Raw genomic sequence first — 498,963 nt, forward strand, 5'->3', positions numbered from 1 at the left:
TAATCGAAATCTCCCAACCAAAAAAAAAGTCCAGAAGATGGTTTTACTGGTGAATTTTACTAAGCATTTAAAGAGGAATTTACACCAATCCTTCTCAAACTCTTCCAAAAATAGAAGAGGGAACACTCCCAAACTCAGTTTGTGAACCAGCATTATCCTGATACCAAAGACACTATGAAAAAGAAAACTAAAGGCCAATATCCCTGATTAATATAGATGCAAAAGTTCTCAATAAAATACTAGAAAACCAAATTCAGCAGCACATTAAAAGGCTCATTAACGGGGATCCCTGGGTGGCTCAGTGGTTTGGTGCCTGCTTTTGACCCAGGGCATGATCCTAGAGTCCCAGGATGGAGTCCCACATCAGGCTCCCTGTATGGAGCCTGCTTCTCCCTCTGCCTGTGTCTCTGCCTCTCTCTCTCTCTCTCTCTCTCTCTCTCTCTCTCTGTCTCTCATGAATAGATAAATCTTAAAAATCTTTAAAAAGGGGGATCCCTGAGTGGCTCAGTGGTTTGGCGCCTGCCTTTGGTCCAGGGCATGATCCTGGAGTCCCAGATTGAGTACCTCATTGGGCTCCCAGCATGGAGCCTGCTTCTCCCTCTGCCTGTGTCTGTGCCCTTCTCTCTCTCTATGTCTGTCATGAATAAATAAATAAAATTTTAAAAAATCTTAAAAAGAAAGGCTCATTAACCATGATCAACTGAGATTTATCCCAGAGACACAAGGATGGCTCAACATAGGCAGATCAATAAATCTGATATATCACATTAACAGAATAAAATGAAAAAATCATGATTGCATTAATAGGTACAGAAAAAGCATTTGAAAAAATTCAACATTTGTTCATGATAAAAATTCTTGCATTAGTTATAGAAGGAATGTACCTCGACTTAATAAGGGCTATACATGACAAGTCCACAACTAACAAACAACATATTCAGTGGTGAAATATTGAAAGTTTTTCATCTAAAATCAGGAATAAGACAAGGGTGCCGAATCTCACCATTCTTATTCAAGTCCAACCAGAGTAATTAGGCAAAAAGGAAAAATAAAATAAGATAAAATACATCAGAAATGGAAAGGAAGAAGTAAAATTGTCTCTATTAGCAGATGACGTGAATTAATACATATAAAAATCTTAAAAACTTCACCAAAACAATTGTTAGATCTATGCAACAAATTTGGTGAAGTTGCAAGATACAAAATTAACATCAAAAAGCAGTAAAATTTCTCTACACTAGCAACCAATTATCTGAAAAAGAAATGTTTAAAAGTGATCTTATTTACAATAGTATCAAAAATAATAAAATAATTAGGCAAAATTTAATCAAGGAGTTGAAAGATCTTTACACTAAAAACTACAAAATGTTGAGAAAAGAAATCAAAGATGACACAAATAAATGAAGAAGTATCCCATATTCATGGATTGGAAGAATCAATATTGTTAAAATATCCATACTACTCAAAGCCATCTATTGATTCAATGCAATTACTATTAAGATTCCAATGGCAGTTTTTACAGAAGTAGAAGAAACAATTCTAAAATTTATGTGGAATCACAAAAAACTCCAAAGCAATCCTAAGAAAGAAGAAGAGGGAGAGGCATCACACTTCCTGATTTTAAGCTATATTAGCTATAGCAATAAAAACTATGGTACTTTTTATTCATTTATTTTTAAAGATTTTATTTATTTATCCATGAGAGACACAGATAGAGAGAGAGGCAGAGACACAGGCAGAGGGAGAAGCAGACTCCATGCAGGGAGCCCGATGTGGGACTCGATCCTGGGTCTCCAGGATCACAACCTGGGCTGAAGGCAGGCGCTCAACCGCTGAGCCACCCAAGCTGCCCAAAACTATGGTACTGACATAAGAACAGACATATAAATAAATAGAACAGAATTGAAAGCCCATAAATAAACCCACGCATTCACAATCAACTAGTATTTGACAAGAGGAAAAGGCAGTGTCTTCAATAAATAGTGCTGGGGAAATTGGATATTCACATGCAAAAGAATGAAACCAGATCTTTATCTTACACCAGTTATAAAAGTTAACTTGAAATAGATTAAAGACTTATAAGTAAGACCTGAAATTATAAAACTACAAAAGAAAATGGAAAAAGGCTCCTTGACATGGGTATTGGCAATGAGTTTTAGATATGACCTGTAAAACACAAGCAACAAAATAAAAAATTAAAAAGTGGAATTATGGCTAAAATGCTTTGCACAGCAAAGGAAATGATTAACAAAACTGAAAAGTCAGCCTATGGAATAGGAGAAAGTATTTGTAAATCTAATATCTAATAAGGGATTAATATGCAAAATATATAAAGAATTCATACAACTCAATAGTAAAAAAATAAAAATAAACAATCCAATTTAAAAAATAGGCAAAAGACCTGAGTACATATTTTTCCAAAGAATATATACAAAGGGCCAACAGGTACATGAAAATGTGCTCAATGTCACTAATTATGAAATCAAATCAAAACGGAAATCTGATCACTGTGAGCTATTACTTCGTATCTATTAGAATCATTAACATCAAAAAGATGAGAAATAATGCTAGAGAGGAGCTTGAGAAAAGGTGACCCTTGTTTACTCTTTTTGGGATTATAAATTGGTACAGCCATTATGAAAAACAGTATGGAAATTCCTCAAGACAATAAAGACAGGACTACCATATGAACCAGCAATTCCACTTCTTGGCATTTATCTGAAAGAAACGAAATCACTATGTCAAGAGATATCTGCACCTCCATGTTCATTACCACATTATTCACAATATGATATCTCTGTGATATCATGTAATAGTTGTACTACACACACACAATAGAATATTATTCAACCATAAAATATAAGGAAATCCTGAGATTTGTGACAATATGGATGGACCATGAGGGCATAATGCTAAGTGAAATAAGACAAAAAAAAAAAACAAATATTGATAATCTCAGTTATAAATGGAATCTAAAAAAACTAAACTCATAGAAAAAGAGTGGAGATTGGCCGGTAGAGAAGGCAAAAGGTGGTGAGAAATTGGCAATCAAAGGGTAAAAATTTCCAGTTACAAGATGAATAAGTTCTAGGGGTGTAATGTACAGCATGATGACAACAGTTAACAATACTGTAGTATATACCTGAAGTTAGTAAGAAATTTAATCTTGAAATCATTTTACCACATGTGCAAACAAACAAACAAAAAGATAACTAAACAAACAAAAAGATAACTAAATGAAGTGGATGTGTTAACAAACTTTATTGTAGTAATCACTTCTCAATATTATACATATATCAAATCATCACATTGTATACCTTAAACTTACACAATGCTATATGTCAATTATGTCTCCATAAAGCTGGGAGTTAAAAAAATAAAAAATAAAATGAATCCAAAATTTAAAATCCTGTCACAAAGAAAATTCTAAGCTTTCCTGGTGAAATCTGACTTATTACTAATATAATATAAAACTATTCATAGACTAGAAAAAGAATAAACACTCTTCAACTCCTTTTATGAGAATGATCTACTAGTATATTACAGGAAAGCAATATTATAAGAGGTTTTACTCATGAACATAGATGTTTAAGGGACTAAAAAATATAGCAAACTGAATCCAGCAATATAGGCAGAACACTAACATTATAACCAACTTAGTCTTATTCTAGGGAAGTAGGGTTGGTTTAGTATTAGAAAAATCAATGTACTTTATCCCATTAAGAAACAAAAGGGAAAGTCAATGATAATTTCTAAAGATATGCAAGGCAAGTAATAATATTCAATAGCCATTCATTATTTTAAAAAACAAAACAAAACTTCACAATCTAGAAAGAAGGAAATTTCTTTATTACATAATAGGCTATCTAAACTCTTACCTATAACAAACATTTTTCTTAATGATAAAATGGAAGATTTCCTTTTGGAACCAGAAAAAAAAAGACAAATATACCTACTATCACCATTTCATTCAACATTTTATTAGCGGTCCTAACTACTGCAGAAAAGCAAGGAAAAGGAAGAAAATGTATAAAAATGAATAGGAAAGGAAAAAGAAACTCATTATTCACAGGTGACAATAGTATAGATAGAAAATTACAAAAAATAGGGCAGCCCCTGTGGCGCAGCGGTTTGGCCCCGCCTGCAGCCTGGGGTGTGATCCTGGAGACCTGGGATCAAGTCCCACATCGGGCTCCCTGCATAGAGCCTGCTTCTCCCTCTGCCTGTGTCTCTGCCTCTCTCTCTGTGTCAATAAATAAATAAAATCTTTAAAAAAATTACAAAGAATAAATGGATAAATCATTATAATTAATAATTTCTTTCTCAAGATCACTGTACACAGCATCAATCTACAAAAATCAATCATGTTTTTATATCCTTGCAATAACCAATTGGAAAATAAAATTTAATACTTCTTACAATAAAATAAAAATATCGAATACTTAGAAATAAGTCAAATGAAATATATATAAGACAAAACTAAATAAACCTAAATAAATAAGTAGACAAATCATGTTCATGAATTAGAAAGTTCAATATGGTAAAGATGTCAGTTTCCCCAAATTGATCAATAGTCCGATGTAGTTTCTTTTTTTTTTTCAAGTTTTTATTTAAATTCCAGTTAGTTAATGCACAGTGTAACATTAGTTTCAGGTATGCAATATAGTAATTCAGCACTCCTTTAAGAGACCCAGTGCTCAGCACAAGTGCACTTCTTAATCCCCACCACCTATTTATGAATCCTAGGAAAATTTTTTGTGGAACTTGACAATATGACCCTGAAAGGTATAAAAAATTCAAAATACCAAAGGCAAACAAGACAATTTCAACAATATGGAAAAACTTGTTCTACAGATGTGAAGACATATAATTCAAAGGTATAATAATTAAGAGTGTGGCACAAGAATAGACAAACAGGAAAGAGAACCCACAAACATATATTCTTGTTTTATGACAAAGGAAAACTTCAGAACAGTAGAGGAAATACTGATTTTTTCAATAAATAGTGGTGATATAGGCAAAATTAAACTACAATGCCTACAAATGTGTTGAAAAGTAGTAAAAATATAAAGAAAAGGTAGTACATGATTACCACAGAAATCAGAATAATGATTATGTTTAATGGAGAAGAAAAGTTTGTGAGTGTTTATGAGTGGGGGACCATGGGTCCTTCCAAGAGGCTATTAATATTCCATATTTTAACCTAGATATTACTAGAGTGTTCACTTTATAATTTTATTAAGCTGAACATGTAGATTTAAGAAAAGTCCTAAAACATGGATGGAATGGTAGCAGACCTAGAAGAACAAATCTTAAACTGGCAGCAGAGAAGTGCTCTCTCTCTCTTGCACTCTGTCCGTCTCGTCTCTCTCTCTCTCAGAGAGATCTTTTCTTCTCAGAGAGACAAATCTTCTAGATCTTCTAGAAAGATCCTGTACAAAGAAGCAAGAGCAAAAAGGACTTCAGATTTTAGTAGCACAAGAAGCTAGAAGACAACGGATTAATGTTTTCAGTATTCTAAGTCAATGTTATTTCCAACCTAGAATTCTATATTCAGTTGTCTTAGTTTATTTGGGTTGCTATAATAGAATACCAAAGACTGGGTCACCCGGGTGACTGTGGTTGAGAGTCGGCCTTTGGTACAGGTCGCGATCCCAGGATCCTGGGATCGAGTCCCCCATCCGGCTCCCTGCAGGGAGCCTGCTTCTCCCTCTGCCTGTGTCTCTGCCTCCCTCTCTCTCTGTGTCTATCATGAATGGAAAAATAAAATCTAAAGAATAAGAAAACAGGGACGCCTGGGTGGCTCAGGGATTGAGCGTCTGCCTTTGGCTCAGGGCGTGATCCTGGAGTCCCAGGATCCAGTGACGCATCAGGCTTCCTGCATGGAGCCTGTTTCTCCCTCTGCTTATGTCTCTGCCTTTCTCTCTCTCTCTCGAATAAATATATAACATTTTTTTAAAAAGAATTTAAAAAATAAAACAAACGAACAAAAAACAAAGACTGAGTAGCTTATAAACAACTGAACTCTATTTCTTAGTTATGGAGTTGGGAAGTCCAAAGTTAAGATGCAGACATAAACAGTGTCTGATGAAAGCCTGCTTCCTGTTTCATAAACTGATCTTTCACTGTGCTTCACAAGATGGAAAGAGCAAAGGAGCTCAACTCTCTGGTGCCTCTTCTATAAGGTAGCTAATGCCATTCAAGTGGCTTCACCCACATGACTGGATCACCTCCCAGAGACCCCACCTCCAAATACCATTGCACTGGGAGTTAGTTTTCATCATATGAATTTTAGGAGGACACAGACATTAAGTCTATAGCACTGGCCAAACTATCAATCAAATATGAGTATAGATGGAGGCCACTTTTAAACATGTAAGATCTCAAATAAAACTACTATGAAATTTTAGCAATAAACTGGAGCATATGCTCTGCTAAAAAAAGAGATTAGGTTAAGAAAAAAAGGCAACATAGAATCCAGAAAACTCAGGACCTGATACAAGAGAGATAAAAGCCATCCCCAACCTGACTGTGAAGGAGGATCCCCAGATGATCACTGTGAGCAGGAGCAAGAAAAGAAACAATATAGACTGGAGGGGGTTAGCAGGAGCAAATCCTGGAAAAGACAGGCTATTTGAAGTGTTTAACCATAAGAAGAGGAAATTTACACATCTAGGATAACATTTGGGGATAACTTATTGTTTTGTATGTGAAATCTAAGGGGAAAAATATGAGACAGTTGCAAAAAGCATCGTGGAGGTAGGAGTTAAAGAATAGGCTCTGAAACCAGACTTAGTTCAAATACTGGCTCTGGAATATATACCTTAGCTTTCTTAAATATAAAACAGATCATAATAATGTATCTACCTCATAACATTGTATTAAGGAATATATGGATCGTCTATGGAAATGTCTAAGAGCAGTGTCTATCACAACTTAAGTGTTCAATACATGTGAATAATTATAGTATACTCCATGGCTCAGCTACATAAAAATAAAAAATTCAATATTCAATAAACTGAAAATACAGTAATACTGAGGTGGGTAGAAAGATGAATATGTGTTTGTAGAAAGTGGGGAGTGTATATGTAGAGGGGAAGATATGCTCAATATCTATTATTTGATAATGCCTAAAAGTGAAAAATGAAAAAGTAGTAATAGAAGCAGACTATTCTAGAGGTACAAATAAGAATACTAGAATTAGCTTAAAAACTTAAAAGTGGCTTCCTCTGAAAGGAAGAATAGCACCATTACTTTTCACAAGTCATTTAACTTTTTAAACTCTGCATATGAAAAACAGATTTTAAAAGATTAAAATCAGACTTACAACAAACCAAAAAAGTCATCTGTATGTAATACCGGAAAGCTATTTACAAAGCAGTTCATTTCTATGAGAGCGGAGACAGCTTTGCCTTGCCATCTCTGGAGACAAGCACATAGTGAAAACCCACGTACTTCCAGGGATAGCAATTAAGCTCTTTCAATGGATGTTCCTTGAGCATGTCATTTTGGAAAACATCTGACCCTAACTGTCAGCCTTCTTCTGCATTTAGCAAGACTTCCCCTGGCTCTCTATGTCACTGTAACAGGTGAATAAGAAAAAAGCATTTCTTCTGCCTGTGGACACTTGTTTATAATGGCATTCAAGGTCCTGGAGCTAGGCTGACAGATGCTCTTCCAGAAGGTTAATGAGATAAAGGTTCCTCCAGCTGGCCCTTAAGCAGAGATTACACCTGAGGGGAAGATAAGCCGATTATTCCAGAAACAGACATTGCTTCGTGTTCTTCATAAATTAGTACCCTTATAAGGTAAACCAAGAAGGTTATTCTCACTCAGCTGGCATCAATATTTAATTATTTTTCATATTTCTGTCATTTTTTAAATGAGATTTGGGACTGCTCTGTGATTGTTACCAGAATTACCAATGCACAAAAGCCAGAATGTATTTGGAAACTAGAAGGGCTATTTTTATTTTTTGGATTTTTCTCCAAGTTCAAGGAACCAAAGGTAAGTTATTTAAATATTTGATTATTTTTAAAATTTGCTTATCTAAAATCTATTTGCAGAAGTGAACATTCAAAATCAACAAAGTTGCCACTGTGTCTCAGAGGGCTAGTATATGGTAGGCCCTGAATTATATTGATTAATTGATCGGATGATTGTCAGAAATAGTTTTCACTCAATTGGATACTTATTTGCTACATAATTTTAAATGCAATTTCTGTTAACAAAATAGAGATGAATGCATCCTTTTTGCTTTTATGAATCATTGAATAGAAATTCATATTATTAATATCAGTAACAATAGTGGATTCATGAAACCATTCCATTTATCTCTTTAAAATGACAAATGAAATCTAAAAATTGAAGCTAATATTTTTGAAACCAACATTTTAAGCTATTTATGATCAGACAAAAAGCTAATTTTTTAAAAAGATTTTATTTAATCATGAGAGAGAGAGAGAGAGGCAGAGACATAGGCAGAGGGAGAAGCAGGATCCTTGCAGGAAGCCCAATGTGGGTACTGGATCCCCAGACTCAGGGATCACCCCTGAGCCAAAGGCAGACGCTCAACCACTGAGTCACCCAGGCGTTCCCCACCTTCTCATACTTAAATCATGAGTTACTTTTCCTTAAAAAAATAGCAAGTGGGGGGATCCCTGGGTGGCTCAGCGGTTTGGTGCCTGCCTTTGACCCAGGGCGCAATCCTGGAGTCCCGGGATCAAGTCCCACGTCCGGCTCCCTGCATGGAGCCTGCTTCCCCTCTGTCCGTGTCTCTGCCTGTGTATTCATGAATAAATAAATAAAATCTTAAAAAAAAATAGCGAGTGGGTTTTGTCTTCAGAGTTCATGATGGTGACAAACTCAGAAGTTGTGTGCACAAAAGAATGAGGAAGTAAATGTTCATGTGGCAAATTTTCAAATATATTTAAAATTAAAGCAAGCAACTAAATATGCATATTTAAGAAAAATAATGTATTTTTTATTTTTTAATAATGCATTTTTTGAAGAAAGCTTCACTTCCTTTTTTTTTTTTTTTTTAAGAATAAACCCAGTCATTATAACATATTCAGGCTTTTTAAAGCATTTGAAATCAATAATGTTTGGTTCTTCTGTAAGGATGACATAACTTCAGATAACTAACATTTTAATTGAAGTATTGGTTTGAAAATGTCCAGAAAAAGTAAAACAAAGAGTTGTTACACCTGTAACTGATGGAATCAGTTATTTTATATGTAACTTTTTAGTGGTTGCATTTAGAGGGAGGAAAAAAAACTTCTAGAAGAGATTATATAAAAACTCCTTTTAAGTTTTTCAACAGGCAAGTGATAGTGAGTGAAGCAAAAGTTTACTTACCTTTACTTTCAATTGTCAGTTATATATAATGTTTAAATATATAAAAAACATTTTAATTAGGAACAAATCATGGGATTCCAGTGTATTTTTAATTTAATCTGCTGGAGCAAACCTATTGTCTATCTCACAAACTTGACCAGGCAAATCAGTTTTGGGTTTGTTGTTGTTTAAATAATTGTGTTAACTTATTTAACTATTTTTGCTATTTTCATACATTCTATATCAACCATTACAATTACAAATAGCATAATCACTTACAGAAAGTTTAATTAAGTAAGCTCACCAAAAACCATAATTTGTTATATGCCAATTTCTACGAAACAAAGTACGATTAACTGTGTAATAAAACATCCTAATATTTTACTCTTGGGAACTTTTTATTCTGTTAGAATCTCAGGTCTGCAAATTTCCATTAATCTCCAATTACTGAGATCTACATTAATTAGAGTTTATGTACTTCAGCCCGACTGGTTTCCCGTTTGTGACTAATTAACCATCGTGAATGTATTTACATAGAAAAAGGTTTGGGGAGTGAGAATAAGAGTTCAATTTAATACAATTAGCTATATAAGCATAACAACTGAGTGCTCAAATTCAGGAGTTTCTTTTTTAAAAATTATAGATTATTTTAAAAATCAAAAAAGATGTGAAAACAATTGCATTTCCATCCAAACACAACCTATGCTAGCACCTTCATATGTTTCCTCGGTCTTTTTTTTAATGTATGCTTATTTAATTTTTACATGATTCCGCTTCTGCACAATTTTATATCAGGCTTTTTGCACTTGTGTTACATTATATGAATTTCTACTTTGCAATCTAGTTTTGGCAAGTATCATTTTTTGGCTACATAATGTTCATTTCAGTTGATATGTCACAATTTGCTTTACATAATAATCAACAAAAGAGAAATAGTTGTTCCTAATTATATTGTTATTATGAATAACATTGCAATGAACATCCTTATGTACAGCCTATCTTAGTATTTAAGATTCTTAGCATAAGTTCACAAATGTCAAATTATTGGGTCAAAGCAACATAAACAGTCTTATAGTATTTGATTATATTTGCCAAATTGCTTCTCAAAAGTTTTCCTATGCCTTAAGGTGACTTTTCCCAATTCAATTCCACAGTGTGTACCGGCTACCCAAAACTGTACTAGACATAGAATATTAAGAGACTCAAAGACATGCCAATATTTTAAAAGTTTTCCTTCATGCTTTGCAATTCTGAATGTAGTTTTTCCTTTGATACATGAAAGTAAAACAGTTTTGGTTTCAAAATATTTATTAAATAAAATTGTTTACACAACAGGACAGTTCTATAATTTCGAAGAACAATCACTTCATCAAGACACCAAGGCTCTTCTCATATTCATAATGGGGAGGTCAGCTGCTTCTGATGTGCACAGCACTGCTTTATGCTTTTACTTTTTCATTTCACATAAATAATTTCATCTAATTGCTAATGACATTCCAATGTGAAAGAGAAGAGAAGAGAAAAAAAAAATCTACCCTTGGCAAGTCCTAAAATGGAAATCTTGTTTATCAGAGTGTGTGCCTTTTGCATTACATTTGGTTATATACTAAATGAAACCTTTAAATCAAAGTCACCAAGGTATGGTAATTATTTTTGTAGCTGTGAAATGTCAGAAAATTTGCATTTGAAGACACTCTACTTCTTGCTAAGCCTTTACTACTGGGATATGTTCTCATTTCATGAAATTACCCAGGAAGATATTTTCCCTCACTGTGGCTCCATTAGCAGAAAACATGGATTCATTTTTAGACCTGAGATAGCTGCCCAATGACAGTCACATTAACTTTGCAGCTCCTGTGCTTTGTTCATCTCTGCTATCGTCTCTGGACACTGTAATTCAAAAGGTTCAAGGCAGACTTTTTGTTCAATTATATTTGAGAAGATGGCCTTATAATCGAAACTGTGTAAATTGAAGACATTTTGTGTTCAACTGAGCAAACTCTGGCAGCACACCTGAAACCATTTGTTAGATTAAATACTTACTTTAAAAATAAAAAGCAATTTCTGCCTTGTGGCCCCTCTATGCTTTTATCGATGATCACACTAAAGGACCATTATATGTGTGAACTAATTAGGCAGCGCTGACATGACCTACTGCTTTCTTGGCCACTTCTATCAATCATGAGTGGGCAGCCACCTTAAATATTGACTGTATTTGCACGCTAGCAATCTCTGGAAATTCAGATCCTAAATACCTTTGTGACCACAATCATATTCACAGCAGATTTTGTGCTGTTTTAAAATAATCCTTCTAAAGCAACAAAGTTTTTTTTCCACAGTGCTGTCTAGGTTTATATTATAATTCAGCATATATATGGTAATGACCATAGTAAAAATTCTGACATCATTACTATATTGTGAAGGATCAGACTCCAAGGTGACTGAGATCTCCATCCATACTGCCTCTTCTTCCTTCAGGGTATGAAAGACGCCCACAGTTGTGGGAAGGAATCGGTTATACCAATCTTGGGAATACCACAGAGCAATCTATTGAAGGAAAGTTCCTGACCACGATGTGAATTTTAGCCTTCCAAAGGGGACAGTTTTTAGCAACCGTTGGGTCTGAGCTCACTGAGAGTAAGAGACAATATCACTGGGATCTCAATCTCACAAATCAAGAGCACCAAGTTAAATGGAACCATTTTAATAAGGAAGGGAGGTGCTCTGGACCAAGGCAACCTGCATGCCAAAACTTATCCTACAATAAGTTGATATAGTTGACTGGCATAGCCATGGTAATGAGAATTCATATATGGAAATGCCACTGTCATGTGTTGACTACAGCATGCATCGCTATAATTATTTACTGAGAATGTACTCTCATTCCGCGCATCTCTTCTGGCCATAGTGAATGTGGGAAGAATATGAAGGAGCTACAGAACAGTGATAAATGCTTCTAAGTACATGGTTGCATTCAGCAGATATTCTCCCATTGGCATTCAGTCATTCTTGAGGAAACAGTGTCTTTCTGTGTGCCTTTATAAAGTCATCTTAATTCATTCCAACTTGGTTCTCTTCATTAAGCCATGTTTAGTCCCCTCACTCACTGCAACCAGCATAGATTTTCATAATTGCTCCCCCAGGAGAAAGATTAAAGGAAACTACACCAAAAGAAATTTTGTGAGGATAATTCAGGACCTTGAAACTAATGAAGAGTTTCCACTTCAGAAATATTTTCACTTTATATAGAAATAACATATGTAAGGCCAATTTGTCTGTCTTAAGATTCCTGCTTTTTATGAAGAAACAAAAGTTACATTTAATTAAGCCCAACTACAAAACCCTGGGGCACTATTACCAACCCATTGTAGTCAGTTCAGACCTGATCAAAACACTTTGTAGATAGCAATCATATTAACAATCCTTTAGCTTAAATATCTTATTTTTTATGAAAGCTCAAGCAAATTTTAATTAACCTTCTTAAGATTTCAGTGGCTGGTAGACAATCTGCACATATCTGTTCAGGAACCCAGGGCAGAGAATACCAAGGAACACCCCTAAAATCATTTGGGATGAGAAGATTAGAACAAAAACTGGGATTTGAGCTGTATCCAGTGCTATCTTACACCTGCTTAGTCTATTAAACAGTCCAATATAATATGATGAGTGAAATTAATATGCCTTTTACTATTAATTCAGAAACCAGCATTCCTCTGCTAACAACACCGGATCATTGCTGGTTCTGGGCCATTTCTGTTGCATGACTATCTGCATGACTGAATGCAGGAGAGATTATAAGCCATATCATTCAGCTTTACCCTAAAAATGAAGGCATAATTTTAGGGGTTATATTACTCATTTTAAGAAAAAAGTGTCACATTTTTAACTACTTAATGAAATAGAGTCATTTATTTATAGTATACTTTCAAATGCCCACCATTAAAGTCTAAGTTTAGTAGTAAGTGGTTTATTTATGATTATATTATGTATTTAAAGGCAGAACTTGGCCTAATAGATGTGATTTGACACATTCAGAAAGTCTCTTCTGAAACCAAAGTCACTTTCCCATCAAAGCTCTGAAATTTAACCTCCAGGTTTATAATACTTTCAGACTCTAAAGATCAACAATTCTGAAATATCCCTTTGTAATAACTTCTCTTCCTTCCTTCTATGGTATCTGAGTTTTAGTCTCATCAAAATATGCCAGTCCCTCTGCCTCTCCCAGTTCCTCCACCTGTACAGTCCATCAAGGCTTCAGTGTCCTACACACTAATCCTAGGTGCTGGAGGCCACTCTTGAGCCCTTCTCAACACCTGTCATGATAGTACAATATAAACGTTACTCCTTGAACTTCTGCCCCATTTGTTTGGTTAATCCCATTCTGGGTAAATTTAGCTTTCACTTTTTCCACTCTCATTTCTAAGCTGCCAAGCGTTATTAGAGAATCCAAAATAAACAAAGTGCTTATGTGAAACAAATTCATGCACCATAACCTTAATTGGGCCTTCCAAACTATTCCATAGTCTTACTCATCTCTAATTCCCTGACTTAATTCCCTAGTCCAATTTCCAAACCTTCTCTTTCTCCTCAAGCCAGCAGCCTGATTCTCCCTCATTCATACAATGGCACAGTTGAGAGAAAGGCTTTAATGTTTTTTTTTTTATTATTTATGATAGTCACACACAGAGAGAGAGAGGCAGAGACACAGGCAGAGGGAGAAGCAGGTTCCATGCACCGGGAGCCCGACATGGGATTCGATCCCGGGTCTCCAGGGTCGCACCCTGGGCCAAAGGCAGGCGCCAAACCGCTGCGCCAACCAGGGATCCCCGAGAGAAAGGCTTTAAGGCTTTCATAGGACTGCATTCCACACAGAACACAGTTGTACAGAAAAGCTCTGTCACTTACTAGTTATGTGACCTTGGCAAATTGCTCAATCATATATTTATCTCCAATTTATGGGTTCTTATGTATAAAATGGGAATAATAGTATCAGTGTCTTCATATGATATGATGGAGATAAGTAAAATAGCACTTATGAAGCTTAAAAATGACTTGATAAATGCTAGGTAGTAAGAGGACTACGATGACTTCCATTTCTGTTACCACTTCCTCTTACACACTGAGAAGATTGAAGTCCTCTGATTTCATTTGACATCTCTTTTTTCTACTTCAAACTTTCTCTCAATCTTTATCCAAACCTTTCTCATTTTCCATTGTTTCAGGGAAAATAAAAATATTTCATATTTTTGCTAATGTTATTTCTATCTACCTATAACTTTAACTCCATTTACAACCAATTCTGCAACCTTACCCTGACAGTCTCCTTTTTCATGGATTTAATTTTCCCAGTCTAGAAAATTTAATGAAACATTTCTCAACATTGGTAAAAACACCAATGTTGGGGCTCCAGCTTTGAAGATTCTGATTTAATTTGTCTGGGTGTGACCCAAGCTAGAATAATTGCTAGAGCTATCCAGGCAATTCTATTGTGCAGCCAGGTTTCAGAAGCATGATTTATTGCCCTTTTGGAAAGATGTAATATATAGTTCATTATATTATGGGCTGCCAGGGGGTTTGTCTTATTCTTCCACTCTTTAGTAAATATTTTATCTCAAATATATTTGTAGTTGCAAGGAGTGGTCTCATTTTGTAATAGGGTTAATAGAGTGTTTTGTTTATTTTAGGATTTTGTTTATTTTTTCATGAGAAACAGAGAGGCAGAGACATAGGCAGAGGGAGAAGCAAGCTCCTTGCGGGGACACTGATGCAGGACTCAGTCCCAGGACCCCAAAATTGTGACCTGAGTCAAATGCAGATGCTCAACCACGGAGCCACCCAGGTGCCCCTGGTAGAGTGTTTGGTTGTTTCATTTTTTTTTAACCATTCTAAAAAATGAGGGCATTGATGGGTTACAGGAATATGTATTTTTAAAAAGCTGCATGGAACATTCAAATGCACACTGTTAAAAATCAACTAAATGCTTCATGAGGGCAAGGACCATGTCCATCTTCTTCTCAGTCATATCATAAGCACCCACCCCCTTTTGTAGCATAAACCACTCTGCTTCTGTCCATTTCAGGCTGTCATTTTCTACCTCTCAAGAGTTGGGAATTTTGGTATCATGTAAGACAACCTCCTCTTCATATCTAAATTGTCACCAGATCCTATCAAATGGTATGCTGATAAATGTTTAGCAACAATCTCTTCAAGAGGTAAAAATGTTTATTCATAGTGTTTGTCAGTATTCATACTGTAACTAAACACTCCTACCACAGTCGATTTCAGTCCACCAACATGAAAACATCTAACGTGAATGTGCACAGTCGGCTTTTAGGTGCCTGGAGCTCATGCAAGCAAGCCTGCTTCACTCAGCTCACCACAGCATTAACAGTTTTAGCTCACAGTGCTTCTTTAGTCTAGCTTTGGCCTTTTCATCCTCATTGCCTGGGACAATGGATGACTTTCTCCTCTCTCAGGTGCCGACCTCTGACTTCTCCATTTCCTCAACCCATAAGCCTAGTCAGTCAGTGACAAACCCTGTCAATAATTATCTCAGAACTGTCTCCCTATTTCTCAAGCTTTAACTAGCTTTGTTATTCATTGTTTACCACATTCTCTGCTTGGGGATAAATATTAAAGAACAAAATTTCCAAAGCTCCCTCTGTGCCTTCAGAATCAAGACCACTAATTTCACTTGAGAGTCCTTGTGATCTGGCCTCCTTCCTTTCTAGCTGCACTTGTAGAAATTGCTTGAGTCCTGCTGCCATGGGCTAGATACATTGCTCTCTGGAGATCTCCTTACTTGGGAAATACACATCAAGAGTGTACAAAACATATCTGTGATGCTTACAGAAAAATAATAAAATTCTCATCTCCCAGATTAAATAATAACCATTGATGGTATCTTAGGAGTTCCCTGTCTGTTCTTTCAGGGTCTCTGCCCCTGTGCCAAAGGTAGCCACTGTCATGAATTTTGTGTTAATCACGTCATTACCTGTCATTAGTGTTTCCAGTTATAGGTGTATTCTCTAAATAATACATGTCTTGGTTTTGTTTGTGATTTTTATGTAAATAATATCATGCTGTATGTGTTCTCCTAAGACTTAGTTCTTTGGCTCAATAGTCTGGTTTTAAGATTCATCCACATTGTTGCATTTAGCAGACCCTGAGACAAAAAGTTACCTGTTACTTTTCATCAGAGAGTGCATTTTCAGGGTGGGACTCTGGTAGTAAATGAAAAAGAGTTGGTAAGAGATCTCAAAAGTTTGCCTCAAAGGACATTAAATTCTCTGCACTTTCCTGCACTCTAGATATATGCACATCTATGGACAGTGGGTGGGTCCTGATGCTTCACACACCTCAGCAGCAGCAGAAAACCCTGGGGCAGGAGGAAAAAGACACCATGAAACAGCTATGAGACCAAGAGCTGTAGACTGTGTCTCCTGCAGTGGGCCAAAGGTTATGAAGAGCTGAAGAGCTGGTTTGAGAGAGTGGTGAGGCTAAGAGGGGCTGAGATGGTACAGGAGAGGCATCTGTGACACATTATTGCCTGGTATAGATACACACCTTGTAGTCATTGTTCTGTACATGGACTCTGCTGGTCCACTCTAATATGTGTCCCCTCATGCTCATAGAAGGCAGGAGTCTCTCCAGAGCCTAGGACTCTCATTCCCTGTCTCTCTTTCTCTTCTAAGCAGGAAAGAGATTGCTGTGTCAGGAGGTATGTGTGTTTTCAATTTTACCAGATGACACCAAATTATTTTCCTAAATGTTTGTGCCATTTTGAGTGAGAATTTCTTTTGTACCAAATCCTCAAACACACTTCATATCAATATTGCTTGACTTTTTTTTCTTTTTCCCAGTCTTTGGGGACCAAGGATGTGGTAGTGAAATAGTACCTCATTGTGGTTTTATTTTGCATTTCCTTCATTAATAATGAGTTTTAAGTATTTCTTCATATATTTTTCCTTTTCTTGAAAATTCTTAAAGAATTTTGCCCATTTTTTCATTGGGATGTACATCTTTTCTTACTGATTTAGAGCAGTCCTTTAAAAGTTGTGAATATCAGTCCTTCTGTAGTTATGTGGCTTTCAGGTATCTTTTTCCAGTTTGTAGCTTGTCTTCTTTCTTAATGGTGACCTCTCATGAGAAGATATTCTTCATTTTAATGTAGATGAATTTGTGATCCTTTAACTTCATGGTTTGTGAAGATTTTCTGTCTCCTTAAAAACCTTCCCTGGGATCCCTGGGTGGCGCAGCGTTTTGGCGCCTGCCTTTGGACCAGGGCGCGATCCTGGAGACCTGGGATCGAATCCCACATCGGGCTGCCAGTGCATGGAGCCTGCTTTTCCCTCTGCCTATGTCTCTGCCTCTCTCTCTCTCTCTGTGTGACTATCATAAATAAATAAAAATTAAAAAAAAACCTTCCCTAGCTTAAAGTCATGAAAATATTCTCCTATATTGTCTTATACAAGTTGTAAAGTTTTGCTTTTCATACTTAAGCCACTAAAATTGATTGTGCATATGTATGTGTGTGTGAGAGATATGAAGTAGGAAGACAATGTCTTTTTTTTACATGGATAATTAATTGTTTTAGCCCCATTCTCTGGATAGTTTCTGCTTTTCTCTCTGCTCTGTGATATCCCTCCTGTCATGAACATAGTTTTTGTCCATTTTATTATCCCTGAGCCAATAACACATTGCTTTAATTATTACAAACTTAAAATAATCTTGATTTAACCATATTTCCCTGGCTTTGTTCTCTTTCTACAGGAATATCTAAACTATTCTTGACCCTCCACTCTTCCATAACAGATTCTAAAACTAGCTCACCAAGTTCTACAAAACACTTTATTAAGGAGATTGAAATTGTGTTGAATCTATAGATCACTATGAAGAGAATTGATACCTTTATAATGTTAAATCTTCCTATCCAAGAGCATGAAATATCTCTCCTTTTATTACTACCTTACAATAAAGTTGCGTGATTTCTTTATTAAGGGCTTACATATCTTGGACTTATCCCTAGCTACTTTATATTAATTGTTATCATGTAAATGGCATGGTTTTATATCCCTTAGCTTTGCTGAACTATTTTAATTCTGAAAATTCACTAGCAATTCTTTGGAGTTAAAAATTTTTTAACTTAAATAGTTAAAAATGTTTCATCCATGAATAAAGAAAATTTGAGTTTTTCTTTTTGGGTCTTTGTATCTTTTATTGTTTTATATTTTCTTACTATCCCCAATGGGCCACCTAGTAAATTAAAGACAAATAGTGATTGCACATATACTTACCTTGTTATTGATCTTGGAAGGAGGACTTTCATGCTTTACCATTAGGTATGATGTTTGTTTTACCTTTTGCATTTGTTTTCTTTATGTAATTGCCCTATATATAGTTGCTTTCTATTCCTAAGAGTTTCAACCATTAATAAATATAGATATTTATTCTGTACTTCTTCTATATCTATTCAGATTACCAGCTGTTTTGTTCTCTCTTAATTCATTAATGTAATAAATTACCTTAATCAATTTTCAAATACTAAATCAATGCTACATTTCTGAGATGATAAATCCAACTTGACCATGACCTTTTTTCACACACTACTGGATTCCATTTGCTAATATTTTATTTCATACTATTTATTAATAAGTAAGATTGGACCATTATTTTTATCTCATACTTTTCTTTGCAAGCTTTGTAAGACTTCGTATGAAAATGAAGTTTGTTTGTTTTTTTTCCCTATGTCTGATAGAATTCACAGGTAAAACTAGAGAATGATATTTATGGAAAAATATTTGATAACTGACTCAACTTCTTTAAATATTTGATAACTGACTCAACTTCTTTAATATTTGATAACTGACTCAACTTCTTTAAAATATTTGATAACTGACTCAACTTCTTTAAACCTTCTTTAAAGGTTTCCTATCTCTTTTTATATTAGTTTTGGTACATTGTATATTTGCAGAAATTTATCCACTTCATATAGAATTTTAAATTTTTGGCAAAACATTATTCATAATATCCTCTTGTTATGTTTTTCACATCTATAGAAAATATAATGATGTCCTCCTTTTTCAATCCTGATAAGATTATGTCTTTTCCTTACTTTATTAATCTTGGTTTTTTGTGTTTTTTATTAGCATTTTCAAAGAAAAAATTTTGACTTTTATTTTTTTCTTCTCTTCATGCTATAATCTTTTACTTTTTTAAATCTTTTCTTTTCGTATTTTCTTTGAGTTAACTTTGTATTCGTTTGCTAACTTCCTGAGATGGATGTTTAGCTCACTAACATTTAACTTTTTTCTTTCTTCTGAAGTAAACATTCTCATGAGATAAATTTGCCCAGCAAATACTAATGTTGCCATACCCCACAAGTTTTATTATGTAGTACTTTTATCATTTGATAAAAATATTTTTAATATACAGTATTATCTCTCTATTAATGTATGGGGTTTTTTATAAGGATTTTTTTTTTTTTTAGTTTCCAAATATATGGAGATTTTCCAGCTTTTTTTTTTTATATTATTAAAGATTTTATTTATTTACTCATGAGAGACACAGAGAGAGAGAGAGAGAGAGAGAAAGAGAAAAGCAGGCTCCATGCAGGGACCCCAATGCGGGACTCGATCCCAGGACTCCAGAATCACGCCCTGGGCTGAAAGCAGGCGTTAAACCACTAAGCCACCCAGGGATCCCTTCCAGCTGTTTTTTCAAACTAATTCTTAGCTTACTTCTCCATTTGTCTGAGAACATAATGTACATGAATTATAGTTCAATATATATAGTCAATATTTGTGTATGTTCTCCCTGTGCTTGAAAAGAAGGTATATTTTATATTATAAATATATAATATATAATACGTACTATATTTTATAATAAAGGTCAAGTTTAATCATGTTTTCCATCTTCTAAATTCTTATTGAATTTATCTGCTTTTTCTATCAATTACCAAGAAAGATCCTAAAAATCCACCCGCTATTATTGTTGATTTTACTTTCATTATTATTCTGTCAACTTTTGCTTTATATATTTTGAGTTTATAATATTAAGTGCATAAAATTGTAACTTGTTACCTCTTTCTGATGACTTTATACTTATATCATTATGATATTACAGTCTTCTTTTTTGTAATACCTTCTGGCAAATAAGAAACTTTGTCCACTGGTGTGCTGGAACTGACTTATACAACTTACAGGAGCCACTTGCACACATCTCTTCACAAGTTAGTGCTTGGTAATGTCATATCAGTGGCCTGAAATCAGCCATGGGGGAATAGGAACACGTGGAAATTGGAAAATGCTACAAATCAAGCCTTCTTACCTACCCCCAAGCTCCGTTTGTTTTTGTTTTTGTTTTTGTTTTTGTTTTTTAAGATTTTATTTATTTATTCATGAGAGACACAGAGAAAGAGGCGAAGACACAGGCAGAGGGAGAAGCAGGCTCCATTCAGGAAGCCCAATGTGAGACTCGATCCCGGAACTCCAGGATCACGCCCTGAGCTGAAGGCAGATGCTCAACCATGGAGCCACCCAGGCGTCCCCAAGAGCCATTATTAAACATTTACCAGCATAGCTCTGACTTCATTTGATATTAATATTGCTACACCAACTTTCCTTTGGTTAGTGTTTACAGATATAAATTTTTTCCATCCTTTTCATTTCAACTTCTTTGTATCTTTCCATTTAGATGTGTCTCTGAAAACAGCATATGATGGTTTTTTTTTGTTGTTAAGATTTTATTTATTTATTTATGAGAGACACACAGAGAGAGAGAGAGAGATGCAGAGACACAGGAAGAGGGAGAAGCAGGCCCCATGCACGGAGCCTGATGTGGGACTCGATCCTGAGACTCCAGGATCACACTCTTGGCTGAAGGCAGGCACTCAACCGCGGAGCCACCCAGGGATCCCCGGGATTTTTATTTTAAATGCAGTCTGACAATCCTCTGTCTTTTAACAGGAGCACTTTGTCTGTTTGCATTTAGTGCGTTCCAAATATTACATGGAACATACTTACACTAAAAAAAATTATTAGTTGTTTATCTGAAATTCAAATTTGCCTGGGTGTTCTATATTTTATTTGCTAAGTCAGGTAATTCTATTCCTATCCTGTTCCTAACCTTAAACCTCAGAACAGAATGGTACCAGATCATAATAACTGCTAACAATGTGCCAGGCCTTCTACAAAACCCATGACAAGGCAGTCCTGGTGGCTCAGCGGTTTAGCGTCGCCTTCAGCCCAGGGCCTGATTCTGGAGACCGAGGATCGAGTCCCCCGTCGGGCTCCCTGCGTGGAGCCTGCTTCTCCCTCTGTCTGTGTCTCTGCACGCCCCCCCATGAATAAATAAATAAAATCTTAAAAAAAAAAAACCATGACATTTTGTCATTTAGTCTTCAAAACAAAACAAAACTATATAACATGCAAGGATTAATCCAAGACTATGGTGTTGAAATTACTGTTATACCTTTTTTAGGTTAGAAATCTAACACATATAGAGATTATCTGCCCAAGTTCAGCAAATGACTCAGAAAGGCAAGACTATCTTACTGCAATTTCAGTCCCACAGGTATTCAAAACGAAGTCCATCTTTCTTTTCTACATGAACGGTGATGGGTCCTTGTGCATCAGAAAATTAACAGGCAGAGATTTATAACTATTTCTATTTAATCTGCTCCAATTCTGATCTTCTTGAGTAGTTAAAATATTTTTTGTGGAAATATCTGCATCAGTGCTATACATGAAATTCTCTCTACTCAGAATTCCCACATACTCTAAGATCAGGTTTGCATGAAAGCTCTAAAAAAAGGAAATTTGACTTTCATGGTTTGCAATATCAGAATCACAAGCAGCAGTGAGACTTAGAAAATAGAGATGCTGAGCTAAATTAGAGCTAATTCTGATATGAGTTCTTTAGACATCATCAGAATCTAATGAGATACCTATGTTCCAAGTATATTGCATTCTTGGGATCACAGGGAGAAAGATATCCCATAGTCCAGCAACTTAGCACTTTGGAACCAGAAGGAAAGTGAATATTTGGCACATTATCATTTAATGTGTCCCATAAGCAAATCCACATTCTTGTCCCATGATATTTTCTTAGTGCATCCCCAGCTTCTGAAGTTTTCTTCCTCCTGAAATTTGGGGAATTTTTTTCCATAGGCTCTGTAGTAGGTCTCTATGAATACTGCCACTTGTCTTCTTCACCAACTTCAAAGCAGATCATGGACTCATCATGGATTGTCTCTGGCTGATGAATTACCTGGTCCTACTCAAGTATAACCATCTATTTTCCATGCCATTCAACATCTGTGTCATGCTACATTCAAAAAAATGCTCTAAACTACACTCTCCCATACATGTGTGAAGTACAATTGCAACTGGTCATCCAACATATCAGATTGACTGGTAATATTCCATTTGGATTTTCTTACCAATAGCCTGTGTGTTTATTTAAACTCTGGAAGGACTTCTGAAACTTATGGAGATGGTGCCAAATAAGTATCCATGATGTGTTAAAAACTGGGAAGCAGAAGAAAGGAAAAAGTTAATAGTATTTAAGTTAATGTAAAGATGAAATTATTAAAAGCAACTAAATGGAGTTGGTCCCACTTGTACATGGAGCAGGTAGCTGCCTACCCAGAGTGATTTGAGAGGTACTAAAAATCCAGGTGCTAGAGAAAAATTGGGTTTCTTTTTAGTTCCTAAAAATAAGCTTCCGCTAGGCTGGCCAGCAACTTGAACCTATTTAGGAGAGAAAGGATTCTGCTAATTTTGCTTATGTAATCCTAAACATTTTAAACTTTCCTGCTAAAATTCTGAAGTAAATGTAGCACTCCATGAAGAAGTAATGTGTTGATCCTGTAGTTTACCATAATCTGTGACCCCACAACATTTACCTTGAGAACACTTGAGAGTTGAGGGTCTTCCTGTGGTTCTGGAATTACAGTATGAACAGTGCCCTGGAAACTGGCTGTAGCTGTGCATGGACCTCAGCCAGCGTCCATTGTGAAGCAATGCCAAATCTTAGATGAAGGCAGCCATGTGAGACCCTCACACCACCCTAAGACTAGTACTTCTGTTGTGTTTCTCTCCTCTCCCAGGACAGAGAAGACTGTCATCTTTGACACTCCTCCCCTTCTCAATATGCCTTCCTCTCTCTCCCCACAAAGTGGGAGAGGGGAGAGTTAACACTCTCTCTAGTATTTCTGTTTCAAATGCAGTTGAGGACAAGGATCTCTGCCTCTGCATTCTTGACACTTACCAGACCTGAAAACCTCATGACTCCACCTGCTCAGAGGTCACCTCCTCTGGACACAAAAGAGACAACCCCCTTTCTCTTGCTTACTTCTGTCTTCAACTTCAGTTCTGTTCCCACCCACTCACCAAACCGCATGAGTCCTCAACAAGAAATGCAATTTTCCACCTCAACAAAATTTCTCAGTATCTCACCTATAGGTTTAGATTTTTTTCTATGCAGCCAGGTAAAAGGGGGGCTCAATACTTAATTATGCAAAGAGAGAATAAAAAGCAGGAATTAGCAACTCTTATTCCTTGTAATGACTTTCCAAGGTCCTAACCCTTTTTGTTCTGACATATCAAGTATAATGCCTAAACCTTATTTTGCGATGAGGAAAAAAAAAAAAAAGACAATGCAACTGCTCTAATTCTTTGAGACAAGGGACCACTGATTCTCGTTCTCATAGAGTGAGATGTTGCTGAACAACCCAGTTTGGGAAGTAAACAAGACTGAATGGCATCCAAGTTTCAAAAGCTTCAGAGAGAAAACCCACATGTCATTGACAGTCAGCCTATATGCTGACTACTGAAGGAGTTTATTCACTTCATATTTCATTAAAGAAAATCAGTAGATGCTTCCTTAATTTCTATGATTGTCTTCTTTATCATTTATTTCAACACATTTTCACTAGGGCTAGCATTGTAGAAATTTAATGGGAACACATGCAGGAAGAAAGGTAGGAAAACAAGGTCTAGAAGCTTATGTTTCTCACTTGATTGTGTAGAAAATAATCTTAAAATCCATGCAATTTTCTGGAAAAACATTAAACAAGGTATTCAGTATATCCACATAAGTTTTGAGGTATATGTTAAGCACAATGTACATTTAGTTGCCCTTGCTCTTTGGAAAAATTTCTCAGGTGTGTAATTGAGTGTTTCTACTAAGATGGGAGGTGGACAGGGATATAATGGATCACAAAGAAGCTGAGCATTTGTGTAAAGTCCACAAACCCTTGCTCAGTTTTGGTAAGGTCAGGAAGCTTGTGCAAGATTAAATTATTATTTTTGAAATTTTCCAGTCATTGATTTGGTCCTGAAATGTTATCTACTCTCTCTCTGTGGAATTCTGTTCTCCAAATGGAGATTTTTATTCTATAGGAATTCCAGTAACTTTTGTCTCTGCTTCTGTTAATTCATTCATTAAGGCATTGCAGCCATTTCCCTTAGGAAACATAATGGGTTTGCTAAGTGCTTATACCAGTGACTGTGGCTTTGATAACAATGCTGCCAGAAAAGCCCCATTCTCCTTTTCCTGTTGTCTGTTTTATCATCACAATATATATACATTAATCCTATATTTTAAGCCTGCAGGGTTAGATAGCTGGAAAATATCTCTCTAGAAGTGAATTTGGTGAAGAGTGGTCCAAACAGGTTGGTAAGGATCCACGTGAATATATAAACAAGAAAGAGACTGATTCATGGGCAAAGCTGAGCCTTGGAATGGAAACTTCAAGAGCAGCCTATACCTGCTGGCCAACTTTAGTATAGGAAGGAAAAAAATTGATATGACAGGGAAATGATAGCTTCCAGGATACCAGTCAACATCAAGACCACATGGTCACCAGTCTAGAATCTACAGTGGAAGAGATGCTTTTGATGGAAGGGCTAGCCTTCACATTAGCTAGTAGATAAGTATAAGCAATCTAATTTTAAAACAATAAAAGAAGAGTCAAAAGCCCATTATTTCAGCCCATTATGCCACTCTACCATTGGACAGATTTGACTTTTCCTTAGAATGAAGTCATGTTTTAATTTAGTATTTGAATCCAGTGTTTCTTTCATTAATTTCCTTTTCTTTATATGTGGAAATTTCCAAACTTGTCATAGCTATACTGTATTGCAGGATTTGGGTTAGCTCAAGGATAGAGTAAGTAAAGAAAAGAAAAAAAAAAAGACCCTCTCCAATTTAACCTTCCGTGTCGAACACTTTTCTTAGCCTGCCCATGAACATATTGTATTGCTTCCTGCCCACTTAAATATTTTCTGCCACACCTTTCATGAGAGCCTCTTAGCCTTTTGGGAGTCCATTCCACCATGGCTCTCTGAGCCCTTCTTCAAATTATCTGTTTTGCTGAAAAATCACCCTCACCATCATGATCTCCATCAACATGTCAGTACTCAGCACGTACAATTCTAAACTCAAAGAGGTGATAGCAGCAGTTTATTTTCCAAGTTTTCAGTATGTATTACATGTTAGATGGCGACACCTTCTGGTGAAGTGACACATTATCATGTTGAATATACCAAGCTCTACGAGCACATTGCAAACCTCAAAATAAAAAAGAATGCAAAAGAAGAAGAAGAAGAAGAAGAAGAAGAAGAAGAAGAAGAAGAAGAAGAAGAAGAAGAAAAAGAAGAGAATGAAGGTGGGAAATGTTGATAGATTTGAGTGTGGTATTAGGGGAATTCTCACCCATATAGGACCTCGCTTTTCTTTTAAGATAAGTGGCGAAGCCAGATCTTTCAAAGAGGTTTGCTATGTGAGTGGAAAAAAGGGGTCAATAGCTAGAGGGAAAGTGGTATCAAGAGAATCCTTTAAATAGAAGAGAAAAGTAAGAGCATACTTGTAGGCTACTAGGAATAATCCAGCATAAAGTGGGGAAATAATGATGTTGGCAAATGACAGAAGAGTTTCTGGAAGAATGTCCTCAAGGGGTTAAAAAAAAAAAAGTGAGATCCAGTACATAAGTAAAGGAATTGACCTTGAATAGGAGCAGATCACTCATCAAGTAGTCACAAGAGGCAATGCAGAGTATCTGAACACAGATGCAGTCAGTGAGCAGATGCAGTGCTGAACACTGATAAAGTTCTCTTCTTACTCCTTTTGTTCTCAATAAAATGTGGAACAAGGTCATCAGCTGAAAGTGAGAATTGGCAAGAATGCGAGAAATCTGAGAAAAGTTGTATGTAGTTCTTCTGAAAAGAGTAAACTCAATGAATCAAGGAAACTTAGTGTGATACTAGTAAGGATCATACATTTAAAGTGGATCCAAATGGTTATTTTTTTCCCATCCATTTTCAGCTACAAGGTGCAAACGAGGAGTAGGAAGAAGGCTGAATTTAACATGGTTATGGTTTTACTCTCAATTATAATAATTGATGGACAAGGGAAGTGAGGACTTGTTATCCTAAAGAGCCAGGCAATATTAATATTCTTTCCTGTTGATACCCATGGTTTTAATTGATTCCATTTATTATTTATTTATTTATTCTTGGATAAATTGAAAGTATCTCAGGATGCTAACTTTACTAAAATATACTTTATGCATAACCTATCTCCTTTCTGTTCTTTTGGTTTTCAGTCACAAAGGAATTTTTGTCTTTTCACTTAGGATATTATCTTTAATAAAATGACTGTATCCAAAGCCTCTGTTATTAGACCTGTAGCTGAGAGAAGAAATTTAAAAGGGAGGTTGTAATAATGTAGGTGGATAGGACATAGGAAACTAATTTTTATGGCCTAATTTTTTTAAATGAATCTAACTCATATGTATATTGTAAAAGACTCATTAACTAGCTCCACAGGAATTTTTCATCAATTCACTTGATGAATCTGTACTGCATACGTGTCATGTACAAAACACTGTACTAGGTAAGCACCAAGGTGAATTGAAAAGAGGACAAGATCATAATACTAAGGTATTTGAAGTCTAAAAGTCTAGGTTTTGCAAATACAAGGGTATTTGCAGCCTAAAGAGGAAAACATATTTATAGCAAATTATTCTTCAAACAAGCACAACAGGGGCACATGGGTGGCTCAATCAGTTGAGTATCTGCCTTTGGCTCAGGTCATGATCCCCAGGTCCTGGAATGGAGCTCCCCATGGAGCTCCCCACAGGGAGCCTGCTTCTTCCTCTCCCTCTGCCATTCCCCCTGCTTGTGCACTCATGCTCTCTCTCTCTCTCTCTCTCTGTCAAATAAAGAAATAAAATCTTAAAAAAAAAAAAAAACAAGCACAACAACACAATTCTATGACATTTGTACATCCAGTTTAGCACTATATACCATCCTGGGCTGAACCACAGTAGACACTTAAGGAACACTGGTGAATCAGTAAATCAGTAAAGACATGAACCACACTGAAGCAACACACAGGATCAATGAATGAATTCTGACCATGGGGTCTGAGAAAGCTTAGTGGAGAAAGAAAGCTTAGAAACTGGCCAGTGAAAGAAGGAAAAGTACAGCCCTCTAATATGAAGGAACAGACAAGCATGAGCTGAGCACTAAAGCAAGGAAGTACAGGAAGACATCGGAGATACACGTAGTCTTGTCTGAGGACTCAGAAGTATCCTGAAAGAGTATGTAAAGAAGGAAGAGTGATACCAGGAAGTGAACTGCCTGGACTGTTGGATAAAGGAGTTTTTACTGAACACTTACCCTGTTTTAAGTGCTGCCCAAATGTAACTCATTTACTAAGATCACAGAAACCCTGTAGGAGAAGTACTATCATTCACCATTTTACAGGGGAGGAAACTCAAGCACGATAGGTCAAGTACTTCCAAGTTGTATGGCTGGTAATTCACAGAGCCACAGCCCTGTGCCCACTGGTGCTATTAAAACATTTTGAATAGTTGAGCAACATATGATTTCTGTTGCTACCACATTTTTCTTTCACAAATAATGAACATATTTAAATTAAATTTAGAAAGTAAGCAATGAATGTTAGCTGTCTCTCATCTATATTTAGAAGTTCTGAATATGCAAATGTATAGATTGCTATTTTTTTCTTTTCTTCATTCAACGATATGACTGTTTCCCAAAACTATTGACTTACAATTGTTTTCCTGGTGATTAATCTATAATATAGTACAATTGCATTAATTTTGGTTCTAATTCATATTATATTTAATTAACTTTTTCTAATATTCTTATACTCTAGAAAAGAGGGTTTTTCTGTTTGTTTGTTTGTTTGTTTGTAATCACTTTGCCTTTCTTTCTCTTTGTAACTTTGAACTTTACCCAGAAATAATTATTGATAGCAGCCAATTCAACATAATACAGGTTACACAAGTATTTTCTCCTCAAAAGATTTTCTAATCTTCTATTAAATATGCTCCTTTCTTATAGCAGGTCATTCAACTATCAATTCATTCTCATTAAACTTTCATCTACTCTTTCCAAAACTTATATAAAATAAAATATAAAACCATGAAAATGCATCCAGAGAATCAAAGCTAGTTCAATTTCGACATTACTATTTATGCAGCATGGAGGCTAGCATCTAATGCGATCTAATTGCTTTACCAAACAGTGCTTTCATTAGCTACAATAAATATCAGCTCTTTTTACCTCATTGAAATCTGCAACATTCCATTTTCAATTCTTTAAATTTGGGGTTTATTTTATTTGAAATCCTTGAGAAAGACAGACTTTTTAGGTGTGGCTTGTTCTATAAATACTTTCGGACGCTTAGTCCCTATTCTCAGAGACTTTACCTACCTCTTTTCTAGTGATGACTTGAAGTCAAGACCCAGGCAAAAGATTCTGTTCCATGCCCAAGTGATGGTATCCACATTCCCCTGTGGTTGTCTCTATGTAACTTAGAGGAACAGAGGCTGAGGTGTCTGATACTCATGTGAAAAAGGACACCAGAGAAAGATGGAAGATGGTTAACCTAAAGTAGAGAAATGCCTAATATAGAGGAAATATGAGGAAATGTCAACTTGATCTTTGCCCTTCTAGAGGGCAGAAATAGGACGAATATTGGAAGCTACTAGAAGATAATTTTCTGCTCAAAGAAAAAATTACTTAAGCAGAGATTTCAAAAACGGAACAAAGTACTTCCTGGATGAGGCAGAGAACCATTTGTAGAATATTTGCCATGGGTGTCCCTCAGCAAGAAGATATTAAAAGTTCAGTGACCATATAATTCATTTTCCAAACAGGAAACATTTGAGAATGAAGGGATAGCTGCAATAAACCAGGATATCCCAAGCAAACCAAGTCGTACTTCAACCTAATTCACCTCCAGTTATGTGCACTTGACATGTGGAGAATAGGGAAAATTGGAACTAGTAAGGAAAAGATAACAGGTCATGGGATTCTGGGACACATAGCAAATCTGTAACTTTTTCACCCCCTTCTATTCCTATCCTGAAAGAATGAAGTACAAAGATGCAGATTAAGTAGATCTATGTGAGCAAGCCTGGATATGAGTGTTAAGACCCAGAAGAATCCAAGTAGGATCAATTCCAGGACAGGGCACTCTTTCCAGAACCAAGGTGGAGTAAATACTATTCCCAAAGCAAGTTATTCAGAGAATTCTACTAGAGCATAACATTTAAAAATAAGAACAGGATAAACACCAAAAGGTGGAATATTGTGGGGGGTGACGAAGTGGAGAGCAGGACCAGCACTGCAACAGGCACTGTGAGAAGAATGGAGGTGCAGGATGTATAAGGAGCACAGTTTCCCAAAGGTCTGTGCTTACCATACTGGATGGGCATAGAATTATCAAATGATGAACATTTTTTTCTTCCATTCTTAGTGGCAATTAAGATGTAATTACAAAAACTTTTTCTGTGACTTATACTGAAATCTATGATTGTTTGAAAGGTTATTAAAAATTAACATTCCTAAGCTAAAATTCCCATTTTACTAGCTGCAGTGACACTAATGGCTGTACAGATAGCTTCTATCCCTTTCTTGTACTTGCCAATGTTCAGTGGACACCTTCCAGTCTACCATGCAGCTAGCCTAACTCAGGGAATATTGACCACCTCCAGAGTTAGAACGGGCCACTCAGAGAAATTCCAGTCCCCTGCTCTCTAATCACTCAATTCAAGCTAGATGCATTGGTATATCCCTTGGTAACTGGTATTGGTCCAGGCACATGGCATAAGACAGCCATACTTTAGGGAAAGGTTATTTTTCAAAATGTTCAAGGGCAAGCAAGTTAACTTGGTGGAAACCAGCCTATAGATAGAGTCACCCCGTGAGGGAACTGAACAAAGAGAATGAGAGAATGGCAGAAAGGCAGAGTTAGAGCTCTCTTTTCATCAGGCATTCCTTACTGTTAGCTTTCCTTTCTTTGTGATAAACTTCCTTATTGTTTAAACCATTTTGAGATGGGTTGTCTTGACTCTTCACCTGAAAGTGTCCTTACAGATCCATAAAACAGTGGTTTCCCAAACCTGCATGCATATTAGAATCACCTACAGACCTTCAAAAGTTGCTGATGCCTACGTTCTGCTCAGAGATTATGATTTATTGGTTTGGTATGTGGCTTGGTGAGAAAATTAATCCATATGCTCCCTTTCATCCTGGAGATTCCTGAGAATTTATCACTGTCCAAGATTGACAGAGTACTCTAAGACTCCTCAAAATGACAGAGAATATGTATTCTCACAGAACTCAGTACACCCCCTGTAATGAAGGAGGGACTTTTATGCTTTGTGGCAAAATTTGAGTTGCTTCACGGCTACCCTGCTTGAATTTCTGCATGATTCCCTTGTCTCTGCCAGAAGATTAGTGTTTGAGGCCCTTCTTTAATAAGTCTAGACCTAACCCTAACAAATACAGTAGTGCCAGCAGGATGAAATGTCTTAGGAAGTTAAATCCTCTGCCAACCTGATCTCTTCATACTCCCCTTCATCTTTCCTCTCACCTCCCTACGTAAAATATACTGCTTGCTCTGTAAAGTCGACTGAAAGTAACATGTCCTTGACCCAACTCACTTTCAACCAGACTGCCACACTCTGAGCCCCACCATACAGAAATCCTAGGCCTGCCACTAATAGACAGGAAGGTTGTTTTGTTGCATTTTCCCCCCTAGGTTTTTAAAAGCACTCCACTTCCTCATCCAAAGTGCACCTCTGGGTACCACAATATGCTATCATTCCCCACTTGAATTATAATGTCTATCAAAAGAGCCATCTCTCGGGAGGCTTGAGTGCTAAGTGGGGAGTGATTTTTAGAGATGTGTGGGAAATGGTTTCAATATTTGGCAGTTCCTAAAGGCAAGATGATTTGAGATGTTGGTGATTTAAAAAATACACTTGATCAGCTCATTATGCTATTCCCCTATTTCTGAAAATGGCTTGTCACTGAAATTTGGCAGTTGCACCGAAGTAGAACTTAAATAAACTAGAGAATTATAACTTCTGGTTAATTCATTTATCATATGTTTCACATATATCGATGTATATATTCACCAGGAAATCAATCTTTCTTTTACAGATCTCTCCATTAAAATATACCATTCTGAAACTAAAGACATAGACAATGCCCCAAGAATCGAAACAACCGAAAGTACTCCAAAAATGTATAAAGTGTCAACCATGAAACGAATATTCGATTTGGCCAAGCATCGAACAAAAAGGTCAACATTTTTCCCAACTGGGGTTAAAGTCTGTCCACAGGAATCCATGAAACAGATTTTAGCCAGTCTTCAAGCTTATTATAGATTGAGAGGTAAGGAAAGAAATGGAACCTGTTTAGCCTCTCATTCTTTTTATCCTTTCCCTTTCACTCATCCATACAATGTCTTTAGCCCCAAACTTTCAGAGTCTTTCATTTAGTCGCAGGAGTTATAAAAATCAGGCAATTAACCTAACAGTAATGAGTAGTAAACTTTCAAAACTATGGTAGATATTTGCTTTTACATTTAAAATAATGTCTTCTGCAACATAGAACTATTAAGGCATTTAACAAGTCACCAGAAGGACTGGTACCTGGGTATTATCTCTTTGTTTTATTTTTGCCAAAACCCAATATTGGATTTTAATATTATTATTATGAAGTAAGAAGCACAGAATGATTACAATGTCAGAAAACTGAGCAAGTTGATTTATGACTTAAGATTTCATTTTTCAAAAGCAACATTACAATCCATATCCTCTTTCCCTTCTTGTTAAGTTTAAATTGTTTATTGCTGATCCAGCAAAAAGTTCTGAAGTTTGGAAACCTGGAGGCACATCCAAGTGCAGAAGAGTCACAAATTAACAATGATTTACCAAGATATAATGCAGGGATGTTAACAGGAGTTACAACACAATTACTGTGATTTCCAGGAGAGTTACAGTACAGTTTTTACCCCAAGACAGCCTAACAGGATTCTTGTGACTTTCTCAGAAATCATTATGGAATTAAATCACACCACAGTTATCAGTGGCTATCTTTGTAATTCACTTACTGCAGATGAAAAAGTAGCTATGGCTGCTTCTTTAAATGAAAAAACAAAACAAAACAAAACACAAAACAATCTTTAGTAGATATTATTAAATCTCCCAGTTTGTTCCAAATAATGCAAAATATCTTATCTAGCTGAAGCCTAAACTCAATTCATTTTACATGTGAAAGTTGAGGGGGTTTGCTGAGGCCCATCTTCATCACATGAGATATTTATTTCCATTCCAAAAAGCACAGTCAACCTGCTCTATTTGATACCCATTAACTAGAATGTGCTGGTTCAATTCTAGCCTGTGATATATTGCAAATTATGACAATAGAGAACGCATTTCATGATACTAACATTCTGAAGTTCTTGAGTATTTACATCTGTAAAATGTACAAAGGTTGCATAAGTCTGGAGAGTTTTTGCTAGATTTTGGAGACGAGAGTCTCAAAAATATCAGGCCTTATGTTCCTCATATGTCTCATTTTATGTGGAAGAGACATTTGCTTTCTGACAGAAGCCACACCCACAGAAAAATGACAAGTACTGGATCACAGTCAGAAGGAGAACTCTAATTATAGAAAATCAAGTACACTATATTATTATTCTGAGTTCCTAGCATAGCACTTCTGCATGGCAGTTTCTGACTAAATGCTTGTTGATGGGTACAGGAGTCAAAGAGGCCACTGGGAATGCAAAGAGAAGACAATAATGTGTAAATTATTCATTTTGAATGTGCCTACACATTGATCAGATAATGACACTGGTAAATTTCATGTTGTTTGTTCATGAATGGAAGTGAAATATATAGCATATGCATCACATTGAATGTGAATATAACTGCTATTCTCATATAACTTCTAACCCTTTATGACATTCACAAATAGGATTCATCACAGGTGTTTATAAAATAGACTATTGCTGAACCAAGTTTTTAACTCTGAATTTTATTTTTTATTCTTGATTAGGTTTGTCTTTTTCATTCTTGCTTTCCTAGATGAAACAAACCACTGTTTTTCTCCCCACAGCAACAACAGTCCATTATTTTTATGCCTGCCCCTGGGTGATATGAAATTTTACTATTCATCAGCATGGGTTTCTTAAGTCTAACAAATTGGTTCACAAAGAAACAAGAAATAAGACTAGATACAAAGTGGTGCTCCTTTGACAGAGTAACACACTTGCTGTTTTTGTTACTGCTTTTGCAAAATTATCTTTTGACATCTTTCAAACTTAGGAGAGAAAGCTTCCGCATTCATCAAATCAAATGGAATATTGATATATTTATTTTTCCAATGCTTAAAGCAGCACAAATGAAAATGTTCTGAACTTCATAGTAGAATCGTAAATATGCTTATCCCAAAGCACAAATGAAAGACAGGCAAGTTTGTTTCTGGCAGTCTCCCAGGGGAACCCTGTGTTCCTACTCAAGCAAACTCCTCTCAAACATCCCACCCTTCTCTGTATCTCCCTCCCCCTTTCCCCCTTCTTCTTTTGCTCCTTCTCTCTCCTTCCACCTCTCTCCCAACCTCATCAAAAGCTTGATCTTTCTTTCACATTAATATATGCCTTAGAGAAAGATTAAGATAGAGGGAATCCTAGTTCTTGGTTCTCCATGTGTTATCCAAGACCAGCATCGTCACCAGCATCTGGCTAATTGTTAGAAATGCAGACCTACTTTCACCCCCACCATATCTATTTCCAGAATCTGTATTTTAATAAGACTCCAGGTAATCCATTTACACGCTATAGTTCTAGAATATCTAGCCAACACCTCCATTATACAGTTTAAAAAGTGAGGTGACATGATCAGCCAGGGCCAGCATTAGTGGCAGAGCATGGTTAAAACACAGCATTCTGACTCTTACTCCATTGTGTTATCTCTCCATCTAATGTGTGCCCAACCTTGGGCAAAAATACCCCCATTTTTACATACCATTGGTCTAACCTAATCCTTACAAATGTGAATAACTATCCCAGGACCAGCCTTGCCTCCTTGATGCATGTTCCCAAGGGTTCTTTCCACATCACCAAAGAGCCTACAGTGAAGCATTCAATAGAAAGATTGAGACTCTGGTCAGATTTCAGGCACTGGCCAGCAAATGTGGGAAGACTGAAGAGGCAAGGTTCTGGATGTCCCTAGAATCCCTGTGGAAATCTTTCCTGGTAGATTTAGGGAAGGATGGTGCAGGAAGTTAAATAAGAGGTAAGTTAAAAGGATAGAAAAATCCAGCTTTCAGAAGTTTTCAGACTCCTTCCAGCCATGAGATCCTTTGATGCTTTAACTTTCAAGGGTTCTTTTGATGTCCTCTTGGTAAGGATGGGAGAACTCTCCTAGTGGGGCATGAGCTGGTGCTCCCTGTTCTCCCAACTGCGGAAAGATGCTGCGCTTCCTGCTTTGTGCTAAGCTTCCAGGAGGCCAGAAAAATGACATCAGAGCAGTCCCCAAAAGAATTTGCCCCTCAAAAAAGTCTTAAGAAAAGCTACTTGTCCCTGTTTCATTTTAAACATTTTAATCCCTATAAACAACAATGCCCCAGAAAAATAATTCTTTTTGTCAGTTTCTTTTTTTTTAAATTTTATTTATTTATTCATGAGAGACACAGAGGGAGAGGCAGAGACACAGGCAGAGAAAGAAGCAGGTTCCATGCAAGAAGCCCACCGTGGGACTTGATGCCAGAACTGCAGGATCATGCTCTGGGCAGAAGCCAGAGGCACTAAACCACTGAGCCACCCAGGCGTCCCTTTTTTATCAGTTTCAAGATTTTAGTTAAATTCTAGTTAGCTAACATGTGGTGTAATATTAGTTTCAGGAATAGAATTTAGTGATTTATCACTTACATATAATACTCAATGCTCAACACCAGTGCCCTCCTTAATACCCATCACCCATTTAACCCATCCCTCTACACACCTCCCTCCAGCATCCCTTTGTTCTTTATAGCTAATGAGTTTGTTTTATGGTTAGCCTCTCTTTTTTTTCTCCCTATGTTCATGTGTTTCATTTCTTAACTCCTACGTATGAGTGAAATCGTATGGTATTTATCTTTTTCTGACTGACATTTCACTTAGCATAACATACTCTAGCTCGAACCACTTCATTGCAAATAGCAAGATTTCATTCTTTTTAATGGCTGGGTAATATTCCTCTGTGTGTGTGTGTGTGTGTGTGTGTGTGTATCACATTTTCTTTATCCATTCATCGGTCAATAGATATTTGGGCTCTCTCCATAGTTAGGATATTATTGATAATGTTGTTATAAACATCAGGGTGCATGTACCCCCTCAATTCTGTATTTTTGTATCCTTTGGGTGAATACTTAGTAGTGCAACTGTGGATCCATCCTAGGGTAGTTCTATTTTTAACTCTCTGAGGAATCTCCATACTACCTTCTAGCATGGCTGCACCAGTTTGCATTCCCACCAATAGTGCAAGAGGATTCCCCTTTCTCCCCATCCTCACCAACACCTATTGTTTCTCGTGTTATTCTTTTTAGCCATTCTGACATGTGTGAGGTAATATCTCATTGTAATTTTGATTTGCATTTCCCTGATGATGAGGGATGTTGAGCATCTTTTCATGTGCCTACTAGTCATCTGTTGTCTTCTTTGGAAAAATGTCTATTCATGTCATCTGACCCTTTTTAAATTGGATATTTATTTCTTGTGTGTTGAGTTTTATAAGTTCTTTATATATTCTGGATACTAACCCTTCAAATATCTTCTCCCATCCTATAGGTTGCCTTTTAGTTTTATTGATTGTTTCCTTTACTATGCAGAAGCTTTTTATCTTGATGAAGTTCCAATAACTCCTTTTATGCTTCTGTTTCCCTTACCTCAGGAGACATAGTGACTAAGAAGCTGCTCTAGCTAATGTCAAAGAGGTTACTGCTTGTGTTCTCCTCTAGGATTTTGATGGTTTTCTGTCTCACATTTAGGTCTTTCATTCATTTTGAATTTAATTTTGTGTATGGTGTAAGGAAGTGGTCCAGTTTCATCGTTTTGCACATTGCTGTCCAGTTATCTCTGCACCATTTGTTGAAGACACTGTCTTTTTTTCTACTGGTATTCTTTCCTACTTGGTTGGAGGTTAGTTGATCATATAATGTGGGTTTATCTCTGAGTTTTCTACTCAGTTCCATTGATCTATGTGTCTGTTTTTGTGCCAGTACCATACTGTATTGATCACTACAGCTTTATAATATAACTTGAAGTCTGGAATTGTGATGCTTCCAGCTTTGCTTTTCTTTGTCAAGATTGCTTTGACTATTTGGGGTTTCTTGTGGGTCCACACAAATTTTAAGATTGTTTGTTCTAGCTGTATGAAAAATACCATTGATATTTTGATAGGAATTGCAATAAATGTGTAAATTGCTTTGGGTAGTATAGATATTTTAATAATCTTTGCTATCCCAATACATGAACATGGAATATTTTTCCATGTCTTTGTATCATCTTCAATTCCTTTCATTAGCACTTTATAGTTTTCAGAATACAGATCTTTAACCTCTTTATCTAGGTTTATTTCTGGATATCACGGATTTTAGTACAATTATATCAGATCAATTCCTTGCTTTCTCTTTCTGCTGCTGCATTAGAAATATACAAGAGATTTCTGTACATTGATTTTGTATCCTGGGACTTTATTGAATTCATGTATCTAACAATTTTTGGTAGGGACTTTTGGGCTTTCTACATAGAGTATCATATCATCTGCAAATAGTGAAAATTTGTATTTTTCCTTGCCTATTTGGATGTCTTTTTATTTGTTGTTGTTGTTGTTGTTGTTGTTGTCTGACACCATGCCTTTCAGTTCTGTATTAAATAACAATGGTAAGAACAGATAACTCTGTCTTATTCCTGATCATAGAGGAAAAGCTCTGTTTTTCCAGATTAAGGTTGATATTAGCTGTGGGTCTTTTGTATAAAGCCTTTATGATGTTGAGGTATGTTCCCTCTATCCCTAGTTAAGGGTTTTTATCAAGAATAGATGCTTACTTTGTCAAATGCTTTTTCTGCATCTATTGAAAGGATCATATGGTTCTTATCTTTTCTTTTATTAACATGGTGTATCACTTAATTGATTTTCCAATATTGAAGCACCTTTGCAACCCAGAAATAAATCCCACTTGCTCGTGGTGAAAGATTCTTTTAATGTACTGTTGGGTGTGATTTGCTAGTATTTTGTTGAGAATATTTTTATCCATCTTAATCTGGGATATTGGCCTATAGTTCTCTTTTCTAGTGTGGTCTCTGTCTGGTTTTGCAATCAACATAATAATGCTGGCCTCATAGAGTGAGTTTGGAAGTATTCCTTCCATTTCTATTTTTTTGGAACAGTTTGAAAAGAATAAGTATTAATTCTTCCTTAAATGTTTGGTAGAATTCCCCTGGGAAGCCATCTGGCCCTGGCCTTTTGTTGGGAGATTTTTGATTACTGATTCAACTCCTTTGCTAGTTATTGGTCTGTTCAAGTTTTCTATTCCTTCCTGTTTTAGTTTTGGTAGTTTATATGCTTCTAGGAATTGATACATTTCTTCCAGATTGCCCAACTTATTGGCAGATAATTTTTCATAATGGTTTCTTATAATAGTTTGTATTTCTGTGGTGTTGGCTGTGATCTCTCCTTTCTGGGAAATAATTCCTTAAGTAGCTTCAGACATTTGTGCTTCAGGGAGAAAGTTCTCTCAGAGCCTTTGTGAAAAGGAGATTTTAATGGGGATGAGGGTGTTCTGTGTCTCTGAAGTAGGAGAAAGGGCAGCAGAAAAAGAAGCAGAGCTCAGAAGATGCAGGCACCAAAAACAAGCCTTAAATTGGACTGAAATAAAAGGAAGACTTAACCTGAGACCAAAAGAAACATGCCGTGGGGTACATTGAACTAGTAATTAGAAGAATTATCACATTATGTTCTCTCAGATGTTTCACACAGATATTATCAGTGAAAGTCACCAACACTAAGATCTCAAAGGCAACTCTAGTTGATTTTGTATACATGATGCAAATGCTGTATCTCTGACACTTAAATGTTTTTTGAACTAAATTAGCAAGTGCATTGGAGAGAGAAAGTCAAAATAACATCCCAAAGAGTGTGGAGTAGGTAGATGAGAAGGATAGCAAGGGCAACTGGTTTGCTTGGGCTGGACACACAACTCTTAAGATCTGGACAAACCGGGGATCCCTGGGTGGCGCAGCGGTTTAGCGCCTGCCTTCCGCCCAGGGCGCGATCCTGGGGACCCGGGATCGAATCCCACGTCGGGCTCCCGGTGCATGGAGCCTGCTTCTCCCTCTGCCTATGTCTCTGCCTCTCTCTCTCTGTGACTATCATAAATAAATAAAAATTAAAAAAAAAAAAAAGATCCGGACAAACCTCAAGATACTCAACTGTCATTTCCTTCTTGTGTTGTATGTAGACCCTTGAGTACAGATGAAGATCAAAAGATTGCATGAGTGTTGGTATTGGGAAAGGCATTACAACCCTCTGATCCTTGCCTGGCAGGAGAAAGATAACATTCACAAAAGTGAGCTCTCCTGGTGAGGTTATTCACTCGTTCCCCAGGTGTGCTGACCCCTGTTACTTTCCTTGGTGTGGAAAACTTGATGGCACATTTGAGGTGCAGGAGACTGCACCCACTCCTGGCTTTGTGCATTCTGGTGAGGTGGCTGCAGGTAGATAACCTGAGCTTTTTTGGTCTGGAATTCTCTTTGCCTCTTAAAAACAAAGTTAAGAGAAATCCAGACATATAAAAAATGGGGAATGAAGGAAGATAAAGCATAGGAGTAAGTCTCCAAACTGGTCTTCTCTCACCTGCTCCTTCCCCCAGCACCTTCTCTCAGCAGGTAGGTAGAGTTTCTTTAGAAATTCAGATGATGTCAGCTTCTGTCCCAAAGCCTCCAATTGCTCCCCATTCCTCCTGAGGTAAAAATCAACATATTATAATTGTTTATAGCAGATATCATCTAACTTTTTTCCTCACTTAATCCTCTAATTTTTAAGGTATGTACCCCTTTGCATGCTTTTCAATTAATATCTAAAGTTTTTCATTATAAGTATAAATGATTGGGTAATATGTAACTTTTGGTAAGTTGTAAATATTGATATTGAAAATAAAACAAAAATTAGAGCATTTGTATGTCTCCAGTAGAATCTACCATAGCTACTCAATAGTTACATATCAAATACTCCACAAGTACATGTCTCCAGTAGAATCTACCATAGCTACTCAATAGTTACTATCAAATACTCCACAAGTACATATCTTCACGTACTCTTCTCAACAGTAGGAAATGCCACAGGGATCCTTTTTCTCCATACACCCACATTTCCACTCCACTTCTCACTTCATAGCCCTATCTTTTTTTAAAAGATATTATTTATTTATTCATAAGACACAGAGAGAGGGAGAGAGAGAAAGAGAGAGGCAGAGACAGAGACACAGGCACAGGCAGAAGGAGAAGCAGGCTCCAGGCAAGGATCCTAGGTCTCCAGGATCACGCTCTGGGCTGAAGGTGGCGCTAAACCACTGAGACACCTGGGCTGCCCTCACGGCCCTACCTTGATGTAATTTATTTCATGATTGAAAGTCTGCTATTGGGATCCCTGGGTGGCGCAGCGGTTCGGTGTCTGCCTTTGGCCCAGGGCGCGATCCTGGAGACCCAGGATCGAATCCCACGTTGGGCTCCCGGTGCATGGAGCCTGCTTCTCCCTCTGCCTGTGTCTCTGCCTCTCTCTCTCTCTGTGACTATCATAAATAAATAATAATAAAAAAATTTTAAAAAAAAGTCTGCTATTGGTTATTCTTACATACTTCTTAGTAACAAAAATACATATATAAATTTGATTTATAGATTTTATGTATTTACTGTTACTGTAGGCTTTATGTGTACAAAGAAATTTTTTCTAGGTCCAGTTGCATTTATAATTACTTTTAATATATAACTGATTAAAACAGATAGATACAAATTTAACAAAAAACTTAAGTAAATTTATATTAACAGATATAAGATCAGATATTGATACCCCGGTTTTGTGGGTACTAATGTTTATACATACAAAATTAGGAACGAGACTTTGGAAGAGTCCAGTTTAAATGAACGGCCTGTAGCTTAAGTGTCATTAGCTTCAGCCTCTGGATGGATGGAGTTGCTTTGGTGTCATTCCTGATATTAGTTCATGTACCATTACCTATTATTCATATTATATATTGCCACAATGAGACAGGATTTAGGATCAATTTTATCCCTAAGCATCTCACTTAAATACTGAGAAAACTTGTTATGTAAATAAATGGAAACAGATGGGAGTTTTGTTATAGTAATATCTTTATGCTTTAAGTTGCTTTGGCATTATATGCTAATAATCACTCATGATCTGTCATTATTTTTAATGCTGTCACCTGTCAACTCCATTAGGACTTCTTCTAATATGTTGAAAACAACAAATCAGAAAGCACCCTGTTGCAAAAACACATGTTACCCCTCAACTGAGTTCACTTGCTTTCTTAACCTCCACACTGCTATTTCACATCATCCCATTGTGTGGCAACCTAAAGGCACTGTGCCACAGTAAGATTAGGAAAAGGATGAATGGGGAAAGGATGCTGGCCAAAGGGAAAGGAGAAAAGGAAAGGTGTGTGCTCAGGCAGGCTGACTTTAGAAAAGCATGATAGGAAAAATGAGACCTAGATATTGATTCTCTTTAAATTGTCTATGTGCCTATTTATCCTTTGGAAAGTCTTTAAATATAGCCAGGCACCTATGCCCCAGTATGAAGATTATTGGTCCACAAAGCCCTACACAGTCCCTGTTCCCCTCATCTTTCTGTCTTTATCCTCTTTTACTCTCATCCTTTCTGTGGTCACACTGACCTCTTTGCTGTTCCTTCAATGTTCAGAGCATTCTCCAGCCTTGAGTATGGAGAAGGCTCCATTCTGCTTAAAAGTCACCTTTATAGTGAGGCCTTCCTCAACTGCCCTATTTTAAACTGCACACACACACACACACACACACTCAATCTCTCTCTCTCTCTCTCTCTCATATTCCTTATCTTCCTTCTTTTATTTTTCTCTATAACATATACAGGGATTCAATATATATATATATATATATATATATATATATATATATATATATATATATATATATATATCTGTTAAATGAATTAATTTCTGTGGGCTGTAAATTAGCATGCCCACATAAGCCATAAAAGAGCTCTCCATGGTCTGAAATGATGCTTAGGCTGGGAAACAGGGATTGTCTTAGGATGTGACCATTTTCTGTTCCTAATGGTGCTGCATTGTAGTGTGTCAGGAAGTAGTGTGGGAAGCATATCGGATCTTTCTGGATCGCATCCCTGACCCAGGGGAATACCAGGACTGGGTCAGCATCTGCCAGCAGGAGACTTTCTGCCTTTTCGACATTGGAAAAAATTTCAGCAACTCCCAGGAGCACCTTGATCTTCTTCAGCAGGTGAGTCTAAATGCTGTACATTTAGAACACTGCCCAAATAGCTCCAAGGCCTCCAGTCCCTGCCCCTTTCAAATTTGTTTCCACTGCATAAGGATTAGTTGAAGAAATGCTTAGAAATAACTGATAAGGCCTACAAGAATTTTATTTTTGCAAAATAGCATTGTACAGGCTGATTGAAGTGAAGTTAAAGGGAAAAGAGGATGAAAATAGACTTTACCTCTTCAGCTGACATTTTACCCTGGTAAAATTACTTTTTATCTTTCTGCAGAGACTAAAACAGAGACACTTCCCTGAGAGGTAAGTACCCAAAATAGAGTGCAGCATGCACTTGACTTTTGAAAGATCATATAATGGAGTGAGACTGAGCTATTGTGCCTTTAGGATATTATGTCAGCACTGAGATCTGTGTAGGTTATTCTGACAGACAAATTATGCATATATTGTGCTAAAGATAAATGAGTATATAAAGGGATCATGGATAGACCCTAACGATTGAGATAGATGTTAGCACTATGTTTGCAGATAAAATGGATTCATTTCTATGTGTTAAGTATCTAATGTGTATTTTCACTTATAAGATATAGAACAATTAAAATAGTTTGACTTTAGAATTTATGATAAACTATTCATTATGTCAGGAAAATACTAATACAATCAGAAAGTAACATGCATTTTGAACTCTCATTTGGTATTCTGTAAAGCATTAGTATTTCTCAAACCAAATTACCGAAGCACTGGGTTATACTCTCAACAAGAACTGAATATCAAATAAGAATCAAAATGAGAAAAAGGCAAGGAAAAGTACATTAGATAAAATGATTAAAGAACATAAACAAACTCTAAACAGAAATTATATACATTTATAGCATTTAGAAATCTAAATCTGAAGATAATACTAAGAGAGACACAAATTTGGCTCTATGAATTACTGACAAGTCTTTATAATGCTTTTCACATTTATTCCTTCATTTCTATTCCCTTTGCCAAGAACCTCTTCCAGGACCTTACTAATTTACCCTGTGAAAAATGTCAAATATGATCTCCCTAATGGATTTCCCTGCCTCTAACCTCTTTCCCTCCTTAACTTGCATAACTGCTGCTGGATTAATAAGTCTGAAAAGTTCCTTTTCTTACATTGAGCCCTGTTCAATGACTTTCAAAAGATTCCCACATCTTCCTTTTACCCTTCTGAATATCCTCTGCTCACTAGTCCCCTCATGCTCTTGTGTGCAGAAGGCTGAGTGGTAAGGATAAAACCACTCATATCCTTTGCCCTGACTCCCAGATAGGGCCAGCTGGTGGGGAGCACGAGATCAGAGACAGAGGATAGGATGAGGTGAGTAAATTTATCACCTCCCCTCACAACCAACTTGCAAAGTCTTTGAGGGCTGTTGTCATCCTTCAGTTTGATCTCAGCTCCTGTCAGTCAGCCTTCCCACAGATCCTTCTCTGTCTCGGGTTCATGGTAAGTGCCCTATTCTCTCACCTCTCCTAAACAAAGGGTGGTTTGAAGATCCCACTATTACCCACCCCTGAATACTGTACTCAGCCTTGTGGTTGCTCTTTTACCCTTCCCACAACTTAATAAGTATCCCCCTTTTTTTAAGATTTCATTTATTTATTCATGAGAGACAGAAAGAGGCAGAGACACAGGCAGAGGGAGAAACAGGCTCCCTATGGGGAGCCTAATGCAGGACTCGATCTTGGGACACCAGGATCACACCTTGAGCCAAAGAGAGATGCTCAACCACTGAGCCACCCAGATGCCCCAGTAATCCCTTTTTTTAAACTTTGTTCAAATTACCCCACAATGAGTGAGCCATCTGTGTCCTGCCAGGACCTTCACTGAGGCAGAGGCCAAACTAATCAACTGAGGCCTTTCACCCCCTGACCTTGCCAAATTTGCCTCCATTACCCATGATACACTGTGGCCACCATGCCATTCCTTACAGCACACCAACCAAACCCTACTCATCTGGACTCTGACCCCTAACCTTTCCATCTTGCCCAGAAGAACCTGCTTTTCCATGTTACCTATCCAAAGCCTACTCTCCTTGAAGCTCCTAGTGGAGTCCCACCTGGATCCCATTACGTCTTCACACCTGTTTGAGCCTGCAGCAATATCTTCCTGCTTTGAACTTTGTACTTTTTGGCACTTAGATTTTTATTTAACACTGCTTTATGCTATTTTCCTGTAAGAATTTAAACTCCTCAAGAGCAGGAACTGTTTTATATCTCTCTACCCACCACCACAGACCTGAGCAAAGTCCTCATATATTTTGTTAATTAATACTTCTACTGAACCACTCTTTAGAAATTTTTAAAAATTGTTACCAGAAGAAATAATGTAACTGAGGAAAATCTTAGTACTAGAGTATTAACTTTGTTCACATGACACAGAGATATTCACTTTTCTGATTTAACTATAGGATGATACTCCTCCATTTCAAAAAAAAAAAAAAGTAAAGCAGAGGCCATCCATCCAAGAAAAAAATCCAACAGAATGTACCAAGATTTGATGGAAAAACATTAAAAATTACAGGAAACAGCTACCCAAGACAGAAAGAGAAAGAAATAGAATCATTCCACCCACTCCTGTGTCTACCAACATTGCTAGAAAGAATTCCTAAGGAGCAAGAGACAAACATTTTACATTAACTATGATTACTGAGTTGCGAAGGAAGGAAGGAAGGAAGGAAGGAAGGAAGGAAGGAAGGAAGGAAGGAAAGCAGGCAGGCCTGTTATTTCAAACATTTCTAGAAAGACAAAACAGAAAATATTCTCACCTTAGTAGCCCATAAATCTGCCACTTTCAAATGACTTAAAAATAAAAGCCAGTGAAAGAACTCAGTGTCCCAGCTTCCCAAATTATAACTTCTGAGTGATGGTCTAGATTGCCATTATAGTGGCAGAATCACACCCAGTAGCAAAGGATGAAGAAATAGCATCTGAAACAGTGTCCTGCACAAAGTGTCCTATTGACTTGTAACCAATACCATAGCCAGCACTTTAATAACTATTCCTCTTGGTTGTGTTCTTTTCTTACAGCAAAGTGAAACAAAAAATACCAAAAGTTATGATAGAAAGAAAAGAGATCTTACTATAAACAAAGTTTCTCTAAAGTGAAAAAAAGGAAAATTATTTAAATCACAAAAGCTGTAATGTTTGATATGAGAGCTCTATAAATATGATATCCATAAAAACTATTTCTTAAGCATATAGCATAAAACTAGCAGAAACAAACAAGTATACCTAATTCCAAAACACTCTGTATTTATATTTAGTCTGTGTGCACCAATACAGTCCTCCATGTTTACATCTCTTCTGATTGGTCAAAGTCCATGCTAGGCCAACGAATAACATTTTGTATACTCCCTCTATTAGGACTTTGGCAAAATTTTGTATGTTAGAAATACATATAAATACATATGTGGATAGTCCCACTGTTTATAGCCAATCTAGATGACTCTACAGCACAGAGACTCTACAGACTCTACACTGCAGAGGGATGATGGTCTTCCCATCATCATGAGTCACAGAAAATTGGATCAAATATATTGATCAGGGCAGCCCCGTGGCGCAGCAGTTTAGCGCCACCTGCAGCCCAGGGTGTGATCCTTGAGACTCGGGATTGAGCCAGGGCAGGCTCCCTTCATGGAGCCCGCTTCTCCCTCTGCTTGTGTCTCTGCCTCTCTCTCTCTCTCTCTCTCAATCTCTCTCTCTCAAATAAATAAATAAATAAATAAATAATCTTTTAAAAAGAAAAACTCATCTGATTTAAATATATATATGTCAACTATGACTATATTGTACTAACACAGACACAAGCTCTAAGACCTAATAGCTTATAGTAACAAATCTTTCAGTGAGCTTCAAAAGATATCACTACTGCTACTCCTTTCTACATAAAGCTTGACAGAATGGGCCAACATTGTATGCAGACAACTATAACTATACCCTTGGATTTGCCCTTAGATATCTTTCAGACTGCCACTGCATGGCACTGCAAACCTACCCATAACTGTAGCAGGCAATGGTTGTGTCCAAAATAGGGATTTAATATACCTGCATTATCCAGAAATCTCCCTCTATCCTATTACTATAACCACCAGAGTTACTTTAGTAAATAAAATTAAGGACTCTCTGGATTTGCAGGTTTGAGGATTCAAGAGTTTAGCAAGAACATTCAGCCGTAGATCATGTCATGCAATTATCTTTGATGTCGAGGACATGAGTACAAGCACAATGGGACTATGAAACATCAAACCCCAAAGACCAGTTTTGCTTACAATGAAAATGCTCCCCAGGACTACATGAAAGATGCTTATGGAAAACCCTGGAATCAAACATAACTATTTTCAGGGGTTGTTTGAATTTTTCTTTAATGAAAGTACATTTAAAGTTTACTTCTATAATGAAAAAATAGGAAAACCTAGTTTTAAAGGATTTCTCTCTAACTTTTAAGTCTATTGGGTATAGGAAAAGTAAATGCATTTCCCTTATAGTTATCAAGCTCCTTTTTTACCACCTCTTCTTTTTTTTTCTGCAGTGGTGATAGAAAAGATGAAAAATCTACAGAGGAGACATTAGGAGAGCCTGATGAGACCCCTGTGTTTTCTACAGGTAAGCTTAGATCTCCTCATTTACCTGCTCCTGAACCTTAATTCAAATGATCATGGAAGTATATTATTTAAAAAGCAATCCTTAATTGAAGTTGACAAGATTTATAATATACTTTCTCAAAACTCCCTGATATTTCTAGCTTTATAAAATAATTTAAATGCATTGTATAAAACTTGGAAAATCTAGAAAAGAATAAACGTAAAACCAAATCACTCATTACCCTACAATTTGGAGACAATCATTACCAATATGTTCAAACAAGTTAATTCAAGATAAATATCTGTCTGGCATCCTTTATGTAGTCACAAATGGAAAAATTAACTGGATCACACTGGCAAAACCATTTAACTGTAACATATCTAGAATTATACCAAACTAGGATAGCACCTAGAAGAATGGAGAATTCAATTAGGATCAAAAGTATGAGTTATATTTTCCCAAGAACATATTTATGTGACATTTTTTAAAAATGAGGGAAGAGAGAAAGACCCCCCACATCTGTAAACTCCAGAATGACAGAAAAAGTATATGAAATTTTGACCTTGTTCTAATGTAAACCTCTCCAATCTCATTTTTGTGCCTGTGATGTTTTTCATTTCCACAGATGTTGTCAGTGTCTCTCTTGGACCCTTCCCTCTCACTCTCGATGACACACTCCTCAATGACACCAAGATGCCTACAATAGTAAGGAGTTCTGAGAGTCAATCTAGCTTTTCCCATGCCTGTTATTATTTTATTAGTAACACAAGAAAAGAGAATGGGTGAACTGGTGCTGCATTTTTTATCATTCCAATTAAGAGTCAGTGACTTCATCCTATTCAGTATTCTTTCTTCTCCTAGGGACTGAGGAAAAAAAAATAGATTGAAAGCTAGAATAAGGTGGAAAGAATTGCAAGAAGCAACTTAATTATAAACTCCAGGAAGGCAGGGGCACCTTTTCCCCCAGTACCTAACAGAACCTCGTATACAGCAGGTATTCACCAAATGCTAGAATAAATGAATGAATAAGCCTATCAATCAATCAGTCAAGTTCCTTCTCCACCAAAGTGTAATCTCATGATGACAGTAAGGGAAGAAGTATTGCTTTCAGTCATGGCCAGCGTGAATAGGTCAGACAAATATCAAAATGACTGAAATCCTGTGTGTCAAATGGGTGAAAATAAAAACAGTGTTCTCAAGGCAAAGAGGAGCACTGACCACACTGCTCTCTTTGTGTGAAAAGGCATGAAAGAGGAGAGGATATGTTACAGAATTTAATAGTGGTTATCCAAGAAAGGGGCCATTTTAACCACTCCAAAATCTTTGAGCCAAACACTTGTTGCTGAAGCCAGGAATCTCTGTTCCCTCTACTCTGGAGTGACAAGATTGTGGCAGCAGAAGTGGGAAGCAAATTCACAAGGGGGCAGGGGTATAGGGGTGACACATCAGAGCCTGAATCTCCTCTTACACTGCCACTGCAACCAGACCTAACTTCCCTGTGCTGACTTCACTAGCCTTTCCTCTCCTGAGAACCTCCCCTAGGTGATGAGGGCAAGAAGTTCAGTCTCACCAGCTCTGCATGAAAATTCGGGGATGAGAACCCTGCTGGCCATTCTATCTGGCCTATAGGCCAGATAGCTGTGGATTTGCTGGAACTATTGCTATGAACAAAGAATTAAAATGTTCCATTTTTCTCAAAATTACTATTCCATGAACAAAGTGCTGTTGGAAAAAATTATTGAGATTAAACTTATTCACTATAAAATTTCAAAGATGACTTCAGTTCACCTTCTCTTTTCTCATATTACTTATATCCCATATTCTTCAAAATCTAATATAGGCCCCCCCTTCTGCAGTAAATATCCCCTGAACATCTCATTCCATATTCATCACATTCTCCTCTTAACCTTTTTACCACCTGCACCCATCACTTTTGTTCAGCAAATGTTTTACTAAAATCCTCTGATGTGCCAGGCATTGGGATATGTGCCAAAGATCCTAAGACACACTTCCTGCCTTCAATATTTGTGTTATTGTATAATGCAAATAAATACAACAAAATAATTTAAATGCTGTACTTGAAGATGGCAAATGTATAGAATGGAACAAAATGGTAGGCCAGGACAAGTTGCAAAGGATGTAACCTCTAGTCATGAATGTTCACAAAGAGTTTTGTGCATAAGTGGCCACGTTTTTTTTAAACTTTGGGAGATTTAATGAATAATACTGGATTCAGGAGATTACATGTGGGTTGACAAGATTAGCACATAAAAAGACTCTAGGTGAATATGGCATAGGTATTAAATGAAAAATTCAAATATTATTCATTGCTACAAGACATTAGAGGAGGCAAAGATTTCTACCCTAAATGATCAGAGGAAATATTATTTTAAATGAACCATCAAATATTAGTAGGAAGTAAAAAAAAGTGTGTGTGTGTGTGTGTGTATGTGTGTGTGTGTGTGTCCCCATATGTTTTAGTGCTGGAGGTCAGCATGGGGAGCAGTGAGGTGAGTCTCCAGTCAGGAGACTAGCACAAGCAATGTGCTATCTCATCAACAATGAACAAGCTATCTGGTAGTCAATGCAGGGAGAAATGACACAGACTAAAATTGTTCAAACAGCAACAATTCCATTTAGAATTGCACCAAAAATAATAAGATATCTAGGAATAAACCCAAAGAGGTGAAAAACCTGTACTCTGAAAACTATAAAACACTGACGAAAGAAACTGAATATGACACAAAGACATAGAAGGGCATTCCATGCTCATGTGTTGGAAAAATTAATACTCTTAAAACATCTATACTACCTGAAGCAATTTACACATTTAGTGCAACCCCTATCAAAATAGCATTTTTCACAGAGCTGGAACAAACTATCTTAAAATTTGTGTGGACCCACAAAAAAAACCCAGATAGTCAAAGCAATCTTGACAAAGAAAAGCAAAGCTGGAGGCATCACAATTCCAGACTTCAAGTTATATTACAAAGCTGTAGTAATCAATACAGTATGGTAACTGGCACAAAAATAAACATGTAGATCAATGGAACTGAATAGAAAACCCAGAGATACACCCACACTATATAGTCAACTAATCTTCATCAAAACAGGAGAGAATATCCAATGGGAAAAGGACAGTCTCTTCACAAATAGTGTTGGGAAAACTGGACAGCAGCATGCAAAAGAAAGAAATTGGACCATTTTCTTACACCATACATAAAAATAAATTTAAAGTGGATGAAAGACCTAAATGTGAGACAAGATACTATAAAAATCCTAAAAGGGAATACAGACAGTAACCTCTTTAACATCAGCCTTAACAACTTATTTCTAGATATGTCTCCTAAGGCAAAGGAAATAAAAGCAAAAATAAACTATTGGGACTACATCAAAATAAAAGACTTCTACACAGCGAAGAAAATAATCAATAAAACTAAAAGGCAGCCTATGGGATGGGAGAAGATATTTGTAAATGGTATATATGATAAAGGGTTAGTATCCCAAATATGCAAAGAACTTATAAAAAGTCAACACCCCAAAAACAAATAATCCAATTTAAAAAGGGTCAGAGGATATGAATAAACATTTTTTCCAAAGAAGACATACAGATTGCCAGGAAACACATGAAACAATGTTCATCATCGCTTACCATCAGACAAATGCAAAACAAAACTATAATGAGATGTCACCTCACACCTGTCAGAATGGCTAAAATCAACAACATAAGAAATAACAGGTGTTGGCAAGGATGTGGAGAAAAAGGAACCCTCTTTGCACCATTGGTGGGAATGCAAACTAGTGCAGCCACTCTGTAGAACAGTATGGAGGTTCGTCAAAAAATTGACAATAGAGCTAACCTATGATCCAGTAATTACACCACTGGGAATTTACCCAAATAATACACAAACACTAATTCATAGGGATACAGGTACCCCTATGTTTACAGCAGCATTATTTACAATAGCCAAAATATGGAAACAGCCCAAATATCTATCAGCTGATGAATGGATGTGGTATGTATATACAATGGAATATTATTTAGCCATAAAAAGAATGAAATCTTGCCATTTGCAAGGATGTGGATGGAGCTGGAGAGCATAATACTAAGTGATAAGAAGTCAGTCAGAGAAAGGAAAATACCATATGATTTCATTTCCATGTGGAATTTAAGACACAAAACAAATCAGAAAAGGGAAAAAGAAAGAAAGAGAGAAACCAAGAAACAGACTGTTATCTATAGAGAACAAATTGAGGGTTATCAGGGAGGAAGTGGTGGGGGGGAATGGGTGAAATAGGTGATGGGGATGAAGAAGGGCACTTGTCATGATGAGCGCTGGCTATTGTATGGAAGTGTTGACTCATTATATTCTATACCTGAAACTAATATAACACTGTATGTTAGCCAACTGTAATTAAAATAAAAACTTTTTTAAGAATATGATTTTATACCTGGGCCTACTCAGAAGTTTAATAACAAAAAGAAAAAAATTTAATAAAAAATAAATAAAATTGTTCAGATTAGAGTCAGATTGTGGAGAGCCTTGTGTGTCAGGAAAAAAGTTTGGATTTTTATCCCGTAGGTAATAGAGTATTACTGAGGATATTTTTCTTTTCACTTCCCATAGGTCCTAGCATTGTTCTATACCCTTACAGATGCTTAATGTGTGTTATCTCAATGAATGAATGAATGAATGAATGGAGAAAGAAAGAAAGAAAGAAAGAAAGAAAGAAAGAAAGAAAGAAAGAAAGAAAGAAAGAAAGAAAAGGAAGGAAGGAAGGAAGGAAGGAAGGAAGGAAGGAAGGAAGGAAGAAAGAAAGAAAGAAAGAAAGAAAGAAAGAAAGAGAAAGAAAGAAAGAAAGAAAGAAAGAAAGAAAGAAAGAAAGAAAGAAAGAAAGAAAGAAAGAAAGAAATCTTTTTGTTAAACAAACATCAGTAGTTTGGCAAGTGTGAATCTACATCCTCCATGTGCCCAATTAAAGTTAGAGGCTGTGCTGCTGTCCACTGCCCATGGAAGAGAGGAGTTTGTGATAAGAAATGAGGAGAAACTACATGAGATTTGTCCCGCATGTCATTTTCTATTGGTTGGTCTCTTCTTTCTGCTTCCACAGCTCTATTTTCACTAATAAGAGAATATGTACATTACCAAAGATATTCAATTTTCTACAGACATGGGTTTTACTCTTTTAAGAAAGCTGTTCAGATTTCATGATTATCTGGGTACCCAATAACGAAAATTTGTCAAACCTCAAGTTTGAAACCCAGCTCTAGGCTTGCTCTGTACCCAGGGAGCCCGGGTGAATTCAGAGTGGTGAGACACTCCTTCCTGTTCACAGTCCAGAGGGCAAAAAGGATGACCCCTGGCCCTTGTGATCAGAGGTCAAATCCAGATCCTCAGAAAAGTGCTTCTCTTTTAAGCCACATGCTACCAAAGGTGGCCCAAATATGCCATTCCTTTTGAGAGATATTTCAAACCATCTCTTGACCTGTCAGTGCTTGCTAACTAGCTTCAATGTGAAGTTTAAGTACAAATGGTCTCATTAAACCAGTCTAGGCTCTTATCTTAAAAAGAATATATTAAGTAATATCTCAGCATCCTTACTGTTATTTTGTATAATCTGGTCCTCATCAAAGAGTATTCATAAAGTTACACAAGAATGTGGTACAATCCCAGTGATGCTCTGGCAATATATATGAATTATATGTGTGTGTATATATATGTGTGTGTGTAAATGCTTTCATGGAAAGCACATAGTCATAAAACTACAGTGTTTTCAAGGATCCTAAATAGTTAACTCATTGGCGCTTTGGTACTTTGTCAATAAAATTCAGAGGACACTTCTAGTTAAAAGGATTTTAATTCTAAAAGCACTTGAGCTTTCATAATCTACTTCTTGAGACAATAGCAATATATATTATTTAATATTACCATATGCTTTTGGTTTATGCTAATAGATGATCCTTTATTTTTTTAATTTAGGAAAGTAAAGTAGAATCCACTAAGATATCTGAGGGCCCATTGGAGCAGAAGGTAGAGCTGAGCATCACTCTGACAAACCAGAGGTTTAAGGCAGAGCTCACTGACTCACAGTCCCCATATTATCAGGAGCTAGCAGAAAAGTCTCAACTCCAGGTAAGTGAACCCACCCCACACAACCACAGCCTAAGTCATGAATCAGAATCTGAGAGCCAGCAGCTAAACTCTTTGAGCTGATAGTTCCAACTTTTTATAATTAAGCATTAATTTTTAACCATTAGAAAGATATAAAAAACTGTAATAGGTCCAAAATGTTAGAGCACCTGGATCTCTAGAAAAGTATTTTTATTCCAGCTTCTCTATCTTAAAAGTCACTTACATTTAGGGCTTCTTTAAATATTAGTAGGTTTTTAAATCTCCTTTACCTGAAAGTCATTAAGCACATAGTCTATACGTCTAAAGTGTTCATGTAAGCACCAACCAAGGAATATGCTGGGTTTTTTTTTAATATGCTGGTTTGAAATATTTTTTTAACCTGTATTAGTCTCACATAATATTTCCACTTTTGCAGTTTGATGCAATTTGAAGCCATGATATTTTTCATGGGTGATAGTGAAAGGCAGTTATGTTGTCCATGCCAGCCACTAAACTTAGGAGCTGCCCCAAGATGTCTTTTCTGTCTATGACCATCATCACCTCTGCCTGCCTCTTCATTTCCTGCAGGATGAATCCAAACTACTGTGCTGACAGGTCGCATTTCTAGGCTGTGCTAAGAGTCCTGCCTTCCTTTCCAGCCTCATCTTAACACTAGCTCCTCCCCCTCCTTTGCACAGAGGTACAAACTGCTTACAAATCTCTTCTCACCTTTAGCTTTTCCATAAGCTATCTGCAATGGGTTTCATTTTACCAACTCATTCAGGGGAAGTCCTCTCTACCCATCCTGGGTTCAGTATCAATCCTCTGAGCTAACATACAGTGCCCGTTGCTGTCACAACATTTATCACCCTGTTTTGAGATTATTTGCTTACATGTCCATGGCCTTTGTTGTCTCCTTTCCCCCATCTTCACCCAACATCTTCATTACCTCCAGGTTCTGGGTGTTTCCTTGAGGACAGGAAGGGTTTCTTTATCTCTGAAGACTTAGCTCCTAATATGGAGTTTGGGGTGCAGTTAACTACTCAGGAGTTGTAGAAATGCAACCGAAAATAGATGCATTCACAAGACAACATAACCATGAACTTTATTTATGGCTATCCCAAGCATCTCACACAGCATGGCCAGGGAACCCATAAGCCCCTACTTCTCATATGTGGAGAATTCTTTTTTTTTTTAATAATAAATTTATTTTTTTATTGGTGTTCAATTTGCCAACATACAGAATAATACCCAGTGCTCATCCCGTCAAGCACCCACCTCAGTGCCCGCCACCCAGTCACCCCCAACCCCCATCCTCCTCCCCTTCCACCACCCTAGTTCATTTTCCAGAGTTAGGAGTCTTCCATGTTCTGTCTCCCTTTCTGATATTTCCCACTTATTTTTTCTCCTTTCCCCTTTATTCCCTTTCTATGTGGAAAATTCAATGCTTACCTCCTCTCAACTGGAAAGAAGATGAATAAGCAAAAACTTTAAACCTCCAACCTCTTCCTGCACCAGTTTTCAGTAAATAAAATGCACAGAATCATTTCTGCAAACTTGATAAGAGAAAGTATCAATATGGGGTGTTTATGAATCAGAGCAGTACTTAGACATGATTATTAGATAGAATGAATTAAAGAATAGTCTGTTAACATTCTATTTGTTCTTTGATCTTGTCAGAAAAATTCCTAGTATAGTCAGAATATCTTCAAAATTGGATAGTTAGCCAAGATTCAAACCCAAACGGCCTGGCACCAAAATCCCTGTTCATATCCATGATGCTATACTTCCTATTTTTCCTGAATAAATATATATGAGGCACAGATTTTTGTATCATCATCAAATAAACATGCCCATTCTACACTCTGAAAACTGTATTAGCCAAAAGGCTAGGTGTTACTTGGTCTTGTTCAGGAGCCCCACCACATTAGTCCTGCTAGTTCCTCTGCATGGTCACTGGCTTCTCTGAAATGGAGCCCCTCTGCTTAGAGCATCTGTTCCCTTTCCAGGTTCCTGAGCAATCCAGACTACCTAGCAGCCTGCCAACACATAACTTACCAGCTCCACCACAGCCCATACTTGCATTAGCACAGCCATTCAGGCCTAATCAGGAATTAATGGACAGTGCTTTGCAGTAATTTAATTTCCACAATAAACCTAATGAGCAATTTAATACAAATGTCAAAAGGAATGCTTAGTTGTTGTGTGAATGCTTTCTCCTGTGCAAACATTCATAAGAACTCAACACGGGTGCCTTTTTATAGCCCCGTTAACATACATTCCAGCAAGATCAGGGAGGCCCCTGTGCATTTAGTATTATTAATAAGGTTAACTGGGCACTTAATTAGCAATTTAGTGGTTAGCACTCCATGATTGGAAGGTCCCCAGAAGATTATTTAGCAGAATTAACTGAAGGCCTTTGTCATCTCCTCCCTAGATGCCTTCTGCACCCTCCTAAGCAGAGCTGACTCTTAATCAATCACAGGCAGGTTCACAGAGAGGACATGGACAATAAGCAAAATTCCCCTCCACCAGAGCCAGTGCTGTGGAGCACTCCTGGAGGGGAAGATAGCTCTCCTTGGAGATGTACTCTGCTACCCATGCTATAGCTGTGGGCTTCTATGGAAGTCTGTGCTTGATTGATTATTTTCATCCGTATAACAGCAACTCTGATATCCTGGACAAGAAAGAGGAACAAGTCAGGGTCTGAAACTTCCGCTTTAGAAACTGCTGCTCACACTAAAACAGGTGTTGTTACTGGAATGGCATGACAAATGCCTTGTGGCCCCAAAGCTATTTGTCACAGGAGGCCAGAAAAGACATGAAGCACGCACACAGCTCCTTCCTTCCTGTTGTCATAATAAAGACCAGCTTCACATAACCTAAACTCCTAGCTCTCGTCTGTTAAGCCTGTGGTGGGAGTGGTAGTGGAGGCACAGAAACTCATTACTCAGGCTCCCTGCACCTGACCCCAATGGGGGCCCTCATCCTGTCCTTCCTTTCATTGAGTCTTTCAAAAACAAGTGATTGAAGGCTTGCTCTGCTTTTGTCAGCCTCCATGGTATGTGACCAAAGAGGAAGTAAAAGAAAATTGGGCTATCAAGGATATAGTAATCCAATAGGAGAGATAGAGACTAAGTAAATCAATAATGCAATATCATCAACTCTTTGCCCATTGTGTGTCAGGCACTTATTAGTTATTTCTTATAGGAGCCTTACAAAATAAGTACTGTTATCCCTTTTTTTGTCCAAGGAGATCAGATTCAGAGAGTCTAAGCAATAAACTCAAGATCTTACAGCTAGAAAGTAGCAGAACCAATATTTAAACTCAAGCCTACACAGCTATCTCATCACCTGAAAGCTGGGGGGGTGGGGGGCAACCTTCATCACTGTAGTTACTACATGCTCAGGGAATGAAAACTATTTTTAACATTGGTGCAAGAAAATATGATTTAGGAGGTAAAGCAGTCTGCTAGAAAAAGAAATCGATGACGCATTTCAAAGCCCAGTGTAAGTGATTTGGAGATTATCTGTGCATCACTGCCCTAGTCCTTGGTATAGATAATGTAGAGTCAGCAGTAATTTTAGATACAGTGACAATGCAGTGGCATGTTGATGAGTTTAGAGAATGAAGAGCGGCACTCAAGGCAATTAAACAAAATTTGCTGAGTCCCTAGTATGTGGATGATGATCCACTAGGTATTGGGAGAGAGAGAGATGAAGATGAATAAATAAGACATGGTCCATGAGCCCAAGGAGGATAATCTCAGTGAGGGGAGACATCATGTAGCTCATAGGCTGTTTTATGGGGCATACTGTAACAAGTTCTAGGGAGGTCTAGGGAGAAGAAATAATTGAGCCTGACTTCAGAGCTCTACAGATGCTTTTCAATAGAAAATGTGTTTGAACTGGCTGGCTTTGGAAGATGTAAGAGTGGGCAGTCAAAAATCAAAAGGTAGAAGTTGCATCTTGGGCTAAAGGGGAAAAAAGTCATAGAAGTCTGGAGGAAATACATGTTGTATCTGAGGAGAGATAGACATTTAGTGTGACTAGAGGATACAATATTGCCCAAGGGGGTAATGATAGCAGGAAGAGCAAATGATAAAGTACTTGGGGAATGGAGGAGGTAGATTGTGGAGGGTCTTAAAAGAATTCTTATTAAAGAACTGGGCCTTCTTCAATAGGCAGTGGAGCCCATCAAGGGATTTTTAGAACAACAGATATGGAAGGATTAAAATGGGAAATAAAAATGTAGTCACAGAATGGCACTGAGAAGTCACTTAGAAAGTGATCCTTAAGATGGAAGAAGAGCCATTGAAAAAAAAAAGCCACACTGTGGAAGAGAAACAGAAAATGCCACTGGATTTGGAGAGAGCCAAGAGGCAACAGCCTGGAGAAAACCCTCCCTCCTGGGCGAATCCGAGGCAGAAGCCATACTATAGTGGGTCAGGAGTAATTAAGTATAGCAATTGTAAAATATTCTAATAATATGCCTCATTAGCAAGGTCAAACTAATTAAGAAAATTTATTGTAAAGTCCGAATAAATCTACAAGTGAATCTAACCATTAGAGTCTGCTTGTACCATTTTATCTAGATACAACAGCCATTTTTATTTTAGTAACATCTTTAACATTATATTTTCCAAATAATTTAATTCAACTCAGAAAATGTAATAGTTATTCTGTCTATAAATAAAAATACTGTAGCCAAAAAAGTTTCTTCCAAGTGCCACCTTAAAGTTATTTCATACTCTATGTAAAGTAACCATTAAAGCAGATCAGAATTACCCAATTGCAGCTTTTCTTTTTCTTTCTTTCTTTTTTTTTTTTTTTTTAAAGAGAGTAAGAGTAAGAGAGTGTGGGAAGGGGCAGAGGGAGAGAGAGAAAATCTTAAGCAGGTTCGATGCCCAGCATATGGAGCCAATGGAGGGCTCCATCCCCTGACCCTGAGGTTATAATGTGAGCAGAAATCAAGAGTCAGATGTTTAACCAACTGAGCCACCCACGCACCCCTCCCCCACCAATTGCAGCTTTTAAATAAATACCAAAACACTTTCCTCTGGGTTTCAGAAATAACTAACAACAAAGAGTTTGGCCTCAATAGTTGCTTCAATTTTCCATTTACATGTTTTTCCCCAAACTCATCAAAAGTGTTTAGGCTTTTTCAGTTACGTAAGATCTGACCCAGTAGATCCAAAGAGTGTTTCATAAACTTCTTTCTTTTTGCAGATGCAAAAGGTATTTAAGAAACTTCCAGGATTCAAAGAAATCCATGTGCTAGGATTTAGGTAAGTAAGAGAATCGGACTCTTCTCAATTTTTAAATTACTTTCTCCCTATCCGCTTTTAAAAGCAGTGTCATGAGGATTATAAGGTTCCTTTCCCCCTAGTTGTTTAGCCCTGCCAATCCTGAAAACTGAATACATTTCAGATAAAGGAATTGTCTAATTAGAACATGACTCTACGTGATTTTTTAAGGGATAACACAGGAGGTGTATTCCTTCCTCCCTTTGGAGTAAGAAATACTACTCTCTGCAGAGAACTCCTCTACTGTCCTTGGCAATGTTATTAACAAACCTCTTAGGAGAACACCTCAGTAGTGACAGGTCAAAAAAAGTAGCAATTAAGTTACCTTGGTGTCTGATTGCTTGATTCCCTGTTGAATGCTAAATATCATCATCGTTTAAACAAATCAGGCAGACCCTGGAGACTCAGGTGAAACTAATAAAAAAATAGTACCTTTGGGGATAAGGAAGTTGAAGGGGTATAAAGGGACAGAGGTGGAAGCAACACTTCCCAAAATATTCCTTTTATTATCATTTTGACAGATGAACTGTGCAAAATGCATTACTGTGCAAAAATTATTAAATTATAATTTTAAATAAAGGGAATGAAATCAAAGAATGGTGCCATGCTAAAACAGGGTTCAGTTATCTTCCCATGGCTTTCCTACAGGCAGGCCTATATCCACTAGCATCTCAACACTCTAATCTGGGGGGGTTCATGATTTTTGGCAAGCTTTGCATTTTCTAAGTTCTCATTCAAAACATCTACAGGCCGGGTCATAATATGATGTTTTTTTTAATGTACCACAGGGAATCTGTCAGCCTTGGCTTGCCTAAATGAGAGCCCCTGCCCCAGGGGGGATTTGTAAAGTGGGTAGAAAAGGCCTCCCTCAAAGGACTATCTGGCCCCTCCATTGTTGTCTGAAATCTAGAGGGTGCCCAGAGCAAGTTTCCATGCTCACGAAGAATCGCTTCTGGGCAAGCTCCATGGTTTTTTTCTTTCCAAAGCTATCAGGCCCCTCTGATTTGTCTGACTCTAGAGAAAGAAAATATTGAAAAGTGAAAGTTATAAAAGATGAAACCCTTAATATGTACCACAGCAGACTCATTTTTCTTTATTTCAAGATGCTGTTCCACAATATTCCATGTGAAATCAGATGGATTAGAAAGAAATAAAAGGTGATAGTAGAATATTCTGCATAGATGGCAAGGTCTTCTAGACAAACCACTGCAGCTAAAGAGCAGATGTTTAATTTAAAGCTGAAGGAAATGATAGGAACAGTCCTCTTGGTGAATGTTCAAATTGTTCATTATGCCCTCCCTTCAAATAAATGAAAAACTAATAATAAAAAAATCTATTTTAGAAGAAAACAAAATGCTAGGATGATGAGATTTTGCAAGGTAAAAATAGTGTATCCCCTGAAGCTGCATCTTTTCCATGTGTTTATCTCTATAAGACTTTATTCTTATTTCTACCAAAGATGCTTATAAAATAAATTTGACCATATATTCTCCATGATTTCCATCATGGAATGAATATTTAGTCAACCAGAAAATATTTTGACCCTGAATACTATAAGCAATATGCTTATGAGTGTGGCAAGCTTTTAATCATAACTAACAATTCTCAGAATATTGTAAAGTAAACTTAGTATGAAGGAAATCACTTTCTTGTGGAGCCAGACCCCTTAAAAACCTATGAGTCTCCTGATAATGTCTTTATGTCAGCTCATTGGTATGAAACCTGATCTACAATTTAATAAGTACGTTTTTCATCAGTGACCTCATTTGATTCTCCCAACACAACTGGAAGTTGTGAGAATTTCTATTATTAATACAATTATAAGTATAAACAGAAAAATATCTACTTTAAATATACTTTATCTTTTAAAACAAATATGGGAAACTATTAACAATCATTTAATCTGGTTAGAGGGTATACTCTTTCAAAGACTGATTCACACAAAGTCCACAGCACCTTTATTTGGAATAGCCAAGGACTGGAAACAACCCAAATGTCCATCTACAGAGCAATAGATAACACAAATTGTAGAATATTGTTACTGTAGTCTACTACTTAGCAGAGGAAGGAACTATTAGAATACACAACAATATAGGTTCATTGCAAAATAACTAGGTTGAGTGAAAGAAACCAGAAGAAAAAGACCATATTATGACTCCATTTATATGTAACTCTGGAACACACAAACTAATCTATAATAACAGAAAACAGACCAGTAGTTGCTTGGGGAGGGTGAGACAGAATGGATAGGAGAGAAGGATTTCAAAGAGTCATGAGTAAACCTTTGGGAGGAATTAATTCTATTGTGGTAATGGTTTCACAGGTGTATGGTGTCAAACTTATCAAATTGTACACCATCAACATGTGCAGTTTGTTTCATGACAATTATATTACAATGCAATAATTTTTTTTAAAGAGCAGGACTAGGGTCTTAGCTCAGGGTGCCCTGCCTCTCTCCAAACTACAAGCTGCTGCTGAAAGAAGCAGGAGGCAGGCCCTAAATGAATGTGTAGTTGGTACAGAAAGAAGTCCCTCCCAGACAGCAGCCCAGTTAGATAGTCATACATTCTCCCCTGCTTCTACAGAAGGAAAGCAGTAGCAAAGTTTATTTCAGTCTTATTTTATCAAGGGATGAAATTTAAATAAATTCATACGCCAGGCAGAAAGAGCAACACAAATCCCATCACATGTGTAGAATGTCTTTGTCAACAAATATCATCTGAAATGTAAAACAAGAAAACTGAATATAGTTATAATATATAAAACTGAATATAGTTATAAACTAAATTCATATATATGTCCAGAGGAGTCCAAATTATATCTGTCAGCTTGATGACCAAATGGCCTCCAAATGGTGGCATAGCAAATGGGCCCATTATGTTGAAGTCAAGCATAGCAAATGGGCCCAGGCTTGAAGTCAAGCAGGACAGGGCTTGAATCCTGGTTCTGCACCTTCCAACCAAAAACTTCCCCTCTGTGTGTGTGTGTGTGTACCATTTTCTGTAAAATGGGGACGACCCTGTTGTTGAAAAGATTAAATTAGGATGCATATAAACTGCCTGGTGAGGACCACCCACTCAGTAAACAGGTGTTTATTTTTCTTGCAACCTGTTCTATGATGAATTGCACCATTCCCTCAAGGCTTACTGATTAAAGAAATTTGAAAAATAATCAGTCAACAAAACACCAGCTCCAGCATCCAGTCTCAGATAAATTACCTTCAGGATTAAATTAATCATTTAATGCTATTCAGAGGGAGAGAAATTCATTTATAAAATACTTTCTTAAAAAACTTCCTGGCACCAGCACCACCCAAAGTGTAAGATGTATAGGATATATATGCCTCCTCTTTGGGAAGAATATGAAGAAATCAAAGAGTTTAACAAAGAGAGCCAAAAGTACATACAACCTTTGAACTAAGTCTGAACCCTAATCAGAAATATCATATAATTCTGTTTATTCCTGAGTTTCATATGGCTCTCAAAATTCCCATTCAAATTCTGATGGCAGTTAATGTATTTCCTTCAAAGCTCTGGGCAAACATGGGAAACAATGGGAAAAAAATCTCTCTCTTTCTCTCTCTCTCTCTCTATTTCTCTCCCCTCCCCCTTTCTCTCTGGTATGTGAAATGATTTAGTAAATGTCTTAATAAATTTCATAAAAATTCTCTCTCCCTTGCATGTTCCCATTGCATATGATGAAATGAAGACCAAAGAAAAGAAGAGAGGGGTAATTTGGACTTTTCTAATGTTTTGACATGTAGTACCTCCCCCCCCCCGAAATTTATATGCTGATATTTTACAAATAATCTTTACATATAAAGTCTAAGATAAGCCAATGTATTTTATTGGTGTCTTTCTTAAATAAGAGGAATTGATCAGTTATTCTGCAGTACAAAAAAATTCTTAAGTCAAAATCACTACGTGAGATAAGTAGGTAAACAATGATTTAATCAAAGTGTATTCTGCAAAACTCAAAATCTAATTAGAAAACCAAAAACATATTTCTGTGAAGCAAGCATGTTTTAACAACTTCTTAAATTCCATTTGTGATAGGAAATTGTCTGTCAGAATGCACACTTGTATAAGCAGCCAACTTTAGTCTGGAATAAGGCAGAGAAACTAATTTGCTCCTTAATTCCAAGGTCAGTTTGAATTGGGACAGAGCCCACTATACCTTGGAGAGCTCAGTAATAAGAATCCAGCTTTGGCTTCTATAATTGACTAGTGAAATAATGAACTGTAGACTCTGACTGATTATGTGGCCCAGAGAACTGCCAAGAGTACACGTTATCAGTTCCGTGGCCTTTAAAACTCTTTTGCATCCCTTTGTGTGGATTTATGGCATAAACTAAAAGGTGAACCTGATCCTAGAAAAAAGAGTTTTAGAGAATCCTATTTCATTCTTATATGCAAAAAGGCATTTAATCAATAAATATGATAATAAATATGGCTAATCATATACTACTTCCCTTTTTTTCTCATACCTTTCTTCTAAGATGTTACCTTAAAAGCAGCTTGAGGGAAAAATTATGTTTGATTTACAATTTTGTTTTTTAATTAAAAAATATGTCTTGAGGGCAACCCCAGTGGCTTAGCGGTTTAGTGCTGCCTTCAGCATGATCCTGGAGACCTGGAATTGAGTCCCACGTCAGGCTACCTGCACAGAGCCTGCTTCTCCCTCTGCCTCTCTCTCTCTCTCTCTTTAACATATAAATAAAATCTTTTAAAAATACGTCTTGAAAGAAGTAGAAGAGAAATAACCTTAAGAATCAAAGCTTTGACTTGGTTACAATATGTACATACTACTGTCCCACTGCTGTATCCTATGCTGCTATTTCATAGACCTTCCTAAAGAAGGCTATTTGTAGATAAAAGGACGATTCATCCTTCTTGCTGATTGGAACTTCATGACTTTACTTATAAGGCCACCAAAAACACTGGTGAATAATAGCATCTCTTGAAAATTAATGCTTTTTCATAAAGAATAAAGTAAAAAAATCTGTGATCACTTGATTCAGTTAGTATCCAGTCTTCAAGCTGGACTTAACCTTCATCCTGACATTCTATCTAACAACTAAAATATACATCAATTCAAATTTCAAATTTCTGATAAACATTTAAACGAGTTGTAAAGTGGGGTATTCTTTAAGTGCCCATCAGGAAAGAGGATGAAGCTGTCTGGAATCTTTGTAGCACCATTATGACTGTCCTTATAAAGCATGTAACAATGGGTTTGGATGGTATGTGTCCTCTGCTGTCTATAGTTCAAGCTCCGTAGAGACACGAGTTATGGCCATCTTTACGAGAGACAGTGCAGAAGTAAAAAGCCCTGCAAGTGACCACCTGTCTTTTGATTCCAACAAAATTGAGAGTGAAGGAGTCCCTCAAGGAATGATGGAGGAGGACAAGCAACCAGAAATCTATCTCACAGCTTTAGACCTCAAAAAGCTGATCAGCAGAGCACTAGAGGAAGACAAATCCTTGGATGTGGAAACAATTCAGTTCACTGATGGTCAGTTGGTAATTTCATAATTCTGGTGTTACCCTCATTCTGACAATGACGTTAGGAAGTGTGAATGTCCCATGGTCACCGTCATTTCAACTTGGGCCTTATAGAGTCAATCATTTCTGTGACAGGCACATCATGAATAGTGTCAGTTCTCTTTCCTCACTCCAACCTGTGTCTCATTTGATGAGCCATTGGTTGATACTTCACATCAAGAATAGGTCTAGGAGAAGCCGAGAGTTTCAGTTCAGCAGTTCAACTACAGTCATCCAGTGGAGTCCAGATGGAAAGAAGCACCCATGAACAGTCCTTTTGCATTGGTATAACCCAAACAGATTCCCTCACCTAGCAAATTGGTTAAGTCCCAGAAGGAAAGAGATGGCACATTCAAATTAGGACAACATGAGGAGAGTTTGATAAAGGAACTGTTTATAAAGTTTTTCCTAATACACAAAAGAATACAGAAGTTCCCTGGTGCCAGAAACAGGAAGGCCTCATTACTACTTCTAGGCATGAAGGGTTTGCCTAATGATCTAAGCCTTTCCAAGTGGGCAAAAAGGCATTGATATAGTCTATATAAGTCAACCTCCCAGAGCAGAGAATAGCAGGGAGAGGAGAGGGAGAGTGGATCTAAGAAAGTCAACAAGATCATCAGGCACACCCAAGATTCTCAGAGGTGGTACCTGGAGGGACCTATGAGCCTAGCACTTATTATGCCCAGCATTCTTGGCATGATAGATGGACACTAGAAATGCCATTTTAGTATGATGTGGCATGAAACTGGTATTCTCTGCCAGTTCTATTTCTCTATTTTAGATAGTCAAACTCAACACTGGTAAACATCTGGGACCACATGCAAAGCAAGGGAATCTCCTAGGCAAGAGAAGGTAAGCTTCAGATTCATCTTAGAGACCATCTGGTACTCCGGTTTGTCTCTGTTCAACCTTCTGGGATATTCTGAGAATCAGGTTTCAAGGTAGAAATAGGATTCTGCAAATGGTCCTTGGTTCCAGTGCTTATTCTAGCTATTTCTTTTTGTTAGCTTCATTATAACTTCATCCCCACTGGCCTAACCAATCAACTTGCCTGCCTGATCCAAATCTATACAATAAAATTAAACACTTTAAAATTCCACTTTAGTGACTATTCTTATCGCATAAATATACAAGATGTACCCCTTGCATCTGTCCTTTAATATATTATTCACATCAATGACCATTAGTTTATGTGATGCTCATTTCTTAATGATTTGCTATACAAGTCCTTAAAAACTGATTATAACCACACTTTTCAACCTTGACTATTTTAGTGCCCCAACCACAAAAGAAAAAAATAAAAAGAAAGAAATACTCAAACCTTGTGATTTTTCACCTGCAGAATTTTGGGGGTTATTACCAGGCTCCGATCCTGACTTCCACTCAGTGCTGCCTACACTTCTTACTGATAACACAAAGGTAAGTGAGTTTGCTGTTCTTTTGTTCTTCAAATAGGAACAAAGCCTCAAAATCTTCCATCAAAAAAACTTTTTAAAATCCGCTTAAAGACTGAACAGAACAAAATCTTCTTTGCAATGCTAATTATATTTTTTCTGTTTTTTACAAGCAGCACTTTGTTGCCCCCTTCCAATTTCTGTATTAATAAAATATAATACAACTTACATTTCAAATATTGTATAACTCAAAGTTTTCTTCAATGTTAGATCTTTGTTTTAGTTAGTGTCAGGATTTTCTATTTTGATAAAACAAACACATGTGCATGAACTGGAAAGAATACTTAAAGCAGAATATATAATATTGACTTTCAGAAATAAATATAAACATAAGCATGATAGACAATTCAAAGTATTTCAGTTATTAGTTAATCCTCCCAGGCAGACTCAGTTAGCCAAGAAGTCAACTGATCATATTTTACCACTGTATCACTGCATGTTTTCCTTTCAGGAAAAATTTCTATATCAGAACCTGTGTCAGAATCCATAGTAAATTCAAGTCAACTACAAGATGATTTGACTAAATTTAAATGAAAGAAATACAAAGCATAGCCATTCTGATGTACAGGGAAATGTCACTTCTCAACATCTGTCTTTCTCAATTCATTCTTCAGGACGCTACTTTGAGTCCAGAACTTCCTCTTGGTCAATCCAGGTTTGAGACATTGGACAAAACAGGACACATTATACCTGGTGAGTTTTTTATCACAAAGTCTGTGTTAGTTCTTTGTGTTCCTCTTTGAGGAATCCATCTATGACACTACCTCAAAGACTAGTGGTAAAGTCATCCTCAACTCAGAAGAAGGTTTCCTCATACCAGCATTTCCAACTGAAGAACAATCCATTGAACCACCCTCTTCTGAAGAGGAGGACACTCTGTGCCCTTCCTTTGGCTCTAGGCCTTAGGCCCACAGAGAGCACTGACTTCCCTTTCCTGATGGATCTGGTGAAGAAGCTGAAACCAAAACAGTACCAACTGCTGCCCACACAGAACAGTCATCTCTACAAGCCTTCAAAACTGAGAGACCATCAGGACAAGGTAAGTCATAAGGCCCACGTCCACAACAAGGGACTATGGCAACACAGTATTAGGTCCTTACGGTCAATATGTGTGTTCTGTTTGCCACGTACAGGCTGACCATTCATGCCATCTGTTTTGCTACATATGTTTCTTTAGTGACAATTAGCTCATGTGTAATTGAAAAATAAGGATGTCAGTAAACATTGGTTCACTGTTGAATTTCCAAAACTGTTCATTTCTGAAGCAGTAGAGTTCAACTTTATCACAGTTAAAAAGGAATTGTTAGCAATTTATGAAGACTTTAAGAAAAAAAATGAAATTCTGCAGCAGTCTTTTTTTAGTGCAAGAAGGAGCTAATTTAGTGGCTTCATGAACCCCTATGCTTTCCACTTTATACAGCTCTCTGGTGAAATTATACATAAAAATGTCTTTAAGGAAACATGAACCCTAGGATATAAGGCTGATAAGAATGAACTGTGATTCTAAGTGCAAATAACAGAGGAAATTTGTTATAGCTGACTTTTTAATTTTTTAATTCTTTTTAAAGTTTATTTTTTTTAATTCAAGTATAATTAACATATAGCTTTATATTCAACAATTCTATACATTTCTTAGTGCTCATCAAGATAAGTATACTCTTGGGATGCCTGGGTGGCTCAGCGGTTGAGCATCTGTCTTTGACCCAGGGTGTGATCCTGGGATCTGGGATCGAGTCCCCGCATCAGGCTCCTTGCCCCTGCTTCTCCCTCGGCCTATGTCTCTGCCTCTCTCTCTCTCACTGTGTCTCTCATGAATAAATAAATACAATTTTTTTAAAAAGATAAGTGTACTCTTAATCATGCCCCCATGTACCTCCCATCTAGTAACCAACAGTTTTTCTTCTGTGTTTAAGAATCTGGTGTTTTGTTTGTCTTTTTTCCTTATTCATTTGTTGTTTCTTAGATTCTACATAAGAGTTAAATCATATAGTATTTGTCTTTCTCTGATTTATTTCACTTAGCCTTATATACTCTAGGTCCACCTATGTTATTGCAAATGGCAGGATTTCATTCTTTTTATGACTAATATTAATATGACTATATATGTATATATATACATATATATACACACACATCAGATATACACATATATCTTCTTTTTTTTAAGGTTTTATTTATTTATTCATGAGAGATACAGAGAGAGAGAGAGGCAGAGGGAAAAGAGAGAGAGAGAGAGAGAGAGAGAGAGAGAGAGGCAGAGGGAAAAGCAGGCTCCATGCAGGGAGCCTGACATGAGACTTGATCCCAGGTCTCCAGGATCAGGCCCTGGGCTGAAGGCGGTGCTAAACTGCTGAGCCACCCGGGGTTCCCTATGCCATATCTTCTTTACCCATTCATCTATTGATGGACACTTGATGGACACTTGCTTCTATATCTTGGCTATTGTAAATAATGCAATAAACATGGGAGCGTATATATCATTTCAAATTACTGTTTTCATTTTCTTTGGGTAAATACACAGTAGTGGAATTACTGGATCATATGATAATTCTATTTTTACTTTTTTGAGGAAACTATTGTTTTCTACAGTAGCTGCACTGACTTGCATTCCCATAAGCAGTGCACAGGATTACTTTTTTCCACATCCTTGCCAACACTTGTTATTTCTTATGTTTTTTATTTTAGCTATCCATTCTGACAGGTAGAATGGCTAAAGTATCTATCTCATGGTGGTTTTAATTTACATTTCCCTCATGATTAATGATATTGAGCTAACAATATGTCTGTTGGCTAACTATATGTCTTCTTTGGAAAAATACCTATTCACATCTCTGCCAATTTTTTAAATTGGATTATTTGGTGTTGAGTTGTGTAAGTTCTTTATATATGTTGGATATTGATCCCCTACTGAATACATTGTTTGCAAATATCTTCTTTCACTCAGTAGGTTGCTTTTTTGTTTTATTGATGGCTTAAAAAGGAAGTTTAAAATGGAGGACACCCTCTGTGCCCTTCCCTTTTGTTTAATTGATGGTTTCCTTCATTGAGCAAAAGCTTTTTATTTTGGTATAGTGCCAATAGTTTAATTTTGCTTTTGAAAAGCAAAATTAAAATTAAATTTAAAAATTAAAATTAATTAAAATTTAAAAATTAAAATTAATTTACTTTTAATTTTGCTCTAGAAAAACATTTCTAGAGCTGTTGCCAAAGAAATTACAGTATTATGGTTGATGTTTTTAATAGAATTGTTACTATTTTAGTTAGGTTTCTCTTTACAAAATTCTATGGGTTTTGAATGTTCTACCTTGGTCCTATTTTCCTCATAAATTCTGTGTGCAATTAGTATTCAATCTTGTGGAATACAAGTTTTTTTCTCAAATATATATATGACATGAGAGCAGAACCACCTATAAAGATTATATATGGCTTACATGATTACCAGTGAATAAATGTGAACTGCATGATATAATTATCTACTTCTGTACTGCAAACCATCCCTGAAGTTTGTGGCTTAAAACAGCAATCATTTATTTTGCCCATAAGTCTGAAATTTGGGTAAGGGTTAGTGAGGACAGCTCTTCTCTGCCCCATGTTGTATGACCTAGAGTATTTTTTTTCCAATTGATTCACTCACATGGCTGGCAAATTAGTACTCAACCACAACTATTGGCTGGTGGAGGGGTGGGTGGCTCATTTCTTTTCTATATAGGTCTCTTTAACAGGGCTACTTGGGCATCCTTAAAGCATGGCAGCATGGGTTTAAAGAGTCAGTATTGCAAGAGCTGGAAGGTGGAAGCTGCCAATCCTAACAGCTCAGAAATACTTCTTCACATTCTAATGGCTAGACAGCCATAGAGCTTATCTTAATTCAAGAAGAGGGGACATAGACTTTTTCTCTTTATAGGAGAAATATCAAAAATTTTATAGCTATTTATAATCCATGACTATCCACATCAACCACTATCTTGACTTTCAGATTATTTAAACATTGGTTGTAAGGGTGCCTGGGTGGTTCAGTTGAGTTAAGGGTCTGAGTCTTGATTTTGGCTCAGCCTATGATCTCAGGGACCCAGGATCAAGACCCATGTTGGACTCTACACTCAGTGGGGAGTCTGCTTGAGAATTTCTCTCCCTCTCTCTTTACCCCTCCCCCTGCACTCACTCTCTTACTAAAATAAATAAATCTTCCAAAAAATTAGAAATAAAAAGATTAAAGTTGTATAAAACAAAACAAACCTTTATAGTAAAATGGTTGATAGTAAAAGCTCGCTGGATTCCTTTCTTTCATTATGATATCATAAAGCCTTATTAAAGTCAGCATTTCAAGTAGATTAATAAAAATGATACTACCTGTAGGATGACTGTGCTATTGTATTTTCAAAATTTCTTTACTATTCTCATTATATTTATACATTCCTTCCACTCGAGATTATACTTTAGAAGACTAAAGCTGGAAGGAATCTTAGACATAATCTAGTTAAGCTACTGTGCTTCATGGTTAAGAAAAATCAAGGCTAGAAATGTGAAGTGTCTTGTTCCAAGGTCACACCACAGCTGGTTGCAAAACCAGGACCATCTGTCAAGTGTCTTCCACACATTAAATTATGTTTGGCATAACTACCCCATCATTAAAAAAAAAAAATTCCCTCAAACTTGCTTTGCCTTTTACCACAGCTTCTTTAATCTCCATTTTGCTACACTGTAATTTTTTTTAAGTTTTACAAAGGTTTCACCTCTAACTGTACATTTATAAGGACGCGATTCCACAAAAATCACAAATGGCTTCCTAATTAATCAATTTATCAGTCTCATTTCCATCTTTATTTTACTTGATCTTTCTGGCAAGGGCTCCTGTCGATCACTCCCTTCTTGAAACCCCTTCTTCATTTGGCTTCCACAAAATGACTTCTTGATTTTCCTCATATTTCCTGACTCCTCCTCTTCAGTCTCCCGCACTAGGGCTTATTGTTAGATTTTTTTACAATTTGCTTGTTAAAATCCTACCTCATTCAAAAAAAAGATTTATGATGATGTACAGACATATAGGAAATACAATAAGTTTTTATTTTAAAGAATTGAAAAAAATGGAAGAAAAGACAAAGCAAAAAAAAAAAAAAAAAGTCAGACGACTCCTGGAATAATAAAACAATTTTGGAACTAGGTAGAGGTGGTGTTTGTACAACACTGTGAATTTACTAATTCACAATTACTGAATCATTCACTTAAAACTTTGTTATGTTGTACCTCAATAATTTTGTAAAATCAGATGACTCTGTAGGGGAAATTGTATACAAAATTCCCCTACAAAATTGTAGGGAAATTGTATACAAAAGTTCTTTAAGTTTGCTTTGGGTGGCTCATGAATTTACCTCTGAATTTCTTAGCACTTCCTTCACTGGTGAGACATAATGAATGGCAAAGCCCAGTTCATTACAGCATTTTTGTGAGGGGCTAGGTTCTAACAGTCTGCCTTAATTCAAAGATTGATTTTTAGAGTATCTAAAGGGATGAATGTGCTGCATAACTTTTAGTCAATGCTCCATAAATAAAAATTATATCTCATAACTCAGCTTTTGATTAGTATTGATCAAGAAGCACTGCATTTGCTGACATGGGCCTAGAGTTCAAATATTCTATGTTGCCAATTAAAGACAGACTCATATGCTTTCATAATCAGCCTAGCTGGGGAGAGAAATGTCATGTCTTAATGAAAAATGAAGAAGGGTTCCTAACTAAGAAGTATCCTAATAAAAAGGTATTCCACTTATATACATGGAAAGGGGGGGAGGTGAGTGCAGAACATAAGCATTCTAGACAAGACCAAAGCTTCCCTCCCTCATAAGATAGTTCTGGGTCTCTCCCATGCACAGGTAAAATGACAACCAGGATTCCAAGGTTCCTACACCATGGTATTACTGAGATAAATTTAGCCTGGAAAATTGTTAAGGTTAGTGTCACCAAACACCCACCAAGCCATTAAAATCTCAATAAAGCACTCATAGAAATCTCTCAGTTTAAGCAGTTTGACTTGGTAGTTAATCCCTTGAGATAAAGTACTTGCAAAATATGCCTCTAGAACACTAAATGAATTGGTATCTTGTATAAAATTCTAAAATCTATTATTAACATCTTGGGGAGGTAGTTGATCCTAAGCCACTTTTTCTTACAGAGTCAATTAACTATTAAGATCACTCTTATTTCATAAAATGAGTCATAAAGTATAGGAAAAGCTCAACATCCTGTCTTCCTCATAACATGCATCCGACCTGTTCAAAATTTTATTAATTTTTTTGTAGTTTGGTTTGGTTTGATTTGTTTTAGGTGTGTGTAAGCAGCAATGTATTTTTTATTTTCACTCATTAGAATGATCATCTGATCTATCAAAAGAAAAGCTCTTTAGTGTTCTCCTCCCAAATTACAAACATTTTCATTTACTGGACATTCCATTTAAATTGTAAGCCAGATCTCTTGATGAATTGCAACATTTTTAATGGTGAAAAAGCAAACTTCAGGCAGAGCTATTCTGCTATTGGACATTTTTTTGTCATTTATTCCCCTGTATTAGTCAGGGTTCTCCAGAGAAACATAACCAAAAAGATATTTGTATCTATTTCTGATTTTTTTTTAGAGAGGGAGGGAGAGAGTGGGAGAGCAAGAGAAATAGAGGAAGAGGAGTAGAAGGAGAGGGAGAGAGATTCCCAAGCAAGCTCCACACCCCAGCACAGAGCCTGATGCAGAGTTCGATCCCACAACCCTGAGATCACCACCTGAGCAGAAATCAAGAATTAGATACTTAACTGACTGGGCTACCCAGGCACCCCTCTGTATATCTGATTTAATATTAAGAATTAAAAAAAAATTAAAAAAAATAATAATATTAGGAATTAGCTCGTGTTGTTATGGAGGCTGAGAAGTCCCAAGATGTACCTTTAGCTAGCTGGAGACCCAGGAGAGCCAATGGTGTAAAAATTCCAGTCTAAGTCCAAAGGCAAGAAAACCAATGCCCCAGCTCAAACACAGTAAAGCAGAGAGAGAGAATTCTCCCTTACTTAGCCTTTTGTTCTATTCAAGCTTCCAACTGTTAGATGAGGCCCATATTAGGGAGGACAATTTCCATATACTCTTCAAATGTTAATTGCATCCAGAAATTCCCCCACAGACTCACACAGAATAATATTAAACCAAATATCTGGGCACCCCATGGCCCAATCAAGTTGACACATAGCATTAGCCATCATGTTCCATCTAGGTAATACATTAAAATTACCACACATTTCCAAATTTTCTTAGTCTCACCTCAGCATTTGACTCCACTGAAAGGAATCAGTGAGATGAGCTAAACTGAATGAACTCAATAGAGAACATGGCTGTTAATGTTCTACAAGGTTAAGGATTCAGTCTGTCTCCGTTTTTTGCAATATTGTCAGTGTCCAGCCAGATGCTTGGCACATACTAGGCAAGCAATTAATATATGTTGAGTAATTGAAGGAGTAAGGAATGAATTTGTATTGTAATACCTCCATGAAAGTCAAAGTTGATATTATTTCCCTTTTTGCTCTACCTGCTAAGAAGCTCAGAGAGAGCCAATTTAATGATCCAGAAATAGTAGTCTGCTGTCTATTCTGGTCATACCACTCACCACTGCCAAAATATGCCATCCATATTCATGCTTCTGTGACTTTACACAAATTATTTTCTCTCATGCCTATCAATCCCTGTAATATCCCTCCATTCTTTTAGCCTGATGACCTCCTACTCATGCCTTACGTTCCAGCTAACATGCCACCTCCTCAGAGCTCCCTGAAAAGATTCATAATTACCATTTGTTTCCTGACTCCATAACAAAAAAGTATTTATACTGCCATCAAACATTTACCACTCAGTACCGAAATTATTAATATGCATGTCTGGTATCCCTTCAAGACTGAATTTCTAAAATGAAGAACATGCTTAAAAAGGAAATAAAAAAAAACCTCCTGCACTGAACACAATGTTTGTCACATGATTGGGGTTTCATAATTATTTGTTATTATTGTCAACTTTAATGAGTCTATCACTTTTTAAGTCTCAGACTAAAAACGCCTGGAAGGTACACCCTACCTTGTGTCACTCCTGACATAGCAAGAGACAACCTCACATGTAAGGTGATATAAAGTGCTACTCCTCACTGGTAAATACCTTTATCCAGATAAGAGTGCTGAAGAACTTTAGTCAGCTCCACTATATATGATGTATCAACTACCACACTGATTAATGTGCAGGCATGAAGTGAAGGAAATATGCAATCAGCCACTTCTCCTAGTCAAAAACTTTTCATATCCTAACTCTTAACCATGAAGGCCTGGCAAAGATGTTCTTTAAGTTGCCCCACTTTAGGATGAAAGGACAATAGTTAGACTTGGAAAGATTTCTAAGAAAAACTCAGCTGAACTTTAAACTACCGTGGTCAACATTTTTCCTTTCCTTCTTTGTATTTCCAAATTGAGGATCAAACAGTAAGTTTCCCCAGTAGGACTATGTTGCTGATAAAAATTGTTCAGAGATCTATGAGGAAAATATCATCTGAAGGAAGGAAGGAATGGCCATTTGCCTAAGGCTTGCAATTACACTTGGTCCGTAGATACAATCTTCACAATGCCCTGAGAAAGATTAAAAGTGAATTGAAGTCCTTCCAACTCTCTAATTTAGTAATTCTAGATTTTACCCAGATGTCAAGTGAGATAGTACGGGAAATTCAGCACCCTGCCCCAAATTTCAGCAATTCCCAAGAAACTTTGTTTTCTCACTCTCTGCCCCTTATGGAATTGATATTACTCTACTTCCCTGCTGCACCATGGGAAGCCCTATTCTCTCAAAACTCCCTTGAGTGATCATTCTTTCTCTGGACTTTTCCCAATTCCCTCCCCAAGTTATGATCCTATTTTTTATGCAAAATAGTGGTCTGTTTAATCTAACATTTTACTGAACTGAGACCATATTTCTAAGATAAATTCTTCCAATCCTTCAAGAGCAGGAGCAGGTAGAGGCAGTTGCCATTAGAAATTGCATCTTTTCCTTCCTCCCGCCCTCACAGTCTTTCCCTTGAACACACGTATGTATTCAGAGGATGCTAGATACCAAGCAATTTGCAGTAACTCTTGGCAACTTCATCTCACCTTAGTGCCGCCATTGCTTCTTTGTTCTTCCTCCCTCAGGGGAACTCTCTTTTTCCTCCATATCACTTAAGTCTACTCTCTGGTTTTATCTCAGTTGACACTAGTACACATTGATTTTTTTTTTTCCCCAAGAGCTCCATAAAGGTTCTCTGCACATCTTTAGATGAGAGACCAGTCCATCACAGGTGAATTGCAGTGCCCCTGTAAGACACAGAGCCAAGCAAATCCTTCAAGTGCTAGTATATCACAGAGTAAAAAAAGATTTCAGCAAGTTCACTTAGTTAGTAGTGGCTCCCTGGGATGCTGTGCATATTTTATTCATTCAACAAATGTTTATCTTGTGCTCATTAGTTATAGGGGATAAAATAGTAGCTAAAGCATACACTCTGTGGCTGTCATGGTTTGAGTCTCCCACAAAAAAGATCCTGAGATGAGGATTTGATTATAAGGAGGTGTTTTAGAGATGATCCCAGGAAACCTAATAAAGGAATAGGGAACCAAAACAGGAAAGGGAAGGAAACCAATATAGCCAATTAGCTTCATGACCACTGGAGCTCAACTGTGGTGTGCTGGTGAATGTTTAATAACCAATCTAAAACAAAAAACAACAAAGTGTGATACATATGTGTACAAAAGTTTATTATAAAATTTGGCTGATACAAAGGATATGTAGTGCACAATATATAATATATATATTCTTTATTATCAATTCTATATAGCCAATTGATTTTCCTAAGGAAACAATATTTAAACTGAGATCTGAATGACAAGAAGACAAAAACAAAAATTGGGCAGGGACAGTAAAGAATGTTTTGGGCAGAGGGGGGTAGGGGAAGCTGGAAGTAGCATGGCATATTGGAGGAAAGTGAAAAAAGTCAATGTAGCTACAGCATAAGGAGTCAGAAAGAGAAAACAGTGAAGTTCTAGAAACTTTTATAAGCCCTGTTAATAATCATTAAAGGGTTTTAAGCAAAGGAATGACACATCAAATTTGAATTTAAATAGATTTTACTGCATTGTAGAAAATTGGCTGGAGGTGAAAAAATGCAAGCAATCAATTAGAAGAGTCTTAACAACAATCTGGGCTAGAAATGTTGATAGCTTGGACTTGAATGATAGAAGGGGAAATGAACAAAAGTGAATTGATTGAGTGGTATTTAAGAGGTAAAAATCATTATGAAGAATTCTGAAGCCATGAATAGATTCAGCAAGAAAGCCTGATCTGATTAATGAGGAATGTCTGTTATAGGCTTGTCAGTGGGAAGTAGTAATATACGAGACTACAGTGCCTGTAATAGGCTAGTGAACTGGCTTTGGCCTTGCCTCTTAGACGTCCAAATACTTCCTTCCTGTTACCATTTTATGGTCATCTAACAAGTAAGCACAGCCTTGGAGATGCCAGCCCTTTTGGTTCTCAGATCCTTGACATGCTCACTTTTACCACTTCCATCCATTTTTGTTATCTTCGATTTACATAATGAGGAAGATTGATAAGTATCCATTATTTGCAATGCTTTTTGATTGATCGGTCCAGTATTTTACAGAGAAAAGTAGAGGCCGAGAAATCTAAGAAACTGTGTTGCGCAAGTAAGTAAATGTAACAATTCATAGGGATTAAGGAATTCTGTTTATGACCTGCTTTAGGAAACTATTTCCAAGAGTACTTTAAATCTATACAGCTAGTAGCACCTATGAGGACTTGATCCTTCTATAATACATCCCAATATTGAGGTTCCATTCTAACAACCCACTCGTTTTTGTTTTTATTTTTTTAATTTTTTTTTAAGATTTTATTAATTTATTCATGGGAGACATAGAGAGAAAGAGGCAGAGATACAGGCAGAGGGAGAAGCAGGCTCTACGCAGGGAGCCTGACATGGGACTCTATCCCGGGACTCCAGGATCAGGCCCTGGGCTGAAGGCAGCACTAAACCGCTGAGCCACCTGGACTGCCCTGTTTGTTTTTTAATTTCAGTTTTTGGTATCTGTCATATTTTTCACTTTTGGTTTAGCATCTGCACTCTCTTCCCTTCTCATTTCTTGGAGTGGCTACTAGCAAAACTGTTGTATATGTATTTTGGGACTCTCTCTCCTCCCTCTGTGCTTTCACTCTCTCTCTCTCTCTCTCTTTCTCTCTCTGAAATAAATCTTTAAAAAAAATCTTAAATACCTATCACCCATTATTACATGTAGACAATAGAGAAAGTTTTCAGAAAGAAAGGTAAAACAAAAGGAAGAAAGAGATTAAAGTAATATTGCATGGGGAAAATATTGGAAGTAATACATTGCCATCAATAAAGCAACCCGATCTTTAGGATAAGAATGCAATGTTCTGCAATGCTTCCAAGGCCTAGAGTGAGGGATAAATTAAAATTTCATATTGGGAAACTGTTATTTACAGCAATATCAGAACTTCACCATGGTTGTTCAAACAAGCAGAGAGAACAGCTCTAAAAAGGAAAATTAAGTACACACTAGACTACAGTACACTTTCCATCTATTTTCTTTATTCAAGAACTACACATATTAAATATGTATTTTACTCAGTGTAGCTACACTGTCAGCACCTCACCAGTGCCAGAAAACCAGCAGCCAGCAGCTCTTGGCTCAGTAAGAAGTGTGCCCAGAAAGCACAACAGCCTCCTCACAGATTACCTGGACACCATCTTTGTTCTGTTTCCTTTCAAACTTGGTGACACAGAAACAATGAGAACAAATGTGTTGAACTCTAGTCGTAGATCATACCTCAGTGAAAGACAGCCCTAACAACAAGGTGAATGTCTCTGTGTGAATAAGCCCTTAAATGAATATCAAAATTCATCCATTATAACAACTTTAACAGAAACCTTAATTTAAGGATGCCTGGGTGGCTCTGTGGTCAAGCATCTGACTCTTGATTTCAGCTCAGGTCATGATCTCAGGGTCCTAAGATCAAGTCCCACACTGGGCTCCACTCTCAGTGGAGAGTCTGCTTGGGACTCTTTCTCTCCTCCCTCTGTGCTCTCTCTCTCTTTCTCTTTCTCTCTCTCTCTCTCTCTCTCTCTCAAATAAATCTTAAAAAGAATCTTAAAAACCTATCACTCATTATTACATGTAGACAATAGAGAAAGTTTTCAGAAAGAAAGGTAAGACAAAGGAAGAAACAGATTAAAGTAATATTGCATGGGGAAAATATTGGAAGTAATACATTGCCATCAATAATACAACCCGATCTTTAGGATAAGAATGCAACTTTCTGCAATGCTTCCAAGGCCTAGAGTTAGGGATAAGCTAAAATTTCATATTGGGAAACTGTTATTTACAGCAATATCAGAATTTCACCATATTTGTTCAACAAGCAGAGAGAAAAGCTCTAAAAAAAGAAAATTAAGTACACACTAGACTACAGTACACTTTCTATTTTCTTTATTCGAGAACTACACATATGAAATAGGAAGAATGTAAGATTTTATGTATAAAATAGAAAGAGTACTTAAAATTTTTTTCTAGACTGAGCATATATGTATAACTGTCTTAGGTCATAGAAAAAGAAAACCAGTGAGAAGCGGGGGCATCTCCTACGCGTGGAGCTATAAGTGGCCCCAAAGGGAGTGTAGGACTTTGCCAAAGAAAAGGAAGAGGATCCTCCAGGTAGAATAAGTTTCTTGAGAAAAAAAAGCAAAGGCTGGAGTATGATTCAGAGAATACAGAGAAATAAGTAGATAAAGGAGATATATATATATATATATATATATATATATATATATACAGGGCTTTAAAAGTCAGAAAAAAAGTTTCCTCTCAGTTTTCAGGAAATAAAAGGAAATGATGAAAATGAGGCTTAGGAAAGTTAGCCTGGCCACAGCTTGGTGGATGAAAATAGGAGAGTGAGGGATTTTGTCCCATATCTGTTGTAAATGTTGGGGCCCAAGGATGAGGATAGAAGCAGAGGAAGAGGGGATGAAACAAGAGATATAAAAGATTTTATTTTAAAAAATGAAATAAAGTTTAAATATAAAATAATACAACCAGGACTACTTTTTCTTTAATTTATATTCAATTTAATTAACATATGGTGTATTATTAGTTAAAGAAGTAGAATTTAGTGATATATCAGTTTGCATATAACACTCAGAGCTCATTACATCATGTACACTCAATGTCCATCACCTCGTTACCCCATCTCCCTGGCCACTTCCCCTCCAGCAAACCTCAGTTTGCTTCCTATAGTTAAGAGTCTCTTATGGTTTGTCGCCCACTCTGTTTTCATCTTACTTTTCCTTCCCTTCCCCTATGTTTATCTGTTTTGTTTCTTAAATTCCACATATGAGTGAAATCATATGGTATTTGTCTTTCTCTGACTTATAATACCCTCTAGTTCCATCCATGTCATTGCAAATGGCAAGATTTCATTCTTTTTTTAAAGATTCTTATTTTATTTATGTATTTGATAGAGAGAGTGCACATGAGTGGGAGGAAGAGGTAAAGGGGCAGAAGGAGAGAGAGAAGCAGACTAGACTCCCTGCTGAACAGAAAACCTGATGCCAGGCTCAATCCCAGGACCCTGAGATCATGATCTGAGCCAAAGGCAGACACTTAACTATCTGAGCACCTAGGCACCCCAATATTTCATTCTTTGTGATGGCTGACTAATATTCCATTGTATATAAATATCACATCTTCCTTATCCATTCATCTGTCGATGGACATCTGGGCTCTTTCTATAGTTGGGCTATTGTGGACATTGCTGCTATGAACATTGGGGTGCAGGTGCCTTCAAATCACTATGTTTGCATCCTTTGGATAAATGCCTAATAATGCGATTGCTGAGTTGTAGAATAGCTCTATTTTTAACTTTTTGAGGAACCTCCATACTGTCTTCAAGAGTGACTGCACCAGTTTGCATTCCTACCAAGAGCATAGGGGGTTTCCCTTTCTCCACATCCTCACCAACATCTATTGGTTTCTTGAGTTCTTAATTTTAGCCATTCTGACTAGCGTGAGATATTATCGCATTGTGGTTTTGATCTGGATTTCCCTGATGCTGAGTGATGTTGAGAATTTTTTCATGTGTCTGTTGGTCATTAATATACCTTCTTTGGAGAAATGTCTGTTCAGGTCTTCTGCCCATTTTTTGACAGAATTCTTTGTTTTCTGGGTGTTGAGTTTGATAAATTCTTAATAGATTTTGGATACTAGTCTTCTATCTGATAAGACATTTGCAAATATCTTCTCCCATTCTGTAGGTTGCCTTTTTGTTTTGTTGACTGTTTCCTTTGCTTTTTGTTTTGCAAAAGCTTTTTATCTTGATGAAGTCCCAATAGTTCATATTTTTCTTTTTGTCCCCCTTGCCTTTGAAGACATATCTAGGAAGAAGTTGCTACAGCCAAGGTCAAAGAGGTTACTACCTGTGTTCTCCTCTGGGATTTTGATGGATTCCTGTCTCACATTTAGGTTTTTCATCCATTTTGGATTTATTTTTGTGTATGGTGTAAGAAAGTGATCCAGTTTCAATCTTCTTCATGTAGCTATCCAACTTTCCCAACACCATTTGTTGAAGAGACTATCTTTTTTCCATTGGATATTCTTTCTTGCTTTGTCAAAGATTAGTTGACCATAGAGTTAAGGGTCCATTTATGGGTTCTCTATTCTCTTCCAATGATATTTGTGTCTGTTTTTGTGCCAGTACCTTACTGTCTTGATGATTACAGCTTTGCAATAGAGCTTGAAGTCTGGAATTGTGATGCCGCCAGCTTTGGTTTCCTTTTGCAACATCCCTTTGACTATTTGGGGTCTTTTCTGGTTCCATTCAAATTTTAAGACAGTTTGTTCCAGCTCTGTGAAAATGCTGATGGTTTTTTGATAAGGTTTGCATTGAATATGTAGATTGCTTGGGTAACATAGACATTTTAACAATATTTATTCTTCCAATCCATGAGCATGGAGTGTTTTTCCATTTCTTTGTGTCTTCCTCAATTTCTTTTATAAGTGTTCTGTAGTTTCAGAGTAAAGATCCTTTACCTGTTTGGTTAGGTTTATCCCAGGTCTGTGATGATTTTTAGTGCAATTGCAAGGGATAGATTCCTTGATTCCTCTTTCTTCTCATTGTTAATGTATAGAAATACAACTGATTTCAGTGCATTGATTTTATATCCTGTGACTTTGCTGAATTCCTATATCAGTTCTAATAATTTTTGGGTAGAGTCTTTTGGGTTTTCTACATAGAGTACTCATCTGCAAAGAGTGAGAGTTTGACTTCTTTGCTGATTTGGATGCCTTTTATTTCTTTTTGTTGTCTGATTGCTGAGGCTAGGACTTCCAGTACTATGTTGAATAGCAGTAGCGAGTATAGATATCCCTGTCATGTTCCTGACCTTAGGGGAAAAGCTCTCAGTTTTTCTAAACCAGAGACTATTTTAGATAATAATGGATGGAGAAGGATGGGTTGAAGTGTCTGGATAATCATTGGGTTGAACACCTCTATGATCATCCATGTTGTAGACAAGATACCAAATTTCTTCCTACCCTAGAAGTTGAAGCTTAACAGAACACAAGAACAATATATTCTCTCTGTGTCCATCTTTCTTCTCCCTCCTTCCCTCCTTCTCTTTCTCTCTTTGAAAAATCAGTACAAGTCAGACAATAGGAGTTTTCTAATATATATTAGGAAGCCCCACTTAAGTGATTAGAATTTTACATAGAGGTAAATTGAATTTTACATAAGGTAAATTAAATGTTCAGTATATATATTAGTCAGGGTTCTCCAGAGAAACAGAACCAAAAGGTGTGTGTGTATGTGAAGAGAGGGGGTGGGAGAGAGAGAGAGAGAAAGGAGTCAGAGACTGAGATTTATTTCAAGGAATTGATTTATGAATTGTGGAGGCTGGCAAGTCTAAGTCTGCAAAATAGATGGGCAAGCTAGAGACTCAAGGAAAAAGTCTGCTCACAGAGTTTCCATTTCCTCTGGGAAGGATAAGATTTTTTCTTTGTTTTTTGGGCTTCTTTATTAAGGCTTTCAACTGGTTAGATGAAGCCCACACAAAATATAGAGGAAAATCTGCTTTACAGAGATTTTGAAATGTTAATTTCATCTAAAAAAATACCTTCACAGAAACATCTAGAATAATGTTTGACCAAATATTTGGATACCATGCCTAGCCAACTTGACACATAAAATTAACCTTTACAGTATGTCTAAGCTCTCCATAGTAGGTAAAAAAAAAAACAGAGAGTGCTTTATCCATTAGATCAGCAGGAAAAAATCCAAAGCCAGAGCTAGAACAAGAAGAATCAGGTCATAATCAGACTATTCATCTGGTACAAAATAAAAACAGGGCCACCTGATGGAACGGCCTTAATCACAACATAAAAGATATATGTCATTAGTGATAATAGATAGTTAATATCTGTGGAATTGGAAGGAACCCATGGTAGAAGAAGGAACAAGAAATATACACCCAATAATAGAATGAGACTAGAGAGAAAGTTGTCCAGAAGAAAGCCATGATAAGAGAGATACAGGGTGACAAGTCTAGATGGACAAAGTGGCATCTAATCAATTCCATAGTCATCCATTCCCACCATTTATCACTTTACAGCTTACTAGGATACGATGCATTCATAGCTATAAGGATCTCTGTCTCAGGATCCCCTTATCTTGACTCACACGAGGTTATAGAATTAGAGAAGGAATGCAAGTGATTCTGTCCCTCTTTTATCCACTTTTACAGAGACTATGAAGCACAGGTCATGCAAATGATTTGAGGCCAGAGAGTAACCAGGAGCAGACTAGGTCACTTTAGAGACTATGGGGAAAGAATGTCACCTTGGGTCCTATTGTGGAGAATCATAGGTTTATAATATGATCAGCATAGCATAGAAACTCCCATGAATAGTTTCTTTTAAATTTTAAGTTTTTTTTAATATTTTCTTTATTTATTGGAGAGGGAAAGAGGGAGAGAGAGAGAGAAGGAGGAGAACAGAGGGAGAGGGAGAAGCTGATGTCCCATTAAGCAGGGAGCCCAACACATGGCTCCATCCCAGGACCTCAAGATCATGAGCTGAGCTGAAGCCAGACACTCAATCAACTGAGCCAATCAAGCAGGCGCCCAGATTTAGTTTTTAATTTTTCAGAAGATGAAACTGTTTCTCTAAAATGTTAGTAGATTACAAGTTACATGCAGTGGTCAGTTTATAGGAGGGGAGTCTACACAGATAACTGGGCAAACTTTTGTAATTGTCAGGCAGTTCTGCTCAAAGTGACAGGTCCTATCCTCCACCTGGCCTTAGCAATGTAAATGTCAGGAAATTAATCTCAGAAAAAAATTAACATCTTTTGACCACTGAGTAAATAAAAAAAATAAGAGGATTTTGAGTTTCTTTTACCTCTATTTTTCTAGCTTGGCAATGATTGAAGTAGAAAAACAACAACTCTCCGATGCTGGTTGGCAAGTTCTTTGTATTGTCAGGTTAAGTAGAATCCTTGCCAGAGTGTGCACATTAGATTTATGCTTTTTGTAATGTTGAAACAAGTGCTAATCCACAAGAATTTTAATAAAATGCTTACTAAATATCATCCAAGGTCAGCATTTACAAAACTTACCAAACTTTATTTATAGGGATGGAACAAATTAAAGCATTTGCAGAAAGATAAATAAATATGTCTATTTGTATTTATCTATCTGTTGTTTTGAATAAGAATACGTTTAGAGTTTAGGGAAATTTATCTCTAGATTCTCCATCGAAACCTTCATTCTGTAGGATGACAAATTTCCTGTTGATCAGAGTCTTTACATGAGAGTTTACCCTAATTTTCATAGGTCTTTCAGTTGCATATTTGTGACATTCTTGAATGATCTTTCAGGAAATTTCTTCAACTTGGAAAGTCAGAGTGACTCAAAGGTATTAAGCAAATGATGTGTGCCACTTTTTGTTTTAATCTTTTGAATGTTAAATTTAAAAAGTAGTAGTTGAGGCACTTGGATGGCTCAGTTGGTTAAGGGTCTGCCTTTGGCTCAGGCCATGATCTCAGGATCCTGAGATCGAGCCCAGTATCTGGATCTCTGCTCACTGAGGAGCCTGCTTCTCCCTCTCCCTCTCCCCACTGGTCGTGCACATACATGCACTTGCGCTCTCTCTCTCTCTGTCAAATAAGTAAACAAAATATTTTTAAAATATATTTAAAAAGCTGTAGTTGGACACGATGCTTTGTAATCTTCAAGATATAGAGCAAGAAATATTACAGCTGGGAGACCTGGGCAGTGGAGAGGACAAGGAGGGACCAGAAGAAGGAAAATGAGATAGGAAGAATACAACTGAAATAGCTAAAAGGGCCTTTTAAGTGTTGGTAATACTTGTTTTAACTATAGGACCTGGAGAGCAGCAAGAGAGAAGCTGAATAAGGGGAGAGATCTTGGGAATATAACAGTAGGGGGATGTGCTGGGCAGGAAGGATAAAGCATCAATCCTGGGGATGCAGGGGCCCCCGGGAAGGGAAGCTGACTTGCAGCTGGAGCGTGTCCTTGGAAGAAAGAATTCAAGAAAGCAATGCTTGATCAAGAATCAGGAGTTGGGGACACCTGAGTGGCTCAGTAGTGTAGCGTCTGCCTTTGGCTCAGGGCGTGTTCCTGGAGTCCCGGGATTGAGTCCCACACATCATGCTTCCTGCATGGACCCTGCTTCTCCCTCTACCTATGTCTCTGCCTCTCTCTTTCTGTGTCTTTCATGAATAAATAAATAAAAATCTTAAAAAAAAGAGAGAATCAGAGGAGAGTGCCTCCTCATTCAGGGAAAAGGAGAAAAGCAGAACTAAATCAAGGAAACAGACTCACTTGTAAGATGGACAGACACACTGATCCTGTGCTGTGTACCTGTAACTTGCTTGCTTATAAACTTTACTAGTGATTCCAGCTTTGCTCTAAGAAGCTGAGTGTTGGAATGACTGTCCATGGAAGTGAGAGTAAGAATATTGAACCAGACTGAAGTCCAGAAAGAAGAGACCCTACCCATCTTTCTGGGGGATCACAGAGGTGGTAAGATGAGTAGGAGGCCTTTGCTGAGGGCCTGGCTGCATTTTGTCCAGGTGAACCTTTTCACTCAACACCTCTCCCAATGAGAGTGTTTCTTCTTTGGCAAAAGGGAAGTTTGGCATAACTACAGAAACCCAGGAGTACTGTGATACCTGGGTTCTAACTGCCGTAATATTCATTACGGAAAATGGAACCTTGGCTTGGCATGACTGATGGAAGAGTTCCCTGAATTCTTAGCTAAAAAAAGAAAGAGAAAAAATGATTTTGAAAAATATTTTGGAGATTTAATTATACATTAAAAGTCTCATTTCTGGAGCAATTTAATAATCTATTGCTTCATCATTAACAAAAGATATGAAACCCTCTTGTTTTCATGAGAATCATCTGGGGTTTTGTAGGTTTGTGAGCTTGTTTTGTTTTTAAGTTTGCAGCCTTCACACACAAACTAATGAATTCCTTGACTCATTTCTCCTCAGAGAAGCTTCATTTTCTCTCCTCATTGCTCACATTGTTTGCTTCCTCTTACAAAGCACAGGATGGACAAGAGATCCAGTGTGACATCGTATGCAGTTTGTAGCAATATCCCTGTAATACTATCTTTTAGCCCTCATTATTACATCTACTTTACTTGGTGATACCAAGTTGTATTACAAGTGTCATTGTCTGGTACTCGGAGGCCATTTTTCCAATTTCCAATTTTCTCAGCAAACTCATGATCTACAATAAAGATTCTTTATTTTTTTTAAGTGCCTACTTAAGCACACCCTGGGACGCAGTCTGTGGGCGCAGCGAGGGGTGCACCTTGCTGGAGCCCAGAAGCGAGTGGAGTGTTACTAATTCATCCCCGTGCCAGGGTCACGGAGGGGCTGTGGCTGTGAGGTTCCTTGTTATGAAGTTAGCCACAGTTAATGGGTTTTCTTAGACCCTGTGTATATTTTATTGGGGCCAGGATGGGGAGGGAGTGGGCATTCATTATGCACGTGTGGCTGAAAGTTGCCCAGACGCTCATTCATCTAGGCAACCCCTCAGCCTGCATTTATTATTAATAATAATAGCTACCATTTAGCGCCTTCCCTTGCAGCCCAGGTGCCGCATGAAAGCACTTTACCTTTGGTATCTGATTCAGGCCTCACAGCTTCCCCGTAAGGAAAAAAAAAAAAAAAAAAAAAAAAAAAAAAAAAAAAAAAAAAAAAAAAAAAAAATGGCATGGGGTGCCTAGTGCGGAGCCCAATGGAGGCCTTGAACTCACAACCTTAATATCAGACCTGAGCCGAGATCGAGAGCCAGATGCTTAACCAACTGAGCCACCCAGGCATCCCTACAATAAAGTATCTTTATGCAGATTTCCATATAGATCCCTGTCTTCAGTGGCCTTACCACCAATTCAAAGCCCATTTTCTCAGGATTTGATGGACTCCTTTTTTCCTCAGACCTTATTATAGTAATTATTAAGACCTCCAGTCTATCCTGAAATATCAGGACTCTTTAGAATCCTGTTGCATGAATTCCTGAATGACTTGTCTGATCTTTTCTCTTTCTTCTTCCTCTCAACCTAATCTCAACACCCATTCTGTGCATGTATAAAGTATAAGATCCAAGCAGGACTGATCTGAGAGACAGTGAGCAAGACACTAGTCTCAGGCACAAAATTTCAAGGAAAGCAAAAAAAAAAAAAATCTATAATCAAGATCATATTCAAAAGCAAGATTTCAAAAACTCAGAATAAATGCAAAAAAGCCATGAACAAAATATCAAAATTTTAAATAAAGATAAACCATTACTTATTTTACAACCTTGCATTGTTGAATGACATGAAGTCATTTCTGGTCTGCCCATAGTTTCTGCCTGCATGACCCCCTTGTGTACTCCTCCAGGCAGGTTTTCAAGGCTTGACCTGGTTATAAACAGATTGCAACAACATGGAGCTTCACAAATAGTCTGCTTTGGGATTGTAGTGCTTTCATTAACTTTGTCTATTTGATTAAAATATTAGAGGATATTTTGATAAGTGTATACAGGGGTGCCCATTTTTCCTTTTGCCTTAAGATCCTATAGGCTCTGCACACATGAAATTAAATCTTGCTAAAACCATGTTCTACAAGCAGAACTGCTCTCCAAGCTTTGCCCAGCATCCTGGTGCCAGATAATGGAGTGGTAGGGTTAATGATTCAGATAATGATATAATGGTTCAGATAATGATATAAACAATATAAACAGGGGCATTTATAAGAATGATGAAGAATTTGTTGTAAATCACTTAAGCATTATTTTGGATGAGAAATGTATTAATTTTTCCATGCATTCATTGAAATATAAATACTCTGCGGTAGAGTTCTGGAATCAGCTTTCTATTTTCCCTTTGCTGATGACTCAGTCCGTCTATTTAAGATTATAATCTCTGATCTAGTCTCACCTGGAAAATGTTGGCTACACAATGCATATTACCTGGACTGGCCAGGTGATTCTGTTGCTCCTTATCTCCTCACCCAGCATTGTGTCCCGGGCCCCTTTGCTCTCTGCCCACTGAATCCCCCTGCCAAAGCCAGAATTTCAAAATCCTTTTTTGTGGGAAGTGCCCCTTCTTTAGTTGACCCATAGCAGTCAGAATCTAACTAGAAAAAAAAAAAACAGAAACTACTTCAGGCATGAGGTTGCCGATTTTAAAGGTAAAAACAGTCGAACATTAGCAGTATGTAATGGTTCAAACTATTATTTATAAGAAAGGGACTTTAATATGGGGAATTTGTTACTCAGATAGAAGAGAAGCTGAGAAACAAACAAGAGAGGTTACCCAGAGATTAGGAAGAGGAGGCACTGCTACTGCCCCTAGCCTAAAGAGATAAAAGCAGCAGGTGTTTATTACCAGAATCTAGGAGCCAGTTTATCTGGGGGAAGCTGGTAGCCTGGAGTGCCTAATCCAGTGGGAGCTGAAGACACAGAGGAGAGACTGTTGTTGCCAGAACAGTAACTTGTGGCACACAGGGAGAAGAAATAGCCCCCACTTTTTCCTATCCCTACCTGCCAGTGCTCATATTAACCAAATCTATCCAGAAACTAGGTGGTACAGAGGACTCTGAAATATAGCATGTATAAGGATTAGTGCCCTAGTCCCACTTTCCTGAAACCAAGGAGAGGAAAGAGCAAGGAATGATTGAGGGAAACCCAGCCCAGGATGAGCTCAGAGCCCAATTCATAAGGTGTCCCATTATCAAGTAGCAATGTGGCATTTGGAGTTACATCATAAAACATTGTTCACGCAGCATCAACCATGAGCCCTTGCTATCCACTCATTCCACTTCCAATATTGTGGGAACCACAAATACACAGGTCATTGTACTTCAGAATTATCTCCTTATTATTTGAATTAATAAAAAGGAGGCTGTCTCACTTGTATTAAGTAATTTTAAAGTTGCTACAGAATTTCTTATTTTCCCATGGAAATATCTTCTTGTGTGCCCAAATCTATCAGTTTCAATAAATCAATAAACAGTATAGTCACCTAGGATAGTTCCCATTTAGTGCTGACATCTAGGTATGGTTGTCCATTTTAGCTGCCCTTGAATTGAAGCAGTCTCTATCTTTCTACAGTAACTCTCAACCATTATCTTGTCTTCCTCTGCCTGAGACAGTCTGCAGATAAATGGATATATGGATGAGGGTGGGGGTGGATGGGTAATAGAAAATGGATGGATGTTAATGATAATGATAATATCCTTGGATTTTAAATAAGATGTTCCCACCATTTTTTTTTTTTTTTTTAGTGGCAATGAGACTCAAAGAGTGCTATGGTTGGTTGATTCAGAGTCATAGGTGCAAACTGTAAACCTCATTAATGTAATTTTTTAATGTAATATTTTATCTCCTAACCATAGTTAAAATGTTAAAAGTAGAAGAAGATGATTTGCTTAGAAAGATAGTAATGATTCAGGCATTCTTCACTGCAGAAGGAGAGTTTGAATACATTTTCTTTATTCAGATAATAAATAATAAGCTGTTGCCAGAATTATTCAGATTTTCTCTTAATGCTCACATTCCGTATGCATTCAGCCTTTGCCGGATGCTATAAATTCTCCCCACCATCACCACCTGCAATGTCCTATGGAGTTGAATTTTTTAATGAGTTAATGTTAATATGTGATTAGGCTATGATTTCTTCAAGCACAGTTCATTACTCTTAATAAATCTTGTGAGTTCTTCAAAATCTGTTGTAAAATGAAAGCATATGAAATACCTACCATATTTTAGGTGTAATTGTCAATACCAAGAACATGAAATTAACAAAATGCACTAACGGCAGTTCAAGTGCTTTTTGTAGATCACTTGGGGATGAATAATGGTTAGAAATTTGACTTTTAAATAACTCCAACTGGAACTATTAAAGTATTTTTTTAAATGTTCATGCTTCTAAACTATCTTTTAAAAAACAGAAATTTAGAACCAGTCTCTTTCGTTCTTCCCTTCTTTGCATGTAATGATTTCCTCTAGCTAGTAGGATGAACTCTAAGAATATCCTCAAAGTATGTATTTACAGGACCAAATTACAAAATGTATTGAGGCAGGAAGTGAATGCTCTAAGTAGCTGAAATGCAAGTATCTTCTGCAGCCATAACTTGGCCCAAACTATGAATAACGATCATAACTAGTTCTCTTCCAATGGGAGATTTATATTCCATTAAGAAATAAGCAAAAACAGGTGTTAGCCAGCTTGAATTGACAACATCCTGGAAATTCAAACATGTGTTTTAACATGTATTTGCTTTTTAACAACTTCTATAAATATACTGCACGAAATGTCATTTTTTTTCCAAAATGGCATTCGTTGATATAAAAAGCATTTTAAATGTCAAATGGAAGAACATTTCTAAAGGAACTTCAGTGCGATCACATTATGAATTTCTTATTCTTCAGAGTACAAAGCTACTGCCTAAAGATGAATTTCTTTGTCTATAATTAAATTAATTCTAAAGAAGAATTCCCCTCTTGCAGACTTCGCAGATTTTGGTATTAAGTGTAAATGTTCATGTAGCTCTTCCTGACTCAAGTCTTTGAGGCACCTGTGAATCAAGCAAATATAAGGCTTGAGGGCAGAAGAACGGTGTTGTCTGACAGCCTCCTCAGGAGCAGATCTGGGCTGGGCTTGGGTCTCTGTAAATATTCCCATAATAACCTATAGAACCTTTCCTTTACCAGCGTTCTGAAACATTTCCATAGATCAGAATCCCCTGGAAGGCTTGTTGAGACATAGATTGCTGGGCTCTTCCCCCAGAGTTTCTGATTCTGTAGGATTGGGTTGGAGCAAACTTTCCTTTCTAACACTCTCTGGGGACTCATGCTGCTGGGGGTGATGGGCACACTTGGAGAACTACTGCTCCACCGTGACAGCAACCCCTATGACTGACATTTGGACTTTAACATTTTCAAAGCTCTTTCATGTCTTTTTTATTTTTTTATTTTTTGAGAGAGAGAGAGAGAGAGAGTTCATGAGAGAGAGTGGGGTAGGGGCAGAGGGACAGGGAGAGAGAGAATATTAAGCAGGCTCCAGATCCATCAGGGAGCCTGATTTTAGGCTTGATTTCACAATCCTGAGATCATGACCTGAGCCAAAAATCAAGAGTCAGACACTGAACCAACTCAGCCACCTAGTTGACCCTTCATGTATTTTTATTTAATTCACTTCTGAATCATCCCATAAGATGTACAGGATAGCTAATTCTCTCATTTAATTGATTATAAATGAAAAACACTGAACCTTTTCCTCCTCTGTCTCACTGAATACAACAACTACCAATGAAAGTGCCCAAGCTGGAAACCCATAATCACCCAAGACTCTCCTCTCTCTCCACCCACACCCAGCCCTTGCCCTTTCTTAAGGGTACCCCTGCTCTCTTCCTTTCCTGTGTGTTTGGGTATATTAATTTCTTTTCCTGGTATGCCTTGATACTCATGTAAATTTTTCTGGAAAAAAGATTTCATAAGATTTGATACGTAATATTAAATCAGGATAAGTTAGTCTTTTACACATATCTATTTTATCTTCTTTTTAGTATTCATCAACCTAATTTCTCCTTCAAATTTGTTCATTTTGTGGTATGTCTTTTTAAAAATTCACCATTCCATAAGAGTATGATTGTGTCTGAAACTATCATGCTTGAAACCCATGAGGTATGTCTGGTGAGACCTCCTCTTCAGGTAGAAACCTGAGGAGCTAAGCCCTCAATAGAGTGTGGACTCAGATTCCCATTTCTCATACTTGCTTCAAAATGTTTTTTCTTATCATAAGTAATTTAACTCTTCATTCAGTCTTTGAATTTTTCCACTTGGCTCATTAATTTCAGCACTAGCCTCATCAGAGCCTGGGGATTGACAGGGTAAACTACTCTTCTAAGAAAAATTTTATTGCTAATAAATTCAATTACTCTTTTATTATTAAATTTTCTAAGAATATAAACGGGGCAGTGGGTGCCTGGGTGGCTCGGTTGGTTAAGCCTCTGCCTTCAGCTCAGGTCATGATCCCAGGGTCCTGGGATCAAGCCCCACGTCAGGCTCCCTGCTCAGCAAGGAGCCTGCTTCTCCCTTTCCTGCTCCCCCTGCTTGTACTCTCTCTCTCTCTCTCTCTCTCTCTCTCTCTCTCTCACACACACACACACACACACACACAAATAAACAAATAAATAAATCTTTTTTAAAATTACTTTTAAAAAATTTTAAAGAACATTACAAGGATTTTTGCTACCTTGCCAGACTCACAAGTATTAAAGTGTACTGACATAATTTTCCTTAACTTGAAATTTCTACAGTCTGTGTTTTCATCACAAAAAGGTTTCTGTGGACTCCTTACTTAAGGATTTCACAAATCTCAGCTTCTGGACTCTCTCTAACCAAAATGAAAAAGGGTTGGTGACATTGTCAGTAGACTACCTCTCCCAGAACTTTGAGACAGTCATACCATCTGGAAAAAGGTGGCTTAAGTGGTTTAGAGAATCTTTATTGAAGAGTAAAAAGCTTATCTCTTGTTTTATATCATATGTCAGTAAACCATTGTGCCCCTGATTTGGCAGGGTCATTGTCCTGTGCTGTAAATAGCATGTAATTCACAAAGGTTCAGCAGCACCACTTCATGGGATGTCCCCACCCCTTGCCCATCCAACTCCTCAACACATATGTTACATCTAGCACCTTAGTGTGATATATCACACACACGCACACACACACACACACACACACCACGGGTATATTGCCCCATTGCCAGCCGTATTAAGTACTCATCACTAATACTGTATTAAGAATTTATTCTTTCTTTAACTCATTTTTTATCTGTTTAGTGAGAATGATAGCACCTTAAAACTTGTCTGAGATCTTAAGTACAATAACATACATACATAAAAGGTGATCAATAAATTAAAGCTATTACCATATTTTTAGCTACTATAAGCACTGAGACAGGGAATATATTTATCTTGTTCATTGCTATTGCCCCAATGTCTTAGAAAGTACTGGCAGATGGTAGATATTCAGTGATTTTTGATGAATAAATGCAAGTACACATACATGAATGCATAAAGCCCTGGCAAAGAGGAAAACATCAACAACTTTTAGAATTTTTTGTGGAAATAAAATGGATATGTTAGGAAAATTGAATTTTAATGCTATGTCATAAATTAATTTTGAGTAGGTCTTTTACATTTTCTCAGCCTCAGATTCTTTGTCTGTAGAGAAAAACTTCATTTCTCAAAGGAGTGTTAACTAATGACCTAAAGAATGAGCCCAGAGGGAGCTCCTGGGCGGCTCAGTCGTTTAAGCACCTGCCATCCACTCAAGTCATGATCTCAGGGTCCTGGGATCTATCCCTGCATGGAGCCCCGCAAAGAGTCCCACATGGGGCTTTGTGCTAAATAGGGAGTCTGCTTCTCCCTCTCCTCTTGCTCATGCTCTCTTTCACTCTCTCTCAAGTAAAATCTTTTTAAAAAAGGAATGAGCCCAGAGACAAGAAAGCAAAATAAAATATGTCAGAAATGAAAGAGTGTATTGGGACTCATTAAAAGGAAGATGGAGAAAGAAAAAAAAATTGCCCAATCTTGGATACAAAGACTCCCTGCTGCAGCTGACTAGTTGCACTGCATGGGAATGTAAGAGTCAAGGGGAGGAGAGAAGGGAGAGTCCAGAAAAAGGTCAAAGAAAGGTTTGTATTTATTATTTAAGTAACTGATTTTAAATTAAATAATAGGAAAAGTTTTGGTTTGGTATGGAAAATAAAGTACAGATTTGTATGCAATGTAATTACCTTTTATAATATTTACTAAAGCTTTTGAGGATCATTTTGAATAAAATATGTGAAAAAATATTGAAGGTATAAAATGTCAGATAGCAATAAAATTACTTGGTATTTTGTAGCTAAACCATCATAATAACTGAGTGCCCCATGAAGTCACTCAAAACATTGAGATTTGGAAAATTTGGAGTTCCTGCTTAAAAAAGTACTCTCCAACTCTTCCCATTCAAAAAAAAAAAAAAAGCTAAGAAAACCATGAGAAAGAATGGAAAATCACAGCACTTTGAAGTTGTTATTAGCATTGCTGGGTAGGTCTTTAGTCCACCTTAATTATTTATGGAATAAAGTGAGCTTTATGCTTAAGTGCATAAGTGAAATTTATGCTTAAGTCTTTGACAATAATCTTATTTTGCCAATTTTCAAACCATTAGGAAAATTTTAAAAAGATATTAGTTAAACCAATGTATAATCTTCTTTTATATTATGGGATTTTTCTATTATACTGTAAATTAAAAGATTACACAATCTTATTAATACCATAGGAGTTCTAGCCATTATTTATTATTGTATGTTGATTACCATAAAGTCACAATTTGCCTTTGATATGCCAAGAAAGTTTTAGCAGTTTCATTTTTTCTTTTTTTAAGTAAGCTCTACACCCAGCATGGGGCTTGAACTCATGTCCTTAAGATCAAAAGTCACATGCTCTATTAACTGAGCCAGCCAGACACCCCTTACCAAGATTTTTTTTTTAATATGACTTCCTCAAATTTACTGGTTCTAGGTCTTGATTGCACATTAGAATGCTCTGAAAAGTTTTTCCAACATACCAATGTAAGGGCCCTCTCTTAAAGGTCTAATTTAATTCCTTTACAAAGGGCCCCAGATATTGATAAAGTTCTTAAAACTTTCCAGGACTGTAATATATTCTCAGGACAGGAAATCTGTCTTTAGATTCATGTTCTCCAAATTGAATTCCATTAACTGCCTTTGGCAAATGTTAAAGAATAATTTTTTTAGGGGCTCCTGGGTGTCTCAGTCAATTGAGCACATTTCAGCTCAAGTCATGATCTTGAGGTCCTGATTTCAGCTCAAGTCATGATCTTGAGGTCCTGAGATGAAACCCTGCATTGGGCTCCACACTCAGCAAAGAGTCTAGTCTGCTTGTCTCCCTCTCCCTCTGCCCCTCCCCTGCTCTCTCTCTCTCTCTCTCTCTCTCCCTCTTTCTCTCTCCCCTGAACAATCTTAAAAAAAAGAAGAAATTTTTAAAGGGGTAAAATCAATACTCTCACTCAAATATAAAGTGAACACATTGTCAAAGATTTTACTTAACTCATTAGTTAATGAGGGAACAAATAAGGTGTTTCAACTGGTTCAAAGAAGAATCCAAAAAAAAAGACAAACTATAAGCCAGAGATCAGCAAACTTACAGTCCTGTGAGCCAAATCCAGCCTACTACTTGTTTCTGTACAGCCTGCAAGAAAAGCATGGTTTTCATATTTCCAAATGGTTGGAAAATATCAAAAGAATTGTAATATTTTATGACATGTGAAAATTACATGAAATTCCATTTCACCACACACAGACAGCCATGCCTACTGGTTTACTGGTTTAGCTCTATAACAGCATAGTTCAATAGTCGCAATAGAGACCACAGGACCTATACAGCCTACAATATTTACTATTTGGCTCTTTTCAGAAAAAATTTGCCAACCCATGATATAGGCAATCAAGAATTCTGGCACAAATTTGCAAATTGGCACAAAACTTGTCAAATCCACCCAGCAGTAAAATACAATGTTTAGAATCATCTCTTCAATAGAAGAGAAACCATTGGCATCTCCATCCAAACAAAAATTTGCCTGCATCTCTGAAGACTAGAATTATTTGCATTACCATTAGTTATCTATAGCTTATAGAGTTATCAAACAGCTCAAGGACCACAAAAAGCACAGAACCCTCTAAAACTGTATAACCTTCAAAGGTCTGCTAGATGATGCTTGGTATTTTCTTGACAAGACACCTAATAATCTTTTAAACTCATTTCACAATCATTCACAATTTTTCCCAGCATGAACTAAACTACATTAACTTTTTTTTAGGGCATCAGAGATATACTCTGAACAGAATTCATTTTGTATGGATCTGCTTAGAGCATGGCCAGACCCTGTTTCATAATGTATCTTCTCTGCTTCAGGAAGTTGGCACACACCAGGGACCGACCATCACTAACTGACCTCTGGTTGCCAGCTTCTCATTCACAGATCAAACATGAGTCATGATTGGGCTTGTGCAAAGTGCTCTATTCAAGATGCTCCCAAATGAAAGACCCAGGCTCTACCTTCAGGGAACATACCTTACTGGCACAAGCATTTCCAAGCTAATAGAGATACTCCATTTTAAGTCTGATTCACTTGTATTTTTTTTTTTAAGATTTTATTTATTTATTCATGAGAGACAGAGAGAGAGAGGCAGAGAGAGGCAGAGGGAGAAGCAGGCTCCATGCAGGGAGCACATGTGGGACTCGATCCCGGGTCTCCAGGATCACGCCCCAGGCTGAAGGTGGCACTAAATCTCTGAGCCACCTGGGCTGCCCTCACTTGTGATTTTATAGCTTCCTACCTTCTCAAAAGAAAATGCAGCATCCCTTGAAAATTCCAATCCATACTGCATTTCTTTCACTGACTAGTAGAAAAACAACTGTGCATAAAAACCAAGTCTCTGATCATCCTTTAAAATGTATGCTTAAAATAAATAAATAAATAAATAAATAAATAGTGTATGCTTGACTTTTAAATCAACTTTATTTTCATTTAAACTATTGAATATTAAAAAAAAAACTATTGAATATTTATTGCAATTAAGAAAATCCTCATTAGGGGATCCCTGGGTGGCGCAGCGGTTTGGCGCCTGCCTTTGGCCCAGGGCGCGATCCTGGAGACCCGGGATCGAATCCCACATCAGGCTCCCGGCGCATGGAGCCTGCTTCTCCCTCTGCCTGTGTCTCTGCCTCTCTCTCTTTCTCTCTGTATGACTATCATAAATAAATAAAATTTAAAAAAAAAAAAAAAAAAAAGAAAATCCTCATTAAACATACCTTCAGTATTTTTATGATATTCTTTTGAAAGTTTTTTGCAAAGTAAATAGTTTTTCAAATTTGCATTGAAATATTTGCCTTATTTTTTAAAATAACACTTACTTTGATCTTAGCAATTCACAATCAAAATTGTTTAAGGTCATTCTCTGAAGAGACTCTCTCCTGAAGCCAGACTGGCATCTCCCAAGTACACCAGTTTGTTTTCTGCAAGTGAGCACAGCTTATGGTTTGAAGAATTGCACTAGCTAAATTTTGCTTTCTTATATCATATTTGGCTTTGCTCCTCACCACATCCCTAAAGCCAAGTGAGTAGATCTTCTTACCAGCTTCATTTCACAAACACAGATCCCTTTTATGCCTCCCAAAACACTCTGAGTGTCCTCTTTCACAGCACTCGGCATATTTGTGATTAGATAGTTAATGCTTGAAGATTGAATGCTCCCTGAAGACAAGGGCTGGGTCTGTTGTGTTCATCACCCGGCATCAGCAGTATAGGAAGATGGGTTCTGGAGTCTATGTATCTCCAAACCCCAGCTCAACCACTTACAGCCCTGGGCAAGTTATTTAACTTCTATCTGTACCTGAGTTTCCATCTATGCAATGGTCATGAGTCCTTATTTTATGGGGTTCTTGTGAAGATTTAATTAATGCTTAGAACTGTGCCTGATATGTACCAACTAATAAAAAAAATAAGAGCCATTATTATGACCTAGCAAAATGCCTGGCACATATCAATATGCAATAAACATTTGTTAAATGAATTCAGTTAAATAAATTGGGTTAAATGTTAAATGTTAAATGAGTTGAGTGAACTAAAAGTGAATGGGAATCAAATATTCAAACATTCCAAGTCCAGGGCATTTTTACTCTTCTTCCATGCTTTCTTGAATATACAGAAAACTTAACTTTAGAGAACAAGATTCCAGGAAATTATCAAACAATGATTCCACTGATTGTCTATAAAAAAAGATCATCGGATTAACTGAAAATTTTTTCCTGGGTTTGCTGCTCCAGTCCTTGGCTTAAAGCCAACATAACTTTAAAATAATCATAAAATATCACTAGCAATTAATTTAAATCACCCTTTTATAATAGAACATAGTAGATGTTCAATAACTCAGGAATGATTGGTTTAGGGAATCAATGAAGAATGCATATATACATATAATTTGTAAAGTTAGAGCTTATTAGAACAGTGTGTAAAACAAATTATACCAAATAATTAAGGACACAATTTTATTCACACTGATACAGTAGGGAGAACATTCATTAATGAGGAATGTCTCAAAGAAAAGTATGGATGGGGTTGTTGTTGACACACATGTTACATAAGTTTCATGTGCACAAAAAAAAAAAAGTTTCATGTGCACAACTCAGGGATTTGACAAGTTTATACATTATGCTGTGTTCACCACAAGCTTGGCTACCATCTGTCCTGTTACATCCCTATTACAGTATCATTGACTATATTCCTTATGTTGTGCCTTTTATTCCCATGACTTATTCATTCCATGGCTGGAAGCCTATATCTACCCCTTTCCTTCACTCATTTTGCCCAACACCCCACCAACCACCCCTCTGGCAACCATCAGTTTGTTCTCTGTATTTATTTATAGGTTTGTTTCTGCTTTTTCTTCGTGTATTCATTTATTTTGGTTTTTAGGTTCCACATAAGAGTCAAATAATACCATATTTGTCTTTCTCAGTCTACCTTATTTCATTTAGTATAATACCTTATAGGTCCATCCCTATTGTCTCAGGGTGAGTAGAGTTTTATAGAGGCAGGTAAACCAGGGGGTCATCTGTGAGCCTTATAGGAGTCATGGGAAAAAGTAGACAAGTCTTACCTAAATCCTATGAGAAAAAGTGATTCTTTGTAGTTAGCCCTCTCCCAGAACAAAAGGTGGTGGGGAGGTTTCAGAAAGCAAGCGGGTTGAGGTGAAGGTTTCTTAACCATTGCAGTTTTCTGGTAAAACTCAGGTTAAAGTTCAGCATTGTCAGCAGTAATTATCATGGGGGCAGTATACCACAGGCTCCCTGCCTGGAGCCTGCTTCTCCCTCTGCCTGTGTCTCTGCCTGTGTGTGTGTGTGTGTGTGTGTGTGTGTGTGTGTGTGTGTGTGTCTCATGAATAAATAAATAAAGTCTTTTTAAAAAAGGTAAAATCATGACTCTTACACATTTATAAAATGAACATGTGTCAAAGATTGTGCCTAACAAATTAACTATTGGGGAAACAAGATGCTATCACCAGTTTGAAAGAGAGTTCAAACAACACATGATCAGCAATTAAAAATGAGGATAGTTCAAATCTGGATGCCTTCTCCAAAAAAACAAAAAAGTGAGGAAATAAATTTACCAGCATATGCAAATTGATGAATATCCACAGGGAAATAAGCAATTTTATTTCACTTGATGAAAAGCCTTTGCCTTTCTATGGACAATAATTTGCATTACTATGGGCATCCTACAACTAACAGATTGCAAAGCAATAGAAGGTGCAAGCCCCTATAAATCAAATAACCTGGAAGTTACACTTAAATAAGACACTTACATGGTTCACATTTTTTCCTGACACTTTTTTCACATGATTTGCAAAGTGTATTTTGCAAAATTTTAATTTAACCTAGGAATGCAACTAATACGTAAATTAAAGGGAGATTGTATTTTGTTTTGTTTGAACTTTACTAAGTGTCAACCATCATTTCAGAAAATCACTTCTCTTATGACAGCGGTGATCATAGTATTTATGTTGCCAGTACAACAGCTAAATCAGTCTATTTTGTAGCTATGGAATCCAGAGTGATATTTATAGATATTTACATATAAGTACAGGCTTCTAACTACTTTATTGTGTCTTATGGGTGTTGTAACGCCTTTTGAAATTCACATTACAGTATAATAAATTATTTTCTGTTTATTTCTCCTTTCTGTCACAGTTTGAACAATGCATTGACTTTTTTGGAAGTATGTGTAGCTAGGTTTTATTCTTGATTAAGGTCACTTCAGGGTCATAAAGGTGGCATTACAAAGTATTTGTTAGAAAAAGGAGGTATTGCATTGATTGTTTTGGAACACCTGGAATGGAGGTTGCCTATTGCGACCTAGATTAGGTAAATGAAATTCAGAATGGCAAAACCAATCTTAGAAACCATGTTTCTGAATATATAATCCTTTTTCTGTCCTTTCTACTCATTCTTCCCCTCTACATACCATAAATACAAACCCATACCCTGTTCTAAAACTATCAGTAAGTTGGTATCTAATGTCCCCAGTGCAGATCAGAATACTGATATAATCTTTCTGCCTATCTTATGTAAATTATGATACATTTCTGTAAAATAAGAAAGGCATGTTTCAAAATAATTATTCTAAACCAAAAGCAAGATTCTTTGTGGTATTCCAATAAAAGCCAGAGTCAGAATTGGCAGACCTAAAATTCTGCAATTCTGGATCTTTAAGGGGTGTATTGGTTACCTATTGTTGCATTACTCTACAACTGAGTGGCTGAAAGCAACAAGAAGCATTTATTATCTCTCCCAGTTTCTGTAGGTCAGAAATCAAGAAGTGACTTAGTTGGGTAGCTCAGGGTGAGGGTCTCTCCTGAGGTTGCAGTCAATATATCAACCAAGGTTACAGACTCTCTACAGACCTCTAGAGACTTGGCAGGGGCTGATGGATCTACTTCCAAGGTGACTTTCTCACATAGCTGGCAAATTAGCTACAGGGAGACTTCAGTTCTTCTTCATATGGGCCTCTCCACATGGCTGCTTGAGTGTCCTCACCACATGGCAGCTGATTCCCTCCATGATAATTGACTCAAGAGAGAAAGGTAGAAGAAAAACATCTTTTATGACCTAGCCTCATAATCATATATCATTGTAATATTGTGATTTACAGGAAATATATATTTAGTCATTCAGATAATCAAAACATTTCTCATATATATATTTAGTCTTCATCCACAGTCCCTGGCTCGCAGCTCCCAAATCTTTGGACTATCCTGAGTGATAAGAGCAATGGGAGTTTTTCTTGTTGTAGTATTTCGCCTCTTGTCCCCAGTTCTTAAAATCACTTCAAAGACATAAAGGTAAAATGGGTATCTTGTTGATTCCTATCAAGCCCTTTTCACCACAATTAGGTTTATGTAGATGAGTTGATTTTTGGAAAGTACCTAAGGATGGGGGCTTGTTGCCAAGGAAAACAATCATGAATATAAGGATGAAAATTTCAGTCCCAGTCCCTGATTCCTGGGAAGCAAGAAGGTCTGGGCATTGAATCAATCACCAGTGGTCAATGATTTAATCAATCATGCTTATGTAATGAAGCCTCCATAAAAAAACAAAAAGAGAGGGTTTGGAGAGCTTACGGGTCCGGGAGCCAGAAAGCTTCCACATGCCATCATGCTAGGCTCCACACTCCACAAAGACAGAAGCTCCTTTGTTTGGGATGTAGCCCTATGTATCTCTTCATGTGGCTCTTGATTTATAAGAGCCTTTGTAATAAACTGGTAATTTAGTGAATAAGTAGGTTTCCTGAGTTCTGTGAGCCACTGTAGGAAATTAAACCTAGGGAGGGGTTTTGGAACCTCCAATATGTAGCCAGTGGGTCAGAAGCACAGGTAACAATCTGAGCTTACAAATGGCATCTGAAATGGAGGACAGTCTTGTGGCTGAGCCCTTAACATGTGGAAGCTGGTACTATTTCCAGGTAGACGGTATCAGAATTGAGTTGAATTGTCGTACACCCAGCTGACATCAGAGAATTGGTTGATGGTGTGGGGAAACTCCCTTCTCATTGAAATTGGGTAACAGAACCTTTTAATCACTTCCTCCATAGTAAGTATTCAGTAGAATTCAGTTCTATGCATATAGGAGAGACTATACAGGGATATGAATAAAATAAAGTGAGGGTCATCAATGACCATATTAGAGGCTGCCTACTGCCTACCATGTAATATTTTGTGCTCTTTCCACATTCCCAAATTCACATTTTATTTTATCTGAATCTTTATTATTTTCTTAGATATATATGAAGTTATTAATAGAGAGGAAAATATTGATTATTTCACTTTGCAAGCCAGAGGTAGAAAAACACAACCTCTTCAATAATCTTGGAATAAATAATTCAAAAGCCATTCAGAATTGAATTATGGGCATGCTGTTAAAAGCTACAGCATCACTGCATGTCATATCCATATAACAATTACTTCATTTGTCCCAAAATGTTTATTTCCTCAGAGCAGACAATCAAAAATTTCATTAAGGCCATTAACAAATGAGGAAAAGACATAGATGAGCTCCTTTTCCAAATGCATCCTCACAATTTCCTCATATATGGCCGATTTTAAATTGAAAGTTATTAGAGATATGTTACAGAGAAGAGAGAAAGTAATCAGACATGTTGCAGTTCTGAGGTCTGTAGTTTTATATTACATAAGGCAGAGTTTAAGTATAATAAGATTTCTCGGATTCAGCATTTTTTTAAGATTTTATTTATTTATTCATGAGAGACACAGAGAGAGAGAGAGAGAGCGAGTTAGAGACACAGGCAGAGAAAGAAGCAGGCTCCATGCAGGGGGCCTGATGTGGGACTTGATCCCGGGACTCCAGGATCACGCCCTGGGCTGAAGGCAGGCGCTCAACCACTGAGTCACCCAGGCATCCCAAATTCAGCATTTTTTTAAGTGAAGGTAAAGTGTAATAAATTTTTAAAAAAGAGTACTTTTGTTGATAATTTGGAAAGAGGAATGCATCATGCTAGAATACATAAACATGCATATTTCATTCTAATGATGACCACTGATTGAGGGGACACTCATCTTTGTAGCCTTGGGCTACCTCTCTTTAATTACCTAGTTAAATCATTTGAGAAGCCATAATCAGACACATACTTCAAGACTCCAATAATTCACATCAAGAAGCAAATGCAGAGTGTATAATCAGTTGGGAAAACATAAAATGGCTTAAAGTAAATGGAGAATTTTTTTTTAATATCCCTGTATGCTACCTAGAACATAACAGATGCCAAATAAATTTTAGTTTCCTCCTATCCCATCCTCAATCCTACCTCCCAAGATTCTAAGACTAGATTTTGAGGCATAACCTCACAGAAATATCTAACTAAAATAGTAAAAAAATGCAATGAAGTTCCCCAGGGTTTACAAATTAAGATTCTTACCAGCTTCAGTTTTAATCCAGATGCTATTTAACTTTATTAATGTTAATATTATTTAATGTAAATTAATATTATTTAACACTATTGCTAATAATTTAATGACAATAAAGAATTGATAGTAAAATATTTTGCTTCTTTGGTGGCTCTGCTTAAGACTTTTACTTAAAATACAGATACATTTGAAATTTCACATTTATCCCAGATAACCATGAAGCTATGTTTTCAATCTATGGTTTACAAAATATATCTATGAGAAAAACAATAAGTGTATATTTATGTTGAATGACTAAACAATAGGGTTTTTTTTTTAATAGTAATTACCAGGGGCGCTGAGTGGCTCAGTTGATTAAGCATCAGATTCTTGATTTTGGCTCAGGACATGATCCAAGCTCATGCAATCAATTCCCAGGTTGAGCTCCAGGCTGAGCATGGAGCCTGTTTAAGATTCTCTCTCTGATGGGTGGACGGATAGGGTAATTGGGTGATGGGCATTAAGGAGTGCACTTGATGTAATGAGTTCTGGGTGTTACACGCAATGGATGAATCACTAAATCCTACCCTAAAACTAATAATTCACTATATATTAACTAAATGGAACTTAAATTTTAAAAAAATTTTAAATAAAAATTAAAAATAAAGTTTTTAAAAAAGATTCTTCCTCTGCCTCCAACCCTCACATGTGTGTGTGCTCTCTCAAAAAAATAAATTAAATTAAATTAAATTAAATTAAATGTTAAAGGATAAGAAAATTACCCAAAAAAGTAAGTGAAATAACAATGTTAAAATTTTGCTACTGAGAAATAATTAAAGGATACCTATCATTTCAGATATCACTCAATATAATTAAAAAGATAAAAGGGTAGATAAAAGTACTTTTTCAAAGATGGAATTTTTCTGCAATGTCATTCTAATAAAATGGACTGCATTTAATTTTACTTGACTTTAATAGGAGAAAAAGAAGTTGAAATGACATGCAAGAAATTGCTGAATTGCAGATAAGTGTTTCCTTACCTCATGACATATTCATTCTTAAGAGATCCCTAAAGGAAGATTACCTAAAATATTAATCTGGAGTTATTATCATTTACACTATTTGTATCAATACTAGGCAGTATTTTTCGGTGTACTGCTATGAAAGATAAATTTACCAAAACACTCATAGTCCAGCCATCTTCATTCCCCCACATCACAAGTTTTGGTAGTTAGGTGAGTATTTTACAATTGTCACATTTCATAAGTTTAGAATTGGTTCTGCAATCACACCTCTTATGGCTCCTTAGGCAGATTTCCATATTTAAGTGAATTTAAACCTCACTCTCACACCTTCTACAGCTTCTACATTTCTGAGTTGTCTATTTTATCTTTGAGTTGGCTGGAAGATATAATGAGATAATTGTTTTAAGAGGGCTCACGGGTGCAAAAGTTCCTAAGGGCTTAACTATTAAAAGGAAAACTATTTCTCCATTCACAATACTTTTAACCTCAAATGTGCGGAGCGGTTATTCAACATCAACCAATTCTCCAACTCTTCAGACATCACATGGCTGTCAAACAATTCAGTATGACACTAACCACTCTGCTCAGAGTTGGTACAAACCCCACAGGGTAAGGGCTCAGCTCCACAAGACTGCCCCCCACTTCAGATGCCAGTTGCAAGTCCCAGGCTATCACTTATCACTTCTGATCAGCCAGCTATAAATATCTTTCAGTGGATGAATGATTAAAGAATTTGTGATATAAAGGTAGATAGATCTATAGATATATGCAGTGGATTATTATTCAGCTTTTAAAAACGAGCTTCTGCCACTTACAACAACATGGGCAAACCTGGAGGACATTGTGCTAAGTGAAATAAGCCACACACAAAAAGAAAAAAACTGCATGATCTCACTTGTATGCGGAATCTTAAAAATTCAAATACCTAGACACAGAGAGCACAATGGTAGTTACCAGGAGCCAGGAGGTGGGGGAAATGGGAAGATGTTTATCAAAGGATATAAAGATGCAGCTATATAGGAACCCACCAGGAATCACCTCACTAGAACAAAAGATACTCCTATCACCCAGGAAATTATAAGGGACTTAGGTGTTCTGTGTTAGGAACTGGAGGCAGAGACCAAATATAGATTTCTTATTATATCACAACTACTTACTAGCTGTAACTTTAGAATGTAAAGGACAACTTGACTTTTGGCGTTTCTTACTCTGCCATTTTACCAATGTCACTCTTTTATTCCTTAGAACTACATTTAAATATACAATTATCCCAAAATAAAGCACTTAATTTTTTTAAGTCAAGTCACATTAAAGTGTTCTGACAAATTAAGCATTTTCCCTGTCTCTCACACCTCCCCACTGTGTAGTCCCACTTACCAAAACTAGTCTCTTACCTCAATTAGCTATTTCTTCTGGTATTTACTCTTCCTATAATTTTAAATAATATGTATCTTTTGAGTCATCAGTTTTATATATCATTTATTGTCTTTCTATTATTGTAAATAAATGTTAAGTTTCCCACAAAACCATTCTTCTGCTTCCACCTAATCTTCTCAAAGATGATAACTATAATTAAATCAATATTCAGCATTTACATTATATATTCACAACTGACCTGTTTGCTCTGTTTCCTTTCTGTTTTCTTAGAGTTGATGTTTTCTTTGATTTTTTTTATTTCCTTAGTTTTCTTTGTATTTAATGTCAACTATTCCCTAACTTTCCAATGAATTTTCCAACATATTTTTCCTCATCAGGTAACTTATCACTTACAATTTTCAGAGACCCTCTTCTCTTTCTTTCTAGATTGCTACTCTCTAAGCCTTTCAACAGCTGTCACCTGGGACTCTCCTTTGCTATCATCTTTAGAATTTCCTTGGCCTTCCTACTGGGTTGGATTCCCTGGTCCCTAGATCTCAGGCTTTCTCTCTCTAGGTTTACTCTCTTATATTGTAGAGCACGTTTTCCAGCAGTTTTGTCAAGGTAAATAATTTGCCACAATGGAGAGGGTTTGATTATACAAGTATTCCATATACTTGTCTCTTGAGACATCGGTGGTACCTATCTCCCCGTTAGACCCCATTATTACCACCTTTCAGAGAATTTCCCTAAGTTTTTTTCAGTATCCCATTTCTTTCTACTTGGCTTACCATCATTTTATGTGAAAACATCTTAGGAAAGGGTGCCTAGGAGGGGTTTTTTGAGACTTCGAGTATTTGAAAATATCTTTGGTCACCCTCACAGTTGATGGATAGTATAGAACTCCATTCTAGCCATGCTGCCCTCCCAGCCAGCTGTTACTGAAACATTAAAGACACCCTTTTTCCTTTGGCTTTCTCATTTGCATTTACTGCATGGCTAAACTCTCTTACCCCTTCAGGTCCTGCTCAAATATTATATTCCCAGTGACCACTCTATATAAATTGCCAACCCAACATTCTCACACCATTTCCCACTTAACTTTATTTCTATAGCACTTACCACAACTTGGTATACTATACATTTCCCATTGTTTGTTTACTTTCTGTCTTCCTCCACTAGACAATAAGTTCCTCGAGGCCAGAACTTTTGTCTGTTTTGTTCACTGATGTATTCCAGTACCTGGAACAATGCCTGGCACATAGCAGACTATCAATATCTATCTGTTGAATGAATGTATAATAAATACTTATTTCCTATCCCTATACTATGCCAAAAAGGAAGGAAATAATTTTCTTGTTATGATAAATAAGAATGGATTTGTTTGATATAGAATTAAGAATTTGTTGAGACACTTGGATGGCTCAGTCATGGTCCCAGGTCATGATCCCAGGATCCTGGGATCGAGCTCCACGGTGGCCAGTGCTCTGCTCAGCAGGGAATCTGCTTCTCCCACTCTTCCTGCCTGCTTCTCCCCTTGCTTGTACCTTCTGTCTCTCCCTCATTCTCTCTCTCTCTTTCTCTCTCTCTCTCTCCCCCATCAAAGAAATAAATAAAATCTTAAAAAAAGAAAGTGCTGTTGATGCCACTTGAATATCTAAAAGAGATTGTGGAATCTCTTTTTAGATTTTTAAACATAAAATAGATGGCCACTCGATGTTTATAGCATGTGTATCTTTTCCTAGAAGCATTTAAAATATTCTTTCAACTGTACTTGTCCCTCACACCTTGCTCATCATCTGCTTTGCCTTCCTTTGGCTACTAGTAGGACTCCTGGCTACCCTCAGTGTGCCCATCTTCACCCATTACCTGCATCTCTCACTGTGGGTTTCTGCTAAACCTGAGTTCGTATATTTTGGTTTGGACCATTTTATCTGTGGCCTTTACTTTTGGACAGGTCTGCTGCCCAGAAAATGACCAAACTAGCCATTTCCTCTACACCCAGCAGCTGAAATTCTAACCAGCACCCCCACCAGGCACACTGACATAAAAACACAGGAACACCCTCACAGGAACTATACATGCACTGTAGCATAACAGCCAAATGTCAAGTTATTTTCAGTCTACTTATGTTGCATACCTCATGATAAAATAAATAGCCTTGGCTTTTAGTGCTTGACTTCTCTGTTGCAGTGTGAAAAACTTAATGTTGAAATGGCCTGTGTCATTGCCGTGTCTAATTTTTATTTAAGAATCAAATGAAAACATAGTTGTTTAAAACCCATTTATAAGTGGTTATGAGGTTTGACAATATTTTTATTTCAAAAGAATTAGCCATAGCCTTAATAGTTTCAATCTCAAGCTAAGAGAGAATAGAGGGAGTCTTATACAACCGCACTTAAATAGGACTGCCAGATTCGGCAAAGAGAAATACAAGATCCCCAGCTAAATTTTAATTTCAGATAAACAACAAATAATTTTTTTAGTGTATTTTCCAATGAGAATCCTGTACTTTATCTAGCAACCCTACATTTAAATAGCCAACTGTTCTATCAAGTGAAAGAACTTGCTTAGGTTTATTTTGAATGTAAAAGATTACTGTTAAGATGTTACAAAGGGAAGGGATTAGAAATTCACTTGTATTGGTTGATGACATTAAGGCAGCAGACTATTTTAATCTGGCTTAAGTCTATCTAGTAACAAAAGCGTGAGTAATAAGATACTGGCCCAGGAACAGAATGAAGATATCTGTCATTGGGCTTTTTTCTAGACCCTTATCATCTAGAGGAGCAGAAAGACCACATCATAGCAACACAAGTTCATATGCATTTCCCCATGACACAAAGAAGTCAAATCAAATCACTGATAGTATTTGTAGCCTTTCATTTATTCGTCCCAGATCTTTCTATGGATGTCATAGCTCAGGCTGCTGCAACAAAGGAAACTGAGGGACTTATACAAGAATTTATTTTTCACAGTTTTGGAGGCTGGGAACCTCAAGATCAGGCTGCCAGCTGATCTGGTTCCTGGTGAGGTACTCCTTTCTGCTTTGCGGAAGGCTGCCTTCTTGCCATAGCCTCATGTAACAGAGAGAGATCATCTCTTTGTGTCTCCTTTTATAAGAGCATTAATTGCATTCTTGATGGACCCACCCTCATGACCTAATTACCTCCCAAAGACCCACCTCCAAATACTGTCACATTGAAGATTAGGGCTTCAAATATACATTTGGGGGAGATACAAACATCAGTCTATGGCAATGAAAGCTTGAATAAAACTACAGGTGTATATCCAGAGAGATCCTGGATGTTAGAAATCATCATTTCTGACAATTGAATAAGTATTGGCAAACATGCCTAGGCATTCTCCCTAGGTGAGAGAAAAGAGGGTACTTTTCTGAAATCTGGGTACAGTTCACCAACAGGCAGGTTTTATTTTAAGAAACTAATAAAAGTAATATGATTCCACCTTTCAGAGCTGTTTATCACTTGGAGTTTCAGTTTGGGTGATTGCACTCTAGTAAATTAGCTGAGAGTCCAAAGATTATATCTGCATCCAGACAGTCCATTCATCATGCTTAGCATTTGGATTTCAACACAGCTTTCCCACATATTTGCCAAAATGCCACTGAAGTAATCACAGAAAGCTCCTTGTTTTGATCTACCTAATGCCTTAAATATTGTCAGTGGCTCTGGATTTAGGTTTATTGGAATATTTTAATAACCCACCAATCTCTTTATCTGAAAGTTTCATATAGCCACTTTCTTAGTTCATAAATACGTACTGATTTTAATTTTGCACCAAAAAGAGGATAGATTTTAGTAGATCAATGTGTTCCTACCCAAGGAAGAAATGCAAAGTACTGGTAGAAATTACCAAGGTATACTCATGTAAAAGTGAAAAAAACAACAAAACTTTAAATGCTATCAATTTAACAATCTGTATGGCCAACATAAAGCTCAATTTTATGTATCACCTACATCTTTACCTTCTCCAAACTATTTTGCAAATCAGCAAGTCAGATTATCTAATTTTGGAAAAGCATAATTTAAATTTTAAGTGGTAAAGCTACCAAAATGAAATAACTTGGATCCAAAAATCAAATGCATAAGATGCATGCTTGCATGATTGGAAGGTGAATAAAATTTCTGGACCCACACTGCATAGCTAATTGGTTAAGAGTTCCAGATGGTAATGTGGGATCCAAATCTATTCTAATGCCATCTGTGTTTTGGCACCACCTGGTGACCTAGTCAGTTTTTACCAGCTGGTCCCTAGGTGTGTTGTTTCTGGCTAAGCAGAAATTTTAGGTTACTGGTGGTCTTTTAGGCTCCTATATCTGGAACTATTTAGCCCTGAATTAAATGAGTACAGAAATCCACCCTCTCTCTCCCCAGGTTTGGACACAGGGCTGCCTATTCTTTCTATACGAATTCCTTCTTTAAAAATATGACATTAAAAAAATCAATGCAATTAAGTTAAGTCTAACTTTGGATTTCCTTTTTTGCTTTCCATTCTTTGGGGGAAATGCTTGAACATAATGAATTGGACTCAGAAGCTTTTTCCACAGACAGTTCTTGGTCTCCACCTGCTAAGGCCTCTGCTTCGCTATCAGACACTCTACCTTTCTTCACTGCATCAAGCATCTTCTCTCTGACTGGTCAAAGTGCCACAGACATAATGCCCGTTGACCAGACAGTACTAATCCCAGGACGAACCATCCCCTCGAATGACTATTCTTCCATCAGCCAATCAGCTCTGGAAATTTCACGTTCAACTGCATCTTTAGGCAGCCAAGATATAGTGAGAGACTTAGACATAATGGATCTAACTAACACTCCTGCCTCCTCTGAGGTACCAAGACTGAGTGGGTATGTTTCTACCCCAGGTCTTTTCTTGGAGAACACCACTCCTACTCCAGCTTTACAGTACCTCACCACTAGCTCTATGACCACTGCCACCAAGGGCCAAGAACTGGTCGTGTTCTTCAGTCTGCGAGTCGCTAACATGCCCTTCTCCAACAACTTGTTCAACAAGAGCTCTCTAGAGTACCAAGCTCTGGAACAGCAATTCACACAGCTGGTGAGTAAGCACTGCTTCCATTTCCCTGCATGTCCTTTCTTTTGTTGTTGTTCCTTTATAGTATAATTACTGGCTGTCTTGAGCAATGAATGTTGGAAGAGAAAAGCCTCTGACACAGCTATTACTGAAGGCATTCAGCTAAAGTATGGGGATGGAATCAGATCCAATAAGCAAGTTAAATTCTGCGGTGGACACTTCCGGCAGACACTACCACCCAGCCTCATGAGATCTTTTCCTTAAGATCTTTTCATTATACTTCTTCCTAATTTAGTTTTCCAAGGAATAATACATAGCCACTCAAGTACTGAACGTGGAATTTAAAAGGAATATGAGCAAACTTTTCCAAAGTTATAATGCCACAGGCTGTTTTCTTGCCATCACATGGAAGGATTCAAAACCAGAAAGTCACAAACAAGGTCAAGTATACAATGCAAAAATTATAGAATTTCTGAAAATAACAGAAAAATATTTGTAAGCTTCATGTAAGTCAAATCATTATGCAAATTAAAACCACATCTTCAAGTGAGCTTTATTTTTTTAATATTTTATTTATTTATTCATGATAGACACAGAGAGAGAGGCAGAAACACAGGCAGAGGGAGCAGCAGGCTCCATGCAGGGAGCCCAATGTGGGACTCAATCCCTTGACTCCGGGATCATGCCCTGAGCCAAAGGCAGAGGCTCAATCAACTGAGTAAGCTTTAAAGGAAGACTTTGTTCAGTCTCCCTACCCCACCCCCAGCCCAATGAGATGAGGAGTAGATATGGGGACAATCTCAGGGAACAGAGTCCCAGTGTACCTAACTCAGGTGTATTAATTAGGGTATGTGCTAAGCTTCCATAATGAAGAGATCAAAAATATAGTAACTTAAGTATTGTAACAAATGGTAGCTACACTTGTGGTGAGCATAGGGTAACATATAGACTTGTTGAATCACTGTGTTGTACACCTGAAACTAATATAACAAGCCTGTCAACTATATTAAAAAAAAAAAAAAAAGAATACAGTAACTTAAATAAGATACAAGTTGGGATGCCTGGGTGGGCTCAGCAGTTGAGCGCCTGCCTTTGGCTCAGAACATGATCCTGGAGTTCCAGGATAGAGTCTCACATCAGGCTCCTTGCATGGAGCCTGCTCCTCCTCCCTCTGCCTATGTTTCTCTCTCTCTCTCTCTCTCTCTCTCTCTCTCTCTCTCTGCCTCTTGTGATTAAATAAATCTTTTTTTTTTTAATAATAAGATACAAGTTTATTTCTCTTTAATTTGAAGGGTAGGGCAATTCTGCTCTACAGTGTCATCCAGGGACTCGCATTTCCTCTGTCTTATAACCCTGACAATCCCAGTGGTGTTTCTTCATTTACACAAAGCTGAGACACTGGTAAATCCCTGTTTCCACTTGTGAGAAGCGGAATGATAGACAAGCAGTTTCCTAAGAAAGTGATACCAAAGTTGCCTGCGTATCTTCCACTCACATTTTATTGATGGCAACTAGCACATGGCCACACCTTGCTGCAAGGGAAGCTGAGAAATGTGGTTTCTAGGGAGGCAACCTCTTTCCTGTGAAGAAGAAAATGGATTTGGGAGAAGGAGGCCACTAGTCATCTGCATACTAGATAGAGACAGGGAATTCCCACCAGAAACCAATGCGGTGCTAACACATAAAAATGAGCTCAGTTAATGTAAATAGGAGAATACTGAGAATAGCCTGAAAAAAAGAAGTTCCACACTTGGTATAAAATTTCATTTTATTTTTACAATAACCTATGGGAGGGGTGAATGGCTACTGGAATGTGGGCAAGGTTAGAGTCAAAATTCTGGTGGGGCAGAAAACAGGGATAAGAAAAAGTAGATCTAGGCTAAGCCTGGGAGATTTTAGCTTGCATGTGTGTACTCTCTGTGTTTGTAGGCATCAGCTCATTAAAGAGGGGATTAGCTTTCAGGGCCAAGGACAAGGCAGACACTGCTGAGTTTCAGACATTTCTGAAAAGTGATCTCAGGGGTGGCTGTGGCTCACAATAAGCAGGTGTGGGAATTGGAAGCACATTTCCCTTGGGCATACTTTTGAGATTATTAAATCACAATTTGGCAAAGGTCCTTAGGGAACCACTTTTTCTTCTTCCTCACAGTTCAGATAAGGGCACTAAGGTACAATACAATGGATAAGTGGTTTGATGAAGGTCACTCAACTAGCTGGGGACAGTTCCAGGACTGACACCAAGTCTTCTGACTGCCAGTGCCCTGCTGTTTCCACTACACCGCATATGCATTGACCATGAAACATGTCCTGCATAGACAGACAAGCTGATGTGTAAGCTGTTATTTCAATAGGTCATTCCAATTGGTTGCTTCCAAATAGATTTCCCATTTATACAGGCATAGGTCAATCAGCTCCTGGGCTCAGTTTGGAACATATTTTTATTTGCTTGGATCTTTTTTTTTTTTTTTTTTTTTTTTTTTTTTTAATAACTGAACCTGGCATTCCTGCTTTGCTGATAACATTGGCCTAGATTTTTAAAAATCCTCTGTTCTCCCAATCCATCATGAAGAAAATCACTGCCCATCCATCTCAATACACATAGAGAGGTGAAAATATGGGGCATAATCACTGCAAATAAATCATTAAATAGTCATGTTCTGGTCTCACATTAAATCCAAACATAAAAATAAAAACAATCAAAAAGGAACTGAAATGTATGCCTCAGATAATGAGAAGTGAATATAAATGGAATTAGCAGTCACTGAGAACTTAGAACACAGTTAAGGGTAAACCGTCTTTCATTTTGCAGCTGGTTCCATATCTGCGCTCCAATCTCACGGGATTTAAGCAACTTGAAATACTTAACTTCAGAAATGGGAGTGTGATCGTGAATAGCAAAATGAGGTTTGCTAAGTCAGTACCATATAACCTCACCAAGGCTGTGAAGGGGGTCTTGGAGGATTTTCGTTCTGCTGCAGCCCAACAGCTTGACCTGGAGATAGACAGCTACTCTCTCGACATTGAAACAGGTAAAATAATCCAACCAAGAAAATTGTGGGAGTTTTTTTGTTTTTGTTTGTTTGGTTAGCAAACTGTTCAACTTTGAGACCACAAAAATCAAATTAAAATCACACTTGTTAAATAACAATCTATTGGAAGCTAATAGATTCTAATAAGGTGTTATTAGAAAGGTAGTGTCCTAAAACATACAAGTTAAGGTTTTCCTACATCAAAAAAGCAGAGAAGCACACCTCATGCTTCACAATCTGGGAGTTTTAATTTCCCCCTTAGGACACAACTTTTGCTGTGCCTTAAGAGATTGTTTTTGTTACCGGTTTTGTTTTTGTTTTTTTGTTTTGTTTTGTTTTGTTTTTTAACATTTCCCACAGCCAAACTAATTTGCATTCTGTTAGAAGTCAGAAGCACTTTCTTAGCAAACTGCAACAACCTGGAGGGTTTCTACCTAAGAAAATTTCCCGTCATAGTTAACTATCAGAAGTGCCTCCTAATAACCTAATTCAGGATGAAACTGAAACAGCATCCTGAGGAAAGAAAAATAATCATTAGACCAAAATCCAAGCTTCAAAAAAAGGCACTGCACCACCACCAATGAAAGAAGAAAATAATATCTTACCATTTGTACACTATAGATCAGCCTCCGTGTGCAGGTTAAAACAGAGAAGTGTTGATGTGAAGAACTCTTATAAAAGATAATGGGGGTTACATCATTTGCTTCAACATGGATGGAACTGGAGGGTATTATGCTGAGTGAAATAAGTCAATTGGAGAAGGACAGACATTATACGGTCTCATTCATTTGGGGAATATAAAAAAATAGTGAAAGGGAATGGAGAGAAAATGAGTGAAAGTATCAGTGAGGTTGTCAAAACATGAGAGACACCTAACTCTGGGAAACAAACAAGGGGTAGTGGAAAGGGAGGTGAGCGGGGGGTGGGGGTGACTGGGTGATGGGCACTGAGGGGGGCACTTGGCCGGATGAGCACTGGGTCTTAGGCTATATGTTAGCAAATTGAATTCCAATAAAATATATATATAAAAGATGATGGAGGTTAGCCCAAATCTATATAATAGAAAGCAAATATCCATTCTTATAATAAAAGATACTGGGTGTACCATTGTAACCAGCTATGCCCAAATTAGGAACTGTTGCCGTCATTACTTTCAAAATTCTGTTTTCTAAACAATCAAAGGAAGATTTTTAAATCTCCTAGAGTGCGGAGGGGCAAGGTTCCAAATCCAAACTAGAAGGCCAATGGGACCTTCTAGTCAGGTTAAAACAAAGCTTCCTAATTGGCCATGAATTAGTGAAGTGAATCTTTAACATCCTCTCAGGCTTTTTTCTAACAATGAAGGCAGAAGGAAAAAGCCTTGGGCAAAATGCAAAGAGGCTCAGTTGGGAGACACATTTCTTTGACAGAGCAGAACTTTGAGCAACTTTAAGAAAATCGCCTCAGTAAACAGGATCATTAAAAAGACATCACCCTTAGGCACTAAGTCTGGGAGTGCTTTCCTCAAAACAGGAGCAGCTTAGAAAGCCCTGAGGACCCCGTAAGAAATCAAAGACCTTCTAAATGCTAGTAAGATACTGCCTCTTCCCCTGAAAACCACCACCTCAGAATGGAGGAGGAACCAGTAGGTGTCTGCCAGTTAGGATCAGGAGACCAATTTCTTTAGACAATTGAAAGCAATGAACAGGGATGAGTACAAGAAAACTTGGAAAGCATGACAGACATGAGGGTCCAATCGTCTTCTCCCTCCTTCCCTCCTTCGGAGAACTGATAGTCTGCTTAGAGACCCATCCAATAGCATGAAAAGGTCAGTGTTAGGGAGCCAAGTTGAAGCAGGGGAGAACTGAGGTGTGCTGCTGTGGAGATGGGTTTCTTCACTGGCGCCTTAGAAAGAGAGCAGGTTGCTGGTGACGCATTGTCTGGGATACAGAGGGACACCGGGAGTGGTGTTGGAAGAAAACAGCATAGCAATGACCTTGGAGAGCCATGGTCCTGAATGTGAATCCTGTGCACTAATGGCAGCACTCAATTTCCACAGCTGAAGATGGAGACAGTAAACACTCGTGAGGATTAACAGAAAGAATTTGCAACACCCAGCATAACATCAGACATGTTGTTAACTAATGAATACTGGTAGTTAATATTGTAACATTGTCATTATTAGGTTGATTAGTGATTTGAGATCTGCATAGGGTACCAGTGAGAACTATAAAAAGTACCCTGACGAGGAGCTTGTGTGGAGGTTGCAACTGGAATTATGCTTATTTCCTGTGACCAGTTCGGCTATGTAGCTTTTCCTCTAAGAAACCAAAAGCAGTAGAAATGAGATGCTGTTACTTTTGGTTTCAGTCACTATTCAAGCCAGATTTATACCAAGCTATCCCAGATAGCTTAAGATTGCCAGGTGTACTGTGGGGGTACATGGACAATTTATTCTTTTAATGGTAGAACAACAGGGGAGGCCGAAGCACATGGGACAGCCTGGGAAATTACTTTATGCTATTTCTTACTAGGTACTTAAAAGAATGAGAAAAATCTGAATTTCTGATACATTAGAAATTCACAGAATAACGGATGGATGGATGGATGGAAGAGGTCTGCCAAGAAACGGCTATAGCCATTGGCCTATAGCCAACTAGGACATAAGTAAAGCCTGAACTGAAGGATTTGAGGACAGCAGAATTAGCCAAATAAGGATTTTATAAAAACTAACAATAAATAACAATATAATTTTATGAATTCCTCTTTCTGTATATATCATAGTGGATAAATCCAAAACCTAACAGGACTCGTATTTACTGCGAAAGACCACTGTGCCAACTTACCCCCAAAAGCATTCCTTCCAATCAACAGGGAGGTGGAGAAGGAAGAAGGTATGAACAGGCAGGGAGGGACAGGCAAGGAGTAGAGGTGAGCTCCTTGCTGCCCCCCTAGAAATCCTGGTTTAGTTACTTCACCAAAGGCAAAAGGTAGACTGGCCCAAGTAACCAGCAAGTGGTTGATTATCAGATCTTTACCATTTTCTACATGCCTAATCCAAAACAATAAGCATTCATCCACCATTATATAACACATTAATATATGAAAGTCGGTCTCTGCCCAAAAGAACTTGCAGGATGGCCAAAGAGGAATACTTTAGAATGATCAGACCTGTGCCTTTTTCATTCAAAAAGCCTTTGTAAAGAGCACTTTCTGATGTGCCACATTCAGCTGCAAATTTCTGAGTTTGGGAATCACCGAGGCATAATGAAGAAAGCACTGAATTTTCCTTTAAATCCCATTTCACTGAGGCCTAGTGACTAAAGAAAAGAGAATTTAGGGCTAGAGATTAATGTAGAGAATTCTAGTCCCTCTGGGCTAGTCGTGGGCAGTGAGACAGCCTGTAGTGGTTGGTGGTAGCCAGGGCTGAGCAGCCACAAAGACTACCAGTACCATAAAAATAAATAAAAAATAATAAAAGTATTCAATGACACTTGGCAAGATGGCAAAGAAGACTTTATTCAAAGGAGGACCATCTCTGATGGGTGTAGGGACCACATATACACCATATATATGTGTATATATACACATATATACCTAAAAAGCTATAATCAAGTCTACTAAATACAATAATCAGGATATGAACAGAAATACTATGACGCACCAAAAGAGCAATTAATTCTGGAGGCCAGAAGATGATGTCATGTCAGGCCTCGTGGGCAGATGGCGCTGTTGAGTGCGTGATATCCTGGGGAATCCACGTGGTGAGCCCCAGAAGAGAAAGGTGGGGCTGGGCTCCTCCAGCAAGGCCAGGAGGAAGATGCAGACACTTCTGGAAGTTTCAGAGTACTCCAGTTACCTCACTGTGATAACAGCTTTAGACGCGAAGTAGGGAGCTCAGCCTGGAAGGGAAAGCCCTGCTGAGCTAGTGCATTTAAAGCCACATTGTCTAAAAGCCCCTCTTCTATCTATTTGCACCTAGTTTGGTGTCCTATTTTTTTCTTTTCTTCTTTTCTTTTTTATGACTATGGTCTTTTGCAGTTTAAACTTCAATAAAATTTTGTAAAACTCAAAGTCTTCAAACTAAGTACTAAACAGTCCTCAAAGTATTCTCAAAATTACAAAATAAAAACATAAGTTCGGGGCACTTGAGTGACTCAGTTGGTTAAGTGACTGACTCTTGATTTTGGCTCAGGTCATGATCTCAGGGTAGTGAGGTTAGCCCTGTGTTGGGCTCCACGCTGAGGGAGCCTGCTTAAGATTCTCTCTCCCTCTCCCTCTGCCCTTCCCCTCCCCCCCTTCTCTCTCTCTCTTAAGGAAAAAAATTATATATATATGAGATATATATATAATATATATATCTCATATATATGTACAGTTTATCATTCATAAAATATTGCAAATTTTGAAACATGTAGTAAAAATATACACGTAATTACAAAAGCTACATAGGTTAATTCATTTAAGTTTTTAAAGCAAAAATCAATAACCTATCTTAAGGATATAAAAATACTCCACAAATGTTTGGGAAAACCAGTTTTAAAAAAAATGGACGTTCAATGAACTCACTGCTAGCCTATGAAGTAGGTGCCTAGAGGCCAGAGGCCAGAGGCCAGTGCTGAAAATATACATTTGGGAAACCTCAGTTGAAACCAGAGAACGGGTGAAAAAGTGGCCCAGGGCAAGGTAGGGCAGGAGAAAAAGGAGAACCCTCTGAGAAACCCCAACACAAAATGCGGAGTAGAAGGTCTGTCATTGAAAGGAGCCAGAGATGATGTTGCAGAAGTGTGAAGAGAGGAGAGCAGGAGAGACAGTCAGCTATTTCAGCAGCTGTGAGCAAACTGTGGGTGGAGATCTTGTAAGTCGACAGGTCAGAGGTCACTAGAACCCTTCAGAAAAGCAATCCAGCAGAGTGGCAAGAGCGAGGTTTTAGTGAGGCTGGGATGAAGTAGAAAACGAGGACGTGCCCATGGCCTGTCCCCCTCCTGTCTTACAACTTAGAGATGGGCTCCTACCCCCCCCACCCACACACACACACAGACTGGGAGATAGGGGGCTCTGTCTTCTTTGATGATTGCATTTCAAAGGAATGGCTCCTAGGTCCTTGTGGAAGACAGCCTTGAGTTGCAATACTGACAAGAAGCTGTAAAGAAGATGAATCTCAAAGGAGCAGAGATTCAATCTACAATTACCGTTAGTAGTTAGTAGTAAACTAAGAAAAGGGAAGTCAGAGTCTAGAGTTACTCAAGCTGGGGGAAGGTTAAGGCAGTCTTGGTCAGAGGATTTAGCATTTCTTTTCTATGCCCTGCTTTGATTATATTTACACGCAATGCCCAGAAGACCAATTATTTAGTTCCATTTGCAAAATAAAATCCAATCAGGTCTTTTTCATTTATTTTCTGTTGGCCTAACATCAGAGTGGAAATGTAGTTACTATAGAAATGCTGGGGGGGGGGGGGATATTATTCCATTGTAACTTTTAGACTAAAGAGGAGAAGAGAAATTTTGAAACTTCTCATGAGATTTCTAGGTGAGTATCATTCCACATTGAGATCAGCATCTGAATTCCTGGATGTGTCTCTAGATGAGGGCAAGTAATGGGTTAGGCCAAATAACATCTGCAGAGGTACAGACCCATGAGAGAAGTGACACAGTGTTATTACCACGTGTGGTTTGCCATTCAGCTTTTGAAAACAACCTGAATAAATGAATCTATGATATAGAAAGTATAAACCGATGTTAGGACTATCTGTGATTTATCAACTGAAAAATCGAATAAATCACAGCTTGCTCAGTATTCCGCTAGCATCCCTGGCAACTAGAGCCGTCTTTCATTTAGGCTGCTATGAAAATTCTTTAGAAGCATGTAGGGCTTTTATGCCAGTTAGCCATGCAGGTTGAAGATTCCAAAAATGCAAAACACATACTTATTCTAACTTATTCTCTCCTTGAATTCCTAAGAAGTCCCCTCAAAAATGGGCAGATTTCAAGGCTGGTAAATGGTAAACTTTGAAATTAATTACAGTCTGGCATCCAGGATTCCTCCAGTCAAAGCAAACTCATTTTCTCTGGAAAGTTGCATAATCTGAAAGACTCTCATTTAGTTGCCGGCTTTAAAAAGGTGGCAGATGTCACTTATCACAATAGTGACAATAAAAACAGTAACAGCAACTATTAATAGACACTTTTTAATCTTAATAAATAACTATGCAAAGTGATAGGATGTCTCCCCATTACACAGCTGGAGAAACTGCGTTTCAGAGAAGTGTAAGTAATTTACCATTTACTAGTCACCACGGGCTGTGACTGGAACTTGGTGACAGTTCTGCGTGCTTTCTTCAAGTTGGCCTACTGCCTCTTTATCTTAGAGGGTCTTACGGACCCTCCTACCAGGTATATGCAGGTTGTTTATTTAGAAAAAGTGACAACACACTTAAGTTTAATTTATCCTAAATGAATTGTTAGATTTCACATTTCACCAAGTGAAATTGCCTATATTTTGTTATATTCTCAGAATTCCCCCCCCAAAAAAGAGAAAGAAAAGATAAGAAAAAGAAAAAAGTTCACTTTCAGAAATAAAGGTCCCAAATTTCCTGATATCCCCTTTACATGTACTATTGGCTCTGCTAGGAGTGTCCCTTCTGAACTGAGGCAGCCACAGGAATCTCCTTCCAGGAGACTCTCCCAGCTTCTGCCCCCACCCCATGTCCTGTCTCTAGCCCCATCTCCAGTTTTTACACTGCTGCTGCCCTGTGCTTTCTAGGATGTTATCACTGGGGATTTTCTGTTAACACCTGCTTCCATGAGGGGACCCCAATATTGGCTGGACCACAAGGTCCCTTTAGCCTCTCTAGAGTTTCAGCACATGCTCTCATCCCACACATGAGCCACTGCATGGAGCTTCCTTATTATGCTCCTGGAATCCTTCCTGGAACTCTTGAATGAAAACCATGCACAGAAGCCTGGGCTTCAGCCCAGCAGCAGGGCTACTTCCCACAGCTGCTCTCAGAGCTCTCCTGCCATCAGCTGACCCAGGGACACTCGGCCCTAATGCCAGTGCACCTGAAACACCTCAGTATAGTAGACATAAATAATAACCAAGAGTTCTTGAGTCTCTCATCTTGGGCATGATGTGTAAGGGCAGCCACACATCCATTCATATAAGAAAGAGTTTCTGAGAGCCTACTATGAACAGTGTATAGTTGTTGTTCTTGAGAATGCTGGATAATTAAGATAAAACCCAAAGTTTTTCATATTACATATCCCTTTAAACCAGAAAGAATCCTCACTAGTAACTTACTCAGTTCCACAAATGTGTGTTAAACTCCAACCACATGCATGGTGCTCTAATGTGTGCTATTTATCATTGAATGATTGATTATTCTCACCCTAATCCTGCCCTTCAGCTATAAGCCATAGCAAAACATGTTTTGGCCAATAATAAAACAATGAAATATTAAATTAAATATAGATTTTTTTTTAAAGTTCTTTTGATCACTGAATTCCAGCAATAGTTCTGGAGGTATGCCAGCATGGCCAGCAAATGCTCCCAGCGGTCTTGTTCCAGTAGGACACCTAGAATGGGAGATTTATATTTGAGCTTCAGGGACATGAGTACATTAGTGACCATCTGGTTTAAATAACCCATTTTATAGTAGGGTCAAGTGAGACTAAAGATGCTAAGCCACTTTCCCAAGGCCACAGACAGTTGCTGGGATTGCTCCTCCACCCAGAGCACTTTCCTGGGGCGCTTCAACACTGAAGGCAGGGATAAGCAAACTCACTCCCTCTGCTGTTGCAGCAAATCCGCAGAATGGTCACAGGATTTGGGGTAATAAACCGGATGGGCCTGTGTGGAAGGTGAGGTCCCTGCATTTTGGCTCAAAGGAACCCTCAGGGAATAGCCGTATTTATTTATACAAACTACCAAGCGCTGAGCACCAAACACTGTATTACAGTAACAGTCACATCTTGAGAAGGAAATAAGACTACCAGTGCTGCATTAAGACTTTTGTGGACTCTAGACCTTTCGTGAGTATTAATAAAATTAATAAAAATATTAACATTAATTAATTTTAAAAATACTTAAAATTAGGGGCACCTGGGTGGTGCAGTCAGTTCTGAGGGTTTCTCTTGATTTCCTCCTAGGTCATGATCCCAGCTGTGAGATCAAGACCTTCATTGGGCTCGGGGCTCAACACAGAATCTGTTGAGATTCTCTCTCCCTTGAGTTGCAATACTGACAAGAAGCTGTAAAGAAGATGAACGTCTCAAAGGAGCAGAGATTCAATCTACAATTACCGTTAGTAGTTAGTAGTAAACTAAGAAAAGGGAAGTCAGAGTCTAGAGTTACTCAAGCTGGGGGAAGGTTAAGGCAGTCTTGGTCAGAGGATTTAGCATTTCTTTTCTATGCCCTGCTTTGATTATATTTACACGCAATGCCCAGAAGACCAATTATTTAGTTCCATTTGCAAAATAAAATCCAATCAGGTCTTTTTCATTTATTTTCTGTTGGCCTAACATCAGAGTGGAAATGTAGTTACTATAGAAATGCTGGGGGGGGGGGGGGATATTATTCCATTGTAACTTTTAGACTAAAGAGGAGAAGAGAAATTTTGAAACTTCTCATGAGATTTCTAGGTGAGTATCATTCCACATTGAGATCAGCATCTGAATTCCTGGATGTGTCTCTAGATGAGGGCAAGTAATGGGTTAGGCCAAATAACATCTGCAGAGGTACAGACCCATGAGAGAAGTGACACAGTGTTATTACCACGTGTGGTTTGCCATTCAGCTTTTGAAAACAACCTGAATAAATGAATCTATGATATAGAAAGTATAAACCGATGTTAGGACTATCTGTGATTTATCAACTGAAAAATCGAATAAATCACAGCTTGCTCAGTATTCCGCTAGCATCCCTGGCAACTAGAGCCGTCTTTCATTTAGGCTGCTATGAAAATTCTTTAGAAGCATGTAGGGCTTTTATGCCAGTTAGCCATGCAGGTTGAAGATTCCAAAAATGCAAAACACATACTTATTCTAACTTATTCTCTCCTTGAATTCCTAAGAAGTCCCCTCAAAAATGGGCAGATTTCAAGGCTGGTAAATGGTAAACTTTGAAATTAATTACAGTCTGGCATCCAGGATTCCTCCAGTCAAAGCAAACTCATTTTCTCTGGAAAGTTGCATAATCTGAAAGACTCTCATTTAGTTGCCGGCTTTAAAAAGGTGGCAGATGTCACTTATCACAATAGTGACAATAAAAACAGTAACAGCAACTATTAATAGACACTTTTTAATCTTAATAAATAACTATGCAAAGTGATAGGATGTCTCCCCATTACACAGCTGGAGAAACTGCGTTTCAGAGAAGTGTAAGTAATTTACCATTTACTAGTCACCACGGGCTGTGACTGGAACTTGGTGACAGTTCTGCGTGCTTTCTTCAAGTTGGCCTACTGCCTCTTTATCTTAGAGGGTCTTACGGACCCTCCTACCAGGTATATGCAGGTTGTTTATTTAGAAAAAGTGACAACACACTTAAGTTTAATTTATCCTAAATGAATTGTTAGATTTCACATTTCACCAAGTGAAATTGCCTATATTTTGTTATATTCTCAGAATTCCCCCCCCAAAAAAGAGAAAGAAAAGATAAGAAAAAGAAAAAAGTTCACTTTCAGAAATAAAGGTCCCAAATTTCCTGATATCCCCTTTACATGTACTATTGGCTCTGCTAGGAGTGTCCCTTCTGAACTGAGGCAGCCACAGGAATCTCCTTCCAGGAGACTCTCCCAGCTTCTGCCCCCACCCCATGTCCTGTCTCTAGCCCCATCTCCAGTTTTTACACTGCTGCTGCCCTGTGCTTTCTAGGATGTTATCACTGGGGATTTTCTGTTAACACCTGCTTCCATGAGGGGACCCCAATATTGGCTGGACCACAAGGTCCCTTTAGCCTCTCTAGAGTTTCAGCACATGCTCTCATCCCACACATGAGCCACTGCATGGAGCTTCCTTATTATGCTCCTGGAATCCTTCCTGGAACTCTTGAATGAAAACCATGCACAGAAGCCTGGGCTTCAGCCCAGCAGCAGGGCTACTTCCCACAGCTGCTCTCAGAGCTCTCCTGCCATCAGCTGACCCAGGGACACTCGGCCCTAATGCCAGTGCACCTGAAACACCTCAGTATAGTAGACATAAATAATAACCAAGAGTTCTTGAGTCTCTCATCTTGGGCATGATGTGTAAGGGCAGCCACACATCCATTCATATAAGAAAGAGTTTCTGAGAGCCTACTATGAACAGTGTATAGTTGTTGTTCTTGAGAATGCTGGATAATTAAGATAAAACCCAAAGTTTTTCATATTACATATCCCTTTAAACCAGAAAGAATCCTCACTAGTAACTTACTCAGTTCCACAAATGTGTGTTAAACTCCAACCACATGCATGGTGCTCTAATGTGTGCTATTTATCATTGAATGATTGATTATTCTCACCCTAATCCTGCCCTTCAGCTATAAGCCATAGCAAAACATGTTTTGGCCAATAATAAAACAATGAAATATTAAATTAAATATAGATTTTTTTTTAAAGTTCTTTTGATCACTGAATTCCAGCAATAGTTCTGGAGGTATGCCAGCATGGCCAGCAAATGCTCCCAGCGGTCTTGTTCCAGTAGGACACCTAGAATGGGAGATTTATATTTGAGCTTCAGGGACATGAGTACATTAGTGACCATCTGGTTTAAATAACCCATTTTATAGTAGGGTCAAGTGAGACTAAAGATGCTAAGCCACTTTCCCAAGGCCACAGACAGTTGCTGGGATTGCTCCTCCACCCAGAGCACTTTCCTGGGGCGCTTCAACACTGAAGGCAGGGATAAGCAAACTCACTCCCTCTGCTGTTGCAGCAAATCCGCAGAATGGTCACAGGATTTGGGGTAATAAACCGGATGGGCCTGTGTGGAAGGTGAGGTCCCTGCATTTTGGCTCAAAGGAACCCTCAGGGAATAGCCGTATTTATTTATACAAACTACCAAGCGCTGAGCACCAAACACTGTATTACAGTAACAGTCACATCTTGAGAAGGAAATAAGACTACCAGTGCTGCATTAAGACTTTGTGGACTCTAGACCTTTCGTGAGTATTAATAAAATTAATAAAAATATTAACATTAATTAATTTAAAAATACTTAAAATTAGGGGCACCTGGGTGGTGCAGTCAGTTCTGAGGGTTTCTCTTGATTTCCTCCTAGGTCATGATCCCAGCTGTGAGATCAAGACCTTCATTGGGCTCGGGGCTCAACACAGAATCTGTTGAGATTCTCTCTCCCTCTGACTCTTGGTCACGATCTGTCTAAAATACATTTTTAAAATCTTTAAAATAAGTAAATATGAACAAAAATACTTAAAATGATATCTTATGACCGTGTTGGTATAGAGATGAATATCCAGTGTGGATTATATTGGGTTTTTTTGTTTCTTTTGTTTTGATTTTAAAGCCTTTAAAACATGTACTTGAGCACTGAAGAGGAAGGCGGGCTCAGGCCGGCGCGCCCTGCACCCTGCAGATCACGAGACTGGGATGAGTGGATTTGTCATTCTCGGCCGCGCGGGGCAAAGGTCCCCTCCTGCTCGGCAGCGAAACCGGGCCCGCAAAGCCTTAGCTATGAGTTGGGACAGGAGGGAGAGACGGCGCTGCAGCTGCCCCCCCTCCCTCCGCCCTTCCTGCCCCTCCCCCCTCCCCCCCGCTCCAGCGGCAGGTGCGCGCACGCGGCGTGCAGGTGTGAGGCTTGGGCGCGGAGGGCCCGCCCGCCTCGGAAGCCCGGGGCCCTAGCTCGGCCTTTGGGGGACGGGATGAGAGGATTCGGGGGTCCCACCACCGTCCCCCAGCCCGACGTGTCGCTGCAGTCTAGCAGCCGTCCGCTGGAGCTCCTCCCGCCAGGGCGCGCGCCTTCCAGACTCCCCCCCCACCCCCAGCGCTCCGCAGAGGAGCATTTGGGGCGCTCAGCCTTGGTCGCTTAAATCGCTCCCCGCTCCTTTGCTACCGAGCGCCGTCTAGCGCCATCCAGCCCCATCCAGCGCCGTCTAGCCCCATCTAGCGCCATCCAGCGCCGTCTAGCGCCATCCAGCCCCATCCAGCGCCGTCTAGCCCCATCCAGCGCCGACTAGCGCCATCTAGCGCCATCCAGCCCCATCCAGCGCCGTCTAGCCCCGTCTAGCGCCGTCTAGCGCCATCCAGCCCCATCCAGCGCCGTCTAGCCCCATCTAGCGCCATCCAGCGCCGTCTAGCGCCATCCAGCCCCATCCAGCGCCGTCTAGCCCCATCCAGCGCCGACTAGCGCCATCTAGCGCCATCCAGCCCCATCCAGCGCCGTCTAGCCCCGTCTAGCGCCGTCTAGCGCCATCCAGCCCCATCCAGCGCCGTCTAGCCCCATCTAGCCCCATCCAGCGCCGTCTAGCGCCATCCAGCCCCATCCAGCGCCGTCTAGCCCCATCCAGCGCCGACTAGCGCCATCTAGCGCCATCCAGCCCCATCCAGCGCCGTCTAGCGCCGTCTAGCGCCATCTAGCGAACGCGAGGTTCCATCACACCGCAGTGGGCGCTGGGGGCAGGGGCGGCGGCTCTCAGCCCCGGCCAGGCCCGGGCAGCCCGAGTTTCAGCCACGTTCAGCTGAAATCCTGCCTCGGGACAGGACCCTATCGAAGGAGATGCTTGACTTCCTGTCCCACACGTGAGTGTTGCCACAGGGCAAGAGAAGGGCGTATTGAACTTATGAGGAATGGTAAAGAACATGGATCAATACACAGCCCCAAGGTTGTGGGGCGAGTCCGCAGTGCGTGGCAAAGGGGTGGCGTGGGATGCACTGGAGTTGGTGACATGAAGACCCCAGCCCCTCCAAGAGGCCTGACAGACTGGGAGAGTCTTTATCAGACCTGACGAGTATGACAGGAAGCTTTGAAAACGACAGTCTTGGGCCATCAGGGACTTTTGAAGTTATAAACTGCTTGGTGACCAACACCACAGTCTTTTTAATGTTAACTGTAAAATGCATCAAAGGGTTCCCTGCAGGGAAGGGACGTTTATTTAAATGGCTTTTAAATGGTTTTTATCACAAGAGCTAAGAGACATCCTGCCCCAGCCAGTTGGGAATACTTTTCAGAACCTTTGGCCTACAGATGAAAGACATTCTATAAGCAAATCAGAGGAGAAACTGATACATAGAATGTGCTTACACTGGAAATCTCAGAATGATACAAGTATTTCCAAGCCCCAGTGGCAGCTCACTTTCTTCAAGCCATGGTCACTTGAGTAACAGGAACAAATGTGGAGCTGCTGTAGTGTCAGACTGTACTTTCTGTAAGGAAATATTCAGCCTAATGAAGGAGCTTTGGCAACCAGTGGTTTTGAGCTTTGGTTTAGTTAAGAGCTGTTGTTCAAAGGAAAGCATTTGTGGAAGTCTGATACGTAAACGAGTGAGAGTGAAGATGCTGGCATGTTTGGGCCTCCCCCTGCCCCACACACCATCCTGTCCTTGTCAACCCCTTGGAGTCCTAAGGTGTCTCCTGGAAACCCCATATTTGAAAACCACTAGAATGATGTCAAAAGCTGAACATTGTAAGCAGACATGTGGATGCTAATCTGGGGTTAATACTTCCTAGCTAAGATGGACTTCAGTTTTCTCACTTACAAAAATGAGGTCAGTGATACTGATTCTGGAAGTTTGTTGTGAATAGTAATGAAGACATGTTTGAAGTGCCCAGCACACTGCCAAACACAAAATGGCCCTCAATAAATGTGAGCTTACTGTTTGTATTAATAATTATCATTGCACTCCTGGTGAAGCTAGACGTTCAGGATCATGATCCCCAGGGCTGTGTCAGGGACAAGGCCTGAAATGGAAAGACATTAATGCTTCGACTACCTCCAGAATCCACATGGGAAGCTAGGGACAAGGCCAGGACCTCTTGGTGCCAGGCTGGACTTGGAACTTTCCCACTGGCTGCAAACTAGCAGCTCCTGATACTGCGCAGCACACTGAGGCCAAGTGCCCTGGACTGCCTCTACACGGAGATTTGTCTAATTTGCTGCATAGAAGTGCTCCCTAAGTAAGTTCAGGACAGAAATTTAATTCATTTTGCCAGCAAGCAATTATAGTAAGACCAGAGGCGACCCTAAACGATAATAGGTGTTTGGTGGGTGTGGTACAGGCTCATGAAGAAACCTCTCCCTAGTTCCAACCATAAAAATAATGTATTTTGCCAGGAAGCCAAGGCAATTATAGGCCAACTAGTCTATGCACCAGCCATTCACGAGGGCTTCACTTCGTCATATCCACACACAACTGGATGATGACTTGAAAATATTCTTCTAGAAAATGGCGTCCAGTTGTTCTCTTCCTAATCAACTATTGTTTTCAAATCTTTTTGTCTTCCCTCTTTCCAAGTTACAGTCTATGTTCAGAACACAGCATTTCAGGTTGTTGCTACATAATGTTTACACTGTCAGGATGACCCAACCAAGAGCAGAAAGTGGGAAGTTTAGACTGATTTTGTGCAAACTCTGTTTTGTGCAAAGCCCTGGGGATGTGTTAAGGAGGAGGCTACTAGTCAAATGGCCTACAGCAAATCATGAAGGAGTCCATCATTCTAAAGAGAAATGTCTTTGGCATGTGACTAAGAAAGAAAGTGATAACAGTATAGGCAAAGTTTCGCTTCAGAAATTGTTATGAAACTGTCATCCATCGAACAGCCTCTTCTCTTCTGGGGCACCTCCTCCCCACCATCAGCCCACATGCAGTTCTTCTCAAGTCCGAAGTTGTAGGTGTGTCCCTCCAAGATTGGCACATAAGTAGAGGGCCATCAACACACCGAGGGAATGTATTTTTCAGCTATAATAATGAAAGCAGTAGGGGCTGGTTCACAAATTAAATTTCTAAATAAGATTCCTTCTATTAACGATTCTCATGAACTGCAGTTGCCTTTCATGCCCGGTCCCACAGCTCCCCCTCCTGGCTCTTTCCTTCCCTGGTACTTCCGTGCACACAGGTGACCGGCTCACAAGCCTTGAGCTTGGCAGCACTCAACCTGAGTCTCAGCTTCCTCATCTGCAAAGTGAGCAGATTTGTGAGAAGGTTCTAAAATACCTCTCAGCTCTAACATTCTAAAATGTAAAATCTTGGGGGACCTGAGTGGCTCAGTGGTTGAGCAGCTGCCTTCGGTTCCTGGGGTTGTCCTGGGATGAGTCCCACAGTGGACTCCCCACAGGGAGCCTACCTCTCTCTTTGTGTCTCTCATAAATAAATAAATAAAATCTTTTTCAAAAATAAAAAAATACATAAAATGTAAAGTCTTATATAAAAGGATAAAACAAAAAAACTAAAGCAATTAGTTGGGCTGAAATTCTTAGTGCTGAAGATTTTGAAGGGCCACATTGATATTTGTTGAATCAATGAATGTTGTCTTCATACCAGGAAAGTACACACAGCAAACAAAAACTGAGCTCGCTGATTTGAAGTCTCCTACTTCTCTGTAGACAGGTTCTGGATAAATAACATGGGGAGAGCCAGTTATCTATAAACTAGGTGCATTTGTTCTTCAAATATGTCTGATCCAGGGCTCCCAGATGTGGATACACATTTATTTATTTCTCCAGTGTTGCCTTATTGTGTTCCGTTCAGCTTTCCTGGTGCCTAGACGATGCCTGGCTGGGCCGAAGGAAATAATAGTAAAACAGTAATTTTTTTTTTAATTTTTTAACATGAAACTCATTTGGTTATCACACATTTACTGTAAATCTTCAGAGGGGTAGGATCTGTGCATTCCATCAGCTTCCTTAGTTAATACCATTCCCCACTGGAGAGAGGGAAATGACCCTCCCAACTACTCCCCCTGATTTCCATGATCAAGACTACAAGTCTTGAGTGTAAAGTTGCTGACAGCTGTTATTCATTATACCAGGCCCTGGATATGAATCACCTGGGTTGTCAGGGTAAATTTGACAGTGACAAGGATCCCATAACATGGCCAGCTTTAGGAACTTTCAAGCAGAAGAAGCCAGTTCGCTTTAGTCAGGCCTGCTTGTCCATAAGGGATCCTCAAGCTGCAGAGAAATATAACTTCACCTAAATTCTCACCCAATATTGCAGGCCCCCTGTGTGACCCTACACATATTTGTGGGCAGTGAATTTGGCCTAGCAGCTGACTATGTTCTCCACTTGAAGATTCACAATAGGCCTTAGCTTATTAATGACCCTAAGAAATTTATTTTTTTTAAGATTTTATTATTTATTTGTGAGAGTCAAGGAGAGAGAGGCAGAGAGACATAACAAGCAGGCTCCCAGTGGGGAGCCGGATATGGGACTCGATCCCAGGACCCAGGGATCACGACCTGAGCTGAAGGTCAGATGCTCAACCACTGAGCCACCCAGTGCCCAAGCCTAGGAAATTCAAAAATAAAAAGAGAAGGGGGTGAGTTTGGAGAGAAGAGGGAGAAAGAGAAATGAGGGAAAGAGAAAGAAACCTGTTACATTTATTTCACCCCGGATTTGGAGAAAAAAATTGTTTTCTTTATTTAGCCACCAATCTCTTCTTATTATAAAACCTATTAAGTCCTGCTGAATTAGAGTTCTGCCAATGTTCCCACTTGGGAAATACGGGACCAGATGATCACTCGAAATCATCCTAATTCTGATGATTCTATTTACATATCTTCTAAAGCACAATTCTGATGATATCCTTCCCTTGCCCAGAAATCCTCCACGGCTTCCATTTGACTAGAGAGTCCAAATTCCTTAGCATGGCATTCAAGACCTACGAGAATTTGGCCTTATCTTTCCAGTCTTGATTCCCTTCCTTCCTGTCCATGAGTGTCTGCTGCCTCCAAAGTATGCTTCCCTGACTCATATCTGTTGTTTTCCCACCTCTGCCTCTGTTCAGGCTGCTGGGATCAGTTGGGATGCCTTTCATAGTCTTTGCATGTCCAAATGCAACTCACTTGAAATAACTGAAGCAGTGATCTCTTCCCTAACTTATATTTATGGCTCATATTTAGACCTCATTTTTAGAGCTCTTATACTAGACAATGTACTGGGCTTTTCACATAGAAACATCTGTATGTATTTCTTACCCACCCCTAGGCTTCTTGGAAGAACAGCTTTACGCATGGCTACCTGTGCCCTAGCTCCTTGCACATAATAGGTTCTTATTGAAAGAATAATCTGAGGGATAAATGACTGCTGTGATTCAAAAGGAAACCCTTTCGGGGCAGAAGGAGCAGTGGTCTGAGAACTGAGAGGCCTGTTCTGGTTCTGCCATCAGCATGTGGGTACCCAGGTCATTCACTTCTCTGCCTGAGAGCTCCATGTGCTCACCTCTATAAAAATGGGAAAGCTAGCAGGGGCCACAGGCCTCCCAGAGCTAAATATTCTGAGATTCTCTTGATTTTCTAATCTACTTTACAAAAAATCTGTGACAATGCTACAGAATTTAGAGTATAAGAGAACAGTCAAGACGACAACAACAACCAAAACAGGGCAGCCCCAGTGGCACAGCGGTTTAGCGCTGCCTGCAGCCCAGGGTGTGATCCTGGAGACCTGGGATCGAGTCCCATGTTGGGCTCCCTGCATGGAGCCTGCTTCTCCCTCTGCCTGTGTCTCTGCCTCTCTCTTTCTGAATAAATAAATAAGTAAATATTAAAAAAACAACCAAAACAGAGACTAGATATCTATTTGAACTTTAATAGGGAGAAAAACGATTAACCCGAAGGAAAGATCTCGAACATTAGGACCCAGGAGATCAGCAAAGGACTAAGAGAAAAGAAATTGTCCCACATTAACTACTTAACTACTTTATAAGGTATACCTGACTTTAATATGTACTTTCACGGCTCATCTCTGCAGAAAATGCTCACCGTAAAAACCTAACAAATTGGAGATCCCTGGGTAACTCAACGGTCTGGTGCCTGCCTTCAGCCCAGGGCCTGATCCTGAAGACACGGAATCGAGTCTCACATCAGGCTCCCTGCATGGAGCCTGCTTCTCCCTCTGCCTGTGTCTCTGCCTCTCTCTCTCTCTCTCTCTCTCTCTCTCTGTCTCTCTCAATCTGCCTCTCATGAATAAATAAATAAAATCTTTAAAAAAAAACCCTAACAAATAAAAAATCTTAATTCTCTCATACGGTGGTTATCAAAATGTGCTCTCTCAATGTATCAGCATCATCTAGGACCTCCTCAGAAATGCAGGCTCTCAGTCCCCATCCCAAACCCTTTGCCTCAGAAACTGAGGCTGAGACCAGGAATCTGTGTTTTAACGAGGCCTCTCATTGATTCTACTGCACAGCCAAGTTTGTGTATGATTATATTTAGAGTAGATATGTTATCACCTATGCTTATAAACTCAAAGATACAGAAATGTGCATTTCACTTTTCCCTCCACTCTGTTCTCACTATTGTGTAACCCACTCCAAAACGGAGTGATGGCAAATATATTTGGTCTCTTAACTTTTGGTTTCTGCCCATTCCACTGCTCAGGCATCCATGAGTTCATTAAAATCTGCCCCATCTCTTACAGCTGATCAAGCAGATCCCTGCAAATTCCTGGCCTGTGGTGAATTTGCCCAGTGTGTAAAAAATGAATGGACCAAGGAAGCAGAATGTCGCTGCAGACCAGGGTATGAGGACCAGGGGCACCTGGACCACCCGGCCCCGGGCATCTGTGCACCCATAGAGGACTGTGAGGTCATCCAGGGTAAGGGAGCTCCGTGCAGGTAGGTCGAGCACAGTAACTGTATATACCCCCAAATTTGTTATTCTTGATTTTGAGAAGCCTATCATCAGAATGAATGCCTACATTCCTTGAAACCCATGGTTCTCGATCTCCAGTGATCATCAAAATCTCTCAGAGGAGGACTCATTAAAACACATGGCCGGGCCCTGCCAAGCTCTTTTTTGATGCAGTAGGTCTGGGTACGGCCCAGGGAAGGCTACTGCTGTTGGCCCAGGGACCACACTTTGAGACCACTGTTCCAAACCGTTCAACAGTATTTAATTAACACCAATAAGGGAAGAAAAAAGAATGTGTGTCAGCTCTAAGGAATAATACCATATGGTCGACTACGTTAATTGGTGTTGAGGAGTGTGTGTGTGTGTGTGTGTGTGTGTGTGTAATATTTGTTTTTTTCCCTATTTGTAAATACAGCTCTCATTAAAAGAAATTTGGAAAATATAATTATGAGAAAGGAAAATCATATGATATTCATATTAACTGTTATTATCTTTTGATGTACATGTTTATACAGAAAGTTTACATAGAATGTTCTAAAGCAAAATGGAATCAGACTGAGTTCTGTATACTCAGCTTTTTTATAGAACATTCCCTCATGTCATTACATATTTTCTGTACCATCATTTTTAATGATTACATAGTAATCTATTCTATAGATATAATATGTTTCATCAATCCTTTATTTCCAACAGAAAAGGTTAAGAGAAGCTCTTAAGAGGGAAAAAGAGGCAAGATATAATTGGCCTTCTATTCATGAGCCAGATTTTAGGGTGTAGATGGTGTTATGAACAATCAGGAAACACAAAGGCTCCTAATTCTTTTCGAAGTCCTGTGACACCCAGATAAAGTCCACACTGTGCACTCTGCCCTTAGAGAGCTTCATTGTGAGCCCGTCTCACCTTTCCCGGTCAACATTTTCCAATCACACACCTGAACATTTCCTCAGTGGTGATCACCTTAGACCCTTATCTTTAGTAGATCATCCTGGGTTGTTTTTACTGTCCTTTCCCTCATTCTAGTGGCCACAGCCTCTAATTTCCCACCAGGGAGCTCATGACCATCTGCCTACTCACTCAATCAACAAGAAACTAGAGAAAGGTACCATTCTTTTTTTTTTTTTAAATACAGTTTTTTATTGTTTGAACTCAAATCACCACCCAGCGCTTTAAAGCCTACCCTAAGTCGCACCTACAATTTAAACGGTTATAGCACAAGCAAACTGCTAATTCGGCAGGTTAGTGCCAGCAGAGACCCTCCCTCCCCCAAAATAATGAGAAGACAACGCGCTAGAAAAGTTAAAGCACACCATTCCATGTTAAATAGTTAACACTACCCCTCCAACAAGCCACAAATGCTAGATAGATAACTCAGTACGGTTAACTAAGGGGCCCTTGGCAGCTGCATTCTCTTCCAGTGAAGTAAAAGCTTAATTCATGCCTTGTTCCAGAACACAGAAAGAAGAGCAGCTGCCCTTGCTAAGATTAAATAGCTGTATCTTCCTAAGAAAGCCATGTCTTGACTGTGTGGATTCCTCTCTTGGCATAATTATCCCTTAAAGACTTCTTGGAATCATCTGCTAGTTTCGATGAACCGGTTTATCATGGAAGCTTGATTTCACCTAGGAACGCCTTACCTTCTGGCTTGTATGAGGCTTTGTTGAAGAACTGGATATTAAGATGAGCTGTCGATCCTGGAGACCCGGGATCGAATCCCACATCAGGCTCCCGGTGCATGGAGCCTGTTTCTCCCTCTGCCTATGTCTCTGCCTCTCTCTCTGTCTCTCTGTGACTATCATAAATAAATAAAAATTTAAAAAAAAAAAATTTGGCTTAGCAATTTACTAATCAGGTCACCTTGGACCAATTACTTCTCAAAATCTCAATTCCCTCATTGAATAATGAGACTAATAAAATCCATCTATTGTGTTACTGCAAGCGGTATATGAAATTATGTTTAAAAAGCATCTTTGCAAAGAACATGAAGCACAGAGTATCCATTCAAGTGAGTGAGGGCTATGATAATGTTGCCAACGTTCTCCAAGTTAATCTCAACAGGATTCAATATGGAATTTCACATTCTGGTTTTAAATTTCCTCTGAAAATGAAAATGTACAACAGAACATCTTGAAGTACAATGATGGAGAGATTGCTCTGTAGAATAGTAATACATTAAATAATATTTAGAACACTAAGGCAGACAATAAATACACAGAATAAATATATATAAACCCCAAACAGACCTTTATATTTAGAGAATTTATTTTAACAAGCATTTCAAATCAGTTAGGAAAGCATGGACTTGTCAATAATGATTAGACTACAATTGGCTTCCATTTAGGAAAAAATAAAATTAGTTTTTTACTATAGACAAATCAATTCCATATCAAAGATTGAAACCTAAAATCAAAACTTTAAAAGTAGGAGGAAAACTATTTTTAAAACCATTTCTATAATCCTCAACTAAAAAATGACTTCCCTAATTAAGACACCAACCCAGATGACAGTGAGAGGATTTCCCCAGAAAAAAAGTCACCATAAATAAAATTAACATATTAACAAGGTGGGAGAAAAATATTTATAACCTATCTTATATCATAAAGGTTGAACAGCCATAATAATAACAGCTCCTACACATCAGTAAAAGACAAACATGCTAATATTAAAATGGGCAAAGAATACAGAAGTGCAATTCATGGAAAAAATCCAGATGACCAGGAAAACATAGGAAAAGATGTGCTCAGTCTCAATATAATTAGGGAAATCCAAAAGCAATAAAGAGATAACATTTGTTATTCATGAGTTTGGTAAAAAAAAATATCAAAAATATCCAGTGTGGGTAACATCAGAGAAAACTAGTTTTTTTTTTTTTAATTTAAGTTCAGTTAATTAACATATAATGTATGGTTTCAGAGGTAGGGTTCAGTGATTCATCATTCTTACATAATATCCAGTGCTCATTATATCAGCTGTGCTCCTTAATGCCCATCACCCAGTTACCCCATCCTGCACTCCACCCCCTCCAGCTACCCTCAGTTTGTTTCCTATGATTAAGAGTCTCTTATGGTTTGTCTTCCTCTCTGATGTTATCTTGTTTTATTTTTTCTTTCTTCCCCTATGATCCTCTGTTTTGTTTCTTAAATTCCGCATATGAGTGAGAACATATGATAATTGTCTTTCTCTGATCGATTTATTTAGCTTAGCATTCTATCCTCTAGCTCCATCCATGTCACTGCAAATGGCAAGATTTTGCTTGTATACGTATACCACATCTTTTTAACCCATTCATCTGTCAGTGGAGATCTAGGCTCTTTCCATTGTTTGGATACTGTGGACATTGCTGCTAAAAACATGGGGGTGCAGGTGCCCCTTCATATCACTACATTTTATCTCTGGGGTAAATACCCAGTAGTGCAATTCCTGGGTTACCTCTATTTTCAACTTTTTGAGGAACTTCAAAAAACCCTACTGCTTTCTGAGTGGCCACAGCATTCTGACCCACGATGTACAAGGGTTTCTCCTTTCTCCACATCCTCACCAACATCTGTTGTTTCCCAACTTGTTAATTTTAGCCATTCTGACTGGTGTGATTTGATTTACATTTCCCTGATGCTGAGTGATATGGAGCATTTTTTCATGTGTCTATTGGCCATTTGTATGTCTTCTTTGGAGAAATGTCTGTTCATGTCTTATCCTCATTTCTTTTTTTTTTTTAAGATTTTATTTATTTATTCATTAGAGAGAGAGAGAGAGAGAGAGAGAGAGAGAGAGAGGCAGAGACACAGGCAGAGGGAGAAGCAGATCCCATGCAGGGAGCCTGATGTGAGACTCGATCCTGGGACTCCAGGATCACGCCCGGGGATGAAGGCAGGTGCTAAACCGCTGCGCCACCCAGGGATCCCCAATTCTGCTCATTTCTTGATTGGATTTTTTTCTCTGGGTGTTGAGTTTGATAAATTCTTGGTAGATTTTGGAGACTAGCCCTTTATCTGATAAGACATTTGCAAATATCTTCTCCATTTCTGTCAGCTGTCCTTTTGTCGATTGTTTCCTTTGCTGTGCAGAAGGTTTTTATTTTGATGAACTCCCAATAGCTCATTTTTGCCTTTGTTTCCCTTGCCTTTAGAGACATGTCTAGTAAGAAGTTGCTGCAGGCAAGGTCACACAGGTTGCTGCTTGTGTTCTTCTCTAGGATTTTGATGGATTCCTGTCTTACATTTAGGTTTTTCATCCATTTTGAGTATATTTTTGCATATGGTATGAGGAAATGGTCCAGTTTCATTTCTCTGCATGTGGCTGTCTAATTTACCCAACACCATTTGTTGAACAGACTGTCTTTTTTCCACTGGATGTTCTTTCCTGCTTTGTTGAAGATTAGCTGACCTTAGGGTTGAGGGTCCATTTTTGGGTTCTCTATTCTGTTCCATTGACCTGTGTGTCTGTTTTTGTGCCAGCACCATACTGTCTTGATGATTACAACTTTGTAATAGAGCTTGAAGTCCAGAATTGTGATGCCACCAGCTTGGATTTTCTTTTGCAACAGTCTTTTGGCTATTTGGAGTCTTTTCTGGTTCCATATAAATTTTAGGATTATCTGTTCCAGCTCTGTGAGAAAAGTTGATGGCATTTTGATAGGGATTGCATTGAATGTATAGATTGCTCTAGGTAGCATGGACATATTAACAAGATTTGTTCTTCCAATCCATGAGCATGGAATGTTTTTCCATTTCTTTGTGTCTTCCTCAATTTCTCTCATGGGTGTTCTGTAGTTTTCTGAGTACAGATCCTTTGCCTTTTTGATGAGGTTTATTCCTAGGTCTCTGATGGGTTTTGGTGCAATTATAAATGAGATTGGCTCCTTAATTTCTCTTTCTTCTGTCTCATTCATTAGTTTATAGAAGTGCAACTGATTTCTGTGCATTGATTTTATATCCTGCCACGTTGCTGAATTCCTGTATGAATTCTAGCAATTTTGAGGTGGAGTCTGTTGGGCTTCCAACGTAGAGTGTCATGTCATCTGTGAGGACTGAGAGTTTGACATCTTTGCTGATTCAGATGCCTTTTATTTCTTTTAGTCGTATGATTGCTCAGGCTAGGACTTCTAGTACTATGTTCAACAACAGTGGTGATAGTGGACATCTCTGCCGTGTTCCTGACCTTAGGGGAAAAGCTCTCAGTTTTTCCCCATTGAGAATGATATTCACTGTGGGCTTTCCATATATGGCTTTTATGCTATTGAGGTATGTTCTCTCTATCCCTACACTGTGAAGTGTTTTAATCAAGAAAGGTTGCTGTCCCTTGTTAAATGCTTTTTCTGCATCAGTTGAGAGGATCCTTTGGTTCTTGTCCTTTCTTTTATTAATATAGTGTATCACATTGATTGATTTGCAGATGTTGAATCACCCTTGCAGCTCAGGAATAAATCCCATGTGGTCGTGGCGAATAATCCTTTTAATGTACTGTTGGATCCTGTGGGTTAGTATTTTGGTGAGAATTTTTGCATCCATGTTCATCAGGGATATTGGTCTGTAATTATCCTTTGTGGTGGAGTCTTTGTCTGCTTTTAAGATCAAGGTAATGCTAGCCTCCAAGGAGTTTGGAAATTTTCTTTCCATTTCTATTTTTTGAAACAGCTCCAGAAGAATAGGTATTACTTTTTCTTTAAATGTTTGGTAGAATTCCTCTGGGAAGCCATCCAGCCCTGAACTCTTGTTTGTTGGGAGATTTTTGATTGCTACTTCAATTTACTTGCTGGTTATGAGTCTGTTCAGGTTTTCTATTTCTTCCTGTTTCAGTTATGGTAGTTTATACCTTTCTAGGAATGCATCCATTTCTTCCAGATTGCCTAATTTGTTGGCATATAGTTGCTCATAATGTGTTCTTATAACTGTTTGTGTTTCTTCGGTGTTGGTTGTGATCTCTCCTTCTATCCATCATTGTTGGTGGATGTGTAAATTGGAAAAACCTTTTTTCAAGAAATATTTGTTAGTATTGATAAAATTTTAAATTTGATTCAAATACTCTACTTTTAGACAATTATTCCTAGAAAAATAGTTGCATTTGTGCAGTAAGATACATTTACAAAATGTTCACCACATCATGCTTTGACTGGACATCTCATTTATGGAGAAATAGTTAAGTTATAGTGTGGTATATGAGTCACTATGGAACATAACAGTTAAAAGCAATAATATAGCTCTACTGGAGCTGCCATAGAAATAAGACATTTTAATTAAATGAGAAAGTAAGTTGCAGGATAATATATCCTGTTTATATAATAATTTAATATTAAAACTATGTACTTATAAGTATATTAGATTCAACGATATGGCATTACCATTTTTTCAGTAACCAATCATCAAATATTGACAATTTTGAATGATTCAAATATGTAAGGAAAAGCATAGGAAATATGTGGAATGACAGATACACTCAACTACTATTCCAGTTAACCATAGAAAGGACAAGAATTGCTCAATGTTAAACCCTGATCTTTCCCCATGAGGACAAATGCCTTGCTCCCAGGAGCTGCCTCAGACAGACTCTAGGCAGAGGAATAACCAAAGGACAGTGGTGCTGAGGACCCCGCCCCCTGAATCCCTGCCACCTCCTCCTTTGCCTCAAGATGCCATCATTTATGTGTCTCTGACAGTTTACTTACGTGAGGATCAGATAACAGTTTAAGACCTTATCAACCATCGATGAAGACAGTGATTAAGACTGGAGGCTTTAGAGTTAGAACAAGTTAAAATTCAAGCAATACCCTAAATAGTTGCAACCAGAACAACTTTAAGACTCAAATTTCTTGCCTATATAATGGGGATGATAGGAATACATTCATGGGTTTAGATGAGGAACAAATCAGATAGTGCTCTTCAGGGTAAACTACTCTGCTGCTAGCATTATTGGAGCTGTTTGATATCAAAGGGCAGCCCTGTAAGGAAAAAACTGAGAGTCCGTACTGGCATTTAAACCTAAGCTCGGGATCCCTGGGTGGCGCAGCGGTTTGGCGCCTGCCTTTGGCCCAGGGCGCGATCCTGGAGACCCGGGATCGAATCCCACGTCGGGCTCCCGGTGCATGGAGCCTGCTTCTCCCTCCGCCTGTGTCTCTGCCTCTCTCTCTCTCTGTGTGACTATCATAAATAAATAAAAATTAAAAAAAATTAAAAAAAAAAAAAACCTAAGCTCATGGGATGCCTGAGTGGCTCAGCGGTTTGGCATCTGCCTTCGGCTCAGGGCGTGATCCTGGAGTCCCAGGATCGAGTGCCACGTTGGGCTCCCTGCATGGAGCCTGCTTCTCCCTCTGCCTGTGTCTCTGCCTCTCTCTCTCTGTGTCTCTCATGAATAAGTAAATAAAATCTTCAAAAAAAAAAAAAAAAAAAAAAAAAAAACCTAAACTCAGAAGCAAATCAGCTGATGACACTGAAGTGTTGTCACAACAAAAGCAGGATTCTCTAAAGCTTTGTAAACTGGGCTGTGTTTTTGTCATTCTACCTGAAAGTGAAGAAAGAGATGGGAAAACTATATCGAAGGCAAATGCCTTACTGATGAGTCCATTGATACACAATGAATATTTCCATTTGTTTTCTTTGTCATTCTACTGCCAAGTCATCATTCATTCTATTTTTACTTTTTGGTTTTCCTTCTATTCTTTTCCTCAGTTCAGTGTTTACGAGTATACCCCATACAGTTTTCATTTCCTTAAATTTTGATTGTCCTATATACATAGGTTCGGTTATATTAGGGACTTGGTAAAAATTCTTCCAAGAGTAAACAAAATTTTCCTTTTCAGAGGTCCCTTTTTTAGCTTAATGAGTTTGGCTTTTATTAATTACAATTATCATTATACATATGCAGAAAATGCAAATCTAGATCTAATAGAGTAAATTATTTATGAATTTTCCTCCTCACTCTAAAAATTTTCACTCTGTCCTTTAATTTAATAGGCCTAATGTGTCCTTCATGATGTTTTTTATGAAATGAAAATTATTTCCAAAAAAGAAAAAAAAGAAAATTATTTCCAAACATAGGAGCCAGATAAAAGAAATGATGATGCAAAGTGGCATCTATGAGGAGGTTTTAATGTCTACATTAAGTACTTGTCTTAACTACGATCCCAGATTTACTAACTTGCTAAACCTCAGGCAGGAGAAGGATCCATTTTTTATCTTTAGTCATTGTTCCTGACTCCCTTCTGAGCACTTTCTCCACTGGATAGGGAAGGGTTGGGGGTGGGAGGAAACTAAGCAGGGAGGGGTTAGAGTAATATAATCCAATCCAATTTTTAAAATTTCATCGGATTAATGGTTGAAGCAATCACTTTAGGCAACTCTGTTCCCTTGGAATCAAAGGCTCAAAATCCTTTCCCTTCCCTTCCTTTCTCCAAGGTGGTATCTAAATGTATGGGGGTTGGGGGCAGAGGGCTCTTCTTGCCTCACCAGGCCCTTTGGAAAATTTCTATCTTCCTAGTTTCCTCATCTGTGATCTAGTCTGACCCCAGGCACCAGCCCATGCTTTAGGATTTTCAGATCCTCCAAATTACCCAGCCAGGGTAAGTGGGAGCTAAAAATGCTCCCTTAGCTGGTGGTAAACGGGAACAATGAAGTCTTCTCCAACTACACCTCCAGGAGACGCTCTTCCTTCCTTCCTATAGTGATACCGTCTCTCCAGCTTTCCCTGGAATTATAATGGACAGCATGTCGGGAGAAAGAAAATAGTTTACTGATAAGGGAACAGAATGTATTCCCAATATTATGTCCATTTTATAACGGAAAGAGGGAAAAAGCAAGGTGCAAAATGTGTATACACTATCATCAGAAATGATATAATATGTATATTAAAAAGTCTTGAATTATAAATGTCAAATTTTAAAATAACTTTTATTTTTAAATTGTATGAACAAATGTCCTTGCACAGTTGTTTTTCAGCAACCACGACTCACAGCTTGACTTTAAAAATAAGGCAAAAAATAACTCCACTTTTGCAAGGTGAAGTTATCACTCATCTTTCCCATGAGCTTTGCTCAATCCTTCTGACACCACTGCCTAAGAAACAGTAAGCCAACTGGAAGGCAAAACTCAGGAGTGGATGCAGAAGGCATAGTTCTCTAGCTGTAATGGAAGGCCCCTGCAAAAACAGGCTATCCATTTTCATTGTCATAGTAATTTTAAAGCCAAAATAGTAGAAGGTTAGAGTGGTTATTAATATTGATAAGCCCAGGAAATAGGATACTATGTTTTTGCTTTCTTTTGTAGGTCACCAGGTCACTCTAGAAATCAAGCATACAAAACTCGTGTTAAAAAGTTCCAACAGCAGCAAAATAACAAGGTAAAATAATACTTTTATATGTTGGTTTTAATGACTGAATTTTAAAGAAAATTTAAAATATTTCTAAGTCTGACTCTTGTTTTTTTGTTTTTTTTTTAATTAATTTTTATTGGTGTTCAATTTACCAACATACAGAAAAACACCCAGTGCTCATCCCGTCAAGTGTCCACATCAGTGCCCGTCACCCATTCCCCTCCAACACCCGCCCTCCTCCTCCCTTCCACCACCCCTAGTTCGTTTCCCCGAGTTAGGAGTCTTTATGTTCTGTCTCCCTTCCTGATATTTCCCTTGTTTTAAATAGAGATAAGTAAGAGCACTTTCCATTTATTCACCTAGCTTTTTAATTTAGTATTGTAAGCAGGGGGTGAGAGGCAGATGCATTTCTTAGTGCAAGGAAGATAGAGACAAGGCTTGCATTAACTGATGTATAGGGCAGCCTTGGTGGCACAGCAGTTTAGCGCTGCCTGCAGCCTAGGGCGTGATCCTGGAGACCTGGGATTGAGTCCCACGTTGGGCTTCCTGAATGGAGCCTGCTTCTCCCTCTGTCTGTATCTCTGCCCCCTCCTCTCTCTCTCTCTGAATAAATAAATAAATCTTTAAAAAAAAAAACTTAAGTGTATAAACAGAACAATAAAATAACAGAAATGATCCAAGTATTTTATTCACTTTTTCTAATAAAAGCATATGTGCAATTTAGCAACTGCATTGCAACAGGTAGAAATTTTCATAATAATTTATATTCCTGGAACTGAATAATTTTATGCATATTCTTATAAAATATCTTCTTTTGATTTCAAATAATGAGCTAAAGCAAAAATATGTAGAAAAATCTATAGGAGAAACATGATTTGTGAACAGTGAGTAAATTGAAAAATTCCTAAAGGTTCATCCTCAGATAAATGTTCCTTCCAGTGTCCTAGGTATCCCTTTCAAATTATTCATCCAACTTATTTTGCTAAAATAATTTTCTTACAAAGGGAAATAACCTATCTATAACCAGGTTAAATTAGATAGTTTTTAAAAATAACTTTTGAGAAAATATCTTGAACAACTTTTAGTCTAAAATTTAAAACTTCAAAAAAACTTACCACCTCTGATGGTAAAAGTGAGTGATAATCAACCAGTGCCCACTCTACCTGAGATCTAGAGTTGGGTGGAAATGAACGCATCAAAGCTTGTACCTGAAACAAGTTATTACCATCAATATATAATCAAGGATACTGAGGCAACCACACCAAAGACTCAATTTCATGTTATCTAGGTGCACACTGGGAATAACGTGTACTATTTTGATTTCCTGAAGTAAAGGAAATTGGAAAGACAGAAAAAATTCAGTCTTAGAGCCAAAAAATGACAATGAAACATCAGATCTGATATTAACAAAATGTCCGGGAGGATGGAAATACCAAATAAATCCTAAAGTACTAGGTAAAATTAAGGACCACATTTCTTAATTTATTTTAATTTTTATTTATTTATTTATTATAGTCACACAGAGAGAGAGAGAGGCAGAGACACAGGCAGAGGGAGAAGCAGGCTCCATGCACTGGGAGCCTGACGTGGGATTCGATCCCGGGTCTCCAGGATCGCGCCCTGGGCCAAAGGCAGGCGCCAAACCGCTGCGCCACCCAGGGATCCCAAGGACCACATTTCAAACAAGGAAGCAGCATAGAATAATCACGTCGGCTACGGTTGGGAATGTGGTGACTGGTCATGAACTGTTTGTCCCCTCTGCTTCAAGAGATGGTTCAGCCTGAGAATCTAAATGGGTTTAAAAAGAGATGGAATATATTCCTACTACATTATAAAGGTAGGAATATGTTGGAGGGCATCTCCAAACCTTTCCAAGAGGACACCCTAAACAGCATGCATATTCTTTCTAACACCAGCAGAAGTGACACTGGAGTGAAATACAGATTTGACCTCAGGTGGCATTTCTTAAGCTCTTAAAACTATTTCTCTTCCAGATAATCAGGAAAAGAAATTCTGAATTACTGACCGGAGGATATGAAGAATTTAACTATCAAGATGGGGAAGGAAATTAAATATTAAAAATGTACAGATTGTAATTTAATCTGTCTCAAGAGAAATGGCTTGCTTTCTCAAGGAAAATTGTATCCACTCTTAAAGTCCTGAAAATATAGGCAGGCATATTCACCAGTCGTTGGAATCCAGGCATAGAGTCAACATTGAGAACCAATACACACCATGTTTCAAATAGAGAAGAATTGTGTACTTGATGACTAGCACATTCTGCAGAAAAATATGCTTATTATCAAAATCCAAAACACAATCAGTAAAACATATTTCAGCTACTCCTGACCCATAGTCAAAGTGAGAGCAAACCAGGTTTGCTTCCAGCTGCCCTTAAAATATTGCTCACAGATCATTTACAAGTGCAGCTTACTTATTGTTTGGGGGAGGTTGAACAATATAGAAGGGACCAAAGCTGTCTTCATGGGTTACATTGTCCATAAAAGATGACTACTTGTACAAGGAGACGCAGGTCTCTCTGAATCTGAATCATGAATGTATCCAGTATGTAAACACTGGTGGAGGTGTATTTGCTCCACACTTCAATGTCTGTAACACACACACACACACACACACACACACACACACATCCCTTCAATTCTTCAGGCACACTAGTTTTGGAAATTAGTATTTGCACAGATCATTTTATTGCCAATAATTTCTGAATTCTTCTTTTTTTTAAAAAAAAAAGGAACTGGGGTTCACATATACATACCATGGGAAATCTAACTTTTCTTGTGACCAGTCACATAAAGCTAGTATATATTAAGACCAGGCCCTATATTGGGGAGAAAAAGTGACTTTGTACTTTGTAACATAACCAACTCCTGTTTTCCATCACACATGAACTATGCCTTCCTATAATTTAATAATGTCATTGAATACTCGACACTAACTTTCCTATGTGCATGGGTAGATTGGTATCAAGGTAATCTGTTTTAGCCAGTTTTTAATGTGCTACTTAAAGAAAAATGATCTATTTCAAATGTTCCACTATTAAAATATTTGCTGCAGAACATTAATTTCAATAAAATATAAGCACCATATTCATAGATTTATAATAAAATGGATGTGTTTTACTAGCTAGTCCCTGGATTTTCTTTATGGATTATGATAAATGATTTTCATGCTACCAAAAGATAAAATATTCAACATTGATAGCAATATTTTAGCAGTAAAACTTCAAGAATAAAAACAAATATTTCCTAATAATAGATACAATCTTTTGGGAAGTGGTATTTCTCCCCCTAGTTACAAACCCTTGATAACCCACTCCTTTGGCCTCAGAAATACATAGCATTCATCCTATTCCCACCCCAATCCTATCCCAGAGTAAGGAATTGTGATATAGGATAAGGACTTCAAATTGTGATATGTTGATCAAGTGCCACAAAGCAAAGAATGGTGGCAGGAGATATACCTATTCACTTCCATGTCCCTGGAACACAGAGGAAAACATGCTTGTTAAGAAGCATGATAAGCCAACCAAAAACATATGAGAACAATTCCATCAAGACAGAAAATGAGGAGCACCTGGGTGGCTCAGTTGGTTAAGAGCTTGCCTTTGGCTCAGGTCATGATCCCAGTGTCCTGGGATCAGGGCCCATGTCAGGCTCCCTGCTCAGTAAAGGAGTCTGTTTCTCCCTCTCCCTCTGCCTCTCTCCCTGCTCATGCTCTCTCTCAAGTAAATAAAAACTAAAAAAAAAAAAAAAAGTGTCAGAGAGAAAATGAGGGGCATCTGGGTGGCTCAGTAGGTTAAGCATCCGACTTCAGCTCAGGTCATGATCTCAGGGTGCTGGGATCCAGCCCTGTGATAGGCTCCACAACCCGCAGGATGTCTGCTTGTTCCTCTGCCCCTCCTCCCACTCCTGGTTGCATGCTCTCTCTCTCTCTCAAATAAATAAAAACATTTTTAACAAATAAATAAGAGAAAATGAAAATCCATGATCACATCTTCATAACATGCCCTCCATCCTCTACATTTCAGTTGTGCTCTAACAAGAGTAGGGAATGTAGTTTTTTTTTTTTTCTTTTAAGGTTTTATTTATTTACTCATGAGAGAGAAAGAGAGGCAAAGACACAGGCAGAGGGAGAAGCAGGCTCCATGCAGGGAGCCCGATGTGGGACTCGATCCTGGGACTCCACGATCATGCCCTGGGCTGAAGGGAGATGCTCAGCCACTTGCTGAGCCACCCAGGTGTCCCGGGAATGAAGTTTTTGATGGGTAAAGAGAAGTATGTAAACACTCAATCCTCGGTTAGAAAGGCCGCCCTTTGAAGCCCGAGCCTCTCACTCATTGGATTACCCACATTTTGAATTGGTCTTTCCCAACCAGCTGGAGAAGAGTCGTTGACCTGCACTCTCAGAAGACCCACCTGCATCATGGTAGGTTCCAGATGCGGGCATGAAGTAGCTTCTAGAGACTGCCTATATTCCAAATGTCAGCAAGAGCTCTTCCTTGAATCCCCAATTTTTACATCCCATCATCTCATCAACAGATTGGTAAAGGCCTGGGGGAAAGGCAGCCAAGGTGTGGGTTCTCTACAATCTAGTCAGTGTGAGTAGTCGCAGGTCACACATGGTCCTACTTGTTCCCTGGATGGAAAACCCGTAACAGTTTGGGGCCAAAACTCAAGGACGTTCTGGTGACCTGAGTTCCCCTGGCTCTTCTGCCAGCCAACTTGCACAGGGTTTCCAGCCCTGGTGACTGGGTAAGGCTCGGGACCCCAGACTCTGCAACTTACTCCATCTGAAACCTGGAACAAGTGCCGTGTTTACAGCTGTTTTGTTTGTAACACCCTGTAACTGTATGAAAAGCACAAGATGCAAGAGGAAATTCTACACAGACAGCATTTATTATTTCTGTTTCCAGTACATCAGTGTTTTAAGAAAGAATCAAATATACATTTTTTAAGGAAATGAGGAAAAATTAAGTATCAGTTGCAATTACACGGATTTTCAAAAGTGAAAAGGAAATGGCCAATTAGTAAGCCTATTTGAGGTCTGAAGGGGAGATGCTGCATAGATACAAAGTAAAGATTCTTTCTGTAATGCACATTTTTTCCTGATTATCTTTTGAAAAATTTCTGGAAAAGTATGACAACCAAACTTACTTCATATATTAAATTAGTGATGGAGAAGTCTACCTATTGGGTAGACTCTACCTTTCAAAGTCTCTCCAGCTTTATCCCTTCATGAGGCTGATGCGCAGAATGTCTCCTTACTGCTGGCCCTCTCCAGTGTGGCACTGCCATTTCTACATGCTAAGAATTTATATACCAGTTCTCTCTTCATCCAAGTATTAATAACCATAGTTTCTGCTTCTCTATTACATTCAATTCATTCTAAAACTCAGCTAAGATCTCGGAGTGCTTTGTCACCTAAAACATATCAGTGTTCTTCAACCTGGGGATGTAGAGTCTTCAGGGGCAGACTGATTTCTCTTCCACCATTGCTTTTCTTCTTCCTTATTGTTAACATTTGATCCCCTCAACTTATCCTTGTTCTCATTTTTAGAGATCTTCTATCCTCCCCTCCCTTGTTAGTTTTATTTCTTCTCAGAGAACTAAAAACTCTCAATACTTGTTATTTCTGGTAATGATATATAGTGAAAATGTCACATCTTCTGAAGGTGTGGAATGACAAAATCAACAGGGAGCTACTCAAAAACATTTGCTTGATTCTTTTTGCTCCACATGACTGGAACAAAAGCATTTATAATTTCTTTTATGGTCTAGAACTAAATTATTTGACCCCTCTTGATCTCTTTTACCTCGTCTATAAAAGGAGGCAGACCTACCACTAATATTGGATTATTGACTGGCTGATTCATTCAATAATATTTATTCTACTTATCCAAGTATTCAAGGTACTTCATGTAAAGAAACCAAAGATCTATATATCTGGATCCCCTGAGAACCATAGTAATAACCTGTGAATGAAATTTCTAAAAAATTTTTTTACTCCAATAAAGTTCTACAATTAATCTTCATTATTCTTGCCTATAAATTTCTGTTTTCTAGCTAAGCTGCCACAAAGACCATCTATCTTCCATGTAAGGTTGTATTTTCTTACAAAAATGTTCACTGTGTTATAGAAAAGAATGACATATTAAAAAGTCATTATAAGAAGCAGAATGTGAGTTACAATAGAATATCTCTTGTGTGGGCTTGTCCTAGATGCATTATTTCATTTTTCCTCACATAATCCTTTGAGAAGGTGCCATCTACTCAACTTTACAACTAAGAAAATTCATTGTTCTCTTGACCTATGTGTATTAGAGAAACATTCCTGCTCTCAGAGTATACCCACAGCTCACAATACATACCTCAAATATGTTAGTGGAATTAGGAATTATACTATAATTAAATGGAATGTGAAACATTTTTCCTTCTCATTTTTAATATTTTATGTATGTCTACTTTTGCAAAGTATGCACTAAGGAAGGAACATGTATTGAGTAAGACAAGCATTAAGAAAAGATTAGTTCTTAATATACAGCATGGTTTAAATTTAAAATTTTAAATCTTAATTAAGATGACATTAAAGTAGGAATTTACTTTTGATTCCTACAGTTTTCACATAATGTTTATGGGTGTGATTGCAAATACTGTAAAGTGGCTATCAACATCTTTTAGAACACCATTTCTGCTATTTTCCTTAAAGGCTGGTAGGGTCCCAAATTTTTCCAGCAAAGGGGCTTCTGTGTGTGTGTGTGTGTGTGTGTGTGTGTGCGCGCGCGCACACGCACACATCTTTTGTATGTAGGTTATCATAAGTCTATCTGAATTAGGGCAATTCTCCTGGTACCCAAAATTAACTCAGGAGACTACTTTAAATAGATAATAAGTTCTAGGACAGCTCTGTGACATAATTAGCAACAAAATGGCTTAAAACTATAATTTTATTACCGACTAAAGACTTACAAAGATGGTTTGCTGTGATAAATGTCTTACAAATTCTTCAAAACATTAAGTTCTCTCATTATAATAATCTTAACCTGTCTGATGAGCTTTCTGTCTAGAGCTTACATGTATCTGGGAGATATGTAAGACTCCTTCTGAAAGCAGCACTAATGGGACAACTTACTAAAAATCAATTTGGTTATTAAATTGTCTTCAAGGACTTTACTTGCTACTAGTTAAGTTTATCATTCACTATCCTACCAAATAAAAACACCAATTAAAGGCGAGTGATGAGAAGAGAGAATAGGTCATTTATTTTCAGTAACCAGACCTTCTGTCAACCAATCACAGGGACCAAATGACCCAGGAGTGGGTGATTTTCTGCAGTAATACAGCCTTCAAAAGATAATCACATTCACATTCTCAATAGCACAGACAGGACCACTTAATTTCTTTAACAGGAGACAATCATTTGCATAGTATCATAATAAATATTTCTGTACTAAGACACATATTATGAGAGAAGCAACTCTGAAAACTGTGGCTCACAAGCACTAATCTAATCAGCTGGGAAATATTTTCCTAACTGAGGTACTCTTTCTAGAAAAAAAAAATCACTAGAAATCCATTTCAAAGGTTAAGGTATTTAAAAATCAAGGAGAAAAAGTGCAAAGAATAATTTTATTTTTCTAATTTTATTCTAAAATACAAACAAGACTCATTAAGATTATGCCAACATAACTCCTTGATGTATCTTTATCTCCAAATTTCTAATATGAAGTCATAAATATTAGGCTTGAAACTGCTGACATTTGATCAAAACTAACACCACACAAAGGAAAAAATTAAATTATCAGTTACATGAAATAAGGAATTATTAAGTACTGGACTTTTGAATCACAAAGCTTATAAAACAGCTCTACAATTACCAAACTCTCGAGACCAAAAAAGATACTAGGAACTTTTTAAAAACAAAGATGGTTTGCAGCAAAACACTAGCTTAAATCATATGAAACAACTTGGACAAGATTCTGATACAAAAATCACAATTGAGATGAAGTTGAAAGAATATCTGAATTCAGTCCAGTTAAGCCACAGTGCCACCAAAAACCCTTTTCCTTTTCTAAGCGAAACAAGGTATCTCAAAACTTTGAAGCATTTAAATGCTTTGAGAATTTCCTTTATTTGTCCATTGAATAGAAAAAAAATATTTTCCATAGTGACACAATGTGATAGAAAAGAAAAATTAATCCATGCAAGATACTGTAAGTACCTTCTTTATCACAGAGTACATCACATGCATTCAGGCCCTTTCTGGAATTCTAGAAGTTCAGGTAAATTGTTTTACTCAAATTAAGACACTGCAAAGGAAGGGGGGGGATTAAAATTTCCACCTTCAATGCAAATTTCCATTAATTTCTGAAAAAGTAACGTATACAGTTTTTCAGATCAAAAAAAATCAGTGCCTTGATTATTTTAAGTGCCTTAATTTTTGTAAGAAAATTTAAGCTAAGGTTTCATTATTCCAGTTATATGATTCTGTGCCTCCTTCCAAAGTTAGTATTTTGAGTTTTTTTTTTAAAAAAAATCTCTTTTCCTAAAGAACAATTATGATAGACTTCAAGGTAGTCTGTTGGCAAAGAATGAGAAATGTCAGAATCTGTCCAAGTGTTAACAAGTATTAGAATGAGAAGGAATTGAACAGCTGGATCCAGTTACAGCTGGATACAGGAAAATAATTTTCAGGCCCCAAATTCACTACCATAATTTACCTTAAATTAACAAAAAGCCATGATTACTAAAATCTGTTCCCTTTGTAGAAGCAGTTCTAACATGATCACAGAAACATTAAATCTCTGGGGCACAGACCCTCCTTGCTACCACGGCAAGGGCTCCCAGCTGTCAGCTAAGGTGCAACATCTACTTTAGCAGATTCTGCAGCATGGCCGTTGCATACGTGGGCCTAGCCTGTTTGCTCTCAATTGCATTCTGGAGATACTGGATGCCTCCACAGCGTTCCCAAATTTCTTCAAACTGTCTTGGCAAAATCTCAGCACCACGCTTTCGAGTCAGGCCCGTCTCTTCAAGATTCAGCTCACACATCTCCATGTCATCCTTACCTGCACAGGGGAGGCATCAGAGAATAAACCATCTCTCTTTTCAGAAGGACTTACTCTAAACTTTACTCCTGAAATAGTTCTCAGTTCTCATAGATATAAAAACTTTTAAACCTTTCTTTTCCTCCTCTGTGACAGAAATCTGCTTAATAAATTCACCAGAAGCAACTTAAATTTGTCCTCCACCAAGGACCCTTTCAGAAAGTATTAACACCACAGCTGATTAAACAAGTTATCAGCCTTAATAAAAAAATGCTACATTTCTTTAAACAATTATAAATTAACTGATATAATTAAATACCAATGAAAAGGTTCTTAGGACACAGGCAAGTTTCTATGTGCTCTCTATGAGGACATAATTAATCCAAGCGATTTCACATCATAAATAAATTAATCCTCAATTAACTGGAAGTGTGATTTAACTGCAAAATTCCATCCCTCAAACCTGATATTTAATGAATTATTACATTATATGTTAGACAGTTTCATTCAAAGGGTTTATAATCCTTTTTTGCTTTATAAGGTTTTTTCATGTGAATCATACACACCAGCCACAAGAAGGATGGGTGGCTTGTCAGGATGGAGTTCCATTTGCCGGGCAATCCATGGTCCATCAAAATGGGCATACCACCAGCCTTTTTTCTTATTCTGCGGGTCTTTGTACTGGTCGGCAGGGCGGATGAATGGGATGCGGAAGAAGCGCTGCTGCCGGTTCATTTCCATCTCCTGCTGCCTGGCAGGAAGCTGAGACGCTGGGTTCTGCTGAGCTATTACAAAGAGCAAGGAAAGTTACACCAGCAGCCCAGGGGATAATGAAAACAGCCTTTAATCCTAAAAAGCACTACACATTTTTTTTTAAAGAAGAAGAGGGTTCCTAATATTAGTAACTTTAAAACAAAATATAAATATTAATTGCTTATAACTGAATAAAACTTAGAATGTAATCTTAGAATTTTCTTACCCTAAAGATGTTCCTTAACATTGTACACACACACACACACACACACACACACACACACACACACATTCCACAACACCAGCAATAATAACAAACAAGCCCAAGGAAATTCCCACAAATGACTGTATCAGTAACCTAAAATTCACATGGCAGGAAAGCAAACTAATATTATTTGTTAGGATTTATGTTATCTCCAAAGAGTTCAGAATCAAAGGCCACAGAATAATTTTTATGAGACTGTTTATGATAAAACAGATAAATGGTAATTTCACAAATGTGAAGAATTCTAGCTGTCAATTTAATCACTATTTCCTCAGAGAAGTGGAAGACAAAAGTTTGCTCTTTTGCCAACTGATTTTGGAATTTAAAATGACCAGAACAGGTATATTACTAATAATATTTAGACAACTTCATGACAACAAAAAACTGTAACCAGTAAAAGCATGAACTTTCCCTCAGAGTTATTTACTTACTCTGAAATCAGATTTCTCTTGGAATAAAATCTACTGAGATAAGTGGGGAGTATATAATATTTGGTTCTCTTTGTTACAGAAAAGAAAAACCCTTGCTTTTCTGCTAGTACTAGACATTGCACTCATCAATTTTCCCCCTTGCTCAATTTTCATTTCATAAACATATAGGTTTTTCTTTTATCTGCAGATAAAAATATTTCTCTGGGGCAATAACTTTATAGCTTCAGCAGCATAATTCTGGAAAGTCTGTTTAGTATGATTTTTACTCACAACTTTATTTATTTATTTATTTATTTATTTATTTATTTATTTAATTTTATTTTATTTTATTTTATTATTATTTTTTTTTACTCACAACTTTAAAAGTAGGACCAACCATCTACTGCAGCTCAATTAAGAATCTCACTGAAATGCTTAAGTATGATAATGAAAAATTACAGAATATGTGTAAGTCAAGAATAGCCACATGGCTTTTGTAAGAATTTCCAAATACTGAAAGGATGAAAATACTCTTACGCTACTTTTTACACCGATAGTAAAAGCTTTATAGCAGCTGAATTTATTTCTGTGCAAACCAGAGAAGCAAAAAGCAGTTAGCAAAGCTATATATGCCCATGAAAGAATGAAACAGAGGACCAGTTTTGTTAGTGACTTTAAAAAGCCGCATCACCTTTAGCATCACCTTTTAAAGCATGTTAACAGAGATGAGCTTCGTTATTCTTTTGTTCCTGTAGTCCCTCCAAACTACTTACAGTTTAGTGTTTCCATTTCAAGTTTTAAAAATTACCTACTTGAAGAAAATACAGTAGCCCCAAATTAAGGAATTTTAAAAGGATAAGAAAGAAAAACCCTTCCTTCCATCCTAAGCGGTAACTTAGAATACCCACTTGATCAGGGAACTTAACTACTATACTGATAGACACTTGTAAAATTAACCTGTTTTTTTCTTTTAAAAGACTGTCTCCTGTACCTTAATATATTGGGTAAACTTAAGAAGCCCAAGGGAAAGTCTTTGATAGCTTTTTATTCACTCACATGAGAACTAAAATTGTACTAAAGGGGAATTAACTTCACAAATATTCATCTGGAAAAGCACAAAGATACAGATGTTGAAAGTTTTAAACTAATAAATGACTATTTCTTTCACATCCTATTGTGTCATCTTTATGTTGTGAAATAAATTTTAAATATGGCTCTATAAATTAGTAGAAGCACTTGAAAAAAATCAGGTCCAACAAGTTGGCAAACAAATATGGCATTATATCCAAATCATTATTGCTCAACTGCAGAATAAATTTACTGCATACTCAGATGACTCAAAGTTTTTAAATTATCAAAAATGTGCATCATAAGATGCTATCTATACAAGTAACAGAATAATCTCCTCCTATTAGGAGGCATCCCATTAAAACTGTGTAATAGATTATCACACAAAAGTCAGATCTCTGGATACAAATGTTTACACTATAACAGTGTTTGAAACCAGCACCTGAAGTTAGTCTTTATTCTAAAAGATCAGCTGCTTGTTAAGTTTTGCTACAATGAGAATTGTGTATATTTACAGAATAAAGTGCCAGTTATTTTTTAAACAGAAGTAATTTTATAAAACAGATTAATTTTATTCTGTATATATATTTTGGATTGATCCAAATGAAAGCATCATCTCAAATAAATAGCTTAGTACCGAAAACCAACATAATGTACTACAATTCCACTTAAAAATTGTAGCAAAACAATGTTTAATAGAAGTTAGTATTTTATAAAGTATTTATAACCCATCGTCCAGTTAGCTCATAAGTTACCACCCATTGACTTACGTGAATTGTTCAAAAATGGTGCAAAATCTGTGAATAAATATTTTACATTGAAGAAAAGATAAAAATGGCAAAACTGTTAAATGAGCATTCTTGTAATTTATAAAGCCTTCCCATCAATTGAGGTGGTGACTAACAAGTAAATATCCTGTCCACAACCAAATACTCTCAGAATTATCTACAACCAGATGCTGCTTTCTGATTTAAAAAAAAAAGAGAGAGAGAAAGAAAAAAGGGAAGAAAAAGAAAAAGAAAAAAGCTATTTTGATTATATTTTAGGAAATTCTGCTTGATGGACATATAAAGAGGACCTAAATTTAAAAATTATATTTTGTTTATAATTCTGGGACACAATAATATTCAAACAAAAGTCCAACATGATGACTCAGTCATAGACATTCTAGTACCTTCAAAGCATTACTAAAATTTCTGTAGAAATAAAAAAAACCTTCTACATTTATCAAAAGAATATATGCCTTAGAGAAAAAGCACTGCCGTGTTTACATATACTCAGTATATTTTACTTTTTCTTCAAACTGTCTAAATCTTAAATTCATGCAATTTTTATTTTAGGAACTATGAAATAAAACTACTCTCCAACGTCAGTTTTAAGCAACTAAATATTGCAAATCATTACTAAGTAGCTTGCCACTGCTCCAATAATTATTTCTGGAAATCTCTTTCTGTAGTAAATGTGATGAGAGCGTGCTCACCCAGGAGAGAACAGAGGAGGAGGGTCTGAGATTCTCCACGTTCAGTTACAAGACTTCACCATGATTTGTCAACGTACTACTCTTAAGTAATATCTAGTTATATTTTTGTTAATTATAAGTTGTTATTTTAATTTTCTCAATAAGGAATTCTAATCTTTCTAAATATTAAACTAAAGAGTATTTCCTTTTAAAGGTTTATTAGCTGTTCCATTAGGAAACTATCTTAGTACAGAATTTTCTCAACTGACTGTTAAGCATCTCGATGCACTTCAACTTCTCTCTTAACTGTACTTCTCTGTCAGAATGTGTTTTACATGAGAAAAAAAATGAGAACAATGAGTACCTTTCAGAGCAGAAGTTATTATTTTATCTGAAAATGGTCCATTATCAAATTCTTTGAAGGCTACACATACATACATACATACGTGTGGAGTTTACTCACATAAAATTCCCAAATATGTTCTTGGGAAATCTTCTTAATTTACTCTTTTATTCTTCCAAATAGTATATTATGAATGGAAACAGTATAAAAACAAAGTAAGCAAGGTACACCATGTATCATTTGCCTCTTTGGGGGCAAAGCTGGATGAGTACAGTACCAAACTTTGGTTTAAAAACACAAGAATTGGGATGCCTGGGTGGCTCAGGGGTTAAGCATCTGCCTTTGGCCCAGGATATGATCCTGGGATCTGAGATCGAGTCCCGCATTGGGCTCTTTGCAGGGAACCTGCTTCTCCCTCAGCCTATGTCTCTGCCTCTCTCTCTGCCTCTGTGTCTCTCATGAATAAATAAATAAAATCTTTAAAAAACACACACACACACAAGAAATATTTGTGTATTCATTAAAAATGTATGTGCCATAAATTAAAACATTACTTTTCTTATTTTAAAAAGAAGTGTAATCATTCAGGTGTATAAATTTTGGGGGAAAAAAATCATGATGAAAGCCTATCAGCTAAAGGCCATAATTAGGACATTACAGCTAAATAGGTTATAGCTTGAAGGTATAGCCCATTGCCATTTTTACAAAACAAAGATAACTGGTTAGAAACTTGATACAGTGAACTGCTAATGCAATCATCCTATTATCTTCAATTCCCAGGGATAAATTTATAAGCTGGAGAAGAGAGTGGTGTTCACAAGAATATCGATGATTAGAGGGCCTTCCGCTTGTTGTTTCTTAGTTCTGAGTGATCTCTCATTGCCCTTTCAGAGCATTATATTCTGACTAATGATACTCCGTGAGCAATCACTAGAAGGAACAGCTCTCTTATTAATAGTATTTCCTTTACTTAATCTATTTTTTTTTACTTAATCTATTCTTTTTACTTAATCTATTCTTTACAACAATTTGGAAATACTAAAATTCTACCATTTAATTGACTTTAATCAAACATTGCTTTTACTTGCTAGGAAGACAGTGAGGGAGAGCTCATTTTCTATGACAACTTAGGGTCATGTGTTGCTAAGCTATACTATCAGTGCTGGGAATACTATCAGTGCTTTTGCAATAAAGACATTAAAAACATGTCACCTTGACATTGACCACAATTAAGCTAATAAATTGTGCCAGTCTGAAAGTAGTAAATTGAACAAATGAAATTCCAATATTTGCTTTTAAGACTGAAATTACAACTCATGTATCACAAGTATTCTCAATTAATGTTAAAGTTAGTACATACTTTTACTAGGTTAGGTCTATTCTTCTGTACTTTCCAATTTCAAGTATATAACTCTGTCTTTTGCATAACAAAGTAACAATTTATTTTTGGAATCTCAACCAAAAAATCAAATCCTGATATAGGCAAAACTGGTCTAAACGAAGGTACTACTTCTCACTCTTATATTTTGACAGTATTGTAAAATAATGTTTGCAGCAATTGTTCTTATTTCACTGTATTCTTTACATTTCCACATGTAATCATTCTATATGTGTATGTATGTATATGTGGAAAAAATACATATTTACAACATTACTGAGCAACTTCTTTAGTATAGACAAAAGTATTCTTATCTCCAGAATTTATCTTAACAAATTCAAATATTTAATAATACGACTTAAAGACATAATAATAGAAGTAATGCTATGAAAGATAAGCCACTGTGGTTGTATTAGCCTCAGTGGATCACAGCTGCATAGTAAGAGAAAATTTGTATTATATATTTTATCCAAAATGTCTTACGTATAGTTACATACATTATATACAGATACTCTGGAACATTTAAAAGTACAGATTTGTTTTTACCATAATCAGTAACAGACTTTGGAGCACGCTGCTCTGTTTCAGTATTTCTCTTCTTATTCTTGGATTTCCACGCATGATACACTTTTAGTCTCCTGTGAAATTCTTCTCTGCAAGCTGCCAGGAGCTCAATATCTGTGGATTATATAGAAAGAGCCCCCCACCCAAAGAAGGAATTAGCATCCTAATTTAATTGTCTAACATAATTATTCTGTGGCATAAACTTATATATTTATACATATAATACATTGTTTTTAAATTAATAGTACAAAATCAAAAGTAAGCACATTATTGATAAAGATGAGAATTTTATGGTACTATTATCTTTTACATTTACAGAGAATTTTCTTATGCACTGCTACTGTATCATTTGCTTCACACAAGAATCCTGGGCTAAACAGGTCTTTTATAGGTGAACCTCAATCAGAGAGGTTAAGTCACACTTGTCGAAGGTCAGAGGCCACAAAAATAGAGTAAGAAGTCACTATGCTAATATGCAAACTAGATTTACATCCAACAGATTTTTTTATTTGTAATTATGCAGATAAACTCAGTGAGGAGAGAGAGAACATAGGAAGTTCTGTACAATCACGGCATGTTAGTTCCTAGGCACAGCAGCCTAAACTCAAACAACTATGATTTAAACAAGAATACAGGGATCCCTGGGTGGCGCAGCGGTTTGGCGCCTGCCTTTGGCCCAGGGCGCGATCCTGGAGACCCGGGATCGAATCCCACATCAGGCTCCCAGTGCATGGAGCCTGCTTCTCCCTCTGCCTGTGTCTCTGCCTCTCTCTCTCTCTCTCTCTCTCTCTCTCTCTCTCTGTGACTATCATAAATAAATAAAATTTAAAAAAAAAAAAAAACCAAGAATACAATTATATGGAATCATCTGGATATAGTATTTTCCTATTCTGCTGGGAAAAAATAGCTTAAAAAAAAAGGACTGCATTGCCATTTTTTACTTTGCATACATAGGTCAAGATTCTGATATACAAGTATTTAACTATTATGAATAACATTAGAAGAGTCAGTCATTAGCATAGCCTAAATCGTAATTTTTCTATGCTTTTCCTCTCAGACCTAGATAAGAGACAAGCAAAATGAATTTAATAAGTATGCCTGTCCTTTAGGTTTGTGAGTAAACTAGGTCTTTATTTCAAGGTGAGAATAACAAAGAGAATGGCTTAATTTATATGCCAAAAAAGAAGAAAATTATACCCCAATCTAGGTATTGCTTTATTACCTGTCAGCCACAGAGCCTTCCCATTTTTCATCTTCTCAATACACTTACCACAAGAAGTATTGATGGTATCACGTAGTTCTGCATATTTCCATTTACTCAGATCATATTTCTTGGTACCAGCAGCTGCCTTGGTAGCTTGTACAGCAGGACCTCTGTAATTATTACATATTTTTGCATGTTTAAACTAGAAAAATGAATGAAATGTTGACTAAAGGGGCAAGAAAGTGAATCTCAGTTTGAGACATGGAAATAACTATTAGAAAAACAAAATAATTTTGTATCTTTGATAGATAAGATTAAGAATGGTATACTATATGTAGGATTCCTAGGTAAATTAAAATTATCCAGTGTGTCATTTAATAACCATATTATGTTTTCAATCAGAATTTCTGATTCTAATACCCTGGTGCCATGGACTAACCCCAGACACCAGTTTAAATATTCTAACTAATGGGTAAATGGATACCTAAAGTTAAAAAAATACATTTATATATATTCCTCAAAATCAAAAAGGAAATCCTCTTGACTTCTTGAAAAATCATTAGAAGCATGTTAATGATTTATGAGCCATAAGGTCACATAGAGCAATCACCCTTAGGCTACTGGAAGCTACAAGATGGCCAAGGCCCAGCCAAAGCTACTGGCTTAGAACCTCCCTGGGCATCTGGATGTCTGCAAGGTCCACGAGTGAGTAGCCAAACTGCAATCCACTGCCTGAGTCATTAAAGATGGGCTAAAAGAGCTGCTGGAGTCTGGAAAGCCCTGTGACTTTTTGCATCGCTATTAAACAGAATACTTAGGAAAGTTCTGTACGGAGATAAAGCCACACTCTCATATTCAGTAATATGACAACTAGTAAATTATGGAAGCAGCCCAAGTATCCATCAATAGATGAATGGATAAAGAAGATACGGTGTGTGTGTGTGTGTGTGTGTGTGTGTGTGTGTGGGCGCGTGCGCGCGCAATGGAATATTATTTGGCCATAAAAAAGAATGAAATCTTGCCATTTGTAACAACATGGATGGAGCTAGAGGATAGAATGCTAAGTGACATAAGTCAGAGAAACACAAATGCCATATGATTTCACTCATATGAGAAATTTAAGAAACAAAAGAGCAAAGGGAAAAAAAGAAACATAACCAAAAAACAGACTTTTAACAATAGAGAACAAACTGATGGTTACCAGAGAAGAGATGGGTGGGGGGATGGGGGAAATAGGTGATGGAGATTAAAGAGTACACTTATGGGAAAGAAAAACAAAATAAAATAAAAATGAGTAGACAATACTCTGAGCAGGAAATAAAGATCATGCCCAAGGTCACACACTGCTAATAACAGGTAGCATCTGAGATTGAAACCCAAAGTGTTCTGACTTTAAAAGTCTTGGTCTTAGGACTCTACCTTCCTTCATTTGCTATATTCATTCCACAAACATTAATGAGTGCCCTCTTAGCTACCCCTCACTTGTGCTTGGAGCTACCAACATAGAGCTGTGTAAGCTAAAAATAATAATAATAATAATTAAATGAAGTTTTAGGTCATGAGGCAGATAACAGATTTCAAAGGGCACAAGTATAGCAGGAATGCTGGAATGAGGAAAGAAGAAAGAAAAAATATATATAATATAAAATAATAAATTAAAAAATAAGTTGAGATAAATTCCACTTTTTCGTAGCAGTATTACCCAGGGATTACAACTTGTTTCTATATATATAACTTGGAATAATTATTCAGAAAATATGGAAACAACTTTTCTATAATAATATTATAGTCAGCAAAAGATGACTCCTGTCACACAGCAGTCAGAATAAGCTGCAAGTAAGATCAATGTAGCAAAGAAAGAATTTAAACACATCACATTTCAAGATATAAAAAGAAAGATGGCACAAATATGGAAAGAACTAAATTTTAAAGAACTAAAATATTGCTTCTCAGGTATCACACAAGGAATTTTACCTTTATCATCCACTACTTAGAAAATATTTCCTATTAAAGAGGGATGATCAAGGTGTAATACCTGAAAATGAGGTCATATTTTCTCATTATTTCACATTCTGAAAGATAACAGGAATCTTGGCAGTCAAGACACAGATATTTAATGAGAAATGATGTTGTGAAAATATGTATACTTCTTCCTGAAATAAAGGCAATTATTCCTCCATATTAAGCTTAGCAGTGAGAAAAATAAGGCACTTTTTGCCTCTTTAAAAGGTCTATTTATGCTTTCATTGTAGAGAATAAAAAATAGCACACTTCACTCTATATACTTAACAACAGTTAGACATGATGATTGTTAGTAACATATAAGCCTGGCTAAAGAACAACGTGTGGCCAGTTAGTTCTTTCTGTATTTTTATGGTTCAAATCTGTTTTAAATTTACTGCAGAATCTATCCTTTTCATAAGCTGTGTGACTGGCAATTTTCCATGTGGCTTTTTCCTCTTAATTGCTTTGCTCAGAAAGAGCCAGCTGTGTGTCAGCAAGGTCTCTCTATTACCTTTAGCAATAAATTATGTTTTAACATTTATTCATATATTCTTTTTTCTCTTCTACATCCCTAAACTACCATTCAGTAAACTAACAAAAAATTCTCTTTTCTTCCTAGCTCCTCCAAGAGTCTTTTCTAGGAGAGCAGCTGAAAATTATTATGGGTTTTTATTGTTATTTTCTTTTGAAAGAGAGTGAATTTACATAATATACAGTTTCATAGACTGTCAGAATATATATGAAGTGCCAATATACATAAGGTGTATTTTGATACTTTAAAAAAATAACACTGCATTCAAATCATTATTGCTTAAAATATGGTTTAATATTACTAACTTTTCACTCATATTACATCAAACAAACTACATCTACTAAAAAACATATTCAGCAACCTAAATACACAAATGTAACATTTAAATGCTTTTCCCTCATCTCTGGAATTATTAAAATAGTAAAATAAAGATGTAATTACTGATTATTTAGGTCTGTTATAAAGAATCATGTAAATGATATACTAGGTAGTAGAAAAGCTGACTTCTGATTTTAAAAAATATATTAATTTTAATACTTCGAATTAACTCTAACTTCCAATTGACAGTGAAAAGGTTACTGATTCATATCCACTTGTAAAGGACCAGATCCTGCTAGGAAGTCATATTCTCTGGTGGCTCAATTTTTACATCAGTGGTTTTTAAACCATGTGCTATGGGGAGGCGGCCCTCAGAAGCCACACTCTTTCTCTACTTCCCCTTAAGCTAGGAACTAGGCATAAAGGTTCCCAGCTGGCAAGGGGGTCAGGGAGGGGGTGGGGGGGAAAGGTAGAGGGGCAACACCACCTCCATGGTGAGTTTCAAAACATTCATTTTGTTTGAAAGGAAAGCTTCCACTACTGAGACAGAGTTGGCGAGGGCCAGTGATAAACATGGCAATACTACTAACAAGGAACAGTCTCATCCAAAATACCAATGGTCTCAAAAAAAAAAAAAAAAAAAAAAAAAGACAAAATACCAATGGTCTCTCCACTGAAGAGCACCAACTTAGAACATTGTTTTTTATCTTTTTCTGTTAGGGTGGTATAGGGTGAAGTGACATTTCTTGCACAGAAAATTTACATGGAAAGAATAGACTATTCATATAACAGGTTCTGGTCCAAATAATGAACAGTGACTTAAAAATATGATTTTGAGGTGACACTTATTTCCCCAAATTCCACTGCACTAACCTACTCAGAAATTCTGACATTTCTCTCTCCATTTGTTCCCTATAAGAAAAATGATAATACAGTACAGTCATATAAAAGACAATTTAAGTTACCTACAGAATCTAAAAGCATAATTAGAAATACATGTTTTCAATAGGATTATTGATTCACACTATCATTTTACTTTGTAAAAGTTTCTAATAATATATTATTCAACATGGTATATAACCATAAAATACAGCAAATGTTTGTTTAAATACAGTTAAGGTTGTTTGAACTCCATTTTGCAGTAGGAACTTTAGATAAAACCTCATGAGAGACATGCTTCTGTGGTATTTTTTATTTGTAGAATATAATTAACATGTTCTAAATGCATACTGGAAACTTGGCAGGATATAGATTCTATAGAGGGAGTTTGCACTGAGGTTGCTTAGTAAATATTAATTTGATGGCGTAACAGTGGTAAACCAAGCTAATCTATATTATAGTGTCAGAGTTTAAATAAGAGTCTAATATATTCAAACTCTAAAATTCTGAATCAAAGCATGCTTTAAAAAATATAAAAGAATTCAAATGCATCAAGTATGTGTTAAACATCAGAAGTGTGGGACACCTGGGTGGCTCAGTGGTTGAGCGTCTGCCTTTGGCCCGGGGCATGATCCTGGAGTCTCGGGATCGAGTCCCACATCGGGCTCCCTGCATGGAGCCTGCTTCTCCCTCTGCCTGTGTCTCTGCCTCTCTCTGTGTGTGTCTCTCATGAATAAATAAATAAAATCTTAAAAAAAAAAAACCAGAAGTGTCCTCTCTAAGGATAAACATTTCCAAGAGGCAAAAGTTACTTTTCTTTTATTATTCAGGGGAGTGTAACTTTTCTCAATATTCATTTAATTCTGTGAAATGTAATAGATATTTCATCATGTCATCAACAATTCATTAATTTCATTATTTTCTTTTCCTGTTCTTTTTTCCTTTGCAATTAATCATTTTCTCATGGCTCATTCTATTATCGGACTCTGGTAACCTCAAAGTCTTACAAATCAGCAAAAATTGTAAGAAAAGAAAATGGGTATGTTTGCATTAGGGTGCAGTTTCCTGGATGCCTGTCAGAAACTGGGACCTTGATGATAAAGGAACAAAGGACTCCTGTAATTCTCTTTCCTTGTAATGAACATTGACTCAGATTAGGGGCTGAGAAAAATCTACCCAAGCAAGCACAGTCAGAGAAAAAGTCATCTTTCAAAACCGGTGACTGATGATAATAAATGGAAAGTTAAAAACACAAATATGTATAAAAATACCTACTGAGCAATACATTTGTCAATCTCCATTTAGGCTAGTCAGAATTTTCTTTCAAACTCCATACAATTTTGACAAATATTTTTAAAATTCTATTATCACCCTGCCTCAAGATTTTTTTTTAAGACTTATTTATTTATTTGAGAGAGACACTGTGTGTGCATGTGTGTGAGTGGGGAGAGGGGATGAGGGGGAAAGAGAGAGAGTCTCAAGTAGACTCCCCACTGAGCATGGGGCTGATCTCAGGACCCTGAGATCATGACCTGATCAAGAGTTGGATAGTTAACTGACTGAGCCACCCAGGTGCATCTACCTACATTATCATCCTATCTCAAGGTTTCCATCTTAGCGTCCAAGAGCATCTGCTTCTACCATCTTTTTCTTCTAAACCTTCCTCCATTCTTTTTCCCACAGCTTTTAAAGAGAATTCATACCCTTTTTTTTTTCTTTTAAATTTATTTATTTATGATAGTCACACACACAGAGAGAGAGAGAGAGGTAGAAACATAGGCAGAGGGAGAAGCAGGCTCCATGCACTGGGAGCCCGATGTGGGATTCGATCCCGGGTCTCCAGGATTGCGCCCTGGGCCAAAGGCAGGCACCAAACCGCTGCACCACCCAGGGATCCCCATACCCTTTTTTTAAAGAGAATTCATACCCTTCTTTTAAAGAGAATTCATACCTCTTTACTACATGGTCTATTGATTATATAGAGATTTCCCTGTCTGCTGCAACACTACCCTGGAAGGCAATCTCTAATGACTCAGCATCTCACTTGACCCTATGATACTGCTCTAGGAGCTGCATCAAAGAGACTAGACAGAAATGGTTCCTGCACCCAGTTGCTTTTTTCCTTCTAACTTTCCCAAACTATATACAAATATTCACAATTTTACTTTATATGCACTAGTTGCAGGGCGTATTTAACTCAAGCTCAAATGGTAACTAAAGAGCTGCTTTTCTAATGGAAGGAAATAGCACCCAGAGATGTTTTTAAAAATTTTGGTACCCTGTGGTAACAAGGTTGTGGTGAGAGTACACTACTGGTATCTGAGGAGGTGAGGGGTCAGGGGTGCCAAATGTCCTGCACAAGGAACAAGTGCCTGGAATCCCATGTGATATTAACATGTCCACCAGATAGAGGTGAAACACACACACACACACACACACACACACACACACACAGTTTTACATGTAAACAGACTTCTACATGTAAAGAACCTTTTTGGGGGGCATGGTTTTAATATTCACAGAGTTTTTCCAGAAATGCAACTACTGCAGGAAAATCTGCTTAGAACTTTCCAACATACTGGGGTGCCTGAGTGGCTCAGATGGTTAAGCATCTGCCTTTGGCTCACGTCATAATCTCCAGGTGGGATCGAGCCCCATATCAAGCCCTACATCGAGCCCTACATCGGGTTCCCAGCTCAGTGGGGAGACTACTTCTCCTTCTCTCTCTCTCTGCCTCTCCCCATGCTTGTGCTCCCTCTGTCTCTCTCTCAAATGAATTAAAAAAAAAAATCTTAAAAAAAATAATATGACTAAAAAAAAAAAACCTTACAAAGTACTGTTCACAATTTCACGGCATTCAATTAACCAATATAGCATTCTTACATCAATTTGCACTTATAGCTGTCATATTTATGGTGATACTATGTATGAATGGAAAATATGAGTATTTGATATTTTCCTATAGTTGTGAACAAGCACTTTCATATTAAAATAAATACTGTTTTATTATAAATAATATGCCCTTTCATTTCTCTTTTACACATAATGTTTGGAGAGAATTATTTATGCAGGTTACATGACTTATAAAACAACTGTCACTGGTATTAGGGTCTGACAAAGTTGAGAATCAACATTATAAAGGTTACAGTAGGGGTCATAAAGTGTTAAAATTTAGATTTTATATATATATATTCCAAAATTTTATATGTAGTATATACATAAAATATGTGTAAAAAAACCCACAAAAATTTGTTTTAATGAGGAAACCATTTCTCCTAAAAAGTAACCACAATCTGTTAAGGGAAAAAAAGGGTTATATGACTAAATCAAATTTTTAAAAGAGAAATGACATACGGTGTCATTATGGGTCTTGCTCCAACGATTCTGTGAAAAATAATATATTTTAGTTAATCTCGTTAAGCAATTCTGAATCATGAAAAACTGGATTGTACCAAATTTGTGTTTCAATACTCTACACACTGACTTAAAAAAAAAACATATTTATTTAATCTGAGATCACTCAAAATTTTAATGTTTAAAATTTTCCTTAAAAATTATGAGAAAGTATAAATTAAAGACATTCAATGAAAATTAAAGAGCAAATATATACCTAGATTAGAAAATTCATACACTGTGAAGTGTGCTTGTTAACAGAATCTCAATATTATTTCATAATTTTAGGTAATGTGAAATCACTTTGCATCAAGGATCATATGTGAATTAATTAAGATCACATTTTAAAACATATTACATATGTAGAAAACAATTCTTACTTAGAAGTTACTGGACGGGAATCCGAGCTGAAAAAGTAACTTGGAAATTGTTTAATACAGCAAAATCCATTTACATGTATTTTTAAATGCATCACAGAACCCCAGAATGACATTTTCATGCTATATATTAGAATAGTATTACTTAAGAGAGTTCTTACTCATAAATTTGTCAGAAATAATTCAGTGCTAACAAAGGTAAAATAAACATTCAAAAACATTTATTTGTGGGCCATGGAGTAAAATGAAATGATCACATATGGAAAATATGTATAGAACATCATCCATAATGAAGTGTTATTAATGCTTGTAGTACAGAGTATAAAATAACCAGGAGGTTCTAAAGAACAGAAACTCATGAGGACATGAGGGGTCAAGGAAAGCTTTCCTGGAAAGGGCTGCCAAAAAGGACTTAAAGGGCATTTAATAGAGAAGGAGACAACAACCTAGGAGCTATCTCACAGGAACACTAAAGCTAACTCTTTTGCCTTTCAATCATATCTCCTAATTACTTAGTAGTGGTACCATTACATAGTTAATTCTGCTTAAATTAAATCACAGGTAACTTTTCATTTATGTTAAAGGTACTGAATGATCCACTCTTTCTCTGAGAGACCACTCACTCTTGGAAAAAGTGCATCTTTCTGAAGATGGGAAGGAATGCACATATGAGTCTGTATCTTATACATATTATGTGGAATGGCTCTGGATATAGTTTAATATTTCAAATGCTTACACCTAAAGCTTGGCTGGTCATGAATACCAATACCGACTCCAATAATGGGTCTCTTAGAAATTGAACTTCAGCCATGATGAAGCCACTTCGGGTCAACTGCAGTGCTTCCTCACACACATTAGGGAGAGCAGCTGTAAGAGCTTGGTTCATTGAGGAGACTGGCGCAGTTACTAATCAGTTATACACAAAGGCTCCCAGACATTCCAACATAACACAGGTAGAAGGAACACAAGAGCAACTAAGCTGAGTCTGCAGTTAAAAGAATCACAGCCCAGAGAAAATACTTTTTCAATTACAGTGAAATGTTAATAAAAAGCTAAAATATTGGACTCAAACCCAAGAGCTTACAAGTAATGCTCTCCAACCTGTCTTGCCTTTAGCCAGGTGCCAGAGTGTAAAGAAAAAATATCCTTAAGGTACACCCTGGCCGTAGGAAAAGGCCTATACTTTGATAGGCCTATTCGGTTTATTTAAATATAATATACTTTCATATACAGTTCAGACCCCAGAGCTCCCCAATGTAATCACTTCCTAGAAAAAGCATGAAGGCAACTTAACATACCCTCTTCCATCCCTTTGTTTTAGCTAAATAAAATCTAATCACTGCCTTGCCATTTCAACCAAGTTTTTTCCTTTCACAAGGAAATAGCAACACCTAGTGGTTGCATTTTAATTACAGTTTGCTATAAACAGTGCTCTGACCTTCTGGAAAGCATGGTTACATAAATCTATGTGCCTCTCAATATCTATAAACATATATACCTGCATGCAAAGCAACCTCACAAACTAGTTTTGCTGTTTTTACAAATAAATAATCAAAATAATGAATGTTTCTACATTCCACACTTTTAAAAATGAATGTTATGTGAGGACCTTCCTGGGACTTTTAACAAGCACATCTATACTTCTTCACACTCCAATAAAATTCAGTATTAAGAGATAATTTGGAAACATTTCAATGTGATAAGCCTTCCTTCTTGGAAAGGGAACTCTATTGTGAAATATGGGATGTGTGTGTGTGTGTGTGTGTGTGTGTGTGTGTGTGTGTAAAACTCTTCCCCATTCCAAGTGTTAGGGCATATGATATATTTAAAAAAAAAACTGCATTAGGAAAAGATTAAATCTCAACCTCAAGTATATTAATTGGATTATAATATATTCACTGATTTCTATGCCAGTATTTAATGGCAAGTATTTAGAAATTAGATGTCTACTTTTTATACAATACTCCTTGACAATTTCAGAGTAAAAGCTGAGATGTTTCATGAACAGATATATCATTTTTATTTTTCATTGGTTCAACAATTTGATGAAATCATGGTTTCATTTGCTTGGGTATAAAAGTTGAAACAAATAATTTTTAAATGATTTTAATTAAAATAGATCAGGGCCTAAAGAATGTGATTTTTCTCCTAGTCCCTTTACACGGAAACAAGAAGCAGAGAGGGAAAGAAAGCAGAGGTGCCATGCCCCACCCAGTGGCCCTGTACCTCCGGAGGGCCAGGTCACCCTGGGCCTCGTCAGTGATGAGCTCAGCTTCACTCTGGGCAATCCTCAGGGCCAGCTCCCGGTCCCGGCGCTCCTGCTCCAGAACAGCCTGCTGCTGGGATTCCTCCTCCCGCTGTCGGGCCAGCTGCTCCTCCACTTCAGCCTATCAAGGACAGAAAGCTATCTCAGTAAGCTCTCTCTACTTGTTTACTTGATCATTACTACCTAAAATTGCTCCATACAAGTTCTTTACTGAGGAATACATATTGTTTAACCAGAAATCTCTCCAGTCTCCCTTTTCTTCTATATTTTGGTAATGCTTCCCTCCTCTTTCCTAAATCCAAGAGAAGGCAGAGGAACCATAGTTCCACCATTCTATCACCATGAGTATCTCAAATAATTGCATGAGAACCCTAGGTATATCACATTGACCAACATGTAGACAGCAGATGTCAGGAATTTAAAGGCTGATTGTGCTGAGGATGAATTATGAAAGCCAAAACAAACAGAAACACAAATATGTGATGAGTTATTCTCAGATATGGACTTTAGAAAAAATGGAGGTAGGGGGACTGTCTTAACCCTAACTTACTGATACTAGTATCTACAAAGTTGTAAAGTTATAATTATGTTTTAAGTGAATATTCATTTGACCTTCCCCCAATTATAATAATAACAAATATTTTTTGAATGGGGCTAAATGCTTTAAATATAAGTTAACTCATTTAATGTTAACAACTATTATTTATCCTCAATCCACAGAAAAAAAACCATGGCCCACAGTCACTCATTATCACTTGTGCAATGTCACAATTTCTATCAGTGATAGACCCTAGATCTGAACTCACTTACCTAGATCCAAAGTCCCTCCCCACAACCACTTCAGAGAAAGCCCTTTGTCTCTAAGGTAAACCAAAGACCGTTTATCTAACAAATCAAGGTTTTGTTTGCAACTTCTTTTGTCTTTATAATTTTGTAGATTCTGATAGAAATTCTGTCTGTCTAATAATTATATACCTGAATACGTTTTTCGTCATCTTCCCTTTTCTTTCTCTCTTCTTCTTCTTGTTTTCTCTTTGCTTCCATCTCAAGTTTCCTATAACAAAAAAGAGGAAACTCCTCAAAAACTTAATAGAAAATAAGAAATCCATCGAAAACAATCGAACTATTAAAAAACAGAGGTTACAGAATGGGGACTGAAATTAACCTCCTGGCTATATGCATCATCAGCTTACCTTGAAAACAAAGTCTAACTCTACTGACAGTAATTCTTCTGAAATAAATAAAAACAAATACAATTATATTCTATAACCTTTAAATCTGTAGATTAACTTGGTTATAAAGCCTACCTGCAAGGTCTTGATCACATGTGCCTCACTCTCCTCCTTCTCCAATTAAACAACTCTTACACATTCCTTCTGTCTGCCCCATGGTGGCAACCTTGCAAAAAGCTGTCAGTTTTAAAACTGCAGAAAAGTAGAAGTGCCTTTTTTCTTGCTTATAAGTCAAAGCTTTAAAAATAAGTTAAGAAATCCTCAGATATAAAAGCCTTAAGAAAATTCAGATTATAGTTAAAATCACTGTTATTATAACATGAACTTTTCTCTATTTTTAAACTTATTCTAAAATTATTGTTATAAGGACTAGAACTTTTAAAAATAATATTCATTAATCAGCATCAACACCAAGAATTCACTATTCTGTTAGTTTCTAATTCAAAACAATATAAATTCCTTACATCCGCCTTTCCTCCTCTTCTTTTCTTCGACGTCGTTCATCTTCTTCACGTCTTTTTCTTTCTTTTTCCATTTCTTCTTGAATACGCTTCAGCCTTTCTGCTTCCTCTTCCTGCTGTTTTTTTTTCTGTAATGCACTGAGAAGTTCCTCTGAGCTTTTAACTAGTGCATCATACTCTCTCTGTATTTGTTCTCTCGTCATCATAGTAGACTTAAAAACAAAATAATAAACATGTACTTAAAAATTATCTCTTCTGTCTCACCAATGGAAATATACTGAACACTACTGAATTACATTTAAAAATGGTTAAGATGGTAAATTTAATGTCACAGGCTTTTACCACACAAAAAGACCTGCACACACACACACACACACACACACACACACACACACACAAAGACTGGAAAAGTCGGTAAGCAGTAAAGCCATTATCTTTGTTATACTTTTTGTACATTAAATAATGTTCTTAAAAATATTCATCTCTGCAAACAAATACGTGAATCTATTTCCTATTAATCAAGTAATCAAATATCTAAGGGTGTACTGTAGAGGAAGTAACATACTATAGTTGAAAATTGTTTTAAGGAATGATTTGTTAATTTTGCTTTTGTTTCCTCTTTTTTAATAATAATGTTCAAAATACTACTTAGGGAATATTTAAGAAATTACTAAATATACTAAAATTATTGGATGATTTTCCAAAGTAACCCTTCAAAAAATGTGGCTGGGGGGGCGCCCAGGTGGCTTAGTCAGTTAGTTAAGCAGCTGCCTTTGGCTCAGGTCATGATCCCAGGGTCCTGGGATTGAGCCCAGCATCAGGCTCCCTGCTCAGCAGAGGGTCTGTTTCTCCCTCTTCCTCTGGCCCTCCCCATGGCTGGTGTGTTCTCCCCCCTCCCCCCACCCCCGCCATGTGCTCTTTCTCAAATAAATGATCTTTAAAAAAAAAAAAAAAGTAGAGGCTCAAAATCAAATTGTGAGGAGGACCACACAAACATAAGCATCTTTAAAAAGATTGGAAGGTGACTGCACAGCATTCTAATAGCTAAATCTGTTATTGTCAGGGCTTATGGGGTTTTTCGTGGTCTCCAAATTTTCCATAATATTACTTACTTTTATAATTTGAAAATTAGTTTCTAAAGGTAAAAAAAGAAAAAGAAACAAAATAACTTGCATTACTCCTGCCTCAATAATGACTATATAAAAGCTTACTAGCAGACTTTTTAGTTACTATTTTGGGTAGGGAGGAAGGAGTTTCCTAACAACAGATGAAACTGCATAACAATTATCTTTTTAGTTTTTGGCTATAAAAATTTTCAAACACAGAGCTGAGAGAACAATATAATGTGCATCACTTGCTATCACTGAGACTCAACATTTGCAACATTTTGTATTTTTTTAAAAAGGAGTTTTTTCTATATAATTCAATACCAATAACATAGTATATTCAGTTATTTTAAAAAGTCAGTCATTTGGATTAAAATTACATACCTTAATTTTGGCCATCAAAGCATCAATAGAAATTTCAAGGTCCTTGACCTGTTTATTCATCTCTAGTTTTCCATCCTTCAATGCACTTACTACTTCATTAAATTTATCAAGTCGTTTTTTCAGTGTGCCCACCTTAACCAGGCCATCAATGCTGTAAGATAATACTTCATCAGAGTATAAATTCACCACTTAATGCTATGCACTGATTTTTCATCTTAATAAAATGCTAAACATATTGCTAATAGGATATTTCACTTCTGTTTTCAACTATCCAGGATTCTCTTTTTTAGAGCTCTTGTTGAAAAGAGGTAAAAAAAAAAAAAACTAATAATCAAATATGACTATGAATGATACTGATGCCTATCAGTAATATATTAGCCTTCCACATTTATATTGAAAATTTTGAGAATTCAAATTATAAAAGAACTTAAAAGAGTTATGTAATCCCTTTGAAAAGGTTTAAGGATTAACAGTTATTCAGGACTGAATAACTTTTTAGTTTAAAAAGTCTAAATTAATAAGACTCAAAAATAAAGATGAAATTTACAGTGGAACAATATAATTCTTATAGATAAACTTGAGAATTACAGTGAAAACATTAATGAGATGTTTTTAAAAACATGAATTTGACATTTACCAAGAAACTCAAATCACCAAAATAATTGGAATAAAAGAGCTTCTTTTAGCCATTTATTTCAACCTTTTTATAGTGTTTACATTTTCATAAGCTACTTCAAATCCTCTTGCAGCATGGAACAAGTAATAAAATAATGCAGTAATTAGTTAATTAATTTCAAGTACATAATATAAAATCACAGACTAGTATGTCTTTTCACAAAAAATATGAAAAAAGAGAAAACTCTGAGAGTATCCAAACTGCTCTTCATTATGACTTTCTAGCCATTTTACATTAGGGTGAATAAGTTTAGCAGGATTCTTTAGGCACTATTCGTCTTACCGAGGTTTGTGTCTCCTTTTGCAAAGCCACATTCGAATAGTTTTTTGCATTTTAATGCAGGCTTCAGCTCGATATTTTATTTTGTTTTTCACTAAGTGAAGGAGAAAAATAAAATGATTGAAAATTATTTGGTTTAAATCAGGCATATAATATTCTTAAAAAGCACTGATTTCCACAAAGCAATTTTCAAGAAACGTGAAATTGTGATGAACCTATTATACCAGATAACAAAATCAGGAAGTTTAACATTTTTTTTAATTCCTTATACTTCTTAAAAAATAAAAAGTACATCATGTGTGTGGCTAGATTTACATTTTAAAAGTGTTATTTCCTTATTATGTCTCACTATTGCTACCCAAACTGTAGTAGGAAATACTGATCTATTAGATGTGTTAAAAATCTGTCTGAAAAAAGGATTCACTTGTCAAATGGATTTAGGAAAAGCTAAATGCTATGGAGCTTCACAATGAACATACGGGGTGAAGCCTCTGAGAGCCCTGCAGTAAAGGATCTATTTAACTTCAGTTACCCAGAACATTCTACACTAATCTGACCTTGAAACACCTTTTTTCAGGGCTTCCCTATTAATATCCTGCAAAGATCCTGTCTGGTTACTGAGTTCACCACTGCACAACACAATCCGTAAACAAATGGTATAGCAGAGATAATTTAAATGTAATGTGTTTTCCATCATAATGCAATGTATAAAGCTGAAAGCACTAAACTATAGTGACAAATGTGTTTACATTTTACTTGTAAAATGATGGGAAAAAAGAGCTTTTGTTATCTTTTTTTCTTATAGTTTTCTTTTTATCTATATTCACAATTGTCTAACAAAAGACCTCAATAATAATCTTTGTCTGCATGGTTCCTTTTAGTTAAGTCAAAGGGATTTTATTTTTCTATCAATAAGGTACACCTTACTTAATCCTTTTTGTGGACCTAGCATTAGCAAGTGGGGAGGTGGGAGGGGCAACTACAAATTTAATCAAGTTACTGCCAATAATTCTTTTTTTTTTTAATTTTTTTTAATTTTTATTTATTTATGATAGTCATACAGAGAGAGAGAGAGGCAGAGACACAGGCAGAGGGAGAAGCAGGCTCCATGCACCAGGAGCCTGATGTGGGATTCGATCCCGGGTCTCCAGGATCGCGCCCTGGGCCAAAGGCAGGCGCCAAACCGCTGCGCCACCCAGGGATCCCATACTGCCAATAATTCTATACAATTAAATATTTGTCACAGACCCTCAGGTAACCCAGAAACATTCTGCTCCCAGTGCTTGTTTTCAGCAGAGATAAGCAGTTGCTATGATCTAGCAGAGACAAAGTAGTGGCTCGGGCCAGCGTGTCAGAGAGATGAGAGTCTAAAAGAGCAGTGGCAGAAGAGGCTAGAAAGGGAAGCTGAAACCCCATTTCACGGGGCCTTGAAAGACATTCTAAGACTCTGCCCTATTTTAAAGGAAAGCCTTAATAAAAGGCTTTTAGTTTAGAGAGAAACTCTGCAAAGTGAACTCTCAGGTAGCCAAGAAAACCCAGTTGGGGAGCTACTGAAGTTATTATGTGAGTAGGCAAGGGGGCTACAGTAAGACCCTGGCAATAAAAATAAAAAGGAAACAATCAACTGTATTTGGAGCAGGAATCAGGAGGATTTGTTCACCCACAAGACTTCAGGGACAAGAAAGCAGAGACAACTACAATCTTGAAATTTCTGGTGTGTGTACTGGTAATGCCAAGCAGACAGAAAAAGGAAAGTTCTGGCTTAAGTCTGAGAGATTGGGGGTTGATTCGGAGGGAGACGAATCAAGACCATGAGTTTTGTTTCTGCTGGTTCAGGACATGATGGAATTTATTCTCCTGTAATACATCTGAATAGGAAGGTAAGTAACATATACAAGAAATATTTTTAAAATATTTACCATGTACACTACTTGCAGGTTTTACATGGAGCCAGGGACACAGCTTGAATAAGCAAAGTGGTCCCTAGGGCCCAGCACTCACAACTTTATAACATTCCACAAACCAATTCGTTTTCAAAATAATTACACATTTTGATGTGAAAGAAAACACCTACATTTGATGACTGAGAGTGAGCACCACTGAACTTTCTTCCAGCGACTGCAGATAAGCCAGTGATTGACTCTTTTAACCAATTCTGCTAAATGATCAGGGTCAGACTTCATAATCTGATCAAATTCTGCAAACTAGGAAATGAAATAATTTAGTAACAGTGTCAAAAAATAAATGTGTTTAAACATAAAGTGAGATACAAAATAATTAGAAGTCCAAAACCTAACTTCCTAGAAATGATCACAAAACAATTATACACACAAGTCTCAGGAGGGTATACAGCAACTTTAAATGTATCTGGCTATATTTCGCTGCCTTTCTCTCCTTCAGCATTGTTTTTTTGGAAGGGTAAGAGGGGCTTACTCATTGCTAGTTAGCAGATTCAACAATAAGAGTAGAAAAAAATCTTAAATGACAATTACAGATGGTTGGCAAAAAGGTTTTACTGAGAAAGGAATGATAAAACAGCTTGTACTTTCAACATATTCTGATTAATTTTTCTTGGGGCAAGTAAGACCAAGTGCTTTCTCAAACTGTTAATTCTAAAATTCTTATTATAGCCCCTAAATAAGAGAAATGTTGAACTTATGATAAATATGTATGATTACAGCTAAGCTAACTATGAATATGTTTTTTTCTTTTATATAGGAAATGGCATGGGTGCAATAAAAATATTTATAGGGAAGTATTACATAGATCTTTATCTCATGGACAAAAATGTGAAATCAGATTTATTTATTATCATTAATCTAGCCTTCAAGGCACTAGAGATATTTATTAATAATATTACTAAGTCAAACAAGTATACTTGGCTATCATATAATAACAGCTGTGTTTAAAATTATGAGGATGCTATTATTCAATCAATATTAATAAAGTTAAGAATGGTGAAAAGATTACAGATTGTGAATAGCATTTAGTTGTTTGTTTCGTACCTATTTGTTATGAAATGCTCTATAAGTCAAGTCTTGTAATTTAGTACAAAAATCTATAGATACAAAAACTATGGATTAGCCTAAAATTATATTTATATATAAAAGTATAAAAAAAAAAAGCATACATTCATTCACTCTGATTCATTTATACTCTCATAATGTATTTATACATTTCATTCTTCTTGAAAGAAGTCAGTACAAACTTCAGTCCAATTTCCTATACTTTATACATCTATTGTAATCCAATAGAACTTGTTCTTGTTACAAAGACTCAAAAGTACTGTGGAATTTTGAATTACTGAAGACTAAATATGTTTTAGAAAATTCTTCAATTAAGTATTTTCTGGTAGGGGCACCTGGCTGTCTCAGTCAGTAGAGTATGTGACTCTTGATTTCAGGGCTTTAATTACAAGTCCCACATAGGGCATGGAGTCTACTTAAAAAAATAAATCAATTAAATAAAATAAATTTGAAAAAATAAGTATTTTCTGGTTAATCTTTATTTAAGCAAAAAAATCCAATTAAACAATGCTCTGATTCCAGTACTTCTGAATGTGAAATAAAAGCTGTAAAACTTATACAAAAATCTTACACACTGTAATCCTCTCACAAATAATATACACAGACGCACATACTACTAGTGATCATATAACTCACGAATAATACAAATCACTAAACACTTAAAAATATGCACTGACTCCAACTATCCATATCCATCATGTGAAAGTTTAAAATAAAAATGTATTTACCTTGCCAGGTCTAAAAAATACTTTTGTTAATCCAAACTTGTAGTCAATTTCGTTTAAGCCCAAAGCTTTAAAAAGAGCCTGAAAAATAAAAGTTCAAAAGTTAAATGCCAAATAGTAATTAGAAAGATAGTTCATAGCTAAGAAATTTCAATTTAGGTAGTATTTGTACCTTACAAAACAGTCTTGGATCTAATCTTGCAAGTTTATCTGGCATATACTTTTTATACATGTTGTAGAGTTCATGAAAGGAAGCTCGTGATGGGAAACCACCCTGCATTAAGTCCAAAACAGACACCATACCTAGATTCATAAACAAACACAAATTATTGCCAATCTCTGTAGAGAAGCCCAAAATTAACTTATGAATGATCAAACAATTTTACAAATTAATATTTAGAAAGGGGCAATTTATAGGAATCTTCAACAATGAAATATTACATAGGGAATATCATATTCATATTCAATATCTACCAATTTACCCCCCACGTAAAACTATCGCAGAAAATTTCATCAAAAAATCAGCTGGACTAACCATTTTCTAGAGATAAACTACTGGTCCCTAGAAAGCTCAAATTTAGTTTGTACCTTTTCCTGCTAGAAACCTCTGTCACAATCAATAGCATATGAGTATGAGATTAATGCCCTGCATTAAGCCACTTTCCAAGTCCTGAGGGTAATTTTAGAAAAAAATTCCTGATAGAGTCTCCAAAAAGTAGTTGAAAACATTCCCAAGTTCTCACCTGTGCTTCACAAAGCAAAAGAAAAAGAAAGAGTTCACTATTTTACTATAAAGATGCCCTTTCACTCACCTCTCAAATAAACTCGTCTATTGGGGTAAAGAGTCTATAGGATGAATATCTATTTTCAGTATAACTCTAGTAGCTGATAATCTGAACCTTGAGTCAATAGGAACCTTTCATGTCAGGAAAAGCGTAAAGTGGTCAGGGTAAGGTTCAACCACAGTAGATAATGCCAGGACTTTTATTTATAAAAGGACCTGGGGGCGGTGCCTGGGTGGTTCATCTGGTTAAGCATCTACCTTAGCTCAAGTCATGATCCCAGAGTCCCAGGATCCAGCCCCACAAGCCACGTGCGTTGAGCTCCCTGCTCAGTGGGGAGTCTCCTGCTCCCTCTCCCTCTGCTCCTCCCCTTGTTTCTTCTCTCACTCACTCTCTCTCAAACTTAAAAAAAAAAAAATCTAAAAAGACCTGGGTTTCACTTCCTGGGACTTTCAAATCAATGGAAATTGATTAAGATTGAGATTACGGAAATTAAGATTATTCAACAAAAAGTGTTAGGACAAACAGCCAGCCATTTAGAAAACAAACCTAACACTGGATTCCTACCTCACTCTGTATACCAAAATAAATTCCTAGCAGTCAAAATTTAAATTAGCAAAATGAAACTACAAAACATTTTTTAAGAAGTGGATTTTTATTTTAAAATTAATCTTATAGGAAAGATATCTTTTCTAGGTAGATTGAATTTTAACCTATGAGACTGACAAAGGTATCAAACATCAATAGTACTCAGAGTTGATGACAGTGTAAGAAAATATACACATACACCACTGATGGGGAAAGTAAACCAGTGCAAGAGCTTTGGATGGCAATTTGGAAACATTTATGCCCTTGACTCAGTACTTTCTACTTCTATGAATCTATCCTACAACTCATCACACATGTGGACAAAGATATGCATAGAGAATGCACACATGGCCACTGGGTTACTGTAATAGAAAAAAAAAGAGAAATAAATATCAATTAATTAAATTATGTTACAATCATATGGTAGTATATAATGTATTCATTAAAAATAGGGCAGAGCTTTATTTAATCAGTATAAAAAATATACCCAAAACAGAATTAAGTGGTTACCCCCTGAGAAATAAGACTCCTTTTTGCTTACATTATTCTCTACTATTTGATTTTTGGTAGAGTCAACTATATAACTATTGTAATTTGTAATACTAATTAATAAACCACATAAAGGCAATCACTCCTATGGAAAGGAAGATCTAAAACTAATTCTAATTAGTTCCTGGCTCTGCTTGGAGAAATAAAAATTTGTTTTGTACTGTAACAATTCTTGTCCATTTATATCGAATAAACAAGTATCGTTGGGAACGTACACATCTGCAATCTTTAAGTCTCTTGGCTTGCCATGTAGCTGAAGACAACATATGAACTGGCTCACAAAAGTTCATTAAGAATTTCATGAAACTTAACAAATTGCCAAGCCTGGAGCTGCATTTCTCAGGATTTGAAGCTAATTTACTCTACAGAGCTTTCAACACTTAAAAAAAATAAGTAAGGGGATCCCTGAGTGGCTCAGCAGTTTAGCACCTGCCTTTGGCCCAGGGCGTGGTCCTGGAGTCCCAGGGATGGAGTCCCACATCGGGCTCCTGGCATGGAGCCTGCTTCTCTCTCTGCCTCTCTCTATATATCTATGTCTATCATGAATAATAATATTAATAATAATAATAAATAAAAATCACCAAAAACAAGCACTCTTCTTCTAGAAATTTCCATAACCCGGTTCCTCCTCTGGGAGTCTAGATGGCAAGGGGTTTGTTGGTACAGTCCAGCTGGTTATACTCAGAACCCTTTTTGCTACCACAGACGGGTAGCACAACCCCAAGGTTACAGAGGAAGAACATCTGCCTGAACTCTTACCTTCCCCTACTTTGCCCTGGTATTGGCTGATCAGAAGATAGTAATTTTAGTAAAAGATGTCCTAGATGAATTAATTCTCCTTAGTTTGAAAAAAATAATGAAAATGGAAAGGCAATATAGAATTTAAATCTTAAATGCCTTTATTTTATAAAGCATCATAAATATTTGTATTCCTACCAGTTATTGGTATTTTTTTCTTTTTCTCATTACCTGGCCACACAACTAGAACCAATTCTATACCATTTTATTATTATTATCACTTTTAAAAAAATCAAACTACTACAAATTGGTGTCATCTATTAAATTGCCAATATAACTTAATGTATAGAAATATACTGCTTAACTGAAAGAGAAATCCTAGCTAAAGCATCTGTAACACCACACTCTACCAATTTAAGAGTATATATAGCTAAATTTAAACATGCTTGACTTGTCAGGATACTAGATGCTAATTTAGAAAATAAATGATTTATTATATCAGGCTAAACAAAGCCTATAGAGAAATTTAAATGAGAAAAAAAGTCATATTCAAATTAAAAACTATCTAAAGAAAATATTACAAAAATACATCCATACTGGGGTGTCTGGGTGGTGCAGTCCATTAACAATCTGACTCCTGGTTTTGGCTTAGGTTGTGATCTCAGAGTCCTGACATCCAGCCCCATGCTGGGCTCTGTGCTCAGTGAGAATCAGCAGCTTAAGATTCTTTTTCCCCCTCCCTCCACTCCTCACGCTCATATTCTCTCAAATAAATTAATTAGTTTAAAAAAAAATACACCCATACTATATGTATGAATACAGGAGACATGAAATAACTTTCCGGAATTTGTTAAAATTATTCACAAGTAAGTCTTCATATGTGCTAGACCAAGCATTTCACTTAACAAATATTTACTGAATCTAGTATAAGCTCTGCACTGCTAGGAAGCTGGGATAAATGTACAAGCCAAAATGAACACTGTTTCTACCCTCAAGGGATTTTCTAGATTACAGAAAAAATTAAATAATTATATATAAAATTTATGACTACAATAAAGGTGCTCAGCTCCTTTATTCAGACCCCCTTCCTGCTAGAGATATCAAGGAAGGCTTTCACAAAGAAAGGACAATCAAGTGTAGACACAACAGATGAAGACAAGGGAAAGGCAAGAGCTTCTCAATCAGAGGAAGCAGCATGTGCACAAGCCCTGTGACAGGAGGGAACATGGAACATTTAAGGGACCAAACAAACGCCAGCATGGCTGAAACGCAGAGAACAGAGAGAGTGGAAAGAGATGGAGCTAGAAACACATGGGCTAGACCTTATGGGACCTCATAAGCCAGGAGGATTTTGCTCTTTTCCCCTAATAATAATCAGAAGCCATTACAGTATGTTAAGCAGTCAAAAAGACATGATCAGACTTGAGTTATAAAGCAATAATTCCAGATGTATGTGAAGAACAGATGGAAGAGATGCCAGAAGAATACTTGGAAAGCTATAGCAAAAATCCAGGTGAAAGCTTAGATTAGGGAGTACTAGGACTTCACTGTATGCTAACAGAACAGATCTTAAATACTCTCATCACAAAAAAGAGTTAGTAACTATGTGATCTGATGAGACAGTTTAATGCTATGCTGATAATCATTTTACAATATATAATTGTATCAAGTCAACATTTTGTACACTCTTAACTTACATAATGTTATAGGTCAATTACATTTTGATAAATCTAGGGCAGAAAGAAGACTCACATCACATCAGAGGGACTTGGGGAGACTTAGAGAATATGAAACTATGTGTCCAATATGGCACCTACTACCAATCTGTAGTAGTTGCAATCTGTGATCTGTAGTTGCACTAACCACATGTGGGTAAGTTTTAAAAAATTAAAATTAAATAAAATTTAAAAATCAGTATCTAAGTTGTGCTAGCCACATTTCAAGTGCTCAACTGCCACAGTATCTACCATGTTGCATAACACAGATATAGAATATTTCCATCAACATGGGAAGCTATGTCAGATAGCACTGGTTAAGAGTGAGAAAGAAACTAGGCCTAACCCAAAGCCTGAAAAACTCTAACAAATAATACCCAGTAGTAGAAGAAGAGGACCTTGCAGAAGAGTCAGGAGTTACCAGAGAATTGAAAAGCAGGGACATGTGCTGATTTAGGAGCTAAGGAAAGGCTACATGAGGGGGACTGGTCAAGTCAAATGCTGCCGTGATATCCACTAAGAGAAGGGATACAAAATGAACATCGCATTTAGGATCAGGGAAATCACCAGTGACCCTATCAAGAATTATTTTGTTGGACTGATCAAGGTAGAAGCTGAATTCTCTTGGGTTAAAGAGTGAGCAGAGGGCAGGAAACAGAGAAAGCAAGAATAGACTATTCTTGGACAGAAAGGGAAAAACTACAGGACAAAACATGAGGTGTGATATAAGGAAGTAGCTAGAAGGGAATGTGGGTCAGAGGTTTGAATTAAGTTGAGGTCTCTGTACATTTAAATGGTAATAAGAGAGACAATCTCAAACAGAATGATTCAATATACATAATCAATGCTGAAGATTCATGAGAAGGTAGGAAGAGATGATTCCAAAGAACCATAGTGGCAACTAAGAAGAGAGGCCCGTCTGCTTTCTTAATAGAAGGGAAGGTTACATAGGTAGACAGAAGTGTCTGGTAGCAAATAGGTGAAGCTTTCCATCTTCTAGTAAAGAGGAGAGGCTGTCTGTTGGCAAAGACTCAGAGATTTGAGGAGAGCAGGGAGAGTATGCCCAAAGCTTATATAATTGTAATTTTTTTTTAAGTACAAAATTACAAATTACAAAAGAATACAAAAGTAGGTACATGGTTTTCAAAGGAGCCCACCTAAGTTAGGGACCCTGAAACTTAAGTGACCCTAGCTTTATAATAAATCTGACTTTGAGAGGAACAATATAAGGAATGAGAAAGACAAGAGAGTTTAAGGAAGCATCTCAAGACTGAGATGGCTCAAAGACAAGGAGAAGACTGATGCCTTGGGCATAAGTAGGGGTAGCATGGGTAGGGATGGCAGACGGACATGCAGTAGAGGAAAAACAGTGCCTGGTGCCTAAGACTTCTGTGACCAAGCAAAGTGAGAACAAGGCTGGTGAGAGGTGGAGAGCGGTAGTTTAACATCTGCACAGAAGTTCTGCAGCAGCCGAGGGCACTGTGTTTTCATTTTTTTATAAGTGGTGGAGTGAGAGCAAGGACACCAAAACCTACCTCTTGCCCCAGCTACGTGGGGCATGAGAAATGAACTGCTGTCAGACTGAGAAGGCCATCGGAAGGGAACCTACTTAAGGGAGATCTATATTTGCAGTTAAAGAGTTATTATAAATTTTACTTGCAATGCTGTAAAACTGTTTAATTTCACGATAAACTATACCCCAGTATAGCTCAAATAATTTGTTAGCCATGCTTTTCTTATAATTAAAAGAATTTGAAAGTAAAAATCTTATTGCACTTAAAAACAATCAAGGTAACTGTGATCGTTTGAAAACACTGTACATATTAAAGTGTATCAAGCTAAGACTCCTAACACACATGGATATAAATTGTAAAAACATGAAAATACCTGAACATTGAAGCTGAGACAGAATTTGGGCACCTTCAAAGTGGTGGCTTGTCATCTTTAAATTAGGTTTGATACAACGAATAAAGCTTGCACCCTAGGAGAATAAAGGCACTTTTTTAAAGACAATGCACATAGCATTCTTGCTTTTCTGTTTCTATGAATACCAATAACTTTCAAACATGTTACCATTAATATCTGAACCTCTTTTAAAATAATCATTAAAGAATTTAAAACTTAGAGACTTTTAAAATTTCAAGCTTGGAATGAATTTTTGCACTATATACTATTAGAAAAATACTGGGGTGCCTCAGTTACAAGTCAGCTGGACATCCGACTCTTAGTTTTGGCTCAGTTTGTGGTCTTAGGGGTCATGGGAGTGAGCCCCACAACAGGCTAAAATGAAAGGAAGGAAAGAAGGAAGAGAGGAATGGAAGGGAGGGAGGGAGGGGAAGGAAAGAAAGAATGAAGGAAGTAAAAGAAGGAAAAGAAAGATACATTTTAGATTTGAGTGCCAAAAATTGTTACTGTAAAAAGAAATGTCTTTCATCGTAAAATATTTTAACATTTGAATACATTTTGGAGACTTATATATGAGTTTATTCTACACTTGTGTATTTATATGTCATATTTCTGTGATAAGAAAATTGTCCTGTAACAAGAGATAAAAATAAAATTATGCCTCTTCAAATTTAGCTCAAAGTGGGGGGAAAAAATTCAACCTTTTTCATTATTCTACTTCAAAAATATATAGTAGATCCTGAAGCTGTACCACTGCACATTCTAAAATTCTGTTTATTAAATGGTATTTTTAGAAGCTTTTAAAGGCAACATAACCTGATAACTGGAATCAGTTATCAGGTTATGTTGAATGAGGCAGAAAGAATATGGATATGTACACAATGAGACTGTTGAGTATTAAAGCAAATAGACCAGACATCCAAATTACTGTTTCTTTACAAAGTAGTTCCCTTAGAAAACTGAATAGTTATTTCAATAACAATCCTCACTGCAAACACCTTCAGAACACTTTTTAGAAATACCTTCTTATAAATCACAGAAGTACTCTCATCATCTTACAGTAGCACTATATTTGGGTGATAAAAATTCAAACACCCTCCCCATCAGATTTGATCTTTAAAGATGTGTGGTTCTTAAGAGATAAATATTTGCAAACAATGAGGGTATTTGCAAGAATTTCTTAATGGTTCCAAAAGCAAGTCTAACAGTAAGCAATAACATCATGGACAGAATAAATATTTGGCTTTCCAAAATGACTACTTGGTAAGGAAGAATAGCTGGTTAGTTCAGTAGATCTGTTTAAAAAATGTCTCACCTTGGAATCACGCCTCATTTACATAACCCACATATCAAACTTTTTTCTCTCGTAAATTTTCCATTAAAAACCAGAGTGAACTGAGACATCTGGGTTGCACAGTCCGTTAGGCGTCTGACTCTTGGTTTTGGCTCAGGTCACGATCGCAGGGTCAGGATATAAGAGCCCTGTATCAAGCTCTGCACTCAGCTCAGAGTCTACTTAAGGCTCTCTCTCTCCCTCTCCCTCTGCCCTTCCCCTTGCCCTCCCCTCTTTCAAAAAAATTTTTAAAAATCTTTAAAAATAAAAAACAGAGTAAACCACTAAAAATGTCTAGTTAAAAAAAAAAGGACTCTAAGAAATATTGCCTCTCTAACAGGGCATAAAGATATTATGTGTATTTTTTCAACCTCAATATTGCCATGTTGGAGAATGTTACTATTAGAATAATAAAATGAAAATTAACTACATGCATTATCTTTAATCCTAAAAAATACATTTTCTTCTCCACATAATTATTTTCATTTTTTGAAACTATAAGATAATCTTAACAAGATTGAGAGAATTCTGTATATTTATAAAATAATGACTTCACATATATATTTGACTTTTCTTCAGAAGAAGCCTAACTAAAATGACAACTACTTTAAAAATTGATTTTTTAAAATTAATTTCTAATTATTCTAGGCTTACTGTGCTTATTTGAGTAATTACTAATGATAATTTAATAGGACCATTTAAAAACTCTGGATTTTTTAAAATGAGGGAATTTAAAATTAATTTCTAATTATTCTAGGCTTACTGTGCTTATTTGAGTAATTACTAATGATAATTTAAGAGGACCATTTAAAAACTCTGGATTTTTTTTCTAAGGGTACTCACAGTACTCCGAAGTTTATCCAGAAGCAGATTTAATTGTGTCTGTAGACGAAAGTAAATCACTTTATTACTTCAAAAAGCAAAAGTACACAGTGTTATAAGTTAATATTAGCTCTCCAACATTAGCATAAAATAACATGCAGTAACATCAACATACAACACAGTACAATTTAACAACTGATAAATTCTTTGACAGTAACATGCAAAATTGGCTAATATAATGCTAAGGACAATAACATGTGACTTACACAAACTTATATAATTAAAAGATTGAAAATTAGCAATGCTAAAAAATGCACACACACACTTGCAGGTGGGATGGAGGAGGAAAAAATATACAGGCAACAAAGGAAATAAAATACTAGGGATGCATTCCATAAGAGATTAACAAAGCAATACTTAAATATGTAGCAACTTAGGTGTAGTTTCTTATCATATTCCACTGAAGGATACACACTAATGGTATATATTAGAAATGTTTTATTTAACACTTATCATACATAAAATTGTCCTGCCTAGCTGTAGATACCCTCTTTGTTATTTTAAAATATTTTATTTATTTAAAATATTTCATGTTTTAATTATTTTTAAAAGCTTGGACAATTTTCTCAAAAACAACTTGATAAACATAAAGTACTATATTTTCCTCTTTCTAATAATATTAAGTGATAATAATTTATGCTGGTTTAATAATGCATTAAAATCATGTTTTGCTTAAAAAAATGTTTTGCTTTACTTGTCTGCAAAATAAATTATGTAAAGTTCTTATATCATTTTTAAACTAAGATGCTTATTTTACTACTTACAGAAAGATAAATTAAGATATTTATTCTTAAATTAACATACTGGATCAATCATAGCTATATTTAATAATAACAATATAATAGGTAGATTGTACTGAATGCTTTCAATGAGTCAGGTACTGATCAAAACTTTTCACAAGCATTATCATGTTTAATTTGCACAACAATTCTAATTAAGGATGTATTATTAGCCTGATTTTTCAGGTAAAAGCAGTAAGGTCCAGCAAGATTAAATTACTTGCCTAAGATCATAGAACTAGTAATGATAAAGCCAAGATTCCAACACAGGCCTAATAAACTTCACTCTCTTACCCATGATACTACAATATAATTCAGGTATCATAGGCTTAAATTATAAAAATGGAGTGACTTCCTACTGTATTAAAAAAATACAGTAATACCCCATTTATCTGGTTGACTGAGTTCTGACAACCTTTACTGATCTGGATCACCAAATAAAGGAAAATCAAGTATGAGAGCCACTAATCTGAAAAGAAAACTGTCACCAAGTCCATGCCTCTTAATCCGTAGAGTGAGCACAGGGTTCTCCAAAAAAATGGAGAGAGAGTAATTCAGAAGAGTAGAAGCAGCAAAAATAAACTTGGGAGAAGAGGGAAGAATGCTAATTATCAAGGAAGTAAAGACCATAAGGCATAAGGATAAACAGTTTTATGAAACTCAGTCTTTATTTGTATTTTTACTATAAAGCATATAAATATTTAAGTACATAATAACAGAGTAAGAGTTCCATCAAAAAGGAATATTTTTCTAAAAAACTAACAGTAAAAGGGCTATGTTTCAATAACCTAAAAATGTTCCTTTTCAATAGAGAACTTCTGGCTCTTAGAGAGGATGGATAACTGAAGTCTTACAATAAATACTAGCCTCTTTTATTGCTTCACATAACTTGAATTTAACAAGCTATTCAACTATATTTTAAGTTAAGAATTATTACTTCATTTCAAAGTCTCTCATAAAACATTTTTGAAATTTTATTAATAATATCACTCAATTATAGTTTTTAGCAGTTTAATATGCAAAATATATTCTACTGCATAGAAGTAATATTTCAAGTCAACATAATACTTTACTAATACTTTAATTAAAAGAATTTTAAGAATGTTTGTTTTTTTATATTGTCCAAAATTTCAATTATGTTCTTACCAGCAATACTACTATAAATACTGCAGTACAAAAATAATAATAGCCATTTCATTTAGGCTAATATACTATTTTAAACTAATCTGCTATCATATATCTACTCAGGTATTTCAGAGTATCAAAATAAGAGGAAAAACTCTTGCTCAAAAGAACTAAGAACTCATAATTAATGAATGTAACTTTCAACAAAGTTAAAGACTTTTTATTCAATTACCTCAAAAGTATAAGCTTTCTCTTATATTTACTTTAAAAAAAACCTAGCTTTATAAACATGATTTTATCAAGTTAATTATTTAGAGCCCATTTCAATCCACAAGGGATTTCAGGAGACTTGTACTGTTATTATTATTATTATAGTATTCTCATGCTTAAATAGTTTCTAATTACATCATTTTTTAATACTTAAAATATACATAATGAAAGGCATATGCAGAGTTTTCTTGTAAATTCAGCAATACTTTGTGGAAATGTATAAAAGAGAAATTTTATGTCCTTGTTCTACTTATTATAATTTTTTATTCATTAAACTTACGATACAAAAGTTTGTAAATTTTCTTTTTCTATGCTAAATACTCAACAATAGAACCAATTTCTAAGACACATTATGTGACAATTCCTTGTCAGATCTCAAAGAATAAATTTCTGATCCAAAATTAATAAAATAAATGAGATGTTCTTCAATGTTAAATAAGCAGTATGAAGGGTTTGTCACACAGAGCACTTATCTTTTATAAAGTTATTCAAAGCTTTAATCACATTTTAGTGTAATGTGTACACCCATAAAGCATAGTGAGAGAAAGCACATTGAAAATAAATTAAAAACTGAATCATTAACTTGAGACGGGCTCTTTTTAACATGGCAGCCACATTCTATAAATAAGAGTCCACAAAGGTGATCATTTACCTGAAGCCCCTCGCTGTGCCTGCTTTTCCTCTCTCAACTCAACTAGTTCTCTCTAGCCATCCCGAGCTGGACTACTCCAGCTAAAACAAAACTGTTGAATGAGGAAGGAAACAGAAAACACATGGGAAAGAGAAGGTTTGAAGGTCAACCAAACAGTAAGCAGAAGCAAGAACATTAGGAGAAGCAGGTATGAATCAGGTATGTTAAGCAACAAGAAAGAACAGACTCATAAAATTTTAAGATTTTCTGTATGTTCAATTATTAAACTTATTTTAGGTTATTTTGTATGTAAATATCAATAACGCAGGGTCTGCTCTTGCATTTCACGTATGGGATTTCTGACAGTGATCTACATTATCCTCTGTAAAGTATAAAACAATATATTTTACTTTAAATGCAACAAAGACAAACTTTCAAGTAATATATTTAACACAAATACCTTAAACTTGTTTCCCACACTGATGAAACTAAGTTTTCCTGCTTTTTGTTTAGTATCTTTATTGTTATTTGTGGATGATTCAAATAATTCTCGTATAAATTTATCCCTGGATTCACATATTAAGGATTCAAGAGACATATGTAAAGCATCATTATTTTTTTCCACAAATTGAGTCTGAAAAATAAAGCAAACAGAAATGATTCAGTCCATCCTGTGCTAATATCTCTTGATGCAGCTGTGTTCAACTGAATTTTCCGAGATGACAGAACTGTTCTATATCTGCACTGTCCAACACAGTTGCCATCAATGTAGACATGGAACACAGGAAGTGTAGCCACGTCCAGAAGAATTTTAAATTTTATTAAATTTAAATGGAAATAACCAGGTGTGGCTAGGGGTTAATATTTTATACAGTGCAGCTTTAATTACAAATGGTTTTCTCTTGGTAAAAGTCATACTCACTGTTTCATAGCACACTGCCCCTGCAAAATGCCTAATAATGAAGCCTTCATCATCTCTGATGTTCCTATGAACTGCCAACTTAGATTTTCTGGGTATCTGAAAAGAGAACATATATCAGTTATTAAATTATCAAAAACAAGGATGCCTGGGTGGCTCAGCGGTTGAGTGTCTGCCTTCAGCTCAGGCTGTGGTCCTGGAATCCCAGGATCGAGTCCTGCATCAGGCTCCCTGCATACAGCCTGCTTCTTCCTCTGCCTGTGTCTCTGCCTCTCTCTCTCTATGTCCATCATGAATAAATAAATTTTTAGACATAAATAAATTATCAAAAACAGATTACATAATTTCCTTTAGATAATATTTGGGATGTGAAATACTTAAAATTATAAAGGAAATTTTCACACTTTACACACTTTACACAATTATACTGTCTTCGAAACCTCTAATAAGCTTTAAACTACCAATGAAATCCAGCAAGTATTTGGTTATAATCTCTTAAAAAAGAAGAAAGGACTAAGACAAAAACAACCTTATAAGTATGCAAAACAATTGGCACTTTAAAAGTTAATTGTCTATGTATAAAGTAGTAGTTCTTGACCTTGATTGGCAATTACTTGGAGAACTTTTAAATCTCCTAAAGCCCATACCATTTACATCAGGTGATCCGTAGGTACAGCCAAGATTGAAAAGCACTGTTCTAAAACACACCTGAAATCAGTATAGGACCTTTACCACTTTTATAGCTATACATCCTAACATGTTTATACAATGAGCCTGAATCTATCTGAAGGATACTGAATCATTTTAGGGTTCTACTATCAATTATAATACCTCATATTTAAGTTTCCAAAACGTCTTCACATAAGAGTATATATATATATCAGATCCTCAAAATAAACTAAGGATAAGAAAGACAATCTCATTTAAAAATTAAAAAAAAACTAAAACTTTAAGAGCCTTACCAGGCTTTTTCTAGGTGAAAGAGCTAGGAGACCACAGAGCCTCTTCTCTGTGAGGTGACACACCAGCATGAGTCAAAATGAGGGCCTGAAGTCAAAATGCCCAGCCTGACTCCCAACTCCACCACTTCCTCAGAACATTACACATGACCAGTTACTTAACCTATGTATGACTCCTCATCTCTAGCATGAGGATGGGGATACAAACAGGATCCACCTCAGAGATTGTGAGAATTATAAAATAATTTAAGTAAAACCCTTAGATCAGTGACTGGTACATACTAAATGTTCAATAAATAGTTATCATTATTTTTATTTCCAAAGATATAAAAGTAATGGCTTATAAAAAATAGAATTTACTATCTTGCTCTTGTTCTCTTTTGAGACAAGCAGCCAAAGTCCATTCTTGATGCTTCACCTTGCTGTCCCTATAGTTATATGTACTTTATCACTCAAGGGTGTCTGAGATCCTGGTCACAATTCTGTTGACTAGCAATCAGCACTTTTTGTAAAGATAACCATGCATCAGGCTTTTCATAACAAAGACCAGTGAACAGTGTATAAATAGGACTGGGTATATATCTTCAATTATAGTAAAAGTTTTGTTGAGGATACATATTGTTTTATTTCTATCTCCACTGGAGAGAAACAGGCTCCCCATTATAAGAAATATTTAAGGAGGGCAGCCTGGATGGCTCAGCAGTTTAGTGCTGCCTTCAGCCTAGGGCATGATCCTGGAGACCTGAGATCAAGTCCCATGTTGGGCTCCCTGCATGGGAGCCTGCTTCTCCCTGTGCCTGTGTCTCTGCCTCTCTCTGTGTGTCTCATGAATAAATAAAATCTTTAAAAAAAAAAAAAAAAAGAAATATCTAATGATACAAAAGAACTCCAAGTTACTAGGACAGGTAGATTAGATTCAGTCCCTAGAGAAGGTTATGACAATTACATCAGCTTTTCAAGTAAATGCATCAAACTACCCAACACTCTTGATTTAATGATATACGGAAACAATACTTGTCTTCATTCACTTCAGCTCCTGGATCTATCAAAGCCGTGTTACACTAGGTTACAATCTCAAAATAATAAACAGGATAGGGTGCATTCGCAACTCTAAGCAACTTCTCTTTCCTTCTTTTCCTGCCTTTCTTTCTTTGTTGTTCTCTGTAAGACAAGGCAGCACCTACCTTCCTGGATGAAATTAACATCCATATTTCTCTGTGCTAATCAGTTCTTATTGAGCAAAAAGATGGAGCTGTCCTTGTATTACCTCAAATAATGGTAGCTGAGTGTAAAGATAAACACAGAATTAAGTGAACAAAGGAAACACTCCAACAACCACAGGGGCTAGCTCACGCAGAAGAGCCCTACTGTTCACTACTGCAAGAATTCAAGCACAGCTCTATTACCCAACAGCAGTTCGGGAAACTAGGTCTTTTTACCCTTTTCAGGGTACCTAGGTGGCCCGGTCAGTTGAGTGGATGACTCTTGGTTTTGGCTTGGGTCATGAGATTGAGCCTGTGTTGGGCTCCCTGCTTAGCACAGAGTTGGCTTGAGATTCTCTCTCTCCCTCTCCTTCTACTCCTCCCCCTGCACATGTGCTTTTCCTCTCTTCCTAAAATAAATAAATAAAATCTTTTAAAAAGGGGAAAAAATAAGTAAATGTTTATTTATTTATATTGCTCTCTGTGTCTGTTTTCCCTTTAGCTAATAATTCTTCTACTGCTTCAGTTTCTATGTCCCTGAGTATATTTTCCATTCAAAACTCCCTAGGAAAAAACATTAAAATAAATTGGCCATTATCTAATATGGATTGCTTACACCAGTCGGACCCTAACCCATGAACTTTATTCCTAGTCTTACAAACATGGAGGCTGGTGGTTGCTTGTGATTCTAGATGCTAACCCCTGGAACATGATTCAAGATCACATGATAGCAAAGCAACTGGTGGCCACTTTGCTAAAAGGAAGAACATAAAAACAGCAGGTATACCTTTTTGTACAGTTCAGATAGATGAGATGTATTTTCCATCCAGCTAAAAGGGCCTTCATTAGATAGATCATTGTCATCCAAAATATACATGTATAAATTAAGTGCCTATCTATAGAAGATGCTGTGCTGGATAAATTATAGTTGTTCTCAGCCCCACATAACTTGTTATTCTAATTATTTAATATATAATATCTAGTACATCTTTCTACAGGCTTCTCTTCCCACCACAAAGTCTCAATTTTGGAATAGTAAACTCACAGTGAGTCGGAAATGTTCTTTGTGCTTCTGGTGAACTGCAGATGTAAAGTGTTGATCACTTGGCTGGGGAAGGCGATTTTCTTCATCTAAAATATCCAGTATCCCCACTAATTTTGCTTCAATTAAATCTATTCCAAAAACATCAAAATGTGATAGGGTAAAAACATATTAAAGATATGTGAACAATTTCCTGATCACACATTTAAAGGACTGCTCAGAAGTGATGTAACAGATGATTATATAAGTATCTTCACAGGCTACAGAAAGCAGATGGATTTCATTTCAAATGTGGCAATTTATCAGAAAATAACATCATACACAGATTTCCCCCACTATGGTAAAGTTTGCTTTATGCCACTTTGCTTTTACAAAAGATTTACATTAGTACCTGTCCTTCACTAGCTGAAAGAAATCCAAAGAGAATTTTCATGTTTACAAAATGGTAATTGCTTCTCCAATTTACACCACTTTGGCTTATGAAAGGTTTCATATAAATGCTCTAACTTTCAGATAGCAGGGAAAACTATTGACTATAGGTTTTAGAAAAACAATTCCATAAACATATGATTAATGTAATAACCATCCTATTTGTAAGCTTGGATGAGAGGCCAAAGAACCAAAAATTCTTCCTCTCCATATGATATCTACATTCAAAATGAAGTAAAATTACATAAGCTTTTGCATACAGAGTTTTTGCATACAGAGCATATAGAGCTTTTAAAAGTGCTTTTCAATACTGATTCAAATGTTTTCCAGCAAAACTTCAGTAACAGCACATTTTTATGCTCCTTCCATTCATGTTGTTTGAATTTCCTGCTTGTACAACTATAAAATACAAAGTGCTTAAAAATAGTATATAAAACTATTAAGTGGAACAGACTCCAAAAGTTATAGGACATATGGAGAGAAAATTCTAACTGCATTGTTCTGAGTGATGCTTTTTAGGCAACTGGTGATGGTGAAGGATGGGGCAGCTGAATTAAGCTATAAATGAATATTTTGATAGACATAGAAGGATATGAAATTGGGCTGAAAGAAAACAGAAGGGGAGGAGTTCCAGCAAAGATATCAAATCACAAAATCAAAGGCAAAGAGATCTGAGAAAGGCCGTAATATAATTGAAATGCTCAGTGAGCCAGCTAAAATTGAACATGCTTTGGAAAGTTGTACCAATGTAAAGCATTATTATTATTATTATTATTATTATTATTATTATACTATGTTCTCCAAATCTGGCATATGAGTTACTGACTCAATTGTCAAATGGAGTTTTCAAAACAAAGTCTTCCCAAGAGTTAATTTTAGGTGTCCTTACTGATAAAAATAGACAAGAATAACAGAGACCCTGTTCTCCTGGCTGCACAGCATGTTCTGGATATGACACATGAAACCTGTGAAGCCAACCTACGACAGGCCAGAGGGTTGTTGCCAATACAGGGAACTACAGAAGAGCAGAGTCAAATACTGAAAAACCTCACTTGGAGCCTGGCTAACGTATGGACTTCCTCAGGTGAGATCATTTATCCCTTTACTACTTAAGCAATTTAGTTCCCTCTTAACTTACTCACATATAGACTGTTTAAGAATGAAAATATCCATCACAGTAAACAGAAGACATTTTAGGAAAACTTACAACATAGCTGAATTTGATGCCTTGGTAGAAAAAACAAAACAAAACAAACAAACAAAAAAAACAACTTCCTGGCAGTATTAGAGAAGTAAAACCTCTCTCAAATACCAGAGCTTTAAGTCCCATAATCGGTAGTATCAATCACATGGCATAGAAAAATTACTAGTAAAAGCATTTACTCTACCTTCCCATATTTCCCAAAAGTGGAATAAAAAAAACACATACCTATACAGTCCTGATTATCCACATAATGCACTTCATTAACACCTAGACCTTCTTTTTGATACAGTTCTTGTTCCTAAAATGAAATAATCATAAGAATGGAAATCTTTATGATATGAGATGGCTTGTTTTGTGCCATCTGATCATAACATTTATTGAGTAGTCCAGAGTACAAAGGCTCATATTGACTAGTTCAGGAGCTAAGGAGACTTACAAAACATTAGGGAAGAAAAATCCCTGCCCCTAAAGCAATGTAAAGTCAGATGTGGAAATGTTCCTGCCTGCAGATAAGCACACTGTTCTTTAAATATGCAGAGCTATACACACATACAGAGATCTGTTTATAGCCATTCAAACTCAAGGAAAGGTCATGGCTTTGAAATCTTTAGCAATTTCAAAGTCAAACTTATTAGTAGAATAGACCATGAGTCAGCAAACTTTTTCTGTGAGGGGCCAGATGGTAAATATTTTTAGCTGTGGGCCATATTGTCTTTGTCAAAACTACTCAATTAAGTCACTGCAGCACAAAAGCAGCCATAGATGATGCTAAATGAAGAAGCATGGCTGTATTCCAATAAAAATTCATTTGCAAATAGGCAGCCTGCTGGATTTGTCCCAAAGGCCATAGTCTACCAATCCCCAGAAAACAGAAGAATGAAAGAACTTGCTGTGTTAAGTTTTAAAAGTTTAAAGAACAGATAAACTAGCCCCTTTGACATGAAATTTCTCTCTTCTATATATCCTCAATAGTCCTAAACCACTGTCCAAAGTCAGAAGAGATTTTTAACATGTACAGCCAGGTGCTAAAATAAAAGAAACAGCAATTAACTGCAAATGGGCTCGAGTAGCCACACACTGTAACATACAAGGAATATAACACTGGGAAAAATAAAGTGTCATTTGAAAGAAAAAATTTACAAATTAAAGTTGAATTCCTAGATGTAAGTCTGGCACCTTCTTAAAATTAAAGAAAAAAAAAGATTTTATCAAAGATGAATGAACAATGCAATGAGCTTAGGTTGACATGTATTTTAATCTTTTTTCCCAAATGTTTAAATATTTCCTCCCACAAGATATACTAGAAAAGGTTTCTATCATTTTAGAAGTCAGTGTCCCTTTAAGACCCAATCTGAATTTGAAATCCAAACATTTATTTTAAAGAATTGTTCTAGGGGATCCCTGGGTGGCTCAGCAGTTTAGCACCTGCCTTCGGCCCAGGGCATGATCCTGGAGTCCCAGGATCCAGTCCTGCATCAGGTTCCCTGCGTGGAGCCTGCTTCTCCCTCTGCCTGTGTCTCTGCCTCTCTCTCTCTCTCTGTGTGTCTCTCATGAATAAATAAATAAAATATTAAAAAAGAATTGTTCTAAAAATAAACATATAGTAAGATACTGTCTCCTTGTCATGTTTCTAGATAAAAATAAAGCTTGCTGGGCTGGCATGGAAGGGAAGAATTAGGGCATGTTAAATGAGAAACACATATGTACCACTTAAAATAGTAACAGAAGAATTAATGTGGCTGGATAAAATATTTTCAGAGTGATTATCTGAACTGATAAGTATTTGATTTACCTGTTCATTTATGCCAGAATTGGCTTAAATATAGTATCCAAATAAAAAAGTATAAAAGGGAATGTGCTGGGAAACCCATAAAAACAAAAATATAATAAAATGTGAAAAGATTAATGGAATGGGAATAGGAAAGAATATTTCACATTTAAAGTCCAGATACAGTGTAGAACAGAACTTGGAAAACAGCAGTACCAATATGAGGAGAACACAGTATTGTGGGCCAGCAGCTGGAAGGTGAGTTCAGACCTGCAATAGTCACTAAATTGCTCTGATAATCAGTTTCTTCATTTGTAAAATAAAAGGCCGAACTAGACCATTTCTGAGTTCCCTGTAACTCTACTACCTACATTCAATAAAACATACCTCAAATAGCTCAAAGGAAGAAAGCCAAAGGTATTAGTAGGAAAATATTGGAGAATTCAAATACAAGGTAAGAATGGTGAATGTAATCACAAATCAAGTGATCCAAATCTACCATTACTTATTCTGTACTCTAAAGAATTATGAAATATCTTTCCTCGACTTGGGATTGTGAGTGTCAACCATGCCCACAGATATTTACTAGGCGTAGTGACAGTAAGTACTTTCCTAGACCAGAGAGATCAGTGTCCAGCCATAGGTATCCCATTCACAGGCAACTGGGCAGTATACACAGTAACCTGGCAGAAAAGCACTGGCCAGAGGCACTCTGGTCAATTGCCACACTGAATCCCCTGATTTGGTGTTTTCCTGCAACACAGAAAGGGTGAACAGGTAGCAGAGTGGGCAAAAGCAGAGAGACAGAGGAAGGATAGGAGATGTCAATGTCACGGATAAAAGTAGAAAGTTGTTTGGCAGTGGCAGAAGCAAAGGCAACAAACTCAGAAAAAGAAACAAGCAAAATTACAAGTCTAGCAAAAGTCACTAATAAGAAGCAACAGATGTTCACTTCTCAGGAGGTGCCTATTAGAGTTTGTATTGGGTCCCTAAGCATCAAGTGTACAATTAACACTTCTGAAGTGCCTGAGCAACATCTAGGCCACTGGGGGCCTGTCCTATGCATCTTTGATCCCCTGAGCCACCTTACATTATACTCCATCAATCAGGGTAACTGCAGCATGTCTCTGTTCCTTGAAATTAAAATAGCTTAATACAGTTCTTAAATTTAAATTGTAATGGCAATTACCTCCTTCAGAATCCTTTCATTAAAAAATTGTTGAAGTTTTTCATTGCAATAGTTGATGCAAAATTGTTCAAAACTGTTATGTTCAAAGTACTCTGAAAACAAAACCAAAATCAAAAGTCATCATCAGATAAAGTTCACATTATAAATTTATAATTAGGATAAAATTTTATTATATCAATGCTTAATTTAAAATTAAGTAAAAAAAAATACATATAATTGTTGAAAACTCCCCAGATGCTCTTATTTCAAGACAAATTTTGTTAGGTATTTAAGTATTGAAAATACTGTATTTTACTCCACAAAAATGATGTGTATTAAATGAGATAAATGTCATAGAGTAAAATATACAAAATGTAAGCCACTTACAACATGATTTTCTTAAGCATAGGTGTTAAAAGCTATCTACATTAACTAAAGAACAAAAATGGCTTAAAATACAAGTGCTTAAAAAAAAAATACAATTGCTTTAGGGCCGCCCCCCGCCCGCCATGGCTCAGTGGTTTAGCACCGCCTTCAACCCAGGGCGGGATCCTGGAGACCGGGGATTGAGTCCCACGTCATTCCCTGCATGGAGCCTGCTTCTCCCTCTGCCTGTGTCTCCGCCTCTTTAAAAAAATTACAAGTGCTTTAGATATGTTTCTGTGTAATCTGTAAAATGATAGCTATAAAAAGTATTATGAATTTTAACTCATTTAAAAATGAATAGACTGTATTACATTATCTCTAAGATACCTGCACCTCTAAAATGTTATGATTCTGTATATGTGCCTATCACAATAAAACTGGTGCAGACCATGAAACAAATGTCTGAAGATTTTGAAATCCTAAGTCAATGAGGAGTGTTTTTCTACCTTTGAACAAAAGCTGATAATTATAAGTTTTAAAATATGTATCACATCAAAGGCAAAACTCTACCCCTCCCCAAAAGTAAATACTCATACTTTTCTTTGGCAAAAGCAAACAAACTGCACAGAAGGAAAACACCAGTCTTACAAAGCCAGAAGGAACACCTACAGTGATAAAGTCCAATATAAAACATATTTACTCTGAGATTTTTACAAGATAGTCATTCAAAACAAAATGGCACTCAGATGCTAGTGATTCATTTCTAATTGCATAGCCCTGTGGTTGTTCTCAAATATTTATCTTAAATATAAATTAACATATAATATCTTGAATACACATATTATCTACTTTATGTACTATATTATATACTTATATCTTTAATATAGATATTTTTTCATTTGGTGGAAATTCACTGGAAACAGCTATCTGCTGACAATACTAATAATGAATTTCTACACATAGCAAAGAGTTTTGCTTATTTGCTACGTCAGCTTGTACCCTGCACTACACTATAGTCAGTGGTTTTAATGACTTAATTCTCTTTATTAGTAGCTCTCAAGACTTTACCTTTATTCACTTGCATTTGTTTAGGAGTACAGAAACATCTAACAATAATGGTTTCAATCAACATATTTGTTTTTTTTTCTCTTTTGGTGACGGAGCAGCACAGGAAAAGGGGGAGAGAGAGAATCTTGAGCAGGCTCCACGCCTAATGCAGAGCCCAAAGCAGGGCTTGATCTCATGACCCTGAGATCATTACTTGAGCCAAAATCAGGAGTCAGACATTTAACCGACTGAGCCACCCAGGTGCTCCTCAATCAACATGTTTTAATTTTAGCATTAGTGTGACCAAAATCTATAAGCTTTTCCCTTTTTGAAGCATCAACCTCCTATTTAAATCATATTATGAAATGAAATTTAAATATGGACATATAACTGAAAGTACATCAAGTGAAAGGTATTACAAGGGGAAAAGTAGCTTTTTTATTCTAAATATATCTGAAAAATTGAACTGAAAATACCAAGTACAATTTCACAAACAACTATACTTACCGAAACCAGCAATATCTAGGACTCCAATAAAATAAGATGATGTTTCAAAAGGAAAACACTGGTTTACTCTGTTTACCACATGATCAAAAAGATGGCTATAGACAGTCTTTGCCAAGGCATCACGAGCATTGTTTGCTTGCTCCACTTTCAAGGGTACCCTATAAAAGAAGACTATACCAATGAAAATTCTTTATAGTAATAAATGTGAAAATAACATCAGATACCCCAGATAAAAGTATATCTATCTAAACACATTCACTGTGAAGAACAAAATAAATAGCTACAAAAGGTCATTTGTGAATAGGCACAAATAAATGGGGCTAAGAAGCATACTAAAAGAACTAAAGAAATTACACATAGATAAAAAATGTTTTATTGAGTAAAAGAAGTTTGGCTCAAAAAACGGTTTAATCTTAATTTATGCTTTATTATACGTGCTGAAAATATAAAAAATTATTCAAAGTAATAATAATAATAAAATTACTTTTAATAATAAAAGGAAGACTCCTTTTGACTTTCTTTAAATGCAAAAGAAACTGCTTAATTCAAGATAACTTTAAAGTATGGTATCTTGTTTAACACTGTTTAGGAAGAAATGTTTACAATCTTAAAATCTGGACTGTCCAATTCTACTATTCATTATAAGTAATTACATGGTGTATCAGTTCCAGATGTTGCAGATACAGACACACAGCCCTTTTCCTAAAGAAAATTATAGTGTGATGAAGAAACTTCCATAAAACTGAATTTTCAAACACCGTGCTAAATGCTATCATAAAGGTAAGTATGTGGCATTATGGGAGCACCAGGAAAAAATGTCAAATTTGAAGTAAACTTAAAAGTCTTTCAGGTTAGACTGACACTGAATACCCTTTAAAACTGGTTTTCCAACTTATACTTCCTACAACAGAACCCGTTCTTAAATCAATCTTTTGTGAGCACTCCATACACATAACACTTAAAACAACTACTTTAGAACAAAGGGGAAATGAAGGAAATGCTACCTGAAGATCACACATCTATGCTTTTACTGGACTTCCTCTGAGCACCAGAAATATCTCCAAGGAAAAGCAACTGTATGGCAGTACTACACATTCTCTTTGCTAAGGTTTACTTTATAATAACTTGGAATTAGTTTAGCAAAGAATCAGGCTAAACGTACCTTGCTTATGCTTCCCAAAGTTTAAGAGTTTACCAAATTTTTTGAGTGGCTAGAAGTTTGTTTTTAAATCCTTCTTGGCTTAATTTGTTGAAATTTTTCCTAAAATATGTCACTAGAGCTCATGAACTGCCATATTAGGCAAGGGACAGAAGGGATAGAGGATCTGACTTTTTCCCCCACAAGTTTAAATATTTCCTCCCCACAAGATATACTAGAAAAGGTTTCTATCATTTTAGAAGTCAGTGTCCCTTTAAGACCCAATCTGAAATTGAAATCCAAACATTTATTTTAAAGAATTGTTCTAGGGGATCCCTGGGTGGCTCAGCAGTTTAGCACCTGCCTTCGGCCCAGGGCATGATCCTGGAGTCCCAGGATCCAGTCCTGCATCAGGTTCCCTGCGTGGAGCCTGCTTCTCCCTCTGCCTGTGTCTCTGCCTCTCTCTCTCTCTCTGTGTGTCTCTCATGAATAAATAAATAAAATATTAAAAAAGAATTGTTCTAAAATAAACATATAGTAAGATACTGTCTCCTTGTCATGTTTCTAGATAAAAATAAAGCTTGCTGGGCTGGCATGGAAGGGAAGAATTAGGGCATGTTAAATGAGAAACACATATGTACCACTTAAAATAGTAACAGAAGAATTAATGTGGCTGGATAAAATATTTTCAGAGTGATTATCTGAACTGATAAGTATTTGATTTACCTGTTCATTTATGCCAGAATTGGCTTAAATATAGTATCCAAATAAAAAAGTATAAAAGGGAATGTGCTGGGAAACCCATAAAAACAAAAATATAATAAAATGTGAAAAGATTAATGGAATGGGAATAGGAAAGAATATTTCACATTTAAAGTCCAGATACAGTGTAGAACAGAACTTGGAAAACAGCAGTACCAATATGAGGAGAACACAGTATTGTGGGCCAGCAGCTGGAAGGTGAGTTCAGACCTGCAATAGTCACTAAATTGCTCTGATAATCAGTTTCTTCATTTGTAAAATAAAAGGCCGAACTAGACCATTTCTGAGTTCCCTGTAACTCTACTACCTACATTCAATAAAACATACCTCAAATAGCTCAAAGGAAGAAAGCCAAAGGTATTAGTAGGAAAATATTGGAGAATTCAAATACAAGGTAAGAATGGTGAATGTAATCACAAATCAAGTGATCCAAATCTACCATTACTTATTCTGTACTCTAAAGAATTATGAAATATCTTTCCTCGACTTGGGATTGTGAGTGTCAACCATGCCCACAGATATTTACTAGGCGTAGTGACAGTAAGTACTTTCCTAGACCAGAGAGATCAGTGTCCAGCCATAGGTATCCCATTCACAGGCAACTGGGCAGTATACACAGTAACCTGGCAGAAAAGCACTGGCCAGAGGCACTCTGGTCAATTGCCACACTGAATCCCCTGATTTGGTGTTTTCCTGCAACACAGAAAGGGTGAACAGGTAGCAGAGTGGGCAAAAGCAGAGAGACAGAGGAAGGATAGGAGATGTCAATGTCACGGATAAAAGTAGAAAGTTGTTTGGCAGTGGCAGAAGCAAAGGCAACAAACTCAGAAAAAGAAACAAGCAAAATTACAAGTCTAGCAAAAGTCACTAATAAGAAGCAACAGATGTTCACTTCTCAGGAGGTGCCTATTAGAGTTTGTATTGGGTCCCTAAGCATCAAGTGTACAATTAACACTTCTGAAGTGCCTGAGCAACATCTAGGCCACTGGGGGCCTGTCCTATGCATCTTTGATCCCCTGAGCCACCTTACATTATACTCCATCAATCAGGGTAACTGCAGCATGTCTCTGTTCCTTGAAATTAAAATAGCTTAATACAGTTCTTAAATTTAAATTGTAATGGCAATTACCTCCTTCAGAATCCTTTCATTAAAAAATTGTTGAAGTTTTTCATTGCAATAGTTGATGCAAAATTGTTCAAAACTGTTATGTTCAAAGTACTCTGAAAACAAAACCAAAATCAAAAGTCATCATCAGATAAAGTTCACATTATAAATTTATAATTAGGATAAAATTTTATTATATCAATGCTTAATTTAAAATTAAGTAAAAAAAAATACATATAATTGTTGAAAACTCCCCAGATGCTCTTATTTCAAGACAAATTTTGTTAGGTATTTAAGTATTGAAAATACTGTATTTTACTCCACAAAAATGATGTGTATTAAATGAGATAAATGTCATAGAGTAAAATATACAAAATGTAAGCCACTTACAACATGATTTTCTTAAGCATAGGTGTTAAAAGCTATCTACATTAACTAAAGAACAAAAATGGCTTAAAATACAAGTGCTTAAAAAAAAAATACAATTGCTTTAGGGCCGCCCCCCGCCCGCCATGGCTCAGTGGTTTAGCACCGCCTTCAACCCAGGGCGGGATCCTGGAGACCGGGGATTGAGTCCCACGTCATTCCCTGCATGGAGCCTGCTTCTCCCTCTGCCTGTGTCTCCGCCTCTTTAAAAAAATTACAAGTGCTTTAGATATGTTTCTGTGTAATCTGTAAAATGATAGCTATAAAAAGTATTATGAATTTTAACTCATTTAAAAATGAATAGACTGTATTACATTATCTCTAAGATACCTGCACCTCTAAAATGTTATGATTCTGTATATGTGCCTATCACAATAAAACTGGTGCAGACCATGAAACAAATGTCTGAAGATTTTGAAATCCTAAGTCAATGAGGAGTGTTTTTCTACCTTTGAACAAAAGCTGATAATTATAAGTTTTAAAATATGTATCACATCAAAGGCAAAACTCTACCCCTCCCCAAAAGTAAATACTCATACTTTTCTTTGGCAAAAGCAAACAAACTGCACAGAAGGAAAACACCAGTCTTACAAAGCCAGAAGGAACACCTACAGTGATAAAGTCCAATATAAAACATATTTACTCTGAGATTTTTACAAGATAGTCATTCAAAACAAAATGGCACTCAGATGCTAGTGATTCATTTCTAATTGCATAGCCCTGTGGTTGTTCTCAAATATTTATCTTAAATATAAATTAACATATAATATCTTGAATACACATATTATCTACTTTATGTACTATATTATATACTTATATCTTTAATATAGATATTTTTTCATTTGGTGGAAATTCACTGGAAACAGCTATCTGCTGACAATACTAATAATGAATTTCTACACATAGCAAAGAGTTTTGCTTATTTGCTACGTCAGCTTGTACCCTGCACTACACTATAGTCAGTGGTTTTAATGACTTAATTCTCTTTATTAGTAGCTCTCAAGACTTTACCTTTATTCACTTGCATTTGTTTAGGAGTACAGAAACATCTAACAATAATGGTTTCAATCAACATATTTGTTTTTTTTTCTCTTTTGGTGACGGAGCAGCACAGGAAAAGGGGGAGAGAGAGAATCTTGAGCAGGCTCCACGCCTAATGCAGAGCCCAAAGCAGGGCTTGATCTCATGACCCTGAGATCATTACTTGAGCCAAAATCAGGAGTCAGACATTTAACCGACTGAGCCACCCAGGTGCTCCTCAATCAACATGTTTTAATTTTAGCATTAGTGTGACCAAAATCTATAAGCTTTTCCCTTTTTGAAGCATCAACCTCCTATTTAAATCATATTATGAAATGAAATTTAAATATGGACATATAACTGAAAGTACATCAAGTGAAAGGTATTACAAGGGGAAAAGTAGCTTTTTTATTCTAAATATATCTGAAAAATTGAACTGAAAATACCAAGTACAATTTCACAAACAACTATACTTACCGAAACCAGCAATATCTAGGACTCCAATAAAATAAGATGATGTTTCAAAAGGAAAACACTGGTTTACTCTGTTTACCACATGATCAAAAAGATGGCTATAGACAGTCTTTGCCAAGGCATCACGAGCATTGTTTGCTTGCTCCACTTTCAAGGGTACCCTATAAAAGAAGACTATACCAATGAAAATTCTTTATAGTAATAAATGTGAAAATAACATCAGATACCCCAGATAAAAGTATATCTATCTAAACACATTCACTGTGAAGAACAAAATAAATAGCTACAAAAGGTCATTTGTGAATAGGCACAAATAAATGGGGCTAAGAAGCATACTAAAAGAACTAAAGAAATTACACATAGATAAAAAATGTTTTATTGAGTAAAAGAAGTTTGGCTCAAAAAACGGTTTAATCTTAATTTATGCTTTATTATACGTGCTGAAAATATAAAAAATTATTCAAAGTAATAATAATAATAAAATTACTTTTAATAATAAAAGGAAGACTCCTTTTGACTTTCTTTAAATGCAAAAGAAACTGCTTAATTCAAGATAACTTTAAAGTATGGTATCTTGTTTAACACTGTTTAGGAAGAAATGTTTACAATCTTAAAATCTGGACTGTCCAATTCTACTATTCATTATAAGTAATTACATGGTGTATCAGTTCCAGATGTTGCAGATACAGACACACAGCCCTTTTCCTAAAGAAAATTATAGTGTGATGAAGAAACTTCCATAAAACTGAATTTTCAAACACCGTGCTAAATGCTATCATAAAGGTAAGTATGTGGCATTATGGGAGCACCAGGAAAAAATGTCAAATTTGAAGTAAACTTAAAAGTCTTTCAGGTTAGACTGACACTGAATACCCTTTAAAACTGGTTTTCCAACTTATACTTCCTACAACAGAACCCGTTCTTAAATCAATCTTTTGTGAGCACTCCATACACATAACACTTAAAACAACTACTTTAGAACAAAGGGGAAATGAAGGAAATGCTACCTGAAGATCACACATCTATGCTTTTACTGGACTTCCTCTGAGCACCAGAAATATCTCCAAGGAAAAGCAACTGTATGGCAGTACTACACATTCTCTTTGCTAAGGTTTACTTTATAATAACTTGGAATTAGTTTAGCAAAGAATCAGGCTAAACGTACCTTGCTTATGCTTCCCAAAGTTTAAGAGTTTACCAAATTTTTTGAGTGGCTAGAAGTTTGTTTTTAAATCCTTCTTGGCTTAATTTGTTGAAATTTTTCCTAAAATATGTCACTAGAGCTCATGAACTGCCATATTAGGCAAGGGACAGAAGGGATAGAGGATCTGACTTTTTCCCCCACAAATGAAGATCTAACAGTGCCTCAGAATGATGGCTGAATAGCAATTTTATAGTATAAAAAACAAATGCCTCAAACATAGGATATTGAGCCAAAAGTGTACAGAGACCCAAATACAACCTAGAAGCTCTTGGTTACAGATTTAAGAAATCTTGGCAATTTCCTATAAATGAAGAATCTGGGAGGCAAGGGGAAATTCCATTTTCTGAGTGCTTTACTAAGGTGAGTTTTACTTAGTAAGTTTTAGAACAAGCCATTTGTAAAGAAAATCACTTTTAAAGTAAAATGATCTGTTGCCTTCTGAAACCAAATGGTGATGGTTGCACAACCTTGCAAATATACTAAAATATTCTAACCTATACACTTTAAAAAAGTGAATTATATCTCAAAAAAAACAACCTTGAAAAATTTTTAAAAACTTGTTGCCTTGGGGGCAGTCCAGGTGGCTCAGCAGTTTAGTGCCCCCTTCAGCCCAGGGTCTGATCCTGGAGACCCAGGATCAAGTCCCATGTCGGGCTCCCTGCTTGGAGCCTGCTTCTCCCTCTGCCTGTGTCTCTGCCTCTCTCTCTCTCTCTCTCATGAATAAATAAATAAAATCTTAAAAAAAAAAAAAAGACTTGTTGTCTTGGGACGCCTGGGTGGCTCAGCAGTTGAGCGTCTACCTTTGGCTCACAGTGTGATCCCGGAGTTCCGGGATTGGGTCCCACATCAGGCTCCCTGAAAGGAGCCTGCTTCTCCCTCTGCCTATGTCTCTGCCTTCTCTCTGTGTCTCTCATGAATAAATGAATAAAATCTTTAAAAAAAATAATAAAACTTGTTGCCTAAAACAAATATTAACATAATCAACTCATATTTTTCTAGTTGTACAAAAGTAAACCTCTCTTACTTTATAAACTATAAATCTGTACCATGCAGCATATTTGTAAGGAACCACTTTAAGAGCTGTGGAAGTCAGCATTTATTTATATAGTAGATTACTGCAAGGAACTGCACAGAATTCTTATCTTTCGAGTACATGTTTTAAAACATTATAATGAAAAGAATGAATCATACATGAAAATCAACTTTAAATCTCAGTGTTCTCAAAGATTTTTCCTTGACAAACCACAAGGCAAGATTTTTAGAGCAAGGAGTTAAGGAACTTACTTTATAACTGTTCCTTTGGTGCCCCCTGCTGTTGTTAGCATGACTCTTGTAGTTAAACTTACACGAAGATCATCTTGATCCAAACCCAGTAATTCTGCACAATATTCCAATGCCTGAGTAGATTTATTCTTCAAATTACAACCACCTAATGAAAATGCATTTAGATTTGAAGTTATCAGACATTATATAAATCAGATCCTCATGATCCATTTCTTAGAAGTTTACTTCACTTACATAAATTTATGGAATAGACAAGGCTAACTTGTGACTTTTAATTTCACCTCACTTTTTCACCACCCTTGTCAGACGCTCATACTGCCAAGGTCAATGGAAGATCCTCTCTCGAGGCAGTCCATGATATAATCCTTCAGCCCATCAATATCAACTTGCCACTGTTTCATTTTTTATGACCCAGCAAGCAAAATATATGGATAGATTATAATCCCTGTAAATCCCTAGAGAAATACAGTACCTTATTAAAATTCATATGATTCCTGAAAACTTTAAGGAATAATTTTAATAGCAAATGTTGCCACTTTAGTAGATCAATGTGGCTGTCTGTCAACGTATGAGGTTTTATGTCTGTGTGTGTAGTGCATCTGTGTGTACCTGTGCATGCATATGCAGGTGTTCATGTTGCTTGGGAAAGAGGAAGAGGGTGAGGAGATAACTGCTATTCCCTGTACATTATATCCATAGATTTCTAGTTATGGAGGATTTTTTAAAAAATATTATATATATATAATATATATATATATAACATATATTTTTAATTTATATATATATATGTATTATATAGAAAGACACTATATTTCAGTGCTTTAGCCTCTGGGCTAATTAAGACTCATTAGCTGTGTGACCAAACAAGTCATTTATTCTTTCTGTGCTCAGTTTCTTCATCCATTTAGAGGATACTAACGGTACTTAACCTTACCTGATAAGGCTGTTACTGAGATTAATGAGATAATATAAGGTGAAGTTCTTGAAACAGTACCTGGTACATAGTAAGCACTATATAAAGGTTAACTATTATTATTTGTATTATTACTACTAATATTTTAAAAGTGAACATTTTACTTTTTAAGGTTCAATGTTTATAAATAATTCAACTCAAATCTAATTTCAAAACTACAAAAAAATGTGTGAAAATCATAGTAAAAAAAATAAGTTGACCATGAAAAATAAGTAAACTAATTAACAGACTGGTCTCAGGAGAAACAAACCATGAGATTCCATAAGAACAAGGGGATGTCAGGATAACTCATTTGGGGAAAAAAACAGTTTTTTCAGCAAATGGCACTGAGACAACCAGATATCCTCATGCAAAATAATGAGGCTGGACCCCTGCTTTACATCATAAATAAAAATTAACTAAAAAATAATCAAAGACCTAAATTATTATCTATAACTAGGGAAGTCTTAGAAGAATACACAGACATAAATCTTCATGATCTCAGAGCAGTTGTTTCCTAGATATGGTACCAAGAGCACAAGCAACACAAGAAAATATTAGACTTCATCAAAATGAAAAACTTCTGTGTTTCAGAGAACACTACCCAAAAACTTAAAAGACAAGCCACAGATTGAAAGACAATATTTGCAAATTATATACCTGATAAGGAACTTGTATTTAGAACATATTTTTTTAAATTTGACAACAAAAAGGCAACCCAATTAATGGGTAAGGGATTTGAACAGACATTTTTCCAAAAAAGAAATACAAACGGTCAATAAAGACATGAAAAAATGTTCAAACTCATGGGCCTTCAGAAAAACACAAAAGCCACAATGAGGTAAAACACTTCACACATACTACTATAGCTATAATCCTGCAGACAGCATCAGTGAGGACGTGGAGGAACAGGAATCCTCATACAGTGTTGATAAGAATGTGAAATGAATACAGCTACCTTGAAAAACAATCTGACAGTTCTTCAGAAGGTTAAACATAGAGTTACCATATGACAGCAATTCCACTCTTAGGCATATATTCAAGAGAAGTAAAAAACATATGCCCATTTAAAAAAAAATGGAAGAATGTTTACAGCAGTATCATTCATAATAGCCCAAGGCAGTAACAACCCAAATGTTCATCAAATGGCAAATGGATAAAAAATGTGATATACATATAAAAAAAAGTGATATATCTACAGAATGGAACATTATTCAACAATAAAAAGAAATGAAGTACTGAGGAAGCTACAAGGATGAACCATGAAAACATTATGCTAGAGAAAGAAGCCAGTCACAAAAGGCCACATATTGTATGATTCTATTTCTACGAAATTCCCATACCAGGCAAATTTATAAAGTAAGTAGATTAGTGGCTGCCTAAGGCTGAGGGATTTGGGAAAGAAGGAGAGGTGAACGCTGAAGTGATGAAAATGTTCTCAAAACTAACTTCAAGGATAATGCTGAAGTGCACAACTTCGAGTATATTAAAAACCAAAGAATTATTTTAAGGGGGTGAATTGAACAGTCTATGAACTATACGTCAATAAAGCTGTTACCAAAGAAAAAGAACAAGGGGACAAGAATACTTAGAAGTATACTGAACCTTTAATTCTAGGAAAATAAGCTAACTACTGATTTCTAGTTTCTACACACACACAGATTATCTAAGTTATATAGCTCTCACTAAACTGATTAACCAATAATTCATTAATATATTTAAACATCTTTATTTTTAACTGTTTTGCGAAGTTTCTCACACACTTTCAGGCTAACCTAAGAAGATATTTATTTTAAAGGTTTTAAAAAGGCAAAACTGTAAAATAATCAAAGGTTTTCATGTCACTCCCCTTCCAAAAAAAGAACTTCTCTGAACATTCTTTAAATTTGTTGTTAAAATAGCATTTACCTCTGTTTTGCAGAATTTTAAAAACATAGGAAAGTCCCAAAAGGCATATTTTGCATATGCTATCATGTAAAAACTTTTCAGTTTTTATAAGAATCTTCTAAACATTTATAAGAGAATAAATTTTCTGATAAAATAATTACATAAATATCCACAGCTTTTTCAAACTGCAAGGACATGCCAAAATTGAGCTCTCTAGGGGGAAAAAAACAATTCTAACTAGAAAGAAACCATTTGGATCTACAGGAAGGGTCACAGAAAAGATAAATAATAAAATGTAAGCCTTAATTAAAATAAAAATAACCTATTTTATTTTTTAAAGATTTATTTATTTATTTGAGAGAGAAAAAGAATGAGCATTGGGGATGGGCTGAGGGAGAAAGAGAGAGAAAGCGACTCCCCGCTGAGCAGGAAGCCCACATGGGACTCAATCCGGGGCCTGGAGATCATGACCTGAGCAGAAGGCAGAAACTTAACTGACAGAGTCACCCTGGGCCCCAAAATAACCTAGTTTATTAATTTTCTTGATTTATTGCCTCTTTCTAATCCTCTCTGCTTTCTGCTCATCTTCCTTTCAACAGAGGATTTTTGAGAAGAAAAATAAAAGATAATATAAATATGTGCTATTTGCCTTTTGAGTGTTTAAATGCTTTTCAACTAACTGGATCATATCACATTTACGATCCTCTGTATACATCTGCATAGTCTACCACAGGGTAATAAATGAGGTGTGAAAATACCAACTATCACTTCTAACAATATTTCCAAACTGTGCCTTAATCTAAACTTTTTTGTGTTACTTGGAACTCCCACTTACTCCCTTAGTATAACAATACTACATTAACAAATGAGATGTATTCTAATTTTCAAAATAAGAATTTTAAATCCCTCAAAAAAACTAAAACTTTAATGCACGCTAAGAACATGTCTGATTTTGCTTTTTTACATCCAAAACTAGAATTAATCTGTATTTTTATTTTACTTATTCATTAAAAACACAGTGATTATTATGTGCTGGACATAAGTACTGACATCATTTAATATTTAATCCATTTATTACTCTATATAACATGAGGCAAAGAATATTATTATCCCCAGTTTACAGATGAGGAAACTAGGGACACAGAGAGGTGAAGTTCATGGCCCAATACCACACAAGCAGGTAATACGCTGGTGATAAATACTCTGGCTCAAGAGCATGTACTCTTAAACACTACACTGTGCTGCATCTGATGTAACTGACTTTATGGAATCACAGGATACTAAATCTGAAAGTCAGTAAGACTGACTATTTCAGTCTGCTCATCTACAGATCAGGACTCTCAGGGAGGCTCAGTGACTGAGGGCAACTTGGGACAATGATCAGAAGAACCTGAGTTAGTCAGTCATGGGTAGAACTCAACTCTCTCACATCTATAACTTCATTAATAAATGTATTACTTCTGCACAGGTTCCACTTCCATAAAATGCAGATAATATCCCCTACCTCATTATTTTTATAAAGTTTAGATTATATTGTTTATGATGAAACACTGTTGTAAGGAGTCTTGCACGCAGCAGATATTTTTTAAATGTTCTTTTTTCTTCCTCTTGTGCTCCTTCTTTATATGCATACATATATACTATTGCTAGGCACTATCCTTTAAAAGCACTTCTCATGGACTGTTTCTTCATTATCTTACAAATGAAAAAAACAAGGGTCAGAGAGCTTCTGGGATCTAACACTAGAGCCCCTGCTATTGACTACTATATTAAATGGTGCTTTCGATTTTTTTAACTCATTCGTGTTATAAAATATTTTAATAATGTATTTATGCAGGAGTCACATTCTTTTTCTCTTAAGTGTCAGGTTTTTAAGTTTTGCTGGCCATATGGTTTCTGTCACAGCTACTAAACTCTGCTGCTATAGCACAAAAGCTGGCACAGATAGACATAAATAAATGGGTGTGGCTTCGTTCCAACAATACATTATTTACAAAACAGGCAGCTGGTCAAATTTGGCCAAGGGCTACAGTTTTCCAACCCCTGTAATTCATGGATCAAACTTAAGATTATATAAAAGTTACTATCATGCAGGCATTAAATGTTCTTTTCAATGTGCATAAACTAGAACCTATTTTTTCCAAATAATAAAGCATATGAGCTTGTACATATTCAACTGCCCTAATTAACTGATCCAAGTTTATACCAATAAACCAGAAAAATGTCAAAATACCTTAATAGACAGTAGAGAATTATTCTGTGTACATACTGTAAAAGTTGAAAATTTTAACTAAATGTGACCCGGATAATCACAGTTACTTATGCCTCATAAAATGAATTATTCCCCAACAGTATTATTGATTTGTTCAAAAGAGAGCTCATAGTCACTAATAATGCAGCATCCTTCATTTCCAAGACGTACCATGTAACACAATATGTTCTAGAAATTTCAGGGTTTTCAAAACCTGCACACAAACAGATTAAATTTACATATGACAAAGAAATGACAGAACTTCTAATTTTATTCCTCTTTAAAACAAAACAACCAGGTGGCTCAGCGGTTTAGTGCCGCCTTCAGCCCAAGGCCTGATCCTGAAGACCCGGGATCGAGTCCCACGTCGGGTTCCCTGCATGGAGCCTGCTTCTCCCTCTGCCTGTGTCTCTGCCTCTCTCTCTCTCTCTGTGTCTCTCATGAATACATAAATGAAACCTTTAAAAAAAATAAAAAATAAAAATAAAACAAAACAACCACAAACGAACCTGAAGTGTTGCCGGCTTCCTCAAAATCAATATTTCCAAGATGCAGAACACCAGCTACTACCCGGAACAGATCAAGCTTTTCTTCATCATCCAAACCAATCTTTTTCATGGCTGTGCACATTCTAATAAAATCTCCATGGTCATCTAACAGAGGATCTTTCAAGGAACCTGCCTTAAGATACTACAAAACAAGAAGACCTCAATTAATTGCTCTTTATCATTATTTACATTAAAACCACTCTGCAAAGTCTATTAATGCACTATATAACATGCAAAAATAAAATACGTCAATGGGAAAGCTTTACTATTCTAACAACTCAAAAACTAAATGACTGAGCAAAATATACACAGGATCTTTCTGTATTACTTCTTTCAACTGTCTGTGACTCTACAATTACCTCAATAAAAATCAGTCAAAAATTGAATGAGATTTTTCCAATTAAATCACAATTTTAATTCCAATGCATTATAATGCTGGATAAAAATATAAATTGAGTGAAAAAGAAAGGAATATAAGTGGTTGAAAGGAATCAACATGAATCCACAGGTCAAAAAGAACTAAGGTAAAAAACTATAATAAAAATTCAAATCTAACATTTAGCATCATACTCCTTTAGGTTAACTACCATCAATTATATGAATATTCAGTAGTAATAAATAATGGACAAATTAATCCCAAATTTCATGGCCAGAAAATTGTTTTTTAAATCTTCCTGTATAAACGTATATGAGGTAAAGTATATTAGTAAGCATTGTGCTTACTCTAAGAATTTATGCAATGGTTCACATTTCAGAAAAAAATAAAGAGAAAATTTGTTTTCTCTCCTAAAAGAATTTACATCTGAAGTATTCATTTGTTAGAACCTATTAAAAAGCTCAGAAAAAGGATTAAGGAAGTTAGGCCTGCAGAAACCTTATAAGGAGAAAAATAAAGGTTACTGGACACAGAAAGATTGGACTAGGAATTTTCCAGAACTTGATAATGAATAGGTAAAATTAAACATTAGGTAACAGCATCAGAATTAACTGTCCATTAAATTAACTGGTCATTAAAGTCCCAAAAAAAGAGATTTTTTTTCCTCCCAGTTGCCAATTGCTTCCCAGCTAAAGTTGTGATTATCTTCCACAAAATTCTTTAAAATGTTTAATTATGCCTGGGTGAAATTTCTGGAAAATGTCTAGATAAAGAAATTTTATTCTTAAAAGAAGCAAAGGAGAAGATCACATGCAGCCAAAGTTAACAGAAAACACTGAACATGCAGAATTTTTAGTCTTGTAAATGAATGGTTACTTCATTTAAAAAGTTTCTAATCAAATGTTAAGAATATATTGCTATTATGGCAGACTAAAAATACTGCATTCTCCTAAAAATTACACACAGCTTAGGACACTCAAATGGAATTAGGCAAAGGATTCTAATTAGTCAAAATGATCACCTCATCCTCCTGATAAAGAAGACATAAAAAGTAATTTAAACATATTAATCCATTATTCACATATAATTTTATATATATACTCAGTAATATGAATAGCTCACAAAGTATGCTGATTTTAGAATGGCAAAGAGCACATTTTATTCTCACCAGAATACAAAAAGTACATGTTACTCTTTGGAGAGTAAAATCCAGTTTTCTTCCCTTTTTACTTAGTTTTTCCCATGTCAAAGATCAAATTTAGATATATGTCTTTTTCCTTGAGGACATCTGCACTATCCTACTAGGTAATGTTTCCATTACCTTAGAGGAAGGAATACAATTTCTATATTCTGACAATGTATTATAAAAATAAAAGTTATCATGACAAAGATACCATAATAAATACTGAAGTTACTTCTTAAAGTGCAACCATGAATGTCATATAAACTAAAGTTTACAATTTATAATTCAGACATTTATGTCTAAAATAATAAATATCAGGGCACCTGGATAGCTCAGCTGGTTGAGCTTCTGACTCTTGATTTCGGTTCAGGTCATGATGTTAGGGTTGTGAGACTGAGTCCCACGTCAGACTCTGTGCTCTGCAGGGAGTCTGCTTAAGATTTTTTTTTCTCTCTCTCCCCTCCCTCTACTCTATACACATGCACTCTCTCACTCTCAAATAAATAAAATCTTTTAAAAATAAATAAAAATAAAATGATAAATGTCAACTTAAAAATTAACTATTCAATTGGCTGAGAATTCAAAATAATGGGAATTTTTATTTGCTTTCTGTTCTTTTCTAGGAACATATTAGAGACATAATTCATCTCACCATTTGAAAGGAGTCAAAAGCATCTGATTCACACATTAAAAGGCGAGCATAATAAAAACTGTACAATACTCAATATAAATCTTTAAACAAAATTAACAAAGACAAAATGAGAAAAAAAAAAAACAAAAAGACAAAATGAGCTAGTCCCTATCATTAATCCTGACTCAGTATTTCATAATTTAACCTCCTTCAGTAGATACAACTTAATACTATTACTTGAACATTACATATTAAAGTTTATAAGAGTTATAGATTTTTAGAATAAGGATTTGATGTTTTTAAAATAATAGTACAATAATACCTAATTACCCTTACAAATATAATAATTTAGTAAGACCTATATGTAAAACTTTCCCTGTTTCTGTATATTACAGAAATATAATGTTTTAAAGAGAAATACAACACATGAGCATCAGTTCACAAGAATGCTTACACTATTTAATGTCTACTTCAGAGCTAAGTCTTAAAGTGGAAAATAAGTTATAAAGGACACATTTTATACTTAATCCCAAGTGGGTCATGTAAGAGTAAGTTTCAGAAATGTTAGCAAAGGATAATTCTTAGGCAATTTTAATAGCCTCACATGGGGGAAAAAGAACAGGAAGAGAGCAGTGCATTGAGGCCTAAGCAAGAAGAATCAAAACTTGTGGCTTCTACAGATAGATATCAACAGAGGCATAAAATACTACACTGTTAAGAGAGACTTGGATGAGCACTTCTTTTTAAAGTATAAGCCAAAAAGTATGAAATATTATTTGGGCTCCAAAATAAAAAAATATATCTTTCAGTATTTTTTTTGTATTAAAGATTTTAATTAAAAAAAATAATCTACTATACCTCAGGAGTTTTTCGGTTCTGTAAAATCTGTTTGTCAGTTTCTTTGTTAGCAAAGTATCTAGTGCAGCCTCGGTTTAAATACTAGGAAAAAGATATATAAATATAACAAATATGATCTACAGGAAAACAGCACAAAAGAAAACACAACTTATCAAACAGTGGTAACCAAAAAGAATTTTTAAATATAACTTGAATATCATTTAATCTCTCAATTACAACTGACACTTCTATATATTATAAACATTTTACTTCTACTAATCAAACCAAGGATATTGAAAAATCCGGATTCCTGAAAGTAGATTTTAAATTAACTAACATAAAAACCAATACCATAAAACTTTCCTATTTTTAAAAGGCAAGAATTTTAAATCTCAATATCAAATATCTTCTTAAAAATATAGTTCATAAGTACTACAAATAATAATGAAAATCACCTTCTTACTAAATATGTAGAGTGTCAAATAAGAACTCACACATTGTGGTTTAATATTTCAAGTAATATTTTTAATGCTGAATAACAGAATAATATCCCTGAGTTTCTTAATTTCTGATTTTTAAAATCAGTTCTTCAAAACATGCCTTTCATATTTACTGATAGTTAACACTGACCATACATGAATTATAATACTTGCTTTATGAACCTTCATAGGTATTCAAATAACAATTTCAACTTTAATCTCAATGATTTACTTTGCTGCCCAGAAGCCCACTAAAGACTAAGCACTTTTAAAACATAGAACCTGGGAAGTAGTTGAGAAGAAAACAATTTATTAATCTCAAAGAGATTTTCTACCCACATTTGGGGAGTGGGGGTAGTCAGGAAAGAAGTACACAAGAAACAAGATGGAAAATGTTTTTAAACATTTCAGTATTTCTTAAATCAGGTCACTATGATTCCACTATACCACGGTCATGAATTTCAAGATTAAACATGTATCACACAGATACTGTGAAAAAATGTCTACTACATTTTTAATGATTTGGGGATAAATTAATATTTTAGATGATCAATACATTTATCTGTGTCCCTCCATTATAATGAAATATTAAGAACAGATAAAACCAGAAAATGATCTACAATGAAAAAAAGTGATATACAATGAGCTATTCTTTCTACCTTAGAATCTTTAGGAAAAAAATAGAAGAGGTAAGAAAATATTGGTAAGCAATTGCAACTATTTCAAAAAAGAACTCTTTTATTTTAATGAGAGAATGGTAGCTTAATTGCATAGAGTCAAAACAAATGTTTTCTTTGCTATGAAGGGTTTTATCCCCCCAACCCCAATTGTTTTATTGAATATTTGGCTTTTGGATAGCTAAATTTAGTATAAAAACCTACTACCTGTTTTTTCCAACTTTTCTGTAACTAGAAAAAACTAACTATTCTTGTATCCATTTCATTCTATCCAAGCTTTATTTCTATTCAAGGATCTTTGCATAACTACAACAAATGCTTCCATAAAACATATGCAAAAATATTTGAGTATTTGAATAATACAATCTTTTAAACCTTTTATTTTCTAAAATACATGAGTAGTTAATAGAAATATTTCCAAACACAGGTATCTCTACAATTCTTTACATACTATATTTTAGATAGAGTAGTTACAAAAAAATTTTGGGAAGTGTTCAACACTATTCTGAAATTCTTTGTCTTTATGACCTTACCTATGAGTTATAACTGGAGCCCCTGACTAAATTACAGAAAAACCTGATGAAATTACCAACACAATTTTCAAGTCACTTTAAGGCAGAATCATTTAAGGGAAAGTACATAGAGGTATGCATGCATGAAAGCAAGACTGCAGATGTATTTGGGTGAACATACTGTACTTCTAGTGTCCTTCTTATCCAGAGAGGAAATCATGCCTCCCAGTTCACACTGCAGAGGCAGGAAACTTTCTGACCTAATAAAGAATTTCAGAAAGGCAGCCTGGGTGGCTCAGCGGTTTAGCACCGCCTTCAGCCCAGGGTCTGATCTTGGAGACTCAGGATCCAGTCTCACACATCAGGCTCCCTGCATGGAGCCTGCTTCTCCCTCTGCCTGTGTCTCTGCCTCTCTGTCTCTCTGTGTCTCTCATGAATAAATAAATGAAATCTTAATTAAAAAAAAAAAAACGTTCAGTAGCTGCCTTTCTTGGATGCCTGCCATTGTGCCAGGAAAGGTTATACACTGTAAAACACACAAAATATATGCTCCCAAGCCTCCAAACAAAAAGAAATGCTAAATTAAGGATAGTTGCATTACTCTATCATTAACTCAGTGGCAACAAAGCCACATCATCATTAAATTTTATATGATTCATTGTAACTTATACTTCTTTTCTAAAAATCATTGTAGAGAAATACCTCTTCTACTTTCATGAAGATAATGTGGGCAACTAAAAATTCCAATTAATTTGATGAGTTCTAGAGAAGGTGAGACATTGTAGAAGGATATAAACAGATGCCGTTATAAAGCATTTTAACACAGAAATTTTAAATTTTCCAAATACATATTAAAAGAACTGACTGAAGTAGCAATAAAAGCCAAATTACGGGGATCCCTGGGTGGCTCAGCAGTTTAGCGCCTGCGTTTGGCCCAGGGCATCATCCTGGAGTCGCGGGATCAAGTCCCACATCGGGCTCCCTGCATGGAGCCTGTTTCTCCCTCTGCCTGTGTCTCTGCACCTCTCTCTCTCTCTGTCTCTCTCTCTCTCTCTCTCTCTATGTCCCTCATTGATAAGTAAATAAAATCTTTAAAAAAAAAAAGCCAAATTACAAATACACACAGAGAACAATAATTAAATATATGTGTCATGATTCTCATGTGGAAGATTCCTACCCAAATATGATTATCAGAATCACCTGGAGAACTTTACTCAAGCTGCATTCCTTACCCATTCCCGTAATTCTCACGTATTCCTCACAGGGACACTGTTTCTTAGCTGCAAATTTATAAACGATGCTAACCATCCCCGGTCACCACTTCTTGAAATTCTTGAACTGGCTTGTGATTCTTGGCACTACTGATTTTCCTTGTACTTCTCACACAATTCCACCTGTGCTTTCTTTCTTGGGCAACTCTTCAACACTCATATTCTTCAAATTCCAGAGTCTGGATCCTGGCACGTGCTTTTCAATATTACACAATCTCTCTGGACAATCTCACCTACTCATTGTCACAGTTTTAACTCTTACCAGAGTACTGACATCTCCCAAACGTATCACTACAGCACAAAAAATAATCTTCAGCTTAGTATACCCAACTCAACTGTCTTCTTTTTAAATGATTTTTTAAAAGATTTTATTTATTTATTCCTGAGAGACACAGAAAGAGAGAGAGAGGCAGAGACACAGGCAGAGGGAGAAGCAGGCTACATGCAGGGAGCCTGACGTGGGACTCGATCCCAGGTCTCCAGGATCATGCCCTAGACTGAAGGTGGTGCTAAACCGCTGAGCCACCCGGGCCGCCCTCAACTGTCTTCTAATCCTCTCCCCTAAAATGATCTGTAGATTCCAAAACTAAACTCATCCTATATGCCACAAATCTTCCATCTGGCCCTAGTATGGTATTTACACCCACCTAGTTATCCTACTCAAATTTGGAAAATTATTCCAAACTACTCTTCCCTAACAATACTCAGTCTCCAAGTTCTATCAATTTTATCTCCTAGTATTTTGGACATCCCATCCTCGGGAACCAAATTCAAGCACTAAGTAATTTACTTCTACTATAGCCACAGGTTTCCAACCAGTTTACCCATAGTTGCATTTTCTACCCATTTCCTACCTTACCTGCTTAAAGACACCTTCCATTTTAAAGCCAGAGGTAAATATAGACCTGATATCCAACTTTCTACTTAAATCTCTTCAATAGCTCCTTATTAACTACAGAAGACCAAACTTTCTAGCCTCACTACCACCACTTCCTGCCTTACTCTATAAGCTGTTTCTTGTCTTTGTTCATCTTTTTCCATCTACTAAGAATACTCTGTAGTATTCAAGTGTTTACTTCTTCCTCTAGTTAACACTTGAAAATCATTCAGGATTCTAATCAAACATCAGTTGTTCCTTGAAGTTTTTCCAAATTCCCCAGCATTCTATGTATATCTCTCTCTAATCATTCAACCTATCAGTCAGACTATATGTGTTTGTGCATCTGTGTGTGTGTATGTGTTTCCCACCAGATTCTAAGTTGCTCATGAGCAGGAACTGTTCATCTTTTTCACCCACGCACAATGCCTGGTACCCAATGGGCAAGCAATAAATATTTACTGTTGAATTAAGGAAGACAATCATGGGTCCATTATTAATTCAGAGGTGAAAACTTTTTTTAACAAATAAGTCAAAAATAACTTTAAAGCCAGCATTACAGATTATAAATTTCTTAAGGAGTTTAAATTGATAAGTGGTTTCCCATATATCCCTTTTTCTTTCCCATTATATATCTCCTCATATAGTGTTATAAATTTAGCAGTAAATCTCAATAGAAACCTATGTTCTATCACGTTACATGGATTTAACCTAAGTTACATACAACTAGGTATCAGAATCCATCAAAATAAGTTTTAGAATTGGAAGCAATTCAATTTGCAAAAATTGTATATAATTTCTTTTCATCCAACCTACCCGAAAATGATCTGGGGAGCTCAAATGAAGTTTTTCCCTAATATCTTCAGAAGCACCAGCACACAACCTATAAAAGATATGATAATTCCTTTCCTCTTTGCCTTGAACACAGATTCTAGATTTCTCTAGAAGATAATGTGAAACAAATCCTCCAACAACTGAACTCTGAAAAACAAAACAGAGAAAATACAGGTTTGTATTTAAGGTCTGAAAGCATACCCTACCCAATGCTGAATTATTTTTCTAATAAACATTTGTCTATATCAAAAAGGTTGTAATATTTATCAAGGAAAATAGCAGATAACTAAATAAATGTAAGCTTACAATATTTACAAAGGTTATACTAAATACATATATTCTCCCAGTTAACTAAAGTAACAGAGAAAAACTCAAATGGATTTACCAAAAGTTCAAGTACAGCACCAATTCTAACAAGACCCTTGTGTTTTTCTTTCTTTTTTGAAGTAGGCTCCATGCCCAGGTAGGAGCCCAACTCAGCATTTGAACTCATGACCCTGAGATCAAGATGTGAACCCAGATCAAGAGTTGACACTTAATCAACTAAGCGACCCAGGCACCTCAAGACCCTTGTGTTTTTCACAAACACTTTCCAAACATCCCCAAACTCACTCTCACTTACCTTTTCATTGAAATGTATTTCTACGAATTTTCCAAATCTACTGCTATTATTGTTCCGAACAGTCTTTGCATTTCCAAAGGCTTCTAAAAGAGGGTTAGCTATTGAAAAAGAAATAAAAATATTTCATCAACAAATAGTATGAAGGAAAATTATGAAACAATATGTATAGTATGTTTCCTTATTAATAGAGATAGAAAAAATATTTTCATAAATATTACCATGAAGGAATTCACAGATAATGTCAAATCTCTCAAATATTTATTGACTACCATTATATTCAGACCCTATTAAAGTACAGAAGATGGGAAAATTACTCAAATTATGTAAATTATGAGTATTGCCCTACCCAAATTTGGAAACTTATTCCAAACTACTCTTCCTTTACCATATGTAAATGATATGGAAAAGACTAAATTTTAAAAAGTCATTAGGTTACAAAATTTAGAAGTCAACTTTAAAAATTACTCCCTAAAAATTATAATGTTTTCACAAGTACATCAGCCATAAAGGAATAGTGATTAGAGAACAGTAAACCCCTGGTGAACAAAATACAAGTCAGAAGTTATTAGTTGACTTACTTTCCTAAAACATTTTATATATTAATAAAACCTCCAGATTTAACATTTTTCCATGTACATTCAACAAAATCTAACATATAAGCTTACAGAATGACTAAAAAAGATCCTCAGAACAATAGTTTTTAGAATCCCAGCCTACAAGAGACTCATTTTAAACTCAAAGACACCTACAGATTGAAAGTGAAGAGGTGGAGAAACATTTAACACACAAATGGACATTAAAAGAAAGAGAAGCAATACCTATATTGAACAAACTAGACTTTTTTTTTTTTTAAGATTTATTTATTTGAAAGAGAGAGAGAGAGTACAAGCAGGGGCAGGGGCAAAGAAAGAGGGAGAAGCAGGCTCTCTGCTGAGCAGGAAGCTAGACTCAGGGCTTGATCCCAGGACCCGGGGATCATGACCTGAGCTAAAGGCAGACTCTTAAATGACTGAGCCACCCAGGCATCCTTCAAACTAGACTTTTTTCTTCTTGTATTGTTTTTATCCTGCTTTGGTGACAAGAGGGTACTGGCCTCATGGAATGATTTTGAATGTGCTCTATTCCATTATTTGTCAGATTTTGATAAAGACTGTCACTAATTTTTTTTAATGTTTTGGTAGAATTTACCAATAAAGCCAATGTGGTCTTGGGCTTTTCTGTGCCAGGAGATTTTTGATTCCTAACTCAATATCCATTCTTATTATTGGTCTAAGAAGATGTCCTATTTTTTGGATTCAAGATTCATGATTCAATTGTAGTAACTTGTACATTTTTAGGAATTATCTGTTTTTTTTCTAAGATATCTGTTAGTCTATCACTGTTTAATCTGTTACCACACTATGTATTTCTGTGGCTATCTCTTATATTATTTTCTTTTCCATTTCTCATTTTGGTTTTCAAGTCTTCTCCTTTTTTTCCTAATGCAGTTAAAGCACTACCAGCTTTATTTTTTGGAAAAACTGGTCATTACTTTCAATGTTATGTTATTGTTTATCGTCTCTATATTATTTCGGATTTTTCTTTGTTGTTTCCTTCCTCTACTAAATTTCAGCAATCAGATAAGTTTCTTCTTTTTCTAGGTCCTTGTGGTGTAATGTTCTTCATTTGAACTTTTTCTCTTAATACAAGAATTTATAGCATAAATTTCACTCTAACATCTGCTTTTGCTACATCCCACAGATTTTGGAATATTGTGCTTTCTTTTTCTTTTGAGACATACTTTGATTTACCATTTGATTTCTTATTTGCTCTACTGTTTGTGCAATAGTGTACTGCTTAATATTTATGTATTAAATATATAATATTTACATTGTAGATTTTCCAGCTTTGTTTTATTGTTAATTTTTTTATTGTTAGTTTTGCACCACTGTGGTTAGAGAATATACTTGGTATAATTTCAGTCCTCTTAAATTTGTAATATTTGTCATGTCTCTTTCTATGTGATTTAGATTCTTCTGGGAATTCTTCTGTTTGTACCTAAGGAAAATGTGTATTCTATTTTTCTTGGATAGAATGTTTTATGTATATCTTTTAGAACCATGTATCCTGAAGTATGCTTTAATAAAAAATGTTCTTGGGACGCCTGGGTGGCTCAGTGGTTTGGCACCTGCCTTCGGCCCAGAGCATGATCCTGGAGTCCCAGGATCGAGTCCCACATCGGGGTTCTGCATGGAGCCTGCTTCTCCCTCTGCCTGCGTCTCTGCCTCTCTCCCTGTCTCTCGTGAATAATAAAATCTTTAAAAGAAATAAAAAATAAAAAATGTTCTTATTGAAAAAAATAGTAACTTTAATTGAGGGTACTCATTTAAAATAAACCATATCAGGCTCTCTGCTCCTCCCCGTTCCACAGACAGCCGCATCTTCTGGTGCAATGCTAGCTGCGTCCCTGAGACACGATGGTGAAGATCAGACTGAACAGATTTGGCCGTATTGGGAACCTCATCACCAGGGCTGCTTTTAACTCTGGCAAAGTGGATATTGTTGCCATCAAGGACCCCTTCATTGACCTCAACTACATGGTGTACATGGTCCAGTATGATTCTACCCACGACAAATTCCACGGCACAGTCAAGGCTGAGAATGGGAAACTTGTCATCAATGGGAAGTCCATCTCCATCTTCCAGGAGTGAGATCCCACCAACATCAAATGGGGTGATGCTGGTGCTGAGTATATTGTGGAGCCCACTAGAGTCTTCATCCCCATGGAAAAGGCTGGGGCTCACTTGAAGGGCGGGGCCAAGAGGGTCATCATCTCTGCTCCTTCTGCTGATGCCCCCACATTTGTGATGGGCATGAACCATGAGAACAACTTCCTCAAGATTGTCAGCAATGCCTCCTGAACCACCAACTGCTTGGCTCCTCTGGCCAACGTCATCCATGACTACTTCGGCATCATGGAAGGCCTCATGACCACCGTCCATGCCATCACTGCCACCCAGAACACTGTGGACGGCCCCTCTGGGCAGCTGTGGTGTGACTGCCAAGGGGCTGCCCAGAACATCATCCCTGCTTCCACTGGCGCCGCCAAGGCTGTGGGCAAGGTCATCCCTGAGCCGAATGGGAAGCTCACTGGCATGGCCTTCCATGTCCCCACCCCCAACGTGTCAGCTGTGAATCTGACATGCCCCCTGGAGAAAGCTGCCAAATGTGACGACATCAAGAAGGTGGTGAAGCAGGCACTGGAAGGCCCCCTCAAGGGCATCCTGGGCTACACTGAGAACCAGGTTGTCTCCTGTGACTTCAACAGTGACAGCCACTCTTCCACCTTCAACACTGGGGCTGGCATTGCCCTCAATGACCACTTCATCAAGCTCACTTCCTGGTATGACAATGAATTCTACAGCAACCGGGTGGTGGACCTCATGGTCCACATGGCCTCCAAGGAGTAAGAGCCTCCTGGACCACCAGCCCCAGCAAGAACAAGAGAAAGAGAGAGGCCCTCAGCTGCTGGGGAGTCCCTGCCCCAACTTAATCCCCCAACATACTGAGAATCTCCTGACCTCCAGTTTACATCCCAGACCCAGGAAGGGAAGGGGCTTGGGGAGCCCTACCTTGTCATGTACCATCAATAAAGTATACTGTACCCAGCTAAAAATAAATAAATAAATAAATAAATAAATAAATAAATAAATAAATAAATAAATAAAATAAAGGAAATAAAATAAAATAAAATAAACCATATCAGAGGGGAGGTAGATAGGAGAGAGAGAGGTAAAATAAGTGAAGGGAATTAAGAGTACATTTATGATGAGCACTGAGTAATGATGTACAAAATTACTGAATCACTATATTGTACACCTGAAACTAATATAATACTGTATGTTAATTATAGTGGAATTAAAATAACTTAATAACATTTTTTTAAAATTTTTTTAAATTTATTTTTTATTGGTGTTCAATTTACCAACATACAGAATAACCCCCAGTGCCCGTCAACCATTCACTCCCATCCCCCGCCCTCCTCCCCTTCTACCACCCCTAGTTCGTTTCCCAGAGTTAGGAGTCTTTATGTTCTGTCTCCCTTTCTGATATTTCCCACACATTTCCTCTCCCTTCCCTTATATTCCCTTTCACTATTATTTATATTCCCCAAATGAATGAGAACATATAATATTTGTCCTTCTCCGATTGACTTACTTCACTCAGCAATAAAAATATTTTTAAATGTAAATAAAACTCCCAATGAATAAATGTAAAATTTTAATTTTTTTAATCTTATAATCACTTAAACATACTACATGACTGAAAAAGGTTTATTAGAGTCTACTGTTTGTTTTGTAGGCTCTATACCCAATATGGAGCCCAATGCAGGGCTTGAACTCATGACCCTGAGATTAAGACCCAAGCTGAGATCAAGAGTTAATCACAACCAACTAAGCCACCCAGGCACCTCTATTAAGAGTCTATTCTTGGGGCACCTGGGTGGCTCAGTGGTTGAGCATCTGCCTTTGACTCAGGTCATGATCTTGGGGCCCGGGGATCAAGTTCCACATCACGCTCCCCACAGGGAGCCTGCTTCTCCCTCTGCCTATGTCTCTGTCTCTCTGTCTCTTTCACGAATAAATAAAATCTTTTTAAAAAAAATCTATTCTTATACTCACCAGTCTTTACTACAAACATCCAAGGTTAGTATCAATCTTACATATTCTCCATCTGCAACCTCATAAATTGCTTCCCAATGTTTATTACTAAAATTTTTCTCATGAAATCATTTAAAGTTCATCTCTCTTGTTCTATACACAGTAGAAAGCTTAACAAGTATCCAAACCCTTTCAAAAATCACTCTCCAGTTATTTCACTTGCCAAAAAATGTAAGAAAATATTAAAACTGAAAGAAATGTTTGCATGTATACCTAATCTTTCAGATGGGCAAGAAAACTGAGGCCCAACAAAGTCAACTGCCTTGTGGAAAGCCACATGACTGGTACTGGCCAAAGGGGGACTCAATTACAAGTCTCCCCAACTCCTTATCAGTCTACTACTTTTTGCCAAAATACTTAAATGTTAAGTAAAATATCCAAAATTAGTATAACAGTCTATCAGAAAATTACAGTCATGCTACTGATATACTCATTCTAAAACCAACAACCAATCTTCAATTAAAGACAGCATCAAATGATAATTCTATTTTCTGCTGGTTAACATCTACCATCCTCCAGTAAGGAGCTGTGGAAACATTTGGAATAATAGTTTCCAACTTTTCTCAACTACAGCACACTAAATATATACAAACCACATTCCCTCAGAAGAACCCAGGTTTACAGCCAGTTCGCAAGTGAGTTTGCACCTCAAGTAAACAAATCAGAATACTAATTAGTATTCTATTGAATTAACCCGTAATTTGTTCTTGTTAATTTACTTATTCAATTTTTTTTAAAGAGTAGCTTCTATCTTTTTTTTTTAATTTTTATTTATTATTTATGATAGTCACACAGAGAGAGAGAGAGAGGCAGAGATACAGGCAGAGGGAGAAACAGGCTCCATGCACCGGGAGCCCAACGTGGGATTGGACGGGTCTCCAGGATTGCACCCTGGGCCAAAGGCAGGCGCCAAACCGCTGCACCACCCAGGGATCCCTACTTATTCAATTTTAAAGGGTGATTTCTTCATTAAAGTGAGGTACTTTACTGTGAATAAAGCATTACTTAAGAGATCTTCATACCTGGGTGTGTTACAATACCATAGTGAGAAATGTAAGTAAATTTATAAAATTATTTAATCAAGAAACACAAAAAACTTTATTGATGTAAACTTTAAAAATGTTTATTAGAGTTTTTATGTTCATCTACATGTATATTTCACATAATTGTGAAAAATGTACATAGTATTTGCTAGTTATGATTTAGCAAAATACAGACACACAAAAGGCCCTTAATAAATTTTTTGTTTAAATGAAATTTTTCTTTAAAATAGTATGAGTGTTAAAATATGCTCTTAGTATAGCACATAGCTAAGATGCCTGAGTTAATTATACTCCACTTCCACAGTTGATGAGCTATACACTCTTCAGCAAGCCACTTAAAGTCTTTTTACCTCAGTTTTTAATCTCTAAAGTAGGCATAAAATAGTACCTACCTCATTCTGTAGGGATTTAAATTAAGAACAGATTTCCAGCAAATCAGACAATGCATAATACATCTCACATATGTTAATTTCATCATCATTATTAAAATCCTTACTGAGTGCCTCATACTGGAAAGTGAGGAAGAAAGAAGGAAAAAGAGTATCCACATAAGCTTAAAACATCTCAAAAAAACTAGAAGGAGACTGACATGACTAATGTATAAGGATTCAAAAGAACAATGACTCCATTTGAAAGAGGAGGCAAAGGCCAGACCACAAGTAGCACTGTTAGCGATGTTACAGATTTTCAGCTTTCTCTTGAGAGCAATATGAAGCCATTAAAAGACTGAAAGCAAAAGAGATCATCCCAACTTCCACACAGAGAACAAATTACAGGTAAACAAGAATATAAGTGGGGAGACCAGAGAGGAATCTACGATGCAGGAGAGTGGTATAGATTCAACCATGGTGGCTGACTAGACCAGCAGTATCCAGATGGGATATGAGAAAACTTTCTAAGGGGTATGCAAGCATTGACCTTAAAGAAATCAATTTACAGACTCCTGCCTTCCAATTGTACTAATTCACTAAAATTTCCCCAAAAAAGCATTTTAATTCCAAATAACCCTCTTCCTCTCTCCTTTACAAAAAACAAGGTCAATAAAGCAAATTAAGAGTCCAGAATGCTTCCTATATTTCTTTCATTCATCCTAGAGAAATTTATGGGGCATATCTCATGTATCAGACACTATTCCAGGAGATTGTAATATATAAAAATCGCTACCCTCTTAGCACTTAACATGGAGTGAGAGGAAAAACAATAGACATTTAAAAATCTCAGACGTTATATCTGAATAAAGATCTGGAGGAGATGGAAGAGTCTTCTGGATCTCTGGGAGAGCATTCCAGATCACTTAGAGGATTCTCATAAGTTAATTTCAGTATGTATCTAACAATAAAAAATAAGAATTTTAAAAATTAACAATACCTTCAACAATTCTATCATCAATATCTTGACCTGTTCCATAGGATTCAGTCAGATATCTGTTTAAAATATAGGATAAAAAATTTACATGACAATAATATTGTACACATTACAGTTATAACTTTAATATTATTTAATACATGAAAATTTAAACCTGGATCATCACTGAAACTATTCATTTAAAATTTACAAATTTATATATTTTTTTGAGATTTATTTATTTGAGAGAGAGAAAAAGAGAAAATGTAAGCAGGGGAGGGACAGAGGGAAAGGAAGAGAAAGAATCCTCAAGAAGACTCCCTGCTGAGCATGGAGCCTGATGCCAAGTGGCAAAGAGAATCTTAAACAGGCTCCATGCTCAGTGAGGAGCCTGACTTGGGGCTCGATCTCACAACCCTGAGCTGATCCAAACCTGAGCTGAAATCAAGAGCTGGGTGCTTAACCAACTGAGCCCCCCAGGTGCCCATTACAGTTTTTTAAACATTTAAAATTCTATTTGGATTACCTTGAACAGCTAAATCAGCATCATTTTAAAAACTGTTTTTCGAAATACTCTGACTTTAACCAACTATTTGGTTTTAAATATGCCACACATTTCACACAGGAATATGTATCTTCTACCTAAGATTCCAAAGTCTTCTGTGATAGGATATTAATTCAATCTTTATGGTTAGAGCAAATAAAGTAATCTGCCACTGAACAATAGGAAGTCACCACTCTTTGTGTTGTTTCAGCTAAAGATTAAACATGATGGAACAACTATTTTCCTGGAACATTTCAAAACAAAAAGTAATCTTTGACTTACAATTTAAGTGTGTATTATAAGTTTACAGTTTCTAAGTTATTCATTTTTAAAGATGTATATAAACCACAGACTCAACATATGACTCTTACATACAAAAGAAAAAGACACTGAATTGCTTAGAATTCCCGGAGTATTAGGAAGTACTCATAAATAAATAAAAAAAAAATTTAAAAAAAAAAAAAAAAAAGGGGGATCCCTGGGTGGCGCAGCGGTTTGGCGCCTGCCTTTGGCCCAGGGCGCGATCCTGGAGACCCGGGATCGAGTCCCACATCGGGCTCCCGGTGCATGGAGCCTGCTTCTCCCTCCGCCTGTGTCTCTGCCTCTCTCTCTCTCTCTGTGACTATCATAAATAAATAAAAAAAAAATTTAAAAAAAAAAAAAAAAAAAAAAAGGAAGTACTCATTTAACCAAAATTGCATATACATAATAGACAATAACAAACTTCTAAATTATTTCATACAAATAACTGAATAGTATACATCTGCATAAAAAAATAGCAAATTTTCAAGGGACCCAGCAGCAATTAATTGATTAAGACTGTAATACAAGGGATCCCTGGGTGGCGCAGCGGTTTAGTGCCTGCCTTTGGCCCAGGGCGAGATCCTGGAGACCCGGGATCGAATCCCACGTCGGGCTCCCGGTGCATGGAGCCTGCTTCTCCCTCTGCCTATGTCTCTGCCTCTCTCTCTCTCTCTCTGTTTGTGTGACTATCATAAATTTAAAAAAAAAAAAAAAGACTGTAATACAGTGGGAATAACACTGGTGAGAATTCAGAATGCACTGGTCCTAGCAGTAGCTTCGACACTAGATTTAACATCCCTAAGTATATAAACTGTAGGAACTAAACTAATGAGTTCTATGGTTCCTTCCATATTTGTAATGCAATGATTCTAAACAATGTGTAGAGTTTAATTTGATGGCAACAAAGGGGATACACTGAGAAGAGGGTTATGGGGAGACAGAAATAAAAAAGCTGTCATAAGCTTAAGGTAAAAAAAAAATGGTGTCAACCACACTAATAGCAGGAATACTGAGAAGAGGATGTAAAGGTTGAATTTTGAAGGATCATTTCTAGATTTCCCTTTGCATAACCAGCATGGGTCTCCTTTAGGATCCCCATAAGAGCATGTCAGAGCTAGTTTTCAATAATCTATGGCTTAGCTACCACATAAGGTGTCTGTTTTTAAAAGGGATAGAACCTACCATTTCAAACTATGTCATAAAGTTTACAAGAGGCACCTGGCTGGCTCAGTCAGTAGAGCATGCAACTCTTGATCTCAGGGTTGTGAGTCCAAGTCTCATGTTGGATGTAGATCTTATTTAAAATAAAATCTTTAGGGGCACACCTGGGTGGCTTAGTCAATTAATCTGACTCTTGATTTTTAGCCCAGTCATGATCTCAGGGTGTGAGATCAAGCCCTGCATCAGGATCTATGCTGGGTGTAGAGCCTGCTTAAGATTCTCTCTCCTTTTGCCCCTCCCCACCTCTCCCTCTCTAAAAGAATAATAACAATAAATTTAAAAATAAAACCATTTTAAAAATACAATAAAGTATGCAAAAGTATACAAAAGTCAACCTGTTCAACCAAAGAGGTATTTGTATCTCTTTGTTAATAACATGTTCATAGCAGCACTATTCCCAACAGCCAAGATCTGGAAGCAACCAAAGTGCCCACTGATGAATGAATGGGTAAACAAAATGTGGTATATATACATAATGGAATATTATTCAGCCTTAAAAAGGAAATTGTGACACATGATACAACATGGATAAAACTTAAGGATATTATGCTAAGTGAGATAAGCAGTCACAGAAAGACAATTACTGTATGATTTACTATATGAGGTATCTAGAATAGTCAAAATTACAGAAGCAGAAAGCAAAAGGATAGTTGCCAGAGGCTGGGACAAGAGAAAATGGAGTTGTTTAACACAGAATTTCAGTTTTGTGAGATAAAAAGTTCTGGAGATTGGCTGAAAAAACTATTAATATACTTAATACTACTGAACTGTACACTGAGAAATGCTTAAACTGGTAAGTGTTATTTTATATATTTTTTACCAAAAAAAGAAAAGAATCAACCTGTTCAAAATATTCCAGGTTAGCTAAAAACTCCTCACCTTAGAACAAATTTTGTATTTTCTGTTTTGCCAGCTCCTGATTCTCCAGATACGATGATAGACTGACTCATCTTGAGTACCTTCATATCTCGAAAAGCCTTATCAGCTACGGTCAAAGTAACACATTAATGATAAATGGTGTACTAAATACAAATTTACTAAATGATACAAATGATAGTTGTTTTAATCAAAAAGCACCTGCTCTCAAAGAAATTATAAATGTGTATTTACAATTAGTAACATTTTAAAATAAAATCACTCCAAGTGTTCAAAACACCTCTAGAAGTTTTATTTTAAATGTCCTATCTTATTACTCTGACAGCTAAGTAATATGAAATTCCAATAAACAACTCTTATATTTGTACTAGAGTATCTTCATATTATGACCTATGGCTCAATTCTTCCTAATTCCAGAGCAGATCTTAAACAAAAAAAAAAAAAAAGCTCAGTACACATAACTAATGAAGGCCCCAGAGAAAAGTAAGCAACAGCTACCAATTAAGAAATCTGGAAACCAAAAATTCTGCTGGAGGAAAAAATTCATAATTGCAAAATCAGTGTAGTAGTATTACAAAGACAAGTTGAGCACAATTTAATTGTGGAAGTGGTCTCATATTAAAACAATTTTAATTCAAAATTAGGTCTAACCAATTTAATCCTAGAAGACTATTTCCCATTTCAGACATGTGCTACCCATACAAATGGGTAGAAGGCTTTGCAAATGGCTTTTACTCTATTGGACCAAATGGAGACTACATGCAAGAATGTACCTATCCTTCTGACCAGGGGCTACAACAGGGAGAAAATTTATCAGTAATCTGTTCTACTGACTTTCATAATATCATTCTAGACATTTTCTTAGCAGTAAACAACTAAAAATAAAAGTCAGAGTATTTACATTTTAAATAAGTGATTTCTCTCCAGAGATGAGCTGGGTCATATTCAGGTTCAAAGAATTTTGTGCCATTTTGCTAGCTGACAGAAAACATACTAATGCTCATTAGAGCATCTCAGAACCGAAAGTCAATCTGCTATTGCACTGGATTTGGCCGATATATTCACTCTGCCTAGTATATAAGTCAGCCAAATTGGGAAGTGAAGCCTGGTTTGGTCAAAACGTAGGCAAGAAAAGAAAGCGCAAGGAGAAACAGACTGCCCTAAGAACTACTACCAAAATATGTCGTCATTTAACTTCTGGCTATGTTTGGATCCAGAGGGTTATGGTGGGGGTGTCTGTGTCAAAACACACATCTCTGTGTTCCTCAAAGCTAAAGTCCTTCAAGATGAGAGAAAAGCTGAGAGAGGCAAAGACCCCTGTCTTTCCACAGATTCCCTAGAGATATGAAGCATATACCATTTCCAATTCTTAACATTTATAAAGCCCTGATGCAAGTAAAGGCAGGGAAGATGTCTGCTCTTACAGCTCATATCTAGCCCTAGTAAAACACTCACAAGTGATGACCTGGATAACAATGGAAGGCCTGGGCCTCAAAGCTATGAAGGAGGACACTTTTAAGATGAAACTGATCCTGTCAAGGAGTCAAAAAGAACCATTAGGTCAGCTTTTATTACATCCTACTTTCAACTGGGTAGACATACTTAAAAGAACACAGACAAATTTAACATTTCCTACTTTCAACTGGGTAAACATAATTAAAAGAACACAGACAAATTTAAAAAAAATAATGACATACATTATTATACCCCGTCCTGTGTAAGATACACAACCCTAAATAATGGTGATACATTCAATATGTATAAAGGTCCACCAAAATACATATTCAACTCATGGTATCTTTTATTAATCCAAAAGAAAAACAGTAAATTTGTACAGTATAAGGGGAAAAAAAAAACAATGAAATTACTTACCAATTGCAAAGACATGTGGTGGCATTGTTCCAAGGGATTTTCCTTGATATGACTTTATTGTTTCTGAACTATATATTTTAGGTATGTCAAAGTAGGGGTTCACTGCAATCAGAATGTTGGCGACATATGTCTAAACAGAAAAAGCATAAACATAAAACTTTCCAATTACTATTTTCATTTAAAACCAAACAAGGCGGGCAGCCCCAGTGGCGCAGCGGTTTAGCACTGCCTGCAGCCCAGGGCATGATCCTGGAGACCCTGGATCGAGTCCCATGTCAGGCTCTCTGCATGGAGCCTGCTTCTTCCTCTGCCTGTGTCTCTGCCTCTCTCTCTCTCTCTCTCTCTCTCTCTCTCTCTCTCTCTCTGCATCTCTATGAATAAATAAAATCTTTTTAAAAAATGGCTTAAAAAATAATAATAAAATAAAACCAAACAAGGCTCCCAGGAGAAAGAAAATACAGCAAATAGACACCTTTAATTCTGTATATAAATTAGGACTTCCAAATCTGTATTTCTAGCCCTAAACGTACCTTCTACAGGACCCATATTTCTCTCTTTTTTAAAAAATATTTTATTTATTTATTCATGAGAGATACAGAGAGAGAGAGAGGCAGAGACACAGGCAGAGGGAGAAGCAGGCTCCATGCAGGGAGCCCAACATGGGACTCAATCCCAGATCTCCAGGATCATACCCCAGGCTGAAGGCAGCACTAAACCGCTAAGCCACTGGGGCTGCCCCTCTCTAACTCTTAATATTTTCATCTTCTCATCTATACACATCTCAAATTTAGAACACCCAAAATTATCTTTCTTGTACCCTTTTTGCCTCAAAGAGAACATTCTCCACCCATATGCTCCTCCCCTTCTCCAGGTTCATGGCATTACCACCAAGCCACCACAGACAGTGAGACAGAGGCTGAGTCTAAGCCTCTAATTCAATCAGCCTTCTTCTGTTGACTCTACTTAAGAAATCTACTCTCCAACTTCTATTCCTACAGCTTGAGTCTTGGTCTTTATATTCCTCACTTGGACTTACTTTATTTACACCGCTACCAAAGAGCTTAATAAAGCTCATAGGATGCTTAGGCCAATCTCTATCACTGAAAGGCAAGGATTAATGTAGTGCTCTAGTGACCACTTGGTCCCAGATTTTGAAAAACAACATATGCTTACCATTGCCTAGAATACTGACAGGCTTAATGAGCAACTTAAGATTGCTTTTAACTCTGGAATTTAACTGTGGCTCTAAAAGACCAGAAAAATGCACCAATAGGATTTATAAAATTCCTTGTGGGTAGAAAAAGAGTTGCGGTTTAGCAATTAGTTGTGGTTTACTGGCCGAACTAGTGCAGACAGAACCATACTTTTCTCTTTTCTGCTTCTAGTCGTAGAAGGGAAATGATGCGGAAACCCTGAACTCTCAGACTACTAATCTAAAATTCAATGAATGTTCTCAAACATGTTTACAGCAGTGGTGTAAAAAATTTTTCATTTCCAGGTGATAATCTTTCCTTGGGAGATTTTAGTAACCAATAAAAATGTTAAATGTGAGTCAGCTATTGTTCTACTCAAATTCTTTTTTCTTTCTTTTTTTTTTTTTTTTTTTTTTTTTGGTTCTACTCAAATTCTAAGGAAGAACAGTGATAATTCTGGTTGATGAGAAATAGAAAAAAATCAAATTTAAACTCTTATTCCAAACTGCTTCCATTCTTCCAAACGTTATAGTAATAATTACTATTAGTCACATATTACTGATTTTTAATGGTTTTATAACTAAAAGACATAATTGACTAGGAAAAAAATATACCAATCATGGCCTCAGATAACTTTGAAAAAACTAGTTTTCCAAAAAGAAGATGATGATTCCAAAGAGCCACTATCTAACAGCTCATGTGCCCAACTGCATACATATCTTAAGAAAAGAAAGGTCAAAAAAGCTAGGAATAACCCTAAAATACTCCAGGAAGATATAGACATTATACATGAAAAACAAAAACTTAAATTTCATAAATGGATAATTTTTTTCTATCAATCATGCAATTTAGAAGACTTGTACATCAACTAAATGTGGAAAAAAGACAATTTTTTTGGAAACATAACTAATATGCATTTAAAACCTTCAGTTATTAATGGTCACAGTCAGCAATCACTGCAACACAGGAAACTTAGCAAAAGACCAATATATCCCAAATAAAAATAAAGTATCTCAGTTCCTAAAAAGTATAATCTTTCCTGTAATAGTAAAAATTTTCCAAACTTCTAGAAAAAATATTAAAACAATTAAAATTTTCTCAAATAAATACGACTGTTCTATCACCAAGTAATATAAGACATGTACAGAAAAAATCGTGACCATTTCTACTTGAAAGTTGATGCTTCCTGGTTAGATCCAAATCAACTTTTAATGACTTATTACAAGTTCAACTGTTTTAACGAATTTTAAAAATCTGTATTATTTCGGTAACTAACACAGCATTTAGCATACATCAGATGCCCAGTATTAGTCTGCTGAGTGAATTTTGCTTCTAAATATATTTCTAATCAAAAACTGCCATATATCAACCGAAATATATTCTCTGTTAAGTCACTTTTGAAAAAAATCAAAGAAGAAAGTGAAGACTAATATTGTATACAATTAAAAGACAGCAAGTAAACTCTTATGAAAAAAGACTAGTTCTATTTCCCAGCTGTCACTATTTGGACAGATGGCAAAGACTAAAGGTAATTTAGTCAGAATTAAGTGAGTATAATTAGGCAAATTGATAGTGATATAAAAGATTAAGACTGCTATTTGATCTGGGAAGAGTCAAAGAAGCCATGTGTTTTCTTCTTTCAAAAATAATGGAGTCCTATCTTTATAACAGGAGAACTACAGTGGGTAATTTATCTCCAGCCAACAAAGGAATCTACAACTAGGCCATATATTAGAATAAAACCTCATACATGCCCAATGAATAATTATAATTAAAACATACTAGCCAAGTATCCATCTGACCATTGTGGTATAAACCCTAACTGACATTAAAAGGACTTTCTTTCATTTTTTAATATTCTGATTTTTTTAAGCAAGTTATCTAGAATTTAATGAAATACTGCAACTATGTAGGCTCTATTTCCAGTGTTCTGGAAATTTTCTCAGATAACTGCTTTCTATTTTAATTGACATTTCTTTGTCATCAAAGTTTTTATTTCAATATATATTCTTTATAAGTAACCTTAATTTTTTTGCAGAACAATGTGGAAAGTGAATTAACTGAAATATCTGTAGACATATACCAAAGACAAGAAATCAAAATCCCAAATAACTAGTGTTTTTTGAAACAATCCAATTGGACATTTTTAAGTCAGAAAGATATTAGATGATGCTCTAAATTCATTATTTCATTCCACAAATATTTATTAAGTGTTTACTAGGTACCATGCATGTTCTAAGCTCTGGAGTTAGAGCAGTAAACTAGAAAAGAATCCTTATCTTCAGGGAGGTCACACTCTATTCAAGAGGCTAAGATCAAATAAGATTTCCTGTTAAAAATTTCAAGCTTCACAAAGTCAAAAAGCAGCATGTAAAGCAATTATTCCACAAAAACCTAAGTCATATATAAAATACTTACATAAATTCTATCTTTACTGTATCGAACTTTGATATTATGAAGAAGAGTGGCTTCATTTAAATACATTAGTGAACCTGAAACATAAAATTTGCAAATCACTAAATATTTGAAGAAGAAAAGTAAAATAAAACAATACTACTATCTTAATCTGAATCACTTTGATCCAAGCTAAAATCCACCTGCTAGGTTAGATTTAATTCCATCTTTTAAAATTTTGGTACATGTAAAACCTCAAAAGCCAATTTAAAATATACCCAGTTTACATTTGTGTTACAGTGATATTTTTAAACAACAAATTTCCAAACAGGTGAGTATATCTAACGAGTACCAGGTGAGTACACATTAATGAAAGCTGGTTGAAAAACAATACAATTCAAGTGGAAAGTAGTATTTCAGAGAGCATTGATTTTAATATACTTTCAATACAACAAAGTGATTATACTAATCAAATCAGATGCTCAGAATTTTACAGAAAAAGCAAAGAAAATTTGTGCTACTTTTTTTTTTTTTTTTTTTGGTTCTGAATGCTGTTCAGAAAAATATCCCATGAGACAAATTCTCTAGCAATTCTGGAAAGAAACTCTACATTTTTTTTTCTCAATCTCCTACACCTAATAATAGCTACCATTTGAAAGACTGTTAGAGGTCAGGCACTGCACCACATAATTTAAATATATCATCTCTAAACATGCAACATACACATTATCACTCTCATTTTACAGATGCAGAAGCTCTAAGAGGAGAGATAAATTGTCTACAGGTACACAGCTTCCTAACAGCACAGTCAGAATCTGAACTCAGATTCTCCCCGAGTCCCTGGCTCTCTCATTACTCCACTATTCCCCATTGTCCTACTCATGTATGAGGACCTTACAGGAATACTCAAAGGTGAACTCCAAAAGAAAAATCAACAAGGACAGAATACATTCCTTTCTCTTTTTTTTTCCTTAAGATTTTAAGAAATCTCTATACCCAATGTGGGGCTCAGAGCCACAACCCCGAGATCAAGAAATGCATGCTCTACTGACTAAACCAGCCAGGTTTTTTCTTTAAATGGAGAGTTTTTAATGTCAGATTATCATTAATGATACTCAAGCAACTGGACAGGATCCTTTAAATACTGCCAAATACGGGAGCAAGGATAGCTCAGTTGGTTGTGTCCAACTCTTGACTTCAGCTCAGGTCATGATCCCAGGGTCCTGAGATTGAGCCCCATGTGGAGTCCCACATTGGGTTACATGCTCAGCAGGGAGTCTGCTTCTCTCCCTCTCTCTTTCCCTCTGTCCCTGCTCCTGTTTGTGCGTTCTCTCTCTAAAATAAATAAATCCTTAAAAAATATATTGCCAAATAAAAAATGAAACTGCTTAACCTTGAAAATGTTATAAACCTTGAAAATAAACATGGCCTGGTCAACTGGATAGTTTTTTCCACCAAATATGCTAAGATAAAATACAATGTTCTAAAATCAATTTTGCAATTAGTACTTATACTTTTGTTACATGTTTGTTTCCTTTAAACAGTGATATTAAATGGGTCCTCCTGACTCAATTTCCAAATTACAGAACTACATATACAACTACAAAAGTGATCTGATTCTAGATGAGCTTCAAAATAACTCTCTCAAAACTGTTAACAAGAGATATTTAATATTTAGTTCAGGCCTCATAGTAAATTATAACCATTGCCCACATTTACACAACTGAGATAACACTAAAAGGACATTCAAGAGATTCTTTCACCAAACTGCAAATGTGAAACAATAATGAATTCAGGTCTTTTGAGCTCCTCCATTCACATGAACTTTGTATCAAAAGGCTACATTTCTTCTGAACCAGTGTAGTATACCTAGTAATATAACCACTAGTTTATTTTTTGGAAGGAAAGTTTCCTTTTCTGTCCTGAGAACTATTTTTTAACCTGATACTTACAATTATCTTCCACATCTTTTTTGCTGTCTTCTTCTGCAGGGAACACTTGGTTTATGAGAGCCAAAAATGTCTAACAAACAAAACAAAAGCTCATTAAACTAGAAGCTTATAAATAGTAAGAAAAATAAAGGAGCTTAATTGGCTGCATACCCTGGAATACTGGCAAAAGTATGCTCTTCATTAAAATACAATATAAGATCCTTCTGTTTAATAAGTCACTAACCCAAAAAGAGAATAATAACTTTACTCAAATATTACCCACTTTTATTTACATGAACATGAAATCAATAATGGAAATCAATTAAAAACATCCTATGCTCTAATGCCTTAGAATGAGACCAAATAAGAAGTATGTTAATATTAAATTTACATGGTATGTTCTTTAACAACTTTTTTTAAAATAACATTTTTAATGTTTGCATTAAAAGCAATTTTATTGTTTAAAAAAAAAGATAACATTGAATCAGATATACCAACAGAACAGATTAGTACTTAATGCTACTCTTTCAGTAAAACATATTAGACCCAAATTCCTGTATAGAAATGTATCGGGGGGATCCCTGGGTGGCTCAGCGGTTTGGAGCCTGCCTTCGGCCCAGGGCATGATCCTGGAGTCCTAGGATCGAGTCCCACATCGGGCTCCCTGCATGGAGCCTGCTTCTCCCTCTGTCTGTGTCTCTGTCTCTCTCTCTGTCTCTTGTGAATAAAAATAAATAAAATCTTCTAAAAAAATTTTAAAAAGAAGGAATGTATCAGAAATATAAACAGTATCCAAAACTATCTGGTCCATAATATTATAGATATCAATGAATAAGTCTGTATTTATTATGTTACTTAAATGCTATGGCAGAAACTCTAGAATTAAGATAGTATCTTGCAAGAGAGAATAAGTGATCTCAAATTACAAGCTAAAGGGTGTTAAATTTTATTCATGTCATTCTAACAGTTGCCTATGAATTTATACTTCTCAAACAATTACAATTACTTTTACTTTTGTGGGTGAAGTTTACATCCATTCCAAATAAAACTCTAAGGAAAAATGTTCAATTATTTTAAAATAATATCTATAGATCTACATATGTATATATATGCAAGAGTATAAAATAAGACTACTGCTATAGTTTTCAGAGTAAAATCCAAGCTGCTGGTACTACTTTAATTCAAAGTCACACACAAATTAGAAAACTGTTATGCTTAAAAACTCTGGAAGTTAATTATTTAGAACCCAGCCCAAATGTCCTTAATGTTATAAATGTGCAGAGGTTTATAATGTCACAGACGTCAGCCTTCTTTCACAGCTATGGCAAAGGGGGTAAGGACTCCCCAGACCTCAGGTTTGGGTTTTATCTTGTTAAGAGCCATGTCAAATATAAGAGGCTCCAGAAAGTCAAAAAATGGGGTAGCAGAAGACAACAAATTCCTAAAATGGGAAGATTAGGAGCAGGAGTAAAAGGCCAGTAATGAATCCTAAAAGACATTTTCTATCCCTCCTTCATCCCACAATTATCATCAGCCCTCATCATTCTCTCCCCTTTACTGCCTACTCAGTGGGAAAGAAAACTTGTTTCATTAAAGCAATTGTTTTCTCTTAGAGGGAGGATGTTTTTTCTCCTATCAAGAGAAGATCACATAACAAAGCACACATTGATCACCAGCAGTAAACATCTACTACACATCAAACATAGGACATCAAGCTCCAATGACAAAATGGACAAATAAAAGTCTCTGCATTTGAGAAGATTACAGACTAGCAGGGAGGGAGAGAGAAATGTAAACAAGTATCTCTGATAAAATATTACAGGAAGCTAAGAATTTTTACCACTCCTCCAAAAAAGTAATCAACAGTAAATTCTACTACATGGGAGGAGGAGGAAGAGATTGGGTATCTGTGGAAAAATTGATAAAGGAGGTGACCTCAATCAGTCTTAAGAGATAAATAGTATTTGCTAAACAAAAAGCTATGGAGAGTGGCAAATGGAACACTGTGAGCAAGGAACACTGTGAACAAAGCACCCAAAACCACCTGGCTCATGGTGAGGGCTTGATAAATACTGGAGAGGAAGAATGGTAGAAAAGGAGAAACAGACACATGAGAATAAGCATATGGTAGGAGTATGAGGAGGAGGAGATTGTTTATTGATAAAAGATAAGACTAGCAAAATAGGAAAAGAAAATGTAGACCCCTAAAATGCCATATATTTAGGGCTGTAGCCTGAAGTCCAGTCTGCTGCAAATATGGAACATGAAATCCATTTAAGGCTCAAGACTGCATTTTTAACAGCATAAAAGATAAAATAGAATGCATCACATGAGGTAAGGATGTTTCATTTATGAATATACATACACACAATGCACATACTTGTTAAAATATATAATCTATTTTTATAAATACACAAATACAATACACATATCAAATGCAATATAAAATCCATTTCTTACTATTGGTCATAATCAAAAAAATTTTTAAACCATTACTATCATCAAAGACATGTTCCTCACTAGAGCTCATAATTCCTTCTTCCACACTTCTACTATATCAGCAAACAGATCTACTTGACTTGTCCATCACTTTATGCACTTAATTCCTTAATATTTAAAAGATGATCTCTCTAACATGAATTACCTTAGCAAAACTGCTACTCTTATGGATCTTCTCAACTACATGGTTATTATGATGTTATAATTTATTAAGACCCTGATCAGACAGTGGGAGAAAAATTAAAATTAGAAGCAATTCCTGAGAACTTAACTTCCAAAACATTTTTATGGAAAGAAGTTTCTTAGTTTACAGAATTACCTACAAATCCATGAAGTTTTCATAACTCCACAAGTTAAATCTGAAGTGTTTTTATTGCTTCTATGTATGTACCTGATTAATACTAATAAGGCATAGTTGAAAGCACATTAAATATTTAAAATATGAAAAAGCATACACTCATAAATCAAGCTTCCTCTATGCCTGAATTGAATTATTTTGTCACCTGTGGATATAACAAATTATATTCAACAGAATATACCTAGAAAATAATACTTTTAATTTCACTGCAGCCTTCTGATTTACCGTGCCTATAAATTATGCTACACAAAAATGAAAAAAAACTTTGAAGGATAATGAAAGGCTCACTATATTTTTATCATCCCTAAATATGCTACTTTGGCATATTGATTATTTTGAATTAAATGCTCTTGAGAAACAGCAGGTACAAGAAAGCCATTCTCATCCTCCATTTATCCCTGAAATCAGGAGATAAAATTCCTATGTGAAAAGTGCCCTCCCTGTACCAGGAAGAAAGAAGACATTCTTATCACCAGAGAAAGGCAATCAAGGCCAAGAGAAATCTATACAAACTCTGTCATACTAATCTTATCTTCCTAATTATTTCACTACAATGTACTGACTCTAACCCAAACCCCTCCATCTTATCAATTCTTCACAAATTTATTATTTCTTTGTCAAAAAGGTATAAAAGCTTTCTGCTCGGGTAACTTCTTCAGAACTTCATTCTCTTGTGAAGGCTCCCATGTACACACACACACAAAAATGTAATAAAAATGGTATGCTCTTCTGTGAATCTGTCTTGTATCAGTTTTATTCTTAAATCCAGCCAGAGACCTGAAAGGACAGAGGAAAATTTTCCCTCCCCTATAACTTTAAATATATGAAAATAATTGAGCTTATTTCTTAATTATGTCATTCTTTGAACATGTACAGCATTGTAAGTACAAATAGGTACTTGTTAATAAGAGGAAAAACTAGAAACAGTTTGTGTTTTGTTTCCTGAGAGTATCTTTAATTGGCCTCCTCTAGCACAGCATGTTATATATTATGCATTTAGGTTCCTGGGTTGTTTACAGTAACAGAATAGTTTTCTCTGTGAAAAGACCTCATGAGAGATCCACCTTGTTTTTCTAAGGTTCCCAGAAGGATGGCAGTCATATGGCATTAGTTAACCATGTATCAGTAGAATATAAATTATTCACGAACATTCTCAGAGTCTAAGTAAACAGAAATGACATCAACAAATTTAATTTAGTCAGAAGATCTGCTTAACAGGAGTATTTATTAAATTGAAAACTGTTAAGTTCTCCCACAAAAACAGACCTTATAGTCTCCATAAAGACTCAAAGAAACTCCTGATCACATTTCCCCCAAGCTCCTATTTTGCAATACTGTCTAGTCTAAGCATAAAAAGAAATAGATGCTATGCGTACAAAATTAAAGTATGCTTTTATGTTTTAAAAACTATTATAAAAAAACCTATCATTATAATGAAAACAATAATATAATAGTATAATAATAATAGATTGGTTTGTTAGACTTAAGTATTTTTTTAAAAAGACTTAATTATCTTTATTTAATAGAAATATATTTATTCCAACCCTATGCTAATAAACTTAATAAAAAGCTTAAAAATCATCTAGATGCTTAAGTAAAAAGCAAAATTTGATAAAATAATCCCATTCACTTTTCATATTTTTGTTTTATAACATGTTGACTACATCACAAATATATTAATTTTAACAATACAGTATAAGGAATAAAAATGTTAGTGTTCATACTTTATCATATAACTACTTCCTAAGAATGAGATAACAGAAGGCTCACTAGATTTCTGTCTAATTTTATGATAAGGACACCATTTTTTCCCTAGGATACAACATACTTAAACAATAAATAACTCACTAGGAAACTAAGATTCACTTACCAGAAAATTGCTTTCCCTTATACTGTGCTAGGAATATCTATTCCATTAAGAAGGGAGACATTTATAGAAAAAAATTAAATTTTGAAATCTTTCTGAGAAACTCACCTTGCCTTTTTGGTTCAAGGGTTCAATTGTTAAGCTGTCAGGGCCAATATCTACAATATTGCCCATTTGAAATCCATCTGTAGGGTGTGGCGCCCAAACTGGTTTCCCATCCTCCATTTTTGAAGGGAGTGCCCACTATCTCCTGTTTTCAAAGGAACAAATAAAATAACATTAATAACTTTGGAAATAAAAAATAAATAACATCGTTTTAGAAAGCTAACATGTAAATGGCAATTCAGAGAAACACATATATGCCCCTGCAATAAGTATCTCCACTTCCTTTCATCTTGCTACACCCTGACCCTTTTATCAACCTTCAGATAAGTACCAAGCAGACTATATACCTTCAGGTAACACCTGCTCTGCTACAGCCTTTCTTCAACTGTGATTGCAGTGGAGTACTACACTTTGAGCAATACAGAAATAGGGAGAAACAGTTATAGTTTTTACTTATTGCCCCAATGTTACTGATAACAACACTTCCTTTTACTATATAAAGTATTCTGGATCACACCACAAATTAAACAATTGTCCAAGGAATAGATATTATTGTGTGGAGTTAACTAAGTGTTTAAAAAAAGTCATCTTAGACCTGAAGGGATAAAAACAAGAGATGTGAAAGATTACTCCCCCACCCCCAGGAAACTTTCCCTGACAATCTGAGACTACAGAGATGTCTTATTCATGTGACTCCCTATATGCACCTTCACAGAACCATTTAGCTTATTGTTTTTGTTTATTTTTTAACTGAAGTAAAACTTAAACACAATGAAATGTACAAATCCTATATACAAGTTGGTGAGTTTCAACAAATAGATATAGCCATTTAACAAACACCACAATCAATATATAGAACATTTCCATCACCCCTGGAAGTTCCTTTATGGTCAATCTCTAACTCCCATAGGTATCTAATGTTCTGGTTTATCTCATCATAGATTCATTTTTGCCTTTTCTTGAACTTCATATAAATGAAATCTTACAGCGTTTATGTGTGGCTTCTTTCACTCAACAAAATATTTTTGATATTCAATCATGTTGTTGTATATACTAGCCCACTGGCCAATTATACAATTGTTTACCTATTGTCCTACTAATGGACACTGGCATTGTTTACAGTTTTTGCCTATTATGAATTCTAATTTTTCAAGTGTTCTTATTAAGCTTCTTTCATGCTTGGCATGGTCATATCTAACATTTATAATTCATCCCAAAGGGTTCATGACAAAATATTTAATTTTCATGAGCTTGGATTCTATGAGACTACTGTGAAATGGTGAATTGGCTTGTGAGTGATCCCAGATGTTCTTGTTTCAGTATCTCAGTGGGAACTTATTTTTCATTACTTATCTATACTTAAAGAGTTCCCATATGGATGCTCTCAGGTCTATTTTCTTATGAAAGGATGTGTGGTATACAGTTCAATCAAAAAGCTGCTAACTTGGGATGCCTGGGTGGCTCAGCAGTTTAGCACCTGACTTCCACCCAGGGTGTGACCCTGGAGTCCTGGGATCAAGTCCACATCGGGCTCCCTGCATGGAGCCTACTTCTCCCTCTGCCTGTGTCTCTGCCTCTCATGAATAAATAAATAAAATAAATAAAATCTTTTAAAAAAAAAGAAGGTTCTAACTATTGGCAATGTGCTTGTTGGTTAGTCTTTTATGTCACGACTATACAGTGGGATTAGGATTTGCTTTCCCCAAACAGCAAGAGCTGTTAGGTTTACATGCAATTCCAAGTTAAGAAACTAAATTAATATTCTCCATAGAAGTGAATCTGTTAACACTGCTTTAGACTTACCACATCTATATCTCAACACTTTATCTAAATAATTCTATCTAGTTCCATGGCTTTAAGTACCATCTTTAGGTGACTGATGTCCAAACTTATTGCACTAGCCCAGAATATATCACTCAGTTGAGTTCCCAGATGTTTATGTGCCTACTGGACATGTTCCCATGGGTATATTCAAAAGATATAACATTGTTATTATTATATTATTACCCTGATCCATCACCCCAGCCTGTTCTTCCCTATATCAGTAAAGGCACCAACAATATCAATTCAAATCAGACATGGAGTTATCCTCAATTCTTCCAACTCCCTGCAAATTCATATCACTCCCCTAAACCTATCAGCTCTACTTCTAACGGGAATCTCATTTTCACCCACTTCTCTATATTGCTTCTGCCATCCTAGTTAAAACCAACATGGCCTTTTACCAGGACTTCTCTAATTAACTTAGGCCGTCTGCTGCTGCTACCCTTACCAATCTGCATGGATCACCAGAAATCCTACTGAAAGATAAATCTGATCATGTTATCCCTTTTCCATCAGGGCATGATCCAGTCCCTTCTGTGTTCCCAAGGCCCAACACAGAGCAGGCAACTGAATATTCACTGAGTGAGTGAATGAATTGTGTACACAGTTTGGGAAGAGTAAAAAGAAATGGTGAGGGCAGCCTGGGTGGCTCAGTGGTTTAGCACCCTCTTCAGCCCAGGGCCTGATCCTGGAGACCCAGGATCAAGTCCCACGTTGGGCTCCCTGCATGGAGCCTGCTTCTCCCTCTGCCTGTGTCTCAAATAAATAAATAAAATCAAGAAGAAAGAAAGAAAGAAGGAAGGAAGGAAGGAAGGAAGGAAGGAAGGAAGGAAGAAGAAAAAAAGAAAAGAAAGAAAAGAAAAGAAAAGAAAAGAAAAGAAAAGAAAAGAAAAGAAAAAAAAGAAAAGAAAAGAAAAGAAATGGTGAGCTAGAAAGAGTTGAAAGATCTTAAAAACCTAAGCTTGAAACTAAGCTCCACCACTGTCTGACTAGCTCTTAAGCAAGTTACTTAATCTCTCTGATCATTATCTTTATCCTTATGCATTAAATGATATCACTTACCTTACAGAATTGCTATGAGGATTAAGTGACATAAAATTGAGATCATCATCCTAATGGTACTCAATAGGTACTATTCATACTGCTCCCACTTATTTTCTGTTGTTTGAAGCCACCAGTAAATTTAACAAAAAATATCTTATTATACTTCTAAATAGAAATTACAGAAGAGTCATGAAATATCATTTAGGAATAATTAAATATCTGAAAAAAAATCACAGCAAAGAAAATCCTCAAAGTCTTTTAAAAAATGGCAAATTTCCTTGAACTATTCAAACTGCATTCCCATTCTGAACCATTTGCCGCAACTTAAGACAACAGATTTAAAGGCATGCATCTAATTTTGCCCCTTCATCAAATCCCTAAATCTAAACAAAGTGATTCTTTAAAAAGAAATTAGTCCACAACGATGGGAAAAAACAAAAAGGAGCCAATAGCAACAGTATTTTGGAAGCTGGAAAGCAAATGGGTGAGAGGCAACTGACTCAGCAAATCTGAGAGAGGTTACTCTCAAGTCAGGAATAGGGAAAGAATGAAAGACAACCCAAATTATACCACTGAATCTCAAAAAGACATAATAACTATACTGCAAAGATACTTCTAGAAACAAGAGTGAAAAGAGAGAGTCTAACATCAGAAAGACTAGGTAAAAGTTGTTTAAGAAAGAGATTTCCTGGGGCACCTGGGTAGCTCAGTCAGTTAAGCATCTGCCTCCACTTAGGTCATGATCTCAGGCTCCTGGGATTGATCCCTGGGTCAGGCTCCCTGCTCAGTGGGCAGTCTGCTTCTCCCTCTCCCTTGATATCTAATCAAGTTTTTCATCCCCTACCTTTGATGTATAAATCCCTGAACTGCTTTCAAGAGTCTCCTATCCTCGCAGTTTCCTCTTAGTTATTTATAACCATTGACCTCCTCACTCTGGTTATTGGCTATAATCCCCAGCTGTCTTTGCTGTATTCAAAGTTGAGCCCCATCTCTCCCCCCTATTGTAATACCCTTTGTTATAGATTTAATGTATCTGCTATGGACTTAATTTTGTTGTTCCCTCTACAAAATTTGTATTTTTTTTAATATGTGAACACTAACTCCCAATATGACTATATTTGGAGACAGAGCTCTTAGGAGGTAATTAGGTTAGTGACATCATAAGTATGAGATCCTGATCCAATACAACTGGTGGTCTTATAAAAAGAGGAAAAGAGATCTTAGATCGCTCATCTCCACCAATGGCCGTGTGAATGTACAGCCAGGTAGTGGCCACCTAAAAGCCAAAAACAGAGTCCTCACTGGAACGCAACCATGCTGGTACCCTGATCTTAGACTTCCAAGCCCCTAAAACTGTGAGAACATAAATATCTGTTGTTTAGGATAGCCAATCTACGGCATTTTGTTATGGCAGACCAAACAAATACAAATGCAAGTATACACCTACTGCAATAATTTTGAATGGTCTTTCTTGTCATTTTAACAAGTGCTGAAATAATTTTCTTTTAATGATATAATAGCAGAAATGACATATTAACTAGACAGTATAAAAAGTATAAATTTGAGGTGATTTTTCAGAAAACCAAGAAGAAAGGAGGAGATAAGAGATAAGAAAATGAGACTAATAAAAAGATTAAGTGTCATAATACCAGGAACAACAGACATCCTGCCACCCTCAAAAAATAGAAGGGAGAAAAACTAAAATGTCCAAAGAAAAGTCACCAGAACTGAAAGTCATGATTTTCTAGAGTCTAGCCAAAATGCTCATTAAGTCTTCAGTACAATAACTGGGGGAAAAAAACCACACACACAAAATGACACTACATCAAATATCACACACCAGAAGTAAAGAGAAGATGCTACATATATCTGATAAATCAGAAGAAAAAAACATGGGTCATATCCATGGATCATGAATCAAAATGACTTCAGCAACATGAAGCAGGAAGTTGACAAAGTAATTGTCAAAGGAAAATAATTTCCGATTTAGAGCCCTGTACTTAGGCAAACAACCAGCCCAAACTGGAGCAGTATGACCCAAAAGACGCCACAATGAGCACTATTATCAAAGACATCCACTGACCTTGGACCTCATGAAGGTGACCTAGATTCTTATCTGAACTTGTCTTATTCTAACTCTATACTGACAATGTACTTGTGCCTAAAGAAATTATGGACACCTAATACCCTCCCCTATTAAAGTAAATATTATTTTCTACCTAGTGCATGGTTTATATTAGAATAAACCTCTTTTTAAAATAAGGTTTCACTTAATTGTTAGAATCAATCCTAAATACTTTTAACAAATTATCCTTCAATAATGAAGTCCTATTTATTCATCCCACAAAAGACAAAACTTTTTAGACATGTTACTATCTGTTCTCAGAAAACCATGCAATCAGAAAAAACCCATGCAATCAACATTCACACTTACTAAAAAGCACGTTTGCTTATGAAGAGTACTTAAAAAGACACTGCAAAGGAAATTTTATTTTTATTTTTTTTTAAAGGTTTGGTTTTTTTAAGATTTTATTTATTCATGATAGTCACACAGAGAGACAGAGAGGCAGAGACACAGGCAGAGGGAGAAGCAGGCTCCATGCAGGGAGCCTGACGTGGGAGTCGATCCCGGGTCTCCAGGATCGGGCCCCGGGCCAAAGGCAGGCGCCAAACCGCTGCGCCACCCAGGGATCCCTGCAAAAAAAATCTTAAAAGGACATCTCAAATCCCAGTTCTATTATACTGGAAACCTTAAACACATTAAAGTTCAATTACATATATGTATCATTGGAGTTAGGTCAGCATATCTGAAATTCCTTATGTTTTTCAGGAAAAGAACAGAAATGTACAATATGTCATCAACAACCAAAAATTACCTTGTTTTTAGTAACTAAAGGACAATTGATATTTTTTTAAGTAAGCATTATAGTAAACTACAGAAGTGCAGTTGATCCTTGAATGACATGGGTTTAAACTGCATGGGTGCACTTACATGTGGATTTTTTTCAATAAATACACTGCAAAATTTTTTGGAGATTTGTAACAATTTGAAAAAACTCATAGACAAACCACATAACCTAGAAATAGGAAAATACTAAGAGAAAAAGGTATGTCATGAATTTATATAATATAGATACAAGTCTGATAAAATATATGTAGATGTTAGTCTAATTTATCCTTTGCTACCATATATTTAAATATACTAAAAAAGTTAAAATTTATCAAAATTTACCAAACACAGACCATACATGGCACCATTCACAGTTGAGAGAACCATAAGCAAACAAAAGATTAAAGCAGAAATCAATGAAAGAGAAGCCAAAGAACTGTAGAACAGACCAATGAAACTAGAAGCTGGTTCTTTGAAAGAATTAAGATAGGTAAGCCCCTGGCCAGACTTATCAAGCAGAAAAGGACCCAAATTTATAAAATCATGAATGAAAGAGGAGAGATCACAACCAACTCCAAAGAAATACAAACAATTATAAGAACACATTATCATATGCCAACAAATTAGGCAATCTGGAAGAAATGGATGCATTCCTAGAAAGGTATAAACTACCATAACTGAAACAGGAAGAAATAGAAAACCTGAACAGACTCATAACCAGCAAGTAAACTGAAGTAGCAATCAAAAATTTCCCAACAAACAAGAGTTCAGGGCTGGATGGCTTCCCAGAGGAATTCTACCAAACATTTAAAGAAAAAGTAATACCTATTCTTCTGGAGCTGTTTCAAAAAATAGAAATGGAAAGAAAATTTCCAAACTCCTTGGAGGCTAGCATTACCTTGATCTTAAAAGCAGACAAAGACTCCACCACAAAGGATAATTACAGACCAATATCCCTGATGAACATGGATGCAAAAATTCTCACCAAAATACTAACCCACAGGATCCAACAGTACATTAAAAGGATTATTCGCCACGACCACATGGGATTTATTCCTGAGCTGCAAGGGTGATTCAACATCTGCAAATCAATCAATGTGATACACTATATTAATAAAAGAAAGGACAAGAACCAAAGGATCCTCTCAACTGATGCAGAAAAAGCATTTAACAAGGGACAGCAACCTTTCTTGATTAAAACACTTCACAGTGTAGGGATAGAGAGAACATACCTCAATAGCATAAAAGCCATATATGGAAAGCCCACAGTGAATATCATTCTCAATGGGGAAAAACTGAGAGCTTTTCCCCTCAGGTCAGGAACACGGCAGAGATGTCCACTATAACCACTGTTGTTGAACATAGTACTAGAAGTCCTAGCCTGAGCAATCATACGACTAAAAGAAATAAAAGGCATCTGAATCAGCAAAGATGTCAAACTCTCAGTCCTCACAGATGACGTGATACTCTACGTTGGAAGCCCAACAGACTCCACCTCAAAATTGCTAGAATTCATACAGGAATTCAGCAACGTGGCAGGATATAAAATCAATGCACAGAAATCAGTTGCACTTCTATAAACTAATGAATGAGACAGAAGAAAGAGAAATTAAGGAGCCAATCTCATTTATAATTGCACCAAAACCCATCAGAGACCTAGGAATAAACCTCATCAAAAAGGCAAAGGATCTGTACTCAGAAAACTACAGAACACCCATGAGAGAAATTGAGGAAGACACAAAGAAATGGAAAAACATTCCATGCTCATGGATTGGAAGAACAAATCTTGTTAATATGTCCATGCTACCTAGAGCAATCTATACATTCAATGCAATCCCTATCAAAATGCCATCAACTTTTCTCACAGAGCTGGAACAGATAATCCTAAAATTTATATGGAACCAGAAAAGACTCCAAATAGCCAAAAGACTGTTGCAAAAGAAAATCCAAGCTGGTGGCATCACAATTCTGGACTTCAAGCTCTATTACAAAGTTGTAATCATCAAGACAGTATGGTGCTGGCACAAAAACAGACACACAGGTCAATGGAACAGAATAGAGAACCCAAAAATGGACCCTCAACCCTAAGGTCAGCTAATCTTCAACAAAGCAGGAAAGAACATCCAGTGGAAAAAAGACAGTCTGTTCAACAAATGGTGTTGGGTAAATTAGACAGCCACATGCAGAGAAATGAAACTGGACCATTTCCTCATACCATATGCAAAAATATACTCAAAATGGATGAAAAACCTAAATGTAAGACAGGAATCCATCAAAATCCTAGAGAAGAACACAAGCAGCAACCTGTGTGACCTTGGCTGCAGCAACTTCTTACTAGACATGTCTCTAAAGGCAAGGGAAACAAAGGCAAAAATGAGCTATTGGGAGTTCATCAAAATAAAAACCTTCTGCACAGCAAAGGAAACAATTGACAAAAGGACAGCTGACAGAAATGGAGAAGATATTTGCAAATGTCTTATCAGATAAAGGGCTAGTCTCCAAAATCTACCAAGAATTTATCGAACTCAACACCCAGAGAAAAAAATCCAATCAAGAAATGAGAAGATATGAATAGACATTTCTCCAAAGACATACAAATGGCCAAAAAACACATGAAAAAATGTTCCGTATCACTCAGCATCAGGGAAATGCAAACCAAAACCACAATGAGATACCACCTCACATTAACAAATTAACAAGTCAGGAAATGACAGATGTTGTGAGGATACAGAGAAAGGGAATCTTCTTAATACTCTTGGTGGAGGGGTACCAGGGTGGCTCAGTGGTAGAGTGTCTGCCTTTGGCTCAGGTCCTGATCCCAGGGTCCTGGAATGAAGTCCCACATCGGGCTCCCCACAGGAGCTTGCTTCTCTCTCTGCCTATGTCTCTGTCTCTCTCTGTCTCTCATATAAAATAAATATATAAATAAGTAAAATCTTAAAAACAAACAAAAAAAAAAAACCACTGTTGGTGGGAATGCAAGCTGATAAAGCCACTCTGGAAAAAAGTATGGAAATTCCTCAAAAACTTAAAAATACAGCTACCCTATGACCCAGCAACTGCACTACTAGGTATCTACCTCAAAGATACAAATGTAGTAATCAGAAGGGGCACTTGCACCCCAACTTTACAGCAGCAATATCCACAACAACCAAACTATGGAAAAAGCCCAACAGATGAATGGATAAAGGAGATATGGTACATATACACAATGGAATGCCACTCAGGCATCAAAAAAATGAAATCTTGCCATTTGCAATGATGTGGATAGAACTAGAGGGTATTATGCTAAATGAAATAAGTCAATCAGAGAAAGACAATTATATGATCTCACTCATATGTGGAATTTAAGTAACAAAACAATCACAGGGGAAGGGAGGGAAAAATAAAACAAGACAAAATCAGAGGGAAACAAAACATAAGACACTCTTAATCATAGGAAACAAACTAAGGATTGCTGGAGGGGAAGGAAGTGGGGGATGGGGCAACTGGGTGATGAACATTAAGGAGGGTACATGATGTGATGAGCACTGGCCATTATATAAGACTGATGAATCATGGAACTCTACCTCTGAAATTAATAATACACTATATATTAATTGAATTTAAATAAAAAAATAGTCTTTGTCTAGTAAAAAAAAATTGTTAGGAGGGATTACACAGCTGAATGCCAACAATAACAATAAAAGTTCTGAGTTGAAATAAAAAATAATAATAATACTATATATAGGGACACGTGGGTGGCTCAGCAGTTGAGCATCTGCCTTTGGTGCAGGGTATGATCCCAGGGTCCTGGGATCGAGTCCCACTTCGGTCTCCCTACATGGAGCCTGCTTCTCCCTCTGCCTGTATGCCTGTCTCTCTCTCTCTCTCTCTCTCTCTCTCTCTCTCTCTCTCCCTCTCTCTCTCTCTCTCTGTGTCTCATGAATAAATGAATAAAATATTTTTAAAAAATTTTTAATTAGGTACTTCCAACTCCATACCATTAACATGCTTTTTTTAAAAGAAAAAAAAAAGATTTTATTTATTCATGAGACAGAGAGAGAGAGAGAAAGAGAGAGAGGCAGAGGGAGAAGCAGGCTCCATGCAGGGAGCCGGACGCAGGACTCGATCCCCAGACTCCAAGATCACGCCCTGGGCTGAAGGCAGTTGCTAAACTGCCGAGCCACCCAGGGATCCCCTCATAACATGTTTTGAAGACCGTATCTATTGCGCTAACTAAAAAAAAGTTTGGTCTTCTTTGCCTGGGATCCTCCTTACCTTTTCAAAATCAGAAACTCTTGGGGCTTAATGTTTGGACTGTGTTTGTCTCTCTACTCTCATCTCCTTGCTTTCTTATCTAGTCTGAAGTACTTAAACATTACCCACATGCTAATAATGCCCAAATTTCTATTTTCAGGTAATACCACACCCCTGAATTCCAGATATCTAGAGCTCACAACCTACTCATCAATATCACTACTTAGGAGACCAACAGCCATCTCAAACTTATATAACCTAAAATGACTTCCTATCTTCCCTTTTAAATTTACTCCTCTTATAGACCTCTTCTCATTAAATGACAATTTCATCATTACTTTTGCACGTTATACCAGGGTATAAATTTTGTTTTTAACTTTTAATTAGTTATAAATATTGCAAACTCCTCAAGACATTTGACTTTAAAAAAAACATCAAGTGTAATAGAATTAACAAATCTTTTTCAAAAAATTACTCCTCAATCAGATGCTCCAGCTTTAATAGGTAGAAGCTTTGGAGCCAATCATATGTTATGTAATAATATTTTCTAATCTCTAGGGATAACAGTAATTTCACTAACTTTGAAAAAACAAATTGAAAAATATTTATGGACTTTAGGGACAATTGTTCTTTCTCAACTACCAACCACCAGCAGAAAAGGCAAACAATTAGAACCCAAAAATATTAATTCTCTGACAAATCCATTCTGAAACCACACCTATAGAAAATATGAGTGATTCACTTAATTTCAGTTCTACCCACTTTTATAAAGAACTATATACTTATCTTGTAATTGCAAATACTAACTTTCAAGCAATAATAGAATGATGAGACTCTATGAGTACTTTAACAATATGTCTTCCTACAAAAATGTAATCTCTTCAGCACATAATGTCACATAGTTATGGGGGTATTATTTGGGGAAGGAAATATCTCAGGGGACTTTGTACCATGAAGCAGCTTTATTACAAATACATTCTGCAAAGATTTATTGAATTCCTATTAGGTGCTAGGCACAGCACCAAAAAAATAATACTTCTCACCTTAAACAAAAAACAAAGGACATATTTTTCTAAAAAAAAAAAGAAAAGAAAAAGAAAACAGAAGCACATGTAAACATTTTTTAAAATCCTAAAAATTCCTAAAATTACAGAGTTATCTCTCATTGTCATTAAAAGAATTCCAACTAATTATTTCCAGGGGGAGGGGGAAGGAAATAAGTGATAATATCCCAGAGGTATCCAAATATCTGGGGGAGGGGATTTGGCATAGGGAGAACTATTCAAAAAGTAAGTGCTGTGCAATCTCCCTCAGTACTATAAAGTGAGCAAAATTAGTCTAAACCACCTTCTTCTTCCTTATCTTTTCTCCATCTGAGAACACAAACTTAGGCCCAAAACCAGGCAAAAATCAAGACACAAGGACTATTTTAATTTTAATTCCCTGAGATGAAGTTTCAAATTCCCAACTACAAACATTAGTTTTTAGTAAGTAAATTGGGAAGGAAAAAAACCAAAGCAAATATTTTCTTGCCTTATGAAGAAGTCTACATTTGTTTGCCTTATTAATTCCTTAGGAATAGTATTTTTTTAAAATATTAATTTGAGCATTTTGAACATTGATGATATCTACTGTGTTCACATTGCTTTTTCCTGATCTATCTTGTCCTGTCCCTTCGTCCTGTCCCTATCGCACCAATAAACATCTCTGTTCTTCCCTGGCTGAAGTGTTCTGTGTAATTAACTGACCAAAGTAAAATACTCTTATATGGGAACATCAAGGCAGGATTACTTTGATTGCCTGACTGAAGTCTGCCCAAGGGTACTTACTTATGCTTCAGAGAGAGAGCAATTTAAGCTGATTCTGAAGGTTCAAAGATGTCAACAAACTATGGTATTCTAGACAAATAAAATGGCAAAAACAAATTTAAAAATGTGGAACTGAAACTAGAGAGCAGACTGTAAGGAAGAAGAAAAGAGACTTGGTGGAAGATGAATCTGAAAAGGCAGATCCATGCCAAAGTATAAAAGTCCTTAACTCTAATTCTTTATTCTACAGGCAATGAAGAGCAATCTAATTAAATTGGCATATTGGAGAGATGACTGTGTTCTGATAGAGGAACTATATGTAAGACTTCAGTATGATGAAGGAAAAAAACAACTTATCAAAATTAGGGCAATATCAAAGATAATGACAGAATGGGATAGATAACAGCAAATAATTACTAAATGCATGAATGAACAAACAAATTAAATAGGTTTAGTAGCTGGGTGTTTCAAACCGAGTTAAAAGAAAAATTAAGGGTGCCTGACTTTAGTTAAGCATCCGACTTCAGCTCAGGTAATGGTCCCAGGGTCCTGGGCTCCCCATTCAGCAGGGAATCTGTTTGTGCCTATCCCTCTGCCCCTCCCACTCATCCATGCTCACTTGCTCTCTTTCTCTAACAAAAAAAATTTAAAAAGGAAAAAGAAAAGAAAAATTAATACTATGAAAAATTTAACCCATGATGTATAAAGATAGTTAATTGGCTGTTAATTTTATAAGACTTGGGGCTCCTAGGTGGCTCAGTTGGTTTAGCATCCAACTCTTGATTTCAGCTCAGATGGTGATCTCAGTGGAGAGTCCACTTGGAATACTCTCTCCCTCTCCTTCTGCTCCTTCCTCTCTCCTGTGTGTGCACACACACATTCTTTCTCTCTAAAATAGGTGAATAAAATCTTAAAAAAGGATTTTTTTAAAGATCTTATTTATTTATTCATGAGAGACACAGAGAGAGAGACAGAGATATAGACAGAGGTAGAAGCAGATTCCTCACCAGGAGCCTGATGTGGTACTCGATTCCTGGACCTGGGATCACTCCCTGAGCTGAAGATAAACATTCAACCACTGAGCCACCCAGGCATCCCCCCCCAAATTTCTTTTTACAACACTTTGTCTCATAAATCCACTACATAGCAAACTCAGTACAGCAATCATCTTTAAGGTTACTGTTCAGATTTTTCTGATTTTTACTAAATTTTTCTAGGTTTTTCTCATTATTATAATCCATTGAACTATACTTAAACCTCATATCAGATCTATTTATTGCTGGTTATTTGACCTAGCATTTCACACAAATGGGCTGGATAAATAAAATTAAGGAAAGAGAACACCACAATAGACTCTCAAAACATGGATAAAAACACAAAGTTTTACCTAACAGCTGGAGAAGTTTAGATGAGAGACTTTTTTTCCAAGTCAATATCGATAAAAAGTAGACAGGTAAGTAACCAAATAAATCAAACATTGTAATAGGGATTTCTCTGAGTTAGAAAAATCTGCCTAGACTTTTGATTTTCAGAACAAGACCTGAGATAAACACAATTCATGTGTTATTATGATCCTTCATAGAAAGTAATTTACAGGGGAGGGGGGGCTGCTGCGGGTGGGTCCCTGGGGGCCCCCCTCCACCAAAAAAAAAAGTATTTTACAGTGATAGGTGGCTCAGTTGGTTAAGCGTCCAACTCCTGATTTCACCTCAGGTCATGAACTGAAGGACTTGAGATCCTCCTTAAGATTCTCTCTCCCCCTGACCCCTCCCCCTAACCCCCCCAAATTTATTTCTGTCTCAAAATAAATTTAAAAAACTTTTAAAGTGTTTTATGAAACCACAATTGTTTTGTCAAGGTACATAAAAAAGTAATCAAATGTTAACTTTTCACAAAGAAAATTAATCACTCTTTTCAACATAAAATAGTGATTGTATAATCCAAAGCTTCATACATTTTCTCAGCTCATAAAGTATGACAATATCTCAATGGAATGTTATTTATAGGGTTAAAGGGCTTCAGTTTCCCTAAACAGAGTTTAAAATAAGCAAACTGTTGTGTTGTTTTTTTAAGTAGATCTCACAATGAAAATCCTCTCCACTACCACACGCTGGGCATTTTGCCTTCACGCCTAACCACCAACGCATCTGTGAATGGTTTCTTTTAAAGCTGTTGCTTTCCACCTACATCAAAATCCAAGCTTGAGTTTTAACAGTATTGACTTTATAAAGTCCCCAGTTACTAAGGTCAATTGAGTCCAAAAACTTTAAGTCAGAGTAGTTTAAGTACTCAGTTACTATTTTTATAATCTCATTCATTTTCTGGACTTAATTACACAGTGATTATTCAACAATTAAAATTCAACTCAGCTACAATTTAGTCTCAATTCACAAGAATTACCATCCTGGAATAGAATCCATTAGAACTACTGAGGGGTGCTCTTCATGAAGGAAGAATTTCCCCTGGTTTGAGCCTGTTTTTTCCCTTCAGTTTAGTTGTTCACGTTAAAGTAGTATTAATTACAACTCTCTCACAAGCCCCATTCAATACTGATAGCGCTTCATAAGAATGCACTTTCATATTAATTTTTTTACTGATGTGATAAAAGATCAGGCTTTTTTATTTTTTAAGCCAAATACACTATTGTAAAAGGTTTTTATAAACCAACAACAGGGCCCTGCCCTTCCCTCTCCCCTTCACCCTCCTTGCATGGCTGCTCTGTAAACTTGCTGCCTGGCTATCATTTCAGGACTTCTCTGCACTGTTCTCTCCTGGGTATATAGTATAATGGAGTCCTTTCACGTCCAAAGAAGTCTTTATTCTACGTTCAGACTTAAATAATAGATTGAAAACATACGCATACACACACACACACACAACTGAATTCCAGCTTGAAAGTTATTTTTCTTCAGTATTTTAAAAGTATAGCAAATATTTTTAGCGAACTGCTGTCTTTCAGATTCCTGATCATTTTAGATTCCTCTGGTTCTCCCTCTAAGCTGCAAGCTTAAAGGATCTTTTCTTAATGAATGCTCTAAATTTCCAGGATGACAAAGCTAAATGTACACTGCTTGAATTCACTGTGCTACACCCACTGTGAGAACAGATGGAGTCTGGAGGCACATATCATACAAAGCTCAGGAATATTCTGATCTACTTCTATTTATTTGAAAACATGTTCCCCCATTTTCTATTTTCTCATTCTAAGAGTTCTATAATTTGATGCTCTACTTCTATGAGACTGCCACCCTCATTTTCTCCTCTATTATCCATTTCTTTCCCTCTTTATTCTTTTTTGGAGTATTCTTTATACTTTTTTTTGGAAATGTCTCCCACTTGACTTTCTAATTCTTCTACTGGAAATTTTATGTATACAATCACATTTTTTATTTCCCTCCATTATCTGTTTCCTTCTCATTGTTTTCCCGACCATTTCTGTTCCCTTCCACAGAAAAGCCTTCCTCAACACATCTAGTTTTCCATTCACATTGACAGGCACTAAAGCTGGCCAAAAGCTCTGTGTAAGTAGATCAAGACTATCACCTGGCATACTTCATTCTAAAGCAACTAGGTAGTACTCAACTTTTTTGTGGGGATGTTCTCACTGTTAGCATCTGTTCATCTTCCTCTGATCAAGTTCAGTTTTCCAGAGAACAAGGCCTCTGGTTTTTGGCAAGATAATTAAAAACCTAGAGGTCTAACCTCTTCACAGCCTTTTAACCAACCCAACTGCTTTCTGCCCTAAGGCTTCACCCTAAACTTTGGTGATAACAGAAACTTCCAAACCCTAAGCCTTTCAGGGATTCTTCAATTTGATCAATCCCTTCCTTTTGGTTTTCCTTACTGCAAGAACTCAGAATACAGATTCCTCTAAGTCAGATACTATTCCTCTATCCAAATTTGCTGAAATCCCTCATCTACCATTACTTCTTCTAATCTCTTTGCCCTTGCAGATTTTTTTTTATTCCTCTACTATCACTTAGTGAAATATCAAGGAAGAGGAGATAAATGTATGCAAATAAAAAATTCAGTTTTAACAAGGAAAAACATTTTTATAGAATGCAATCTTAATTATTTTTATCATTGCATTGCAAATATTTTAAAAAGCTTGTCAATCTGACAATTTCACATTTGAAGTTTTAATCACTTTTTTAAAAAGTCTCAATATTGTATTAATATGATTATTCCTTACTTAAGAGACTAAACTTAATCTTTGAAAGTTTGCCATAAAATGCATTTCAGGTAAGTGAATTGTTTTCACTGACCTGTAGTCTCACTAACTTTCATTATAGAATTGGAAATGTGTTTCCCAAATGGAAAGAGGTTTAATCCCAGGGCAGAGTAAAATCATTTACGATCTTTTAAATTTTAAAATCATTATGAAAAGGAGTTTACAGAAATGTTCAAATGTATACGATAAATGAAAAAGTATAAAAAAGGAAAAATATTAGTACCCAAAACTAGCACAACCATTACTACTACTCATCATTCTTCACATATTGTACCCACCACATTGTAGCAATCCCAAAAATGGCCTACAATTTTAGTATTTTTGCTTCATTTCAATATTCTCAAATGCTAAAAAATATATATACACACATATAAGATATTTATATATGCACACACACATATAAAATACACACACACACACACACACTCAAATGCTACATTCTAAATGAAGAGTCTTAGAGTTAGATAAAAATAGATGTAGAAATATTCCAGAAATCAGAGATGCTCTATTACTGAATACGCTTGAGAGAAACCACTGTTATTTTCTGGCATAATGACAAAAATACATGTTTGGGATCTTAATTTCTGTGGCACAAAATCTTTTTTAACTTTGTAGAAAATGATTATATGCTTCAACCTATCTTCTAAAGTATAATAGCAGCTCCTTTTGTTAATAAAACACTGATAATCCATATCATCATACAGGGTACCTCATGAGTATCAACAAAGCAAAAATATTTAAAATGCATTGTATTGGATTAAGCCACGAAATATCTCTATCTTAACCCAAAAGTTAAAAACTTAGAATCAAATAAAAACAGTGACTGGTGTATCAACTCTTCAGCAGAATATCAGAATTTGACTGTTTTTAAAATATGAACAATCAATGACCCATGTTATTGTGTTCATTTCCAAATATAAAAACAAAGGCAGGGAAAAGTTAAGTGACTTATCCACAGCCACATTAACAAAAAGACTAAGACAAGGATCCCCTCTGTCCATCCACTGGCCTTCAATAAATTGTGCCAACCCTTCTGTTTTCTGTTAAAAATCTGTTTCTCTCAGAGCCCACTGGTAGAAACATTCTGTGACAAGAAAATTCTGGATTTTGAAAAATATTTTTTTTAATTTATTTATGATAGTCACAGAGAGAGAGAGAGAGAGAGGCAGAGTCACAGGCAGAGGGAGAAGCAGGCTCCATGCACCGGGAGCCCGACGTGGGATTCGATCCCGGGTCTCCAGGATCGCGCCCTGGGCCAAAGGCAGGCGCCAAACCGCTGCGCCACCCAGGGATCCCATGAAAAATATTACTTAATACTCAGTCTTTTGTTCCCAAAAGAAGGATTCAAGTATGCGCTGCAATACACATCACTAAAAGCCATTTAGAAATGGTTGGCAGTTAGTGTGGTTCAAGAGAAACCTTTTTAAATGTTCACTCTAAAGGCTTCTGCCTCAAAAGTATCCAAAACAGATTATTTTTTTAAGATTTTATTTATTTATTCACAAGAGGCACAGAAAGAGAGGCAGGGGCATAGGCAGATGGAGAAGCAGGCTCCCTACGGGGAGCCCAATGTGGAACTCTATCCCAGGGACCTAGGATCACACCTGAGCCAAAGGCAGATGCTCAATCACTGAGCTAACCCAAGTGCCCCTAAAAACAGATTCTTAAAAAAGGTCAGGGTGGCAATCATTTTATTTACAGAATTAGAAAAAAATGTGTATTGTAATAACCAATGCTGAAGAAGTTATGGTGGGACTTAGAACTGTAAGCACTGCTGTGAAAAAAGTAAACTGAAACTGTACTTTTGAAAAGTAACATGGCTATATATATATATATATATATATATATATATATATATATATCAAGAATGCTTAGACTTTTGATCTAGTGTTATTTCTAGGGATCTATACTTGAGAAAATAATCAGAAGTTTATAAAAATAATGTCTTAAGTGGTACTTACAAAAAAAGAGGAAGGAAAAGAGAAACAGTAAGAAGAAAGCAAATGGAAAAGGGAAAAAAACTTAGAAATACGCTAAATGTTTAATAATAAAGGGTAATTAAATTATACAGTATTGTGTAATTCAGCATTTACAGCATTTAGGAGTCACCACAGGTTTGATTATTCAATAGGAGTATTAATAAAGATTATTCGAGGGACACGTGGGTGGTTCAGCGGTTGAAGTCTGCCTTTGGCTCAGGTCACGATCCTGGAGTTCCAGGATTGAGTCCCGCATCGCGCTCCTCAATGGGAGCCTTCTTCTCCCTCTGCCTATGTCTTGCTTCTCTGTCTCTTATGAATAAATAAGTAAATAAACTTTAAAAAAAATAAAATAAAAATAAAGATTATTCAATACTCTGAAAAGCCATGACATATATGTAGTGATTTATAAAGTAGTAATACTTCTCTAAAACTTACTCTGAAGATTAAGTGAAACATGTATCTCAAGTCCAATATGCACTTTTTTCATGTGTTAATGTGTTTACACTAAGACACATTTAACAATTGATGGTGTCGTTACTTGATTGGCAATGTCTGTTTTTCCTTTTCACCAGTACATAAAATAACAGTGCACCTTAGAGTTGATGATTATTAGAACAGAATTTAGACTTGATGAAACCTGGTATTAGATTGAAGAGCCTAGCATGAATCTGAAAGTCATAATGTACTTTTAGATTGGTGGCTGAAATTAGTTCTCTAAATAGCAAGTGTGCCTACAACCTCTCAGCATCTTCCCTCAGTTCATCAGTTATACCTTCTTGTAACATACAGAGTGACTCCCATCATCGTTTTTAGTCAAAGTTTACACTGCATATGAAGGAATATCAGACTGCCTTAATTTTTCATTTGTTTAACACTATGGCCCATGCTTATTTCTTTAGGTAGCTACTTTCTCTCACTTCCTTCCTTCAGGTCCATACTTCCCAGCCATTCTCAACTACTCCAAATTCAAGTACACAGGATGATCAAATCTCCACACCTTTGTTCAAAGGGCTTTCTTCCTCTGACAAAATCATTCCAGACTGAATTCTGACATCACCTTTCTCTGAGGTTTCTCCTGCCTCAGCCCAATCTCTTCCCATCACTCTTTCTCACCTTTGTTGCCATTTTATTCCACATACAGTCTTCCAACAGAGCATAAGAAAGTGTTATTACTAGTATTATGTTCTTGCCACTAAGCTGACACCTAATGATAGTAATCATATCTAATTCACCTAAGTATCAAGCCAAGGACCTAAAAACCCTTCTATAAATGTTGCATACACAGAGAAGTGCAGATTGCACCATGAAATAACTTACAGAACTTTATCTTGGATATTACAGAAATATTAAAACAAGCATAAGAAACAAATTTTTAGTCCTATATGTCTATGCCACAAAACATAAACATAGTTCCATTATATTCCATTATATATCCATTATATAGAATATATATATATATATCTTAATATATATAATAATAAATATATAATAATATATATAATAATAATATATATAATATATATATATCTTATATATAAGATATATTCCATCTTATTCCATTATATGGAATATATATATATCTTAATATATATAATAATATATAATAATTATATATATATAATAATAATATAAATATATATATATATCTTATATATTCCATTGACCCAGTATTTTCTCAACAGAAAATGGTCAAGGCATTAATATGACCTCATGCAAAGAATTCCACAATTTATCCTGAGAGCAGAGTAAGCTTGATAATAAAATCCATAACCACAGATTTAAAAATTCTAAACAAAATATTAGCAAACCAAATCCAGCAAAAATAAAATAAATCACACTATATTTGGTTTATTTCAGGAACATGACTTTGTTTTAATCCAAAAAAATATCAACCAATCAAAGTATACTCAAAATTATTATGGATGGCAAAGAAGCACAGGAAAAGATGTCTGACATGACAATCATCAGATTAATGCACATTGGGATCCCTGGGTGGCGTAGCGGTTTAGCACCTGCCTTTCGCCCAGGGCGCGATCCTGGAGACCCAGGATCGAATCCCACGTCGGGCTCCTGGTGCATGAAGCCTGCTTCTCCCTCTGCCTATGTCTCTGCCTCTCTCTCTCTCTCTCTGTGTGACTATCATAAATTAAAAAAAAAAAAAAAGATTAATGCACATTAAAACCACAATAAGAGGGGTCCCTTGACAGCTCAGGTGATAGAGCATGCAACTCTTGATCCCAGGGTCATGAGTTCAAACCCCAGGTTGGGCATAGAGCTTACTTAAAATAAATAAATAAATAAATAAATAAATAAATAAATAAACAAACAAACAAACAAACAAACAAACAGATTCCACTACACATCCACTAGGAAAAATTAAAATTTTAAAAACTAGCAATACCAAATGTTAGCAAGGATGTAGAACAATTGCTCATGATACTACCTAAAATCTTACTCCTAGGTATTTACTCAAAAGAAATACCCAGGGCAGCCTGGGTGGCTCAGCGGTTTAGCGCCACCTTCAGCCCAGGGCATGATTCTGGCGTCCTGGGATCAAGTCCCACATCGGTCTCCCTGCATGGAGCCTGCTTCTCACTCTGCCTGTGTCTCTGCCTCTCTCTCTCTCTCTCTCTGTTTCTCTCATAAAAAAAATAAATAAAATATTTTTAAAAAATACCCATATAAAGAGTGATATCCAAATGTTTATAGTTTTTTTATAATAGACCCAAATGAGAAACAATTCCAATATCCATTAACAGATGAACAAACAAGTATCTGTACAACAGAATACTACTCAGTAATAAATAGGACTGAACTACTGAGAGTCAAAATAGTATGAATGATTTTGCTAAGTGAAAGACACAAGACACCAAGAACATATAGTGTAAGATTGTATTTATACAGAATTCTAGAGCAGGCAAACTAATCAAAACAGAAATAAGATTTGAGGTGGTCAGGAGCTGAGGAGGGGAAATAGAACTGACTATAAAGGGAAACAAGGAAACTTTCTGAGGAAATGAAACTATTTTAAACCTCCAACTGTACTCCCAAAAAAGTGAATTTATTGAATATAAATTATGCTTCCATAAGCTCGACTTCAAAAAAATCAATTATTAGATTCTCACAACATTAACAGTACAAAAGTTTGATAAAATTCAACAACCAATTGTGCGTGTGTTTTCTTTTTTAAAAAGAACCTCAGAAAACTAGGAGGAAAAGATAAATATCTTAATCTAATATGAACGTACATGGGGGAAAATCATACCTATCACAAAGCATAGAAGCTTCACCTTTAAAAAAAGAAATTAGGTAAGTATGCATGCCGCCACCACCACTTTTTTTTTTTTAAGAAGGCTCCATGGAGCCCAACACTGGACTTGGACTTACAACCCCGAGATTAAGATCTGAGCTGACTGACATCAAGAGTCAGTCACTTAACCAACTGAGCCACCCTGGTGCCCTGCTACCACCACTTCTATTCAGCATTTTATTTGAGATCTTAGCTGATAAGTAAAGCAAAAAATAAAAAAATAAAAAAGAAGTAAAAGATACAAGGACTGGAAAGGAAGCAATAAAACCCTTATTTGCAGATATGATTACATACAAAAATATTTTTTAAATCTACACATAAATTATAGCAATGAGCTTAGTAAATTTGTGGAATATAAACTATATACAGAAATGAATTTCATTTCTACCTACCAACAATAAAGAGTTGAAAAATAAGACTTTTTAATTTTTTTATGTTTTTTAAAGATTTATGTATTTATTTATTTATGTATTTATTTATTTATTTATTTATTTATTTATTTATTTATTTATTTATTTATGATAGACGTAGAGAAAGAGAGGCAGAGACACAGGAGGAGGGAGAAGCAGGCTCCATGCTGGGAGCCCGATGCGGGACTCGATCCCGGACCTCCAGGATCGCGCCCTGGGCCAAAGGCAGGTGCCAAACCGTTGAGCTACCCAGGGATCCCCAAAATAAGACTTTTTAAAAAGGTATTATATACAATAGCATCAAACAACATATAATACCTAGAAACAAACCTAACTTAAAAATAGGTGCATCTGGACAGCCCCGGTGGCTCAGCGGTTTAGCGCCGCCTTCAGCCCAGGGCGTGATCCTGGATACCCGGGATCGAGTCCCACGTCAGGCTTCCTGCATGGAGCCTGCTTCTCCCTCTGCCTGTGTCTCTGCCTCTCTCTCTCTCTCTGTGTCTCTCATGAATAAATAAAATCTTTAAAAAAGAATAAGTTGGAAACGTGTTAATAACAAAAAAGTAATTTAAAAAAATAGGTGCATCTCCCGAAAAATATTTAATTACAAAGCAAAAACTGTAACTTTTTATGTAAGGTGGCAGACACCATCTTAACCAAATAATCAAAATCCTGCTCAGTACATCATACCACTTCTGTGGTACTTGTGCAAAAAAGGTATAACCTAAATCTCATCACAAGGAAATAGCAGACAAATCCAAATTGAGAGGTTAGAAGGCATTATAGAAAACTAGCTTGAATTATTCAAAAATTTCAAGGGCCCATGAAACACAAAGGAGGATGAGGACCTGTTACAGATGACAGGAGACCAAAGCAACAGAACAACTGAATGTAACACATGATCTGGATTTATTTTGCTATGAATGACATATTTGGGACAATTTGTGAACTCTGAATAATGTCTGCTGATTTTAAATAACAGTATTAATAAGTGTTACTTGTGGTCATGCAAGAGAATGATTTTGTTATTAGGAAATAAACACTGAAGTGTTTACAGATAAAGGAGGAGGTGTAAGTCTGCAATTTAATAAAAAAAATTCTAAATGTGAGAGATTGTATGTATGTGTGTGTATAAAGAGAGAGAAGGATAAAGAAAATATGGTAAAGTGCTCACTTAAGGAATCTAGGGGAAGGGTATGAAAGAATTTTAAGAGTACCATTCTTGCAAGTTCTTCATAAAGTCTACAATTAGAGCAAAATAAAGTTAAAAATAAAAAATATGTAAGACTACTACAGAGAACATTAAGAGTAATTAGGAAAGACCTAAATAAATTAAGCAATATACTCTGATCCTAAATGAGAAGACTCAATATGGTAGATATCAATTCTTTCCAAAGTGATCTCTGGGTTGCATGTAATCCCAACTAAAATTCCAATAGATTTCTTTTTTAACTCTATAAGCTGATTCTAAAATTTATACAGAAATATAAGGGCCAAGAATAGCCAAGACATTCTTAAAGAACTAGATGGGAATGTAAGATTTACTATAAAGTTACAGTAAGTGTGGTAATGGTTCATGAATACATCAGTAAGCCAATAAAAGAAAAAACAGATTCGTACATATCTAAAGTGTATACATATATGATTTATAACAAAAACAGCAATACAGAATAAATGTGCCAATGCAGAGGAAAGGTTAACTTTTCAATAAATGCTGCTAGGAAAATGAATACACATTTGGAAAAAAATATAATTTAAGACTCTCTTCACAGTATACATAAATGTTATATGTAAATGGGTTATAAATCTACATGTGAAAGGCAAATAATAAAGTTTCTAGAGGTTCATACAGGAGATTATCTTCATGATCTCAGAAAGGGGAAAACTTAAAACGGGAAAAAATTAGCCACAAAAGAAAAAGATGCACAGAACTGACAAATTAAGAATCTGTGTCCATCATTTCTACACTATTTTTCTTCAAAGAAGACACTTTTAGCAGAATTTTCATCTTTTTCTATGACTTACATGTTGGTGTGACTTTCTCCTTCAATATGAGAAGGGTTGCTACCCTGTGCTTCAAGGAATTAACTTGTTAGGAAAAAAATCACAGATAAACCAAAGCAACTTCCACATTATATTAAGCTCATTTCTCTGTCTACCCAGCAATAGAATATACTTATTTACATTTCTCTCTCCCTTTTCCTGAACTATCATACTCTAGCATATAGTTGGCACTCAATAAAAAAGTCACTAATAAATGACTAGATAAATAAATGAAAATTTGCATTTACTTAATGAAAAACATTACAATTACATGTATAACAAATTCATTAAAGCTACGGGTGTAATACTAATACATAATGAATTACAAAGTGACTTCATGGGCAGCCCTGGTGGTGCAGTGCCGCCTGCAGCCCGGGGTGTGATCCTGGAGACCCAGGATCGAGTCCCACATCGGGCTCCCTGCATGGAGACTGCTTCTCCCTCTGCTTGTGTCTCTGCCTCTCTCTCTCTCTCTCTCTCTGAATAAATAAATAAATCTTTTTTTTTTATTTCAGTTTTTTTTAATTTTTTTTTTAATTTTTATTTACTTATGATAGTCACAGAGAGAGAGAGAGAGGCAGAGACACAGGCAGAGGGAGAAGCAGGTTCCATGCACCGGGAGCCCGATGTGGGATTCGATCCCGGGTCTCCAGGATCGCGCCCTGGGCCAAAGGCAGGCGCCAAACCGCTGCGCCACCCAGGGATCCCCTAAATAAATAAATCTTAAAAAAAATGACTTTATTACACTTGTGCCTCTTCCACCAGTTCCACAAACTAACAGATCAAATAAATGGCTTTTGGTTTTTCTATAATGGTTTCAAACTACAATACTTTTCCATCTCAAACAGGCTGGTATTTTATTTCTCTCCTTCATCCTCTTCTTTTTCTCTGCCTCCTTAAAGTAGTACAAACTTCCCTTTCACTCTGCTTTGCTTTCTACTGGCACATACTATGTTGTGTTAGTTTTCTCCAGCCTGATTTTAGTACACTCCTAATTCTAACTTTCACCTCCATTCTCTATGCCCAACCTAAGTTCGTTCAAACTTTCTCCCAACACCCAACCCCTCAAATGAAGTCATCCTCATCCAGGATCTATTAATCCACTCATACAGAAAGGTCCTTCCATCATGGTCCTACTGAAGGCAAACTGATGAACAAGGACTATAGTCCAACTTCTTCCCTCCATCTTTTCACATGAAGGCAGAAACTGACTTCTCCCTAAAACGTAGCCTGCCCTTTTGCTCTGCCTCACTTAGAAGATTCACAAATGTAAGTAAAATTTATGTTTCAATCTAGACAATAAATTTCCAACTCTTTCAAAACTACTGGGAAACATTAAATAGTAAAAAAAAAAAAAAATGACCATAGATAGTTGGATCCTGTACCTTAGTGAGAAGCCTTGCTGTTATTGTCAAAATAATCAATTTTATGGATCTCTTGATACAGCCCAAGGCCTTATCTAATTATGTTATGCATTAGTATTACTGAGGCAAGTAGGATGTTTAAACAGCAATAACAAATGAGATATCAAATGTCATCTTAGAGGTAGAAACTACCCCCTCCATGAAACATTTCATTGTTAAAGAACTCTATTATATGAACTGTCACCAAAATATAGGAAGTGTCAAAAGCAGGAGCACTGAAAGCCCCATTTACCAAGGCTACTTCAATGTCCTAATTTCACAAGTTGGGTTACTGGTTCAGTGAACCCAATAATCATGTATTCCATGTAATATTCCTCATTCGAAATGAATAGAAGTTCTTATGCCAGTAGCCTATTTCCCAAAGGACAGAGAAAAATAAAGCTCTGGGAGAAAACTAGAGGCACTTTAAAGGAATGAGAGACTCTAGGCTATCTAGGGATATCAAAGACTATCACTTGTTCTCTTGTGAAAAGCTAAATGTGCAACAAATAGATTTCAGAGAGGTTCATGAAGACAGAATCCTTGGTCAGACAGAGAATCTGTTTTCAGCTTAGGAGACAGTAAGCACAAAAATAATAGATATGGGGCAAGGAAACAGGACAGATGAAAAAACAGGCTTAAAAGGGAAAAGAGAAAGAAGAGAAAGGAAACATGAATCTAGAAATGGGATATCAGAGCAAGAATGATAAGAGCAACAAACTGGTTAAGAAACCAGTAATTCATTTAACATAGTAAACTAAATAAAGAGCAGGCAAAGGGAAAATTAGAGAAAATTTGTAATAATTGCCATGTTACATAACTAAATTATGTCTTTTTTTTTCTACTTTTCTTTTTCAGCAGCTATACAGAAAAGATTAAAAACCAAGATTCTGTGGAAGAAGCAACAATGAGAGACTATCATCTCAATTGTAGCGTAAAGAAGGAACAGAAAAAAAAGATAGATTCACAACATAAAGCTATTTTAAACTGATATGAAATAAGACAATTAATGTATATTAACTGCATTTCAACCTATCACTAACTTCCAAAAAAATGTCTAGCACAAGCTCAGGTTTATGCAAAGAAAATACGTTTATGAAAATTCTCTTAAAACAAGGAACTATAAAGTCTATTCCAATGTTATCTACAATATCCTGCGTGCGCATTAAAAGACTCACCACCTCACTTTAATATTTGGAGTAAGGTTACTCAGAATAATTAGTTTCACTCTGAGCCCCAGCACAGCTCCTCATCTGTCTATGTACGGTTTAGGTGACAACCCACTCCTCGCATCTCTTTGTCTTATCTTATCTTGAATAGAAACAGTTTCTCCAAGTGACACTAGAGGAAACACATGCAATCTTGAAAACCTGGGGAGCGGAGTTTATCACACAGCACAGATCGACACATCAACACCAGTTTGGAGATGAAGGCACTCAAGACAGTATCCTTTCTCACTAGACTGAATGGGTCAGTTTCTCCAAGGCTATCTTCTGTGCTCAGCATGTATTCTGCAAAGAGTCACCCTTCCACCCACACAATCTGCATTCCTTCTGCCAAAAAAGCCTCTCCTCTGTTCTTCACATAATGCATTTCTACTCACTGGTTCCAAAATTAAGCATCTCTCTCCTGGAAATCTTCCACCAAGATTTAGGTGCTCCTTCCTCTGCACCTGCTTTTAACTGTGTAAAACAGGAGTATCTCTCTACTTTGTTTGGTACTTTGTTGTTAAATTTTAACCTCTCCTAGAGTTTACGGAGATTCTGTCCTGTTCACCCATATGCTGTGAGCACTTAATATGGTATATCATATAAAGGGAATTATTAAATATTTGTTCACTAAACAGATGAATAATGAATTCCCTCTTCAAGTCAAATGGTCATATGACGCTGCATGTGAGCTTAGAAGGTGTACACACAATATAATCTTAGCTGCTAAGGTTAAAGTTTAGGGGAAGGAGATATGTACCATCACTGATTCAGCTCTACAGAATTTCAAATCCAGCACATACCTTCCCTTGTCTCTGCAAAGACCAAGAGATTCACAATATGCTTTCAGCAGAATAACATCACGTATTTAAAGTCTATTTTATTTTTTTTAAGATTTTATTTATTCATGAGAGACAGAGAGAGAGGGGGGGAGAGAGAGAAAGAGAGGCAGAGACACAGGCAGAGGGAGACGCAGGCTCCATGCAGGGAGCCCGACATGGGGCTCAATCTGGGATCTCCAGGATCACGCCCTGCGCTGAAGGCGGCGCTAAACCACTAAGCCACCCGGGCTGCCCAAAGTATCCTATTTTAACTATGACTTTTGCCATTACCCAAAAATGTTATTGAACACAACATGTTGTTCCTAAAGTAAAACTGACACCTTACAATAAAGTATCACAAATGAAAGACAACTTTGTGAATTAAAACATGTAAATATAACACTGTTATAAATATGTATGTTTTTAAAGGCACTTAAGGGAACCTGGCTGGCTCAGTTTGTACAGTGTGTGACTCTTTATCTCAAGGATGTAAGTTTGAGCCCCACATTGGGTATGGAGATTACTTAAAAATAAAATCTTTTTAAAAAAGGCGTTTTTAAATAAAAATTTAAATAACAAAGTTAGGGACACCGGGGTGGCTCAGTTGGTTAAGGGTCCAGCTCTTGATCTCAGCTCAGGTCCTGACCTCAGGGTTATGAGTTCAAGCCCCTTGTTGGGCTCCAGACTGGGCATGGAGCCTACTTAAACAAAAACAAAAACAAAGTTAAAATGGCCTCACTTTTAAAGCATTCCCCCTCCTCCAGAAAATAAGAAAAATGAACGCAGAAATTTAATTTTTTTTAATAGTTGAGCAAACTGAGTTTACTTGAGTGAGGGAGAATTCTCATCACAGAGAATTGTGGAGCTTCTCAGAGAGTACTAGAACCTATTTCAGAATTTTGGTTTGGCTGGGTCATTTTTTTAAAGATTTTACTTATTTATTTGAGAGAAATGGTAAGACAGCACAGGTGGAGAGGAGTGGGAGAAGCAAGTTCCCATTGAACAGGGAACAATGCCAGACTCCATCCCAGGACCCTGGGCCAAAGGCAGATGCTCAACTGACTGAGCTACCCAGACACCCCTGCTTGGGTAATTTAAAAGAACATCTAAAGATGCATGGGTTCACTGTGGATTAGATACTATAAACAGGTGGGTGCCTCAAAGATATTTAACTTTTTAAAGCTATTCCTATTAGTTATTTTCACCAAACAAATTTAAGACACATAAAATTAAATACCACAAGGGGTACCTGGGTGGCTCACTCGGTTGGGTGCCCTACTCTTAATTTTGGCACAGGTCATGATCTCAGGGCCATGAGACTGAGCCCCACGCTGGGCTCCCTGCTGGAGCATGGAGCCTGCTTAAGATTCTCTCTCTCTGGGCAGCCCGGGTGGCTCAGCAGTTTGGCACCGCCTTCAGTCCAGGGCATGATCCTGGAGACTCGGGATCGAGTCCCACATCGGGCTCCCTCTGCCTGTGTCTCTGCCTCCCTCTTTCTGTGTCTCTCATGAATAAATAAATTAAAAAAAAAAAAAAAGATTCTCTCTCTCCTTCTATCCCTCCCCTCCTATCTAGTGACCATCCCCTGCTCACATGCACTCTAAAAATAAAAAAAATTGAATATCATAAAAATAATTAAACAAAAACTGTTTGATATCTGCATAACTCTAGAGAAATAAAAAAATTCAGAAGAAAATATACTACACTGTACAATAATTATATAGTGTCTTAAACCTTGACCATAATAGGAAAATTATAATCAAAACAGACATAGGAAATCACTAATAAAAGTGAAATTCAGGGGTGCCTGGGTGGCCCAGTCCAACTCTTGGCTTCAGCTCTGTTGTGATCTCGCCATTGTGGGATTGAGCCCCCATGAGGGCTCCGTGCAGAGCGCAGAGTCTGCTTCAGATTCTCTCTCCTCCTGCCCCTCCCCGACTCATGCAAGCATGTTTACGCTCTCTAAAGTAAATAAATAAAATCTTTTTTTTTTTTTTAACAAAAGTGAAATTTATGTCAGAGGAACTATTTAGTCGGGTTATTTTATGATCATTTCCTTTTCATACCATATTCGTATTTGTTTCAGTTTGCTTATCCGACAGATCATGCCACTACTAACTAAATTCCACTGATACATGTATAAAATACTTAAATAAATTTAAAAAGCTACACTCTTGGGGTGCCTGAGTAGCTCTGTCAGTTGGGTGTCTGCCTTCAGCTCAGGTCATCATGATCTCAGTGTCCTGGGATCAAGCCCCACACTGGGCTCTCTGCTCAGCAGGGAATCTGCTTCTCCCTCTCCTTCTGCTGCTCCCCCTGCTTAAGCTCACTCTCTCTCTAATTAATAAATTAATTAAAAAGCTACACTCTTAATATATGAATTCTAATTAATTCATTACTTGCCAATTTTCCAAACCTACTTTAAAATTTATTCTTATATTTCTATTTATAAATCAGGATATAAAAGGGTGTCATGGTTCATATTTTATTATACAAACTGTGTTTTCTCAAGCTTAGGAAGGTTTCCCAAGGTCTTGTATCCTAAAACATCTGATTCTAGAAACTTACAACTCAATTCAAATGTAAACTAAACTAACTAAAATGAGTTAGGGAAAGAGAACTCCATGCATCTTCATATAAAATCACAAATTCAACTTTTTTTACTTTTTTTTTTTTTACTCTTTTAAATACAATGTCTGTTTCAAACAGCCAGCCATATCCCTGCAAAGAATTATACCAGAAAACCACATTTCTTCCATCTTTATCATTAAATTCTACCATCTCACCCTAAGAAAAATAGTATTTTATATAATTAAAACAAGATACTTTTTCATCTACAACAGTGACAAAAATTAAAAATCTTTAATGTCAAGTTGTTCTACAGTAAATCTTCTGAAACAGCACTCATTTTCTACCAAGGATATTTCTTGTACTATTGTGAATAAAGGAAAAAATGCAAACAACCTAAATGCCTTTCAATACAGAAGATGGTTTAATAAATTGTTATATCTGAATTACAGAAAGCCATGCAGCAATTAAAAACACTAAAATGAGGAGGACCTGGCTGATTCAGTTGGTAGAGCATGCATTTCCTCAACTCAGGGTCATGAGTTAAAGTCCCATAACTGGGCACAAAGCTTATTTAAAGAAAAAAATAGTAAAATAAAAAACAGTAAAGTGAATCTTCACCTTGCAATATGGACACCTAGGGACTGGTGTTATATGAAAAAATTAAGCTGTATAACATCTGTAGAGTACAAGATCTTTAATGTCAAAAAAACACATACAAAACTACATTATTTGGGGGAGCCTGGGTGGTTCAGTTGGTTAATCAACTCTAAATCTCAGCCCAGGTCTTGATCTTAGGGTCATGAGTTCAAGCCCCATATTGGGCTCCATGCTCAACTTAAAACAAAACCCACTACATTAATTCTACAAGCCAAAAAATGCAATAATACTAAAAGATACAGAAGTATACACATCCAAATGATAACAATGTTTAGAAGTATACACAACCAAAATGATAACCCACAACCAGGTGGTGGTCTAGGGTTAAGTCAACTATATCTGTATTGTATTGTTTTGATTTGTTGTTAGCAAAAGAATGCACTCCTTATGAGTCATTAATTTAAAAGAAGACAATGTAAAAAACAGTTTCCAAAAAATTTATGGGGGTTGACAAAGCATATGAAGAACTAAGTTAAAAAACTTCCCTAATAACAATCCAAAAGACCAGACTTTTCTTTCCAGTAGTAAAAAAAAAGAAAAATGATTACTATAACTTTAAACTAACTTTCCAGCCATGCTTCAAAACAAATTCCAGATAAAATTAATTAGGAAAAAGGAGAAAAGACCTTGAAGAAAGTAAAGCATAATATTTATACGATTTGGCAATAACAATTAATAAAGTTTTTAAAAACATGGGACACCTGGGTGGCTCAATGGTTGAGCATCTGCCTTTGTTTTGGCTCAGGGTGTGATCCCGGAGTCCCAGGATCAAGTCCCACACCGGGCTCCCCTCAGGGAGCCTGCTTCTCCCTCTATGTCTTTACCTCTCTCTCTTTCTCATGAATAAATAAACAAAATCTTTATAAAAAAAAGTTTTTAAAAACAAAAGATATATAAAAATATTAATACTGGGGATCCCTGGGTGGCTCAGTGGTTTGGTACCTGCCTTCGACCCAGGGCCTGATCCTGGAGACCTGGGATCGAATCCCACATCAGGCTTCCTGCATGGAGCCTGCTTCTCCCTCTACCTGTGTTTCTGCCTTTCTCTGTGTGTCTCTCATGAATAAATAAAATCTTAAAAATATATATACATATTAATACTATTTGTGGCATCATAAATGATTTTTCTTTTTTCCTTTACATAGTTCTATTTTTCAAACTTTTCAAAGGATAGCTACTGGTTTTATATCAGAAAAAAAATATCTTGGGCAGCCCGGGTGGCTCAGCGGTTTGGCACCGCCTTCAGCCCAGGGTCTGATCCTGGAGACCCGGGATAGAGTCCCATGTCAGGCTCCCTGCATGGAGCCTGCTTCTCCCTCTTGCCTGTGTCTCTGCCTCTCTCTCGCTCGCTCCATGTCTCTCATGAATAAATAAATAAAATCTTAAAAAATAAAATAAAATAAAATAAAATAAAATAAAATAAAATAAAATAAAATAAAATAAAATAAAATAAAAAATAATAAAATAAAATAAAATAAAAATAAAATAAAATAACTTTCAGGGACACCTGAAAGTTACTTAAGCATCTAACTCCTGATTTCAGTTCAGATCATGATCTCAAAGTCCTGAGATGGAGCCTGTACTAGGCAGGGCATCTGCTTGACAGTCTCTCCCTCCACCTCACCTCTCCCTCTACTCATGAGTGCATGTGCACTTCCCCCCTTCAAATAAATAAATAAATAAATAAATAAATAAATAAATAAATAAATAAATAAATAAATCTTTAAAATAACTTTCATCCAATAATATAATAAATTCTATGAAAACTCAAACTGGTGGTCTATGTGTGTATGTGTACACAACCGTAATAGCCTTTCTTACACAGTCAAGACTTTTTCAACCCCGAGGCCAGAAAAAACAGTACACAAAACCTCAACATAGAGATTGAAAAAGGAGAATGTGCGCAAAGTACTAAGTTTAGCTTTCTAAATTTCCAAAAGGACTGAGCTAACACTGATATACGAAGACATACAGCTTAAATTTTTTTCCCATGTAGAAATCTCATGCCTGCCAATGCATTCAACTGTATCTTCCCAAATTATGAAAGAAAAGATCCTTAAGAGAAACAGTTGCAGCTACAGTTTCATCTAACTTAAAAAAGCCTTTCTCACCATTATTAGATGTTTATTGTTTTTAGCAATATTCTAGCTGCCTGGGTTCATTAGCCCATAACTATCCCAATCTCACCACCTCTAAATAATTTTATGTAAATGAGGTGACCTAGAATTTATATTTGGAGAAAAAAATTTTCCAAAGAAGTAGACAATATATTCATGGTTCAAATTCACGACAAAGTTATTCCCCAAATTGACATTAACTGGGTATCTATTAAAGCAGGGCAAATATTATGCCTTGAACACACAAGAATAAAACAAGAGTGTTTACAAGTAACTGAAGGAGAAAGACAAGTAAACTACATGGTACAGTAACACTTAAAGTGCTAAAATAAAGCATTCAATAGGCATGGGGACTAATGGAGATGGGGCAGTGAAGAACAAGGCCCAGGCCAAAGGAGATCTATTTCAATAGAGTATTAAAAGATGAGTAGAATGAAAAATGGAAATAGGCCATGCATTCCAGGAAAACAAAACAAAGCACCAATGTACTCTACATATCAGAATTCAAACTACCATGTATATACTACTAATTACTGCTACTAGAAATGCTTTAGTCAGAGTCCTGGGTGGCTCAGTTGGTTAAGTGGCTTCCTTCAGCTCAGGTCATGATCTCAAGGTCCTGGAGTCAGGGTTCCCTGCTCAGCAGGGAACCTGCTTCTCCCACTGCATTGCTGCTCCCCCAGCTTGTAAGCTCTCTCTCTTCTTAAATAAATAAATAAGATCTTTAAAAAGAAATGCATTAGTCAACTCCTTTAAAAAGCCACTTTTTTACCCTTATAAGGGTAGCACTATAAATTTCTGACTTAGGCCATACTCCCTTGAACATAGATATTACTAAACTTTGACTAGACATCAAAATTGTTAACCAATAACAAAATAACATTAAAAAAATAACAACCAGGGACCCCTGGCTGGCTCAGTCCATACTGCATGCAACTCTTGATCTCAGGGTCTAGGATTCGAGCCCCACGTTGAGGGTAGAGATTACTTAAAAAAAAAATAACAAAAATAATAATAAATAATATAACCCTTAGGGGTGCCTGGCTGGCTCAGTTGGTAGAACATGTGACTCTTGATCTCGGACTAGTGAGCTCGAGCCCCATGTTGGTTGTAGAGATTACTTAAATAAACATATATTTTTTAAAAAATAACATAACCCTTGAAAAAAATAACAACCAAAGCTCAAGCTTTGAATAGCCCAACTGGAAAAGAAGAAGATCCTTTTACAGGTCATATACACCTCCTAACCTGTATTTGGCAATCTGCTCTCAGAATGTCAACAGATAAGCAACACAACTCTCAAGGCAGGAGACTGATCTTTGGCAAAACCAGGCATCGATCTGAGGTGCTGCTATCCCCATACACTGCCCTCATATGAGCCAAGGTAGATCTGGAACTTAAGAAGGTATATTTCCAATCTGGATAGCTGCCAAAGTGTCTCATTCAAAGTATCCAGGGACAAGGGCCAACCCAACACCCCATGCCAGAAGCCACGGCAGTAGTACCTTTTGTATGTATTCCCAACCCAGAGGTGACCTGCACACATTCTTCTACACCTCCTAATAGCCACAGAAGAATTTGCTCAGCCCAGTTACTATTTGGACTCTAAACTTACCAGTGGAAACCCAGCAACTGCAAATTCCAATCCTAGGAGGATATTATTTACTGGAGAGAATACACTGGTCTATTGGGACACAACTAAGTAATGTAAATACAGCACCTTCTTTACAACATAGAAATGATAATATCAAAGTATAATCTTGCACACATTACAATAAAATAATCCCCCACATAAACCACCCAAGTTTTTAAGCACCAGTTCACAAAAGTCAGGGAAAGGAGAGGGAATCAAAAGCTAAAGGGAAAACTCCATTTCCTTGATTTTCCTCACTAAAGAAAAATCTCTAAGAAATACAACATAACATTCTATTACTTAAGAAACCATTTTTTAAAAGATAAAAGACAAGGTGCCTGTGTTGCTCAGTTAGTTAAGTGTTCAGCTCTTGATTTCAGCTCAGGTTACACTCTCAGGGTTGTGGGATGGAGCCCTGCATCCCCACATCTGGCTGAGCATGGAGCCTGCTTGAGATTCTCTCCCTCTCCCCATCTCTCTTTCTCTCCCTCTCTAAGATAAACAAAATAAAAAATAAAAGGTAGAAGACAGTTCTACCTGTTTTTACATGAAAAGTAAAAACAACGTTGCTTTAGTATGTTTCATTAAAGATCCCAACAATCACATAAAACATTAAATACTATAATGATTCTCTAATAATGGCAAAAAAGATCCAATAGAATATAAGAGGATATCAGCAGTTTACGTGTAGAAAGACACATGGATATATAAAATGAGCATATCAAAAATAAAAGATAAGTTTATTCAAACTATTGGATTACGGGAGGAAAAGCTAGAAATTCTTTAAATTTGTATAGGGCTATAATTAATGTAAACTCAATCCTACTTAGTGCAAAAATATTGAAATGTTTTTAAATAATATACTTAGAAAAGTAAATGTAAAATTCATAACCATTTTATTATATAAAAATTAAAAAACAAAAAATATTTACATTATGTGATACAGATGACCTCACGAAAACATACTTGGTCTGGACTATAAATGGACATTTATCTACATAAATCACCAAGCAGTTATTAAATGGGGCTACAGCAAAATGTTATGGCAGCACCTAAGGATAATTACTTTTCTTTATACAGAAGCAATAGTCACAGAACCCAAAAATCATAAATTACAGGTATAGAAATGAGATTTCCAGAATCACTTTACAGAAATGAAAATATATTGAATTTTTAAGGACTTCCAATAAAGGGGAGAGAGTTATTTTACTTTATTTTCGTTTGTGTTAAAAATATATATGTGTACATATAGGCACATTAAAATATCATCCACCAAAATGCAAACAATAGTGATTATCTATACATGGTAGAAATATCAAGGATTCTTATTCACATCATTTTGGTTACGTGGATTTCCATAATGAACAAACAGTAAGTTAATTGTGTAAAGGCTTAAAACAGGATTGATTAGACTACAAAGGTATTGTATAAAACTAGATTCAACAAAATTAACTTCTACTTTCAAATTTTGTAATAACAAGTATGTCATTTTAATAATTTTCAATTCTTAAGTCTCCACCATGGAATGTGAACTCCTCCATGAGATATTGAACATTCAATAATTAGCTGTATAAAAATTGAATTTTTAAAACATTTTGATCACCAAGAGTTTCCTCAGTATTTGACAAAAATTTTATTTACACAGATTTAATATAAAAAAAGAGACACTGAGCAGCACACTGGAGTCCTCTGAAGACCTCTGAAGATGTACCAACATCCAGATCTCACCCTACAAGATCTCAGATTTAATGGGTCTAGGCTCTGGACCAGATATCAGGATTTTTTTAAAAAAAAGTTTGTTTATTTGAGAGAAAGAAAATGCACGGGGGGGGGGGGGTGGAGAAGGTAAGAATCGCAGGTAGACTCTCCACCTAGCGAGGAGCCAGATGCAGGGCTCAATTCCATTACCCTGAGACCATGACCTGAGCCAAAATCAAAAGTCAGGTGCTCAACTGACTGAGCCACCCAGATGTCCTCAGACACCAGGATTTTTAAAACAACCCAAAAATTTACTCCTTCACTTCCAACAGTAATAAATGTAAATCAAATCACTCTTATGTTGATATAATACTATTTGGAAAGTCATCCCAAATTCTCATTTACACTACAGAGAGGAATAAGAGAAATACTTCATATTGTCTTAAACAATTGGGGGAATTTTTAATGTTCAGGTTATAACTTTGATTAGTGAATTTCTTCTCTTAAATTTTATTTACACAGAAATACATTCAGCATCTGATATCCAAATATAAATACAGCAGCTCTGATGAGGAATAAGTACAAACAAATATATCCTCAGTTAAAACATACATTCAGGGACACCTGGGAGGCTCAATCAGTTAAGTGTCTACCTTCAGTTCAGGTTATGATCCCAGTGGGATCAAGCCCCACATTGGGCTTCCTGCTTAGTAGGGAGCCAACTCCTCCCTCTCGCTTGTGCTCTCTCTTGCTCTCTCACCATCTCTTTCTCCCTCTCTCTCAAATAAGTAAAATCTTTTAAGAAAAAAAATTTTTTTAAATAAAACATTCATTTCTCTACTTTTTGTTCATTAATCAACTTCTTGGAGATACATACACACTTTATCAGAGGCCAGTAAAAGGGCCCTTTGCAGAATTCTTTCACAAAGAAAACTACTATAAAATTGTGGGACACCTGGGTGGCTCAGCAGTGGAGCATGCGCCTTCTGCTCAGGGCATGATCCTGGTCCCGGGATCGAGTCCCACATTGGGCTCCAGTCCCACACCAGGCTCCCTGCGAGAGCCTGCTTCTGCCTCTGCCTATATCTCTGCTTCTCTCTTTTGTGCCTCTCATGAATAAACAAACAAATAAAATCTTAAAAGAAAGGGGGGGGGGGCAGCCCGGGTGGCTCAGCGGTTTAGCGCAGCCTTCAGCCAGGGGCATGATCCTGGAGACCAGGGATCGAGTCCCTTGTCGGGCTCCCTGCATGGAGCCTGCTTCTCCCTCTGCCTGTGTCTCTGCCCCTCTCTCTCTCTCTCTCTCTCTCCCTCTGCCTGTGTCTCTGCCTCTCTCTCTCTCTCTCTCTCTCTCTCCCTCTGCCTGTGTCTCTGCCTCTCTCTCTCTCTCTCTGTCTCTCATGAATAAATAAATAAAATCTTAAAAAAAAGAAAAAAGAAACAACATTGCTAACTTATGTGCCTTACAGTTCACATTTTTATGTATTTTTGGGCAAAGCCATCTTCAACACCATCCTTGTTAACAAATCTAAGATTTTTCAATTATATTATTATCCATCAAGGTTCAGCTAAAATTTCGATATGACATCAAAAAAACTCAAGAAAGACAAATCAATTAAAAGATACCTAACTTTCAAAAACAGAGATCTAACTTTCAATTAGACAAGTAATAGCCATTGGTTGGAAAATGTGTATAAAACTAAAGGCATGAAAAAAAAATAAAAAAAAATAAAAATAAAAAAAAAAAAATAAATAAAACTAAAGGCATGGCAGGTGATTTAGAAGTTCAAATACTAAATAGAAGACAACAAATACTTAATTTTATACTAAAACAGTATGAGAAAATTATTTCTGGCCATGTTTTTAAATAAATATCTCTTTATAGACTCTCATTATGTATCCTTATGGCAATCTCTCTATGATATAACTTTTTTAAATTATTAAAGTTGTTGTAGATATACAATATTATATTAGTTTCAGATGTACCACATAGTCATTCAACATCTATATACATTACAAAGTCATTACCATAGTAAATCTAGCCACCATCTGTCACCAGACACATTACATATATATTAACTACATTCCTTGCGCTGTACATATTATATCTCCATGTCTAATTTATTTTTTGTTTGTTTGTTTTGGGCTTTGGGGTATTTTTTTATTTTAATTCCAGTATAGTTAACTCTGTTACATTAGTTTCAGGTAAACAATACAGTAATTCAGTAATTCTATATATAACTCAGTGCTCATCAAGATAAATGTAATCTTAATTCCCTTCACCTATTTCACCCATTCCGGCACTCACTTCCCCTCTGGGTAACCTCCCGGGTAAAAATTTATACTCCCTCTTATAAAATAAAGAAAAATTCTTGTATTAAATTCATCCAAAATAGACCAGATTATTGGCATCTCAATATTCTAAAACTACCATATAGGGATCCCTGGGTGGCGCAGCAGTTTAGCACCTGCCTTTGGCCCAGGGCGCGATCCTGGAGACCCGGGATCGAATCCCACGTTGCGCTCCTGGTGCATGAAGCCTGCTTCTCCCTCTGCCTGTGTCTCTGCCTCTCTCTCTCTGTGTGTGACTATCATAAATAAATAAAAAAAATTTAAAAAAATTAAAAAACAAAATAAAATAAAAAATAAAACTACCATATAAAAAGTTATTTATGCATTTTGCAACAGATACAACCTTAAAAATCCTAACAGTAAAATGAGTGAAGAGGCAAAATATTATTTCTGTGGTAAATTAGAAAACTAAAGTAGGGATCCCTGGATGGCTCAGCGGTTTGGTACCTGCCTTCGGCCCAGAGCGTAAGCCTGGAGTTCCGGGATCAAATCCCACATCGGGCTCCTTGTGTGGAGCCTGCCTCTCCCTCTGCCTCTGTCTCTGTCTCTCTCTCTGTGTCTCTCATGAATAAATAAATAAAGTCTTAAAAAAAAAAAAAAAACTAAAGTAAATGGGCACCTGGGTGGCTCAGTTGGTTGAGTGTATGCCTTCAGCTCAGGTCATGATATCAGGGTCCTGGGATCATGCCCCACACTGGACTCTCTGCTCAGTGGGGAGTATTCTTTTCCCTCTCCCTCTAACACCCTCTCCCGCTCACACTGCTTGTGTGCGTGCTCTAATAGTTTTTTAAAAATTAAAGTAAATTCATTAAAAAATGAAATGCCATTAATCTCAGTAGAATCTATGAATTATTATTTTTAAAAAGATCTATACACTATTCATAACTATTATAGTTTCAATTTTACATCAGTATAAATTTTTGGTTATTTCACTAATTTTTTTTTTTGTATTTTCTATTTAGAATTTAAAAGATTCAGTGTCTCATTTAAAGACAGTCCTACAACACTCAAGAATAAATTGAGGATGACTCAATAAAACTACTACACCCAAAACAAATAACAAGGACAGTCCAAATTGATATGGTTCCTGTGGAAAGGGATACAAGAGCTTTTTATCTTTTATTTTAAATTATTCTGACACCATTAATGAATATAAAAGACAAAACAGCAAATTCAGAGAAGATAGGTGAGCCTAGAATCTTATCCAGTATCTATATACATATTTTAAAAACATTTTTTAAGATTTATTTATTTATTTTAGAGAGAGTGTGTGTGTGTGCACAAGTGGGAAGAGAGGCACAGGGAGAGAGAGAAAGAGGAAGCCGACTCTCTGCTGAGGGGGAAGCTGGACTGGCATGATCCCAGGACCCCGAGATTGACCTGAGATGAAATCAAGAGTTGGAGGCTTACCCAATTGAGCCCCGGAGGCATTCAAAACATTGTTGCACTCTTTTAATATATGCTAAGCTTTCCAGAAATGTAATATCTCACTAATTAAAAGAACAGTGTCTATTAGACACCATTAGAATCTTACCAAAAGGTGTTCATTATCTTGGGAAAAAATCATACTACAGAGCAAAGCTGATGATGGTATTTGATTCACCCATTTAATATATGTACCTAATATGCAGTCTAATATGCAGCAGGTGCATTCATGACTATTCTACACATGGGTATTAACATCTGATTACTTTATTCTACCCTACAGTACAGTAGAAACTAAGTCTTCACATACTGAAATACTTGTGTGAATGTTTGAGTTGTAAACTTCAGGAATTTTTTTTTTCATTAAATATCATGGTTACTGGAAAGACTGACTAACCTTGGTTTTCAAGCTTGGGTTTTTGGCAAGTTTGAGGTTTTGTTTGTTTTTTGAGTAAAGCCTGTCACACTTCAAGGAAAGCAACTGACAATATCTGTTAACAATAATAAAATTCAAGCAAAAAGCAGAATCTGGGAAATCTTGTATCTGCCCCCTTGAGCATGATAGCTTACACTGTTTAAATAGTTAAGACTTTTCTGATGAAATCAAAATATGATTTTTTTCATATTACTGAAATTTGGAAGATCTACATAATTCAGCAAAACAGTGTGTTTCAAATGACCAATACATTATGTTATAAAATCATGAATGGATAAAAACATTCATTCAGAGCACAAAAGACACCAAAAGATTTTAATATGAGTACAAAAGTTCCCTAGTATGGTTGAACATTCCACCTTGGAACTTTAAGAAATTACCACCTGCTGAGTCTTGATGAAGGACCAAAGAAGGATATACACAATTATCTAAAAAGGTTACATTACTACTTCCTTTCCCAAGGATATATCTATGTAAGGTCAGATTTCTTTATATACAGTTCAACCAAAAACAACGTAATGCAGAAAAATTGAATCCAATTATCTTCTATTAAGTTAGACATTATAGAGATTTATAAAAAAAATACACAACAGTGCCACTTTTTTCACAGATCTTTGTTTTGGAAAATAGTTATTTTTCATTTCATTAATTTTTAAATAATCTCTACATTCAACTTGGGGCTTAAACTCACAATCCCAAGATCAAAAGTCAGATGTTCTACCAACTGAGCCAGCCAGGCACCCCCAAAATAGTTATTTTTCATAAAATGTCATTTTCTGTTAGCATACATTTTTATTTATTTTTAAAATTTTTTTTTTAATTTTTATTTATTTATGATAGTCACAGAGAGAGAGAGAGAGAGGCAGAGACATAGGCAGAGGGAGAAGCAGGCTCCATGCACCAGGAGCCTGATGTGGGATTCGATCCCGGGTCTCCAGGATCGCGCCCTGGGCCAAAGGCAAGCGCCAAACCACTGCGCCACCCAGGGATCCCCCATTTTTATTTATTTTTAAATGGATTAAATAAGTTTTTATTTCTAGATTTTAATCTCTAACACAGTAAATATTGATAGATAAAACCAGAGAGATAAACAACATCTTTACAGAGTCCTCAATAATTATGAGTACAAAAGAAACTCAAAATCTAAGATCCATTAATCTACATAAAATCTTACCAAATCTTCTGCTAGACAGCTCACATTCTCTAGTCATTAAAATCAATCTAGTGACAGTAAGGGGACAACGAAAAACGATACACATATATTATATAACTTGTGATGAATATAATACAGGCATAATTCCAAACAGTAAATATGGGAAAACTATTTTGAAAGATTTAATTCAAACAGGTAAGACTGACTAAAGGAAAGTGAATTCCAGACAAAGGCCTGTTTGAACACAAGTGGAAGATGGGAGAACAAAGATGTATTTACGGTATTAATAATAGGTCAATGGGGCTACAGCATGGCACAGTAGCAAAATTGTGACAAGTGCTGCCATGGAAAAGTGAGCCCAGAGCATAGGCCACGAAGGGTTTCAATCCCACAGTACAAGTTTAGACTCTGAAATGTATTAATAGAGAGCTAACAGAGATTCTTATTCAGACTTATGACAATCAGACTTCAACTCTGAAACACAACCCTAATGGCAATGCATAAGACAGACTAGACTGTGCATGAGGAAAAGCCAAACACAAGGAGACATATATGGAAGAAAGAGTAATGAAGCCTGCACCCAGTCAGAGGGAGCAGAAAGTGAAGGATGACCTTCTTTTTTTTTTTTTTTAAGATTTTATTTATTTATTCATGAGAGACACAGAGAGAGGTAGAGACACAGGCAGAGGGAAAAGCAGGCTCCATGCAGGAAGCCCAATGCAGGACTCGATCCCGGGACTCCAGGATCATACCCTGGGCCAAAGGGAGGCGACCAACCACTGAGCCACCCAGGCATCCTGTGAAGAGATGACCTTTTAGAGGCAGACCGGGGCTTGGCAAATGAAAGAAAATGACAGGAGGGAAAAGGTGAATAAAAGATCTGAACCTGAATAACCAGGGAAATGGGACTATTATATGGGAAACAGAAGAAGACCCAAGTTTCTCAAAGGAGGTGGATTTGATGGGAATTGTGGTATTTTAAGATGTCTGTAGAGTATCAGTTTAGAAACTGGTCAAGATAATACTGAATGAAGGAAATTTGCACTAAAAGTAAGAATTGGAACAATAATTATCAAAAATAAGAACAGAGTAGAGCAAAGTGCCAAGAAAAGGAGTTTATGAGACATGAACAGTAAAGGAATGGGCAGAGAGAATTGAGCAGTAAAAATAAAATAAGAAAATTCAGAGACCTGAAAGAGTGCATGACCATAAAAGCTAAGAGAAAAGATTTCAAGGAGGATTAGTTGGTGAATAGCTGAAGAGCCTGGAAAAGAATAACGATCTAAATGAGGCCACTGGATCTATTAATTACGAGGTTACAGAATAGTCTCTGTTGAGTGCTTACGGCAGAACACAGATTAAAATGAATCCGGGTTCGTGGCCTCATTAGCATGGTATTAGGTACAGGAAATAAATATTTTACCAGGAGGTACATGAAAGTATGTTTTCCAAACAACAGTGTCTGCTTTTCAACCATAACAATTTTTTAATAAAACTGTATCTCTAAATTTAACTGTTATTTTCAAATAACTTATTTCAGTCACATAAAACACTGATTTTAGCATTAAAATAGAATACTATCATTTACCTAATAAATTTTATGACACAAAAAGAATTTACAAAAATATATTTATATACACAATTGTGCTACATATTGAACCTCATTCTACTGCATAAAAGAACATTATTCTTAGTGTAGATGAGTCTACTATAGGACATTTGAATGCAAGTCCAACAAACAGCGTTATTAAGAAAAACCCCTATTATCCAATCCCTTTTTCTTAGTAATATCAAGCAGAATATGAGATCAAGCTTAATTAAGACATATTTATATGAAATGTGTATTTAGCCAGACCTATGTTTATACAACAGTATTATATGAAATATCCATATTTGTTAGCATAATCTAGAAAACAATCACTGTTCAACAGAAGACTGAACACTGTTCTATGAAATTATAATCTAATTCTTTATTTAATTTACAAGAAACTTTACAGGAATACATTTGTTTAAAGCAAATTCATGAAGTATGTCATTAAAACATGTAGTTAAAGGGCTTAAAAACTTAGACTCTGTAGGTCCAGAAGGTCTCCCCTCTCTCATCAGCTGGCAGGGGAGCACTCTGTAGAACAGGAATCTGAGGGCAAGAACAAACTAATATAAACCTCCTCAATTTGCCATTGAATATATGAAGACTAGTTCTATGCTAAGCATTCATCTATTTTTCCCCATCATCTCAATGGCCAACACAAGCTGTAGTTTTGTTTGAAACCTCAAACAAAAGGATTAAAGATACATAAAATCATCTGCTCTCATCTTCAATGATGGACAGGAAGATCAGAGAAGCTAATATGTTCCTCTTGAAACATACACATGAATATGCTTTGTTCTTCCCCAAAATACCAAAAGGATAACAGACAGCAAATCATGCCCACAAACCAAAACACAGTTGTTTCATCTAATTTTAGAAAAAAAATAACAAGGGACTAGAGAAAAGTTCTCTCTGGAATAACTCAATCCTCAAATCAGGGAAATTCAAAGAGCACAACATGGAAAAACCAACAGCCTCAATTCTCCCCTTTAGGATACTAATTCTATCAGCACTAAATCAAAACAAAGAGTATGTTTATAGAAGATCCCAAAAAAGTTTGAAATCTCTCTTTTTCAAAGAAGAAAAAAAGCCCATTTACAGGAAACATATCTAAATGTATTATTCAAGCACAGGTGCTCTGTGGTTTACCAAATCTGTTTCTTTTTTGTACCATATTGTTTTTTTGTTGTTGTTGTTTTAATTTTTATTTATTTATGATAGTCACACACACACACACACACAGAGAGAGAGAGAGAGAGGCAGAGACACAGGCAGAGGGAGAAGCAGGCTCCATGCACCGGGAGCCCGACGTGGGATTCGATCCCGGGTCTCCAGGATCGCGCCCTGGGCCAAAGGCAGGCGCTAAACCGCTGAGCCACCCAGGGATCCCCTAACGTGTCTTTGAAAGGACTTGTGGAGGACAGCCCCAGTGGCCCAGTGGTTCAGCACCGCCTTCAGCAGATCCTGGAGACCCGGATTCGAGTCCCGTGTCAGGCTCCCTGCGTGGAGCCTGCTTCTCCCTCTGCCTGTGTCTCTGCCTCTCTCTCTCTCTCCTCTCTCTCTCTCTGTCTCTCATGAATAAATAAAATCTTTTTTTAAAAAAATGAAAGAACTTGGGGAGGAAGAACAATTATTTCACAAAAATCTTACTTCTCTAAACTATTACTATATTAAGCCATGTACTGGTCTTTTTGCTACCAAGAGTCCAGGTGAGCAAGAGATACAAATTTCACAAGGCAAAGACCTTTTCTTGCCAATTTTTTTTAACTTAGTCATTAAAAGATCTTTTCTGATAAAAAACATTTACTCTTTCAAACCAAAACTTATTTCAGAAACCTCATTAAAGTACAAGAAATTTAATAAAAGGGTTTTATGTTAATAGACTTAGATTATGTTTCTCATTGGGTTATATGGATCATCAAAAGTTCCTAAAGGGAGCATGGCTGGCTCAGTAGGTAGAGCACACAATTCTTGATCTCCAGGTGGTGAGTTCAAGCCCCATATTGGGCACAGAGATCACCTAAAAAAAAAAAAAAAGTTCCCAAAGTAACTGTCCAATTAAATGAGAAAGTGAATGAACTATTTTTCTAAGCATGTATAAGACAAGTACTCTCTAGCATTTTTGAGATGTATCACAACTCTCAAGGTTTTAAAAAAAAAAAAAAGATTTTATTTTATTTATTCATGAGCGACAGTGAGAGAGTGACAGAGACACAGGCAGAGGGAGAAGCAGGCTCCATGCAGGGGAGCCTGCATGGGACTCCATCCAGGGTCTCCAGGATCACACCCTGGGCTGCAGGCGGCACTAAACCACTGCGCCACTGGGGCTACCCTCTCAAGGTTATTTAAATCGCACCAAGGAAATGCTACAAATTCCCAAGGGTTCTAATCAATGCCCTATTTATTTTCCACTTGCTCCACCTAAGCCCCCATCCCTCTTGTGCTCTGTTCCTGCTCAGATCATCACCTAGGTTCCCTAGGTGGGTTGCAGCAATGTATGTCAATGAACAAGACCCAAGACGGAGGGAGGGGAGGTCAGGGAGCTTTTCTCTTCCCTCCCTGCCTGACTGCCTCAAAGTCACAGTTCCCTTGGGTGCCCTCCTCCACAGTGCCAGCTCTCAACTCTCAGCTCTGGTAATCTCTGTAGAATTAAGGGCTTCTCACCACTGCTTTTCCCTGGGTGCTCCCCCCACCACCACCACCACCACCCTTGTTTGTTCTCTAACCTCTATAGTCTGTTCTTTTGCACCATAAAGGATGAAATCTCTTTCCTGCTGGGAGCTTGCCTGATGCAGCTAACAACACCAAGTCTGGCTAATTCAAAACAGTACGTTACCTAAAGAAATCCAATTTTAAAAGTTTAACAAGGTCTGAAGATCTATTCAACTATTATTTATTTTTGCTATTTGTATAATTGTTTGAGAATTAAATATTACCAGCTTACTTCCAAATGAAGCTAGTTAAAAGCTGAAAAACTCATTACAATTAAAGTTAGGTGTGAAATTTAACACTGCCTTGTCCTCTCAAAATAAATGCCTAGAAGCCCCAAATAAGCTTAACATAAAAAAAAAAAAAAAAATCAATGAACAGATTCTGGTAACCAATATTTCACTTCCTTTACCATATACTGCCTGGTTAATCCAAACACTTTTTTTTGTTATTGTTGAAGCCTTCCTTAGGCACAGGATAAAGAAAAGTTTTAAACCAATGGTTCTCAAATTTTGGGAGCGGAAGTAAATCAACCAAGAAATTCGTTAAAATGCTAATACCCAGGCCCCACCCCCACCTTCCTGAGAAATGTTTTTACCAGTTCACAGATAACTGTGATACATACCTAAATTTCAGAACTTCTTAAAACTGGCCAACTTTAAGATTCCACCCAAATCTCCAGTACTTTTTCTTTATGAATGAACATTCCACATTAAACATGGCCAAAGAAACCAAAAAACAAACTAGGAAATCCCTCACAAAGTAACAATAATAATGTACCCTAACTACACACCACTGTGATACTTGTTTCACATGTATTATTATCTAATTCTGTCCTCACAGGAACCACACCAATTAGGTAACACTGTTGCCTCCATTTTATAGATGAGAAAACTGAAGCCCAGAGAAACTAAGTAATCGGATCATGGTAGTGACTGGTAAAACCTTAGGTCTGCCTAGGTCTTAGACCTATGATCACCTTAGGTCTACCAGTCTCTTACGTGGAAGCTGGACAAGCAAGCTCCTGTACAGAAATGCAACTATGGAGCTTCAGACTGTCACAAAAAGGATTAAGCCTAAGGGCCAAGCAGTTAAACAAGCACTAACCCTGCCTGTCCACTCCCTCCCTATAACAAGTTCCCCTGACTCTCCACCCATTACTTACCAAGGCCTTCCACCTTCACAGTATGCTATCACATGCTATTAGAACATCACAAGCCTGAGTGTATATCAGCATTCCTTCTACTCTTACTACATGCTAAGTACATCTAAATCCCATCTCCACCAAGTACTGGCTGTGAGCTTGAGCAAATTTAATATCTCTATGCCTCAGTTTCCCAACCTGTAAATTGTGGGTCATAATCTCAAGTGCACTAAAGTGACGTAGAGATTAACTGAGATGATGTACATAAAGTACTTGCTTGACACACTAACACATAGCAAAAACTCAATAAACAATAGCTGCTAATCCAACATCTCAATCCTAGGTCCCATTTATTTTCTCTTAGCCTTGTTTCCTGAGACTATGACAAAAGATGGAACATACTTTTACTCATCAGGAGCAGACTAGTAACAGTGCTATAACTCAGTGGACTGAAAGCCAGGAGTAGAAAATTTTAGAGTAAGTGAGTCTTTTGGTAGCCCTCAAATTGCACCACTTTGACAAATATTTCCCAACTTGAGCATCAGCCTTGTTGATTACATACTAGTATGAAGAGTCTATAATTAACCTAATTCAAAACAACAATAAAATATCACTCAGCACAGGGACTTGGTCTTAATTTATCACCGTATCATCAGCACTGAGAACAGTGCTGGCTCAGGGCAGACACTCAAATATTTGACAAATTAATAAAGTATAAAGATACCAATGCAGACACACCTTAACTCATTAGCGAATCTTTACAAAAATAAGTATAATTTTCAGATAAATAACAATGTGCCAAGTGAGAAAAGTTATTTTCAAAATTCCCCTAGAATATTTTTTTTTAAAGATCAAAACATTTTTGTGTGTTACAAAAACAAAAATAAATCCAAGCAGATAATGAAGTTAACACTTTTTTAAGTGTTCTATCCTAGGTTCTCTGTCCTAGAATTTAGTAAGCAGAGTTCAACCCTGGGTTACTTCAACACTTTAGGATGCTATGAGACCTCCATCTTATAACCATGTTTCTGTAGTTCAGCTCCTAATTGGTTGGAGGAGTCATCCTCTGTGTATCTTCATCTTCTAAACCAGCCCAGTCTTCCTCAAGGAACTTGAACTCATCGTCTACCTCTCAGAAACTCAAATCTACCAGCTGCTTTTTCTCTGATGTGGCAACTTTCCCCACTGAAATCCTCTCAAGCCGAGAGGAAAACTGGAGCTCTCACTTTTCCTCACCAAAGGGACCAATGCTAGGGCCACCTCTGAAGCCAACTCTACCACTTTCTTTTTTAAAACAAATCATGGGCTTCCCTTAAAAACTCTCCAACTAGGGAATCCTGGGTGGCACAGTCTTGGTTTCAGCTCAGGTCAGGTTCTCAAGGTCATGACATGGAGCCCTACATGTCGCTCTGTGCTCAGTACAGAGTCTGCTTGTGACTCTTTCCTCCTCTCCGTCTGCCCACCCAACAACCAATGCTCACTTGCTCTTGAGCTCTAAAAATAAAAAAAAAAATCTTTATAAACTCTCCAATTACCAACCTCAGCTCCATTAATCTACTAAAAATGTTAAAGTAGTTCCATAATAACGCATCATGGTCATTTCCTATCTTCCATTCAAAACAAAAACAAAAACAAACCTAGTAACTAACAATTATCACTTTAGTGATGCTGACTTTTCAGAATTTCGAGAACCATACAAATAGAAGCCACAAAATGAAGTAAGTGCCCCTTAAGAGGTTAACCCTAGGCAGCCCAGGTGGCTCAGCGGCTCAGCAGTTTATCGCTGCCTTCAGCCCAGGATGTGATCCTGGAGACCGAGGGTGGGGCTCCCAGCATGGGGCCAGCTTCTCCCTCTGCCTGTGATTCTCATGAATAAATAAATAAAATCTTAAAAAAAAAAAAAAAGAGGCTAATCCTAACTAACACCCCGATAACTGTAATCTACTACTGAATACACAAAAGTTCCATTGTCAGCTATGTTTCCAAGCAGCCAAATAGGTAACCTTGAACAAGGTGCTTAATTTTTTTGTTCCCATTTTCTCATCCACAGAGAAAGTTTTACCACATCTACTTCAACAACTTGTTTAAAGGACCAAATGTACATAAAATGATTTCCAGAACAATAAAGTGCCATACAACTGTAAGTTGTTAAATGTGATATAAATATCATCAGATTTTAAATGGATATTTCCATTCATCTTTCTTTTTATGTCTCTGCCACTCTTTATATTTCCTAAATCCAAAGATCTGCCAGTACAAGAAAGAACCAGTTCCACCCACAGTCATATTTCAAACATACTAGGCCCTCAGTAAATATTTGTTGAAAAGTATGTTCATTCACATATTATAGAAATTTTAAAATTCTTCTATATGCAATACCTTAACTTGTAAAGGTTAAGCAGCAGACTACTTTCAAACAAAATAACAAATGACATAACTTACATAAAAGATGCCTGTGGTTTTGTCAAAAGCACCACCTTCCTTTGTGCACATTACTCAGCCTGGATATAAATATTCATCTGTGTGAATATCACCCAAGGAATGTTCTTCAGTATTCTGGTTTCACTGGAGGCATGCTTTCCTCATAGAAAAGGATTTCCCTTCTCTTTAACACTAGCAAGATTTCTAAAGATGCCAGATTGGTTCTTCTGGTTTTACAGTCTATGCTTCAGCACTTACAGGGAGAACTTCTGTGGACTTGTGCTCATTTCTCAAATTACCATTCATATACTAAATATGGAAAAAGTTTATTTTTCAAGACCATAAACAGAAAAATATTCTAATACTTCTATCTTAAGATTACTAATAGTCCACTAAATTTGTCAAATAAAAGCATAACTTTTAAATGCTAAACTTCCTGGTTCCTCTGAATATTATATAACGCCTCAAAAATAGAATTCAAGCTTATTTGGCTTTAGTTCTCGATTATCTACACATACATACACACACGCGTGTGTGCGCGCGCAGATGTATTACAGATCATCCATTAATAATTTTTATTAAGCTCTTGAATGATAGTTTTGTATTCACAGTTGAATATAAGTACCCTGAGAGATGCAAAATTCCTAATAGTTTAAACCAAATAATGAAACATCTGTAAACACAGTCACCCAACTCAGCCTTCTTACCATTTTTTTTTAAAGATTTTATTTATTTATTCATGAGAATACACAGGAGAGAGAGAGAGAGGCAGAGACACAGGCAGAGGGAGAAGCAGGCTCCATGCAAGGAGCCCGACGTGGGACTCGATCTCGGGTCTCCAGGATCACACCCTGAGCTGTAGGCAGTGCTAAACCGCTGAGCCACCGGGGCTGCCCCTTCTTACCATTTTTCTTCTCATTTACCCAACCACATTCTACTGCTGAAATGACTCCTACACTTTGTTACAAAAGATGGACTTTGTGTGCTCACTTTCATCCTTTATGTCTTTATAGCTCAAAGGACATTCCTGAAAATAAATATAGGCCATAAAAAAAATTGTTCTAATAGTACAGGTGACAATTTAATCATACTTTGAAAACCAGCCCCCCTGCACAAGGGTTACGAACTTAATTATGTAATATTTAAAAGACAGTACTGCATTTATGGACAATGATTTCATTTGAGAAAAATAGAAAGTTCTATCTCAAACAGGAACATTGTACTATTCATTTTATCTACAAAGAAAACCAGTGTTATATTACAGTCTAATTCTAATTCCAATAAACCCACCAAAATAAAGTACACGATTTGTATAATATTCTGGTATTTACATCAGAAATGATAAAGCAACACCGTATTACTGTTCAGAGTTGTCAACTTAATGAAAAAAACAAAAACAAAAACAAAATTCAACATTAGTTTCAGAACCACATTCATGACCCATATCATCCTCACTCCTGTGTGCCTTCTTTAACACAATACCAGTTCTGCAGGTTTATTTAAACAGTCTACCAAATGAACTAAGATCAAGGCAACCTGGTCTGGTGGAAAAGACAAGGGTTTCGTGGTCAGAAGACTTAGGTGTGAATCCAGACTTTGTTCCTCTGGAGCTGTAAGACCTTGAGCAAATATTTAATTCTCTAAGCTTAAATTTCCTCATGTGTAAAAGGACAAGACCATCAACCTTGAAAATTATTTTGTAGATTAAATCTCTCACTGTTCTCCGGGATCCCTGGGTGGCGCAGCGGTTTGGCGCCTGCCTTTGGCCCAGGGCGCGATCCTGGAGACCCAGGATCGAATCCCACATCAGGCTCCCGGTGCATGGAGCCTGCTTCTCTCTCTGCCTATGCCTCTGCCTCTCTTTCTCTCTGTGACTATCATAAATAAATAAAAATTAAAAAAAAAAATTTAAATCTCTCACTGTTCTGATTATACCAGATTCCTATATGGTATAGGAATTATACCAATTCCATCCAGTGGGTGATGATCTTATACTAAGGGCCAGTTCAGGGGCACCTGGGTGGCTCAGTTGGGTAAGTGTATGCCTTTGGCTCAGGTCATGATCCCAGGTTTCTGGGATAGAGCCCCCGCATCAGGGAATCTGCTTCTCCGTCTCTCTCTGCCCCTTGTGTGCTTGCTCTCTCATTTTCTCTCAAATAAATAAATAAAAATATTTTTTTAATTAATTCATTAATTTAAAAAAATGAGGGCCAGTTCAGAATTATTATGAAGTACATCATTAAGGGGATCACAAACTGTATGAGAGTTAGTAAAGCAGTAATACCATTTTTAGTCTTTTACTGAAAATGTTTTCATATACAAACATGAAAATTTCAGAGGTCAGAAATCTTTTTAAAACTGACATTTTTAAATATCAAAATGAAGCTTCAATTATCAACAGTGAAAACTGGTTAATTTTCTAAAAAATGTTTTGTGTGCTTATATTTATCCAAACCTCACAAAGCAAAAAATTTTTAAACTTTCTTAAAAGAGCTGTACTTTAGAACCCAGAGACAGCCCAGTTATCTAAACAATGGGCTACATGATACACCACAGTCTCCAGGCAAAGTCACAACAGGATGAGAAAAGAGCCTTCAGCCTCTCTCAGATTTCCTGGCCACTGTTATTTTAAAACTTGATCACATAAACATAAACAGAGGGAAAAAATCCACTTCAGATAAGCGCCATGGGTTATGACTTATGATCTGTTCTTAATACATCATATTAATTTACATTAAATATCACAATAATGCATTACACTTTTCTTGTTCATGCTTCTAGACTAATGAAGAATATGTGCATTACAGTTTTACATAATACGTATGTAGGGTTTTTAATCCTGTAATCTCTTTCTAAAGTTCTTTTACTTCTTTTTAAAATTAGCTTTTGAAAACGAAAATGTAACTCAAACTGGGAGAACAATGTCACACAGAACATACAAACGCAACAGGCAAATCTGCCTAAGATTAAAATGACTTGTTTACCACTGTGTGTATAATTCCTGCGCAATTTAAAATACTCAACACGAGCTGTATATTTAAAAGTCAATGAGTTACTTTGAATGGCTGCATTGTTTCAAGCTCTGGCTATAGCCCAATGTGTAATGTTTCTAAAATCAATGATAAAAAATACCAAGGTAATTTTTTCACGAAGCAATTTCCAATTATAAAACCACAACCCAAGGTATCTATGAAGTTTAGTTAATTTGTACAGATATGCTGTTTTCCTGCCAACCTTTGCACCATGACCATTCCAGCCCAAGTTCAAGATTCACATTTTATGGTGTGAATAGTTTCAACTAAACCTTAAGAATTTTTAAAACTTTCACACCCTGACGATACTTAGATACACTGCATCTACACCACCAGAGCATACCAGCAAATGAAACTTTAATTTAGCACGTACAGCAACCTGTGAAGTTGCGGCAGTGTTCCTAGTGGCTCACTGGTATCTGTAGATCAGGATGCATCCATTCCCCCACTACAACTTTATGCCCGATAAAACGTAACCTGTCTTCTTAAACACTACAGAAATAGTATTTCCGACACGGATGTGCCAGTAATAACCCTACCAAATTACTTCCTACTTAAAATCCCGGGGTTGGGGATCCCTGGGTGGCTCAGCGGTTTAGCGCCTGCCTTCGGCCCGGATCGAGGCCCGGGATCGAGGCCCGGGATCGAGGCCCGCATCGGGCTCCCTGCGTGGAGCCTGCTTCTCCCTCTGCCTCTCTCTCTCTCTCTCTATTTCTCTCTCTCTGTATGTGTCTCTCATGAATAAATAAGTAAAATCTTAAAAAAAAAAAAAAAATCCCGGGGTTGGAGCATCTGAATGGGTTTAAGGAGTTTTTGGAAATTAACAAATATAGAAAGCTCTTGTTCGGTAGCACAAACGTCAATTAACATACTCAAAGCCCTGGACCACCTAAAGACTGAAATTACAACGTTAAGACAGTCCCAACCCGGTCTTCTACATGATTAAACTATTAATTTAACAGTGGCTGGCCCCTGATTTGCAGGTATCTCAGAGCAAACGCACTATTCCTACGCCGGATCTTAAGCTCGTTTACTCAAGAGAAACAACTACCACGGGGCGTCCAAGCCCGGGCGGGACACCGGGTGCTCTGCTACCTGGGAGCCGGGGAAGAGACCCGACGGCGGCCGGCCGCCGACAGACCCGTGAAAGGAGACGCTCGCTGCCCCGTGCAAACGAGAACCGGCACCTGCCCCGCCACGCGCATCCCGGGGAGGAGACCCGGCCGTCAGCCCCGGCGGCCGAGGAGGCCCCGAAGCAGCGCGGCCCTGACGCCGACGCGCCGACCAGGGGCCCCGCGTCACTCACCGCGGCGGCCGCGAGCGCAGGTGCGCGGGGGCGAGGCGAGGCTACCTGTGGCCGCTGAGGTGGAGGGCGGGGTGGAAGGTAATGAAGTCGAGCGCAAAGGGCGACTGCGTGGCCGAGCTCTGAGACGCGGCGGCGGCGCCCGCGATGCTGCGAGCTTCCTGCTCGGACAGATCCCGGGGCCGTCTCCGCCCGCCGGCCGGCGCCCCGCCGAGTCCCCGGCCCCGGCGCGCGCACGTCACGGCTACGGAGCGCCCAAGGGGGCGGGGGCGCCGCGGGCCGGGGCGGGGCGGGGCGGGGCGGGACGGCCGGGCTCGGGGGGCGCAGGCGCGCGCTCCCCGAGGGGGCGCTCGGCGCCCGCAGCCGCGCCGCGCGGCGCCGCACGGCCTCCCGGGCTGAGGTGGGCGCGCTGGAGCGTGGGAGGGGCCGCCGCGGGCCGGGCCGGCGGCCTCGTTCCCCCCTTGCGGCACGGCCTTCCTCGCCGCGGTGGTCTCCAGCCCGGGTGCGGAGACCGTGCAGTCCGGCAACAGCCAGAACCAGTTCACGGAGGGAGAAAGGTGTTCAGACAGGGCGCCAGGACCCCGCGTTTTACTTGAGGGCGGGCGGGAACCACCACTGCGTTGTTGCGGAGGGAAGAACCGCTGCTCACTAGGCCCCGGTCCGGTCGGCTTGGGCTGCGCTGGGCTGCGCTGGGCTGCGCTGGGATGGGCTGCGCTGGGCTGGGCTGCGCTGGACTGGGCTGCGCTAGGCTGTGCTGGGCTGTGCAGGGCGCTGGGCTACGCTGGGCTGGGCTGAGCTGCGCTGGGCTGGGGTGGGCTCAGCTGGGGTGGGCTGAGCTGGGCTGCGCTAGGCTGTGCTGGGCTGTGCGGGGCTACGCTGGGCTGGGGTGGGCTGAGCTGGGCTGGGCTGCGCTGGGCTGGGCTGGACTGAGCTGGGCTGCGCTGGGCTGGGCTGCGCTGGGCTGGGCTGCGCTGGGCTGGGGTGGGCTGCGCTGGGCCGGGCTACGCTGGGCTGGGGTGGGCTGAGCTGGGCTGCGCTGCGCTGGGCTGGGCTGCGCTAGGAGGCGCTGGGCTGGGCTGGGAGACGCTGGGCTGCGCTGGGCTGAGCTGGGCTGGGCTGCGCTGGGCTGGGCTGGGCTGTGCTACGCTGGGCTGGGGTGGGCTGAGCTGCGCTGCGCTGGGCTGGGCTGCGCTAGGAGGCGCTGGGCTGAGCTAGGCTGGGCTGAGCTGGGCTGCGCTGGGCTGGGCTGCGCTGGGCTGGGCTGGGCTGGGCTGCGCTGGGCCGGGCTACGCTGGGCTGGGGTGGGCTGAGCTGGGCTGCGCTGCGCTGGGCTGGGCTGCGCTAGGAGGCGCTGGGCTGGGCTGGGAGGCGCTGGGCTGCGCTGGGCTGAGCTGGGCTGGGCTGCGCTGGGCTGGGCTGGGCTGTGCTACGCTGGGCTGGGGTGGGCTGAGCTGCGCTGCGCTGGGCTGGGCTGCGCTAGGAGGCGCTGGGCTGAGCTAGGCTGGGCTGAGCTGGGCTGCGCTGGGCTGGGCTGCGCTGGGCTGGGCTGGGCTGGGCTGCGCTGGGCCGGGCTACGCTGGGCTGGGGTGGGCTGAGCTGGGCTGCGCTGCGCTGGGCTGGGCTGCGCTAGGAGGCGCTGGGCTGGGCTGGGAGGCGCTGGGCTGCGCTGGGCTGAGCTGGGCTGCGCTGGGCTGCGCCGCGACAGGAGCAGTCTTGCCGCTCTGCTTTTGGTGGCAGAGGGTCTGAAATGGAAATTTTGTATTCCTCCGGCCCCCGAATCCCCGTTTACTGACTAGAACCCAATCTTCTCTGTCGTTTAAGTTTTACTGTTTTTATAAGTGACATACCTGTAAATCCTATTTGAAAATTAAATATGAAGTGGCTATGCAAAATTGAATTATATGATGAAAACATGCGTCGCCTTTACAACGAAATGAAATGGTAATCATTAATTGTAATACTAAATGTCTCCGTTGAAAAAAGTTAAGAGGACCTACACAAGATAATTACATTTTTTTCCCTCAACATTTCTGAGTGGCAAGTAGGAAACTTCAGGAAATCTACAAAATTCTGATACGAGACAAATTTCAGATACTCAGTTCTTCCACAGTTCTTTTGGTGGAAAAGATAAGTTACGGTGAGATATTACGGTGAGATAGAAACTACTAATAATGAAGTAGGGAAGTAAGAAAGAGGAAGAGGAACCAAGAAAGGAAATAATTTACAGCAATCTCAGAAATTTAAGTTCTGATTGCCAGGAGGTAGGTCTTAAATGTATAAAACTACATTTCAAAACAAATTGGAAAAAAGAAAAACAAGAATAAGAAGAGAGTAATTTCTGTTCATAGCTTTGAGTTCCTTTTGGACTTAAGATTTAAAAGTTATGTGAGTAATAACTTGTGATTTTTTTTTTCTCTTGTTCTCCTTTACTCCCACTTCCATTACTGAGTCCCTTTGCTTCAAGTTCCGCATCTCTTGAATGTATCCAATTCTTCTTTAGAACCACTACCATTATCTTATTTCAAGCCACCATTATTTCAGATCTTGCATACTACTTTAGCCAGCTAAACTTTTCACCAGGCTGCAATCCTGTCCCCTTATAATCTTCTCTACAATGCCACCAGGTTTATATTTTACAAAAGTCTATGTAATCCTCTTTTTAAACTCCTATATTGACACTCTACCTTTAGTATAAAATCCAAATTAGTTAAGATGTGTTATGTGAGCCTTCCATTGTTTTTGTTTAAGAAGCACAGTGGGGATTTCTTTTTTTTTTTTTTTCTTAATTGAATTTTAATACCTTTTCATTGTTCCTCAGTTCATCACTGTCTTAAACCCCCAAAAGCTGTCCTAAACCAGGCTTATTCAGTTACCTGCTTGCCTTTGGAATCATTTGCATTTTGGATCACTGTCTTAGCCCTTCTTTCCTATCCAGTCTCATTTCCACCAACAGCCTGTCTCCATTTCTTGTACTTTTACACAAGCCATATTGAAGTACTGGTGTGTCCAGAAAAAAACAATTATGCTCTTTATGACATTGGAGTGTTGCCAAGCTAAATCCAGTGAATCCTTCAGAACAAAAACTGTTTGTCCCCTCTAAGTTTTCCTGGGGCCCCTGGCTGATTCAGTCAGAAGAGCATGCAGTTCTTATCTCAGGGTCCTGAGTTCAAGCCCCACCTTGTGGGCAGAGATTACTTAAATAAATTTTAAAAACTTTTAAAAAGGAAGAAGTTTTCTTTAATCCCCTTATCTAACACTTAGGTGCAATTTGGTGGTCTTTTTCATCTCTCTCATAGCACTCATTGCACGTATCTCTTCCAACACTTATTTCACCATTAATACTTTATATATCCACCAACTGAACACATCATCTGAACTCTTGATGTTGCCTCTGCTCATTCTAGTCCATTCTCTCTCCACTCCTAGAGTGACCCCTCCCCTGAGTCTGATTGTGTCATCTCCTCTACCAAATCCTGATGACTTTCAGATCAGTGAAAAACTCATTTATATGATTACAGAATCCTTCACAATCCTGAACTTACCCAGTCCTTTTTAATGCTCCTCTGTCATCAAAACTCAGTCTGTTATTTTCTCTGTCCTGACTCTTGCAGAATTTTTCATTTCTTTGTTTTCCGGAGCACCCACTTCATACCTATATTGTAGCACTTATTAAGTGGTATCAACATTACATTTTTATATTTGTTTTCCTCTGTAACAGCTCTCCAAAATACTGAGCTTTTTAATTTGTTTTTATTTTTTTCAAGATTTTATTTATTCATGAGAGACACTGAGAGAGAGAGAGAAGCAGAGACACAGGCAGAGGGAGAAGCAGGCTCCATGCAGGAAGCCCAATGCAGGACTTGATCCCAGATCCTGGGATCACACCCTGAGCCAAAGGCAAACGCTCTACCACTGAGCCACCCAGGCATCCCGATACTGAGCTTTTTAATTAGAAATTTTACCGTTATTTTTTTCTCATTCCTAGAGATGAGCACAGTGTCTGCCTCACTGAGTTATAACAACTGCTGAAATGTATTGAATGTTGTGTGCTAATACTATAGCACGCACTTTACATAAATCATCCCAATACATTCTCAGAGGCCTATGAGGTAATACAATGAGGATTTGCTTTTTGCTTGCCTAGCTTCTGAATTCCCATCCTATTTGTGGAGAATTATTAATTTTGAGTCTTGATGGGAACAGGGCCTACCTCACACTTCGCAAACTGGGTTTGGTCAAAGTCTCTCTCCCCACTAGGGCATAATCATGGCATGGGACCTCAGTTAACACGAATGGATGTTCTCACCTGCAACTTGGAGTCTGGATAGGGTGATGCAAATATGCAGAGATAGAGATAATTCACAGTTGTATAGATAAATGTGGCAACCCAGATCTGGTCATGACAGTGCTAACAGTGACATCATGAATAGATGGCCTTGCACATTTTACACACCAATTCTCCATCATTCCCAGTGATTGTGTGAGCTACATAGTACTTGTCTACTACATTCTTCTTCTAGATAAGTTAGCCAGAGTTTTTTGTTGTTGCTTTCAACCAAGAACCCCAATTAATCTAGAGAAGTTCTATCATTATCCCTATCTTATAAAAAAGTAATAAATAGGTGCTCAAGTGCTTATTTAATGAGTGAGATATTTGCAACACTATCACTTCTAGAAGAAATTTTTATCATTGCCTCAGTTATTAATAATTTTGTATGGATAGTAATCATCTGGAATGTATAGGGAACTAAGTTATAGGAAAGAAGCAGATCCCTAAAGAGATAGTTTTGGGAATTTTTCCTTAGGATATATCTTAGCCCATCCTCATACATCATCAACATTTTTATCTTCCTTACTTCATCATAAAAAACTAATGTTTGATGATTACTGTAAAATAATAAATAATTTTGTTAAAAAGTTTGAATGATGTTTTAAACATATTACTGAACTTACTCTAGAAAGTAGCCCAATACATCTTACATATATTTTCAGTATGAAAGACTAAAATTAAAGCTGAAATGTCATTTATCAATAGACACTTTGATTTCTTTTTGTGGAGCCCACCACAGGGTTTGAACTCATGACCCTGAGATCAAGAGTCAGACACTTAACTGACTGAGCCACCCAGGTGGCTCAAAAGATACTTTAAAAATTTTTCTTAACCAGATCACCATACATTTTTTTTTTTTTATCATTCTGTCTCCTGGAAATTTTTGTAACTATGGTTTCCCTTACCTAAACTCCCAGTTGTTTTTCCTGAATTGTTCTAGCGGCATTATAATTAAAACAAAAGCACAAGCGTGGCCAAAGATCATCACCTCAAACACTTAACTGTCAAATGTCTTAAAAACAGTCTGGCTGGCTCAGTCAGTAGAGCACACAACTTTGATATCAGGCTTTTATGTTCGAACCCCATGTTGGGGCCCCACATCAGGTGCAGAAATTACTTTAAAATAAAATCTTGGGACGCCTGGGTTGCTCAGTGGTTGAGCAACTGCCTTCGGCTCAGGGCATGATCCTGGGATCTGGGATCGAGTCCCACATCGGGCTCCCTGCATCGAGACTGCTTTTCCTTCTGCCTATGTCTCTGCCTCTCTCTCTGTGTGTGTCTCATGAATAAATAAATAAATCTTATAAAATCTTAAAAATCTGAGGTGCCTGAGCGACTCAGTCGGTTGAGTGCCCAGCACTTCATTTCTTCATGATCTCAGCCCTACTTCAGGCTTCACACTCAGTGGAGAGTCTGCTGGGGTTCTCTCTCTCCCTCTGCCTCGGCCCCTCTGTTTGTGCATGTTCCTGCTCTCTGTCTCTCAAATAAATAAATCTTAAAAAAAAAAAGAAAAACTTCCATCTAATATGCCATACCCAGTCATACCCAGTCATCTTCAACTCAAGTGCAGTAATTTGAAAAGGGACAGAGAAGAGTCATTTATTTTTTTCAGACCTATATGGGTCAGATGTAATCTAACCCAATTATAGAAATTAAGAGAAAGCAAATGAGTGAAGGCATTCTGGAAGTACAGAATTATGTTAAAACATATAAATGAAGTGAATATGTGAGAAGGAAACAGGTTCCAGACCTGGCTCTCCAGACCCATGACCTGTATAAGTCATTTAATCTCATGGAGACTCAATTTACTCATCAATAAAATAACGATAATAATACCTCCTGCTCAAGGAAAAGACTAAATAAAGCAAGCTAAGAAGAGGTTTTTACAAACACTTATCTTGCTACATGCTAGAAAAGTTTATAAACATATATATCTTGTAAATATATTTGAGCAAGAAAGAAAAACCCTTAAATTAATGCTAAAACTTATTTGAAGTTAGCTTTGTTTTAAACTAATTAATACAAGAAGTCAATTATTGAATTTCTTTTTATATTGTTTTGATGAAATCTGAATATTAAAAAAGTAATAGAAATTTATATAAAATATATAACTTCTAGGAAGTTTTCCTAGTCTACAGAAGTCTTCCTACTATAGTTTAGGAATATAATGAGAAAAGTAATTGAATATCTATTTTTCTTGCATATTATAAATAAATGATTACACTTGAATTTATGGATATTTAATTTTAAAAATCAAATGTACAATTATTTAAATTGTATTTATTTATTTATTCATGAGAGACACAAAGAGAGAAACAGACATAGGCAGAGGGAGAAGCAAGCTCCACATGGGGAGCCCGATATGGGACTCCAGCCCAGCACCCCGGGATCACAACCTAAGCCGAAGGCAGGTTGGTACTCAACCATTGAGCCACCCAGGAGTCCCTCAAATGTACAATTTAAAGAAGCTTTGCAAAAGTAGAAAAACAAGGCTGAATTAAATTTTAAGACAGAAAACCATAAAGATATATATCATAAATAGATGATCTGCATAAAGAATTCAGTGTCATAATTCAGAAAGTTCCATTCTCCACAGCCTACATAAATAGTTCAGAAAATACACCAGAAAATTAGTGGTGTGTAAGATCTGCAAAATTATATTTTTATAAATCCCTAATTGGTTATAAGTTAATCATTGTCCGTGATCAATTGGTTGATTCTCATTCAGATAGTATCATTAATATGATTCAACCCTCAGATTGGATTTAATGCCCAGTGAAATATTTTGTGTAGATCTTTATGTTAGTATACTTCATAGTATAATGACTTTTTTATTTACATGTCTGGGAGCCCACTGAAATCTTACCTGTCTTTGGACACCCAGAATCAGCTGGGGCACAAAAGGCATGGACTCAGTAAATATTTGTGGAATGGAGTTGGGCTGAATGAACTTGAGCTCTGGCAGGTCTATATTCAGAAATGAGTTTTTTAGGACATTTTAGAACTTTGTCATTGGAGAAAATAGGCTTTAATTTTCCATGGGAAAAAAAATAAAAATAAAAATAATTTTCCATGGGAACATGTAATTTATATTTAAATCACTATTCCACAGATGATTCAATATTCATAAAGAATCTGCATATATTTCATCTCATTTTTTGAAAAGTGCATTTCATAATACTTTTACCATTTTTATTTTCACCAGTTATCCTTCAATTTTATATGTTAAGCAATTGTGATATTGCTATCTTACAAAAAATATAAAGATGAAAATAAATTGTATCTTCTCTAAAGGTTATGAATGAGATATTCAAAGTTGATATTATAGAATATAAAAATTACTATGTATATAATTTTTTTTTAAAAAGATGGTGTGGGGAGTACTATTTAAACAAATCAGTGATACACAACACACTTCTGAACAAAATGTTAAATAAATGAAAACACTGGTAGTGGCTGTTTTCTTGCTTTAAAAATAGTAGTTTCTTGAAATAGATCAAGGAAGTATCAAGTAATCACTGACCAGGAAGTGGCTAATATGTCAGAGTTAAATATTATCCTACTGTTAACAATAAACAGAAGTTTGAAGACAACGAAGCATTAAATGTATTCACAGAGTAATAACCTGAGTTCATTCACATAGGCTTTATTGAGATTTACCAAATGATTATTATATTAGTCAGCCTATGCTGTGTAGCTAACCAAATCTCAATGGTATATAACTAAGAGCATTCATTTTTCTCCTGAGCAAGTGTATAGTTCTCCTAGGACAACTCTAATTTAGGCTGCTAGTAAATTCAACTCTGTTCTAGTGTCTCATTCTGGGGTTCAAGATGAAGGTCCAGTGGCTACCTGGGGTATACTCTGCTTGGGTCCGAGGTCAGAAACATACTGTGTCTCTTAAAGTCTAAGCCCAGAATTGGCACACTGCTACTTCTGCCCATATTCTATTGACCAGAGAAAGTCAGATGATGAACCCCAGCATCAATGGGGCAGGATAGATAGTCTTACCATGAATGTGTAGGTAATAAATGTTTGCTGAACAAAAATCTAATAATCTAAATAATCTAATTTATTGAGTTTATTAATTATTCAGAATGATGTATTAAAAAGAGTTGGAGAGGCTCCTGGGGTGGTTCAGCGGTTGAGCATCTGCCTTTGGCTCAGGTCCTGATCCCAGTTTGCTGGGATAGAGTCCCCTATCAGGTTCCCTGGGGAGCCTACTTCTCCCTCTGCCTATGTCTCTGCCTCTCTCTGTGTGTCTCTCATGAATAAATAAATAAATACAATCTTAAAAAAAAAAGGGTTGGAAGATTAAGAGGTACATGACCCGCTTCTGAGATGCTTATGATATTCTATTTCTTACTTCGGTGGTAATTACACAGGTGAGTTCCCTTGGCTATATATTCATTGAGCTATACATTCATGATCTGTATAATTTTTCTGTATGATATGCTTCAAATAGAAACTTACATATAAAAACTTTAAAATTTTTGGCATTTTTTTTAGATTTCTAAATTTTTAGTTCTCTTAGAAAAGTCATAAATGACTTGATTCTAGAATAGAAAAGTCTTTTATTGGGACACCTGCATGGCTCAGTGGTTGAGCATCTGCCTTCCACACAGGGTGTGATCCTGGAGTCCCAGGATTGAGTCCCACATCAGGCTCCCTGCCACATCAGGCTTCCTGCAGGGAGCCTGCTTCTCCCTCTGCCTATGTCTGTCTGTCTGTCTGTCTGTCTGTCTCTCTCTCTTTCTCTGTCTCTCATGAATAAATAAATAAAATCTTAAAAAAAAAAAAAAAGTCTTGTTAAAAATTGATGTGACATGAAACACTTGGCTGGATCAAGAGCCATGTGATTCTTGATCTTGGGGTCATGTGTTCAAACCCCATGTTGCAGGTAAGGCTTACTTTAAAAAACTGCTGTGAGGGACCCCTGGGTGGCTCAGTGGTTGAGCATCTGCTTTTGACTCAGGCTGAAAAACAAATGGTGATTCCAGGGTCCTGGGATCTAGTCCCGAAAAGGGCTCCCCACAGGAAGCCTGCTTCTTCCTCTGCCTATGTCTCTGCCCCTCTCTCCATGTCTCTCATCAATAAATAAATAAAATCTTTTAAAAAAATAAGAAAATAAATAAAATTAAAAATTGCTGTGAGAAAACATGTGTCTTTCCAAAGAAATAATAGGTATTCCTGAGATTAAATATATTTGCATATTTATTAATAATGTGGAGATAACCAGGCCAAGTTAATTTCAGCATATTAAAAAAATATCTAAGGTCATATCTGGATACAGTTGAAACTTGTAATTTTGCTTTTGAATATTTAAAAACAAATGTAGATAAGTGTATTAGTTATTGCCAATTTGATCATGCCAATAATAATTACAAAAAACAATTAGAAAACAATCTGCCTCAACATATATCCCCCCAAACTTAGTATTATCTTTTTTATTTTTTATTTATTTTTTTAGTATTCTAATAACATTTTAAACCAAAAAAATTAGGAATTAAAAACAGTTCTTTTAGGGATCCCTGGGTGGCGCAGTGGTTTAGCGCCTGCCTTTGGCCCAGGGCGTGATCCTGGAGACCCAGGATCGAATCCCACGTCGGGCTCCCGGTGCATGGAGCCTGCTTCTCCCTCTGCCTGTGTCTCTGCCTCTCTCTCTCTCTCTCTCTCTCTCTCTCTGTGTGACTATCATAAATAAATAAAAATTAACAAAAATAAATAAATAAAATAAAAACAGTTCTTTTAAAGTTATTTAAGTAATCTCTACACCCAGCATGGAGCTCAAACTCATGACCCTGAGATCAACAGTGCCATGTTCTTCTCATTGAGCAAGCCAAGTGCCCCCCAAAAATAGCTTTTATAATGTATTAAGTGTATATAAAAATATATTCAAATTATTAGTAGATAAAATTTTACTTGTGTATTTAAATCTTTGGAGCATATAAGATTTAAACCTTAGCGTTATTCAAACTGTGGATAATATTAATGTAGTATACATTTTAAGGAGCATCTTTTTTCTTTAATAAAGATTTTATTTATTTATTTGACACACAGAGAGAGCACAAGCAGGAGGAACAGCAGGCAGTGGGAGAGGGAGAAGCAGGCTCCTAGCAGAGCAGAGAACCCTATGTGGGGCTCCATCCCAGGACCCTGAGATCATGACCTGAGCCGAAGGCAGATGCTCAACCACTGAGCCACCAAGACGTCCCAGCATGACTGGTATTATATAAAATTGAATTATACTTATATAATATTAGAAAGGAATTGAGGTTTTTACAGTATAATGCCATAGCATCTAATAACATCCATTCCTGCAGGTCTTACTTACGGCTATCAATGAAATTGTATAGTTTTCTCATTCAAGGTATATGCTCTTTTATAAAATTAATTCCTAAGTATTTTATAGTTCTTGGTCATCACCATGAGTGATTTTCCCCCAATTTCTTTTCTAGATTTTCATTGTGTATTTATCAAAGCAATGTAACAGATTTTTTAGTTTCCTAAGTTTTCTAGTTGCATAATCACCTACTCAATAAAAAACATTTATCATTTATCTCTTATTTTCCAAAGTTTTATAACAGTTATTGCATTTTCTTGTCCCACTACATCTGCTAATAATGCAAAAGCAATGTTGAGTAGCATGAGAACCTGTCTAGTTCTTGATGTACTGGTTGTATTTCACCATTTAATATATTTTGTTACTATGATACTATACTATGTTATAACACATTTCTCTAATCTCAAAGATTGTTATGGACAAATAAATTTTTATATGATCATATAAATGCCCTTCTTTAATCTTTGACATAACAAGTGATATACTTCCTGATATTGAACATCCTTAAACTTAGTTATCACTTGTTTGCTTATTACTGGATTCTAATTGCCAATATTTTATTTAGATTTTGTCAATTGTGAATCATAAATTACATAATTTCTTAGTTTTCCTTTTTGACACCATCTTTACTAGAGCTTTTTATTAAAGGTGTATTGGTCTCATAAATGAATTGAGAGTTTTTCAAACATTTCTATGGCCTTGAATTTTTAAAATAATCTGATTTAAATGTTTAAAAATTCAAATACAAGAATGATAAGGTCTTTGTTCATATTCAGTGGTAGATCAGTAACCCCTTGTCTTTTCAGCATACATAGTATAATCAAGTTGTCTACTTTTTTTTTTTTTTTTTTTTAGAGAGAGAACATAAGTGAGGGGTGAGGAGTGTAGGGGCAGAGGAAGAGGGAGGGAGAGAATCTTAAGCAGGCTCCACAGTATCTCAGAGTTCAATGTAGGGCTCAGCCTCATGACCCTGAGATCATGACCTGAGCCAAAATCAAGAGTTGGACACTTAACTGACTGAACCATCCAGGTGCTCTGCAGTGTCTTACTTCTTGAATCAGTTCTGATATTTTTAACTAAGAATACACTTATTTCCTCCAGGCTTTCATATTTCTGGTCATGTTATATGTCTCTATTTGTTTAAAGTAGGCCAGAATAGGACAGCCGGGGTGGCTCAGCGGTTTAGCACTGCCTTCAGCCCAGGGCCTGATCCTGGAGACCCAGGATCAAGTCCCATGTCGGGCTCCCTGCCTGCAGCCTGCTTCTCCCTCTGCCTGTGTCTCTGCCTCTCTCTCTCTCTCTCTCTCAATCTCTCTCTCTCTCTTTCTCTCATGAATAAATAAATAAATAAATCTTTAAAAAAAAAAAAAAAGTAGGCCAGAATAAGAAATCAAAAAGGAAGAAAGGAACATTAAGAGTATGTAGAACCCTTGTAAGTTTGCTTTCTACATAACTTATTCCATTAATTACTTACTTAGCCTCCTATTATGTACAACATACTTCTTGGTGCTGGGGACATAGTGGTGAGCAAAAAGAGACAATTAGGCCTTGTATACTTTTTTTTTTAAGAATTTATTTTAAGTAATCTCTACACCCAAATGTGGAGCTTGAACTCACTACCTCGAGATCAAAAGTTGCATGCTCTACTGACTAAGCCAGCCAGGTGCCCCTAATGTCTTTTTCTCTCCCTCTGTCTTTTTTTTTTTTTTTTTTTTTTATGATAGTCACAGAGAGAGAAGCAGGCTCCATGCACCGGGAGCCCAACGTGGGATTCGATCCCAGGTCTCCAGGATCGCGCCCTGGGCCAAAAGCAGGCACTAAACCGCTGCGCCACCCAGGGATCCCCTCTCCCTCTGTCTTTTTAAGTAGGCTCCACACCCAGCATGGAGCCCAGCATGGAGCTTGAACCTACAGCTCTATGAATAAGACCTGAGCTGAGATCAAGAATTGGATGTTCATGGGATCCCTGGGTGGCGCAGCGGTTTGGCGCCTGCCTTTGGCCCAGGGCGCGATCCTGGAGACCCGGGATCGAATCCCACGTCGGGCTCCCGGTGCATGGAGCCTGCTTCTCCCTCTGCCTGTGTCTCTGCCTCTCTCTCTCTCTCTCTGTGTAACTATCATAAGTAAATAAAAATTTAGAATAAAAAAAGAAACTTGTAAAAAAAAAAAAGAATTGGATGTTCAAAAGATGAATGGATAAAGAAGATGCGGTTTATGTATACAATGGAATATTACTCAGCCATTAGAAACGACAAATACTCACCATTTGCTTCGACGTGGATGGAACTGGAGGGTATTATGCTGAGTGAAATAAGTCAATCGGAGAAGGACAAACATTATATGGTCTCATTCATTTGGGGAATATAAAAAATAGTGAAAGGGAATAAAGAGGAAAGGAGAAAAAATGAGTGGGAAATATCAGAAAGGGAGACAGCACATGAGAGACTCCTAACTCTGGGAAACAAACAAGGGGTGGTGGAAAGGGAGGTGGGCAGGGGGTGGGGGTAACTGGGTACTGGGTGATGGGCACTGAGGGGGGCACTTGATGGGATGAGCACTGCGTGTTATGCTATATGTTGGCAAATTGAACTCCTATTTAAAAAAATATGAAAGATGAAAGAAGAAAGAAAGAAAAAGAAAGAAAGAAGGGAAGGAAGGAAGGAAGGAAGGAAGGAAGGAAGGAAGGAAGGAAGGAAGGAAGGAAGGGAGGAAGGAAGGAAGGAAGGAAGGAAAAAAGAAAAAGAATCAGATGTTCAACCAACTGAGCCACTCTGGCACTCCCCCATGTGCGTCTTTTTAAAGCCCTTCTGTATCTGTGATATCTCTCCTTTCTCCTTTAATTTGTTCCTCTGTAAATTTGGAGTAATGACGTATGTACCTCATATGGTCATTTTGAAGAATGAATTAATACATTTATTTATTTTTAAATATGGAACGCTTCATGAATTTGCGTGTCATCCTTACTCAGTGGCCATGCTAATCTTCTCTGTATCGTTCCAATTTTAGTATATGTGCTGCCAAAGTGAGCACGAATTCATACATTTAAAGAGATTTATGTATAAAAACTTATGAATAACTCTCATTTATATAAAGGAGATAATCTTCATTATTTATTCTCCATTTCATTTCTTTTATTCTCATTTTATTGTATCAGATATCTCATTATTTATTCCTTGATCAGACTCAAGAGTTTATCTTTTAAAAAATCATTTGTGATGTTTTTTGTGACAGGAAATGGCAGTATGGAGAGAGTTCTAGTTCATTAATTTTTATCTTAATTTCCTCTTCTAATTTTTTGGGGAAAATATTTTATTCTGTTCCTAATTTTTTTTTAAGATTTTATTTTTTAAGTAATATATACCCAACATGGGGCTCAAATTCACAACCCTGGGATCAAAAGTCTCATACTATTCTGACTAAGCCAGATAGTTCCTGTTCCTGTCTTAAATGTGAGCTTTTATTTCCTTTCTTTTTCATTTTTGGACTTAATAAAGGTGTTTAAGTCTATAAACTTCCTTTAGTTATAGCTTTGACTAAGTCTTAGCATTATTAGGTATAGTGAAGTAATGAGTCGGCCAATTAAAGAAATAAATATTTAGTAATACTATAATTTAACATGACAAGCTATTTGTTCTACTATGAAAAAGGATTTTTAATAAATGATTTTAGTAAATGGTGCTGGCACAAATAAAATTCTCAAGAATATAACATGTTTCTCTTGTATTATGCATAGATAAATCCCATAGTTTTATTAATTTTTTTAAAAAATCTTGTGAGAAACATATAACTGTATGTATTATCATTTGTCAAGATAGTTGACAAATCAAGAAATTGTTATCCAAGATTGAAAACTCACAAGATGCATAAAAATAAAAATTTTGTTAATGAAAAATACCAAGTATATAGACAATAATTATGAAAAGATACACATATAATGACAATGTAATATGCAAAAGGCTAAGTATTAACAGAGAAAGAAAAAGATTACTATTACTCTAATGGAAAAGTGGACAAATGATAGGCAAGGCCATCACAAAAAAAAAAAAAAAAAAAACAACTCAAACTTAAAGTACAGATTAGGGAAGTACAAATCAAAGTAATAATGAAAACAGCTTGGGATGCCTGGGTGACTCAGTGGTTGAGCATCTGCCTTCCGCTCAGGATGTGATCCCAGAGTCCGGGGATCGAGTCCCACAATGGGCTCCCTGCATGGAGCCTGCTTCTCCCTCTGCCTATGTCTCTGCCTCTCTCTCTGTGTCTCTCATGAATAAATAAATAAAATTGTAAAAAATAAAACAGCTTTATATGCACAAGACTTACAAAATTAAAGAGAGCTATGATACCTATTGCTGTTGGGGATGCAGAAAAAAATTGTATTTTAATAAACTGCTGGAGGAAATGTAAATTCTTACATGCCTTTGGGAAATAAGCTGGTATCTATAAAAATTAAAAATACATATTATCTTGATCCAGCAGTCCCTGGGAATAAATTCCAGAGAAATAAAACTACCAGTATATAAAGAAATAAAAACAGAAAAACATGTTACATGCTCACAGTTGCAAAAAATTGGAAACAAAAGTGAATGCCTATTAGTAGTGTGATAGTCACTAAAACTGCTAAAAGAATATTTGTCTTATTCTGGAAATATGGTAAGAGTGAACTTTTTTGTTCCTTTTGAAATTCGGATTGTCACCTAACTGGTTTAGGCCAGTGCAGTGCGAGTGAAGTGATGTGCCACTTTTGGGTAGAAGTTTTAAGTCACTGCTGCTCACCAGGTTCTCGTCCCTCTCTGTGGTGGCCATTGAAACCTTTATCAGTCTAGAGCTTCATCAGCCTAGTAACTGAGTAACTAATGAGCAGAACTCCCCTGCCTTCCTCATTTAGACATGGAGTATGACCAAAGAAGGAACATTTTTGGGAGGGTAAGCTGCTGAGATCTTGGAATCATTACTATAGCACTAACAAAGCATATCAGGACTGAAAGAATAAGGGGATAGATAAATAATGGTCCATCATATAATTGACTCTGACTTTGATTATACTAGATAGCTTGGATAGATTTTAATAAGATTGGGATGCCTGGTGGCTGAGCGGTTGGGCATCTGCCTTCAGCTCAGGGCATGATCCTAGAATGCCTGGATCAAGTTCTGTATCAGGCTCATTGCGTGGAGACTGCTTCTCCCTCTGCCTATTATGTCTCTGCCTCTCTGTCTCTGTCTCTCATGAATAAATAAAATCTTTAAAAAAAATTTTCATAAGATATTGCTGACACAAAAGAAAGATACTGAAAAGTGTTTATATTATTATCCCAGTTTTTATAAGGAAATGATACATCTTTATACATATATTACTATATGTAGAGATTAAGTGAATATGGGGAATAATATGAAAGCATACAAAGTTGTTGAAATAGGTCATAAAAGAAAGATAAATCCAGACTATAGTAAAGAGAGGAAAGCTATGTGGTGTGATCACATGCCTCTGTTATTCACATTTAATTATAAATAAAGTATTACTGAATAGATATGATCAAGTAATTTCACAAAGTATTTCATTGACTCCAGGATGCTTCGATGCTTGGAGCTTTCTCAGTCTTACCTGCATCAAGAGTTTTTCACGCACCTGACTGAAAATACTATCAAGAAGAAATACATCAAAAGTGTGGTTTTGCCAGGAACTTGGAAATGCAAATTTACAGGCCCCACTGAAAACAATCCTGAATCAGAAACTGAGGATGGGGCCCAGTAAATGTCTTTTATCAAGACTTTTAGGTGATTCTGATGCAAATTTGCCCCTTGCTTGATAAAATGTAGCTTTAATTCAGAGGTAAAAATGTTTTTTAGTGCTTGCTTCAGCACACATATACTAAAATTGGAACGATACAAAGAAAATTAGCATGGCCCCTGCACAAGGAAGACATGCAAATTTGTGAAGCGTCCCATATTTTGGGGACGCCTGGGTGGCTCAGTGGTTGAACATCTGCCTTTGGTTTAGGGCATGATCCCGGAGTCTCCCAGGATTGAGTCCCGCATCATGCTGCCTGCATGGAGCCTGCTTCTCTCTGCCTGTGTCTGCCCCTCTCTCTGTCTCTCATGAATAAATACAATCTTTAATGTTTTTTTAAAAAATCACATTTTAGAAATAATGTAAATCATTTTAACACACCATTCTCCTTGCTAATTCCATTTGGCAAATGCTTTTCTTACTTTGAATATAAATTCCCAATGATCAGATCTGATTGGCTTTGTTTTTCTAGCTCATACCACTATAAACTAACTTTCCTTGTGATTAGTTGTCCACCTTAAACCCAAATTAGCTGAGACAGAAGGAAATGGATTGAAGAGAGCTAGTGATAGAAAACACAGCTACGTTACAGGTGCTTTGGGCAGTTTCTCTAAGAAATTTGTTTGGAAATGTTAGGCAATAATTGACCTAGTAAAACTGTTTTAATTTTACATTGATAGTTTTCCTGTTAAGACAATGGAATACTGATATTTTATGCTAATTATACTTTTTATTATGTTTATATTTTTTAAAATGTAACACTTCGGTTTTAAGTTTTTTTTTTTTAATGTAGCAACTTTTTTTTTTTTTTTTTTTTTTTTTTTTTTATTTATGATAGTCACACACAGAGAGAGAGAGAGATGCAGAGACACAGGCAGAGGGAGAAGCAGGCTCCATGCACCGGGAGCCCGACGTGGGATTCGATCCCGGGTCTCCAGGATCGCGCCCTGGGCCAAAGGCAGGCGCCAAAACGCTGCGCCACCCAGGGATCTCCGGTTTTAAGTTTTTTTAATGATTTTTTCTTTGGTAGTTTCATATGCTTTGTAAATAATTTTGTTTTTAAAATCTATTTTGTCAGGCAGCCCCCGTGGCACAGCGGTTTAGCGCTGCCTTCAGCCCAGGGCCTGATCCTGGAGACCCGGGATTGAGAGGCTCCCTGCATGGAGCCTGCTTCTCCTTCTACCTGTTCTCTCTGCAACCCCCCCCGCCCGTCTGTCGTGAATAAATAAAAAAATCTTTAAAATAAAATCTATTTTGTCAAAAAAAAAATCTATTTCGTCAATAATGGCTCCAGCTCATCATTTTATGCCCGTTTTTCAGTTGTATATTACATTTACATTTACATTTAAGTATTTCTTTCAACTTTGCACCTTAAACATTACTAAATTAGGTTTCTTTTCCATTTTTTTCAAGTAGGCTCTATGCCTAACATGAGGATTGAACTCAAGACACTGAGATCAAGAGTCACACACTCAACCGAACCAGCCAGGCACCTCTATATTTAAGTATTTTTGATAATTATTTGTTCATAAAGAAAACCACAAAGTTTTGACTGGAACAAAGGAATATTCTTTCCTGTTCTTGTTGTATGTTGTTTTTTTTTTAAGTAGCTCCACACTCAACATGGGCCTCAAACTCATAACCCTGAGATCAAGACTTGCATGCCCCACTGAGAGAGCAAGGCACCTCTTGTTGCATGTTTCTAAAGGAGCATTTCAAATGAAATTTCCAAATAATGTCTAATTATTTTAGCATTCTTATGATCTCAGACATAATTATATCCTACATCCTAGCTATAGTAATTCATAATTACTATAGTACATGCTTGCACTTATTCTTGGCCCCCTTTAACAATTTCATTGCCACCATTGGGATCTTGTCAACATTTATAGTTGATCATGTTATTCTTTTGCTTAAATTGCTTCAGTGACTTTTTTAGTGAACATGTCTTCAAGGCACTGCATGATCAGGTCCCAGCCTATCTTCCACCTTACTCTTACCTCCAGTTAATACAGGCCTTCTTTAATTTTATTTTTTAAATTATGAAAATGCTTAAACATATCAAAAAATAAGCTCTATGATCCCCATGCAACAATTTCCAGTAAAGATTTAGTCACATTTCATTTCTAAGAAAACACAAACATCTTATTTTCATCTTCTTTTATTTAGCCAGGCTAACTTAGCTCTTAGGGTAAGATGGTATGTCCAAAGCCCAGCCTTGCTGTGGAAAATATTTCTTTGGACCTCAGTTGATTCCCCTGTAAATTGGGAGTAGTAATAGTACATACCTCATCTGGTTATTGTGAAGAATGAGTACCTACATTTAAAGAGCTGAGAACTCTGGCATATATAGCAGGCGCTTAATAAATGAGGTCATTATTATTTAGAAGTCATACATCTCTATACCTCAGGGTCTTTCCTCAGCCTACAAGCACTAGTCTTCACTTGCCCTCTCAGACTTTGTTCAGTTTGTCTACCAATAATTTAAATTCCCATTTTCAGGGAAGACTTGTCTAATCCCCTCAAATGAGGCTATATTGTCTTAATATGCTTTATGCTTTTCCTGCATGACACTTATTTGAAATTATTAATTTGTGAGGCTGATTAACAAATGTCTTTCCATTATACTGGAAGGAAGCTCCATGAGGGGAAAAGATGGTAGAAGATGGTATCTGTATGGCTTCCTCTTTTAAAGCCTCAACATAGTATAAAGTAGGTACTCAAAAGACATTTATTCAACATTTAAAGATCAATTTTTCTAATTTGTTTTGGATCAAATTCTCTATCAGTATGTTTACAGCCAATTAGAATAAATGTAGTAAGTTTTATAACAGGCTTAAACAACTTGTTTCCAGCTATTTGAGGTATTAAAAATATTGAAAGTATATTTTAAAAGAATACTTTTTTGCACACATTTCTAAAGGAAATAAAATGCTTCTAGGTATAAAGTTTGCTGCTGCAGTTTAATTCTAAAGTAAATGATGGAGTAGAAGTCACGGGAGGTGTAAGCTACCAGTTAAATGGTTCAGATATAAACATAAGGAAAGATCTTCAGATAATCTTTCAATTTATTTTTCTAGTTTTTTAAGTTTATTTAAGTATTCTCTACACCCAATGGGGAACTCAAACTCACAACCTTGAGATTAAGAGTCACATGCTCTTCCAACTGAGACAGCCAGGTACCTCCCCCACCCCTTCACTTTCACATTTTTACACAATTTTTACCTGTGAGTTTAGGGGATTTGATGATCTTACAAAAGATCATCAAAATCTGTTTTCCAAATAAAATGTGTATACAAGAACTAAATTTGTATTTTTTTCATTACAATGATAGAAAAATGCTTCTCATGAAACTTTATTTTCCCAAGACACTAGTCACTATTTTCAAGTTTCCAGATCATATATCCAATTATCAGTAAAATATAAAAAACTAACCTAAGTTTCAAAATCACCTTGTCTTAAAGTTCAGTTCACAGAAACCTCAAATAATTAAACTCTGTCTTTGGTGGGTAGTATTTATAAATAAGTTTGGAGAACCAGTCCAGGAGAGAAAAGACATGGCCAAATTCTATTATCTAGCATGCTGTGTTCTGGATTTTCCTCTTTTGTGTAATCATTTTGCAGATTAGCATATTAAAAGCTCCAGGAAATGTGTTCAACTGCTTTCCAAACTTATTTGATGATGTAACTTAGAACTATGCCTCAAAACCAGAGTTATCAAGCACAATTCTGAGAATTGCTAGTCTGGCTGAACTAGTTAACTAATCCAGAATCCTATTAAAAATATAGGACCTTGGGGAGGTCTGGGTGGTTAAGTGGTTGAGTGTCTGCCTTTGGCCCAGGGTGTGATCCTGGAATCCCGGAGCAAGCTCCCTGCATGAAGCCTGCTTCTCTATCTCTGTGTCTCTCATGAATAAATAAAATCTTAAAAATAAAAAAATAGAACCTTTATTATAGCAGTCCCATAACTCCTGGTGACCATTAACAGTTCACAAGCCAGCCATTTAGTAAATTCATTTTAGAATCTTATTAAGAGTTGATGTGTTTTATCTTAAAATTTGCAGAATCTACTTACTTTCTTTTGAAAAAATGAGGTATCTGCCAGTCTCTAGACTTTGAGTAACTTAGTAATTTCCTTTATAATTCTTCAAGATTTAGTAACAGGAATTTAACAACCTCACTGAATCAAGTTCTTAATTTTATTATTTATTTATTTATTTATTTATTTATTTATTTATTTATTTAATTTATTTATGATAGTCACAGAGAGATAGAGAGAGAGGCAGAGACACAGGCAGAGGGAGAAGCAGGCTCCATGCACCGGGAGCCCGACGTGGGATTCGATCCCGGGTTTCCAGGATCGCGCCCTGGGCCAAAGGCAGGCGCCAAACCGCTGCGCCACCCAGGGATCCCTGAATCAAGTTCTTAATGAGAATTGGCAGAGAAGGGTTAAGGTGATATCTGAAAGCATTTGAGAGCAGAAAATGCAGACAACCTTTATTACCTTTAGGGTCAGCAATTTGAAAGCTGTCAGGAATATATATTGTAAAAAAATCCTTTTAAATCAGTGGTTTGCATACTAGAATTATTCAAGGAATTATCTGAAAATATATGGCACTACTGGGGTTTAAGCTACATTACGTAAAGTTCTCACATTTCTAAGTAAAAATCCTTGTTTTGGGTAATATGTTCCTCACTGTAATATTTGCAATATGGATAGTTGAACTGTTACTTGTGTAATGAATACAGTAAGACCTCTAAACTTCTAAATTTTCTGTTTCAGGCCATGGGACTATGCAATCCTCCTCTGAGTACATTACACTCTATTTCCTTAATAGTAGTTTAGGGTACTCTACCATTACTCCTTGATCTGGTTTATCAGAATTAAAATGGTAGGACTATTTCTCCCCAAGGTACACATTTGTTCCATTTGATTAACTAATACTTCCTCTGTGGTTAAAGTGAAGTTTTGTACAGCAGTTTTCATAACCCTTTTTTCTTCATCCTGGAGTAGAAAAAACAAGTGTACTAAAAGTCCTGCTGGAGCATTTCTAAACATTCCTTAGATTACATGTCCCTATACAGTCTGGTCTACCTCTGTGAATTCAGTTGTCTTACTGGCAAACTATCCATTTATATTCACTTGGCTAGACAGTCTGTAGTAAAGCCCCCAGAATAATCTCCTTCCTCTCCTTTAGTTCTTAAAGTGATCTGTTACTTCTAACTTATTCTTCTATCATTATATTCCAGTAGTTTTTGTAATCTCTACCCCCAACATAGGGCTAGAATTCATGACACTGCAATCAAGACTCACACATCCTACTGACTGAGCCAGCCAGGTGCCCCTATATTCCAGTAGCATTACTCCACCAACCTTAAATCATGTATATTAAAATATATTCTTTATTATTCTTGTTCAGTGAATTCAGACTTTAAGTTCAATTTTTGATTTCTAGGAAACTGAAACTTATTATTTTTATATTATATCTTATAGTCTTTAGAGATCATAGATAGCTTTTTAAAGAAAAAAATACTGAATTTATTTTGGTGAATTAAGAAATAATTTAGATAATTATTTTATCCTTTCAAATAAAACCTCCTACTAATTAACTAATACTTTAAGCACAGATTACTATGCTTAACTGATTTAGGTTTATTGGAACTTGAAATAATACCATTAAGTTTTTAGCTGTATTGGCAACATCAAAAGGAAAGGACTAGTTAAATGCCACCTTTGCTCCTAAACTACCAAGGGCTAAAACACATACAAATTTTATGGCAAGTAATCTAAAACTCTTCTAAAAATGATTAACTGTTATTCTATCCAACAAGAAAACAAATACAACAGACCTCTTTAATTAGTTAAGACACCAGATACTCATCATGCAGTTTCAGTGTCTAGTAACAAACCTCTAAACTATAAAATTTGTTTCACAACTTCTAAGTACTAATAACACATTTTAAAAGGTTGATATCCACTGTAAACTATATATAGAAAGACCAAAGTACACAATTATCAAGAGAATGTGCATGTACATAAAAGATTCCTAAATCTGGATTTGGAGTTCAACCTGGCAGTCTCTAAAGATTGTACATATAACAATGTCATGAGCATCAATTTCAAAAATAGAATTTTGCATGGAGTGGGAGAAATATAATCAAATAGCTGGATACTCTACCTCTACAAAGTTGAATGACATCAATCTATATTTTTCATGTCAAAATGTGATTGACTTGGGTTGGCCCAACAAAGAAGTTATCGTTTTATCATATCAAAAATAAGAGTGCAAACGTAACCATGAGAAATTAAAACAAACACTTTAGTTTTTTTCAGTACTTTCAAATTCTGACAAAACACAGTACACTAAAAAATTAAATGTCAATTTTACTTACTGCTATCAGATTTTTAAAATGATTTTCATTTTTTGGTCCATGTTCAGTTAGTAATTAAATTCTTTGTTTTAAAGTAGGCTGGCTCCTTGCCCAGTGTGGAGCCCAATGCAGAGCTAAAATTCTGACCCTGAGATGGAGACCTGAGCTGAGAACAAGTCAGATGCTCAACCAGCTGAGCCACCCAGGCACCCCAAACTCTTAATTTTACTTTTTCATATCATACCTAAGCTAATAGCTCTAGGGTATTCCCGAAAAAGAAATACTGTAATCTGAAATGGAAAATGTTAAAATATTCAAAGTAACAAATCTGTAATTGATACCACTAACAGTGACCTTCCTTAAGCTTACATTTTAATATTTCCCCTAATATGTCTCAATAGATTTCTTTTTTGGTTATTGTTAACAACACCCCCATCCACTCCAAACACACCCATGGATCTTACTAAATTCAAGAAAATAGCCTGAAATGTTGGTCACAATTGCCAGATTTAGCTAGATTAAAAAAAAAAATTGCTGATAAAAATGGCCTTCATTTTATTCCCAACTACTTTTGTTATACGTGCATTTTAAAATTACTTAACAAAAAATGCCTTTTAAAATATATTTTTTAAGTCTCAAAGTTAATTTGAAAGAAATGTGTAACATTTCATTTGAAAATAATAGTTTCAGTAGATATATGCACAATCCCTACAGGAGTTGTAAATGTGTCATCAAAACCATCACATTTTAGTATTTTTAAAGGGGAATTCAAGGTAGACTTTTTTTCTGTATTATGCAACTGATTTAAAGACAGTACTTTTACATGTAAAAATAATTTACACTAAAAAATTCAAGCACAGAAGTCTGATACTTTGTTTATCAAAATAACGAGAACAAAATGAGCAATGAAAAAATAGCAAAAGCCATTACAAAAAATAGTAAATTCCTATTTAAATTCCTGTGTTCACACAGATTAAAAATGTTTATTAATTAACTATATCACACAGATTATAGCATACTTTAAGCTATAATATAGAAAGGTAACATGGGATATTTGAAATTTAAGCTGCACTTACCAAAATAGTTTTAACCTGAGTCTTTGATGTCTTCAGAAATGTACTTGACAATAAGGTATGATAAAGTATAATTACTATTTAGTAGTATAATTCAAGGTTATTTTTCTTTGAATTTCTCTTAATACTGCTTCTTCTTAAATATTTGTGTAAAATTATAAATATTATTACACTTTTGGCGTTCTCTGGATACAAGGGAATATACGAATTAAAAAGCTGCTATTTTTTCCCACTATACAAGCATATGAAGATGTCTTTCTTGTTCAAAATGCTTTATACTTAATCATATTTTTGTATTTCAAGTTATTTTAGAACAAAAGCAGGTCAAAAGATTATCATAGGTACTTGAATATTCCCATGAAATGTCATACCCACTAAGGAATTCAATACAAGTTCACTAAAGAATATCAAATTAATCATTTCCTCCTATAAATATTTTCTTTTTATTTATTTTGTGTTTAGAAGTTGCAGTTTTAAGTACTATTAACAGAAAATACATAACAAAAGCTCCTAACAAGTGAAAAAAATAATTATAAATGCTGGAAAAATTGGCCTCATTAACATATTTACAAACTTTTACTTAATACATACTCCATTGGAAATTAATTATATGACATTTATACAAGCATTAACATTTCCAGATCACTCTGAGTAGTGAGCACTTCAGTTCTTTACTGTCTATACCCAAAGTTGAAAGTCACTCAGTTTCTGAAGGCAATACTGACAAGCATCAGAAATGGGTCAATCTGAGACGCTATTGACACATTGTTCTGTTCCTTCACCTAAAGATGTTTCTGTTGAATGAGCGTCCTTATGCTTTTTTTTCTCTTTGCTCTGATCTTCCTGAAGCTTCAGAATTATGTTTCGGATTTCTTCTCTCTTTGTTCTCATTCTTGGGGGAGGAAACCAGTTTGCCAAATTCATAGGTAGTTCAAAATTGAGAATTGGATTCTGGAAATAAGAATATTAAGTGCACATTAGAAAATTATAATAAATTTTAGTTTCAATCACAAAAGCATTCTAGACTTACAAATGGAAAATCAATAACTCATTTATTAAGTACTTATTATCTATCTCATGCCAGATATTATGCTAGGCACTGGAAAGAATGAGACAGTTTTTGCCCACAGATCTTACAGTTTATTTATTTATTTATTTATTTTTTTAGATCTTATAGTTTAGATCAGGGGTCAGCAAACTACAGCTAGTGGGCCTCATTCAGCCAGCTACCTATTTTTGTAAATAAAGACTTACTGAAACACAGCCACAATAATTCATTTACATGTTTTCTGTAGATGCTCTCATGTCACAGTAGCTGAACACAGAGTAGACAGAAATTGTATGGCCACAGAGCCTAAAATATTTACTAGTTGGCCTTTTTACAAATGGTTTGCAGAACCTAGTCTAGATAGACAGGTAACAATTAAAACAATAGAAACAACAAGTATTATGGCAGTAAAAACAGAAAGTCCTATGAGAAAACATGTGTGGGAGCTTAATGCAATCCCAAGAAGTGAAATTTAAACTGAGACCTGAAGAATGAGTAGGAGTTAGTCCAATAAGAAATTAAAGCAGCAATTGGGAAGAATATCCTAGGTAGGAACATAGGTATCAAGGCCTAGAGGCAAGAAAGAACATGCCACAATACAAGAAACTGAATGACATTTAGGTGGCTGATACACAGAAGCCTAGAGTAAGAACAATAGGAAATGAGGCTTAGAAGCTTGGGCAGAAATAGGGTCACACGGGCCATGTGAAGGATTTTCATCTTTAACCCAAGAGCAACAGGGGTAAAATAATTAGATCAAAGTTTCTAGAAAACTGTGAAAATTAAAAGGCAACAGGTTTAGAGACTGGTGCAGCAGTTCAGAATGGTGATGCCAGTGTACTGGACTTAGAAAGCAGCAGCAGGAATAAAGAATTGCACATATATGACATTAAGTAAGTGACAGAATTCACAGGACTGAATGCTATACTGGTGATGGATGAGGAAGAAGAAAGAATCAAGATAATTTTTTTTTTAAAGACGGGAGTTATCTTTTTTTATTTAAAGATTTTATTTATTTGAAAGAGAGAGTGCATGCGAGCACAAGCATGAGCAACGGGGAGGGGCAGAGAGAGAGGGAGAAGTTGACTCCCTACTGAGCCCAATGCAGGGCTCCATTGATGCCAGGATCCCAGGATTATGACCTGAGCTGAAGGCAGATGTTTAACCAACTGAGCCATCCAGGTGCCCCAGGAGTCAAGATAATTATAAAGAATATCCAAGAGAGGTATAATATTATACTTCTGAAGTCAAAGGAAGAGAGCATTATGAAGAAGGAATGGTCAACAGTGTCAAATGATGCTGGGAGGTCAGGAACAATTTCAATAAGGGTGGAAAGTAAAGCCAGACTACAGAGATTTGAGAAACAAGTGGGACTTGTGGAAATGAAGACAGAATACTTCTCCATAAATATATCCATAAAGGGGAGAAAAGAGGATAAAAGTCTAAATTATGGGAGAGATTTCTTAAGATGGGAAGATTTAGTGGCAAAGGAGTTGATTAGAGTGATGAGGAGTGAAGTTAACAAGCCTTGGATTTGATAAAGTATAAGTAGTTTTTTATGCTTTAAAAATTCTCCAATTTTGGATATTTTGCTCCCTGGAAAAATTTTTGAAATACTTTTCAGACTCTTTGAAATATTTCCTTATTCTGTTTTTTGCATTAATATAAGGTCAAATACAGTTGACCCAGGAACAACATGGGGATTTGGGGTTCTGACCCTGTGTAGTCTAAAATCCACACAGAATTTTGACTCCTGAAAACCTTACCTACTAATGGCCTACTGATGACTAGAACCCTTATCAATAACATAAGCAGTCAATTAACATATATTTTTGTTATATGTACTATATTATTGTATTCTTATGTAAAGTAAGCTAGAGAAAAGAAAATAATATTAAAATCCCAAGGAAGAGAAAAATACATTTAGAGTACTGTGCTGTATTTATTTAAAAAAAAAAAAAAATCTGCATAGAAGTAGACTCACATAGTACAAAACCATGTTGTTTAAGGGTTCACTATACACTATTTTATTATTTATTATATCAGATCCAACATACTGATACCCACCTCAAAAAAGCTCTCTACATACTGTAATACATATACACCACAATCACTGAAGTTGTTTTGCTGGGGTACTTTTGGATTAGAGCCTTTCATAACATCTTTGGAAAAACTTCTTTTGCTTCCTTTTTTAACTTCCCATTCCACTTCTAAATACCTGCAATAATGCACAAATAGTAAGAATATACATATATAAATGTACATAGTCCCTCATTCCCATCAGAATACAAAGTACAAATTATGGTTTTGAACTTACTCTCTTAGAATTTTTACAACATTTGATCGAGAAGGGCCTCTAAGTGAATCCATCAGTAGGATACAAGGTCTGTGGGGTGAAATGAACAAATGTTAATACTTTATAATGGTTTTTTAAAAAAATAGATTTTTTACTTATTCCTTTGAGAGAGAGCGAGCGAGCATGAGCAGGGAGGGCGATGGTCAGAAGGAAAGGGAGAAGCCGACTCACTGCTGAGTGGGGAGCCTAATGTACGGCTCAACCCCAGGACCCTGGGATCATGACCTGAGCTGGAGGCAGATGAGTGATCCACCAAGGTGCCCCAATACTTTATGTTAAAAAGGCATAAAAAGATGAACACCAACAACAGAATTTAAAATATTTAAAATTCCCTTGCCTCAGTAAAACTTAGGGGAAAAAAATCTTATAGATACATATACCCTAACAATACCTAAATAGTCATGGTTATATTAAATACCAAGTTATAGAATATTAATTGAACCATATCTTATTATGAACATGTCACTAAAGTTCTACTCTTGGTTCCTTAAAAGAAAATAAAATTTAGTAAAAATAACTCTGAAAATTTGAATATCTCCAAATGGCAAATTACCAAAAGTGGGACCATACAAAGTAGAAATAATTACATTAAAAAAAAAGATTTTAGTTATTTGAGAGAGAGAGTGAGAGAGAGGACATGAGCAAGGTGGTGGTGGGGGGAGGGCAAGAGGAAGAAGGAGAAGTAGACTCCCAGCTGAGCAGGGAGCCCGATGCGGGGCTATATCCTGGGACTCCAGGATCATGACCTGAGCTGAAGGCAGGGGCTTAACCAACTGAGCTACCCAGGCCCCCCAATTCCACTTTTTTAAAAAAGATTTTATTTAGGGACACCTGGGTGGCTCGGTGGTTGAGCGTCTGCCTTCAGCTCAGGGCACAGTCCCAAGATCTGGGATCGAGTCCCACATCAGGCTCCCTTCATGGAGCCTGCTTCTCCCTCTGCCTGTGTCTCTGCCTCTCTCTCTCTCTGTGTGTGTCTCTCATGAATAAATAAATCTTTTAAATATATAAATAAAAAATCTTTATTTATTTATTTGAGAGAGAGAGAGAGAGAGCATGAGCAGGGTGGAGAGGGAGAAGGCGCTCCTGGCTGAGCAGACAGCCCAACGCGGGGCTTGATCCCAGGACCCCAGGATCAAGACCTGAGCTGAAGGCAGACATTTAACCCACTGAGCCACCCAGAGACCCCCCCCAAATTCCATTTTTAAGTTTTTTTTTAAGTAATCTCTACACCCAATGTGGGGCTCAAATCCACAGCCCCAATATCAAGAGTCACACACTCTTCCAATGAGCCAGATAGACACCCTGAAATAATCCCCATTTAAAAAAAATGTTTATTTATTTGTGAGAGACACACAGAGAGAGAAAGAGAGGCAGAGACACAGGCAGAGGGAGAAGCAGGCTCCATGCAGGGAGCCTGACGTGGGACTCGATCCCAGGTCTCCAGGATCAGGCCCTGGGCTGAAGGCGGCACTAAACTGCTGAGCCACCTTGGTTGCCCAATAATCCCCATTTTTAACTAAAACCTATTATAGATAACAAAACAGGTAATCATCATATAGAAGAATTAGTTTAGGGTCACATGGCTGGCTCAGTCAGTGGAGGATACAACTATTGATCTCGGTCGGGGCTGTGAGTTCAAGCCCCACATTGAGTGTAGAGATTATTTTAAAAAAGAAAGGAAAAGACAAGACGAGGGGAGGGGAGGGCAGGGGAGGGGAAGAAAGAAAAGAAGAAAAGAAAAGAAAAGAAAAGAAAAGAAAAGAAAAGAAAAGAAAAGAAAAGAAAAGAAAAGAAAAGAAAAAAAGAAAAGAAAAGAAAAGAAAAGAAAAGAAAGAAAAGAAAAGAAGAAAAAAAGAAAAAGAAAAAGAAAAAGGAAGGGAAGGGAAGGGAAGGGAAGGGAGGGGAGGGGAAGGGGAAGAGGAGAAGAGAAGAGACGAGAAGAGAAGAGAAGAGAAGAGAAAAAAATAGTTTAGAATCCAGTATTTTTTGCAAGATTCCACTTCACACTCAAACAGAGAAATGATTACCCATTCTCCCCAACTGGAGCCCTGGACACTAGGCAATTCTCTTCATTCACCCTGACAGTCTTCATAACTTTTAAGGGCTTGTTTAAATAAAAACTATCCAGTTATGTTTTATTCTATGAGGATATGTAAATAAAATTTTAAAATTTATTTATGCAGTTTCCAAGGTATAAAATTAATGCTTACTGTTTACAGATAGTAGGCTTTAAATGCCACTGTCCTATTTCTGAATTGCAGTTGTCGTCGGCAAGGAATCCATCATCACTGCTATCATCCTATAAAAGACAGCCTGTTAGTAGTGAAAATATACAATCTAAATAATTAATAACCTCACATTATAGCACTACCGATGATAAAAAAGATCTTTGTAACAAACATGTAAATCTTTTCTATTTAATAGTCATCAGACATGAGAAAATGTGGTCACTTGATGCTAATTATCTAATGCCACAGCACTGACATTTTAATGAAATCACTGATCAGAAGTCTATGAAATATTGTTACATCTATTTTCAATGTAAAAGAAAAATTTAAAGACTGAATATATTATGATTCATTCTTCTTCAATATTACTGCTCTGATTTAGGTATTTCTATAAAAATTTAGTTTTTTGGTTAAGACAGCTGTTTTCGTTAGGAACATAAATGACATATTATTCTTTGACATAAATAATTTTTTCAAATTAGAAATACTTAAAGGGTTTTCAGAAATATCCTTGACAGAATCATATATGCACTTCACTTAAGACAACTTTTTTTTTATTAAAGATTTTTTTATCTATTTATTCATGAGAGACACAGTAAGGGAGGCAGAGACACAGGCAGGAGGAGAAGCAGGCTCCATGCAAGAAGCCTGATGCGGGACTCGATCCGGGGAATCCAGGATCATGCCCTGAGCCAAAGGTAGATGTTCAACCGCTGAGCCACCAAGCGGTTCTCTTGAGGCGTCCCAAGAGAAGACAATTTAATGACACTCTGTCTTATTTTAGATTATCTTGAATGTAAAACAAGGCTTTTCCTATTCTTTAGAATGCTCTGGCAACCTTATAAAATAATCAACAATAGAAATAATAATAATACACAGATTAGCTTGTTCACATAACCATTACAATCAAAGGAGCGTAAGAATAGCACTCATTATAAACCTTGAATGTAATCCATATATATGCGGGTATAAGTTGCAGAGAAAAACGGTATTTCTTAGACATACATTGTTGAGCAAGGGATATTACAAAAAATGGCTTTTTTCCACAGGAGGATTGTGCAAAAAGGAAAAATGGTGCAATACAAAGCTATCTTCAATACTAGATAAAGTTTTTCCTAACAACTAAAGAAAGGTCAGAGATTAAAGAAATGGAATGCTGTATGATTCTTAAAACTTCTCTTTCAATATGAAACCCCCTTTAACTGAAGTCATAAAATATTTTCAAAAATCTATTTCATTCTTGGTGTAAATAAAATTTATCAGAGCAAATGAAACTCTAAGGAAGTGAGAATTTATCTATGTTAGTTCTAACTAAATATTGTGTGCTTCTGCCATGGTTAATATACATTAAAATAGAAGAAAGGAAAAGAATCACTGAAAGCGTGGAAAAAATAATTTTCCTGTGCTCAAGCACAACATAACCAAGCATCTATATTTGCCTCCTGATTAGTTAGACCAAAGATTAAGTATGACCCAGAAATGCTTTAAAAGAGGAGGAGAAAGGGATGGTAGGGCTAGTGGGAGTGGTGGCTGGGTTCAGATAGGAGAATCAATTTTATATTAAAACTTTTCTGAAGTAGGTAATAGTTTAGTCTGCAATAGCAAAAACTACAACAAAAACCCTAAAAGAAAAATAAAATCACACTATACATTTATCCTGGCAACTTCTGAATTAAAAACTTAGTTTGTGCTTTAAGATGAGACCCAAATTCAGAAGGCATGAGTTACTGGTTAAGGAATTTCTTACAGAACTCCAAAGAAAAACTTAATTAGATAGAATATTGGAGCTTTCTGCCTAGCATTAGGCTTTACCTGGTTATCCTGATCTTCTGAGAAGTCGATGAGTTCATCTTCAAGCATTTTGCTACCTTCAGTTGATTCATCACTATAGTTTAGCCTAATTTTGCTTAAGCCATCTATATCAATAAGAAACAGTATAAAATTTTTAAAAGGACATGGACATAACTTATAGTATGTTAAAATTAATGGTAGCAATTAATAATATAGTAATTACAGATAAAATGCTGCTTTAACATGTAATTCCACAAATGTAACTTATTTTTCATAAAAACCTGGATTGACACATCAATTACAAAGTTGCTTCTACAACTCAGACCCTAAAATTCATTAAAATTTAACCTAGGTATTAATTATATCATAAATATATGTATATATAAAACATTAAATATAATATCTATATATACATTATAAGTATATGTATTAAAACATTTTTGTGCTAGGTATGCTAGATAGATTTAGTAACAGAGACTACAACAGTCTAAAAATAACCTAATGTCCAATAACAGGAATGGTTAGCTAATTGTAGAACATAAAATATCACACAATTTTTTTTTTATTTTTATTTTTTTTATTTATGATAGTCACAGAGAGAGAGAGAGAGAGAGGCAGAGACACAGGCAGAGGGAGAAGCAGGCTCCATGCACCGGGAGCCCGATGTGGGATTCAATCCCGGGTCTCCAGGATCGCGCCCTGGGCCAAAGGCAGGCGCCAAACCGCTGCGCCACCCAGGGATCCCTATCACACAGTTTTAAAAGTATAAAATTATGAAAAATTATCTAATAGAGACTAAAAATTATGATTAAGGGTTTTTTTTAAGATTTTATTTATTTATTCATGATAAACATAGAGAGAGAGAGGCAGAGACACAGGCACAGAGAGAAGCAGCCTCCATGCCGGGAGCCCAACGTGGGACTTGATCCCAGGATTCCAGGATTGCGCCCTGGGCCAAAGGCAGGCACTAAACCGCTGAGCCACCCAGGGATCCCCATGATTAAGGTTTAAACAGATTTGTTTTTAGACAACTAATAGAGAGTAAAATACAAAAATTAAAATACTCATGACATTAGGATAATAGCTCTGGATGAGTTCCCCAACTCTGTATATTTTTCCCTCTTTTTTAAAATTTATTTTTATTTTTATTTTGGAAGATGGAGGGCAAGAGCATACAAGCGGGGAGTGGAGGGACAGAGAGAATCTTAAGCAGGCTCCAATGCTGGGCCTGATCTTATGACTCTGAGACCGTGACTCAAGCCAAAATCAAGAGTTGGACACTTTACTGAGCCACCAAGGCACCCCTGTATATATTTCCTTCATGTTTCGTTATGTTCATTGACTTTTTAATAAATAAAACCAGCCAAACCAAATTTAGATGCTAGTAGTATGAAATGACTCAGAAGAAAAGTTTGAAATGGATGTATTTTTATTTTTGAAATGGATACTTTTAAAGGTCAGTTTCAAGAATCTAAATCCATAAATATAAAATATTTTGCTGAAAGACACTAATTACACATGATGTTTCAAAGGAATGTAAGATTTATATGAAAATAATGCAAAGTGAGGGACTTTAATACCAAATTTAGTAATCTGCTTATTAAAGAGTATATCTTTTCTACTTTAAGAAGTATGACATTAAGGGATTTTAGACAAGATGAAGTTTATTTTTGTATAAGTTATTAAAGGGGAATTAAAATACTAATAGAGGCAAGATGGAGTGGTAAGATAGCAAAATAAAACATGCTCCTAAAAAGAAATCTCTCTCTCTCTCTCTCTCTAAATGTTGATTGGAAACATACTATTTAAATAATAAACACTTTGGTAAATATGTTTGTTACATGAAAAATAATAATCTCTTCAATTTTTTTTTCAAAAATCTATTTTTATGTTTGTTTGAAACTAAAATACCTATATTTGAATAAAACTTGTCCAAATCCTCAGGCAATTCCAAATCAATTATTATCAAGTTAATCTAGCAGCCAATTATTCATATCTATAGAAGTTGTATAATATAAATATAAACCTTACACAAATGAAGTATATGTGCATTTCAAAAAAGGGAGAAAAATAATTTAAATAGAATAGTCAATTCTTTCATGCAGTAAACAAATGTCCTGATGTACACTGAGAGGTGATAACGCAACTGTTTTTTTTAATCAGTCACAGTTCCTGAGAATTTCTCATATAGTTAGATCCTCTGAAGATTCCAAGTGTGATTCCAGAGTTTAAAACATACATTTTTCATGTGCCATAGCAAGACAACATTTCATATGGTGCCCAACTGAAAAACTAGCAAATGAAAGTACTGATACCAAACATTATTTTCCTACAATCGCCCTTAGCATAATCCCTATGAAAAGACACAATTCCCACTTCTGATATCAGGAGTCAAAACTTGTAATTCTATATATTTGATAGTTAAAACGATACTAAAACTATCTAAAATGCCCTGTTTAAGGGTGCCTGGCTGTGTTGGTGGAGCGTGCAATTCTTAAGCTTGGGGTTGTAAATTCAGACCCCATGTTGGGTGTAGAGATTACTAAAAAACATATAAACATATAAATAAATATAAATAAAAAATAAAACAAAATGCTTTGTTTAAATTCTGTCAATTATATTCCTAGGCAAAACAGAAATCAATTATTGAGATAGTAATCATAATCACAGAAATTTTATAAGCTCTTCTTATCCTCATTTTTAATATGCTATTATTTTATATAGACAGACTACTTAACCAACCTCTCTAACATAGTAAAAGCACCTCTAGAGAGGACTCTTATTTAATGTACTTTTGGATGAGTGATCCCTTGGAAGCATCTGATGAAAGCACAGAAATGCAGACTTGCTCTAGAGCACTGTTTTTCAAACTGTGGGACACTATCATCATTGGATTAAGGCAAGCATCAAAAAGAATAGAAAGTATCAGTGTATCACACTCAATAAAAGGAAATCAACTCCCCTTATGGAAGATATTGTTGATATGGTTGCATGCATACTAAAAACAAAACAAAAACAAATACACAAACTATAGTTTAAAAAAAAGGATAAACAGATACTAAAAAGGCAAACTTCGTAAACAGAGGATTCTTTACTTTGATCTCTTCTAGGATTTGTGAGGATATTTGCTTAAATTTAACTGGGTACTACTCAACTAGAACATTAATTTGAAGGAGAGGGCCACTAGGAGTTTCTGGGGTTTGTATGAAGCCATAGGCTTTGTCCTATTGCTTTAAGTCATGAACTTTAATTCATTTTTAATTTGAATTCACATTATAGTGTATGAGGTTAGTGATCAAAGAGGAACTTTAAAGAAAATAGTTCCATGGAAATATAACCCACGTCATACAATTTACTCATTTAAAATGTACAATTCAGTTGTTTTTATGTATTTGCACATATGTGCAGCTACCATCAGAGTAAATTTTATTATTTTACAAGTATTAATTTGAGGGGGGGGGACATGCAAGCAGGGGGAGGGGCAAAGGGAGAGGGAGAGACAGTCTTTAATAGACTCAGTGTGGAGCATTGAGCACAACAGAGGGCTCAATCTCACTACCCTGAGACCATATCCTGGGCCAAAACCAAGAGTCATATGCTTACCCGACTGTGCCACTCAGGTGCCCCTCATCAGAATAAGTTTTAAAACCTCATTAAGAAACCCTGTACCTTTCAGTTATCATTTCCCCCTTCCTTGTATTCCTATCTGCCACACCACACCAGCCCTAAGTAGCTACTAATCTACTCTATAGATTTTCCTGTTCGGGAGATTTCATACAAATGGAATCATATAATATATGGTCTTTTTTTTTTTTTTAATATATGGTCTTTTGTGACTACTTTCACAATATTTTCAAGACTCATCAATGTTGTAGCATGTATCAGTATTTCATTTATTTCTATGAGCTAGATATATCACTAACTGATTATCCATCTGTCCATTGAACATCTGGGTTGCTTCTACATTTTTGCTACTACAATGTTACAATGAACATTCATCCCCACTGTGCTTTTATTTCTCTTGGATATATATGTAGTAGTGAAATTGCTGGATATTATTATTAATCTACATTTAATTTTTTGAGGAATTATCAAATGGTCTTCCAAAGAAAGCAGCTGCACCATTTTACATTCCCACTAACAAAGGTGGTTTATTCACATTCCCACCAATAAATGTTAGTATCTGACTTTTTGACTGTAGCCATACTAGTGTGATATGGAGGAGTATCTCATTGCAGTTTGGGTTTGCATTTCCCTTATGTCTAATGATGTCCATCATCTTTTCATGTGCTGACAAAACGGTTTTCAAGGAAATGAGAAACAATGCACACTGCCTTGAAGGCTTACTCTTCAGGTTGTCCAAATGGCAGTTAATCTTTAGTATGACTGTACACTGCCTCTCATTTTTTTTCTACTCAAGTATTAAAATACTAAAACTGAAAAATAATAGAGGCAGCAGTTGGTGATTACCCACTTTGTCTATCTTCATTCCATTTCTTGCCTAATGAAAGACTGAAAAGGGAGTCGAAAAGTGAGTCAGAAAAGCAAGTATTTATGTGTTTGGCTTTTGATGTACTTTTTGCTGTAACTGCTAAATTTCCCCCTTCTGCCGGTTATCTTAAACCTTCCAAAGGGCACAAAGATCAACAGTATAGAGCTAGCATTCTTAATTTTAAGATTTTATTTAGGGGGTGGAGTGGGAAGGGGGGGAGCACAGCAGAGAAGGAATCTGAAGCAGATTCTGCACTGAGCATAGAGCCTGACGTGGGGCTCGATCCCACAACCACAAGACCACGACCCAGCCAAAACCAAGTGTTGAATGCTTAACCAACTGAGTCACCCAGGTGCCCCAGCATTCTTAATTTTTGATAGGTTCTTTCTGAATTCACATTAATTTCTTCTATGCCTTATTTTAACTTTTTTCTTCCAAAGAAAATTTATTAGATTTATTCATAGTTTAATAAGCAAGGTATATGTCATAGCATGTTATGGATTTTATGAAGTAGATTATTTTTCTTTTGAGATGGACAGAAAATTACACAATTGATTTGATATGAAATTTAAGTATGGAAAGAGAAACTTTAGATCTAACAAAGTACTAGGAATATGGAACTGATTCAAGGGGAAAAATTCAATTCATTACACCTGAATGGAAAGAGAAAAACCAAGATTGGACCAGTGCCCTTCTTCCTATTAAAACATGAAAGGGAGTAAGGAATAAAAAACTAACTTTTCATTTAAATGTGAACAACCATTTTGGAGGAAAAGGTTTTAAATTCTGACCCTTGCTATTTGATCTCTATTTGCTTACCTGTAAACTGAGAAGAATGAACTAATTTGCCTTAAAGATCTAAGACTGTCCAACTACTGTTTGTGCCACATATTAGTAAACTGCCTATGAAATAAGAATAAATCCAAGATGCTATAAATGAAAAATGTAGGCCTTGTACTACAATTTTAAAAACTTTGGGTTGTAAAAAGGCACAAGGGAAAGTTTTTGGAGTGATAGCAAAGTTCTAAATCGTGATTACTGTACTGTAGCAATTACAAGACTACACATATTTATCAAAGCTCACTGAGCTATACTTAGAAAATGGGTGAATGTTGCTAATAAATAAATCGTATCTTACTAAACCTGACTTTAAAAAACAAGTATGCCCTAAAACCTTAATCCTATGTATAAACAATCCAATTTATTCTGAATTCCTTAATTCTTTTGAAACATTTAGAAACATACCTGTATGATGCATAGAATTTAAATATTCATTCTGTAGGCCATTTTCACTTTTAGTCCTATCAACAACTTTCTGGCATGTAGATTCTCCTTTATTCGATTCTTCATTTTCACTTGCCGTCTGATTTACTTTTTTTAGACTACATTTCACACTGCCCGTGTTTCTCCGATAATGAGGGTCACTTTCTTCCTGTTCAGCACTTGAATCAATTCCAGCTACACAATGTTTTCTGTTTAGCATCTTCTTAATTACAGGCTTGGCAGAAGAGTTTTGCGAACAACTGTCCATTTCACTGGCTGAAGGAGAAGAAATACAACTGTCCTCTACACTGGAACATTTTTGCATGGCTGTATTTTCATGATAATGAGGATTAGGTTCATATTTTGGTTTTTCCAAACCAGGGAAGCAAACCACAGCCAAAAACCAGTGTGCACTGTAAAAAACAAATGAAACTATTGAATATATTATTAGAAGAGTTTATTAGGCAAAAAATGTCAACTGAAATATTTTTCTAAAGCTTCTGTCAACAAATTTATTTCGATTCTCAAATGAATCCACTAGTTTATAAGATCATTAATAGAATACAATGTCTATTTAAAAACATAGAAAAAAAATAAAAATAAAAATAAAAACAATATAGAGACAGGCAGAGGGAGAAGCAGGCTCCATGCAGGGAGCCCGATGCGGGACTCGATCCAGGGACTCCAGAATCATGTCCTGAGCCAAAGGCAGATGCTCAACCGCTGAGCCACCCAGGCCATCCTCCCTTTACTGCTTTTTGAATGAAAAATTCATTTCTATTTTTAAGCAATTTAGGAAAATATAAATTAGATCACTGTAATTCACCATTCCCATTTACCTTCCTCTTGACCTATTTATGTCAAAGGATAGAAAACTAGCCTCAAGATTAAAATGTTTTCAGAAGTCTAAAAAGACTGTATACTTTTGAACATTTTCTAAATATTGCACATATATAGCTTTTAAAAAAATTTTACCATGTCTGTTTTTCTTAAGAATAAGGTTAGGCATTGCTTAATGTTGAAAATATTAAATAATTCTTTGTCTTTTTTTTTTAAATTTTACTTATTTATTCATGAGAGACAGAGAGAGAGAGAGAGAGAGGCAGAGACACAGGCAGAGGGAGAAGCAGGCTCCACGCAGGGAGCCCGATGTGGGACTCGATCCGGGGTACCCAGGATCACAGCCTGGGCTGAAGGCAGGCACTAAACCACTGAGCCACCAGGGCTGTCCAATAATTCTTTGTCTTATGCTATATTGGTAGATATACACTAAAATGAAACAACATATTTATTTTAAACATTATTACAAAACTTCAGGATTAGTAGAGTTCCAGTTATCAGGTGGGTGCTCTTGATATAGCTGAATTCAGGTATCACGGTTTCTAATAATATGTTTTAAGCCATGAGTAAAAAGCTGTACAGCTAACATTGATTAATATCCATTAATCTAATGAGGAATTTTATTAAGGGTTTACCATTTGCTAGACAGTGTTACATGCTAGGATACAATGAACAGGCAACAGATGTCAGAGAACTTATTAGTTGAGTACAGTGTCATATAGTAAGGTGTCCAATAGATGTTTCAGGAGTGAAAAAATGTGTGTCTTGACATGAATGTATTATTCTATACTCTCATTTTTATAAAATGCTGAATTCCTCCAAGGTAATATGAAGAAACACTGTCTCTTCATCAGATAGCATAAACACAAGGGTGACAGAGCCTGGCTTCATCCTCAGCATTTTAAAGGCCAGATGGAAGAATGCTTCTCTCCTGTTCTTAGTTATTAATCCTCATTATCCTAGGGACTTAGGTCAGGCCAGGGTAGTAGAAAGAGCAACACATCATCTTCCTCACTTCACTATAAAACATAGCTGACTATAAGTCACAGCTCAATGATAGAAGAGTTAAATGGTGTTTTAAAAATTGGTTTAAAGTGATATAATATAGTAGTTCTCAACCTAAAGTCTATAACCTAAATCTATCACAGTTTTTAATATTTCTTAGCTCTAACAATATGTATAAGCCATTACTTTTCTGTTGTACACTTAAAAACTAAGAAAAATTCTTTATTTAGCTGAAAGAAGAAACATGAATCAGATACATCCGAGGTTATTTGCAACCTGTAAGAGACAGGGCTTTGCTTTTATGATTCTTTTAACAGCAGGTACACAGTGACCTTAAACCAACCCTAGGAGAAGACGACAAAACAAGTAATTTCACTTAAGATTGATTGGATCTAAATATTAATATTTCTTCCTTATCAATTTTTAACAAGTAGCTTACAAACTTTAAAGAAACTACCACTATCAGGAAAAAAATAAAAATAAAACAAAAAGCAAAAACACATAAGCTTATCTAAAATAATTAGTGAATAGAGGGCACTTGGGTGACTCAGTGGTTGAGCATCTGCCTTTGGTTCAGGGCGTGATCCCAGAGTCCTGGGATTGAGTCCCACATCGGGCTTCCTGCATGAAGCCTGCTCCTTCTCTGCCTATGTTCTGCCTCTCCCTCTGTGTCTCTCAAGTATAAGTAAATAAAATCTTTAAAAAATAAATAAATAAAATAAAACAAAATAATTAATGACTAGAAAATGTGCTTTACAACTTCAAAAACAAAACAAAACAAAATGAGCCCTCAGGATCTGGAGGCTATTCTTCCATCTACAAACGGCATAGTTCTTTTGTAGAATCCTTTACTGACTTTTCATCTTTGTTCATTCTCTTTCATCAAGGTAACTGGAAGCATTCGTCATAGCTTCAACCCATCCCAGATACATTAAGAGGAATGTGCCTCTATTGCTAAAGTGTGTATCTTAAGTTTTTATAATTCATTTTTGACAAATAGTATCTTAAATATTTATTATTCATTTTTAACAAATAGCTCTCTATGTATATCTTCCTTTTCATCTAAGCAGGCAGATCACATGTTATTCTTTATGACAAATTACTGTTAAGAAACCTTATTTTTGAGGATAATGAAGAAATTAAGAATTAGTTTTAAACTTGGTTTTTAATTATGATAAAATCTTTGACTTAAATATATAGATCCTAAGAAGCTGGGCTTTATAAGCCATTACTAGTGTTTTGACCTAGCCTATCTATCTTTGGCTGGGCTCATTAGAGAGCACAGGTCTTATGATTAATGTTATGATTTTTAAATAAACAGAATTGGATTCTAGTATTGAGTGAATGTTTTTCACAGTGGGGGAAAAAAAGAGCACATTCAGAAGCTAGCCCAGCATAGCTAGGTTTATCAGATACAAACAATCTCATAGAAAACCAACCTCAGACAAACTCTGGAAACATGATAGACTGAAACAAATCAAGGCCATTTCTCAGTTTGTCTAAGCAGAGACAAGCAAGGTCACAATGCAACGAAAAAAATATCAAATATTTCCCTTTCTTTCTAAATGGGTAATGCTACTTCTTTACCGAAGCAAACAACTGTTTCCTTACATCTTCCCCCAAACTACCAAACCAAAACCCAAATTCTGTTACATGTGCTTTCTCTCTCTCTCTCTCTCTCTTTTTGTTGGCAACCATGGTGTGTATTCTCTCTTGAGGCAAGTAATAAACTCAAGGTGTCAAACTACAAGTGTATTCCTGGGAATTTTTGCCTGGAAGGCACAGGAAAACAGAAATATGAAATATAAAATCTCTCGAAGTCTAAATTGCAGAATAATTCTATCCTATGCCTCTCTAGTCACTATGGGAGAATGCAAAATATTTAACCACCTCCATTTACTTAGAAAATAGTTTCAAGTAGGCAGCATGGTTTTCAATTTGAACATGATACAAATCTGGCTGTCTTTTCTTTTGATTAAAAGCCAAAGTGTTTTCTTTTTCTTTTTATTTTTTTTTTTTATTTTTTTTTATTTTTATTTTTTTTTATTTTATGATAGTCACAGAGAGAGAGAGAGAGAGAGGCAGAGACATAGGCAGAGGGAGAAGCAGGCTCCATGCACTGGGAGCCTGATGTGGGATTCGATCCTGGGTCTCCAGGATCGCGCCCTGGGCCAAAGGCAGGCGCCAAACCGCTGCGCCACCCAGGGATCCCTTCTTTTTCTTTTTAAAAGATTTTATTTATTCATGTGAGAGAGAGAGAGAGAGAGGCAGAGAGACATAGGCACAGGGAGAAGCAGGCTCCATGCAGGAAGCCCGATGTGGGACTCCATCCTGGAACTCCAGGATCACACCCTGAGCCAAAGGCAGATGCTTAACTGCTGAGCCACCCAGGTATCCCAAGTCGAAGTGTTTTCTAAAGATTCAAATTTTACTACGTGACCTACTCATTATTCTGTATAAAGAAGTATGCTTGCTCTTTAGGATGTTTAGTAGACAACAGTACCACATTTTTTTTTTGGTAGACAACACTACCACATTTTAAAAATGACATTATTGTACACTGATAAACAAAATTATATCTCTTGCTAGTCTTCAGAAAATTCAACATATTACATGATTCACTAAAAAATTGCATTCATTTTCATAGAATACACAGCATAAACATAAACACATAAAACAAATTTCAGAAAGTTTAAAAAAGAATGAATTCTTCAACTCATATACACATTTTCTAAAAATGGCCTTCACATTTACATAATGAAAATTCTTACTCACGCTTCATTAAGGGGTACAAAAATAAAATCCTTCTCAAAAATATCTACATGCCGAGTCCATGTTTTTACTCTCCCATGTCGCTTTTGCTGTATTCTACAAGACAAGAGATAAACTATCACCTTCTGAAATGTTTCTAATGCTTCAGCTTATATGCAGTCATTTATAAATTATGAAGACTAAGATGTAAATAAACAAAAGTGTTGTATAAGGTGATTTAACAAGTAGCGTTAAAAAAAAACATCTCAGATGAAGCTGGGAAGGTGTGAAACCACCTATCACTGAATCTGCAAGACAGAATTATTTAATTCCTGCTATTATTTACTAAGTGAACCCAGTGCTACTATTTTTATTACTGCATATCAGCAACTATATTGAGAAATGTATCAGATCATCACCTATGATGACTGAGAGGAGAGCTGGTAAAGTGAGCATTATAAAAGACGAAATAAAATAGACTATGAACAATGGCCAAACCAATCACTCTCATGAACTCTTAAGATGTAAAATTAGAAATCACTGAAAGAGTGTAAAATATCATTTATATTGTGCACAAGAGCCATCAATTCAAGACAATTGACAGCACTTATGGTATTTTTTTTTTAAAGATTTTATTTATTTATTCATGAGGGAGGGAGAGAGAGAGAGAGAGAGAGAGAGAGAGAGAGGCAGAGACACAGGCAGAGGGAGATGCAGGCTCCATTGCAGGGAGCCCGACGTGGGACTTAATCCCAGGTCTCCAGGATCACACCCTGGGCTGAAGGCAGCACTAAACCGCTGAGCCACCGGGGCTGCCCACTTATGGCATTTTGTATACATCTTTTGACCAAGTATCAGTGCAAATTAGAGTTGGATGCAATCACTATATAGAGAGAAATTATGAACAAACTGATTAAGGCCTAATATGTAGAACAGTGTTTCCTTTAACTCATTGGAGCAGAATTATCCAAATAATTTATTAAAAGTATAGATTCACAGGTTCCTCTCTTAAATATGAGTGGAACAGAGCAATTTGTACCTAATAAATATCTAAGTATTTTTTTTAATTATCAGGCATATTTGGGGAATATTAATTTAGATAACAGACCAAATACGTTTATGAATTCTAGGTATTCTTGAGGCTTTAAAGTACTATGAATTATATAAATTTTGCTAACTGATAATAGAATTAAAAGATGTTGACTGAATGAAAGTACTTTTTTATTAAATTAAACTTGAGTGACTTCCTACATCTGTTAAATATCCTCAGAGCTTGACTTACGATAAATTAGTTGTCTCATGAAGATTTCTTCTTTCTCTCTGATTAAGGCGTTTATAGAAAAAAGAACTGAATATATGAATTCGGTCAGCTTCTTCTTTCTTCAGTTTTTCAAGCACCAAATATCTATTTTACAAAAAAAAATCCAAATATAATGTATTTAAGAGTTTATACTAATAAGAGTCAAACAGCGATCAAATAACTATTCAGGCACCATCAACCTCTATTTCTTACAATTGAAAGACTTTATTAGCAAAATTTGCTTCATAATCTAGACAATGGTAACTACTAGATTATTTTCAACGAATGAAAGGTAATATTTGAGAGTATAACTATGTAATTTGCAAGATCTGAGCTTGAAAACTCAAATAAATAAAAAAAGAAGGAAAAATAACAACCACCATAGAAATACAGAGAATTGTAACAGACTATTACGAAAAATGATATGCCAACAAAATGGGAAACCTAGAAGAAATGCATAAACTCCTAGAAATGTATAACCTTCCAAAACTGAAGAATAGATAATTAGAACAGACTGATTACTAGGAAACTAAATCAGTAATCAAAAAACTCCACAAATATCCAGGACTGGATGGCTTTGCTGGTGAATTCTTTTAAATTTTTAAAGAAAAGTTAATAACTGTTCTATTCAAACTATTCCAAAAATCAGGAGAGAAAGTAAAGCTTCCAAATTCATTCTACAAGGCAAGCATCACCCAGATACCATTTAACCAGATAAAAATACTACAAAAAAAGAGAACTACAGTCCAATACCTCTGATGAACATAGATACAAAAGTCCTCAACAAAATATATGCAAACCAAATCCAATGACACGTTAAAAAAAATAATTCATCATGATAAAGTGAGATTTATTCCTGGGATGTAATGGTGGTTTAATACTCACAAATCAATCAACATGATGCATCACCATTAATAAGGGAAAGGATAAAAAACAGATGATCATGTCAATAGATGCAGAAAAAGCATAGAACAAAGTACATCATTCATGATTAAAACTCTCAACAAAGTAAGTGTAGAGGGAATATACCTCAACATAATAAAGGCATATGAACAAACCATAGTTAGCAACATACTCAATGATGAAAACAGAACTTTTCCTCTAAGATCAGGAACAGAATAAGGATGTATACTTTCAAAATTCTTATTTAATATAGTACTAGATGTCCTAACACAGCAATCAGACAAGAAAAATTGAAAAGCAACCACATTGCTAAGGAAGAAATAAAAATTTCACTATTTAAAGGTGATATGATGCTATATGTAGAAAACCCTATAGACTCCACTGGAAAGGGGCACCTGGGTGGCTCAATCACTTAAGCGTCCAATTCTTGATTTTGGCTCGGTCATGAGTTTGAGCCCCATGTCAGGCTCTGCACTGGGCATGGAGCCTGCTTAAGATTTTCTCCCCCTGACCCCTCTTCCTCCATCTCTTTAAAAAAAAAAAAATCTATCAAAAAAAACTAATAAACTGATAAATAAATTCATCAAAGTCACAGGACACAAATTTAATCTACAGAAATCTGTTGATTATACATCAATAAGGAAGTAGAAGAAGGAAAAATTAATACCTAGGAACATCTTTAACCAAAGAAGTAAAAGACGCATACTTTGAAAACTACAAAACACTAATGAATGAAACTGAAGATGATGTGAACAAATGTAAAGATATTCCATGCTCATGGATTGGGAGAACCAATACTGTAAAATGTCCATACTACCCAAAGCAATCCACAGATTTAATATAATCTCTATCAAAATACCAACATTTTTTTTACAGAACTAGAACAAATAATACTAAAATTTGTATGGAACCACAAAAGACCCAGAATAGCTAAAGCAATCTTGAGAAAGAACAAAGCCAGAGGTAACACAATCTCAAATTCAAGAAATACTACAAAGTAGTAGTAATCAAAACAGTATGGCACCAGCACAAAAATAAACACATAGATCAATGTAACAGAATAGAGAGCCCAGAAATAAACCCACACTTATATGTCAATCTACAACAAAGGAAGCAAGAATATACAATGGGGAAAAGAGTCTCTTCAACTAAGTGTTAGGAAAACTGCATGGGTACATGCGGAAGTATAAAACTGGACCATTTTCTTATACCATACACAAAAATAAACCCAAAATAGATTAAAGATCCAAATGTGAGACTGAAACCATAAAAATCCTAGAAGAAAACACAGGCAGTAATTTCTCTGACATCATAGAAACATTTTTCTATATAACTCTTCAGGCAAGGGAAACAAAAGCAAAATTAAACTCTTGGGACTACACCAAAAAAAAGTTTTACACAGTGAAGGAAACCATCAACAAAATAAAAAAGTAATCTACGAAATGGGAGAAGATATCATATCTGCAAATGACATATCCAACAAGGGGTTAATATCCAAAATATATAGAGAACTAATACAACTCAACATGAAAAAGAAAAAAAAAATCAAATAATCCAATTAACAATGGGCAGAAGGCATGAACAGACATTTTCCCAAAGACATACAGTGGCTAACAGACATATGAAAAGATGCTCAACATCATTAATCATTGGGAAATTCAAATCAAAATCACAAAGAGATATCACTAAATTCCTGTCAGTATAGTAAAATAAAAAAACACAAGAAATAACAAGTATTGGTGAAAAAGTGGAGGAAAAGGAACCCTCATGCACTGTTGGTAGGAATCCAAGTTGGTACAACCACTATGGAAAAACAGTAGGAGGAACCTCAAAAAATCAAAAATAGAATTACCATATAATCCAGTAATTCTACTACTGAGTATTTACCCAAAGAAAACGAAAACAACAATTTGAAAAGACATATGCACCCACAGGTTTTTATCACAGCATTATCTACAATAGCCAAGACATGGAAACAAACCAAATTACCCAAGCATGAATGGATAAAACTGTGGTGTGTGTACACACACATACATACACACACACACACACATCATGGATTATTACTCAGCCATCAAAAAGAATGAGATCTTGCCATTTGCAACAACATGAATGGACCCAGAGGGTATATGCTAAGTAAAATAAGGCGAAAAAAGACAAATATATGATTTCATTCATGTGTAGCATTTAAGAAACAAGACAACAAATGAAGAAAAAAAAAAGAACCTCCTCATAAGACTTGTAAATACAGAGAACAAACTGGTGGTCGCCAGAGAAGTGGGTGGGGGGGATAAATGAACTAGATAATAGGGATTAAGAATACAACTTATCTTGATGAGGACTGAGTAATATATAAAATTGTTGAGCCATTATACTGTATACCTGAAACTAACACAACACTGTATGTTAAGGAAATAAAAAGTCATCGGAAAAAAGTTTGTTTCCTACTTATAGAATTAGAAATGGAAAAGAATGAGCAGCTCTGGTAGTATTTGAATACTTATTTTAACATAGTGAAGTTTAACAAAAAAGTTTCTTTTTAATTCACTTTTAAGCATGTCACGAGACAAATATAAACAACTTTTTATTTTATTTATTTACTAGATTTTTGTTTATTCAAGAGAGGCTCAGAGAGAAAGGCAGAGACATAGGCAGAGGTAGAAGCAGGCTTTCTGTGGGGAGCCCGATGTGGGACTTGATCCCAGGACTCCAGGATCATGCCCTGAGCCAAGAGCAAACACCCAACCACTGTGCCACCCAGGCATCCCAAATTTTTATTTTTAAAGATATATTTATTTTATTTTAGAGAGAGAAAGCGCTAAAGTGCAAAGTGGGGGGAGGGGCAACCATGGAGAGGGGAGTGAGGGAGAAAACCCCCAAGCAGATTCTCTGCTGAGTGGGTCACAATCCCAGGACCCTGAGATTATGACCTGAGCTGAAATCAAGTTGGACACTCAACCAACTGAGCCTCCCAGCATCCCATAAACATATTTTTTTAAAAACATGGATTTTGTTAGGTTTTCTTTTTCATTTAGAATATTTTTTTTGCATCAGAAAAGGCAAAACTTTTAGATAATTTAACTTTAATGTAATTTTAAAGTGCTACTATAAAATGTCAAGGAGCCTCCTGAAAATGTAAAGAATTTTGAGTATATAAAAATACTATAAAATCTCTTATCACACTATAAATAGTAAAGATTTAAGTATAAATAAACCACAATGAAAAAATAGGTTTTCAATTTATGTTTTAAATCCAACTATATGCTTTAAAAAGCAAAACCTATTTTAAATATAAAGAGTTAAAAGTAAAGGGATGAAGAAATACATACCATGCAAACAAAAACCAACAGAAAGCTGGAGTAACTATATTCATTTAGAACAAAGCAAGCTTAAGAACAAAGACATTATCAAGAATATAGTGTTCTTAATATATTAAGAACAAAGACATATCAAGAATATACATTACAAACCATGAAGGGTTGATTCTCCAAGAAACGTAAACTTTTATGCACCTAACAAATATTAAAAATACATACGGCAAAAATGGATTTGAAAGGAAAAATAGACAAACCCATTATTATACTTGGAGATCCATAATCTTTTCAATAATTCAATAATTGATAGAACAAATAGGCATAAAATCAGTATGGACAAAGATGACCCAAACAGTACTGTCAAACAACTTGGCCAAAGTGACATTCACAGAACAACACTTCATCCAACAACAATAGTATTGTTCTGCACAGTCAAGACTTTTCGCTCAGTTTCTTAAGGTGGTATACATTAGAATTAAGAGATATCTTTTTCAAAAATTATGATGAAATGCATAATCTCAAATTTACAATCTTAACAATTTTTTAAAAGATTTTATTTTTAAATAATTTTTATACCTAACGTGGGCTTGAACCCACAATCCCAAGACTAAGGATCTTGCTCCACTGACTGAGCCAGCCAGGCACTCTCAATCTTAAACATTTTTTTTTAACAAATTTTTACTTTTAAGTAATCTCTATACCCAACGTGAGGCTTGAACTCAACAATCCCTAGATCAAGAGTTGCACGCTCTACCAGCTGAGCCAGCTAGGCACCACCCAATCTTAACCATTTTTAAGTGCACAGTTCAAGAATGTTATTAAGTATATTCACATGGTTGTGAAACAGATCTCTAGAACCTCATATTGCAAAACAGAAACTCTTTACTCATTAAAAAATTCTTTTCCCCTCACCCTTCAGCTTCTGATAACCATCATTTATTTTCTTTTTGTATGACTTTGACTCTTTCAGATACCTAATATAGGTGGAATTATACAGTACTTGTTTTTGTGACTGGCTTATTTTTGCATAACGTCTTTTAGATTCATCCATGCTATAGCTTGTGATAGCTTTCCTTCCTTTTTAAAACTGAATAATATTCCACGGTATCTATATACATTTTGTTTATCCATTCATTCATCAATGGACATGTGAGTTGCTTCCACCTCTTGGCTAGTATGAACATGGGTGTTCAAGTACCTCTTTGAGACCATATTTTTAATTCTTGTGGATATATACCCAGAAACAGGATTACTGGATCATAGGGTAGTCCTATTTTTAATTTTTGAGGGGCCACCATACTGTTTTCTTTAGTGGCTGCACCATTTTACATTCCCACCAGCAGTACAAAAGGAATCCAATTTGCGTTGGGTTCTTGGCAATACTTCTTTTCTCTCTCTCTCTCTCTCTCTCTTTTTTTTTTAGATAGTAGCCATCCTAATGGGGTTCAGATAATTCTCTGTGGGTCTGACTTGTATTTCTCTGATGAATAATATGGAAGATTTTTTTCATACATTTGTTGGCCATTTGTATGAGATAACATCTTTTGTCTTAACTATGAAGAACTTTGAACTCATTTTTCTCCCCAACTCATTCTTGAATGTGTTTGTTAGGTCCCAGAGGAATCTAACATCTGCAAAGTTAAGCATTTAAAATCTATGACACTTTCTCTTGCTAGCAAATCTAGGATACATTTTATAATTTATTGAAATATAATTCATTACTATCAAATCTTCAAAAGAAAAATAGTACCTTTGAAAATGGGTATAGTTAACATAAATAGGAATATAATATTATGCCTTGACATGAAGCATATCTTTTTAGCTGATGATGATTTTGACCTTGTTCAAATTTAGTTATTCTATCAATTGTTGAGAGAAGGCAGCTGAAGTCTCCATCTTTGTGGATTTGTCTGTTTCTCTTATTAGATAGGTTCATTTTTGATTTATATATTTTGTAGCTCTGTTGTATGGTACATACCTATTTAGGATTGCTAAGTCTTCTTGGTGGATTTATTTAGCATTGTAGAGCATCCCTTTCTACCCCTGGTAATTGTTTTTGTTCTAAAGTTTATTTTTCTAATAATAATATAGTTAAATCTTGCTTGAATATTTGCTTGATATATATTTTTCCATCCTTTTATTTTCAATTTACATATTATTATCTTTGGAGTCACTTTTTTTGCTATGTTGGGCTATGGTGTTTAATTAATCCACAGCTTTGCCAATCTTGGTCTTTTCATTAAATTAACTTTGGAGTCACTTTTTTTGCATAGTTGGGCTATGGTGTTTAATTAATACACAGCTTTGCCAATCTTGGTCTAACATAACTTTGGAGTCACTTTTTTTGCATAGTTGGGCTATGGTGTTTAATTAATCCACAGCTTTGCCAATCTTGGTCTTTTCATTAACATAAATAGTGCATTTAAAATGAATGTTGGAAAGAAAAGAAAAGAAAAAAAGAAAAGAAAAGAAAAGAAAGAAAAGAAAAGAAGGAAGGAAGGAAGGAAAATAGTGCATTTAAAATGAATGTTGGAAAGAAAAGAAAGAAAAGAGAAAGAAAGAAAAGGAAAGAAAGAAAGAAAAGAAAAAGGAAAGAAAAGAAAAGAAAAAAGAAAAGAAAAGAAAAGAAAAGAAGAAAAGAAAAGGAAAGGAAAGGAAAGGAAAGGAAAGGAAAGGAAAAAAGAAGAAAAGGAGAAAAGAGAAAAGAAAAGAAAGAAAAGAAAAAAAAAAGAAAAGAAAGAAGAGAAGAGAAGAGAAGAAAAGAAAAGAAAAAAGAAAAGAAAGAAAAAGAAAAAGAAAAAGAAAAAGAAAAAGAAAAAGAAAGAAAAAGAAAAAGAAAAAGAAAAAGAAAAAGAAAAAGAAAAAGAAAAAGAAAAAGAAAAAGAAAAAGAAAAAGAAAAAGAAAAAGAAAAGAAGTTAGGGGTGCCTGGATGACTTGGTCAGTTGAGCATCCAACTCTCAATTTCCACTCAGGGTATGATCTCAGAGTCCTGAGATTGAGCTTCACTTTGGGCTCCATGCTCAGCAGGGAGCCTGCTTGAGAGTATCTTTTTCTCTCTCTCACTGTTCCTTCCCCGGTCAAATACACAAATCTTCAAAGTAAATAAATAAATAAGGTGGATGTAGTTAGTGATAAATTCTATTTTCTAGGTCACTGATTCTTTCCTCTGTCCTCTCCATTTTGCTGTTGAGCCTGTTAAGGCTTTTATTTGTTCTTATAGTTCTAGTTCTAAAATTTCCATTTCTTTCTTTTTTATATCTAGTTTTTCTTAAGTTTCACTTTTGTTCACAATGGTTCCCTGAAGGATTTTTATAATGGATGCTTCAAAATCTGTCATAATTCTAATTCTGTAATTCTAATATCTGTGCCATCTTGGTGTTGACTATCTATTTACATTATGTTTTCTCATTCCATTTGAGCTCTTTCTGCTTATTGGTCACATAAGTGATTTTCAATGGAAATATGGGCATTTCGAGTATTATGTTACGGGACCCTACAACTTATTTAATTCTTGTAGGCCTCCCCTGGCCATCTTCCAGTAGGTGTCGTGGGCTCCACCTCATTACAGCCAGACGGAGGTGGAAGTTCAGGTTCTCTACTAGGCCACTATTACGAGAAACAGAAGAGCTCTGGTTACTGATGAGTAGGGATGGGAGTCTCCCCACCACGTCTCCACCGATACTACTTCTGCTGGATAGAGAGAAAACAGAGTACCTCATTATCCCCCAGGGACCAGGGTGCAAGTCCAGCTCTGTATATTTGACATGTATTAGCTCAGGGTCACTGCGACCTTAAAGTTATTCTTAGCTCTTATCTGCCTTAATCTCTACTGACTACTAAATGTATCTTCCTTTAAAGCTTTCACTTCCCTTCAATTTCATGACAACTCAACTCTGGATTTTTCTTCTTACTTCTCAGATCCTTCAGAATTTATTCATAAGAATCTTTCTTCTCTAGCTCTCCAGATTCTGTCCTTATAGCTTTTTCTCACTCTATATTTCTACCTAAGCAATTTTACCCCTTGCTCATAATTAAAGTACCACTTGCAAAATAAAGCCCCCTAAATCTCTATGTCTCCAGGCCAGAACTCAAAAACCTCAAGAGCCATATACTCAACTGTTCATTGGTACTGTCCCTTTGGTTGTGTCACAAACATCTAAAAATGAACTTATCCCTTCCTCCACCCAAAACCGTTCTGTTTTTTTTGTTCATTGCTTCACAGTCAGTGACAAAATCATTTAACAGGTCTCACTAGTTAGAAAGCATGGAGTTATCTGTCATCCATTCCTCTTCTTAATATCCATTCATTCAGTTGCTAAACAACTCTACCTCTTAAACACTTCCTCTTCATGCCAATTATAATGGCTTAATGAGTTTTTTTTTTTTTAAGTAGGCTACACTTAGTGTTGAGCCCAATGGGGGGCTTGAATTCAGAGGTTGGAAGCTTAACCAACTGAGACATACAAGTGCCCCTTAATCAGGCTTATATCACCTTAATTAAATCTCCTCAAATCATCTCTGATCTAGACATACACAATGAACATGCTTTTCAAAATGATCTTAAGGAAGTTCAATTATGATACTGTGTCTCTGATCAATGTATTCTTTTCCCAAACTGTTAACTACAACCATTAGCAGGCTATAAAATCAATTCAGCAGCTTTCAACAATCAGTTCTTTAAAAAAACATTGTTTTATGAAATACATTTGAATAAACTAGAAAATATTGGCAAGTGCTGGATATACTAATAGTTAAGTTCTGTTTTGTTGCATATACACACTCATTTTATATCACAAACCAGTAAACACATACAGATTTATACATGTATAAACCCACTGCACATACATGTATATGCATGTGTATACTGGGTCATGATGTAAGCTCTTCCAGGAAAGCTTCTTGGTTACATTTCCCAACCCCCAAAGAGAATGAAGCATTCTTTGGTGCTGCATCTATACCATGTTAATGTTTCTGTCAATGCTTTAATCCCATATTTGTGTTCCCTACAAGACCATAAACTTCTAACACAGTATGTTGCAAAAGCTGGCACTTGATGAATATCAAGTAAAATCACACTTCTGTGCTTGCTAAAAGGTTTATCACCTAATTTAGAGTAGTACCAGTTTTTTAAAGGCTTAAAGCAGTGTAACACAATAAGCTGAACATGCTGCATGTAACAAGCATTTTCCTAGTGCTTGACACGTATTTAATTCTCATATCCTTGAGATCTTCTTATTCTTATTCTCACTTTTTAAATGAGAAAACACAGGTAGAGACATTAAATAATTTCCCTGTCACATAAGTAGCAGTGATGGAATTCAAAACCCAATCGTTCTGATTCTAGAAAACAAAGACATAACATGATAGGATGTTAAAGATATGCTAAACAAAAGTAGAAGATGAACTTACTTCAAATAAAAGTCTATAATAACGTCATTTAAAAATTCTCCTTCACTTAGACAGTGCAGGTCCTCATTAGTAACAGAGATGCCTCCCTTAGCTGGAGGTGGTGGATATACTATCAATCTGTAACAAAATAAAACATATAACCAACTTAAAAAAGAAAGAAACCCAAGCAAATGAAAAAATGTACGTGTACGTGTGTGTAATTGATATGTAATAAAGTAGAAAAGGAAGCTAAAAGCATTGCAAATGTAAATTAATACTCTCACTTTTCTACAGGGCCCATGAAGATGGTATGATTCTCTCCAGTTTCTTCATCATCATCAAAAAACTGGAATTCTTGTTTGTTCTTAAGTTGTATTTTAGATTCAAGGGACACCTGGTAAAGGAAATTAAATTACCAGTTTACAAAATCAACTGGGAAATTTTTCAATAAAAAAAATCAAAGCACAAGGCATGAATACTTTAGAATTTAAGAAATTTAAAAACATGAATTTAAAAAGTATACATGATTTTTAACAAAAATAAGAAACAGGAAAAACCAGGACCCACATTCTTTGTATGTATAGTTTCTAGAGCAGTGATACTCTTTCAATTTTTTTAACAATGGTTTTTTTGGTATCTTGTCTATCACTTCTATCATCCTTATTAAATTAGATTATGTTTGTAAATCCAAAGAACAGATGTAGTGGTTTTTGATTCTGGGAGTGGAGGCCTACCTAAGTTCAATTACTAAGCAATCCATGGGATATGGGAGTAGAGGCTCAGGAAACACAGTCCAATGAGCTTCAGTTCCCCAGAATGAAGAAGTCCTTAAAGAAAGAGCATTACACTCATATTTTTTTCTATCACAGCTGCCTTATGGCTCCTGATGCTCTTTTCTTCCTTCGTAATACTCTTGTAGCAAGTTCTGCAAAAGAAGGGGAATGATTCCCCTTTCTTCTGTTCTTTTCATCAAACCACTAACCGTGTGAATAGCTCTTCTCTGGTGAGACCTCGCTCAACTTCACTAAGATTGTGCCTTGGATAGCCCTATTTCCAATCTGTAGGCAGGTTGAAAGATTTAAAGTATTTCTAATAAATTAAGTCAGGAAAATTCAGTTGCAGGGTTAGGCCACTTATCTGTGTCATATAACATTATACCATATGTTAAAAGAATACACAGCCTTTGGTTCAGGTGGCTTCGGAGTTATTCACTATATAGTTATTCTAGGATTGGGTACATATATTGACAGTGACAATCAAAAGGCAGATATTCGTTTCCTAAATTTTTAAACATGTATGCACATGTTACATATAAATGTACATCAAGGACCAAAATTCCTTTATCTGTTGAAGCCAATGGCATCAATGGGAACTACTAGCAAATTTAAGAGTAACAATTTCAATGTAGCAGTATATGAGCATGCATGTTCAGAGTGGAGGGAAAAGAAAACAGAATGAGAGAAAAAAGAAAAGATAAAGAGATAAGAGTAAGAATGTGGAAAGGAACTGTTTCTGAGACCTGTACCAACTACTATTTTTGTCACAAGTCACCTACCCACCATTAATGTTTTGACACAAGATAGTTTACAAATAACATACAAAAGCAAATAATTCTGAAATGGAATTAAAAATATCTAAGTCCAAAATGAGCAGTAGAATAATGAAACATATTTCCCTTTAAAGCTACTCAATATTTAAAAAACTAAAAAACATAATTACATTTTTAATTTTGTTTTCTTTTTGCACACAACTTCCTTTGATGCTCTCTTCATAGGTTCTTGTACAGGCAACAAGTCTGCTATTGGCTTCTTCAAAGGGAATTTTTGCAAAAAAATTGGACACATTGTTCTTTATACCAATGTCAGTAATGATACTTTCAAATACCATATTTGCCTGAGGATCTAGGCCATTTTGAAAAATTAAAATTATGTATTGTTCTTCCGAATCTGAAAAAAAAAATAATAACTTTAAGAGGAAAAACAAAAACAGATAAACAGATACGGGAAAAGAGTAACAACTAGTTATTTCCGAGGATATCATCAGAAATCCTGGTGTCAGTGTTCAAAATACTGTTTGATATACAACAGATACACAATACTGGAATAAAGACAATGACAGTGTCACCAGCAATGTTACCTAAAAGTTATTAAGACACAGGAACCAGAATACATTACCCTAGCAGCAAGCTGCAAGCTCAAGAACAAATCTATATATGGATGTAACTAATTCATTTAATAGAATACACATATATAGAGTTTTAAATATATTTCAATTAACATTTTTGTCAAACACAAATAAAAAACTGCCAGGTGAACTATCAGTATCTCTAGAGAATTTAACTGCAAAAACTCCTACTCACTAATGTGCCAATTCTTGCAGCTTTAATAGTAGCTATTCTTTATTCATCATTAAGATAAAGCAACAATTAACTGATGAAAAGTATTTACTTTACAATTAGTCATGCTAAATGTTAGAGGTGAAGGGAAACAAACTGGAGAACTACTTCTATTATTGTAGAGGATAAAGACCTATCTATGAGCCAGCAAAGTTCCTACTCAGGCTATTTCAAGGATTCCAGAATTATATGGTTGATTTATGTTTAGCACTCCTACCAGTGCACTAAAAAATTTTCATCTTACTCAAATTATAGTGTTAAAATAGGAGTGCAGATCTCTTTTGAGTTTTAACTCATTTAAAAAAAAAATTTTAAGATTTTATTTATTTATTCATGAGAGACGAGAGAGAGAGGCAGAAACATAGGCAGAGGGAGACATAGTTCTCCTGTGGGGAGCCTGATGCAGAACTTCATCTCAGGACCCCGGGATCATGCCCTGAGCCAAAGGCAGACACTCAACTACTGAGCCACCCAGGTGCCCCTGAAAACTTTTGAAGTGGGTAAACCTGAGTTTCATCTTTAGTGGGGAGCATGGCTTTTCTTTTTTTTTTTTTCTAAAGGTGTGAGGGAGGGTTCATTGGGGGAGGGAGGCATGGTGGAGAGTTTTATCTTTACAAATTCCACTTTCTGTGGGCTTTATATATATATATGATTATATATAATAATTATATATAATTATTTATATTATATATACATATATATGTACATATATATAATTATAGATCTTACAAGATCACTATGAAGATTGTGGATAAAAATAACATCTAAGACATCTGTTTGCTAAAGCACACTCACACTGTTATGCAATGCACTGTATGTATTATAATGTGTCCTAAAAACTTACTTGTTAATTTATTTATTCCTTTAGAATCATTCCAAACTTTATCCTCCATATTCATTTGCAGTTGCATGCTCAGCTTTTGATAAACTGCTGGTATTGTCTGAAGAAACACGACTGGTAATTTTCGGACATTACACCATTCACATTTAGTTAGATCAGAGGTATTTAAAGTAATCCCTACAGGATCATTTTCTGGTTCTGGAGGAAAATAAATGGAATTAGAAAAGGAATCAATTCTTAAAATCATGAATGGAGGAAACGGTGAGAAATACAAGTTTAAAGTTAACCACATATTTGCTACATCTATGTATATTAACTGTAGTGGGATATGAAAAATTTTTATAACTATATTAAAGAAGCTTCTATATTTTTTTCAAATGAAGAAGATTCTAATGAAGTATACTTATAAAAAATTAAACATAGGTTTTATGATGTTACAGAATAAAATTACACTATTAAGATACATGCCCTCTGTTAAGAATATATAAGTAATCATATTCATGAATTCCATGAATATCATTTAATATTTTATTCCTGTAAAGTGTTTTATTGTAAAGAAAGCTTTAGTGACTAAAAAGACATAAAATAGCTTACCTTCTAGCTGTATCTTGATAAAATCTAAACAAAACTAAAAAGTAAGAAATTAGTACCATAGACTTAATGAAGATTTTGCTACAAATACTGTAAATGACACATTGAGACTTAGACTATAGAAGGCAGAAAAACAAAACCATCTACCATGTACTTAAATATGAGCTATCCCCTCATTCCAAATTATCTTCAGAAAGGCAAACTTCACCTTTTAATTCAAGCATTTAGAACATGTCTTATATTACCAGTTTATTTCTTATAACTCCAAAGAGACATTGACCAAATTTTACAATCAATACCTGAATATTCTTTATCTAGAGTCACCAACTATTAAAATTTTGCCTCGTCTAATCCCCATCACTCTTTCTATGTACATACACACCTCCCTTTTGCTAAACCAACATAAAATGGCAAGCAGAAGGCATCATGATATTCCATCTCTAAATCTTTCAGGATGCATCTCCCAAGAACAAGGACATTCTCCTACACAACCAAAACAGCATTACCACATCTAAAAAAAATCAAGATTAACTCCATCCAACATATACTTATTACTCAAATTTTCCCAATTATTCAAAATTGTTCTTTATTGTGTTTTAACTTCTCCAATCCATGTTCTGTCAAGGTTATATTTGCCTCTTTTGTCTACCCTTGTCTAGACCAGAAATATGCCCCCTTCTGTTCTTTATGACATAGCCTCTGAAGAATCCAGGCTAAGATCTGCAAAATATATACATCTTGAACTTGTGTTGCTACATTTTAAAATTTAGGTCATACATTTCCAGCAAATATAGCACACAGGTGATATTTTGCACCTCCTATTATTATAATACTGGAAGGCACATGTTAGGCTGTCCCATTACAGATACAAGCTTAATCACTTGGCAAAAGCAATGTAAAGATGTATTTTTCCCTTAGTAATTAAATAGTAATCTGTGGAGAGATACCTGAAAGCTGGTTTATATCCTGTTCCTTAATAACCTTTCTGCGAATGGCTTTACCATCCACTGAAGATCTTGCCTCAATCAGTTATTATTGGTAGTTATAAAAGGTGATTTTCTAACTGAATTATTTTGACATAGAAATATTAAGCTCACTATATCCTGAATTAATACTCACTTTATAATGTTGTGTTGAGAGAATGAAAAAAGTAAACAAGAATTCCAAAATGCATTTGAAAACAGAGGCCATTTGCAATGATGTGGATGGAGCTAGATGTATTACGCTACGTGAAATAAGTCAGAGTAAGATAAATACCATATGACTCACTCATATGGAATTTAAGAAGAAAACAGAAAAATATATGGGAAGGGGGGAAAAGAAAAAAAGGAGAGGGAAACAACCATAAGAGACTTTTTTTTTTTTTTTTTTGAGAAAGAGAGGGCGAAGAGGGGTAGAGGAAAAGGGGAGAAAGAATCTTAAGAATCTTAAGCAGGCTCCACACCCAGCTTGGAGCCTGACATGGGGGCTTGATCTTGAAACCCTAGGATCATGACCTAAGATGAAATCCGAAGTTAGACGGTTAACCCCTGAGCCAACAGGTGCCCCCAAACCACAAAAGACTCTTTCCAATAGAGAACAAATTGAGGAGAGAAGTGGGAGATGGGCTAGATGGATGAAGGGCATTAAGGACAGCATCTGTGATGAGTACCGGGTGTTGTATATAAATTATGAATCACTGAATTTTATTCCAGAAACCAATATTGCACTATATGTTCACTAACTAAAATTTTAGTAATTAATTAGTTAATTGGAGGGTGCCTGGCTCACTCGGTAGAGCATGCAACTCTTGATCTCAGAGTTGTGAGAGTTCAAGATCCATATTGGGTACGGAGCCTACTTAAAAATAAGTGTTGCTATATGTTGGCAAATCGAACAATAAAAACAAATAAAAAAATAAGTGATTTAGACTGATATATAGAAGGATGAATAGATATACAAAAAGCAAGTTTAAGTTTAGTAAAATGCTAATGGCAGGATCTAACTGGGACTTTTAGGAGTGTTCACTGTAAAATTATTTCAACCCTTTAAAAAAAAAAATATTTTAGGGATGCGTGGGTGGCTCAGCAACCAGTTAAGCATCTGCATTTGGCCCAAGGAGTGATCCCAGAGTCCCAGGATTGACTCCCACATCAGGCTCCCTGCATGGAGCCTACTTCTCACTCTGCCTGTGTGTCTCTACCTCTCTCTGTGTGTCTCTCATGAATAAATAAAAGAAATCTTTAAAATTTTTTAATTTTAATAAAAAAATTTTTTTAAAGATTTTATTTATTTATTTGACAGAGAGAGAGCGAGCGCGTGCACAATTAGGGGGAAGTCAGAGAGAAGGGGAGAAGCATGCTCCCTGCTGAGCAGAGAGCCCAATTCAGGGCTTGATCTCAGGACCCTAGGATCATAACCTGAGTCAAAAGCAGACACTTAACCGACTGAGCCACCTATTTCAACTTTTCTGTTTAAAAACTTCTACAGGGATCCCTGGGTGGCGCAGCGGTTTGGCGCCTGCCTTTGGCCCAGGGTGCGATCCTGGAGACCCGGGATCGAATCCCACGTCGGGCTCCCGGTGCATGGAGCCTGCTTCTCCCTCTGCCTGTGTCTCTGCCTCTCTCTCTATCTCTCTGTGACTATCATAAATAAATAAAAAAAAATTTAAAAAAAAATTTAAAAAAAAATAAAAAAAATAAAAAAAATAAAAACTTCTACAATGTAGAAAAAGGAAACAAAGAAATATACATTTAGTAATTATTACAACTGCAAAGTCTAAAATGTAATACAAACTATACCCTTCTAAAGACTGTGTTTGAGGACACACTGTTTGAGGACAGTGTTTTTGGGGACACCAAAAATGCTTACTGATAGCTTGGGAAACATTCCTACATACATAGAAGCTAAAGTTATATGCTTTAAAAATTATGTTAGATGACTCAAAAAAGAGCAATAAGGATTACATAAATACTAATATGGAAGCATTTAAATAACACTGTTACTTGAGATGTAAAAATAGAAAGAAGTAGATGTTAAGTATCTGTCCTTTAAAAATTTGTAAGTAAATTACAAGTAGACATTTCACCATAATCTCCAAGAGCTTCTAAATTTACGTTGGCTAAAAACCTTGATTTTGTATCTTCTCAATTTTCTCACTGGAAAAATGAGGAATTGTATTATATTGGGGTATATATAGTACTCCTAATAATGTAAGCCATTTCCCCGTAAAATAAAAGTATTTACTTTTAAATAAAATTGACACTTTTTTCTAAGATTTTTAAAAAAATTTTATTTATTTATTAGAGACACGGGGGGGGGGGGGGGGAGGCCGAGACACAAGCAGAGGGAGAAGCAGGCTCCATGCAGGGAGCCCAACGTGGGACTCGATTCCGGGTCTCAGGATCACGCCCTGGGCTGAAGGCGGTGCTACACCCCTGAGCCACCGGGGCTGCCCAAATTGACACTACTTTTAAATAAAAATGGCTGGCTCACTTAGTAGAGTATGTGACTCGATCTCAGAGTCATGAGTTCAGTCCACAATGGGCATAGAGAGCTTATTTAAGAACAAAATAAAATGATTTAAAATTGGCAGGGCTCCTGGGTGGCTTACTCAGTTAAGCCTCTGTCTTCAGTTCAGATCATGATCACAGGGTCCTGGGATCAAGCCCTGCATCAGGGCTGAGCAGGGAGCCTGCTTCTCCCTCTCTCTCTGACTCCCCTTTATCTATTCAAAGGAATAAATAAAATCTTAAAAAAAAAAAAGGATTTAAAATCGGCACTTCTAGATAGTACCTCTACTTGCAATGAATGAATTTAAAATAATTATATTAACCAATAATAAATGAGATTTGATAAAATATTTAAAATGGTAAAACATTTATTTTTTTTAAAAAGATTTTATTTATTTATTCATGAGAGACACAAAGAGAGAGAGAGAGGCAGAGACAACGGCAGAGGGAGAAGCAGGCTCCATGCAGGGAGCCTGACGTGGGACTTGATCTCGGGTCTCCAGGATCAGGCCCTGGGCTGAAGGCGGCGCTAAACTGCTGAGCCACCTGGGCCTCCCCAATAGTAAAACATTTAAAATCTGTTTCAGAGATTAATGATGACATGGCAGATAAATCATCTCACTATAAAAAGTTATATTCAAGAAAAAAATGTCTAATCATCTTCATTTTATTTTCTCTTTTTTGAGAGAGAGAAAGAGAAAGGCCAGAGTGAGGGGCACAGTGAGAAGGAGAGAGAATTCCAAGTAGGTTCCACGCCCAGCAGGAGCCTGATGCAGAACTTGATCCCATGACCCTGAGATCATGACTGGAGCCACAATCAAGAGTTGATGCTTAAGAAGCTGAGCCACCTACGTGCCCTAAATCACCTTTATTTTTAATACATTATCTGAAGAAATTATAGATTAATTATCCTTTATCAAAGAATGTTCTCTAGAAAAATCCCATGGTACAAGGGAAGTTAATACCACAGATCACAAAATTCCACAATAAAAATACAATTATTTTTGGTTGAAATATTAAGCATTAAAAAAATAAACCTGTATGAACACATTTTATATTGCAAATACTTTGCTTTTTTAAAATTTAAAAAACTTTTTGCCTTTTATTTCTTAAATTCATGCAGTTCGTTTCTTCCACTATATATCATATATAATCTAACATGTAACTTTCATGTAAAAAAAAATTTAATTTTAATGCAGTACTCTTTTTTTTGATAAAGTAACCTCTACATCCAAAATGGAGCTCGATCTCACAACCTTGAGATCAAGTGTCACATGTTCTACTGACTGAGCCAGCCAGGTGTCCTAATATAGTTGTTAGCTAACCTTGCAACCAAATATACAACTTTCAACTAAACGTCTAAATTATTAGGAAAACCTTAATTATCATGTTGAAAGTTCTGAATAACAATGTTAATGTGGGGAAAAGCCATAAAACCTATAGGGTACCCCTGAGAAGTTTTGAGGTATTCTGACTTATAATGATACTTTTTGTTAACAGAAACCAGGAAAAGATAATCTATACGAAGAAGGCTTGTAATAAAACACAAATTTCATAAATCTCTCACAACCCTGATGTATGTTACAATGTTACTGGGTACTAGATAGTGTAGTCTGTGTATAATTTGCTTTAAATCTGGATTACTAGTTTTTAAATGGTGAGAAGCTGGAGTTAATGATTTAAAAAAATTGCAGGTTTCCCATACAGCTTTGCTGTAGTAAGAAATCAGATCCATAATTCACTTTCTCATACACTAACTGATAGGGCCTTTTTTTTTTCCTATTGATCATACTGTATCCTGAAACTACTACTCCTAGAAAAAAAATAGCTACTACTTACCATAATTTAAATAATATTAATAAAACTTTTTCACTTTCCTAATATAATATGTTTTCTTAAAGACTTTTATGCTTTATGTATCAAGAACAATACTAGCAGACTGGGTTTGAAAGAATAAATGAAAACAGCTTCAGACACCAAGTTAAGTCTTTATAAAATAAAAGGTTACAAACTAAGTGCAGTGCTATGGGAAGATTAATCTATGAATAATGCATATAATACATTAGAAAGAAGAAAGATGATGACTAAGAAGGCTGGTTAAGGAGATTATATTAAAATTTCAAATAGAAAATACACATTGAATTAGACTGGTGGCAGCAGAATTAACAGGTATGACAAGTACAATAAAAGAACTATAGAAAGTCCTTTGGGCTTTGCAGACACCAAACTAGTCCAAAAGCACAATGCCTCCTGAGTGGCAATTTATTCCAATAATCTATTTCTAGGAGTCTTAATGTTGCAAGACATTTTTCTGTAGCCCCAAAGCTTTTGGATTCTTCTTTCTCTCATTGCCATTCTTTAGAGAGCGAGCGCGTGCACAATTAGGGGAAGTCAGAGAGAAGGGGAGAAGCATGCTCCCTGCTGAGCAGAGAGCCCAATTCAGGGCTTGATCTCAGGACCCTAGGATCATAACCTGAGTCAAAAGCAGACACTTAACCGACTGAGCCACCTATTTCAACTTTTCTGTTTAAAAACTTCTACAGGGATCCCTGGGTGGCGCAGCGGTTTGGCGCCTGCCTTTGGCCCAGGGTGCGATCCTGGAGACCCGGGATCGAATCCCACGTCGGGCTCCCGGTGCATGGAGCCTGCTTCTCCCTCTGCCTGTGTCTCTGCCTCTCTCTCTATCTCTCTGTGACTATCATAAATAAATAAAAAAAAATTTAAAAAAAAATTTAAAAAAAAATAAAAAAAATAAAAAAAATAAAAACTTCTACAATGTAGAAAAAGGAAACAAAGAAATATACATTTAGTAATTATTACAACTGCAAAGTCTAAAATGTAATACAAACTATACCCTTCTAAAGACTGTGTTTGAGGACACACTGTTTGAGGACAGTGTTTTTGGGGACACCAAAAATGCTTACTGATAGCTTGGGAAACATTCCTACATACATAGAAGCTAAAGTTATATGCTTTAAAAATTATGTTAGATGACTCAAAAAAGAGCAATAAGGATTACATAAATACTAATATGGAAGCATTTAAATAACACTGTTACTTGAGATGTAAAAATAGAAAGAAGTAGATGTTAAGTATCTGTCCTTTAAAAATTTGTAAGTAAATTACAAGTAGACATTTCACCATAATCTCCAAGAGCTTCTAAATTTACGTTGGCTAAAAACCTTGATTTTGTATCTTCTCAATTTTCTCACTGGAAAAATGAGGAATTGTATTATATTGGGGTATATATAGTACTCCTAATAATGTAAGCCATTTCCCCGTAAAATAAAAGTATTTACTTTTAAATAAAATTGACACTTTTTTCTAAGATTTTTAAAAAAATTTTATTTATTTATTAGAGACACGGGGGGGGGGGGGGGGGCCGAGACACAAGCAGAGGGAGAAGCAGGCTCCATGCAGGGAGCCCAACGTGGGACTCGATTCCGGGTCTCAGGATCACGCCCTGGGCTGAAGGCGGTGCTACACCCCTGAGCCACCGGGGCTGCCCAAATTGACACTACTTTTAAATAAAAATGGCTGGCTCACTTAGTAGAGTATGTGACTCGATCTCAGAGTCATGAGTTCAGTCCACAATGGGCATAGAGAGCTTATTTAAGAACAAAATAAAATGATTTAAAATTGGCAGGGCTCCTGGGTGGCTTACTCAGTTAAGCCTCTGTCTTCAGTTCAGATCATGATCACAGGGTCCTGGGATCAAGCCCTGCATCAGGGCTGAGCAGGGAGCCTGCTTCTCCCTCTCTCTCTGACTCCCCTTTATCTATTCAAAGGAATAAATAAAATCTTAAAAAAAAAAAGGATTTAAAATCGGCACTTCTAGATAGTACCTCTACTTGCAATGAATGAATTTAAAATAATTATATTAACCAATAATAAATGAGATTTGATAAAATATTTAAAATGGTAAAACATTTATTTTTTTTAAAAAGATTTTATTTATTTATTCATGAGAGACACAAAGAGAGAGAGAGAGGCAGAGACAACGGCAGAGGGAGAAGCAGGCTCCATGCAGGGAGCCTGACGTGGGACTTGATCTCGGGTCTCCAGGATCAGGCCCTGGGCTGAAGGCGGCGCTAAACTGCTGAGCCACCTGGGCCTCCCCAATAGTAAAACATTTAAAATCTGTTTCAGAGATTAATGATGACATGGCAGATAAATCATCTCACTATAAAAAGTTATATTCAAGAAAAAAATGTCTAATCATCTTCATTTTATTTTCTCTTTTTTGAGAGAGAGAAAGAGAAAGGCCAGAGTGAGGGGCACAGTGAGAAGGAGAGAGAATTCCAAGTAGGTTCCACGCCCAGCAGGAGCCTGATGCAGAACTTGATCCCATGACCCTGAGATCATGACTGGAGCCACAATCAAGAGTTGATGCTTAAGAAGCTGAGCCACCTACGTGCCCTAAATCACCTTTATTTTTAATACATTATCTGAAGAAATTATAGATTAATTATCCTTTATCAAAGAATGTTCTCTAGAAAAATCCCATGGTACAAGGGAAGTTAATACCACAGATCACAAAATTCCACAATAAAAATACAATTATTTTTGGTTGAAATATTAAGCATTAAAAAAATAAACCTGTATGAACACATTTTATATTGCAAATACTTTGCTTTTTTAAAATTTAAAAAACTTTTTGCCTTTTATTTCTTAAATTCATGCAGTTCGTTTCTTCCACTATATATCATATATAATCTAACATGTAACTTTCATGTAAAAAAAAATTTAATTTTAATGCAGTACTCTTTTTTTTGATAAAGTAACCTCTACATCCAAAATGGAGCTCGATCTCACAACCTTGAGATCAAGTGTCACATGTTCTACTGACTGAGCCAGCCAGGTGTCCTAATATAGTTGTTAGCTAACCTTGCAACCAAATATACAACTTTCAACTAAACGTCTAAATTATTAGGAAAACCTTAATTATCATGTTGAAAGTTCTGAATAACAATGTTAATGTGGGGAAAAGCCATAAAACCTATAGGGTACCCCTGAGAAGTTTTGAGGTATTCTGACTTATAATGATACTTTTTGTTAACAGAAACCAGGAAAAGATAATCTATACGAAGAAGGCTTGTAATAAAACACAAATTTCATAAATCTCTCACAACCCTGATGTATGTTACAATGTTACTGGGTACTAGATAGTGTAGTCTGTGTATAATTTGCTTTAAATCTGGATTACTAGTTTTTAAATGGTGAGAAGCTGGAGTTAATGATTTAAAAAAATTGCAGGTTTCCCATACAGCTTTGCTGTAGTAAGAAATCAGATCCATAATTCACTTTCTCATACACTAACTGATAGGGCCTTTTTTTTTTCCTATTGATCATACTGTATCCTGAAACTACTACTCCTAGAAAAAAAATAGCTACTACTTACCATAATTTAAATAATATTAATAAAACTTTTTCACTTTCCTAATATAATATGTTTTCTTAAAGACTTTTATGCTTTATGTATCAAGAACAATACTAGCAGACTGGGTTTGAAAGAATAAATGAAAACAGCTTCAGACACCAAGTTAAGTCTTTATAAAATAAAAGGTTACAAACTAAGTGCAGTGCTATGGGAAGATTAATCTATGAATAATGCATATAATACATTAGAAAGAAGAAAGATGATGACTAAGAAGGCTGGTTAAGGAGATTATATTAAAATTTCAAATAGAAAATACACATTGAATTAGACTGGTGGCAGCAGAATTAACAGGTATGACAAGTACAATAAAAGAACTATAGAAAGTCCTTTGGGCTTTGCAGACACCAAACTAGTCCAAAAGCACAATGCCTCCTGAGTGGCAATTTATTCCAATAATCTATTTCTAGGAGTCTTAATGTTGCAAGACATTTTTCTGTAGCCCCAAAGCTTTTGGATTCTTCTTTCTCTCATTGCCATTCTTTAAAATACTCTTTCCATGCACTGAGCTGGCATGAGAATAAAACAGTAACATAATGGTTTCCTAACTCAGTGAGAATATTATCTATGATGAATATGTCACTACCTGAAATATCATAAATTTTAATCCATTGTTTTTTATTGTAAGGAGCTATTTATACTTGTCTACATACTCTTAAAGCAATTTGAAATCTTTAAATAATCTTTAATATTCTATTAAGTTAAATATTTTAATTTACAAATTTTAAATTATATATTAGCCTTAGCTATGGAATTTTGAATCTCATAACTGGTACAGTAAAAAGCTTACAAATATACTTACAATTACAGGCTCTATTAATAGCCGGAAGAGTGTTCCTACTCGTATACTTCGACAGTTTAAAATGACACTGTCAAAGGAACTTTGGCAGCTTAAAGATACAGGATCAACTAAAGTTTCTTGAGGTGTCACTTTACGACGTTTTAGAGGTGTGCTGACAATAGAATTACCAAACTGAAAAAGAAGAAATTTTTTTCACTTAATAAGAAACTAAAAAAACAAGGCTGCAAACAAGGCTGTACACATATGCAAAGACTCAACTTGAAGTGTAATTATCAAAACATAAAAGACTGATTTTACTTCAGCAGGAGATTAAATATTTATTGATTTCATGTAACAGAAATCCTGTTTTGTCCAGCTATACCATGAAATTCCAGTAATAGCACAGCATTGAGAAATGGTAATCTGGGAATCAGACTACCTAGGTTTAAACTATAGCTCTACCACATTTTAGTTATTTAATTCTTTAAAAAAGATTTTATTTATTTGACAGAGAGAGAGAGAGAGAGATAGTGAGCACGTGCACATGAGTAAGCCCAAGTGCACAAGTAAGCAGAGCTGCAGGCAGAGGGATAACAGAGGAGAAGCAGGCTCCCGCTGAGCAGAGTCCGAAGCGGGGCTTAATCCCAGGACCCCGGGATCATGACATGAGCTAAAAGCAGATGCTTACCTGACTGAGCCCCTCAGGTATCCCAATTACCTCATTTTTAAAACAATATCTCCTTAAGTTTTGATTTACTAAACTTTAAAATAGTATCTGTCCAAATGAACTAGTGTATACAAGCAGCTTAGCACAGTGTTTCACAGAGTAAGATGTTAGATAATTTAGCTAGTAATAATGGTCATAATGCTTGGATTGAATCACCAATTTTTTTTAAGCTTGTATTTATTTGAGAGAGAGAGAGAGGGAGAGGACCCCACAAGTGGAGGGGGGGAAGTAGGGGCAGAGGGAGAGAAAGCAGCAGACTCCCTACTGAGCAGGGAGCCCGACTCAGGGCTCAATCCCAGGACCCTGGGATCATGACCTGAGCAGAAGGCAGACGTTTAACTGACTGAGCCACTCAGGCACCCCCCCAAACCAGCAATTCTTTAGAAAACAGGTAACTTAGGGGAATGGTCATTTACAAAAGGATTTTTCTTTGCATATTTTAAAATGTTAAAGTACTTGATCTGCTGATATTTCATTCACTTCCACATGCAATTTAATCACAATATAAAATATTACCTTGAGTATATAATTTAAAGGTAACTAAAGTTATGTTAAAAACCTTAGTATCACAAGAATAAAACATGATCTTGATAGAAAGCAAGAAAAAAAACCCCACTGCGGAGAGATAGGCACTATTTTCCCCATTGTCCCTCTAGAGACATTTCTATGATCTATGGCATAGGAAAAAATATGAATTAACACAAAACACACATGCACACACTCACACACTCAGTTCTGCAAACTGCTTTTTCAGGCTTATTAACAGATTAATCATAAATATTTTCCCAAATTATTAATAGAAACTATTAAAGAGGTTTAAAAGGTTTTTTTAGTTTCAGAATTATTTCTTCAAATGAAATGTCATTTAGCTCAATAATAAAATACATAATTTAAGAGTTCCAGTTGAATCCAAAGTGGAGAGTTTGCGTCTAGAAGTGAATAGTCCGTATTTTTCCAAGAAACCTCTAAAAGAACACTAAGGAACCCTTCTTATTCAGTGTGAAGTATGAAAACTGTTTATCCACAAATTCCATCATACGGATATCCATTATTTATTTAACTGAACCCTCCTAGGTTGGACATATGGAGTTCTTTTTGACCTTACCCCCATAACACACTATTCTCCTCCAAGCATTTTGGTAGCTAAATCATAGTTATGTATGTAACTATTGCCAAACTGCCCTCCAACACAGCTATACCAATTTCCATAATTTCATTTCTCCAAACACTAACCAAAATGACACACTATTATATACTTTTAAATTTTTCAACAACCGGACAGTTAACAAAATGTATTTTAATTTCATTTTTAGTGCTTTATTATCTTTTTAAAACTCCATTCATTTCCTTTACTCATTTTTCTGTGGTTTGCTTCCATTTCTTTATTTTTAAGAAACAAAAAATACACAAAGGACCAACTCAGAGTTCACTGTTTCTTCCCCATTCACATTTACTGATTAACTTCAGTTTACAGTGTTTTGGTACACACTGTTCTATACTTTTCATTTAATAAAGTATATTCATCCCTTCATTTACTATTTTTATTGGGCTGAAATGCTTGAAAAGGCATTCACAAGGTTATATTAAAATAGTAATCCATAGTCTTCCATCATCATTATAGTTACTTTGTCTTTCATATGTTTTCCACATTGTAACAACCAAGGATAGAGGTTTCTACATTTTTATATTTGTATACACATACATAATTTTTTAACATACAAGTCTTTTTAAAAAAAAAGTTCTTTTTATAAAAATAAGAAAATATGGATATATTTCTGTATTGTGGTATTCCTACTAATACCATGTAAGAATCCTAAAAGTCATTTCATAGCTCTAATTCTCAGTCAATGGCTGCATAACAGTCTACAGTATAGATATACCATAATTTCTTCAACCATTTCCATACTAATAAACAATGATTTTGTTTGCCAATAATCATGTTTATACATACAGTATATGTAGATACTCCCTCTCTGTAGGGAGAAGTTTCTTTTGAGATTGAGTCTAGGGAATGGATTATTTGGTCATTCACTACACATTCAAAAATTTTAATGAATGTTTTTAGAATCGCTTTCCCCAAAGGCCATAACAACTTTTTCTTTTCCACCTGCAAATTAGAAAAGTACCCTTTTCCTTGGAGTCTAGCCAGCAGCAATTCATATTAATTGACTTTGTATTAATTTTGAAAAGGTTAAGTACATCTGAATTTTCTGCTCCTTTTGTCTATTTCTATCTTTAAATTACTAATTACAAACATTCCTTTCTAGATCTATTTATTGACATAATTTCTGTTGTCTTCTACCACATGAACATTTTGAAATTTTTATATATTAAAACATACCAAAACAATAGTATTATAGTATAATACACCCAAGTTAAAATGACTTCTCCCTGTCCACTAGATTATACATATAAATATACTTGTTCATACTTATATTTCACTGCAAGGCTGATGTTTCTTCTTGCTGAATTTTTTACACTTTGAGCTTTTAACTTAATAGAAATTTATTTTTGTGTATTCTTTAATGTTCTCTTAAATAACCTTCCAATTGGAATTTTAAGCCCCACTTAACAAATAATTCATCTTTTTCTCCTAAAGACACTGCCAAATTTCCCTTTAAAAAAATATTTACATCCCAAAGGGGAGATTTACTCTGAGTAAATGTCAATAAATGTGAAAAGTACCTGGTCTTTCATTCTTGCTTTTCTTGGCAATGTAACTGTATTTAACTCTGAATCTGCTGGAATGCTTCTTAGTTCATGCTCTACTCTACAGATATTTTCATTTAGTGCTGCTTCTACTTTTCCAGTGGATGGTGCTGGGGAAGAACATGCTGAATCAGCAGGTTGAGGAGATAGGCTTTCTCTTCTGTTAGTCCTGTCATTGTCATCATCATCATCATCACTGGACAAAATTACTATAAAGAAAATGTTAAATACTTCAGGTATTTCATTTCTGTCAGTTATATATGAAAATATATTACCAAAGCAGGAAATATACCAGATTTGCTTTGGCTCTCTTCCAGAGCAAATTAATTATTAGAAGATTAATAGAAACGAATGAAGATACAATCCATTCTATCTGATGAAAAGTTAAATTTGGAGATAATTAAAAATGACGAAAGCATAAGAACTGTCATCTTTTTAAACAGATTATACAAATATGAAATTATCCTATAGTCCATTACCATCACCCACACAGGAAATGTACACAAGTTACAGGAAATTTAAAGGTTTATCACAGATCTATTTCAGAGTTCTAGAAAGTCTCAAGAATGAAGATAATCTGCATACAAATTGTTCACAAAATGGCACGCATTGTCAATGTGTGTGAAACTCCATGTGACCAAATAATTTTATTTCACATAGGCAATCACTAAAGTCATAAAACTGGTCTTTGGGAGAACACAGACCACTGTTCATTGCTCAGTAAATTCTGTGGACTAAATGAATGTGGGCATGAAAGATATTATGAAGGGAATTTGCTCTTATACCTTCTACTCATTACTGGATCTTATCAGAATTCCCCAGAGCCATGCACAATGCACCTGAGTCAAACCCTAACTCCTTACTATGGTTTGTAAGTATACATAATCTGGCCATTGCCTACTTCAACCTTCTTATACTACTCTATTTTTTCTTCTTCTTTCTTTTCTTCTTTCTGCTCCAGGCACACCACTCATTTATTCTGTTCCTCAAACACCACAGCTTATTTTTGTCTGGATTGCAATTCCCCTAACACTTCACATTTTTGTCATCAAATATTAGCTTTTCAATTGTTTATTCAATCTACAGTAAGCACACAGGCACTTGACATATTCACAACAGATATAAATTTTCTGTTGCTTTTGTTGTAGCTGTTTACTTGCTCTCTCCCCACTACATATAAACTATGAGAGAGCAGGATCATTGCCTTGTTCACTGCTATATTCCCAGAGGCTAAAAACTGCTTGATTAAGAAAAAGAATTCAAAAATCATGCGTTGAAGGACACATAAACTTACAGAAGCAATTTTCGTTTTTAGAAGCCCACACATAAATGTTTAGTTAATATTTTTTTGAGTAATAGACATGCCCCAGAGAGGCATCATCCCCAGCATCACTCCACTTGTCTTTTTTATTGTGCTGTCTAGTCTCAGAAGCAAATGCTAAAGTGGATCTTTTTCGGAAGTGGTATGTTATTAACAGAAAACCTAACAGGCCAGATTAGCAGGTCTAAGCAGAATTATACATATTTGAAAGCTAGGGTTTTGTAATTTACTATTTACCTAAGTTTCTCCTCTCTGTGAAATTAGGGTGAAAATGGCACCTATTTCAAAGAACTGTCACAAGAACAAATGATTTAATATATAAAAAGTCTAGTTGAGTGTTTGACACATATAATCTTTAAAAAAAGTTCATGAAGTGCATAATTTATTTATAAAAATGTTATAGAAATATGTATTATATATGAATAGATTATATATTTTAAAGGGGAAGTGTACTGTTCTATTGGTAATTATTTTTATGGTGCTTCAGAGACATTAAAACATCTATATCTACTACATAAATATTTATTTTAAAGCCCCAGTGCTGCAACAGATAGAATCATACTACATAGCTTGTTTTATTAACTTAAAATAAATGAGGGTTGCTCAATGTCACCATAATTGCAAAGCAAATGGGAAGTATGAAAAGACACCATATACTTAAAAATCTTGTTCTAGTAACTGCTTTCATTCTGTATATAGAATACATTCTAGGTACACATAAGATTCTCTCTCCATCAGGGTCTATGATAGACTAAATTGTGTCCCCTCAAAATTCATATATTAAAGCTCCGATAAGGTAATAAAGGTTAAATAAGGTCAGAAAAGTGAGGCCTTAATCTAAAAGGATTGGTGTCCTCATTAGAAGAAGAAATGCAGAGATTTCTCTCTGTGCATGCATAGAAGAAAGGCCATATAAGGAAGGATACAGTGAGGAGGTGGTGGTCTACAAAGTGATGGCACCTTGATCTTGGACTTCTAAGCCTCCAGAACTGTGAGAAAATAAATTTTTGTTGTTTAAGCTACTCAGTCTATGGTATTCTGTTATGGCAACCCAAACACACTAATACAGGATCTTTGAACTTATATTCTATCTTATTCCTATAGATAGATATCAGCACATCTTTCTTCTTACTTCATTCTGGGTTCTGTTCAAGCTACTTTATCAAAGGTGCCTATATTTTACCATCTACCTAAAATAGCACCCTTCCTCATTTCAACACCTAACAATTATCGCTCTCTATTCCTTGGATCTTGCTTCACTTTTCTATACAGAATTTATCACCACTACCTGAGACACTGTACACTATTATTTGACCATGCAGGACATAATGTTTCATGATAATAAACTTTTGATAGGAATATAAATTTAAGAATGATTAAGTATATAAGGAAAACAGACTTAGAATAAGAAAAAATCTGTTTTAATCTAAACTCCAACAATCCCTATGTATATAATATTGAGAAGTTAATCTCCTTAAGCTTAGGTTGCCTCATTTATAAAATGAGATGTATATGTGCCTACGTCAGGATTTTAAAAATTATCACAAAGCAGGGCACATAAGCATTCAATAAATGTTATTTTTATTACTAATATAAAATGTTCTTAAAACATATTTTTCTATGTACTTTAGTGGGAAATGCTTAGTCTTCAATTGTTTTGTTTTTGTTTTTGTTTTTTGTGAGCAGGGGAGGGTGCGAAATTAATGCTTTTAATTCATAGTTGATACTGTCCTAGGCTGTGAATAGTAAATCACTTAAGGTACCTCAAAAATCACATAAATTTGTTTTCTTCACTCATCACCTCTGCCTTATTAAACTTCCAGTTGTCTCTCCGAGAAACCTCCTCAGGATGGTAAGTTTCTTATATGACATTTGGCTAATAGTACCCAGTAACTGCCTCATAAGTGAGAGTTCTCTTCATATCTAACGCATTAGGAAAGATTCAAATGATATTAACAATATTTAATACTGTATTGATCTAACACTAAAATATATCATCAAATACCAACTCCACCATAATATCATAACAGAATGTTGGCTGGACACATCACACAGTAATCATTTTTTAAACTGATATAAGATTTTTTTAAAAGACATTTTAGAGAGAGTGCAGGGGCAGAGGAGGAGAGAGAGAGGAAGAGAGAATCTCAAGCAGACTCCAAGCTGAGTGTGGAGCCTGATGTGGGACTTAATGTCACAATGCTGAGATCATGACCTGAGTTGAAACCAAGAGTAGGACACTTTGACCAACTAAGCCACCCAGGCACCCCTGAGTTCTTTTTGAAAAATAAGCTAATGTACTGGTATGAGCTAAGGTTTTCATATTGAATTGAATTAAAATTTAACGACCTATCTCCCAGGTTAAAAAATTCTTTTAAATTTTATCCCCTTTTATTTATGTTTTCAAAGTCACGACTTGGAACCTAAGCAACCTCCAAAGATAACCAATGGAGAACTTTTTTTCTTTTGGGGGGGGGTTGAAGGGGGATATCATTTAGAGCTAATTAATAGTTATGATACCTTTTGTGACCTAATCAGTCCTATTACTGGTCTGTAGAAGACCTTTCTTTTTAGCTCCTATGTCCTTTTGACATGTCCAGTCATTATTGACTGCTTCCATGGTTCCTGATATGAGTGGATGATCTAGATCTATCTCATACACTCCTGCTCTGGACTTGGAATCAGCTATTTCTCTGAGAAGTTCTAGTTATTTTTATTGAGAAATGGTATTAAAAATATAAATATGGGAACTAGGATTGTTCATTTCTATTTAAGGAGAATATATATAACAATCTTACACTATTATCTCCAACTCAAGTTTAAAATGAGATTTTTACTTCTCTGACTTTTGAACTCCTTTTCACCAACACTGAAAATCTCGGTTTCCGGAGACAATAATAATTGCTTATTTGCCTTAGCAATATATGTGTTTAAAACTAACAATACCAAAAAAATAACAATAACAATACCAATTTATTACTAACAATATTACTAAATACACTTAGGATTTCTGTGCAGTTCTGTTTGACCTTAAAATACATCACATTAATAATGTATAGCCACAATATTATTTTAATTTCAAATCATTTGAAATAATTCTTCTGTTTGTTGAATCCACCAACTAGATACATAAAAAGGTTCATTAGTTTCATCTTGGTTTTGATTATTTTTAACTTCCAATTTAATATTGTTTTATAATCATGAAAAATATTTACATGGTTCCAAAGTCAAATCTACAAAAAAGGAGTATGCATGGAAATATCTAACATCTATACCTAATTCCTACAATTTTTTTCTCCCTTCTAACTAATTACTTTTTATAATTAGTTTTGGGTATATCTCTACATTTTAAAAAAATCTCTATATTCATTCTCTCACCCTTCATAAATAAAGTGCAGCATATTATTTAATCTTATTGGTACCTTACTTTATTCATGCTATTACAGATGTTAGAAATCACTCTGAAGAATTTTAAGTGAGATCTTTCTCTCCTTTTATACCTATGTATGCTATACATTATTCAACTACTCTGTGACTGCTTCAGTCTTTGGCTATATATTACAAATAGGACTACATTTCACATACACATATATATGCACCTATGTCTAATGGCAGGAAAAAGATTTAGGGGAAGAGTAAAAGTGGCAAGAAACTATTTTCACTGAGTCCTGTGTATCAAATATTTTACTTATGAGGAAGCTTAAATGTTATTGTATTTACTTCCTCAAAACACTGTCAGGCTAAAATTATCCATTTACAAATCAGAGAGATTAAATTAACTGGGCCAAAGTTAGAAAGTTGGGCATAACTGGCATTTGACCTATGACTGGGGACAAGGTCTGTGTTGTTTTTTTAACTATTTAAGATGGACAGGATGAGAACAAAGTCAGTTATTTTCCAACTATGTGGACAGTTTTAATCTACCCAAAAACATGTTAACATAACTGACACAAGAGATACCTATTAAAACTACACTTCTCAAATATGCTCATGCTCACAATAAAAATATATGTAAAAAATATTGGATTGATATAAATAATACTAAAGGGAGTAAAATACTTACTTGGATCATTTAGGTCTGACAGGCTTGTTTTCCTTTCTTTCAGGTTTGTGATTTTGGCTACTTTTGCCCTAGGTAAAATGACTTTCCCATTAGTCTGTAAATAATTCTGTCTACTATCATCACAATTCACAATAATATCAACTGGAATCTTTCCCACACTGTTGCCATAAAACTTCTTGGATGGTAATGCTGTGTTTTGTGACTTCTGTCCTCCAGAATTCTGATGAATTGATGTTCTTAATAATGGTCCAGGAGATTCACTCAAAGTTATAGCTTGTCTGCAATTTCTTTGCAAATCCTTAGGAAAAAGAATACCACAACTTTGGCATTTGGTCTGATTTTCCTTTTCTTTTCCACATTTTGGACAATATCCACACTGTTTAGAAACCTTAAGTTCCAAAAGAATAAAAAAAAAAAAAAGACTTTGGCATTTTTTATTTCAACATCATGGAATAAAAAGACCTCAAAATTAAGTCTGTCACTCCCCATCATCACCAAGGCTACCACAAAATGCTAAATACTAAATATATCATGTTACTTGGGATTTAGCATCAGGATGCTAGAAGCAATTTTTAGGACCATCTAGTCCAGCAGTCTTCACATTGGACCAGTATACTACTCAAAGGCTACATAACAATTTTCTATGGCATACAGAGCATAAATAATCTTAATGGAATAAATATCTAAATCCTAATTTCCACATATCATTCCAAAACCGGACTTGATTATGCCTCTAATGGCAAGTTATCTCTTGCCAGAACTGTTCTCATGTTACAAAAAAAAAAAGAAAGAAAGAAAAGAAAAAGAAAAAGAAAAAAAAAAGAAAAAGAAAAAGAAAAAAGAAAAGCTCAAATTTTATTTGAAATATTAAAACGGTATATGGCCCTGGAGTATAAAAACCACCAACCACACCAAAGAATACTTTTAAATGCTGTAAGAAAGAATTCAATTCTAAATACTGGTTAACAAAAACTTTTACAAGACAATTGATTTCTAAGACAGTGCTTCAAAATATTTCAGGGGAAGCCTAATCTAGGTTACAATCATGAGATTATTAAAAATATTTTTTGATGATAGAGCTTCCTGTGATTTCGGGCATATAATTTTAGAGTTTAAAGATTCCTTTCATACTCATATACTTATTTATGTGAAAAAGGTTCTTTAGAACATATAAGGAAAAACATGAAGAAATGTTGAATCCTGTCTCAGAATGCAACATAATGTTTATTCATGGACATAGGAAGTAATTAGAAAATAGCCAATGTCTCTACTTAGAACATGCATTTCCAATTTTACTTTTATGTCAAATAATTACATATCAAACTATAACAGTTTTAATCAATAGTCTACAGTTAATAACCAAAATAACTGAAATTTTTTATAACACTTTGATCCCCATATCATGGGAAATAAGTGGATAAATACTTCTGTCAGTGAGATGATAGGAAAAGATCATAATTATCAAGTGCTATAGTTTTTTATGCTACCAGATCCATACAGGAGAGTGAGCACTCTATTTTAAAATGTTACTCTTTTGACTGTGTCAACTATTGCAACCTATGTAATCAGTTAAACCTGAAACAGAAAATGTTGACTGTCAACTTAAAAATACATAAGAGAATATAGTTGTTTTAAAAAAGCCTTTTAGGTGACAGAAGTCATCAAGCAGTTATGGGAGGACTAACCAGTAAGTAGTAGTTATGATCACCTGCGTAAACATAAACTTCAAAATTCATTGAGCTAAAAGCTTAAGTTCTATATATTTTATTCTATGTAAATTTATAACTCAAAAATACATAGAAAAAGTCTAAAAAGTCTAAAAAGCTTACATAAAAACCACTGTTCTAGTCATATTTCTTTGTTTTAAAAATGGGAAACCAGACAAGAACTATTTACATGATCCACAACAAAGCCACTCTACTATACATGTTACCTATTCAACAATTTATCCCAGATTCTCAACAAAAAGAATGAGAAACCAAGCTTCAACCAAGGCAAAGGTGAACTTAGTAGATATCAGCCTACTATCTCAGCAAAGGCAGTTTAAAAAAAAAATTTAAAAAAGAGTGTCTTTTTCTTTACCAGTACATAGCAAAATTCAGTTATACTATTTGTGGAACCTAGGTGTATAAAGAATTTATATTTCTCACAGCACTTTTGATATGGCCCTGTGTATTTAGGATGCACAGTTAACAGGTGAACTATGCAAACAACAACACAAATATGGTACAGATTATCTAACTCAAAATTTTCGCCTATTGTCAATAAGGGAAAGAAATAATAGTATAGTTGACCCTTAATTAACACAGGTTTGAACTGTACAGTTCCACTTATATGATGATCTTTTAATATAAATACAGTACAGTACTATAAATATATTTTCTCTCATAATTTTAACATGTTATTTTCTCTAACTTACTTTATAGTAAGAATGCAGTATATAACATGCAAAATATGTGTTAATTGTGTTGTTGGTACAGCTTCTAGTTAACATTAGGTTATTAATAAAGTTTTGGGGGATATGAAAGTTACATGCAGATTTTCAACTGTTCAAGGGATCAGTACTACTAGCTCCTGTGTTGAATGGTCAACTGTGTATTTAAATGAAATAATGCAATTATTCACTAATGAACTGCAAATGTTTGGCCATGTCCCACTGCAATTTTAAAAGGGAAACTCACAAATAAATTAGTTGTCCCCATCTACATATCACCCTGCAATAAAATATCTAATAATCTAAGAAAAATCTAAACCCCACTATTTTCACAATGATAATGATCAATCTGACTACTGAGTCCAATTTTTCATTGTCTGTAATAAAGATAAATAAGATATATTTCAATGAAAAAGAACCCTATGAAAAGGTGATACTTCCACATATTTCCCTTTATAAAATTGATATTAAACAGAAAAAAGCATATACTATTAAAATTTCTAATATTAAAATACAGAATGAAATATATTGTGAGCTATTCTCATATGCCTTTTATCAGATTAGAAACAAATACCATGGAACTATTTGCAACAATTAAAAACGCAGATTAGCTGAACCAAATATAGTATTAAATTTTGCATGCTAAAAATTAGAGATTCAGAATTATATCAACCCAGCAATCTCAAAATTAGAATCTCAATACTGCTCAATTACTTTTAGTGAAGTGTATACGAAGTTGTATATTTCTATAACAATTTGTTAGATATAATTTCTTTTAGAAAACAAAGACTAATTAAAGTCTCATTTCTAAAAAAAATAAAAGTCTCATTTCTTCCTTTTGATAGGTAGACTTTTACAAAATAAAAAAATCCAAATCACTATGACATACTATCTGCCAAACTCTATAAATAATAACCAATTATACTTAATAGGAATGAACCTGTCTGATGAGATTTCGCTGAGATGTCATTTTTTAGTAAGATATATAATTTCACTAAAAATCAAAGACCATGTTTCCTTATAAGCAGTATGCTCTAGAGCGTAGCATTTCACAGACTACAGGTGTATTAAAAATTACAGAGGGTAGCTAGAAGCTATTCTTTATGTTCACTAAGAACAGAATAAGAACAATTGGCATGGAAGTAAAAAGTAAAAGAAAGATTTATTTTGGATGTTAAATTCTGAGGTTTTCAGCTGGCATCCCTACAGGAGGAAAGCATGGTGTGTCTTGGGGAAGAGCTTTTGTGTCTTCTGATCCTTCTCTACTTACATTGAGCAGTGGGTAAGGTAGTGGGGAAATGCCAGTATGGCCTAAGCCAAGCTTAGGCTGGCATGCCAGGAAAGTAATCAGATAAAAACAACTCAGCCAATAAGTAAATATACCAGACATGATGTGAGTCAGCTTCTCAGAGAAGGAAGTTACAAACACACAAAGTGGAAAAGGCTAGGAAAAACATTGGGGTAATACACTAGAATTGGAATTATCAGTGTGAATTCATGGACTTTTATTATTTGGGGGGTTGCGGGTGGCCTCAACTCAAGTTCAAGGCAGCTCCAGACAAATTCATAGATTTTTAACATGTACTAAATACTAACATATAAATGCACATATATTTACTAGTTTTGTTCAATAAGAGGACATATAAACATGATACCAAGTAGCAATGAGCATAACTAATGCTCAAGTATCGTCCCCCCATTTAGGGGAACAATGGCTCCTTGCAGAAATGCATGACTCCAGAGTCGAGGCGGAGAAAATACAAAAGTCTAGAACACCTGTTTACATAAAAAATTAAGGAGAAGTACTCGAAGAATGATGTGGATATGTCAAAAAGAAAGAGAAGCCAGCTTAAAAAACTTCCCAGGGGCTAGGATAGGACAATTTGAGCATCAAAATAACAGTCACAGAATACAACTTTTTTGAGTAAGAATCCATGTTATTAACGTTACCTATATTTCAATTAAAAAAAGAATCTATATATCTGATATATAGATATAAGGGAATATATAGTAAATATAAAGAAACCTTCTACCTTATAGTAGATCATACTTCATTCATGAGCTACTTACTGTAAGGCATTATACCTTAAGGTAAGTACCTTATTTTAGAGTACCTCATCTTATTAGTAATTAAGAAATACCTAGTAACTTACTTTACAGTGGACAAATCTAGGAAAGTACAGTTTTTTTTTTTTTTCTTTTTTAATTTACTTATTTGAGAAAGAGTATAAGCAAGAGGAAAAGCAGAGGGAAAGAGAAGAGCAGACTCCCAGCTGAGCAGAGAATGCGATGCAGGGCTTGATCCCAGGACCCTGAAATCATGATCTGAGCCAAAGGCAGATGCTTAACAGATTGAGCCACCCAGGTACCCTTAGGAAAGTCCATCTTAAGATAAAAGTTTTAGTGTGAAAATCAATGTTGTATGCATTCCGATATGATGCAATGGTAAGATTATAGAATCACTTTGGAGGATTCTGGAAAAATGCATAAATCATAAAGAAACATCATATTCCCCACAAGGTAGGGAGAATCAAGTATCAAGGTGATGAAAGACATGGAAGGACTAAGGAATTATTCCAGATTTAAGACAACTAAGGATCGTAACAAATATAACACAATCCTGAATTGGATCCTGTTCTGACAAAGGACATTAATTAGGTGAAATTTGAAGTTCGTGGATTAGGCAGTAATTTTGGATCCATGTTAATTTTTAAATTTTGACAGTTGCACTCTGGTTATATATAAAAATGCCTCCTCTCCACCCCCTCCCCTGCCTCTTTTAAGGAAACATGCACTAAAGTATAGTGATAAATGGGTATCATGTCTGTTACTTATATTCAAATGGTGCAGAAATGCACGCGTGCACACACGCGCGCACACATCCACACACACACACACACACACACACAGGAGGTAGAAGGAAGACAGAGGGAGGGAGAACAATATATCAAATGTGGAAAACTGGGGAATCTAATAGAAGAGTATACAGATAGTCCTTTTCTTATTTCTTATTTTTTTTGGTAAATTTTAAATTATTTCAAAATATTTCTGGTTTGAGAGGTATTATTTGGAGTATGCTGCAGGAAGGCACTGCTAAATTCTTTTCAGAAAATATGTGTTCTACATTTTCGACAGTGAAAAAAATGACATAATGAAGGCAGAAAAGTTTGCTTAAAGAACTTTTCTACGTCTTTTCTAGTCCTGTAAGAAAAGATCACCTAGAATTTAGTAAGTACAAAGATAATATTGATAAAAATACCAACTCATTAGCAACCAAGAATAATTTCTCCACCCACCTCTAAATCAGTTAAACATTTTTTTGAAGCAGGAGACAGAGGAGGTGGAGACTGATAGGTACTACTGTGACGTTTCTGCGGTACTTTCCTTTTAATTTCAGACTCCAGGTGTGATTCAGACTCCTCAGTTTTCTTCATTACACGATCTAAAGGAAGGAGAAAAAAAATAAAAGTACCAAATTAAATTTCATAAATTCCCCATGATCTTTGCTATAAACAACGCTAATTTATATTATCAAATTATTTTATTTTGGTTAAAATAAATTAACATCACAACACATAATAAAGAGTAACCAAAGCTTGGGAGCAGGGAAAGATGGCTGAGTAAGAGGATCCTGAACTCACTTCCTCCCTCGGGCACTGAGGCTACAATTACATATAATGCAATTCACTCTGAAAATGACCTGAAGATTACCAAAGCAGAACTTCCGCAGTTAAAAAAAATAAAGGAAAAGGCACATTGATTGAGGGACAGAGATGCAGTCAGGAACCAAATCTCCTGCTGGCAACCGAAAAGTGGAAGGGCTATCACAGGCCTGGAGGTCCTCCTAGTGGGGGGATCAAGTTAGGCACCCTGACTCTGAGAATCACACCAAGAAGACAAGCCATCTTAACACCTGGCTTTGAAAATCAGCAGGGATTAACTCCAAGAGCTTTGAAAATCAGTAGGCCTTAACTCTGGGAAAGCTGGAGGGCTATTAAAAAAAAAAAAAAAAAATATATATATATATATATATATATATATATATATATATATTCTGCTATTAAAGGGCCAGTACATTATATCACTTAGTCCTAGACCCAGAACAGAAGCAGCACTTTGAAAAGTACCTGAGTTATACATGAAAGAGATTCACTGACTTAGTTTAAGGCATGTGTAAACAAAGAGGTTTATTTCTCTAAAACGGAAATGCTGGGAAGCACCATTTTTTGCCCTTCAACCTATCTGACCAGACACTTCCAGGTACCAGTTTTGACACAACCTATCTAACTTACTAGCACTGCTTACCCCTTCCCAGCATTCACCTGTGAGCCCACCTCCCTCAAGCAGCCAAACTCCATGTGAGCCTCAAAAGCAACTCCCACAACACCACACCCAGTGAGCAACCCCTCAGGGATGCTGCCCCTCCTATAAGCACACTCACAGCAGCTGCAGCTGGACCTCTCAGCCAGGTGTGCCAAGAGCTAACCGCCTACCCATCAGCAAGACCACCACAGCTACAGCCAGGCTTCAGCCAGGCGCGCTGACCACTGTACCTTATAGAAGTCATGGTTTAGTCAAAACATGGTTGTGCACACACAACCTACACAGCAGATACCTCTGGAGCATCTGTCTAGTGACTAGGGAAGAGTGTGCTATCTGACCTCATAGGATGCCTTCTACATAAGACTACTGCTTTCAGATCAGAAATAGCTGACCTACCCAATACATAGAAACAGTCAGAAAAATGAAGACACAGTGAGATATGTTCCAAATGAAAGGAATAAGACAAAAATCTAAAAAAAAAAAAAATTAAAAAAAGAACTAAACAAAATGGAGGTACACAATTTACCCAATGAAGAATTCAAAGTAATGGTCATAATGAGGCTCACCAGACATGAAAAAAGAGTAGATGAACAAAATAATAACTTTGATATAGAGATAAATTTTAAAAAGAGCCAATCAAGAGTTGAAGAATACAATAACAGAAATTAAAAATACACTAGAAGGAATCAACAGCAGATTAGAGAATGCAGAAGAATGGATGAACAATCTGGAAGATATGTTAATGCGAAGTACTCAAGCTTAACAGTGAAAATCATTTCAAAAAAAAAAAAAAAGAAGACAGGTAAAAGAACCTCTGGGACAACATCAAGTATGCTAACATTCACATTATAGGGGTCCTAGGAGAAAAAGGGGTAGATAATTTAATCGAAGAAATAATGACTGAAAATTTCCCTAACCTGGGGAAGGAAACAGACATCCAGGTCCAGAAGCATAGAAAGCCCCAAACAAGATAAGCCCAAGGAGGTTCACAACAAAATATATAATAAAATGTCAAAGATTAAAGATAAAGTGAGACTATTAAAAGCAGCAAGAGAAAAGCAAACAGTTATGCTAGAGGAAAACCACACAAGGCTATCAGTTGATTTTTCAGCAGAGACTTTGCAGCATAGAAGGGAGTAGTATCATATATTCAAAGTGCTGAAAGGAAAAAACCCACAACCAAGAATACTCTACCAGGCAAGATACACATTCAGAATTGAAGGAAAACTAAAGAGTTTCCTAGACAAACACAAGTTAAAGAAGTTCATCATTGCTGAACTACCTTACAAGAAATGTTAAGGGGATTTTTTTTTTTTTTTTTTTAGATTTTAATTTTATTATTTACTGAGAGAGAGAGAGCGCGCATGAAAACATAAGAGAAAGTATGAGCAGGGGAAGGGGCAAAGGGAAAGGGAAAAGCAGGCTCCCCACTGAGCAGGGAGCCTGACACAGGACTTGATCCCTGGATCCCAGGATCACAACTTGAGCCAAAGGCAGACAGCAGACGCTTAACTGACTGAGCCATGCAGATACCCTGTAGGGGACATCTTTTTTTGTTTTAAGATTTTATTTATTTATTCATGAGAGACAGAGAAAGAGGCAGTGACAGAGGCAGAGGGAGAAGCAGGCTCCTTGCAGGGAGCCTGATGTGGGACTCGATCCTGGTACTCCAGGATAATGCCCTGACCCCAAGACAGATGCTTAACCACTGAGCCACCCAGGCATCCCAAGGGGACATCTTTAAGCAGAAAGAAATGGCCATAACTAGAAGAAAACTATGGAAAGAAATCTTACCACTAAAGCAAACATACTGTAAAGGTAGTATATCATGTATGAAACTAGTATGAAGGTTAAAAGGCAAAAGTAGTAAAATCAACTATTTCTACAAAAATTAAATTAAAAATTAAAAAACTATTTCTACAAAATAAAAAGACATAAAATAATATCACATATAAAATGTGGGAGGGGGAATCCCTGGGTGGCGCAGCGGTTTAGCGCCTGCCTTTGACCCAGGGCGCGATCCTGGAGACCCGGGATCGAATTCCACGTCGGGCTCCCGGTGCATGGAGCCTGCTTCTCCCTCTGCCTATGTCTCTGCCTCTCTCTCTCTCTCTCTCTCTCTCTCGATCATAAATAAAAAAAAAATTAAAAAAAAAAATGTGGGAGGAAGGAGTAAAACAGTAGTGTGCTTAGGATGTGTTTGAACTTAAGCAACCATCAATTTAATATAGACTGCTAAATACATAGAATATTATACATAGGGGATCCCTGGGTGGCTCAGAGGTTTAGCACCTGCCTTTGGGCCAAGGCGCGATCCTGGAGTACCAGGATCAAGTCCCGTGTCGGGATCCCTGCATGGAAGCAGGCTGCTTCTCGCCCTCTGCCCGTGTCTCTACCTCTCTCTCTCTCTCTCTCTCTCTCTCTGTCTACCATGAATAAATAAAAAAATTTTTTTAAAGGTTATACATAAACCTTATAACCACCAACCAAATACCTACAATAAATATACAAAAACTATAAAGGAATCCAAGCATAGCACAAAAGAAAGTCATCGAATCACAGGGAAGAGAGTAAGAGAAAAGAACAGAGAACAATTATACAAAAACAACCAAAAAACAATGAACGTAATGACAGTAAGTACATACCTATCAATAATTACTATAAATGGACTAAATATTCCAAAAAATAGGACATATGGTGACTAAGTGGATAAAAAAACTAGACCCATCTATATGCTACCTATAAGAGACTCACTTCAGACCTGAAGCCACATACAGCCTGTTAAGTGGAAGGACAGAAAAAGATATTCCATGCAAATGGAATTGAAAAAAAGGCTGGGATATAGCAATACTTATATCAGGCATAATACACTTTAAAACACAGACTGTACCAAAAAACAACAAAGGGAGTTAAATAATGATAAAAGATCAATTCAAGAAGAGGATATACCAATTGTAAATATCTGTGCGCCCAATGCAGGAATATCTAAATACATAAAGCAAATATTAACAGACATAAAGGGAGAAATTGACAGTAAAACAATAATAGTAGGGGGCTTTTAACAACCCACTCATATCAATAGATAGATCATCCAAATGTAAAGTCAATAAGGAAACAGTGGCCTTAAATACCATATTTAGATGGAATTAACACATAAATACCAAACATTTCATCCCCAAACAGAAGAATACACATTTTTTTCAAGTGAACATGGAACATTCTCCAAATGAGATCAATTGTTAGGCCACAAAATGAGTCTCAAAAAATCTAAAAAGCATCTTTTCCGACCACAGCAGTATGAAGTTAGAAATCAATCACAAGAGAAAAACTGAAGAGAAAAAAACCCCACCACCATCCCCAAAACACATGGAAGCTAACAACATGTTATTAAACAATCAATGGGTCAATGAAAAAATCAAAGAGGAAATTTAAAAAATACTTGGAGACAAATGAAAACCGAAAACACAATGATCAAAAACTTTGAGACTGGGGCACCTGGGTAGTGAAGTCGGTCGAGCATCCCACTCTAGGTTTTGGCTCAGGTTGTGATCTCAGGGTTGTGGAATCAAGCCCCATGTTGGGCTCTGCATTCAGCAGAGTAGGCTTGGGATTCTCTCTTCCTCTGCCCCTCCCCCATGCTCACACGTGTGTGAACGTTTTCTCACCCTCTCTCCCGCAAATAAACAAATCTTAAAAACAACAACAACAACTCGGATAGATCAAAGCAATTCTAAGAAGGAAGTTTACAGAGATACATGCCTACCTCAAAAAAATAAGAAAAATCTCAAATAAGCAAATGTACCTTTACACATCAAGGAACTAGAAAAAGAAGAACAAAGCCTAAAATTAATAGAAAAAGGAAAATAATGAAAAGTAGAGTAGAAACAAATGAAAGAGATTAAAGAAACAATAAAAAGAAATGAAACCAAGAGTAATTCTTTGAAAAGTTAAAAAAAAATGAAACTGTAGCCAGATTCACTAAAAAAAGAGCATTTAAAATCAGAAGTAAAAAAAAAAAGTAAAAAATAAAATCAGAAAAGAGAAGTTACAACTGACACCACAGAAATACAAAGAATTATAAGAAACAACTATGAAAAATTATATGCCAATAAGTTGGAAAACTAGCAGAAATATAATTTCTAGAAACATACAGTTTTCCAAGACTGAATCAGGAAGAAACAGAAAATATGAACAAACCAACTACTACTAATGAAATAAAATTTTTCATCAAAACATCCAACAAACAAAAGTCTAGGACCAGAGAGCCTCACAGGTGAATTCTACCAAATATTAATATCTATCCTTTTCAAATTCTTCTACAAACACAAAAGAGGAAGAAATGTTTCCAAATTCATTCTACAAAATCAGCATTACCCTGCCAAAATTAAACAAAAATATTAAAAAAAGAAAATTATATACCAACATGCCTGATGAATACAGATAGAAAATTCCTCAATAAAATATTAGTAAATTGAATTGAACAATACATTAAAGAATCACTCACTACAATCAAGTGGGGCTTATTCCAAGGATGAAACGACAGTTCAATATCCACAAATCAATGTGCTACATTAACAAAGTAAAGGATAAAAATCACGTGTTCATCTCAGTAGATGTAAAAAAGCATTTGACAAATTCAGTATTTATTCATAATGAAGAGTCCCAAAAGTGAGTTTAGAAGGAACATACCTCAACATAATAAATGCCACATACGACAAACGCACAGCCAACATCATACTCAATAGTGAGAAGCTAAAAGCTTTTTTCTGAAAACAACGATGTCCACTCTCACCACTTTTATTTAACATAGGACTGGAAGTCCCTAGCTACAACAATCTGAAAAGAAAAAAACTGTAAGACAACCAAATTAGTAAGGTAGTAAAACTGTCATTATTTGCATCTGACATGATACTACATTTAGAAAATCCTAAAGAGTCCACCAAAAAACTATCAGAAGCAATAAAATGAATTCAGTAATGTTGTAGAATAAAACATTAATATACAAAAATGAATTGGTTTTCTGTATACAACCTAAGCAGAAATGTTTTAATAATCCCATTTACAATTGCACCAAGAAGAGTAATGTAACTACAAATAAATTTAGTGAAGTAGGTGAGACACTTGTACTGTGAAAACTAACACACTGATAAGAGAAACTGAAGATGGCAAAAATAAATGGAAAGATATATCATACTACCTAAAGCAATCTACAGATTCATTGCACTTCCAATTGAAACACCAACAATATTTTTCACAGAACTAGGCCAAATAACCCTAAGATTTGCATGGAACCACAAAAGACTCTGAATAACCAAAGTAATCTTGACAAAGAAGAAAGTTGGAGATATACAATCTCAGATTTCAAACTATCCTACAAACCTATAGTAATTAAAACAGTATAATAATGGCACAAAAACTGGTATATAAAGCAATGGAACAAAATGGAGAGCCCAGAAATAAACCCACACTTAATATGGTCAATTAATCTACAAAAAGGAGGCAAGAATATAAAAGAGGGAAAAAACAGTCTCTTCAATAGATGGTGCTAGAAAAATTGGACAACAGTCACGTGGCAAAGAACAAAACTGAACCACTTTCTTTGGGGAGGAGGGTATATTTTTTAATTGGAGTTTGATTTGCCCTGAACCACTTTCTAACACCATACACAAAAATAAACTCAAAATGGATTCAAGACCTACATATAAGACCTGAAACCATACAACTCCTAAAATAAAACACAGACAGTAAACTCAGCTGAACATCAGCCTTAGCAGTATTTTTCTGTATGTCTCCTCAGGCAAGGGAAATAAAAACAAAAATAAATAACTGGGACTATAAAAACTTTTGCACGGCAAAGAAAACCATCAACAAAACTAAAAGAAAACAGACCAAATAGGAGAAGATATTTGCAAATGATATTATCTATAGGGGATTAATATCCAAAATATATAAAGAATTTATACAACTCAAAAACAATCCAATTAAAAAATGGGCAATCTAAATAGACATTTTTCAAAGACAGACATATGAGAAGATAGATCAACATTACTAATCACCAGGGAAATGCAAATCAAAACCACAATGAGGTATCATCCTACATGCCAGTCACAGTGGCTAATATCAAAAAGATAAGAAATAACAAGTGTTGATGAGGATGAGGCGAAAAGGGAATCCTTGCTCCCTGTGAGTGGGAATGTGAACTGGTATAGCCTCTATGGAAAACTATACTTTTGAGGAACTATAGAAGTTCCTCAAAAAAATTAATAAGTAGAAATATCACAGGATCCAGTAATTCCACTACTGGATATTTACCCAAAGAGGTAAAAAAAAAAAAAAAAAAAAAAAAAAAAACACAAACAACTAACTTGAAATGATATTTCCATCCCTATGTTTACACACACACACACACACACACACACACACACACACACACAGGATTACTGAGCCATAAAAAATGAAATTTTGCCATGTGACAACATGAACTTATTATGCTAAGCAAAATAAACAGAAAGACCTTATAATTTCACTTATGTGTGGAATCTAAAAATAAAACAAAAAGCAGAAAGAGACCTATAAATACAGGAAATACACTGATGGTGGCCTAGAGGGAGGAAGGGTAGCCAAAATGAGGAAAGAGGAGTAGGGGACACAGGCTTCCAGTTATGGAATGAGTAAGTCCCAAGGATAAAAGACACAGCATAGAAAATATAGTCAATGATACTGTAATTGTGTTGTATGGTGACAGATGGTAGCTACACTTGTGATGAGCACAGCATAATTTACAGAGTCATCGCATGTGGTATTTTATGTCAACCATACTTCAGTAAAAAATAGTATTACTAAAAGAATGGCTAGAACTTTAAGTTGTAACCTGTAGTCATGTCCTGGTAGCTCTAGTCTGCTTTTCATTACTCACCAGGATCTCCACACAAACTGTGGACTACTTTTGTTAACTGTACTAATATTCTCTTCAGCTTGATCTATGTTACTAAGGCAGCAGAATTTCAGTACTTTTCACACTGAATCCATCAATCAACTGAATCAATCTCTCTCTCACACACACACAAACGCACTCCTTTTTCTAAGTTAGTTACTCTTCTTAGATTAGTAATGAGAGAGGTGCCTGAATGGCTCAGTTGGTTAAGTGTTGAAATCTTGGTTTTGGCTCAGGTCGTGATCTCAGGGTCATGGGATTGAGCCCTGCAATGGGCTTCGAGAACCTCCCTCCCCACTAAAACAAAAAATGATTAGTAAGGAGAAAAAATTTTAATTCAAACATTGGTTACAACTGTTTAAATGAAGGCAACTAAACTAATATGCAGCCTAATGGTTTTTTATGTTCAAGAAATACAAAAGGACTTTCCTCATTATTTTTCAGTATATATTTAATAATTTTCATTAAGGATTTAATTAGAATTTTAAGTGACTAAATGAACATCAAAAACAGAATTTAACATTTATTACAATCTGATTTTATCAGCAAAGATTTAAGTATGCAAGAAAACAAAATATGTTTCTAAAACACAAGTTAATGAATCTATAAACCAAAATGTTCCACCTGTATAATCTCAAGTTTGTTAAATATTTCCATATTCCTATCCTCAATATCCTCATATCTTTTAATTTTTTAGATAAGTAGATTATCTGCACAGAGAAATAAAGTTATGTAATATTTCTGACTTGATAAACAATATTGTGTTAAGAAACCTATATAATTATTCTTGTTATTGTAATCACACAGAATTGCATCAAGTGAATTCTATCTTCTCAGCCTTTGGACAGTTCAAGCACATTTACTTTCCTGGACATCAAAGCTGAAATATAAATAATAGTTAAGTTCTACTTGTACCTCCTTCCTCACATTCAAGGAATTCTACTAACAGCTCTTAAATTCATTTCTTTTATTCCAACAACACTGCCACTACATTTCAGATGTGTAAGTCTTGCCTAGATTGATTTTCCTCACCCCAAATAAGCTTGGTTTAAATGCTTCCCCCCTACTGCCAAAGTGACCTAACAAAAAATAATATGACTATCATCCTAATGCTTAAAATCTTTCAATGATTCTAGTATCTAAGGAAAAAATTCAGAACCACATCTTTTCACAAGCAAGTTTGTGTTGATGTTTCAGGCTTCCAAACGAACTGCACCTCAAAGAGAGACATTTTTCCAGAGTGTTTTTTTTCCTTTCACTCTCTTACATATATTGCTGTTCTGTACACTAATAAAGCTTTCCCTATTTATCTAAGTAAATTCAAACCATTCTTTGTTAAGAAGCTGCATCTACCTCACACTAAGCATGAATAAGCAATATCTAGAACTTCCACAGCATTTTATCTGTACTTCTATTAGCACCTCATTTTATTTCACTGTTAGGATTTGTACTGATTCTTCATCTCATTGTAATAAATGTCAGCTCTGAAAGAGCAGAAATCATGTTTTAGGCATGTGTTCTCCCAGTGTCTAGAAACAGCACGAGCTGAGGGCTCGAAAAATGTTTACTGGATTAATGAATCACATTACAAAAGATAAAAACTATATGACATACTTTAAAAAGATGAAATTACAAGAGTGGAATAAAGAAATGCTATTATTATGTCATCACTGAAAATGCCTTAACTTTGCTGCACAGTGATACTAATTTACTAGCAGATCTGATTCACCTTTTTGAGAATTTAGCCATGATATTACTAATATCTTGGAAATATATACTCTAAGGATAGTGACAGAACACAAATTGTCTTTATTCTGGTCACGTATTTGCTTTTAAATTATTTTTACAGTCTTTCAAAAGAGAAAGACAAGCCAGAATAACAGCTGGTTTTCTCCATCATGTAGCTGCCACCTTGACTGATTTTTCAGTATAAAGTAAAACTAAAGTCATGTATTACATTCTCATTACAATCTCCTTAAAAAAAATCACTTTTGATTATGCTAAATAAGTGATAAGCAGGCAAAGGCCACAATAAATAGACATTAATAAAAGAAGAAATTCAAACGGCCTTCGTAATGCTTCACCAATAATGAAGGAAAGGTGGAAAAACAAATACTATTTCCCTATCAGACTCCCAATGCCTAACTGAATGATAATAGCTAATGTTGCTGAGGAGTGTGAAAAAAAAAAAAAAAAAACCAGGAATACTCAAATACTGTTTGTTGGGAGCTGACACACCCTTTTAAAGAAGGCCATTTGGCAGTAACACATCAAAAGTCTTCAAAATGTGTATAACATTTGTCCCTATAATTTATTTCTAGGGATTTAATCTAAAAAAATAATAGATTCAATATATAAGATGCATATGCTAGATTATTAATTGTAATATATATAGTATCAAACCACTGAAAACAACCTAAATCACGATACATAAATATAGTGGTTGGTCACTATTCATTAAAAAGTAGTTACAGAGATTTGGATATATTAGCTTGTAAAGAAGTCCACCAAAACTAAACTCATTCATTTGATTCTTGGGCTTCTTTTGATTGTGTTTCCCAGACTGGTTTTTCTCTGATATTCCATTATCTTTTAATGAGAGTATAGAAACCAGATTTATATCACAACAAAGTCAAAAAGCAAGTTATAGAATATTATATATAGCATGAATGTTTTAATAAAATGTATAAGCACAGAAAAAACTTGGGAAGTCATATATTAAGATGCTAATGGAAGACACACACAGACTGGTTAAGAATGACAGTATATTTTCTCCTACACGTGGGTTAAATAGTGTAAATCAGATATTTAAGTTGTAATCATAATGTAATTAAGAATATAACTAAATGTTCAATGTCTATTAATTCTCTTTGACAAGAACAAAAACAGAAAAGAAATAAGAGATCTTAACTTAAAGCTCTACGGTTGTTGTTATTCTGTATATTTAGAAAAATACAAAAAGAACACCAAACAAATGAAGCAACAAACTATGTGATCTGACCAAAATTTATACTTACTAGTTTACAAGCTTTAATTTTAATCCCAGAAAACTGCTTGTCAATGCTACTAAGTGCTGATATATGACTGTAACTTATCAAAATTTATATTGTCTTTTAAATGCAAAATAAAGGGGAAAAATCATCTTAGATGTTAAGAACTATAAAAAGACAGTGAGTTATTTCTTTTTAGAACATTATTCCAGGTGCTATGCCAGCAACTACAAATCCTGGAGTTTGAACTCTCAATGCTTTCTCTTGTTGTTGTTGTCTTTAACTCTCAATGTTTTAAAAAATATCTCCAAAGAAAATCCTAAAATAAAATGCAATCTTCATGCAACAATATATGCAATATTATAACATTGTTATTCACCCTGTACTTAAGTTCACATGTACCTAACCCAATACAAAAGTGACAAAGTTCATGAGTTAAATATACCAAGTGTATTTTACCTGAGCCCACAGCTAGAAATAACCGAATAAATAAGAGAGAAGATACTGTTTTTCCCTACACAATAATTCCCATTAATGTAAAAGAAATGAAGAAGAAAATAGAAATTTATCATTAGATAAACACCATGTAATAAGTTACTTACCAGCAAGATCCACCAATGGATGCTAAAGTGAGTGGGTGAAAGCTTAAGAAAAAACTGGGTATTTGCATAGTCTCAGAGTATCTTCTCAAGGTCTTTATTAAATACAAAGAAAAAAATATTTTTTCCAGTGGAGAAACCCAGCAGAAACTATCTAACTCCATGAGATGGTAGTTAACATAGAAAGACATCAACATCACTCTTGATGTTATGTGTTTTAAAAAGACACATCACTTTTGTGTCTTTCCAAAATGCATAGCTTCAATCTAATCGTAAGACATCACATAAACTCAAATTGAGAGGCATTCTATGAAGTAACTGACCATTACTCTTCAAAACTGTCAGACGAACTTAAGAGACATGACAAATAATGTAGTATGAAATGCCAAACTAGATTTTAGAGGAGAAAATGAGTATTAATGAAAAACTGGTGAAATAGCTTAGTTAAGAATGTTATACTGATGCCAATTTCTTAGTTTTGATAAATGTACTTCTGTGACTGTTACAAGAGGGGAAGCTAGTAAAGGGTAAATGGGTACTCTGTACTGATTTTACAACTTTTGTCTAAGTCAAAAATGATTCAAAATTTTAAAAAAATGTAAACATTTTTATCTACTTAATGAATGTTGTCAAATAAACTTTAAAAATTATTTGTAACAAACCTGGGGCTGACTCATATCTAAAACTAGAAGATAATATCGCTTAACTTACCAAAATGCACTTGTGCAATAGGAATGATAATACCTATTATGCAGTACTCCTCTGAGGATTAGAAATAACTTTCTTTCTGATCTAGCAAGAAAACAGTAAAGCACAATGGTATGGGCTTTTGCATTATCACCTCTGTGTCCCTGAGCACTGTCTAACTCCTCTGTGTTTCAGTTTCCTCTGTACACAATGCAGGTAAAGTTAAATTTAGCTTAAAGGATCCTGGATAATGAGCTAGGATAAAAGTAAATTATGAATACAAAGCATTTGACTCAGTATCCAGTACAGAGTTCAAAAAAGATTTAAGGTATAACAGAATGAATGTTGAAGTGGGTAGTCATTATTAATAAATTTAATGTAGTGCCCATGTACTGCCAAATATAATTCACATACCTAACTGCCAAGTTATTAAGAAAGGATGAAGATAAATCTGGAATACTCTCTTCATAAAATAGGGATACATTTAATATACAAATAAAAGATTTCCACTCAGAGTAGCAAACAATATGGGTGCTTTAAAAAACAAACTCTTAGCTACCAGGAAAACACAGCTGTTTAAATTAATTTTGGATAAAACCAGAAGTCCTGGTTTAAGCAAGAAAAGGCCTGGGACAAACAAGATAGACACACAGATTAAGAATCACTAGATAATAAATATCAATTTGATAGTGAAACACTTTCCATAAATGTTATTTGCCTTTATTTTTGCACTAATATCAGTATATTAAAAGATTATTTCAATGAAAATAAAAATTTCTACCCACGACTATTTCCAACATCTACTATTAACCCAACTGCCCTGGGAATGGTCTCTTAAATTCAGTGGTTGCCTAATATATTCTAAATTTTAGGCTCATAACCATTTAAAACAAGAAAATTACATCATGAAAGATTATAATTATAATACAGTTCAACAAAACACAATTTTGAAGCTATAACCCATCTAGAGTTCATACGTGGATCCTGAATTTAATGAAAATGCTAATTTAAAAAAAAGGTTTCACACTGTTATCTCCTGATTGTGCAACCACCCTGATAATTTCAGGTCACAAAAATTTTAAGTAAGATTTCAAAATGCTTTTCTACATGTATCTATTATACTTGGGAATATTCTAAAACCATCTCTATTTCTACCTTTCATACAACTATTTGAAACCCTTCACAGGTGTCAACAAATAAAACTGTACACACTTACCAACACCTTGAGGCCGACTCAACCTTACAGAATTATTTTCAAATTTTTGGACATGAGGTGGGTATTCTTTCCTAAAAAAGGAAATTTATATAGCTTTATTCTAACAGAAAAAAATATTTTCAAAACGAAAAGGCTGAGGAAATACTTACAATATGTTTATTAAAAGAAAACAATAGCTTCTTTGCCAAAATAAAAAAAGTGACACTATAAAATAAAACTGTATTATAAGATATACTAAAGCTTATTACATTGTAAGGTCCCTAAGAACAGTGACCATATTTTATTTAGACTGTTAATCAAAGCCCATAGCAAGCAGATTTTCAAATATATAGTTAATAATAAATGAATCCAAATCATTGTCGTTTCAGAGTAGTCACCAAAGTTATATGGTGCACAAAACTTTAGTTTTCTTTTGGAATTGTCTTCATAATCAATTCAAAAAAACCACATAAAAAAAGGAACATGTATTATTTCACTGTCACACATTTTCTAAATTAAAAAAATCAGCTTAATAATAACCAATTTGACCAATTTTGCTGTAAATGTTTTTAGTTATTCAAAAACAAGTCAATGACTAAACGAATAAATGGCTATTGAGATACTGGCCTTAAGGACATTTCAAAGTCAGCACAAAAAATGTTATGTACAAAACCAGAAATATGAAGTATTTTATATTTTAGTCTTGTACTATGACTATATTATGAAGATATAATAATACTTTAAAAACTTCTAAAAATATTCCCATCTTACTTAGCCAAGGAATTAAAAATAGAAGCAGCTTTATTATTATTTGTAAATTCATACACATTAGCATTCAACACCTATAAGAGTATACAATTAAACAAAAACCATAAATAAATTTTTCTAAAAGAAATTTCATATTCTTACGTTATAAAAATCAAAGCACTCAAAAAAAAATATGGGAATGAAACAAGAAAATAGTTAAGAGTAGTGACAGTAGTGTATTTATAATAGCAGTTAGCAGATAGTGAGCATCATGTGCCAGGTACTATTCTAAGAGCTTTATAACTATTAAACAATCCTCACAATTACCTTATGAAGTATATACTATTTTTAGCACTTTACAGATGAGACTGAGGCACAATAAGGTCAGTTAACTTGCCTATACTCACATAACTATTAAATAGCAATGCCAGAATCTGAAATCCAGCAAATTGCATCAATACTGTTAAGTAACAGAATTTTCATGATTATCAAGCAGCGTATTTGTACAACTGGGCAATTTCAACCATGAAAAAATTTTTAAGATTCATGAGGATAGGAGTTGTAAAGATGAGAATTTGCCTTAGAGATAATAGTACTACTAGCACTAATAAAGAAGGTAGGTTTTTAGCTAATTACACTAAACTTAAAATAAAAAATAAAACTCATGTTTTTATATTCCATACATTTTCATACCAAAGAGGATATATTGTAGTCTTATCTTTAACTCAACCGTTTTTTTAAATCTCTAATTTTTATAACTCTTCCCTTTGGAAAAATAAAGATACAAACTTTAAAAATGCAACAGAGGCAATGAATCTGAAGCAAAGTATGATGATACGATCATGGTAAACTCTAAAAATTATTATTTTTAAAATAGTGTAGAACACAAATAGTATACATTCTTAAATACTAAGGATTATTAACACAGAAAATAATTATTTGACAGAGAATGGGCACAAAATCTGAAAACACAGATATTTTGGATTTTGTTATTTTGAACCTGCTTATTCATTCTGGGGTATGCTACATATTCAGGTTTGTTCAGTAATAACTGACATAAATCATTTAAGATAACAATCATACATGTGAAGGGACAGGTGAAACTGCTGCATTATTCTTTGCTGCTGCTGCTGTATTCTTTGCAATTTTGACACAGTGCATTAAACTACATTCTGCTAATGAAGAACAAACACCACATATCATATAATCCATGACTATCATGTTTTATAATGTAGTGTTAATAAATTATTCTTTATATTTGGTAACATTTCCAGACCTATGGCCATATTAGTATTTTCTATGTGTTTCTCTACCTATATAAATAGGGAAAACTAATTTTTCTTTCCAAAATATGTATGAATAAATTATTGAAATAAAAGCATACCTTAAAATTTAATACAAGAATTTCAGGATGAAAGTAGTATTACTTTGACAAGAAAAATTTTGAAAACTTCCCAGCCACAAAGTATCTTATATTCTATAAAATTTAGTTTTTGAATCCTTAAGACTTCAGAACTCTCTTCCAACATGGCCGAAGACAACTCTCCAAACAAGACCACAGCCATCAGTCACAGACGTGCTGTACCAAATTCACAGATCAACTAAAAATCCTCTTCAAGGCATTTGACCAAAATCCTTATCCAGGTTATGCTACCTACCAAACGAAGACTGGCTTTAAAAGTCAACACTGAAGAGTCTGGAATTCAGATTTGGTTTCAGAATCTAAGAGCTAGGCACCAGTGCCAGAAAAAATCAGAACCCGATGAGGACTTAGAATCAAGCCAAGCCCAGGATCACCCTGAAGAGGATATTCAAAATAGAGAAGACTTCCTCACAATTTACACCTTCATCGAGGCATTTACGGACAACCCTTGATAGCAGAGAGCAACTTGCTAAAGAAATTGGCATTCCAGAGAAATTTGGTTTCAAAATCGTAGATCTGGATTTCATGTCCAGAGGAAAAAGACCTGATGATGAAGACTTAGAACAGAGACAAAACCAGGAACAGGATCTCAGGGATGTGAGAGTTCAAGACTCCACACCAGTCGTGGCCTCGAACTCACCACCCCAAGATCAAGAGTCACATGCTCTACTACATGAGCCAGCCAGGTGCCCCTGAAGTAGGTATTTTAAAAAGTAAAATATTGTGGTCAAACAGGGATTCTTATAGGGAGTGTGGTAATTTTTAATACTCTTAAAATTTCATACCCAATTAATAGTTATATTCCATAAAAATTAAAAGTAAAAAAATCTGTATTAAAAAAAATAAACTTAAGGTTTTAAAAAATTTTGTTAGATGATCAAAAATCAAATTTTATGTTAATTTCTTGGTTTGTGGGTTCCATCACCCTACAGATAGGAAAATTTAAAACTCCAAACACGTATGAAGCCTAGGTTTTCTCAGTGGATATTTCTTTCTCACTTCAAATCAAGCAGAAGCATAGGAACTTCCCTGTCATCTGTTATCTAGAAGGTAGGGTTTGTTTTTTGGGGGTTTTTTGTTTTGTTTTGTTTTTTGCTTGTGAGAGTTTGTGTAGAAGTTTTAAAAACAAAACAAAACAAAACAAAATTTCACGGACCCACACTTTGTAAGCTGCATAAAACAATTGGAAAGTTTTTTTTCTTCTGTGCAGAATACTTCAAATAACCTCAAAATGCTCTGCTTATTAAAGCTTAGGCCTCAGCTCTGAAAGTTTTTTTAAAATAAGTTTAATTATGGAATAATTTTAGATTGGCAGAAAAGTTGAAAAATCAATCAGAATTATATCCCTCGCCCAGTTTCTCCTAATGTTAGCACCTTCAGCATTATACATATGTCAAAAAAGAAACCAACACCAGTATGCTATTAACTAAATGCTAAACTTTATTTGAATTTCACCAACTATTCCACTAATATCCTTTTTTTGAACCAGAATCCAATCCAGGATTCACTGCTTTTAGTTGTATTGTCTTTCTAGCCTCCTCTGTTACCCAGTCTTATACGATCTCTCATGACCTTGGCATTCTGGAAGAGAATTATCAATTATTTTGTAGAATGCCCTTCAACCTGGGTCACTCTTAATGTTTTTCTCACAATTAGACAAAGGCTATATATTTGGGGGAAGGATATTGCAAATTTGAAGTCCTCTTCTCATCACATCATATCAGGAAGTATATAATAATATCATAAAATTTATCACTGGTGATGTTAACCTTCATTATTTGGTTAAGGTAGTGTTTGCCAAGTTTCTCCATTTTAGAGTTACTATTTTTCTCTTTCTACACTCTATCTGCAAATAAACAAGTCAGTCCTGCACACAAAAGAGGTGAGGGTAAACTCCATTTCCTGAAATCTGGAGTATCTACACAAATTATTTAGAATTCTATAATAAACAGTTGTCCATTTCCTTCAATTCACTTTATGTAGCTTGTAAAAACCCTAGGATAGCTGAGTAAATAAACGATTTACTCAATCAGATCCTTTAGGTTATAATCCAATTGTTGAAGTTTTAGTCTTTGGGCACACTTTCAGTTGGCTCCTGTGTCCCCTTGATGTGGTATCATTTTTTTCTTTATTCTGGTAAAAAAATACATATATATAAACACAAAATTCACAGAAATATAGAATGCTTCGTAATCTACTTATCCTTATATAAGGGCCATAAAAATCTTTTCTGTAATGTTACAATTTTAGTACATGTGCTGTTGAGGCAAGGACCCTTTTGTTTTTGAGTAGTTGCTTGGTTTCTTTTTTTCTTTTTTTTTTTTTTTAGTTGCTTGGTTTCTAACACTAAAACACTTCACATTCATTTTGTGTTTTCCCTAACCCAAACCTAGAATCAGCCATTTCTCCACATTACTTTTATGAGAGAGTGGTATTAAAAGCCAGGATCTGGGTGCGGGGTTTTTGTTGTCTTGGTTTCTGCTGGATTTTAATGATAGCTCAATTTATTCTTTCCATTGCTCACCTGATCTAAAAGACATGTATTTCTATAAAATCAATGTATTCATATTCAAATGTTAAAATTCATTATTTCAAACTGATGTTAAACTCATAAATCAGTCTAATTTTCCAAGAGATATATTTAAAATCTTCTACAGCTGGCCTCTAACTGGGAACTTCATACACTTTAAATATTTTAAGGAAATTTTAAATGAAGGTGTTATACTTTTATAGCCTATGCCCATTACAAAACTTGCTCCTTCATCCTATTTAGTACTAATCCTTAATTCTGTTTTTATTAAAATTATACTGTTTTCTGTTTGCTTCTCTTGTGATTCTAAACAGCCTTTTTACCTTACAGAATCTTACTTTATGTGTGATTCTTATAAACATAGTATAACTGGGTTTAATCCAAACAATTGGTCTTTTATTAAATATATTCAACCCGATCACAATTACTGTCACAGCTGACAGACTTGATGGTTTCCTTTCATCCTTCTTTACTGTCTGTTGTATAGATTTCTATTATTTCATCTCAAAGAGTAAAATGTACTGATGCAAAAGTTCCTCTTACTTTATCTCCAACAAAGATAAACATAATTCTATATAAGAATCCAAGGGTTTCATGGACTAGGTTCAACTTAACTGCTGCTGAATAAAGCACTCGGGTATTTTCATTATAAGGTATTTTATAAACAGTTGCTGCTTCATATCTGGTCTCTGCCAGTCATCTTAGCACAAAAGACTGAAAGAATTTGAAGATCTATTACTATTACAGAAATTTCAAATTTTACATTATGTAAGTCAGTTTTAAATAATTACCTCACTTGTTCCTCACAAATCTCCTTTAAAATGGGCAAATATTATCCCCATTTTACAGTAAGGCATGTGTCTAATGGTATTGCTGATTACTCAATTCCATATCTTCTGACGCCTATTCTAGTATTATTCCAACAAGAATGTAAGCTCCAAGAGGCTAGGGATTTCTGTCTGCTCCTAGAATAGTGCCTGGCACATAAAGTCATTGAAATATTTGCTGAATGTATCAATGAATAAATTTCCACTACAGAAATATGCATAAACCAAAACAGTGCAAAAAGTCAGTATAAACCCTCCAAGACTATTGTGAAAAACAGAATAATCTAAGACCTTTATATTAATCTGAGAATATTAGAGTACTTACATTTTATCTGGCATAACACAGGAAAAGTATTTATATAAACCAAGAGGCTGTTTTGTGTATGACTGTATAAAGAGTTATTTAATATACATTCTTCAGCAATTTTATTTTCAAAATCTTATTAGTGGTTTTCCAAAAAATATGTAGTCATGAGTTAACAATTTTAAAGATAAAATGACTCATCGACATCGGAAGAAAATAATGCTTTACTCAAAGATAAAAATAGATACAATGGAAAAATAGTTTTTCTTTCCCAGGAGACAGACAGTAAAATATCTGCACAACCCATTCACCTAAAACATGTAAGAATTGTGAAGTATTTCAGAATTATAAAATATGCCTAAATTTTCTGCTGGCAGGATCATCCTTATATTTCAGACCTTAGTGTTCATTAAGGAAGGGGAATATATGCATTTTTAAAAATACTGCAAGTTGTCCTCTTTAATTTCTCTACAACTTTAAAAAATTATAAATTTAAAATTATATAAGTAAACAAAATTATAGAATGTTCTTTCTTTAACCTTTACCAATTACATAAAGTATTGGTTTAATACAAGGGCTATTAACTTTTTTTTTTTGTGGGGAGGTTCATAAGAGGCTATGAGATTCTCATAAAAGAAAACAGATGTACATGCACAAAAAATTCTACATAACACACTGAGGAGAGAAACTATTCCTACAAACATTTGCTTTAAAACAATTGCAATCATTGCACTATTCAAAGAAATGTGCATTCTTAAAAAATTTGTTTTTGTGTTATTTATGTCATTCGACACTCCTGCTAAAGGACATATGCCTACCAATGTTATTACAAAGGGAACAAATAGTGATCATAAATTCTGTTTTAGGTCAAAATAGGAATATATTGATGTTTAGAGTTTTAACACCATGCTTAAGGTATGCTAATTCCATTTCCCCCTCAACTCTAACTCATAAAGTGTAAAAAGTATTATCAATAAAATATAATAAAAATTTTAATGCTATTAACTGAAAACAACTTTACTACTAAGGCATTAAAATATTCCACTTTTAAAAGGAAAGCAGTCACGTCAGCATAAATACATAACCATACTAAGAACTGTGGTAAAACATTACCCACATAAGTCAAATAGCATGTTCTGCCATTAATGTTTCCATTTATTAAAATAATCAATAAGCTTTAATGATGAACTCTAATTCAATGGATATTTTTCAAAGCACAAAAATAATCTGACATTGTACTGTTATATCCATGCTCTAATGTCATCAATATTAAGCTTACCTTTCCTTTTGGTCCAGACTGCTTAAAACATGAAAAAGAAAAAAAATGTAAGAGGCAAGACCTCATTTTTGATATACCATTGTAGTTTTAGTACTGCAGTCAATAAGGCAAACTCTAATGTGATTAATTTATTTTAAACACATTATATATATGTTATATACTAAGTTTAGAATCTTGTCAGATATGTAAACTGTTTTTTCAATTTTTGTTAATACAGAAAATTTATATCTAAACATATTTAAGAAAAAAGGATGTACAAAGAGATGAAAGATTCTTGAAAAGAGCTTTATTTGACCATCAACCATTTGAAGATATGTTATTTTAAAGTATTTATGTAAATAGTCTTCAAAGAACAATTTCCTGAAAGTTATAAAATTTTTAGTGGTTCCAATTCTGTTACCAGGTGTGATAATTAGCTTCTGAGTAAGAAAAAAAAAATTTTTTAAGGTTGAAACTTGCATTAAAGCCATAAATTAAATACAGCAGTATATAGTTTTGGATACAAGGCAAGGCCTGAGATTTAAAATCCTAGCCTTTAATAAAAAATCCAATGTATAGCAGGTCCATCCTTCTCCACAGTTTATGGAAAATTTAAAAAGCTATCAGTATCAATTACTCAAGAGTAAAATTATGAAAACTTTTAATCTAGAATAAGATTCATATCTTAGAATTATTCTTCATCATTATAAAATGATCAAAATATTCAGAACTAATTGTAAGCAAACACTGTTTACAAATTCCCTGAGTGCTTATATTATTCTCATATTTCTATAGCATGGAACAAACAAGTAAAATATCAATCCTGGCAAATTTAAATAAAAAATGTTATGTGGTTTTGCATAAACAACACTGAAAAGAAACTCTTATTTTAAGTTTTCAATAGTAAAAAAAAAAAAGAAAAAGAAAAAAAAGAATTATAAGCTTACATGAAACCACAGTAGAAATTTTACCTTACCATAAAAAAAACAAAAAACAAAACAGGATAATCTGTATAAAATAAATTTATGTTGGATAAATGACAAAACAGTGAGGGAATACTACCATACCCCTATTAAAATAAATAAAACGAATATATAGTTTAAGTATAGTCCAACTTATCTATTTATTTCTACTGGACCTCTATTTCCAGAAAAAAAAAAAAGAAAACCAAAAGTTAGATATTAATACCTAATACAGCCATCTAGCTTTACACTGTTGTGCCCAAGAAGTGAGAAGAGTTTAGTAGTCTCTTGTTTTTGTTTTTTTAAACTCACCTGTATAGAGTAAAGGAAAGAGGTAGAAGACAGAGTAGCAGTAGAAGAAACAGGTTTGGTTCTTTCCAATAAACCAAGGGAGTTAAGGAAGAAAACAAAAAACACAAAACAAAATATATATATGCCCATGCTTATTTTTCTTATCCTTGAAGAAAATACATTTATTATGATATAGTATCTAATTTGTAAGTCACTGTGCTTCCACAAGATTCCTTAGTATGTGTTTATTATCAAGTCCTGACCTAGAGGAGCATACATATTAAAAAAATAATAATAATAAAAAAAGCTTTTGAAAAATGGAGAGGGAAGCCATTATTAGTAATGTAGGACTTTTTAAAATGTCAACTTACATTCTTGTTGGACTATTTCATTCTTGTACTAGTGCTGTACTAGCGTTCTTAAATGTTTTAAAAAAGGAAGGAAAAAAGAGAGATTGATTGATTCTGGTATCCATGACCTGATTTAAGACTTCAAAAATTCTTTCAAGGTGTGCTTTTCATTAATAATTAAATCTTGCTTATTCCAGGAGCCCATTTTCCCATTTATGGATTATATATGCTTTTGTAGACATTCATTTTCCCCTACGGTCCTTACAAGTCTTTTCACCTATCCTTAATAAAAAACAAAAACAAAAAAAAGTGAAAACGTAAATAAAACATAAACCAGTAAATATGCTCTTTTAGCAAGTCTCACTGAAGTTAGGGATGGAGATAGTATAGTGATATATAGATTTTTAAATTTCTGCATTTCATTTTTCTATAATAAGACTACCCCCCACCTTTACTACTAGTACATAAGCAACCTATCTTCTAAATATGATTTATACTAACATTTGTAGTAGCACTAAGAAAATAGATTGAAATGTAATGTTCTCCCAAATAGAAGCTAATCAGATATATTAATCTCCATTTATTCCCTTCAGATTAAAAGTGTCATGTATTTGTTTTCATAGCTTACTAAAGAACTACAAATTATTCAAAATGCAGGAGTTACTTTTTAAAGACAAATTATATCTCCCGCTCCAAGAGGACTGTATGAATTACCAATTTGTGGCATTTCCTTTCATTTCAAATTAAGAGTTGAGCTGTAAAAGCCAGTAAAAACCAGGGTGGTCACCTCACCTGAAGTCTGACAACTGCGCCAACACTATACTAATTAAAACTAAAGGTTTAAACAAATGAAAAACAACAACAACAACAACAACAACAAAGGTTTGGTAGTAACCATCTTAGGTGAAGGCTTTCTTCATGCCTTTGAAGATGTGAGTCCTACCACATGGAGGGTTCTCTTCTAGCTACTACACTCCAAAGCTTCTTTAATACATGCTTTGTGAATTCTTCACAGCTCCCGTCTCTGTAAATAGCACTATGCAAACTGTGTCTACTACACTGTGCTTACCATGTAATTATTTTTTTTTACTTGTCTTTCTATCCTCTACCCTAGTCAAAATTGAGCATGAAAGGAGGGATTTTGTCAAAGTCACCTTTAACTACTCTATACCTCATCTATGTGTGGCACGTAGCATAAAATCACTCAATAATTCTGAATGAAGAAAATGAGAAAAACTCTCAATGAATTGTCTTTGAATGTCAAAATCTTCTTAATGACATTAACATAGTAGGAATAAGAAATGTTTATTCTATAAATAAGGGACAAGGATAAATAGCATCTGTCCTGACATGATTTTTCAGTTTTCCTTACTGCCCCTAGTTGTTCTTGTCAAGGATTTTCACTCAGGATGTCTCTCTAAATAAAAACTAATTCAGCTTGGTTTTTTGGGTTTTTTTTTTTTTTTGAAGAAATAATATTTTACTACTAAATGCCATTTCCTCTTCACAGAATCTAATCTTTTATGCAGACAGCAATAATATATATGTGAGGTATAATAGGTGTCAAGACCTAGAATAAAACAAAGCACAAACCAATTTCCAGACTGAAATCAGTTTTTTAACATTACCAAAGATGAGAGCAGGGATGGAAAGAATAGGTTGCACTGCAAATAATTCCAAACTAATAAATAAGTTCAAAAGCAGTAATAATTTTGGTTGTAGAATATATCATGTGATTATAAAATATGAATGAGTATTTCAACAAGGACCACATTTTCAGAATATCAAAAAGACAAATCTTTGTCAGCAGTGGATTCTATCAACATGATCAGTGTGTGAAAATACTGTGTCTTCTCTTTTTGCCTTCCCATTAATTACTCTCCTTTTATTACTTAGTTTCATGTTTGTTCCATTTGTTTGGCCAGAGAGCTTGATTTATATACTTTACAGTAAGAGAAGCCAATTTTTTGGTATTTTTTGGTATGTGCAGTAAGTTCTCTTTTTAGTTGCATTTTTCAAATATTATGATCTTATGTTTATCTATGATAAAATAATATATTTATGCAAAAGAAAGATCTTATTCTAAAGTATGAGAAAGATTTAAGGTTTTTAAGTTAAAAATCTATGCTATAGCAAATCTATGTACATAGTAAATATAGCAAGGGTTTCTAAGAGTCACATTTTCTGAATGAGCAACAATCTAGATTGACAATTTTAAAAAATGAAGAATAGCATCTAGCATATATACCAAATCTTTAAACTTTACTACTTATAAAAACACTTTACACAACTATTCATACCGCAAAATTATTTTATTGTTGGAGCCTAAGAATTTCTTAATCAATTAAAATTGACTCAGAACTGAAATTCAACTAAAATTTTGTAACATCATATTTCAAACACTAAGCTTTCCCCACTGTTACTTTCATTATTTCAAGGTTCAAGTATTACTTTGAAGATCAATGAGAACATCCAAACCTACTGAAACACAAAATTTTCTCAGTTAAAACTAATAATGTGATTTATTTTATTACTATGAAATCCAATAAATCTTAAAAAGTAAGTAGCACAGTAGAAAGTACTGTAGTTTTTACTCATCAGAGCTAAACTACCAGCAGAAGATTTCTTGTCAACGTTGTAAAATCAGATTAATTTAACTGGAATATAATGCAATAGGAAGGCTTTTATTTTTCTATTTACAGAATGTGATTTATTCAAAAGCAGATATAAAATAATAAAAATCTAGGACATGAATTACTTCAGAGACAGGAATATCTCATTACAGACAAGAGAAACGCAATAAAGTCCCATAAAGTAAAAAAAAAAAAAAAAAAAAAAAAAGGTTAAAGAAAAGAAAAAAACAGTGCAAAACTATTAAAGAGGATGGTATATATTACTAAACAAAGGCAATTTGAATCCTTACCTTTGGGCTGCTGTTTTTACTAGTGATATCTGTGCATTAGCATGATGAAAACGTCTACCATGAACTACAGTTCCAGAACATATTGATGCATTTTGTGCATTTTCACTGCAGATGCAAGAGACAAAAAGTAATCTGAACAGAGGAGAATTACATACATATATGCAAAATAAATCTGTACATATATACACATAAAAATCTTCAGACTAAAAACTATATATCAACTCAATTGACCATGTTAAATTGTCCATTAGGAATTTTCCACTTTTCTGAATTTGTCTCTGGAATGTTTCCAATATAATTCATGAAAGAAGATACAGAGTAAAAGAACACTAGAATAGAAATTAGGAATCCGGGGCAACCCTGGCAGCTCAGCGGTTTTGTGCCGTCTTCAGCCCAGGGAGTGATCCTGGAGACCAGGGATCGAGTCCCACATCAGGCTCCCTGCATGGAGCTTGCTTCTCCCTCTGCCTGTGTCTCTGCCTCTCTCTCTCTCTCTCTCTCTCTCTCTCCCCCTCTCTGTGTTTCTCATGAGTAAATAAATTAAAATCTTTAAAAAAAAAAAAAAAGAAAGGAAGAAATCAGGAATCCTAAATGAATGTTTTGCACTATAAAATACCTTATAAATTAATTCTGGCATTTTCTTCTTCTCTATTAGGGACTATCCATATAAAAAGCTTTTAAACCATAATATTACAAAATTTTCTTAAATGCCAAAATAAAAATCAAATGTACGAATTATAAAAAAAAGTGGAGTCTCTAATTCTACTTCTTCAAAGTTGACATTTTTAAAAAATGAAGAACAGCATATGACTTCAAAGTTACTTAGCCTTTATGTACCCCAGTTTTCTATCTATATATTGACAAAATTAAAATGAAACAGTGATTTTCAACCCTATTTTTGGGAGACGTAAAGCCCAATCATACCAGTAAAAGTAGTTCCCTATGACTACCACTAAGGAAAGGTGGGATGTATCTAGAAGAGAAGAATAAGAATAAGAATAAGAAATCTTAAAAAAAAAAAAAAAAAGTCTCTTATGAGACAATTCTGATTATGTATCCTCTAAAGGAGACAGAACCAGTCTACCTCCAGTGCCTTCTACTCCTAATACTATGACCAAGATTTTACTAACTATATGAGAGCAAGCTTATCTTATGAAATCCTATTCTATTGAAACTTTTCTTGAAATATTTTTATTCAGAACCAAGAAATCACTGCAATCAACCTTAATCCCAAGATTCAAAGCAAAAAATCCACACCCTGAAGCAATTCTACCTCTTGGCTAATAAAGTGAAAAGAAAAGGTATAGGTTGGGTCAACTGCCCAATTAACTACAAAAGTAGTTAATTTTTTATGTCAAACCCTTTCTTTTCTATAGAAATGTGTAGTGAAGTGCCTATACCTCAATTTCTTATTGTTGCTCAACATGTTAAGCCCAATGGGGTTGCCTTTCAAAGGTTTTAAATTTTCAGCCTTGTTTCGTCTTGCACATGTCTTCCAGGGATCACCAGAACTGGTAGAAACAATTTCAGACTGACGATTTAACTGTAAAAAGATCCATAAACATTGAAGACTCAATAAACACCATAATACGATTATTTGAAAACCTATTTTTTTAAAAAGCTGTAACAATTGTACCAGCCATTGGAGATGGGAGAGAGGGATGACACTGGCATGAATTTAAGGAAAATTCAACTGCAATACTTTTTTTTCCTAAGGATAACACAAATATGTAGGAATATTCATTGCACCAGACATTCAATAAAAGCTTTCAGACTCATTGAGACAAAAGTCTTCAGTTCTTAGTGATAATTTACCCAAAACGACACTTTAAAAATCATTATTTTCGAAGCTTTATTTTGAAGCAATAGTCAAATATTTTATTTTATTTTTCATTCATTTATAAAATATAGTCTCAAGAAGACAGGAACATGGCTTCCCTCCCCCCAAATGATCTCTACAGAAACCTAACAGTTCCCCTAAAAAAAAACTCCCACAAAAAAGATCTCCTGAGTACAGAGTTCATTGTGCCAACACCATTCTTGTTTTAAGCATATCAACATTATAAAATTCCAAAAAAAGACCTATTTTGATACAGTGCTTATCACTTTCTCCTCCTTGAGACATTTCTTTACTTCCTAATCTTTTACAGCCATGGGCTTCAGACTCCTCCACTTCTGGTAATGGCAGATTAGGTAATGAAGATCAATTTCCTTCTACTATCTGAAAACTAGGAAAAAAGCTAGACAAAAGACACATTAAAAATATATGTGTTTGAGACATCTGAGGGCTCTGAAAGCAATGAAGAATTAGGAATTAAGATTAGGAACAAGGAACTCAGGGATCTGAGCTCAGATTTATATTTTCCCCTGAGGCACCTATTGATTCCAGAAGATGTAGTTGAGAGGCTAAGCTGAACTTTCAACAGAGAGCTAGAAAGACAAAAAGTAGAGATGAAGATCCACCATATATGAAGGGCTTTGTAAGCCCCTCAAAATTTGAATCAGAATTATATCCTATGAATAACAGCCTTCATATAGATTGAAATACAGCTTCTAATCAACTCGACCCTCAGTTCAATTAAGGCAGTTCTCAAATTTTTAGTATAAATCAGAATTACCTCAATGATTTGTTAAATTGTTGTGTCAAATCTTTACAGTTTATTCTTATTAGGTCTGGGATGGGCCTAATAATGTGCATTTCTAGTGAGTATCAGTGATGCTGATATTGCCAATCAGAGACCATACTTGGAAAACCACTGAATTAAGGTGATTGATCTGAGACTGAGATTATTAATGCTCCTAGTACTAGACAGAAGTAAATAATATCCACTCCAGAAATAAGTAATTTTCTAGGCCTCAAATTATCCCTTTGACTTTTCATATGCAATAGTTACCATTAATAGCAAACTCAAAGAAATTAGGCAATGTGATCAAAACCAAGAGAAACAACTGATAACAGGAAAAAAAAAACCATTGGGGATAAAGATACTGGAATTATCACTCTCTTTGATTTATAAACAAAGTACAATCATTTTTGCATTGGGGACCCTTTTTCACAGGAAATAACAGCGTTACCATGGAAAGATAACAATTTCAGAATCTACAGACTTGTCTTTCTAGCCAGGTAACTTTCCTTGTAATCATGGGATTATTTCATGCATTAACCAAAATATACACAAATTGCTGAGCCCTGGAATGAGCAGATAGGTCAGAATTCAGTAACCAATAGTTCTCACTCAATTAGAAATACATGTATCTTCTCTTAGAAAGCTCATAAATTGGGGCACCTGGGTGGCTCAGTTGGTTAAGCACTGGACTCTAGATTTTGGCTCATGTCATGATCTCATGGGTTGTGAGACTGAGCCCCATATCAGGCTCCATGCTCAGCAGGGAGTCTGCTTGAGAGTTCCTCCCTCTACCCCTCCCCCCCATTATATTAAGAAAAAAGAAGCTCCATAAATCCATAAATTACTTTATCATAAACTGGTTATTAAGATGCATTTAGCTGAGAAAACTTAGGCCTATCCAGTTATTGTGACCTAGGACCACTCCCATGTTATTTTGAAAAAAAAAAAAATGCCCTAAATCAATGAATGGTTGTCAAAGTGTGGTTCGCTAGACCAACACAACCAGCATCCTTTTGGAACACTTTAAAATGCAAATTAGCAAGCCCCTCTCCAGATCTAAATTAGAAACTTTCAAAATGGGTTTCAGCAATCTTTTTATTGAACCTTCCAGGTGATTCTGATGTACACTAACATGGAAAAGCCACTGTTTCAGATAACTTTGATTCCTGTTAAGAATCTCAGAAGTAGGGATCCCTGGGTGGTGCAGCGGTTTGGCGCCTGCCTTTGGCCCAGGGCGCGATCCTGGAGACCCGGGATCGAATCCCACGTCGGGCTCCCGGTGCATGGAGCCTGCTTCTCCCTCTGCCTGTGTCTCTGCCTCTCTCTGTGACTATCATAAATAAATAAAAAAATTAAAAAAAAAAAAAAAAAAGAATCTCAGAAGTATGGAAAATTGGTCAGTATCACTCATCACCAGGGAAATGTAAATCAAAACCACAATGAGATACCACCTCACACCTGTCAGAATGACTAAAATTAACTTAGGAAACAACAGCTGTTGGCAAGGATGCAGAGAAAGGAGAACCCTTTTTGCACTATTGTTGGGAATGAAAACTGGTGCAAAAAGAAAAAAGAAAAGAAAAGAAAAGAAAAGAAAAGAAAAGAAAAGAAAAGAAAAGAAAAGAAAACTGGTGCAGCACTCTGGAGAACCTTCTGGAGGTTCCTGAAAAAGTTAAAAATAAGGGCACTTGGGTGGCTCAGTCAGTTTAAGCGTCTGCCTTTGGCTCAGGTCATGATCCCGGGGTCCTGGGATCAAGCCCCACATCAGGCTCCCTTCTCAGTGGGGAATCTGCTTCTCCCTCTACCCTTAACCCCACTCGTATGCTCACTCTTTCTCTCTCAAATAAAAATAAAATCTTTTTGAAAAAAAAAGTTAAAAATAGAACTACCCTACAACCCAGCAATTGCACTACTACCCAAAGGATACAAAAATGCTGATTTGAAGGGGCACATGCACCCCCCCAATGTTTACAGCAATACTGTCAACAATAGCCAAATTACGGAAAGGGCCCAAATGTCCATAGACAGATGAATGGTTAAGATGTGGTGTATATATATATATATAAAATGGAATAGAGCCATGAAAAAGAATGAACCCTTGCCATTTGCAACAGTGTGGATGGAACTAGAATATATTACACTTAGTGAAATAAGTCAGAGAAAGACAAATACTGTATGATTTCACTAACAGGTGGATTTTAAGAAATAAAACAGATAAACATAGGGGAAGGGAAAGAAAATAAGATAAAAACAGAGAGAGAGGTAAACCATAAGAGACTAGTAACTACAGAGAACAAACTGAGGGTTGCTGGAAGGGAAGAGAATGGGGGAGGATGTACTAAGTGGGTGATGGGCATTAAGGAGGGCATTTGTTGGGATGAGCACTGGGTGTTACAGGTAAGCAATAAATCACTAAATTCTACTCCTGAAACCAATACTATGCTATATGTTAACAAATGTGAATTTAAATAAGAATTAAAATATAAAATAAATAAAAAATTAAGATCAATAAAGTAATGCATGGCAAATGGCAAACAACTGCCACACTTGAACTTCTTATTCAGAGAGCTTAATAAAGAAGGCATTCTGGCTAACATAACAGAAAGTGTATTTGATGATGTTCTCAAAATGAAATACAATAGTAAATTTTATATAACACTTTTTGTTACTCAGAGTGTTGTAAAGTAAATAGCACAGCATCAAAATACAAGTGAATGAAAGTATTTCACCAATAGTCCAATCATTTTGATCAAATTTCATAGCCTTTTGATGCCATGATACAACTACAAAATTTAGACTATTTCAAAGGCTGCATGTGGGGAAACCTGGGTGGCTCAGTGAATGAGCATCTGCCTTGGACCCAGGGCATGATCCCAGGATCTGATATCAAGCCCCACATCAGGCTCCCTGTGTTAAATGATTAGACACTTAAAATGATTAGACATTAAAGACATTTAAATTCTTAAAAACAAAATGGATATTGAAACAAAAAAGAATTAGACACTATGGAAAAAACAAAATTTTCAAAGAGAACCAATAGAAGTTCTACAAATGATAAATGTCTTTTTTTTTCCCCTTAAGGGGCACCTGGGTCACTCAGTTAAGCGTTTGACTCTTGATCTCCACTCAGGTCTTAATCCCAGGATCATGAGTTAAAGCCCCAGGATGGACTCCATGCTGGGTATGGAGCCTACTTTAAAAAAATAACTAAATAATTAAAACATTTTTTAAAAGAAAAAAGATGAACCCAACAAAAATAATAAGTAGCAGATTAGACAAAGCTAAAGACAAAATTTAGTGAATTAAAAGACAGTGAAGGAAATTACCTAGATACGGTATAGGGATGATTTTGTTCTTTGCCATTTATCTTTTATCCTTTTTTATATAAACTACAGGTTAGGGGTAGCTTAGTGGGTCAGTGGTTGAGCGTCTGCCTGTGGCTCCAGTTGTGATCCTAGGGTCCTGCGACTGAGTCCCTGCAGGGAGCCTGCTTCTCCCTCTGCCTATGTCTCTCACGAATAAATAAGTAAAATCTTGGTAATATCCACAGATACAATGACTAAAATATTTTCACAACTAATGAAAGACATGTATCCTTTCTCTAAAGAGGCACAATGAAACTAGAGAAGCCAAAGGCAAAAGGATTATTCTATGAAAGGTGAAGAATACTAAGACATTTTTAATCAAAATAAAGGCTTTCCTCTAATTCCATTATCATTTGAGAAGAGGAGCTATATTAGTTTAAACCAATGATCCATAGGGACCAAATATTACCTACAAGCCATTAAAAATCCAGAAATATGTAACCCCTTAGGATATACAAAGAGGGATCCCTGGGTGGCGCAGCGGTTTGGCGCCTGCCTTTGGCTCAGGGCGCGATCCTGGAGACCCGGGATCGAATCCCACGTTGGGCTCCCGGTGCATGGAGCCTGCTTCTCCCTCTGCCTGTGTCTCTGCCTCTCTCTCTCTCTCTCTATCATAAATAAATAAAAATTAAAAAAAAATAAAAAAAAAAAGGATATACAAAGACTTTCTAAATGGCAAACAGGCATGAATAATTTTAAGGCAATTAAATCCTAAGCCCTCAATCTCCATTTTCACAATTTCTTAACACTGATTTACTTCATAAACACTGATTTATGCCATCTGTATAAAAGGCATCATACAGTATCTCCCTTCCCAACAGACCTTTATCTGTTCTACAAAAGAAAGACATAAGTCTCACCTATTGCATTAGAATCTAAAAATCTCCAAAAAGGAACAATTGGAAATACTGGAATCTCTTTTGGCACAAAAAATGATAGTAGGTCTTCATATCTTTCCCTGTTTTATAAATATTTTGTTAAATATGCTTCTAACCATAGGTTAGAAACTAGATATTCTACACCAAAGTTATATTTCCTTAATTTCACTGCAAAATTAAAAGCAAAAGTGATAAAAATTTGCATTTACTGGCTTTGTATATTCTATTCCAATTATAATCAAGAAAAGCATTGACCCAAGGAGAAAATCAAGTGAGAACACCTCAAAGAAAGCATAAGTTTTTAAAATGAGACTGAAATCTGCTGTGCCTTATTACAACGAAGTAACAAACTCAGGTCAAAACCAAGGCCATATTTTCTACCTGAAGTGAAATGAAATGGCTGTCATGAAGATACAAACTAACATGTATACTTGAAGTGAAAACTGAAAACAAATATTTACAGATAAATAGTATATCTGATTTAATTGATTGGCAGGACCATATGGACTGGTCTTGTCAAATAAAGTATAAATAGGTATTTTCCACAGAGTAAATGAACAAAATATGCAGTTCCATATTAAAAAAAATACACAAAACAAAAATTACAAAATATTTCACAAAAAAATATGATAATGGCAAAGGCAATATCCTGAAGTTAACAAGATTTCAATTTTTAAAATTATTTCTCAAGTATCTAGTTTTAGGGACGCCTGAGTGCCTCAGTGGTTGAGCATCTGCCTTCGGCTCAGGGTGTGATCCTGGGATCCAGGATTGAGTCCCACACATGGGGCTCCTTACACGGAGCCTGCTTCTCCCTCTGCTTGTGTCTCTGCTTCTCTCTCTGTGTCTCTCATGAATAAATAAATAAAATCTTTAAAAAAAAAGAAAGTATCTAGTTTTAAAAAAAGGAATCTAAAAGTAGCAAGCATAATAATTGGCTACTTGTTAAATTTGATAAAGCCTTTTTAGTATACCAAATTCAGAAGTGCAATAACTCTAATGACTGGATCACAAATTATTTTTAACTTTTAAATATTAAGTTGCTATGTGGTTTTTGGCATTTAATTCAAAAGAAAAGAACTGAAGGATAATGCTATAACAAAACTCTATCCTTCTCCTAAGAGGCACAGTTAGCTAAGTAGCAGACTCTAGGTTTTGGCTCAGGTTGTGATCTCAAGGTTTGGGGATCAAGCCCTAGGCTACCAGTGGCGTCTGCTTGAGAATCTCTCTACCTCTCCCTCTGCCCCTCCCCACTCCACACTCAATTGTGCATGTGCACTCTCTCTCTGTAATAAATAAACCTTAAAAAAGAAAAAGAAGAAAACTGCTACAGAAAGTTTTATTCTAGCAATAAGTAATACTTGTTCATGGATATGTGAACCAAATGAATAAAGAAGAAAAACATCAGCACTACTCATCTTAAGAAATACATTTCCAATATTATTTTTTTAAAATTTTATTTATTCATGAGAGACACGGGGCGGGGGGCAGGCGGGCACAGACACAGGCAGAGGGAGAAGCAGGCTCCATGCAGGGAGCCTGACATGGGACTTGATCCCGGGTCTCCAAGATCACACCCTGGGCTGAAGGCGGCACCAAACTGCTGAGCCACTCGGGCTGCCCTCCAATATAATTTTACATAATAGATTCAATGATTACAAATACCTGTAATATATTTTTGAATCTTTAATAAATTATAAGGATAATTCCATCCAGTAAAAAAATACTTAGAACCATGTAGTGACAATTATTTAATGTCAGATTTCAATGAATATATATCTATTTAATGTTAAATTTCAATAAATACGTATCTCTCAAAAAAGAGATGGTACATGTATTTTTAAAATAGATGATGCTGAGTATCAAATTAGAATTACCTTTAGAGATAACTGGATACACATAAACATAATTTAAGTTTTATTTTAAAATATCCCCACTTACATCCTTTTTTTTTTTTTTAATATATTTATTTATTTATTTATTTTTGATAGTCACAGAGAGAGAGAGAGAGGCAGAGTCACAAGTGGAGGGAGAAGCAGGCTCCATGCACCGGGAGCCCGACGTGGGATTCGATCCCGGGTCTCCAGGATCGCGCCCTGGGCCAAAGGCAGGCGCCAAACCGCTGCGCCACCCAGGGATCCCCCCCCACTTACATCCTTAAAAATGTATAAGGCAGGGATCCCTGGGTGGCGCAGCGGTTTGGCGCCTGCCTTTGGCCCAGGGCGCGATCCTGGAGACCCGGGATCGAATCCCACATCGGGCTCCCGGTGCATGGAGCCTGCTTCTCCCTCTGCCTGTGTCTCTGCATCTCTCTCTCTCTGTGTGTGACTATCATAAATAAATAAAAATTTTTAAAAAATGTATAAGGCATTTTAAAAAAAATTAAGGGCATCTTCAAAGAAAAAAAAAAAACACGTAAATTGAAAACCAATGTCACAGAAGTTAGTAACTGAAAACATCCTTTATTTTCCCTGCAAACTACACTATATTTTTGTCCACTTGAAGAACACCTAACAGCAGCACTCTAAGCAATCAAGATGTTAAAATAAAAGCTAGAGAAAACTGCAATGTGAAAACCTTGTGGTTTTTAGTGTAACTTTATAAATGAAAATTTTAGAGTACTAAGAGAAAAACTTCAAATTCTATAAATTCTTTAATTACAACAAAGTAGAGATGCTATGGGAGAAAAAAAAAACAGAGATTGGCAGAGATTAAACTTAAAAGTCACTAAAATATTATTCAACGGTAAGTATAAGAAATATGTGAAGAGGGTGCTATGTCAGATGGGTAAAAACTGAAGTTTGACCACACACTTCTCAAGGTTACAAAGAAATATATTATTAGTGGGAATGGCAAATGCTAATTTCCATGAATGAGGCATTTAGCAATAACTAGAAAAATTACATGTAAATTTACCCTCTGTAATAGCAACTGCAATTCTAGGAATCTATCCCAAAATATACTATAAAGACATGAGAAGACATGTCTCTCATGAGGCTGGCTGGCTTGCTTGTTTGCTTTATTTATTTATTTAGGCATAAGGCATTATTAAAGCACTATTTATAATAGCAAAAGACTGGGAAAGACCTCTGCTCATCACTAGGGAGCCAACTAAATATCTACTGTTCATTCTACTCACTGGAATACTACGTAACAACAAAAGAGATAATATAGATTTCTAAGTACTTTACTAGTGGAGTGATCCACAGACCAAACTGCTAAAGTAAAACAATCAAGGTAATAAGCAGTGTGGATAGTTTCTCTGAGAAGGGTTGTATATTCCATCAAAAATGAAAGAAAAGAACAATGAAAGGCTAAATCCATGTGATTTTTTTTTTTCAAGTTGCCCATTAGTGAAAGAGAAAAGGATAGAGGGAATCAAAATAAAACCTAGATTTCTCTAATAAAACTTCTTTTGTAAATAGGACTTTGGAATCATGTATTTCTTGTGTAATTATAAAACAACTTATTGTGTAATTATAAAACTTAAATCATTTCAATTGATTTAAAAACACAGTAATTTAGAGGCGCCTGTCTGGTTCAGTCCGAGAAGATGAACCTGGGGTTGTAAATTCAAGCCCCAGGTTGGGTGGAAAGATCACTTAAAATAAATAAAAAATATTTTAAAACTTCACTTTAAATAAAACCACAGGGGATCCCTGGGTGGCTCAGTGGTTTAATGCCTGCCTTCGGCACAGGGCGTAATCCTGGAGTCCCGGGATCGAGTCCCACATCAGGCTCCCTGTATGGAGCCTGCTTCTCCCTCTCCCTGTGTCTTTGCGCCTCTCTCTCTCTCTCTCATGAATAAATAAAATCTTAAAAATAAAAAATAAAATAAAAAAATTTTAAAAACCCAAGTAATTTAAACACACATTCCTAGTGGGCTATATACCTGGTGGTGCCACCAAAAACTAACAAGCAAACAGAAGGAAAAAATTTTAAATTACTTTATTAGCAATTATATTTGTATTGGTATTGTGAAACTATTTATCTAATAGGACAAAACAAATAAGCAACTAAGTTAACATCATTAGGAGCAAAGAAACTAAACCCAGAACCCATAAAAGGAAAACAATTTTGATATATTTGACAACATAAGAAAAAATGTTCTCCAAAGCAATAATCGCCAAAAGCAAAGACAAAAGACTAGTGGGAAAAAACTCGTTTAAAATATTAGCAGATAGCATCACAGCAAGGGGCCAATTTCTCCAACACTTTGTACTTATTCAAACCTAGGAAACCATTGTAAGATTCAAATCATTGTAAATACTAACGTGCAAAGGAAATTTTTCTAATTAAACCATGTCATGCCATTATTATAAGATGCATCTAGACAGATTTCAGAGTTGTCAAAAATGTGTGTCTGGGCTCAACATAAAAAGAATTCCTATGAATCATAACATTCTAAAGACTAAATAGAAAAATAGGCAAAGGATATTAAATGATACTATCCAAAAGGAAATAAAGGACTACACATATGAAAACATTCAACCTCATTTATAGTAAAAGAAATGAAAATTAAGACTACACCAAGATACAGTTTTTTGCTGACAAAGCTCAAAAGATCGATAACTGTGACAACTGTGTGGGAAAACAGGCATACTCAGACATTGCTGGTAAAAGCGTAAATCAGGTAAAACAAAATTAGAAGTGTACATGTCTTGATACAGCAGCTCTATTGTTAGGAATTCATCCTACAGATTTGCTAGTATTTATGCGAAATCACCCATACTGAAGGTGACTTAACTATTTCAGGGTGAAAAGAAAAGAGGGACAACACCATAAATATCCTTCAATATGGTGGTATTGGACAAGAACAATACATCATACAATGGAATACTATACACCCAGGGAAAAGAACAAGGGTGTTTTTAATGGACTCATGGATGGTCTCTAATAATTTTTAAAAAAAAAAATTTTTAAAGACTAAATAGCATGTACAGTATGGTACTAACTGTGTTAATATAAGAGAGTAGGGCAAAAAATATATATTTTCTTCATAATGCATAAAATCTCTGATGGAATAAACAGGAAACTGGGAACACACTAGCCTCTGGGGTGGGTAAGTGGGTGGTTGGGAATTTCAATTAGAAAATGGAAAAATCTTCATTTGATATATTAGCTTTTAGTATATAACCTAAAAAATTTACCAAAAAAAGTCAGAAAAGCAACACTTGCCTTTTTTCCTTTTGAGGTCTCAGAATCCTCATCTTCATCTACACTGAGTAGATTTGCCTCGCTACAGAGAAAATAAGGGGGGGGGGTTAAATCTTAAGTGACAATTACAACTCACACATTAAATTCAGAAGTATATTTATTGTCTTTGTTTACCTAATTCAGGGATCTGAAAACTTTTTCTATAAAAAGCCAGAGATTAAATTAGGCTCTGTAGACTATACAGTCTCTCTACTAATACTCTACTATTTTAGTATGAAAGTAGCCACAGATCATGTGTATGGCTGTATTCCAATAAAACTATTAACAAAAGCCAATGGTGGGCCAGACTAGGCCAGTGGGCCATGGTCTGTTGACCCCTGCTACAAACATAATTTTTGTTCCCTTAACTGTAGATTTCACATATAGTCACTCATTTTTCCTGTCTTGGATTTAAAATTAGAGGAAAAGAACAGCAAAACAAAATAGAGAAAAAATGGTAAGAAAACCTTAACTAATGTAAAAAAAAAAAAAAAGTAATTCCAATGATGTTACCACAGTAAAAGTTACTTTCACAAATCTTAGAAATATCAACACTTTAGAATACTTGAGATTCTAAAAGATCAGACTAATATATCTATTAATAGTTCAATTTATCCTCAAGATATTACAAAAGCTAAAGCTCCTAAGGATCCTCTTATAATGAGACAGAGTATAATTCATAAATGAAATATACATAACAGGTAACACCTTAAAATACAAATTTACATAATCATGACAAATCTAACAAAGAAAGCTAAAATACATTCTTCTAAAGACAACTCTGCTATTTTAGTAAATCCTAGCTATTTATAATAAAAATATAAAATGTTCCATTACCATCTACACATACCCCAACTGTTTTAGTACTAAAAATTCTCCTTCCAAACATTTTACAAAATGTTTAAAAGGTGACCTACTTCCCACTTAATTTCAGATTTAATTCCAATTTTTCAAAAATAAATACTAAGGGTCTATAATAAAAAAAATATTTAAAATTTTAAAAGTCAGAAATAAAAAAAGAGAAAGACAACCATAAAACACCAATTTTATCTGAAAACAGTTCAAAGCTCTCCTTCAAATAAAAGTTCACTTCAATTCAAAATCTCATAGGTGAAGGTACATAAAAATGGTAATGAACGGAGCTATTGCCCGACAGAAGTGAAGCTCCCACAATATTTAGCCAATATACTCTGATTTCTTATGTAATAATTTTTTAAAATACTTATAGGTTTGGTAGAACTATATGTATTTATAAATAATGTATATATCTGTGTGTATATATAATGTATATATATATATATATTTGTGTATTTCTGAATATGTGCTAGCCAGTGGAAAACCAGATTAATAAATCATGGCACCTAATAGCAATGGTGAATCGGTAATACACATCTCATGATATGCAAAAAGGTTCTATTAAAACTATCATTTAAATTTTACAATGCAGACATTTCAAGCACACAAAGTATAATAAGTAATTCGTTTAACATCTGCTTGGGTCAACATCTGTGTTTACCATTTAATATTGTTTCTGCTTTCTCTGGTGGTAACGTGATCTAAGATGGAGGGGCAACTGTTAAGAAAGATACTATAGAACTTAAACTTTCACACAAATTCAGAGGTTTTCAAATCAGTGCCTGAACAGAATGTCATCTCTAAAAAAATTTTCTTTAACTGAAAATCTTCAATAGTCAATTTTAAATTGTATGCTTATATGTATTACATGCACATACTAACACATTTCAAAAAATTGAAAATATAACAGCAAAATTACTCAATAAAAAACCCCTGCATTTTCTTACCTTCATGTTATGTAATAAACGTTTATTTATTTATTTTTGTAATAAACGTTTTATAAGTAAAGAATATTATGCTCTTAAAAATACTTCCATGGAATATAAGTCATTTTTTAATGAAATGTTATTCATATAAAATATCTGAGGGGGGGAAAAAAGTTCTTACTCTTTATCTGTGTCTCCTTCACTTTCGTCTCCATGATCAAAGCTCCAATTATTTTTAAAACCTCCATCTCTCTTAGATTCTGATCTAGCCAAAGCTGAAATAAAAAAAAGAACTGAGATAAGTATTCAGTAGAACCATTAAATTTAAAATAAAATTGAGCATTTCCCAAGCTCTTTTGTTAGTCTAGATTCTCTTAATTTTCTTGCTTTTTGACTATTTCTTATAAACATCTTATTTCCTCTAAAACAAAAAACACGTTAAAATCTGTTTTTGCTAATGTACAGTTGTTCATATGCATGAGTTTATTACCAAAGAAGAAACCCAAATTAGTAAAATATAATAAAAATGAGGGGAAGCACATGAATATGTATGAAATATATAAAAATCAACCCTGTATCTCCATGTTTAATTGATAATCTTATAAATTAGTACCCATTAATTAGTATGCCCTATTTACTTCAGTCAATTATCTCCACCTTTTAATAGAAGAGAAATCAAAATTTTCTGCATTGACAATATGGTGAACTTGATGTACAGGAAAACTCTCTAGGTTAGAACACCAAACATGCTCACAATGAGTTTAAAAGAATTAAGTGTATAGCTTAAACTTCCTGAAGCCATAAACAACTAGAAAATGGGAACTCAGAGACATAAATGAGGTTCTGAAGCTGGCATTTGTCTTGGGAGTCATGTGACAAAAACCTGATGGACTAGGGATTTAAGATCGAGTTTGGGATGCCAGCAAGATGAGAGGACAAACTGAAGAGTAGAAGACCTGAAGGGCAGCCCTCCAATTAGGTGAACAAGGGGAAAAAAGAAACTGAAAAAGAACGAGATTAATTATGATGTATTGTCTTTGCTCTGGGTTTCTGGGTTGAACTGAAGACATACAAAGTGTATTTACCCCATGGTTAAAGAATCCCTAACCATAAACTCACAATTACTCAGGTTTGGGACCAGAATTTTCATAACTATATCTATGTGGCCCTGAAAAGTCTATAATTAAAATAGTCTCACAAGAAAAGATGCTGAATATCACTAGATGTCAGGGAAATGCAAATCGAAACTATAATTAGATACTACTTCACACCCACTGTAGAATGGCTATTACATTTTTTTAAAACCTAAAATAGGGGATCCCTGGGTGGCTCGGCGGTTTGGCGCCTGCCTTTGGCCCAGGGTGTGATCCTGGAGACCCAGGATGATCAAGTCCCACGTCGGGCTCCCTGCATGGAGCCTGCTTCTCCCTCTGTAAATAAAGTTAAAAAAAAAAAAAAACTAAAATAGTAAGTACTGACAAGGATGTGGAAAAATTGGAACTTCTATGCATTGCTGGTGGGAATGTAAAACAGTACAACCACGATGGAAAAGTATGGCAGTACGGCAGTTCCTCAAAAAGTTAAACATAGGGACTCCTGGGTGGCTCAGCGGTTGAGTGTCTGCCTTTGGTCTAGGGTGTGATCCCGGGATCCAGGACTGAGCCCCACTTCAGGCTCCTTGCAGGGAGCCTGTTTCTCCCTCAGCCTGTGTTTCTGCCTCTTTCTTTCTCTCTGTCTCTCATGAATAAATAAAATCTTAAAAAAAAAAAAAGTTAAACAGAATTACTCTATGATCTAGAAGTCTCACTTCCAGGTATATAATCAAAATAAATGAAAGCATGTACTCTGATACCTGTAAACCAACAGGTGTAGTAGCATTAATCATAATAGCCAAAGGTGAAAACAACCTAAGTGTCCATCAAAGGTGAATTAATAAGTAAAATGTGGTGTATACAGGTACCTGTGTATACACACACACACACACACACACACACACACACACGAATATTATGCAGCCATAAGGGAATGAAATTGATACATGCTACAACATGGATGAATTCTAAAAACATTACAATGAGTTAAATAAACTAGACATAACAAATTTTTGCCACAATAAAAAGCTCTTTTTAAAGGCAAAAAAAAAAAAAAATGCCTCTACCTGACTGAATCAAATATAAATCCTCCCTAAAAAAATATAAAATTTCAATACAAGCCTCAAAAAAAGTTTCAAAGAATAAGAGCTCACAACAAAAAATATCATAAAATAGGAAGGAACAAGTCACAATGAGCAAATCTGAAACTTCTGACATACATACTGGAATTGGACAAATAATAAACAGTATATAATGGAAGCAAGGTTTCTCTCTGTCAGAGAAAGAGGTTACAAATAAGCAACAGAAGAAAACTACAATGAACTCTATTCATTCTAATGATACTAGAGTAAGAGTTATCAGTATGAACTCAATCTTTCTTTGATACATATACAGATAGATAAAAGTAATATATATAGGTATGTCTTGTACCATGGGTTAGTAGTATACAGAACTAAAGCTTTATCCTCTAAGATCTAGAAAACAGTGACACCCCAGTGGCAACAAGCACACTTAAAGTCAGATCTTGATTTCTATTTGCTTTTAAAGATCTTATTTATTTATTTGAAAGAGAGAGAGGAGAGGGAGAAGCAAGCTCCCCACTGAGCAGGGAACCCAATGCAGGGCTTGATCCCAGGACCCTGAGATCATGACCTGAACTGAAGGCTGCCACTTAACCAACTGAGCCACCCAGGTGCCCCCAGATTTTGATTTCCAAATTCTCTAATAAAAGAATTTATTATTTTCTAAAAGAAATTACTGACTATAAGGATGGAGCAGAAAAAATGTAAGATTAGTCTGGATCTTGGGGGCCTGTTTTCTACACCAGGAAATAAGGAGGTTCATTTTTTTAAAAAGATGAGGGAATGTCAAAAGATCTCAGGAGCGAAACTGAACCTCTTAATAGTTGAACAAAGGTGAAATAATTTTAGCCAAACTAACAACAGTACTGGATTATAACCCCCAAAGTAAAACATTCACAAATCCATACTGACATAAATAACTGAATAAGAAAACAAATAGGGAGAAAAAAACATATCTTCCTTTAAAAAGAATTCCAAATTATATTCTTTCCTGTGAAATATGAAACTTAGTTCCCCTTCCCTTCAGTATGGACTGGACTTGGTAACTCATTTCCAGGAACTGACTACAGAAAGGGGAAAAACAATAAATTGATATTGAGAAATCTGACAATCATTACTTCAGCCATAAGGTTAACATCAAAAGTAGGAAATACTGTTTAATATGATGTAATGAATATGCCACTTCAGTTCAGTGGTCTTCTTCCCAAACCTCATAATGTCAGTTTAATCGTGAGAAAACACAGATAAATTCAAACTGAGGTATAGTCTACAAAATACCTGACTAGTATGCTTTTAAAACCATCAAAACTATGAAAAACAAAGAAAGATTAAGAAATTGTCATGTATCAAAGGAGACTAAGGAGATGTAACACCAAATGCAGTGTGGTATCCTCGATTGGACACTGGAATTAAAGAAGAACATCAGTGAAATAAGTAGGGAAATCCAAATAAACTGTGTAGTTTATATCAGAGTTTATATCCAATGCTAATCTCCAAGTTTTTGAAAAACATACTATGATTATATAAGGTGCCAACATTATGGGGAGATACATAAATGGTATACAGAAAATATAACATTTTTGAAAATTCTCTATGAATTTAAAACCCTCAAAAGAACTTTTAAAAATCAAATGTAAGGGAACCCTGTGTGGCGCAGCAGTTTGGCGCCTGCCTTTGGCCCAGGGCACGATCCTGGAGACCCGGGATCGAATCCTACGTCGGGCTCCCAGTGCATGGAGCCTGCTTCTCCCTCTACCTATGTCTCTGTCTCTGTCTCTCTCTCTCTCTCTGTGACTATCATAAATTTTAAAAAAAAAATCAAATTTAAAATGAACCTGTTTTAAAAAAGAGATGGGGCAGCCCGGGTGGCTCAATGGTTTAGCGTCACCTTCAGCCTAGGGCCTGATCCTGGAGACCCAGGATGGGGAGTCCCACATCGGGCTCCCTGCATGGAGCCTGCTTCTCCCTCTGCCTGTGTCTCTGCCTCTCTCTCTGTGTGTCTCTCATGAATAAATAAATAAAATCTTTTAAAAATAAGAGAGAGAGAGAGAGATGATTAGGGGTGAATGGATGACTCGGTTAAGCATCTCCCTCTGGCTCATGTCATGATCTTGGGGGCCTGGGATCAAGTCCCACATTGGGCTCTCTGCTCAGTGGGGAGTCTGTTTCTCCCTCTCCCTTTGCTTTTCTCCCCCTGCCCTCCACCACCACTCGTGAGGCTCACACACTCTCTCATGCTGGCTTGCTCCCTCTCTCAAATAAAGAAAATCTTAAAAAAAGATGGTTCGGTAAAGTTATACTACCACGACAGAAAGGGTAAAAAACTATAATGATTACTAGCCTAAGACTCATAATCCAGCAACTAGTATCTATCAAATGAGTTAAGCAAGTTAATCAAAAAGGTCACCAGGCAGCAAAAAGTCAAGAAGTGTTTATTATTTACACACTAGTGGAACTAGAATTCTATACTCACAATTCTAATAAATCTAGTGATATGATTTCCTAGTTGACAGCAAATTATAACCTATAAATGAATAAATGACAGAATAATCTCATGAAAATTATTATTATTAATAAAAAATTATTAAAAGCAAACACATTTTAAAACCTAAGTTTAGAGCAACTTGGAGTAGGAAAAAAAACTCAATTCCTTGAAAGTCTTTGGGAATATTACCACATCTCAATATCCTGCTATGGTTGACATTAGTAATAAGGAGAGTGGAAAATTATGTCTATTATATTCCACTTATGAAATTGAGTGCAAGAAGAGATAGAGGTTAAAGAGAGATCCCAGTTAAGTAACCCAAATTAAATACATGCATTTTTGTTCATACACTTCACTAAAATAACAGTGATGGAAGGAGGGGAGAGAAAACAGAAACCCTTAAGAACAAAAAGGAGACCAGAAAGGAGATAACAGTAAATAAGATATGTAACTAAATCAGTGAAAGATGAAAATTTGATGGATGGGGACAAACTGACTTAGCTGACTAAAGAAAGCAAACCTAAATACCTACACAAATATTACCAAACTGACAACAAGATTTGAATACTGCTGCATCAATAAAAGACACTGAATTATTACAAATCTTTCCATAAAGAAATATTCAGACCCAAAAGGCTTCTTTAGTAATCTCCTTAAAAAAAAAAAAAAAAAAGGTTATTTTTATTTCATGGGAAGTAACTTAGTTCTCTGTTGTTGTTTTTAAGTATAAACTCTACCCTCAACATAGGACTCAAACTCATGTCCCCAAGATCAAGAATCACATGCGCTAACAATTGAGCTAGTCAGGCATCCCTCCAGTAATTTCTTTCAAGCTTCTTCTTTTTCTTTTTTTTAAGATTTTATTTATTTATTCATGAGAGATACAGAGAGAGAAGCAGAGGAAGAAGCAGGCTCCATGCGAGAAGCCCTATGTGGGACTCAATCCCGGGATCGCAGGATCATACCCTGAGTCAAAGACAGGCACTCAACCGCTGAGCCACCCAGGCATCCCTTCTTTCAAGCTTCTAAGAAATAACAATAAACTTATTTTCCCAAAGTACAAAAGAAAAAGAAACATTCTACAGTTCATTTTGCAAAGTGATAATACCTAATTCCAAACCTGACAATGACATTCAATGAAGGAAAATTACCACTCATGGAGATAGATATAAAACCCTAAATAAACTATTAGCAAATCAACTCCCGTAATATGTAAAGAATAGTATATTATAATTAAGCACAGTCTATTCCAAAAGCAAGAGTTAACATTTGAAAATTCGGGGAATCCCTGGGTGGCTCAGCAGTTTAGCGCCTGTCTTCGGCCCGGGGCGTGATCCTGGAGTCCCAGGATCGAGTCCCACATCGCGCTCCCTGCATGGAGCCTGCTTCTCCCTCTGCCTGTGTCTCTGCCTCTCTCTCTCTCTCTGTGCCTCTCATGAATAAATAAAATCTTAAAAAAAAAATTTTTGAAAACTGTAATTCACAAAACAAAAACACTTTGCAAATAACCGAAAACAATTAACATATTGTAAACATTAATCCAACTACATCAATAATCACTCTGAACATCAATGATTTAAATGCACCAATCAAAAGACAGAGGTTCTCAAGTGTATCAAACAAGATCCAACCATTATGACACCTCCAAGAAACATGCCTTAAATAGACACTAGATACATATACATTGAAAGTAAAAGGATGGAGAAAGATATACCATGCAAACAACAATCAAAAGAAGGCAGGAATAGTGTATTTCCAGATAAAACAGATATCAAATTAAGGAAAGTTATTAGAAATAAAAAGGGTATTACATAATGTTAACAGTCAATTCTCAAAGACAACGAACAATCCCTAACAGGTATATACTTAACAACAGTGTCAAATTATGTGAGGCAAAAACGAATAGAACTGCAGGAAGAAATAGATGAACCCATCATCATAGTTGGAAACTATAACATTCCTGTATTAGAAATGGACTGTTCCAGGGAGCAGAAAAACCAGTTGAGAACACAGCTGACCTCAATAAAACCATTGGTCAACTGGAGATTACTGACATCTACAGACCACTTCATCCAAAAACAAAAAAACTATATTTTTCACAAACTCACATAGAACAATCACTGACACTACATTTTGGGCCCTAAAACACTCTAACAAATTTATAGAAACAGAAATCACAAAGTCTGTTCTCAGATCACAATAGGATTAAGCCAGAAATCTGTAACAAAAAGCTAAGCTAGAAATCAATATTTGGAAAATCCCAAAACACATGGAAGATTAAATAACATACCTCTAACCAACAAATAAGTCAAAGGAGAAATCTCAAAATAAGTTTAAAAGTATTTTGAACTAAATGAAAACAAAAGCACAACTTGCCAAATTTGTGAGCAACAGTGAAAACAGTGCATAAAGGGAAATTTATAGCATCAAATGCATGTATAAAAGATCTGTGGGTGCCTGGGTGGCTCAGTCAGTTAAGCATTCAACTTTCAATCTCAGCTCAGCTCCTGATCTCAGAGTTATAAGTCCAAGCCCCATATTAAAAAAAAAAAAAAAAAATCTAAAATACATCATCTAAGCTTCCATCTTAGGAAACCAGAAAATGAACAATTCGAATCCCAAATAAGCCAAAGAAAAGATATAATACAAATTGGAACAGAAATCAATGAAACTGAATAGGTGGGAAAAAAAATCAACAAAACCAAACATTCTCTGAAGACTGATAAAAATCAACAAGCCTCAAGCCAGGTCAACTAAAAAGAGGACACAAATTACTAATATCAGAAATGAAAAAAAAGGAACATCACTACAGATCCCATGGATGCTAGAAGAGTAAAGGAATACTATTAACAAATCCATGTTCAAATAGATAACCCAGATGAAATGGACAACTTCCTTGAAAAATACAAACTGCCTAAACTCACACATAAAGAAACAATCTAAATAGGCCTCTATCTATTAAAGAAATTGAATCAAGAACTAATTATTTTCCAAAACAGAAAGCACCAAGCCCAGATGGGTTCACCACTGAATTCTACAAAACATTTATGGAAGAAATTGTTATCAACTCTCTATAATCTCTTTCAGAAGATAGAAGCATTCTATGAGACCAACATTACTCTAACTATCAAACCAGACAGACATTATAAGAAAACTACAAACAATATCCCCATGAACATAGATGCAAAACGTTAAGGAACTAAATCCAAAAATATGTAAGGAGGATTATATACCATGACCAAATGAGATTTGGCCCAGTTTTGCAAGACTAACTCAACATTCAAAAATAAATTAACAGAATCCATTATGTTGATGAATAGGCTAAAAAACAAAAGTCAAGGGATCCCTGGGTGGCGCAGCGGTTTGGCGCCTGCCTTTGGCCCAGGGCGCGATCCTGGAGACCCGGGATCGAATCCCACGTCGGGCTCCCGGTGCATGGAGCCTGCTTCTCCCTCTGCCTGTGTCTCTGCCTCTCTCTCTCTCTTGACTATCATAAATAAATAAAAATTAAAAAAAAAAAAAAAAAAAGAATTTAAAAAAAAAAAAAAAGTCACATGATCATATCAATAGAGGCAGAAAAAATTCAACTCCTATTCATGATTAAAAAAAAAAAAAACAGTAAACTAGGAATACTAGGGAGCTCCTTAAACTTAATAAAGAATTATCTACAAAAACCTACAGCTAATATCATACATAACGGTGAGAAGTCGGAGCTCTTCCATGAAGATAGGGTACAAGGGGAAAATAATCCTCTCATTATTCCTTTTCAATACTGCACTGGAAGTTCTAGCTAATTCAATAAAACAAGAGAAGGAGATAAGAGGGATATAGATTGGGAAGGAAGAAATAAAATTGTCTTTGCTCACAAATGATATGACCACTTACATAGAAAATCCAAAATAGTCAATCAAAAAAAAAAACCTTCTATAACTAATAAGCAATTATAATAAGTCTGCAGGATATAAGGTTAATAAAAAAGATCAACTGCTTTCCAATACACCAGTAATGAAAAAGTGGGATTTGAAATTAAAAACACAATACCACTTATATTAGCACACCCAAAAACATAACACCTAGCTATAAAGCTAATAAAATATGTACAAGATCTATATGAGGAAAGTTACAAACTCTGATAAATGAAACCAAAGTAGAACTAATATCATGGATAGCACAACTCAGTATTGCCAAGTTACCAATTCTTCCCAACCTTATTTATAGATTCAATCAAAATCTCCGCAAGTTATTTTGTAGATTTTAAGAAACTGATTCTAAAGTTTATGTAGGGATCCCTGGGTGGCGCAGCGGTTTGGCACCTGCCTTTGGCCCAGGGCGCGATCCTGGAGACCCGGGATCGAATCCCACATCGGGCTCCCAAGCATGGAGCCTGCTTCTCCCTCTGCCTGTGTCTCTGCCTCTCTCTCTCTGTGACTATCATAAATAAATAAAATTTAAAAAAATAAGTAAATAAAGTTTATGTAAAGAGACCAAAGACCAAGAATGGCCAACACAGTATTTATGAAAAACAAACCTGGAAGACTGACACTACTCGACTTTGAGTTTTACTATAAAGCTATAATAATCAAATCAGTATGGTATTGGCAAAAGAAAGAACAAATCAGTGGGAAAAAATAGAGAGTCCAGAATACAGCCACATGAACATAATATAATTGATTTTTTTTTAAGATTTTATTTATTCATGAGAGACACAGAGAGAGGCAGAGACACAAGCAGAGAGAGAAGCAGGCTCCATGCAGGGAACCCGACGTGGGACTCAATCCCAGGTCTCCAAGATCACACTCTGGGCTGAAAGTGGTGCTAAACCGCTGAGCCACCCGGGCTGCCCTAATTGATTTTTGACAAAAGAGCAAAGGCAATACAATTAAACAAAAAGTGGTCTTTTCAAAAAATGGTGGTGGAACAAGCAGACATTCACATGCAAAAAAATGACTCTAGACACAAACCTTACATCCTTCAAAAAAAATTAATTCGGGGATCCTGGGTGGCGCAGCGGTTTGGCGCCTGCCTTTGGCCCAGGGCGCGATCCTGGAGACCCGGGATCGAATCCCACATCAGGCTCCCGGTGCATGGAGCCTGCTTCTCCCTCCGCCTGTGTCTCTGCCTCTCTCTCTCTCTCTGTGACTATCATAAATAAATAAAAAATTAAAAAAAAAAAATTAATTCAAAATGGATCATACATCTAAATGTAAAAATGTAAAATTTAAGAATTTATAAACCGGACTTCATTAAATTTAAGAACTGGGGGAACCCTCTTATGCTTTTGGTGGGAATGTAAACTGGTGCAGTCACTTGCAAACAGTACGGAGGTTCCTCAAAAAATTAAAAACAGAACCACCCTATGTCCCAGCAATTGCAGTACCAGGTATTTACCCAAAGGATACAAAAATAGACATACATGCATCTCGACCTTATAACAGCATTATCAATAATAGTCAAACTATGGAGAGAGCCCTAATGTCCACTGACTGATGAATGGATAAAGATATGGGGTGTGTGTGTGTGTGTGTGTGTATAGGAATATTAGCCATCAAAAAGAATGAAATCTTGGCATTTGCAATGATATAGACAGAGCTAGAATGTATTATGCTAAGTGAAATAAATCAGTCAGAAAAAAACCAAATTACCATGTGATCTCACTCATGGAATTAAGAAAGAAACAGATGAATATATGGCAGGGGGAGAAAGGGAAATAAACCTGAAGAGATTCTTAAAGACAGAAAACAAACTGAGGATTGATGAAGGGAGGTTGTGTAGAGGGTATTAAGGAGGACACTTGTGATGAGGACTGGGTATTGTATGTAAGGGAGAAATCACTGAATTCTACTCCAGAAACCAGCATTACACTGTATGTTGACGAAGTAAAATTTACATTAAAAAAAAAAAAAAAGCAGAATCACACTATCAATTAAACTTAAAAAAAAAACACTTCGGCTCTGGAAAAGATAATGTTGAGAAAATTAAATCCACACACTGGGAGAATATATTTGCAGAAGATGTATCTGGTAAAGGACTGTATCCAAAATATGCAAAGAACTCTTAAAAGTCAGTAATAAAAAAACAAACTTGATTTAAAAATGGGCCTAAAGAAGAGAGGAGGGTTGTAGGATAGGCAAAATGAGTGAAAGTGAAGAGCAGATATAGGATTCCTATTATAGAATGAAAAAGTCACAGGGATAAAAGGCACTGCATAGGAACGCCTGGGTGAAGCAGTTAAGCGTCTGACTCTTGGTTTCAGCTCAGTCCAGATTTCAGGGTGGTGAGATCCAATGAAGTCTACTTAAGACTTTCTCCCCCTTCCTATGCCCCTCTCCATTCCCTCCTGCTACCTCTCTCAAGTAAATAAATAAATCTTTAAAAATAAAAGGCACAGCATAGGGAATATAGCCAATAGTATGGTAGTAGCATTGTATGGTGACTGATAGTAGCTACACTGTGGTGAGCATAGTGTATAGACTTGTGGAACCACTATGTTGTACAGCTGAAACTAATGTATCACCCTGCGTCAATTATTCCTTCAATTTTTAAAAAAAGGTAGAGGCCAAATCCCTTAACAGACACCTCACCAAAGATATAAAGATGGCAAATAAGCATAAAAAAAGATGCTCCACATCATAGGTCATCTGGGATATGCAAATTAAAACAGTAACATATCACTACACATCTAGCTAAACTCTGGAACACTGACAACACAAACTGCTTGTGAAGATGTGGAGCAGTAAGAATTCTCGTTCATTGTTGGTGAAAATACAAAATGTTACAGTTTGGTGGTTTCTTACAAAACCACACATACTGTTACCATACAGCAACTGCACTCCTTGGTATTTAAGGAATTAAAAACTTATGTCCACACTGAAATCTGCACACAAATGTTTATAAGAGTTTTATCATATCCACCAAAACTTGGAAGTAACCAAGATGTCTGTCAGTAGGTGAATGGATAATTATGGTGCATCCAGAAAAATGGGATATTATTTCCCTAAGAAGGAATTAGCTATCAAGCCATGAAAAGACTTGGAGGACACTTAAATGCATAATACTAACTGAAGGGTGCAATTCTGAAATACATTCTATATGATTTCAACCATATGACATTCTGGAAAGGGCAAAACCATGAGGACAGTAAAAAGATGAGTAGTTGCCAAGAATATGTTAGAGGAGGCAAATTTGGAGGATGAATAGGTGGAGCACAGAATGTTATGGCACTGAAAATACTACATACATTATAATGATGGATGCAAGTCATTACATATTTGTCCCAACCCACAGACTATACAACAGCAGGAGTGAATCATATTGTAAATACGGACTTCGGGTGATTATGATGCATCAATGTAGGTTTAAGTAACCTCTACACTGAACATGGGGCTCAAGCTCACAACCCCAAGATCAAGAGTCCCTCACTCTTCCACTTGAGCCAGCCAGGTGCCCCAATGTCAATGTAGGCTAACCCACTGTAACAAACACACCACTCTTTTGGGAGATGTTGATACAAGAGGAGGCTATGTATGTATGGAAGTAGAAAGTACATGGGAAATCTTTATATCTTCTTCTCAACTTTTCTGTGAACCTAAACTGCCCTTAAAAATGACTTTAAAAAATATTTTGCATGGTTAGGGAAAAAAGTCTGTTTTTCCCAGTTTCGTTGAGATATAATTGGCATACACCACTGTATAAATTCAAGGTGTACAGCACAGTGACCTGACTTATGCAATATGTGTATATTATGAAATGATTACCACAATAAATTCAGTTAATATCCATCACCTCCTACGAAGATACAAAATCAAAAGTTCTTTTCCTCGTGATGACAACTCATCACATGAAAATTCATTATAACTTTTTCCTATGATGATTTACTCTCAACAACTTAAAAATACCACAGAAGAGTATAACTATAGTCATCATTTTGTACATTAAATCCCCAATACAGATGTTTGTACCTTCTGACCATGTTCTCCAAGTCCCCTACCCCCTTCACCCTCACTCCTTGCCACAAATAACCACAAATCTGATCTTTTAAGATTCCACATATGAGATCATACACTATTTGTCTTTCTGTCTGGCTTATCTCACTTAACATAATGCCCTCAAGGTCTACACGTGTTGTCACAAATTGCAGATTTCCTTACTTTTTATGGCTGAAGAATATTCCATTGTAGATATGTATACTACAACTTCTTTATCCATTCATCTGTCAATGGACACTTAGGCTTTTTCCATGTCTTGGCTTTTATAAATAATGCTACTGTGAACATGTGGGTGCACCTATCTCTTTGAAATAGTGTTTTTCTTTTTTAAGTCTTTACATACAGTGTAATATCAGTTTCATGCGTACAATATAGTGATTCCACACGCAAGTCCATACCCTGGTGCTCATCACAAGTGTACTCCTTAATCCCCATCACCTATTTAACCTTCATTCACTTCCCTCCTGACATTGTTTCCTTCCAGTATATTCCCAGAAGTGGAATGATAAGTGATACTGAGCACCTTTTCATGTACCTGTTGGCCATCTGAATGTCTTCTTTGGAGAAATGTCTATTCAGGTACTGTGTACATTTTTTTTTCTTTTTTCTTTTTTTTTTTTTAATGGTGACTAAACTCACAACCCTGAGATAAAGACCTGAGCTGAGATCAAGAGTTGGACAATTAACCAACTGAGCTACCCAGGTGCCCCTCCTTTTTCCATTTTTAATTGGATTATTTGGAGGTTTCTGCTAGTGAGTCAAAGGAGTTTTTTGTATATTTTGAATATTAACCCCTTTAATCTATGATTTAATATTTGTATGTTTCATACAAATCAAGAGTCAAATATTTAATAAAGTTTTTAAAATATTTTTTAAAATAAAGGAAATATATACACTACAAGTAGATTTCCAAATTCTGTTAACGCAGCCTGTATACCTGACTGGTACCCTCCTGCCATTATAAAAACTAAAGAACAGGGATCCCTGGGTGGCGCAGCGGTTTAGCGCGTGTCTTTGGCCCAGGGCGCGATCCTGGAGACCCGGGATCGAATCCCACGTCGGGCTCCACGTGCATGGAGCCTGCTTCTCCCTCTGCCAGTGTCTCTGCCTCTCTCAATCTGTGTGACTATCATAAATAAATAAAATTAAAAAAAAAAAAAAAACTAAAGAACAGTGACTAATAAAACAAAAAAGTTAAACTACAAAGGGCCAATAAAACCAAAGTATTTCTTATATCACAAAAAGCACAAATAATGGGGGTGGGTGGGGACAACAAATAACTACAGTACATTAAAAAATTCTGTTCATATAATTATTCCATTCATTAAAAAATAATTTCATAAAATATGTTTAATCCATATAATTCAATTTACTGTCCAGAGTATATAACAACCCCCAACATTCCAATAGAAAAACAAAATAGGCAGAAGATATGAATGTGCAATTAAGAACAAAAATACACATCAAAAAAAGCGGAAAGCACAAAAACAAACTTAGAGGGTATTGTTTACTTATGTGTCCCAAGTTCATAGAATAGGGATTAACTGTAGGTTGGCATTCAATATTTTTTGAATATTGAATGAACAATGAATAGGTTTTTTAAAAGGCAGCAAGAGATATTTAATCTTATTATAAACCAGAATATCATAAATTAAAACCACCACCTAACAATCCCATCAGACTAGCAAAAACTAAAACATCAAAGAGTATGCAATGGGTGATGATATCTATAAACTGGAAAACTTAGAAAGTGTTAGTCAAACCACTTTGGAGATCAATTTAACAATAAATACATGAAGCTGAAATTACACATGACCTAATAATTCCATTGCTAAGAGATACACTAGATCAGGTGTCAGCAAAATATGGCCCTGACAAATCTGGCCTGCTGCTTTGTTTTTATGAGGCCCATAAGCTCAGAATGGCTTTAACACTTTTAAATGGTTGGGGGGAAAACTGTATGTTTCATTAACACATGAAAATTATATGAAATTCAAATTTCAGTGTCCATCAAGTTTTACTGGCACACAGTCATTCTCATTTATTTATGTCTCATTTATGACTGCTTTCTTGCTAAAATAACAGCATTGAGTAATTGCAACAAGGAGTGTTCAGACTGCAAAGTGTAAAAATATTTACTATCTGGCCTTTTACAGAAAAGTTTGCTGACCTCTCTCCTGAGAAACATACACAGGCACAAAGAAAAGTACTTTTAAAAAATTTCATACTAGCAATATGAAACATACAAAGGTATTCATAGTAGCAATGTATGTAACAGTAAAAAGGTGGATACAACCTAAATTTCCACAGAGTAATATATAAATAACCTGTAGTATAGTCATACTACACAATACTAAATGGCAATGAAAATAAAAGTACTAGGATTATTCTCATTAGTTAATCTCTCAATGCTGTAATGAAAAATTTCAAAAGTTGCAGAAAAATACAAAACATGATTCATAAAAAAATATGCAAAATAATTTATACACTCACACAGTTTGGAGATACACACATTAAGAGTTAAGTACATGGGGTGCCCTGGTGGCTCAGTTGGTTATGCATCCGACCCTGATTTGGGCTCAGGTCATGATGTCAGGTCACTGGCCTGAGCCCTGCATCAGGCTCCACACTCAGCACGGAGTCTGCTTGAGATTCTCTCTCCCTGTCCCTCAGCCTCTCCCTCCACTCACACATGCTCTCTCTACAATAAATAAATAAATCTTAAAAAAAAAAAAAAGAGTAAAGTACAAAGAAATGCATGTGAATGATAACTACCAAATTAAGGATGGTAGTTACCCCTGGAGATAGGTGGATGCAAAAAGATAAGGTTCACCCCAGCTTCAACTGTACTGGTAATGTTTTCTTTAGGCTAGTAAGTAGAACATGAGTTTTTGCTATACTATTAGGAATTATTTTATAATAATTTTTAAACTATCACTATAAGGTTTTACAATAATGAAAAACAAGATAAAGGATTACTGTGACAGAAGTTAACTACTGCAACTTAGAAATATAAAAGCAATAAAGAGGAATTAAATGCAAATGTCAGAAAAATCTCTCAATTAAAGCAACTTCAGGTGGCTCTATAGCACTATAGCCCCAGTCTTTCTCAAGAACCTGTCAGGATTCTACAAGGCAGTCTCTTGGAGCTCAGAGCCACCATGTTACAAATCTTGAGTACTCTGCTGAAGAGACCACCTGGAAAAAAAAAAAAAAAGAGAGAGAGAGAGAGAGAGAGAGAGAGAGAGAGAATCTGAAGAGACACTAAATGGAGAGACAAGGCTCACCTTTCCATACCTACCAGAATCAGATATTTGAATGAAGCCATCTTGGAACCTCCAAACCAGCCTAACTACCACTGAATAACTCCCACAGACGCTACATGAAGCAGGAAAATTGCACAGCTGAGGTGATTTTCTCTATAAAACCATTGTACTTTGGAGCAGAAGATAGACCAATAGATTACCCAATACTATTTCAAAATGAAGTCTGAATATATTATATTCTTGGGAGTAATATGGCATTAGACTTCTCTGGAAGCCATCAAAACCACATATTTTTTTGTCTCAGGATCCAGCTGCTATTTAGTGTTCTTTCGGTTTATCCACCCACTTCTTCCTTCCATTTAGTGGGTTTCTATGCACTTTGGGGCAGGATGCCAACATACAGGTAGTTTTTTCCAAGGTCATTATTAGGCAGCTTTTTGGTGCTGTTGATATTTCTGAAAACTTGATCTTCTGTAGAACAGAAATATCAAGTGGTGGCATCCTATCCCAAAGCAATGCAGTTGGTTCTGTGTTTACACAGAATACATAAAATTTCTAAAAATTCAGTTATCTCAAGCCTGATGTACACAAAGTTCCCAAGCCAGGAAATGAACAACTCAGAAATGACTGTCAGATTGTTCCTTCTCTGCAAAGAAAACTGAGAAGATCATCAGAGTAAGAGAGAAACACGGTATCCAGGGATGGGGACCAAAGATACTTTAATTCTGAACATGAAACGCTTAGTTCAACAAGGAAAAAATTGAAAGTTTCACAGTAAATTTAAATTAGAAGGTAAACTTGAGAAACAGGTAAAGCTTGTAAATGGGGAAGAAAACGGAGACTCAAGAGTTAGTATTCAAACTGTGAAGGAAATGAGGATAAAGATTCTCAAACTTAATTGCTATTGTAACAAAACTAAACTGTTCTTTGATAAATGTCCTATGATGATAATAGAGAATGGAGACCAACCTAGGGTGAAGAAAGACGACTAAATGCCAAAAATTTGGAATCTCCCTTCATCCAAACTGTAGCCATAGGAGTTATGGAGGCAGAGAATAGATATCTGTTTCCATGGAGGCAGAGTCAAGGTAATATCTTCATCATGTTTCCAAGATTTAATTGTAGATTCATATAGATGAGGTTGTGGGGCAGAAAGTTTGCGGATTTTTAAATGATGAAAGACAACAAGGTTACTACATAGTCTACAAAAAGTCTCTAGCTTTATGACCTGAAAAATAGCTTCAATCTTTGTAAAAAATGCAAAAGTTAATTTACTATTTACTGGACACAAGTACTGCTTTTTTCTCCCTGCTCTATTTCAAAGATTGTAATGCAGTTAATTGGGGGTGGGAGGGGGGGGAGGACCATATTAAAACCAAGCATGAAATGTATTTGAAATAGAAAAAATAAAAAAACAAGGGACGCCTGGGTGGCTCAATAGTGAAGCGTCTGCCTTCAGCCTAGGGCATGATCCTGAAGCCCTGGGATCACGTCCACATCGAGCTCCGTGCATGGAGTCTGCTTCTCGCTCTGCCTATGTCTCTGCCCCACTCTCTCTCTCTCTGTGTCTCTCATGAATAAATAGATAAAATCTTTTAAAAAGACAAAAATAAAAACAAAAACCACTCCAAAGGCAAGATCAGGGCAACCTGGGTGGCTCAGCGGTTTAGCGCCACCTTCAGCCCAGAGTGTGATTCTGGAGTCCCAGGATGGAGTCCCACATCAGGCTTCCTGCATGGAGCCTGCTTCTCCCTCTGCCCATCTCTGCCTCTCTCTCTCTCTCTCTCTCTCTCTGTGTCTCTCATGAATAAATAAATAAAATTTAAAAAAAAAGAAAAAGAAACAAAGGCAAGATCAGAATATGGTTTGTTGTTGAAGCTACTCAAGCCTGTAGCTTCAGATGGCCTCAAGGCAATTGTTGTTAACTTAGAATAAGGTAATATCTGAATGTCCCCATTTGCCTAGGATTGTCCCAATTTTAGCACTGAAAGTCTGTATCCTCAGGAGACAAGAGGTCCTAATTTTTGGTGATTGAGGAAATTCTGTAAAGTACAAAATCTAAGACAACCCCAAAAATAGGGGCTGAAGCAACATTTTTAGTGTCAAATGGATACTGCATAGATTATCTACCTTCTATACTTGCTGTCGTTGTTTTTGTTTTGTTTTTTCAGCTGATGTTGGCAACCATAATTTGTAGTTCACAATAACAGATCACCTCTATGCTGAATCATTCCAAGTAATATGACTTTAAGTATACAAAGCAGGTGGGTTATAACTGTGATCATTAATAGTGTGTCTCTGACTTTGGGTATTAACTCTTGTGTTTTATACTGAGATAATGTTAGTTTAATTTTTAATATCATAAATAGTGTGACCATGATTTCTAAGAGTTTAGGCAATAAGAAAGAGAAATACTACAATAACAACTCCCATGACCCAGACACCACTGAACCAAAGAAAAAAAGGAGAGAAAATTTTCTAACGTTCTTTTCTTCTTACTTACACTTACCTGGATTCAGAAAATCTTGAATCAGTCCCTTAACAAAGAAATGTCTAACCAATGTCTGTTTATGTGGCTATTTATAGCTGTGAAACAAATTACAAATTGTGTGGCCTACTTTGTTCTGTTTTTCTGTAGCTTCTCAAACTGCCCAGATATTAGAAACTTTTGGATCCTCTAAGAACTGTCATTTTCAAGTTTAAGAAATACTATGACTTCGTTGAAAGAATTAAACACACACATACACAAAGCAAACAGGTAAATGAGAGAGGAAAGAGGCTGTGTAGATTAAAGAGGACTGCAAATTCTTTGCCACTCTCTTGCCATTGAATACTGGTCTACTTCCCCTCCCCTTGAATTTGGGCCGATTCTGTAACCTTTTTGCCAAGGGATATGGCAGAAGTGATCAGGTAATTTCTGAAGTTGGGCCTTAAAAGATTTGTGGCTTCTGCTTTTGCCCTTTTCGAGTGCTGTTTCATCAATAACTGGTAATTCCCCATAATTCTCTATCACTTTTCCTTCTCTTGCCTGGCTCCTCTTTTAAAGGTAAAGTATCTAAAAGGAAGAATGGGGAAGTAAAGGGATCAAGAAGGGAAGGAATGAGAAAAGAAGAAAGGAAATGTTGAAGGAAGTTAAGGTTATATGTCAGGTCCCAAGCTCCAGGTCTGATTGTCCCGCTAACTTGTTCTAGGTCACATAACCCCTCTACAACTCTTGATTTCCTCAAATATTCAACATAGTTTTGTAACGGCAACAGAAACAATTTATGGAAATATAGACAAGTGAACTATAAAATTTCATTACCTCTTGCCTCTCTGACTACACCAGTCAACCTACGGTATCAGGAACAATCAACTAAGGGCCACCTGGCTGGCTCAGTTGCTAGAGCACACAACTCTTGTTGTGAATTCAAGCCCCATGCTAGGTGTAGAGATTACTTGAAAGATAATAAAATGAAAAAAAAAAAAAAAAAACTACAAAAACCCCACAACGATCAGCTAATACCTAGAAAAAGAAAGTTGTAGTGAGAGAACAACAAAAACAACTTCAAATAAAAGTGAAGGCAGTATGAAAGAGAAGGAAAGCAAGAAAAGGATGTTCTTTTTCTCTTCTCCATCTACTAAGAAAATCAATATAATATCAACTAATACATAGACAGTGCTTAGGATTGTTGTTCTAAGAATTAAACATATATTAACCCATTTAATGTTCATGGCAATTTTATGAGGTAATTACAATTACTATCCTTGGTTCACAGATATGCAAACACTAAGAGGTCAAGAAATCTATCCAAGATCACACAACTAGTAAGTGGTAGAGCTAAATGTTGAATCCTGGCATTCTGGATTCTGAGTTCATGTTCTCACTGCATTTCTAATGAAAATGCCATTCTAAATGATGTTCTACTCTACTATTCCACATGAGTACATGAAATCAATTCAACTGGGATGAAACCAGGTAATAAACATACTTAAGGAGTAAATAAGGAATGATACTGTAATGCAGTTTCTAAAAAGTAGTGCTATCAAAAGGAGAAGCAGGGATAAATAGAGAACTTTGTGGTGTATTCCACTTAGCAGGTGGAAACTAAAGACATTGTTCATATTCATGGAATGCCAATCACTTAGAAGAAATTGTGCTTTAGTTCAAGAGATCCTATTAAAAACTAAACTACAGTAGTTGTCCCCAGTAAAACTGACAGTAGTTTGTCCCCAGTAAAACTGACAAACTGGGTTCTGAATTACACTTATATGTAACAGTATGGTTAAAAGTAAATAGCAAACACTTTTTATTTAGAGACTTAATAGATTTTGCTGGTATAGAGGGCAACAATACAATAATTTGGCATCAGGCTTTTCAAGCTAGTGGTCAAAGTCCACAAAGGCAGCTGGACCCAAAATGAAAACAAAGTACTTACATATGTATACCTGTGTATGTATACATACACATACACACAAAAGGAGACCAAAAAAATGGGAGAAAATATTGGTGAGACAATTAGTTGGTAGAAAAAAAGGCAAAAGGAAAGAAAACTAGATGTAAGTGCATTATTAAAAAAAAGGAAGAACAAATGAGAGAGGAAGTGGATTTTTTAAATGTTCCCCAGAGGAGAATAAAGGGGGAAGATTATTAAAAAAAAAAAAAAAAAAGTTACAAGAACAAGCTAGTTACCATCACCTTTGCCCTAACTGATCTTGTTGATTATCTTTTGCTCTTCTCTAAAGCATCCTTTCCCACGTGAAAGCCAATGACCTTTTGGGGAACAAATCTGATAATGTTACCTCCAGTTTCATCTCAGACCATTCTCTTTGCCAGCACCACACTGTCCTCCTTTTAGTTCCCTAAACATGCTATGCTCCCTCTATTTCATTTGCTCTGCCTGGAAAGCTCTGATTTTCTACATTTCCTTCTCCTACTTACCCTTCAAAGTGCCCTAATTAGATCAAGTTGTTATAATAAATAATTCCCTTTTTTGTGCCTGACAGTTGTTAATTTTACAAGTGTGATTATTTGATCACTGACTCTCCTCACTCAACTGGAAACTCCATGGAGAAACCTTTTTTTTCCCCCTCATCACTCTGCCTCTTTAGTACCTACAACCCTGCAGTTGCTCAGTAAATAACTGCTGAATGAATGAAGGAAAAGAAAAACCTGCCAAGCTACTATCACATGTAGAAAAGGGGTATAAGACAAACTCAAGTGAATAGAAGAGAAAGAAAGAGAAAAAAAATGTCAATGTAAGTTGTAGCCTAACTAAATAAATCTGTACAATTTTAGTGATACTATAACTAAAAAAATTAAGTAAACAGTAGCAAGTAGGTCTCCTTTTCCCCAATGAAGTCAGAAAAGGAAACAATTAATATTTTAGTTAGTTATAAGGACATAAAACATAATTTAGAACATGGATGACAAATAGGCATCTCAAACTTAATCTGACCAAAGCAGAGCTATATTCCTCTACCAGTCTACTCCATTTCAGTAAATGGAATTAAAATTATCTCCCAACATCTCCAACCAAAATCCCAGGAGTCATCTATGATTCCTTCCATACTCTGATCCTCAAAATACAATGCATCAAGAAGTCCTGTAAGATCTACATCCAAACGTATCTTCAGTCTATCCACCCTTCCCCAATTTCCACTACCATTCTAATTCAATCCTGTCTACTGGTTTTATTGAAGTATAATTAACATACAATGTTATATTAGTTTCAAGCGTACAATATATATTGATTTAACAATTCTATACATTACTCAATGCTCACTACTATAAGGGGAGTCACCACTTGTTACTATACAACAGTATTACAGTATTACTGATTATATTCCCTATGTTGTTATTTTCACCTCTGTAATTATTTTATAACTGGAAGTTTTTACCTTTTAGTACTTTTTATCTACTTATCTAACTCCTCTATTTTAGACTACTCCAATATTCTAACTCACATCCCTGCTTTTACTGTTCCTCTTAACTAATTCATTGTGCACAGAGCAAAGTGATTTTTAAAAAGATAAATCACATCATGGCACTCCATGGCCACAAATTCTTCAATGACTTCCCACTTCTTAGGATAAAATAAAAACTCATCATCTTGCGTGATAGACCCGCTCCCTTTCCTATCATTCTCTCCTTTGCTTGCTACATTTCAGCCATAATGACCTTTTTTTGTTTCACAAATGGAACCATGTATCATCTGGAAACTTTACAGGTATCATCCTCTATGCCATATTCTGAAGCTAAGGTCTTAACCTTAAATCAGGTGTTACCTCCTCAGGTGGCCCTTTCCTGATTCTAATACCATGTAAAATGGCTTTTCCACTCCTTCACTGCTCTGTGTATTTTTTCTAGTCTTAAGCATACTGTTACCATCTTGTTTATTTCATTAACAACAAATTGTTCCAAGTGCAAGAAATATGATGGTGAAAATCAAAGTCACTGATCTCATATATTAGTTAGATTGAAAAACATAAATTGATATATCAAGTGATAAGTGCTATTATGAAAACATAAAACAGTATAAGGGAATACCTTGTGTTTGTGTGTGTGGCAGCATGGCATTTTAAGTGGGTTGTCTGTCCAGACTGAGCAGACCTGGATAAAGTGAAAAAGGGAACTATGTGAAAACATGGGGTAAAATTATTCTAAATGGACTGATTTCTACTTATTAAAGGTCCCTCCCACTATAATGTAAATTCTATGAAGGCAGGGATCCTAATTATCTTAAGCACTGTTGTATTCTCCTTGGTACAGTGCCTAGCACAGAATACGTGGCTATAAATACCTGATGAGTGAAAACCTACTTTAGTTTTTCAAGAAGTCTACCAGAGGGTAAGCAAGTAAGTATACTCTATTGATGTTTAAATATTAAATCCTAAGGCCTATGATGGAATATTTTGAAAACATATAAACATGATAGTGTAAAATGTATGGCAAGTTTCAGTGGAGTATTTTATTATTAAAAGTGTAAAAAAAAGAAGAAAGGGAAAAGGAGAAAAAATGAGTGGGAAATATCAGAAAGGGAGACAGAACATGAAAGACTCCTAACTCTGGGAAACGAACTAGGGGTGGTGGAAGGGGAAGGTGGGAGGGGGGTGGGGGTGACTGGGTGACGGGCACTGAGGTGGGCACTTGACGGGATGAGCACTGGGTGTTATTCTATATGTTGGCAAATTGAACACCAATAAAAAATAAATGTATAATAAAAAATAATAATAAAATTAAATATAGACTTAAAAAAAAACTTTTTTTCTAAATAAGTGATGGAGATTAAGGAGTACACTTGTGACAAATGGTGGAAATTGTATATAAGTGTTGAATCACCAAATTGTACACCTGAAATTAATACACTAATGTTAAATAACTGGAATTTAAATAAAAACTTAAATAAATAAATAAATACGTAAAAAAAAGAAAAAATACTGGCATCATTCCATTTATTAAGATTCAGTACAATACATGAAAATCAGATAATGAGAAACTGAAATCCTTGCTTTTCCTATTCTAACAAGTTATCATTTGCCTTCTTTATGAGAATGCTGAAGGAGACATGGTGAAACTCAAATTTATTTTAACTGTACAGTCACAGACCCTTAAGTTAGATTCAACTAAAAGCAACAGTTTGAAATTCACAATCAGTCCTGTATTTGCTGGCTTTATTTATGCTCTTTCCATCTTCCCCATGTTCATCTAGTCAGAAATTAAACTGAATCAGAATCCTACAGAAATCCAAAACTTAACTGCAGTACAAAACTATAATCAATCATCTGCATACTGAATGCACTAAAGTAAGCATCAGCAAGCCATCTTTGGCGGTTCCAATAGCAAAACAAAAAATAACAGCACAGCACCACCTGTAACACAAGCTGCACCACTCTTAGTCTCTGATAAGTATCTATTCTGGCTAAAGAAGAAATGGACATAGAGCAGAGATAATATGAAATGAACCCAGATAAACTTAGAAGATTTTCCCCATCTTCTTACTAGGAATCTCCTATCAAACTCTCATTACCCTTAAGATTTTTTGTTTTGGTTTGGTTTTGGTTTTTTTTTTTTTTTTTGCTTTGCTATACTCAAGTAAGAATTAAGAAAATTAAGCTTTCTTTCCCTGCCCACCTCTATTAGGCCCAATTTGTTCATTAGAGTAATAGTGGAGACCTACTCTGGTCCAGGCACTCCTCCAGATGTTAACAAAACCATAAACAAGGCAATACCTATCCCTCTACACTCTTACAGAACACTTGTACCACAGTTAGAATACACTTTCTCAATTCAGAAATATTTCTAATTATTTTTTAAATGTACTGCTTATACTGTACGTGGAAATCATCTTTGTGGAATTATCCAGAGTGGTTACTCCTTTTTTTTTTTTTAAACAATCGCTGTACAGTAGGCTCATTTTTTTCTAAACATATTTATAAACTCAATTTATATTTAATTCAGTGTAAACACTGCACCCAGGGTCAAATTAAGCAATGAGAACATTCAAGTTCCTGGTTCACAACCACAATGAATTTACCAGTATTGGGGCGGGGGGGGGGGGGGGGAGACGCGGGGAGAGGAGAATCCTTATTTATATGGGCAAAGAACCAATATTGTTACCCATTATCACCATTCCCAACAGTAACATTCAGCTTTTCTTAAGACTCAATCCACCTACAAGCAAATGTTTAACTCACAAGTGAATAAAAATGGAACCACCCAAACTTTGTCTAATCAGCTTTGGTGACCGTCCCCAAATTGACATGGTGAACTCCATTCTCTACTTTCAGATAAATTCGTTCATAATATCTTCAGTAAAACACGTTTCGTTAAGACTCTCGGACGTAGCTAAGCTGAACAGCGGCTACAAAAGGGAAGCCTGAAGCTCCGCGAAACAGAAAGAGCAGAGGGCGTCTGTAAAAACATACCCAAGTGGAACTACCTCTCCCCTCCCTACTTAGGTTGCCCCCCACTTTCACCCCACCTCAGCCGTCCGAAACTTTTCCACGAACATCCGACAGGATCTGGAGGCGATCTGCTCATCCTTAGGCCACCATCAAAAACATCTTAAAACGTCCAAGACTTATAACCGGTGCACCCTCAGAGGGCACCCACCAACTCCAGCTCGCATCCGGACCCCCCCGCACCCCGACCCCGCGCCGAGCGCCCCCAGCATCGGCGGACTCGACCCCGGCGTGCTCGCAGCACATCCATCCCCTCCCCGCCATCGCCACGGCAGCCCCCGCCCCCCCCTCAAGCGCCTCTACCCACCCCCACCCCAAACCCACCCAATGCGAATAACTGAATATCCGGAGACCGGGGGGCCCACACTTTCCTGTATTTCCCCACCCCACCCCCTGCGAGGGCAGAAATAGATGTTACCTTCCAGAAAAGTGATCTCCCCTGCGCTGCCGCCGCTCTTGCCAGCCGCCATCTTCCTCCTCCCACGCCGCCTCCTTCTTAATCCATGGCCCACAGCACCGCCGCGCTCGCCGGGATGAGGGGCCGCGCCGCACGAGGGTAGCCGCCGCAGGGTTGCGGGCCTAGAACTCGGCCGTCAGGGGTGGGGGTGGGGTGGGGGTGGGGGTGGGGGCGGGGGGCGGCGCTCCCACGTCCGGATGGGCCTACACAAAAGCCGGCCGGGCGCTCCGGGCCTCTCCGCGGGCCGGCGGGTGGCGAGGCCCGCGGCCTGGGCTTCTCCTCAGGCCCCTCCGGGGCAACGCGAGCGGCGACGACGGCGACGACGCTTCCCGGGCCCAGTTCCTCTCGGCCCACGACTCCCCATCCACCGCCTACCCAGGCCGCCTGAGACGCTCTCCTCAGCCGTGGGCCGCAGGAAGAGAGGCTGAAGGCGAGCACGCAAACACACCTCCCTTTGCTACCCCCGGCCGTAAAATGGCCGCAGCCGCCGCGCCGGGGCGGCGAGGTCTCCGCGACCGTCAGGCGCCCCCAGGCCCTTCGCTCCCTTTTGCAGCCGCCGCCGCCGCTACGGCCGTCCGCCCACCCCGCCCAGGCGTGAATGCATCAGCGGAGGCCTTTGCGACTGTCCATGTGGACAGGGGTGGGTCTCCTCTGCCACCGCCTCGCGTCCGTCGCCACAGCAGCTCCAGCCGCCGCCGCCGCCGCTGCCGCCGCTCCTCCCCCACGGGCGCTGGAGCTGCCGCCCGGCTCCCGCCCCCACCCCGCCGCCGCCGCCGCCGCCGCCGCCGCCGCCGCCGCCCCCAGCGCCCCCAGCGCCGCTCCCCCTCAGGAGCCCGGGCTCGGCTGCAGGGCTGAGCGGTCTGCAGCGCCGCACGGAACTCAGGCTTGCGGCTCCCGCCGCGGTGCCTGTCAATAGGCCCGGCCCCGCGCAGCGCAGCGCAGGCTCGGCCTTTACACACGTTTCGCCCAAAAATCTTGACCGCCGAGGGCCCCGTAAGCAGACGTGGTGGTGTGTGAGCGCTTCGAAGCCAGGCTGGTGATGAGATCGGGTTCTGTGGCACCACGATTGCCTAAAAAGAAACGTTAAAAGTTCCACTCTCTGACCAGGCCTTAGAATTTAAACCATGGGCAACTGAAGAGGGAAGGTACAGTGAAGGTAGTGTAATCGGCTGTAGAAAACGATCTGTGGTCTTCATTCATTTTAAAAGAAGTTTTCAAAATAATTTAACAAGGAAGATTGTATACATTTTGGATGACAGTAAAAAAAAAAAAAAAAAAATGCTGTCATAAGTACCTGAGACTTCAAAAACCAGGCCTTCGAATTACAGGTCAGGCCTTATAATTAATTGCAGGTTATTATATCACAATCGGTTTTCTTTTCCTTTCTTCTTTGGCTTTTTGAAATTGTGACAATAAGACATTCATTAGTGAAAATCCAGAATAACAGAAAAGGAAACAAGTTATGCATAGTTCCACCGCCAAAACTCCCATTTTTTTCAGGTGTGTGGTCCTCTAAGCGAACATTTTTCTTAAATCCCTCACTATCCCTCTTTCAAAAACGAAAAATTCAACAGCTATTAAAACGATGCGGTAAAACTGTGACTGCGCAGTCCCTTTGAGGAATGAATTGTTCTAATTGGTGTAATTGTCCTGCTAGACACGGCATAAACAGAAAACCTTTTCCTTTAAAACTTCTTTAAAAATCTTATCCTAAAATGAATAATCTTTCCTGATTTAGTGAAGGTAATATTATTATACTTGGTTATCTTTGTTGAGTATATTGAATGATCTAGTTGGATGCTCTATGACATAGGGTCTGTGTCAGTGACAGTATAATATACTGAGGCGTGTGGATGGTAGGCAGATGTGGGTGACTGGACTCATTTGTACAGTCTCCAAAAATGCAGTTTTAAAAAATAGTCTCTGGCTTAATACATGCATACTGGCTTCGAAAATGGAAAAAAAGGTGCCAGAAGTCAAGGAATGTGGGTGGACTCTGGAAGCCAGCTTCCAGAAAAGGCAAGGAAACTGATTCTCCCTTAGAGCTTCCAGAAAGCAAAGCAAACACCTTGATTTTAGCTCAATGAGACAATATGCTGGACCTCTGACCTTGTAGAACTGTAAGGTAACACATTTTTGTTAAGTTCTAAGTTAGTGGTACTTTATTACAGCAACTAGAGAAAACTAATATACATGGAATGGGAAACAAGGTGGAGTTCTATAAAAGATATCTTTTAAGCAATCTGAGTTAGGATCTTTTAAGACAAAGTTCTTTGTCTTATTTCTGTTGTGAATTTCAGCTAAACTATGGGAACACATAATTCCAACTTTAAAAGTGTGGCATCAAAAATCATATGGAAAATCTTATTACAACACATTGCTCTACCCCACCCCTAGAGTTTCTGATTCGGTAGCTCTGGAGTGTGCCTGAAATTTTGCATTTTTAATAAGTTGCTGATTAGGGGACATTATGAAAACCAGTAGATTAAACCTCTAAATTCCTTTCCGTTCAGTTTAAGTTAGTATTTGAATCTGCAATTACAAGTGAAATGAGCAGTTTCCATATTTAAGTATAAGATTAAAGATATTTTCAGGGGCAGCCTGGGTAGCTCAACGGTTTAGCGCCGCCTTCAGTCCAGGGCCTGATCTGCCTCTCTCTCTATGTTTCTCATGAATAAATAAATAAAACGTTAAATGAATAAATAAAATAAAGATTTTTCAGGAATCACTACTCTTCTATATGAACATTATCAATTAAGAATTGGTACTATTATGTATCTCTTTATTTAGGTATTTAGGCCTAGAAAACATCAGATTAAGGATATGTCCCTGAAATGTAGATATATTTTGTATATATACAAATATATATTTAGTGTACTTACAAATAATTAGCAGCCCTTCTTCATACATACGTTTTGAATGATACCCAGGGATGTTATTGAAAATGCTTTTGAATATTAGAAATATGACTAATTACAAAATCAATCTCTGAAAAAAAAATCAATCTCTGAGTTATATATAGTCAGTTTTTATTAAAAGTCTAACATGTCTTAATTGTTAAATTTAGCAAATTTTATTGAGATGTAAGCTAACTTGTCATATTAAACACAATTTAATTCTGGCATAAAAGATAAATTTAGGGGGGCACTTGATAGGATGAACACTGGGTGTTATGCTATATATTGGCATATCGAACTCCAATAAAAAAAATACACAAAAGTAAATAAATTTAATGGAGAAAAGTTAGACTATTTTAAGTTTGAATGGGTAATAAAGTGAATATAATAAGCTACTTCATTTTTTCTAATTATTTCATTAAAGAAAATTTGGAAAAAAGGAAAAACAAAGCAAAGCAGAGTCCTGCCACCCAAAATTGTATTTCTAATGCCCTATCTTCTCTAATGTTTTTTTTTACTCACTTAGTCTGGTCGCTCACTACCAAGTTCAAACCATAGACCTACTCTTCCAAACTCAGTGATGCAAACATCCCATCTCCAACCACAGCGGTCAACTGTGATGCCCAAAGGACCAACATCTGCAAGGCTACACAATCATCCTATGCAAACAGAATTCAGAGGAAAAAGAATTAAGACAGACTACAGGACCTTTGAAAGGATCCAAGAACATGAAACCCTCCCCAAAGCTACTCCTTTGCTGGCGTTCTTGCTCAATACAAAGTGTTGCCATCTACCTACTTTCACAAACTAGAAACCTAGGAATCACTCTTGACTTGCTTTTTTAATTAAATCTACATCCTTGGGTATGTCTTGAATCTATTCACATTTTTTTCCATTTCTAATGAGCCCACCCTAGTCTCAGCCATGATCACCTCCCAGCCATACCACTGTAATAACAGCTTCAAACAGGCCATTCCATATTCTCTACCCATCTTCTAATCCTTTCTCGCACAAAAGCTACAATGAGCCTTAAAAAAAAAAAAATCAGATCAAAGCACCTTCCTGTTTAAAACCATTCAAAGGTTTCCTGTTGCTCTTAGGATAAAATCCTAAATCCTTACTTGATCTGGGCCCTCCCTAACTACTTCATGAGCCTCATCTTAATAGCATTTTCACCTTCTCATTAAGCTGCAACCATTTTGTACTTCTTTCAGTTCCACAAATGCTTCATCTTTTTTTCTACTTCAGAGCCTTTGAACATGTTTTATCCTCCATCCTCAATGCACTTTTTGTCTAAATAGAGCCTTGCATCAGTAGGTTAATACATATCTGCTGAATGAATGAACAAATGAAAAAAACATTAATCTTTGCCAAGGAAAATTCAGAATCATAGAATGCTAGAACCTTAGAAACCATCTAATTCAATCTTCTCAGAAGTCCAGAAAATGTCTTTGCCCTAAGTAACATTGTGGTAGAAATCTATGATAAATGCCCTAAAAAGGATCAGCAATCCATATATGAAGCTAGGGCCTGGCTTTGAAGATTAAGTGCTGAAACAACTTTTGAAGAGGCCAGGAACTGACAAAAGGAGGACTTGAGTTGGTAATGGATATATAATAACAAAGCTTTCTCTCTGAATATGGCTACAAATTCTTCTTTTGTATCACAGCTGGTGTTTCCTCTATTTTAGCCAGATTTAAAATGTTGCATACAAAACTGTGGTTGACCCCTGCCCAACTTGGGTTTGAATTGCATGGGTCCACTTACAATAATGTGGAATTTTTTCAATATAGTACAGTACTAAAAGTGTATTTTCTCTCCCTTACTATTTTTTCTTCCTTGTGATTTTTAAATTACATTTCCTTTTGTCTAGCTTATTTTATTATAAGAATATAATATATAATACATATATCATGCAAAATATGTTAATTGACTAAGTTATCAGGAAGACTTCAGTCAACAGTAGGCTGTTAGTAGTTAAGTTTTTGGAGAATCAAAAATTATATGCAGATTTTCCATTGCATGGGGACATGGGTGCCCCAACCCCTGCCTTTTTCAAGGGTCAACTGTACTAGAATAAACTCGTTCATATTTTATGCTGAATAGTTATTAGTAAAATAGTAACCCAGTTTAAATACATATATTTCTTGGAAAACACAATTCTCAATCTTGTTCTTTTAAGCACTACACTTTAAAAAAAAAAGATTTTATTTATTCATTCATGAGAGATATAGAGACATAGAGGGAGAAGCAGGCTCCTCACAGGGAGCCCAATGTGGGACTCTTTATCCCCAGACCTGGGATCTCACACCTTGAGCCAAAGGCAGCCGCTCAAACACCGAGCCACCCAGGTGTCCCTAAGCACTACACTTAAAAGCACAATACATAGTCCATTACTAAATACAATTCCGAAGGCAGTAGGTCTGGTTGATAGTTTTTGAAGGGCTAAATGCATTTGTGTCAGATAAAGTGAACAGTTAGTCTTAAATGAGAATAATGTATAAATTTGTTATAAGTAGGTTTTAAGTTTGTCTTAATATAATTTCTACATTATAATATTCCACTTCACTTTCAACTTGTTGATTATCTTATTTTTGCTCTTATTTAACCCTATCATGCTTCATATGAAGCTCCTTTATTATTTCCATTTCTTCTTTTAGTCCATGCTTTTTGTCCCTGTCCCATGTGGCAGGTTTTTTCCTAGAACTTCAGTAGGTAGTTTATTGGCTAAAATTTTAATGTTTAAATTTTTAAGCTTTTGATTAAGTGAAGCTCGAACTAATATTTTTTAAATTGTCAGTAAACGTATCCTCAGAATAACATAGGTTTCTTATAATAGTTCCTACCAGATATCTTCAGTATCAGCATTAATAAATGAACAGTGAAGTTTTGAGGTGACGGGGTTGAATTTGACTTTCCTGGACCCTAGGCACTTTGGCTTTCTTAAGTCTCTTCTTCCACAAGAAACACATTAAAGTTTTTTTTTTTTTTTTAAGATTTTATTGATTGATTGATTGGAGACACAGAGAGAGAGAAAGAGGCAGAGACACAGGCAGAGGGAGAAGCAGACTCCATGCAGGAGCCCGATGTGGGACTCGATCCTGGGTCTCCAGGATCACACCCCTGGCTGAAGGTGACACTAAACCTCTGAGCCACCGGGGCTGCCAAAGATTTTCAAAGCCAGATTTATAGTGCTATATTTGAAACTATATATATTTTTTAAAGATTACATTTATTTGAGAGAGAGAGAGAGAGAGAGAGAGAATGAGCAGGGGGAAGGACAGAGGAACAAGCAGACTTTCTGTTGAGCAGGGAGCCAGATGCAGGGCTGGATCCCAGGACTGAGATCATGACCTGAGCCGAAGGCAGATGCCTAACTGATTGAGCCCCCCAAGTGCCCCTGAAACTATATTTAAAAAAAAAATTTAAACTTAGTGTTTTTAAGGCTGGATTCCAGGCTGAATTCATTATTACATATTTATTATCATTATGTTATTTTTTTCTTCAGATTTTAGAAGAAATAATATTAAAACTTTTTTTTTATAAGCCTCTGAAAGTATCATAGGCCATAGGCACTGTGCTTCCTGTGCCTAATGTAAATGACTGCTGGATCCTTTAATGGAAATTATCACATGAAAATCATGTCTAGCTGGATTCTGAGGCAGAGTTCTCAAACTTTAACATGCACAAAATTCAATTGGAGAAATTATAAAACAATTTCCTGGGTTCCATCTAATTTAGTAAATCTGAGTGGGCCCCATGAATTTGCATTTCTAATAAGCTCAAAGGTTATGGGAATGAGCTGAGAATACCAGTGCTTGGAGTAGTGTGTTTCGTTTATGCAAAGGCAGTGCTCTCAATATGATTTGCTAGGTATATTAGCTACATATCCTAACCAGTATTTGTTGACATATACTAACAACAGCATCTATGTTATTTTTGTTCTGGAATGGAAACTGAGACCCAAAAGTTTAAATAACTTTTCCAAGATGACTCAGCCAGAAAAGTATAGAGCTGGGATTTTAGCCCACATCCATCTCGACTCCAAAGTTCATGCTCCCCTTTTTCATTATCGTATGGTAGTGATCCCAAAGATAGAATATCATCATTGGCCAGAAGTAAAATTTTATACATGAAACAATGCATAAAAATGGTAACAAAATGTATTTATTTAGATTTTCACTATTTGCCCTGTTTATTGAAGTCTGCTGATGGCCTTCTTTCTGGCTTTTTATCCCTCAGTTCTTTGTCTCCAGTTAATAACAGCAAAAGCAATATAGTAGTAGCTTGCAACATAATTTTCTGAAAATGCTGTCCTGTAGTGCTGCTTCCAACTAAAGATGATTGAGATTTTTCATTTTTCATTAACTTCACTTTGTAATTTAAACTGCTTCATTTCTTGAACAAGTCAACAAATACAAATCCTCAAAGCATGAAAAAAGTAAGTTAACTTGCACTCAGAGTTTTAGACTTTAAACACCTTCACCTTATGAGATTAAAAATTTCATTTTATAACTAGCTTCCTTATTCATTTTCTTAATATTGTCTCATTATAAACATAAACGTGTGAGATAATCACTTTGTCTTTCTCCAACTACACATCTGTTTATGTATATGTGTATGTTTCTTACTGCTTTTCTTTCTCTATTTTATTCCTCAAGATAACATAGTCTAAAACAAATGTAGGTTATTTTCTAAGTTGTGTTTTTCAAGAAGGTGCTTTGATGACTTCAAAGTTTACCAAACCTTTGTCTACCACCCTAGTGTAAAGAGGACACAGTCATTTTCCAGTCATACAAACATAATAGAATAAGTGCTGAAAAATCTATCATAAGGATAAAGAAATGATGAAATATATCAGACTGTTTACTTAATGATGATACTTACAGCTATTTAAACCAGTGAAAGAGATCTGTTTGTGCTGATCAGGAAAGTAGCTGTGATTAATTAAAAAAGAAAAAGCAAATTACAGTTGAATTTCATTTTTACAAAAATAAGTTTATAAGTAAATGTAACTATCTGTGTAGTTAGGCTATTTCAGAGGAAAGGGGTTAGAAGGTTGATATGAAGGACCTTGTCTTTTCTATGGAATTTTAAATAGTTTTTGGATTATAGGTAACTTACTTTCTTCTTAGTGTTTTTTAGTATTTTTGAATGATTTTAAGCTAATAAATAAATCTATGTTTTTTTAGACATCTTTCTTGAGCTTCCAGAGTTTAACGGTGTTATCTTATCATTTTCTTTTAAAAAAATGTATCTTTTAAAAAATTATTTAATTATTCATGAGAGACACAGAGAGAGAGGCAGAGACATAGGCAGAGGGAGAAGCAGGCTCCCTGTGGGGAGCCTGATGCCGGATTCGATCCCAGGACTCTGGGATCACGACCTGAGCCAAAGACAGATGCTCAACCACTGTGCCACCCAGTGCCCCTAAAAATATGCCTTTTCTTGAAACAAAAATATGGTCATTATGGATTTTCCCAGTTTATATATTTATCCTCTTCTGTCAGGCCTTGCTCGTCCGTATGGGTTTAAGATTTTAGGTATGAAAACCACACAAATTCTTGGATGTGGGAAAACTATTTTATGTGTCCATTATGACAATTCTAAGTAATTGCAGTTTATTCCTCTACTATTTCTCTGTTATGATGATTAGTATTTGGTTTGTGCACATTATTCTTGAAAAACACATGGAATTAGGTGGAATCAAATGAAGTTACTGGTTTTGTATGTCAAAAATGGTCAACTGTTGGCACTTTCACTTGGTTTTACCTTAAAATCAATAACTATCTTGAATTATGTCATTTGATCTTTGCCTAGAAAATAATTATGGAAAATTTAGATTTGTCTTAATATTGTGAAAACATAATGTTGCAAAGCTTGGTTTATTAAATGTATAGAATTTACATGGTGACTATAATATAGCCATGTACTACAACCTTGGTTTCAATGTATTAGAAAGGCAAACAGTATAATATTCTTAAGAATAGATACCAGCAATTATCCATAATGTGACAAACTGGAGATTTAGGTTCTTATGAAATTGTCTCATTTGGGGAGATGGAAGGAGATGTCAGGCTTTTAATAAGAAATTACTTAAAGAACATTTATGATTATTTCTTCTTGGGAAGTAGTCATAATTTAGTAATGTTTTGGATTGGAATGTATTATATAGTGAATTTCAGAACATTTTGTGTTGTTCAGCATCTCTCTTGCCCATGAAAGTATTTTATTTCCTATTTATCACTGACCTTTGTAGTTCTAAGCAAGATAAAGCATTTAGGTATTTGGTTTTATGAATGGATCTTTACTATGCAAAGTCCCTTGCCTCTTATGTAACAAATTTGGCAGTGTAGGACAAGTCCCATTTCTATAGACAGGAACAGGCTAGAGAGCATTATGTAAAATCTGAATGAGAGGTGCAAACACTAGCTCTGAGACCCTAGCTTGCTTCTGTAGCTGCTTCCCCAGAAAGGGCTTGTGGATGACTTATGGACAAGCCATGGTCCTAGGGAGCCATTAACACGATGTCAGTAGCCAGTCATATCTATCCAAAAGGGGAGACTATTTGAACTAGAAGAGCAGTCCACCCTGAGGCTAGGCATGAAAGAATAGAGGAACAGGAAGTTGATGCTATTTCCTTTTTACCTACTATAATGACTAAATCGGGCTACTTGGAAACAATTTTAAATAGCTGATCTGTTTAAGGCAAGTGTATAGGTTAGGCTGTCTTTAGTGTCTGGATTTAGAACCTGTCTGGAATATCATTTATGAACTAGGAATATTTGGGCTCATATTCCTAAGAATGTTTTTTTTAATTGCTGTGATAATGTAAAATCTTCCGCAATAATACCACCATGGGAGAAAAAGAATCCTGGACCACAGTTCAATCAGCTGCTTGATAAATGTTTTTGAGATGTTATTGAGATAGTTGTTGCACAAATAAAACATCACAGGAATCTCTACCCTCCCTCAAAATGGGTGTATATGTATCTCTGGCAGTGAAATCAAACCAAATATAAAAGTTAGATACAAAAAATAAATTTGTCATTTTCCAGTGTCTGGCATGTTTTTGAACATTTGGTAGGTATGCAATAAATATTTGCTAAATTATCTTACAATTTATATACTTTTATGTTTCTGAGTCTGGATATATTATAGGCCTGGTGGCTTATAGCCAAGCCTACTGGACTGAAATTTTAGTAAGGCCCAATGGTGCATTATGATGCAAAACTTTTTTTTTCTCTTGTGGCAATAAGATCAGTCCTTGAATATAGACTTGACCTCTCCCCAGTGGCAGAACTTAGGACCTAACTCTGTGAGAAAGGAACAGCATTAGGGGACACCTTCCACTCATTTATACCACTATATCTTGTTTAAGTTTCGTATTTCTTTTTGCTAATTTAATAGTAAAATAAAGTGAAAGCAACATTAGTCAAATCCCAGTTATTGATCTCAGCAGTCTTCCAACATGAGTAGCTTTGTGGTCATACACAGAAATTGGTATTCTCCTGAATACTTGTTATATCATCAAAATATGTCTTTATTCCAATAAACACTGGATTATAATATGGAATAATTTTGTAATAATTTTCTATTAAGTCTGTAGAAGAACATTGCCTAGTCCTGTGTAGGTAAGTATACTTAACTTATCCTCACAATCTTAGTCAAGTCATGCATTTTGTTTTGGATTTCTAATTTAAGAATCAAATAAATTATGTCTTCTTTAAATTTGTGTCAGTGTCACACATAGACTTTAGGTCCCAAACCCTGAGGGTCCATTTTTACCTTGTCCCATTGTTTAGCCACCATGGCTTTGGGGGACTGACCCCCCAGTTCCAAGGTGTGCCTGATTTGTATAACTCATTCTGGCATAGTGATTGCCTCAGATAAACCAATAGTCTGAAAATACACCTTGATTAAAGAGAAGTTCTCTTTCATATTGAAGGAAAGTATCCAAAGTCCATTATCATCATTTTGATACATTGATTAACTTTAGCAGTTACATGTTTCTTGTATTAGCCTCTTTCAGACTGTGAAGAACTGGTCCTCTTCATGACTATACTATGTAGAATAAGTATATGGTTTAAGGTAGGAGACAACTGAAGTGGAAGTACAGAGGGAATAAACACAGTTTTGAAGAAGATAAGTCATAAAAATCATGTAAAAGAAGATTGTTTTAGCCCTAAGAAACTGGTAGCAGTCATTTTCTTCTGTGAAGAAAACTAAGATGGATGGGAGATTTACTTTTCTTTCTTTTTTTTTACCGTTTTGATTTTTGTAATTTATTGTATACATATTATCTTTTTTTAAAAGTAATTTTTAATTGTTTTATAGTCACCTGAAAAGTTCCAGGAACACTTCTGTAGTTCTCCTTCCTAAATTGATGCACTTCATATACCATGATCCAGTGGGACTTATTCCAGGAAACCAACGATGGTTCAATATCTGCATATCAATCAAGTTGATACATCATATTGACAAACAGAAGGATAAAAATCATATGATCACTACAATAGATGCAGAAAAAGCACTTGAGAAAATTTAACATCCATTTATGGTAAAACTCAACAAAGCAGGTATAAAGGAAACTTAACTCAACATAATAAAGGCCATGTATGACAAACCAATAGCTAACATCATACTCACTGGTGAAAAACAGAGAGCTTTTCCTCTAAGAACAGGAACAAGGCGAGTATGTCCACCCTCACAGCTAGTATTCAATATAGTACTAAAGTCCTAGCAACAGCAATCACGTAACACAAAGAAATGATTTGCATCCAAATTGGTAAAGAAGTTAAACTGTCACTATCTGCAGATGACATGGTGTTATATAGAAAACCCCAAACACTCCACCAAAAAACTCTCAGAACTAATAAGCCAATTCAGGATACAAAACTAATGTACAGAAATATTTCTGTATACTAATAATATGGTATATAGAAATAATGCATTTTAATATACTTCTAACAAACTATCAGAAATAGAAATTGAGAAAATAATCCCATGTGCAACTGTACCAAAAAGAATAAAACACTGAAAATAAATGTAATCAAAGAGGTGAAAGATCTGTACTCTGAAAACTGTAAGATGTTGGTAAATGAAATTGAAGATGACACAAATGAGTAGAAAGATACAGCTTACTCATGGATTGGAAGAATTAATCTTTTAAAATGTCCATTCTACCAAAACAATCTGTAGATTTAATAAAATCCATCTCAAAATATTATTTTTTACAGAACTAGAGCAAATAATTCCAAAATTTGTATGGAACCACAAAAGGCCCCAAATAGCCAAAACAATCTTGAGAAGAAAAATGAAGCTAGAGGTATCAGAATCCCAGATTTCAAGATCTACTATGAAGTGGTAATAATCAAAACAGTATAGTACTGGCACAAAAATAAACACATAGATCAATGGAGCAGAATAGAGAGTCCAAAAATAAGTGCACATATATATGGTCATTTAATCTATAATAAAGGAGGCAGGAATATATAATGTGGGAAAGACAGTCTCTTCAGTAAATGTGCTGAGAAAACTGGACAGCTACATACAAAAGAATTAAGCTGGATCACTCTCTTATACCCTATACAAAAATAAACTTACAATAGATTAATAACTTAAATATAAGACCAGAAACCATAAAAAAAAAACTCTAGAAGAAAACAAAAGCATTTAACATTTGGACATTGGCCATTACTATAGACATAGATATACATATAGATACAGATACATAGATATAGATAGATATAGATATGCCTCCTTAGGCAAGGATAACAAAAGCAAAACTAAAAGATAGGATTACATCAAACCAAAAAAGCTTTTATACAGTGAAGAAATCCATCAACAAGACAAAAAGGCAGCTTACTGAATAAGAGAAGATATTTGAAAAAGATACAACCGATAAAGGGTTAATATCCAGAGTATATAAAGTACTCATACAGCTCAATCAAAACAACCCAAACATCCAATGAAAAAAAATGGGCAAAAAAAAAAAGGGCAGAGGACCTGAATAGACATTTCTCCAAAAAAGGAATACAGATGACTAACAGACATAAGAAAATATGTTCAACATCACTAATCAATAAGAAAATACAAATAGCCACAATGAGATATCATCAAAAAGACAAAAAATAGTAAGTGTTGTCAAGGATGTGGAGAAAAGAGAACACTTGTGCACTGTTGGCAGGAATGTAAAATGGCATGGCCAGTGTGGAAAACGGTATGGAGGTTCCTTGAAAAATCAATAATAGAAATACCATATAGGGCAGCTCAGCAGTTTAGCACCGCCTTCAGCCCAGGACCTGATTCTGGAGACCCAGGATCCAGTCCCACATTGGGGTCCCTGCATGGAGCCTGCTTCTCCCTCTGCCTGTGTCTCTGCCTCTCTCTCTCTCTCTCTCTCTCTCTCTCTGTCTCTTTGTCTCTCATGAATAAATAAGTAAAATCTTAAAAAAAAAGAAAGAAAGAAATACCATATAACCCAGGAATTCTATTCTGGGTATTTACCCAAAGAATATGAAAATGCTAACCTAAAAAGGTCTCTGCACCCTTATGTTTATTGCAGCACTATTTATAATAGTCAAGATATGGAAGCAACCTAAGTGTCCATTGATAGAAGAATGCATATACCACACTTCCTTATATATACATTTACAATGAAATATTTTCAGCCATAGAAAAAAATGAGATCTTGCCATTTTGCAATAACATGAATAGATCTTGAAGGCATTGTGCAAGGTGAAATAAGTCAGACAGAGAAAAACAAATATCATACGATTTCACTTATATGTGGAATCTAAAAAGCAATACAAACAAAAAGCAGAAACAAATCCACAAATACAGAGAACAAACTGGTACTTGCCAGAGGAGAGGCAAGCAGCGGAATTGGCAAAATGGTGAAGTGGAGTGGGAGATACAGGCTTTCAGTTATGGAATAACTCATGGGGATAAAAGATACACCGTAGGGAATATAGTCAATGTTATTTTATAGTGTCATAAGAGAATAGAGGCACGGTTGTAATTTTGAATATGAAAATGGATAACAATTATACTTGTTAATTCCTAGAAGAAAAGGCAATGTGCATGAATTATTACAAATCTATTACTACAGACTGACAACTGAAATTAAAAAACACCTAAGACAAAACAAAAAACTAAACACCTAAGGCAATAACCCTGTAACATTATTGTCATGTATGTAGTACATCTATTTACTTATTTATTTTTGTACATATTGGAAAAAGGAATTTTTCAAATGTAGTTGACAAGCAATATTATATGAATTTCAGGTGTACAACACAGGTCAACATTTATATACATTACACAGGATACATTGTATAGTCTTTAGTTTCTTTCATCAGTGTTTTATAGTTTTCAGAATATAGGTCTTTCATCTCCTTGGTTAATTTTATTCCTTTGTTTTTTTTTAAGTTTTTTTTTTTATTTTTTAAAATTTTTATTTATTTATGATAGTCACAGAGAGAGAGAGAGAGGGGCAGAGACATAGGCAGAGGGAGAAGCAGGCTCCATGCACCGGGAGCCCGACATGGGATATGGGTGCCTGGGTGGCTTCCCAGGTCTCCAGGATTGTGCTCTGGGCCAAAGGCAGGCGCTAAACTGCTGCGCCACCCAGGAATCCCTATTCCTTTGTTTTATTCTTTTTGGTGCCATTGTAAATGGAATTGTTTTCTTCTCTTTCTACTTCATTATTAGTATAGAAACACATCAATTTCTGTGTATTAACTTTGTACCCTGTAACTTGACTGAATTCATTTATTAGTTTTTAGAGTTTTTTGGTCTCTGGAGTCCTTAGGGTTTTCTATATATAATATGTCATCTGCAAATAGTGACAGTTTAACTTCTTCCTTACCAATTTGAATGCCTTTCATTGCTTTTTGTTGTCTGATTGCTGTGGCTAGAATTTCCAGTACTATGTTGAATAAAAATGGTGAGAGCATACATCCTTGTCTTGTTCCTAATCTTAGAGAAATAGCTTTGTTTTTTACCATTAAGTATGACATTAGCTATAGGTTTGTCATATATGCCCTTATGTTGAATTTTTTTTATCCTCTACACTAACTTTTTGGATGTTGAATTTTGTCAAATGCTTATTCTGTATCTGTTGAGATAATGACATATTTTTATCCTTCATTTATTTGATATATCACATTGATTGAGTTGTGAATATTTGAATCATTCTTGCATAAAATCCCACTGAATCATGAAAAATGAAGCTTTTTTTTAAATGATACTTAAAAAAAAAGATCATTTGAGTGAGAAAGCACACACACACATGTGAGTGGTGGAGCGGGGCAGAGGGAGAAGGAAAGAATCTTAAGTAGACTTTCCGCTGAGTGTAGAGCCCCATTCAGGGCTGAGTCTCACAACCCTGAGATCACAGCCTGGGCTGAAACTAAGAATTGGACACTTTATCGACTAAGCCACTCAGGCACCCCCGAATGATGTTTTTTTGTTTTGTTTTTTTTTTTTAAGATTTTACTTATTTGAGAGAGCAAGTGAGAGAGAGAGCACAGGCAGTGGAAGCGGCAGAGGGAGAGAGAGAAACAAATTCCTTGCTGAGCAGGGAGCCTGATGTGGGGCACCTGGGATCCCAGGGTTCTGAGATCATGACCTGAATGGAAGGCAGACACTTATCGGACAGAGCCACCCAAGCGCCCTGAATGATCTTTTTTTTTTTTTTTAAGATTTTATTTATTTATTCATGAGAGACACAGAGAGAGGCAGAGACATAGGGAGAGGGAGAAGCAGGCTCCCTGTGGGACTCAATCCCTGGACCCCAGGATTACTTTGTGAGCCGAAGGCAAAAACACTCATCCATGAGCCATCCAGGCATCCCCTGAATGATCCTTTTGAATGAATGTATTGTTGAAAGAGGTTTGTTGATATTTTGTTGGAGAATTTTGCATCTATGTTCATCAAGGATACATTGACCTGTAGTTTCCTTTTTTTATAATATTTTCGATTTTAGTATCAGGGTAATGCTGGCCTCGTATGCTGTATTTAGAAACTTTCCTCCTCCTCCTCCTCCTTCTTCTTCTTCTTCTTCTTCTTCTTCTTCTTCTTCTTCTTCTTCTTCTTCTTCTTCTTCTTCTTCTTCTTTGGAATAGTTTGAGGAGAATGGGCATTAACTTTTCTTTAAACCTTTGGTAGAATTCATCTGTGAAAACATCTGATCCTAGACTTTTGTTTGCTGGAAGTTTTTTGGTTACTGATTCAATTTCATTGCTACTAATTGGTCTGTTCAGATTTTTTTTTCTCATTCAGTCTCAGAAGATTGTATATTTCTAGGAATTTATCAATGTCTTCTAAGTTGTCCAGTTTGTTAGCATATACTTTTTTCATGGTGGTTTCTTATAATCCTTTGCATTTCTGAGGTGTCATTTGTTCCTTCTCTTCTTTCACTTTGGCTTTTATTTATTTGTTCCTTCTTTTCTACCTGATGACTCTGGTAAAGTTTTATCAATTTTGTTTATCATTTCAAAGAACCAGTTCTTGATTTCATTGATCTTTGTTATATTTTTCCTCTGCTATTTAGCATGACCAAAACAACTCACTAGGTAGTCTTATATTTTTCAGATATTCCTAATCTTCTTCTTTTAATTTTAACCTTTAGTCACTAAATTTAAGCTCCTAATCACAAAATTGTTATTATTTATTTTTTTAAAGATTTTGTTTATTCATTTGACAGAGAGAGAGAGAGGGACAGAGTGAAAACAAAAGCAGGGGGAAGGGCAGAGGGAAAGGGAGAAGCAGCCCCCCCTCCCCGAACAGGGAGTCCTATTTGGAGCTGGATCCCAGGACCCCAGGATTATGACCTGAGCTGAAGGTGGTCACTTAACAAACTGAGCCAGCCAGGTGCCCCCACAAAATTATTTTAAGTATGTGCTGTGTCCATGAGACAAACTCAGAGGAATCATAAAACACGGTACAACATTGTTATGACTTCAAGTACTAACTATCCTGCCTGCCTTCTTGTATGTATATTTGCATTTATATATTTATGTTGTACTTATTATAATTCAGTCTTTGTTTTTAAAAAAAATCAGCCATACTTCTTTCTTAATGTGTGCTACCCATGAGCTTTAAATACACAAAAATGCTGGAATCCCTTAGGAAACTTTCCTATATCTATGCCAGAGTATTAGAGACAACATATAAGCATACCTTGGAGATATTGTGGGTTCAGTTCCAGACCATCATAATTAAGCAAACATTGCAGTAAAGCAAGTCAAATGAAATTTTTGGTTTCCCAGTACATATAGAAGTTCTTTTTTTAAAAAAAATATTTTATTTATTTATTCATGAGAGATACAGAGAGAAAAAGAGAGAGAGAGAGAGAGAGGCAGAGACACAGGCAGAGGGAGAAGCAGACTCCATGCAGGGAGCCTGATGTAGGACTCGATCCTGGGTCTCCAGGATCAGGCCCTGGGCTGAAGGTGACACTAAACCACTGAGCCACCGGGGCTGCCCTAGAAGTTCTTTTTATACTATATTGAAGTCTATTAAATGTGCAAAGCATTATGTCTAAATATATATATATACATATATATATATATCTTAATATATATATCTTAAAATCACAATATCTTTTTTTAAAATAACAATATCTTATTGCTAAAAAATGCTAGTCATCATCTGAGCTTTTAGTGAGTTAATCTTTTGCTGGTGGAAGTCCTTGCTTTGATGTTGATGGTTGTTGACTGATCAAGATGGTGGCTGTTGAATGATGAGTTGGCTGTGGCAATTTCTTAAAATAAGACCATAATAAATTTTCCATATGTGCTAAGTGGGAAAATAATACAGCCAAGAATACTTTATCCAGCAAGGCTGTAATTCAGACTAGACGGAGAGATAAAGAGTTTCCAGGACAAACAAGCTAAAGGAATTTGTGAACACAATGATTCTTAATGGTATCTCTAATGGAACAGAGAATCCTTTCCAGAAATTTTTCAATTTACTTTGCCCAGATCCATCAGAGGAATTGCTATCTATGGCAGCTTTAGTCTTATGAAATGTATTCCTTAAATAAGACTTGAGAGTTGAAATGACTTCTTGATCAATGGGCTGTGGAATGGATGTTATGTTAGGCATGAAAACATGAATCTCACTGTTCTTCTCTATCAGAGCTTTTGGGTAACCAGGGGCATTGTCAATAAGCAGTCATATTGCTCTTTTGCTTTCTTATCATTCATTTGTTCACAGGAATAGCATTTTAAATTTCCTTCAAGAACTTTTCCTTTGTACTTAGTACTTGGCTAACTTGCATGAAAGGCCTAACTTTTGACATGCCTTCCTCACTAAATTTAATCATTCCAGCTTTCAATTTAAAGTGAGAGAAGTGAGATTCTTCCTTTCATTTGTACACTTACAGACCATTATAGGGTTATTAATTGGCCTAATTTCAATATTGTTTTGTTTTAGTGAATAGGGAGGCACAAAGAGAGGGAGAGAGATGGGAGGGACAGCCAGTTGATAGAACAATCAGATACACATTTATTGATTACATTCACTGTCTTATATGGGTGTGGTTTGTGTCTTCCCATCAATTACAATAGCTCTATCAAAGATCACTGATCACGGATCACCATAACAAACATGATAGTAATGATAAAGTTTGAAATACTGTGAGATTACTGAAATGTGACACAGAGACATGAAGTGATGTCGTACTTCCTACGCAGACAAGTCCAGTACGTACCGCTCCAAGGGCTTTGATGTCACTGCGAAGTACACGCAAGGGAGCTGGACTGACTTCGTTGGGGAGGACTTTGTCACCATCCCCAAAGGCTTCAACAGCTCCTTCCTTGTCAACATTGCCACTATCTTTGAGTCCGAGAATTTCTTTCTGCCTGGTATCAAATGGAATGGGACACTTGAACTCGCATATGCTGCTCTGGCCAAGCCATCCAGTTCCCTGGAGACATTCTTTGATTCTCTGGTGGCGCCGGCGAAGATCCCCAACGTCTTCTCCATGCAGATGTGGGGGGCGGGGCTGCCCGTAGCTGGATCTGGTACCAACGGAGGTAGTCTTGTCCTGGGTGGAACTGAACCGAGTTTGTACAAAGGAGACATCTGGTATACCCGTATTAAGGAGGCGTGGTATTATCAGATAGAAATTCTGAAGTTGGAAATTGGAGGCCAGAGTCTGAATCTGGACTGCAGAGAGTATAATGCAGACAAGGCCATCGTGGATAGCGGTACCACGCTTCTGCGCCTGCCCCAGAAGGTGTTCAATGTGCTGGTTGAAGCCGTGACCCGCACGTCTCTGATTCCAGAATTCTCTGATGGTTTCTGGACTGGGTCCCAGCTGGCTTGCTGGACGAATTCGGAGATACCTTGGTCTTACTTCCCTAAAATCTCCATCCAGAGACGAGAACTCCAGCCAGTCATTCGGCATAACCATCCTGCCTCAGCTCTACATCCAGCCCATGATGGGGGCTGGCCTGAATTATAAATGTTACCGATTCGGCATCTCACCTCCACAAACGCGCTGGTGATTGGTGCTACCGTGATGGAGGGCTTCTACGTGGTCTTAGACAGAGCTTGGAAGAGGGTGGGCTTTGCAGCAAGCCCTTGTGCAGAAATTGCAGGTGCTCCAGTGTCTGAAATTTCTGGGCCCTTCTCGACAGACAACATAGCCAGCAACTGCGTCCCCGCCCTGTCTTTGAATGATCCCATTTTGTGGATCGTCTCCTATACTCTCTTGAGCGTGTGTGGAATCATCCTTCTTCTCCTAATCATCCTGCTGCTACTTCCCTTCCAGTGTCGGCACCTGCCCCGTACATGAAATGCTGTAGTAAAAGTATTGACAAAAGACTTGCTTGAGGCAAAGTTGCCACAAATCTTTAATTGGTAAAAAAAAAAAAAAAAATACAGTAGCTGTGAACTACAATAAAGTGAAGGGCAATAAAATGAGGTATGCTTGTAGTAGAAAAGCAAGGTCTTTTGGTATTTTGAAAAGCAAATCTATTTAGATGGCTTGACATAGACCCTTTATATGGTTAAGTCCATGCTGTAATATGTCATGTGCTAAGATAATTCAGAATACAAATGATATACAAATGAATAAACAAACATCAAATTTTCTTTAGATACAGGCTGTTAGGATTATTATTACTAATACTGATTTTTTATTACTAATATGATTAATGTGATCAATGTTAATGTGATTATTTTCTTAAGTATTTATGGCTGATTACACCAAAGGTGATCAACTTTCAGTGTGTGAAGAATATACTTTGGTTGGGAGACATCAGCATTACCCTACCCAACATATGAAATTTCTTCAAAGAAATAATCTCACTATTTGCTAACATGTGAATGGGATTTGTTATTATTATTGACTAACATTCCACATCTATGGATTTTATTTTTTTATTTGTTTTAAAGATTTTATTTATTTATTCATGAAAGACACAGAGAGAGAGGCAGAGACACAGGCAAAGGGAAAAGCAGGCTCCACGCAGGGAGCCTGATGTGGGACTCAATCCCAAGACTCCAGGATCAGGCCCTGGGCCCAAGGCAGGTGCTTAACTGCTGAGCCACCCAGGCGTCTCCACATCTATGAATTTTAAATCAATCCTCATTTCTTTCTTTCTTTCTTTCTCTCTTTCTTTCTTTCTTTCTTTCTTTCTTTCTTTCTTTCTTTCTTTTTCTTTTTTTAAGATTATTTATTTATTTATTCATGAGAGACACAGAGAGAGAGAGGCAGAGACACAGGCAGAGGGAGAAGCAGGCTCCATGCAGGGAGCCCAACGTGGGACTCTATCCTGGGTCTCCAGGATCACGCCCTGGGCTGAAGGCGGCGCTAAACCGCTGAGCCACCGGGCTGCCCTCCTCATTAATTTCTTAATGATAATGACAGCATCAGAGGTTTGTTCCTTTGTTACATTTAAAACACAACTCCATAAGAAATTCTAATCTTGATTCACGTTCCTCTCAAACTCTTTTTTAAACAAAGTTTATTAAATTTTTTTAGAGAGAGAGAGAAGGAGGTGGTTGGGCAGAGAGAGAGAATCCCAAATAGGCTCCATGCCCAGCGTGGAGCCCAATGCAGGGCTCAATATCATAACCCTGAGAATCATGACCTGAACAGAAATCAAGAGTTGGACAGGTAACTGACTGAGCCACCCAGCTGCCTCTCTCTCCGATGTTTAAAGGGGTTCAATTATCCCTTCTCCACTCCTATTTTTAGTGCTTTGAAATTCCTAGAAATCTGTCACTCCCTATCCTAAAAGAATGTTTTCAGTCTTTGATTATTATACTTCTTCCTGCTTCTAGAGCACCATGCTACGTGCTCCTAGAAACATGCAGTGCCCTGAGAACACTGGTTCTTTTCAGGCTTTTCTTTTCCATTCCTAAAGGAAGAAGTATAAAGCTTAATTAAGTAGGCAGTACCTGAAGCTTTGTGAAAACAGTTGAGGGAAAAAGAAAGAAAGAAGCTGTGCTTATGTTAATAATTTTAATCTCGTCACATCTACAGGACAATAAGAGAGCCCCCATTATTTATGAGGATTATGGAAACCACCTAGATTTTAGAATATGTAATGTGATTATTTATATTCAAAGAAGTTCACCTGCCTGAACTAGTCTATCATTTTCCTCAATTACCAATTAGGGTCTCTCTTCAGTAGTCTTCTAATCAGTAAATTTAATTTTGATTGTGGAGGAACCTAGTGTACTTCAATAACTTTAAGAGAGAGCTTTGCACAAATTATATCTCTCCTATTCACATACCATAATAGCCATTGTACCCTTTGTATACAAAGCTGGGAAAGATCATTACATTTTATTTACATGTTTAACACTATTTAAAAATTAGTTCCTAAAAAAATAAAAATAAAAATTAGTTCCTAATATTTTTTGAGATATTATCATTATTACCATTTTTATTGAAGAAAATTTGAAAATAAGAAGAAAAAAATATTTCAACATTCAAAGAGAATCGCTGAACTATTTTCTTGCTCCTTCTCACTCTGTCTTCCTTTCCCTCCTCTTTCTCTTTCTCTCTCTTCCTTCTTTTCTTAACATGCTTACATAGAGCCCATGGTTGGAATCATATTATAAATACAATTTTGTTATATTTAACTTTTAAGCATTTTCCACTTACTCCATATTTCTTTATTTCTTTGAAATAATCTACCTTATTTTAGTTAGTAATGAAGGGGAGCAGAATTTACCACCAAAAAATGTCACTTTATCACAAGAATCACTTTGACCTAAAAGCAATCAAAATCCAGCAGATTCAGAAAAGACTTTTTACCTCCCTCTCAACTGCTTAAATTTACTTTGGAAAGGGGTCCTGTACCAGGAAGAGAGCTATTTCCAGACATTTTTCTTTAAGGAGCTTATCTGCATAACAGGGCAACTTTATTCCCTAAACACCTCCTCTGCCTTGCTGTGAATGGCCTCCCTCCATTTTGCATCCCTAAATCCATACCGCATTCCTTAAGCAGGATGTTATATAAACCTCAATTAACTGGTTGCCCTTTGAGTCTTCATATTTTTATGAGGCTCTTGTGTGTATGCAATTTTGTTTGCCTAATCTCTCATATTGATTTAATTATTAGACCAAAGAACCCTAGAAGGGGGAAAAGGAAAAATTTTCTGCCTCTACAGTAACTATCCTTTAATTAGACACTAAGTATGAGTATCATTCCATCTTTTGCTTTCATATCGGTGACTGCCAGCTCCCCCAAAACATTTCCAACACATTCCAGTGATAAGGCAAAGCTGAATTTATTGCTTACCTCAGTAAAGGAGACCACTACCTTAACAGAATCTTAGCATCTCTCTTCCTGAGAGTAGACCCAGTGATTTATAAGGCTTTTGGGGATCTGATCTAAAGTGGATCTTTCAACAAGAGAAATTGAAAAAGACAGAGTAAAGGGACGCCAGGGTAGCTCAGAGGTTGAGCACCTGCCTTTGGCTCAGGTCGTAATCACCAGGTCCCAGAGTTGAGTACCGAATTGGGCTCTCTGCGTGGAGCCTGCTTCTCCCTCTGCCTATGTCTCTGTCTCTCTCTGTGTGTCTCTCATGAATGAATAAATAAATAAAATCTTATAAAAAAAAGAGAGAGAGAGAGTAAGAATCATATAGTGGTTTGGGATTGATTGGAGCATAGGCAAGGTAAAAGTTTGAGGCGAAGGTTTTAGAGACTAGAAGAGAAAACAGTTGTTTGGTCTTACTATTTGAAAGTTGACCAAAAAAAAAAAAAAAAAAAAAAAAAGTTGACCAGTCCAATGTTTCTTTAGATGTATTTGCAAGATATCCCAGAAATGAAAAATAAAGATATTTCTGACTCTTATCTTCCAAGAATTTCTTAGAATAGTAAAGTAAGGGCAGCTCCTGTGGCGCAGCGGTTTAGTGCTGCCTGCAGCCTGGGGTGTGATCCTGGAGACCCTGGATCGAGTCCCATGTCGGGCTCCCTGCATGGAGCCTGCTTCTCCCTCTGCCTGTGTCTCTGCCTCTCTCTCTCTCTCTCTCTCTCTCTCTCTGTGTCTCTATGAATAAATAAATAAAAATCTTTAAAAAAAAAGAATAGTAAAATTATGTTGAAGATAGTAGAATAATAAAGTCAAGTTAATGAGGATAGCAAAGGAGTAAAGTGACGGGAGTACAGATGTTTTTGTTTTTCAATTAATAATAACACAATGAACATATTTATTTATACATTTTTTCCAACTGTTTTTTTCTCCTCTGAATAGATTTCCAGAAGTAAAATTACTGAGTTCAGGGGGTTCAATGAATAATTTTTAAACTGTTGAAACTTACTGCCAAATGGCGCAGCGGTTTGGCGCCTGCTTTTGGCCCAGGGCGCGATCCTGGAGATCCGGGATTGAATCCCACGTCGGGCTCCTGGTGCATGGAGCCTGCTTCTCCCTCTGCCTGTGTCTCTGCCTCTCTCTCTCTCTCTATGTCTATCATAAATAAATAAATAAATAAATAAATAAATAAATAAATAAATAAATCTTTAAAAAAAAATAACTCACTACAGTATTATACGTACCAATTTACTCTTCATTGTCTTTCATATTTTTTCTTTTTTTTTTTTTTTAAGTAGGCTCCACACCCAGCATGGAGCCCAATATGGGGCCTGAACCCACAATCCTGAGGTCAAGACTTTAGCTGAGATCGACAGTCAGATGATTAACCACCTGAGCCATACAGGCCCCCCAACTTTGATATCTTTTTAAAAAAAATACATTTAGAGCACTAATGATACATATTCAACATCTTTTAAATTACCACTGGACTTCATTGTTTTAAGAATCAGACTCAGGCAGCCTGGGTGGCTCTGCAGTTTAGCGCCGCCTTTGGCCCAGGGGGTGATCCTGGAGACTGGGGATCAGGTCCCACTTCGAGCTGTCTGGATGGAACCTGCTTCTCCCTTTGTCTGTGTCTCTGCCCCTCTCTCTCGCTCTCTCTGTGTGTGTCTCTCATGAATAAATAAAATCTTAGAAAAAAAGAATCAGACTCAAAAATAGGTAATCACAGGCAAGCAAATTCTATGGGAAAAAAAGGTACATTATTGATATATTGTCATAATTTCTTACTGAAATATAATTGACATATACACATGTTAGTTTTAGGTGTACAACGTAATGATTCAATATTTGTATATTTTGTGGATTATCACCACCATAAGTCTAGTTAATATTTGTCACGACACATAATTACAAAAAATTTTTTTCTTACGATGAGAACTTTTAAGATCTATTCTTTTGGCAACTTTCAAATATGCAATATATCATCAGTTATAGTCACAATGCTGTGCATTACATCCCTAGAACTTTTTTATTTTATAAATGAAAGTTTGTATTTTTGTCCTCTTTTACTCATTTGCTCCTCTTGCCCCTGCCCTTCTCCCCTAAGCAACCGCCAATATGTTCTCTATCTGTAGGCTTGAGTTTTTTTGTTTGTTTTGTTCATTTGTGTTGTTATTGTTGTTCTTTAGAAGATTTTATTTATTTATTTGGATAAGAGCAAGAGATAGATGGGAGAGGCAGAGGGAGAGAGAGGTGCAGGCTCCTCATGGAGCAGGGAGCCCAGGGCAGGGCTCCATCCCAGGACTCCAGCTAGGATCATGACCTTAGCTGAATGCAGATGCTTAACTGACTAAGCCACCCAGGCTTAGTTCATTCTTTAGATGTTCATTTTTTAGATGCCACGTATAAGTGGAATCATATGGTATTTATCTTTTTCTGTTTGAATTATTTCACTTAACCTAATACCCTCAAGGTTCATCCACGTTGCAAATGACAGGATTTTCTTCTTCTTTTTTTTTTTTTTTGGCTGAGTAATATTCATATTCATATATATATATATAATCTCACAGCTTCTTTATCCATTCATTTGTGGTGAACCCTTAGGTTTTTTCCAAGTCTTGGCTATTGTAAATAATGCTGCGATGAAATGGGGATGCTGATATCCTTTTAAATTAGTGTTTTTGCATCCTTCTGATAAATACCCAGAAGTGGGACTGCTGGAACATGTGAGAGTTCTATTTTTAATTTTTTTGAAAAATCCTCGTACTGTTTCCCACAGTGGCTGAACCAATTTGTATTGCCACCAACAACAGTGCATAAGGGTTCTGTTTTCATCCTTGCAAATACTTGTTATTTCTTGTCTTTTTGATGATAGCCTTTTTAACAGTGGCAAAGTGATACCTCATTGTGGTTTTGCTTTGCATTTCCCTAATGATTAGTGATGTTAAGCAGCTTTCCTTTTTTTTTATTTTGAAAGAGAAAGAGAGAGAGCACACAAGCAGAGGGAGGGACAGAGGGAGAGAGAGAATCTCAAGCAGACTCCTCAATAAGTGTGAAGTTGGACATAGGATGGGGCTCAGTCTCACAATGCTGAGATCATGACCTGAGCTGAAATCAAGAATTGGATGTTTAACTAACTGAGCCACCCAGGTGCCCTGTTGAGCACTTTTTCATGTACCCATTGTCTATCTCTATGCCTTTGAAAAAATTTCTATTCAGATCCTCAGCCCTTTTTTATTTGGATTGTTTTTTTTTTTTTTGCTATTGCATGAGTTTTCGTTGTTGTTGTTCATTTGGTAGGTTGCATTTTTATTTTGTTGGTGATATCCTGTGCTTTACAGAAGTTTCTCAGTTTGACATGTGGTATATTTTTATTAAATTTGTTTTGAGGGGGAAGCCTGGGTGGCTCAGCGGTTTAGTGCCGCCTTCGGCTTGGGGTGTGATCTTGGAGACCGGGGATCGAGTCCTACGTCGGGCTCCCTGCATGGAGCCTGCTTCTCCCTCTGCCTGTGTCTCTGCCTCTCTTTCTCTCTGTGTCTCTCATGAATAAATAAATAAAATCGTTTTTTAAAAAAATTTTGTTTTGATGATGTGGAAAAAAATTATATCAATCATCTACTGCTTTCCAACAAATTACCCCCCAAACTTAGTGACTTAAAACAAAAATGATTTTTTATTTCTCATAATTCCATGGGATGATGGGGTGGTTCTGTTCTACATGATGTACCTGAGATTCTTTTTTTTTTTTTTTTAAGACTTTATTTATTTATTCATGAGAGACACAGAGAGAGGGGCAGAGACATAGGCAGAGGCAGAAGCAGGCACCAGTCAGGAAGCCGGATGTGAGACCTGACCCTGGGACTCCGGGATCACACCCTGAGCCAAAGGCAGACACTTAACTGCTGAGTCACCGAGGCGTCCCAGTTTTGATTTTTTAAGGTTCTAATATTCAATCTATTTGAATTTTATTTTATTTTTTTAAAGATTTATTTATTTACTTATTTATTCATGATAGAGAGAGAAAGAGAGAGAGAGAGACAGGCAGAGACACAGGCAGAGGGAGAAGCAGGCTCCATGCCAGGAGCCCCACGTGGGACTAGATCCCAGGACTCCAGGATCCCGCCCTGGGCTGAAGGCAGGCACCAAACTGCTGAGCCACCCAGGGATCCCCTGAATTTTATTTGGAAATACAGAGTGAGGTGAACACAAATTGACTTTTTTCAAAATTCACAAATTGCCATTTTTTTAAATATTTTTCTTCTTTCTCATTGATTTGTAATTCCTCCTTTATTCTCTATTAAGTATTCTTCTTCTTCTTCTTCTTCTTTTTTTTTTAAGGTAAACTCCAGGCCCAACATGGGGCTTCAATTCATAGCCCCAAGATTAAGAGTCACATGCTCTACTGACTGAGCAGCCAGATGCCTCCTTATATTAAATCTTATAACAAAGTCTATTTCTGTGCTCTCCATTTCATTCCATCAGTGGTCTTTTATTCCAACATTATTCCTAAATTTTTAAGATTATTGTTTTCTATATTTTTGAATTATTGATAGGGCTATCTTCCTTACTCCCTATTGCTTTCTATTCTTACCTAATCATAATACAAAATTTTCAATATCAAATTTTTTCAAGTTCTGAAAGAAAAATCCCGTTGGAATATTGACTAGAACTACTAAATCTATGGGAAAACATAGAGAGAACATAAGGTTTCAAGTTCACAAAAAAAAAAAAAATGTTTTTAACAAACTGGAGTTTTTTTGAGAGCCTTCTAAAAAAAATCACTGGCTTTAAAAATATTTTTCCTTTTTATTCCCCAAATGGCACCAGCTGTGCAGTTTTACTGCCAGCCAGAATGTTGTTTTCAGCTTCCACTGAGGTTTTTTCCTGCGCTCAATCTGTAGGCTTTTCTTCCCCTATTGTATTTACCAACATGACATGACAATGAAGTATATTTCATTATATATTGCATGTATATTGAATTATTACACACATTACATATACACTGAGGTAAATTATATTTTCATTGAATTATATTCTCTGGGCAATTTTAATATAAATAAACATAGTGTTTAATCATTTTGTTTTCTTTTTTTCCTATTTAGGTTCTTACTCAAAGTATTCTTTTAGTCTTTGATTTTGGTCAATGATCTTTAAGACAAAGAAAGAAGAAAAATATTTTTTTATTCCTTCTCATTATAATAAAGATCTCTACTATCATAAGTGCCAACTGGCTCATTGCCCACCAAGGAAGAAATAATCTGAATGTAGGTCCATTGAAGAAAATCTTAAAACCATGCCTTTACGGATGGCTCTAGTTCCAACACAGCTTCTTTTTGGTCTTCTCTCTTTCCATGTGAGCACTTTCTCCAACAGTGAGAAATCTGGCTCTCATTATTTTGAATATAATTATTGATTGTCTCAATTGATTTATTTATTTTCCTATTGGCTCAATCTCCCAATCTCATTGTATCTTTCACCCACCATCTCCATGCTGCCCCTGGAGCCCATGGATGCCCACCCCCCATCCTGCATCTTTTGGTGCAAGTGTACACACCACTGATGAGCTTTCTCTCCGTGCTTTGCACTGTCTGCATGGGCACTGGTAGCTGACATGCCTCTGTTTGAAACAGCCCCTTCACTTCATCTTCACCCTGTATGGAGAAGAGAAGGGAAATGAAAGGGCAGGACTTAGAAGGAAAAAGAACAGGAAGGGAAGTGAATGGAAGGGAAGAAAATAGGAAAGGAAAGGAAATAAAGGGAAGAGAAAGGCACAAGAAAAATTTAAGTTCTGTGTTTGATTTTTAAGAAAACTATAGAGTAATTAGATCTATGAAAAACAGAACTCCTGATGACTCCAAAGGTTCTGGCAATAAGTGACTCTCCAGTGTTTGTAGTATAACATTTTGTGTCTTTCACAGCTTTATTTTATTGTTTGAGTGCTGCATTTGGGCAAGAAATACACTTTTAGTTTTTAGCTAGTGATTTCTGCTTGAGTTCTACTTTACGGAGGCTTTCTTGTTAAGATAGACAAGAGCTGGGATGGCAGTCTTTCTTCTCTAATCTGCTTTGGAATGAATTGACTTACACAGAAGAATTGTACTCCCTGAAACATTTTCCTTCCTTTCCTTTCTTCCTTTCTTTCCTCCTTCCTTCCTCCCTTTCTTCATTTTTTAAGGCAGAAAGATATTGACACAAATTTTTAATATATCAAAATAAATCAAACATTCTATTATATTCAAGAAGATGATCAAGAAGTCTGACTATTCCAAAGTATTGGAATCAATATAATTTGACCTATTATAAAAGAAGGAATAAATATTTGAGGGTTTTTTTTCCCAGTGAATTATCATTTGAAAAGGAGTTGTTTTTTTTTTTTTTTTTTTTTTTAAAGCTTGAATTGTACTTTAATAGTAAATAATTCTTTTGGGTCAACTATTCATGTTGCCTACATTTCTATATAAACAACTATGATAAGGCCCATTTTGCTTTTTTTGTAATGACATTTTGAAAAATCATCAGTTTCTGTTTTTTCTTAAGTAGGCTCCTTGCCCAACATGGGGCTTGAGCTCACAACCCTGAGATTAAGACTTGCATGCTCTTCTGACAGCCAGCCACACATCCTGAAAAATCATCAGTTTTGGAGATAGTATGTGATATATAATAATATTACCTTTGACAATTCCATAAACAATGTAATTCAGTTTTCACAGATAATTTCCCATTGTTACCATACTTTACAATGTGTATAATTTTATTTTCAGAATATGTATGTATATGTCTAATAAACTTCTTTTACTGTGGGTAAACAGTAAAAATAAATATCTTTCTAATTTAGTGCTGAATTTAAAGTTGAATTTAACATTATATTCAGTGAAGGAAAAATAAGATTATTTTAAAAGTCTAAGTTATAGGGATGCCTGGGTGGCCCAGTCAGTTAAGTGCCTGGCTCTTGATTTTGGCTCAGATCATGATCTCAGGGTGGTGAGATCAAGCCCAGCATCAAGCTCTATGTTTAGTGGATCTTGCTCGAGATTCTTTCTCCCTCTCCCTCTAAGCCTCCCCTGGTCCCCACTCTCTCTTAAAACAAAAACAAAAACAAAAAAAACTAAGTTATAGATGTATAAGGTAGTTTTAAAAAATCAAATAGTCCTGTAAGATGAAAGAACAACAGTCATACACTGTTTCACCAGTTTCACTCAGAATTCCACCTCTCAAAGGCAAGTATTTTCAAATTTTCTAGCTCTTTCCTCTGATACTTGTATCTATATATATAGAAAACGTATGTAAGCTTTTAAGTTAATATTTAAGTTGATATTTTCTGTTGACTTGCAACTGTAAAAGATGAACATTAGCTCCTTTATCCAAATACACCCTTACACTGCAGATACTTCCCTTTTATTCTCCCACTATTTTTAGTTATATAGTAATTTTTGTTAGCTCAATTTTTAGTGTTTAAATTAAACTTTATATGTGAAGAATACCAGGATTATACTTCCTTTCTTTTATAATTTGTGCATTAACTTAAAAATTATTTTTCATTTCTTAGTTTTTAATATGTTTTTCACAAATGTACCCACAATTGTGCTAAAGTAGAATTCTCAGCACAATATGTTCAGATACCCCCACTCCATCCCCACCCAATTTATTAGTTCATGGTATAAACAATAGTCATCCTGTAGACCTCCATCATCTGTTCCAAGTTCCACTGGTTGTTTCTGGTCTTGGACTCAACTGAGTTGAGTTTTTCACTTCATGTCTTTCTTAGGGATTCTCTTTCTTTTTCTCTCTTTTTTCCCCCTAGATCCCAAATCTTCATCATTCTTGGTTTACCTTCTTGTTTGGTGGAATACATCCTCCAGTAGCTTCTATGGAAAAGGATATAGTAGCTAGCCTCCAAACAGCTCTCAGTGATCCCCACCTCCTGATATTCACATCCTTGTGTAGTCTTCTTTTGATTGTGTATGGGAAAAGTGATGGTATTTCACTTGTGAGATTTGGTTCTAAAAGACTATAGCTTCTATCTAGGCAAACTTATTTATTTATTTATTTATTTATTTATTTATTTATTTATTTTTATTTTTATTTTTTATTTTTTATTTTTTTTTTTAATATTTTATTTATTTATTCATGAGAGACACAGAGACACAGGCAGAGGGAGAAGCAGACTCCATGCAGGGAGCCTGATGTGGGACTCGATCCCAGGACTCCAGGATCATGTCCTGGGCCGAAGGCAGGCACTAAACCACTGAGCCACTCAAGGATCCCTAGGCAAACTTTTCTTTATGTCTCAGATTATTTGCTTGGTAGGGACTAAGCTCCTTGTTTTGAGGAGTCTTTTTTTTTTTTTTTTTTTTTTTTTAAGATTTTATTTATTTATTTGAGAGAGAGAGAGAGAGAGCACTCCAGGGCTCAATCCCAGGGTCCTGGGATCATGACCAGAGCCCAAGGCAACTTAACTGGCTGAGCCACGCAGGCACCCCTCTTTTGAGCAGTCTTTTGAGAGGTGCATGTACAGAGGAACTAGTATCTCCCATCAGCAGCCAGCAAGGAGCTGAGATTTGTGAACAATGACACGAATAATCTTGGAAGCATTTTTTCAGCCAAAGAGGTGCCTTATTAAGATAACTGCTGCCCTGGCTGACAGGTTGACTTGCAATCATGAGAGACCCTGGATTGCTGATGCACAGAAATTGGGAGATTTTAATTAACTGTTTGTCCCTTTAAACTGCTAAGTTTTAGGGGAATATATTATGCAGCAGTTGATAACTAATGCAAAGAGTGATGGGAGATAAGTTTTTTGAGATATTAAATGTGTTAAAAATGTCCTTGATTGATCATTGTACTAATTTACAAGCTTGGCTAGGCATGTAATTCTAGGGTAGAAATGTATTTACCTTAAAATTTTAAAAGAGTCAGAGTTGCAGTTGAGCAGTTGATGTCTTCTTGATTCCTGATTCTTTTCATATGTCCTTTTCCTCTCTCACCTCAGAATCTCTGTTCTGAAATTTTATGATACTAAATCCTGGAATAGATCTCTTTTCATTTATTATGCTGGGGTATATATTAGCCTCTTTCAATTTAAAAAATTGTGAGAAGTTTTCTTGAATTATTTCTTTATTTCTTTGAATTATTTCTTTTAAAAGAAATATTCTTTTCTCTCTTTCTCTGTTCTTTCTTTCTGGAACTCTTACTTGTAGGCTGTTGAAACTTCTACGTCGATCCTCTTATTTTCTTAATCTTTTCTACTTTTCATCCACTTTTTTGTTTTTTCTTCTGTGCTCCGGGAGATTTCCTCAACTTTATATTCCAACTCTTCCATTGAATTTTTAAAGTTTGCTATCTTTCCTTTCCCCATAATCTTTCAAATAAGAAGAACTTTAGGAGTGCCTGGCTGGCTTAGTCAGTTGGGTGTCCAGCTCTTGATTTCAGCTCAGGTCATGATCTGAGTCATGAGATCAAGCCCCCGTTGGACTCCATATTCAGTACGAAATCTCCTTGAGACTCCTTCTCCCCTTGCCTCTGCTGCTCTCCCCCCCCCCCCCCCTGCTCATGCTCTCTCTCTCTATCTCAAGTAAATAAGTAAGTAAGTCAGTAAGTAAAACCCTTAAAAAAAAAAGGAGGACTTTATTAGGTAGATTAGAATAGGATAAACTTCTAGGTAGAATATTATTTATTGGCTGCAGGAAAGATGTTACTGTCATTTAATCTATGAGCATTGCTCAAATTTGGAAATTCCTACTGTCTGGCATAGCACGGATGAACTTCTGCTATTGAAATTAGTGCTCTAATTAGATAATTTATTTAGATTGTTTTTTTTTACAAGTCCAATTGTATAGCTACTGCTGAACCAAAGGTTTCCATGCTACATGGGTTTGTTTGAGTGCTGGATGAAGTTGCTTTTCTAATTGCTAACAAGTAGGGAGTGGGTGATGAACTCAGTCAAGTCCTGTAAGACTTTAGGCAGTGGGAAAGTATCTACTATTTTTGGTGCTTTTCATTTCTACATGCAGTTCTGAGTTCTCATTTGATATCATTTTCTTTCAGCCTGAAGAATTTCCTTTAACATTTCTTGTAGTGGAGATTTTCTTGTGGCAAACTCACATTTTATCTGTAATATCTTTATTCTACCATCTTTTTTTATACCATTAAAATTTTTGAGTATAATGAACATACAATGTTTTATTAATTTCATGTATATGATATAATGACTCAACAATTCTATATATTACTCAGTGCTCGTCACCATAAGTGTATTCTTCTACCATCATTTTTGAAAGATATATTTTTTTAAGATTTTATTTTTAAAATAAATAAAATACACCCAACATGGGGCTCAATTTACAACCCCAAGATCAAGAGTTGCATGCTCTACTGACTAAGCCAGCCAGGTGCCCCTTGAAGGATATTTTCAATGTCTACTGAACATGGAATTGTAGGTTCAATTCTAGTTTTATTTTTCTTATAGCAATTTAAAGATGTCATTTCATTTTCTTCCTGCTTGCAGTGTTTCTTATGAGAACTCAGTCTTAATGGTTATCATTTTCTCCCTGCATGTAATGTGGTGTTTTTTCCCCCCTCCTCTGGAGGCTTTTAAGATTGTTTTTTTATTCTTGGTTTTCAGTAATTTGACTATACTGTGGTTCTCTTTCTTTTTTCTTATTGAGATTCCCCGCCCCCAGGTTTAGTGAAATATAACATTGTATAAGTTTAAAGTGCATAATGTAATGTTTTGATATACATATATATTGTGAAATGATTATCACAATGAGGTTAGTTAACACCTCTATCACCTCACACATCTACTTTTTTGTGACAAGAACATTTAAGATCCAATCTCTTAGAAACTTTCAAGTATATAATATAGTATTGTTAACTACAGTCACCATACTGAATATTAGATCCTCAGATCATCTTATAACTGGAAATCTGTATCCTTTGACCAATATGTCTCCATTTCCCCTACTTGATAACCCCTGACAACCACCATCTACTCTCTGTTTTTATGAGTTCAGCTCTTTTAGATTCTACATATAAGTCAAATCATGCAGTATTTGTCTTTCTCTGTCTGACTTCGTTTAGCATAATGCCTCCTAGGTCCATTCATGCTGTTGTAAATGGAAGAATTTCCTTCTTTTTAATAGCTTCACAATATTTAATGAATATATGTAATTATAATATAATTATATATCTAAATCATTTATTTATGCAGTTTTTCAAATGTCTTTATCAGATTTAAAATTCTTCTCTTTTAAAGATTTATTTATTTATTTTAAAGAGAGAGAGAGAGCAGGGAGAGAGGCAGAGGCAGAGGGGGAGAGAAACTCAAGCAGACTACATGCAGAGCATGGAGCCTAATTCAGGGCTCCATCTAATGACCCTGAGATCAGACTTGAGCTGAAGCCAAGAGCTACTTCACCAGCTGCACCACCCAGGTGCCCCTAGATTTAAAATTCTCTTAAGGGATATGCAGATAAGCTAATATGATCAGCTACTAGTATATTTTGGTAGCTCTTAATTTTTGTACTAAAGAGCCGGTTCACCTTTTCTCCATGTTCAGGACTTAACTTTAATAAAATTGTGCCATGTTCTTCATTTGCTACTGGAGCATAAGTGTTTTCACCCTGCTTGGTATAATAGTTTTCTTCCTGTAGGTATGTTTGTAGAACTTTTTTTTTTTTTTTCAACTTCACCACAACATTATCTTCCCATCATTCCCTCCAGGAAGAAGCAAATAAGATTCTGGCAGAGAGCAGAGCTGGATTACTCCCAAAGTGTTGTCCTTAAATCCTAGTTCTTGGGATTTATTATATATTATATCACAAATATCATAATATAATTATTTATAAAATATTATAACCCATATATGTTGTATTCATATGTAATAAGAATATTATTGGATGAATATATAATATAATTACATATTATAATATATATAAAATCACATTTTCTTTATCCATTCATTCATCATTGGGTATTTAGATTGTTTCCATGTCTAGGTTATTATGGATAATGCTGCAATGAACATAGAAGTGCAGTTATCTCTTTGAGAAAGTGCTTTTACTTCCTTTGTATATATAGCTGTGGCTTTTTTTTTTTAAATTTACACTGCTAAGAGTGCATTGAGCTTCTTGGATTTGTAGGTTGCTAGTTTTTATTAAATTTGGAAACACTTTCACTATTATTTCTTCAAATATTTTTTTCTGCTTCAATCTCTGTCCCCTCTAGGACTTCACTTACATTTTAGACTTTTTGATTTGTCTCACAAGTCATGGAGGTGCTCATAATTATATTCAACATTTTTTCTTTCTGTGCTTCAATTTGGATATTTTGCTGTTGTTCTCTGCCCTGTTTTTAAGTTCCCTGATTTTTTTCTACTGCAATGTCTAACCTGCTGTTAAAACAATCTCAGTAAAATTTTCTTTTCAGATATTGTATTTTTAAGTTCCAGAATTGATTCTTTTATAAAGTTTCAATTTCTCTATTGAGCTTTCCCCCATCTTTACACTCATAGCTTATCTTGTCCTTTAAATCCATAAATACATTTATAGGGGCACTTGGCTGGCTCAACCAGTGGAGCATGCAACTCTTGATCTCAGGGTCATGAGTTTGAGCACCACACTGGGGATAAAGATTACTTAAAATAATACTTTTAAAAATGTTTAAAAGTAAATACATTTATAAAAGCTGCTTTAAAATTCTTTGCTGCTAATAACCCATATTTTGCCATTCTTGAGTGTTTCAATCTCTGTTGTGTGTTTTTTTTCCCCCTGCTTATGGTAACATTTTCATGATTCTTTGTATGCCTAGGAATTTAAAATTTTTTATTGGTTATTGTGTTTGATACATCATTGTAAGCCCAGGTTTTTTCTTCCTTTCAGGAGGACTGGGTTTTTTACTCAATTTATTTGCCAAAGGAACTTGATATTTTTGAGGCTTATTTTTCAGTGTGATTAGGGCAGATACAGAGTAGCCTTTGCTCTACAGCTTAAGCAACCCTACTTGTAATGTGTGGGAATGTGAGGACTTTCTGTGATCTTGATTGAATGCCTAGGCTATTCAATGAAGTTTCTCCACTCTGCCAGGTGGAATTCTGTCATGTCTTGGATTATGCAGCTCTCTAGAATTTCCCTTCAGTTCTCAGCTCTCCTGTAGTTGGTCTCTGCCAGGCTTAGCCCTATCTCATCTTTTAGTAGTACTTAAGGAGACTTTGATGCATATTTCTAGGGCTCATTCCCTTCATAGCTCCTTCTCTTCTAGCACCCTATTCCACCAATTACATCCTCAACAGACTTGAACTCTGATTTCTATTTCCTCAAAGGCAGTTCAGCCTCTGTATTATACTTGTCCTCCACCTCTCTATGCCATAGTCTGGGATGTGCTTCCAAGGGAAAGTTCGGTCAAATGTGTGGTTCATTCACCTTGTATATTTCCCTTTTCTTAGGGATCACTATTGTGTGCTCCAGTTGTTGAACATCTGATTTCCATACATTTTGTCCAGTTGCATAGTTGTTTTTGTTCTTTCTTTAAAATGTTGTGAGGGATAGTCTGGAACCACTTACAATGTCATGAACAGAAGAGGAAGCTGCTTTTACATTTTTATTTCTAAGAATTAAGAAAAAAGGGACGCCTGGGTGGCTCAGCTGGTGAGCGCCTGCCTTCAGTTCAGGATGTGATCCTGGAGTCCTGGGATTGAGTCCCACATCGGGCTCCCTGCATGGAGTCTGCTTCTCCCTCTGCCTATGTCTCTACCTCTCTCTCTGTGTGTGAATAAATAAATAAAATCTTTTAAAAAATCTTAAAAAAGATAAAAAAATCTTTAAAAATAATTTAAAAAGTCTTGAATGCTGTATTCTTCTTTCTGCATATCTTGTTATCCCAAGTTCCTTTTATTTCTCATTCTCATTCTCATTACTGTCTTCATGAGACTTTTCCTCAAATATCTGGTTATCCTTGGCCATCCACTCATGTTAAATGGTAAGGCAATGCAAGGTTATTTGAAGTTCTGGATCTGTATGGAGAACTAGTCAACAGGTGAACTTTATTGTAGGATCATCTGGCAGCGCCTGATATCAGGATCTTTAATTAATTTCTCTTGGGCTAAAAGAAACCCTCTGCTCTCCTGGAAACACGGTCAAAAATCTCATTACTCATCAAGTTAATTTTCACCCGATCATCTTGTTTCAGTATCTTATCCCTGAGTTTAAAGTCTCTGGTTCAATTTTTCAGAGAACAAATCTTTAGCTGTCTTCCAGGGTTGGGATGAGGTGTCTTGGGTATTGAGAGAGGTGTCAGGAATGAGGGTGAGGGGGTTTTCTAACTATAGTGTTTCAATCTTTCAAGGTCCATCTGTACCAGCTTTGACTTTCAAATGTAATTGAAGCTTCAATTTTCTGAGCATTGCTGGGATCCTGCAGTCTCTTTCTGTATTTCCCTTATGTTGGCTTAGGTTTTAGTATTCTCAGGTTTGTGAAGTCAATTATCACTCATCCATCTGCTTTCCAGCCTCCAAAATGTTGTTGCTATGATTTTTTTTTTACACATCCTCTCTCTCCTTATGGCTAAAAAAATCTGTTTACTGTCATTTTAGTGGGGTTTCAGGAGGGAAAGACAGTAAATTCTATATTTTCAGTATGCTGTATTTAATTGGATGCTCGTGTTCAAGATTTTAAGTCTACAAATGCCACACAATTAGGACTAAGTATTTCTATGGTAGCCTCAACTGAATCCTTAATGTATCTGCAGGGTCTTTTTTTCTTTTTTTTTAACTTTACCATATAGAAATGATTTTGTGACTTTTCATCAAATATAATATTAATTTATTAAATGTGAGTTGATATTTTAAAAATAAGGAAACTGTTTTTGATACTAAAAAAGGCAAAGAGGGCTTATGGATCCCCTTGAAGTCTGTCCACAGAACACGAGGTTCTAAGCATTAATTATTTTATATATACAAACACACTCTTTGATATCACAGGTAATCACTTCAAGATATGAAACATTTTAACAGAGGAAATACGGATTTCTGAATTCCTTGCTTTATCTTGTTGTTAACTTTAAGATTGCTTTTACAAAGTGTAGGTCACTAGGAAGGTCAGTTTTGATAATAAGTAATAGTAATTACGATGGGATTAATACCTTACACATGGTTTTTTTTTGACAGTTTAAAATTTTTATGCAAATAATTTCATTGGTATGCAAGCATGTAGAATTATATCATGTGTTTTAAAATGTTGCTAATTCCTGTTTATGTTTTATCTTTGGATGCATGAAAATTGGTTAAGCAAGAATGCATAAAATAATCAGGATTATTAGGAAATTGTAAGCAAAATGTTAAGAATAATGCCTATCTTTCAAATGAATAAAATCCTCCTTCCTTCTTCACACACTCTCCTTTCCTCTCACAACTATGTACTAGTAAAGAAGTATTTCATTTATTACTGAATTAGGTGCTATAAGAGATTAAAAGCAAGAAGTTGACTAGTGTATGTTAGCTAACTAAAATTTTTAAATAAAAAATAAAATAAAATTCTTTTTCAACTCTTTATAATGAAAGAAAATAAAGAACCAAATTTGCATTTCAAAGAAAGCAAAAAGTTGAAAATATAGTCCAGTGTTAATACAAAATTAATAACATATTTTTGGATATAATATTTGTATTTATCATTGTCTTTACTTACCAGTGTTGATGCTTCACATTAGCTGAATTTTTTAAGAGGATAGGTTTCCTTGCCATGCTGAGCCATTCATACAGAGATAACCTGAGAAAACTATATTGGAAACTAGGTTTGAGAATTAACCTAGGGGTCAATGTGATATGGAGAGAGAGAAAGAGAGAGAGAGAAAGGGAGATCACAAAATGGAAGCCATAGTCTCTTTGTAAACTAATCTTGGAAGTGACATTTCATTACTTTATATTCTATTTGTGGGAGGTCAGTCACTAGGTCCAGCCCATGCTAAGCGGGAAGGGATAACACAGGGTATGACTAGAAAATAGGGATCTTTGTGGGCCATCTTAGAGGTTGTCTGCCATGACTGGCTACATATTCATGGGACCCAGTGAAAAAATAAAAACACATAGCTCTCTGTTAAAAAAAAAAAAAAGTTGATATTTTCAAGATGGTGATAGCACTACATTAAACTAAGTATGGAGCCCTTCTGAGTATGGGTTCCTGTCTGACTACACAGGTCACACGCCTATGAGGTGGGCCCTGCTGCCTAACATAGGGCTCCTAATTTTCCATCCTGGTCACTTACTCAGTCAGGCAAATCTATAAATCACCTGGGGCTGGAAAATATTGACTAGTTTATATGGAGATGAAAAAGCCTCTTTCAAAAATGACTTTCCAAATTGAAAATGATTTGAATGTAGAAGTGAAAAATGAAGAAAAAAGGATTCTGTACATGTTTTAGTCAGTTCTGTGAAATATAAAGAAAGAAGAGTATCAGTGTGAAGCTAAATGAGTCTTGAATTGCATCTTCAGAGAAAAAGGAGAGAAGAGTTGAGAGACAGTGTAAATATTAGTTGAAGAACTACTGGTAAGGCTTCAAATGATTTATGAGTTGGAGCTTGCCGTGAAATGACATATTCAAATTATGTAATTTGAGGAGAGTTTTGAAGAGGAATTATTTATGAATATGTGGTCAGGGTACAAGGAAGCAACAAAGAATGGAGCAATCTTATTCTGAGTGTGATGGGACTGCTACCATCCCTGTGTAGTCATGTGTGTGGTGTGATGGGTTTGGGAGTGGGGAAAGAAGGAGTTAGCACTGGAACACACACATCAGGCTCTTGGTGGAGGGCCTCATAACAGGACAAAGGGTAGATTAAGACAGCTCTTCTTGGAATGACTATAAAGGATAGGAACCAGGCAAATAATACCCAAAGCTCACTGTGCTTTTTCCCTCAAGTCTCCAACTTAACCCAAGGAGGATGGAGAATGGATCAGAAAGGGCACAGATAGATTACAAGATGGTTTCTTTTTTGGCCAAAATATATTTATATCCCAAACCACCTTTCAATGAATATGAATTCTATTTCGGGGGTATTTAAAAATTATTTAAAACAAAAATATTGGGATCCCTGGGTGGCGCAGCGGTTTGGCGCCTGCCTTTGGCCCAGGGCGCGATCCTGGAGATCCGGGATCGAATCCCACATCAGGCTCCCGGTGCATGGAGCCTGCTTCTCCCTCTGCCTGTGTCTCTGCCTCTCTCTCTCACTGTGTTCCTATCATAAAAAAAAAAAAAAAAAAAAAAAAAAAAAAAAAAATATTAAAACTTTCTTTAGTGGTATATTGTACAACTCTGTGGTTATAAATTCAAAATGAAAATAGTATCTTGCTGGGGCAGCACCGGAGGCTCAGCGGTTTAGCGCCACCTTCAGCTTGGGGTATGATCCTGGAGACCTGGGATCGAGTCCCAGGTGGGGCTCCCTGCAGGGAGCCTGATTCTCCCTCTGCCTGTGTCTCTGCCTCTCTCTCTCTCTCTCTGTCATGAATAAATGAATAAAATCTTAAAAAAAAATAGTATCTTGCCTGCTTTTATTTCTAGTTCTTGAGAGCCCTCCTCAGAGACAATTACTCTTATGTTTCCTGTGTGTTCTTCCCAAGATATATACCAAATAAATATGTTGATGTCATTTTTCACTTCTTAATATACCATACATACTTTTCTGTACCTAAGTGTTTTCACTTAATATATCTCTCAGAAGTTACTTTACATCAGTACATAGAGCTCTCTTGTTTTTTTCCTTCCTTCATTCCTTCCCTGTTTGCTCCTTCCTTCCATTTGCTTAGTGATTTATTTACTAGCTACATGCAAGGTATTCTGCTGGGTGTTATGTTAAATCCCACATTTTTCCAGCTGCATAACATTACATTATGCGATGCACCATAGTCTATTAATTAGTTCCTAATGGTGGGGATGGTCATTTAAATTATTTTAAACCCCTTAATAGCATTAGTAAAACTGGTGTGATTAATCTTAGGCATGATTTTGCAAATAAATAGATATATTTGGAGAATAAATTATAATGGTGCAATTGTCAGGCCAGAGAGTAGATACTTTTATGATTGGATAGATATTAAGTAGCCTTTCATAGAGGTTGTGCCAATTTACACTGGAAAGAGTGTATCAATTATTTTATCTTTGCCAATATGTAGATAAAAAATTAACTCGAGTTCTTTTTTTTTTTAATTAATTTTTATTGGTGTTCAATTCAAGAGTTCTTTTGCTATTATCTTATCATGAAGGAGGTAGATGACTTTTTTAGTAGTAAAGGAATCGTTTGTATTTATGAATTCTTCTTGATACAATTTACCTATTTTTCTATGAGGCTGTTAGGCTTCTTACTGATTTATAAGAGATGTAAGTACAGACATACCAGCAATTTTTCAGTGATATGAATTGCAAATATTTTCCTCCCAATATATTTTTGTTTATGCTAGCTTTAATGTGCAATACTTTAGATTTTTTTAAGTGGTTGAATTTATAAATCTTTTATTTATTGGTTACTGGGTTTGTGTCATATTTAGAAAGACTTTCTGAAATACTGATTCACCTTTTGCATTCCTGGAGTAAACCATACTTGATCATAGTGTATTTTTCTTTTAATGTGCTGCTCGGCTCTATGTTAATTGTATATTTAGCATTTTTGAAGTGATATTTATAAATAATACTGGCCTTAGTTTTCTTTTTTGTGCAATCTTTGTTAAGTTTTAATATCAATATTGTGTTTGGTTTATAAAAAACAATGTTAAATTTTCCTTGTCTATGTGAAAGAGGACTTTAGCTACCATTATTGATCCCAGTCTGTACTTGCTAATTGATTAACTTCTTTCCACCTTATCATTTAACCTGGGCAAAAGACCCATGGGCAAAATATCCTGTGATGAGAATGAAACTACCCCCTCAAGCAATTAAGACCCCACCTGAGTGATCCCAAGACAATGATCTACAACTTTTACCTACCAACTGCCCACCGACCTTTGTCCCATATTTCCCTTATATAAACTGTAAAGTATTTTCTGAGCTTTGGAGTCAATATACTATTTTCCTGATGTTGGCCTCACTGAAATTAATTCCTTTCTTGTTTTACCACCACTGGTCTTTTTTATTCATGAGAGACACAGAATGAGAGAGAGGGAGAGAGAGAGAGAGAGAGAGAGAGGAGAGAGAGAGGAGAGAGAGAGGCAGAGGCACAGGCAGAGGGAGAAGCAGGCTCCATGCAGGGAGCCCGATGTGGGACTCCATCCCGGGTCTCCAAGGATCACGCCCTGGGATGAAGGCAGCGCAAAACCGCTGAGCGACCCGGACTGCTCTATTACCACTTGTCTGATTGGAATAATCTATTCTTTAAAGATTTAGTAGTATTTCCTCGTGAATTCATTAGGGCTTTCTTTGTTTACATGTTTAGTTTTTTTTTTTTTTTGAGAGTTCTCTTTAACGGTTTTCTTTTGTCACCTCTATGATCATTGGTTTATTTAGATTTTCTATAATTTCTGGAGCCTGTTTTGGTAAATTTTACTGTCTTAGAAAATTATCCATTTTATCTAGTTTTTAAAATATTTGATATGAACAAATTAGCCTCAAAGTATTTAAATTTCTTTTTTATCTATGATTATTTTCCTCTTACTGTATTTTTGCTTTCTTCCAGTTTTTTTCTTGATTAAATTGGCCAATACTTTATTAGTCAGTAGTGTATGGTTTAATACTGTCTCTTCTCTTTCCAGGGCTCTCCTATCTTTGTTTTATATTCTTGCTTAATAGGAACAATTATTTTATAACAATTTAAGGGGTTCACTGCTTGGGGGGGCATCAAAACAAAAAAATTTATTATTTGTTACAAGAGACACAGAGATAGCTATGAAAGACTGTCTCTATGTGGAGTTAGTACAGAAAATTTTTATTCAGTGTATTAGGGGGCAGGGAGTTTGCATAGGAACATAGGTTCAATTGTACATGTCTAGCATGTCAACATGCTAGAACATGCATCATATGTTCAAAAAATGGCAGAAAATTCTGCCAGTAGGAGGAGATCCTGGGTAGTACAATGAGCTAAAGGTAATATGGGATAACTCTGGGGCTTCTATGCAAGTCCTCAGCTCTTATCCAGCTTAAACAGGCTCAAGTAAGGGGTTATCAGGTAAGACACATCTAACAAGGGGCTATCAGTGGGACACCTAGTTGAGTGTGGCCTTTTCTGGAACTGTTGGTTCTTTAACAGTTTTTGTCCTTTTTGGTTTTTTTTTTTGTCCTTTTCTTTCCTCCCTTCTACTGACAGCCTTCAGCCCTCTTATTTGAATAACTTCCTGTTGCATCCTAGCTAAAAATTTCAGTATGTTTTAAAATTTTTGTCAAAATGTTTAATCATAATTTTCATATGCCTCATGTGGTGTTATTCTAAATACTCCTCGTCTGCCCTTTTGAGGTGCGTGGCTGGCTCAATTGGTGGAACATGTGACTTTTTTTTTTTTTTAAGATTTTATTTATTTTTTCATGAGAGACACAGAGAGAGGCAGAGGGAGAGTCAGGCTCCATTCCATGCAGGGAGCCTGATGTGGGACTCCAGGACCACACCCTGGGTTGAAGGCGATGCTAAACCACTGAGCCACCCAGGCTGCCCAGAGCATGCGACTTCTGATCTCAGGGTTGTGAGTTCAAGCTTCACATTGGTTAAAATAAAATAAAATCTTTGGCAAAACGTTTTATCATAATTTTCATATGACCTTTGGCAGTATTTTTGGAATACTCCTTATTTGCCCCTTTTACTGTTCATTTTCTCACTTTTTCCCTTTGTGATATACTATCACATGAATGAGTTATGTTCTGCTTTTTTTTTTTAATTTTTTTTTTTTTTAATTTTTCACCTGTGACACAAGTGAAATTTTCTAGGTCCAGATTTTGTTGGAGGCTGCTGGGGAACAAGAATTCCAGTCCCCTTCAAGGTCCTTCTAGCTGGACTAAGAATCAAATTGACAAGAGGCAGATTAACAGGAGAAAATCAAATTTAATAACATATCTACTGATGAGAATCCACATAGACACAGAAATTCCAACACATCAGGCAAAATGAGGTATATGTTATAATGAACTCAGAAAGGGGTAAGAGTCTGGGTCTTCAAAAGGGAAGGAATGCAAACTTCAGAAGAATGAGAAAGAGTAAATATTTGGTAAACAAATGTTTGTTGGGTCACTTAGAAGCAGTGTGACAAAGAGAGGACTTTGATCAAACAGACCTTGCTAGGTTCCTCCCGTTTTCCACACCTAGTTTACATCATAATGTAGGTATCAATGGTGATAGCCCTCTTCCTAAAGCAGGTTCTCTATCTAAATTCTTTTAGGCAGTTGTAGGGAAGGTAAAGAGATATCCTGAATCTACTGGGCTTTGATTGCTTTTTAACTCAAAATAATCTTCATGCTAGAGTGTCTGGGTGGCTCAGTTGGTTAAGCATCTGACTCGATCCCAGCTCAGGTCTTGATCCCAGGGTCCTGAGTTTGAGCCCTGTTTTGGGCTCCACACTGGGCGTGGAGCTTACTTTAAAAAAAAAAGTCTTCATGCCAAAGTGGCCCATCTTGGGGCAGCTTATGTGGATAAGGCCTCAGGGCAGTATTTCAGGCTTGAAAAAAGTTTCCTTAGACCTACTTAGTCTTTCTTCCTCTTCTCTCTTCTCCCATTTCCTCTCCTCTCTTCTCCCCTTTCCTCTCCTTCCTTCCCTTCACACCCTCATCTTCCTCCCTCCTTCCTCCTCTCCTCTCCTTCCTTGCTTCCTTGCTTCCTTCCTCCCTCCCTCCCTCCCTCTATCCCTCCCTCCCTTCCATTTCCAGTGTTGGGGGGATGGGGGAGTGGGGGGCTGGAAGACTCCTTACAGATTTGGTCTTTCCAGTGTTACTCATCATTTAGCACTTCCTTTTCTGCTTTTGGAAACAAAAAGAGTGATCTTGGTACTGGTTAGGCATTGCTATGACTCCTGTTTTTTGACAGGATTTCAGCTTTATACTTCAGTGTGTATCTATGATGGTTGATTTTACGTGTCAACTTGACTAGGCCATGAGGTGCCCAGATATTTGGTCAAACATTATTCTGGGTGTTTTGTGAGGATGTTTTTGGATGATATTAGCATTTAAGTGGTAGACTCTGACTAAAGTGAATTGCCCTCCTAATATGAGGGAGTCTCATCCACTCAATGGAAGGCCTGAATTGAGCAAAACATCTGACCCCACCCAAGTAAGAGAGAAGTTTTCCTGCCTGTCTTTGGAATCAAACTAAAGCATCTTCTTAGGTCTGGAGCCTGTGGATCTTTGGGCAGGAATTACAACACCTCTCCTCTTTCTTGGATCTTTAGATTCAGGTTGAAACTAAATCACCAGCTCTTTGGGCCTCCAACTTGCTGATTTAGCCAGCAGATCTTAAGACTTGCTGATGAAGTATAGTTAGAAGAAAAGCAGACAGGGACAGGACCTCCCCCACCCCCACCCTAAGAGGAAAGCACCCTTAAAAGGATTTAACACCACCCTGCAAGGAGCTCTCCACCCTTTCCCGTGTGATAAATAGATGACAAAAACCTGATTGGATGACAGGTGCAGGGACGGTTAATCAAATTAAGGGTTAATCAAATTAAAACAGCCTGCCAACCAGCCTATAAAAAAACTCTAGACTTAGAAACTCCATGGCAACTCTCTCGGGTCCCTCCCTCTTCAGGAACTTTGTATTTTTTTTTTTTAAAGATTTTATTTATTCATGAGAGACAGAGACACAGAGGGAGAAGCAGGCTCCACGCAGGGAGCCTGACATGGGACTCCATCCTGGGTCTCGCAGGATCACACCCTGGGCTGCTAAACCGCTGCGCCACCGGGGCTACCCAGGAACTTTGTATTATCACTTTACTATCATTCAATAAACCTTGCTTTGCTGCACACCACTCTTCATTCCTTGAAGCAGCATGTCTAAGAACCTGGGGCATGGAAGGAGAAGGAAATCTTGTAACATTGCTAGCCTCCATAATTGCAGGAGCTAATTCTTTATAATACATCATATATATATATATATACACACACACATATATATATGACGTACTATAGATATCTATAATATCCAAATGGTTCTGGTGTTTTTGGAGAACGTTGACTCATACAGTGTCCTTTACCTGTGAGAAGTATACATTGCTTGTTATTTCTGAGATTTGTAACAACAAATACCTTCTTTCTGTTTCTTTTTGACTTTGTCTTCTGTGGTTTTGGCCTCTTTTTCAACTATATTGTGTTTTGAATATCAGTTGTCTCTAGTCTCATCAAAGATATGTTATGCATTTCTTTTCATCTTGGTGCTTTTTTTTCTGGGAGAAGGTATTACTACTTTATTCTTTGTTCTTTATTATTTTTAAAAAAAGATTTTATTTATTTATGAGAGACACAGAGAGAGAGGGGCAGAGACACAGGCAGATGGAGAAGCAGGCTCCATGCAAAGAGCCCAATGTGGGACTCGATCCTGGGTCTCCAGGATCAGACCCTGGGCTGGAGGCAGCGCTAAACCACTACGCCAACCGGGCCTCCCTATTCTTCATTCTTTAAACCAGAAGTTTAGACCCAGTTAAACTAAAGATGTTACTGTACTGCTTATCCCTTTGTAGGTTTGTTGATTAGTGTTCCATAATAGAGGAGGACCGTTTGGAGCTCTTGGTGATGTGAAATGTTGGGGTTCAGGAGCAAATAGTCAAGAAGGAATTCTTGAAATGTCTTCAGTGCAAAAAGGGTGATTTTATCAAAGCATGTGGATAGACCCATGGGAAGAAAGAGCTGCACTGGGGTTGCGAGGAGTGACTGAGTATATGTTTTCAAGTTAGGAGAGGGTTAGGGATAGCCTAAGTCTCTAAGGAATTTAAAAGCAAGATTTCTAGGACCTTGAGGGGCTAGCTGTTGTTAGGAAAAGGTCATTTACTTCTGTTTAGTACTCTTAGTCATGAGACCCTTCAGATGTGTATTAGTAGGTCATATATTTGGAGGATGATTGCTAACATATTTGGGGTGGGGAGGATGATTGCTAACATATATTTGGGGTGGGGGGGTCAAGATAAAGGAAGTTTCCAAAGGGATTTTTACAAGATCCTGGATGAAGGCTGGGCTAATGTCAAGCTAAGTTTGCCTTTTGCCTCTAGCAAAGTATTTATTTTTTTAGGGAGAGGGAGTACATGTACATGCGAGCAAGGGGGAGGGGCAGAGGGAGAGGGAGAGACAGAATCCAAAGCAGGAGCCATGCCCAGTTCAGGGCCAGAAAATGGTCTCAATCTCATAACCCTGGGATCGTGAACCCAAGCCAAAATCAAGTGTCAGACACTTAACTGACTGAGCCACCCAGGCACCTGCCTCTGGTAACGTATTAACATTGAGGCTGTTGAGTTCCTGGAAGAAGGTCACCCTTCCTACCCAAGTAGTTGTCAATAGGCTATAAGTTTTAAGGAAGTTTAAGTTTTTTCTATATTTCTTTTGCCTTTGTTCTCCACCATCATTGGGACAATTTGGAAGGAAAGAATTGAGAAATAGGATAGAGATGAAAGGGAATGGCCTGAAGTCTAGACATGATAAGAATAAAACAACTGGTGAAAAGTTATCAGTATAACCTTAAAAAGACTTTTATGAATAGTAATATCCACCAAGCTGTTTGAATTGTATTCGCATGGTAGTTTTCTTTCATCTGCAGTTTTGCTTTCTGACAACTCTGGTCTGGAAACAGGCGATCCTGCTTCTGACTAATTGTCTAGTTGGTTAGTAGTCTGAGGCAACATGGTGATGCATCACAATACATTCACCTGACTTCGTCTCACCATGTAGGCATTTTATCATCACATGTCATCAAAAGAAGCACAATGAGTTCAGTATAATCAGAAATTTTGAGGATTGTGTGGGTGGCTCAGTCAGAAGCGCATGTGACTATTGATCTCAGGGTCATGAGTTTGAGCCCCACACTGGATGTAGAAATTACTTATATAAATTAGAATTAAGATATTTTGAGAGAGAGGGAAAGAATACATTCACATAACTATTACAGTATATTATTATAATTGTCCTAATTTATTATTAGTTATTAATCTGTTACTGTGCATAATTTATAAATTAAACTTCACTAAAGGTATGTATGTATAGGAAAAAACATAGTATGTGTGTATAATATGTACATAGTATGTACCAAATTCAGTACCATCTGTGGTTTCAGGCATCCATTGAGGATCTTGGAACGCATCCTCCATGGATAAGGCGGGGGGGGGACTACTGTACTAAGAAAATTCTTCCTGAGATACGTGTCTCTCAATTCTCAGTAATTTTACTGGAATCAGGAAAAGTTTGCAAGCAAGTTTTCTCTCTTTTTCTTTTTAGGGGTGAGTGGTGATGGCATGTGCTTTGAATTGAGTAAAAGGCTGAGTTTTATGCCTGAGTGTTCTTGGTCAAAACAGAAACAGTGCAGAAACAAACAGCAAACCAGAGGTGACAATGAACAAAACTCCCCCTAATAGATAGGTAGAAGAATTGAGGAAAGTTAGGGACTTACAAAGAATGTGGAATAGCAGTTCTAGATGATCATACCCAGATGTGAAGGGTTTGAGGGACCTGGGTAGATATCTTGAAGGTATCTTTTATTCTGAGTTGAGAATATTCATTTCTTTTACCATTCACACATAATTTAGGGACAGATGCTTTTGTGGGGGGGATATAGACATAAAACGTGTGTGTGTGTAAATGCACCATACTTGGCCTAGAGTCTTGTGTCTCTAAAGTTTTTGGATAGCATGGGAGCATCTTAAAAGTGGGGTGCTTGGGGTAGCTAAATGAGGCTATTATATAGTCAACTTCTCTTTTTCCTACCACCTTCCATCTTTCAGTCCTCAAAAGTGATATTTTTGGAGATTGCTTACTAAATGAGGAAAATGTGGACAAATTATTAGGAAAGAGGCAAAGGTAAAAACTTGTGTATTCTGTGTAAAAATTATATTTAAACAGAAAAATAAAGGAATTATCTTTCAGTGATGGTATTTTAGATCTTTCTTAAAACTTTCTGTGTGTTCTAGATTTAAAGATTACTTACAAAATTTGATTTATATTTCTTCTTAAATGTAAAGGCCACTGTGTGCACATGCATAAGCTGTGGAGCACTGGTTCCTAGGAATGTAACACTCTTCCATACTTGACCTCTGCTCTACTCCAGATGAATTTTTTTTTCTGTCAATTTCACCTTACTATATTTGTGCTTGTGAAACATAAACTTCATTTTTGCCTATATGTTCATTTAATCAACCAGGAAAAGGATCAAGTTAAATATTTGCAAAAATTTTATTTCTGTTTCATTTTTTAAAGTTTTTTTTACCATGAAATTTTTTCTGGCTTTATTAAGATGAAATTGAGATATAACATTGTGTACGTTTAAGATGTACAATGTGATTTGATACACGTATATATTATGAAATGATTACAATGTAAAATTTTAAATTCAAATGATTTTTTTTGGTCTATAGTTTTACATAACTATTTTCCTCACAAAGAATCAAGATTGATAGATTTTTACATACTACAAAAGTACAGCCACTTGATTAGTGAAAAACAAAATCTGACCAATAGTATAGAATTAAATTATGTAACAGTGGTACCCAAATATTTAAACAAATAAAATTTGAATTATTCAATAACATATTGGATGAGAAGTTAATATCTGAGTTTATCCAGTTTCTAAACTAAGATTATTTCAGTGGAAAGTAACAAACTTTATTATGTAAATTTATTACAAAGATATAAAAGTATCCCTTAAAACTCAAGGGCAGGGTGCAGTTCTGACCATTTTCTGATCTCGAACCAAGAGTTGGAAAACCATTAGAACTCCAGGCAGCTTGTTCCTCAAAAGAAAATCCTGTTTCTCTGGAGACACATGGATTCTCTCATCTCTGCCTCTCTCTACTTCTGTTTTTTTTTTCTCCATAGGCAAGCTTTTCCTATTTCTCTGTGTGAATGACAAGCTTACCACACAACATTTTACATGCTTTGCTCAAGCAGACATCACAGACTAATGAATATATAAAAATTTCAGGTGCAAATTTCTATAAGAAAAGAATTGATGGGCCCCTTGTGGGGACAGGGGTGACCCAACCTTGGGTCAATAGTACATGGCCAGTGATTAGGGTCACAGACTGCTAATACATCTGTTAAAGATCTATATCTGGGGAAGGAGCAATTCATAGAGAAAACATTTGATAGGAATTGAAGTCTTCCTTCTGTGTGCTTTCTCTGCGCCTACTAACCATATTTATCATAGACCTGTTAACGCTTTTTGTTTGTTTGTTTTCCTTCTTCACTCCTGCCCCTTGTGGACAAGGACAGCTTGCTTAGTGTCCCTATTATCTAGCAGACATAAAATTAGGCAATAACCAGGGTTAACATTTATTTAGCACTTGTACACCAGGCATTAGGGTTTTCTTCTTCTTTTACTAACTTATTTAAATCTCATAGCAACTCTAGGAAGCAATGCTAATGTTCTTTTTTTTTTCTTTTTAAAAAAATGATTAGTTGGAAGATGGTATTGACAATCCATCTTAAACAATAATACAGCAACGACTATGCAAATTATTTGGTCACCAAATATTCCAAATACCAGCTCAGCATTTTTAGTCAGAGTTTATACTTTTTTTTTACCACTTGGTGTCAGAGTTGTACTATTTGAAATATTGTTGCATTTGGACATCTTTTGGGGTTTATTTGTGTGTTTTAAGTTGTTTGCTCTGTACTTTAAGAATTTGTTAGAATATAACTGCTTTTTTGGAAGTCTCTGAGGAAAGAAAATGCTTTCTTTGTCTTCCTTTGATATTTTTAGGTCAAGCTGCATTTGCTACCAAATTAGAAGGAAAGGTTATGACCACGAGAAGTACACACAGAATTTAGGAGAGATGTGCTCGCTTCAGCAGCACATATACTAAAAAAAGGATGGATGAGAGAATTCCTGGAGGCTCAAGCAACTTTTTCTAATCTTTGCAGGAGATGGGAGTAAGTTAGTCTCTCAGATTAATCTGCTGTACAGGAACAAGTTGAATATTTATCCCTCCTAGTGGAATCTGAGAGGATTTACCTCTCAAGGCTTATGTCAGATTGATCTCCAACTGATGGATCAGAGAAGTAGGATAAATATTGGATGAAAGGATCAAGCATTTAAAATATGAGACAGTGCTAAATGATCATCAGAAGTAATTCGTTAATTCATTCAACAAAGATTTATTGATCTGCTATAACGTGCTTCTCTTTCCAGCCCATCCTCGACTTCTCTGTATGCCAGTGTTCCTCACACATCCTGGGTTTGACAAAATTGCCTCTTATAAAGAGACTCATCCAGGCTTATTACAGGGAAAAGAATCATCTTGGTGCCTAGAAAACTCAAGGTATTTTTTTTCTTTTACATTTTTTAAAATTTAAATTCAATTTGCCAACATATAGTATAACACCCAGTGCTCATGCCATCAAGTGCCCTCCTCATTGCCCATCTTATCTTTTTTTTTCTTTTCTTAAAATTATGGTAAAATATACATAACATAAAATTTGCCATTTTTGCCATCAAGCTATTCTTAAGATTTGACTATCAGGGGGATCCCTGGGTGGCGCAGCAGTTTGGCGCCTGCCTTTGGCCCAGGACACGATCCTGGAGACCCGGGATCGAGTCCCACGTCGGGCTCCCGGTGCATGGAGCCTGCTTCTCCCTCTGCCTGTGTCTCTGCCTCTCTCTCTCTCTCTGTGTGACTATCCTAAAAAAATAAAAAATAAAAAATAAAAGATTTGACTATGTCAAATCTATGACTGTGTCACACAGAGAGAGAGAGAGAGGCAGAGACACAGGCAGAGGGAGAAGCAGGCTCCATGCACCAGGAGCCCAACATGAGATTCGATCCCAGGTCTTCAGGATTACACCCTGGGCCAAAGGCAGGCACCAAACCGCTGCACCACTCAGGGATCCCTATTTTTTTACTTAAAAAAATTAGTTTACTAGAAAATATAACTGACATTTTAAAATTCAAAATAAAAAAAGATAAAAAGGAAACAAAACAAAAAAAAAACAAAATAAAAAAAGATATATATGTACATACATTGAAAAGTTTCTCACCACTGATCCTTTATCACCCTTTTACTTTTGCTAGAACCAATCAATAGTGTTGGTATTTAAAAATCTTTAGAGGTATTTTATTCATATGTATACAAACTATACATATTCTTTATTCCCACATCCTTTTTACTTAATGAGACCATCTCTGCTCCTTACTTCTTTTGTAACTTAATAATAGTGGATATCTTTCCACATCATTACATAAAATTTTTTCTTGTTCTTTTTTGTCTTAATAGTACTTTGTGAATTTTCAGGCAAAATTGTGAAAGATTTTGAAATGGAGAAAAAAAGAAAAAAGATTACTGTGTGTCTTTTCAATGGAATACTAGACATTCTTTAGTTAATCCCTCCAGATTACCTGATGCTGTAGTGGTCTGTTATCATTCATTGTCTTCAATAGAGCTCTTTTAAATGCTGTAAATTGGAGGAAATTGAAAGTAATAAAAAATGAGTTTTGTCTGGTGGAGAGGCCTCCCCTAAGAGACTCATTTTTATATCTATTACCAAATTATTTCTGCATTTTTGATGGCCTATATGTAGGACCTATATATATGTCTGTTCTTTAGATTCTTCTTTGAACCATTTGTAACATCTTTCTGGCTCCCTCATTAATCAATGAGTTAAATCTTTGATATGATTTCACTGTTATTTGCAAAATAGTCATAATTTTATATTGAAAATCATCCTTAAGAGTTTTGGTGATCATTTAGTGAGATGCCCAGTGACAAAGCCAAGCAAACTGCATTTCTAGAAAAGTGCACCTCAGGGCACCTGGGTAGCTCAATTGGTTAAGCATTCCACTCTTGGTTTAGGCTCAGGTCATAATTAGGGTCATAATCAAGCCCCGTGTGGGGTTCCACACTTAGCACAGTCCACTCATGATTCCCTCTCCCTTTCCCTCCTCCTCTGCCCTTCCTGTCTTCCTTGCTTGCACATGCTCTCTCCTTTTCTCATAAATGAACGAACGAATGAATGAATAAGCAAGCACCTCATGGGCTATATAAGCCCAGGCACAGCTTTTCATGGATCCCAGAATAATTCCAAGTGATAGTAGAGTTTTAATTTGACTGACTCTATTTCTCCAGGTTTTTCCTTTCTGCAGATTTTATGCTTTGTTTTGTTTGGGGTTTGTGTGTGACAACAAAGTATTCCCTACTAATGGCAGCAATGGTAAAGAATTTGGTCTGATGGTATACTAATCTCTGTACATGCATGATAGATTTTTTTTCTATTGGGTGAGAGATGATAGGAAATTTGGTTTGTTTCTCTCTTTTTTGTGTCTGTTTATTATGAGTTCAAATCAAGTAAGAATTTTGTGCTCACTAGGAAAGAGAATAGCTCTTTGATATCTACTCTGGTGAGTTTTTGTATTTGTGTTTATTATTACCACATGGAACTGAAGCTGTAAATTTGCTATATGGCTATATCTATGTACCAGTGTATCTGAGTGTTTGTAATATGGAAAGGCCTTTTCCTCATTTTGGGGAGCATAAAATGTTTTCTTATCTCTTGAGAATATTAATAAGTTAGATTACATAATCTCTTAAACAAGCTCTGTTCTGATTGACTTATAGAGTTAAATAAGTGCTTGTTTAAACTAAATATTCCTGGAGGGTGGGGCAAGATGGCGGAGAAGTAGGGTCCCCAAGTCACCCGGCCCCACTAACTTACCTAGATAACTTTCAAATCATCCTGAAAACCTACGAATTCGGCCCAAGGTTTAAAGAGAGAACAGCTAGAACTCTGCAGAGAGGAGTTTGCACTTCTAACAAGTACAACTCATTTTTAGCCACTCTGCACTGAGCAAAATGACTGGAAAGAAGAACTCACTACAAAAGAATCAGAAACAATACTCTCTCCCACAGAGTTACAGAATTTGGATTATAATTTGATGTCCGAAAGCCAATTCAGAAGCACAATTATAAAGCTACTGGTGGCTCTGGAAAAAAGCATAAAAGATTCAAGAACTTCATGACTGCAGAATTTAGATCTAATCAGGCTGAAATTAAAAATCAATTAAATGAGATGCAATCCAAACTGGAGGTCCTCACGATGAGGGTTAATGAGGTGGAAGAAGGAGTGAGCAACATAGAAGACAAGTTGATGGCAGGGAAGAAAGCTGAGGAAAAAAGAGAAAAACAATTAAAAGACCATGAGGAAAGGTTAAGGGAAATAAATGACAGCCTCAGAAGGAAAAATCTACGTTTAATTGGGGTTCCAGAGGGTGCTGAAAGGGACAGAGGACTAGAAAGTATATTTGAACAAATCATAGCTGAGAACTTCCCTAACTTGGGGAGGGAAACACACATTCAGATCCAGGAAATAGAGAGATCTGCCCCCCTAAAATCAATAAAAACTGTTCAACACCTTGACATTTAATAGTGAAACTTCCAAATTCCAAAGATAAAGAGAAAATCCTTAAAGCAGCAAGAGACAGGAGATTTCTAACTTATATGGGGAGAAATATTAGATTAACAGCAGACCTCTCCACAGAGACCTGACAGGCCAGAAAGGGCTGGCAGGATATATTCAGGGTCCTAAATGAGAAGAACATGCAGCCAAGAATACTTTATCCAGCAAGGCTCTCATCCAGAATAGATAGAGAGATAAAGAGCTTCCAAGATAGGCAGAAACTGAAAGAATATGTGACCATCAAACCAGCTCTGCAAGAAATATTAAGGGGGACTCTGTAAAAGAAAGAGGAAGCCCAAAGAAATAAGCCACAAAAACAGGGACTGAATAGGTATGATGATGACACTAAATTCATATCTTTCAAAGTAACTCTGAACATGAATGGGCTTAATGAGCCCATCAAAAGATGCAGGGTTTCAGACTGGATAAAAAAGCAAGACCCATCTATTTGCTGTCTACAAGATACTCATTTTAGACCTAAGGACAGCTACAGCCTGAAAATAAAAGGTTGGAGAACCATTTACCATTCATATGGTCCTCAAAAGAAAGCAGGGGTAGCAATCCTAATATCAGATAAATTAAAGTTTATCCCAATGACTGTAGTAAGAGATGAAGAGGGACACTATATCATACTTAAAGGATCTATCCAACAAGGGGACCTAACAATCATGAATATTTATACCCCTAATGTGGTAGCTGCCCAGTATATCAATCAATTAATAATGAAAGTTAAGACATACTTAGATAATAATACACTTATACTGGGAGACTTCAACACAGCACTTTCTACAAATGACAGGTATTATAAGCACAACATCTCCAAAGAAACAAGAGCTTTAAATGATACACTGGACCAGATGGATTTCACAGATATTTACAGAACTTTACATCCAAATGCTACTGAATACACATTCTTCTCAAATGCACATGGAACTTTCTCCAGCATAGACCACATACTGGGTCACAAATCAGGTCTTAACCAATACCAAAAGATTGGGATTGTCCCCTGCATATTTTCAGACCATAAGGCTTTGAAACTAGAACTCAATCACAAGAAGAAATTTGGAAGAAATTCGCACACGTGGAGGTTAAAGACCATCCTGCTAAAAGATGAAAGGGTCAACCAGGAAATTAGAGAAAAATTAAAAAGATTTATGGAAACTAATGAGAATGAAGATACAATCGTTCAAAATCTTTGGGATACAGCAAAAGCAGTCCTGAGAGGGAAATGCATCGGAATACAAGCATCCCTCAAAAAACTGGAAAAAAACTCAAATACATAAGCTAACCTTGTACCTAAAGGAACTGGAGAAAGAACAGCAAATAAAACCTACACATAAGAGAAGAGAGTTAATAAAGATTCGAGCAGACCTCAATGAGACCACAAGAACTGTGGAACAGATAAACAAAACCAGGAGTTGGTTCTTTGAAAGAATTAATAAGATAGATAAACCATTAGCCAGCCTTATTAAAAACAAAAGAGAAAAGACTCTAATTTATAAAATCATGAATGAAAAAGGAGAGATCACCACCAATACCAAGGAAATACAAACTATTTTAAAAACATATTATGAGCAGCTATACGCCAATAAATTAGGCAATCTAGAAGAAATGGATGCATTTCTGGAAAACCACAAACTACCAAAACTGGAACAAGAAGAAATAGAAAACCAGAATAGGCAGATAACCAGGGAGGAAATTGAAGCAGTCATCAAAAACCTCCCAAGACATGAAAGTCCAGGGCCAGATGGCTTCCCAGGGGAATTCTATCAAACGTTTAAAGAAGAAATAATACCTATTCTACTAAAGCTGTTCCGAAAGATAGAAAAGGATGGAATACTTTCAAACTTGTCCTATGAGGCCAGCATCACCTTAATTCCAAAACAGACAAAGACCTCACCAAAAAGGAGAATTATAGACCAGTATCCCTGATGAACACAAATGCAAAAACTCTCAACAAGACACTAGCCAATAGGATCCAATAGTACATTAAGAGGATTATTCACCATGACCAAGTGGGATTTATCCCCAGGATGCAAGGCTGGTTCAACACTTGTAAAGCAATCAACGTGATAGATCATACCAAGAGAAAGAACAAGAACCATAATATCCTTTCAATAGATGCAGAGAAAGCATTTGACAAAATACAGCATCCATTCCTGATCAAAACTCTTCAAAGTGTAGGGATAGAGGGAACATTCCTCAGCATCCTAAAAGCCATCTACGAAAAGCCCACAGCAGATATCATTCTCAATGGGGAAACACTGGGAGCCTTTCCCCTAAGATCAAGAACATGACAAGGATGTTCACTCTCACCACTGCTATTCAACATAGTACTAGAAGGCCTAGCCTCAGCAATCAGGCAACAAAAAGAAATAAAAGGCATTCAAATTGGCAAAGAAGAAGTCAAACTCTCCCTCTTTGCAGATGACATGATACTGAACATAGAAAACCCAAAAGACTCCACCCCAAGATTGCTAGAATTCATACAGCAATTTGGCAGTGTGGCAGGATACAAAATTAATGCCCAGAGATCAGTGGCATTTCTATACACTAACAATGAGACTGAAAAAAGAGAAATTAAGGAATCAATCCCATTTACAATTGCACCCCAAAGCGTAAGATATCTAGGAATAAACCTAACCAAAGAGGTAAAGGATCTATACCCTAAATACTACAGAACACTTCTGAAAGAAATTGAGGAAGACACAAAGAGATGGAAAAATATTCCATGTTCATGGATTGAAAGAATTAATATTATGAAAATGTCTATGCTACCCATTGCAATCTACACATTTAATGCAATCTCTATCAAAATACAAACAGCATTTTTCATAGAACTAGAGCAAACAATCCTAAAATTTGTATGAAACCACAAAAGACCCCAAATAGACAAAGCAACTTTGAAAAAGCAAAGCAAAGCTGGAAGCATCACAATTCCAGACTTCAAGTTTTATTACAAATTTGTAGTGACCAGAGATGCCTGGGTGGCTCAGTGATTGAGCATCTGCCTTCAGCCCAGGGCATGATCCTGGGGTCCCAGGATCAAGTCCTGCATTGGGATCCCTGCATGGAGCTCGCTTCTCCCTCTGCGTGTGTCTCTGCCTCTCTCTCTCTGTCTCTCATGAATAAATAAATAAAACATTTTTAAAAATAAACAAGTTGTAGTAACTAAACAGTATGGGACTGGCACAAAGGTAGATACATAGATCAGAGTAGAGATCAGAGATACAATAGAACAGAGTTGAGAACTCAGAAATAAACCCACACTTATATGGTCAATTAATCTTTAACAAAGCAGGAGACAATATCCAATGGAATAAAAGACAGTCTTCAACAAGTGGTGTTGGGAATACTGGACACCAATATGCAGAAGAATGAAACTGGACCATTTTCTTACATCGTACACAAAAATAAATTCAAAATGGGCTAAAGAGCTAAATGTGAGGCCTGGAACCATAAAAATCCTAGAGAAGAGTACAGGCAACAATTTCTCTGACATCATCTGTAGCAGCTTTTTTCTAGATAGGTCCTCTGATGCAAGGGAAACAAAAGCAAAAATAACTATTGGGACTACATTAAAATAAAAAGCTTCTGCATAGGAACGAAATAATCAACAAAACTAAAAGACAGCCTATGGCATGGGAGAACAGTTTGCAAGTGACATATATGATAAAGGGTTAGTATCCAAAATATATAAAGAACTTATAAAATCCTAAAGAACTTATAAAATCCAACACCCAAAAACCAAAAGATCCAATCAAAAAAATGGGCAGAAGACATAAACAGACATTTCTCCAAAGAAGACATGTAGATGGCTGACACATGAAAAATGCTCATCATCACTTATCATCAGGGAAATGCAAATCAAAACTACAGTAAGCTATCACCTTGCATCTGTAAGAATGGCTACAATAAAAACCATAAGACACAACAGATGTTGATGAGGATGTGGAGGAAAAAAGAACCCTTTTGCACTATTGGTAGGAATGCAAACTCGTACAAGCACTCTGGAAAACCCTATGGGTTTTTAAAAAATTCTAAAAATAGGGACACCTGGGTGGGTCAGTGGTTGAGTGTCTGCCTTCCAGCTCAGTGTGTGATCCTGGAGTCCCGGGATTGAGTCCCACACTGGGCTCCCTGCATGGAGCCTGCTTCTCTCTCTCTGTGTTTCTCATGAATAAATACATAAAATATTTTTTTAAAAAGTTAAAAATAGAACTATTCTATGATCCAGCCATCAGACTCCTGGATTTACCCAAAGAATACAAAAACATGAATTCAAAAAGATACATACATCCCTATGATGCAGCATTATAGCAATTATTTACAATAGTCAAGATGTGGGAGCAGCCCACATGTCCATCAACTGATGAATGGATAAAGAAGAGGTGGCATATGTACACAATGAAATATTACTTAGCCATGAAAAGAATGAAATCTTGCCATTTGCAACAACATGGATGGAGCTAGAGAGTATAATGCTAAGTGACTGATGTAAGTCAGAGAATGACGAATATATGATTTCAATCTTATGTGGAATTTAAGAAACAAAACAAATGAGCAAAGGGGAAAAAGAGAGGGAGAGAGAGAAACCAAGAAACAGACTCTTAACTATAGAGAACAAACTGAAGGTACCAGAGGGCAGGGGGGCAGAGGGGTGGGTGAAATAGGTGACGTGGATTAAGGAGGGTCCTTGTGATGAGCACTGGGTGATTAAAATAAAAACTTAAATAATGTAGGGGCACCTGGGTGGCTCAGTTGGTTAACTGCCTTTGGCTCAGATCATGATCCCAGGGTCCTGGGATCAAACCCCATGTCAGGTGCCCTGCTCAGCAGGGGGTCTGCTTTTCCCAGTTCTTCTACTCCTTTCCCTGTTCTGCTCCCTCTCGCAAATAAATAAATAAAATCTTTGAAAAAAAAAAACTTTAAAAATATGGAGGTTTTTTGGCACCTGCGTGGCTCAGTCCAACTCTTGATCTCAGCTCAGGTCTTGATCTCAGCGTTGTAAGTTCAAGCCCCACACTGGGCTCCATACTGGGTGTGGAACCCAATTACAGAAAATAATTAAAAAATAAAGTTGAAAAAACATGTTTTTTTTTTTTTTTTTCTGGTAGAAGTCAGCTTTGCATCTATTAGTGAAGTCATTTCAGTATTCTTGATTGTTTATATAGGTGCCTGCTCTTTGGCTTCTCCTTTGAACTGGTTGTGACATCTTAATCATTCTCTAATTAACTAATATGGTAAGTAAAAAAATTGATATGTATTTATTGTACATATTTGTACAAGAGTCATGATTTTACCTTTGTTATAATGTGCTGGGACAATGAATCAGAAAATGTTTCTTTTTTTTTCTTTTTATTTGAGTGACACACATTACATTAGTTTCAAGTGTACAACATAGTGATTTGACAAGCTTATACATTATGCTATGCTCCCCACAAATGTAGCTACCATCTGTCATATTATGCTATTACAATATCATTGACTATATTCCTTATGCTATGCTTTTTATTTCCATGACTTATTCATTCCATAACTGGAATGAATAAAAAGAATAACTAGAAGCCTATTATCTCCCAATACCCTTTACCCAGAGAGTGTTTCTTTTCTATTAAGTAATGATTTGTTTGAGAATTGTACTCCATGGAGGTAGAAGTTCACTCTAAGGAATGACTTTAGTGGGAATTATCTGGCAGTGTTGGAGAAGAGAAGTGCTATCTGTGTCTGTGCCAAGACTAGGGCACAAGGCAACTTTTTGAGACATGAGATATAATCATACTGGTATTAACTTGGAATTGAGGTGCAGTTTGGTGCAGTTTGCCTGTTTAAGTTAGCAGATGGAATATTCTCACTGGAAACTTCTTTGGGATCTTGACTTGATCTAGCAGCTGCCGTCACAGACATGTCATTCTAGACAGGCTTATATACTCATGCATCGATGGATTAGGCTATGGTCCAGAAAATGTAAGATGCAAGAAAATGTTTGGTAAGAGACTGTTTACATTTTACTGGCTAAAGGGGGAGAGTAACACTTTTGAAGCTGAAATGTTTCCTTACAGAGGGATTTTAATTAAATAAAAGGAGTGTAGAACTTTTTTGGGGTGGATGGAAGAGATTCTTGAATAAAGTTGGCTACTGGTTGAGAAAACATTACAAGTTCCTATACTGTTTGTGCTCATGATCATTCTCCAGATCCTACACAACAAAAGGTCTAATATTAGAGTTGGAATGAAAGATAATGTTATACTTCTTTAGGCCTTTTGGTTGCGGATATTAATCAAAAGGTAATGAAATCAAGGTAA

General features: G+C 36.2%; 4 protein-coding genes, 3 non-coding genes and 1 pseudogene across 14 annotated transcripts; 4 read left to right on the plus strand and 4 right to left on the minus strand.

Annotated features, from left to right (window-relative positions):
- The first annotated feature begins 7,940 nt into the window (after window positions 1-7,940).
- On the plus strand, window positions 7,941-142,514 carry IMPG1 (interphotoreceptor matrix proteoglycan 1). Its single transcript, XM_041747463.1, has 18 exons — window positions 7,941-8,007; window positions 31,824-32,057; window positions 42,059-42,225; window positions 42,494-42,522; window positions 46,784-46,848; window positions 47,453-47,532; window positions 52,809-52,961; window positions 58,170-58,228; window positions 61,955-61,975; window positions 63,513-63,768; window positions 64,571-64,641; window positions 65,064-65,208; window positions 65,858-65,936; window positions 108,869-109,380; window positions 112,166-112,385; window positions 130,934-131,129; window positions 140,397-140,469; window positions 142,437-142,514. The coding sequence occupies exons 1-18, from the start codon at window positions 7,941-7,943 to the stop codon at window positions 142,512-142,514; spliced, it is 2,505 nt and encodes an 834-aa protein (XP_041603397.1).
- A 5,184-nt stretch (window positions 142,515-147,698) lies between these two features.
- Window positions 147,699-293,793, minus strand: MYO6 (myosin VI). The gene is made up of 36 exons (XM_041742613.1): window positions 293,572-293,793; window positions 240,120-240,261; window positions 235,309-235,378; window positions 233,381-233,454; window positions 229,770-229,899; window positions 227,901-228,006; window positions 224,978-225,033; window positions 217,867-217,964; window positions 217,227-217,391; window positions 212,616-212,696; window positions 209,529-209,709; window positions 203,930-204,074; window positions 201,445-201,602; window positions 199,546-199,637; window positions 191,886-191,958; window positions 190,031-190,158; window positions 186,828-186,923; window positions 186,366-186,539; window positions 183,062-183,100; window positions 180,868-180,961; window positions 174,781-174,911; window positions 174,612-174,689; window positions 172,932-173,061; window positions 170,861-170,951; window positions 169,903-170,053; window positions 168,416-168,624; window positions 167,695-167,773; window positions 166,680-166,840; window positions 164,457-164,483; window positions 164,038-164,067; window positions 160,678-160,716; window positions 157,017-157,120; window positions 155,729-155,860; window positions 152,773-152,799; window positions 150,073-150,291; window positions 147,699-149,527 (listed from the first exon to the last, which is right to left on the minus strand). The coding sequence occupies exons 2-36, from the start codon at window positions 240,234-240,236 to the stop codon at window positions 149,328-149,330; spliced, it is 3,885 nt and encodes a 1,294-aa protein (XP_041598547.1). The 5' UTR covers window positions 240,237-240,261; window positions 293,572-293,793; the 3' UTR covers window positions 147,699-149,327.
- Window positions 293,794-307,164: 13,371 nt separating this feature from the next.
- LOC121474748 lies at window positions 307,165-307,271 on the minus strand. The gene has a single exon (XR_005983507.1). It is a non-coding gene; the product is annotated as a U6 spliceosomal RNA (small nuclear RNA).
- A 2,815-nt stretch (window positions 307,272-310,086) lies between these two features.
- Window positions 310,087-310,190, plus strand: LOC121474764. The gene has a single exon (XR_005983520.1). It is a non-coding gene; the product is annotated as a U6 spliceosomal RNA (small nuclear RNA).
- A 7,710-nt stretch (window positions 310,191-317,900) lies between these two features.
- On the minus strand, window positions 317,901-438,523 carry SENP6 (SUMO specific peptidase 6). Of its 8 annotated transcripts, none has more exons than XM_041736176.1 (24): window positions 438,402-438,523; window positions 413,313-413,406; window positions 411,333-411,393; window positions 400,685-400,827; window positions 399,285-399,389; window positions 394,780-394,797; window positions 387,691-387,761; window positions 374,238-374,383; window positions 368,508-368,895; window positions 363,100-363,332; window positions 359,709-359,879; window positions 349,982-350,015; window positions 349,391-349,585; window positions 347,871-348,097; window positions 346,436-346,545; window positions 346,173-346,289; window positions 336,528-336,650; window positions 335,270-335,362; window positions 330,632-331,062; window positions 324,916-325,019; window positions 323,086-323,174; window positions 320,837-320,905; window positions 320,587-320,737; window positions 317,901-318,422 (listed from the first exon to the last, which is right to left on the minus strand). In XM_041736176.1, exons 1-24 carry the CDS (start codon window positions 438,451-438,453, stop codon window positions 318,213-318,215), a joined length of 3,435 nt encoding a protein of 1,144 aa, XP_041592110.1. In that variant the 5' UTR covers window positions 438,454-438,523; the 3' UTR covers window positions 317,901-318,212. The 8 variants fall into 8 exon arrangements, with proteins under 8 accessions (XP_041592110.1, XP_041592274.1, XP_041592023.1 ...); XM_041736340.1 differs by having other exon boundaries at window positions 368,508-368,805; window positions 394,780-394,800; XM_041736089.1 differs by having other exon boundaries at window positions 394,780-394,800.
- Window positions 387,769-391,521, plus strand: LOC121480278 (annotated as a pseudogene).
- LOC121475183 lies at window positions 392,011-392,113 on the minus strand. Its single transcript, XR_005983654.1, has one exon. It is a non-coding gene; the product is annotated as a U6 spliceosomal RNA (small nuclear RNA).
- A 391-nt stretch (window positions 438,524-438,914) lies between the features above and the next one.
- On the plus strand, window positions 438,915-458,147 carry LOC121486528 (beta-secretase 2-like). The gene is given in 5 exon segments (XM_041747475.1): window positions 438,915-439,080; window positions 439,941-440,030; window positions 457,042-457,723; window positions 457,725-457,834; window positions 457,837-458,147. Coding segments are annotated over 5 exon segments (1,359 nt in total).
- Window positions 458,148-498,963: the final 40,816 nt, after the last annotated feature.

Source organism: Vulpes lagopus, chromosome 1, assembly GCF_018345385.1.
Source record: "Vulpes lagopus strain Blue_001 chromosome 1, ASM1834538v1, whole genome shotgun sequence".
NCBI classification, from domain to species: Eukaryota; Metazoa; Chordata; class Mammalia; order Carnivora; family Canidae; genus Vulpes; species Vulpes lagopus.

Excerpts from the sequence above, each read along its gene's own strand:
- MYO6 (XM_041742613.1), bottom strand. The coding sequence starts at position 240,236 with ATGGAGGATGGGAAACCAGTTTGGGCGCCACACCCTACAGATGGATTT. Across the intron at positions 228,007-229,769 it reads ACCACATGTCTTTGCAATTG|CTGATAAGGCTTTTCGAGAT; the intron begins GTAAGTAATTTC and ends CTTTGACCGTAG. Across the intron at positions 170,054-170,860 it reads AAAAGGAGACACAAACCTCG|CATTGATGGCCTGGTTAAGG; the intron begins GTAAGACGAATA and ends ATTATCTTACAG.
- IMPG1 (XM_041747463.1), top strand. The coding sequence starts at position 7,941 with ATGTATTTGGAAACTAGAAGGGCTATTTTTATTTTTTGGATTTTTCTC. Across the intron at positions 61,976-63,512 it reads CCAAAGAAAAGAAGAGAGGG|TTCAAGCTCCGTAGAGACAC; the intron begins GTAATTTGGACT and ends TGCTGTCTATAG. Across the intron at positions 140,470-142,436 it reads AACAGCAGCAAAATAACAAG|ATAATCAGGAAAAGAAATTC; the intron begins GTAAAATAATAC and ends TTTCTCTTCCAG.
- SENP6 (XM_041736089.1), bottom strand. The coding sequence starts at position 438,453 with ATGGCGGCTGGCAAGAGCGGCGGCAGCGCAGGGGAGATCACTTTTCTG. Across the intron at positions 387,762-394,779 it reads AGTCTGGACCAAAAGGAAAG|GAAAGAATACCCACCTCATG; the intron begins GTAAGCTTAATA and ends TTCCTTTTTTAG. Across the intron at positions 320,738-320,836 it reads GTTGTAAAAATTCTAAGAGA|GTATTTAGAAGTGGAATGGG; the intron begins GTAAGTTCAAAA and ends GCATTATTGCAG.